The sequence below is a fragment of the Salmo salar genome, chromosome 09, assembly GCF_965601325.2.
Source record: "Salmo salar chromosome 09, fSalSal1, whole genome shotgun sequence".
Classification (NCBI taxonomy): Eukaryota; Metazoa; Chordata; class Actinopteri; order Salmoniformes; family Salmonidae; genus Salmo; species Salmo salar.
The window spans coordinates 67,791,430-68,368,145 of NC_138299.1; the positions used below are offsets into that span (position 1 = coordinate 67,791,430).

Below are 576,716 nucleotides of genomic sequence, written 5' to 3' on the forward strand. Positions count from 1 at the left end.
AGTTCAAAGATGATGGAACAAAAAAATTAAATTAAAAAGCATGTTTTTTCTTTGTATTGTCTTTTACCAGATCTAATGTGTTAAATTCTCCTACATTCATTTCACATTTCCACAAACTTCAAAGTGTTTCCTTTGAAATGGTATCAAGAATATGCATATCCTTATTCAGGTCGTGATTTGGGTATGTCATTTCAGGCGAAAATTGAAAAAAACGGTCCGATCCTTAAGAGACAAGGGTCATTTTGGAAGGACAGAGTAGTCTTCTGGGCTGTCTGGGCTATTCAACTGCATCACGTTGATATAATTTGTAGTACACAAATTGTACTATGTACAAAACCATTATCTACTCAGTTAAGACCTGAATACAAATATTTACAGTAAGAGCTCATACACTAATATTGTCCACGGGAAAACATTATTAATAACAGTTCAATGACTCTGTCAATAGCTTCCCACAACAGCCATACTTAGTCAATATTAACTCTGACTCAAGGGATTAAAATAACCTACTGTTTATAAAACGGTGTGAGGTAGTGTGGGTCGGGAAGGTTAAACACCACTGAAATTCAAATGGTCTCAACAGAGTTGGACAGTATCCCAACTTGAGGCTTTTAGCCGTTGTTGCAGTCACAACCGGGCACTTGTTAATTGACTGTAATGTGATGTCAGCCAAGATTACTTTAAAGTACCATTTGACATGTCATAATGGTCAGTATGCCATTATCACAATTTTATGTTTACATTTGATTAATTTAGCAGACACTCCTATCCAGAGCAAATTACAATTTGTGCAGTCATCTTAATATGTGGTATATACAACAAATATTGGTGATATTCAAAAAATATCTGAGTGTGTTATGTTCAAGCACATATGCAGCAGATCTGTGACTTATTTTTCTGTGAAGCTGCCTTGGTGGTACACCCTTGGAAGAATTTTCCTACCACCCAGTTTGCATTGTATAGACCTACATTCCACCAGTCTATCAATCCTAGGCCCCACATGCTTCTCAATTCTCATCATTAACATAGCTCAGGCAGTAGGAAGCCCTCTCATCCAATTATATGCAGATGATACAGTCTTATATTCAACTGGCCCCTCCCTGGATTTTGTGTTAAATGCTCTACAACAAAGCTTTATTAGTGTCCAACAAGCTTTATCTACCCTTAACCTTGTTCTGAACACCTCCAAAATAAAGGTCATATGGTTTGGTAAGAATAATGCCCCTCTCCCCACAGGTGTGATTACTACTACCTCTGAGGGTTTAGAGCTTGAGGTAGTCACCTCATACAAGTACTTGGGAGTATTGCTAGACGGTACACTGTCCTTCTCTCAGCACATATCAAAGCTGCAGGCTAAAGTTAAATCTAGACTTGTTTTCCTCTATCGTATTCGCTCCTCTTTCACCTCAGCTGCCAAACTAACCCTGATTCAGATGACCATCCTACCCATGTTAGATTACGGAGAAATACTTTATAGACCAGCAGGTAAGGGTGCTCTCGAGCAGCTAGATGATCTTTACCATTCGGCCATCAGATTTGGCACCAATGCTCCTTATGGGACACATCACTGCACTCTATACTCCTCTGTAAAATCTCTGTATACCCGTCGCAAGACCCACTGGTTGATGCTTATTTATAAAACTCTCTTAGTGTCACGACTTCCTCCGAAGTCAGCTCCTCTCCTTGTTCGGGCGGCGTTCGGCGGTCGACCTCACCGGCTTTCTAGCCATCGCTGCTCCATTTTTCTTGTATCCATTTGTTTTGTCTTGTTCCCTGCACAACTGGTTTTCATTCCCCAATCAATCTACATGCATTTATTCCTCTGTTCCCCATCATGTCTTTGTGTCAGATTGTTTGTGTTACGTGTATTTTTGTATATTGGAAATTTGGTCATGCGCCAGACATTTGTCTATGTTCCGTGTTTTGGGCACATTGTTTGTGCTTTTGCTATTTTACCGGAATAAAGTGTGCGTCTGTTCACTTCACTCTGCTGTCCTGCACCTGACTTTGCCTCCAGTACACATCCAGTGACACTTAGGCCTCACTCCCCCCAATCTCAGATATCTACTCCAGCCCTCATCCTCCACATACAACACCCGTTCTGCCAGTCATATTCTGTTAAAGGTCCCCAAAGCACACACATCCCTTTTCACTCGTTTTTTCAGTTCGCTGAAGCTAGCTACTGGAATGAGCTGCAACAATCACTCAAACTGGACAGTTTTATCTCAATCTCTTCATTCAAAGACTCAATCATGAACACTCTTATGACAGTTGTGTCTGCTTTGCGTGATGTATTGTTGTCACTACCGTCTTGGCCTTTGTGCTGTTGTCTGTGCCCAATCATTTTGTACCATGGTGTGCTGCTACCATGTTGTTGTCATGTTGTTGCTACCATGCTGTGTTGTCATGTGTTGCTGCCTTGTTATGTTGTTGTCTTAGGTCTCTCTTTATGTAGTGTTGTGTTGTCTCTCTTGTCGTAATGTGTGTTTTGTCAAATATTTATATATTTTAAATGTTTTAATTTTTAATCCCAGCCCCCGTCCTCGCAGGAGGCCTTTTGCCTTTTGGTAGACTGTCATTGTAAATAAGAATTTGATCTTAACTGACTTCTCTAGTTACATAAAGGTTAAATAAAATAAGTAAATAAAAATCAGCAAACCACTCGTCTTGTCATCGTACAAGAGCTGTCAAGAGAAGACACAAAAGAAAGAACATGGTTATCTCTGGGAAACAGTTCTTCTTCTATGAACCTGCATTTTGCAATGTGCTCAGCATTTCTCACCTCTCATTTTGTCACACCCTGATCTGTTTCACCTGTCTTGTGTTTGTCTCCACCCCCCTCCAGGTGTCACCCATTTTACCCATTATCCCCTGTGCATTTATACCTGTGTTTTCTGTTAGTTTGTTGCCAGTTCGTCTTGTCTCGTCAAGCGTATCAGTGTGTTTTTTCCCCATTCTCCAGTTCTCTCTAGTCCCTGTTTTCTAGTTCTTCCGGTTTTTACTTTTCTGCCATCCCTGAGCCTGCCTACCGTTCTGTTCCTTGTCACACCACCCTGGATTACTGACCTCTACCTGCCCTTGACCTGTCGTTTGCTTGCCCCCTGTTTTTTTAATAAACATCTGTGATTCGAACTGTCTGCATCTGGGTCTTATCCTGAGCCCTGATAAATTTAGACCATTAACAGTCTTGTTACTTCTCCCACACAATGGGAAACCATTTATCATATGACATTTCCTTATCATATCATTCAACAAAGAAAGCATATGACAGGGAAGGATGTTCTTCTTTGAAAGTCTATGGGGCGGTTTCCGGACACAGATTAAGCCTAGTCCTGGACTAAAAAGCATGATCAATGGAGAATCTGCTTTTCAGTTCAGAACTAAACTTATTCTGTGTTCGGGAAACCAGCCCTATGTTTATTAACATCCATCCAGATTGTCACGCCTGCTCCCGCTCCCCCTCTCTGGTGCTCGAGGGTGCCAAACTGCCCATCATGTTCACTCCCTGTACTTGCTTCTCGTCTCCAAGCGTCTGTCCTCACAGAATGCTGACACCACATTTCGAAGCATCAGGGATTTTTTTTTTGGTATTTGATGGTGACGTTGGGTCCAGGTGCCGCTGCCAGAGGAACCGGGGGTTCCTCAGCTGTCTTGTCGGGCTTCCACACCTTAGCTGCCTCGAGAGGTTTCCTTGCCTCGGTTGACTCGGCAGGCTCCCATCCTACGTCATGCCTCAGCCGGCTCCTCAGGCTCCCACGCCTCAGCGGGATCGTCAGGCTTTCACGCCTCAGCCGGCTCGTTGGGGTCCCACGCCTCAGCCGACTCATCGGGCTTCCACGCCTCAGCCGGTTTGTCCGACTCCCGTGTCTCGGCCGGTCCGTCAAGCTCGCCCAGGTGGGACGCCGGGTGGTGCCCCTAGAAGGGAGGGTACTGTCACGCCTGCTCCTGCTCCCCCTCTCTGTCGCTCAAGGGCACCAGGCTGCCCATCATGTTCACTCCCTGAACTTGCTTCTCGTCTCCAAGCGTCTGTCCTCACACAGATGGAGATTGGGGTAGCATGCTGTAAAGGGACTAGCACTATAGAATCTGAGGATTGTTGATACAATAAAGAGTCTATAGTGATCAAAACTTCCCTGAGATCATAAATTTAACTTCATGAAGCTCAGCATACATTTTGTAATTGAGAGGTCTGTCTCTGTCTGCCATAATAATCCCCTCTCTCTTTGTAGATTGTCTGAACCACAGGGCAGAGTCAAAGCTTACCTGCATATTAACTGAGTTAACAAACAGTGACTGCTTCGGGCAAGAATTGGTCTGTTTTGTAGGACTAATATGTACAGTGCATTCAGAAAGTATTCAGACCCCTTCATTTTGTACATTTTGTTTTTTTACATTACAGCCTTATTCTAAAATTGATTAAATATATTTTCCCACATCAATATACACACAATAGCCCATAATGACAAAGGGAAAACAGGTTTTTAGAAATATTTGCAAACGTATCAAATAAAAAACAGATACCTTATTTACATAAGTATTCAGACCCTTTGCTATGAGACTCGAAATTGTGCTCAGGTGCATCCTGTTTTCATTGATCATCCTTAAGATGTTTCTACAAATTGATTGGATCCCACCTGTGGTAAATTCAGTTGATTGGACATGATTTGGACAGGCACATACCTGTCTATATAAGGTCCCACAGTTGACAGTGAATGTCAGAGCAAAAAACGAAGCCATGAGGTCGAAGGAATTGTCCATAGAGCTTCGAGACAGGATTGTGTCCGAGGCACAGATCTGGGGAAGGGAAGGGCATGAAAGGTCCCCAGGAACACAGTGGCCTCCATCATTCTTAAATGGAAGAAGTTTGGAACAACCAAGACTCGTCCTAGAGCTGGCCGCCAGGCCAAACTGAGCAATCGGGGGAGAAAGGCCTTGGACGGGGAGGTGACTAAGAACCCGATTGTCAGTCTGACAGAGTTCCGCTGTGGAGATAGGACAACCTTCCAGAAGGACAAACATCTCTGCAGCACTCCACAAATCTGGCCTTTATGGTAGAGTGGCCAGACAGATGCCACTCCTCAGTATAAGGCACATGACAGCCCGTTTGAAGTTTTCCAAAAGGCACTTAAAACCTCTTGGGGCTATGTGGGACGCTAGCGTGCCACCCGTGGTGCACCCTATCAACAGCAGGTGCATTTCAAGAGCGGCAAATTTGAAACCAAATAAATGTCAAAATTCCAATTTTTCAAACATACAACTATCTTACACCCTTTGAAAGATAAACATCTCCTTAATCTAACCACGTTGTCCGATTTCAAAAAGGTTTTACGGCGAAAGCATAAAGTTAGATTATGTTAGGAGAGTACATTGACAATAGCTGTGTGTAATGTTTTGTCAATTCAAAGACAGGCGTCACCAAAACCATAAAACCAGCTAAAATGATGCACTAACCTTTGACAATCTCCATCAGATGACACTCCTAGGACATTATGTTAGACAATGCATGCATTTTTAGTTCTATCAAGTTCATATTTATATCCAAAAACAGCATTTTACTATGGCGTTGATGTTCAGGAAATCGTTTCCCTTCAATAACCGGCAGTCAAGTCAGCACCACAAATTAAATAATTAAAATGAGAAAACATTGGTAAAATATTATATTGTCATTTAAAGAATTATAGATTTACATCTCTTGAACGCAATCGACTTGCCAGATTTAAAAATAACCTTACTGGGAAATCACACTTTGCAATAATCTGAGCACTGCGCTCAGAAAAATACGCTTTGCGATACAGACAAACGGCCATGTTGGAGAGATCTAAAATCGAAAATACTATGTAAATAATCCATTACCTTTGATTCTCTTCATCAGATGTCACTTCCAGGAACCCCAGGTCCATAACGAATGTAGTTTTGTTCAAAAAAGCTCATCATTTATGTCCAAAAAGCTCCGTGTTGTTAGCACATGATCTAAGCCCGCCGGACTTCACTTCATGAACAAGGGGAAAAAATATATTTACGTTCGTTCAAACATGTCAAACGTTGTATAGCATAAATCATTAGTGCCTTTTTTAACCAGAACATGAATAATATTCAAGGTGGACGAATGCATTCTCTTTTAAAACGTATTGGAACGAGGGTACCCAACATGACCTCGCGCGCCAGAGTCTAATCGGCCATCACCGTTCCAAGGCTCTTGTTCGGTCAGATCTCATAGTAGAAGATTCAAAACACTTTGTAAAGGCTGGTGACATCTAGTGGAAGCAATAGGAAGTGCCAAAACATTAATCAGCCCCTGTGTGTTTCAATGGCATAGGCTTAAAGGTAATTCAACACATCAGGTATCCACTTCCTGTCAGAAAATGTCTCAGGGTTTTGCCTGCCAAATGAGTTCTGTTATACTCACAGACACCATTCAAACAGTTTTAGAAACTTTAGGGTGTTTTCTATCCATATATAATAAGTATATGCATATTCTAGTTACTGGGTAGGATTAGTAACCAGATTAACCTCTTGGGGCTAGGTGGGACGCTAGCGTGCCACCCGTGGTGCACTCCATCAACAGCAGGTGCATTTCAAGAGCGGCAAATTTGAATCCAAATAAATGTCAAAATTCAAATTTTTCAAATATACAACTATTTTACACCATTTGAAAGATAAACATCTCCTTAATCTAACCACGTTTTACGATTTCAAAAAGGTTTTACGGCGAAAGCATAAATTTAGAGTATGTTAGGACAGTACATTTACAAGAGTTGTGTGTAATGTTTTGTCAAGTCAAAGACAGGGTCACCAAAACCATAAAACCAGCTAAAATGATGCACTAACCTTTTACAATCTCCATCAGATGACACTCCTAGGACATTATGTTAGACAATGCATGCATTTTTAGTTCTATCAAGTTCATATTTATATCCAAAAACAGCGTTTTACTATGGCATTGATGTTGAGGAAATCGTTTCCCTCCAATAACCGGCAGTCAAGTCAGCGTAACAAATTAAATAATTAAAATTAGAAAACATTGGTAAAATATTATATTGTCATTTAAAGAATTATAGATTTACATCTCTTGAACGCAATCAACTTGCCAGATTTAAAAATAACCTTACTGGGAAATCACACTTTGCAATAATCTGAGCACTGCGCCCAGAAAAATACGCGTTGCGATACAGACTAGACGTCATGTTGGGGAGATCTAAAATCGAAAATACTATGTAAATAATCCATTACCTTTGATTCTCTTCATCAGATGTCACTTCCAGGTATCACAGGTCCATAACGAATGTAGTTTTGTTCAAAAAAGCTCATCATTTATGTCCAAAAATCTCCGTCTCGTTAGCACATGATGTAAGCCAGCCGGACTTCTCGTCATGAACGAGGGGAAAAAATATATTTCCGTTCGTTCAAACATGTCAAACGTTGTATAGCATAAATCATTAGGGCCTTTTTTAACCAGAACATGAATAATATTCAAGGTGGACGAATGCATACTCTTTTATAACGTATTGGAACGAGGGTACCCAACATGAACTCGCGCGCCAGGTGTCTAATGGGACATCATCTTTCCATGGCTCTTGTTCGGTCAGATCTCCCTCCAGAAGACTCAAAACACTTTGTAAAGGCTGGTGACATCTAGTGGAAGCAATAGGAAGTGCCAAAATATTCCTAAACCCCTGTGTTTTTCAATGGGATAGGTTTAAAGTCAATACAACACATCAGGTATCCACTTCCTGTCAGAAAATGTCTCAGGGTTTTGCCTGCCAAATGAGTTCTGTTATACTCACAGACACCATTCAAACAGTTTTGGAAACTTTAGAGTGTTTTCTATCCATATATAATAAGTATATGCATATTCTAGTTACTGGGTAGGATTAGTAACCAGATTAAATCGGGTACATTTTTTTTATCCAGACGTGCAAATGCTGCCCCCTAGACCCAACAGGTTAAATCGGGTACGTTTTTTTTATCCAGCCGTGAAAATACTGCCCCCTAGCCCCAACAGGCTAAAGGACTCTCAGACCATGAGAAACAAGATTCTCTGGTCTGATGAAACCAAGATTGAACTCTTTGGCCTGAATGCCAAGCGTCACATCTGAAGTAAACCAGGCACCAGTCATCACCTGGCCAATACCATCCTTATGGTGAAGCATGGTAGTGGCAGCATCATGCTGTGGCGATGTTTTTCAGCAGAAGGGCTTGGGAGACTAGTCAGGTTCGAGGGAAGTACAGAGAGATTTTTGATGACAACATGCTCCAGAGCACTCATGACCTCAGACTGAGGTGAATGTTCACCTTACAACAGGACAACGACCCTAAGCAATGCAGGAGTGGCTTCGGGACAAGTCTATGAATGTCCTTGAGTGGCCCAGCCAGAGCCTGGACTTGAACCCGATCTAACCTCTCTGGGGAGACCTGAAAACAGCTGTGCAGTGACTCTCCCCATCCAACCTTACAGAGCTTGAGAGAATCTGCAGAGAAGAATGGGAGAAACTCCCCAAATACAGGTGTGCCAAGCTTGTAGCGTCATACACAAAAATACTAAATAAAGTCTGAATATTTATGTAAATGTGATATTTCAGTTTTAAAGTTTGAATACATTTTCAAAAATGTCTAAAAACCTGTTTTTTATTTGTCATTATGAACTATTTTGTGTTTTATTGTTGAGGGGAAAAAAACGATATCATCCATTTTAGAATAAGCCTGTAACATAACAAAATGTGGAAAAAGTGAAAGGGTCTGAATACTGCACTGTAATGCTGACATTGAGTTAAGGTTAAGTATAAAGACAAACCAGATGACAATAGCTTTACTCAAAATAATTTAAATGGTGAACGTTTAATGTACTTAAGGAACAACTCAAATTGTGGTTGAGTTTTCCCTTTGCATGACAGGTACACTCTTTAATATTGAAGAGTACAGTAGGTGTCTTTCTCATCTTATTCTTAATGAGGCTTAGTTAATGAACCATGATATCCTAATTAGCTATGCCTTTACATGTCTCAATATCAATTCCACTGTTGATCAATGGGGTAGAGACGAGCTGTTTCATGTACCTTGAGGCAAAAGTGGCAGACAAGCACTTTGTGGAAATCCCTAGGTTTAATCAGTGGGACTCTTCGGGCTGACAATGCAGACAAGACAAACAAACCCATAGGGTGATTGGTTAACAAATTGCCTGGAGAGTCCAAGGAGGCAACACAGCGATTGTGAATAACGTTTGGCACAGATGCTTAAATGTGACTGACAAAACCCATTCCTTAGTTGCCAACTAACAAAACCAACACAATGCCCTTCTTTTGATGCTCAATATATATATATATATATATATTATTAATCACACCTATTTTATCATGCTGTTACCATTGGTACTGTATCTGTCTGGCATTTATCATTTACGTCGCTAAGATATGTCAAATACTGGAAGATGTGTATTTTATTCTACTTAGCCTTTTACTTTATGTTCGTGTTCTTATCTTTTATTATTTATTTTGTTGTTGCATTGTCAAGAAGGAACCTGAAAGTAAGCATTCTGTTGGACGGTGTATACCATGCGTATGCTTTACATACGACTAATACAACTTGAAACTTGTTCCCTTGAAGAAAGCCTTACAAGTTAAGCGTAGTCTGCTTAAAGTAAAGCCACCGATTACAATGCCAAGAATATTGTACGTAGATAAGTAACCATTCATACCTTTTTCTATGTACCTCTTATGTATAACGATAACATAAATAGGATGCCCTGGATATGAGCAGTTTGCAAAGCAACTTGAGTCCTAATGATGTTCGCGGAATTGCAAATGAGCTGTGTGCGTGCCACTGCTCTTTAGAGGAATGTAGGTTTGGACCATGGAGAGTTGTGTTGGAAATGGCACCACCTGGATAATGAGATGCGGAGAGGCCCGTGCCGGTGTCTGAGCCAGAAGGCTTACCCGGGCTTATCTGCAAGCTGTCCCACATTAGGCGGACACTGTAGAGCGAGCACTGTAGTCCACACAGAGCACTCTTGGGTCTGGCTTCTGTCCTTTAAGAACTTGGACTCCAATGTCAAAACATGTCCTACGTCTAGCCATTTCACTTCTGGGTTGTTATGTCTTCTTCAGGGAGCCCATCAATTAGATTTTAAGGAGTTTATGTTTGCATTTTGATTGCTTTGACATCCCATTCTAGCACATTGTAAAACATTGCTATTTATCATTGGTGCAATGTAACAGCACCGTTATAAAATAGAAATGACTGTCACAGTACATGATTGTAGTTCAACAGTAAAGAAAGGAGTGAGCATTAAAAACCTGCTAATGATTCAGTCTCTTGTATTATAATGGTTAGATAGCTGGTCTGTGATGTGAGTAGTTCCAGTTACATTTTCAACCACACTCTTTGATCGAAAGGAGTCGGTAGTTGGGTGGGCCATTGGATGTGTGCCATTGGCTGTGATTGAGTGTGCCAATGGATGTGTTTTCTAGGAAAGACAGGAGTGTAATGGTGATGATGCAGAGCTCAGTGGACCGGTTGAGGGTTCTTCATCCTTTAGCTTCATAGTTAGATGACTTATAGAGATCAAGGTCATGCTCCTTCCTGTTATCACGATCTACGTAAAACATGATCTAATGTCCTTATCTGTAACACTTTACATTAAGGTTCTCTTTTACCTGTGTAATTACTCTAGTAACAACATTATCTTAACTGTCACAACATGTTGTCACTAGAGTAATTACTGCATTACATGGTTATAAGAGCATCAGTCACGTGAGTCTTGTTGGATAAATGTTAGGAAAGCGTGAAGATTATGTGAGAAAATAAATGCAGTAAACAAAAAAAGACATTTCTCACATTGGCACGATTCCCAGCAATTTAATTTCTGAGGGGATAATCATCAGTCATTATTTATGCTTGGCTTGTAAAAATAACACACACATGCTGTCATGCTATGCCTAAGTACATGACAAACGGATTACGCCTGAACGTTACTTTAGCAATCAAGTGTAAAGACATAGCTTAGATACATGCCGATGCTCCACTTGAAATGTTCCAGGGACCTATTTCTTTTGTTTCTAATTGTTGTGCATATTGTTTTATTCAGCTTCCGTGTCCAGGGTAATATTCTGTGTGTATGTGCACGAAGTGATAAGGGAATTGTTGGAAATTTGTTTAGGCTGCTAATTGTAAAAATCCATGGTTTGCTACATCTCGTGGATTGTCCTTGCCTTGATTCAGAGCACTGGTCTGTTACTGCTGCTATTTTCGTCTCCCTCTTCAATCTCTCTTGACAGTTGGCCAACATCAACTACAAGGAGTTTGCAGAAGAGAGACGAAAAAGACCAAAGCTCCATGGAGTTAGTTAATAATGAAAAAAAAGAAAGGTTAGTCAGAGGCTTGCACTTTCTCGTTCCTCATTCCTTCATTAATGTTCATGTTGTTTCTTTACTCACTCTCTATTTAGCTTCCCATATTTATCAGACCATTATTTGTATCCCTAAGGGATCCTAAGAAGTGCAGGCGGCGAACCTTTTCTATCTGACATGACTGTGAATGCCAAAGAGGTAATTGTCAGACGACAGAGATGGGAGTAAGAGCAAGAGGGAGGAGAGAGAGAGCGATGAAGGGAGCAAAAACAAGGCGGTGGGAGTTGCAGGGAGGGGAGTGTGTGTGTGTGTGTGTGAGAGAGAGAGAGAGAGAGAGCAGCATTCATTCTTCCACTTCTCAGCGGACAGCATTCTACGGAGGAGAGCTACAAAACAAGGCAAATTGGAAGGGGAAAAATAGAGAATATTTTTCAAGAAGAGTTTGCTATCCACTTCTACCTCCTATTGGGTGATGAGAGGTGTCTGAAAGTTTGCACTCTGGGGGACCCCTCCCCCCAATGCTGGGCTGAACAGAGGACAGCTCCCATCTTCGAGGTGTGGAGAGCACAGACTACCTCTAGTCATTTGCAGGGAAGCCAGTGCGCACGAGGAGTGTTCTCCCTCTGTGGATCTCACAATTAATCGCTGCCCTCCTGTCTGCAACAAAAGAGGAGAAGATCCAATCAGCATTTGGGTTTAATAAGGTGGAATACCTCGGGACGCAACAGAAAAGATACAGCACAACCAGGGAAATAAAGGAAGTAGGAGCACACAGCAGTGAAAGACATCATTTAGAGAAAAAAAAAAACGCTTTACGGTATTTTGAATTCAAAGGCTCCTGTTCCAGGTGAACTTGAGCATAATTTTCTTTTTTGGAGCTCTCAGCTTCAGTCAGCTAATCTTGTGGACTATTGGATCCTGGATAGCATTTCAAGGTAAGGACCTATCTTCAACTCTCCCTGTGTATCAGCCAACCAGCTACTATACTCCTCCTGTGTTAGGTAACTGCAATACTCAGCAGCAGAAGAGAAAAGGGAGAAGAATCAGACGGAAAGGTATGTGTGTTTGAGTCATCACCGGGCTGTTAATGACACTAATAAGATGTGAAAAGTTTCTGTGATTTCTCTTCCTCATACCTTATCCCTATGCATGATTGATATGATGCCAGTGTAGAAAGCCATTTATCTTTGGGGACTCGGTCTCTGCATCGTGGCTTCCAGCAGGAAGCCTGGGCGGAAGGTCATAATTACCACTGGTGTTTGTCTTCGTCTTTGTAAGGGCCATATCTATGGGCCATGGGATTACTTTTGTATTTTAACCACCACCACCCACCACCGAGTCGCAGCTGCACAGCCACGGCCACTCTGCATATGAAGGGCTGTTTTCCCCTTTATCGCAGCAGACAGCAAACAGATTGTTTTCGTCGTTTCGAATGCTGCCCGAATGTCTTAAATGCCCCACATCGTACTTCTGCCATCAGTTCCTTGCGAGTTTTTCAAGAAAAATCTTGTAATGCAATGCATCGTTCCTGTCCCACGGTCATGCCCATCTTTGTTCCTGCTAAGCTGAAAATGTGATGAAACATGTAGATAAGCATGTGTTTTCTCTCCTCAAGGTCCTTGTTGAATGTAAATTTGAAGAAAATGATTGGTAGGATGATTGAGGGATATAAAAGAGGGGGTTATAAATATAATGCAGCATCGTTAGAGTGAATCTACAGCACCTCCCTAGCGATATATCTTTTGTAGGAACAGGCTGAAATATTTATGATTGCATGTACATCCTGTCTGCCCTGAAATATTGAAAATAATTGAATAATAAATAGCCTGTACCTGTCAAAGCCTGCCCCTGCTGGGGAGGATTATTATGATGCTACCTCGTGTAGCATGCAAACCAGTGACCACTAAATGCTTTTGCCTCTAGAGACACCAACAGGGGGCTAGAGGGGGTGTACCAGGCAGGAGAGGGGGGCTGGAAGTTGAAGACAGTTCCCGAGGTACAGTTGCTAAATGTCCACCAATAGGACTGGCTATTTCTTATGTGTAATATAATGCTGGTCAAGCGATATTGTAAATAACAATGTGTTCTTAACTGACTTGCCTAGTTAAATAAAACAAAAGAAAACAATATTTCAAATATAGGATTTTGCCCATCAATGTGAGAAAGCTCTGGAATTGGAATTAACGTGTGTTTTCACATGTTACCTCATGAAAGAGACTGTTGGCTTTTCATCTTTTTGTTTGCACAGTCCAGGGATATGTGTAATCTAATGAGCAGTATGGCAGACGTGTGTGTGTGCATGTGTTGAGTGTGTGGGTGTATGTGTGTCCAGAGCTGTGCGTTTCATCCGCTTTGATGTTTTATTGAGTGTTAACTATGTCAGCACTGACGCACAGACTATGATCCGGGGTTACATGGGTAAAGGAAGATCTGAATTGGATCTCATTAAACCTTGTACTGCTTTTCACTGTCAATAAGCAATGGCGATTTTGCTTTCACAGCTTTTTGAATCTGGTAAATGATTTAGTCCAGGTATGTTTGCATCTGAGTGTGTATGTGTGTGTGTGTGTGTGTGTGTGTGTGTGTGTGTGTGTGTGTGTGTGTGTGTGTGTGTGTGTGTGTGTGTGTGTGTGTGTGTGTGTGTGTGTGTGTGTGTGTGTGTGTGTGTGTGTGTGTGTGTGTGCGCTTGTGTGTGTTTATGTTTGTGTGCGTATGCTTGTTTGCGTGTGTGTCTCCAACTCCTGTAAAGGAAAAAGGTGTGGTCTGTTTTTTTCTGTCTGATGCTGGCAAATGAGTCAAAGACTTGGTCTTCCATTTCAGTAGAATAATACATCCACTGAATCATATAGTATGGATGGAGCATAGAGGGAGTTATCATTTTTTCCCAGTTATTATTCAGAATCGTAGACGACACATTAGCAAGGGGTAGAAATGAGAGAAGAAAACAACTTTGATGCCAAAAATGCTGTGCTTTTGATTTATTACATACAGGTACGGTTTGAATCAGTATAAATGCTCATCACTAAGCAGCTGAAATATGACATAAGTGCTTCCAGCTATAATAAATAATTTTCAATCATTTCTGCGTTTTGGAATCATATAGATGAAATATTGTGAATTATGCCTTATAGTTTAATCAGGAATTTGTTAAGACTTGTTTATAGCCAATATTACTTATTACAATTTAACCAGAATGTGTTTGCAGAAAGAATAGGGGGATTGTTTTCAATGAAAACACAATGTTTTGTTGTTTCTCTGTAATACTAGCCACTTTTAGCTAGCCAGCTAGATAGGTTCCCAATCTCCCAACCTCATAACTAGCTACCAAGCCATTTCAGGCTATCAATCCAGTTAGTGTAACTTGTCTAACTACCTTAGCTGGCATGCCTGCTGACAAGGTTGCTAGACTTTAGGAAAGCAAGCAATTACTAAATGTAATTGATTTTTAGCCGAGATGCAGACAAGCATACCGTTTTTAGGATTATGATACTATATTGTATACCAGTGTGGCAGTTGTACTAAACTCCAATTAAATTAGAATGTGCAGATGGGTCACGCAAAAACAGTGCACTTCAGAGTTCTACAGAACTAAATGTGACTAGTGAGAGGGATACATTTACAGGCACGACAGTGAAGGCTAATAGCAACCACTCTGCATCAGTGAGAAAAAAGCCAGGGATTACTTCAGGGAAGGAAGACTTCCGGTAATACAGCACATGTGTAAGATGTACTTGGAAGGATTGGACAATCATGGTTAGAGTAGCAACAGAGGAACTGGAACGATTGCACTTAAGTCATATTACCTGGGTTGCTATGTATTTATAAACTACTCATACATCAAGAGGACTTGTCAGACCTTCAATGATGAATAAGAAGGCCCACTTTCGCTCTAGAGATTCAGTCATATTCAATGTTTGCTAGCCATTAGAAGGTATCTCTATGCATTGATTTAGAATAGGAAATTCTACCAGAGCATCCTCTATGCATTCTTCTGAGATTCGCAGGCGTCTCAGCGTTTATGTGGACATTAAAAGATATTCTTTCTGTCCCGGGCAATTAACTGTAGTGTTCTTAAATGCCCGCATCCTAAAATGTCAATACTTTAGGCCTCCTGCCCAACTGTCTGAAAGCACTCTGTAGAACATTACTGTAATATAACAGAGTTGTTATTATCCAGCAAAAATTCTGCCATTATAGGAGGTTAACTTGTCTGTCAGAAGTAGCGTGGTTGAGCTGTGTGAAAGGGAATACGTGGCCCGAGCACAGTGGCATATTTTTAGACAGTCCATTAAGGAATAGGAAAATCAATGCTCTCTGTTCTGTCAACATTGGGTTTCAGGTTTTTCGACACAATGACCTTTGTCGGGTACAGTGAGGAGCCTGAATGGCATTGTCATACTGTGGGCTTGGCGACAGAAATATGCAGGTCATTATGAAAAGAGACACATGCAGTGTCTTGTTGGCATGTCTAGCGCCAACATGAATGACTGGCTTCCATCTGTTTTCAGAAATTAATTTCATTTGGGCTTGAATACGCTTTCTCCTCCACTGTTTCTTGCTAAACGGATCCCTTGGGTGTATATTCAATATCTGACAGGCTGATAGATGCACCGCTGATAAATCCATTTCAGGCTAATTATAAATACATTTCAGGCTTTACTTAGCCACATGCTTACACAAATCGGGCCACTAAGCGCATGCTGGCTTTTTACATAGTGTACATGTTTATTCCAGTGTTCAGATGTCCCACATCTGTACCGTATAGACAGCCAGCTTTCTTAAAGACATTTGTAAGAGGACCTTGTGTTGACTGGAGATCAAGTCTAATGGATACCAAGCTACAGTATGTAGATGTTATTTTCTCCAATGATCATTTATAAATAGTCATTGACTCCTATCAAAGTGCTTAGCCAAACATTGGTTTGTGAAATGGAGCACCACTAGTTCTCTAAAATGTGGTTCGCTTGTAGCAGCAGTGCTACCAAAAGGTAGTGATGGTTTCACAGTTCACCCACCGAAAATCATAAACAAAAGGAAACTTGTTTTCTATTAAGTGCATGAAACCAGGGCAGTGTCCTTGCCGCATGAGCACACCGTGGCCAGCAAGGGCATGGCGTGGCAGAATCCTCTGTCCCCCGCTCCAGTGGTGGATGGGAGAGAGTGACCATTGGTGGCAGTGCAAATCCCTCTGGGAAGAGCACACGAGGAGAGGCTGGGGCTTGAGGACAGATCGTGGACAACTCCTGTTGACAGTGACCCTGTCAACAGGAGGCATTAGTAAGGGTCAGATGGGTTACGTGTCGGGAGCGGGGGTGAGAGGACGTACACTGTCAGCGTTTTTGTCATTTTATCAGTAACTTACTGTATTAATCAACAGTATGACACTGTATAAACTGAATGCAGTAGTTTATCATAGAATACACAGTAAAAATACCATACATTTATTTTACAGCACACTAACACCTTTCTGTATTTTAAACAGTAAAACACTATAGAATGCAGTGGTAATCTACAGTAATCTCAGGTAATGATTGCGCTCTTCGTAGCCGATGTGAGTAAAACCATTAAAAAGGCTGACATTCACAAGGCATGCGTTGACAGGCTGCCCTCAGGTGGTGAGGGTAGGCAAAAACACATCCGCCACGCTGACCATCAATACAGGGGCCCCCCAGGGGTGTGCGCTCAGTCCCCTCCTGTACTCCCTGTTCACCCACGATTTCATGCACCATCATTAAGATTGCAGACAACACAACAGTGGTAGGCCTGATCACAGATGACGATGAGACAGCCTATAAGGAGAAGGTTAGAGACCTGGCAGTGTGGTGCCAGGACAACAACCTCTCCCTCATCGACAAAAAAGCTTATCATGGACTACAGGAAACGGAGGGCCGAACATGACCACATTCACAACGACGGGGCTGTAGTGGAGCGGGTCGAGAGCTTTAAGTTCCTTCTATTATGGGCCAAACAAACCAACACAATCGTGAAGAGAGCACAACAACCTCTTAACCTTCAGGAGACTGAAAAGATTTGGCATGCGACATCAGAAGTTAAACATCTGCACCATTGAGAGCATCTTGACTGGCTGCATCACAACTTGGTATCTAGCGCAAATTTGGTACCAAAAGGCACCTGAAAAGCTTCTACTCCAAATCCATAAGTCTGCTGAACAGTTAATCAAATGGCTACCCAGACAATTTAAATTGACCCCCTTTATTATTTATTCATCTTAATTGTTTTGCACTGCATGTTGTCACACACACACACACACACACACACACACACACACACACACACACACACACACACACACACACATTCACATACGCTGCTGCTACTCTGTTTATTAAAAATCGTGATTGCCTAGTCACTTTTACCCCCACCCACATGTACATACTGTATTACCACAACTACCTCGTACCCCTGCACATTGACTAGGTACTGGTACTCCTTGTACAGTTGAATTCGGACGTTTAGATACGCCCTAGCATAATGCATGTAAACTCATTTTTTCACAATTCCAGACATTTAATCCCAGTAAAAATTCCCTGTCTTAGGTCAGTTAGGATCACCACTTTATTTTAAGAATGTGAAATGTTGGAATAATAGTAGAGAGAATGATTTATTTCAGCTTATATTTCTTCCATCACATTCCCAGTGGGTCAGAAGTTTACATACACTCAATTAGTATTTGCCTTTAAATTGTGTAACTTGGGTCAAATGTTTCGGGTAGCCTTCCACAAGCTTCACCTAATAAGTTGGGTGAATTTTGGCCCATTCCTCCAGACAGAGCTGGTGTAAATGAGTCAGGTTTGTGGGCCTCCTTGCTCGCACACGCTTTTTCAGTTCTGCCCACACATTTTCAATGGGATTGAGGTCAGGGCTTTGTGATGGCCACTCCAACACCTTGACTTTGTTGTCCTTAAGCCATTTTGCCACAACTTTGGAAGTCTTGAGATGTTGCTTCAATATATCCACATAATTTTCCTTCTCATGATATTCGATATAGGACTCGTTTTACTGTGGATATAGATACTTTTGTACCTGTTTCCTCCAGCATCTTCACAAGGTTCTTTGCAGTTGTACTGGGATTGATTTGCACTTTTCACAGCAAAGTACATTCACCTCTAGAAGACAGAATGCGTCTCCTTCATGAGCGGTCTGACGGCTGCGTGGTCCCATGGTGCTTATACTTGTGTATTATTGTTTGTAGACATGTACGTGGTACCTTCAGGTGTTTGGAAATTGCTCCCAAGGATGAACCAGACTTGTGGAGGTTTACAATTTTTTACTGAGGTCTTGGCTAATTTCTTTTGATTTTCCCATGATGTCAAGCAAGGAGGCACTGAGTTTGAAGGTAGGCCTTGAAATACATCCACAGGTACACCTCCAATTGAATCAAATGATGTCAATTAGCCTATCAGAAGCTTCTAAAGCCATGACATAATTTTCTGTAATTTTCCAAGCTATTTAAAGGCACAGTCAACTTAGTGTATGTAAACGTCTGACCCACTGGCATTGTGATGCAGTGAATTATAAGTGAAATAATCTTACTAAACAATTGTTGGAAAAATTACTTGTGTCATGCACAAAGTAGATGTCCTAACCGACTTGCTAAAACTATAGTTTGTTAACAAGAAATTTGTGGAGTGGTTGAAAAACGAGTTTTAATCACTCCAACCTAAGTGTATGTAAACTTCCAATTTCAACTGTATATAGCCTTGTTATTGTTTTTATTGTGTTACTATTTCCTTTTTTATTAAGAAAATATTTGTCTTACTTTTTAAGTCTGCATGGGAATGGGCTTGTAAGTAAGCATTTCACTGTAAAGTCTACACCTGTTGTATTCGGCGCATGTGACCAATAAACATTTCCCACATTGCACCATAACTAACACTGTAAAACACATTTACAGTATTTTCAAATCAAATTTTATTGGTCACATGCGCCGAATACAACAGGTGTAGACTTTACAGTGAAATGCTTAAGCATTTAAGCATTTCACTGTAAAGTCTACACCTGTTGTATTCGGCGCATGTGACCAATAAAATTTGATTTGAAAATACTGTAAATGTGTTTTACAGTGTTAGTTATGGTGCAATGTGGGAAATGTTATGGGCAGAGAAAGAGGCTCTGGCTTATTAACATATTTTAAGGCTCACCTTGTAAGTAGCTATATTTGTTACGCCCGTGAGTGAGAATACTGTACCCCCAACAGAATACAGTAATATACCGTATTAAAGGAATTCTACAAATCTTATGGTGAAACTCTACAGTAACTTACTGACAAATTGCTGCCAGTAATTTATTGTAATTCAGAATACAGTTCCCATAACGCATTTTTTGGAGTGCTAAAAACATTTGAACACAAGTGGGTGCATGGTATTGTTGTTTCTCACTCGTTAACATATTTTAAGATATGATTTGTTAGAGGCTGTATTTGTTGCACCCATTAGTGAGTACTTTACCAATTTAAATGATATCTGATAGTGGTTCCCTAGCAATTTAATTAATATAGGGGACAGATGAGTGTCTCAAACCTTTAATGTTTAGTGACTAGCCATGTCCTTTTGATCTGTTTTGCCTTGTAGTCTTTAATATACTGTAATATGCAAATGAATATAGCCAACCTGCTTGCTCTAATCCCTTTAATTACATTAAAATAATGTAGAAATAATATTGTTAATGTTTAGCAGTCACTTTTACTGTATTGTTTTTAATTGCTCTAGCATCAAGTTACCCCGAATATGTCAATATTGTATTGGCACTATTACATTTTTTACATTTTACATAATTTAGCAGAAGCTAGAGCGACTTCCAGTAGTGAGTGCAAACATTTTCATACTCCTCCCCCTTGGGATTCAAACCCACAACTCTGTCATTGCAAGCACCATGCTCTACCAACTGAGGTACATGGGACTGAGCTACACTATCCAGAGATAGTCAGACATACAGTACCTGTCAAAAGTTTGGACACACCTACTCATTCCAGGGTTTTCTTTATTATTACTATTTTCTACATTGTAGAAAAGTAATGAAGACACCAGAACTATTAAATAAAACATATGGAATCATGTAGTAACCAAAAAAATGTTAGACAAATCAAAATATATTTTATATTTCAGATTCTTCAAAGTAGCCACCCTTTGCATTGATGACAGCTTTGCACACTCTTTGTAACGGTTGTCGTCGGGAATGGAGGACCAAAACGCAGCAGGAATGTGGATGCTCATCTTGTATTTATTTTAAATCAAGAGAACACCAAAATAACAAAGAACGCACAAACAACAAAACAGTCTTGTCATGCTCACACATGCAAAACAAGAAACAATCTCCCACAACACTACACCAAACAATTACCCATATATAGGACTCTCAGTCAGAGGCAACGAGAAACACCTGCCTCCAATTGAGAGTCCAGCACCCAAACCTAAACATAGAAAACCTAAACTAGACAGAATGCAGAAATACAACCTAGAACATACTAACCTAGAACATTCACCCAAATCCCAGGAACACATAAATCAAACACCCCTCTACAACACACACAAAACCCCCACCAAAAAAAAAAAAACATCCCTCTGCCACGTCCTGACCAAAATACTAAACAACTACTCCCTCTGCTGGTCAGGACGTGACACTCTTGGAATTCTCTCAACCAGCTTCATGAGGTAGTCACCTGGAAAGCATTTCAATTAACAGGTGTGACTTAACAGGTGTGAATTATTTTGTGGAATTTATTTCCTTCTTAATACGTTTGAGCCAATCAGTTGCGACAAGGTAGATCATGTCCATATTATGGCAAGAACAGCTCAAGTAAACAAAGAGAAACGACAGTCTATCATTACTTTAAATGAAGGTCAGTCAATCTGGAAAATTCAAAGGACTTTGAAAGTTTTTTCAACGCAGTCGAAAAACCATGAAGCGCTATAATGAAACTGTCATTACCTCTGCTGCAGAGGATACGTTTCTGAGTTACCATCTCAGAAATTGCAGCCCAAATAAATGTTTCACAGAGTTCAAGTAACAGACACATCTCAACATCAACTGTTCAGAGGAGACTGCATGAATCAGGCCTTCATGGTTGAATTTCTGCAAATAACCACTACTAAGGTCACCAATAAGAGGAAGAGACTTGCTTGGGCCAAGAAACATAAGCAATGGACATTAGACCGGTGGAAATCTGTCCTTTGGTCTGATGTCTCCAAATTTGAGATTTTTGGTTCTAATCACCGTGGCTTTGTGTGATGCAGAGTAGGTGAACGGATGATCCCATCATGTGTAGTTCCCACCGTGAAGCATGGCGGAGGAGGTGTGATGGTGTGGGGGTGCTTTGCTGGTGACACTGTCTGTGATCTATTTAGAATTCAAGGCACACTTAACCAGTATGGCTACCAAAGCATTCTGCAGCGATACGCCATCCCATCTGATTTGTGCTTAGTGGGACTATCATTTGTTTTTAAACAGGACAACAACCCAACACTCCTCCAGGCTGTGTATGGGCTATTTAACTACGAAGGAGAGTGATGGAGTGCTGCATCAGGTGACCTGGCCTCCATAATCACAATCACCGAACCTCAACCCAATTGAGATGGTTTGGGATGAGTTGGACCACAGAGTGAAGGAAAAGCAGCCAACAAGTGTTCAGCATATGTGGGAACTCCTTCAAGACTGTTGGGAAAGCATTCCAGGTGAAGCTGGTTGAGAGAATGCCAAGAGTGTGCAAAGCTGTCATTGTTGCAAAGGGTGTCTACTTCCACTAAATGTCCAAAATGTATATTAAAAAATGTAAGCTTTCAAAGAACACTGGGTTATATGTTGCTGCATTGGGTAGTTCTAGTAATATACTTAACAATAAGTCACAAGGGGGTGTGGTATATGGCCAATATACCATGGCTTATTGGCGTTACATTGGCTACAAACATAGCAAGCTAGCTGTTTTAGCGTCCGACATCTCCATGTGAAATAATTAAATGTATTACCCCAGTTTGATATGCTGCTTGTGTATTCATTCCCATATCAGCTTATTAAAATAGAACATCATGTTTTGGTCATGGAGAAAAAGTCACATAGCTAGCTAGTTGGCTACAGCAGGTTATACCATTTCGCAATAGCCTGTAATCACTAGTTATTACTTTGTTGTTGTCTTGTCATTTGTGGTGAAAGCAAAATTAAGAGTCTATTGTCTTGTCTTCTCTTGCTAGCAAGTTGTCTAAACACTGCTATCCAACTACACTTTTAGCTTCCCACATCTGACAGCACATTTACTTAAGCTCTATTATGTTTTCAGAAGCAGAACACATAGTGTATGTGTGAGTAACATCAAAGGTTATTATTACGGCTTTTGCAGCAGTTACTTAGGAGGTGACTGACTGGTGCAACAAATGTGTGATTTTATAATACATATGATATTCAATGTGCTTTTTTTGTTGTAGAATGCACTATCAAACATAGAGACATTGAAAGTCATGAGACCTTCAACTTATATAAAGGTTAATACATTTTAGCATCAAACATCCCAACATGGACACAACAACCCATTTCTACAGTCATAACATGGTTCTAATACTGGACTATCACTTCCTCATTTACTAATTACATGTAATGAAATATGTATAAACTGTAATAACCTGCCTATATCGTTATTCCTTATAAGATTGATACGGGCACAAGTCTAATGGCAGGACCATCCATTTTGTGTTTAGCCTTCATCAGCCACTTTGATGTGGCCTTAAGACAACTTTGCCACCTACCCCCTCTTTCTCTCTGCCATCGGTTTCCAGCAGCGAAGCCTGGTATTTAGAGTATTGAACGCTTTGCTCTTTAGACGGTTACAAAAGTGCTGTGTGTGTGGTATCAAGATGGGGAGCCAGTTGAATATTTAACTCCTTGCCGCATTTGTTGTCTTCGTAAGCAATGTTGTCCTGGTAAGCCATGTTGTTCTGGTAAAGGATGTTGTCTTAGTTGGCACAGTGGATTAGAGTTGAGTGGCTGAGTATTAGCAAATGTCTAATCTTGACTTGTAAATTTGATTCTGAAATCCAATGTTTCTTTTTGTGTTAGTCCAAGAAAGGGTTTTCAAATTTTCATTGACATAATGTTCATGATTTTGACTATTCAGACACTTATCCAATTATTGGACTTGGACAAATCAGAAAAAAACAACTCGAAAGAATAACAGAAAATTTGATAGAAAAATACTGAAATGAAATTTCAGATTTTTTATCGCCTTTGGATTGGGTTGGATGTCAGCAACACTATAGTATATCTTATATACCAGACAGATTCCCATAGCCATGACTGCCAGTGTATGAATAGTTTCTCAGCAGGGCATTGGATTTAGTCTTGTTAGTGTAGGTCACTGATCCTCAATTCCCTTCAGGGCTATACTGCCAGAGCAGTAGACCACGTCGTGGATGTTTGTATGTTTCAACAATGGGCATGCCTTGAAGACTCTTTATGTTGAGATTGTCACTTTCCCACCCAAGCGTCAGTGGCCAGTCTCCCTACGTTTTGGTTCATGAGATGCTGCTGGGTTAAGTCCCATTCAAGGGTTTCATCCGCCATGTGGCAATTGCACCTTGTAGAGGAACATGCTTTCTTTCTGCGAGAGAGGGAAGAGGAGAGAGAGCCCATGGGTCTTTAAAGGGTTTTGCGATAAGATCATGCCTAAAAGCTCTAGAGGGCATCAGGTTGTTGTATCGCTGGTTCACCATAGAGATTATGATTTGTATTCATGTAACACACACGTCCACCCCCTCAAATACACAGATCCCCCGCCAATTATGACAACTTACCACACCTTCCTTTTATGGTGCAGAGATGAAAGGAGAGCACTTCCTTCAGGTCAGACTTAGGCTGTCCTAATATGGACACCGTAAATATACTGCTCAAAAAAATTAAGGGAACACTAAAATAACACATCCTAGATCTGAATGAATGAAATAATCTTATTAAATACTTTTTTCTTTACATAGTTGAATGTGCTGACAACAAAATCACACAAAAATAATCAATGGAAATCCAATTTATCAACCCATGGAGGTCAGGATTTGGAGTCACACTCAAAATTAAAGTGGAAAAACCACACTACAGGCTGATCCAACTTTGATGTAATGTCCTTAAAACAAGTCAAAATGAGGCTCAGTAGTGTGTGTGGCCTCCACGTGCCTGTATGACCTCCCTACAATGCCTGGGCATGCTCCTGATGAGGTGGCGGATGGTCTCCTGATGGATCTCCTCCCAGACCTGGACTAAAGCATCCGCCAACTCCTGGACAGTCTGTGATGCAACGTGGCGTTGGTGGATGGAGCGAGACATGATGTCCCAGATGTGCTCAATTGGATTCAGGTCTGGGGAACGGGCGGGCCAGTCCATAGCATCAATGCCTTCCTCTTGCAGGAACGGCTGACACACTCCAGCCACATGAGGTCTAGCATTGTCTTGCATTAGGAGGAACCCAGGGCCAACCGCACCAGCATATGGTCTCACAAGGGGCCTGAGGATCTCATCTCGGTACCTAATGGCAGTCAGGCTACCTCTGGCGAGCACATGGAGGGCTGTGCGGCCCCCCAAAGAAATGCCACCCCACACCATGACTGACCCACCACCAAACTGGTCATGCTGGAGGATGTTGCAGGCAGCAGAACGTTCTCCACGGCGTCTCCAGACACTGTCACGTCTGTCACGTGCTCAGTGTGAACCTGCTTTCATCTGTGAAGAGCACAGGGCGCCAGTGGCGAATTTGCCAATCTTCGTAAATGCCAAACGTCCTGCACGGTGTTGGGCTGTAAGCACAACCCACACCTGTGGACGTCGGGCCCTCATACCACCCTCATTGAGTCTGTTTCTAACCGTTTGAGCAGACACATGCACATTTGTGGCCTGCTTGAGGTCATTTTGCAGGGCTCTGGCAGTGCTCCTCTTGCTCCTCCTTGCACAAAGGTGGAGGTAGCGGTCCTGCTGCTGGGTTGTTGCCCTCCTACGGCCTCCTCCACGTCTCCTGATGTACTGGCCTGTCTCCTGGTAGCGACTCCATGCTCTGGACACTACGCTGACAGACACAACAAACCTTCTTGCCACAGCTTGCATTGATGTGCCATCCTGGATGAGCTGCACTACCTGAGCCACTTGTGTGGGTTGTAGACTCTGTCTCATGCTACCACTAGAGTGAAAGCACCGCCAGCATTCAAAAGTGACCAAAACATCAGCCAGGAAGCATAAGAACTGAGAAGTGGTCTGTGGTCACCACCTGCAGAACCACTCCTTTATTGGGGGTGTCTTGCTAATTGCCTATAATTTCCACCTGTTGTCTATTCCATTTGCACAACAGCATGTGAAATGTATTGTCAATCAGTGTTGCTTCCTAAGTGTACAGTTTGATTTCACAGAAGTGTGATTGACTTGGAGTTACATTGTGTTGTTTAAGTGTTCCCTTTATTTTTTTGAGCAGTGTATATTACATTAATAAACATTTGCCCATAACTACAGTATGTTACGAAATCAGTATGTTTTGAAAGTAGTTTCCCATGCAGTTTTTTAATGAGTCAGCCACAGTAAATATTGAAGTGCTATAGTATTTGCATCTCACCTTACCACGACATTGACACTAAAGGCTTTATTTTGCCTTCAGTTACATTTCTTGATATGAAGCATTGCACTATCTTCTCCCCCCTCCACTTTCAGTCTGTTGTGTGAACTGAGGGTGAATATGGAGAGGGAGTGCTGAGTCACTTGTCGTTTTAATCTCTCCCATATTTTACATTTTTCCTGTCAATGGGATGAGGGAATCATTAGCCTCCGTGCTACTGTGATACTCCTGTACTGAGAAACACGCTTAACCGAGAAAAGCTCAACAACTCTCTGAGCCTATTCAGAATGATACTGGAGGTTTTGTTGTCAAATGGTAGCTCTCAAGAGGTTTTTGCATCGTTCAAAGAGATGGGTGTCTTGTCTGCAGGAAGTAATCCTGTGTCATAGTAGCAGCCTGGTGTTCACTGGTGGGTTATAGGGGGATGTTATGTGACAAGTCAGGTACAAGTCAAGAGTCTCACGATGAATGCTTGATCTGTGTGTGTGTGTGCGTGAGTGCATGCGGGTGTGTGTGTGTGTGGTTGGTTGGTCGGTGATTGGGGGGTGCAGGGTTCTTGATGGACATATCCAATCCCTATTCTTGAACAACCGAAACAACCAACAGGCTTATGAGAATAAGATAAAACATATATACAGTACTGTATATGGTTTTGTGTACAACAAATATGTTGTCAAAGTACATAAATACACACACTACTGTGCTAAACGGGGATGGAACAGTATGCTGAATCAAATTAATGAACAGGCACCTCTTGAATGTTGACAAAGTTTAAACAATCATGTTTACAACACTGTGGAGGACCCAGAATGCACCTTCCCTCTAGTGGAATTGCATACACACAAGACACTAATGCAGCCCCTTTGTCAGAGGAGCCATAAAAAAGCCACGGCATCTAGATAATGACCTTTACATCCTCATGTACAAGTGCCGTCGCTGTTGTCAACATGTGTAATTCCAACCCTTGGTTGCCAGCGTGGCTGTGAATTATAAATCAATGAGCTTGCATTACTGTAAAATTCCAGGGCCCCTGGGCTTTGCAGATGATCGAGTAATGGATGGCGGGGGAGCCTTTCTGTCCAGCTCTGGGTCCACTGGTCACATGCTGGCTCCCATACATACAGATGGAAGAATGGGGGGTACATCACAGGGGCTCAGACAGTGAGCTCCATGGGGGTCTGGGAGGTTGGTGGAGTAGGGAGTTGTGGGGGGGTACATTTGATGTTTGATATTCATAGTAAATGTATACGCTTCTGTGTTTGTGGGACACATCCTATCCTGTGAATGTCCAGATATCGGTTTGGTATGGAAACAAAGCTGTAGTGTGTTATAAATCGACTTTGCATCAGATCGGTGGTCTTGAGGGACACTATAGGGTGATGGTCTGTCAGTTCCATCAGGGTTAGTTAGCACACACCCCTTAATCTCTTCTGTCTGGAGAACTTGAGTGAAACAGTGAAGACAGAGGAAGTGAGTAGGATATACTGAATGAGAACAGTGGCGTGTCATGTAGCTCAATTACTCAACAGGAGCTTGTCTGTGATTGTAAGGCTTAGGGAGAACTCTCCCGGAATTTCAATAGGGGATGCCATTGCCTCTGCTGAAAAACCAGCACGTGTATGTGCTCTGCAGTGAGTATGTTTAAAGCCTACTTGATCTTAAACATTTATTTGAATTAGCACTTGGGGTTGAATTTATAAGCTCTATGATTCTGCATGCTACATGTTATTGAATAGACGTCCAGCGTAGATTTAGTGAAAAGGGACATGTAAGGTTTATGCACTGTTATAGGAATGCATGCATTTTGATTCTACTGCATAGTATGTGTAATGGTTGCCTCTGTCTGTATGTAAGCCACAACACACACAGAATGCGATTCACCCCTCAACCTCAACCCACTCACGGCACATGCTAAGAGACAGTGATCGAAAAAGTTAATCTGTGCACAACCCATTTTCTGTGCCAACCCTTACGTCATCTTCAACAGTAGATGAGGAAATATCGCAGCCACCAACCACCATCTGTTTTTTTTTAAGATTTGCCAAGTTTTGGATGAGGAGAATGTAGCATTTGGCTAAAATTAGGGACCATGCCGTTGTGTTCTATTACAAAGGGAGCAGACATCTTGAAACTTGTTTGTGGAGATATTATCTTGTGATATAATGAGCATCATACTGCATACAATTGACAAGTTCTTCCAACTATATGCCCAGGCCATTAATGTGCAAAGTGATGGCAGAGGCTTGGCTAGGTTGAGGTGCACATTATCTCACCAATTACTGCACCGTGCACGGTCAGAGATGAAAACCTCTACTACAGTGCTCCCTTGGTCATATAGTATGCTTTTAACTCTTGAGGCACCCACGTACTGTCTCCGGCTCTTCCGGTGGTGATGGCATGATGCCAATCCGGCCCCATTAATGCCTGTGACTTGCTCCTTTCAGAAGTTACAAAAAGTACATCAATAATGTATTCCTCGGGTGTAGCCACCCCGGGATCAATGGCAACACAAAGCCCATCTACAAAGGTGCTTGGCTCAAGGCCATATTTGATCACTTCCACTGTGCACGCTCGCTCCTTTTTTGTCAGCCTGCTGAGACTTCATTATTTGTGTTTGTAAGCTATTGTTGAAAGAACAATAAGCGAAATATTTCAAGTTGGTTGGGGGGAGAAAATCTTTGAAGAGACATGAAAACAGCAGCTGGATGGTTGTACCGATTAAACAGTGATAGAGGGAGAGAGGAGGAGAGCGAGGGAGGGAGAAGGAAAATATATATTCAACATCCCGTTCCTTGAAGGGATGGTGGGGAGAGTTGTTGCATGACAAAAGGGTCGTCTTTGTAATGTTCATGGACAGTATTATGACAGCAAAAAAATCTGCAAATTACATAGTACTTGATCATTACCTAGCAGTTGATAGAGCACAGCACTCCATGTTGTCTGTCACGACTCATTGATGAGATTTACAATTTCAGCTTTTTTCGAGTCAGATGCCATCTCCTCCCGCAGTTGTGAGCAACCTGAGCAACAGACAGCAGATGCTCTTCCGAAAAAAGTGCAGATTTATTCTTCCTCTCACCCCTCTGTAGATCTCTTTATTTACAAAGCCAGATGATAGGGCTTGTAGCCCGAGATTTCGATTTTCTTCGAGAAAATGGTTTTCGTGCCTTTTTTCTCATCCTGACTACAGAGTGAAATCTTCGCTCTATTGGCACAGAGTGACGGCAATGTACAGCAAGCCCAACTTTGCCTCAGATAATACGAGGTGTGTGTGTGAGGGAATGTGTGTTTAAAGGGCAAGAATCACACTAAATTTTTATCAAAATGTCCTATAGCACTATAGGCATTAAACAGGAACAGAAGTCATCGTCCATCTCGTGCAGTGTCCTCCACATTTGTAAAATGTGGCTCTCCATAAGGAACATTGACATTGGGAAACTAAATTGTTCTACATTTGGTTTGATACATCCATTATAATACAAAACACAGTCTCTTGGTCTCTGGCAAATACATTCTCTTTTAGATCCAAATATATTGTCAACAACACTTGAAGCAAAAATGCAAAGTTCATTAAAACAGATAATACTGTGGATACAATGTAACTTTTCATACATAATGACACATTAGTGTTATTACAGAGGAACAATGTTTGCTCATTATTTCACATGTAAATTGTGTTGTATTCTACCCATATTTACAGCAACAACAGTGATTTCTGTTAATAAGATATAGATACATACATAAGTGGAGATTTTGAGTTGAAGATTAAACACTTTTTTGTTTTACTCCTGAGGATTTGGCTGGATCATTACCATTTACATTGTAGCTATCAGACATATTCCAGCTGGACTACCACAGTTGAACTGATCACATAGATGCATAGATGCATCATAATTGTCTTTAGTCACAGTTATTGCTTTCTTGTTATTGCTCAACTATAAATACTGTACATACAGTACTAGAAAAAGGTTGGACACACCTACTCATTCAAGGGTTTTTCTTTATTTGTACTATTTTCTACATCGTAGAATAATAGTGAAAACATCAAAACTATCAAATAACAAGATGGAATCATGTAGTTACCAATAAAGTGTTAATGAAATCAAAATATATGTTATATTTGAGATTCTTCAAAGTAGCCACCCTTTCCCTTGACAACAGCTTTCCATACTTTTGGCATTCTCTCAACCAGCTTCATGAGGAATGCTTTTCCAACAGTCTTGAAGGAGTTCCCACATATGGTGAGCACCTGTTGGCTGCTTTTCCTTCACTCTGTGTTCCAACGCATCCCTAACCATCTCAATTGGGTTGAGGTTGGGTTATTGTGGAGGCCAGGTCATCTGATGCAACACTCCATCACCCTCTTTCTTGGACAAAGACGTGTGTTTTGGGTCATTGTCCTGTTGAAAAATAAATAATAGTCACACTAAGCGCAAACCAGATGGGATGGAGTAAATCTGCAGAATGCAGTGGTAGACATGCTGGTTAAGCGTGCCTTGAATTCTAAATAAATCACTGACAGTGTCACCAGAAAATCACCATCACACCTCCTCCTCCATGCTTGACGGTGGGAACCACACATGCTGAGATTATCCGTTCACCTACTCTGAGTTTCACTAAGACACGGCGGTTAGAACCAAAAATCTCACATTTGAAATCATCAGACCAAAGGACAGATTTCCACTGGAAAATGTCCATTGCTTGTGTTTCTTGCCAAAGCAAGTCTCTTCTTATTATTGGTGTCCTTAAGTAGTGGTTTCTTTGCAGCAATTTGACCATGAAGGCCTGATTCACACATTCTCCTCTGAACAGTTGATGTTGAGATGTGTCTGTTACTTGAACTCTGTGAAGCATTTATGTGGCATGCAATTTCTGAGGCTGGTATCTCTAATGAACTTGTCTTCTGCAGCAGAGGTAACTCTGGGTCTTCCTTTTCTGTGGAGTTCTTCATGAGAGCCAGTTTTATCACAGCGCTTGATGGTTTTTGCGACTGCACTTTAAGAAACGTTGTCTTAAAGTATTGATGCATTGTCGTGTCTCTTTCATTATTTAACCTGATATGGCTAGGGGGCAGTATTTTCACGGCTGGATAAAAAACGTACCCGATTTAATCTGATTATTACTCCTGCCCAGAATATGCATATAATTATTAGCTTTGGATAGAAAACACTCCAAAGTTTCTAAAACTGTTTGAATGGTGTCTGTGAGTATAACAGAACTCATTTGGCAGGCAAAAACCTGAGAAGATTCTGTACAGGAAGTACCCTGTCTGACCATTTCTTTGCCTTCTTTGTCATCTCTATCCATTACAAAGGATCTCTGCTATTACGTGACACTTCCTACGGCTTCCATGGGCGCTCAGAGCCCGGGAAAAAGCTGAATGACGTAATTCAAAGCCCTGGCTGAAACACACGAGCGCTTTTGCTAAGTGGTCTATCAGAGGACAAAGGGCTTAGGCGCGTGCACTGGCCGCCCCCGTCTTTCTGTTTTTCCCTCTATTTACCGAAAAGCAGATTCCCGGTCGGAATATTATCGTTTTTTTTACGAGATAAATTGCATAAAAATTGATTTTAAACAGCGGTTGACATGCTTCGAAGTACGGTAATGGAATATTTAGAATTTTTTTGTCACGAAATGCGCCATGCGCACGACCCTGATTTACCATTTCGGATAGTGTCTGGAACGCACGAACAAAACACCGCTATTTGGATATAACGATGGATTATTTTGGACCAAACCAACATTTGTTATTGAAGTAGAAGTCCTGGGAGTGCATTCTGACGAAGAACAGGAAAGGTAATAACATTTTTCTTATAGTAAATCTGATTTTGGTGAAGGCTAAACTTGCCGGGTGTCTAAATAGCTATCCCGTGATGGCTGGGCTATGTACTTAGAATATTGCAAAATGTGCTTTCACCAAAAAGCTATTTTAAAATTGGACATATCGAGTGCATAGAGGAGTTCTGTATCTATAATTCTTAAAATAATTGTTATGCTTTTTGTGAACGTTTATCGTGAGTAATTTAGTAAATTGTTAGTAAATTCCCCGGAAGTTTGCGGGGGGTATGCTAGTTCTGAACGTCACATGCTAATGTAAAAAGCAGTTTTTTGATATAAATATGAACTTGATTGAACAAAACATGCATGTATTGTATAACATAATGTCCTAGGTGTGTCATCTGATGAAGATCATCAAAGGTTAGTGCTGCATTTAGCTGTCTTCTGGGTTTTTGTGACATTATATGCTAGCTTGAAAAATGGGTGTCTGATTATTTCTGGCTGGGTACTCTGCTGACATAATCTAATGTTTTGCTTACGCTGTAAAGCCTTTTTGAAATCGGACAGTGTGGTTAGATAAAGGAGAGTCTTGTCTTTAAAATGCTGTGAAATAGTCATATGTTTGAAAAATTGAAGTTTTTGTATTTTTGAGGAATTTGTAATTCGCGCCACGCCTATCATTGGATATTGGAGCAGGTGTTCCGCTAGCGGAAGAGTTAAGCTGCTCTTGCCATAATATGGACTTGGTCTTTTACCAAATAGGGCTATCTTCTGTATACCCCTACCTCGTCACAACACAACTGATCGTTTCAAACGCATTAAGAAGGAAAGAAATTCCACAAAATAACTTTTAATAAGGCACACCTGTTAATTGAAATGCATTCCAGGTGACTACCTCATGACTCTGGTTGAGAGAATACCAAGAGTGTGCAAAGCTGTCACCAAGGCAAAGTGTGGCTTCTTTGAAGAATCTGAAATATAAAATATATTTTTTTTGTTTAATAATTTTTTGTTACTACATGATTCCATATGTGTTATTTAATTGTTCTGGTGTCTTCACTATTATTCTACAATGTAGAAAATAGGAAAAATTAAGAAAAACCATGCAATGAGTAGTTGTGTCCTAAGTCACCCAAGTCTTAGACTCAGTACTTTGTTGAAGCACCTCTGGCAGTGATTACAGCCTCGAGTCTATTTGGGTAACACGCTACAAGCTTGGCACACCTGTATTTGGGGAGTATCTCCCATTCTACTCTGCAGATCCTCTCAAGCTCTGTCAGGTTAGATGGGGAGTGTCACTGCACAGCTATTTTCAAGTATCTCCAGATATGTTTGATCGGGTTCAAGTCCGGGCTCTGGCTGGGCCACTCAAGGACATTCAGAGACTTGTCCCGAAACCACTCCTGCGTTGTCTTGGCTGTGTGCTTAGGGTTGTTGTCCTGTTGGAATGTGAACCTTCGCACCAGTCTGAGGTTTTCATCAAGGATCTCTCTGTACTTTTCTCCGTTCATCTTTCCCTTGATCCTGACTAGTGTCCCAGTCCCTGAAGAAATTCCACAAATTATCTTATAACACGGCACACATGTTAATTGAAATGCATTCCAGGTGACTACCTCATGAAGCTGGTTGAGATAATGCAAAGCGTTTGCCATGCTATCATCAAGGCAAATGGTAGCTACTTTAATCAATCTGAAATGTAAATATATTTTGATTTGGTTAACACTTTTTTGGTTACTGCATGATTCCATGTGTTATTTCATAGTTTGATGTCATCACTATTATGCTACAATGTAGAAAATAGTAAAAAATAAAGAAAAATCCTTGAATGAGTAGGTGTGTCCAAACATTTGACTAGTACTGTGTATATATATTTTGACGAGTAGTCACATGTTGGTCATGAGATTGGAACCTTTTAAAACCTCTTGAGGATACCCTAGGATAGGGGGCGCCACAGCGCATTTTGAAAAAAAATCGTTCCCATTTTCAACGGCCTACTAATCAAACTCAGAAGCTAGGGCATGCATATACTTATTATATATGGATAGAAAACACTCTAAAGTTTCTAAAACTGTTTGAATGGTGTCTGTGAGTATAACAGAACTCAAATGGCAGTCAAAACCCCGAGACCGATTGAAACAGGAAGTGGAATTCTGAATTGTGGACTCGACTTCTCATCTTTCCTTATTAATCACACCGTTAACAATGGTTCAGTGAGCACTTCCTATTGCTTCCACTAGATGTCGCCAGTCTCATTGAATGAGACGAGTTGGAAATTGGTCACAGGGGATGGGCCATCACCATTATGACGCCGGCGGCCAGGGCTACCCCTACCTTTGGAAACGGTTTTAAAGGCCATGAAATCATCCCCCTCGAATCTTATTGGCTCTCTTGGTGTTACAGGCCCTGAATATTAATGTTTTACAACGTTTGACATGTTTGAACGAACCTACAGGCGGGAGAATCTCATTTTATCCGGAACTTCAGCCCTGCGCTTGGAGAGAGCCATAGGACGCGCTACCAACAGCAGGCTAATGGAACGTGAAGTATGGACTTTTTGACCGAAAATACATCTGTTGTGGACCTGGGATGCTTTCTGATGAAGACAACTAAAGGTAGGCGATTATTGACAATATTATACAAGATGAGATGTGACATGCGATTGTTTCCAAGATGGCGCCGAGCTCTGTATATTAGCTCATTTTCTGAGTATCGCATCTCCTTTTATTGCAAAGTGTGATTACCCAGTAAAGTTAATTTAAAATCTGGTATGACAGGTGTTCTCAAGAGATATTCATCTATAAATGTTAGATTGACAATATACATTTAAAAAATCGTTATAGGATAGTAATTTAGGGAAATGTAGCATTGTTTACCGGGACGCATTTGAGGGGAAATTATTTATTCAACGTCAGACAGAGATGTAAAATGCTGTTTTTATATATAAATATGACCTTTATTGAACAAAAGAATGCATGCATTGTATAACATGATGTCCTAGGGGTGCCATCTGATGAAGTTTGTAAAAGGTTAGTGCTGCATTTAGCTGTTTTTTGATTATATGTGATGCAAGTGGTTGGTCGGAAAATGGCTATGAAGCTGCTTTTTACGATGGACTCATCTAACATAATCTAATGATTTGCTTTTCCTGTAAAACCTTTTTGAAATCGGACGACGTGGGTCGATTCAGGAGAGGTGTATCTAAAAAAAAAAAAAAAATATATATATTTTTTTTTAAATGATGATTTTTTTTTAATGCTAATTGGCGATATGATTTTTCGCTGGATTTTGATCCCGCTGACGGGATGAGACGCTGAAGAGGTGTACTGGACATTTTGCCATCCACATTGATATTGAATTAGGTCAATGCACCCATCAAGTAAATGGGAGAATAGGTCGTTGTACATGTGTTGGTTTCACTTCATTACTTAACTAACCAGTCTTCACAATGCATAAGCTTATCTCAGGCAATAATGGACAATCCAGCTGGTTACAAGGAGTGTTCATATGACTGGCTAGTTTGTAAATGATAACACTATTGCCTCCTGGCTATAAGACCATTTGGGTTAAGTACAGTAATTACAACTGGACCATGTAATTACACAGTAATAACTTGGTGACATAAATGCAAAACCTGTGCATATTAGGGATGGGGGGGATCGATACAGTAGAGTATCGCAATATTCTTTTTGATTATATTATTTTGATTCTATGACTACAAGTATCGGTTCTCTAAAAAAAGGTAGCTAGATAGTTAGCGTTAGCGAGCGCTAGTCGTCTGTACAAGCCCCAAAACCTCTGTATTTCTCCTCCTACAGCTTGGCCTCAATCTTCTTTTTCAATGGTGTGCCAGTATATTTTCAGCACTTTTATTTCCATGACTGATCAACAGTTATTTGCATTATGGCTCTCTCTTGTTCCTCTGCGTCAGACATATAGTGAACAATATGTTCGGAACATCGAATCCCAATAAAATCTCAATATTTAATCACAATACATACAGTATATAATCGTGATACATATATAATCACAGTACATATTGTATCGGCAAATAAGTATTGTGATATCATATCATGAGGTCCCTGAATTATTATAATAACATTATAGAAATGATGGTCAAATTAATAGGTGTGATTATGTTTGTTAAAGCTACTGTTTTGTAATTCAATGTTTTGTCATTTAATTAACACTAGTAATCTTAATTTTGGTTCACTTGTCAGGATCAATTCAGGGCCTCTTCAGATAGCAAGAGACAGATTGCAACAGCCAACCTCCAACTCAATTGTATTGTGTAAATTGACCCTTGCCATGATGGAGAGCACGGCAGGACGTCATGGAGGATGTTGGTTACGACCATCAGACAGGGTCTTGTCATTAGATTGTTGATTAGAAAGTGAGGAAGCCTTGCATGGCTAATTTGAGATGTTGCACGGTTGGCAACAATCCATCTTGCTGTCATTCAATGGGGATATTTTAAAACCCCTGAGTGATCGAGTAATCCTTTCACCGTGTTGATTGGCAGAATGTCGCCTGATTCACGTCCTGTCTGCATGTAGGAGTAATTGTCTCCTTAGCTATTACAATTTTAATTTTAGCTGTAATGGGAATGTTATCAAGATGTGGGGAATTTATCCTCACACAGTTGAAATAAATCAGACCCAATAATTGAAACATCAAAAGATTAAATAAAGGTCAAATAAGAAAAATAGTGTATTGCTTAGTTGACTTAATCATGTTAATCATGAGGCCATACCACAGATGTGATCAAAACCACCAGTTTGAATTCCCACAGAAGCACAATGCTTTAGCCAGGCAACCAGGTAATTGACAATCTGTCTCAGCGAACCTTGCAAATAAGTGTTTATTTCCAGTTCTGTGTATACTTCACTTGGGCACTGCCCAAATGTCTTCTCGGCAGTGTTGAGGTCAGATAATCTTGCATGTACTACTTTGTTGAAAGAGGGGAGCGCTGTTTCAAGATGGAGGAGATAATATGGCTGGTAGCGGGAGGTATACTCTCAGAGTGGGAATGCCACAGTCAGCGTTGGCACTGCCAGCATAGAGAACAAAACCAGCTCTAAGAGCCACCTGCATTTTTCTCCAAGAATATAAAACACATTATTTTTTTGATCGCTTGATGATGAGTTTTATGTTTAAGATTATAATTTGCGGTTCTTCATAAGCTGTAGGCCCATTGTTATTGATTGTTATAGAGGGCCAAGCACTAGCATCCCCACACTGCAGTTCAATTCTCATTTGTCTGTCTCATTAGCTGCACAAAGAATTCAACCTTGAGTGGCTCACACCATTTCATTTTAGTTGCAAGTTGTCTTGTCTGCGGGGAACATATTCCCGAAGAAGTGCAAGACTTAAAATCAAATGTGTCGGTGTGGATGATGGCCAAAAGTACAACATGTACTTGAAACAATTTGTACATACTGGAATAATGCCTAAGTGTTAATTATTACCATTCCAGTGTTTAATTGCTATATTGTAATTACTTCGCCACCATGGCCTATTTATTGCCTTAACTTACCTCATTTGCACTCACTGTATATAAACGTTTTTTTTTCTTTTTTCTACTGTATTATTGACTGTATGTTTTGTTTATTCCATGTGTAACTGTGTTGTTGTATGTGTCAAATTGCTGTGCTTTATCTTGGCCAGGTCGCAGTTGAAAATGAGAACTTGTTCTCAACTAGCCTACCTGGTTAAATAAAGGTGAAAAAAATTAGAAATTGAAATAAATTGTGCTGTTCAATGGTCATCAGCACAGAACAAACATATATCACAGTTTGCATTCAGAACGATGAAAGATGCTTATCATCTATATGTTTTTTTTCCAGTTAAGTATGTCTTGCCTAATTTTGGGTTGTTGTAACAATCCAATACCTCTCAGGATCTCTTCTTAACTGAGGGGTTCACAAGCGGTTCACATGCAGAACAGAGAGCTGATGTTTCTTCACTGATTTTGTCAATTTAAGCTTACACACAAATACTCTGTCGGCAGTCTGCATCACTTCACAGAAACCCTGTTTATTTTATTTTATTGTAAAGATAAGTGGCCCATTTACCTGTTCAAATCAAATCACATTTTATTGGTCACATAAACATATTTAGCAGATGTTATTGCGGGTGTAGCTAAATGCTTGTGTTCCTAGCTCCAACAGTGCAGTAATATCTAACAATTAACAACAATAAACTCAAATCTAAAAGTAAAATAATGGAATTAAGAAAAATATAAATATTAGGACAAGCAATGTTGGAGTAGCATTGACTAAAATACAGTAGAATAGAATACAGTATATACATATGAAATGAGTAAAGCAACATGTAAACATTATTAAAGTGACTAGTGTTCCATTATCAAAGTAACCAGTGATTCCATGTCTATGTATATAGGGCGGCAGCCTCTAAAGTGCAGGGTTGAGTAACCGGGTAGTAGCCGGCTAGTGATGGCTATTTAACAGTCTGATGGTCTTGAGATAGAAGCTATTTTTCAGTCTCTCGGTCCCAGCTTTGATGCACTTGTACTGACCTCGCCTTCTGGATGATAGCGGAGTGAACAGGCCATGGCTCGGGTGGTTGATGTCCTTGATGATCTTTTTGGCCTTCCTGTGTCATCGGGTGCTGTAGGTGTCCTGGAGGGAAGATGCATTGGCCAGACTGCACCACCTGCTAGAGAGCCCTGTGGTTGCGGGCGGTGCAGTTGCCGTACCAGGCTGTGATACAGCCCAACAGGATGCTCTCAATTGTGCATCTGTAAAAGTTTGTGAGGATCATGTTCCTTGGTGTCCAAACACACCAAGACAGTTGTGAAGAGGGCACAACAACACAGTTTCCCCGTCAGGAGACTGAAAAGATTTGGCATGGGTCCCCAGATCCTCAAAAAGTTCTTCAACTGCACCAGGGAGAGAACCACCTGATATGGCAACTGCTTGGCATCTGACCGTAAGGTGCTACAGAGGATAATGCGTAAGGCCCAGTACCAAGCTTCCTGACATCCAGGACCTACAGTACCAGTCAAAAGTTTGGACACACCTACTCATTCAAGGCTTTTTATTTATATTTACTATTATCTACATTGTAGAATAATAGTGAAGACATCAAAACTATGAAAAAACACATATGGAATCATGTAGTTAGCAAAAAGGTGTTTAACAAGGTGTTACACTTTATACTTGAGATTCTTGTATGTTGAGATTCTCTTATTATTATTGGTGACCTTAAGTAGTGGTAGTCCCGTGAGGCTCAGTTGGTAGAGCATGGTGTTTTCAACGCCAAGGTTGTGGGTTCGATTCCCACGGGGGACCAGTACGGATTTTTTTTTTTAATGAAATGTATGCACTCACTACTGTAAGTTGCTCTGGATAAGAGCGTCTTTGCAGCAATTCGACCATGAAGGCCTGATTCACACAGTCTCCTCTGAACAGTTGATGTTGAGATGTGTCTGTTACTTGTACTATGAGAAGCATTTATTTGGGTGGCAAAATCTGAGGCTGGTAACTCTAATGAACTTATCCTCTGCAACAGAGGTAACTCTGGGTCTTCCTTTCCTGTGGAGTTCTTCATGAGAGCCAGTTTCATCACAGCGCTTGATGGTGTTTGTGACTGCACTAGAAAAAACGTTCAAAGTTCTTGTCTGACCTTCATGTCTTAAAGTATTGATGTATTGTCGTGTCCCTGATTATTTGAGCTGCTCTTGCCATAATATGGACTTGGTCTTTTACCAAATAGGGCTATCTTCTGTATACCCCTACCATGTCACAAATCAACTGATTGGTTCAAACGCATTAACCTGTTAGGGTTAATTTGCACGTCTGGATAAAAAAAATGTACCCGATTTAATCTGGTTACTAATCCTACCCAGTAACTAGAATATGCATATACTTATTATATATGGATAGAAAACACTCTAAAGTTTCTAAAACTGTTTGAATGGTGTCTGTGAGTATAACAGAACTCATTTGGCAGGCAAAACCCTGAGACATTTCTGACAGGAAGTGGATACCTGATGTGTTGTATTGACTTTAAACCTATCCCATTGAAAAACACAGGGGCTGAGGAATATTTTGGCACTTCCTATTGCTTCCACTAGATGTCACCAGCCTTTACAAAGTGTTTTGAGTCTTCTGGAGGGAGATCTGACCGAACAAGAGCCATGGAACGATGATGTCCCATTAGACACCTGGCGCGCGAGTTCATGTTGGGTACCCTCGTTCCAATACGTTATAAAAGAGTATGCATTCGTCCACCTTGAATATTATTCATGTTCTGGTTAAAAAAGGCCCTAATGATTTATGCTATACAACGTTTGACATGTTTGAACGAACGGAAATATATTTTTTCCCCTCGTTCATGACGAGAAGTCCGGCTGGCTTAGATCATGTGCTAACAAGACGGAGATTTTTGGACATAAATGATGAGCTTTTTTGAACAAAACTACATTCGTTATGGACCTGTGATACCTGGAAGTGACATCTGATGAAGAGAATCAAAGGTAATGGATTATTTACATAGTATTTTCGATTTTAGATCTCCCCAACATGACGTCTAGTCTGTATCGCAACGCGTATTTTTCTGGGCGCAGTGCTCAGATTATTGCAAAGTGTGATTTCCCAGTAAGGTTATTTTTAAATCTGGCAAGTTGATTGCGTTCAAGAGATGTAAATCTATAATTCTTTAAATGACAATATAATATTTTACCAATGTTTTCTAATTTTAATTATTTAATTTGTGACGCTGACTTGACTGCCGGTTATTGGAGGGAAACGATTTCCTCAACATCAATGCCATAGTAAAACGCTGTTTTTGGATATAAATATGAACTTGATAGAACTAAAAATGCATGCATTGTCTAACATAATGTCCTAGGAGTGTCATCTGATGGAGATTGTAAAAGGTTAGTGCATCATTTTAGCTGGTTTTATGGTTTTGGTGACCCTGTCTTTGACTTGACAAAACATTACACACAACTCTTGTAAATGTACTGTCCTAACATACTCTAAATTTATGCTTTCGCCGTAAAACCTTTTTGAAATCGTAAAACGTGGTTAGATTAAGGAGATGTTTATCTTTCAAAGGGTGTAAAATAGTTGTATGTTTGAAAAATTGGAATTTTGACATTTATTTGGATTCAAATTTGCCGCTCTTGAAATGCACCTGCTGTTGATGGAGTGCACCACGGGTGGCACGCTAGCGTCCCACCTAGCCCATAGAGGTTAAGGAAAGAAATTCCACAAAATAACTTTTAACAAGGCACACCTGTTAACGGAAATGCATTCCAGGTGACTACCCCATGACGCTGGTTGAGAGAATGCAAAGCTGTCACCAAGGCAAAGTCTGGCTTCTTTGAAGAATCTCAAATATAAAATATATTTTTTTAGTTTAACCATTTTTTGGTTACTACATGATTCCATATGTGTTATTTAATTGTTTTGATGTATTCACTATTATTCTACAATGTAGAAAATAGGACAAATTCAGAAACACCATGTAATGGGTAGGTGTGTCCAAAGTCACTAAAGTCATAGACTCAGTACTTTGTTGAAGCACCTTTGGCAGTGATTACAGCCTTGAGTCTACTTGGGTAACATGCTACAAGCTTGGCACACCTATATTTGGAGAGTATCTCCCTTTCTGCTCTGCAGATCCTCTCAAGCTCTGTCAGGTTGGATAGGGAATGTCACTGCACAGTTATTTTCAAGTATCTCCAGAGATGTTCGATCGGGTTCAAGTTCGGGCTCTGGCTGGGCCACTCAAGGACATTCAGAGACTTGTCCCGAAGCCACTCCTGCGTTGTCTTGGCTGTGTGCTTAGGGTTGTTGTCCTGTTGGAATGTGAACCTTCGCACCAGTCTGAGGTTTTCATCAAGGATCTCTCTGTACTTTGCTTCTTTCATCTTTCCCTTTACACTGACTAGTCTGCCACCACCATGCTTCACCATAGGGGTGTTATTGGCCAGGTGATGAGCGGTGCCCAGTTTCCTCCCAACGTGACTCTTGGCATTCAGGTCACAGAGTTCAATCTTGGTTTCTTCAGACCAGAGGTGTCTTTTGGCAAACTCCAAGCGGGCTGTCATGTACCTTTTACTTAGGAGTGGCTTCCGTCTGGCCACTCTACCATAAAGGGATTGTTGGAATGCTACAGAGATGTTTGCCTTTCTGGAAGGTTCTCCCATCTCCACAGAGGAACCCCGTCAGAGTGACCATCGTGTTCTTGGTCACCTCTCTGACTAGGGCCCTTCTCGACCGATTGCTCAATCGGCCGGGCAGCCAGCTCTAGGAAGAATTTTGGTGGTTCCAAATGTATTCCATTTAAAAATGATGTTGGGCACTGTATTCTTCGGCACATTCAATGCTGCAGACATTTTTTTGTACCCTTCCCCAGATCTTTGCCTCTACACAATCCTGTCTCGGAGCCATACGGTCAATTCCTTCAACCTCATGGCTTGGTTTTTGCTCTGACACATTGTCAACTTTTGGACCTTATATCGACAGCCTTTCCAAATCATGTCCAATCAATTTAATTTACCACAGGTTGACTCGATTCAAGTTGCAGGTACATCTCACGGATAAACAATGGAAACAGGATGAGCTCAATTCTGAGTCTCATGTCAATGGGTCTGAATACTTATGTAAATGAAGTATCTGTTTTTTTTAAATACATTTTTAAAGTGTTCTAAATATCATTTTTTGCTTTGTCTTTTTATGGTATTGTGTGTAGACTGATGAGGATTTTTATTTATTTAATCGATTTTAGAATAAGACTGTGATGTAACAAAATGTTGAAAAAATCAAGGGGTTTGAATACTTTCCGAATGCACTGTATATCTCCATTCATTTTTTTGTTGCTATTTCCATTTTCCATTTTTCTTTTACATTCTATGCACTTTAGCTTGGTGGATATGTATTACTGTATCGCTTCAGTAATTCTTTCTGAATATTTAGGAGATTGAAAGAACAGGTGCAGAAAACAGTGGTGGGCACAGAACACTCCCCTGGGGGACTCCACCTGTGTAGGCAGAAGCAGTATCTTGAGTGGCCGTGCCACCGTTGCAGAGCCCAGCTGAGACCAAAGGGAGACCATCATCCTTTGTGGTCAGTATCGGTTCATCTGTGACCATCCAAAACAAAACCCTTGATTTATAGATCCCACTGTTGACATTTAGCTAGCTGACCTTTTTGACACTTCAGTTCCAGCAATGCATTCCTGTATTCAAATCTAAATTAGACATTTGGTTTTACAGGACTGCTACTTCCAGAGAATGTCAGTAGAAAAACAGAATCCGAGCACAGATCTTTGATTTTGATTTATTAGGATCCTCATTTGATGATTGCAATGGCGATAGCTAATCTTACACAAAAGACTTTACAATTTACATACATAAAAAAATATGAACATGTAATGTGTGTGCATCTAACAGAGACAAAAGTGAATCCCTAAGCCAGTTTTTTGACAGAGCTAGGTCACTTAGCAAACTCGGAATATGTTAAGCGAAGCAACAGCTGGATGTGGAATGCTCTGGCCAAATGCTTGGAACAGGTTTGGAGCCCAGACAGAGACTGATTCAGAAAATCTGGGAACCGCATGGTGTCATTACTGGGGGAAATCACCAGGTCTGCCATGATAAAGATTACTCCCATCTAATGCACAATGAAGGTTGAAATACATCCCTCATCTTACAGCACTTTCCCTGCTATGCTAACATTTAGAACAGTTGTCATGTTTGCAGCGATGTGAGCAGCAAGTCAAAATAGGTGTTCAATGTGCGCTTATCACAGTTATTACACTGCTTACAATGGGTGGGTGGAATGGGGGAAGATAACATTTTACATTACATATTAGTTATTTAGCAGACACTCTTATCCAGACCAATTTACGTTAGTGCATTGATCTTAAAATAGCTAGGTGAGACAACAACATATCACAATTGCAACAAGTACATTTTCCCTCAACAAAGTAGTTAACAGCAAAGTCAGAACTGGTAGGAAAAGTGCATGCTAGAAGAAACTTTATAACAGCAGAGACTCCATTGTCTGTCAATGTCTGTCAATGTGGCCACCATTAAATGTTTTCCTACATGACTAGCACATTTAATCTGTGTTGTACTGTATGAGATTATGGCCAGTTATAACATATAACGTTGTTGATAGTGCAGTGGAAGACATGAGGCTTGTGTTCAACGTCAGAAGGATTGTGATTGACAATATCATAGAATGTGAAAGTACCTGTTTAATTTATCCTTATCATTCATATTTATCCTCATTACCTCAAGAAGTGCAAGCATCATATGCTATCATAGTGATGGACACTGATTCCTTGTAATAGCACTTGTATTGTAAGTGACATGCACGTTTCTTAGCATGTACACCAACCTGGGATTTAATTTAAGGGATGCTGCTGATGCGTCACCAAGGACTGCAGTGGAGCTGTCCTAGATAGTCTTCTCATTTCCACATTGCTTAATCCTCTCTGTTCAGTTGGTTCAGTTGATTATAGACATCTAGCTTTTGAAACTGGAATATTCCTAAGGTAGGCATTGTACTGTACACTGTGAGATGTGAGCCATATGAGTACTTGCTTATTTATTCAAAATTTGGATACAGAGAATTTCACCTGTTCTACTTACAATCAAATATGGGGGATTAGTGTTTTTACCATGGGCCACTACAACTGAGTGGCGGTTGGTTAATCTCTGCACAATGTACTCTTAAATAAAATTAATGTACTATAAATGGGTACAATATCGGTAATCTAACTTTATGTTATGCTGAGAAGTACACTTGCATGTAATTGGGGTAGTTTGTACAACTGGTTCCAAAAAACTAACAGGGTCATGCATATTGGAGTGATTGAGAAAAAGTGGCAACCAATACTCAATCAGAATTTCCTCACAAAGATAAGCATGAATGAACGAATTTAGCAAATGAACCATTGTAATGGACAGAATGTATTGTAGAGAAGATAGCAGCCTCTGAGCCTCCCAATGATGGGAACGCTCAGTCGTTTACAAGAACTGTGTCTGTTAATCTGAAAGGAAATCGTATTTTTCTGTCTGGCGAGAGATAGGCCTCCGCATTTTAAAGCTGTTGAGCACCAATACAGGCCATAAAAAGACAAGTCACTTTATAGAGGTCTTGTTTTTATCAACGCAAAAGCAAGGATTATATAAATGTCAGAATAAAGTTATTATCAATATAGCTATATAGGTGTGTTGCAACGAATTCTAAATTCACTTTCACATAGTCATTGCCCAAAATATGACATTTGTAAAATAATTAAACAGTAGTGGAGAATTTAAATAATGCCTTTATGAGTTAGTTCATGAATATTGACAACGTTTTACCACTTGACTGGAAGGTGTTGGAGGGCCAAATCAAATCAAAGTTTATTTTTCATGTGCGCCCTTAACCAAAAGTGCAGTTTTTAAGTAAAAAATAAGTACTAGGTAACTAATAGATATGTTTAAAAAATGTAAATTAAAAAACCTGTAAAAAATAACAGTAGCGAGGCTATATACAAGTGGTACCGGTGCAGAGTCAATGTGTGGGTGCACCGGTTAGTCGGGCTATTTGAGGTAATAAGTACATGTAGGATTAGTTAAAGTGACTATGCATAGATGATAAACAGAAGGTAGCACCAGTCCTGAGTCTCTGTGGTCACTAAGGATCCCATGGCACTTATTGTAAGACTAGGGGTGTTAACCTTGGTGTCCTGGCTAAATTCCCAATCTGGCCCTTATACCATCACGGTCACCTAATCATTCTCAGCTTACAATTAGCTCATTCGTCACCCATCCTCTCCCGTCACTATTAACCAGGTCGTTGCTGTAAATGGGAATGTGTTCTCAGTCAACTTACCTGGTAAAATAAGGGTTATATAAAAATGAAATGAAAAACAAGATGAGAAACTAAAATGGCTGATGTTTTTAAGCGTTTAGCATGCTAGCTAATAATGGTTTCTGTGAAGTAGATAATACAAATGTTACTGGTGTCAAGAAAATGGGAATAACAAAGACAAACAATAAATACATTGAGGAAGCGATGTGATAAATTATTAAAGATATTTCCATAGAAGTGAAAGATAGCAATGGCATTTGCCTTGCTGTATTTTGGCCCTTACATGGGAGCTACTGTAGAGTTGCACTTTTAACATTGTGTGAGTGGGAGCCTCCTTCCACACAGATTCTGCAGGCACTTTAAGTGGCTTTTAAACACTGGACATGATAACAGAGGAACTATTTCTGACTCAAGGCTAAAGCCGTTTGAGCGCTGCCTGTGGCTCGTACATTGTGCTGATGGAGAATGGGATTATTTGCTAACTCATGGATTTCCACCATATTGTCTCCACCCTCAAATTCGCCTTCTCCCATTTCCCCCTCCACGTTGTCTCCCCCCTCCCGACAATCCCTTTCTTCTTAGTGTCTGTGATGTATCCTACATCCTCTGGAACCCCTAGAAAGTCAAACAGTGTAATAATGTTGTCTGTTGAATGGATTTCCAGAGACTTGGATTCTATGGCTGTTCATCAGAGACACTGTCCCAATTCAGCCCAATATGAATAATCTCATTGTAATTTCCTATTGGTAGTTTTGAAATGTGAAATGGAATTCACACCGATTTATACAAGGAGGTATTAGGAGGAATGATAATTCCTCCTAAATGACTCTCCACCCTACCTATAGTCAGCAGCTAAATGACTCTCCACCCTACCTATAGTCAGCAGCAGCCATTTACTAAAATATAGGGAAGTAATGTGCCAACTGTTTTTCACTGAGAGGCCAGGCTAGACCTTGAATTACCAGTCATTTGGGTGCAAAAATAATTAACCTATCATACTTATGGTTCTCACTTTCAGGGGAAGGTACATGTACAGGATGAATTTGAGTTGCTTTGTACTGCCACTGAAATTATTGCAGTGAAATTCTCATAATGACTCACAGAGATTAGATATTTATTCTCAGATTTTTGGAGAACCATTTACAACATGCTCTCTAGTTCTATCAGAATAGATTACCATTTTACAGGAATTAGTTCAAACAAATAACATTTCGAAGTGTGCCCCTCAAAGACACGTTTATATTAGAAGAGATGTGTCTTATGTAACATATGCTCCAGGTAAAATCAGCGCTTCTGTGATTGGTTTGATTTCCCACTTTGTCATTGTCATTTCAACAGTCTCTACACTCTGGTTAATATGGCATGTTGTCAAACACTAAAGGGTAAGACCAAAATCAATGGATATAAAACATATTTAGTGTAATCCAACATATCCTCAGAACACTTAAATGGAAGCAATGCATCAACTCACATCACACAGGTATAGTTTGATTAATTCAATGTATTATTCCAATCACCCCCCATGCATAGCACCACTATAAATAAATAACTATGACATATAAAATAATACTAATATTACTAATATCTTACTTCTAAATATAATAATCCATTGTCATTTAGGGTCAGGCAATGATATAGTTGATGCACGCAGCAGATGGTAGGTGTTTTTGTGTGTTCCTTTTTTCCTCGTGCACAATAGCAGGGAGAAAAGGACTGCTAAAGGCCAGGATAATGTACCATATGGTCGGGCCCTCACACACACACACCTGGGTCTGTTGTCATGAGGTGTGTGACGACGGCAATCAAAGAGCGAGCGTGGCTGCGAGCCGAGTGGCATTGTGCATGGTAAAGTCATAATTACATGCAAGAGTTTTTTTTCCCTGCCTCCCCTCTTATTTTTCATGATTTATCGCTTTACCACAGCTGTCATACGTTGGGCTCCTCCGATTGGTTGTAACTGGAAATTGTATTAAAAACGGTAGTGTGGCATGCGGCAGCGCAAGCCCGCTCAAATACTGTAATGGCGTCGAGTCAATCCGCTGCTCCCGCATCGTGAAATAAGAGCAGGGTAATGAGCAGAATGGATCGCAGATGAAGATCCTGACGTGCTCAGTTGTTTTACAGTGTCACTTTATCCCTAGATCATCCTTGTCTGGCATTGATTGCCTCGTTTCAAATGCATGCCTTGATACTGAGATCTACAGTACCAGTCAAAAGTTTGGACACACCTACTCATTCAATGTTTTTTCTTTATTTTTACTATTTTCTGCATTGAAGAATAATAGTGAAAACATCAAAACTATGAAATAACACATATACAAAGCTGTCATCAAGGCAAAGGGTGGCTAGTTTGAAGAATCTCAAATAATAAATATATTTTTATTTGTTTAACACTTTTTTGGTTGCTACATGATTCCATATGTGTTATTTCATAGTTTTGATGTCTTCACTATTATTCTACAATGTAGAAAATAGAAAAAATAAAGAAAAATCCTTGAATGAGTAGGTGTGTCCATACTTTTGGCTGGTACTGTACATGCATAATATAATGTGTTTTGCACCGACGCATGTTTTTCGTCAAGGAATCCATATTTAAATGCGTAAAAGTGTACAGCTGTGACATGCCTATCCACAACAGATTGTGTTCAACTGATTAGAGTGAATCGGACGGTAAGAGCTGTAACTTTATATGCACGTATCTTTGGCTTAGATCATGCACATTATTGCCATAGGCCCTTGTCTCTGCAAATAGTGATGGTCAAAAAGGACCCATGAGCACCAACATGTGAAGTCCACAGGAGCATATCAAATTGGGTGTCAAATGAAAGCTAAGTGTCTATGTTTTTGGGAAATGAAGGCATAGATACATTTTTCAACAATTTCTGGATAAACAGATGGAAAAGGGGTCTTAGAAAACATCTACCAGAAAATGTTTGGTCTGGGTTTAAGGTTTATCATGTCATGATAATCTCGGTCTCCCCTCCTCTTGTTGAGGACATGCATTTGTGACAGACCACCTATTTTTGGTCTTCTGTTGCAAAATCTTAAATTGTGTTTTTTAACATTGAATAAAAGTACAAACTCAGAGATACAAAATTGTATATCATACACTGCAGTTGAGGAACAATGGGAAAGTAATTCTGCTTTGAAAGTAATTCTGCTTTGAAAGTTGAAAAACTTGTAACCCCACTTTGAGAAAATAGCCCTTGAATATTTTGGTACACCTACTGGAGAGCTCTTCTTTGTCTACACTCATTCAGGATCATTCACATCCTCTTAAGCCTTAGCCTCACCCATCTCTTTAAGGATTCACATGTGAGGCCATGTGCTAAACAGAGTGAGTGTAGTTCACATGTTCACCAGGCTGACTTGATGAGTCATGTAATCATCTGGCAAAGTGGAGTCTTTTGTTTAGACATGTAGCTAGATAGCTAGGGGACTAGTCAGGATTGAGGTAAAGATGAACGGAGCAAAGTACAGAGAGATCCTTGATCAAAACCTGCTCCAGAGCACTCAGGACCTCAGACTGGGACTAAGGTTCACATTCCAACATGACAATGACCCTAACTCTTTGAATGTCCTTGAGTGGCCCAGACAGAGCCCAGACTTTAACCAGATTGCACATGGGGTGGCAGGTAGCCTAGTGGTTAGAGCATTGGGCCAGTAACCGAAAGGCTGTTGGATCAAATCCCCGAGCTGACAAGCTACAAATCTGTTGTTCTGCCCCTGAACAAGCCAATTAACCCACTATTCCCTGGTAGGCTGTCATTGTAAATAAACATGTGTTCTTAACTGACTTGCCTAGTTAAATAAAGGTAAAAAAATATTATCTGGACAGACCTGAAAATAGCTGTGCAGTGATGCTCCCCATCCAACCTTACAGAACTTGAGAGGATCAGTAAAGAAGAATGGGTAAACTCCCCAAATACAAGTGTGCTAGGCAAGAAAACTGCTGAAGGTGCTTCAATAAAGGGTCTGAATACTTATGCAAATGTGACATTTCAGTTTTACATTTTTTTATAAATTCGCAAAAAAAGTCTAAAAACCTGTTTTTGCTTTGTAATTATGGGGTATTGTGTGTAGATTGATGAGGGGAAAAAACTATTTAATCCATTATAGAATAAGGCTGTAACGTAACAAAATGTGGAAAAGTGAAGGGGTCTGAATACATTCTGAATAGCCTGTATCTAGCCTAAACTCACCCATTAGCAGCCACCTTCTCTGTTTGTTTTCCATCTCAGCCAGTGGAACAGGAACAATGACAGTGGGCGAGGACCAGACAATAAAATACCAGCGTCAATATAATAAACATAACAGTAACAGGTTATCACTCGCAGAATCTAGTCTACACTCGCCTAAACCTATAGCCCACACTTGAGCCTTCTTCCTTTTTGCCTCAGTCTGGCCTGCTTCTCCTCATCCACTACAGTCCTCCTGGTCTGCTGGCCACTGGATGTTCACTGGTAACCATACTCCTGCCTCCTCTTCTTCTTCACCAGGTTCTCCCATCTCTGATCTTTGTCCTTTGTTCCAACAGTATGAATGTTCTTACAGAGTCCCTTGTCAACCTTGCTCAACTTGACATTGTCTCTCTGGAGCATCTGTATGACAGTCAGAGTCCTGGACCTGAGGACATATTTGGTGGTCTGAATGGCATTGAAGGTAGCCATGTTCATGTTGGTGCTCTTCTGGTCTATGATGTCTCCCATCACACTAAATTAAGACTCCACCATAGGACCATGGAAGACGGAGAAAGCCCCTAGTACAACCTGGTTCAAGCCTGGGGACTTTCCAGTGTTCATGACTTCAGCCCACTACTTGACCATTTTGTCCTCACCATCCTTGTAAGGGGGAAGGGTGGAGCCCACATCATATTTAATGACTTCCAATGGCACATCACATTTGGGTTGCACTGGGTGGCCTTTTCTCCCCACAAGCCACTTCAGCAGAATGCCAGTCTGTGAATGGCCTTTCACCATTGGGTCCATAGCAGAAAGTGATTGCAGGGTCCTGCTGTCCTGGGGCAGTTTTTACTGCATGTAAGCTGCAGTTGTCATGTGTGCAGTCTTCACTGCATCAAAAAACTGCTACACAATCTGGAAAATATTATGAGAAAATGTTTTACCCAGAGAAAAAGTGTTTTGTGTTTAATTTCTCATTTATACATTTACTAACCGGGCGTCCTGGATTTTCTGCCTTAAGTTTCTCAGCCACTGGTCCAACATACAACTCTCTGGAAGGCAGCATCTTGTCAATAAAATCTCATCTCTATGAGCTTCTTGGGTGTTTTTAATCATTCTCTCTACTAGTATTCTGACATTTCGCATTCTTAAAATAAAGTGGTGATCATAATTGACTTAAGACAGGGAATTTTTACTATCATTAAATGTCAGGACTTGTGAAAAACTGAGTTTAAATGTATTTGGCTAAGATTTATGTAAACTTCCGACTTCAACTGTATATATATTTTTACATGTATTTATCCCCTTATTTTAGGCACTAAACTATCTCCATATATACTTCATTCATTTTTTAAAACTGGTCACAGGGACCTTCAGACGAGTCTTGTGAGGCTTGTGGGCGTCCTAGAGCAAAACGGAGAACACCACCATGCTTGTGAGAGTTTCATCTTTCAATAAAGTGGTAATAGTTTGTAGGCCAAACTGTTCGGACACGACAGACATTTTCGTGAGCAGACCGATTTTAAGACACAGCTCTGGCTCTGCCAACTTTCACTGCTGATGCGGAAAGGCGATATCAGCGGATGCAGTGGATTGAGATGAAGCCCATACAAAAAATAGATACAGTATCTTTACCTTAAAGAGTCAGAGTTTGATGGAATTGTTGTATTATGTTAATTAGAAATGGTAGGCTAAGGGTTAATATCACCACCACTACCAATTTTAATAGTGCTTATAAACAAATATTGTCACACCGACAAAGATGGTCTCAATGCACATATTCAAACTCTTTTCAGACGCATTTACATCATTAAGATGAACATACTTCCTCAGATAAGCCTTTACAGCTCTATGATTCCCCTTCCACTGCCGCTGGGATATTGGAAGAAACTGCACACTTTGACTTCCACATTTATATGGAGGGGAAAGTGCCCTCGAATCAAAATGTCCACTTTACAAAGAAGGAAGTCTTCTGGAGGCCAAAACCATCCCAATCTTAAATTATATTTCTGGGGATTTATTCTGCTCCTGGTGGTGTGGTTGAACCCAAATGTTCAAGTGGGCTGGCACCCCTGAGTAGAATTTAGCAAAGCCGTACAGGCTCCAAGATCTAGTATATTCCAAAATCTCTATCAAAAAAGTAAAAAACCTATCATCACTCAAATGCTTACAATACGGCGTTCAATGGGGAGCCATTGCAAATATATTATTAATCATGACCCCCATATGCCATTGTTTAATAATTCTAGTCTTCTCTTGGGTGGCCAGCCAGTATCCTTTCCAGCTTGGAGTTAGAGGGGAATTCATACTCTCTCTGACACTGTGGACAGTTGCAGCCTACGTGTGTTCCAAGACTTACGATCTGCCTGGTTTTCATAATTGATTTATTTCCAGCTTCGTTCTGCTTTCCGTGCTTATAGAGTACCCTGCGGTTCAGATCCAGTATCTCATCCTATCCACAAAATAATGACAGCAAGGGTAAGGACATAGTCTCCAAATTATATAGGGTGCATTCATAAATTGCCTCCAGTGTGTCAGATGGTGCTCTGGGTCATTCATAAATTCAGATCGTTGTCAGATTGTCTGTTCATAAATTCAGAGTGTTTCGGTCTCAGAGCGTTCAGAGCGCACACTGGACACTGGCAAAGGAGTAGGGTTCATCCAAGCATTCTGACTTCACAACTGCAGTCAAGCACCCAAGTTAACTGGTTAAAGTTAGCTAGCTTGTTAGCTAATTCCAGACAAATGAGAGAACACCTCACTCTGACCATTTCACTCGCCCTAGCAGAGCTGGATAGGCTGAGTTCATGTTATCTGGAGCTTTAGTGACTGTAACTGTGCTGCTGGCAATAATTTAATGACTTTTCTTGCCAACGTTTACTGACACCGGTCGGGTGTTGCGCGTTCGTAAATTCATCAGTTATTCTGCGCCCTTGCACAATCAGACGAGAGTGCTTTGAAATCGGAGTAGATAGACAGAGTGAATTTACGAACGCACCCATATGTATTCCTACTCAAACCAACATATTACTAATTACCAATTTATTCCAAGTGGAACAAAGATATATCAGCAGTAGATATTAACTGGAGTAGTGTCTGGTCCAACATCATATTCTCATCAAGAACCCAAATCACCAAATGACCCACTTCAATTTTGCCCATAGTTATGCGACTCTTAAAAAACTTTTCCAGATGAACATCAACTCAACCCCTGTCTGTGTGCTCTGCCCCCTGGGTAATCCTGGCACATGTTCATGTGGTCTGCAAGTGCCCAGAGGTTTTCTCCTTTTGACACTCTCTGGCTTCATCATTTTATCTAACCCATCCCATGTCTTCCCAATATGCTACTGCTTAATGATGACTCTTCACCGAGCTTAACATACAGGCAGAGATACCATATATGAATGGTTGCCACACACTCTGCCACATCAGCAATGGATTTATTTATTCATGGCCATAGCTCAACTTGAACTGTCAATCTCTCAACTGCATGGTGCAAAATCTGAGAATATTAATATATGGACTGCAACACTTGTCAGTATAAAATCATTACTTGAATATACTGTATGTACTTAAGTAAGAATGAACAATTGGTGTGATATGGAGGGAGGTGGGGGGATACAGTGCCTTGCAAAAGTATTCATCCCCCTTGGCGTTTTACCTATTTTGTTGCATTACAACCTGTAATTTAATCTCTCTAGGGTCCCTACCATGGGCAGTATTTTCACATCCGGATAAAAAACGTACCCCATTGAATCTGGTTATTACTACTGCCCAGAAACTAGAATATGCATATAATTGTTTGATTTAGATAGAAAACACCCTAAAGTTTCTAAAACTGTTTGAATGGTGTCTGTGAGTATAACAGAACTGATATGGCAGGCCAAAACCTGAGAAGATTCTGTACAGGAAGTGTCCTCTCTGACCATTTCTTGGCCTGCCACATGTTTTGCGTGCCAAACTTGGTGGGTGTCAAATTAGCTAGCCCGTGATGGCGAGCTATCTACTCAGAATATTGCAAAATGTGCTTTTGCCGAAAAGCTATTTTAAAATCTGACACCACGATTGCATAAAGGAGTTCTGTATCTATAATTCTTTAAATAATTGTTATGTTTTTTGTGAACGTTTTATCGTGAGCTAGTAGACTATTCTTTAGTAAAGGTTGAATAGTGTATTGTTCAGCGATTATCCCCCCTCCCCAATTTGCAACAAATTTTCGTTCCCATCTCATTCCTTTCTCTCTTCCACACGTCATCATTCTGCTCCTGAGTGGTTTGCTTGTGGGCGTGCTGGCAGGATATGGCAGCATCTTCAATTGTGCGTCAAGAATTCTTCATACAGTAGCACGTTTGTATGAAGATGGGGTTATTCACAGGCAAATTGCTATATGCTATTGAGGTACATTTGTGTCTTTTTGTCGAGAGCAAAACCTTTTTTTTATTTTCAATCAAAAATAATTGTTCTGAAAGCAACTTTTTTTCCGACACAAAGGAAGTCACCTCAGACACCTACGAAGATGGCATCTCAGGTAAGCAGCACTGGGCTTTATTGATGTATCCTAAAAATGACATCTGCTGCTTTAGATTGAATGGTCATGTCTCAGTTATTGTTTTCATATCTATAAAAAAATAAGCTGTTTTCTTTATTTTCAGAGAGCGAGCTGATCAAGGGGTAAATGTAGATATTGCCAGATGTTCACTGTCTGAGGAACAGGCCGTGGAAGCTTTATTGCAGGCAAAAGTATCCATAACCAGAGGTAATTAAACTGTTCTGTGTTCTTTTTCTCCATCTCTGCCTGTCTTGTTGTACATGGAACCTGTCTCACATGCATTAATTAAAAAACCCTTAAGATGTCAGCTGCTAATTTTCTGATTTACACAACATTAACACAGCCATTTTCACTGGACTACCTGTTGCTATCTGTTGCTGCCAAGTCATGATTTCCCTGGGGGCTAGCCTTGCAATAACCAAATGGTGAGACACATAGCCCTCTATATTTAAATGTTTCAGGTACACTCCGGTAGGTGTCTGCGTCACATACAGTATCTTCTATTGACATTATCTTCTTTTGTTTGTCCTGATGTTTGTTTTTCAGCATAAAGTACTCTGTAGACACTTAGTGTGGACACCAGGTGAGACCACACACACACAATAACAGTCTCTCTTCTTCACTTCATCGCTCTCCCTCTTCTCCCCAAATCCTCAAGGTTTTATCAGCTGTTTTGATAAACCCCTCCCGCATCTGAACTAGCTGACACAGAGGGCACAGCATGATCATAGGTGAGATGTCACTTGGTCGGGTCAACAGGAAGTATTATTAAAGAGATGCTTTACATTGAAATACAGACAGAGTTGTAGTAGTCCCAGAGTGACTGACGGTGTTACAATAAAAAAAAACAAGGCTAAATCATGCTCTCTCTCTATCTATCTGTCACTCGTCTGCAGGTATGTTTTGATGTGAGAGAGGAAGCCAGTCCCGTCATCGCATCCTCACCCACTCTTAAGATAACCTTCGGGCCAACTGGGGGCCCAAGGCTGGTTAGGAGACACCGCTAGAGACACCGCAATTGTGATGAACTGAGAGAATATTAGGGTAGCACTGTAATTCATTAATCATAAGCTGTCTGCCGCTGTTCTTACCTCTTTCCCTTTCTGTCTTCTACACCTCTCTCCCCACCTCGTCTTCTTCCTCGTTTTATAATGCACACCATATGTGCATTGCAGTACAGATTGAACTTGTATTTATAATATAATATTACAATTATCATAATGATAATGCATGTATTATGTATTTATAACACCTGGATAATGAACTTCTTTCAATAAAGCGTTTCACATTCTCCACTGGTTGAAATTAAATATCTTATTGAAATACTATCCTGTGTCCTCAGATTAATGCAGGTGAAGGGAGTTCGATATGCATAGTTTTGTTTTCTGTATACTGTATTTGAATTACAAATCAATCATGTTTCTTGTCTATTGCATAGTTACAATGTGATGTCCCAGTAGCTGGAGTGGTAAACACTGTTGAAGTGTATAATTGTAATACATACATGCAGACACAACATCATTCAAATAATGGAGTTTGATATGACTGAAAAAGAATGTCTCAGAGATTCATACCTGAACCGCACCTTTTTTTGCCAAGGTAGAGCACATGATCAGTGAATATATTCAATGTACAGGCTACAATGTGGGAATCTCATGTGTGGTAATAACTACAGTACATCTATATAGGACTTGCATCCTTGGCACAACAAAGTTTTTATATTGTACTCTATCCATATGTAACAGTATAGCTTCCGTCCATCTCCTCGCCCCTACCTGGGCCCGAACCAGGGACCCTCTGCACACATCAACAACAGCCACCCTCGAAGCATCGTTACCCATCGCTCCACAAAAGCTTTTGCAGAGCAAGGGGAACAACTACTTCAAGGTCTCAGAGCGAGTGACGTCACCGATTTAAACGTTATTAGTGCACACCCCGCTAACTAGCTAGTCATTAACACCGGTTACACATAGGCTTCATTAATGCCATTCAGACTTGAAGTTGATACAACAACTATGATAGCTGAGGTTCATAGATAGGTTCTGAACTAATATTCATACCAAACGTTTTAGGGTCTATTCACAGATAGGCATACAGTTATTTTATCCTCCACTATACAATAAGCAATTAAATAGTTAGCTATGTTACTTCAGCTGCATTGCAAGGCAAGTTTACACAATTGTACATTCAATTTGCGGTAAATGCTTTAGCTAGTTAGATTCTTTCATCCACTGTTTCACAAGACGACAGATTGGTTTGCTGGTTTTCTCAGGAGTCGCTAAAACATTAAACAACACGAATTACAAATTCATTCTCCCAACACTAGCTAGCTGGCTAATTTTAGCTAGTCAGATAACTTGCTAAATAGCGATTTTCATAAATTAACTTTATGACATAAAAATATGCACAAACGTTTGTCCCTACATTAACTAACATATTCCTCTCAATTGTATATTTTGTCAGCCATTTTCACCAGGGACGGGTGTCTTGCGTCAAAATTCGTCATTGGAACCACTCTATATGTTTAGTCATATAAAAATCTTGGGACCCAAATGCATAATGAGTGCTCTAACTCCCCCTTGTGGTGGTCTGGAGCAATGAAGCCATGACGCTGGGCACCTCTCAGTCCCACGGTGCATCGCAACTTTTAAAGGAGGAACCACTGTACAACAATTTTGCACAGCCATTGATGAGGAGGGATAACACTCCACAGGCCACAATCAACAGCCAGATCAATTCTATGTGAAGGAGATGTGTTGTGCTACATGAGGGAAATGGTGGTCACACCAGATACTTCTGGATTTCCACACCCCTTAATCTTTTTTTAAGGTATCTGTGACCAACATATGCATATCTGTATTCCCAGTCATGTGAAATCCATAGATTAGGGCCTAATTTATTTATTTCAATTGACTGTTGTCCTTATACGATCTGTAACTCAGTAACATGTTTGAAATTGTTGCTTGTTGCGTTTTTTTTTCTTCAGTATAATTACAAGTATATCCTATGCAACTACGTTGTTCTTACATAGCCTTTGAGCCAAGTCATGACAGGGTGTGCCTTCTTACAATTGTTGTTGCCAGGTCCTAGCCTATTTATCAACCCTGGTATCGGCACCTTGTAGTTGAGGGTGTAGCGAAATGTTTGTGGGAGCTAGAAGCAGAGCTGCCATATCTGTCGGCGCCATCTTTTTCTGTAAGATCAGATTTTGGTTCAAGTTATTAACATGGTAATTCACAGGTCACTTCCAACCATGTGATTACAAACAGTAGTAACATACTGGAACAAGAAAATGTGTAATAACATATGTAGTTAGACGTGGAATAACCTTCAGCAAGTAAATATGTAATTGCACATTCCTTGTTCCAATTGTGTAATAACTGATTCTGCAACAACCATATTACCATGTAATTAAATTGTAGAACCTATTTAGCTACTTATAATGTTGTTAGCACAGTTATTACTGTGTTAGTTACAAAGTAATATAGGCAACTAAATGTAAAGTGTTAGACAATTGTCTTTATAAATGATTAAGTGATTAAAACCCGTAATTCCGCTAACAAATTGGTAACGGAAATACCCCAAAAATTAGTAACGGAATTATTTCAACGGAATTGGTTACAATGGAAAGTCATAATAGTCACAAACCACAGTTGGGTCACCTGCTACTGTCCTCACTTCCACTCTCATACTGTTATCTTCAGGTCATTACTGTTTTATATGACTTTCAGTCGTCTTGTGGTCAAACCAAGAGAGTTAAAACAGTCTGAGTCTGGACAAGCCCTCCCCCTCTCTCCATCTCTGTGTTGATCTCTCACTCTCCAGTTAATATCAGCTCCCCAGCTCTTACTGACACCTACCCATGAGCCCGCTCTCTTTCCATTTACTGTAACCAGCATACGCACCCACTGAGCACCGACCGACACCGGACACCAATGACCATTGAAAAGTAGTTGAAATTTGGTTAGTCCACCCTGGCCTTGACTTTAAAGGGAAACTTCACTGTGAGACACTACTTGGGGGTGTTTTTCCAGTCCCCCTACATAATTATGAGTGATGAGAGGTGTTGCAGACATAATTATACACCATAGCAAGCTAGCTAACAAGCTAGAAACAAACCAAAACATTGTTTAGAAAGTTGCTTTTAGTTGCCTGGTTTGATAGATTGACATATGCTCAATTCATTTATAAACGGGTGGATTTATTGGTGTTAAAATGCACTAGTTATGCTATTTTGTACGACCAGGCTGCTGATGTCATGCAGCCTGTAGTTTTTATGTTTATGCTTTTTCATAACGACAACAACAAGTTTGATGTCGGATGGCAATAGAATGTTCATGATGATGTGACAACTGTCGATAGACATAGTATAAACCAGCCTTTAGTCTTCAAATCTTTGGTTGTTTAGTACATGGCCTCACATGTGAATCCTTAAAGAGATGGGTGGGGCTGAGGCTTAAGTGGGTGTGAACCATGCTGAATGAGTATAGACAAAGAAGAGCTCTCCAGTACGTTTACCAAAACATTCAAGGGCCATTTTCTCAAAAGTGAGGTTTCAAGTTTATAAACTTTCAAAGCAGAGTTACTTTCCCATTATTCCCATTGTTATCCAATAAAATAAAATAAAAACATTTAAAATGTTGATAAATAGGATCAAATTGAGCCAGTCGGTCACATTTAAAAACATTAATCGAAATATTTCCAAACATAATGAGAAGGATCATGAAAAGGTAGGATATAGAATGAAAGACAGGAACTGAAGACCTGGAGATCCTGAAAATGTTGTGATGTTATATTCAGTCTGTTATTAAAATGTGTTGTGGCTTCTTGATTGTTCAGGCCGCATGAACGAGAACAAATGAAGAAGATGGCTGTGTCTCTGATTGAGTTGGGTGGTTCCTCGTTCCGGTTGCTTCTTTGGTCCTGAGAATAGCTTGTTGCTATTCTCTGTTGGCTCCTTGCTGGAGTTGCAGAGGCTGTGCTCTTATTGTCTTCTCCTTCGTTCCTTGAAAAAGGTTAGCTTAAACATACCGTTCAGGCTCCTTAAAGACTAAGTCTCCTTCCAATTCCTGTACTGGATTACAGATAGCATTCCCTAAAGGTACTTTCCTTAATTTTAACTTATCAGCTCACCAGTTCTTGCCATTAGGCAAAGGTCCAGGCCCTGTTGTCACCCTACTGAAGATGGAGGTTCTTCTCCCTCCTCGAGAGAGGTCTAGCTCGAGAGGTCTAACTTGAGAGGTCCAGCAGGATCAAAGGCTAAAGGTGTTAGCATGCTTCAGCTTGGCTGTTGGCTAGTGTGCTCGCATGCTCCCAAAAAATACATTCGTTTGGGAAAAAAAAGAGGGAAAGCGGCAATATTACCCCGGGACAGTAGAGGGCAATGAGCGGGTAATATCCATCTACGACCAAACAAGGAAGTGACGACACACCCAAACAAGGAAGTGTAGGAGAATAAAATATTGTACACAGAGAAACACTTGACTGGTGCCAAAATTTCATTTGTGTGAATTACCCAGGATCTACTAGATTTGATGTACCTAGCAACACATATAATAGGCGAGATACTGAGACAGAAGATGCCCGCTACAGGTGCACAATGGTGGATGTAGGGGCATACAGCAGAGAGGGCTATGGTGGAGTGTTTCAAGAGACCCTGGATTTACCACTGCCAGCTGTCCTGCCTGGTACCACAACGTCAAGGTCACATGTTTTGATGGGAGATGCAGCTTTCCCCCTACATAGAAGCTCATGTGCCCTTATCCAGGTATGTTGATTATATCATGTTTTTTTTTTGTTTTTATTTCCCTTGTTACAGCATACATGTATGCACCTCTATATGAGAAGTTCCATTTTATCAATGCTTTTGGATTATGGTTCATGGAAAATGGTATGGTGTTTTTGTTTACCAAATATTTCTGACATTCTCTTGTTATCTCTCATTCACAGGCGCCCATCTCAATAAACCTGGGCGTACCTGGGCGTACCTGGAACTACCACCACTCTCATTGTAAGAGAGTCAGAGAATGCATTCGGCATCATGGCTGCAAGGATGAGGATTCTTGATTGACGCAAAGACTCAGTTCTTTGTGTGCACTGTGAACCAGTAGAGTTTGAAACTTTTAGACCTTATTCTGAGACATCTCAGTATGAAGTAATTTATATTACATTGAACTATACCACGAGTAGAAGAAAGCCTGTAAAGTCTGTGAAACACAGCTGTTCTGTATGTTGTCAGCACTTGATGTTCAAATATAATGCATTGAAATACTTTGTATTGAGAAATGTCAACAGAGCTTTTTCAGCACACAAATAAACATGTATTCTTGCTTCTGAAAGTAAACCACAATACAAAAGTGTCTGCTGAGAACAGACATGTAAACAAGTGTCTATGGAATAAAATGCAAGTATCAAATATTTCTGAACAATAGTACAACTGTGTCTGCTATGAACAGACATGTCAACAACAGAAGGATCAAATATAAAGAGTGTAGATTCAAATATGTATGAGAAATATACATTTTTAGGAACTATATTAAAATAGTGTCTTATAAACAGACATGTACATAACAACTGTTTATGCAATAAAATTAAAGTGTCTAGTGTCTGACTCCTGAGATGTCTGAACAACAGAACAAACTAATAATTTCACTGTGGTCCATGTCCTCTTCTTGAAGTCATGCATGAACTCATGCAGCTGGTCATCGAATTCCTCCTGGAGTTTTGGCAAGAGTTCATCCATGAAATCAGCAATAGGTGCCAGGACCCTGTGGAGAAGAGGGGGGAAACTATGAGTGTCTGGAGAGCAGTGTGCATGGTGAGGAGAGGAGGAAAAAGGACACCAAAAGAGAGGAATGGTGGATCAGAGTAAATTAAATAATGTATATAGTTGTATTTATTTACCTCTGGGACAAGCTGCTGGCTCAGTACATGACATTCTCCATATCTTAAGATATGTCTTCAATCATTTGCAATGCCTTTGCGAGTGATGTGTCAAGGACTGAGTCTGCAGCTTTTTTCTATCTTCTCACCCTCCTGCTACTGCTGCTGCTGCTCTGTGGCATAGGTGAGGAGCAAGAGAGTGGAGTAGGTCTTGGAGTTGGGCACAGGATAGAGCTTCCCAGGTCCTGCATGGAGATTTTTTCTAATTCTGCACTGAAACTCAGTGTGGGAGATGGGCTGGGGGCAGAGGTAATGCTTGGGGCCGGTGAAGAGATGATTTTTTATCAAAAGTTGTAAAGATCTTTACTTTAGTTGGTTGGCTTGCATTCCCTGCACCAGTATGCTGCTTGGCTAGCTATCCATTAGCACTAACTGGTTAGCTATTGTTTTCAAAACATGGCTACACTTTTTGTCAACTACAATAGAAAATACAACAACATAACCCATCCTTTGGGGAAGACGGAATGTTGCTTTCTGTCTTCCCATGCTTCACTTGCCAACAAGTCAGCAGCAACATTTCTGGAGTAGCCTTTCTACCGGTATCTCCACTCCGCTGCTCGGTTTTTCATGCTCAACAGCTTCCCATGTGTAAAATGAACGGTCCACCAACCAAAGGACATCCAGCCAACTTGACACAACTGTGGGGAGCATTGAAGTCAACATGGGCCAACATCCCTGTGGAATGCTTTTGACACCTTGTAGAGTCCATGCCCTGAAGAATGTAGGTTGTTCTGAGGGCAAAAGGCGGGAGGGGGGGAACTCAATATTAGGAAGGTGTTCCTAATGTTTAGTATACTCAGAGTAGACAGTAAAAGGATGTTACATTGTTCAACATATGCCATTAAAACAACACGTCTTTACACATATCTACATGAGCTAGCAATATCTATACCGCAATGCAGTTGTGAGCATACTAGGTATTCTGATATTATACTACAGCATAAGTCTAACTGAATGTGGATGTTGTGTTGGCTGAATGTTCCAGGCAGGGTCCTGATGAAGCTTGTCTTGTGTTGGGCAATTGCAGCTGGTCTGGCAGAACTTAATGAGCTCTATGACCTTGGAGTGATAGACTATACACCTTTGCCAAAGTCAGCCCCATGCAGTCTTTTCCTTTTGTGAGTCAGAGGATGTTGAGCTTGATCTTGTTCCAGGCTGAAAGCTTTCATCCAATGGGTCTACAGGATCTGTACTACTAAAGCTGGTGTCAAGATCATCATCAGAAGCAGGATTAGTCTGTAGGACACGCACTAGTCAGTGATTAGCTATCACATTTCAGGTATGACCCAGATGCAGACAGCGTCGAAGAAACAACATTTTATTTCTAATACAGGGGGCAGGCAAACGACAGGTCAAATGCAGGCAGGGGTCAGAAATCTAGATAAATTGCAATGAGTCCAGAATGGCAGGCAGTCTCAGGGTCAGGGCAGGCAGGGGTCAATAATCCAGTGAGGTGGGAAAAGGTATAGAACGTCAGGCAGGCTCAGGGTCAGGGCAGACAGAAGGGTCAAAACCGAGAAGGACTAGGAAACAGGAGCAAGAAACAGACAGGAGCAGGGGAACAAACGCTGGTAGCTTTCAGAAACAAAACGAACTGGTAACAGACAAACAGAGAACACAGGTATAAATACACAGGGAATAATGGGGAAAATAGGCAACACCTGGAAGGGGGTGGAGACAAGCACAAAGACAGGTGAAACAGATCAGGGTGTAACATTAGCCAACATTTTACTACTTTGTCCCCATCAGTACACACAAACAAGATACTATATCCACCATCCCCCTCATGTCAATAGCTGCATACTGCCAATCATGCATACTAACCTTCACACACAATACCCACCCCCAACAGACACCAATTAGTCACCAACACTATCCCCTTCTTACTAATAACGCTGTTTTTCTCCAATTTAGACTTCAAGCTTTGCTTAACCTCTTACATCTAGATGTTCCGCTAGCGGAACACCTGCTCCAATATCCAATGATAGGCGTGGCGTGAATTACGAATTCCTCAAAAATACAAAAACTTCAATTTTTCAAACATATGACTATTTCACAGCATTTTAAAGACAAGACTCTCCTTTATCCTCTTACATCTAGACGTTCCGCTAGCGGAACACCTGCTCCAATATCCAATGATAGGCGTGGCACGAATTACAAATTCATCAAAAATACAAAAACTTCAATTTTTCAAACATATGACTATTTCACAGCATTTTAAAGACAAGACTCTCCTTTATCTAACCACACTGTCCGATTTCAAAAAGGCTTTACAGCGAAAGCAAAACATTAGATTATGTCAGCAGAGTACCAAGCCAGAAATAATCAGACACCCATTTTTCAAGCTAGCATATAATGTCACAAAAACCCAGAAGACAGCTAAATGCAGCACTAACCTTTGATGATCTTCATCAGATGACACACCTAGGACATTATGTTATACAATACATGCATGTTTTGTTCAATCAAGTTCATATTTATATCAAAAAACAGCTTTTTACATTAGCATGTGACGTTCAGAACTAGCATACCCCCCGCAAACTTCCGGGGAATTTGCTAACAATTTACTAAATTACTCACGATAAACGTTCTCAAAAAGCATAACAATTATTTTAAGAATTATAGATACAGAACTCCTCTATGCACTCGATATGTCCGATTTTAAAATAGCTTTTTGGTGAAAGCACATTTTGCAATATTCTAAGTACATAGCCCAGGCATCACGGGCTAGCTATTTAGACACCCGGCAAGTTTAGCATTCACCAATATCAGATTTACTATTATAAAAGTTTGATTACCTTTTGTTGTCTTCGTCAGAATGCACTCCCAGGACTGCTACTTCAATAACAAATGTTGGTTTGGTCCAAAATAATCCATCGTTATATCCGAATAGCGGCATTTTGTTCGTGCGTCCCAGACACTATCCGAATGGTAAAGAAGGGTCGTGCGCATGGCGCAATTCGTGACAAAAAAAATCTAAATATTCCATTACCGTACTTCGAAGCATGTCAACCGCTGTTTAAAATCCATTTTTATGCAATTTTTCTCGTAAAAAAGCGATAATATTCCGACCGGGAATCTCCTTTTCGGCAAACAGAGGAAAAATCACAAAGACGGGGGCGGCCAGGGCACGCGCCTAAGCCCACAGTCCCTTGATCGGCCACTTGAGAAAGGCGATAATGTGTTTCAGCCTGGGGCTGGCATGACGACATTCAGGTTTTTCCCGGGCTCTGAGCGCATATGGACGACGTAGGAAGTGTCACGTTAGAGCAGAGATCCTTTGTAAAAGATAGAGAGGGCAAAGAAGTTCAAGAAATGGTCAGACAGGCCACTTCCTGTAAAGGAATCTCTCAGGTTTTGACCTGCCATTTGAGTTCTGTTATAGTCACAGACACCATTCAAACAGTTTTAGAAACTTTGGAGTGTTTTCTATCCAAAGCCAATAATTATATGCATATTCTAGTTACTGGGCAGGAGTAGTAACCAGATTAAATCGGGTATGTTTTTTATCCAGACGTGAAAATACTGCCCCCTAGCCATAACAGGTTATCTAACCACACTGTCCGATTTCAAAAAGGCTTTACAGCGAAAGCAAAACATTAGATTATGTCAGCAGAGTACCCAGCCAGAAATAATCAGACTACCCATTTTTCAAGCTAGCATATAATATCACAAAAACCCAGAAGACAGCTAAATGCTGCACTAACCTTTGATGATCTTCATCAGATGACACACCTAGGACATTATGTTATACAATACATGCATGTTTTGTTCAATCAAGTTCATATTTATATCAAAAAACAGCTTTTTACATTAGCATGTGACGTTCAGAACTAGCATACCCCCCGCAAACTTCCGGGGAATTTGCTAACAATTTACTAAATTACTCACGATAAACGTTCACAAAAAGCATAACAATTATTTTAAGAATTATAGATACAGAACTCCTCTATGCACTCGATATGTCCGATTTTAAAATAGCTTTTTGGTGAAAGCACATTTTGCAATATTCTAAGTACATAGCCCAGGCATCACGGGCTAGCTATTTAGACACCCGGCAAGTTTAGCATTCACCAATATCAGATTTACTATTATAAAAGTTTGATTACCATTTGTTGTCTTCGTCAGAATGCACTCCCAGGACTGCTACTTCAATAACAAATGTTGGTTTGGTCCAAAATAATCCATCGTTATATCCGAATAGCGGCAGTTTGTTCGTGCGTCCCAGACACTATCCGAATGGTAAAGAAGGGTCGTGCGCATGGCGCAATTCGTGACAAAAAAAATCTAAATATTCCATTACCGTACTTCGAAGCATGTCAACCGCTGTTTAAAATCCATTTTTATGCAATTTTTCTCGTAAAAAAGCGATAATATTCCGACCGGGAATCTCCTTTTCGGCAAACAGAGGAAAAATCACAAAGACGGGGGCGGCCAGGGCACGCGCCTAAGCCCACAGTCCCTTGATCGGCCACTTGAGAAAGGCGATAATGTGTTTCAGCCTGGGGCTGGCATGACGACATTCAGGTTTTTCCCGGGCTCTGAGCGCATATGGACGACGTAGGAAGTGTCACGTTAGAGCAGAGATCCTTTGTAAAAGATAGAGAGGGCAAAGAAGTTCAAGAAATGGTCAGACAGGCCACTTCCTGTAAAGGAATCTCTCAGGTTTTGACCTGCCATTTGAGTTCTGTTATAGTCACAGACACCATTCAAACAGTTTTAGAAACTTTGGAGTGTTTTCTATCCAAAGCCAATAATTATATGCATATTCTAGTTACTGGGCAGGAGTAGTAACCAGATTAAATCGGGTATGTTTTTTATCCAGACGTGAAAATACTGCCCCCTAGCCATAACAGGTTATCTAACCACACTGTCCGATTTCAAAAAGGCTTTACAGCGAAAGCAAAACATTAGATTATGTCAGCAGAGTACCCAGCCAGAAATAATCAGACTACCCATTTTTCAAGCTAGCATATAATATCACAAAAACCCAGAAGACAGCTAAATGCTGCACTAACCTTTGATGATCTTCATCAGATGACACACCTAGGACATTATGTTATACAATACATGCATGTTTTGTTCAATCAAGTTCATATTTATATCAAAAAACAGCTTTTTACATTAGCATGTGACGTTCAGAACTAGCATACCCCCCGCAAACTTCCGGGGAATTTGCTAACAATTTACTAAATTACTCACGATAAACGTTCACAAAAAGCATAACAATTATTTTAAGAATTATAGATACAGAACTCCTCTATGCACTCGATATGTCCGATTTTAAAATAGCTTTTTGGTGAAAGCACATTTTGCAATATTCTAAGTACATAGCCCAGGCATCACGGGCTAGCTATTTAGACACCCGGCAAGTTTAGCATTCACCAATATCAGATTTACTATTATAAAAGTTTGATTACCATTTGTTGTCTTCGTCAGAATGCACTCCCAGGACTGCTACTTCAATAACAAATGTTGGTTTGGTCCAAAATAATCCATCGTTATATCCGAATAGCGGCATTTTGTTCGTGCGTCCCAGACACTATCCGAATGGTAAAGAAGGGTCGTGCGCATGGCGCAATTCGTGACAAAAAAAATCTAAATATTCCATTACCGTACTTCGAAGCATGTCAACCGCTGTTTAAAATCCATTTTTATGCAATTTTTCTCGTAAAAAAGCGATAATATTCCGACCGGGAATCTCCTTTTCGGCAAACAGAGGAAAAATCACAAAGACGGGGGCGGCCAGGGCACGCGCCTAAGCCCACAGTCCCTTGATCGGCCACTTGAGAAAGGCGATAATGTGTTTCAGCCTGGGGCTGGCATGACGACATTCAGGTTTTTCCCGGGCTCTGAGCGCATATGGACGACGTAGGAAGTGTCACGTTAGAGCAGAGATCCTTTGTAAAAGATAGAGAGGGCAAAGAAGTTCAAGAAATGGTCAGACAGGCCACTTCCTGTAAAGGAATCTCTCAGGTTTTGACCTGCCATTTGAGTTCTGTTATACTCACAGACACCATTCAAACAGTTTTAGAAACTTTGGAGTGTTTTCTATCCAAAGCCAATAATTATATGCATATTCTAGTTACTGGGCAGGAGTAGTAACCAGATTAAATCGGGTATGTTTTTTATCCAGACGTGAAAATACTGCCCCCTAGCCATAACAGGTTATCTAACCACACTGTCCGATTTCAAAAAGGCTTTACAGCGAAAGCAAAACATTAGATTATGTCAGCAGAGTACCCAGCCAGAAATAATCAGACTACCCATTTTTCAAGCTAGCATATAATATCACAAAAACCCAGAAGACAGCTAAATGCTGCACTAACCTTTGATGATCTTCATCAGATGACACACCTAGGACATTATGTTATACAATACATGCATGTTTTGTTCAATCAAGTTCATATTTATATCAAAAAACAGCTTTTTACATTAGCATGTGACGTTCAGAACTAGCATACCCCCCGCAAACTTCCGGGGAATTTGCTAACAATTTACTAAATTACTCACGATAAACGTTCACAAAAAGCATAACAATTATTTTAAGAATTATAGATACAGAACTCCTCTATGCACTCGATATGTCCGATTTTAAAATAGCTTTTTGGTGAAAGCACATTTTGCAATATTCTAAGTACATAGCCCAGGCATCACGGGCTAGCTATTTAGACACCCGGCAAGTTTAGCATTCACCAATATCAGATTTACTATTATAAAAGTTTGATTACCTTTTGTTGTCTTCGTCAGAATGCACTCCCAGGACTGCTACTTCAATAACAAATGTTGGTTTGGTCCAAAATAATCCATCGTTATATCCGAATAGCGGCATTTTGTTCGTGCGTCCCAGACACTATCCGAATGGTAAAGAAGGGTCGTGCGCATGGCGCAATTCGTGACAAAAAAAATCTAAATATTCCATTACCGTACTTCGAAGCATGTCAACCGCTGTTTAAAATCCATTTTTATGCAATTTTTCTCGTAAAAAAGCGATAATATTCCGACCGGGAATCTCCTTTTCGGCAAACAGAGGAAAAATCACAAAGACGGGGGCGGCCAGGGCACGCGCCTAAGCCCACAGTCCCTTGATCGGCCACTTGAGAAAGGCGATAATGTGTTTCAGCCTGGGGCTGGCATGACGACATTCAGGTTTTTCCCGGGCTCTGAGCGCATATGGACGACGTAGGAAGTGTCACGTTAGAGCAGAGATCCTTTGTAAAAGATAGAGAGGGCAAAGAAGTTCAAGAAATGGTCAGACAGGCCAATTCCTGTAAAGGAATCTCTCAGGTTTTGACCTGCCATTTGAGTTCTGTTATACTCACAGACACCATTCAAACAGTTTTAGAAACTTTGGAGTGTTTTCTATCCAAAGCCAATAATTATATGCATATTCTAGTTACTGGGCAGGAGTAGTAACCAGATTAAATCGGGTATGTTTTTTATCCAGACGTGAAAATACTGCCCCCTAGCCATAACAGGTTATCTAACCACACTGTCCGATTTCAAAAAGGCTTTACAGCGAAAGCAAAACATTAGATTATGTCAGCAGAGTACCCAGCCAGAAATAATCAGACTACCCATTTTTCAAGCTAGCATATAATATCACAAAAACCCAGAAGACAGCTAAATGCTGCACTAACCTTTGATGATCTTCATCAGATGACACACCTAGGACATTATGTTATACAATACATGCATGTTTTGTTCAATCAAGTTCATATTTATATCAAAAAACAGCTTTTTACATTAGCATGTGACGTTCAGAACTAGCATACCCCCCGCAAACTTCCGGGGAATTTGCTAACAATTTACTAAATTACTCACGATAAACGTTCACAAAAAGCATAACAATTATTTTAAGAATTATAGATACAGAACTCCTCTATGCACTCGATATGTCCGATTTTAAAATAGCTTTTTGGTGAAAGCACATTTTGCAATATTCTAAGTACATAGCCCAGGCATCACGGGCTAGCTATTTAGACACCCGGCAAGTTTAGCATTCACCAATATCAGATTTACTATTATAAAAGTTTGATTACCTTTTGTTGTCTTCGTCAGAATGCACTCCCAGGACTGCTACTTCAATAACAAATGTTGGTTTGGTCCAAAATAATCCATCGTTATATCCGAATAGCGGCATTTTGTTCGTGCGTCCCAGACACTATCCGAATGGTAAAGAAGGGTCGTGCGCATGGCGCAATTCGTGACAAAAAAAATCTAAATATTCCATTACCGTACTTCGAAGCATGTCAACCGCTGTTTAAAATCCATTTTTATGCAATTTTTCTCGTAAAAAAGCGATAATATTCCGACCGGGAATCTCCTTTTCGGCAAACAGAGGAAAAATCACAAAGACGGGGGCGGCCAGGGCACGCGCCTAAGCCCACAGTCCCTTGATCGGCCACTTGAGAAAGGCGATAATGTGTTTCAGCCTGGGGCTGGCATGACGACATTCAGGTTTTTCCCGGGCTCTGAGCGCATATGGACGACGTAGGAAGTGTCACGTTAGAGCAGAGATCCTTTGTAAAAGATAGAGAGGGCAAAGAAGTTCAAGAAATGGTCAGACAGGCCACTTCCTGTAAAGGAATCTCTCAGGTTTTGACCTGCCATTTGAGTTCTGTTATACTCACAGACACCATTCAAACAGTTTTAGAAACTTTGGAGTGTTTTCTATCCAAAGCCAATAATTATATGCATATTCTAGTTACTGGGCAGGAGTAGTAACCAGATTAAATCGGGTATGTTTTTTATCCAGACGTGAAAATACTGCCCCCTAGCCATAACAGGTTATCTAACCACACTGTCCGATTTCAAAAAGGCTTTACAGCGAAAGCAAAACATTAGATTATGTCAGCAGAGTACCCAGCCAGAAATAATCAGACTACCCATTTTTCAAGCTAGCATATAATATCACAAAAACCCAGAAGACAGCTAAATGCTGCACTAACCTTTGATGATCTTCATCAGATGACACACCTAGGACATTATGTTATACAATACATGCATGTTTTGTTCAATCAAGTTCATATTTATATCAAAAAACAGCTTATTACATTAGCATGTGACGTTCAGAACTAGCATACCCCCCGCAAACTTCCGGGGAATTTACTAACAATTTACTAAATTACTCACGATAAACATTCACAAAAAGCATAACAATTATTTTAAGAATTATAGATACAGAACTCCTCTATGCACTCGATATGTCCGATTTTAAAATAGCTTTTTGGTGAAAGCACATTTTGCAATATTCTAAGTACATAGCCCAGCCATCACGGGCTAGCTATTTAGACACCCGGCAAGTTTAGCATTCACCAATATCAGATTTACTATTATAAAAGTTTGATTACCTTTTGTTGTCTTCTTCAGAATGCACTCCCAGGACTGCTACTTCAATAACAAATGTTGGTTTGGTCCAAAATAATCCATTGTTATATCCGAATAGCGGCATTTTGTTCGTGCGTTCCAGAAACTATCCGAAATGGTAAATCAGGGTCGAGCGCATGGCGCAATTCGTGACAAAAAAATTCTAAATATTCTATTAACGTACTTCGAAGCATGTCAACCGCTGTTTAAAATCAATTTTTATGCAATTTATCTCGTAAAAAAGCGATAATATTCCAACCGGGAATCTCCTTTTCGGGAAACAGAGGAAAAAACACAAAGACGGGGGCAGCCAGTGCACGCGCCGAAGCCCACAGTCCCTTGATCGGCCACTTGAGAAAGGCGATAATGTGTTTCAGCCTTGGGCTGGAATGACGACATTCAGGTTTTTCCCGGGCTCTGAGAGCCTATTGGAGCGTCACGTAAGAGCAGAGATCCTTTGTAATGGAATGAGATGTCAAAGAAAGACAATAAATGGTCAGACAGGCCACTTCCTGTAAAGGAATCTCTCAGGTTTTGACCTGCCATTTGAGTTCTGTTATACTCACAGACACCATTCAAACAGTTTTAGAAACTTTGGAGTGTTTTCTATCCAAAGCTAATAATTTTATGCATATTCTAGTTTCTGGGCAGGAGTAATAATCACATTAAATCGGGTATGTTTTTTATCCAGCCGTGAAAATACTGCCCCCTAGCCATAACAGGTTAAACAATCAACCAAACCTTCTTAATCTTACATCTAGACGTTCCGCTAGTGGAACACCTGCTCCAATATCCAATGATGGGCGTGGCGCGAAATACAAAGTCCTCGAAAATCCCAAAACTTCCATTTTTAAACATATGACTATTTTACACCATTTTAAAGACAAGACTCTCCTTTATCTAACCACACTGTCCGATTTCAAAAAGGCTTTACAGCGAAAGCCAAACATTAGATTATGTCAGCAGAGTACCCAGCCAGAAATAATCAGACACCCATTTTTCAAGCTAGCATATAATGTCACAAAAAACAAAACCACAGCTAAATGCAGCACTAACCTTTGATGATCTTCATCAGATGACACTCCTAGGACATTATGTTATACAATACATGCATGTTTTGTTCAATCAAATTCATATTTATATCAAAAACCAGCTTTTTACATTAGCATGTGACGTTCAGAACTAGCATACCCCCCGAAAACTTCCGGTGAATTTACTAAATTACTCACGATAAACGTTCACAAAAAACATAACAATTATTTTAAGAATTATAGATACAGAAATCCTTTATGCAATCGAGGTGTCCGATTTTAAAATAGCTTTTCGGTGAAAGCACATTTTGCAATATTCTGAGTTGATAGCTCGCAATCACGGGCTAGCTATTTTGACACCCACCAAGTTTGTCCCTCACCAAACTCAGATTTACTATAAGAAAAATTGGATAACCTTTGCTGTTCTTCGTCAGAATGCACTCCCAGGACTTCTACTTCAATAACAAATGTTGGTTTGGTTCCAAATAATCCATAGTTATATCCAAATAGCGGCGTTTTGTTCGTGCGTTCAAGACACTATCCGAAGGGTAAAGAAGGGTGGGGCCCGGCGCGTTTCGTCACAAAAAAATTCAAAATATTCCATTACCGTACTTCGAAGCATGTCAAACGCTGTTTAAAATCAATTTTTATGCGATTTTTCTCGTAAAAAAGCGATAATATTCCGACCGGGAAACCCTGATTTCGTTCAAAGACGAAAAAATAAAAACATGGTGTCGGCTCGTGCACGCGCCCCCAGTCTCATTGTTCTCAGATCGACCACTATCCAAATGCGCTACTGTTTTTCAGCCATGGCCTGCAGAGTCATCATTCCCCGTTCTGGCGCCTTCTGAGAGCCTATGGGAGCGTTAGAAAATGTCACGTTACAGCAGAGATCCCCTGTTTTGGATAGAGATGATCAAGAAGGCCAAGAAATGGTCAGGTTAGCCTGCGCCTGCTCTACGCACGGTAACCCCCTTTCACCAGCACAGCCCAGTTCGTCCTGTGCCGGCGAGCCGCCGTTGCTTGGCTCAAATAACCATCCAGCCAGGACAGGGTGTGCCAGCTCTAAGCTCCAGACCTCCGGTGCGCCTCCGGAGCCCAGTACGTCCTGTGCCTCCTCCTCACACTCGCCCTGAGATGCGTGTTACTAGTCTGGCGCCTCCTATGCCAGCTCCACACATCAAGCCTCCAGTGCGCCTGCCCAGTCTGGGGTGTCCTGTTCCTGCTCCCTGCACTCGGCCTGAGGTGTGTGTTACTAGTCTGGCGCCTCCTATGCCAGTCCCACACATCAGGCCTCCAGTGCGCCTGCCCAGTCCGGGGTGTCCTGTTCCTGTTCCCTGCACTCGGCCTGAGGTGTATGTTACTAGTCTGGCGCCTCCTATGCCAGTCCCACGCATCAGGCCTCCAGCGACGCTCCCCAGCCTGGAGCCTCCAGCGACGCTCCTCAGCCCGGAGCCTCCAGCGACGCTCCTCAGCCCGGAGCCTCCAACGACGCTCCTCAGCCCGGAGCCTCCAGCGACGCTCCCCAGTCCGGAGCCTCCAGCTTCGCTCCCCAGTCCAGAGCCTCCAGCGACGCTCCCCAGTCCGGAGCCTCCAGAGACGCCCCCCAGTAGGGAGCCTCCAGCGGCGGTCTGCAGCCCGGAGCCTTCAGCGGCGGTCTGCAGCCCGGAGCCTTCAGCGGCGGTCTGCAGCCCGGAGCCTTTAATGGCGGTCTGCAGCCCAGAGCCTTCAGCGGCGGCCTTTAGCCCAGAGTCTTCAGCGGCGGTTGGCGGTCCGAAGCCTCCGGCGAGGATCCATAGTCTGGTTCCTCCGGACATACAGAAGCGGGGGGATCAGTGGGTGGTGGGGGTACTACGCCTGGAACCAGAGCCGCCGCCATAGACATTGGTCACCCACCCTACCCTCCCTTTGTGTTTTTTTTTTTTTTGGGGGGGGGGGGGGGGGGGGGGTTTGTTGTTTAGGGGGGTTTTTGTTGTTGGTTTTGTAGGTGCGGTCGGAGTCCGCACCTTTGGGGGGGGGGGGGGGGTACTGTCACGTCCTGACCATAGTAAGTTGTTGTTTTCTATGGTAGAGTAGGTCAAGGCGTGACAGGGGGTGTTTGTCCTTTTTTGTATTTCTATGTTTAGTTTCTAGTTTTGTATTTCTAGGTTGGTTTTTGTTTGGCATGACCTCCAATTAGAGGCAGCCGGTTGTTGTTGTCTCTAATTAGAGGTCATATTTAAGTTGATGTTTGTCCCACTTGTGTTTTGTGGGTGATTATATTTTGTGAGTGTGTTTGTTCCTCCTGCGTCACTGTTGTTGTTTTGTTCCTTCAGTTTATTTTTGTATCGCATTAAGTTTACAGTCCAATAAATATGTGGAAAGAAACCGACGCTGCATTTTGGTCCGATCATTCGAACAGCCGTGACAGTACAGCATAATAAAGTACATTGTACTGTACTCTACTGTGCTGAACTATACTGTACGGGACTCTACAGTACTCTACTGCACTGTAATGAACTCTACTCTACTCTACTCTGCTCTGCTGTAATGTCCAAACATGAGGAGAATTACATTCATATCCATAATTCTGCATTGGCTGTATTACAGATCAGCGACCCATAATGTAATTCTGTTAATTGCGTTACCGGTTCTAAATACACATCACTCACTGTAGTTCAATAACCCGCAAAAAATTCAAACTCAAGGTGCCATGTCAAAGCTGACACCTCATTCTTTCTACAGTCATCTTTGAATCTTAATTCAGAGCAGATATGTAACAGAGTTTTGTGAAAACATGGGTTCATAAAAACCCGAGGGAGATTTTACAGTCCTTCCGTTACCAAAGTTTGCATCTGTAGAGTTCTTCCAGTAATTATTATTTATTTTTATTTTAATCGGTGGAAATTGTTAAAGCTACAATATGTAATGTTTTGGGTGACCCGACCAAATTCACATGGAGTTATAGATCTGTCATTTGCATTGAAAGCAAGTCTACGAAGTGGTAGATCTTTTCTATATGTTTCACATTAAGTTTTGTTTTTGCGTCTTTTATTTTCGGTTTTGTACACCAGCTTCAAACAGCTCAAAATACAATATTTTTGATTATTGAAAATATATTTCAATGCAGTTTAGATGGTACGCTGAGTGCTTGTTTTGTCGCATAAACTGAAATGGTAACACTTTACTTGACAACTAGCATCATAACATGTTATGACACGGTCAAAACTATGTCATAATATATCATAACAGCTGACAGAACTTGTCAAAACCTGTCATGATATAGTCATAACACTGTCATGACCCATATATGTGACCCACCACCTTGATTCGGTCCTATGTAGCAAAATTAGAAATTGTGTTTTTTTACATTGGTTAAAAACTTATTCGGGATCGGTGTCCCTTCCACGGGACGGTTGAGCAAACGTAGGCTAATGCGATTATATTGTTTGTGTAGAGTGCACAATTTTGAACATGAAAAGTTATTAATAAACAAATTAGGCACATTTGGGCAGTCTTCATACAAATGTTTTTCAAAAACTTTGCACATACACTGCTGCTATCTAGTGGCCAAAATCTAAATAGCACCTGGGCTGGAATAATAAACTATGGCCTTTTTCTTGAATTTCGGAGATGATGGTACAAAACAATACAAAAGATCGTTTTTTTTTCTTCTTTGTATTATCTTTTACCAGATCTGTTGTGTTATATTCTCCTACATTCCTCTCATATTTCCACAAACTTCAAAGCTTCAGGGCCTGAGCTACAGGCAGTTAGATTTGGGTATGTCATTTTAGGCAAAAATGTCTTTAAGGATTCACATGTGAGGCCATGTTCTAAACAGAGGTAGTAGTGTAGTTCACATGTTCATGAAATAGTAAACAGCCAAAGATTTCAAGACTAAAAGTGGTAAAAGTAGTAGCCTACAATAAGGAAAACTGCAGGTAAAAATACACTATATTTAGTCCTTGGCCTATATCCTAATCTGACTTTGGTGCAGGTCATGTTGTTCTTCACATTACTGTCTCTTGCTCTGGTAAACACACACTATATTAAATAAAATCGATATTTTATTTGTCACATGCACAAGATACAGACGGTATAAACGGTAGCTAGCTGATAATCCCAACTCATACTACTACCAGTACAAACATTGTCATATCTCTAAAATGAATCTGTAGTATGAATCATCTGTAGTATGAATCTGCATGTAGCTAAAGCTAACCAAATTCAACTTCTGGTGGTGTCTTTAATGTACAGTTGAAGTCGGAAGTTTACATACACTTAGGTTGGAGTCATTAAAACTTGTTTTTCAACCACTCCACAAATGTATTGTTAACAAACTATAGTTTTGGCAAGTCGGTTAGGACATCTACTTTGTGCATGACAAAAGTACTTTTTCCAACAATTGTTTACATACAGATTATTTCACTTATAATTCACTGTATCACAATTCCAGTGGGTCAGAAGTTTACATACACTAAGTTGACTGTGCCTTTAAAAAGCTTGGGAAATTCCAGAAAATGATGTCATGGCTTTAGAAGCTTCTGATAGGCTAATTGACATCATTTGAGTCAATTGGAGGTGTACGTGGATGTATTTCAAGGCCTACCTTGAAACTCAGTGCCTCTTTGCTTGACATCATGGGAAAATCAAAAGAAATCAGCCAAGACCTCAGTAAAAAATTGTAGACCTCCACAAGTCTGGTTCATCCTTGGGAGCAATTTCCAAACGCCTGAAGGTACCACGTTCATCTGTACAAACAATAGTACGCAAGTATAAACACCATGGGACCACGCAGCGGTCATACCACTCAGGAAGGAGACGCGTTCTGTCACCTAGAGATTAACGTACTTTGGTGCGAAAAGTTCAAATAAATCCCAGAACAACAGCAAAGGACCTTGTGAAGATGCTAGAGGAAACAGGTACAAAAGTATCTATTTCCATAGTAAAATGAGTCCTATATCGACATAACCTGAAAGGCCACTCAGCAAGGAAGAACCCACTGCTCCAACACTGCCATAAACAAGCCAGACTACGGTTTGCAATTGCACATGGGGACAAAGATCGTACTTTTTGGAGAAATGTCCTCTGGTTTGATGAAACAAAAATATAACTGTTTGGCCATAACGTCCATCATTATGTTTGGAGGAAAAAGGGGGAGACTTGCAAGCTGAAGAACACCATCCCAACCGTGAAGCACAGGGGTGGCAGCATGATGTTGTGGGGGTGCTTTGCTGCAGGATGGACTGGTCCACTTCACACAATAGATGGCATCATGAGGAAGGGAAATTGTATGGATATATTGAAGCAATATCTCAAGACATCAGTCAGGAAGTTAAAGCTTGATCGCAAATGAGTCTTCCAAATGGACAATGACCCCAAGCATACTTCCAAAGTTGTGGCAAAATGGCTTAAGGACAACAAAGTCAAGGTATTGGAGTGGCCATCACAAAGCCCTGACCTCAATCCTATAGAACATTTGTGGGCAGAACTGAATAAGCGTGTGTGAGCAAGGAGGCCTACAAACCTGACTCGGTTACACCAGCTCTGTCAGGAGGAATGGGCCAAAATTCACCCAACTTATTGTGGGAAGCTTGTGCAAGGCTACCCGAAACGTTTGACCCAAGTTAAACAATTTAAAGGCAATGCTACCAAATACTAATGTCAGGAATAATGAAAAACTGAGTATAAATGTATTTGGCTAAGGTGTATGTAAACTTCCGACTTCAACTGTATCTCAATGAATAAGTTCAAATTAGGCCCAAATGCAGGCTCTGTCAACATTTGTTGAACTTATTTGGTCTTTCACAATAGCTTATGTAACAATTCTCATTCCTTACAATGGGATAAAATATAGGGTAATCAATGTGCTTGTGTCAGCAAGAACATTATTGTTATTATTCATACTTCTATTATTTCACGTCTTCCCAGGTTTGCCGGTGCAACTACTTGTTTTAAGGCAGATGTATTCAGAATGCTTTAAACGTTCAATGTACATTCAAAACTTGACAACTTGGTTTGAAGTACTAAAAGTACAAAACAAGATATGCGTGGCATTTCAATAGGCTTTTCTAATTGTTTTAATGACTACAACATTGTCCAGGACATAGCTTAAACCTCTTCGATGTAAAGTCCCTTATTTAGGGGAATTGTATCAGTTCTGGACCGGTTCCCGACCATTTTTGTGGACAGAGTGCTCTGTGAACGGCGCAACATCAATTGCTTTGTACTCAGCTGAAGAGCGGAGCCTCTGTCTTCAGCTGCTGATGTCCTGGAAGAGCTGAGATGGACAGTGTGAAATCTGACACCTCATTTGAATAGGGAGTGACACATCACATTTTCTGGCCTGTCCAGACAGGGGTTTGATTTTCTCTGGCTCAGAGCAACAGAGCTCCACGTGGGAGACAACATATTAAAACCTGTTAGGGCTAGGGGGCAGTATTTGCACAGATGGATAAAAAAACGTACCCGATTTAATCTGGTTACTACTCCTGCCCAGTAACTAGAATATGCATATAATTGTTTGATTTGGATAGAAAACACCCTAAAGTTTCTAAAACTGTTTGAATGGTGTCTGTGAGTATAACAGAACTCATATGGCAGTCAAAACCCTGAGACAAATCCTGACAGGAAACTGAAATCTGATGTGTGGATATCACTTCAAACATTTGCCATTGAAACACACAGGGGCTTGCGATTCATTTAGCACTTCCTATGGCTTCCACTAGATGTCCCCAGTCTTTACAAAGTGGTTTTAGCCTCCTACCATCAAAATTGACTGAAAGAGAGGATGTTTACCTTGGTCACAGGGGATGGGCCATTACCATTGTGACGTCGGCGCCCATGGGTACTCTCCCTTTTCGAAACGTTTTGAAAGACAATGCAACCGTCCCAATGAAATATTATTGAAGCCCTGGTTGAAAAAGCCCCTAAAGATTTATGTTATACAACGTTTGACATGTTTGAACGAACTTAAATATATATTTTTTGCTCATTCCTAACGACAAGTCAGACGCACACGGTACATTTTTACTAGCCTTCGGAGCGCGCTAACACTATTGGGACATAAATTATTAACTTTTTTGAACAAAACTACATTTGTTAAGGACCTGGGATTCCTAGAAGTGCCTTCTGATAAAGATAATCAAAGGTAAGGGATTATTTACAATAGTATTTTTGATGGTTGATCGTTCCAAGATGGCTCCAACATAGACGTCTTTTCTGGGCATACCACGTCATTTATTGCAAAGTGTGATTTCCCAGTAAAGTTATTTTTAAATCTGGCAAAGACATGGCATTCAAGACATGTTAATCTATAAGTCTTTGAATGACAATATTACATTTTAACAATGTTTTCGAATAGTAATTTTGTAAATTGTAGCGCTGATCATCGGAAGCATTTGAGGGAAAAGATTTTCTGAACGTCATGCGCCGATGTAAAATGCTGTTTTTATACATAAATATGAACTTTATCGAACAAAAAATGCATGTGTTGTGTAACATGATGTCCTAGGAGTGTCATCTGATGAAGGTTGTCAAAGGTTAGTGCTGCATTTAGCTGTGTTTTGGGTATTTGTGATGCATGCTAGTTGCTTTGAAAATGGCTGTGTGATTATTTCTGGCTGGGTACTCTGCTGACATAATCTAATGTTTTGCTTTTGCTGTAAAGCCTTCTTGAAATCGGACAACGTGCTTCGATTCAGGAGAGGTGTATCTATAAAACGGTGTAAAATAGTCATATGTTTGAGAAATTGAAGTTATAGCATTTATGAGGTTTTGCATTTAGCGCGACGCGATTCCACTGGCTGTTGATTAGGGTGGGACGCAAGCATCCCACTGGCCCAGACAGGTTAAAGAGGGCAGCCTGTGAATGCAGTGATATCGGTCTTGATGTGGTATTCTTAGACAGATTTACATATTTATTCTTATACAGACTCAACATGAAAAAATACAAAAATAATTTCATAGAAACAAGACCACTTTCTCTTGGTCACAGAGGGACAAAATCACTTTGTAATGAGTCGGCAGGCATTTGAATGGCATCTATGTGTTGCTTAGAGGATGCAGTGCTCTGTCGTCAGTGATATGAAAATGTACCAATTTTGTACTTTCACTAAATATAATAATATTTATTTTACAGTTATAAGAAAGGTACAGTCTTACAGTTAGTAATTTTATAATTGTTGCTGTATTAAGATAGCATTTCAATAACTTCAAGCCGTATTCCACCACTTTTGTTGAATAGAAACTACATCATATATAATATTTCATATTTTCCTCAATTTTATTATATACTTGACCTTATGTCCTCAAAAGTGATTATTCATAACTATTTTTTACCAGAAAGGTGCAATTGAAATATTTCTTGGAGTATGCTGCATTACTAGTTATTGTTTATGGCCCTCTCATAATAAATAATTACTATTTAGGCAGAAATTTACATTTTCGGTTATATCTAACCAGTTAAACTAGTAGTTGCACTGGCAAAACTATTGGAATTCCCTTTTCCTCAAGTACTGTATCTTGTTTTGTACTTTTGGTACTTTAAACTAAGTTGTCAAGTTTTGAATGTTCATTCAAAGCATACTAAATACACCTGACTTGTGACTTTACTTTATTTCCCAGGAAGATTAGCATAGCAGGAAGATTGGAATGCTGTGAACCAAGAGGTTGTGAGTTCAGATCCTAGTTGAGGACATGTTAAATAATAATTACTGTATAAATGCATAATGGTATCAAATATGTGAGTTGAAAAAAATGGTATGTTAAGAGCACTGTTTGTGTGTGGGTGTCCCTAACCTTCCCAACATACAGGGAGGGAGAGCTCTCTCCCTCACCTTCTGTCTCGACCTCTGAATGCTCTGCAATGAAAAGCGAACTGACATTTACTCCTGCCATGCTGTCATGTTGCTCCCTCTACAACCACTGTGATTATTATTTGACGGTGCTGGTCATCCATTAACATTGTAACAGCTTAAAGAATGACCTGGCCTTAATGGCCATGTGCTCAAATAATCTTCACCCAGCACAGCCAGAAAAGGACTGGCCACCCCTCAGAGCCTGGTTCCTCCCTAGGTTCCTGCCTTTCTAGGGACTTTTTCCTAGCCACCATGATTCTACATCTGCATTGCTTGCGCTTTGGGGTTTTAGGATGGGTTTCTGTGTAAGCACTTTATGACACCTGCTTATTTAAAAAGGACCCTATAATGTTTATTTTTTACACAGCAAGGGGTGCTGTGTAAAGAAACAAGCAGTTTAAATATGTATGGAACATTAATATGTCATATTGTGAGAGCATGGCAACCATGTTCAGTGTATAATTGGTATGTTGTTGATGAGCTTTTTCTCCTAACCCTCAGAAAACTAGTCAAATTAATGTTCTTGGAACCTCCAATGAAATGTGTCTAGAATATAAAATTGAATATTCTGAGAGCAGGCAACCATGTTCTGTGTATGTTTGGTGTGACGTTGATTAAATATTCTCCAAACCCTCAGAAAACTGGACACATAAATGTTCTTGCAACGTCCCATAAAACATGTCTAGAGAATATGGTAACCAAATTCTGGGTATGTTCTCCATGATATTAGAAACTGTTCTCCTAACTCAAACATCAAAACATGTTAAATAGGTTCTCAGAAGGTTTTTTGCTAACATAGATTGTTCCCATATCTAACAAAAAACTGGACACTCAAACGTCTGGGGAACATTACGGGTAACAAAAATATTCTCTGTCCCTAGAATTGTTAGCTGGGAATAGAAAAGAAGGCAATCCTTTTTACTAAACATTGAGGCCTCCAGGCAGCTGATTAGCCACCTTGGGGGTCCTAGACTCCACGTTCCAGTCTTGGACTGGGAGAGCGGAGTGTGAAAAGCCAGCAACCTTGTAAAAGGAGAGTGGGTATACGCACTCAATCATATAAACAGCCAGTACATGTCTGGGGTACAGGAACAACAGACCCTATCCAATTAGACAAGCTTCAGGGCTGTGGCTCAATAAACGCCTACTGTTGGATTGGAAGGCAGTTACACAGAGTAGCCTAATGGGTTGTTGAGAATGAGTGATCATGGGGATGGTTGTCTTTGGCAGGTGGGATCCAGTGAACCTACCGTGGATTGGAAACAGACCTCCTTCTTCCTGATCCATGGAAACAACATTGAGCCTGAGTCCTTGAGGTTACAAGACAACACCATCATGGTCCAGGAGAGCCCCCTTTATATGCAGCTTGAACTGCAATGCTTTATTGCCTTGTCACAGACAGGTTTGGTTGGCCAATATCTCTCTTGACTGCATGCGTAAACCCTATTAAAGCTGTATATTACATTGAAGGATGCATGGATAGAGTGCTGTTGCTAGTTGCTACTGTCCCCCAATGCAGGGGAGAGGATGAAGCCGGGCAGACATGAGCTGGAGGGGAAATATGTTTGTAGATTCCCTCTGAACACAACATCTGTCGCCCCCCTTTCCACGTGATTCAGGATTTGGGCGCCGCGTCGAAAGCACGATGCCAGAATGTTGGCGGTTGGCAGGCCAGTTAGCAAACAAACTCCAGTTTCCTCTCTCTACCCCATCTGGTCATTTATGGACCAGTATTAGAGAATTTGCTGTGCGGTTAAGCAGCATTGGACAATGGAATGGGATGCTACAGATGTTGGGGATGGTAATGTATTATGTTAGCTACAGTTCCTTGGGCACCAAAACTCCATGAAAACATTGTGTGCCTCCCCTCCCTTTCCCTACTCTCTCTTACATCACCGCTGCTTCTCAGTAGACAGACTGGCTACAGTATAAGTATACTGGAAAACAGACAGACCATTAACAGCCCTAATTCAATACTGGTCATCATCAAGCCTCTGCTCTCACTGATGGTGTGCTGTAACACGTGTTGCCTGTTTTTTATCAGGGAAGTCACAAGGGGATATTTATGGTAAATTGGGTTTATGAGTAACCAAGCCTTGCTGTAAAGGTTGGGGCTCTCTGTGTCCCTGGTCTCAACCCAGCTAGGGAGTGTTATATCCGGGTTTCAGCTCTCCTGACTTTGGAAGACGGGCAACTCTCTCCTCGGTTTCACGACACAGTCATCCTACACCTGCAGCAAATCAATAGTAGGATGCCAGCACAGGCTTCCATAGAGGATAAGCTCACCCCCGTTGTAATGGATTGCAACTGGGAACGTGGGAGTAGCATTGCAAGCAGGTTGACAGTTTGACAGCTACCTCAGGATAGCGAAGGGATAGGAAATGGAGTCAACTCTGTTTGTATTTCTTACACAAGACTGCAATATGCAGATACATTCTTTTCTGGGGGGGTGGGGGTTGTGAAGCATTCAGCGAAATTCTTTGTGGGCGCTTAAAAAATGATATAATGAAAGATGCCAATTTTAACCTAGCAGTATAAATTATGAATCAAAATGCAGTGAAGGGGTCTCTAAAAGGAGATAGGCAGAATGTTCTTTCAGTATTGGATCTGGTGGAAGGGATTTGAAAAATAATTTGAAATCTGGTCCATGCAGAAGACACTAATCCTTTTATTAAACAAAAATTATTTTTGATTTAATTATTGAGGCATTAGACAACAAATTTCCCCAATCTTATAATGATCACACCGCCCCACTGCAAAATTTCTTGACAAATGACTCCAGTTACGTTTACTTTTTTATTTGTTCGTTTTTTTGTTGCTGAAACGTGTCTCTACATGAACGAGCACAGAGAGATTACTGACGTGTTCTAAGGTGACGGCAAATCAGTCAACATGCCAATATGGGATCCATCGTTTTCTTATTCACTTATTCCCCCTAACCTCTTGTCCCTGCATATAAATATTGTTAGTTATGCTGGAGGGTTGAAGGGGAGTTGGCATGGATGTTAAGAGGTGGCAGAAGGCTCCGGTTGGTGACAAGGGCTGTACATAATCTTCCCTTGGCAGTGCCCGCCTGGGAGGTCTGGCCACGTGCTTAGCACCAGGTTCATTCTCCCTGCCACTGTAGGTTTGCATTCCATAAATAACAAGGGGCAGACGGTGGGTAGAGAATGGAGACAATGTGACGAAGGGGTTGAGAGCCTGAATAAGAAACTGACTGTTGTCACAAAGACAAAAAGAGACGCTTGGTGATTTGTTGCGGAGAACAGAAGCAGATTGGAGATGAATTGTAGCATGACATAGGGAGAACAAAAATGGCAAACACTGCAGAACAGAGATAAGACACACTGTGGAAAGGTATGGAGGGAAAATGGCAAAATAGAGTTTTTCCCCCGAATAACATCTTTGTTATATATGTTTCCATGCGAGACATTGCTAAACGTTGAGATTATTGCTGTTCTGTTCTGTTGTTGATTATTGTGCAAACACTAACCAGTGATGGCAACACCAGAACTTTCTGGTTTCAACATAGATACTGAATCTGAAACAGCACCGTAAGGTGTAATACTAATTTTTCACAACATCACACTGTTGGAGACTATTTGACTTGAGCCCTCTTTAGATGCATAATGCGTGTGTTTATATGTGCATAATCAATTATTATTAGTAATATCTTATTATTTATTTATTTTTATTTTTATTTCACCTTTATTTAACCAGGTAGGCCAGTTGAGAACAAGTTCTCGTTTACAACTGCGACCTGGCCAAGATAAAGCAAAGCAGTGAGACAAAAACAACAACAAAGAGTTACACATAAACAAACGTACAGTCAATAACACAATAGAAAAATCTATGTACAGTGTGTGCAAATGTAGAAGAGTAGGGAGGCAATAAATAGGCCATAGAGGCAAAATAATTACAATTTAGCATTAACACTGGAGTGATAGATGTGCAGATGAGGATGTGCAAGTAGAGATACCGAGGTGCAAAAGAGCAAGAGGATAAGTAACATTATGTGGATGAGGTAGTTGGGTGTGCTATTTACAGATTGGCTGTGTACAGTGATCGGTAAGCTGCTCTGACAGCTGATGCTTAAAGGTAGAAAGACTCCAGCTTCAGTGATTTTTGCAATTCGTTCCAGTCATTGGCAGCAGAGAACTGGAAGGAAAGGCGGCCAAAGGAAGTGTTGGCTTTGGGGATGACTAGTGAAATATACCTGCTGGAGCGCGTGCTATGGGTGGGTGTTGCTATGGTGACCAGTGAGCTGCGATAAGGTGGGGCTTTACCTAGCATAGACTTATAGATGACCTGGATCCAGTGGGTTTGGCGACGAATATGTAGTGAGGGCCAACCAACGAGAGCATACAGGTCGCAGTGGTGGGTAGTAGCTAGTAGTCAGTTAGCCACTGCTAGTGGTCATCATCGTTAACTCGGACATCAGCCAGCCTCAGCCCGGTCAATTCCTGCCAGTCTGCACAGCACGATATCAACCTAGAGCATCTCCGGATTCCTACCTCGGATTCCTACCTCATATGGGGCTTTGGTGACAAAACGGATGATAGACTACATCCAATTTGCTGAGTAGAGTGTTGGAGGCTATTTTGTAAATGACAACGCCGAAGTCAAGGATCGGTATGATAGTCAGTTTTACGAGGGTATGTTTGGTAGCATGAGTGAAGGAGGCTTTGTTGCAAAATAGGAGGCCTATTCTAGATTTATTTTTTGTATTGGAGATGCTTAATTTGAGTCTGGAAGGAGAGTTTACAGTCTAACCAGACTCCTAGGTATTTGTAGTTGTCCACATATTCTAAGTCAGAGCTGTCCAGAGTAGTGATGTTAGTCGGGCGTAAGGTTGCGGGCAGCTATCGGTTGAAGAGCATGCACTTAGTTTTACTAGCATTTAAAAGCAGTTGGAGGCCACGGAAGGAGTGTTGTAAGTCATTGAAGCTTGTTTGGAGGTTTGTTAAAACAGTATCCAAAGAAGGGCCAGGTGTATTTAGAATGGTGTCGTCTGCATAGAGGTGGATCAGAGAATCACCAGCAGCAAGAGCGACATCATTGTTATATACAGAGAAAAGAGTCGGCCCGATAATTGAACCCTGTGGCACCCCCATAGAGACTGCCAGAGGTCTGGACAACAGGCCCTCCGATTTGACACACTGAACTCTATCTGAGAAGTAGTTGGTGAACCAGGTGAGGCAGTCATTTGAGAAGCCAAGGCTATTGAGTCTGCCGATAAGAATGAGGTAATTGACAGAGCCGAAAGCCTTGGCCAGGTCGATGAAGTAGGCTGCACAGTACTGTCTTTTATCGATGGCGGTTATGATATCGTTTCGGACCTTGAGCGTGGCTGAGGTGCACCCATGACCAGCTCGGAAACCAGATTGCATAGTGGAGAAGGTACGGTGAGATTCGAAATGGTCGGTGATCTGTTTGTTAACTTGGCTTTCGAAGATTTTAGAAAGGCAGGGCAGGATGAATAAAGGTATATAACAGTTTGGGTCTAGAGTGTCTCCCCCTTTGAAGAGGGGGATGACTGCGGCAGCTTTCAAATATTTGGGTATCTCAGATGATACGAAAGAGAGTTTGAAGAGGCTAATAATAAGGGTTTCAACAATTTCGGTGGATAATTTTAGAAAGAGATGGTCCAGATTGTCTAGCCTAGCTGATTTGTAGGGATTCAGATTTTGCAGCTCTTTCAGGACATCAGCTGTCTGGATTTGGGTGAAGGAGAAGGGGTTGGGGGGACTTGGGCAAGTTGCTGCAGGGGGTGCTGAGATGTTGGCCGGGGTAGGGGTAGGCAGGTGGAAAGCATGGCCAGCCATAGAATAATGGTTATTGAAATTATAGATTATCGGAGATTTATCGGTGGTGACAGTGTTTCCTAGCCTCAGTGCAGTGGGCAGCTGGGAGGAGGTGCTCTTATTCTCCATGGACTTTACAGTGTCCCAAAACCGTTTGGAATTAGTGCTACAGGATGCAAATTTCTGTTTGAAAAAGCTAGCCTTAGCTTTCCTAACTGACTAAGTATATTGGTTCCTGACTTCTCTGAAAAGTTGCATATCGCGGGGGCTATTCGATGCTGATGCAAAACGCCACAGGATGTTTTTGTGCTGGTCAAGGGCAGTTAAGTCTGGGGTGAACAAAGGGCTAGATCTGTTCTTAGTTCACATTTTTTGAATGGGGCGTGCTTATTTAAGATGGTGAGGAAAGCACTTTGAAAGAGCAACCTGGCATCCTCTGCAGACGGGATTAGGTCAATATCCTTCCAGGATAGCCGGGCCAGGTCGATTAGAAAGGCTTGCTTGCTGAAGTGTTTTATGGAGTGCTTGACAGTGATGAAGGGTGGTCATTTGACCGCGGACCCATTACGCATGCAGGCAATGAGGCAGTGATAGCTGAGATCCTGGTTGAAGACAGCAGAGGTGTATTTAGAGAGCAAGTTGGTCAGGATGATATCTAAGAGGGTGCCCATGGCTACGTATTTAGGGTTGTATCTGGTAGGTTCCTTGATCATTTGTGTGTGATTTAGGGCATCTAGCTTAGATTGTAGAACGGCCGGGGTGTGTTAAGCATGTCCCAATTTAGGTCACCTAACAGTACGAACTCTGAAGATAGATTGGGGGCAATCAATTCACATATGGTGTCCAGGGCACAGCTGGGGGCTGAACGGGGTCTATAACAAGTGGCAACGGTGAGAGATTTGTTTCTGGAAAGGTGGATTTTTTTAAGTAGAAGCTTGAATTGTTTTGGCACAGACCTGGATAGTATGACAGAATTCTTCTATCTTGTCGGAAAATGTTATAGTTAGGGATGGAAATTTCAGGATTTTTGGCGGCCTTCCTAAGCCAGGATTCAGACACGGCTAGGACATCCAGGTTGGCGGAGCGTGCTAAAGCAGTGAATAAAACGAACTAAGGGAGGAGGCTTCTAATGTTAACATGCATGAAAACAAGGCTTTTACGGTTACACAAGTCATCAAATGAAAGCACCTAGGGAATGGGAGTGGTGCTGGGGGCTGCAGGGCCTGGGTTAACCTCTACATCACCAGAGGAACAGAGCAGGAGTAGGATAAGAGTACGGCTAAAGGCTATAAGAACTGGTCGTCTAGTACGTTCGGAACAGAGAGTAAAAGGAGCAGATTTCTGGGCCCGGAAGAATAGATTCAAGGCATAATGTAAAGACAAGGGTATGGTAGGAAGTGAGTACCGTGGAGGTAAACCTAGGCATTGAGTGACAAGGAGAGAGGTTTTGTCTCTAGAGGCACCATTTAAGCCAGGTGAGGTGAACGCATGTGTGGGGGGTGGAACAAAATGGCTAGCTAATTCATATTGAGCAGGGCTGGAGGCTCTAAACTGAAATAAGGCAATAATCACTAACCAAAACAGCAATAGACAAGGAATTTTGACATTAGGGAGAGGCATGTGTAGCTGAGTGATCATAGGGTCCAGTGAGTAGCTAGGCGAGGGAGGACACGGCGATTCAGACAGCTAGCGGGCCTGGGCTAGCAGGCTAGCAGATGGGCCTCCGGGGGACGTCGCAACTGAAGAGCTTGTTGAAACCCCCTCGGACGGTTATGTCGGCAGACCAGTCGTGATGGATCGGCGGGGCTCCGTGTCGGCAGTAAAAGGGTCCAGGTCAATTGGCAAAATAGGTATTGTAGCCCAAGAATTGGCTGAAGGACCTCTTCAGCTAGCCGGGAGATGGGCCTAGCTCGAGGCTAGCTCCAGGCTAACTGGTGCTTGCTTTGGGACAGAGACGTTAGCCAGGAGTAGCCACTCGGATAACAGCTAGCTAGCTGCGATGATCCGCAGTAAAGGTTCAGAGCTTGAGGTAGGAATCCGGAGATGCTCTAGGTTGATATCGTGCTGTGCAGACTGGCAGGAATTGACCGGGCTGAGGCTGGCTGATGTCCGAGTTAACGATGATGACCACTAGCAGTGGCTAACTGACTACTAGCTAGTAGCTAGTTAGCTGGCTAGCTTCTGATGGGGGTTCCGGTTCTAAAATGTAACAAATAGCAGATCCGTACTACATTGAGTGAGGCGGGTTGTTCAATCCGTAGATGGAAATTGAGATTATAAATATAATTTTTTTAAACGAAAATATATACGAAGAAAAGTATTTGATACACTGCCGATTTTGGCACACATGTTAATTGAAATGCATTCCAGGTGATTACCTCATGAAGCTGGTTGAGAGATAGCCACTGAGTAATGGTGCTGACGGATAGAGCTGTTGTGCTTATTTCTTACATTATTTGCCCGGGAAATGTTTGTGTTATTATGTTGAGTCGGGAATAACTTTTGGATATCAGGGTGGAGATAACACACCAGCATCACCAGCATTATGAATAGGAATACGACTTTCCCAAACCGGATCCTTTGTTATATCCCCTAGGGCAATTGAACTGATCCCAGAGGCTGTTCCAAAACTCCGCTGTCCGGAAAAGAGGCCCTCGAAAGGGGTCTTTGAATTCGAGTCAGTAGGTGCGCACACCACCCACCGCTTCTGAGTATATTACTCGCTAATGTTCAGTCTCTGGATAATAAAGTTGATGAGCTCAGGGCAAGGATTTCCTTCCAGAGAGACATCAGGGATTATAACATACTCTGTTTGACGGAAACATGGCTCTCTCGGGATATACTGTCTGAGTCCGTTCAGCCAGTTGGCTTCTCAGTTCATCGCGCAGACAGGAATAAATATCTCTCCGGGAAGAAGGGCGGGGGTGTATGTTCCACGATTAACTACTCCTGATGTGATTGTGATAACGTACAGGAACTCAAGTCCTTTTGTTCACCTGACCTAGAATACCTCACAATCAAATACCGACCGTATTACCTCCCAAGAGAATTCTCTTCGGTGATAGTCACAGCCGTGTATATTCCCCCTCAAGACGATACCACGACAGCCCTCAAATCACTTAACTGGACTTTATGCAAATTGGAAACCAAATATCTTCGGGCCGCATTTATTGTAGCTAGGGATTTTTACAAAGCAAATTTGAGGAAAACGTTACCGAAGTTTTATCAACACATTGACTGTAGTACTCGCGCTGCTAAAACACTTGACCAGTGCTACTCCAACTTCCTGGATGCCTACAATGCTCTCCCTCTCCCACCCGTCGGCAAATCGGATCACGGCTTGATTTTGCTCCTCCCTTCCTATAGGCAGAAACAAACATGAAGTACCCGTGCTAAGGACTATTCAATGCTGGTGTGACCATTCGGAATCCACGCTTCAAGATTCTTTAGATCACGTGGACTGGGTTTATCAGGAAGTGTATAGGAGATGTTGTACCCACCGTAACTATTAAAACCTACCCTAACAAAACTGAAAGCGCGAACCATGGCATTTAACCATGGCAAGGTGACTGGGAATATGGCCGAATACAAAGAGTGCAGTTATTCCCTCCGTAAGGCAATCAAACAGGCAAAATGTCAGTATAGATACAAAGCGGAGTCGTAATTCAACGTCTCAGACACGAGACGTGTGTGGCAGGGTCTACAGACAATCACGGACTACACAGGGAAAACCAGCCTTGCTTCTGGACAAGCTAAACATCTTATTCACCCGCTTTGAGGATAACACAGTGCCTCCGACGCGGCCCGCTACAAAGGAATGTGGGCTCTCCTTCTCCGTGGCCAACGTAAGACATTTCAGCGTGTTAACCCTCGCAGGTAGGAAACAACACCTCCACTTTGCTGATCCTCAACACTGGGGCACCACAAGGATGTGTGCTCAGCCCCCTCCTGTACTCCCTGTTCACCCATGACTGTGTGGCCACGCATGCCTCCAACTCAATCATCAAGTTTGCAGACGACACAACGGTAGTAGGCCTGATTACCAACAATGACGAGACAGCCTACAGGGAGGAGGTGAGGGCCCTGGGAGTGTGGTGTCAGGAAAATAACCTCTCACCCAACATCAACAAAACAAAGGAGCTGATTGTGGACTTCAGGAAACAACAGAGGGAGCAAGTTGGCATACACATCACTGACAAACTGATGTTCCATCCACCAGACAGTGTGGTGAAAAAGGCACAACGGCGCCTCTTCAACCTCAGGAGGCTGAAGAAATTTGGCGTGGCACCTTAAACCCTCACAAACTTTTACGGATGCACAATTGAGAGCATCCTGTTGGGCTGTATCACCACCGCAGGGCTCTCCAGAGGGTGGTGCGGTCTGCCCGACGCATCATCAGGGGCAAACTACTTGCCCTCCAGGCCACCTACGGCACCCGATGACACAGGAAGGCCAAAAAGATCATCAAGGACAACAACCACCCAAGCCACTGTCTGTTTATATGGTAAGAGTTAGACGGTAGACGGCAAACAGGATGTCATTGTTTACAATGAGAGCATGGCAGTAAATGGTGTTGAGGCTGGCAGTGAATGCCTTCAGCCGCTACGGTAGACGGGACTTGCTGCCAAAGTTCAAAAATGTATATTTTTTGCCGTCTGCTGTAGTGTTTATTTCTACCTGATGTTGATTTGTATTGTTTGTTTACTAAAATCACCATAGCAGCAAATACCGTCGTGCTGGCTTGCTTTTGCCGTCACCGTCTTTCTTGCTTTCTTATCCCGCTATGCCGACTGGTATGGCGGCTTTTGCATCCCTAGTCTAAACGCAGTATAAGGAGGCCATATAAACATTGCCCAATTTTTTTAACAGGCAAAATACTGTAAATCCTATGTGAAAGCAGTATTATTGTTGTCTTATCAGACATACTGTACCATGTCCAATGCATTGCTTAGCACATTTGACAACGCTTCCCTTACAATTGTGACTGACAATGTACTCTCAACTTAATCATATCCTGTCGTTCCATTATGGATTTGCCCTTGGGATGGGAACCTTAATTGACGGAAAAGAAAATATCAGGATATCTATAAGATGTCAATGAGGTTTTGTAGCGTTAATTTCATTATAGCTGCAGTGTTGACATTGTCCTGGAGAGACTTTGTTTGGCATTAGAGTCTCATTGACTTCCGGGTCACTGGCTATAGACCTATCCTAAGGAAAAAGCAGAGAATCCAAATGAATCAATGTATTTTATGCATGACAATGGTATTAAAGACAGAGATTCTCCTGATACGTGAAATTCATTAATGATAATTGTAATAAATTATACCCAAATTATTGTAAAACCCTTAGGTGGATACTACACATTAGAATCCTAGCCTTACACTGTATGTCTTATAATTACATATATTACTTTCAATTGAAATTGATTCCCCTTCAAATGAATGACTTGACAAGATTAAAGATTAAAGATCTAAAAGGTTGAGAGTGTGTGATTAACAGCGATGAAAGAACTTTACTTTGTTCTGATCAACGAAAACAAAAGCTGTCTATATCAAAGGAAAAGGAGGCCTACAGCCATGCCACTATTAAATGTGCTTATGATGGCAGATAGCTCAGTATGCAGTATACTCAGTGCAATCTGTTCCAGGATATGGCCCCACTGACTTCCCCTTGCTGTACCCCTGACAATACCCATGCTAACTTCCTCCTTCACATGCAGGGAAATGGCCTGGTTCTTCAATTATTCACAAATACACTTCTCCTGTACAATAGGATCTCATTAAACTTATACAACAAAAACACAACATTAAGACAGATGTTTAGGTTCTACTTATAGGTGCATAAGAGGTACTGTACTTGGTGCAAGTGTAACCGATGTGAAATGGCTAGTTAGTTAGCGCTGGTGCGCGCTAATAGCATTTCAATCAGTGACGTCACTCGCTCTGAGACTTGAAGTAGGGTTTCCCCTTGCATTGCAAGTGCCGTGGCTTTTGTGGCGAGATGGGTAACGATGCTTCATGGGGTGTCAGTTGTTGATGTGTGCAAGGGTCCCTGGTTCGAGCCCGGGTTGGGGCGAAGAGAGGGACGGAACCTACACTGTTACATTGATGCTGTTGACCCGGATCATTGGTTGCTGCAGAAAAAGGAGGAGGTCAAAGGGGGGGTGAGTGTAATCGATGTGAAATGGCTAGTTAGTTAGCGGTGGTGCGCGCTAATAGCATTTCAATCAGTGACGTCACTCGCTCTGAGACTTGAAGTAGGGTTTCCCCTTGCAAGGGACATGGCTTTTGTGGCGCGATGGGTAACGATGCTTCGTGGGTGTCAGTTGTTGATGTGTGCAAGGGTCCCTGGTTCGAGCCCAGGTTGGGGCGAAGAGAGGGACGGAACCTATACTGTTACACTAGGGAAGTAGCTATGTGGAACTGAAAACGGACTATATTAAATTAAAGTTTCTATGTAAATGTGCAAGTTGAACGGAGGAGACAGTAGTCTTAAAATGTATTGATGCTCAGTCACTAAAATGATTTACGAGTTTGTTTCCTTTGTTTTCTCCCCTTAGAGCATTGATTTATGGCCAGTATAAAACACCATATCCAGTGGTGTCACATCAAAATGCCACTATGTCCTCTAGTTGACAAATTACAGTTGTGGCAATGTTTGGACACACACACACACGAGGATTGTGTGCTGTTTTTGAACTACGATTGGTTACTGTATATACAAAAACATCTTAAAATTGCATTCGTTTTTTACTTTGTTTTACACTACATGCTCCAAGCTCACCTTGTTCATTCAAGTGCATTCGGAATGTCTCAATGTGTCATTTGAAAAAAAAAAAAAAAACTGGCATCATTGTATTAAAACCCCACTAGAAACAGACTGGTTGAATCAATGTTGTTTCCAAATCATTTCAATGAAATTATGTTGGAACAACCTGGAATGGATATTGAATTGATGTCTGTGCCCAGTGGGATGTGATTGTTATAGCATATATCAACTTAAATAAGCTAACAAAATGATGGGAGTCTACTTTATAAACAGTGCCAGTTGTCTTTGTAAACAACCAGATGTTGCCAGTGCCTTATCTATTTGTCACCTTGTCTACATGGAACACCATCCAGAAACACTGTTTTACATTGTAACCCTCACATGACCTCATCAATGTGTCAAATACAAAGTTCACTATAAAATGAATTGACTCTGCATTATATTTGAGACATATTCTACAGTACTTATCACAGATAATAGGCACCACTAGTGAGAGTGATGGATTGTCTGGGCATCATACTACTTCTTCATCAGGGAAAACAAAGCCTGCAACTCCAACAAAACTAATTAAAATGACGGAACTTCACAGCAGTGAATGAGAAATGGAGTCATTTACAGTACAGGCTCTGAGTAGACTTAGCTCTTGAACAGCTCCGTGTGTATTAATATTTTCACGCCAATATTGCCTCCCGTCTTCAGTTCTTCTCAAACCATAGCTCAGTGAATCTATGGAGGCCTCAGGCACATCAATACATGCCGCCTCTTACAGAGTGTACAGAAAATGAAAGTACAATTTTAATTGCAAACATTGCAAATGGCTCCACTTCCCGGTCCAGTGGTAGCACATTAGCATGTAAAGAGGATCATAGATGATCCCATCGAAGCAGACGGAAAAAGACAACCTCTCATTCATGCTCACTAAATTGCGTCAATGCTATCATTATCATAGTTATTTTTGCCGTTGATCTGTTTCTACACTTGAGAGAGATTGCAAGGGTGAAATCCATAATTTAGCATGAATCACTTTATTTTTTATACAATATTTGATGGTTGCCTCATTGAAATTGAGAGGGAAGTATTCACATTGCATTTTTACACAAAGCTCTTCTAGAATTGGAACAGCATGGTTTCTGCTATACATCAATTTACATCCTGTGACATAATTATCAAAAAAATAACATCCAAATGGAATTGTATAGACGTACATACAGTACCCTATGTATTTATTTGGACAGTGGAGCCAAAATGTCTCTATACTTCAGCATTTTGGATTTGTGATCAAATGTTTCATACGAGGCGACAGTACAGAATGTCACCTTTTATTTCAGGGTATTTTCATACTTACCGTTTAGAAATGAAAGCACCTTATGTATCTAGTCCCCCATTTGAAGATTATTTTCCACTGACAAATTCACTTATAGTGTATTATAGTAGTCAAACGTTTTGTGTTTGGTTCCATATTCCTGGCATGCAATGACTACATCAAGATTGTGACTCTACAAACTTGGTGGAAGCATTTGCAGTTTGTTTTGGTTTTGTTTCAGATTGTTTTTCACAATAGGAATGGAATGGTGAGTAAGTTATTGTGTCAATTTGGAGTCACTTTTATTGTAAATAAGATGTTTTCTGAACAGTGTGGATGCTACCATTATTATGGATAATCATGAACGAATCATGAATATTGATGAGTGAGAAAGTTACAGACTAACAAACATCATACCCCCCCCAAAAATGCAAACCTCTTTCCACCAATGTCTTTAGATTCAGCCATGTTCCTGTGTCAACGTATGAAAGCTCTGCACTGTACCTTTCCTTGCCGCCACATTCATAGCATTAACAGAATCTGATGTTCTTTTGGGCTCTTATTATATGGCCTACATTCCATCTCGGAAGATCTGGAGCATGATAAAATGTGCCATGGATTCCCAGATGGGATATGTGACACTGTTTACAAAACCACTCCTGATAATTTATTGAAAAACAGCAGAGATCTCAATTAAAGTTGTCTTCGCCCTGATAAATCAATTGAAGCTGCCTCCTGTATTGAACCGAATAGCCAAGATACTGTATCATAAGTTTGAAGAAAAGTGTGTAAGGCAGCTTGTAGCTAGCAGAAAAGTACACTGTAGCTCCATTTCCTTGCATGCTTAACTTTCTGTGTTACACACCTGAAAATGCAACTGAACCTCACTCGTGCCATATCTTCATTAACAGAAAGGGCCTGCAAGAAGGAGGCAAACTATAGCATTGATGTCTGTATCTGCAAGGCTTCCAGAAACTGCATTGTAATGTCTGTCAGGATGCACAGACTGTTCCAGATGTTTAACTATGTGACGGTAATGCTAACTGAGGCCCTCATACTGTCTCTTGTTTACATTCTTGTGGTGACTGGGTCTCCCAAAGGTGAAACTAGCTCTTCTCAGACACACTGGCTTTCAACTCCATAAATCATTTACTGGCCTTTGGGAAATCCTGAAAAAGTATTAAGAGCAAGACTATCAGACAGCTTCAAAAGACTCTCGAAGCTCATGTGAGATGGACTTCAATGATTGAGTATTGACTTACTTTTGATTGGGGAGAATAAGAAAAAAAACATGGCGGCTGGATGCAACGAAGATGACAAAAACAAACTTGAGCGTTAAGTTAGCTCTTAGCCCGTAGCTACATCAAGGCTACATCAAATACCTCACAGGAAGCCAGTCTGACGAATGAGAGGAGACTTTTGAAGTCCAAAGGCACACCGTCTGAAGCATGTATATACCCTTATGATGTGAAAATGTTAAGCCTATTCTCCCCTCCACCACAGAAAACTCCTTCATTATGAATAAGCATTATGAATGTCAAATTACCAATAACTCGTTGAACATGCAGCCTAACAACCACATTGTCTTTAGTGGAATATGGAGCGTTGTGTTTTCTTCTGTAGCAACAAAGTTTTCTTCACAACATCTAATCTCCAAAATAGAGTAAATCAAATCAAATCAAATGTATTTATGTAGCCCTTCTTACATCAGCTGATATCACAAAGTGCTGTACAGAAACCCAGCCTAAAACCCCAAACAGCAAGTAATGCAGGTGTAGAAGCACGGTGGCTAGGAAAAACTCCCTAGAAAGGCCAAAACCTAGGAAGAAACCTAGAGAGGAACCAGGCTATGAGGGGTGGCCAGTCCTCTTCTGGCTGTGCCGGGTGGAGATTATAACAGCACATGGCCTAGATGTTCAAATGTTCATAAATGACCAGCATTGTCAAATAATAATAATCATAGTAGTTGTCGAGGGTGCAACAAGTCAGTAACAGAGGATTAAGTGTCAGTTGGCTTTTTCATAGCCGATCTTTGAGAGTATCTCTACCGCTCCTGCTGTCTCTAGAGAGTTGAAAACAGCAGGTCTGGGACAGGTAGCACGTCCGGTGAATAGGTCAGGGTTCCAGCAGGTCTGAGACAACAGGTCTGGGACAGGTAGCACGTCCGGCGAGTACTATTATGCTTTCATCTGGACCTTTAACCATAACCTATCCAGTATAATTTACCTTGCAAGGCAAGGCGCTCTGGCATAGCTCATATTCTCCGAGGCACGCAAGCCTCTTCAACTATGAGAAGGTCATATCATAGAGAAAAGAGCTGAAATACATTCAAAACTACAAAAACAGAAAACTGCAAAAAACAATGCAATTCTTCTATATCGAGCAGTCTGGCTGAATATGTGGAACAAGAATGCACAATCACATTCACACAGTAAAACGATGAAGGGGAGAGGATGAGCAAAACACAATGAGATTTGATGAGCGAGAAAGCAACACAAAGAGAGAACAAGGGAGTGAAATACAGATAAGGGGAGGAGGGAAAGAAGGGAAGTGGATGGAGGTAAGGCATGCAGTGCCAGAAACGGCAAAGCAGTGCAAAGCTCCAGGACCAAGGCGAATATGTAGGTGCCCATAGCAGAGAGAAAGAGTGGCTGAATGTAAAATCTGCATGGCGTGAGTTAGAAGATGGTGCCTTTGGGGGTGTGAAAACACACTGGGAGACTCGCAAGCTGATTAGCACGCTTGAGGAAAGCCTTTTTGGGGCTGAAATGCTAGGAAAAAAACAGTATTTTCCTCTCAACCATCAAGCATACTTTACCCCAGAGTTAAGCCTGTGTATTTTCAATGAGCAATCCTTTTCAATTGACCACCACTTCAAGTGTTGTATTGGATGGCCTAGGATGGTCTTTGTGAGACACAGAGTAGGTGAACGGATGGTTTCTGCATGTGTGTATGAGGTGTGATGGTGTGGGGGTGCTTTGCTGGTGACACTGTCAGTGATTTATTTAGAATTCAAGGCAAACTTAACATGGCTACCACAGCATTCTGCAGCGATACGCCATCCCATCTGGTTTGCACTATCATTTGTTTTTCGAACAGGACAATGACCCAATACACATCTTCAGGCTCTGTAAGGGCAATTTGACCAAGAAGGAGAGTGATGGAGTGCTGCATCAGATGACTTGGCCTCCACAATCACCCGACCTCAACCAAATTGAGATGGTTTGGGATGAGTTGGACCGCAGAGTGAAGGAAAAGCACCCAACAAGTGCTCAGCATATGTGGGAAGTCATTCAATACTGTTGGAAAAGCATTCCTCATGAAGCTGGTTGAGAGAATGCCAAAAGTGTGCCAAGATGTCATCGAAGAATCAAAAATAATTGTTTAATGCTTTTTTGGTTACTATGTTATTCCATATCTGTTATTTCATATTTTTGATGTCTTCACTATTATTCTACAATGTAGAAAATAGTAAAAATAAAGAAAAACCCTTGAATGAGTAGGTGTGTTCAAACTTTTGAATGGTACTGTCAGCCACAATAAGAGCATAGCCCAATACATAAAAAAAATATATATATATATTATTTTTTAAGTCTGTGTATGTTTATTGGCTAGAGAGAGATACAGATGAGTGTGCTGAAATAATACATATGCACCAGAGGCAGCGGCCTAGACCGCTAGACCAGTGGTTCCTAAACTATATATATATATAAAAGCACAACTCCCACCTGTGGACGTCAGGCCCTCATACAACCCTCATGGAGGCTGTTTCTGAGCGTTTGAGTAGACACATACACATTTGTGGCCTGCTGGAGGTCATTTTGCAGGGCTCTGGCAGTGCTTCTCCTGCTCCTCCTTGCACAAAGGCGGAGGTAGCGGTCCTGCTGCTGGGTTGTTGCCCTCCTACGGCCTCCTCCACGTCTCCTGATGTACTGGCCTGTCTCCTGGTAGCGCCTCCATGCTCTGGACACTACGCTGACAGACACAGCAAACCTTCTTGCCACAGCTCGCATTGATGTACCATCCTGGATGAGCTGCACTACCTGAGCCACTTGTGTGGGTTGTAGACTCCGTCTCATGCTACCACTAGAGTGAAAGCACCGCCAGCATTCAAAAGTGACCAAAACATCAGCCAGGAAGCATAGGAACTGATAAGTGGTCTGTGGTCACCCCCTGCAGAACCACTCCTTTATTGGGGGTGTCTTGCTAATTGCCTATAATTTCCACCTGTTGTCTATTCCATTTGCACAACAGCATGTGAAATTTATTGTCAATCAGTGTTGCTTCCTAAGTGGACAGTTTGATTTCACAGAAGTGTGATTGACTTGGAGTTACATTGTGTTGTTTAAGTGTTCCCTTTATTTTTTTGAGCAGTGTATATATATTTTTTTTATGTATTGGGCTATGCTCTTATTGTGGCTGAAATTATATGTAGTGGTATCCAAATCAATAGAGTACAGCAAGTATTGAATCAGTTAACAGTATGGTCAATTGAAAATTCAGTATTTGATGGGAAAATCCAACAACCTTGGTATTGCAAGCATCACAGTCCAGCCATCTGAGCCCCCTGAACCACCAACCTCCTCCTCATCTAAATGAAAGCCTCACAATCTGGGCCACCACCAGGGGAAGACAGGGGCGAACTCTCTCCACTGAGCTATCTCCACAGAGGGACAGAGTCAGTGAAGAGTGAAGATCTCAATCTTTGGGCACTGCCATTACAGTGTCAGTCTGGCTGCCTGGTGTGTGTGTGTGTTTGTGGTGTGTTCGTTTATTTGTGTGTGTGTGTGTGTGTGTGTGTGTGTGTGTGTGTTGGGTTTCATGTTAGACTAGAGAGTAATGCTGACCTTGGTTTACCTCTCAGGATTCCATTCTGGATGGCCACGTACCCCCAACCATTACAGACTCCCAACTTCCCCTCATCCATCCATCCCTTCCTCCCCTTATCTATCCCTCGCTCTTGGGGATGAGAGTGGGGCCAGACTAAGCAAACGGCTATGGTAAAGAAGTCAGGCATCTTTGTGTCCCTCCACCTGTGCCAAGCCACAGTAGTCTGCAGGCTCTAACCTCTGCACGCTACCATTTTAAAGGCTTAGGGATACACTACCAACAACTAGATCCAGTCATTAAAAGGCTTGTGCCAGAAAGCCTCTGCTCTATTTGACTTTCCCTGTCATACGAATTTCTGCTGGCTCGTAACTTTCCGGGCAACAGTGAAAGCAAGCTAATTTTAATGCATGCGACTGTCAAAAAGATTCCCCGTTTTATATTTTCAGTGAGAGGTTATTGTGCTTTTCCCTTCATTTCAGATGCAACATGATAAAACATAAGAGACGTGCTTATGTCGGGGTGGGAAAAAGCTGCCAAGTACGATACAAAAAGCGGAGATCAATGGCGATATCACTGTCAGATATTCAAAACAGTTTACCATTAATGAGAGCACGGCGTTCCACCACAATAACATTTGCTGTAGAGGAAATGACAAGGTACCATCTACAGTTGCTAGATGCAGGAGAATTGCCAGTAGAGAATATATTCTAGCTAGTTTCCAAAACACAGATTAAGCCCATATGCCTGGACTAAAACGCATTTTCAATTTTCAGTCCACGATTAGGCTTAATATGGGTCAGGGAAACCGAAACCTAAGAGTTGAAAGTGAACAGAATTTCACACCAAAAATGTATATTATGTCTATGGGGGTAACGTTACTAAACCAGTTCAGATGAAGAGTCAACTTCAAATCACATTGTAAAAATCTCCAGCACAATGATAGTGGGTCATAAATTGAATTTAATTACCACAACAATTCATTGAAAACGCTAGAATGACAAACCAAATAAATTTGTAGGCTACAGCAGTCTAGAGGTAGGCAAATTGTGTTTTTTCCCCCCTGTCATCTCTCTGGCGGTGACGAGAATGATGAAGAATTGTAGGCTACATGTGTGCACTGCGGAGGCCCATTGGAGGGTTGACAAAAAAATGTAATTCCCTGTTTGCCTTGATGTTCATAAAACTCCACCAACCCCATCTTGCGCAGTGGAACCCAATATGATATGTGACCACCTGGTTACTGCAACACCATTCTGCCGAGGACACCCAAACCAGAGTGGCCACCGCAAAGCCCAAGAGCCTGACCCTCTCTAGAAGTTGCTATAGCCCTGCTTGGGATATTTAGAATATATTGGCCATTGGCTGAGACACAGGGCCTGTTCTAGTGTGACATGTCAGGCAACCTTTGTGGATGTCCATCATCATTTCTATGATATGTTAAGATTACAATTTGTATTATATGTTATGAATTTGCAAAAAATACAATATGTTTTGAAGTTGCAAAATGTACAATATGTTATGAATTTGCAAAACGTACAATATGTTACTAATTTGCAGAGACGTATGATACTGTATGTTATGAATTCTAGCTAGGTTAATAGCTTGCTAATGTTAGCTAGACTTGGGGACGGGTTAGCTAAAAGGGTTAAAGATAGGGGAAAAGTTAGCTAAAAGTGTTAACGTTACAGGAAGGGTTTGCTAAAATGCAAAGTAGTTTCAAATTAGCTAAACAGTAGTAAGTAGTTTCAAAGTAGCTAATTAGCTAAAATACTAAAGCTGTCTGTGATGAGATTCGATCTCTTAACATTTGGGTTGCTAGACGTTCACGTTTCGCCTTAAGTAACCATCTGTCTGATGTAGCCATACCAAACATAACATATCTTACTTTTTGAGTGTACTGGATTTACATTTACTATGTTACGTCTAGTCTATGAGACCAGGTTGATCATGGTGGGAAATTGAAAATGTGAATTGGGCAAAGTTAGATTTAATAATGCATTTAGGTTATTATTTATTGAGATGCATTAATAAACCAAATAAAATCGTATTTGTTACATGTGCCGAACACGTGTGTAGACCTTACCGTGAAATGCTTACTTTACCAACCCTTAATAACCAACAATGCAGTTCAAGAAATAGAGTTAAGAAAATATTTTCTAAAGTTAATCAAAAAGTAACACAAGAAAATTACATAACAAAAACGAGGTTATATACAGGGGTTGGTACCGAGTCAATGTGCAGGGGTACAGGTTAGACTAGCTCACTTTTAAAGTGACAATGCATAGATAATAAACAGTGAGTAGCAGCAGTGTTAAAACAAAGCGGGGGTGTCAATGTAAATAATCCGGGTGGCCATTTGATTAATTTTTCAGCAGTTTTATGGCTTGGGGGTAGAAGCTGTTAACCCCTGTGCGGCCTCCGTCCCGTATTACTCCTTTATGTTCCAAGAGCTTGTTCTTGTTAGCGCGTCTGAAGGCTGATCCAAATGCTCCGTCGGCCGCGGGACAGCCATTTCGAGAAAATGCATTTTTTTCCCATTTAGGTTCGTTCAAACATGTCAAACGTTGTATAACATAAATCTTCAGGGCATTTTTCAACAAGAGAGCCAATAAGATTCGAGGGGGACGATTGCATTGTGTTTCAAAACGTTTCGAAAGGGGAGGGTAACCAGGGGCGCCGGCGTCATAATGGTGATGGCCCTCTCCGTGTGACCACGTTCCACAGCGTCTCATTCATTCAGTTTTAACAGTAGGAGACTCAAACCAGTTTGTAAAGACTGGGGACATCTAGTGGAAGCAATAGGAAGTGCTCAATGAACCATAGCTCACGGTGTGATTAATAGGCAACGTGATGAAGTTGAGTTCGCAATTCAGAATTCCACTTCCTGTTTCCATCTGTCTCGGGGTTTTGACTGCCATATGAGTTCTGTTATACTCACAGACACCATTCAAACAGTTTTAGAAACTTTAGGGTGTTTTCTATCCACAAGTATTAATCATATGCATATCCTAGCTTCTGAGTTTGAGTAGTAGGCCGTTTAAAATGGGCACACATTTTTTTCAAAATGCGCTGTGGCGCCCCCTATCCTAGGCGACCGTCAAGAGCTTAAAACCTCTTAGCGCACGGATCCCGTTAACGGGATCAAAATCAACATCCGGTGAACCTGGAGCACGCCAAATTCAAATGACAGAATTGTAATATTAAACATTCATGAACATACAAGTGTCCTACATCATTTAAAAGCTTAACTTCTTGTTAATCAAACCACGTTGTCTGATTTAAAAAAGGCTTCACGGCGAAAGCATACCATGCGTTTATCCGAGGACAGCGCACAGCCTACAAAAGCATTAAAAACATTTTCCAAACCAGCAGAGGCATCACAAAAGTCAGAAATAGCGATAAAATAAATCACTTACCTTTGAAGATCTTCCTGTTTGCAATCCCAAGGGTCCCAGCTACACAACAAATTGTCGTTTTGTTCGATAAAGTCCTTCTTTATATCCCAAAAAAGTCAGTTTAGTTGGCGCATTTGATTCAGTAATCCACCCGTTCCACTAGTTCAACATGCATACAAAGGAATCCCAAAAGTTACCAATAAACATTGTCCAAACAAGTCAAACAACGTTTCTAATCAATCCTCAGGTACCCTAATATGTAAATAAACAATATAATTTAGGTTGGAATGTAGTATATTCAATAACGGAGATAAATAATGAGGTGTGCGCCCTCATCCACGCGCGCCACAAGACTACAGTCAAAATGAGAGCCACCTTGAAAAACTACAAATTCTAGCAAATTTTTCAAAAAACAAGCCTGAACCCCTTTCTAAAGACTGTTGACATCTAGTGGAAGCCATAGGAACTACAATCTGGGAGCTATTTATTTGTATATTCCATAGACCAACATTGAAATGGACAGTGACCTAAAAAATAAAAGTCTGGATGGATTGTCCTTGGGTTCTTTCCTGCAATATTAGTTCAGTTATACTCACATACATTATTTTAACAGTTTTAGACACTTCAGAGTGTTTTATATCCAATGCTACCAATTATATGCATATACTAGCTTCTGGGCCTGAGTAACAGGCAGTTTACTTTGGGAACATCATTTATCCGAACTTCCGAACACTGCCCCCTAGCCCTAAGAGGTTTTAATGAGGCTTTTAGTCCTAGACTTGGCGCTCTATGACAGTCTTGGCAGTCTATGATCTGTGTGACTGGAGTCTTTGACCATTTTTTGGGCCTTCCTCTGACACAGCCTAGTATATAGGTCCTGGATGTCAGGAAGCTTGGCCCCAGTGATGGAAGCTTGATTTTATGGTTATTTTAAAACAAATTTCCTGCAATTTTACTTAGTAATGATTTATGATCAATACTTGGTCATTTGATTTCATGATTAAATCTAAGCAAGTAAATTATATGAATTGATAGTTCACCTATCTGTTTTCTTTTATTCTGTAATGGGCTCGCAAGTGGCGCAGCGGTCTAAGGCACTTGCAGCAGTCTAAAACACCTGCTCATTTCCAGTCTTTCCTGTGGCTCAGTTGGTAGAGCATGGTGTTTGCAATGCCAGGTTTGTGGGTTTGATTCCCATGGGGGGCCAGTACAAAAAAAAAAAAAATGCATGAAATGAAATGTATGCATTCATTACTGTAAGTCGCTCTGGATAATAGCATCTGCTAAATGACTTAAATGTAAATCTCAGTGCTAGAGGTGTCACTACAGACACCCTGGTTTGATTCCAGGCTGTATCACAACTGTAATTGGGAGTCCCATAGAGCGGCGCACAATTGGCCCGGTGTCGTCTGGGTTTGGCCGGTGTAGGCCATCACTGTAAATAAGAATTTGTTGTTAACTGACTTGCCTAGTTAAATTAAAAAAAGGGTATAGGGTGTATTGTAACCATGTGTGTAAGCAAATCAAAGTTTATTTAGCGCTATCCTTTTAGAACCATAAATGGGCGTTCCAATCGTTTAAAATAACATTCCTTAAGATCTGTTTCTTACTTCTAATAGTCCTACTCATCACTATTATATTTACAAATAGAAAATGATCAATTCTCACTATGGTGATTGTTTAGTAAAGTTAGATCAAAGCTGAATCAATATCTCGTAAGATCACAAAGCAATTCATTTGTATTTTACATAACAGAACCAAATATAATATCATAGCATAGCAGGCCAATGTTAATGTTACACCAAAAACACCTGCTCATTTCCAATGAGATTTTAGGATAGTTAGCTGAAACTGAATAGCCAATAAAAAAAATCACATGCGCCAAAGCTCAAAAGAGCCTCTAGGCAAGATATACAGTACATTTGTAAAATATTCAGACCCCTTTCCTTTTTCCACATGTTGTTACATGTGCCTTATTCTAAAATTGATGAAATCCAATTTTTTCCCCCATAATGACAAAGCGCAAACAGGTTTTTAGACATTTTTTTAAATGTATTAATATTTAAAAAGAATAATACCTTATTTACATATGTATTGAGCCCCTTTGCTGTGAGACTTGAAATTGAGCTCAGGTTCATCCTGTTTCCATTGATCATCCTAGAGATGTTTCTACAGCTTGATTGAAGTCCACCTACGTTAAATTCAATTGATTGGACATGATAAGGAAATGCACACACCTGTCCATTTAAGGTCCCACAGTTGACAGTGCATGTCAGAGCAAAAACCAAGCCATGAGGTCAAAGAAATTGACCGTAGAGCTCTGAGACAGGATGGTGTAGAGGCACAGATCTTGAGAAGTTTACAAAAAAATGTCTACAGCATTGAAGGTCCCCAGGAACATAGTGGCCTCCATCAGTCTTAAATGGAAGAAGTTTGCAACCACCAAAACACTTCCTAGTGCTGGCCGCCTGGCCAAAGTGAGCAATCGGGGGAGAAGGGCCTTGGTCATTGAGGTGACCAAGAACCCGATGGTCACTCTGACAGAGGTCCAGAGTTCCTCTGTGGAGATTGTGGAACCTTCCAGAAGGACAACCATTTCTGCAGCACTCCACCAATCAGGCGTTTATGGTAGAGTGACCGGCCGGAAGCCACACCTCAATAAAAGGAACATGACAGCCCGCTTGGAGATTGCCAAAAGGCATCTAAATGTCTCTCAGACCATTAAAAACAAGATTCTATGGTCTGATGAAACCAAGATTGAACTCTTTGGCCTGAATGTCAAGAGTCATGTCTGGAGGAAACCTGGCACCATCCCTACGGTGAAGCATGGTGGAGGCAGCATCATGCTGTGGGAATGTTTTTCAGTGGCAGGGACTGGGAGACAAGTCAGGATGGAGGGAAAGATGAACGGAACAAAGTACAGACAGATCCTTGATGAAAACCTGCTCCAGAGCGCTCAGGACCTCAGACTGGTGTGATGGTTCACCTTCCAACAGGACAACGACCCTAAGCACACAGCCAAGACAATACAGGAGTGGCTTCAAGACAAGTCTCTGAATGTCCTTATGTGGCCCAACCAGAGCCGGGATTTGAACACGATCAAACATCTCTGGAGAGACCTGAAAATAGCTGTACAGGGACACTCCCCATCCAACCTGACAGAGCTTTAGATGATCTGCAGAGAAGAATGGGAGAAACGCCTGCAAATACAGGTGTGGCAAGCTTGTAGCGTCATTCCCAAGAAGACTCAAGGCTGTAATCGCAGCCAAAGGTGCTTAAACAAAGTTCTGAGTAAAGGGTCTGAATACTTAAGTAAATATGATGTTTCAGTTTTTATATACATTTGCCGAAATTAAAACAAAAAACTGTTTTTGCTTTGTCATTATGGGGTATTGCGCGTAGATTGATGAGGGGGAAAAAAACTATTTAATGAATTTTAGAATAATGTAACGGTCTCCGTCGTCCTTTGATGAAGGGGAAGAGAAATCAGACCAAAATGCAGCGTGGTAAGTGTTCGTCATTTTAATGTACAACTGAACACTAAAGCAACAAGCAAAACAAAAGAACAACCGAACAGTTCCGTCAGGTGCAAAACACTAAACAGAAAATATCTACCCACAAAACCCAAAGGAAAAACAGGCTGCCTAAGTATGACTCCCAATCAGCAAGAACGATATATAGCTGTTCCTGATTGAGAGCCATACCTGGCCAAAATAAAGAAATCCCAAACATAGAAACACGGACATAGAATGCCCACCCAAATCACACCCTGACCAAACCTAAATAGAGACATAAAAAGGCTCTCTCAGGTCAGGGCGTGACAGTACCCCGCCCAAAGGTGCGGACTCCAGCCGCAAAACCTGAACCTATAGGGGAGGATCTGGGTGGGCATTTCTCCACGGTGGAAGCTCTGGAGCGGGACGCAGACCCCGCTCCACCACTGGCTCACCCCACTTCAATGGCTCCCATAGAGCGTGATCTCCTGCCGCCGACCACGGACTGGGGACCCTCGCAGCGGGCCCCGGACTGGAGGGCGACTCTGGCTGTGCCTGGCTGGCGGGCGACTCCGGCTGCGCCCGGCTGGTGAGCGACTCCGGCGGCTCCGGACAGGCGGGCGGCTCCAGACAGGCGGGCGGCTCCGGCGGCTCCGGACTGGCGGGCGGCTCCGGCGGCTCCGGACTGGCGGGCGGCTCCGGCGGCTCCGGACTGGCGGGCGACTCTGGCGGCTCCGGACTGGCGGGCGACTCTGGCGGCTCCGGACTGGCGGGTGACTCTGGCGGCTCCGGACTGGCTCTGGGTGCAGGCACAGGATTCACCAGGCTGGGGAGACATGCAGGAGGCCTGGCTCTGGGCGCAGGCACTGGACTCACCAGGCTGGGGAGACATGCAGGAGGCCTGGCTCTGGGCGCAGGCCCAGGAAGCCTGATGCGTGGGGCTGGTAATGGAGGTACCAGACTGGATACACGCACCTCAGGGCTAGTGCGAGGAGCAGGAACAGGGCATACTGGACTGTGAGGTCGCACTGGAGATCTGGTGCATAGTCTTGTTACCCATCTTCCAGGCTGAATAACCAACCTAGCCCGGCACGGGTGGAGCGCAGGCACAGGACGAACTGATTCCTCCCAGCGCTCCGGAGACATAGTACGCAGCGCCGGCGCAGGATAACCTGGACCGAGACAGCGCACCGGAGATCAGATGCGCTGAGCTGGAACACTCCGCCCCGGCTCAATGCCCACTCTCGCCCGGCAGATGTTAGCAGCTAGGATGTAGCGCACCGGGCGCTCAACGCATACTGGGGACACCGTGCACTCTGCCGCATAACACGGTGCCTGACCAGTACTACGCTGCCTCCTGTAAGCACAGGAAGTTGGTTCAGAATTCCTTCCTGACTCAGGCCAACTTCTCGTGTGCCCCCCCCCCCAAAAAAAGATTTTGTTGGGGCTGCCTCTCGTGCCTGCTGCGCTCCCTTGCCTCATACCACCGCCTCTCAGCTTTTGCTGCCTCCAGTTCCTCTTTCGGGCGGCGATATTCCCCAGCTTGTCTCCATGGTCCCTTTCCGTACAGAATTTCCTCCCAAGTCCACGAATCCTGAACCCTCTGCTCCTTGTTCCCACGCTGCTTGGCCCTCTTATGGTGGGTAGATCTGTAACGGTCTTCGTCGTCCTCGGATGAAGGGGAAGAGAAATCAGACCAAAATGCAGCGTGGTAAGTGGTTGTCATTTTAATGTACAACTGAACACTAAAGCAACAAGCAAAACAAAAGAACAACCAAACAGTTCCGTCAGGTGCAAAACACTAAACAGAAAATATCTACCCACAAAACCCAAAGGAAAAACAGGCTGCCTAAGTATGACTCCCAATCAGCAACAACGATATACAGCTGTTCCTGATTGAGAGCCATACCCGGCCGAAACAAAGAAATCCCAAACATAGAAACACGGACATAGAATGCCCACCCAAATCACACCCTGACCAAACCTAAATAGAGACATAAAAAGGCTCTCTCAGGTCAGAGCCTGACAAATAAGGCTGTAACGTAACAAAATGTGGAAAAAGTCAAGGGGTCTGATCACTTTCCAAATGTAGTGTATGCTTTGATTGAAACAAAATACAAGAAAGGCTAATGGTGTTAAACTATGTGCACTAATTTGCTCACGAAACAGTAATTCATGAAGATCGATCAAAATTCATAGGCTATTTCCATGAAACTGATTGAGATCAATCAAATGATTGACATGCAGATGCAGTTTCACCGGTAAAACATGAATCATTATAATTCCCTATTGACAGTGATGGCCTATTTTGAAATTATGTATGCCTAATTTGGTGTTTGAGGGTATTAAAAATATCAAACTTTCTTGAGACAATATGTGTGGGCATAGGCAGATGTTGCAATTGGAGGATGCATTTGATGCCTATTCTATACAGGGCTCTCCAATCCTGTTCCTGGAGAGCTACCATCCTGTAGGTTTTCATTCCAACCTTAATCTAGTGAACCTTATTTCTAATAATTAACTGGTTTAAAAGATGAATCAGATTAGATACAACTGGGGTTGGAGTGAAACCCTACAGGGTGGTAGCGCTCTAGGAAAGGGTTGGAGAGCTCTGTAATGATAGGCTGTTCAATAGGCTACATCTGTCGGTACAAACTTTGATTGAGGAAACTATGATGTCAATAAAAAAAAATAGCTGTACTACACCACTGGTGGAACCAACAGTATCTAATTTTTGGTTTGAAATCAATCTCTTTTAAACCTCCTAAATGAACTGGTTTGTTTCATACTAATGCTGCTATTTAGTTCACTTCATTGCAAACTCTGCAGGAGGCTTCTCTTTACATTGTTCACATCACATTCTCTATCTTTTAAGAAATAATGGTTTTCGAGAGAAGTTGCTAGCTAGTGGCTAGACACTATTGGAAAGCTGTTGGATGACTTAGTGACCATTGGGCTAACAGGCTAAATCTCTGTGAAGCTCTGCGTCCAAAATCTTAACCATTAACGATATCCTGATGCTAACTCTGCCCTTCTCTCTCTCTCTCTCTCTCTCTCTGCCTTTCAGACTGACTGTTCCATGGCCCCTCATCTTCTCTCTTCTTAGCCGGAAAAGAACCATGTAGTCTGAACATGTTCTGATATGGTAAGTTGCTACAGATTGTCAGTGTAATGTAGGCCGAAATTGAAGGGCTAAAGCGGCAAGAATTCATGCTAGGATGACGTATTACATATTTTGATAGCCACATGTTTTCCCTGACTATTCATCCTTAGCTTCATGACCCCACAAAAAAAAGAAAAGTTAAATCATAGACGCTGTACATTATTGGCCACAGCCACTAAATATTATTTTAAACAGAGAAAAAATATATATTTTTCACTTGGTAGCACCGATTAAGGGGGAGGACGCGTGATATAGTCAAAGTTGATTAAAAGCAACTTCAATCAGTTTTGGAACTGTGACATGGAGAAAAGTATCACTGCCTTCCCTGTTTGAGCTCAGTCTGGATCAGTCTGTCTGATCTGGGCTTGGTACTTAAACACAGACACATCACACAGGAAGAAAAGGGAAAAAGCAGTGGGTGGCTTTACAAAATCTGCATGTGTGTTCTTCACAGATTCAAATACTATTACATGTATATGCATTCTAACAGCGGAAGCACTTAAAAAAAATAACACAGCCTTGACATCCACATGTCAAATTCGCATTATCAAGAGATCAGATGAACACAAATTAAACTTGGGCTTTAAAAGACTGAAATGCAATGTACAGTAGAGCCCGCAATCCAATGAATTTGAGAGACTGAACTACAATGCAGAGACTGAAATGCAATGCATTTGAGGTACTGAAATGCAATGCATCTCTTTAAAGCCATCGAGCTCTATCAATCTGGTGATGCAGATGCATAGACCCGAGGGACCGAAGGTTATCAATTTGTATACAACACACAAAATAAAGCACAAATGCAATGGCATGCATCATGTTATGTTTGTTACCATATACAGCCATTGATGATTTTCATGATTTGAAAGAAGAGGTCATCAACATAAAGGTTTCAAATGTTTTCATATGATTATCACTGACAGTTCTAGCATTACTATGTTTTCAATGTCAATTGTCAGTATAAATGATTTGATTGTAGCAATACGGGTTACATCAATGACACATATAACAAATAATATCAGATATGATCAGTGTTTCCCGGGAAAATAGCACACAGTGGATTTGTCATTCTACTGCAGTAGTCTTAAAACCGAGGCAGAATAATTCATTGCTGGAGGGCTTAAGCATCAGGACACAGCGGTGGCTCTAGGTGAATAGGGCCCCAGGGTCCTTTTTCTTTTTTTTTTACTCAAACCCAATACAAATCCTCCCGTTATGTGCAACAAGATAACAGCTGACCGGAGGCCTGTGCCAATCAGCCTGCCCAATCCCACCCATTCTATGTTCCCAAATTGTAATGGGAATGGTAGGACATTGCACATTGGAACAGAGACACTGGCACAGCACACAGCCAATTATTTCTGTAGCCAGAGCTAAACTCTTTCTTGTTCTCTGTTTATATTGGTGTCGAAGAGTAAGAAAGCCACTGATTATACAATAATAATACTGTTTTCTTTACACGGATGACTGCATTATGCAGGGGTGTTTTTACATTAGGCACAGGCAACTAAACCTAGAATAATAAACCAGTTGGTGCTCTGAAGCACTGTTTTAATTGGATTGCTCTACCTCCCTATAAAATAGGAAAAATAACTCTGCAAAGAGAGTTTGTCACAAAACTGAATGCCCTGAATCACTGTTACATTCTCAATGCTATAAATCCATCGATGACAGTAAAAATGACTTACATGCACCAACAGTAATTCTTGTTTACTTATTTTCTGTGTTTTTTTTAAAGATATTTGTAGTCATATGAAGTTTGCTTTCTGAAATAAAAATGGATGTGCCCTGTAAAAGATTAATTAATGAAGCCATCTTTGACAAAAATAGGAGCTTGGGTCTCCTTTGATGAACTCAATGGCAAATACATATTTTTGGAGGAAAACCCAATGTTTCCTCTGATAAAATTCTACAACAATAATCCACTCTGTTGTTTGGAATATAACAGTGTCTGGTTTGCTTTGGGGGAACAACTATATATTAAGACAACCGCAATACTTGAAAGTATACTATACCTATGGAGTATGCATATCCTAAAACCTAACAGATATTTATCTACCACAGTAAACTGCTAATCACATATTTGTACATCTTCCTTCATCATCCGTTGTTATTTTAGAGCTCTCGCTCATCTTTTTTCTTTTGTGATGGAATGTGGTAAGGCGACGGCAACACTATTGGTAATCAGCAGCCGTACTCCTGTTTGAAAACAAGATAAAGCCTTTGAGAAGACCATTGAATACGGCAATAATCTCAAAAGGACGGACGGCTCTACCTCAGCTTAACCTCAACATTATAGCAAATGCTGCTGGGAAACCTCCCCCGTAATGCCCCTCTCTAGCATCCTCATCTTGTGGAGATGGAAGCTTGGAAGCTCTGGTAAAAAAGAAGCTTCTTATTACCTTAGAAGATCCTGAAAACCTCTACAGTTTTGTCTGAGCCTCTCTGAATCGAATAAGCAAATCTTTTTCATTTTACGTCAGATAAACGCAGCAAATAGCAGCTCACGCTATATACCAATGAGATGTTTTTTTTTTTACATTTTGCATAGCAATATTTAATGGGGTATTATTATATCACAGTCAGACAGCCTTGCCTATTATGAGTAATATGGTTATTAGAATATCATATTTGCTGCACTCTACAGTAGATAGTAATTTCTATTACTTTATACCTGTGTCTATTTACATGCAATATTACAGTAAATGCACATCTCCTGCCATCACAAGAAAGAAAACCATTGTTAATAATGTATTACATTTCTGTAGCACTTTTCATAGAATCTCAAAGTGCTTCAAGAGCAAAAGAACAAACAAGCAATATATCATGACAGGCCAACCAATAGAGGCCAAGTCTTTCAAATATGTTAATCTCACTTTTACAGTATGTCAGTAAACAATGCTACTAAATCCACTGCCTTTGGATTGTTTGCTTTCGGCTTATCGGGCTACCTAGTGTTGCCAGTTTTCTTGGTAGCATCGGTTATTCAATGTTTATTTGTTTCTCTGAGCAAATTAATGTCCACTGTCCACTATCAATGAATTAATCCTGACAATAGATTGCGGTGAGCCACTAAAGACACAAAATATAGAAACTGTCAAAAAGCTATTGAAATTCAAGTCGTGTACTGTTTGATTTAAACATCTATTATAATTCAGAAAATTAATATTGACTCAAGAGCAGGGCCATCTGGCTTGCCTTTTTTGTACCATCATCTTTGAAATGCAAGAGAAAGGCCATAATGTATTATCCAGCCCAGGCGGAATTTATATTTTGGCCACTAGATGGCAGCAGTTTTAGACTGATCCAATGAATCATTGCATTTATGTTCAAAATGTTGTATCAAGACTGCCCAAATGTGCCTAATTGGTTTATTAATACATTTCCAAGTTCATAACTGTGCACTCTCCTCAAACAATAGCATGGTATTATTTCACTGTAATAGCTACAGTAAATTCGACAGTGCAGTTAGATTAACAAGAATTAAAGCTTTCTGCCAATATCAGATATGTCTATATCTTGGGAAATGTTCTTGTTACTTACAACCTCATGCTAATTACATTAGCCTACATGAGCTCAACCAATAGTCAGGTATCTCAGTATAGCGCCTATCTCCAAACAGGAATCATATACAGTATAACAACTGTTGTCTGAATAGACATTGTTCAACTATTTACTGTTGGAAAAGTGACCCATTTGATTTAAATGAGTAGTCAGTACCATACATCTTTCCACATGCACGTATGGCCCAACCAGCTAGTTCAATGGGGCGGCAGGTAGCCTAGGTTGCTAGATTGAATCCCCCAGCTGACAAGGTAAAAATCTGTCGTTCTGCCCCTGAACAAGGCAGGCTGTCATTGTAAATAAGAATTTGTTATTAACTGACTTGCCTAGTTAAATAAAATAAATGGAGACAGATTTCATTGCGATTGAAGATAATGTGAAAGGTGATTGTTGAATACAAAGGGCAGCGTGTTCCCTTATGGTTCTGTTCACTAGAAAGTGGACTGGAGAAAAACCTTGTATTTGCTTTTGGTATAGACTCCAAAGCAATGAACAAATGGTAAGGCTACAGGAGAAGTCTAGAGCCAATTTTTCTTCTTATACCAAACACTATGGGCTAAATGTTAAACGCAGGGTGCAGCAGGAGGAATAGGTTGCAAATGGAGCACTCTGAGGACAACAAGTAGGTGACAAATTCTTTGTGACAGTCGGAACATTTGAACCACACACAAACACACACACTAGCACACATGACTTTTTATGTATTTTACATTTGTGTGACTGTCCTTGTCTATAAGTGTATCAGTGTTTTGCAACTTGGCATGTTTTTTATTTTTTTGTGGACTCCAGGAAGAGTAGCTGAGGCTTCTTCAAAAGCTAATGGGGATCAAATAAACACATTGTAGAAGAAAAACTATAAAAGAATCATGCACTACATCAATGGAGGAAGAAAAATGCCCTTTTAGCGAAAACCCTTCATTATGAATTCAGTATACATCAGGTCGTAATTTACATTGAACGTTGAGAAAAAAGGGGGAAAAAGTCCACCCGATTGTATGTTTCACCATGGATTTTTCAGGCCACTGTTTTCTCCACCCAATTAGGGAACATTACCTGGAGCGGTTCCCACATGAATGTTTGAAGAGCGGGGGCCTTCCACTACTACATTAGAGGCCCCCCCCCCCCCCCCCCCCCCCATCTCCCTACAACACATGTGCACTAACACTACACCACCTGCATTTAGGAGACGGAGAAGGAAAAAACATGCGGTGTTAATCTCTGGCGTTTTTCTAATTGCCCACTAATTACCCAGTCAAAACCTAGCGTCTCCAATACGTTCACCAGAGGGCATATTTTAGGTCAGTCATCATTCATGGAGTAACAGTATGTGGTTATCAATCATTAAAACATTGTTTTGCTAATCTTACACTAATGCTCATCAATCATGTTTTCCCCCAAGAAAAGAATGTGCAGAAAACGAAGGTGAAGGGCATTGATTGGTCTCAAGGCCCAGAGCCAAGGGTCTATCCATCTGTGTTTTCCTTCTGTTTTCTCCTCAACCCTAACGTCATCAGGCAACATATTAATAATGAAATCATTTTTGCCACTAACATGTTTTCCTCTCTCTCTATCCTCTCCAATTTTCAAGAGCATGCTCATCAAACAAAGGTTTTCCTCTCCATTTCTGAATTCTTTAGACTCACATTCAAAACTACAGTATACACCTTGTAGCTGTAGTGCTTCCTTATAACTATGATGAGTCATTAAAAGAAGGAAGTTCAGACTGGTGTTTTTCCTCAACAACCTGAACTGTGACTGTTCCACATGTGCTGATCACAGCAAAAATGTTAACAGTCCTTATTGAAATTCAGGAGTAAACCCCACATATAGCCCAGCTAGCCAGGCTCTGAGATAAAAACATATTGCGCTTAAAGTATCTTTGTCCTCATGAGAGTAAACAATTTATTTTCCTTTTGTGAATGATTGGCAATTTTAATAGCATGACTGTCCTTCTCTTTTACTGGATGTATAATTTTGGCACTTCCTGTGCTCGACTCCGACAGTCAGACAATGACTCTTCTCAGCTCTTGTAATTGAACAGGAGTTATTTTTCCTCTCTCTCTTTTCCTTCTCTGTTAGGTGATACAAGGGACAAAGTGACACTTTCCGCAATTTAACCCCGTAGAGTCGATGTCCACACCCCCACGGAAATGTGAATTAGCATAAAAATAAATCAAAATACGCCATTTTAAGCTAGATATATATATTTTTTGCACTGGATGCATCTCAATCCACAGCATCCGCAGATGTCATCTGCGGGGAAAGTTGACAGCTAGTGTGACGTTTGTCAGACCATGAGGCATCCCGAAAATCTCTTCTCACAAAATTGTCAGTAGTGTCCAAACGGTTTGGCCTACAAACTATTATGACCCCCTCTATGGACTACGTATATGTTGATTGTTTTGGTCTAGGATGCCCACAGGCCTCACACGACTTGTCTGACGGTCCCCTGGTACCAGTTGAGTGCCAAAAATAAGGGGTTAAATACACAACAACAAAAAATCCTGATGTTTTGTATATATCTCTCATATATAGGACAGACACATCCTTAATTTTTTGTGTGGAACTATCTGTTGTTCCATTTAGTCAATATGTTATTCATTGCATTTGCATGTGCTAAAAGCAGTAAGGCCAAATAAACATTTTCATCCAATTTTTTCCCATATTTTTTTTATACTTCAAGGGGTCTTAAAATTCCAAATCAAATAACAAAGTGATCCTTCGTATGACCTTCTTAATTGCCTTCGCATATTGGCCAGTAAATAAAACAAAATGTCACCCCCACCATTTTCACACACTCTACATGCCAAAAAACAATTGTTGAATTACTGTAAATGTAGTCTTAGGTAGGATCATTAACATAATATCCGTTTGATCCAATGATCCAGGTCTTTGCCATCTTTAAGCCTTGGGGTATTCTTCCATATCCCTGATAGTTTAATGAAATTCATTATTTGCCTAAGCAGTCGCATCACCTAGTCTCCCGTTAGTGACTAACTTGCTGATTGAACTGTAATGCTTTATTAACTAGGTGTGTGCCTTAATTAATTCCTTAATTACATGGCTCCCACAGACTCAAGGGCAAGATCCCCACCCTACACACCTCGCCAGATGGGGAAGTGGTGTCATTTCGCTGTGTCCCTATTCTTCAGCTTCCCTAGGCTGCAGACTGTCTTTGAAGGGGGTTCATTGTTCTATCCCGGTATGTTATTGGTCCTGACTGAGCCAAATAAACAGATGGGATCCTCCGTCGTCTGCTGAAAATCATACGGCAGAATGCCGAAACACATTAAATAGGTGCCGATTACACTCCCTGATTTGAAAACATAAATAGGGTCAATGAGGTTGGTTGTCATAGCAGTGTGGCATCTCCAGTAGAGCATTCTAAAAATGAAGAAGTGAAAGAGAGGAGAGAGTGAGGTGCCACAGAGTGAGTGAGTTGTGTAACTTGGCCCCATCCATTATGTAACAAAAGGACTCCTAGCTCCGTTCTTCAGCAAAGGCTGATTAAGCCCAGGTCTATGGCATGAGGAGGGACTTAAAAAGGCTGTTTTCTAGAGGGCTGGGCTAATCAATATTGACAAGTGTTCCTCAAAGAGAGTAGGAGTGATTCATGTTTCAAAGTGATTAAATTGCCCATGCTACACAGCTCCGCTCTTCTCTGTTTGAAGAGAACCCTTTGACTAGAATGTCTCACTGAAGTCTCTCCCTCAAAAGATGAACTTGTGTTGTTGTCCCCGGCTGAATTTGTTATCTTCTCTCTGCCGCTGTAGTGCATCAAGATGAATTGTCCAGTGTAGAAGGTAGATGTTGTGATAATAAAGCGTTTCTTTTATATATTTTGTGCGAACATTGCGATTTGTACTTAGGCTTTCAATAAAGAGAGAGGCCTTAAATTTTACTTAGAGACAGGTTAATACTGCCTAGGGCACAGGCAAAGTGCTAACAATAAGATTAAGACAGCCGGCCCTGAGTTCTAATCTTCAGGAAGAATCAAGCTTTTTATCAAAGTGGATTTACTGTTTTGCTAGTGTGAAGCTTCTGTGTATTCTGGTAAAAGCTCCTCTACTATAGGAGGCAAATGAAATGAAAAACTCAAAGCCCCACTGTGCTACCAAAGTGGATAATAACTACTGAGGGTTCAGACACAGGTGGGAGAACACTGACAGAAAATGACACAATTGCAGCCCTAAATGAGGTACCAACATAATTACCATTGGAGTTCTGGTAGCCCTCTTTTTTTTCCCGGGAAAAGTCAGTTCTTTAATGACAATATTTCAATGCCCTATGATCTCTTCCAAAGCATACACCAACCAGACTGATCACAGCTAAGCATCATGTGTTAAAGTCCCCACTTTACCTAGATAAAATAACAAAAATGTTTTAGGGACAATTGTTATTCATGTAGTCAGACAGCACATAGACCACTTATGAGCCTTCACTCCACCAGGATAAAATGTAATGGTCTAAAGGGGTACATTTATGGAGCATTGTATGTAACAATCAGATTGTAAAGGATCTCAAAATAACCCATGTTGAAGCCATCAGTATAGTGTTGCTACAGGAAATAGAACGTTGGGAGCTTCAAGTAGTTCATAAAATGGACAACATACACTTGTTTCATACCTGTTCCATTTTCCCATCTGAACTCAATGACTTTGATTGGTGTGCTCTGTCATCTCACCTTAAACCTTCCATCCTATCGAGTAGCCCAGATGTCCTAAAATGGACATTGTACACCTGTTCCATTTCATACTGTACCTGTTCAATTTACTCATGTGAACTCAATGTCTTTTCTTGGTTTGCTCCATCTCAACATACACGACCATCACTCCCCTGGCTGCATCCCATATCATTTGCTTTTTAAAGGAGCATAACTGCAGGGCTGAGGTGCTGCATGGGTGGATCTCCCGGAAAACTGACAGTCAGCAGCATGGTGCCATGGGTGGCACACAGCTGCAAAGTGAACGTGAATACATTAAATGGGAAAAGATATGTATCCACAGGTTTGACTTTATTCTTGTTCATCTCATGTCTGTCTATCTCACTCTATACCTTCTCTTTATCCCCCACTCTCTTCTCTCGCTTCCCTCCCCCTTCTTTCTAACCTCTCCCCTCTCCCCCTCTCTCTCTCCCGCTCTTTCTCTCTCTCCCTCACCCTCCTCCTTCTCCCTCTCCCTCTACATTTTATCTCCGTACTTCTCCCTCCCGCCACCTCCTCTTATCTCTCTCTCTCCCTTTCCCTCATCTCTCCCTCCTATATCTCCCCCATCCCTCCTTCACCCTCTCCCTGTTTCTCTACCCATCCCTCACTCTCCCCTTTCTCTCTCTCTCTCTCTCTCTCTCTCTCACTCCTATCCACTCCATTCTCTCCCTCCTTCTATCATGCATCCCCCTCCTCACATCTCTATCTCTCCCTCCTCTCTCTCTCCTTCCTTTCTCCCACCTCTGTCTGTCTGTTGACTCCCTGCCCTCTCTCTCCCCTCTCCCCTTCCCGCACTATCATCTTGTCCATTGACTGCAATGTATTGAGATTAACGTCAACCCTGTGATGCTCATCTTTTCCCATTAAAAGCAATGCATTGACAGAAATGTAAACCCTGTGACACTCATCTTTTCCCATTGACTACGAGGTACTGAGAAAAACTTCAACCCTGTGAGACAATTTCTTTCCCATTGACTGCAATGTACTGAGAAAAACATAAACCTTGTGACACTCATCTTTTGTCATTGAATGCAATGTACTGAGAAAAACGTCAGCTACTCTGACAGCTTATCTTTTTTTGCGAAAACGGGCCAGGATGACATTTCATGTTCATAATTTGCTGAAGATATAACAAAATGGAGACGTAAACACCTGATGGCACCTTCTGACAAATCAATCACCTGAGATATTGCATCAGACGCAGAGAGAGTTGAGGATTGCAGGAAGGCTAATGTCACACACTGCGGCATGCTAAGTTCTCTGTGACAGTGCATTGTTCAATTGACCAAATATCACCACTCGCATCAATTTATTTATCTGATTTAGTCCAGACTGAGTAGTTTAACCTTTGGCTCCTAGCATTTTTATACTGCATAAATTCCAGTTACCGAGGCACAAACACTAAATGGGAAATTGATAATTGTGGCCCATCTGTCATGAGTAATCAATGAAACTTTTATCTTAGACTCATTCAGCTATCCCTCTCTCTCTCTCTCTCTCTCTCTCTTGCCAGTCGATTTGTATTCCTTGTACACTTATCTTTTTGTTGCTGCCAAGCCAATAAAGGGGATTTGACTGCGAGTGTCACGTCCTGACCAGTAAAAGGGGTTATTTGTCATTATAGTTGGTCAGGGCGTGGCAGGGGGGTGTTTGTTTTGTGTGTTTGGGTATTTTGGGATTAGGTTCTAGTTTTTCTATTTCTATGTTTAAATCTAGCTTTTCTATATCTATGTGAGTTTTGGCAATGACCTCCAATTAGAGGCAGCTGGTGGAGGTTGCCTCTAATTGGAGGCCATATTTAGTTGTGTTTGTTTTCACTTGTGTTTGTGGGTGGTTGTTTCTAGTATAGTCTGTGCACCTTACTGGACTGTTTTCGTCGTTTGTTTTGTTTAAGTGTTTTTCCTTTAATAAAAATAAGAAGATGAGCACTTTACCCGCTGCGTTTTGGTCCAATCCTTATGACGCCCATGACAGAACCACCCACCAAAGAAGGACCAAGCAGCGGAGGAAGGAGCAGCAGGAGAGCTATTTGGAGTCATGGACATGGGAGGAGATCATCGATGGCAAGGGCCCATGGAGCCAGGCTGGGGAATACCAGCACCCGAAGGAGGAGCTGGAGGAAGCAAAGAGGGAACGACGGAGGTATGAGGCATTATATCCTCCATTTCAGGAGGTGAGGAGGCAGCCCCCAAATTTATTTTTTTGGGGGGGGGGCATAAGGGGAGATTAGCTAAGTCAGGGTGAGCCCTGACCTAAGTTCCCGGGCGTACAGGAGAGAGCCGTGGAGCAAAAAAGGAGCCAGTCAAGGAATCAAGTGAGGAGCTTAACGCGAGATTCCGGAGAAAGGGCACGAAGGAGCACCTGTGCTTACTACGGGGAGCGACGGATCAAGCAAGCACCATGTTATGCGGAGATACGCACAGTGTCGCTAGTGCGCAGCTACAGCCCGGTGCGCTTGGTGAAAGCTCCTCACAGGTGTCATGCTAGAGCCAGCGTCGAGCCAGGATCGGGGATGCAAGTTGCAAGCATCAGACCACCGGTGAGGGTCCAGGGCCCAGTGTATCCTGTTCCTGCTCCTCACAATAGCCCTGTGGTGTGTGTTACTAGTCTGGCGCCTCCAAAGCCAGCCCCACGCATCAGGCCTCCAGTGCGCCAGCCCAGTCCAGTACGTCCTGTTCCTGCTCCCCGCACTAGCCTTGAGGTGCGTGTTACTAGTCTGGCGCCTCCTAAGCCAGCCCCATGCATCAGGCCTTCAGTGCGCTTTCCCAGTCCAGAGCTTCTGGCGACAGTTCCCCGTCCAGAGCTTCCGGAGACAGTTCCCCATCCAGAGCTTCCGGCGATAGTTCCCCGTGCAGAGCTTCCTGTGACAGTTCCCCGTCCAGAGCTTCCGGCGACAGTCCGGAGCCTGCAGAGACGGTCTACAGTCCGGAGCCTGCAGAGACGGTCTACAGTCCGGAGCCTGCAGAGACGGCCTACAGTCCGGAGCCTGCAGAGACGGCCTACAGTCCAGAGCCTGCAGAGTCGCTCCTCAGCCCTGAGCCTCCAGCAACGCTCCTCAGCCCTGAGCCTCCAGCGAGGCTCCTCAGCCCTGAGCCTCCAGTGACGCTCCTCAGCCCTGAGCCTCCAGTGACGCTCCTCAGCCCTGAGCCTCCAGCGACGCTCCTCAGCCCTGAGCCTCCAGCGACGCTCCTCAGCCCTGAGCCTCCAGCGACGCTCCTCAGCCCTGAGCCTCCAGCGACGCTCCTCAGCCCTGAGCCTCCAGCGATGCACCTCAGCCCGAGGCCTCCAGCGACACCTCTCAGCCCAGAGCCTTCAGCGGTGGTCTGCAACCCAGAGCCTTCAGCGGTGGTCTGCAACCCAGAGCCTTCAGCGGTGGTCTGCAACCCAGAGCCTTCAGCGGTGGTCTACAGCCCTGAGCCTTCAGCGGGGGTGGGCAGGTTAAAGTGGGGACTAAGCCCGGAGCCAGAGCCACCTCCGTAGTTGGAGGATTGGGGGGGGTGTAGCATGGGAGCCGTCGTTGATGGTAGCCACCCTCCCTTCCCTCCCTTCCCTCCCTTTAAGTTTGGGGTTGTTTTGTGGGGTTTTTGTTTAAGGTGCATTCGAGGTCTGCACCTTTGGGGGGGTACTGTCATGTCTTGACCAGTAAAAGGGGTTATTTGTCATTATAGTTGGTCAGGGCATGGCAGGGGGGTGTTTGTTTTGTGTGTTTGGGTATTTTGGGTTTAGGTTCTAGTTTTCTTATTTCTATGTTTAAATTTAGCTTTTCTATTTCTATGTGTGTTTTGGCAATGACCTCCAATTAGAGGCAGCTGGTGGATGTTGTCTCTAATTGGAGGCCATATTTAGTTGTGTTTGTTTTCACTTGTGTTTGTGGGTGGTTGTTTCTAGTATAGTCTGTGCACCTTACTGGACTGTTTTCGTCATTTGTTTTGTTTAAGTGTTTTTCCTTTAATAAAATAAGAAGATGAGCACTTTACCCGCTGCGTTTTGGTCCCCCTTCAATGACGCTTATGACAGCGAGGGCTGCGCACCCTGATGTTTGATTGACAGGTCAATGTTCCAGGAGAGATGCTGGGAAATGATCTGAATATTTAACATTATAAAAACGAATTCTACTCCTTGTGTACTCTCCAGAATATATCCAGCTGAGGACAGAGGGAATGGAAAAAAATTGTGTTGAAAAGTATTGTTAAATATTTTTTGGTAAAGCTCATCAGAAGTTTGACGCGTAAACCTTAGTAATTGTAACGAGGAGATTAGACTTTGTTCTTGACTTTTTGTCGGTGGCCTTTGATGACATTATTGAAAGGATGCTAATCGACAGTCAAGGTAATCCTTCAAACATTCACTTCAGCGACGATGAGCCTTCATGCTAATGTCATGTTTCTTTTAGAATAGCTGAATCCCATGTATTGACTGAGCCCCATACAATGGGTGTTCAGCAATGGAGAGAGAGATCATTCTATGAACTGTGGTGCATCGAGTTCAGCAGCTTAAATAAGACATATGGCCATCTCAGTCAGCTGTCTAACTCCTCAGTCCTTAGAAGCCATTTCTCTGTGTCTCATTTCCCACAGTATTGATGTATTTAAGTGAGCTGCCCAACAGCCTGAGGGGACTGGATGTTTTATAGATCGCTTGCAGGGTGTCGGAAGTCAAGACACACCTCACAAGTGGAACTCAAGCATTGGCCTTGCTCCTAGCTACTCAATGAATAGTGATGTCTCAATAGACGTTGTCGTTTTTTTGTGCGAAGAAGGACACTTTTGACACCTTCTTTCCAATGAGAAAGAAAGTTAGAAGTTTTCTCATCTTCAGCTGTAAACCACTTAGACAGGTTGTTTTCAAACGATCGATCTCTTGGTTGTCACATTGAATGTGAGTAATTGTCTCAGACGGAAAATCAACCGAAGTATATTAAGACATATTGTCTCGACTTTGAATTAAGAAGGTGTAGGAAATATAATTCACTAAGCAATAATATTATAAAGTACAGTGCCCTATGAGTCACGTCCTGACCAGTAAAGGGGTTATTTGTTATTGTAGTTTGGTCAGGACGTGGCAGAGGGTGTTTGTTTAGAGTGTTTTCGGGGTTTGTTGGGCTATGTTCTTATGTAAGAGAGGTGTTTGTTTTATGTGTTTTGGGGTTTGTGGTTAATGTTCTATGTTAGTATATTTCTATGTTCGTTCTAGTCTTTCTATTTCTATGTTTAGTTAATGGGGTTGACCTTCAGTTGGAAGCAGCTGCTCCTCGTTGCTTCTAATTGAAGGTCCTAGTTAAGAGGGGTGTGTTTTCTATGGGATTTTGTGGGTAGTTGTTCCTTGTTTAGTGTTTGTTGCACATGACAGGACTGTTTCGTTTTGTTCTTTTTTGGTATACGTATTTGGTTGTTTCTCCTTCTTCAAAATAAAAAGAAGATAAGTATACATATTCCCGCTGCGTTTTGGTCCAATCCTTATGACAACCGTGACACTATGGAAAGTATTCAGACCCCTTGACTTTTCCACATTTTGTTATGTTACAGCCTTATTCTAAAATGGATTACATAAATACAAATCCTCAGCAATCTACACACAATACCCCATAATGACAAAGTGAAAACAGATTTTTAGACATTATTGCCAATGTATTAAATACAAAAAAAACTGAAATACCATATTTACATAGGTATTCAGACACTTTGTTATGAGACTCAAAATTGAGCTTAGGTGCATCCTGTTTCCATTGATCATCCTTGAGATGTTTCTACAACTTGATTGGAGTCCACCTGTGGTAAATTCAATTGATTGGACATGATTTGGAAAGGCACACACCTGTCTATATAAGGTTGACAGTGTATGTCAGAGCAAAAACCAAACCATGAGGTCAAAGCAATTGTCCGTTGAGTTCCGAGACAGGATTGTGTCGAGGCACAGATTCCAGCACATCTTCAGTCAAGTAAAAAAATGTATGCAGCATTGAAGGTCCCCAAGAACACAGTGGCCTCAATCATTCTTAACCTGTTAGGGCTAGGGGGCAGTATTGACACGGCTGGATAAAAAACGTACCCGATTTAATCTGCTTACTACTCCTGCCCAGTAACTAGAATATGCATATAATTATTGGCTTTGAATAGACAACACCCTAAAGTTTCTAAAACTGTTTGAATGGTGTCTGTGAGTATAACAGAACTCCTATGGCAGGCCAAAACCTGAGAAGATTTCAAGCAGGAAGTGGCCTGTCTGAGAAGTAGTGTTTCATCTTGGCTCTTTTTATTGAAGACTCAGGATCTGTGCAATAACGTGACACTTCCTACGTCTTCCATAGGGTCTCAGAGCCCGGGAAAACGTTGAACGATATCGAGGCAGGCTCTGGCTGAAACACTTTATCGCTTTTGGCAAGTGGCCACTCAGAGTACTATGGGCTTAGGCGCGTGCCCGCTTCGACCGAATGCTTTCTTTTCCTTTGTCTGTTTGTCTAAATGCAGATTCTCGGTCAGAATATTATCGCTTTTTTATGAGAAAAATGGCATAAAAATTGATTTTAAACAGCGGTTGACATGCTTCGAAGTACGGTAATGGAATATTTAGAATTATTTTGTCACGAATTGCGCCATGCTCGTCACCCTTATTTAGCCTTTAGGATAGTGTCTAGAACGCACGAACAAAACACCGCTGTTTGGATATAACGATGGATTATTTTGGACCAAACCAACATTTGTTATTGAAGGAGAAGTCCTGGGAGTGCATTCTGACGAAGACAACAAAGGTAATAACATTTTTCTTATAGTAAATCTGACTTTGATGAGTGCTAAACCTGCTGGGTGTCTAAATAGCTAGCCCTGTGATGCCGGGCTATCTACTGAGAATATTGCAAAATGTGCTTTCACCGAAAAGCTATTTTAAAATCGGACATATTGAGTGCATAGAGGAGTTCTGTATCTATAATTCTTAAAATAATGGTTATGCTTTTTGTGAACGTTTATCATGAGTAATTTAGTAAATTCACCGGCAGTGTTCGGTGGGAATGCTAGTCACATGCTAGTCACATGCTAATGTAAAAAGCTGGTTTTTGATATAAATATGAACTTGATTGAACAAAACATGCATGTATTGTATAACATAATGTCCTAGGGTTGTCATTTGATGAAGATCATCAAAGGTTAGTGCTACATTTAGCTGTGGTTTGGGTTTATGTGACAATATATGCTAGCTTGAAAAATGGGTGTCTGATTATTTCTGGCTCGGTACTCTGCTGACATAATCTAATGTTTTGCTTTCGTTGTAAAGCCTTTTTGAAATCGGACAGTGTGGTTAGATTAACGAGAGTCTTATCTTTAAAATGGTGTAAAATAGTCATATTTTTTAAAAATTGAAGTAATATCTAAGGTATTTGAATAACGCGCCACAGGATTCAACTGGCTGTTGAGTAGGTGGGACGCAAGCGTCCCACCTAGCCCATAGAGGTTTAATGGAAGATGTTTGGAACCACCAACACTCTTCCTAGAGCTGGCCCCCCGTCCAATTTACATTAAGTTGCAAGCTCCTGGGTAAGTACATTGTAATCAAACTAACTGAAAATGACCGGTATTTAATGACAGTGTGTGCCTTGTTTCAATTGTTGTTGCAAGGTTCAAGCCTATTTATCATCCCGGCTATTAGATGTGGATTCGATGGTAGTGGCAACTTGTAGTACAAAAGCTTAGTCACCTCCTGTACTCAATGTTCACCCATGACTGCGTGGCTGCGCACGACTCCAACATCATCAATTGTTCCAATTGTGTAGGACTGATCACAGACAATGATGAAGCAGCCTATAAGGAGAAAATCAAAGACCTGGAAGTGTTGTGCCAGGACAATATCCTCTCCCTCAAAGTCAGCAATACAAAGGAGCTGATCATGGACCATAGTGGACTGATTGTGCTTCTACATCTGCATTGCTTGCTGTTTGGGTTTTTAGGCTGGGTTTCTGTATAGTACTTTGTGACGTCAGCTGATGTAAAACGGGCTTTATAAATACAGTGCATTCGGTAAGTATTCAGACTCCTAGTTTTTTTCACTCATCAATCTACACACAATATCCCATAATGACAAAGCAAAAAGGGTTTTTTTTAACATTTTTGCAAATTCATAAAAAGAAAATATATATACACTGCTCAAAAAAATAAAGGGAACACTTAACCTCTCTAGGGGAGGTGGCACCAAATCGTCCCACCTACGTAACCGCCAGTGTACTCCAGTGGCGCGTTATTCAAAAACCTCAAAAATGCTAAAACTTCAATTTTTCAAACATATGACTATTTTACACCATTTTAAAGACAAGACTCTCGTTAATCTAACCACACTAACCGATTTCAAAAAGGCTTTACAACGAAAGCAAAACATTAGATTATGTCAGCAGAGTACCGAGCCAGAAATAATCAGACACCCATTTTTCAAGCTAGCATATAATGTCACATAAACCCAAACCACAGCTAAATGCAGCACTAACCTTTGATGATCTTCATCAGATGACAACCCTAGGACATTATGTTATACAATACATGCATGTTTTGTTCAATCAAGTTCATATTTATATCAAAAACCAGCTTTTTACATTAGCATGTGACTAGCATTCCCACCGAACACTGCCAGGGGAATTTACAAAATTACTCACGATAAACGTTCACAAAAAGCATAACAATTATTTTAAGAATTATAGATACAGAACTCCTCTATGCACTCGATATGTCCGATTTTTAAAATAGCTTTTCGGTGAAAGCACATTTTACAATATTCTCAGTAGATAGCCCGGCATCACAGGGCTAGCTATTTAGACACCCAGCAAGTTTAGCACTCACCAAAGTCAGATTTACTGTAACAAATTGTTATTACCTTTGCTGTCTTCGTCAGAATGCACTCCCAGGACTTCTACTTCAATAACAAATGTTGGTTTGGTTCAAAATAATCCATAGTTATATCCAAACAGCAGCGTTTTGTTCGTGCATTCAAGACACTATCCGAAAGGGTAAAAAAGGGTGACGAGCATGGCGCAATTCGTGACAAAAAAAAATCTAAATATTCCATTAGCGTACTTCGAAGCATGTCAACCGCTGTTTAAAATCAATTTTTATGCCATTTCTCTCATAAAAAAGCGATAATATTCCGACCGGGAATCTGCGTTTAGGTAAACAGACGAAAGAAAATAAAGCACGGGGTCGACTCGAGCACGCGCTTAAGCCCATAGTACTCTGATCGGCCACTTGCCAAAAGCGATAATGTGTTTCAGCCAGAGGCTGCCTCGATATCGTTCCGCTTTTTCCCGGGCTCTGAGAGCCTATGGGAGCCGTAGGAAGTGTCACGTTAGAGCAAAGATCCTCAGTCTTCAATAAAAAGAGCCAAGATGAAACACAACTTGTCAGACAGGTCACTTCCTGCATGGAATCTTCTCAGGTTTTGGCCTGCCATTTGAGTTCTGTTATACTCACAGACACCATTCAAACAGTTTTAGAAACTTTAGGGTGTTTTCTATCCAAAGCCAATAATTATATGCATATTCTAGTTACTGGGCAGGAGTAGTAACCAGATTAAATCGGGTACGTTTTTTATCCGGCAGTGTCAATACTGCCCCCTAGCCCTAACAGTTTAAACAACACAATGTAACTCCAAGTCAATCACACTTCTGTGAAATCAAACTGTCCACTTAGGAAGCAACACTGATTGACAATAAATGTCACATGCTGTTATGCAAATGGAATAGACAACAGGTGGAAATTATAGGCAATTAGCAAGACACCCCCAATAAAGGAGTTGTTATGCAGGTGGGGACCACAGACCACTTCTCAGTTCCTATGCTTCCTGGCTGATGTTTTGGTCACTGGTGAATGCTGGCGGTGCTTTCACTCTAGTGGTAGCATGAGAGGGAGTCTACAACCCACACAAGTGGCTCAGGTAGTGCAGCTCATCCAGGATGGCACATCAATGCGAGCTGTGGCAAGAAGGTTTGCTGTGTCTGTCAGCGTAGTGTCCAGAGCATGGAGGCGCTACCAGGAGACAGGCCAGTACATCAGGAGATGCGGAGGAGGCCGTAGGAGGGCAACAACCCAGCAGCAGGACCGCTACCTACGCCTTTGTGCAAGGAGGAGCAGGAGGAGCACTGCCAGAGCCCTGCAAAATGACCTCCAGCAGGCCACAAATGTGCATGTGTCTGCTCAAACTGTCAGAAACAGACTCCATGAGGGTGGTATGAGGGCCCGACGTCCACAGGTAGGGGTTGTGCTTACAGCCCAACACCGTGCAGGACGTTTGGCATTTGCCAGAGAACACCAAGATTGGCAAATTCGCCACTGGCACCCTGTGCTCTTCACAGATGAAAGCAGGTTCACACTGAGCACATGTGACAGACGTGACAGAGTCTGGAGACGCCGTGGGGAATGTTCTGCTGCCTGCAACATCCTCCAGCATGACCGGTTTGGCGGTGGGTCAGTCATGGTGTGGGGTGGCATTTCTTTGGGGGGCCGCACAGCCCTCCATGTGCTCGCCAGATGTAGCCTGACTGAGTAAAGGGTCTGAATACTTATGTAAATGTGATATATATATATATATATATATATATACTGCTCAAAAAAATAAAGGTAACACTAAAATAACACATCCTAGATCTGAATGAATTAAATAATCTTATTAAATACTTTTTTCTTTACATATGTGCTGACAACAAAATCACACAAAAAGAATCAATGGAAATCCAATTTATCAACCCATGGAGGTCTGGATTTGGAGTCACACTCAAAATTAAAGTGGAAAACCACACTACAGGCTGATCCAACTTTGATGTAATGTCCTTAAAATAAGTCAAAATGAGGCTCAGTAGTGTGTGTGGCCTCCACGTGCCTGTATGACCTCCCTACAACGCCTGGGCATGCTCCTGATGAGGTGGCGGATGGTCTCCTGAGGGATCTCCTCCCAGACCTGGACTAAAGCATCCGCCAACTCCTGGACAGTCTGTGGTGCAATGTGGCGTTGGTGAATGGAGCGAGACATGATGTCCCAGATGTGCTCAATTGGATTCAGGTCTGGGGAACAGGCGGGCCAGTCCATAGCATCAATGCCTTCCTCTTGCAGGAACTGCTGACACACTCCAGCCACATGAGGTCTAGCATTATCTTGCATTAGGAGGAACCCAGGGCCAACCACACCAGCATATGGTCTCACAAGGGGTCTGAGGATCTCATCTCGGTACCTAATGGCAGTACTTTGTTGAAGCACCTTTGGCAGCGATTACAGCCTTGAGTATTCTTGGTTATGACTCTTTAAGTTTCTCCCATTCTTCACTGCAGATCCTCTCAAGCTCTGTCAAGTTGGATGGGGAGCGTTGCTGCACAGCGATTTTTCAGGTCTCTCCAGAGATGTTCAATCGGGTTCAAGTCGAGGCTCTGGCTGGGCCACTCAAGGACATTCAGAGACTTGTCCCCGAAGCCACTCCTGTGTTGTCTTGGCTGTGTACTTAGGGTCATTGTCTTGTTGGAAGGTGAACCTTCCTCTAGGAAGAGTCTGGGTGGTTCCAAACTTCCATTTAGCAATGATGGAGGCCACTCTGTTCTTGGGACCTTCAATGCTGCAGAAATGTTTTGGTACCCTTCCCCATATCTGTGCCTCAACTCGTCTCGGAGCTCTACGGACAATTCCTTTGACATCATGGCTTGGTTTTTGGCCTGACATGCACTGTCAACTGTGGGACCTTTATATAGACAGGTGTGTGCCTTTCTAAATTATGTCCAATCAATTGAATTTACCACAGATGACCTCCAATCAAGTTGTAGAAACATCTCAAGGATGATCAATGGAAACAGGATGCACCTGAGCTCAATTTTCGAGTCTCATAGCAAAGTGTCTGAATACTTATGTAATTAAGGAGTCATTTCTAAAATTAGCAAAAAATGTAAAAAAATAAAATAAAAAAAAGAACTATTTTCCCTTTGTCATTACGGGGTATTGTGTGTAAATTGTTGAGATTTTTTTTTTTATTTAATTCATTTTAGAATAAGGCTGTAACGTAGCAAAATGTGTGGAAAATGACAAGTTGTAACGGTCGTTGTAGTGAATGGACCAAGGCTCAGCGGGTTGAGTGCTCATATTTAACTTTTAATGTGAACACTTAATAAACAAACAACAAAAACAAACGGACGACAAACAGTCTTGCAGGCAACACACAGCTATGCAAAGAACAACCTCCCACAAATCCCATGACAAACACATTCCTATTTATAGGACCTTCAATCAGAGGCAACGATAGACAGCTGCCTCCAATTGAAGGCCCCAACCCCAATTACCAAAACATAGAAAACACTAGACAGAACATAGAAATACACTAACATAGAACAATAACAAAAACCCCGGAATACATAAACCAAACACCCCTCTACATACACACACACCCCGAACCATATAAAAGAAATACCCCCTGCCATGTCCTGACCAAACTATAATAACAAATAACCCCTTTACTGGTCAGGACGTGACACAAGTACTGTAAGTAAGCATTTATTTCTCTATTAGTCCAGATCTGTTGTTTCCGAAGCATGTGACATATACAATTTGATTTAATTAGTTAAATGTAAGAAGGTCATATTATGGTTTGAGTTATTAACATGGTATTTCACAGGTGACTTTCAAATGTGTAATTTATTTATTTATTTTATTTCACCTTTATTTAACCAGGTAGGCAAGTTGAGAACAAGTTCTCATTTACAATTGCAACCTGGCCAAGATAAAGCAAAGCAGTTCGACACAGAAAAACAACACAGAGTTGCACATGGAGTAAAACAAACATACAGTCAATAATACAGTAGAAAAATAAGTATATACAATGTGAACAAATGAGATGAAATAAAGGAGGGCAAAGGCAAACAAAAAAAAAAAGCACAAAAATTTACATTACATTAATTACAAAACATTAGTTACATAGTTGAACAACAAAATGTGCAATAACATCAGCAGTTACACAGGTAGAATAACCTTCAAGTGAATGGGTATTTACACATTCCTTGTTCCAATTGTGTAATTACTGATACCGCAACAACCCTATTACCATGTAATGACATAGTAAAACCTATGTAATTACATAGTAAAACATATGTAACTATTGTTGTTACTACAGTTATTACTATGTAGTTACATACTATGTAGTTACATAGTAATAGGGACAACTTAATTTTAAGTGTTACCAATCTTGGTTGTAATTCCAAAACCATGATGATGATGTTGTGATGTATGCTACTGTGAAATGCAATATTTCTCCAGAGAATACAAACACACCATCATTGACATGGTCATGCTGGGGTCCTCCAACCAAATAGCTTCACTTTATCCAATGTACTTTGTCAAAAAGGCAACAGAAACAGTCTGTGACAAAAACCTTTATTTAACCTTCAGACTTCAATTGCAAGTCACCGTTACAAACAACCTGAAAAAGAGAACAAAGAAAGGCTAAGGAGAAAATAGTTTAAGTGGCAAAGGCATGAAATCGCAAAAAGATACAAACGAAGTTAACTTCCCTCGCAGACATAACTATTCTTACGAATACAGACAGAAAACCATTGGTGCCAACTGAAAGATGTTCCACAACAAAGGGAATGTGAAAAAGGAAATAAAATAAAGCAAAGGAAAATCAATACAGTTACTCAGCAACATAGTGAAGGAAGAAGGTGGGGATGCAAGCCCGGTAGATGAATAGCTACAGTAGTTTGCTTAAGAGAAAAGAAGGCATAAAGTCAGCCATTCCTTTAGGATAGCATGAAAGAGGTCTAGAAGTGTATAATTTGTCCAGCAATCATAGACAAAGTGTGCTCTGGAGAGAGAGGATAATTGTAAGTTTTGGGATGTAAGCAAGAAAACCTCAGAAAAACAGTTTGCCAATCCAATGTCATACTTAGAGTTCATACTGGAGTGGATACATTCTTGACTTTCTGCAGTAGCACACAGAAAATGCAAACTAACACACCAAAATACACATACTGTTCATGCGGGTACTGTGTAGACCAGATACAGTATATAAAACAGCTATGTCTAGAAATGCATATGGACTATGGGTTCACACCTGGTATTAAAATGCATCTTCTGCCTAGTATATTCCGTTTTAGAGATGTGGGCCATTATGCATCAAACATGTCCATGCTCTAATCGGATTTCCCATTGCATTTAAGCGTCTCAATTATACCACAACGCACAGGTGTTCAATCAGAGGAGACCATGCAGCATCAGATCACAATGCGTTCTCTGATCATGTTCATCTGTCCAGAAACCGACAGACTCACTGAATATGGTCTAATTTCAATACCAGGTTTACATGGGAGTCTCTAGGAAAATAGGATTGTTGTATTTTGCACAAAAAAAATGGTTGTGCTTTTATAGGTTGTATTTTGTTGTTGTAGGCTGGCCCAGCCCCTGAAGTGCAATGATTTCCTCTGTGTTGTCTTAGGAATGTTGCATTATCTCTCCCTGACCCAAATTCTGTCACACCTCTGGATTGCAGAGGTTCTGTTGTGATAACATCCAGTAGGTCTGATATCTGATTGATTGGGAGTTGACTCAACAGTATCCTATTGGTCAGCAACTCAGATTTTGAATACAAACAACTAAGATATTATAAAGGGGTTGGAGATTCCTTGTCTCTTTCTCTTCTTTGTTCCTGACCTGTGCTGGTCAGAAACACACTCTCTCTCTCTCTCTCTCCTATCCACCTCAAGGAAGCTTGGGGCATTGCCTTTCATGCTATGACTTCTCTATCTCTCTCCCTCTCTGATCATGCCTAGAATAATGCCTTGTAATACTTGTTAATGCTTTGTAACTTAAGCTTTATGCCTTGTATGTGATTTCATTTCTTATACAAATAATACTTGCATTTTGTATTCACTTCTCAGGATCATTCCTGGATCTTAGTCAGCTAAACACAATACTTGATTGCACATGGTTTCACTATAATGTTAAATGGAGTCAGTCAGGTTTATCAAATTTAGATTGTTAAATATTATTTACCACTAAACTGTCTGATAAGAATAGACTGTGGGAGAAGAGTGTGAGCTGCATGCAGCCAGACTACGGTAATTAGTCAGTTTAGCTCTGCGTGGTTAACAGGGTCGCTGACCGTTGGCTTCCTCTGCTGCCACAAAAATACCAGAGGTTGTTCCCTCAATCAAATATGCCTATGATTACCATCAGCAATTACCTGCAGAAATTTTATACCTAGTTCCTCGTCTCTCCTTATCTTCTGTGTAGAGAAGAGAAGGCTGGCTACGGGCCACAGAGAGAGGTCAGAGCTTGTGTGTTTTCCAGTTTTTTACCGTCTGTTACTCAGTACCTCGTCACACAGTCCATTCATCATTGTGGAGTAATTGCAGTAAAGCAGTCACCTTCCAATGTGGAGCTTACGTGTTCTACACACCTGACACATGGTGAAAAAGCTAACATGCTAATTGCTAGTAGAGCACAGGCTGTAAATACGCCACAGTCCACTATATGCTAGAGCATTTTCACCTTTCCATCATTTGCTAGGCTACAAACAGGTCATAACTCAATCCTACAGAGAAGCTCATGGTTTGGGAGATACAGTATACTGTATATTGTATATACACCTAGCTCACACTGTGGCCCTGTTTGGCTTTAGAGATATCCCAGGCTTGTGTTGTGAGCCATGTCCACCTCTGTTCTTCTGAAATCTCTTAGACTTATGTGAAGTGAGTACATGAAACATTAAAATGAAACTGAACTTAAAAAACAACAACTTATCTGGTTGAAAACAGCCTATGTGGCATCAATATTAGTCAAACATTCATTCCAGTGCCAAAATGTACTCAGAAGTGTAAGTAGGGTAATTTTGGTAATAAAGTCAGCACATTTCAAAACAGAGTTTTGTGAGATTTTTGTAACTAAGTATGTCACAACTTATATGAGGGTTGGGTTTTGATTTCAATCCTGCCCACATGGGACCAATGCCTGACAGAGTCTAATCGTGCCTGTCTAGCAGTAATCAAATAATCTTGATCATAGCTGCCCGGTGTGCGGCAGTGCACGCTATCCAATCGCTCACCAGAATCAAACTACAGTGGGGGAAAAAAGTATTTGATCCCCTGCTGATTTTGTACGTTTGCCCACTTACAAAGAAATGATCAGTCTATAATTTTAATAGTAGGTATATTTGAACAGTGAGAGACAGAATAACAACAAACAAATCCAGAAAAACGCATGTCAAAAATGTTATAAAATGATTTGCATTTTAATGGGAGAAATAAGTATTTGACCCCTCTGCAAAACATGACTTAGTACTTGGTGGCAAAACCCTTGTTGGCAATCACAGAGGTCAGACGTTTCTTGTAGTTGGCCACCAGGTTTGCACACATCTCAAGAGGGATTTTGTCCCACTCCTCTTTGCAGATCTTCTCCAAGTCATTAAGGTTTCGAGGCTGACGTTTGGCAACTTGAACCTTCAGCTCCCTCCACATATTTTCTATGGGATTAAGGTCTGGACTGGCTAGGCTACTCCAGGACCTTAATGTGCTTCTTCTTGAGCCAGTCCTTTGTTGCCTTGGCCGTGTGTTTTGGGTCATTGTCATGCTGGAATACCCATCCACGAACCATTTTCAATGCCCTGGCTGAGGGAGGGAGGTTCTCACCCAAGATTTGACGGTACATGGCCCCGTCCATCATCCCTTTGATGCGGTGAAGTTGTCCTGTCCCCTTAGCAAAAAAACACCCCCAAAGCATAATGTTTCCACCTCCATGTTTGACGGTGGAGATGGTTTTCTTGGGGTCATAGGCAGCATTCCTCCTCCTCCAAACACGGCGAGTTAAGTTGATGTCAAAGAGCTCCATTTTGGTCTCATCTGACCACAACACTTTCACCAGTTGTCCTCTGAGTCATTCAGATTTTCATTGGCAAACTTCAAACGGGCATGTATATGTATTCTTTAGCAGGGGGACCTTGCGGGTGCTGCAGGATTTCAGTCCATCATGACGTAGTGTGTTACCAATTGTTTTCTCGGTGACTCTGGTCCCAGCTGCCTTGAGATCATTGACAAGATCCTCCCATGTAGTTCTGGGCTGATTCCTCACCGTTCTCATGATCATTGCAACTCCACGAGGTGAGATCTTGCATGGAGCCCCAGGCCGAGGGAGATTGACAGTTCTTTTGTGTTTCTTCCATTTGCGAATAATCGCACCAAATGTTGTCACCTCCTCACCAAGCTGCTTGGCGATGGTCTTGCAGCCCATTCCAGCCTTGTGTAAGTCTACCATCTTGTCCCTGACATCCTTGGAGAGCTCTTTGGTCTTGGCCATGGTGGAGAGTTTGGAATCTGATTTATTGATTGCTTCTGTGGACAGGTGTCTTTTTTTACAGGTAACAAGCTGCGGTTAGGAGCACTCCCTTCAAGAGTGTGCTCCTAATCTCAGCTCGTTACCTGTATAAAAGACACCTGGGAGACAGAAATCTTTCTGATTGAGAGGGGTGAAATATTTATTTCCCTCATTAAAATGCAAATCAATTTATAACATTTTTGATATGCGTTTTTCTGTATATTTTTGATGTTATTCTGTCTCTCACTGTTCAAATAAACCTACCATTAAAATTATAGACTGATCCTTTCTTTGTTAGTGGGCAAATGTACAAAATCAGCAGGGGATCAAATACTTTTTTCCCCCACTGTACAACAGAATCAACTTATAACCTGCCCATTTATTTACAAACAACAGAAGTAACAATTAGCATGCAGTGCCTCTGAGATGTTCAGACAACAATATATAAGACATTGTCGCAAAAGTTGTGTTGAAAGAATGAGAGTTGTTCTTTATAAACAGCCTGTTTTTTTACATAACTCAAACATCCTCACATTTGTGAGCATCACAAACACAACTTTCATCAAAGATACGTAGCTAGATCTAGAAAACAGGATGCAAACAACATTATTGCCAGGATATGACATAGCAAACATAACACATCCACATCTCGATCAACAACCTCAAGACTGAAATATTGTTTTTCTTATAAAACAACTTCTCATTTATAAAACAGTCTACAGTACCAGTCAAAACTTTCGACACACCTACTCATTCAAGGGTTTTTCTTTATTTTTACTATTTTCTACATTGTAGAATAATAGTGAAGACATCAAAACTATGAAATAACACATATGGATTCATGTAATTACCCCAAAAACTGTTACTTGAAGTCTGTGAATTATTTATTTGGGCTGCAATATCTGAGGCTGGTAACGCTAATGAACTTATCCTCTGCAGCAGCGGTAACTCTTGGTCTTCCTTTCCTGTGGTGGTCCTCATGAGAGCCAGTTTCATCATAGTTCTTCAGGGTTTTTGCGACTGCACTTGAAGAAACTTTCAGAGTTCTTGAAATCTTCCGGATTGGCTGATCTTCATGTCTAGAAGTAATGGTGGACTGTTGTTTCTCTTTGCTTATTTGAGCTGTTGTTGCCATGATATGGGCTTGGTCTTTTACCAAATAGGACTATCTTCTGTATACCAGCCCTACCTTGTCACAACACAGCTGATTGGCTCAAATGCGTTAAGAAGGAAAGAAATTCCACAAATTAACTTTTAAAAAGTACACCTGTTAATTTAAATGCATTCCAGGTGACTAAGTCATGAAGCTGGTTGAGAGAATGCCAAGAGTGTTGTGTGACAAAACTGTGGCATTGATAGCCAGAAAAAATGTATTCTACTGTCAAAATGGACTACAAAGTGTAAATAGGATAATTTTGGTCATAAAACCAGTCTTGTCCGACTTGTGGTCGTGGCTGCATCACAACATAAATTAAGGTTTGGTTTGTTTAAATTCTGCACACATGCCCACAGCTGGCACACAAGTAAACATCAACTGAGAGTGCAGCTGCACGAGAACTGATTGTAAGGCCTGTGGTAAATTGGAGTTGAATTTGGATATCCATATGGGGCTAGTTATGGACCATCGGCAAATTCTACAATGTACATGGGACAATATGTTACAATTCCAATAGCTCTAAATGTCAATGTCTTAAAAAAACAACTATAAATTGTAGAAATTCATGTACAAATATTGAAAGCATTTTTTTTAGAAAACTAAAAGGTGTGCAACATGAAAATATTGTCTCATTTACATTGTGTAATTTATTGATGGTCCTTTACTAGCCCCGGAGGCTATCCAAGGTAAGAACAATTTTGCCACTTAGGTATCAAAAAAATATATTTATTAAAAATGTGAAAAATATTGAATTCGACCTTTACTACTATAGCCCATAGGAACGCATTGAGAAACAAATTCATAAATGGCAAAAAAAGACAGTCAAAGAATAAATCATAAGGAATAAGACTCTGAAGTGTCTGTCCTATATCTAGCTCAATAAATATTTTTGTATTTTTTGGACGCATATTTAACTCCTTATTTTTGCTGGCACAAAACGTCCTCCATACTACCCTTATAAATGGAACTGTGCTAAGATGGTCACACCATGGATCATTTAGCTATTTGATTTAAAATTTTAGGACCTTTTTAGGTATCAGAAAAATACATTTATAAAAAAATGTGATAAAATATTGAATTCGGCCTTTACTACTATAGCCCATATGATCACATTGAAAAACACTTTCATAAATGGCAAAAAAGGAAGTAAAAAAATAAATCATAAGGACTAAGATTTTGAAGTGTCTGTCCTATATCTAGCTCAATAAATATTTACGTTTTTTGGGGCACATATTTAACCTCTTATTTTGTTGGCACAAAACTACCACCATACTGCCATTCATTTGTATTATCTATCTACGTAGCACACCATCCCGTTCTTGAGTCTCCCCTTTCCGTAGTGAACTAATATACACTGCTCCAAAAAATAAAGGGAACACTAAAATAACACATCCTAGATCTGAATGAATGAAATAATCTTATTAAACACTTTTATCTTTACATAGTTGAATGTGCTGACAACAAAGTCACACAAAAAGAATCAATGGAAATCCAATTTATCAACCCATGGAGCTCTGGATTTGGAGTCACACTCAAAATTAAAGTGGAAAACCACACTACAGGCTGATCCAACTTTGATGTAATGTCCTTAAAACAAGTCAAAATGAGGCTCAGTAGTGTGTGTGCGGCCTCCACGTGCCTGTATGACCTCCCTATAACGCCTGGGCATGCTCCTGATGAGGTGGCGGATGGTCTTCTGAGGGATCTCCTCCCAGACCTGGACAAAAGCATCCACCAACTCCTGGACAGTCTGTGGTGCAATGTGGCGTTGGTGGATGGAGCAAGACGATGTCCCAGATGTGCTCAATTGGATTCAGGTCTGGGGAACGGGCGGGCCAGTCCATAGCATCAATGCCTTCCTCTTGCAGGAACTGCTGACACACTCCAGCCACATGAGGTCTAGCATTGTCTTGTATTAGGAGGAACCCAGGGCCAACCGCACCAGCATATGGTCTCACAAGGGGTCTGAGGATCTCATCTCGGTACCTAATGGCAGTCAGGCTACCTCTGGCGAGCACATGGAGGGCTGTGCGGCCCCCCAAAGAAATGCCACCCCACACCATGACTGACCCACCGCCAAACCGGTCATGCTGGAGGATGTTGCAGGCAGCAGAACGTTCTCCACGGTGTCTCCAGACTGTCACGTCTGTCACATGTGCTCAGTGTGAACCTGCTTTCATCTGTGAAGAGCACAGGGCGCCAGTGGCGAATTCGCCAACCTTGGTGTTCTCTGGCAAATGCCAAACGTCCTGCACGGTGTTGGGCTGTAAGCACAACCCCCACCTGTGGACGTCGGGCTCTCATACCACCCTCATGGAGTCTGTTTCTGAACGTTTGAGCAGACACATGCACATTTGTGGCCTGCTGGAGGTCATTTTGCAGGGCTCTGGCAATGCTCCTCCTTGCACAAAGGCGGCGGTAGCGGTCCTGCTGCTGGGTTGTTGCCCTCCTACGGCCTCCTCCACGTCTCCTGATGTACTGGCCTGTCTCCAGGTAGTGCCTCCGTGCTCTGGACACTACGCTGACAGACACAGCAAACCTTCTTGCCACAGCTCGCATTGATGTGCCATCCTGGATGAGCTGCACTACCTGAGCCACTTGTGTGGGTTGTAGACTCCGTCTCATGCTACCACTAGAGTGAAAGCACCGCCAGCATTCAAAAGTGACCAAAACATCAGCCAGGAAGCATAGGAACTGAGAAGTGGTCTGTGGTTATCACCTGCAGAACCTCTCCTTTATTAGGGGTGTCTTGCTAATTGCCTATAATTCCCATCTGTTATCTATTCCATTTGCACAACAGCATGTGAAATTTATAGTCAATCAGTGTTGCTTCCTAAGTGGACAGTTTGATTTCACAGAAATGGGATTGACTTGGAGTTACATTGCGTTGTTTAAGTGTTCCCTTTATTTTTTTGAGCAGTATATAAACACAACATGCAACAATTTCAATGATTTTACTGAGTTACAGTTGATATAAGGTTCATTAGGCCCTAATCTAATCTCCGCAGATGAAGATGCCGGATGTGGAGGTCCTGGACAAGCGTGGTTACACGTGGTCTGCGTTTGTGAGGCCGGTTGGAAATACTGCCAAATTCTCTAAAACGACGTTGGAGGCGGCTTATGGTAGAGAATATTAACATAAAATTCTCTGGCAATTGCTCTGGTGGACATTCCTGCAGTCAGCATGCCAATTGCACGCTCCCTCAAAACATGAGACATCTGTCGCATTGTGTTGTGTGACAAAACAGCACATTTTAGTGGTAATTTATTTTCCCCAGCACAAGGTGCACCTTTGTAATGATCATGCTGTTTAATCAGCTTCTTGATATGCCACACCTGTCAGGTGGATGCATTATCTTGGCAAAGGAGAAATGCTCACTAACAGGGATGTAAACAAACATTTGAGAGAAATAAGCTTGTTTGTGCGAATGGAACATTTTGGGGATCTTTTATTTCAGCTCATGAAACCAACACTTTACATGTTGCCTTTATATTTTTCTTTAGTATATCAGTGGAGGCTGCTGAGGTGAGGACGGCTCATAATAATAGCTAGAACGGCGCAAATGGAATGGCCTCAAACACAAGGAAAACATATGTTTGATGTATTTGATACCATTCCACATATTCTGCTCCAGCCATTACCACGAGCCCATCCTCCCCAATTAAGTTCCACCAACTTCCTGTGGTATAGTTTGTAGCTAAAACGGTTTGGATGCTATAGACAAAAGTTGGCACATTAATGTTACCGACTTCAGATGAGTCACATGACACTTGTGAGAGTCGAAGATCAAGATTCCATAGAGCGATCATAACAGTTTGTAGGCCGTTTGGACGCTGCAGATGTTTTCGCAAGAAGACCGATTTTCGAGATGTCTCATGGTCTGACAAACACAGCTGTAGCTCGGCCAGCTTCCACCGCAGATGCGGAAGGCTGGCATAGGCGGATGCCGACATGGACTGAGACGCAGCCCATGCAAGAACTGATGTCTATAGCTTAACATGACGGATTTTGATGGGGATTTTTTTATTATGTTACTTAGACTGACGCACGGGTGCATCAATAGACTCTTAAGGATTATTGAGCAACAGAAAAACACATGGGGAATCAATGACTTCAGTTGCTCTTTAAGGAAGCCTGCCAGGGAGCTCTCTACAGCCGTCATATCTTGGTCACCATTTATTTTCGATCAATGTTGGACCTGTATACTAGGGCCCATTAACTTCAATGAAACTGCTGTGAAGTTCAAAGCAACAACACATCACAGATGGCTGGAGAAAGGTCATGGCGTACAACATCCATAACCATGGAAACCAAGCTATGTCTTCTGAACCTGAGAATTCTAAGGCAGAGCAATAGAAAAGCACAATGTTCTTCCTTTGTTGAAGTCTTGAAAAATCTACAATTTGGCAGCTTTGTGCCAATAATGTGCTACCTACTAATAAGAAATTCAGTAAACAACATAAGCTGCTGTCGTTGAACTTTATACACTTTTACAGTATGCATAACACAAGAGGCGCTAGCAGAATTAGCTCTCTGATCTCGTCATGCATCTACTGACATTTGGTCTGGCTAATGAGCTAATCGTTCCACACCTTCTGCATTTGATGATGTTTATCTCTTCCGAAATAAGGGAAAATAATACAGGCATTAATTAGCTTGTCACCCAGACAGCCTCTAATTAATAGGAATCGTTTGGGGCTCATTTAGAGACGGTGTCAGCATTGGGCCAAGACACCATGTGGTCCTGGGAGTGCTGGTGTGGGCTAAATCATCGAAAGAGCCCTTTAAAAAAAGCTCCCCTTGTTTGTCTCTGTCTGTGAGGGGAGGAGGATTGTCTCCAAACATCCAAACCTTTTGTACATTGACATTGGAAATGGATGGCACCTTTCCATCTGTGGTGAGCCTGTGTGGGTGGCTTTTAACCACCCACACAGGCTCACAGGGCTCACTGGGGCTCAGAGATTCAGCTGGGATTGGGCCGTTGGAGCACCGGACCCTGGGCAGTAATGGCATCATTACCCAGTGTTACCCAGGGTTCGGTTGCATCTACTCCGGCCATTAGGGTTTTATTGGCTGGCGAGATAGAACCCCATGGCTTTATGGGATGTGGGGAGCAACATTTAATTACAGTTGTTTAGGAGGGGTACCATCTGCCTGACCAGAAAACCTTGGGCCTGGCTGTCTAAAGTTTGTTATTTGTTACATGTCCTTTCATGGGGATGCTATCTACAGGCATTGACAGATTTAGCATAGTGAAGGTTCTTTTAAAACAATGTATTGCTTTGCAGCAGCCAAGTATTCTAGTTCCACCACCTCAATAAAACATTTTGCAGAAACGCAGCCCCTGATCGAGCAGAAATCGGTATTTTCCCCAAACAAATGAATTTGCATTGTAATAGCAATGCATAATTGCAATGTAAAATACATCAGTGAAAAAGCTGTAAAAATTGTCTGGGGACTAGACATACATTTCTCCTGAAACATTATGCATGAAAACAATGTGTAAAGGCTGGCAGTAATGCACTCTGAAAGTACAGCATGAGCCATTTCTTTTGCAAATAATGGGAAATTGCATTTAACTTGTGCTAACAGCTCAAGCTGTCATCCTTGTTCTCACTTCAACAGTCTTTTAAAAAAATGTTATGGTATTGTTGGCCTCTGCAAAAATGGTATTAGTCTCCTTCGTTACATACTGCTTTGGGCTTTTACATCCTTAGGGATTGTGTCTTTACGCAGGATTTTCTGGACCTAGTACTTAGTGTTATCATTGGTGATACATGGGGATCTGTAACTGAAGTCCAAATCATCATTCAAAAATATGCAGAGGTTGTATGCAGCATCTGGAGTAGTATATCTCATATGGGATGTGTCTATTGTAGATGTTTTATTTAAGAGGCAATAACATCAGCACATACAGTTATATAGTATGGCTTCCAGGCTTTGTTTCATGTTATGTGTTATGTTACGAATGTTATGTGCAATGTCTTTGCATTGTTTGCTTCTTACTCAAGGTTCGCAGTAATACATTCTAGTGTCTAAGCTGACACCATGTCACGGTTTTCGTCGGTTATGGAGGACCAAAACGCAGCAGGTATGTGTAAGCTCATCTTGACGTTTATTAACTTCCAAAATGAACGTACAAAATAACAAAACAAGAGAACAAACGATTAATACAGTCTGGCAAGGCACACGGCTAAACACAGAACAATCTCCCACAATTAAACAAACAAACACACCCAACTAATATAGGACTTCCAATCAAAGGCAACACCACACAGCTGCCTTCAATTGGAAGTCCACCCCAATTAACCAAACATAGACATACAACTAACTAGATAAACATAGAAATACGTAAACAAAGATCATAACCCAAAAACCCGGAAATACTAAATCAAACACCCTTTTACCAAAACACCACCCCGAACCACATAAAACAAATACCCTCTGCCACGTCCTGACCAAACTACAATAACAATTAACCCTTATACTGGCCAGGACGTGACACACCAACTACTTGTTGAAGATAAGGCTGTCCAAATATGGACACCATGACAGTAGTTAAAAACACACAAAGCACGTGAGCCTTGATCAGACAATGTGTTAAATTGGGGAGACAATTTCCTTCTCTTTGGTGGGTAGTATTTGATCACCTATGTTTCTGATCCAGTGTGGTTGTGTTTTTAATTCTCCTACCAGGGCATGACGATGCCTCTGTTTTCTCTGTTGGAATCAGGTGCCATTAAAATTAACATGACACAGCTTGCCCCTTTCAACTTTCAGTAAATAAGAAGTTAATTGAAATCAATAGGTAGAGTAAAACACTCCTAAAAAGAGGGAAAAGCAATGTGTTGCTTCCCCCCTTTTTATGAGAACTGAAGCATAGCCCATTGGGGTCTTTCACCCTCCCTATTGATTGTGAAAGGCCATAATTAATTTTTGTCCAAAAGTAAGCTTTCACCCCATTAAGCTCTGCTCTTGGTTTCTCTGGCTGAAGAGAACCTCCGGCTTCGCCATCATTAACACCTGCCTTGATCATTACACTCGCTAGTCGCTACCTGGACAAAAAGGAGAGAGAATATAGATTCCACCAATCCTTCTTTGCATAGCTTGGCTAGTGATCTGCATAATTGTCTGATGTTTGGAGTAAACTAATGAACAACAACACTTAAGCTTCTACTTCCAGGTTACGCATACTATATACATTCTATGAACACAATCTATTTTACAATAGTTATCTTTTGTTCATTTTTACTCCTATCTTTCTGCTACCTAATTCTGAAGACCATCCAATTTGATTGCTATTTGCCATATATTTTTAACTGTGCCGTTTCCCAAAAGTTCGGAACCAATATACATTTTATGGACACAGTATATTTTACATTAGTTATCTTGTTGCTATTAGTCCCACCATTTAGCTCCCCTCAACCCCTTCCATCTATCTCTTAACACCATCCATATTGAATTTCTAATTGCCATATCTTTTTCAACTGTGCTGTGACGTTTCACAAACGTTATTTCTATTCTCAGTTTCTACAGATTGTAAATTAAAGATAAACATTTTTGCTACAAGTATTATTATATGATTGATTGATTGACTATGACTTTTCAAATCACCCATTAGTGCTATGTGCAGAGTTAGCTCCAGGTAAATGTTGCAATTCTTCAGCCATTCCTGGACATTCGGCCAATAACAAGCTACATATGGACAGTACCAAAACAAATGATCTAATGATTCTGTTTCTTTAAAGCAAAATCTGCAGAGCTGGGATGGTTGTATCTCCCATATATATAACATTCTATTGGTTGCAATAATTTTGTATAATCATTTAAATTGAAAAATTCTATGTCTTGAATCCTGCGTCGTTTTGCATATCAGTTCATAAACCTTGTGCCATGGAATCTGCACATCCAAAATCCCTTCCCAACTATTTTGTGATCTATATGGCACAGCTGTCAATTTTTTGGTGCTTAAATTAATTGTCTGATGGTTAGCATAGCAGTATGCCCCATGGTTGAAAGTCACTGGGAGATGAGAGAAGTTGCCAGACATCTACTGATGCTCCACATTACTGAGATGGCTGGTGGCCATTTTGAGACAGGACTCCTTGTAAGTAGATGCGGCCTGACTACAAAGCAAAAACTGCTTTTTTACACATTTAATGAATAGAATTATGATGTGCCTCACTAAAGAGACTATATTAGAACACATCTAAATGTGATCCTTGCTGAATCTCAGACTGCCTATCAACATAATGTTTGGTCTGACCTGCTCCAGTGATATTTAAACAGAAAGGGCATCACTACAGACTAATATGTAGACCCAGTCACATACTGTATGAAGTAAATTAAGGTAGTCATCCAGATGCAGTAGGCTCCGAGTACCATTCTGCAGTTGGATAAAGCTCAAAGTAGCATAAGAAGATCTCTGAGAAAAGTTCAAGTTTAAGAGCAAGGGTTCATGAAGCCCCAGCAGTTCCTACATTTGAATATAAAAATGTATTTTATCAAACAAAACTATGCTACGTTTTATCTCTGGAACCCTCAGGATGACAAACAGAGCAAGATGACTGAATGTAAGTACATTATTTACCTTCAGAGGTGAATGTATCAAACCAGTTGCAGTGATAAAAGTTGTTTGTTGTTGTGCACTCTCCTCAAACAATAGCATGGTATTTTTTCACTGTAATGGCTACTGTAAATAGACTGTGCAGTTAGATGAACAGGAATTTAAGTTTTCTGCCCATATAAGACGCGTCTATATCCTGGGAAACGTTCTTGTTACTTACAACATCATGCTAATCACATTAGCGCACATTAGCTCAACCGTCCCGGTGGAGGGACACCGATCCCGTAGAGGTTTAACGCACACTGAGAAGCAATTCTAAAGGAACAGCATTTGAGAGAGGAGTATAATTAACCTGAAGAAGGAGTATGTCTAAATATTTACTTTTTCACTTTGCTGTTACATTATTTACGATGCAACAACTAAATTATGCTTGGTGACTTTGATATTTCAATAAAACAAACACACATACACCCACACACACAAATGAACAAGAACAAGATTGAATACAGGCTCAGAGAGCACCTGTTTCCGACAGCTCAGACAGTCTTTGGGTTGGTTAGAAAAAGAAAAGAGTAACAGGATCGGTCTGCAGTTAGCAGTCGCCAGACATCTAAGAAGCTTGGCATACGATGCAAAGTAAAGATTAATCTCCCTATTGATCCACAACTAACGTGTCTGCTGAATGTCAGTGAACCAAGACCCCAGCTAGATGCAAATGCTTCAGTAGGGCAAGTGAACCTTTCCTCCTTTGGTATCCACAAGAGCGAGAGGGAGAGAGAGCAGGGGTGGGAGAGAGAATGAGAGGAGAGAGAGAAAATAACAGAGACCGAGAGAGTGTTGAAAGTAAAACAGAGTCACTGACTCCCATTGATCTAAACCATGTTCACAAATGACATTGTTTACCCAAATATTTCCCACCTGATCTCATAGCATATTGTGGCTGTTAGTATTTCTAGTCCTTATTGTTAGCTAGGAATTTAGTGTAATTTCATTGCATATACTGTGGTTCATTAGGCATGAGTTGCTGTTACGTATTCCCTTTGACACATTTGATAAAGATGGATATGAACTGCTCAGATGACAGAGGATAAAGGCCCTTGTTGTGACTTCAGGTCATGATCACACAGTATTTATGGAAAATGTCTCACAGTCATCACTATCACAAATTACTAGAAGAAGGTAATATTTCTAAGATGGAAGTCATTTCTGCAAGTCTCTCTGTTTTTGGTGTCTGCTGAAAGACGATATGGTTGGAGTTTGTCCAATGTGTTAATGGTACAAATATACTCATCTGTTATGTTGCACCTCACTGCATCCTTAATCAAAACTGGACTGGACTGCGGTATGAAAACGGCTGACCAAATGCACTGAAAATCTCAGCATACTCATACTTGTGTTTTGTGAAAAGAGATGTTGGAAGAGATGTCTTATAGAGCCAATAAATATCAACCCCTGATTGAGATGTAGCCTAATTCTAAAATGAGTGTCCACATGAGTGTCCAATAGACATAGACCTCCAAGATAGACCTTCCAGATACTAGGGCATGGTGTTTTGGTCACAGTGTTCAAAGGTGGAGTGTACAAAACAAACAGTCAAAAACATTGAATAAAAACAACATTACCTTTTTAGAAATTATACACCAGTTACACATTTTGGAAAGGCTCGGGCAGGTTACATTTAATATTGAAAGCAACAAATTGTATTTCAATCCAATTACAGCAGTTATATTTTCAGTTGTGCTCAATGTTGACTAGGCCTGCATGCCATCTGAATAGAAAGTAGCATGCTAGGGATTTGGCCACAGGGCAACTCAGATTGTTAGAATTAATTTATGGAGCTACTGCTCATGGGCAAACCACATATATCTGTGACCAGTCAGACAGCACAAAGTACTGTCTGACCTCCAGAATATCTTCCTAACTTTTTAATTCACTCGAATTTAGGCATGTTTTAGTTACCACTGGCCAAATGTGTTTTGAGTGCAAAGCTAGTATATTGCAGTAGCAGGAAGTGTTTCAGATGTATGTGGAAGAATATATTGCATTTGGTTCTTGAGCTCCTCGATTAAGCTTTTTCTCTTATCCTATCAGCCACATGTTATCCAATTTGCTTTCAGGTTGATAAGTAGATTGAAAAATAATAGAATAGAAATGTGTAACTTGGTATCTTATTGTTTGTTGTTGACATTCAGATGAAGCAATGACCCTGTTAAGGCAAATACAACTTCCTGTCAGCTTCTGTCAACAGCAACAAGATGAGCAGAATGAGTGGATGGCAAAATATATGCCTGTCAAGATTCCAACAGAGACAGAGTGAGAATTCAAATGAAAATAAAAAAGATAACAGCTGACATTTTGCGCTAACATGTAGGAGATTGCTATCGGGAAGATGAATGGGCTAGGCGGGACGAATTCGTCCCACCTACGTAACAGCCAGTGTAATCCAGTGGCGCGATTTTCAAAACGTTAAAAATCCTATTACTTCAATTTCTCAAACATATGACTATTTTACAGCCATTTAAAGACAAGACTCTCGTTAATCTAACCACACTGTCCGATTTCAAAAAGGCTTTACAACGAAAGCAAAACATTAGATTATGTCAGCAGAGTACCAAGCCAGAAATAATCAGACACCCATTTTTCAAGCCAGCATATAATGTCACCAAAACCCAGAAGACAGCTAAATGCAGCACTCACCTTTGATGATCTTCATCAGATGACAACCCTAGGACATTATGTTATACCATACATGCATGTTTTGTTCAATCAAGTTCATATTTATATCAAAAACCAGCTTTTTACATTAGCATGTGACGTTCAGAACTAGCATACCCCCCGCAAACTTCCGGGGAATTCGCTAACATTTTACTAAATTACTCACGATAAACGTTCACAAAAAGCATAACAATTATTTTAAGAATTATAGATACAGACCTCCTCTATGCACTCGATATGTCCGATTTTAAAATAGCTTTTTGGTGAAAGCACATTTTGCAATATTCTAAGTACATAGCCCAGGCTTCACGGGCTCGCTATTTAGACACCCGGCAAGTTTAGCACTCACCATAATCATATTTACTATTATAAAAGTTTGATTACCTTTTGTTGTCTTCGTCAGAATGCACACCCAGGACTGCTATTTCAATAACAAATGTTGGTTTGGTCCAAAATAATCCATCGTTATATCCGAATAGCGCGTTTTGTTCGTGCGTTCCAGACACTATCCGAAATAGTAAAGAAGTGTCACGCGCATGGCGCAATTCGTGACAATAAAATTCTAAATATTCCATTACCGTACTTCGAAGCATGTCAACCGCTGTTTAAAATCAATTTTTACGACACTTTTCTCGTAGAAAAGCGATAATATTCCGACAGGGAATCTCCTTTTCGGCAAACAGAGGAAAAAATCCCAAAGGCGGGGGCGGTCGGGGTCATGCGCATAAGCCCAGAGTCCCTTGATCGGCCACTTGAGAAAGGCGATAATGTGTTTCAGCCTGGGGCTGGAATGACGACGTTCTGTTTTTTCCCGGGCTCTGAGCGCCTATGGACGACGTGGGAAGTGTCACGTTAGAGCAGAGATCCTTAGTAAATGATAGAGATGGAAAAGAAGTTCCAGAAATGGTCAGACAGGCCACTTCCTGTAAAGGAATCTCTCAGGTTTTGACCTGCCATTTGAGTTCTGTTATACTCACAGACACCATTCAAACAGTTTTAGAATCTTTAGGGTGTTTTCTATCCATATGTAATAAGTATATGCATATTCTAGTTACTGGGTAGGAGTGGTAACCAGATTAAATCGGGTATGTTTTTTATCCAGCCGTGTCAATACTGCCCCCTAGCCCTAACAGGTTAAAGCTGAGATGTTTTGATGGGGCCATCGTCATCGACAGCTGAGGCCACTAACGCGGGAATACAAACACATCATTAGAAAACAATATATATCTTGAGGTTTTTGCATTTTAGGGGTGTGGGTGTTTGTGAGTTCTTTGGTAATTTCAAGTTAAGGTGTTTATTCTTTCTATCCAGCCTGTTCTTATTATGCAGCAACAGAAGATGTCTGTGTTTTGGTTAATTTTTCCTCTGTAATACAGAAAGTAGAAACACAGAAATGAATGAATAATTTGGGTTTAATGAGCTTGTAATGAGTTCCGGTAGCCAGCCATCATCACAAACCTTGGATTACAGAGTAGCGGTAAAACAAAAGTACACTTACCATTTTCGGAATAAAATAAGAATAAAGTAAAGAAAGAAGATTATTAAACAAGACTGGAACGTGACTGCGTGACCAAGTTTTGCCTCTTACTGTTGTTTGGACAGAAATACAACTTAATTCAATGGGCATGAATAATTTTCTGTCAGACTCGGTAAAATTAACGATTCAACATCTTGTATAAAAGAAAGAACAAGGGACTCCTTAGGGCAGAACACTGTGCAAATGACAAGAGGTTTGCAAGGAGAGACACACAGATTGGCAGAGCAAAGATGGGCAGAGCAAACACAGACACTGGGATGTTCCTCGGAAAAGTGCGGCTATTATCACAAAGACAGTACCATAAAGTACACACAAGTCAGTCCCTTACTGCAAGTTGGGCCTTGTATGCTGACTCCAGCTTTCTGTGGTTGAGAAGCATACAATCTGCCAATCAGAATCAACCATTAACAAGTCAATCAACGGAGTTCGCCAGCTTGTAGTCCTAAAAAACAGAAATGAGTTTTCTACCTCTGTTTGTTGGCTATTCCTATGGGAGCAATGACTGGGGATAGAATGGTGTTATGGGATATACACCAAAAACAAGGTCTGTTAACACAGGCTTAGGAGATCATACACGTTTTGTTCTATCAGATAATATCAGTCAGTTAAAATGACCTTCATGAATTATGAAGCCTTTATGTGCTTTATGTGGTTGTTTTGATTACGGAAATGCTTCAAAATTCACCATAAGTGATGTTAGCTGATGAAAATTATCTCATAGAACAAAATGTATAAGATCTCCTAAGCCTATGTTCAACACAGACTTTATTTTTGGAGTTTGTCAAAAAAAAAAAAAAAACATTAATTTCCCCATAGGCTTTGGCCAAGGAGCCAAGGGATGAGATATCCTCCATTAGCGCCTACAAAAATACACCATTACTATTGTTCTCTATAGAGGTGGCAAAACGGCACCAATCCCTATGCTCTGACATGTCATGGCTATGCATTGGTCTTTCGGTTGCATGTTGCACTTGACCTGTTCAATGGAGGGCCTCAGTTTGAATTGCTTTTTAGTCCAGGAGTAGGCTCAGTGTTGTTAGCTCAACTTTCTCAAAGGGTGTTGTGACCATAGGACACAGCGATGGCCTAGTACTCTGGACAGTATACAGCGTAAGAACCGTCATAGTTCAGTCTTCAATTATTTTATTAGACAGAAATGTACAGTGTGAGAGCAATATTATGTGACAACCATAACATTTACATTTCAGGTTAACTAGGCACAGTCCCATTGAAGTCACTTTAAAGGGCGCACACCATCATAGGACAAGGTACAGGCATAGTGCTTACAGTATATTGGGGAGACACATCAATACTTTTTTTTCGTGGGGGGGGGGGGGGATTACATCAATCAAATGCATGGACCAGTGTCCAATTTGCTTTTTTGTCAACCATGAAATTACATTTTCACAAGACTTCGGAGTTGATGGAAAATGCTGCAGGTCTACCAACAAGCGGATTGATGTCATTTTTCTCCCTAGATAGGTCAGTTATAAGAGTACAAGTGATCATGAATAAGTAAATATATTAATATCACCGAAGCAGAATTGATTATTGTTTCGTCTTTGAGAGGTCAGGGGAAATGCATTTGACACGCTCTTCTTTAGGGTATTAAAGTAGTCAAAGTTGCATTATTTGGTCCCAAATTCTAGACTACATCAAGCTAGTGACTCTACAAATGTATTGGATGCATTTGCAGTTTGTTTTGGTTGGGTTTCGGATTATGCTGTGCCTAAAATAAAATTATGGTAAATAATGTATTGTGTCATTTTGGAGTCACTTTTATTCTAAATAAGAATAGAATATGTTTCTGAACACTTCTAGATTAATGTGGATGATACCATGATTACAGATAATCATGAATTAATCATGAATAATGATGAGTGAGAAAGTTACAGAGACACAAATATCATATCCCTGTCACATGTGTCGTAGTGGAGAGAAGACCAAGGCGCAGCGGGAATGTGGATACTCATCTTTTTAATCAAACACGAGAAAAGCATCCACAGGGAAAAAAAACAATAAACATTACTCACGACGGCAACAGTGTAGCAGGCGACAAACGCAGTGCTCACAAACAATTACCCACAAACAAACAGACAAACATGCCCTACTAATATAGGACTCCCAATCAAAGGCAACTCAACACACCTGCCTTCAATTGGGAGTCCCACCCCAATTAACTATACATAGAAAACCAAAGCTAGACAGAACGTAGACACACATACCAAAACACAAAAACCTCTGCCACGCCCTGACCAAAACTAATACAATTACTCCCTCTGCTGGTCAGGACGTGACAATCCCCAAAACATGATAACCTCTCACCATTACCAATAACAGGGGGAGTTAGCACTTTTCGGGGGGTATGATATTTATGGCTCTTTAACATTCTCACTCATGCAACCAAAACACTCCTCCAACCAAAACAAACTGCAAATGCAGCCAACAGGTTTGTACAGTCACAAGCTTGATGTAGTCAAGCTTGTGAACCAAATAATACAAAGTTTGACTACTTTAATACCCTACAGTTAAAGTCGCAAGTTTACATACACTTAGGTTGGAGTCATTAAAACTCGTTTTTCAACGATTCCACAAATTTCTTGTTAACAAACTAGAGTTTTGGCAAGTCGGTTTGGAAATCTACTTTGTGCATGACACAAGTCATTTTACCAACAATTGTTTACAGACAGATTATTTCACTTATAATTCACTGAATCACAATTTCAGTGGGTCAGAAGTTTACATACACTAAGTTGACTGTGCCTTTAAACAGCTTGAAAATTATGTCATGGCTTTAGAAGCTTCTGATAGGTTAATTGACATCATTTGAGTCAATTGGAGGTCTACATGTGGATGCATTTCAAGGCCTACCTTCAAACTCAGTGCCTCTTTGCTTGACATCATGGGAAAATCTAAATAAATCAACCAAGACCTCAGAAAAAAAAGTGTAGACCTACACAAGTAGGTACCACATTCAACTGTACAAACAAAAGTACGCAAGTATAAAGACCATGGGACCACGCAGCAGTCATACCGCTCAGGAAGGAGACACGTTTCATGTATCCTAGAGATGAACGTACTTTGGTGAGAAAAGTGCAAATCAATCCCAGAACAACAGCAAAGGACCTTGTGAAGATGCTGGAGGAAACGGGTACAAAAGTATCTATATCCACAGTAAAACGAGTCCTATATCGACATAACCTGAAAGGCCGCTCAGCAAGGAAGAAGCCACTGCTCCAAAACCGCCATAAAAAAGCCAGACTATGGTTTGCAACTGCACATGGGGACAAAGATCGTACTTTTTGGAGAAGTATCCTCTGGTCTGATGAATCAAAAATAGAACTGTTTAGCCATAATGACCATTGTTATGTTTGGAGGAAAAAGGGGGAGGCTTGCAAGCCGAAGAACACAATCCCAATCGTGAAGCACGGGGGTGGCAGCATCATGTTGTGGGGGTGCTTTGCTGCAGGAGGGACTGATGCACTTCACAAAATAGATGGCATCATTAGGGAGGAAAATGATGTGCATATATTGAAGCAACATCTCAAGACATCAGTCAGGAAGTTAAAGCTTGGTCGCAAATGGGTCTTCCAAATGTAAGCAAACTTCCAAAACTGTGGAAAAATGGCTTAACCCCTGGTCCAGCGGACATCCAGCGAAAAATCCTATCGCCATTAGCATAACGAAATGTAATATTTTTTTTCAAATATAGGACTATGTTATATCGTTTTTATAGATACACCTCTCCTGAATCGAACCACGTTGTCCGATTTCAAAAAGGCTTTACAGCAAAAGCAAAACATTAGATTATGTTAGAGGAGTATATCGGTAAAGTAGCCACATAGCCATTTTCTGACCAACCACATGCATCACAAATAACCAAAAAACAGCTAAATGCAGCACTAACCTTTGGCAATCTTCATCAGATGACACTCCTAGGACATCATGTTACACAATACATGCATTCTTTTGTTCGATAAAGTTCATATTTATATATAAAAACAGCATTTTACATCGGCGCGTGACGTTGACTAACTATTTTCCCTCAAATGCATCCGGTGAAACAGCGCTACAATTTACTAAATTACTATTCGAAAACATTTTTAAAATGTAATATTGTCATTCTAAGATTTATAGATGAATATCTCTTGAAAGCACCTGTAATGCCAGATTTAAAAATAACTTTAATAACTGTAATCACACTTTGCGATAAAAGGGGATGCGATACTCAGAAAAATAGGCCACCGTTACAGGTCAGCGCCATCTTGGAACAATCGCATATCACATCTAGTCTTGTATACTATTGTCAATAATCCCTTACCTTTGATTATCTTCATCAGAAAGCACTTCCAGGAATCCCAGGTCCACAACAAATGTATTTTCGTTCGAAAAAGTTAATCCTTTACGTCCCAATAGCTTGTTCTTGTTAGCGCGTTCTGAAGGCTGCTCCAAAACTTCCGTCGGCCGCGGGACTCCTCTTTCAATAAAATGCATTTTTTTTTATTTAGGTTCGTTCAAACATGTCAAACGTTGTATAACATAAATCTTTAGGGCCTTTTTCAACCAGAGCTCCAAAAAGATTCAAGGGGGACGATTGCATTGTCTTTCAAAACGTTTCGAAAGGGGAGGGTAGCCAGGGGCGCCGGCGTCATAATGGTGATGGCCCTCCTCATGTGACCACTTTCCACAGCATCTCATTCAGTCAGTTTTCACAGTAGGAGACTCAAACCACTTTGTAAAGGCTGGGGACATCCAGTGGAAGCAATAGGAAGTGCTCAATGAACCATTGCTCACGGTGTGATTAATAGGCAAAGTGATGAAGTTGAGTCCGCAATTCAGAATTCCACATCCTGTTACGATCGGTCTCGGGGTTTTGACTGCCATATGAGTTCTGTTATACTCACAGACACCATTCAAACAGTTTTAGAAACTTTAGGGTGTTTTCTATCCACAAGTATTAATTATATGCATATCCTAGCTTCTGAGTCTGAGTAGGAGGCCGTTTAAAATGGGCACAAATTCAAAAATCGCTGTAGCGCCCCCTATCCTAGGCGACCGTCAAGAGGTTAAGGACAACAAAGTCAAGGTATTGGAGTGGCCATCACAAAGCCCTGACCTCAATCCTATAAAACATTTGTGGGTGTCACGCCCTGACCTGAGATAGAGGGTTTGTTTCTCTATGTGGTTAGGTCAGGGTGTGGGGTGGGCATTCTATGATGTCTATTTCTTTGTTTTGAGCCGAGTATGGTTCCTAATCAGAGGCAGCTGTCTATCGTTGTCTCTGATTAGGAATCATACTTAGGCAGCCTTTCCCCACCTGTAGTTGTGGGATCTTATTTTTGTACTGCTTGTTAAGCCTGCAAGACGTTACGGTCGTTGTCATTGTTTATTCCTTTGTTTGTAGTGTTCTGATTAATAATTAAACACAACGATGAGCACTCACCACGCTGCACCTTGTTCTACTCCTTTTGACGGTCGTGACAGTGGGCAGAACTGAAAAAGTGTCTGCGAGCAAGGAGGCCTACAAACCTGACTGAGTTGCACCAGCTCTGTCAGGAGGAATGGGTCAAAATTCACCCAACTTATTGTGGGAAGCTTGTGGAAGGCTACCCAAAATGTTTGACATAAGTTAAACAATTGAAAGGCAATGCTACCAAATACTAATTGAGTGTATTTACATTTCTGACCCACTGGGAATGTGATGAAAGAAATAAAAGCTGAAATATATAATTCTCTCTACTATTATTCTGACATTTCACATTCTTAAAATAAAGTGGTGATCCTAAGACAGTGAATTTTTTCTCTGATTAAATGTCAGGAATTGTGAAAAACTCAGTTTAAATACATTTGGCTAAGGTGTATGTAAACTTCCGACTTCAACTGTGTAAGTGAATTTGTCCAAATACTTATGACACCTTCAAATGGGGGGACGAAATACATAAAGTGATTCAATTTCTAAAATGCAAAAAAGATACGTATGAAAAGTTTTAGCTTCACTGTCCAATTAAATATGTTGGGGAGTACATCAGTCAAAAACAGCCAGTATACAATACAAGGTAAACATAGCCTTGCCTAAGGTAAGCTATGCTAATAGCATGAGCGAAGCGTCTCTTATATCAAATCAAAGTTTATTGGTCTAGCACAAAGATTTGAATATGTTATCGCGGGTGCAGCGAAATGCTTATGTTTCTAGCTCCAACAAAGCAGTAATATCTAACAATAAAAATACATATATAATCCTCCAAAAATTATAACAATAATTAAGAAATATCAGAGCGAGCAATAACAAAGCGATGAATGTCAAAGTCCGGACTATAAATTTATGTCTATAAAATGTGTGTACTGACAGTATGGACAGTATATGTATAGAAAATGTGTGTAAAGCAGTAGTTATAATGGATGAGCCGTAACTAGAATGCAGTATATACATACATATGTGGGTCAAACAGTATGTAAACATAATTATAGTGACCAGTGTTCAATGACTTCATGTACTCTATATAGGGCAGCAGTCTCTAAGTTGCAGGTGAAGGGTAGAGTACCGTGTGGTAGCCATCTAGTGACAGTATCTTAGGTTCAGAGCAGGTTACCAGGCGGAGGCTGGCTAGTGATGACTGTTTAATTTGCAGTCTGATGGTCTGGAGATAGAAGCTGTTTATTAGTCTCTCGGTTCCAGCTTTGATGGACCTGTACTATCTCTGCCTTCTAGATGGTAGCGGGGTGAACAGGCTGTGGCTTGGGGGGCTGTAACGGCTGTCTGAAGAGAGAGTAGACCAAGGTGCAGCGGAGTTAGTGTTCATCATTGAATATTTAATAGCAGAAAGAACACTATACAAAACAAAACGAGAAAACTGACAGCCAAACAGTCCTATAAGGTGCAAACACTAACAGAAACAATTACCCACAAAACCCAAAGGAAAAACATGCTCCTTATGTGTGACTCCCAATCAGCAACAACACTCTACAGCTGTGCCTGATTGGAAGCCACACGGCCAAAATCAATGAAACAAACCAACATAGAAAAATGCACATAGAACGCCCACCCAATGTAACACCCTGGCCTAACCAAAATAAAGAACAAAAATCCCTCTCTATGGCCAGGGCGTTACAGGGGCCAAACTGGATTTCTTCAGCCTCTTGAGGTTGAAGAGGCATTGTTGCGCCTTCTTCACCACGTTGTCGGTGTGGAGGGACCATTTCAGGTCCTCAGTGATTTGCACAGCAAGGAACTTCTCTCCACTGTGGCCTCTTTGATGTGGATGGGGGCGTGCTCTCTCTGCTGTCTTCAGTAGTCCACGATCATCTCCTTCGTTTTGTTGACATTGAGGGAGAGGTTTTTTTCCTGGCACCACTTTGTCAGGGTTCTCACCTCCTCCATGTTGGCTGTCTTGTCATTGTTGGTAATCAGGTTTACCACTGTTGTGTCATCAGCAAACTTGATGATCGAGTTGGAGACGTGCGTAGCCACTTAGTCATGGGTGAACAGAGAGTACAGGAGGGGGCTGAGCACGCACCCATGTGGGGCCCCAATGTTGAGGATCAGCGTGGCAGAGGTATTGTTACCTACCTTCACCACCTGAGGTTGGCCCGTCAGGAAGTCCAGGACCCAGTTGCACACGAAGGGGATCAGATCCAGGGCCCTGAGCTTAGTGATGAGCTTGGAGGGCACTATGGTGTTGAAGGCTGTGTTGTAGTCGATGAACAGCATTCTCACATTGGTATTCCTCTTGTCCAGGTGGGATAGGGCAGTGTGCAATATACCTTGCAAGATCTTAATTTGATCAACCTGTTGCAGGAGAACTTTCATGCAAAGCAGGAAATGTACAACTTGTCGTGTATTTGACATTTAAAAAGGCTTCTGAAGTTTGTAATTTTCAGTTTGAAACTTCAGACTTGATTTTCCCTCTACAAAAATGTCCATGAATTATAATCCACATAATAATTTAAATGTCATGTTGCTGCAGGATTATTTTCCTGGTGTAGCAAACTGGCAAACTGTCAGATAAACATGATTTTCCCTCTGACTGGGCTTTGTTTGCTTTCCACTTTCAAATGCCTCTACTGAAGCATGTTTCAACTCTGTGTCACTTCAACCATGACATATACTGATTGAAGCTACTATACTTTCCCAGCCTGCACTTACTCCGTCTCTCTCTCTTCCAAATGGAGAAGCATTCTCAACAAAGGAATGTAAAACAATTTAAAATGGATAACTTTCACTACCCCAAACTGATATGCATTTATTTAATTATTAAAAGCTTCACTCACTAAACAGTAATAATACAATAACCTAAGGGGGCGGTGGAATCTGTCAAATGTGTATCCAAAATAGATTAGCTGTATAAAGAGCTCAGGCAAAGATGGACATCCATGCAATGTACATCTCCACAACAAATTAGCTTGAAGGTAAAAGAGACCAGAAAATGACGATGCATTTCCTTAAATCTTTTCCAGTAAGCCTTTTCCATTAAATCCTTTTTAATCGTGAAGCAATCCCTCACAATACCTGGTGGCCGACCATTTTTACTGTCCAGTTGGCTTGAAGTTTGTGTCGGACATGATTCTGCTTAATATTTGGAGCCAGACAAATTGGGCAAAAGTGCCAGCTGCTGAGCATGGGAAAGCTAATCAGTTGAACAGAATGTGGAGGATTACATGTTCAAAGACTTGTTGTTTCTTTAACTCAGATATACAGTACATCTGTCGGGCTTGTTGGTTTAGTGTATTTCCCCTAATTCCTCTCAGATCATGTCTTAGCTTTATTATTTGCTCGCTGTTGTTTTTCAATCGGGTGAGGAGATGGTGGGGGGAAAGCGTCCCAATTAAATACGGATTTGGTAGCGTGTTATCACATCAGAGACGGCACACACGCTCCTGTTTAGGCCACTGGGTATAAATCACCTCCCTAAGTTAATAGTGCTTGCAACACCACATGGTGTGTGTGTATGCGTGTCTGTGTGCGTGCTTACATGTGTGTGCCTTCCTGTGTGTGTTAATGAGAGCGTTTCTGTGGGTAAAATATAGAGAGAGAGTGTGCACGTGCTTGCACACACTGGGGAACAAGTTTATTTTATGTCTCTGTTTGTGTGCAAAGCCTTCTGGTAACGCATTAAATAAAATCGGCAATTCCAATGCATTATGATGCAGCTGTAATGCATAATAACAGTTGTCACTCTAGCTGTTGATTGTCGCTGGTAAAGGTATATGCAGCCCTTGTGTGACCAGGTTAGAGATCCTTCAGGACTCCATGACGTTTGGGATTCAAGCAGAACATGACTTAGAAATCTCCTCCAGAATGCTATACTATGACTATTTTCATGTTCTGAAATACCTTACTATCCTGTACGGAGGCAGTTCTTTTTGGCCAGAGCCATCTTTAAGCAGGTACCATTTGTGCTGGCATTGTATGGATATTGGTGTGTGGTAGAAATGATGCAATTGACTATATATTCTGCATGTCTCTGAGGTATTTGGAGTTTCTCCCCACCTACTGATGTTGAGGGACCTATCCATTTGAATACTTCTGTGAAAACAATTGACATCAAGCAGTGGTTCCCAGGATCCATCATCTTGAAAACAGTAACTGATAACTGTTTGGATCAGATCTGACTTAACACTCCTTCTCAATAGCCGCAGTAGCTTAAGTTTAAGTTTGACAACGCTGCGGATGGAAAAAAAGCACTTTGTCTCCTGGGGGTGTCTGCCTTTGCCTTCTTCCTGCCCATTGTGTAAGATTCATCTAATGAAGCCAGTCCAGCGGTCGAGAACTGTCGGAGTCTGACTCATACACAGCACCGATCTGAGTACTAATGTAATAACCTCGGTGTAAGGAAGAGTGTTCACATTGCATTACTGTGTCTTATTCACCAAGCTCTCATCAACAACTCTCAACGTAGGCCAAAGGCACATGCTGTTTTTCCCCCCCCTTTCCCTACTGGCTTTTATCCTCCAAAAAGGTTATCTTTAATAGTTTTACCTTGTCCCCCACAACCATCTTTTTTTCAGCCATTCTTTTTATCTGAATTTCTTTTCTTTTTTTTGAGGGACCCAGCAGGTAAATTTGCATTCAACTTCTTTCCCTCTGTCTGCATATGTTTGTGACTCGCTGCACTTTACTGACTGTGCCTCCAGGCTGAAGTTCCATTTGTTTGTTTCATCCTCATTGTTGACATATCGATTTGAATTCTTGAATATCGCTTTTATATTGAAGTTTTCACAATATGAATACTGACCTCTGTTTGACTTTTTGGAAGAAATAAAATCATTCCTAGGCTACGTAGCCCATTGACAATGTTTTCTCTGCATTTAGTGTGTCACTCACTCCCAAAGACAACAAATTACATCTTTGTATCCAGCAAATAGTGTCTAGGCAACCACCCTCTTTATCTCAAAAACTGAAAACTGATTGATTTGATTGTATGACGGTAAAAATACTGCTCGGAGGAACTCACTGAATTCACTCTTATAGATAAAACAGAAATATTTTGTCCTTGACATTAGTGACCCCAATCACCCCATTGAAATCAACGATGAGAGAGATATTCAGATTGATTAAATGTGACGTGGAGTATCTGCTGACGTCACAAAAGCCATTAATGTAGTTCTAGTTTGGAGGCAGCAATTAATTGCATGTGGTACAATGGCTGTTTCTCCAGCTGGTTGTCTTAACGGAGAGTGATAAAAAGGTCAATCTCTTCGTATTGTACAAAAAGTAATTGCATGTCCTGGTTTACTCTAGTCTAAGTATCCTAACTGTAAAATGTTTATGGTCAGTGCTAATCTAGATGGCTAACTTTGGCTATGCCAGAGTGTCCCGGAGGACCTAATACAATGCAATTCAACATCACAATGTAACAGAAGTAGAAATTATTGCTGTTAATGGTCCTCAGTATGAGTGTAATCGAATTAAGCTGTGGATCAATGCAGCTGTGCCAAAAACCTCCTTTGGCATATTTGTGTCATCGAATTGAATTGAATGCACAAGCTTAGACTTGCTTCAGTCTGCCGCCACATAATGGAATCACAATGGTGACCAAGCCAGAGGGGCTTGAATGGGGAATTGCAGTGGACTGGAAGGATTGAAAGCCACAAGTTCATCTCAGCGTTGTCTGGGACAAACTGAGATACGATTCAATTCTAGAGGGGGAATGTAAAGCAAAACTGTAAATTCTACCAGGAAAAGTGGCAAGGTACAGCATGGGCTATGGGACAGACAGGAGGGAGTTTTATGGTTCTGTTACAAAGACGTGAGCTGAGACTCCAATTTGAAACTGCACTGCTGACAAAAATTCTATAAACTCAATCTCGCTTTAAACTGGAACTGGGCTACCTTTAGACTAGTCGTGTTATGCTTGTGGGCATCGTAGAGCCAAACTGCATGAGAAACTTACCTTTCCACAGAGATGTGATTTTAGTGTGTGGCCTAAACTGTTTGGACACTACAGACAGAAGTTGGCAGATCGGCTGTACCGACTTCACACGAGTCCCGTGAGGGTTGTGGAGGAAAACCATTGTGTTTGTGAGAGTCTCATCTTTCCATGGAGGGTCCATAATAGTTTGTATGCCAAACCATTCGGATGCTACAGACGTTTTCGTGAGAAGAATGATTTTCTGGATGTCACAAGGTCTGACAAACACCGCTCTAGCTCTGCCAACTTTCACCACAGATGCGGAAGGGCAACATCGGCGGATGTGATTGATTGAGATGGAAACCATTCAAAAAAAAATAATATATATATATATATATATATATATATATATATATATATATATATATATATATATATATATTAACGCATAATAACAGTTGTCACTCTAGCTGTTGATCGTCGCTGGTAAAGGTGTATGCAGCCCTTGTGTGACCAGGTTAGAGACCCTTCAGGACTCCATGACGTTTGGGATTCAAGCTGAACAAAAGTTTTAGAACACCTACCCATTCAAGAGTTTCTTTATTTTTACTATTTTCTACATTATAGAGTAATAGTGAAGAAATCAAAACCATGAAACAACACATATGGAATCATTCAGTAACCACATTTTTTTTAAATCGAAATATATTTTATATTTGAGATTCTTCAAATAGCCACCAATGGCGAGAGTGTGCAAAGCTGTCATCAAGGAGAAGGGTGGCTACTTTGAAAAATCTCAAATATAAAATAGATTTTGTTTTGTTTAACACTTTCTGGGCTAGGCGGGACGTATTCGTCCCACCTACGTAACAGCCACTTTAAGCCTGTGGCGCGATTTTCAAAACCTTAAAAATCCTATTACTTCAATTTCTCAAACATATGACTATTTTACAGCTATTTAAAGACAAGACTCTCGTTAATCTAACCACACTGTCCGATTTCAAAAAGGCTTTACAACGAAAGCAAAACATTAGATTATGTCAGCAGAGTACCAAGCCAGAAATAATCATTTTTCAAGCCAGCATATAATGTCACCAAAACCCAGAAGACAGCTAAATGCAGCACTCACCTTTGATGATCTTCATCAGATGACAACCCTAGGACATTATGTTATACAATACATGCATGTTTTGTTCAATCAAGTTCATATTTATATAAAAAAACAGCTTTTTACATTAGCATGTGACGTTCAGAACTAGCAAACTTCCGGGGAATTCGCTAACATTTTACTAAATTACTCACGATAAACATTCACAAAAAGCATAACAATTATTTTAAGAATTATAGATACAGACCTCCTCTATGCACTCGATATGTCCGATTTTAAAATAGCTTTTTGGTGAAAGCACATTTTGCAATATTCTAAGTACATAGCCCAGGCATCACGGGCTAGCTATTTAGACACCCGGCAAGTTTAGCACTCACCATAATCATATTTACTATTATAAAAGTTTGATTACCTTTTGTTGTCTTCGTCAGAATGCACTCCCAGGACTGCTACTTCAATAACAAATGTTGGTTTGGTCCAAAATAATCCATCGTTATATCCGAATAGCGGCGTTTTGTTCGTGCGTTCCAGACACTATCCGAAATGGTAAAGAAGGGTCGTGCGCATGGCGCAATTCGTGACAAAAAAATTCTAAATATTCCATTACCGTACTTCGAAGCATGTCAACCGCTGTTTAAAATCAATTTTTACGCCATTTTTCTCGTAGAAAAGCGATAATATTCCGACAGGGAATCTCCTTTTCGGCAAACAGAGGAAAAAATCACAAAGGCGGGGGCAGTCGGGTCACGCGCCTAAGCCCAGTGTCCCTTGATCGGCCACTTGAGAAAGGCGATAATGTGTTTCAGCCTGGGGCTGGGATGACGACATTCTGTTTTTTCCCGGGCTCTGAGCGCCTATGGACGACGTAGGAAGTGTCACGTTAGAGCAGAGATCCTTAGTAAAAGATAGAGATGGAAAAGAAGTTCAAGAAATGGTCAGACAAGCCACTTCCTGTAAAGGAATCTCTCAGGTTTTGACCTGCCATTTGAGTTCTGTTATACTCACAGACACCATTCAAACAGTTTTAGAAACTTTAGGGTGTTTTCTATCCATATGTAATAAGTATATGCATATTCTAGTTACTGGGTAGGAGTGGTAACCAGATTAAATCGGCTATGTTTTTTATCCAGCCGTGTCAATACTGCCCCCTAGCCCTAACAGGTTAACACCTTTTTGGTTACTACGTGATTCCATGTGTTATTTCACTATTATTTTACAATGTAGAAAACAATAAAATCAAGAAAAACCCTAAAATGAGTAGGTGTTCTAAAACTTTTGACTGGTAGAGTAACTCTAGAAATTATCTTATCAAGAAATGTCTTCTGTCATGGACGCCTGAATGCTGCAACAAATTTTCACCTACTGTACCCATTGAATGCAATGTAAAGGTTTTGAGTCACATTTGTAGGCCTCCTTGCTTGCACACACTTTTTCAGATCTGCAAACACATTTTCTATGGGATTGAGGTCAGGGCTTTGCCACAACTTTGGACAGTATGCTTGGGGTCATTGTCCATTTGGAAGACCCATTTGTGACTAAGCTTTAACTTCCTGATTGATGTCTTGAGATATTGCTTCAATATATCCACATAACTTTCCTCCCTCGTGATGCCATCTATTTTGTAAAGTGCACCAGTCTCTCCTGCAGCAAAGCACCCCCACAACATGATGCTGCCACCCCCGTGCTTAACGGTTGGGATGTGTTCTTCGGCTTGCAAGCCTCCCCACTTTTCCTCCTAACATAACGATGGTCATTATGGCCAAACAGTTATATTTTTGTTTCATCAGACCACAGGATATTTCTACAAAAGTACAATCTTTGTCCCAATGTGCAGTTGCAAACCATAGTCTGGCTTTTTGATGGCAGTTTTGGAGCAGTGGCTTCTTCCTTGCTGAGCGGCCTATCAGGTTATGTTGATATAGGACTCGTTTTACTGTGGATATAGATACTTTTGTACCTGTTTCCACCAGCATCTTCACAAGGTCCTTTGCTGTTGTTCTGGGATTGATTTGCACTTTTCTCACCAAAGTACGTTCATCTCTAGGAGACAGAATGCGTCTCCTTCCTGAGAGGTATGATGGCTGCGTGGTCCCATGGTGTTTATACTTGCGTACTATTGTTTGTACAGATGAACATCGTACCTTCAGGCATTTGGAAATTGCTCTCAAGGATGAACCAGACTTGAGGAGGTCTACAATTTTTTTTCTGAGGTCTTGGCTGATTACTTTTGATTTTCCCATGATGTCAAGCAAAGAGGCACTGAGTTTGAAGGTAGGCCTTGAAATGCATCCACATGTAGACCTCCAATTGACTCAAATGATGTCAATTAACCTATCAGAAGCTTCTAAAGCCATGACATAATTTTCTGTCATTTTCCAAGCTGTTTAAAGGCACAGTCAACTTAGTGTATGTAAACTTCTGACCCACTGGAATTGTGATACAGTGAATTATAAGTGAAATAATCTGTCTGTAAACAATTGTTGGAAAAATGACTTGTGTCATGCACAAAGTAGATGTCCTAACCGACTTGCCAAAACTCTAGTTTGTTAAAACCTCTTAGGGATCCCTTCACTCCCATTCCCGCTCGAATTCCGTTAACGGGATTGCTTTGACAACATCCAGTGAAATTGCAGCGCCCCAAATTCAAAAACAGAAATACTCATAATAAGAATTCATAAAACATACAACTGTTTTACATCAAAATACAGCTTCACTTCTTGTTAATCCATCCGCAGTGTCAGATTTCAAAAAGGCTTTACGCCGAAAGCAGACCATGCGATTATCTGAGGACAGCACCCCGCATACAAACACATGATAATCATATTTCAACCAGCCAGGTGCGACACAAAAGTCAGAAATAATGATATAATTCATGCCTTACCTTTGAAGATCTTCTTCTGTTGGCACTCCAAAATGTCCCAGGAACATCACAAATGGTCCTTTTGTTCAATAAATTCTTTCTTTATATCCCCAAAATGTCAATTAATTTGGCACGTTTGATTCAGAAATACACCTGTTTCAACTCGCCCAACATGCCTACAAAGTATCTAATAAGTTACCTGTAAACTTGGTCCAAACATTCCAAACAACTTTCCTAATCCAAATTTAGGTACCCTAAAACGTAAATTATCGATACAATTTAAGATGGGATTTTCTGTGTTCAATACCGGAAGAAAACAAAGTGAAGCACGTTCCAGGTTGCGCGCACCAGAAGACTTGAGCCCCTCTGAGTGACACATGGAAACAACAGGACTACGTCGTCATTTCTCAAAAGAAAAACATCAACCAATTTCTAAAGACTGACATCTAGTGGAAGCCATGGAACTGCAACCATATTCCTATTAAAAAGGGCTTCCCATAGAAAACTAATGGAAAACAGATTGACCTCAAAACAAATTTTCCCTGGTTGGATTGTGCTCGGCGTTTCACCTGCCAAATCAGTTCTGTTATTCTCACAGACATTATTGAAACATTTTTAGAAATGTCAGAGTGTTTTCTATCCAAATCTAATCATACTATGCATATCCTAGCCTCTGGGCCTGAGTAGCAGGTAGTTTACTTTGGGCACACTTTTCATCCGGACGTCAAAATACTGCCCCCAAGCCTTAAGAAGTTTTAACAAGAAATTTGTGGAGTGGTTGAACAAAGAGTTTTAATCACTCCAACCTAAGTGTATGTAAACTTCTAACTTCAACTGTATGTCCTAATGACCAGTACAGAGGACAATTTTGCACTTACAATAAAATATAATTTTTTTCCAAAAATAATTATGGTAATCTGTTTTTTTTCTCACCCCAAACATATAAAAATATAAAAATATATTATATAAAAATATATATACACTATATATACAAAAGTATGTGGACACACCTTCAAATGAGTGGATTTGGCTATTTTGCCACACGCGTCTCTGACAGGTGTATATAATCGAGCACACAGCAATGCAACCTCCATTGACAAACAGTTGCAGTAGAACGACCTTACTGAAAAGCTCAGTGACTTCCAACGTAGCACCATCTTAGGATCCAGCTTTCCAACAAGTCAGTTTGTAAAATGTCTGCCCTGCAAGAGCTGCCCCAGTCAACTGTAAATGCTGTTATTGTGAAGTGGAAATGTCTAGGAGCGGCTCTAGGAGTGGCTCAGCCACGAAGAGGTAGGCCAGAGAACAGAACGGGAACCCTGAGTGATGAAGATTGCATTGCGTAAAAATCGTCTGTCCTTGGTTGCAACACTCACTATCGATTTCCAAACTGCCTCTGGAAGCAACGTCAACACAAGAAGTGTTCGTCTGGAGTGTCATGAAATGGGTTTCCATGGCCGAGCAGCCGCACACAAGCCTAAGATCACCATGCACAATGGTGTAAAGCTCACCGCCATTGGACTCTTGGGCAGTGGAAATGCGTTTTCTGGAGTGATGAATCACGCTTTACCATCTGGCAGTACGAAGGACGAATATGGGTTTGGCGGATGCCAGGATATCACTACCTGACTGAATGCATAGTGCCAAATGTACATTTTATTGGAAGAAGGAATAATGGTCTGGTGTTGTTTTTCATGGTTTGGTCTAGGCCCCTTAGTTCCAGTGAAGGGAAATCTTAACGCTACAGCATACAATGACATTCTAGACGATTCTGTGCTTCCAACTTTGTGGCAACAGTTTGGTGAAGGCCCTTTCCTGTATCAGCATAACAATGCCCCTGTTCACAAAGCGAGGTCCATACAGAAATGCTTTGTCGAGATCGGTGTGGAAGAACTTGACTGGCCTGCACAGAGCCCTGACCTCAACCCTATTGAACACCTTTGGGATGAATTGGAACAGCACCTGCGAGCCAGGCCGAATCACCCAATATCACTAATGCTCTTTAGGCTAAATGGAAGCTATTCCCCGCAGCAATGTTCCAACATCTAGTGGCAAGCATTCCCAGAAGAGTGGAGGCTGTTATAGCAGCAAAGGGGAGACCAACTCCATATTAATGACCATGGTTTTGGAATGAGATGTTCGACGAGCAGGTGTCTACATACTTTTGGTCATGTAGTGTATATCCCCCCCTAAAAAAATCTGGGTCTCAGGATGCTATGAGAAAGAAGAAACATTGATTAATGACTTGTGTCTGTGTAGACTAAGACAAAAAGCTCAACAATGCTGCTGTACTCACAGTATTCCCTGTGGAAATAACCTCATTACTTTCTCTTGGGATTTCCATGAGAAGATAGCGACCATTAATTAGATGGGATTGAACATAAACACTGACAGACACCTGTAGATCAATGGAAACTGCATTACAAAACTTAACAAACAAGGATGCTCATAGTCATCTAATACATGGGTATTTATCAAACAAGAGATGCAGGGTGCAGTGTAAGAAGGTATACAATAAGGCTGGTTCTGTAAGGCTTCTTGTCTGTGGCGAGAAGAGGAGGAATCTAGATTGCACTCTGAGGCCAGCTATTTGTCTTAGTCAATCATATCTGATCTATCATTGACAAATGGAGATGGGCTCCCCAGTTGAATAAACTCTGGTCTGAGACATTAGGGAGGAGGAGGTCAGGACTGTGCCAAGAGCAATTTCTCTCTTGGATGGAGAGAGAAAGAGAAGCAAGGGATATGTTGCGAGAGAGCGATGGACAGGAAATGTGTGTGCGCGCGCGTGTTGATACTTTCATTGAAAGGTACACTCATTTATCCACCTGGTGTTTAATTGTATAGTTAGAAACCTGTTCACACTAAAGTATTGTCAGGAAGAGAAACAACTGAAGCAAAATGACAAACCAAAAGTTACTTAATGCCAGACAAGATGTAAACGCTTGAAAAAAATTCAATAGCGTACATATTGTAATGACCTGACTAGATCATGAAGGAACAATTGTCCAGACGGAGGATGGAGTTAACGAATGGACGGTTTATTAACACAACTTAACACAGGCTACTGTTTGGCCGTAGCCCACGCCAAATGAATGAAAGGTACACTACAAACGAACCGTGACCTTCTCTTGTGAAGCCGAGACATAAGAGAGAGAACAATGGCTAAACCCGGTCTTAACTTCCAATGCTCCATCCCCCTGCCCAACCCCCCTTCACGCCACTCCACCAACCACCAGGCTGCCCGGTATCCTAACATTCCAGGCATTCCCGTGATTGGCAGATAGCAGGTTGATTGGCATGACCCCACGAACACTGGTAAGTACGACACAACCCACTAATAGCCTAACACATAACCCACAACTGTCTGTGCAGTTCGCTACAATATTCAAAGAAATCATAGGTAGTAAAAAAATATATATATATTTATTTTTCGATTTTACAAACAGACAGATAATGACGGAAAACAATACTTCGAGAATAGCCCCCACCCTTCAATAGGAGACAGAAAAACAAAAACAAAACAGAAAAACAGAACACAACATTGCTCTTAAGGAATTGGCAACTTGCTTCATTGATATTTGACTTACTGTACAGTTTAAGGATTATGCTAGGCATTAAAATAATTACTGTGGATCAGGGTGGGTTGCACGTTGTATGTTGTGTTGCCCATCATCACGTGAAATATACGCTATAAAGGGCTGCCATATCTTCACGAATGTATTATGTCTGCCAGAGATAAAATGGCGAATCCTTTCTATATGTTGCAAACTGGTGACTTCAACTAACCCGGTTTTAAAAACAGATACAGTCTCCTCATTCCAATGGCTTCAAATATTTATTTTTGGAATAACCATGCCATATTGCACAGTCTTCTGTTACCAGTGGGTTAAAGCCGTTAGGTGTTGTGACCTTCCTAAAACAGCACTGTCCGGGGCTGGTATGAGGTTACAGCTGTATACTTCTGAGTAAGACTTAAAAATCTATCTATACTGAACGTAACATGTAGAGTGTTGTCCCATGTTTCATGAGCTGAAATAAAAGATCCCAGAAATGTTCCATACGCACAAAAAGCTTATTTTGCTCATATTCTATGCACAAATTTATTTACATCCCTGTTAATAAGCATTTCTCTTTCGCCAAGATAATTCATCCACCTGACAGGCATGGCATATCAAGAATCTGATTAAACAACATGATCATTACACAGGTGCACCTTATGCTGGGGACAATAAAAGGCCACTCTAAAACGTGCAGTTTTGTCACACAACACAATGCCACAGATGTCTCAAGTTTTGAGGGAGTGTGCCAGTTGGCATGCTGACTGTAGGAATGTCCAACAGAGTGTTGCCAGATAATTGAATGTTCATTTCTCTACCATAAGCCGCCTCCAAAGTCCTTTTAGAGAATTTGAGAGTAAGTGCAACCGGCCTCACAACCGCAGACCACGTGTAACCATGTGTAACCACATGTAACCACGCCAGCTCCGGACCTCCACATCCGGTTTCTTCACCTGTGGGATTGTCTGAAGATGGGGTTGCGGGGTAATGAGGAATATTTCTGTCTGTAATAAAGCCATTTTGTCGAGAAAAACACATTCTGATTGGCCTGGGCCTTCTCCCCAGTGGGTGGACCTAGCTCCCAAGTGGGTGGGCCTATGGCTGCTCCCCTGCCCAGTCATGTGAAATCCATAAATTAGGGCCTATTGAATATATTTAAATTGACTGATTTCCTTCAATGAACTGTATTTCAGTAAATAATTTGAAATTGTTGTATTTTTCTGTCTGCCTATCTGTCTATCTATCTATCTATCTATCTAACCTTTATTCATCCAGGTGAGTCCCCATTGAGACATAAATCTATTTTACATAAATGCGGGGTGATGCTGTTGCCATTTTCATTCTGTTCAACTAAGGCACCTCTCCTAAAATGACACCTTTATTTAGCCTCAAAATAAAGTGAGTGATGAGGGACACCAGAGACATCCTTCTTAATGCACTCGCCATCAGGCTTCAGCCCTGAATCCACCCAAAAAACATCTATTCTCATTTGGAAAGCTTTAATGCTGATCCCTTTGACCGTGTTATCTCCCTACCTGGGCCATTTCTGTGCCGCTGATTACAGTCCTTAAGGGACTCTTATTAAGTATTTTCTCCAATTAAGCTGAACTCATTTGCCGCTTCGCAATTCCTCCACGACTCCAGTCTTCCAAATCGTCCAATGGCGGATTATTCCAATCTGTGGTGGGGCTGCAGTCTTTCGTGAGTCATTTACAAGGCAATGAACGGATGGGAAGCCTCGGTTTGATTTTGAGAGCAATTAAGACTTGTTTGTTTGTTTTCCTAGAACATTGTCAGTGCACACTCAGGTGAACTAAGCTATAATTGGCATACCATCGAAAAATCTGATGTTTTGACATGCTGGAACTACAGGGGGAAACACAAGACCAATGCTCTGAAATTCCAGGAATGTAATAATTGTGTTGTTCAGCAGACCAGACCTTTGCCTCTTTTGTGTAATGGTTTCCTACAGTATATTGCAGGCCTATGTCCCAGTCAATTTCCTTTCTGCTTTGTCAAGCTGAGTTTAAAAAGTTGTACCGGAACTTTAACTTGTCCATTTTGGAGATTGGCATTCTGCTGACCAATTTGGAGATTACAAGGAAATGCTGTCTGCTCTAAAGCCACCACAGATTTGAGTGCCCACACTGCTATCTTAGATTGCCACATTGGAAACTTACTGTGGATTTCCTGGATGACCAACAGCCATCGATTTCCAGCCTGCACAATGAAGGAGCGGCTTAATTTCTTAGTTCAATGTGTGCACCTCAGTAGCAGAACTGAAAATGACAAAGAGAGTGTTAAAATGGAGGACCCGACAGCCTTTTTAGCTGGTGTGGAGCAGAAAATCAGGAGATAAAATAGGTGGTATGTCTTTAGGCCTAGAGTACACGTGATGGAGAAGACTGGATCCACATTTATATTTTAAAAATTAAACAGATGCAGACATTTAAAAAAAAAAATTTTGGGGACAAATTACTTAACTTGGTTAAAATATTAAACTTATTTGGCCAATACTATATGTTCACTAGACTAACTAACCGCTCCCCATGAAGGAGGTGGAAGGGGATCCTAAAAAGACCTGCGGAATGGCAAAAATCATTCACACATTTAAAGCTAGAATCCTTAGTTGCTGCATCCATTTATGTACATACACATTTATTTGTTTTTATTTCACCTTTATTTAACCAGGTAGGTTAGTTGAGAACAAGTTCTCATTTACAACTGCGACCTGGCCAAGATAAAGCAAAGAAGTGCGACACAAACAACACAGAGGTACAACATGGAATAAACAAATTAAACACTGAGCCACAGTCTTCCCTGTGGCTCAGTTGGTAGAGCATGGTGTGTGGGTTAGATTCCCACGGGGGGCCAGTACAAAAAAATAAATGCATGAAATTAAATGTATGAAATGTATGCATTCACTACTGTAAGTCGCTCTGGATAAGAGCATCTGCTAAATGACTAAAATGTAAATGTAAAATGTGCAGAAGATGAATGTGCAAGTAGAGATACTGGGTGTCCCGTGTGGCTCAGTTGGTAGAGCATGGTGTTTGCAATGCCAGGGTTGTGGGTTTGATTCCCACGGGGGACCAGTATGGAAGAGAAAAAAAAGGTATGAAATGTATGCATTCACTACTGTAAGTCGCTCTGGATAAGAGTGTCTGCTAAATGACTAAAATGTAAAATGTGCAAAGGAGCAAAAAAAGAAATAACAATATGGGGATGAGGTAGTTGGATGGGCTATGTACAGGTGCAGTTATCTGTGAGCAGCTCTGACAGGTGGTGCTTCAAATTAGTGAGGGAGGTATGAGTACGTTCCAGTCATTGGCAGCATTGGCATACAGTAATGATACATACCCATAGATTCGAGAAGAATTTATTTATGAATGCCTCATGAGCTTAGTTCAACTGTCGTACCCCGTCCAAAATAAAAATACAAGCTTGTTATATTCTCCAATGTTTGTAAACAAAGTAAATGTAAACAAACACTGTATAGACTCAAAATATGACTTGTTTGTTTGATGATGGCGCTGCCGGAGATGGCAGCATCGCGACTAGCTCTTAAGAAACTCTGCAGTATTTTGTTTGTTTATGTACTATTTTTAACGATATTAGCTCAGGAATTGTTTTGTGTCATTACATACAGCTGGAAAAAACTATTGGATATTAGAGCGGCGGTAAATCACCAGAACGTCAAGCATTACGACCAGGATTATGACTTCCCTGGAGTGGATCCTTTGTTTGCTCTCCCCAAAGCAATTGAACTCAATCCAGAGGCTGACCCAAAACAACGCCTGTGGAGGAATGGTACTCGAGGCGGTCTTCTGGTCCGACTTAGGAAGCGTGCACACCACCCACCGCTCCCGAGTATTTTACTCGCTAATGTCCAATCTCTGGATAATAAAATTGATGAGCTCAAGGCTAGAGTCGCTTTTCAGAGAGACCCCAGAGATTGTAATCATACTCTGCTTCACGGAAACATGGCTCTCTCGAGATATACTGTCTGACTCTGTAAAGTTGGGTTCTCAGTACAATTCGCCGACAGGAACAAACATCTCTCCGGGAAGCAGAAGGGTGGAGGTATATGTTTTATGATTAACGACTTATGGTGTAACTGTGATAACATACAGGAACTCAAGTCCTTCTGTTCACCCGACCTAGAATATCTCACAATCAAATGCCGACCGTACTATCTCCCAAGACAATTTTCATCAATAATAGCCACAGTGGTCTATATCTCCCCCCCCCAAGCGGATACCACAACGGCCCTCAAAGAACTTCACGGGACTTGCAAACTGGAAACCACATATTTTGAGGCTGCATTTATTGTAGCAGGGTTTTTAACCTCTCTAGGGTCGGTGGGAGGAAATCGTCCCACCTACGTAACAGCCAGTGGAATCCTGTGGCGCGTTATTCAAATACCTTAGAAATGCTATTACTTCAATTTCTCAAACATATGACTATTTTACACCATTTTAAAGACAAGCCTCTCATTAATCTAACCACACTGTCCGATTTCAAAAAGGCTTTACAACGAAAGCAAAACATTAGATTATGTCAGCAGAGTACCCAGCCAGAAATAATCAGACACCCATTTTTCAAGCTAGCATATAATGTCACAAAAACCCAGAAGACAGCTAAATGCAGCACTAACCTTTGATGATCTTCATCAGATGACACACCTAGGACATTATGTTAAACAATACATGCATGTTTTGTTCAATCAAGTTCATATTTATATCAAAAACCAGCTTTTTACATTAGCATGTGACGTTCAGAACTAGCATACCCCCCGCAAACTTCCGGTGAATTTACTAATTTACTCATGATAAACGTGCACAAAAAACATAACAATTATTTAAAGAATTATAGATACAGAACTCCTCTATGCACTCGCTATGTCCGATTTTAAAATAGCTTTTCGGTGAAAGCACATTTTGCAATATTCTAGGTAGATAGCCCGGCATCACAGGGCTAGCTATTTAGACACCCACCAAGTTTAGCCCTCACCAAAGTCAGATTTACTATAAGAAAAATGTTATTACCTTTGCTGTTCTTCGTCAGAATGCACTCCCAGGACTTCTACTTCAATAACAAATGTTGGTTTGGTTCAAAATAATCCATAGTTATGTTCAAATATCCTCTGTTTTGTTCGTGCGTTCAAGACACTATCCGAAGTGTAAAGAAGGGTGACGAGCACGACGCGTTTCGTGACAAAAAAATTCAAAATATTCCATTACTGTACTTCGAAGCATGTCAACCGCTGTTTAAAATCAATTTTTATGCCATTTTTCTCGTAAAAAAGCGATAATATTCTGACCGGGAAAGCGTGTTTACGTTCAAAGAGAGAGAAAATAAAAACATGGGATCCCCTCGTGCATGCGCCTCAGTCAGATTGTCCTCTGATAGACCACTTACCAAAGGCGCTAATCTTTTTCAGCCAGGGGCTGGAGTTACATCATTCAGCTTTTCCCCGGGTTCTGAGAGCCTATGGGAGCCGTAGGAAGTGTCACGTTACAGCAAAGATCCTCAGTTTTCAATAAAGATAGTCAAGAAGAACAAGAACTTGTCAGACAGGCCACTTCCTGTAAGGAATCTTCTCAGGTTTTTGCCTGCCATATGAGTTATGTTATACTCACAGACACCATTCAAACAGTTTTAGAAACTTTAGGGTGTTTTCTATCCAAAGCCAATAATTATATGCATATTCTAGTTACTGGGCAGGAGTAGTAACCAGATTAAATCGGGTACGTTTTTTATCCGGCCGTGCAAATACTGCCCCCTATCCCCAACAGGTTAACAAAGCAAATTTGAAGAAAAGGCTCCCGACATTCTGTCAACATATTGATTGTCATACTCGCGTTGCTAAAACTCTCGACCATTGTTATTTATACAACCTTCCAGAATGCATCTAAGGCCCTCCCCCGCCCACCATTCGGCAAATCGGACCACGATTCCATCTTGCTCCTCCCTTCCTATAGGCAGACACTCAAATAGGAAGCACCCGTGATGAGGACTATTCAACGCTGGTCTGACCAATCGGAATCCATGCTTCAAGATTGTTTTGATCATGCGAACTGGGATATGTTCAGAGTAGTTTCAGAAAATAATATCGACACATATACCGATACGGTGAATGAGTTTACCAGGAAGTGCATTTGAGATTTGTACCCACTGTGACTATTAAAACAAGCATACCCATAACATCATGCAAAAACCACCATGCTTGAAAATATGAAGAGTGGTACTCAGTAGTGTGTTGTGTTGGATTTGTCCCAAACTTAATGGTTTGTATTCAGGACAAAAATCTATTTTTGCCACATTATTTGCAGTATTACTTTATTGACTAATTGCAAACCGGATGCATGTTTTGGAATATTTTTATTCTGTACAGGCTTCCTTCTTTTCATTGTGGAGTAACTACAATGTTGTTGATTCATAATCCGTTATTTCCTATCACAGCCATTAAACTCCGTAACTGTTTTAAAATCACCATTGGCCTCATGGTGAAATCCCTCAGTGGTTTCCTTCCTCTCTGGCAACTGAGTTAGGAAGGGTGCCTGTATCTTTGTAGTGGCTGGGTGTATTGATAGACCATCCAAAGAGTAATTGTTAATAACTGCACCATGCTCAAAGAGATATTAAATGTCTGCTTTTTGTTGAACCCATCTACCAATAGGTGCCCTTCTTTGCTAACAATTGGAAAACCTCCCTGGTCTTTGTGGTAGAATCCGTGTTTGAAATTCACTGCTCGACTGAGGTACCGTACAGATAATTGTATGTGTGGGGTACAGAGATGCGGTGGTAATTTAAAAATCATGTTAAACACTATTATTGCACATAGAGTGAGTCCATGAAACTTATTACGTGACTTGGTTAGCACATTTTTGTCACGTCCTGACCAGTAAAAGGGGTTATTTGTTATTGTATTTTGGTCAGGGCGTGGCAGGGGGTGTTTGGTTTGTGTGTTTTGTGTTTTTGGTTTATGTTCTAGATTATCTATTTCTATGTGTTTATCTAGCTTGTCTATTTATATGTTAGTTTTGTCAATAACCTCCAATTAGAGGCAGCTGGTTGTTGTTACCTCTGATTGGAGGCCAAATTTATTTGTGTGTGTTTTCACTTGTGTTTGTGGGTGGTTGTTTCCAGTATAGTCTGTGCACCTTATTGGACTGTTTTCGTATTTTGTTTTGTTTAAGTGTTTTTCTCTTTAATAAAAAGAAGATGATCAATATACCCGCTGCATTTTGGTCCACTCCTTACGACGAACATGACAATTTTTACTCCTGAACTTATTTAGGCTTACCATATTGACTCAAGATATTTCAGCTTTTTATTTTTTATTAATTTGTCACTGATCTAAAAAAATAATAATCCACAATGACATTATAGGGTAATGTTTGTAGATCAGTGACGCAAAATACAACACAAATGTGGAAAAAGTCAAGGGGTGTGAATATTTTCTGAATGAACTGTATATGATTACCAGACCAGTTCTTCACATTCCAAACAGAATGTTTGATGGGACCAGCGATAGCATAGTTAAGTTAGCAAACATGCTAGCATCAAACTTTGTATCAAAAATATATTCATATGGGGAGAAATGGAGCAAAATGTCCAAAGTCAGAGACACAGTTGGAGTTTAATTTATATTCAAAAGACAATTATCCCCATACAGCCTTGTTTAATTGTAGGCTATGAGGAAAGTGTGGTTTTTCTTAAATACAAGTACTATTTGGGTTTATACTGGTTGATGTAGCCTATATTGGCGACCACACCAGTTGAACAACCAACGCTGTATGGAACACAAGTTAGACTCTAGATCTTAATCCAATTGTCGAGTGTTATTAAGTGAATTCCTCGATGACTTGATACTAGGAATTGTATTATTCTTCAGTCATATTAACATATCAGTGGCTTATCCTCTGGGAGCAAACCCATCTCACTCACTGACATGGCGTGCAATTCATTTTATTACCTATTGTCACATTTTTTATCTTTTATCAGGTTTATCTACACCTGGGACTGATAAAAGCAACATAACAAGAAGGTCATCGTAATTGTCTTTCATCACTTCTCTAAATTTAATTTAATATGAATGAGATAAATAGTAGTCATGCTCACAATGGGAGTGTGAATGCACCTCAACATTTACTGTATTCTGTCCAACATTGCATCATCCTATTAACATCTCATTAAGTATTCCTCACTAAATGCTTCAAGCAAACTGAGTCTCCTCCCCCTCATTAGGCAGATCTATTCTGTAGCATCCCGGGACTATTAATTTAAAAAACTGGTTGACTAATCATGTACAGTTGCGGCCCAATATATTGACAAATTTACACTTTTCTTAAATGGTTCCCTATTTCTTCTAAAATAAGTTGAAATTAAAAACAACTTTTGGTTACCACACCTTGTAATTGGATTTTCTATACTGCAGAACCAATTTTATTTTAAATAAATGTATGTATACAATTTTAGTTTACAAAAAATGAAGACAAATGTCTCTGGCACTGGGGACTTGAATGTATGCAAGACATCATGAAATCGGCAGATTATGAAAGTGTTTTGAAGTACAATGTTCAACCCTGTGTCCAAAAACTGTATCTCTATTGAAGGTTGAGGGTCTTCCAGCAGGACAACAACCCAAACACATATCAAAAGAAACCTGGAATGATTCAAGAAAAAACGTGAGACTGTTCTGGAGTGATCAGCAAAGAGACCAGATCTGAATCACATCCATAACCTACGGTGGGATCTGATAACAGCAGTTGGCGGAGGGAACCCCTCAAACAAGAATTAGAGGCAATTTGCTGCTGAAGAGTGGGCCAAATTGCTACTAGAAGGTGCAGCAAGCTCATTGATGGCTACAAGAAGCATTTGTTGGCAGGCTGTGCAACCCGGGTGCCAATAATTTTGTAATGCCATAAATTGTGGTCAACAGATTAATTCCATCCCTTCCCCTGCTTTGATACTCATGTTAGTGTCCTAAACATGACAGTTAGGAGTTAAATCAGGATATTCTCTCATAAAATTCCTTGGCCAGTCGGTCGGGTTACAGTGCCGAGAGAAATTAGGATTTAATGAAGCGTCCCTTGGCAGCCGTTTGGGCAGAAAAACGATCAATCCGCCCAAGCGTTGAAGGAAGATACTGTGCATGTCAGAGGTCTTTTCCTTCTTCAACTTAGTGGCCTTCCTCTGTCTTCCTTGGGCTGACAGTCTTCAAGGATGTTTATCTTGGTTCGATTGGCTTGTTACTGCTTAGACTTGTGCTAGTTCCGAAAAGCTCCTACTGTATGTCTGCTTAAATTTCTTCTCTTTTTTATTATTACAGACATTGGAATCTTGAAATAAGTGACCTGTGTATTCCACTGGGGATTTTTAACTACTCTTCAGTTACACTCTATGGACATCTACTATCAGAGGCCCTGCCAGGTAAGGAAACAATATTTATCTTCACATTTTTTATTGTACTCATATTTACTGTAAATATTCCCACACATGTCATTTTTTGATGGGTCAAGGAATCTTGTTATCAGCTAAAATTATTTTACAGTAGGTATTCTAGAGGAAATACAGTGAGGGAACAAATACAGTGAGGGAAAAAATTTGATCCCCTGCTGATTTTGTACGTTTTCCCACTGACAAAGAAATTATCAGTCTATAATTTTAATGGTAGGTTTATTTGAACAGTGAGAGACAGAAAAAAAAAAAAAAATCAAGAAAAACGCATGTCAAAAATGTTATAAAATGAATTGCATTTTAATGAGGGAAATAAGTATTTGATCCCTCTGCAAAACATGACTTACTACTTGGTGGCAAAACCCTTGTTGGCAATCACAGAGGTCAGATGTTTATTGTAGTTGGCCACCAGGTTTGCACACATCTCAGGAGGGATTTTGTCCCACTCCTCTTTGCAGATCTTCTCCAAGTCATTAAGGTTTTGAGGCTGACATTTGGCAACTCGAACCTTCAGCTCCCTCCACAGATTTTCTATGGGATTAAGGTCTGGAGACTGGCTAGGCCACTCCAGGACCTTAATGTGCTTCTTCTTGAGCCACTCCTTTGTTGCCTTGGCCGTGTGTTTTGGGTCATTGTCATGCTGGAATACCCATCCACGACCCATTTTCAATGCCCTGGCTGAGGGAAGGAGGTTCTCACCCAAGATTTGACGGTACATGGCCCCGTCCATCGTCGCTTTGATGCGGTGAAGTTGTCCTGTCCCCTTAGCAGAAAAACACCCCCAAAGCATAATGTTTCCACCTCCATGTTTGATGGTGGGGATGGTGTTCTTGGGGTCATAGGCAGCATTCCTCCTCCTCCAAACACGGCGAGTTGAGTTGATGCCAAAGAGCTCCATTTTGGTCTCATCTGACCACAACACTTTCACCCAGTTGTCCTCTAAATCATTCAGATGTTCATTGGCAAACTTCAGATGGGCATGTATATGTGCTTTCTTGAGCAGGGGACCTTGCGGGTGCTGCAGGATTTCAGTCCTTCACGGCGTAGTGTGTTACCAATTGTTTTCTTGGGGACTATGGTCCCAGTTGCCTTGAGATCATTGACAAGATCCTCCCGTGTAGTTCTGGGCTGATTCCTCACCGTTTTCATGATCATTGCAACTCCACGAGGTGAGATCTTGCATGGAGCCCCAGGCCGAGGGAAAGTGACAGTTCTTTTGTGTTTCTTCCATTTGCGAATAATCGCACCAACTGTTGTCACCTTCTCACCAAGCTGCTTGGCGATGGTCTTGTAGCCCATTCCAGCCTTGTGTAGGTCTACAATCTTGTCCCTGACATGCTTGGAGAGCTCTTTGGTCTTGGCCATGGTGGAGAGTTTGGAATCTGCTTGATTGATTGCTTCTGTGGACAGGTGTCTTTTTTACAGGTAACAAGCTGAGATTAGGAGCACTCCTTTCAAGAATGTGCTCCTAATCTCAGCTCGTTACCTGTATAAAAGACACCTGGGAGCCAGAAATCTTTCTGATTGAGAGGGTCAAATACTTATTTCCCTCATTAAAATGTAAATCAATTTATAACGTTTTTGACATGCGTTTTTCTGGATTTCTTTGTTGTTATTCTGTCTCTCATTGTTCAAATAAACCTACCATTAAAATTATAGACTGATCATTTCTTTGTCAGTGGGCAAACATACAAAATCAGCAGGGGATCAAATACTTTTTTCCCTCACTGTAGTTATAGTTATGGTATTAGTTTCACCAACTAGTCAGAAATGGAGTAAATACAATACAGTGCCTTCAGAAAATATTCAAACCCCTTGACTTATTCCACATTTTGTTTTGTTACAGCTTGAATTTAAAATTCATTACATTTAGATTTTGTGTCATTGATCTACACACAATACTCCATATTGTCAAAGTGCTTCTGCATCTGCATTGCTTGCTGTTTGAGGTTTCTGTACAGCACTTTGTGACATCAGCTGATGTTTTTATTTATTTTATTGTACCTTTATTTAACTAGGCAAGTCAGTTAAGAACAAATTCTTATTTTCAATGACGGCCTAGGAACAGTGGGTTAACTGCCTTGCTCAGGGGCAGGACGACAGATTTGTACCTTGTCAGCTCGGGGATTCGATCTTGCAACCTTTCGGTTACTAGTCCAACGCTCTAACCAGTAGGCTACGCTGTAAAAAGTGCTTTAAAAATACATTTGATTGAAGTGGAAATATGTTTTTAGACATTTTTACAAATTAATGAAAAAGGAAAAGTTTAAATGACTTTTGAATGACTTCCACATCTCTGTACCCCAGACATAATTATCTGTAAGATCCTTCAGTTGAGCAGTGAATTTCAAGCACAGATTAATGACAAAGACCAGGTATTACAATTCCTTGAAACAATGCCACCTACTGGTAGATGTGGGGGGGAAAGCAGACATTTAATATCCCTTTGAGCATGATGAAGTTATTAATTACACTTTGGATGGTGTATCAATACACCCAGTCACTACAAAGATACAGGCATCCTTCCTAAGTCAGCTGACGGTGAGGAAGGAAACTGCTCAGGGATTTCACCATGAGGACAATGGTGATTTTATAGAGTTAAATGGCTGTGATAGGAGAAAACTGAACATTGCAGTCACTCCACAATACTAACCTAAATGACAGAGTGAAAAGAAGGAAGCCGGTACAGAATAAAAATATTCCAAAACATGCATCCTGTTTGCAATAAGGCACTAAAATAACACTGCAAAAAATGTGGCAAAGAAATTAACTTTTTGTCCTAAATACAAAGCTTTATTTTTGGGGCAAATCCAACACATCACTGAGTAGCACTCTTCATGTTTTCAAGCAAGGTGGTGGTTGCATCATGTTATTGGTATGCGTGTCATAGACAATGACTAGGACATTTTAGGATAAAAAGAAAAGGAAAAGAGCTAAGCACAGGCAAAGTCCTAGAGGAAAACCTGGTTCAGTCTGCTTTCCAACAGACACTGAGAGAGAAATTAACCTTTCAGCAAGACAATAATCTAAAACGCAATGCAAAATATGCACTGGACTTGTTTACCAAGACGACATTGAATGTTCCTGAGTGGCCTAGTTACAGTTTTGACTTAAATCTGGCTTGAAAATCTATGGCAAGACTTGAAAATGGCTGTTTAGCAATGATCAACAACCAACATTGTTTTATATTAGTGTTATTTTCCATTAATTAAAAACATTGACATTACAGAGTATTTTGTGTAGATCACTGACCAAAAAAATTACAATTAAATCCATTTTAATCCCACTTTGTAACACAACAAAATATGGAAAAAGTCAAGGAGTGTGAATACTTTGAAGGCACTGTATACCACCTGCTTCTTTAGAAAATAGAGTTTGATTTATTTGATCTTTGACCTGTTTACTGATCCTTTGGCACCTCTGAGGGACATTATCCTCCAAAAGGTATACATGACAGAAAATTACTCTGAGATGTCAAACGCGTCAAGTCAACATGCTTAAATGCTAAATGCTCAGTTTCAAATGCCAACCCTGTGTTGTATGTGTATGGCCCAACCAAATTCCAAACAGGGTTCTGAGTTCTCTTGAGCTTTGTCCCCCATTCTCCTTTCCCGTCACGTTTTCAATAAGCACCCTGTGAGGATGTGGCAGGGAGAGATTGGGACTGTTTGGAAATAAATTTGATCATGTCGGAAAAGGAACCGCTGCCGGACGAGATGTGGGGAAAAATAAAATGTCATATTCCCAAACACTTCATCGACATGAGGTGTAACAGACTTCTCTTCTCTTTCTCCCATCTGATTTCCACTTTCATCCATTTTAACATCTAGTATTGTCATAATGTAGCAATAGAACCAAGAGTACTCTCACAGATCACTGTTACAGTTTAATTTAGTTGCAATACATTCCTACGAAGGGTTACACTTGAGTTGGATGGAAGACAGCGGTGGCGGTGAAGTAAAACAGGAAGCACAGACACTGTGTGTGTCATTATGTGCATGCATTAAAGGTGTTGTCTGTGTTAAAATACAGGGCTAAAGTTTTGCTATGGCAGGATAAATCTAGCAAAAATGTGCTCCCAGCTGCATAGATGGCATCAGCATGGCCCGGGAGGCTGATTAATTCATTTGCTGTCTCACTTCAATGTGAGTGTCATGGCAGACCGGGGATGGTTGGTTGGAAGAGGTGGAAATATGGCTCTGGAACTCTGGATTCAGTCAAACCTGTAGAACATTTTTTGACGCAGTATCTTTGTTTAAACAGTCACTGCACTGAAATCAACCTATATGTCTTATTGTGATTGGAGAGGAGCCTCTAGAACACAAGACCATTGTGCAATTCTATTTGACAACAGGGAAATGAAATATATTGCACGCACCAGCAATGTGGGTTTGATTGAACTCTGCCTCCAGGAGCTGTTGACAGCTTATAGGGTCACATGATTAGACTGCTGCACAACCTTTGCTTCAAGACCAGCATGTTCATGTGTATATTAACAACAACCATTTGCCGTTGAGTTCAAACTTAATTGTTTTATTGCTATTTTCAATCTACCTACAGTATCCGCCTACGTTTGTTTTTGTTATTCACATATCTGGTTTCAACAGACGCCAATGCTCAGGAGGGCTAGCATCAACAAGTCCAAAACAGCTGGCCATGCATTTGTATATCAAACAATTGTTTGATATTACTCATGGATCAAGAAATATTTGAACAATATTCGACTGTGGTTATGGTTTATTGGAACCAATATAAAGGCTTGATTAAGCCATTAAAGACACATCTGCCATCCTAATTTCTTTTTAATTTGGTGAGAACTCGGCCGCATATTGCTACGGTGGATCTGACATTTTAATTAAGTAAGGGCTGTAAAAATGATTACTACTACTACCGGGGTGCAGAAGGGCCATTGCTCACAACGCTATGGAGAATGGGGAACTAGTGGTCCAAAATGACACCCCCATGCCAAGACCATTCCCTACCATAGAGCATTTAGATGACGTATTTTTGTACATTCAATGGCAATAATTACCTGTGTGGTCTCATGAAATGCACTAGCCATGTCCAAAGTCTTTTTCAATGGTTGAATATGGCATGTTTAATAACCTATTGAGTTTATTACATCAATGCATTTAAATCTATATAGGAATGTTTTGTTTTCTTTTTTTTACGCTAAATCCCTCTTGAGAATATACTTTTTTATATAATGTTGCATAATGTTGCCTTTGGCATAAACAGTGGAACTGAAAATAGAACTCAGTGGCCTTCAGATTAATTTGCCACACAGAATCCAAACTTGAAACACAGGAGGTAAAACACTGTAAATAGGAATGGTAGATGTGCATATTGAAGCAGGGAAGATTAATGTAGCATGTTACATGGGTTATGATAAGTCGATTAGATCCAGAGGTGGAGAACAGACAAGACTGAACATTTACTGTAAAGAATGTATTTTTCTTCATACTGGGTGAGATTAAATACGGTACGTATATGGGAAGTAAAACGATGAAAGAGTATGGAACTGCATGCCTTTTGAGTGCATTCACAGGATATCTAAATCCAATCACAAAGGAAAGCATCTTCCCTAAAGAGATACAATATGTTAGTTACTGCTGGGACTTGAGACCGTGCAAATGTATCATTACAATGACACCACTTCATTCGCATGCAAGCAATGCATTGCACAGTTTGACGACCTATTCTCACCTTGATAGGCTCACTCAATGGTCTTTGATTATTTGACAATGACAGTCACAAGATACTGTCAATCTCTTTTTGACAAACTGTTCAGTTTGCATGTAAAGAAAAAAAACACATTATTTAAGCAGGTGAATCACTTGAGTTTATTAGCAGGCTACATTACAAATCTTGTGTAAGATATTCAGCTCTGCAAGGTGTGCATTGCACTGCTTGTCAATGTGTGGTTTCTGTTCGAGCAGGCAGGACATGCCCTTTGGCAGACGAATGTACAGCGGTGGGTGAAGGCTGTCTGAATGGCACCTATCTCACGGTTGAGCTGCCAGGTCTGTCTGATGTTTCAAACCCAGCAGAGAGCAGCTTTCTAGCCTTTCAGAGCCTGGATAGCTGCCTTCAGGGCCCTGGACAACCCCTGTGTATGCCTTGCTGAGGAAACTGTCCACATGCTCAGAGCATTAATGAATGCCCCTCTCCCCACAGGTGTGATTACCACCTCTGAGGTTTTAGAGCTTGAGTTAGTCACCTCATACAAGTACTTGGGAGTATGGCTAGACGGTACACTGTCCTTCTCTCAGCACATATCAAAGCTGCAGGCTAAAGTTAAATCTAGACTTGTTTTCCTCTATCGTAATCGCTCCTCTTTCACCCCAGCTGCCAAACTAACCCTGATTCAGATGACCATCCTACCCATGCTAGATTACGGAGACATAATTTAAAGATCGGCAGGTAAGGGTGCTCTCGAGCAGCTATATGTTCTTTACCATTCGGCCATCAGATTTGCCACCAATGCTCCTTAAAGGACACATCACTGCACTCTATACTCCTCTGCAAACTGGTCATCTCTGTATACCCGTTGCAAGTCCCATTGGTTGATGCTTATTTATAATACCCTCTTAGGCCTCACTCCCCCTATCTGAGATATCTACTGCAGCCCTCATCCTCCACATACAACACCCGTTCTGCCAGTCACATTCTGTTAAGGGTCCCCAAAGCACACATATCCTTGGTTCGCTTGGCTTTTCAGTTCGCTGCAGCTTGCGACTGGAATGAGCAGTAACAACCACTCAAACTGGACAGTTTTATCTCAATCTCTTCATTCAAAGAATGGACACTCTTACTGACAGTTGTGGCTACTTTGCATGATGTATTGTTGTCTCTACCTTCTTGCACTTAGTGCTGTTGTCTGTGCCCAATAATATTTGTACCCTGTTTTGTGCTGTTACCATGTTGTGCTGCTGCCATGTTGTGTTGCTACCATGCTGTGTTGTCATGTGTTGCTGCCATGCTATGTTGTTGTCTTAGGTCTCTCTTTATGTAGTGGTGTTGTCTCTCTTGTCCTGATGTGTGTTTTATCCTATATTTTTATAACATTTATTTTTATTTTTAACCCCATCCCCCATCCTTGCAGTAGGCCTTTTGCTTTTTGGTAGGCCGTCAAGGTAAATAAGAATTTGTTCTTAATTGACTTGCCTAGTTAAATAAAGGTTAAAAAAAGAAATATAAATCAACACATTCTGCAAGCTGATTTTGTTCTAATCACCACAGCCTTCATTCTTAAGGCATTATAACCCTACTCTCAACAACATATTTCTCTGGTGTTATTGTCTTCTTATTGTATTCTGGTTTAGCACTGTCTTTAGAACTTTACAATGCATATAAGTAAGTTAAAGTCAACATTTACAGTATACTGATGTTCTATGTCCAGTACACAATGTTGGCAAAACAGATCCAATTGTAGAACTTTTCGTTTGAAGGAACAGCTGAATTGCTGAAGAGACTTATTATTTGACCAACCAAGGTGCTTTTTGTAGATATTAGTATGGTACTTTCCCTCGTGGATTGTCAAGTTGTGCTGTGCATTATGTGCAGCGGTTTGTGTCAAGCCCTTGCAGCAATGTGAAACAAGGTAACGGTTCCACTTGTTGTTGGAGGTTCAGGAACTGCAAAGGTGGAGGTTTGTAAGACCAGCAGCCAATTCCCATTTGAGAGCTTTGTCAGAAGAAGCTCAAGCAGGGATTTCTGGAGGGAGAATGGAATTGGGGTTGAATTATAAAAATAAGACTTTTTGAGTACATTTTTTTATACTGAAAAACAGATAAGTGAATCTATTGAGACATGCACATCTTTGTCTTGACCTTTGAATTTTGAGCAGTTACCCACTTAGATATCCTATAGGGATCCTAATGAATACTAAATAAGATTTTGTGCATTGTTGGATAAGCACATGTTCGTAGACAGAGGTATGAGGTAAGTACATTTCCACATTTTCCTTTACAACCATATTCTATTCACAGTTACAAGACTGAATTCAACTCAGTGGCATAAGCCATTATTCACAAATAAACTACCGACCTAGACATTGTGACACTTGAGCGGAGGACTCTGGAGCGGGATCTCAAAAAGCTAACATTCATTTGGCATGTTGTTGCATAAACAGTCACTAATATTATATATAGGATCTTAATTTGATCTGTATTGTCACAGAAAGATAATTCTGCAGCAAAAGGATTTGAACATTTAGTCCATAGTGTTGCATGGTGTGTATTCATGGATGCCAAGGGAAACAAGGCTTCCCCCAAACATTTGACCAAGTAAAAAAGAAAAACCATACAAAATAATGAATCTTTCATCTCTCTGTGTTTAAAAAATGTCCTTCAATTCACAAGAGGCTGAATATATCTCACCGGAGAAAGCTTCCAAGAGAACAAAACTGTATTAGTACTGTATGTGTAGCCCAAATATCTGATGCTGTCTTTATCCCTTGATAAAAAAAATAATAAACTGAGCAAAAAAATAAATGTCCCTTTTTCAGGACCCTGTCTTTCAAAGATAATTTGTAAAAATCCAAATAACTTCACAGATCTTCATTGTAAAGGGTTTAAACACTGTTTCCCATGCTTGTTCAATGAACCATAAACAATTAATAAACATGCACCTGTGGAACGGTCGTTAAGACACTAACAGCTTACAGACGGTAGGCAATTAAGGTCACAGTTATGAAAACATAGGACACTAAAGAGGCCTTTCAACTGACTCTGAAAAACACCAAAAGAAAGATGCCCAGGGTCCCTGCTCATCTGTGTGAACGTGCCTTAGGCATGCTACAAGGAGGCATGAGGACTGCAGAGGTGGCCAGGGCAATAAATTGCAATGTCCGTACTGTGAGACGCCGAAGACAGCACTATAGGGAGACAGGACGGACAGCTGATCGTCCTCGCAGTGGCAGACCACGTGTAACAACACCTGCACAGGATCGGTACATCCGAACATTACACCTGCAGGACAGGTACAGGATGGCAACAACAACTGCCCGAGTTACACCAGGAATGCACAATCCCTCCATCAGTGCTCAGACTGTCCGCAATAGGCTGAATGAGGCTGGACTGAGGGCTTGTAGGCCTGTTGTAAGGTAGGTCCTCACCAGACATCACCAGCAACAACGTCTCCTATGGGCACAAACCCACCGTCGCTGGACCAGACAGGACTGGCATAAAGTGCTCTTCACTGACGAGTCATGGTTTTGTCTTACCAGGGGTGATGGTCGGATTTGCGTTTATCGTCGAAAGAATGAGCATTACACTGAGGCCTGTACTCTGGAGCGGGACCAATTTGGAGGTGGAGGGTCCGTCATGGTCTGGGGCGGTGTGTCACAGGCAATCTCAACGCTATGCGTTACAGGGAAGACATTCTCCTCCCTCATGTGGTACCCTTCCTGTAGGCTCATTCTGACATGACCCTCCAGGATGACAATGCCACCAGCCATACTGTTCGTTCTGTGTGTGATTTCCTGCAAGACATGAATGTCAGTGTTCTGCCATGGCCAGCGAAGAGCCCGGATCTCAATCCCATTGAGCACGTCTGGGACCTGTTGGATCGGAGGGTGAGGGCTAGGACCATTCCCCCCAGAAATTTCCGGGAACTGGCAGGTGCCTTGGTGGAAGAGTGGGGTAACATCTCACAGCAAGAACTGGCAAATCTGGTGCAGTCCATGAGGAGATGCACTGCAGTACTTAATGCAGCTGGTGGCCACACCAAATACTGACTGTTACTTTTGATTTTGACCCCCCCCCCCCCCTCTGTCTATGGAACTTGTTCAGTTTATGTCTCAGTTGTTTAATCTTGTTATGTTCATACAAATATTTATACGTTAAGTTTGCTCAAAATAAACGCAGTTGACAGTAAGAGGACGTTTATTTTTTTGCTGAGTTTATATTAACAGCTAATTGGTGTTGAGCTAAACTGAGTGAGCTCAGATGTGAATGGTCCTGCCACACCAAATGTCATTGACAGATTATTTATATTTTTTTGCATCTCATTGTGCTAGATAGCTAATATCGGCACATTCTTAAAATACCCATGGATGGAAATAAGAATTTGGACTTGTGGTTTTACTTAATTCTCCAGACTGGCCAATGATTATTTCAGCGTTTCTGATCCAACCATAAATGTATACATTGTGCCCCTGGCCTGAGAGAATGGAAGTTCAACATGTACAGTTGAAGTCGAAAGTTTACATACACCTTTGCCAAATACATTTAAACTCAGTTTTTCACAACTCCTGACATTTAATCCAAGTAAAAATTCCCTGTCTTAAGCCAGTTAGGATCACCACTTTATTTTAAGTATGTGAAATGTCAGAATAATAGAGAGAATGATTTATTTCAGCTTTTATATCTTTCATCATATTCCCAGTGGCCTTTCAGGTTATGTCGATATAGGACTTGTTTTACTGTGGATATAGATACTTTTGTACCTGTTTCCTCCAGCATCTTCACAAGGTCCTTTGATGTTGTTCTGGGATTGATTTGCGCTTTTCGCACCAAAGTACATTCATCTCTAGGAGACAGAATGAGTCTCCTTCCTGAGCGGTATGACGGGTGCGTGGTCCCATGGTGTTTATACTTGCATACTATTGTTTGTACAGACGAATGTGGTAAGGATGAACCAGACTTGTGGAGGTGTACAATTGTTTTTCTGAGGTCTTGGCTGATTTCTTTTGATTTTCCCATGATGTCAAGCAAAGAGGCACTGAGTTTGAAGGTAGGCCTTGAAATAATTCCACAGGTACACCTCCAATTGACTTAAATTATGTCAGAAGCTTCTAAAGCCATGACATAATTTTCTGGAATTTTCCAAGCTGTTTAAAGGCACAGTCAACTTAGTGTATGTAAACTTCTGACCCACTGGAATTGTGATACAATTAATTATAAGTGAAATAATCTGTCTGTTAACAATTGTTGGAAAAATGACTTGTGTCATGCACAAAGTAGATGTCCTAACCGACTTGCCAAAACTCTAGTTTGTTAACAAGAAATTTGTGGAGTGGTTGAAAAATGAGTTTTAATGACTCCAACCTAAGTGTATGTAAACCTCCGACTTAAACTGTAGCTGTAGGCCTGGCGCATCGTTGCCCATGAAAGGAAGTTAGGTTAACGAGCAAGCAATTTTGCCAGGTAGCCTAGGACAACAAAAACTAAAAGTGTGTACTGTATGAAAGTCATAGACTGTTTAGGCACCATGAAAGAGACCAGGATGGCATTGCCATTTCTCTGCAAGTAGGTTCAGTCAACATGTTTTTTCTACTTGCAAGCACGCACGCACACACACACAAACACACACATAAATCAGTGCCATAGACAGCCACACCATATTTAGCTAACTGTGCGCTGATTGGACTACATAGTTTTTGGTATCTATTAATTGTTACTGTATTAGACTAAGCATAGGTGATTAGATGATTCTGAAGTTGAAATGATGCTGGATTAGTGGAGGCAGCGCCTGTTTTCTTTGCGATTTACGGTAATTCTCCATGGTTCTAAATCAATAGTTTAGTAGTCCGGAAATGTCAGAAATATTAACTTGCTTGACCATGCTGTAGGTTGCACTACTAGTTGCATGATTGGTTAGGCAATTAGCTTGTCAAAATGAGGCTACATGAAATGTGGAATACCATTAATATAACTGTGTGTTAGAGCTGGTTTTCAGTGAATTATGAACATTACATTACGAAGCGCTCAGCAACACATCTGTACCTAATTTACAAACACACACACACACACATTGTGACATCATTAGAAGGATGACTCAGTACAACATCAACATCTCCCGTTAACACAGGGGACATTCATATGATTACACTTCCCAACACTACCTTACACTTCCCAACACTATGTTAACAGAGGCGCAAAATGGCGGATCCCATTACCCACCATGCTGTGCTGTTTCTCGCCTATGGGCTCTCCCTGCTCTCCCCATCTCATCCTTATTTTCACCACAGAATTAAATTCTCACACGAGCCGGGGCTTTTTTATGACAAGTGTGAATCAAGCACATCATTATTTTTTCTTTCCCTTCTGCCTTTGGTGCTTCTGTCTCTCTTTGTCTGTACTCTTAAACTCCTCTTGTTTCCATTAGCGGCAGCACATTATGGTCGCTATTATCTCACGCTCGGTGTGATTGGGGATGGAGCTGTACAAAGCAAAGCCCTTCTCTCTTGTCCATGCCCATTGCAATGAGGAGAACCAGGCCCATTCCCTCTCAAAACAAATAAAACCTGCTCTCTGCTCCTTGCACTGAGAATACCCCTTTCATTTTTGTCATTACTTTGTGCCTAGTGGAGGTGCAGCTGTTGTAGGTGGATAATACACAGAGTGAGTGCTCATGATCGTCCGTGCCTGTTCTGTCAGGAAAATGATGGTAGCATTCTGCTTTTGAGGGAAGACACCTCATGTATTCCACATAGGTTCCCAACCAAAGCTAAGAATAAGAGATGGATCCCTATTGTGTACAAAACACAAAATATCTTCTGAAACTCAATGTGCATATTTTGGATACTCTTCATGTAGTCATCAATCATGGTATTTCATTAGCACAGTAAAATAATAGAGTCCAAAAACAAACTGTAGGCTATTTACCTTCATCATTATTTATGTTGTTCGGTGCTATGAATCGTATGATGAAGCACTTTGTAACAGACATGTTGCACCGTATAAAAACCTGTTGAACTCTCCACTATGGAGACCTCCTGACCTGTGAGGTTAATGGGAGCACTGCTGTAGACACACGAAGAGAGAATACGGGACCCACAAGTAATGAAACACCATTCAATGTCTTGTCATTGTGTGTCTTTTGAGTGTCCCTTTAGCGAAAGCGTATATCTTAAACCACCCGCTCAATAACTAAGTTCTGCTCTTATCTCAGGTGCGGGGAAAAGATTTAGAGTGGGGAGGGGAGTAGTTCTCTCTTTCTCTCTCTCTCTCTCTCTGGGTGAGATACCTCCGTGGCGGGATTGTAAAGAATTATGGCAGACAGCTATCAATGATTTCATTGAGAGATTACAATAGAGGCAGACGTTAATAACATGGCCCAGCATGTGACATTGGATGGTTTATTGATAAGGCCACTAAAGGCATTGAAAACACAAGGAGGGGGTGACAGATTGTTGCACGGATAGCGTATAACCTCACAGGGAGCTTATAAATGGCAACGATGTGTCTATTGGTCCTATCTTTGACACACAAATGTTCTTTCACCTTTTATTTCAATTATATGAAAATGTGAAAATATGCAAGGCCTACACATCTTTGTTCTGCCCATGTTCGACCAGTCAATATTATCATAGAAATATGTATAATATGTTATGTTCAGTTATTATCATTGTTATTTATTTTTCAAGATGTGTTGTCACACCCTTTTATGCATGACATTTTGTGGACGGTATCGTCTGACTGTCGTCTAATTAACTAAGAAGATGAATGGGCGATGTCAATGTTGTTCACTCCATCATTGCAACAAATGACCGAAATCAAATTCATCTTCCGAGAAGATTGCGTCTAATGTGCATTACACTTCCAACACTTTCTTATCGCTTTGAATAAAGGGAGAACGTGCAAGTAGCGAGTGGATGGGTGTGTGTTGTTGAGCTACACAATATGCAAAATGGCCTTATTGTGGTAGTAAAATTTTAACTACACAATATGCAAAATGACCCTATTTTTGGTAGAAATATTTTAGCTACACAATATGCAAAATGGTCTTATTGTGGTAGAAATATTTTAGCTAAACAATATGAAAAACGGCCCTATTGTGGTAGTAATATTTTAACTACACAATATGAAAAACGGCCCTATTGTAATAGTAATATTTTAGCTACACAATATGGAAAATGGCCCAATTGTTATAGTAGTATTCGTAGTAGATATAGTACCGCTTAACCACAGTAACAGAAATAGCAATGGACACCTAATATCATAGTCCTCAATTCAACAGAGAGGAAATATCTCAACTGCTTTCATAATTTCCATGTCATGGAAATAATCCTAGCACAGGGGAAGAGGAACACCCTAGTGATATAACTCTGAGTGATTAAGTTTTCCCCAAAAAATGTTTTTTACACTTATCCATGCAGACACTTGATATTTGCTCTGTTGTTTTTTTCCATTTGAAGTTCTCTCTGCCTCGGTTCTTCTTCTCCCCCCATTCATATCTTTATTTATTCCCCTCATATGCTGTGTATCCAAGATTGAAAGACATTTGTATGAGAGACTGTTAATTTGTACTACAGACAGCTGAGAAATGCAAATTAAACTACATTTCTAAAGCTGTGCTAACTTCCGTCTGTTTGAAGTGCCGTGCCCTTCATTACTATGGTGCTTGGCCTTTTTTTGGGGGGGGGGATTGGCCCGCTTGTTTGTTGTCATAAAATATTTAAGCCTCTGTTTTGGCTATTTGCACAGTCACATTCATGTTTGCAGAAATGCTAATATGGTGTTTGCTTTCTTATTTGCTTTTGTACTCTATAGTGTGAGAAAGCATATATTGTAATACTTGAAGAGACAGAGACTAAACTAAGAACACGAACTGAAAACTCCTCAAATGAATCTACCAATATACAGTAGGCCTACAGTATACCTAAATGAAATTGTATGGCATGATAGGTTTACTGCGCTACCTTATAGGCCGGGATTCAATACGTGGAGTGCGATATTTAAAAGTAATTTCCGATTGAGCCAACATCTGCAGTTGCTAAAGGTCATCACACAGGAGGAGAAGATTCAGTGTGACACCATATCGGACAAGGATATAAACAGAACAATGAAAACACAGTTTTACAATGGCTATAGGGTCATGTTTATTTATTCGTCCTCTTCGTGGGGTGGACAAACGTCGCGGTCTCACAAAAGTAAGGGGAACTGGCTCGAGTGAAAAGTGCAACCCTCAGGTGGGGAGCACTGCACTAGACCACAATAGACTTCAAGGTTTCCCACCTTTTTCCAAGCAAAGATTATTTGATTGGGCAGACATACAAATGTCAAGTATTTCTGCGTAAGCGGAGTTGTGGACACCCTGGGGGAAAGTCTCTCCCTCTCTCCCTCCCTCCCTCCCTGCCTCCCTGTCTCCCTATCTCTATTTGTGCTGTGGCACGCAGGACCTGTCCTCCACGTTCCGAGGCTGCCGTGGTAACACGCCGTGGCAGTTGCCGAGGACGATGGCTGGGGGGGCGTTATATGATGTAATAATTCCAGCCATTGCCCCTTGTCCCCCAGAGGGGTGTGGGTGTGGACGATGAGGGTGGGTGGAGGGAGGTACAGTCTCTATCAGAAGGAGCAATGGTCAGGGTCACATGAAGCTGTTAACCATTAACTTCCGGTGGTCTGCCTACCCCCTGGAGAGGAGATTAAATCTAAGACATGTCACTCTGAGATGGACAGGTTGACTCTTTGACCCTTAGATGGTGGGGAGTTGGCTACCGCCGTGACACGCACTTAAAATCCACAAGACGTGATTTTGTGGGATCTTGGAGAGTGTTCGGCGTAGATTCAATCAGATCAAGTGTTAACCGGTGATAGCATACCTGATGTTTTGGCAGTGTCGGAGGTGGAAATGTGTTGGAGCTGTAAAATCGGTGAGTAGCTACTCTTGTGATGATTGTCATGAAGCCACACCTGTCCCACTTGTGTTAGAAGTTCAAAACGAGAAAGTGAAGGCAATATAGAAATAATGACACTAAAATTTAAAATCATTAAACTAAATAATGACGATTTATACCAGCCTAATCAAGGTGTAGGCTATATTAAATCTCACATTCCAGGTTTCAAACTTGTAAAAACAGCTCCTTTGCATTCATACAAACGTACTGTAGCTCCATGCAGCCAATGGCAATGTCCGCAATAGCTACAATACTGGGAGATGCTTGTGGGTTTGACAGTTCTAACGTGGTTCCACCTCTGACACCGTCAAAACTCCAGCTATGCCGGTGTTGGCTAGCTCAAATCTTATTTAATTGAGGCATCAGTTTATCAATTTACAATTTAAAAAAAAGGTTGGGTGAGAAAAATCACATGTCGAAAATAGTTAACTGTACTTTAAATACGTATGGCATGCAATATTCATTTTTTTTTAAATTGTTTTGAGAGAACATTGGAGTCTTGAATGTTTAATCCCTTTTGGACCACATTCAGTTAGCTCTATACGTCATTAATGTGTACAAATATCTGACACCAGGAATTTAAGTACTACAATCTTAGCCTAAAATTTCAATGGTAGGCCATTGATCCACATCCTACTGTGGTGTGTTGGGACTTCTCGTTCTAGCTGGCAGACATCTGTTCAAATTATAGCTGGTAGACAATGAGCAAGCAAGAATATAAATATTTGTCATTCAGGCTACACATCGTAACATTGCCCTAAGCTTACCATACAGGACGTGTCAACATGAAAGACCTGACAGAATACACAAGTATGTGTACAGTAGATAGGACACATGTATGAATAGCACACAATACGCAATACACGCAGGCACACACACACACTCGCACGCACGCACACATGCACGCGCACACACACACATACACACACAGTCAAGCTGGCAAGCCAATAAAACATGATGATAATCAAATATCATCACCAATCATTTAGAAAACTAGCGAGCAAGTTTCTCTTTCGAGTGTGTTTATTTTCCATTTCCAAACCATTAAAAATATGTCAGTCAGGATTGCACATTTGGATGGAAAATGTGACTATAAAATTAATGGGCTGAACACCAATAATGACTGGAGAGCAAAATATGAGAACAGTCTCTGTAAAGCAACATGAACACAATTGTAGCAATAAGTAACTAGCCTGCAGCAAACTATTCAAAGGAATGTCATTCCACCTATTCAAGAAGGATACACATACGAGTGAGTGAATTCAACCCAATCCAATATTAGATTGAGTTAGATTGGAAGATTTATTTTAATATGGAATCCTTGAAATAGAGGGTGGGGAGGCAATTATCAAGGCAATTATGAACATTACTTTGAAGGAGAATACTTATCGATATACACTGAGTATACTAAACATTAGGAACACTTTACTAATTGAGTTGCACCCGCCACTTTTTCCCTCAGAACAGCCTAAATTAGTTGGGGCATGGACTCTACAAGTTGACAAAAGCATTCCACAGGGATGCTGGCCCATGTTGACTCCAATGCTTCCCACAGTTGTGTCAAGTTGGCTGGATGTCCTTTGGGTGGTGGACCATTCTTGACAAACCCAGCAGCGTTGCAGTTCTTGACACAAACCTGTGTGCAAGGCACCTACTATCATACCCTGTTCAAAGGCACTTAAATATTTTGTCTTGCCCATTCACCCTCTGAACGGCACACATCCACAATCCATGTCAATTGTCTCAAGGCTTAAAAATCCTTCTTAAACCTGTCTCCTCCCCTTCATCTACAGTGATTGAAGTGGATTTAGCAAGTGACATCAATAAGGGATCATAGCTTTCAACTGGATTTACCTTGTGTGTCTATGTCATGGAAAGAGCTTCTTAGTGTTTTGTATATTCATTGTATACAAAACAGTGAATAGCTCATGAGAATACCACAGCAGACCTAGGCCTACATATTTCCATCAAAAGTCTGTCAAAACTCAATCATCTTGAATGGTCAGAAATTGCATGTAATTAAAAGGTACATCAGAATATCCCCTGGTAAAGACACCACAGGCTGCTTTCCCCATCTGTTAATCACACTAGGAGAATCTTGTTAAACATGTGCTTTAGCAATATGTTGCCTTCAAAAACATTACCCGTTGATGAGGATGACTTAGTTGATGCAATTTTGATATGTGTTCATTAAGGCAGATTTGATCCAATTTAGGTGAGTATCCTACTTTCCGTGTCTTGTCATTGTAGGAAATCAAGAGAGTAAAGTCCTTTATGAAAATGAAATAAGGCCTAATGAAAACCGACACAAACATTGGAATGGATGTATATGATAAACAGTTGTAATTGATTAAATGTCATTGGGTACGTCTGTTTGCAAAGGTAGAGACATTATTAACTTAGAAGTGCATTGTAATGCATGGGAAGTAACATTACCAAATGTTGCGCCACCATTTTATTATTAGAGCCATTTGTTATTCTCCCCAGTGAATTATAACATCCTCTCTGATGAACACTGAGGTTTTTTTTTCTTTAATATTCTACGTGATAACAGGAACATTCGTTCCCTCAGAGGACATTAACAGATGACCCATATTTTATTCCATAATTTTGAGAGGCACAAAGCAGGCTGGAAAAGCCCCTTTATTCCATTTGAATGCTGTTACTGTTATAATGCAGTTATTTTTCACACATAGCATTAGTTTGTTCAAATACATGTTCAATTTTACAAAGTCATGAGATAGTCTTAATTATGGAAAAACATTGTATTCAAAATGCCATACTCCAGAGCACAACTGTTATTGGTACAATTCTAATTTAGGCTGAACATATTAGGCTGAAAATGCACTACCGTTCAAAAGTTAGGGGTCACTTAAAAATGTCCTTGTCTTTGAAAGAAAAGCACATTTCTTGTCAATTTAAATATCAAATTGATCAGAAATACAGTGTAGACATTGTTAATGTTGTAAATGACTATTGTAGGTGGAAACGGCAGATTTTTTATGGAATATCTACATAGGCGTACAGAGGCCCACTATCAGCAACCATCACTCCTGTGTTCTAATGGCACGTTGTGTTAGCTAATCCAAGCTTATCATTTTGAAAGGCTAATTGATCAATAGAAAACCCTTTGCAATTATGTTAGCACAGCTGAAAACAGTTGTTGTGATTAAAAAATCAATAAAACTGGCCTTCTTTAGACTAGTTGAGTATCTGGAGCATCAGCATTTGTGGGTACGATTACAGGCTCAAAATGGCCAGAAACAAAGCTCTTTCTTCTGAAACTCATCAGTCTATTTTTGTTCTGAGAAATGAAGGCTATTCCATGCGAGAAATTGCCAAGAAACTGAAGATCTTGTACAACGATATGTACTACTCCCTTCACAGAACAGCACAAACTGGCTCTAACCAGAATAGAAAGAGGAGTGGGAGGCCCCGGTGCTCAACTGAGCAAGAGGACAAGCACATTAGAGTGTCTAGTTTGAGAAACAGACGCCTCACAAGTCCTCAACTGGCAGCTTCATTAAATATTGGAACACAGGAGTGATGGTTGCTGATAATGGGCCTCTGTACGCCTATATAGATATTCCATAAAAATCTGCCATTTCCAGCTACAATAGTCATTTACAACATTAAGAATGTCTACACTGTATTTCTGATCAATTTGATGTTATTTTAATTGATTTAAAAAATATATATATTTCAAAATCAAGGACATTCCTAAGTGACCCCAAACTTTTGAACGGTAGTGTATGGTCAGCCTAACATGTTCAGCCGAAATTTTCTTTGAAGACTTCTCATTTTTGATTCAATCAAAGCTTTTCTCAGACAGTAGTTGGTTGATTGAGCTACTGTAGGCTGCTATGACTGTCTAACTAACAATGGTAAATTTACCCTAAATCTTAAAATATAAAAATTATTTGATGTATTCTATTAACATCGAACAGTACATAACAATAATGCATGTCAGAACATGAACCAGAACAATGCAACCCCATTAGTCTTTATGAAAACGTGTCATGCTGCACCAAAACAAAAGTTTAAGCAATCTGATATCCAACAGAAACAACACCACACTCTGGATGAATGATATGATGTTCATATTAATTACCCACTCTTGATAAATTACGTTGCTGGACATCCAGGTGGATGTTTATGTGCTCATTCATCAACATGTTAGTCTGCTGCTGAGTCAATACTTTGTGGATATTTCATGTCGAGTCCGGCAAAATATACTCAGGGAAAGTTATGTTTTTCACATTTTGCCTCAAGATATATTAATGCACTCCCTCTGAGATAGCATGGTTTATGCATGTGTTGTTGTTGCTAAAAAGTAATAAGGTACTAAATAAGCTATTGATTGGAATCAGCAGTCAAGTCATAAAGCTCTCAAAGTAGTACAATTTCCATTTAAGGTCAGTAAGAAAAAAATGGTGACAGAGCTGACAAAGTCAGCCACTCTGTCAGAGGAGATGTCAATTAGGATGATATTGAAAGTAATCTTCCTAGTAAGGGGAAAGGGTCAATTTCCTTAGACTATATCAAGAATAACACATCAGTCACTCTTTTACAAAGACTTCTCCATCCATACAACCCAGCATAGCCCCGTTCTAGCCACAAACCTTAAGGGAATTATTTTGAATTGCAACGTGTTTCGTCTGTGGTAATTAGGGTCAGAACACATTGGAGTGCTATGCGTGTAATCCAACTCAATTGTATGTGCTGTTGCGGTTAAACAAGCGTTCATTATCATGTTCGAGTTGATGCCAATTGTCCTTTTCTCCGTGAAGAACCTGATGGCAATGCAATATGATTGCCGTGAGTCACTCTTGAAAATGTGTTGCATTTCTCTTAGCATGAGACTTGCTTCCAGCAACAAAAGCATATTCCGAACTTTTTCGTCTGGCCAGCCCTTCATTTTAAGTGGTTTCGCCCACACAGACATCTTAAAGCAACGGGATTGGACAGTTGTTGCCGAGCAAACTCAATGCGAAGAACGTATGGAGGGGGAGCTTCATGCGAGCGGATAAATCTGCTTGTGATGTGTTAATCAGCTGTATGCATGCAGAGGGACTGTCACATTTGAGCAAGAGATACTGACAGCCGGTTTCATGATGCAGTGCAGGGAAACTTGAGGACTTCAGCGAATTTCTTGACACATCTCATTATCTCTGTGACATAAATGCCATGCTTGGGAGAGACTTGTTGGGGCCAAACACCTCGCTCTGCAATTATCTCCTTATATGTTGTCTAGCGGTCTTGTGGTAGGTAAGAGGCAACTACTGTACAACAAACCGGTTTAGACCAATAAACATGCAATTGACACCGCCTGTCTCCCCCACTATTTATCATTCCATGTTGTTAACATCTTTTGCTTTGTTGACAAAAAACTGGTTGGAATATTGGCACCGTATAATATACAGATACCAGAGTTAATTGTTTCTTACCACTGTTTACCTTCTTGTATGCCGCTTCTTCCCCCGGTTATCTTTATTTCATCCACTTCGTACTCCCACAGAATATGATGCGCAGTCGTGCACTCTCAACTTACTGTATCAGTCCCTACTGATACCCTCTGTGCCTTTGCCGGAGCTGTGTTGGGCCTTTGAGGTTTACCCAGGAGGTAGAATTTTGGAGGAGCTGGCTCATTCACTCCCAGTCCCAATGGTCCCAACACTAGACGAGCCACTGAGACCATAGTGAGAAAGCTGCCAGGAGTGTGTGTGACATTCAGACCATAGTGAGAAAGCTGCCAGGGTTTTGTGACATTCAGACCATAGTGAGAAAGCTGCCAGGGGTGTGTGTGACATTCAGACCATAGTGAGAAAGCTGCCAGGGGTTTTTGTGGCATTCTCACTATGGTCTCACAGGCTTGTCTAGAGTTGTTAAGTGGATGGCCGTATAAAAACACTCATACTGTTGCTTTGTTTTGGTAGTCATTATTTATTAGTGATTTGTATGCACTTTTTAAACTAGTATGCTCTGCTATAGTAAATTGTATAAAAATATAGTACATCATAGATTTCAACCTATTCATGGGGTTGATAATCTACATATACTCACAATTAACTTTATAAGATTTCAGTTACCTTGTTACAGTAAAACAAAATCATATAACTAGTGGTCAGGGAAAAATTGACTCATTTCCTGGTGCACTGCTCAAATTCATTGTTGTCTCTCTTCCCCTGTGAACGTACCACAAAGTCGGCTAGCGACTCTACGGATTCCTCACAATCTCAGCTTGCATGTAATATAGAGGTTGTCCCTCTGTGATGAACACGAATTTGTTTTGTTTCACATCTTCAAATTGTGTTTGAAATGTTTTCATTAAATTCAATATAAATCGATGTGTTGTAAAACTGCAGTAGACTCTTAGCTTTGCAACACTATGCGGCTTGTGTGCCTGTGATATACCGTTCCGCCACAAAATGACGGACAGTCCGATCAGAAAATGAGCATCAAGGCAGGACTCCCGAGCCTCCAATGGCTGTGGATATGTAACCTGATACTCCAGAGTCATCCGAGGCCAATTTATTTGAAGCAGGGAAGCGTGGCTGTCAGCCAGAACAATCACGAAGTGAATTGGCCTAACAGAGGTTAATTTATAAGCAAATTACCTTGATATATCTTGACAAAACAAGTACATTATGATGAACGTCCCCTAAACAGGGGACTTAACATATAAGAGGTTTTAAAAGCCACATTGTCGGGACTGAAAGGCACCGTAGAACTCCTTTGGGGCGATTCCACGCCAGCATGGCCCGAGAATATTTTTGCTATCTCAGATTGTTCTGGCAGTTCTCACATGAAAGCATAATTGTGAGGAAGGATGTTTAACATGCTTTAACATACATTTGTAACACTTCTTTTTTTATCATGATGAGAGTGGCCCTTTTAGGCCCTTTTTAGACGTATACATACCTCGTGTAAGCCCCTGTGATCCGTGAACCGTACATGGTGCAGACAATATCTTGGTGTCCTTACTGTCCTTATTGTGTGCTCTAAAATATGAAGTATGGCTATATTCTGAAATAAAAATGTACCCTTTTTGATTTAGCGTATTTTTAGACATATAGTTTGGAACAATATACTCTTCAAATACATCACATTTTCAGAGTGCCCTCCCTGCTAATTTTGAGGTAATTAAACATTTTATAAATAGAAATTGACATTATTGGTAATTAACAAATCACAGCACTTCTGTAGGATTGCACGTTCAAGAAATCAGCAGCAGAGGGAATTCCCTTTGAATCCTTTATCCTGTTCACTGTGTTGGTGGTGCTTCATAACTTTAAAAGTAGCAGAGAGACTACTTTGGTGAATGCGATGTACTTGTAGAGTATATTGTTTTAAATAATACGTCCCAAAAAAACTACATCAAAAAGGGAACTTTTGAGATTATAAATCACATCAAATCAAATTTTATTGGTCATGTACACATGGTTAGCAGATGTTAATGCGAGTGTAGCGAAATGCTTGTGCTTCTAGTTCCGACCATGCAGTAATATCTAACAAGTAGTCTAACAATTTGACAGCAACTACCTTATACACATAAGTGTAAAGGAATGAATAAGAATATGTACATGTGATAATAATAGTTTTAATGTTGAATAAATTAATGTGTAAAATTGTATTTCAGAATATAGCGATACTCCATATTTTAGTGCACACTATTACATTTACATTTTAGTCATTTAGCAGACGCTCTTATCCAGAGCAACTTACTGTAGTGAATGCATACATTTCATACATTTTTTTCCGTACATTTTTTCCCCACAGCCCTGGCGTTGCAAACACCATGCTCTACCAACTGAGCCACCAACTGAGTCATTATACTATTAGGAGTATAATGACACCAAGATGTTGTCTGTATCTGTAACAGCTCTCGTCGGAATGAGTGGACCAAAGCGCAGCGTGGAAAGTGTTCAAGATGTTTATTTTCACCAAAAAACACTAAAACAAAACTACCAAAAATTAAACGAAAGCGCACAGTTCTGTCAGGTACAGAATACGAAACAGAAAACAACTAACCACAAAACACAGGAGGAAAAAGGCTGCCTAAGTATGATTCCCAATCAGAGACAACGATAGACAGCTGCCTCTGATTAGTAATCACACTCGGCCAAAACAAAGAAATAGACAACATAGAATGCCCACCCCACATCACACCCTGACCTAACCAAATAGAGAAATAAAACGGCTCTCTAAGGTCAGGGCGTGACAGTATCAAGTACAGTTCATGGATCATAGGGTTTTAACAGTGGGCATGTTTAGGTCTTAAAAGGGCCTATAATGGCCACTTTCATCATGATTTTCTAAAAAGTGGTTAGTGTTACAAAATGTCAAGTTGCCAGAACAATCTGAGAAACAAAAAATATTTCCGGCCTATGCTGGCATGGAAGCGCTCTTCGCGAAGGCAGGCGAAGGATCATATGTTTCAGGTGGACTGAAATGGCAGGCGACAGTAGAATGCCCTGCTAAACTGTATCTTCTTCAGGACATTCATTGTTGGATGAAGTTCACAACATGTTTTTGTTAGTTTTTGACAGTTTTAGGAAGTTATGTTCTCTAACGTTAAATGGATGTCCTAAAATGGACACAATACATACTAGCATATCCAGATGACCAGTGTGTGGGTGATTGCCTCCCTAGCATTCAGATAGCTAAATCTGCTGCTAGACAGACGAGCTAAGGTATTCATAGTGCTGCTGCAGAATCTAGCATGGGCTGTCCACTTGCTAAGGCTCAGGATCCTTTTTCCCCTGGCACCTGCTGGGTTCCAGTCAGCTAGTGTAATCAGAGGCCTATGGGAAGTCTGCTGGAGGTGAAATGTCTCAGAGGGCTGTCATTGCTCAGTCCACAGATGGTGCAATGCCTAGACAAAATGGATGCCAACCGTTCTGAGCATACAATCATGAACTAGAGAAACAGGGATGTACAGTAGAATATTCATATTTTCTCTGTTAAAATGAATTTTGATTGTTGTGAATATCCAGAGTATATAATGAAAGATGCTAATGATTATGCCAAATTATTCAGGTTGAATATTTGAAAACAGAGATATTTATGTTATCAAGCAGACAAATTGTCTCAAATTGTCTCATGAATCTGAATAATTTCATAACAGGTTTCTCCATAACATTGTAAAATATTGTATTAGAGGTTGCTTTATGTTTATAAACCATCAATTACTTTGCTAAACACGATACCCTGCCCTTTTACAATCTCTCCATCTTTCTTTCACTCATTCTCACACACACAGACACAGCAAATTAAAATTTGCCTGACTCAATCATGTCAATATAATACATGTAGCATGGATACAGTATTTAATCTGCTTGGACTAGAGATTAAACCAGTTAAATGTAACTGAATATAATTTTAAATGTAATCTATGTAATCCCCAAAATGTATTATTTATCACGAGAGGGCTGTGAACAATAACTAGTAATGCTGCATATTCAAAGGTTAAAATAAAAAAAAAGAGTTATAAATTGCTGTGGTGTAGTTACTTTTCAGGACACAAGCTCAAGTACAGTACACAGCGCAAATATGATAACATGATTCCTATTCAACAAAACTGTATGAATAAGGCTTCAAATTACTTATATGCTTTTTAAATATGGTATAATCAAATTAGAAAACTACTAACTATATGATTTCACTTTCCTTATAACTGTAAAATATATATTTGCATGTTTAGTGTTAGAGAAAATGTGCATACTTTCTGATTTTACTTTCCTTATAACTGTAAAATACATATTTGTATGTTTAGTGTTAAAGAAAATCTACATATTTTCTAAGGTCTCTCTTGATCAAAATGTCTGCCCCCATCGCTGTGAACGTCTAACAGAGCTCTAACACAGCTTTCTGAACTCGTTAGAAACCCGCCTTTCATCTCATATTAATCTTGTCCATCTATGACAAACCAAAAGTGTTTTTTGTTTAAAATAGATGAATTATTTTAGATTAATGGCGATAAATCCATCTCTGAATGTGCTACCGTAATGAAATCACTCTCTTTGCGCCACAATGTGCAGGCATGTGCTTTGTCAGTGGCTGTGACGTAGGGTTCAGCCAGGAGTTGATGGACAGTCAGAAGAGTGAATGAAATGGTAGGGGGGACTTCTCAGCTTCAAGTGGTTTCAGATTTCACATGCTATGTCTCACAGGCTCAGAATATGCTATGTGCCCATGGGAACCAGGGCTGTTGCTCAATGCATGCCATTTCGATCAATTTATATGCGAACATGTTGGTCGGAACCGGTACCAGAACCACGCAGGTCTCCTAAACAGGGGGCTTTACATCTGAGATGATTTATTAATGCTAACCAGTGCAATTAAGCAACTCTAACTCTCTTGTTTGGGTAATTACAAACAGCATCAGCAACAATGGCTTGCAACATCTTGGTGCTAAATGCAGAGTTGGAGGGAGAGACGGTGCATTTAAACTCTACGTCCAAAATGGTACCCTATTCCCTAGATAGTGCACTAATGTCGATAACGTCCATAAGCTGCCACCGCCTAGATGTAATACTCATTCCAATACAATGATCTCCAATTATTACTATGTGAGTATCCTTTTCTCACTTGTACACATAGAAACATAGCTTCTGTTGTAACTGTACTGTAAATATCAATTCAATCGATAGGAGCAGCCCAGGGGATGCATCATCATTAAGACTTTTAAGACATACTTGTAGCAATCACAAATGTTGGTCGACAACAACAAGTCAGCATCATCCTATCGACAGATACCCATGACAATGATGATAGATAACAGCAACGTCAGCCGAGGAGCAAATACCATCTCGCCTCTGACATGTCAACTATATTTAGATGACTGGGATCTGAGGGAGAGCAATTTCCTTATCTAGCTGGGGCTCAGAGGTGAAGGTTAGAGCAGAGTCAGAGGGTTTTATTTAACAAAGGCCTTTGAATCAGCGGGGACCACAGCCCAAGACAGCCATATAGGTTCACATGTCACCACTTTAAAGTCATCAAGAGAAATTGGTCAAACTCCCTGACATGTAATTTTACGTATTTGCTAATAATCCAGATGACATGATAAAGGTGCAATGTTGTTGAATGACTGCTTTTATGTTCACAGATGAGTGCTAGTTTACATTATAGCATGATTAAGATATTTCTGAACTTACAGTAAGAATCTCTAAATAAATCAACACGTCTTGCTGTATTAATAATTTCCTTGAGAAAAGATTGCACAGTAGCCTATACAGTGCCTTCAAAAAGTATTCACACCTCTTGACTTTTTCAATATTTTGTTGTGTTACAGCTTGAATTTAAAATCGATAACATTTAGATTTTTTGACAATGAAAAGCTGAAACGTCTTGAGTCAGTAAGTATTCGACCCCTTTGTTATGGCAAGCTTAAATAAGTCCAGGAGTAAAGATTTGCTTAACAAGTCACCACTACCACTCTGTGTGCAATAATAGTGTTTAATATGGTTTTTGATCGACCACCTTATCTCTGTACCCCACACATACAATTATCTATAAGATCCCTCAGTCGATCACTGAATTTCAAACGCAAATTCAACCACAAAGACCAGGAAGGTTTTCCAATTCCTTGCAAAGAAGGGCATCTACTGGTACATGGGTAAAAATACAAAAAGCAGACATTGAATATTCCTTTGAGCATGGTGAAAGTATGAATTACATATTGGGTGGTATATCAATACACCCAGTTATTACAAAGATACAGGTGTCCTTCATAACTCAGTTGCTGGGGGGAAAGAAACCGCTCAGGTTTTTCACCATGAGGCCAAAAGTGACTTAAAAACAGTTTCAGAGTTTAATGGCTGTGATAGGAGAAAACAGGATCGATCAACAACATTGTAGTTACTCCACAATACTAACCTAGTTGACAGAGTGAAAATAAGGAAGACTGTACAGAATAAAAACTATTCCAAAACATGCATCCTGTTTGCAACGAGGCACTAATGTAATATTAAAAAATATGTGCCAAATAAATAAACGTTTTGTCCTGAATACAAAGTGTGGCAAATCCATTATGATGCATTAGTGAGTACCACTCTCCATATTTTCAAGCATAGTGGTGGCTGTATAACATTATGGGTATGTTGTAATCGTTAAGCACTGGGGAGTTTTTCAGGATAAAAAAGAAATGGAATGAAGCTAAGCACAGGGAAAGTCCTAGAGGAAAACCTGTTTCAGTCTGCTTTTCACCAGACACTGGGAGATGAATTCACCTTTCAGCAGGACAATAACTTAAAACACTAGGCCATATCAACACAGGAGTTTCTTACCAAGACAGTGAATGTTCCTGAGTGGCCGGGTTACAGTTTTGACTTAAATCTACTTGAAAAATCTATAGCAAGACCTAAAATTGGTTGTCTAGCAATGATTAACAACTCATTTGACAGAGTTTGAATAATTAATAAAATATCTAAATGTCAATTGTTGCACAATTCAGGGGTGGAACGCTCTTAAGAGACTTACCCAGAAAGATTCACAGCTGTAATGACTGCCAAAGGTGCTTCTTTAAAGTTTTGATTCAGGGGTGTGAAAACTTATGTAAATTATTTGTATTTATATATTTCATTTTCAATACATTTGCAAACATTTCGAGAAACATGTTTTTATTTTGTCATTGTGGGGTATTGGGTGTAGATGGGTGAAACATATTAATCTATTTAGGGTGTAACAACAACATTTGGAAGTAGTCAAGTGGTATGAATACATTCTCGAAGGCACTCAATGAAAATTTACCAGATTCCTATTTTATAAGTATACTGTTTAGAGATATTGATATCTAAATTGAGAGGAAGAACACATGTATAGGGCCATGCATTACCAGTTAGCAAATGGAAGCCTAAGCTACACTATATTGAAAGGTAAATAGTAAATGCCCCTTTGAATGTGTCAAATTGTTCTTTCATTTCGCTATGCTGAGCGTTTCCTACTTCCATCCAAATGACTTCCAAATTAGTGATAAAGCTCAACTCAGCCAAGCGTCATTGGGCAAATAAATGTGTGTGTTCACTCAATGTACTTGAAGACTGTGTCTTTGGGCTTTGAAAACTATTAGAACACGTTTCATGGTCACATTTTCCTGCTCTTGTAATGGCGATGTCACCAGTGCTCTCTCTGATGGATAGCGCACTGATCACTGTTGTATACCTTCAGCATCTCTCTTACATTTACATTGTAGTCATTTAGCAGACACTTTTATCCAGAGCAATTAGGGTTAAGTGCCTTGCTCAAGGGCACAGACTGATTTTTCACCTAGTCGGCTCTGGGATTTTAACCAGTTACCTTTTAGTTACTGGCCCAACTCTCTTAACTGCTAGGCTATCTGCCACCTTTCTGACAAAATGCTTTGAGAAACAGAGACAAACAGCGCACTCCAATTTGGGCCTCAGTTGGTGTCAGAAATTGAAGGACATATGGTTACTTCAGACAAAACAAGAATATAGATACATTCAGTATCATAATAAGAATATTCATGGGAAATGTGGGCTAGGTGCAACATAAGACAAACAATGACATGGGTTTGAATGAGAGGTCAGTTCCTAAGTAATTTCAATGCACTTTTATGACTCAAGGAAAGAGTCTTCAATTATTAGGTTCTTGTTTGAGCTCTCCTAGCTGTGATGTTGAGGAACTGAAGCAAGCACACTTGTTTTTTGGGGGTTTGGAACAAAGCCCTGCATCCCCACCATCACATAACTGCTTTGTTGTTTACTCAATCCAAAAAGGTTTCATTACAAATCCCAATCTGGTTCAGGTAGGGATAATTTGAAAGCATATTCTATTGCAAACATGACTAGCTAGCGGTAAATTATAAAATATGATCTTACATTGTTAGACTTTCACAAGGCACTTCAGAGAAGCAGATTGTAATTTTGGGTCGCATAGAATGGTGTTATGAGTGCATTCAGGTGAGTGTTGCAAATCTCCTTCACAATACAACAAACATCAGCTAATTCTGTTCAGAACAATCCAGAGTATGATGCCATGTCATCATTGTAACTGTACATGAAACACAGAGATCATAAACTTTAAAACTGTAAATGAAATGAGTTATACAATATCGAAATGTGAGTACATACTGTATTTGGACAGAGGTGTGTAGTTTGCGTGTATGACATCAAATATTTATTTATTATAATCCTCCTTTCAGAACATATCAACTCCTCCTGATACGCTGGCCAAAAAGCTGGCCAAATAGCTGTAGTGATGGGGAATCTTCTAGTTGTGCTTGGTGCTCGCATTTAGAATGGCTATCAGCTGAATCTCATACAACGCTGTAGAGCTGAGACCCTGAGCTCTCACGTCGTGTATAGCATGTTACTGTATAGCCACTGCATTCCAATTTAGGCACTTATCAGTGTCCAAATGTGCCATTTTCAACTCCCATACGGATACAAGTGTAAATGGCTACATCATATCAACTCACATCAACTCTGGTCATTTGAAAATATGTACTTGAATAAAAAGCATAATGTCTTCTTCACTCCATTATTTATTCAATGACAAAATTATGCATAATTCGCACTGACCCAAAAAAACTCTGGAAGACTTTGAGTGGGAGACATCTCGATAGAAGCAAATGTAAATTTATAGCAAATCAGACAGATTTGGCAAGGAAGGAAAGGAAATGCCTTCATATCAAACTGAATAATGGAGTAGCCCTTGAAAATTGGGGTCAGCTATAGATGGCTTTGATTTTTTCCCTTTTCCTTTAAAACAGCTGTGTCCATATAACAGGAGATTGATTTGAAATTCAAATGTGGAAGAAGAACAAACATTTTACATTATACCCAGCCTGTGAACATCCCTGGTGCAGGTGGACTTGTAATCACGCTGTCATGCTGATGCAGCGCAAGAAACCTATGAGGCTGCTGCTTTGTTAAACATTTGTATGCATTATGCCAACCAAAAAAAACACAATGTAAACATTAAGAAGAACCTTTGAAATATTATCTTTCAGTGTTTTGCCATTACCATTGCCAACAGATTGTTTAAAATAGGAAGCGCAAAGTTATCCTACAAACGATCGTTTCAAGTCTTTTCTTATGGTACGGATGGCTTGCTAAGACCCTCTCATAGTCGCTCAGTAAACTAGACCTCATGCCGAGCTTGGTAGATGGCCTCGAAATATCAAGGTGTGTGACCTAGCCTCAAAAGAAAACAAGAAGCTTGTATATCTAAAATAGGGCTCTCGCTCTCCTGCATCCGAGTGTGTTGAAACAACAACGTTTTAAAAGTCCAATGCAGCCATTTTATCTCAATATTAAATCATTTCTGGGTAATCACCTTACCTTATTGTGATGGTCAATTGGTCAAAAATAAACAAAATAGTCATTAGCAAAGAGCAATTTCTCAAGCTAGAAATTTGTTAGGACTGTCTTTGAGTGGTCTGAGTGGGGAGCGGTAAACTGAAAACAAGCTGTTATTGGCAGAGATTTGGAATCTTCTTTGCTATTAGTCTATGAACTAATTTACCACCTGGTGATGTTTCAAACAGGAAAATAAATTGTTTGACTGCACTGGGCCTTTAAGCCACTATTCACCCGTCTATTTTGAGTAATCATCTAATTGCGCCCTCATAGTGGAGAAACTCCTTTTATCAAAATGAAAAAATTGAGCCCTTAATGGTTTCCACTTCTATGTCCAATTAGCGAACAAGGGCTTTGTGGCACTATTAATTTGTAGTCATTACACACATTTGCATGAGTTATGAGAGGAAAATACAACAGGTGAGGTGCTCCGTCAGTGTTGTGGATTATAAAGGTGCGGCTCGACATCTCTGATTACAAACCATTATACAAGGCAATCCACAGTCAGTTGCATTCATCATGGAAGTGAGCATGAATCCAGCCAAATCAAAATGGCCTCTGTTCTGGCTTTGGGTTCTACAGTATATCTCCATTAAAAACAATTTTGTATCTTTAGGTGCACAGTAACATCTCCAGAATGAGTGTACAAAAGAGCCCTTTCAACTAACTCATAAAGCAGAGATCTAACTGTAAAATGTATCTTCTGTCTAAATATCCACAACTATGTGCCTAATTAAGTATATGTGAGGCCTTCATTGGTTGGCCTGACAAAAGTTAAAGATTGTGTGAAATGTTCCATTGTCCATACAACGACAACACAAGGTTTGCAAACAAGGTCAGTGAACTCCAGGTACCCAGGCACTCTTCCAACCTACAAGTTGAAAATCGCTGCCAGTTTACGCTATCCTGACTCTTAAGAATCGCTTGTGCTAATTTAGATGAAAACATTTAATAACAGTTATCCAATTTGAACAGAATCACGCCCAGATGTTGTGCCCCAGATGCAGTAGCACAGCCACTTAGTCACAGATGTTTTAACAGCACTTGGGGTATGTCCGTAATGTTTACACATGTCTGTTTACCATTGTCTACAACCATTGTGATTGTGACTACACTGACAGAGCATTGTTGCAGAAGTAATGCCTTGCTCTTTGTTTTACAAACACAATCCAGTCATCACATTTGGGTTTAGAACAGGCAGTTGTTATGTTGGCCTACTTTGCTTGCGTTCTAGTTGCCTTGATTCTTGATGCCAGAAATCTACTGCCTCAGGGAGGTTGGAAAGTTCTTAGCAATGTGTAACGGCAACAGAGAAAATAGAATGTAATGCAGGGTCATATGTGTGTGATGTGATGACTTATGCTCTGTACTGTCGAGGGCACAATGCCAAAAATACTGTCACTTCAATGCTGATTTTATTAATGTATTCTCAGGGTAATCAATTAAAATTTGAGCCCCCATTAAACAAGAGCACATCATTGCAAAATTAATGACATGTCCCACTGGGCACACCACATCATTTCAACGTGGAAATGTGAGTAATATTTGGTTCAGATGTTGATCAATGAGATTTCAACATTTATTCACCCACTCAAAAAGGACTGCCAGAAGTTTGTTGAATTCCCAACATGTTATCACTATGCTTTCAACCATCTAAAAGCACAAACAAATTCCAATGGAAAAACAATGTCAGATTGTTTTGATTAGTTGTCATCTAAATGTGTTATCACTGAACTTTTAACCATTTGAAAGTACAACAAAGTTAAAGTGGGAAAACAAAGTCAGATATTTTGTATTTATACAACAATTTAATGTGTTAACACTGTGCTTCGTCTAATACCCGAATGACCTGGGTTGCAGTTGAGATTACATTAAAAGTACATAGTGCAAGTGATGCTTTGTGATCCTTTGCTAAGCCCCGCCCCAGAATTTTGGCCAACAAATCGCAGCGCTGCAATGGATAGCAATTGGCGTGGAGGCTGACACCTCAGACAAGCTCACTTTTAAATCGCATGAAAGCCCTGAGGGCTATGGCAAAAACTGAGTTTTCTTTCCCCCCAAAATTATTGTTTAAATGGCTAAAGGAGCACTTGCTACTGTGATTCCTGAAATTATATTTTCATTACATTGTTTGTTAGCTCAGCCGGTTATCTAACGATCAGTCTCATAGACCACCAAAAGTTGCTTACGCTAACTAGCTAGCCACTTAATATAACTTGTTTTCTTAAAATGTATGTTAGCTAGCAAAATTAGCAACGTTATGAATACAATTCCCATCTGCTGTTGACATCGATTTGAGAGCACTATCTAGTTGGCTCCAAAAGTGGTTATAGCTTTGGATGCATGCTGGCAGTGAATTCATATCCATTGAATGGATAGCTAGCTACACTACAAACATTATTTTACCAAGTTTTCATGAAGTAATTGTAATGACAGTCCACCACAACATACCCAAGAGATTTCTGATTAGCAAGAAGTAGTCTGTGTATAATTTAATTGTGTAGTAGAAACACAGTTTTAGATCATTGTGCGGGGATTTCACTAATGGGGAATTGGGCTTTCTGGGAAAATATTGTCCAAAGTTGCAACAGTAACCAAAGGGGGTAGGGTCAATTGTGAAGATTTCCAAAGACCTGTGACCTATGCATGCCATGATGAACATGAATGGTTTCTATGATTACATAAGAAGACATTTAGGGTTACAGTACCATAAGAAGACATTTAGAGTTACAGTGGCCATGGATGTGTTACTCATTTTCAGGTTGAATATATACTGTTACATTAGTTAGTAAGATAGCCTAAATGTATGCTATTTACTGAATTACAAAAGTAATATTGAATTGGGTTTGGTTGACAACACAACCAAATTTTAACATTTAAAAGATATGTATCTACTACTTGCATAGTTTTATCTGAGCCACTGGCTAAATCATATATTTTTACTTGTATTATTGGTTTAGTTGGAGATGTGAATACAACATATCGATTATTGATTTGTAAACAAACTGGATATTGAATTGTGTTTGGTTGGAGATGTACTATATTATTTTTGGATAGTTCCATCTGTGCCACTGCCTTAGTCTGGCTTTAATTCCAGAATGTCTACAAATTAATAATCAATATGTTGGATTCACATCTCCATCTCAATAAAAAAATCAAAGTTAAAGAATATGACTGAATCAAATCAATAATAATTATACATCCTGGACAGGAGACCAACTGGATAGCTGTAGGAGGTGCTGCCCAGGCTATAGTTTTTTTTTCTGATAGTGGATATAACATTGAAAATCTGGCAGTTTCAAAAGGTACAAATTCAACATACTGTATGTTATACAAAGTTTGTCTTTTTTGAAAGTGGTTACCATAATCATGTGGTTGAAATTTCACCCTCAAAACAACAGTTGATGACTGATCATTGACAATTGATGACTTTTTTCAAATACAATGTATTTTCCACATAAATTCCACACCACAATACGGTGATAAATTACATTGAAACAATGTTGTTGATTCAACCAGTTTGTAACAAGAGATTGATGAATTGATTGGGGATGGATAGATAAACTGAGAGCTGGATAATTGAATGGCAAAGCAGTTGTTTCAAGGGCATGATTATATTCCACATATCTGTGTGCTTGATATGAATACGTATTCTAAACAAATCACTCTTCTCTTTGCAGTAAAATAGATGATGTCATCTGTCATGTACCTGTACTGTGAATGTGGTGGAAGGGTGTATAATACATTGCCCATTCTCCCTTTGATTAGCTTTTTAATGATGTGAGAGATTGACAAAGCCATCTCCTTGTCAAATGCCTCATTCCATTTCCATCACAAGACAATATGCCTGGCACGAAACACTGTATTGTATCCTCCGATAGGATTTTTACTACCTTGTCATGTACTATGCTTTTGAAAAAGGCACACTCAGGTATCCGCGTCCTATAGTTTCCCCCGAGATTACATTGTTTTTCCATGATTCATTCCACAACCCCTTTATGATGGTTTCCCTATGCATCCAACTCCTCCAATTCATCTGTTGAGATTGTTCTTTCTGCATACAGAGAGAGACAGTGAGATCGAACATTTACTGTGAGATCGAACACTCATAAAGGGCTTGCTTTATAATGACTTTATAATGAGGGAGACTTTATAAATGAGGGATACCTTGAGAAAATCGGATCTCTCTGAAATGAAAATGGATGGCAGTTTTAGAAACTGTTATTCATTTTGTAAGAATTTACATGGCAAATTAGCCAGAAGGTTGTGGATTCACAGAACACCACCAACGAGAGTAGGGGTGAAAAGATGTCCATTATAATAAAAGCACTGCGTGAAACTATTATCTTATTCCGAGAAAGAATAGCTTTTTATAAATGCATTTTATGCAATTCTACGTCATTTTACATGACTAGAGACAACCAGAATCTTTTTTAATACCAAATCAAAGCATGACAACGAATAAGCACATGCTGCAGTACCAGAGGCGTTTGATTTCTATACAGGCTATTGTTAAAAAAGAGGACAGTCTATGTTTGGAACAGAGCTAAAGTTGTCTTTTAACCGTAAAAATGTTGTGCAATGAAAATATATGATTGTCAATGAATTAGATAAAAAGCCATTCTTTGTTTAACACAGCAGCCGCATATCACATGCAAAACATTTTGTCTCCTTGGCTATAGAAGGCTGTGGTGCAGCCTCTGGATGTCATAGAGAAAAACCATAGATATCCCATATGCATCGGAATCTAGTTTTGTTTTGTAGCATAAAGAATTGCAGACTAAAGATTTGTTATAGGTTGCTTTTTATAATCAGGTCCATCAAAAAATTACATTGAATCTTAAACAAACAAGGGGTAGGCCTATGCTTTCAACCATTTTCCTTAACAAAAGCCACAACACCCTCACATACCCCCTTTATTCAAACCCTGGATTTAACTTAAAGCACCAAGCTCTTCACTGAAGAGGCCTTCTCATATTAGCCTATGTTCAGTGTCCATGTGCTGTCCAACTCCTTGGCTGCCGCTTCATAGTAATGTATGTTATATAAATTACTCAAATATTGCTTAATGTTAGGTCAATAACCCTGATGAATAGCTTCATTATGGGAAACCCCTCTTTCGTATCGTCCGAGATTCCTAAAGATTGGAAAGGTGCCGCGGTCATCCCCCTCTTCAAAGGGGGTGACACTCTAGACCCAAACTGTTACAGACCTATATCCATCCTGCCCTGCCTTTCTAAAGTCTTCAAAAGCCAAGTTAACAAACAGATCACTGATCATTTCGAATCCCACCGTACCTTCTCTGTTGTGTAATCTGGTTTCCGAGCTGGTCACAGGTGCACCTCAGCCACGCTCCAGGTACTAAACGATATTATAACTGCCATCGATAAAAGACAGTACTGTGCAGTTGTCTTCATCGACCTGGCCAAGGCTTTCGACTCTGTCAATCACCGTATTCTTATCGGCAGACTAGACAGCCTTGGTTTCTGAAATGACTGTCTTGCCTGGTTCACAAAATACTTCACAGGCAGAGTTCAGTGTGTCAAATCGGAGGGCCTGTTGCCCGGACCTCTGGCAGTCTCTATGGAGATACCACAGGGTTCAAGTCTCGGGCCGACTCTTTTCTGAGGATATATCAATGATGTCGCTCTTGCTGCGGGTGATTCCTTGATCCACCTCTACACAGATGACACCATTCTGTAAACATCTGGCCCTTCTTTGGACACTGTGTTAACAAACCTCCAAACGAGCTTCAATGCCATGCAACACTCCTTCCGTGGCATCCAATTGCTCTTAAAAACGAGTAAAACTAAATGCATGCTCTTCAACTGATCGCTGCCCGCACCTGCCCACCAAACAACTAGCATCACTACTCTGGACAGTTCTGACTTAGAATGTCTGGACAACTACAAATACCTAGGTGTCTCTCTAGACTGTAAACTCTCCATCCAGACTCCAGAATCGGCTTCCTATTTCGCATCAAAGCCTCCTACACTCACGCTGCCAAACATACCCTCGTAAAACTGACTATCCTACCAATCCTCGACTTCGGCAATGTCATTTACAAAATAGCCTCCAACACTCTACTCAGCAAACTGGATGCAGTCTATCACAGTGCCATCCGCTTTGTCACCAAAGCCCCATATACCACCCACCACTGCGACCTGTTTGCTCTCATTGGCTGGCCCTCACTACATATTCGTCGCCAGACCCCAGTTCTCTGCTGCCAATGGTTGGAACGAACTCCCTCACTAACTTTAAACATCAGCTATCTGAGCAGCTTACCGATCGCTGCAGCTGTACATAGCCCATCTGTAAATAGCCCATCCAACTACCTTCCTCATCCCCATATTGTTTTTATTAACTTTTTTTCTCTTTTGCACACCATTATTTCTACTTGCACATCATCATCTGCACATCTATCACTCCAGTGTTAATTTGCTAAATTGTAATTACTTCGCTATTATGGCTTATTTATTGACTTGCCTCCTTACTCCATTTGCACACACTGTATATAGATTTTTCTATTGTGTTATTGACTGTACTTTGTTTATCCCATGTGTAACTCTTGTTGTTTTTTTGTTGCACCGCTTTGCTCTATCTTGGCCAGGTCACAATTGTAAATAAGAACTTGTTTTCAAGTAGCCTACCTGGTTAAATAAAGGTGAAATAATAATTTAAAAAAATTAAAAAACATATCAAATCAATTATAGCAGTAGAAAGCTTACCTCCAGTCCTCCTTCTCATCTTCGCGCTATCTCTCTGAAACTGAACAGGACATCAGTAGGCCTAGTCGGCGCACATGTTTCCATTTTTATTTTTCGGAAGAAGCCTTTTACTGCCTTCTGAAGTGCCACTGTACACAGCAAAGTCACTGGTTCGGCAGCACAAAAGGGTTTACATTATCAAGAGCAGGGCAGGCCGGATCTCATGCTTGGGATAGCCTATCCATTGCAGTGTGTAATGCAGTGAAGCCTAGTTTTATATCCATCCCAGCAGCGGTAAAACTCAGGAAGGAAGTACATTTTCTTAGAAATATAACTTTGCCCTGTACTTCTCCGAGCATACTCTTTGTATAGCCTAAGCCTATAACCTATAGTAGGTATTCCCAAACTGGGGTACAATGCCGTCGGGGATACGCCAAATAAAAATATGATTCTCATAAAAAAAAAAAAAAAAAAAGATTAACATTTTCAAACGGTCCATTTATATTTTCCAACGGGGCTATACATTTGGGTTAGGTTTTTTTCACGCCTGAGTAAACTCGTTTCACTGCCAAAAAGTAATTAAACCAAACTAGTGATCAGCAAAATAACAACACAATGTCAAATAAATATATCCTAGTCAAATAATTAATTAACATCCAGCCACATTAACCGTTACTCTCGAGGGAATTTCACTAACGGTCCATATGTATTCAAACGTACCTGCTACTCTTGTTGATATCTGTACTGATGGCGCAACAGCCATTACAGGGAGACATAGTGGAGTGGTAACGCGTGTGCAAGCTGTTGCTCCCGACACCACTTGGGTACACTGCATCATCCACCAAGAGGCTTGTTGCCAAGGGAATGCCTGACAGCTTGAAAGAAGTTTGGGACACTATAGTGAAAATGGTTAACTTTGTTAAAGCAAGGCCCCTGAACTCTCGTGTATTTTCTGCACTATGCAATGATATGGGCAGCGATCATGTAACAATTTTACAACATACAGAAGTGCTCTGGTTATCAAGGGGCAAAGTATTGACACAATTTATTTTATTGAGGAATGAGCTTAAAGTTTTCTTTACTGACCATAATTTTCACTTGTCTGACCGCTTGCATGATGATGAGTTTCTCACACAACTGGCCTATCTGGGTGATGTTTTTCCTCGCCTGAATGATCGAATCTAGGATTACAGGGACTCTCCGCAACTATATTCAATGTGCGGGACAAAATTGAGGCTATGATTAAGAAGAGGTCTTCTCTGTCTGCATTAACAAGGACAACACACAGGTCTTTCTTTCCATAATTGTATGCTTTTTTGTGTGAAAATTAACTCAAGCTTACGGACAATGTAAAATGTGATATCGCAAAGCGCCTGAGTGAGTTGGGTGTGCAATTACCCAGGTACTTTCCCGAAACGGATGACACAAACAACTGGATTCGTTATCCCTTTCATGCCCTGCCTCCAGTCCACTTACCGATATCTGAACAAGAGAGCCTCATCAAAAATGCAACAAGCGGTTCTGTGAAAATTGAATTTAATCAGAAGCCACTGCCAGATTTCCTGATTGGGCTGCGCTCAGAGTATCCTGCCTTGGCAAATTGCACTGTTAAGACACTGATGCCCTTTGCAACCATGTACCTATGTGAGAGAGGATTCTCGGCCCTCACTAGCATGAAAACTAAATACAGGCACAGACTGTGTGTGGAAAATGATTTAAGACTGAGACTCTCCCCAATACAACCCAACATTGCAGAGTTATGTGCATCCTTTCAAGCACACCCTTCTCATTAACCTGTGGTGAGTTATTCACCATTTTGAATGAATAAATAAGGTTTTATATGTAAGATGGTTAAATAAAGAGCAAAATTATTGTTTTTTATTATATTATTATTTGTGCCCTGGTCCTATGAGAGCTCTTTCTCACTTCCCACAAGCTGGGTTGTGTTCGGATTTAGAGCCATTTCATATGTCTGAAATTACAAATCCGCCTTACCGGCGGGCCCGGATAGCAAATCAAGCGCACTATAGGCCTACCGCTGGCCAATCGGATTGCTCAGATTTGTCTGCAGTAACGTAGAAGACGTTAAACAAAAGCTACAGCAAAGTTGAGACTGATCTAAAAACTTTTGGAACCATGACTAATGAACGACTGTCAATAGCCAGGTGCTGCTAATTTTATGATTGAATTCATGTTTACGTTCCTACTCAGCACTGTCAACACTTTTTATTCAACACTTAGGCTATATATGCCATAAAATGCTTCCTACTTCCACTCACACTACAACCAGTACTGCAGCTGTAATGAATGAGTAGGAAAGTGTATCGATAGGCTTGCGTTGTTATTATTAGTGGCTTGGGTCTTTTTTAATATCGAGGAATATTTCACTTAATCTGTTCATAAGAGTAACAACATGAATTTGTGCATGAGGCAGAAATAATGTGGTTTGACTCGAGTTTTGCCATCAGCTGGGAGACGTGGTCCCTATTTGGTCAGTGTCAGTGGAGGAAAGGGAGAGTGGAGGGAATTTGAGAGGTGGACCCACAATCTGCTGCTCTCTCCACCTGCTGAGACTGACCATCAAATGCAGGCACCATCTGCCCAGTAAAATACAAATAAAAATCAAATTACTTAAACTTATGCTGACTAAGCTGTGCCTCACAAGTAATACAACAACTTATCTATTACCGGTGTGATCATATAGCCTACCTCAAATTTTGCGGAAATAATGTATTGGGCCTATGGCCTAATGCTCAAACCTCTTTGAGTCAGACAAACACACACACACACGCAACAACATCACTCACACTTACTTCCGGTATTGGAGTTGTTGGTTCTGTGGGTCGGGCAGATGGGGCACCAGCATCCTCTTCCTGAATCCTCCTCACGATGGCTGCAGAAGCTGGGTCCATGTGTTATGTTGCCTCCACCGGATTTGAGGTCTTACCAATGCCTTGGCCAGCTTCTCGATAAAGAGCCTTCTACTCTGTGTCACGGTTGTCGTAGTGATGAGACCAAAACGCAGCAGGTATGTGTATGCTCATCTTGACGTTTAATAAATTCAAAATGAACACCAAAACAACAAAAGGAACGAACGATCAACAAAACATTCTGGCAAGGCACAAGGCTAAACACAGAACAACCTCCCACAAATGACAAACACAAACACACCCTAATATATGGGACTCTCAATCAAAGGCAAATAGACAACACCTGCCTTCAACTGAGAGTCCCAACCCCAATTAACCAAACATAGAAATAGACACACTAGACTAAACATAGAATACATGAAAATCAAACAGTGCCCAAAACCCCCCGGAATACTTAAATCAAATGCCCCTTCAACAAACACACCACCCCGAACCACATAAAATGAATACCCTCTGCCACGTCCTGACCAAACTACAATGACAATTAACCCTTATACTGGCCAGGACGTGACAGTACCCCCCCTAAATGTGCTAACCCCGGAAGCACCTCAAGAATAACAAAAACCCCAAATAACAACAACAAAAAATCCCCCTAAACTAAAGGGAGGGAAGGGAGGGTGGCTGCCGTCACCGATGGCACTTGTGCTACACCCCCCCTCCCCAACCCACCTATGCAGGTGGTGGTTCAGGCTCCGGCCTATTGTCCTCCATAGTGCCGACCGACCCGATCAGCCTCGGACCGTAGGCAGACACCCCCTGCTCCGGATCATGGGCAGACCTCCACCTCTCCACCCTGTATGCAAACTCAGCAATTAAACAGTTAATCTCTTTAAGTTCTGAATTGTCTGGCTTACTCAGTTCAAGGTTGTTGCTAGACTCTGGGCCAATGGGCCACTCTGGCAGCTCCGGGCAGTCTGGCCACTCTGGCAGCTCCGGGCAGTCTGGCCGCTCTGGCAGCTCCGGGCAGTCTGGCCGCTCTGGCATCTCCGGGCAGTCTGGCCGCTCTGGCATCTCCGGGCAGTCTGGCCGCTCTGGCATCTCCGGGCAGTCTGGCGGCTCTGGCGGCTCCTGACTGACGGGCGGCTCTGGCGACTCTTGACTGACGGGCGGCTCTGGCGACTCTTGACTGACGGGCGGCTCTGGCGACTCTTGACTGACGGGCGGCTCTGGCGACTCTTGACTGACGGGCGGCTCTGGCGACTCTTGACTGACGGGCGGCTCTGGCGACTCTTGACTGACGGGCGGCTCTGGCGACTCTTGACTGACGGGCGGCTCTGGCGACTCTTGACTGACGGGCGGCTCTGGCGACTCTTGACTGACGGGCGGCTCTGGCGGCTCTTGACTGACGGGCGGCTCTGGCGGCTCCTGACTGACGGGCGGCTCTGGCGACTCTTGACTGACGGGCGGCTCTGGCGACTCCTGACTGACGGGCGGCTCTGGCGACTCTTGACTGACGGGCGGCTCTGGCGACTCTTGACTGACGGGCGGCTCTGGCGACTCTTGACTGACGGGCGGCTCTGGCGACTCTTGACTGACGGGCGGCTCTGGCGACTCTTGACTGACGGGCGGCTCTGGCGACTCTTGACTGACGGGCGGGTCTGGCGACTCTTGACTGACGGCAGCCCTGGCGACGTCGGACTGGGATGACGCACTTGAAGCCTGGTGCGTGGTGCTGGTACTGGACGTACCAGACTGGGAACACGTACCTCCAGGCTAGTGCGGGGAGCAGGAACAGGACGAGTCGGACTGGGCTGACGCACTTCCGGGTCCGCACAAGAGACAGGAACTGGAAACACCGGGCTATGGAGGCGCACAGGCGGTCTTGATCTTACCTCCTGCACAACCCGTCCTGGCTGGATGGAACTAGTAGACCTGTACGAGTGGGGTGCTTGTACAGGGCGGACTGGGCTGTGCAGGGGCCTGATGGTAGCCGTGCGTAGAGCGGGAGTTGGGTAGCCTGGTCCTCGGAGGCGTACCGGCGACCAGATGCGCTGCGCAGGCATCCTCCTACCAGGCTGGATGCCCACTCTAGCACGGCACCTGCGAGGGGCTGGAATAACGCGCACCGGACTGTGCGTGCGTATGGGTGAGATAGTGCGCTCTTCAGCGAAACATGGCGCCCTCCACCTCATACGCTCCTCCATATAACCACGGGTAGCTGGCTTCCGGCTCTTCCTTGGCCTAGCCAAACTACCCGTGTGCCCCCCCTAAAAAAAATATTGGGGGTGCCTCTCGTGCTTCTCCCTCAGCGCGTCCAAGGCCTTGTACCTCCGCCTCTCTGCCTTGGCTGCCTCAATTTCCTCCCGTGGGCGACGGTACTCCCCAGCCTGGTGCCAAGGTCCAGCCCCGTCCAGAACTTCCTCCCAGGTCCATTTCTCCCGCCAGTCCAACTCGAAATCCCTTTGCTCCTTCCTCTGCTGCTTGGTCCTTTGGTGGTGGGAGATTCTGTCACGGTTGTCGTAGTGATGAGACCAAAACGCAGCAGGTATGTGTATGCTCATCTTGATGTTTAATAAATTCAAAATGAACACCAAAACAACAAAAGGAACGAACGATCAACAAAACAGTCTGGCAAGGCACAAGGCTAAACACAGAACAATCTCCCACCAATGACAAACACACCCTAATATATGGGACTCTCAATCAAAGGCAAATAGACAACATCTGCCTTCAACTGAGAGTCCCAACCCCAATTAACCAAACATAGAAATAGACACACTAGACTAAACATAGAATACATGAAAATCAAACAGTGCCCAAAAACCCCCGGAATACTTAAATCAAATGCCCCTTCAACAAACACACCACCCCGAACCACATAAAACGAATACCCTCTGCCACGTCCTGACCAAACTACAATGACAATTCACCCTTATACTGGCCAGGACGTGACACTCTGGAGCTTTCCTCTGTTCCAATCTGGGTTCAATGCCATCCAGATGACAAACGCGTTGTGTTCCGAGATATACAAGGTGTTGAAGAATATAAAGTGGCCAGCATAGGGTTCTTCTTTTGCAGCTGTAGCCAGTCACCAGCTTGTCTAAATTGTCCACCCCTCCTTTCGTGGCATTGTAATCCATTATGATTTCTGTTTTTTATGTTCCTGGCCACAGATTCTCCCATCCTTATGCAGCGTACTCATGAGCAGCACATTGTAGCCTTTCTTTGGCACTGAGGATACTAGGGACGTGTCGGCCGTGAACACAAACTTAGAGGAATTGATAGGCCTGTTCCTTGTATTCAACAGCTGAGGTGGGGTCTATGGCTTGTTTTTTCAAGCCCTAGAAGACTTTATGTCCTGCACATGAGTAACCGCCATCCGTGTCGGCCCTGGTTGCATCCTTATCACATTAGCAGCCATGCGGGGTGGCTCATTCCTTGGGCAAGAAGACCATCAAATTTAACCATATTTCTCCTCCTGCAGGCTGCTGATTAGCTGCTTGCTGACGGGCTGGTCCTGGGGCTGGCTGCTGACGGGCTGGTCCTGGGGCTGGCTGAGGGTTAATCTCATCCTCTTCTTCCAACTCACTGTCAGACTCCGATTTGACAGAGACATGATCCTCATATTCGAAAAATTCTGCATTTTCCAAAGTGGAAGACGTTCCTTCCACACTAGCTTCTCTCACTGCAAAAATTATTTCTAAGGCCCTCTGAGCAGAGATTATTTTTGCCATGCTGATTGATTGTGGTAAGGAGCCACACGTGTAAAGCTATTTATTTGTTGTTTCCCTCTCCCAATTTGCACCTGGCTAGGGTAGAGTGTGGGAAAATACATATTTTTTTACCAATGTATCGAAATAATGTATTATAATAACATTGTGCAGGTTCCCGCAAGACATTGTGTAGTTTCACACACTACAAAGGGTAAAGAGTGCAAGAAAAGCGGGAGACAGGCAGGGAGACAGGCAGGTTCTTGGTGCTATGTTGAAACAGCAGGCCCAGGGAGGAGGAAGACAGAGTGAAGGCACACAGCAAACCTTTTTGTTTCATTTTTACTTGTTTTCACTTACACACACACTTTTATTACCCTCGAGTCCAGTGGACCCGAACACCACATATGTTATATAAATGTGTAGGGCAGTGCACAAAGTGCACTCAATTAAAATGTGTTCTTTTACATGTTCTTCACAGAAAATTAGCCAAAGCCAATGAGTCTCAGGTTGAAAAAAATAATTAATTGTATCATTTTTATTTTAGTAAACATTGAACAGACCCGCACACCACATAAGGGTTAATATTGCATAGGCTTAAGATTTTTTAAACATCTGAGCGGTAGATCTCAGCTTGCATTTTGACTCAGAAAGTGATCTTGACTCAGAAAAGGTCGGTGACCACTGGTATAGGCTATGGATCATTTTATTGAGACCACACAAGACGCACTTGATATTGCGCGCCCAGCAGAGAATCAGGGATGAGGGGCAACATCGAGCACACATCGAGATACTATAATAAGCAACTCATTCTCAAACACTGAGCAATATGACATTTAATCTATAACAAATTACATGACCCTCCCTTTTATGAATAAAAAAACACTAAACCCTCCCCCTGACTGGGTAACAATTGTGTACATTTCAACAGCTCCCTAACATAATTTGGTTCTGACAGAGTCAATGTGGTATATCATGGCCGCAGTGCCTGTAACCGAACAGGAAGTGAGACACAGTGCAACCCTCCCAGGGCTGAGGAGGTTAAACGGTGCACTTGTAGCAAGACTCATTACAACGCCTCGTTTCAAGGATGCTCTCATTAGAGGGAAAATACGCGACGCGTAGCCTATTAACATTGAAGCAATCCACAAGGATGGATGAGCGAGACTGCATGTATGTAAAAGTGTCTGTCACCAACCTGCCAACCGAGGCAGAGAAGTACAAACAAACGACAACATCAACAAGAAACTCAACAAGAAACAATTACATTTTTGAGACACTGGGTGATTCAAAATACATTTTAGGAGAGTAAAACATTGGTTGAGAAGCAAGGTCCCAATGCAGCCCTGGAAGAAAACACTCAAGAAAGAAAGACAGAGATGGGCAGTGTGGTGGCAGTGTCTCTCGAAAGTCTTCTCAGCGCCTGTTTGAGGGGTTGGAGGCTAGCCAGGGCCCGGTAGAGCTGCATCAAAGGGATAGGATAAAAGTAGACTCAAAGCTATAAAATGGTATATCACTACATTTGAGGAACAATGGGAAAGTAATTCTGCTTTGAATGTTGATAAACTTGTAACCTCACTTTTGAGAAAATGGCCCTTGAATGTTTTGTTACACTTACTGGAGAGCTCTTCTTAGCCCCACCCCTCTTTAAGTATTCACATGTAAGGCCATGTACTAAACAAGCAAAGATTTCAAGACTAAAGGCTGGTTTATACTACGAGTGTGTTGTAAATTCAACCTTGAGTGCCAGAGTGCGCTCTGGACATTCGTAAACTCGTTATCAGATTGTCCGTTCATAAATTCGGAGAATTCAGAGCACACACTGGATGCTCTGGAAGAGGAGTAGGGTTGATCCGAGCGTTCTGTTCTTACAAGAGTCAAGCACCAAAGGTAACTGGCTAATGTTGGCTAGCTTGCTAGCTACTTCCAGACACAAATGAGAGAACAGCTCACTCTGACCATTTTACTTGCCCTAACAGAGCTTGTTAGGCTGTTTTTATGTTATCTAGAGCATTGGTGACTGTAACTGTGCTGCTGGCAATAATTTAATTGGGTGATTCTGAAACTTCTGGCACTTCTACTTCTAGGTATATTTTTTTAATTTTATTTAATTTGTTATATTTTTAAATGTAAAGTTCACACTACAATCACCACAGACTTTTTTAACACCTATCTATCAAGTATTTTAGCTACTTTTTAGATGCATTTTATACCTGAATTTCACTGCTTGCCCTTGTCCCTGACCCAGACTTTTGAGGTTTTACTATGCTGTTCTATGAGACCACTAATAATTACACATTATATAATGTTATCGGGTCCCGTGTGGCTCAGTTGGTAGAGCATGGTGTTTGGACAAAAGGAACACCTATGTGAGAATTCTGTTCATTGACTACAGCTCAGCGTTCAACATCACAGTGCCCTCGAAGCTCATCACTAAGCTAAGGACACTGGGACTAAACACCTTCCTCTGCAACTGGATCCTGGACTTCCTGATGGGCTGCCCACAGGTGGTAAGAGTAGGCAACAACACATCTGCCACGCTGATCCTTAACACTGGGGCCCCTCAGGGGTGTGTACTTTGTCCCCTCCTGTACTCCCTGTTCACCCACAACTGCGTGGCCAAACACGACTCCAACACCATCATTAAGTTTGCTGACGACACATCAGTGGTAGGCCTGCTCATCGACATCGATGAGACGGCCTATAGGGAGGAGGTCAGAGACCTTACTGTGTGGTGCAAGGACAACAACCTCTCCCTCAATGTGAGCAAGACAAAGTAGCTGATCGTGGACTACAAGAAAAGGCGGGTGGAACAGGCCCCCATTAACATCGACAGGGCTGTAGTGGAGCGGGTCATGAGTTTCAAGTTCCTTGGTGTCCACATCACCAATTAACTACCATGGTCAAAACATACCATAACAGTTGTGAAGAGGGCACGACAAAACCTTTTCCCACTCAGGAGACTGAAAAGATTTGGCATGGGTCCCCAGATCCTCAAAAGATTATACAGCTGCACCGGCGAGAGAATCTTGACCGGTTGCATCATCGCCTGGTAAGGCGTTACAGAGGGTAGTGCGTACGGCCCAGTACATCACTCGGGCCAAGCTTCCTGCCATCCAGGACCTATATAATAGGCAGTGTCAGAGGAAAGCCCATAAAATTGTCAGAGACTCCAGTTATAGACCGTTTTCTCTGCTACCGCATTGCAAGTGGTACCTTAATGTCAAGTCTAGGACCAAAAGGCTCCTCAACAGCTTCTACCCCTAAGCCATAAGACTGCTGAACAATTAATAAGATCTCCACCGGACTATTTACATTGACCCCCCCCCCCCCCCTTTTTGTACACTGCTGCTACTCACTGTTTATTATCTATGCATAGTCACTTCACCCCTACCTCCATGTACAAATGATAAATTAACCTGTATCCCCGCACTGTGACTCAGTACCGGTACCCTGTGTATATAGCCTCATTATTGTTATTCTTATTGTGTTACTTTTTATTATTATTTTTAACCTTAGTCTTTTTGGTAAATATTTTCTTTACTCTTCTTGAACTGCACTGTTGGTTAAGTAAGCATTTCACGGTAAGATCTACACTTGTTGTATTCGGCGCATGTGACAAATACAGTTTGATTTGATTTGAGACCTAACCTATCAGGCAAAACAACACCTTAGTCACCAGAACATGAGGCCAACATACCTGCCCCTAACTTATCTGCCCCTGATGCAATCCCTGACACCCCTTTCTCATCGTCTGCACCAGGAATGAGAAGTCAAATACTTTCTGGAAGGAAAAAGGTTGGATGAGGTCGCTCAAAAACATACGGAGATCTTTGCATATCAAATGTCAAACTGATAATGCTTTATGGAAAGCTGAAAAATACAAAAAAGGTATCATCGACTGATGAAGAAAATGGAGGGACAAGATTCCCCTTAGACAATACAGCAAATGAAGGGAACTCTGAAGAATTTGAGAATAATTGTATTGTTTCAAAATGCCATCACTACAGAGTTTAACCTGTTGGGGCTAGGGGGCAGCATTTGCACGTCTGGATAAAAAAAATGTACCCGATTTAATCTGGTTACTAATCCTACCCAGTAACTAGAATATGCATATACTTATTATATATGGATAGAAAACACTCTAAAGTTTCTAAAACTGTTTGAATGGTGTCTGTGAGTATAACAGAACTCATTTGGCAGGCAAAACCCTGAGACATTTTCTGACAGGAAGTGGATACCTGATGTGTTGTATTGACTTTAAACCTATCCCATTGAAAAACACAGGGGCTTAGGAATATTTTGGCACTTCCTATTGCTTCCACTAGATGTCACCAGCCTTTACAAAGTGTTTTGAGTCTTCTGGAGGGAGATCTGACCGAACAAGAGCCATGGAACGATGATGTCCCATTAGACACCTGGCGCGCGAGTTCATGTTGGGTACCCTCGTTCCAATACGTTATAAAAGAGTATGCATTCGTCCACCTTGAATATTATTCATGTTCTGGTTAAAAAAGGCCCTAATGATTTATGCTATACAACGTTTGACATGTTTGAACGAACGGAAATATATTTTTTCCCCTCGTTCATGACGAGAAGTCCGGCTGGCTTACATCATGTGCTAACGAGACGGAGATTTTTGGACATAAATGATGAGCTTTTTTGAACAAAACTACATTCGTTATGGACCTGTGATACCTGGAAGTGACATCTGATGAAGAGAATCAAAGGTAATGGATTATTTACATAGTATTTTCGATTTTAGATCTCCCCAACATGACGTCTAGTCTGTATCGCAACGCGTATTTTTCTGGGCGCAGTGCTCAGATTATTGCAAAGTGTGATTTCCCAGTAAGGTTATTTTTAAATCTGGCAAGTTGATTGCGTTCAAGAGATGTAAATCTATAATTCTTTAAATGACAATATAATATTTTACCAATGTTTTCTAATTTTAATTATTTAATTTGTGACGCTGACTTGACTGCCGGTTATTGGAGGGAAACGATTTCCTCAACATCAATGCCATAGTAAAACGCTGTTTTTGGATATAAATATGAACTTGATAGAACTAAAAATGCATGCATTGTCTAACATAATGTCCTAGGAGTGTCATCTGATGGAGATTGTAAAAGGTTAGTGCATCATTTTAGCTGGTTTTATGGTTTTGGTGACCCTGTCTTTGACTTGACAAAACATTACACACAACTCTTGTAAATGTACTGTCCTAACATACTCTAAATTTATGCTTTCGCCGTAAAACCTTTTTGAAATCGTAAAACGTGGTTAGATTAAGGAGATGTTTATCTTTCAAATGGTGTAAAATAGTTGTATTTTTGAAAAATTTGAATTTTGACATTTATTTGGATTCAAATTTGCCGCTCTTGAAATGCACCTGCTGTTGATGGAGTGCACCACGGGTGGCACGCTAGCGTCCCACCTAGCCCCAAGAGGTTAAGCAAAAGTATCAACAAATGTGCAGTGCCAAGGACAAACAAACGGCTTCAGAAATGCTCAGAGGCAACATCCTGAGAAAATATGTTCAAAGCCGCAAACAGACAATTTGGATGTTCAGGAAAAAGCAATGAGGGAAAATGAAAAGTTTTCAATACTCCAGGAAAAATCAGTGTAACAGAATTAGCACAGCCACAGAAGAGACAATTACTAGATTATATGAACGTGATGACAACAGTAAAGGAACACCAGGGAAAAAGGACACACTAACGGGGAACAAGAAGAAAAAGCAGAAGCGCTTCTTGAAGGGCACAATTCAGAACCTTTTTCAGAAGTTTAAGAGGGAATATTCAGAGATTAAAATTTCCTACAATGAATTCTGCAAAAGACGATCATTTTGGGTTGTCAAGCCAACAGTCCAGGATAGGAACACATGCCTCTGCAAAACCCATGCCAACCTCCAGTTGATGGCCGACAAACTACAGTATCACCAAGTGATACTGCAGCAACATTGAGAACCTTATTGAGTCTTTGCACTGTGAGAACCTGAAGAAAGAGTGGATGTACAGAGAGTGCTCCAATACCAAGCAAATGTGCCTAAACATCTGATTTTGATGCTGGTGAGCAGACATGGTAGTTTGAGTTGAAAAACAAAGCTGAAGAGAGAGAGAAGAAAAACAAAGAGAGAAACATGAAGAAGTTCAACGTACATTTGACAGTAAAAGGAAAGGTGTGGCACACTGCAGATTCTACTGGAGGACTTCTCCAAAGGATTGAAAGAGAAGTTGGTGAAAAACGGTTGCAACTTTCAAAACCAATACTCCAAACTGAGAGAATTAAAAGAGAATCTGTGGAAATAGGAGATCATAGTGATTATTGACTTTGCAGAGAACTACCTGGGTACTGTAAATATATCAGTGAAATCCAGGCAGTTCACTTTGGTGATTCTCACAAAGCAGGTGACCCTCCACAACTGAGTTGGATATGCTACAAATAATAGTTTCACTTTGCTCACTGAGCTCTTCTATGCGGATGACCCCTCTGCTATCTGGGCCAATCTCAAAAAAACGCTGGCTTACTTCCTTGAGCTCTGCACATCAGCTACTTTTGGGATCTTACTTTGTCTTATATGAATTAAATGTTTAACAATGGTTGTTCAAAATGTTTGCAAGAAGAAAAAAAATGCTTTTTGTACATACTGTAGATGTCATTTCCACCACACCTTGTCATTTCCACCACACCCATATTTTTTAGGTAAATTTCTATATTATATATAATTTACATTGATTGATTTGTTTTAGATAGGGAAATCATATGGTTGTTATCATAATCCCACAAAAAGGTTGGGTGGAAATATCTTATTTTTCATGATAAATAAATGTTTCAGCTGTCACAAAAGCAAGTTTATACATTCAGGCATTGTGTTGAATTATTAATATTAGGATAAACTTAAAAATAATTTTCAATAATATTCAATAAAGATTAATGTAGAAATATATAAGAAATGTGTTATGAATAAGTTGTATGATATTTCATTTTCAACTAAAATATATGTATAATGACGTGATGGAAGTGACATCTGTCTATGGCTGTCTGGGAAAAATGACAAAAATATATACATTTCTGAATAGTACAATCACAGCCATTATCAGATATTGTTTCTAGACAAATCAAAGAGAATTATAATACTAGTAAAATGGCATTTCAATAGGTTTTACCTTCTGAAAGCTTGCAGGGCCAAAGTGCCCGAAGTTGCAGAATCACCCAATTATGCTTTTTTTGCCGACGTTTACTGACACCGGCCATATTCAATGGGTGTTGAGAGTTTGTAAATTTGTCAGTTATTCTTAACAGCTACGTCTATCGACAGTTGTCGCAGTGACATCATGAACATTATATTTAAATCGTTACTTGCAAAGTGGAGTCTTTTGTTTAGACATGTAGCTAGCTAGCTAAACAATGAACCATAATCCCAACTCATAACGTTACTACTCTGCATGAATCTGCAGTTAGCTAACCAACCAGGTTCAATGTTAGCTAGCTAACATTAGGCTATAACTAGCAATGCAAATGGATCTGAGATACAAAAAATATTACTACACATTACGTTAGCTAGCTAACAGTAGGCTTCAACTTGAAATGAAAACGACTTTCTGACTAAATTAGACTTTCTGACTAAATGTGTAATATCTGAAAATGTAGCTAGCTAGACTATCTTACCTATATATAATATACATGAATGGACGCTTCTCCCTCTCTGTCATGGATGCCATGGTTGCCCTTAGTTTGAAGATGTAATCCGCAGACAAGTGTTTTATACAACAGCCTTCTGTGTGTTCTCTTTTCGACTCCCTCTGCATATTTGCAATCAAACGCAATACTTTTCTCCATCTCCTTAGCTATCATACTCCAAGCTGATGAAACTGTGGGTTTGCACAACAGAAGAATTTCTGCACAGACTGTCAGAAACCGTCTCAGGGCAGCTCCTCTGCGTACTTGTCATCTTCACCAGGATCTTGACCAGACTGCAGTTTGGCATCATAACCGACTTCAGTGAGCAAATACTCACCTTCGATGGCCACTGGCAGGCTGGAGAAGTGTGCTCTGCACGGATGAATCCGGGTTTCAACTGTACCGGGCAGATGGCGTCGTGTGGGCGAGCGATTTTCTGATGTCAATGTTGTGAACAAAGTACCCCATGCTAGCGGTGTGGTTATGGTATGGGCAGGCATAAGCTACGGACAACTAATACAATTACAGTTTATCAATGGCAATTTGAATGCACAGCGATACCGTGACAAGACCCCGAGGCCCATTGTCGTGCCATTCATCCGCCGCCATCACCTCATGTCTCAGCATGATAATGTCGCAAGGATCTGTACACAATTCCTGGAAGCTGAAAATGTCCCAGTTCTTCCATGGCCTGCTTACTCCCCAAGCATGTCACCCATTGAGCATGTTTTAGATGCTCTGGATCGACCTGTACAACAGTGTGTTCCAGTTCCCGCCAATATCAGCAACTTCTCACAGCCATTGAAGAGGAGTGGGACAACATTCCACAGGCCACAATCAACAGCCTGATCAACTCTAAGCAAAGGAGATGTGTTGCGCTGCATGAGAAAAATGGTGGCTACACCAGATACTGACTGGTTTTCTGATCCACGTGCCTACCATTTTTTCAAAAAGGTATTTGTGAACAACAGATGCATATCTGTATTCCCAGTCATGTGAAACCCATAGATTAGGGACTAATTACATTATTTAAATTGACTGATTTCCTTACATGAGCTTTAACTCAAAATCATTTAAATTGTTTCATGTTGCGTTTATATTTTTGTTTAGTGTATATTCTAGGTGAGATTAGTACAACTGTCTTATCGTAATAAAAACAAAAAACTAAGGACCTGTTACTCCATTGTCTGTTTGTTGCCATACAGTGCCTAGTGAAAGTCTACACACCCCTTGCACAGTTTGCCTTTTGCGGCCTTAAAATGTAATTTAATAAGGGATTCAATTGCATATTTTTCCTACCGATCTAAACAAACAACTTCAACATTTTTGAAGAGAAAGATACATTTAAATCACCCCCCCCAAAAAAATGTTTTAATAGATTTTGTTGCATTTGTCTTGGTGGAAGCACTTTTGACAGTCAATAAAGCTGTGAATAATTTTGAATTATATTATACCAATTTTCCACAACTCTAAGGGCAACATACAGTATAAGGCCTTTTCATATTGCATTGTTCTTAGCCCCAGGCTATCTTAGCCCCAGGCTAGACTGGCCCTGGGTTAGCTTAGCCTGTGTTCACACAAGCATTTGTTAACCCTGGGCTAAACTTTATCCCTGGGCTAAGGTTTCACACTTGTAATCTGAAGCCCTGGGCTAACTGACAAATGTCCAATGTTATAAACAACTAGACATTTATTAACACATTTATTTCCTCTTGCCTCTGGCCTAGCGTTTGATTTCCAACATCGGGAAAAAAAATCACTTTTCATCTCGCCCCTGTACAGACAATGCTGTGAACAAACGAGACATCAACTTTTCTGAACTGGGAAAAATCATGCAACAATATTATTACCCTTACAAAAGAAGATTGCAGTTTTGAAACTGCAGTTGAATGTGATATTTTGAAAGCAGTAATTGCAGAATAACTGCAGTGTACTGCAGTTGAACTGGAGCTATACTGCATTCTGACTGCAATCTTTCTTGCAATGCTATCATGATATGCAATTACATGTCAATAGAAAAGCTATGAAAACTGAGGAAAATTCCAGCTGTACAGTTTGTAGCCTCTGTGGGATAGGTGTCCCGCTAGCGTGCCACTACGACAACATCCGGGGAAATTGCAGAGCGCGAAATTCAAAATACAAAAATTGGAATATTAAACATTCATGAAAATACAAGTGTCATACATCATTCTTTAGCTTAGAATTTTGGTAATCAAACCCCTTTGTCCAATTTACAATAGGCTTTACGGTGAAAGCATAGCATTTGATTGTCTGAGGACAGCGCCCCGCATACACCTTGCATAAAACTATTTTCCAAACCAGCAGAGGCGTCTCAAAAATCAGAAGCTAAATGACTTACCTTTGAAGATCTTCCTCTGTTTGCAATCCCAATGATCCCAGCTACACAACAAATGGTCGTTTTGTCCTTCTTTATATCCCAAAAAAGTATGTTTATTTGGTGCGTTTGATTCAGTAATACACCCGTTTAACTCGTTCAACATGCAGACAAAGGAATTCCAACAGTTACCGGTAAACTTCGCCCAAACAAGTCAAACAACGTTTCTAATCAATCCTCAGGTACCCTAATATGTAAATAAACAATAAAATGTAAGACGAAATGTAGTATGTTCAATACCAGAGATAAATAGCGAAGTGGGCGCCCTCATTCACACGCGCCACAAGACTAGAGTCCAATTGAGGGACACCTTGGAAAAACTACTTGTTCATTTTTCAAAAAACAAGCCTGAAACCTTTTCTAAAGACTGTTGACATCCAGTGGAAGCCATAGGTACTGCATTCTGGGTGCTTTTTGTTTGGAAATTCAATAGGCCAACATGGGAATTGCCTGGGAGCTCAAAAATAAAACATGTTCCGAATGGATTTTCCTTGGCTTTTCGCCTGCCATATCAGTTCTGTTATACTCACAGACATTATTTGAACAGTTTTAGAAACTTCAGAGTGTTTTCTATATGCATATCCTAGCTTCTGGGCCTGAGTAACAGGCAGTTTACTTTGGGCACGTCAGACAGCCGAAAATCAGGACACTGCCCCCTAGCCCAGATAGGGTAGCTTTAGTTGGCTAAGTGAGAAGATGTTAGCCAGCCTGCACAGCAAACATTTTTCTTAGGCATAGCTTCCAATGTTTTTGCACAAATTAAAGTATTTTGTTTTCTTGTCCTCAAATGGAAGGATGAAATAGTATCAATTTGTTTATCAAAATAACATGCAGACTGCATTACAGGCATCACGAGCATATGTAAATTAAGTGAAAGTGCTGCTTTTGTGATTGGACAGTGAGCATTCTTGACTTTGTTCTTGATCCCGTTTCACACTGGCTATTTTGGCACTGGGCTAACTCTGAAGAGTCAGTGCTAAACCTGCTCTGGAGCAGGTCCAGCTAGCCCTGGGCTAAGGTTGGTGCTAGCCTACTGTAGAATGTGCAAGTGAGAACACTCGCTTAGCCCTGGGCTAAATTCTCCCTTAACCCAGGGCTAAGGAGGCTCTTAGCGCAGGGTGGTTGTAGTTCCACATCTTTATTAAACTGTGAAACTAAATGCAATAAACAAAATACTTGAAAGAACAAAAACAACAAACCGTGACGCAGAGAGAAAACACACTACTCAAAATTAACAACCCACAAAACCAAATGGCAAAACCCCCTACATAAATATGATCTCCAATTAGAGACAACGAGAACTGGCTGCCTCTAATTGGAGATCATCCCAACAACCCCAACATAGAAATAGAAACATAGAAAAACAACATAGAAACAGAAAACAAGAAAACCACCCAAAACCACCCCCTGTCACACCCTGAACACTCTACTATAGAAAATTACATCTTACAAGGGTCAGGACGTGACACAAACCTGATTTCTCTCTGATTCTAAGCATATTTAACCCTTGTGTAGTCTTAACATTCTGTATACTCCACTTGTCCTAAGGGTAAAACATTACCCACCTTCACTAAACCCCTAAAATAAAGCAGCTTAATAGAATTTTAAACCCAAAATGTATTTTGTATGAAGACACAACCTGTCATTCATCCCAAACTTTGTGAATATCTGGGTTTTCCCTCTTCAGAAAGACTGCCTCTTCAGAAAGACTGCATTTAATCAGTGGAAACCACACATTTTTATTATTAGAACACACCTGTCATAATTGTTTTCTTTAGTAGAGGTTTATTATTATTATTATTATTATTGCTAAAGGTACTGCATAGGTGTAAACATAATTTTTTTAGCAAGAGATAGCACTTGCATATCCTAAGAAAGTAGCAGAAATGTGCAAAAATTAGTTTTGAATGCATTTTATTGAAGGGAAACAATAACAGTCTTGAACTTTTTTGGCAACATAGTAAAATATCCTTATTACTGTTCAATGAAGAATTCAACTACAAAAATGTTAACCTTTGCCCCCGCCCACAAGGTATATAAAAGACAACAATAAGTAAGAATAAAATAAGATAAAAGATACAAAACAAAAATGTGAAGAACTCTAATTAGCACATGTAGGACAGTATGCAAGTGTGTGTGCATGGACTTTGCAGATGTATTTCTCACATGTGCAGCACATAGCATTTGTTTTACAGTCCTTCTTTGGGGGACAGAATTTGCATCTCCTCCTCTTGCCTGCCCCAGCTGCAGCCTCAGGTGGATCAGGACAAGAGTTAGCCCCCTGAACAGCTTTCACAAGTGCTGCAGAGGCTGCTGTGTCTTTGAATGTGTGGGGTTACAAGTGCCTTTCCCAGCTGCTCCAGGAACACCCTCCTCTTGTTCCACTTATCAGGTATCTAGGTAGGGTTGCTCTTGTTTCATATCACGAAGGCATTGTATGTTATGATGTTATGGAAGATGACCAGGGGCCAGCGGGCAGTCATCCTCCTGCAGCTGTAAGTTCCAATCACCTTGTCCAGGTTGTCCACACCTCCTTTGTTGTGGTTGTAGTCCAGGATGATGACTGGCTTCCTGTCCTCACGATCACTGATCTCAGCCGTTTTGTGCAGTGTGCTCAGTAGGACCATATTCTTGTTCCTCTTTAGGAGGTAAGAAACTAGAGTGGTGGTGGGGGTGAAGGCAAACTTTGATGAGAAGGCTTCTCTCCCCATTGTTGTGAGGAGTGCAGTGGGGAGCTCAGGCTTGTTCTTTCTAACTGTGCCAACCATGGTGATCTTCCTCTTCAGGAGCTGCTGGCTGAGTTCAATCAGTAGCACACATCATCTCAATTTCTCATTGTGTGTGTGTGTGTGTGTGTGTGTGTGTGTGTGTGTGTGTGTGTGTGTGTGTGTGTGTGTGTGTGTGTGTGTGTGTGTGTGTGTGTGTGTGTGTGTGTGTGTGTGTGTGTGTGTGTGTGTGCGCGTTCTTGTGTGCGTGCGTTCTTGTGGTGTGTAAATTATTTTATAACTTCCGGTAATCTTTGTACCCTGGTGGTCTACAGCTTTCATGGAAATATGAACAAAGACAATGTTTCACTTTTTCTGATGTTGGGGCCATTAGGAAAAGTCATCAAATTTCAAGTTGAAAAAATATAATTTAGGGGGTTTTCTCTGCTGTTAAACATAGTGGAGGGTCATTTGTGGCCCTTAAGACAACACAAGGGTTAAAGACGCATTCCAGAGGATTGAAAACAACCTCGCTATTTTTTTTACCTCCCGTTTTGGATTCGAAGTGTCAATGTATGGCTAATACATGCATAATAAACCATCTACAGACCTCTCCCAGTGGACAGAGACACATAATCCTTGCATTTCACCTAGCATCATTTGGTGCATGAGATACGTTCTCGTGCATGTCATGTAGTAAGTACATGCTCTGAAGATTGCCTGGCTACATGCGCTTACCATTAACAGCAAATATACGTTGAATACATTGATCAAATCCATGCATCATCAATTTAAAAACATTTTAAATTCGAAATTACAGCTATTAGACCTCGCTAATAGTTTCATTTCTCTTTTTTTATCTTGTTTCATCGCTCGGGTGAGGCGAAGGTGGAGTCATGCATCCTCCGAAGCATGACCCACCAGCTTAACCCAGAATCCAGCCACACCAATGTGTCGGAGGAAACACCATTCTAATGGCGTTTGGGGTCAGCCCGCCCCGTCACAAGGAGTTGTTAGAGCGCAATGAGCCAAATAAAGCCCCACCGGCCAAACCCTCCCGTTCACCGGATGATGCTGGGCCAATTGTGCACCGTCCTATGGGAAATGAAGCCGGGTCTGTAGTAACGCTTATAGCATTGCAAGCAATGCAGTGCCTGAGACCGCTGCATAACTCGGGAGGCCCTCATTTCTCTATTTCAACAGGCAAAATTTTGCTGGAAACCAAACAGAAAATGACAATTGTCATCCCGATCAGAATCACCATGCTCACAATCTGTATCTTCTAAATAGTGTCACTCGAGAAATGTATACTGCAAACCTTCACCCACATTTTAGATAAAAAAATATCACCCTACCTTTCTGTTGTGCAAACCATCCATCCAAATCAAATAATTCCACACTTTTTGTTCTTAAACATGCACACAGGTATTCCATAATATCGGGTAGTAATCCAACAATGCAGTTGCTTCAGTGATCAACATTCATCACATACGCAAATGCTACAGTATAATCACAGCACAACTTTAAAAGAGTAGGACATTTGACGCAAACATAGAAGTAGCCTATAACTTTTCCATTGTATAAATTACATTATCACAATCGCTAGTCTGTACAACAACAGAATTAGCCACAACCGAACCTTGAATGACAATGTTGATTGGCAGTTGAAATGATGTCCAAAGAGGTTGCAATGTTAAAGTGAGATCAGATTGGCACAGCATTGTTCAATGAGTTTGTGGGGTGAGCCCAAGCACATGCCTATCTTTCTGCACAGCTGCAGGGGCTCGAGAGCAATTACGTGATGACGTTGTACACAATTTTCGTGAACCGTTTTGTCTCTTGATCACTACTTTCAGAACTACTGGCTAAAACATATGAAAATCTTACGAAAAGTTTCTTGGTCAGGACTGAGACGAGACCATTAAGGAACACTAAACACCTATTGGAAAATCATTCTGGTTTGTCTTTGGCATTACAATTTATGCAGTTGTAGGGGTAGTTTTCCTCGAACTTTTTACCTGAGCTTTGCTACTTTTTTATTTATTTTGATCCTAACAAACACAATTTTTCTTAAAAAAATCACAATTAATCCATTTTTAAGGCGGCAAAATGTGAAGACTGTGCAAAGGATGTGTAGACTTTCACTAGGCACTGTATGAGGCATTGCAAAGTAATGTTGCTCTCATGGAATGTCATTACTTGTGAACTTCAGATATACCATGCCTTCAGAAAGTATTATTCCACATTTTGTTATGTTACAGCCTGAATTCAAAATGTATTAAATGTATTTTTTCTCACCCATCTACACATAATACCCCATAACGACAAAGGGAAAACATGATTAAAAATTTTTTTCAAAATTTTGAAATTTCTTTGTAGAAGCACCTTTGGCAGCGATTACAGCTTTGAGTCTTTCTGGTTAAGTCTCTAATTGCTTTCCACACCTGGATTGTGGAACATTTGCCCATTATTCTTTTCAAAATTCTTCAAGCTCTGTCAAATTGATTGTTGATCATTGCTAGACAACCATTTTCAGGTCTTGCCATAGATTTTCAAGTAGATTTAAGTCAAAACTGTAGCTCATCCACTCAGGAACATTCACTGTCTTCTTGGTAAGCAACACCAGTGTAGATTTGGCCTGGTGTTTTAGGTTATTGTCCTGCAGAAAGGTGAATTTATCTCCCAATGTCTGGTGAAAAGCAGATTGAACCATGTTTTCCCCTAGGATTTTGCTTGTGCTTAGCTCCATTCCGTAATATTTTGTCCTGAAAAACTTCCCAGTCCCTTAACTATTACAAGCATTCCCATAACATGATGCAGCCACCACTATGCTTGAAAATATGGAGAGTGGTACACAGTAATGTGTTGTATTGGATTTGTCCCAAATATAACACTTTGTATTCATGACAAAAATTAAATGCCTTTGCTGCATTTTGTGCCTTGTTGCAAACAGGATGCATGTTTTGGAATATTTGTATTATATACAGGCTTTCTTTTTTTCACTCTGTCAATTTGGTTAGTATTGTTGAGTAACTACAATGTTGTTGATCCATCCTCAGTTTTCTCCTATCACGGCCATTAAGCAGGTGGAAAGCTTCACGTTCCTCGGCGTACACATCACTGGAGATCTGAAATGGTCCATCCACACAGACAGTGTGGTGAAGAAGGCGAAACAGCCTTATTCAACCTCAGGAGGCTGAATAAATTTGGCTTGGCACCTAAAACCCTCACAAAATGTTGAGAGCATCCTGTCGGGCTGTATCTCCATCTGGTATGGCAACTGCACCGCCCACAACCGCAGGGCTCTCCAGAGGGTGGTACGGTCTGCCCAAGGACACCCACAACACCGATGTCACAGGAAGACCAAAAAGATCATCAAGGACAATAACCACCCCACTACCTGTTCACCCCGCTATCATCCAGAAGGTGAGGTCAGTACAGATGCATCAAAGCTGGGACCAGGAGACTGAAAAACAGCTTCTATCTCAAGGCCACCAGACTGTTAAACAGCCATCACTAGTCGGCTTCCACACGGTTCCGTAACCCTGCGCCTTAGAGGCTGCTGCCCTATATACATAGACTTGAAATCACTGGCCACTTTAATAACGTTTACATATTTTTGCTTTACTCATCTCATATGTACAGTTGAAGTCGGAAGTTTACATACACTTAGGTTGGAGTCATTAAAACTAGTTTTTCAACCACTCCACAAATTTCTTGTTAACAAACTATAGTTTTGGCAAGTCGGTGAGGACATCTACTTTGTGCATGACACAAGTAATTTTTCCAACAATTGTTTACATACATATTACTTCACTGTATCACAATTCCAGTGGGTCAGAAGTTTACATAAACTAAGTTGACTGTGCCTTTAAACAGCTTGGAAAATTCCAGAAAATTATGTCATGGCTAGAGAAGCTTCTGATATGAAGCTTCTGAATTGACCTCATTTGATTCAATTGGAGGTGTAGCTGTTGAGTATTTCAAGGCCTACCTTACAACTCAGTGCCTCTTTGCTTGACATCATGGTTAAATCAAAAGAAACCAGCCAAGACCTCGGAAAAAAAATTGTAGACCACCACAAGTCTGGTTCATCATTGGGAGCAATTTCCAAATGCCTGAAGGTAACACATTCATCTGTACAAACAATAGTACGCAAGTATACCGCTCAGGAAGGTGATGCATTCTGTTTCCTAGAGATGAACGTACTTTGGTGCGAAAAGTGCAAATCAATCCCAGAACAACAGCAAAGGACCATGCTGGAAGAAACCGGTACAAAAGTATCTATATCCACAGTAAAACAAGTCCTATATCGACATACCCTGAAAGGCCGCTCAGCAAGGAAGAAGCCACTGCTCCAAAACCACCATAAAAGGGCCAGATTACGGTTTGCAACTTCACATGGGGACAAAGATCGTACTTTTTGGAGAAATGTCCTCTGGTCTGATGATCCAAATTTTAATAGCTTGGCTATAATGACTATCGTTATGTTCGGAGGAAAAAAGGGGGAGGCTTGCAAGCAGAAGAACACCATCCTAACCGTAAAACATGCGTATGTGACCAATAACATTTGATTTTATTTGAAACTCTGTAACTGTTTTAAAGTCAACATAGGCCTCATGGTGTAATCCCTAAGCAGTTTCCTTCCACTCTGGCAACTGAGTTAGGAATGACTTATTTAGGCTTGCCATAACACAGGGTTGGAATACTTACTGACTCAAGACATTTGACTCTATGTGGTATTGTTTGTAGGCCAGTGACAACAACATGTGGAAAAAGTCAAGGGGAGTGAATAATTTCTGAAGGCACTGTATATATATTAGAAATTAAGTGCTATTCACATGTCAAAATTACATGGGTCATATTGCTCATATGTTTATTTTTCTGTCAGTTGCCCACTCTTTGATGGCATGCACATCTTACTGAGTGTGACTTTAAAGGGAGCTGTATTTAGAATATGTAACAGTCTGGTTTGGGGAAAAATAATCATTTTAAGGGGCAGTGATCTTTTCTAAAATACAGAATGGCAATGTGCAGCTCAGGATGTTAATGTCGTTACTCAACCCCACCATCAAATATTTGTAAGGGCATTGTCCATCATACACTGCTTCCTTGATAGGGCCAGTTTGTATACAAGTGTAATCAGCCTAAATGGGAAATTTACATGGTATGCTAGAATGTGGAATGTAAAGATGACTTTCCCAAGATGCATGTGTTTGCATTGCTAAATGAGCAATAGTATCATGAAGAGTTTTGATTATAGAACAAAGTTTTGGAAAATAAAAAAACAACCTAAATGAATTCATAACGTTTTGAAATGCCACAAACAACTGCATGTCCACAATAACGCTAAAACTGTTAAACACCAATTACTTCAGTGTTAGCGCATGATAATTCCTGATCCCTCCCAATCAGCATTTGTTTATTGTGGTGTAAATGTGAGTGGCAAGTCTGCGTGAGGGATGGCTAATGGCTGCATGGTAATGAGGTAGAGAGGCGATAGATGGAGGCATGGCGGACCGCTCTTGTGAACAGTGACTCAGTCATTTGGAGATGCATCTCTGCCCATGCAGAAGTGCACTGCCTAATTAGTTCAGTTCATCATGGCCTAAAAGCTTAATTGGGGGACAGGTCCAAAGATGGATGGCCTAGAAAAAAAGGGGTTGGGAATGACGGAGGTGGTTGTATTGCTGTTGTATGTGGGTGGTGAACGTCCGGAGAGGGAGTTGATGTGAGACTTCACTGTGCTGCCACTGTGCTGCATCCTACAGATGCAGAAGCAATGGGAGGATGAAACACAAGCACAAGATGGGTCTCCAGTGTAGCCTCATGCATAAACAAGTTGTGAAGTCACTAGGCTATATCTGCCAATCAAAAATGTATTGCTGTTTAAATTGACCTCAGAGAAATAATGCTTGGATAGCTTGGCACATAATACTAGGTCCGGGAAAAACCACTATATTTTATGTTAGGTTGTTTGCATGTTGTTGGATAACATTCTATGGGAACATGACCAACTCTTGATTGATCAAAGAAAATGTCATATCAATGTTTTAATGTGGTACACGTCATTTAGTACAATAATTTAAGTTGACTGTAAACAAGACATTATGTTTGACACTTCTTGTGGGGAACGGAGGGAAATTAAGCTGTTTTGTATTTTCAGCTCATCTTGATTCCAAATTAAAACAGCAAAAGACTGTGATGATATGTGTTCAAAATGGTCTGTAGCTTAATTTTATTCTGGGAAGGAGAGGGAATTACGTTGTTTTGCTTCTTCTTCACAAACCATGCCATTAACAGGGCAGATGTTAGGAACAAGTGTTCACACTTCCACCCACACACCACCTGACATATTAAACACTAAACAGCGTCTTCAAAACACTCTTTAGCCTGTGTTTTTTGGTCTGAAGAACTTCTGTGTGAAAATATATGTTTTAGGTAATCTGCAACGACCGCAAGCTTCACTAACTGGTATAAATAGTATACCTCTACAATTTCATGTGTGACAAAGCTGAACGAATCCTGTCAAATATCTGCTGGATTGTAAAAAAGCAAACAATTTTATTTGGCTCCTGGCGCATGTCTAGTTCATTCTTTGATGCAACTTTATACTGTCTGCACAGCCAAAATAGTGTTTAATTTTAGTTTAAAGCCGCTGCAAAAACGACAAACAACAATCACAGTACGATTACGACACGAACATGGATATAACGCAAAACTCCCACAGTAGATTACGGTTATGGTGCCAGAGAGAATGGCTGCCGTTTTATTGACTCTTAACCAACCGTGCTATTTTGTTTGTTTTTTCGCATTGTTTGTAACTTATTTTGTACATAATGTTGCTGCTACCGTCTCTTATGACCGAAAAGAGCTTCTGTATATCAGGACAGTGATTAATCACCTTGAATTGGATGATTAATTTTTCTTTAATGAGTCGGACTGGAGGGATTTACTCCAGACACACGAACAGGCCCTCATCCCCGTCATCCGCAGGGGAAAGAGACAGATTTTGCGGAAGGAGATCGGGGTGTCTTGTGAGGATCAGGCGACGAGTGGCTAATCAGCCTTTGCCATCCGTACTGTTACCCAACATACAATCACTGGAACATAAATGGGACAAACTAAAAGCACGTATATTCTACCAATGGCACATTCAAAACTGTAATATCTTATGTTTCACTGAGTCTTGGCTGAACGACGACATTAAGAACATACAGCTGGTGGGTTATACACTCTATCGGCAGGATAGAACAGCAGCCTCTGGTAAGACAAGGGGTGGAGGTCTATGTCTATTTGTAAACAACAGCTGGTGCACGATTTCTAAGGAAGTCTCAAGGTTTTGCTCGCCTGAGGTAGAGTATCTCATGATAAACTGTGGACCACAATATGTACCTAGAGAGTTGTCATATATATTTTTCGTAGCTGTCTATATACCACCACAGACCAATGTTGGCACTAAGACCGCACTCAATGAGCTGTATACTGCCATAAGTAAACAGGAAAACGCTCATCAAACGGCGGCGCTCCTAGTGGCCGGGGACTTTAATGCAATGCAGGAAAACTTAAATCACCACCTTTACTCCACACACAGAGATGCGTACAAAGCTCTCCCTCACCCTACATTTGAAAAATCTGACCATAATTCTATCCTACTGATTCCTGCTTGTCATTGAGGAGTACACCACATCAGTCACTGGCTTCATCAATAAGTGCATCGATGACGTTGTGCCCACAGTGACTATACGTACACACCCCAACCAGAAGCCATGTATTACAGACAACATCCGCACTGAGCTAAAGGAAAGTGCGGAGTGTGTGATCACGCTCTCCACAGCCGATGTGAGTAAGACCTTTAAACAGGTCAACATTCACAAGGCCGCAGGGCCAGACGGATTACCAGGACGTGTACTCTGAGCATGCGGTGACCAACTGGCAAGTGTCTTTGCTGACATGTTTAACCTCTCCCTGTCTGAGTCTGTAATACCAACATGTTTCAAGCAGACCACCATTGTCCCTGTGCCCAAGAACACTAAGGTAACCTGCCTAAATGACTACCGACCCGTAGCACTCACATCTGTAGCCATGAAGTGCCTTGAAAGGATGGTCATGGCTCACATCAACACCATTATCCCAGAAACCCTAGACCCAATCCAATTTGCATAATGCCCCAACAGATCCACAGATTATGCAATCTTTATTGAACTCCACACTGTCCTTTCACACCTGGACAAAAGGAACATCTATGTCAGAATGCTATTCATTGACTACAGCTCAGCATTCAAAACCATAGTGCCCACAAAGCTCATCACTAAGCTATCGACGGGGCTGTAGTGAAGAAGGTTGAGAGCTTCAAGTTTCTTGGCGTCCACATCACCAAAAAACTAACATGGTCCAAGCACACAAGACAGTCTTGAAGAGGGCACGACAAAACCTATTCCCGCTCAGGAGACTGAAAAGATTTGGCATGAGTCCTTAGATCCTCAAAAGGTTCTACAGCTGCACCATCGAGAGCATCCTGATGGGTTGCATCACTGCCTGGTATGGTAACTGCTCGGCCTCTGACTGCAAGGCACTACAGAGGGTAGTGCGTACGGCCCAGTACATCACTGGGGCCAAGCTTTCTGCCATCCAGGATTCTATACCAGGCGGTGTCAGAGGAAGGCCCTAAAAATTGTCAAAGATTCCAGCCACCCTAGTCATAGACTGTTCTCTCTGCTACCGCTCGGCAAGCGGTACTGGAGCGCCAAGTCTCAGTCCAAGAGGCTTCTAAACAGCTTCTAACCCCAAGCTATAAGACTCATGAACATCTAATCAAATGGCTACCCAGACTATTTGCATTGCCCCCCCCCCCCCCCCCCCCCACGCTGCTGCTACTCTCTGTTATTATCTATGCATAGTCACTTTAATAACTCTACCTGCATGTACATATTACCTCAATTACCTCGACCAACCGGTGCCCCCACACATTGACTCTGTGCTGGTAGCCCCTGTATATAGCCTTGCTATTGTTATTTTACTGCTGCTCTTTAATTATTTGTTACTTTTATTTTGTATATTTTTTAGGTATTTTCTTAAAACTGCATTGTTGGTTAAGGGCTTGTAAGTAAGCACTTCACTTTAAGGGCTACACCTGTTGTATTCGGCGCATGTGACAAATACAATTTCATTTGATACATGTAATCTCCCTTCACTGTGGTCGAGTTCCAGTCCCACTACATTATGTATGTTGCATTGCATCAACCAATGGTCAGGTCTCGACTGAGCAGTCGGGCATCAGATTGCTATATTATCTGATGTGATTCGCTACAGTATATGTTAAACACCTATCCAGGCGTTGTGAGATCTGGCATGCGTCTGCAATGTAGTCAACCTGGAACGTGGCCTGAGTAATCTTACACAACTTGACTGCAGTGCAAAGAAACGGTCAGGAGAGCAACAAAGCCTATGACTTAAGGTCACAGTTTGACAGTAAGAGGGGTTTGTTTGGCAACATCTGGGACCCTGTGCTTGAGAACTGTCCTTTGCACTGATCAACACCACTAGGCCCTGGGCTTGTGAGCTGCAGCAGTGGCATGAGAGATGAAAGGACTGGGAAGGGGTTATTCAGAGCCAGTCAATCCTTCAAGCCACAGCTGATCCCCTAGCCCGAACTCCAGCAGCTCTTCTATTAAATACAGCTTTTATGTAGACCCAACACTTATTTGAGATTCACCCACATAAAGCCAGAAGGTCAAAGTTAGCTAAAACCTTTCAAAGTGCATATTTTATCTCAATGTCCTTGAGGGATGTTCTTTTACACATGAGGATGAGCGTGTGGGTGCATAGAACATTTGCAGTCCGAGTGGTGGTGGTACAGTATAATATGATTCTAATAGGAATGTGAAACAATAGCTGTGATGTAAGAGTTATCATGTGGGATCTAATTACAGGATACTAGCACACTGACAATTGGTCTTACACAAAAAGAACAGGCACCTGCTCAGAAAACAAGCTCAGGTATTTTTCTGTCGGTGCTCCTTGTCCCAACGGTGCTAGCTATCTAGCTGAACACAGGTTTTGCCCCACAGGCAGGTGACCTATTTTCTCTATGTTGAATGGAGAATGGAAGCAGCTAGTGTTTATAAAAGGGGGAGATGAGCGAGAGGAGGGATATGATCCTCTCCTTGATTCGGTTCAGGCTGTGGATTAATTATCCTGTACCAGAACCCGATCCCGTGCTGTGAGCGAGACACTTCAGCCTCCGTGGATCAATAATGCATTTTTCTGTCTTTCCATTTAATTTGCACACGAACTGGCGTCATCGTCTCCCGCGAAAGTGCAGGAGACACCTGATACCAAGGGTGCAACACTCCAGCCCCGTCCTCCCCTCTCTTCCCTTCTGTTGCTGACAAATTGATTATTTTCTTAATGTACTGGGTGGAAAGAGAAAAAAACTACAGTATCTTCTCAATTGAGAGAGACATATAGGGTGCCACATGTTGAATTAAGCTCGGGCGGTTTTCATGTTTGGGAGAGGTAAAGGAACTACTTGGGCCTTTGGATGGTTATTCCACAGTTTAGGGAAAGGTTGAAACTTAAGGAGATAAATGTGCTAGCATGCAACTTAGGACAGTGTTAGCATAGTTCGCATGGAGTCAAGTGCTGGGTCATGAACAACACTGGATGGTGCGAGAAAGGTCAGGCTAACGTGTAACAAAGGTAGGTTATTCACGCCTGTGTGATTTATCTAGTCTGTGTAGAGTTTTGCATGGAAAGGAGAGACGTTTGTTGGGACAGTATGCTGGTGGCATGTGGAGCATTTGTTTTTTTTGTAGATCCCCTTGTAAACCTAACCACTCTTACCAAAATACCTAAACTCGCTGGACAAATTATCTGGAATGGCTAATTGGCTTGTCCTTGCAAAATAATGTTTTTTTTCCCATGACTATTTACAATATACATATTCTTGATTGGTAATATATTGTAGTAAAGTGTTCTACTATTATTTACATAGTAGTAAAGTTCAGTTTACATTTATATAAAACTCAGTTTACATGTGCATGTTTTTCATTGCGATGTAATGTCCTTTACTATATCTATAAAGCAGTTGTGTGTTTGTACTGCAGAATGCATGCAGATTTACTCACCCAAACATCGGAATATCAATATTTAGGTCATTCAATAATTCTTTACACACTTAGAAAAAAAGATGCTATCTAAAACCTAAAAGGCTTTTTCGGCTGTCCCAATAGGAGAACCCTTTGAAGAACCCTTTTGAGTTCCATGTAGAACCCAAAATAGTTCAACCTGGAACCAAAAAATGGTTATCCTATGGGGACAACAGAAGAACCCCTTTGGAACCCGCTTTTCTAAGAGTGTAGTAATTAAATGACCAATGTAATGCATGTGGCAAAATGTTGCTCACAAGTATGGTCATACTATAGTTGCTGTAAAGGATTTAGGAAAGGGTGATACCTAGTCAGTTGCACAACTGAATGCATTCACCCGAAATGTGTCTTCCGTATTTAACACAAACCCTTTGAATCAGAGAGGTATGGGGGGCTGCCTTAATCGACATCCGTGTCATCGGCACCTGGGGAGCAGTTGTTGTTTGGGGTTAACTGTCCCAGGGCAGAATGCCACATTTTTCCACCTTGTCGGCTCTGGGAATCGAAACAGCGAACTTTCGGTTACTGGCCCAACGCTGTTAACCATTACACACAGTCAGTTAGGAAAGCAACGACAAGCTTTTTCAAACAGAAATTTGCATCCTGCAGCACTAATTCCCAAAAGTTTTGGGACACTGTAAAGTCCATGGAGAAAAAGAGTACCTCCTCCCAGCTGCCCACAGCACTGGGACTAGGAAACACTGTCACCACTGATAAATCTACGATAATCGCGCATTTCAATAAGCATTTCTCTACGGCTGGCCATGCTTTCCACCTGGCTACCCCGGCCAACAGCTCTGTACCCCCTGCAGCAACTGGCCCAAGCCTCCCCCCAGCTTCTCTTTCACCCAAATCCAGACAGCTGATTTCTGAAAGAGCTGCAAAATCTGGATCCCTACAAATCAGCTAGGCTAGACAAGCTGGACCCTCTCTTCCTAAAATTATCTGCCACCATTGTTGCAACCCCTATTACTAGTGAGTTTAAACTCTCTTTCGTATCGTCCGAGATTCCTAAAGATTGGAAAGTGGCCAACTGTTACAGACCTATATCCATCCTGCCCTGCCTTTCTAAAGTCTTCAAAAGCCAAGTGAACAAACAGATCACTGACCATTTCGAATGCCAACGTATCTACTTCCGCTATGCAATCTGGCTTCCGAGCTGGTCATGGTGGCACCTCAGCCTAAACGATATCATAACTGCCATGGATAAAAGACAGTACTGTGCAGCCGTCTTCATCTACCTGGCCAAGGCTTTCGACTCTGTCAATCACCGTATTCTTATCGGCAGACTCAGCAGCTTTGGTTTCTCTAATGACTGCCTCGCCTGGTTCACTAACTACTTCTCAGATAGAGTTCAGTGTGTCAAATTGGAGGGCCTGTTGTCCGGACCTCTGGCAGTCTCTATGGGGGTGCCACAGGGTTCAATTCTCGGGCCGACTCTTTTCTCTGTATACATCAATGATGTTTCTCTTGCTGCAGGTGATTCTTTGATCCACCTCTACGCAGACGACACCATTCTGTCTTTGTCTGGCCCTTCTTTGGACACTGTGTTAACAAACCTCCAAACGAGCTTCAATGCCATACAACACTCCTTCCGTGGCCTCCAACTGCTCTTAAATGCTAGTAAAATGAAATGCATGCTCTTCAACCGATCGCTGCCCGCACCCGCCCGCCCGACTAGCATCACCACTCTGGACGGTTCTGACTTAGAATATGTGGACAACTGCAAATACCTAGGTGTCTTGCTAGACTGTAAACTCTCCTTCCAGACTCACATTAAGCATCTCCAATCCAAAGTTAAATCTAGAATCGGCTTCCTATTTCGCAACAAAGCCTCCTTCACTCATGCTGCCAAACATACACTCATAAAACTGACTATCCTACCGATCCTTGACTTCGGCGATGTCATTTACAAAATAGCCTCCAACACTCTACTCAGCAAATTAGATGCAGTCTATCACAGTGCCATCCATTTTGTCACCAAAGCCCCATATACTATCCACCATTGTGACCTGTATGCTCTCGTTGGCTGGTCCTCGCTACATATTCGTCGCCCAAACCCACTGTCTCCAGGTCATCTATAAGTCTTTGCTAGGTAAAGCTCGTAAAGCCTTGCTAGGTAAAGCTTTGCTAGGTAAAGCTTATCTCGGTTCACTGGTCACCATAGCAACACCCACCCATAGCACACGCTCCAGCAGGTATATTTCACTGGTCATCCCCAAAGCCAACACCCCCTTTGGCCGCATTTCCTTCCAGTTCTCTGGTGCCAATGACTGGAACGAATTGTAAAAATCACTGAAGTTGGAGACTTATATCTCCCTCACTAACTTTAAGCGTCAGCTGTCAGGGCAGCTTACTGATCACTGCAGCTGTACACAGCCCATCTGTAAATAGCCCATCCAACCAACTACCTACCTCATCCCCATATTTGTTTTTCTGCTCTTTTGCACACCAGTATTTCTACTTGCACATCCTCATCTGCACATATAGCTAAATTGTGATTACTTCGCCAGTTTTGGCCTATTTTTTTGCCTTACACCCTTACTTCATTTGCACACACTGTATACAGATTTTTCTATTGTGTTATTGACTGTACGTTTGTTTATCCCATGTGTAACTCTGTGTTGTTTTTGTCGCACTGCTTTGCTTTTTCTTGGCCAGGTCGCAGTTGTAAATGAGTACTTGTTCTCAACTGGCCTACATGGTTAAATAAAGGTGAAATATTTTTTATTTTTTTTAAACACTAGGCTTCCTGCCGCCCCAGATTAAATTATGAGTCTCCTGAAGACAGCTAATGGAAGTATCCCACAAAGTCACACATCAACACAGATGGCCATCATTAATGGGCCAGTGTGACAAGGTGGCAAAGCAACACTCATCCCAAGAGACATTCTGTATGCAGTCTGATAATGGATTCAATGTGAGCTCCTATCTTCAGCCAGGCAGCAGTGGTTTTGTGAAGGAGGAAGGTCAAATATTTGATGCCATGTAGTTGTTCTCTTGGGAAGCAGTCAAAGCAGAGTTCTCATATATGACAGTTGCATGCTAACCCTTCAGAGGCTACTTTTAGATACAGGGCTGGATTTTTTTTTAACCCTTACTTTACCAGGTAGGTTTACTGAGAACACGTTCTCATTTACAGCAACAACCTGGGGAATGGTTACAGGGGAGAGGAGGGGGAGGAATGAGCCAATTGTTAGCTGGGGATGATTAGGTGACCATGATGGTACAGTATGAAGACCAGATTGGGAATTTAGCCAGGAAACCAGGGTTAACACCCTTACTCTTACAATAAGTGCCATGGGATCTTTCATGTCCACAGAAAGTCAGGACAGCCCTTTAACATCACAAAGATGGCACCCTACACAGGGCAATGTCACCAATCACTGCCCTGAGGTATTGGTATATAATTTTTTTTTAGATCAGAGGAAATTGGTGCCTCCTACTGGCCCTCCAAAACCACTTTCAGCAGCATCTGGTCTCCCATTCAAGGACTGACCAGGACCAACCCTGCTTAGCTTCAGAAGCAAGCCAGCAGTGGGATGCAGGGTGATATGCTGCTGGCTAATGAGGGAAGCTATTAACAGTAACTTTTTACAGTGGTGTCATTTTACAAAAGGGTTATAAAGATGCATACAACATGTAATACCTCAGGACTAATTAATTAATTAATTGGAAGATCAACTTTTCAGATCAACTTTTCAGATCATGTACTTATCACCAACAATTGGTGATGCTTCATAAAGCACTTCACAGAATACTAAGAATACCAAGTCATTATCGGAGGCCTGAGCTTTATAAAAGCTCCTCAAAGTCTCTTCAAACTATTTGGGAATGACATCATCGTGCACCCAGCAGAATGCTGAGCCAATTAGCCAGCCGCATGACTGTGTAGTGAACAAGCAAAACCCTTTCTGGAGAGAAAAGACAATTCATTTAGTCCTGATGTACAAAGCAACCCAACCTGAATATTTTAATATTTTTGTCATATGCACTCTGTTATTCTAAGTTTGCAGCTTAAAATAAATTGCATATTAAATCAACATTAACCTCCTGACACCATTTGCAGCCAAATAATACTGCTCTGCCGGGGTTGAGAAATTTATATTTTTCCCCCCTAACATCCTGATGAAGATGGTTCACGGACTATAAACTTTGTGCATTTGCCTTCATAGATTTATGAAACACAAAGTATATTTTGCTCCCAAATAAACTTGATCTCAGAAATAATACTTAATGGATTATGAGCAGAAGGATGGAAATCCATTCTAACCATCTAAGTATCAATGAACCATTTAAATTCACAACCTGCAACTCAGCACCTAATCAATAGCCATATTATCCTTTGCTATTGGCATTATTCAGTGACAATCAACATTTCTTCCAGATGATCAGAATTGGATTCATTATTAAAATGCCCATGTATGGATATTCAATGAATTATCAAGAATTATTCAGCCAAAGTGTGTTCTCGGACTGGATCTGTACCCACTGAAGCAGTTGTTAAATTGGCTGAGATGCATAAGTTAAAATGTGATAATAACCCAGATTTGTATTACTTTGTTGTAATTGACCATCACTGCATGGCAATAATGGGGATCCAATCAGGCGAAACGCCTATCAGTGATCCATTAATCTGTGGCTATTCCAGTTGGCAACAACACAAGCGGAAATCTGCTTATCAGCCTCGATATACTTGGTCACTGGTGATTTGGACCTGAAAATGCCAGAAACCTGTCACAATATGTGTCATAGGTCTAAAGAAGAACATTTCCCCCTATGATTGGTTCCTAAAAACATTTTTGGCGATGCCAAAAATCGTCCGAAATCTGATGTTTAGCCAGTTTTGCATGTTTTCCTCTCATTCTAAGGTCATAGTTGACTGATAACTAGATGCATGTTGGCATCAATAATCAGGGTTAATAAGGTGGCAAATGTCCATTAGTTATATTGATATTTAGTTACATGCAGACTAATTTGTCCTGCCTAAGTGGTAGAAATTGCCTTCGTGAGCAGTGCTTGCTTGCACTCCTAAGCTTTTCCCCTTAAAAGGCTCCCTGTGGCTAATTTAAACGTAATCCACTCACTTTTAATTTGATAAAACATGGTTTGGAGAGCAATTCAATTACTCTTTTTGGTGTACGTCCCGAGATGTGAGTGCGCTCAGAAAAACGTACAAAGTATCACTTGCATACATCGGTTCAAATGGTCTATTACTACTGCTTTTACCAACTATTAACTAGTACTCTGAAAACCTAATTGACATGTTGGACTAAATGTTACACAATAATTTAAGATGAAGGGTTTTTGAGTGTCTTGACAAATCTGAGGACATACGCCTGGGGAAACTCAGGAAGTCAATATGCCCTTGTAACTCAAGACCTCCATTGAAAATGTTGAATGTAGTGTGGATTCTTTAGCCAGGTTCTCTCATATCCTCGTGTAGTGACCGTTTCAATTACCCTTTGCATTGGGCCTAGCTACTCCCACAGCAGTCATTGCAGGGAGCAGGGCTACAGTAAAGAGACATCTGTATAATGGTATGTCTCCATTTACAGGCAACACATACCAGTAAAGAGAGCGCTATACAGTATATTAAACTAGTAGCTTGATAGTTTACTCCCCGGCAAGCTCTATGTTAACTCTGTTAAATTTGTCATTTTCTGTTTCTCGATAGTTTGATCCCGACAGTGAGAAATGCCTCGGAATAAGGAATGTTTCGATCAACAACACATTTTGTTCTATTTATGAACAAACTACCAATCCCCGAGTGGCTTATTTTACAGAAAGACAGAACAAATCAGGATTAGTTTCTAACGTCATTGCTTGAAGTCCCAGACTGCTGAATTCTGTCTCTGCGACTCAACGAATCTTTAGGCAAAAAAATATATTTTTGTCTGACTAGAAAACCTATTGGCGAGGTTTAGCCTGCCCACAGTGCCCAACATAATCCAGACATGCCCTGACAACCAAAATGGAGACTAACTCCAAGGACTCGTTTTTGTAGGCCTAGAGGTGTTACAACGTAGCAGAATTAAATGATGTGTTACAATGGGTTTTGGGGGGTCATGGTACTGCAGTAATCCTAACAGTGAGACAAAGAGATGACCAGACTTTGCAAACAATATCCTTGCTGTCATTAATTTAGGTAGCACTCATGCCTATCAAAATACCCTTCAACATCGGGTTATTGCTTGAAATCTATTCTCTGATCTATTTTGTGCATAGCAGTCAAGAGATTGATCTCTGCCATGTCTTGATTACCTCTCACACGTTGATGCTGAATAAAATGTCCATATTCAAGACGTCCACCGTATGCACGCGCTGATTGCACAAGTGGCCTCTAGCGGAACCAATCACCATCAACTTCTCCACTTATCAATAACCGGGGGGCGAGCACCGCGGCTGAAAGTCCCTCAATAATATCAGAAACTTGACAAAGCAGTGTTCGGGTTCTCCTTTTCCTCGCTCTCTCTCACAGTTCCCATCTGTGATTGGAGACTGAAAAGAAAAAGACCTTGCCCTTTAAAGTGAGGATACAGATGTTTTGTATAATTTCACCCAATATTTTGAAAGTAGCGCGCATGAGCCAAAATGGGTCCCCAAAAATTGTGCACAATTGTGTACAACATCATCAATTTCATATAATATGTTACGTCCTGCAATTTTTTACAAATTATATATATATATATATATATACACTACACGATCAAAAGTATGTGGACACCTGCTTGTCGAACATCTCATTCCAAAACCATGGGCATTAATATGCAGTTGGTCTCACTTTGCTGCTATAACAACCTCCACTCTTCTGGGAATGCTTTCCACTAGATGTTGAAACATTGCGACGGGGACTTGCTTCCATTCAGCCACAAGAGCATTAGTGAGGTCGGACACTGATGTTAGGCAATTAGGCCTGGCTCGCAGTCGCGTTCCAATTCATCCCAAAGGTGTTCAATGGAGTTGAGGTCAGGGCTCTGTGCAGGCCAGTCAAGTTCTTCCACAACGATCTCGACAAATCATTTCTGTATGGACCTTGCTTTTTGTACGGGGCATTGTCATGCTGAAACAGGAAAGGGCCTTCCCCAAACAGTTGCCTCAAAGTTGGAAGCCGAGAATATTCTAGAATGTAATTGTATGCTTTAGCGTTAAGATTTCCATTCACTGGAACTAAGGGGCCCAGCCCAAACCATGAAAAACAGCTCCAGACCATTATACCTCCTCCACCAAACTTTACCGTTGGCACTATGCATTGGGGCAAGTAGCATTCTCCTGGCATCCGCCAAACCCAGATTTGTCCGTCGGACTGCCAGATGGTAAAGTGTGATTCATAATTTCAGAGAACGAGTTTCCACTGCTCCAGAGTCCAATGGCGGCGAGCTTACACCACTCCAGCCGACGGTTGGCATTGCGCATGGTGATCTTAGACTTGTGTGCAGCTGCTCGGAAATGGAAACCCATTTCATGATGCACCCGACAACAGTTCTATGCCTAGTGTGTGCAAAGCTGTCATCAAGGCAAAGGGTGGCTACTTTGAAGAATCTCAAAGATAAAATATTTTGATTTGTTTAACAATTTTTTGGGTTACTACATGATTCCATATGTGTTATTTCATAGATTTGATGTCTTCACTATTATTCTACAATGTAGAAAATAGTAAAAAAATGAAGAAAAGCCTTTCATTTTAATTTTTTTAATTTCACCTTTATTTAATGAGTAGGTGTGTCCAAACTTTGGACTGGTACTGTATACACTGAGTATACAAAATTCAGCTCTTTCCATAGCATAGACTGACCAGGTGAATCCAGGTGAAAGATATGATCCCTTATTGGTGTCACTTGTTAAATCCACTTCAATCAGTGTAGATGAAGGGTAGGAGACAGGTTAAAGAAGGATTTTTAAGTCTTGAGACAATTGAGACATGGATTGTGTACTGTATGTGTGCCAGTCAGAGGTTGAATGGGCAAGATTTACGTGCCTTTGAACGAGGTATGGTAGTAGTCGGTGCCAGGCAGACCCGTTTGAGTGTGTCAAGAACTGCAATGGTGTTGGGTTTTACACACTCAACAGTTTCCCGTGTCTATCAAAAATGGTCCACCACCCAAAGGACATCCAGCCAACTTGACACAACTGTGGGAAGCATTGGAGTCAACATTGGCCAGCATCCCTGTGGAAAGCTTTTGACACCTTGTAGAGTCCATGCCCAACGAATTAAGGGCAAAAGGGGGTGCAACTCAATATTTGGAAGGTTTTCCTAATGTTTTGTACAGTCAGTGTATATATTTCTGCAAATAGTATACGTTAACAATTCCAATTCGTACAATATGTTACGAATTTGTAAGTGCTTAAGATCCTGTTCAATCTCTTTAAAGGCATTTGTGTGATGGATGGAAGTAGCATTGGTGAGCTGACCTGGGTTCAAATACTATTTAAAATCTTTCAAATAATTTGAGTGTTTGTTTTAGCCAGCCTGGAGTGTCAGATTTCAAGAGTATGTGGTTCTATTCTATTGGTCCATTAAGCCAGGCAAGCTTAATCAAGCACAGAAGTATTTTATATTATTTTGAGTAGTACTCAAACCCAGGTCTGTCATTGAGCTTTGTTTCTTCCCGTTCCACCAGCAGTCAAGTGGTGATAGGGAGATGAGTGACAGAGCCATTGCAAGGTGTTGTGTGAGCCTGACTATAAAATGAGATTGCCTCTCACTTCATGGTAATTCCGACTCAAAAAGTAAGCTCTCTCAGAGTAAACAATTGTCACTGTACTAGCTATCATTTTTAAATCTCTTTTGGAAGTGACCCCAATATGTTACATGTACAATTCATGGGCTGTGCCCCTGACTTCATAGCCGCTGGAAGATGTTTTGAGTTGGGTCTGGGTTGAAAAACAAAATGCACCTTTATAATAAAGCATTGCATGCATCTATGCAAACTAACAATACAATACAATTCCTAATGTGATGAGCAGCCTAAGCATAGGACAAGATTCAGTAACAGTAACACCACAGTCTAACTTAATTTAACTAGTGGCTGTTTGCAAAAAAGCCTGTTGTAAACAGTGCACACAAGTCTTTGTACTGCATAATTATAACGGGTTATAACGAATTATAACATGATACAAAGTGAAAGGGGAGTTGTAACTAAATTAGGAAACACAAGATTGTGCGTAATAAAATTGAGCACAAAAAGAAACGGTTTCAGGACCATTGCGGAGAAAAGCGATCAAAGTCCCATGTTCCTTATTTGAAATTTTTCTCATGCTCTTTTCACTAAGTTTAGAATGGTAAACTAATAGAAAATACAATTGGGATACTATTGTGAGCACTGCTCCCAATCACTTGATATCCACTACAATGGGGAGAGAAGAGAAGAGGGAGAGAAAGAGGGGGCGAGTGACAGGGAGGAGGGAGAGAGAGAGACCCGACTCAACTCAAACTAAATTGTCTATCGTACAGCAGAGCGTTTGTGTGTGACTCCACACCCCCACAAATGATTAGATAAGAGCATACATCATGAGTGCACCGCTTACAAAACAGAGCTGAGACACTCCATGCAGAATTGGGCCTGTGCCACCCAACTAAATCCAGCGAAGTGGACTCACTTATCACCGCAGCCTCCCACCAAAGCACACAATAATTAGAAATAATTGCTCAACAAACCACAACACAACAACTGCGTTAAGAGAAAAAGTACAGTTAACTAATTGCAGAAGCCAACACCATACTATCCTCAAGCTATTACGCAAAGCACACAAGTGTAGCAAATACAATAACATTGCAATAATATTATCATTTTGTAACACATCAAAAAACGCATTGAATAAAGAATATTAACTGCAAGGCGACAGTTTATTAAAACATTGGTCTTACCTTTTGCTGCAGTTCTAAAACACCAAAAGTGGCCTCGTGCTCTGGGGTGACACTGATAAACGCCCTCATCAGGGCATGTAAGGCCAAGGTGTTTTCTCTCGTCTTGCTGACATCCCTAGCCCTTCCTAGTCGAATCTTATCTCCATTGCACCAGATCCACCGCTTCAAAGAGTTATCCTGCTTCGGGTGCCACCACTTCAGTCTCCATTGTGTGGCGATAGCGCGGGCTGGGGTTCTGCTCCCTCTGGGGGACACGTTGTCTGTGGGCATCTTGAGGCCGATTTGGTGGAACAAGCCGTCACCTTGGTCATAAATAAAATAATTCTTAATTAATATTTTAATCAAGCAGTTGTAATTTTTCTTTCGATTTTTTCATTGTTACTTGTTTTATCGATGTTACATTTCATATTAGTAGATTATTATGTATGTCTTGCATGTGTTTTAATCTTGTGTTGTATATGTATCATTCATTTAATGACCTTTTATTCTAATAAAAACCTTCGCATCGTGGAGGAGATACGACTGCAGTTATCTCTCAGTATCCTGACCCGTTCAATCAGCACATTGACACATTCCCCCTTGACACTCTTGTCATCCTTCAGGTACTAGATACACCAGGCCCAGGGTTTCTATCCATTTTGGTTGGCTAGAACCAGGTTTGAATAAATTCTCAATTATTTTCTGAGACATTTAAATGCTAACTGCTAGCCTCGCAGGAATGTTGTAGCCTCACAGGAATAGTTGTAGCCAAAAGTTTGAAGGTTGTAAGATATGTTTTTAAATATCCCATGTTTTTTTCTCTCCCCTACCCCAATCCCATTTGTATTTATACCAATAATGCAAAAAAAAATATTAAATATTTTTTTATTGTAACATTCAAAAATTATGTAAGCTATACAATGAAATAGAGTCGCAAACTCTACATATATAAACTCCCAGTTATAAAAAAAAAAAAAAATGTAAATGTAACTTTTCAGCATCACTGTGCCTTTTTCAGGGTAATGTCATGAATGCGTGAACCAAGTTGTAGACAAACAGTGCAATTAGTACAACCAATGACATAGTGTGTCATAATTATCAGGTTGATTAGATTGAATTGAGTGAAACTGTTAAAAAACACAATAGTTTACAGCATATAAAACATACTAGGCTATCATATGGCAACATAATGATATATTGTACATACTATTAGCGTCAACATACATTGTTAAATTTAATTTCACATATACAGGTATATTAAACTTTTTCCAATTTCATTTAATTTGTGTTACATGTAATCTTTTGGTTCAACCATAACACATAATTAGCATCATCAAATCAAATCAAATTGTATTTGTCACATACACATGGTTAGCAGATGTTAATGTGAGTGTAGCGAAATGCTTGTGCTTCTAGTTCCGACCATGCAGTAATATCTAACAAGTAACAATTTCACAACAACTACCTTATACACACAGAAGTGTAAAGGAATGAAAAGAATATGTACATAAAAATATATGGATGAGCGATGGCCGAACGGCATAGGCAAGGTGCAGTAGATGGTATAGAGTACAGTATATACATATGAGATGAGTAATATAGGGTATGTAAACATTATATAAAGTGGCATTGTTTAAAGTGGGTAGTGATACATTTATTTCATCCAATTTTTAATTATTAAAGTGGCTAGAGATTTGAGTCAGTATGTTGGCAGCAGCCACTCAATGTCAGTGATGGCTGTTTAACAGTCTGATGGCCTTGAGGCAGAAGCTGTTTTTCAGTCCCTCGGTCCCAGCTTTGATGCACCTGTACTGACCTCGCCTTCTGGATGATAGCGGGGTGAACAGGCAGTGGCTCGGGTGGTTGTTGTCCTTGATGATCTTTTTGGCCTCCCTGTGACATCGGGTGGTGTACAGTGAGGGAAAAAGGTATTTGATCCCCTGCTGATTTTGTACGTTTGCCCACTGACAAAGAAATGATCAGTCTATAATTTTAATTGTAGGTTTATTTGAACAGTGAGAGACAGAATAACAACAAAAAAATCCAGAAAAACGCATGTCAAAAATGTTATAAAATGATTTGCATTTTAATGAGGGAACCCCTCTGCAAAACATGACTTAGTACTTGGTGGCAAAACCCTTGTTGGCAATCACAGTGTCACAGGGGTCGTGAAATGGAGACCAAGACGCAGCGTGGATAGTGCTCATTTTCAATGCTTTTAATGATGACACTTGACAAAACAAGAAAATAACCAACAACAGTCCCGTCAGGTACTAGGACTAAAACGGAAAACAACTACACACAACCCCAAAGGAAAAACATGGAAAACAAAACATAGAAATAGAATACTAGAAAACCCCACATATAAACAGAAAACCCAAACCACCCAACACAACCACCTGTCACGCCCTGACCACTCTACTATGGCAAATTACCTCTTATAAGGGTCAGGACGTGACACACAGAGGTCAGACGTTTCTTGTAGTTGGCCACCAGGTTTGCACACCTCTTTGGCAACTCGAACCTTCAGCTCCCTCCACAGATTTTCTATGAGATTAAAGTCTGGAGACCAGGACCTTAAGCTTCTTCTTGAGCCACTCCTTTGTTGCCTTGGCCGTGTGTTTTGGGTCATTGTCATGCTGGAATACCCATCCACGACCCATTTTCAATGGGAAGGAGGTTCTCACCCAAGATTTGACGGTACATGGCCCCGTCCATTGTCCCTTTGATGTGGTGAAGTTGTCCTGTCCCCTTAGCAGAAAAACACCCCAAAGCACAATGTTTCCACCTCCATGTTTGAAGGTGGAGATAGTGTTCTTGGGGTCATAGGCAGCATTCCTCCTCCTCCAAACACAGCGAGTTGAGTTGATGCCAAAGAGCTCCATTTTGGTCTCATCTGACCACAACACTTTCACCCAGTTGTCCTCTGAATAATTCAGATGTTCATTGGCAAACTTCAGATGGGCATGTATATGTGCTTTCTTGAGCAGGGGACCTTGCGGGTGCTGCAGGATTTCAGTCCTTCACGGCGTAGTTTGTTACCAACTGTTTTCTTGGTGACAATGGTCCCAGCTGCCTTGAGATCACTGACAAGATCCTCCCGTGTAGTTCTGGGCTGGTTCCTCACCGTTCTCATGATCATTGCAACTCCACGAGGTGAGATCTTGCATGGAGCCCCAGGCCGAGGGAGATTGACAGTTATTTTGTGTTTCTTCCATTTGCGAATAATCGCACCAACTGTTGTCACCTTCTCACCAAGCTGATTGGTGATGGTCTTGTAGCCCATTCCAGCCTTGTGTAGGTCTACAATCTTGTCCCTGATATCCTTGGAGAGCTCTTTGGTCTTGGCCATGGTGGAGAGTTTGGAATATGATTGATTGATTGCTTCTGTGGACAGGTGTCTTTTATACAGGTAAGAAGCTGAGATTAGGAGCACTCCCTTTATTGTTGAGGACAGACGTTCCGCTAGCGGAACGCCTCGCCAAATATCCAATGGTAGAGCGTGGCGCGAAATACAAAAACCTTAAAAATGCTATAACTTCAATTTCTCAAACATATGACTATTTTACACCATTTGAAAGATAAGACTCTCGTTAATCCAACCACATTGTACGATTTCAAAAAGGCTTTACAGCAAAAGCAAAACATTAGATTATGTTAGGAGAGTACATAGCCAAAAACAATCACACAGCCATTTTCCATGCAAGCATATATGTCACAAAAACCCAAACCACAGCTAAATGCAGCACTAACCTTTGATGATCTTCATCAGATGACACTCCTAGGACATAATGTTATACAATACATGCATGTTTTGTTCAATCAAGTTCATATTTATATTAAAAAACAGCTTTTTACATTAGCATGTGATGTTCAGAACTAGCATACCCACCGAAAACTTCTGGTGAATTTACTAAATTACTCATCATAAACGTTGACAAAACACATAACAATTATTTTAAGAATTATAGATACAGAACTCATTTATGCAATCGCTATGTCAGATTTTAAAATAGTTTTTCGGCGAAAGCACATTTTGCAATATTCTGAGTACATAGCTCAGTCATCACGGCTAGCTATTCAGACACCCGTCAACTTTGGGGCTCACTAAACTCAGAATTACTATTAGAAAAATTGTATTACCTTTGCTGTTCTTCGTCAGAATGCACTCCCAGGACTTCTACTTCAACAACAAATGTTGTTTTGGTTCCAAATAATCCATAGTTATATCCAAATACCTCCATTTTGTTCGTGCGCTCAGGTCACTATCCAAAGGGTAATGCATTTCAAAATGTTCCATTACCGTACTTAGAAGCATGTCAAACGCTGTTTAAAATCAATTTTTATGCTATTTTTCTCGTAAAATAGCGTTAATATTCCAACCGGACAATGTTGTATTCATTCAAAGAGGGAAAGAAAAAAATGGCGAGGTCTCGTGAATGCGCATCTCCAGTCTCTCTGTCACCAGGCAGACCATTGACAAACTGTGCTGCTGTTATCTGCCCAGAGACAGGAGACGCCACATTCCGGTTTCTGAAGGCTTTAGAGAGCCAATGGAAGCCTTAGAAAGTGTCACGTAACAGCTCAGATGCTGTAATTTTGATAGAGATGCAACAGAAAGACTACAAATTGTCAGACAGGCCACTTCCTGCTTGGAATCCTCTCAGGTTTTTGCCTGCCATATGAGTTCTGTTATACTCACAGACACCATTCAAACAGTTTTAGAAACTTTAGAGTGTTTTCTATCCAAATCTACTAATTATATGCATATTCTAGTTTCTGGGCAAGAGTAGTAACCAGATTAAATTGGGTACAGTTTTTATCCGGCCGTGAAAATACTGCCTCCTATCCACAACAGGTTTTAAGAGTGTTCTCCTAATCTCAGCTCGTTACATGTATAATAGACACCTGGGAGCCAGAAATCTTGCTGATTGAGAGGGGGTCAAATACTTATTTTTTTCATTAAAATGCAAATCAATTTATAAAATGTTTGACATGCGTTTTTCTGTATATTTTTGTTGTTATTCTGTCTCTCACTGTTGAAATAAACCTACCATTAAAATTATAGACTGATAATTTCTTTGTCAGTGGGCAAACGTACAAAATCAGCAGGGGAACAAATACTTTTTTCCCTCACTGTAGGTGTCCTGTAGGGCAGGTAGTTTACCCCCGGTGATGCGTTGTGCAGACCTCACTGCCGTCTGGAGAGCCTTACGGTTGTGGGCGGAGCAGTTGCCGAACTAGGCGGTGATACAGCCCGACAGGATGCTCTCGATTGTGCATCTGTAAAAGTTTGTGAGTGTTTTTGGTGAGCCTCCTGAGGTTGAAGAGGTGCTACTGCGCCTTCTTCACCACGCTGTCTGTGTGGGTGGACCATTTCAGTTTGTCCGCAATGTGTACGCCGAGGAACTTAAAACTTTCCACCTTCTCCACTACTGTCCCGTCGATGTGGATAGGGGGCTGCTCCCTCTGCTGTTTCCTGAAGTCCACGATCATCTCCTTTGTTTCGTTGACATTGAGTGTGAGGTTATTTTCCTGACACCACACTCCGAGGCCCCTCACCTCCTCCCTGTAGGCCGTCTCGTCGGTGTTGGTAATCAAGCCTACCACTGTAGTGTCATCTGAAAACTTGATGGTTGTGTTGGAGGCATGCATGGCCATGCAGTCATGGGTGAACAGGGAGTACAGGAGAGGGCTGAGAACGCACCCTTGTGGGGCCCCAGTGTTGAGGATCAGTGGGGTGGAGATATTGTTTCTTACCCTTACCACCTGGGGCAGCCCGTCAGGAAGTCCAGGACCCAGTTGCACAGGGCGGGGTCGGAACCCAGGGTCTCAAGCTAAATGACGAGTTTGGAGGGTACCATGGTGTTAAATGCTGAGCTGTAGTCAATGAACAGCATTCTTACATAGGTATTTCTCTTGTCCAGATGGGTTAGGGCAGTGTGATTGCGATTGCGTCGTCTGTGGACCTATTGGGGCGGTAAGCAAATTGGAGTGGGTCTAGGGTGTCAGGTAGGGTGGAGGTGATATGGTCCTTGACTAGTCTCTCAAAGCACTTCATGATGACGGAAGTGAGTGCTGCGGGGCGATAGTCATTTAGCTCAGTTACCTTCGCTTTCTTGGGAACAGGAACAATGGTGGCCCTCTTGAAGCATGTGGGAATAACAGACTGGGATAAGGGTTGATTGAATATGTCTGTAAGCACACCAGCCAGCTGGTCTGCGCATGCTCTGAGGACGCTGCTAGGGATGCCGTCTGGGCCGGCAGCCTTGCGAGGGTTAACACGTTTAAATGTTTTACTCACATTGGCTGCAGTGAAGGAGAGCCCGCAACAGTGGTAACATATTGGGTGTACGCTGATAAGCTGTAGAAAGAATATATTCATTTATAACACCTCTTCTGCAAAGGGTGCTGCCATTTTGCCCTTTAAACAAAGGCGGTGCTGACACACTCCAAGCATCGCTCCTTCCCGTGGCTATGCCAGACTTGAATTTTTATATGAAATAGTAGTAAGATAACATCTGTGTGTTTATTCTTCAATATACTGTAGATGTACAATGGTGCACATAAAGCTGTAAGTCATTGTCGTATATGGTTGGGTTACTGTTTGGCAAACTGACTCGGGAGTCAATGGTACCATTGTGAGTAGAGATCTGGCAAAAAAATGAGAATATCTATTTTCAGACAGGAGTGTTTGGAGATGGACATAAAACAAATGAAGCATGCTTATTGATTCTCATTTTGCTAGCTTCAGCTTCCCGGGGAACGATGAAGGCTCTTCATCCTCTATCAACTGACACGGCTCATTGTTCACTACGAGCTAATAAAGAGCTTTACTGGCATGATCATGTATTCTCTTAGGCTAGTGACATACTCTCATTAAAAATGGAGCCTATTTTGCATGCAAACAGGAATGATTAAAGGTACTACCACCTATTGTACGCATTCAGGGAATATTTTATATTTGGGTATGCATTATTATGATATGCTGGGGTGTTTTAAGGGAATACACTAGGGACTCCATATTTAATCAAACTTGATGACAAAGTTGAGAATAAGATAACAATGCATTTCCAAGAATGGACGTTTAGATTGGTTAATTGATACTGTCACCATTTGAAACAAAGGGAAACTCTGGTGTATATTTTATCAAGCATACAATATCTTGCTATGCAGGAGATCTGTTCTTATTTATTCTGGATAACTGCTAAACAAGATTGACTTTCTTAGTTATTTTGGTGCATTCTTTATCGGCTTATGATGTTCTCAATAAATGTATCTTTACAGGAAAACACAGCTTCCTCTTTCACTGGTGGTAGGATAAGTTCAATGCAACATTTTGAAGAACTAATAAAAATGTCCTTCCTCTCATTTGCTATTGTTGACCTCCCTTGGATTGTGCTGCTGTCTACTGCAACCACATACAGAATCTGCATCTGAACCCAGGGTCACAGCAGAACTACAACGGAATCTCAGAGGACGCAAAGGCCAAGATTAATGTTCTGAACTGAGCAGAGAAGGTCGGCAACACAATCTGCATTTTGGCTCCCGCGTCATTAAAACAAGCCTTAACCTCCTGTAAGGCTGTGTTGTTTACAATGCCCTCTCGCTGCCCTCGTGTTGTTCAGAGAGTGTAACCGCCCTGACCTTTCAAGTCAAATTTCTGCCAAATAGTGATAATCATCTCATCACTTCCTCTCCTCTACAAGTCCTCATTAGCATGGTCAAATGATGAGGCTGACTTGAGCGCTTGCTTCCACATACTCCAGGTTTTTAGAATTTGTATTATTGCGTCTTTGCAGGTGTGTTGTACTTTGTACTTTATCAAATATTGTGTTTATCTTGGTGTCAAAGACAGGGAGTTGAGCCCTGCCTTGTATTCTAGCTCTGCTAGATTTTCAAGCCCTACTGCATTTATTCTTTGAAAGTGTAATTACCTTCTTGATCATCTTATCCAACTTGGTTTTAGTCAGTTTAGGAAAGAGTTGGGTTTAGAAGACCTGAACACGGTTACCTACATGAGGCATTTTTGAAACCAATCCAGTTGAGAATAGACAATGCCAGTGGCTATGCTTTGCAGCTGCCTGTGCTTTCTTCACTAGTATTCTGCTTGGGTCAGCAGTGTAAGCAGCACTGCGGTACTAGACTTGTTGGAAGCTGTCTGAAAGGCTCTCTAGGTGTAACATACCTCTTTAAATCTGATGAGGTCCCATGAGACCAGACTGTTGTGGCTCATTCAACTAAATTAGGGCCCCAGGAAAACCTTCACTGCTAATAGGGAGATCTTAGCCCCACATGCAAACAATACTTTGACAGAGAGATACTCAATTATTCTGAAGAAAATGATTACCATTTGACACTGCTTGATTTTAGATCACTGTCGTTCATTCATGCCAATGGCGAAAAAGAAGAACCTTGGTAATGATATCACTGACAGTGAAATAGACTCAAAATGGCAGCTCCTTGCTTGTGAGTATCTGTATTTGTTTATTACGAGTGTGTTGTTGTTTCCCAAGAAACAGATTTTAAAAGACTCAACATCTCTGATAGTGGGGAGAGATAGCCTTTCTCTGCACACATTTCAGAACACTTAAGCGATTCTCGATCACAGTGTGTCTCGGCCCGCCACTGCCGTAACAGATGCTCCAAAATTGAATATAGATTTCAGTGAGGAAGACAGCATGCCTGATGAATCTCAATTTGCCACTGTCCATATTTCATAGCCACCTCTGTCGTAAAGGGGGATGGTGAAGAAACTTCAGCTAGACCTGCCAAACTGTCACTCAATAGTAGTCTGAGGTTGATCTGCATTCCATGAAGCCAGTACGCTCCATTCAAGACAGATCCATGTTACCATTTCCTATGCAGAGCTGCAAAGCAAAGTGCCAACATTATGTGTAAGCGGTAAAGGCTATTCTTAGTCGAATATGAAATCTTCCGAAGGTCTTTGAGAAACCAGACCATTCATGTATCCCTTTTTGATTTTGATCTCATCTTATGATAATAAGCAACGGTACACTTTTAGAAAAAAGGGTTCCAAAAGTGTTTTTCGGTTGTCCCGAAACTATATATGCTTCTGCTACTGATGAGTCTATTTATAGATTGAAAGTGCTGTAAACTAGCAATTAGTCTCCATTGTTTTGCTCCAGGAGCATATATAGTTTACACAAAGCCCTATATGCCTTGTTTGAGAACAATTGATTTCTGTCGACTTGATGTACTATATTTTGACATGTTTATTGACTTGCAGTTGTCAATGATGTTGTTATTATTTTCAGTGGCGTGTATTCATGGATGCCAAAGGTGTTGTTATTATTATCAGTGGCGTGTATTCATGGATGCCAAGGGAAGCCAGGCTTCCCCAAAAGATTTAGCAAGACAAAATCAAAAATCTTTAGTCTCTCTGTGTTTCATAATTTTCCTTCAATTCGCAATAGAATGAATGAATGTTTCTCACCAGAGAAAGCATCCGAGCGAGCGAAACAGCGCCCCTCTATCTGATGCTGTCTGGTCAAAAATAGTATGACATTGTTGCCGCCTGTAACATTGAATGGAAGGGAAGCCAGCGAGCATTTGGCCTCCCTTGATAAAAAAAAAAATACATTAATAGCCAATCAGCATTGAGCAAACTAAGGGAGCTCAACTGGGAATGGTCCTGGCGCACCAAAAATAAGTTTCAAAGGAAGTCAGTTTGAATTTGGCTTAAAAATATATTTTAACTCTTGCATCTCGTTGTGTTGTTGTCCTCCGGTGGCTAGCTAGCTAGCCAGTTAGCTAAAATTGTCCCTTTCCTAAATTAACCATGGACAGAGATAGGGATTTGGAAATGTGGTTTTACCTAATTCTCCGTACTGGCCAATGATTATAACGGTGATTCTGATCCAACCATAATTTCATACATTGTGCTTCTGGCCTGAGAGGATGGTCGCTCAATATGTAGCTAGGTCAGTGGCGTTCAGTGCTGTTTAAGATGAGGGAGGACACTTTTTTTTCATGAGCATGGCTTTATTTCTATCACAGCATGTTGGGTGACTGTCATTCATATTCCATTCACCCAGTTCAATGTGACATCAATGCTACTACATAATACTAACATTGTCCCTATAACCATCATGAGGTTGCTACAACCTAGCCCATGAATGAAAGATTATAATGTAAATGCACACAAGTCGAGAGAAAATGTTACAAATTAGAGTTTCTATTGGGCAAATTCAGGTATGTTTATCCCCGTTTCGTTTGCTTCCATTTGAGAAACTCTTAAACGCTTAAACAATTCAAACAGTTCACATTCATAGCAGCCACGTTGTATTCCTTCTTCCATCTATGCGCTGTCCTCCTCTCACATTTCCCTTCCTTTGTGGACTTCAAAGCACAACACATCAACTTATTGTAACCAGGCAAAAAAATTACTTTCCAAGCCAAACCATATCATAATTGCTACACACAGCCGACATCTTTGTAGAATATTAGCTAAAGTAACGTCATAGTCAACATAGCTAACGTGTTAGAAAACCCGCTACAATCATGCAGTAACTTTACAGTGTATAGTCAGTTAACAGTTTAGCACTTACACCGATGGGTAATAAATCTGTAAAACCAAAAGTTTACCTTGACTTGGAAGAGTACCAGTGTTGTGTTGGATAGTCATAGCCAGATAGCTAGTATAGCATCCCTCTGTTTGAGCAGGGTATTTGAGTAGGCTAAACTAGCTATAGCTGTGTTTGCTAGCTAAGTAAGTGAAACTGAAAGTGAAATAAATCTCTCTCTTGCTTCTCCTTCATTCTTTAAGAAATGTATTTGTGCAAAACTGTTAAACTATTGTCTTTCTCTCCATTTAAGTCAACTACTCACCACATTTTATGCACTGCAGTACTAGCTAGCTGTAGCTTATGCTTTCAGTACTAGATTCACTCTCTGATGTTTTGATTGGGTGGACAACATGTCAGTTCATGCAGCAAGAGCGCTGATAGGTTGGAGGACGTCCTCTGGAAGTTGTCATAATTACTGTGTAAATCAATGGAAGGGGGTGAGAACCATGAGTCTCCTAGGTTTTGTCAGTCAATGTATCGAGAGGAGTACGGAAGCTAGCTGTCCTCCGGCTGCACCATGGTGCTACCATACAGAGTGCTGCTGAGGCTACTGTTGACCTTGATTGCAAAACGGTGTGTTTTAATAAATGATTTGGTGGCGTGAATATACTTTGTTTTGTTATATCTGAAAATGATAACTTTTTAAATGTTTTACCATTTAGATTTTTAACAACTAGCTGGCTAATCATTGCCCATGAAAGAAAGTTAGGCTAGCAAGCAACCATTTTAGCCAGGTAGCCTAGGACAACAACAAATAAAAGTGTGAACTGTACTGTATGACAGACTCATAGACCATTTCGACAACATGAAACAGAGGAGGATGGCATTGGCGTAACTCTACAAGTAGGGTGAGTCATGTTTTTCTACTTAGGCACACCACACACACACAGGAATCAGTTCCATGGACAGCCACAGGATACTTAGCTTACGTTATTTGGACTGAATCATTTTGGAATTTTTTAGGTGTCACTGTATTAGACTAAGTATAGGTGATTTTATGATATTGAAATAAATGGCAGCTCCTCTTTTCTTTGTGAGTTGCGGTAACTCTCCAGTGTTCTAAATCAATAGTTGTTAAGTAGTTGAAAATGTCGGAAACATTAACCTGTTGAGGACAGACGTTCCGCTAGCGGAACCCCTAGCCAACAGCCAATGGCATCGCACGGCAAGAAATACAAAACCAACTAAAATACCACAATTACATTTTCTCAAACAATCAACTATTTTACACCATTTTAAAGATAAGACTCTCGTAAATCTAACCACATTGTCCGATTTCAAAAAGGCTTTACAGCGAAAGCAAAACATAAGATTATGTTAGGAGAGTACATAGACACAAATAATCACACAGCCATTTCCAAGCAAGCATATATGTCACATAAACCCAAACCACAGCTAAATGCAGCAATAACCTTTGATGATCTTCATCAGATGACACTCCTAGGACATTATGTTATCCTGTTATGTCTAGGGGGCAGTATTTTCACAGCCGGATAAAAAACTTACCCGATTTAATCTGATTATTACTCCTGCCCAGAAACTAGAATATGCATATAATTATTAGCTTTGGATAGAAAACACTCCAAAGTTTCTAAAACTGTTTGAATGGTGTCTGTGAGTATAACAGAACTCATTTGGCAGGCCAAAACCTGAGAAGATTCCATGCAGGAAGTGCCCTGTTTGACAATTTCTTGCCCTTCTTGATTATCTCTATCCATTACAGGGGATCTCTGCTGTTACGTGACACTTCCTACGGCTCCCATGGGCTCTCAGAAGGCGGCAAAAAGCTGAATCGTGGCTTTGCAGGCTCTGGCTGGAAAAAAGTAGCGCGTTTGGATAGTGGCTGGTCACAATACTGTGAGACTCAGGCGCGTGCCCGAGTCGACCCTATGCTTTGTTTTCTTTCGTCTGTTTACCTAAACGCAGATTCCCGGTCGGAATATTATCGCTTTTTTATGAGAAAAATGGCATAAAAATTGATTTTAAATAGCGGTTGACATGCTTCGAAGTACGGTAATGGAATATTTACAAATCTTTTGTCACGAAATGCGCCATGCTCGTGACCCTTATTTACACTTCGGATAGTGTCTTGAACGCACGAACAAAACGCCGCTATTTGGATATAACGATGCATTATTTTGAACCAAACCAACATTTGTTATTGAAGTAGCAGTCCTGGGAGTGCATTCTGACGAAGCACACCAAAGGTAATCAAACTTTTGTAATAGTAAATCGGAGTTTGGTCAGGGCTAAACTTGGTGGGTGTCTAAAAAGCTAGCCGTGATGGCTGGGCTATCTACTCAGAATATTGCAAAATGTGCTTTCACCGAAAAGCTATTTTAAAATCGGACACCTCGATTGCACAAAGGAGTTCTGTATCTATAATTCTTAAAATAATTGTTATGTTTTATGTGAACGTTTATCGTGAGTAATTTAGTAAATTCACCGGAGGTTTGCGGGGGGTTTGCTAGTTCTGAACGTCACATGCTAATGTAAAAAGCTGGTTTTTGATATAAATATGAACTTGATTGAACAAAACATGCATGTATTGTATAACATAATGTCCTAGGTGTGTCATCTGATGAAGATCATCAAAGGTTAGTTCTGCATTTAGCTGTGGTTTTGTTTTTTGTGACATTATATGCTAGCTTGAAAAATGGGTGTCTGATTATTTCTGGCTGGGTACTCTGCTGACATAATCTAATGTTTTGCTTTCGCTGTAAAGCCTTTTTGAAATTGGACAGTGTGGTTAGATAAAGGAGAGTCTTGTCTTTAAAATGATGTGAAATAGTCATATGTTTGAAAAATGGAAGTTTTTGTATTTTTGAGGAATTTGTAATTCGCGCCACGCCTATCATTGGATATTGGAGCAGGTGTTCCGCTAGCGGAACGTCTAGATGTAAGAGGTTAAACAATACATGCATGTTTTGTTCAATCAAGTTCATATTTATATCAAAAAACAGCTTTTTATATTAGCATGTGATGTTCAGAACTACCATACCCACCGAAAACTTCTGGTGAATTTACTAAATTAATCATGATAAACGTTGACAAAATACATAACAATTATTTTAAGAATTATAGATACAGAACTCCTTTATGCAATCGCTATGTACGATTTTATAATAGTTTTTCGGCGAAAGCACATTTTGCAATATTCTGAGTATATAGCTCGGCCATCACGGCTAGCTATTTTGACATCCGCTAACTTCGGGGTCACCTAAACTCAGAATTACTATTAGAAAAATTGTATTACCTTTGCTGTTCTTCGTCAGAATGCACTCCCAGGACTTCTACTTCAACAACAAATGTTGTTTTGGTTCCAAATAATCCATAGTTATATCCAAATACCTCCATTTTGTTTGTGCGTTCAGGTCACTATCCGAAGGGTAACGCGCGAGGGCATTGCGTGACAAAAAAATAAAAAATATTAAATTACCGTACTTCGAAGCATGTCAAACGCTGTTTAAAATCAATTTTTATGCTATTTTTCTCATAAAATAGTGAACATTTTCCAACTGGGCAATGTTGTATTCATTCAAAGACTGAAAGAAAAACATGGCGAGTTCTTGTGAACCTTTATCTCCAGTCTCACTGTCCCCAGGCTGACCACTTACAAACTCTGCTCCTATACTTTGCCCAGAGACAGCAGACACTCCATTCCACTTTCTGGTGGCTTTAGAGAGCCAATGGAAGCATTAGAAAGTGTTACGTTACAGCACAGATGCTGTAATGTCGATAGAAATGCAACAGAAGGACAACAAATTGTCAGACAGGGCACTTCCTGTATGGAATCTTCTCAGGTTTTGGCCTGCCATATGAGTTCTGTTATACTCACAGACACCATTAGAACAGTTTTAGAAACTTTAGAGTGTTTTCTATCCAAATCTACTAATTATATGCATATTATAGTTTCTGGGCAGGAGTAGTAACCAGATTAAATCGGGTACGTTTTTTATCCGGCCGTGAAAATACTGCCCCCTATCCCAAAGAAGTTAACTTGCTTTACCGTGCTGTATGTCATGTAACTGTTTGTTACATACAATATGCTTTGTAAACTTCACAGGACAGAGGTTGCTCTCCGGTTATTGAGCGAACATTGCAATTACCATAACACGTAGGTTGTAATATGGCTTTTTTTCCCTGGCTTCCCCAGTGCTTTTACCCAAGCACCACTACTGTTTATTATTGTAATTCCTATTTTACTCTTGTCTGTGTGACTAATGGTATCTAATGCATATTATAACTGGCAGTACGCACATATTGAAGATCATGCAGCACCAACATATTCAGGTGAATGCACTGCCCTTTTCTCTTTTCATTCTAACACTCTTCCATAATAACATTCATCCAGGTGAGAGAGGATGTAATTTTTGTCCCAAAACTTATTTCCCTTTGAGAATACTTCCTTGTTCTTCAAGGCTCAGCAGTATTGCAATATAATTTCAGTTTATATGTAGCTATCAATGTTTTCTTTAGATACTCGTCTGAAGTGCCTTCAAGTGGAATTTGAACCAATTGTTCTCTAGGCCATTTCCCGCCGTCAGACTCGACCACACCTGAAATGACCCTGTTGCAAAAGGTATAATAAGGTTATTACAACACCATATAATAGCTAAAGTGGTAGATTATGGTCAAATTCAATTTTTCCAACAAAACCCATTCAAGTGCAATTCGTGGTTAAAAGAGTAAATCATAGCTCCTGCGCTCGTCCTATGGCATCCCATAGCAGGGGACTAACTGTCTGCCCAGGAGGTGACATCACCCTAACAAGCTCATTATGTTTGTATAATGATCTCTGTAACACATTCTTAGCTCTAAAGTGGAAAAAAATACAGCATTCTACATGTAGAAGTAGTGCCATGTCCTTACAGTGGCAAGTACCACACAAGCAGCGAGATAGCAAGAATAACATACAAAATGCAGAACAATGATCCTTGCTGGCATCTACTGTTTTGTTGTTAGCATTTTTTTATGTGCTTCAACTGGATGCACTCAGAATGCACATTAAGATGTTTTGCCTTTTAGAAACCCTTTGGAGTACATTACACAATGCCACTGGGGGCCTCGGTGGAGGGGCAGTGCTTTGTAATATAATTAGAGTCGACACGGTACATGTGTCTGTGTGTGTTGCCGGTTCTCATTAACGAAACGTGGGCCACTGAGTCGGCAGAGGGGAACAGAGAGGGAGCATGTGGAGCTGCAGTTTCTTCTGCCGCCCTGCTTCCCTCAGAGGAGCCACTCGGAGGCCATGTGAGCCATAGCCAGTCAAGTCTGCTTTATTTGATATCGAGCCCTTCAGGACCTGAGTGCCACAGAGCGCTGCAAACACTGCCTGTTGGAGTTAATATGTTTGGAGGTGGTGGAGTGGTGGTTAAGAAAAGAAAGAACACAGAAGGTATAAAATGTCTAATGTGCTTTGTTAATAGGGTCTGGATAACAAGGGTACATACTTAAGTTGCTATGGATGGAACCTGTATTTATACAGTAAATACTCCACGTTAGGGTGGCTATAGTACACCCAGTCCAGTTCTCATGTTTCATATTCCTAATGCAAACATAGATATACACTGCTCAAAAAAATAAAGGGAACACTTAAACAACACATCCTAGATCTGAATGAAATAAATAATCTTAATAAATACTTTTTTCTTTACATAGTTGAATGTGCTGACAACAAAATCACACAAAAATAATCAATGGAAATCCAATTTATCAACCCATGGAGGTCTGGATTTGGAGTCACACTAAAAAATTAAAGTGGAAAAACACACTACAGGCTGATCCAACTTTGATGTAATGTCCTTAAAAACAAGTCAAAATGAGGCTCAGTAGTGTGTGTGGCCTCCACGTGCCTGTATGACCTCCCTACAACGCCTGGGCATGCTCCTGATGAGGTGGCGGATGGTCTCCTGAGGGATCTCCTCCCAGACCTGGACTAAAGCATCCGCCAACTCCTGGACAGTCTGTGGTGCAACGTGGCGTTGGTGGATGGAGCGAGACATGATGTCCCAGATGTGCTCAATTGGATTCAGGTCTGGGGAACGGGCGGGCCAGTCCATAGCATCAATGCCTTCCTCTTGCAGGAACTGCTGACACACTCCAGCCACATGAGGTCTAGCATTGTCTTGCATTAGGAGGAACCCAGGGCCAACCACACCAGCATATAGTCTCACAAGGGGTATGAGGATCTCATCTCGGTACCTAATGGCAGTCAGGCTACCTCTGGCGAGCACATAGAGGGCTGTGCGGCCCCCCCAAAGAAATGCCACCCCACACCATGACTGACCCACCCCCAAACCGGTCATGCTGGAGGATGTTGCAGGCAGCAGAACGTTCTCCACGGCATCTCCAGACTCTGTCACGTCTGTCACGGGCTCAGTGTGAACCTGCTTTCATCTGTGAAGAGCACAGAGCACCAGTGGCGAATTTGCCAATCTTGGTGTTCTCTGGCAAATGCCAAACGTCCTGCGTGGTGTTGGGCTGTAAGCACAACCCCCACCTGTGGACGTCGGGCCCTCATACCACCCTCATTGAGTCTGTTTCTGACTGTTTGAGCAGACACATGCACATTTGTGGCCTGCTGGAGGTCATTTTGCAGGGCTCTGGCAGTGCTCCTCCTGCTCCTCCTTGCACAAAGGTGGAGGTAGCGGTTCTGCTGCTGGGTTGTTGCCCTCCTACGGCCTCCTCCACGTCTCCTGATGTACTGGCCTGTCTCCTGGTAGCGCCTCCATGCTCTGGACACTACGCTGACAGACACAGCAAACCTTCTTGCCACAGCTCGCATTGATGTGCCATCCTGGATGAGCTGCACTACCTGAGCCACTTGTGTGGGTTGTAGATTCCGTTTCATGCTACCACTAGAGTGAAAGCACCGCCAGCATTCAAAAGTGACCAAAACATCAGCCAGGAAGCATAGGAACTGAGAAGTGGTCTGTGGTCTCTACCTGCAGAACCTCTCCTTTATTGGGGGTGTCTTGCTTATTGCCTATAATTTCCACCTGTTGTCTATTCCATTTGCACAACAGCATGTGAAATGTATTGTCAATCAGTGTTGCTTCCTAAGTGGACAGTTTGATTTCACAGAAGTGTGATTGACTTGGAGTTACATTGTGTTGTTTAAGTGTTCCCTTTATTTTTTTGAGCAGTATATTATAAATAAGTGTCAATAGAAAGACCTCCCTAACCTCTGCATAAATAATATATTGTTTATGGCACCGTTTTATTGTATCTATTTATTTATTTGAGAGGGAGCGTTGGTGAATCAGATCAACTTCCTATCACTTCTCTGTTTTTTACCTCCATCGGAGCAAACATGGTTTTTAATTGCTATAATGATGTGATTAATTGGTTTCTTGTCATCCATCACAACTAGCCGACAGATTTGCGCACAGTAAGGAGTAAATCAAGCATGTGTTTACAAATAATCAAATGCTTAAGATTGAAAGGAATGTGTAAAGGATGTCCAGCTGTGCAAAGTAATTAGATTATCTGTATTAAACGGAGCTTCTTTAGATGAAAAGACACCCGTTCAGCTTTGGTGAGAAAGCATTTCTCATTGGTCTTTTATACTTCAGTTCCTTCAAAAAGTATTCACACCCCTTAACGTTTTCCACATTTTGTTGTGTTACAAAGTGGGACTAAAATGTATTAAATTCTCATTTTTGTCAATGACATACACAAAATACACTGTAACGTCAAAGTGCAAGGTTATTATTCTTTTTTTAAATTAATTGAACACGTATTTTTCTTGATTAGATAATTATTATACCACCTGAGTCATACATGTTAGAATCACCTTTGGCTGTGATTACAGCTGAGAGTATTTCTGGGTAAGTCTCTAAGAGCTTGTACACCTGGATTGTACAATATTTGGCCATTATTCTTAAAAAAAAATGTCAAGTTGGTTGTTGATCATTGCTAGACATCCATTTTCAAGTCTCGCCATAGATTTTTCAAGCCGATTTAAATCAAAACTGTAAGTAGGCCACTCAGGAACATACAATGTCGTCTTGACCTTGTGTTTTAGGTTAATGTCTTGCTGAAAGGTGAATTTGTTTTCCAGTGTCTGTTGGAAAGCAGACTGAGCCAGATTTTCCTCCAGGATTTTGCTTGTGCTTGGATCTATTCCGTTTATTTTCATCCTATAAAAAAACTACTTAGTCCTTGCCGATGACAAGCATACCCATAAAACTATGCAGTCACCACCATTCTTTAAAATATGAACAGTGGTACTGTTGGATTTTCCCCAAACATTACACTTTTTTTTCAGGACAAAAAGTAAATTTCTTTTGCCACATTTTTTGCAGTATTACTTTAGTGCTTAGTGCCTTATTGCAAACAGGATGCATGTTTTTGAATATGTTTATTCTGTACAGGCTTCCTTCTTTTCACTAATTTACATTAGTATTGTGCAGTAACTATAATGTTGTTGATCCATCCACAGTTATCTCCTATCATAGCCATTAAACTCTTAACCGTTTTAAAATCCCCATTGGCCTCATGGTGAAATCCCTGAGCGGTTTCCTTCATCTTCGGCAAGTCATTTAGGAAGGGCGTCTGTATCTTTGTAGTGACTGTGTATGTTGATACACAATCCAAAGTGTAAAATTAAGTATTTGCTCAAACATTTGCAGCTTCCAGCTTCCAGTATTTGCTTAAACATTTTCAGCTTCCAGAATTTGTGTACAGATCCTTGTGACATGGGGCCTTGCATTATCATGCTGAAACATGACATTATGGCAGTAGATGAAGATCACGACAGTGGGCCTCAGGATCTCGTCACAGTATCTCTGTGCATTCAAATTGCCACCGATGAAATGCAATAATATTGTGTTCGTTGTCCATAGCCTCTGCCTGCCCACACCATAACCCATTGTTCTGTGTGACAATACTGCACATTCTAGAGTAGCCTTTTATTGTCCCCAGCACAAGGTGCACCTCTGTAATGATCATGGTATTTAATCAGCTTCTTGATATGCCACACCTGTCAGGTGGATGGATTATATTGGCAAAGGAGAAATGCTCACTAACAAATTTGAGCACTACATTTGAGTGAAATAAGTTTTTTTTTTTTTGCGTAAGAAAAATGTCTGTGATATATTCTTTCAGCTCATGAAACATGGGACCAAGACTTTACATGTTGCATTTATTTTTTGTTCTTTATAGGTTCCTAGAGGAAGGAGAGCTACGATTGACTCTCACACAGGTTCATTGCCAGAAGTCACAAGTGCTGACAGGGGAAATATTACAACCAATTCACTGACAGAAATTTGCAAAGCAGGTAATTAGGCTGGCAGGTTAGGATAGTGTCAGTCTCAGTTGAGCTGATGCAAAAGTTGGGGTTTGAACAAATGCATTTTGGCTACAATGTTCTCAGCACCCAGGCGCTCTTGACAATTAACATGCAAGATGGTCTTGTAATTAAGAAGGGTTAGTGGTGACTTCCATGTTATTCATCTACATTGCAGGTAGAAAATGCTGCAGCAGTGCCTTTACCACAAGGCATGGAACCTTATATTCTGCATTAAATATTTAGTTTTGGAACTGCATAATGTTAATATACGGTGGCCCTAAAAGGAAAGGTATTAATTTATAATACATTAATATGCCCCTTTCTGTGTTATCAAACATTGCCGCACATGGGTGATGTGCACAATTTGGATGCAGAACACGGCAGTTCTCATGTACTGTCAGTAAAAAAAGACTCCTTTTACATGGTGCTTATGAGTGCATTTCACACTACTTTTGGATTATAATTGGATTTTAAGGCTTTTATTAATGTCCTGCTTAATATCATGTTTGTGTTATTGTCACAACACTGTGTTATACTTAAAAAACACTTCAACTTCAACCAGTGAAATGGCTCTTTGACCTGCTTCGCTACCAGCCATGTCAATGAGTGTTAGCATTCTAGCTAACAACTGCTGCATCCAAAATAGGCATTGTTCAAAGATCACAACCAAATAAATGTATAATCTTAGGGCTAATTGCAACCATTGACGGCCACCAGATTAATCCCCAGCTTGTCTCTCGTTAAACCATCAATACGTGCTAAAGTCACCTGCACAACTGATTTCTATTGCAACCATTATTGGCCACCAATTTACCTTTCTCTGAAGCGGATGTTCGGGTTAACCCTAAGTCCTTATTTCTGCAACAACAAAAAATCTATGTTATTTCGCTCTCGTGGATATTATCCTCGGAACAATTTAATCCTGAAATAAAGTTTTTAATTTCCTCGTTTACCAAGGCAAATCTACTATGGCAATGTTGCCTACCCTACACATTTTATGAATGGTGTGTGATTACATTTTAATTTCCAATTTATGTAATGGATGAATGTCTTAATAAAATATGGCAATTTCTTATCAAGAGGGGTATAGGAAATACTCCTGAATTGTAAGTTACACATTTGACATTTGAATCTAAATTGTGATTGGTTGTATTTTTAAATGACATTTTATTGTATTATAATAAATGTATTTAAAGTTGCACAAATTATATTATAATTTGTTTTGTTTCCTCTGTTTCTGGTTAGGCTGCTAAAGAAGAGTAACATTTCCAATGTTGTGTGGATAGCGCCGATTATTGATTTATTTTTAGAACAACATAATAACACTCAAAATGTAACCTTTATATATTTTTTACAGGGCTACAATAATAAGGCCAATAGCCTAGGCCTACTGTGGTATATTCAGGGACGGATTACCGAACGAGATCTCCAGGCAGCCCCCAACATATTTAGCATTTTGGGGGTTGTGGGTCGAGACCCTCCAGATAGCATACGATAGCATAATGTGTAGAGTTGCAAGAAATGTGCTTCAAAATGGAAAAATTCTCTCTGACTCATGGCTAAATATGTAGAATAGGAGGAAATTACCTTGAAATCTGCAAGTATTTTGCCATGGGGCGGATAGAAAATGTTGCAATTGTATTATACATTTTATGCAATTCTACCCATTTTGCCATGGGATGGAGAGAAATCTTAGCCGTTTTAAAGCTCATTTCCTGCAATCCTACACATTTTTCCATGACTTATGCCATGTTAATATGATAGCTAAGAGTGACTAACAAAATCAGTGTGGGCCCCCTGAAGATCGGTGCCCCAAATGCAGTAGTCAGTAGGGAGAGTAATTTATTATTTGGAAGTCGTAATCTTAAATCGAAGAAACAGATGCAAAGTGCTTTGTTATAATGATATTTAAATTGTCTATCACACATGTTGCTGCAATCCACATTACTTTTATTTACAATGTGGCAATTAATTAGCAGTTGGTCTTCAATAACTTTATTTTCATTGTAGGCATTAAACATGTTAACCTGACTAGGGTACGTGGGACACTAGCGATTATCTGAGAACAGCGCCCAGCAGACAAATCATTACAAACAGTAACCAGCCAAGTAGAAGAGTTACACAAGTCAGAAATAGAGATAAAATGAATCACTTACCTTTGATGATATTTTTATGGTTGCACTCTGAAGACGTTAATTTACTCAATAAATGTTCATTTTGTTTGATAAAGTCTCTCTTTATATCCAAAAACCTCTGTTTTGTTTGTCTGTTTTGTTCAGTAATCCACAGGCTCAAACGTAGTCAAAACAGGCAGACGAAAAGTCCAAATAGTATCCGTAAAGTTCAGAGAAACATGTCAAATGATGTTTATAATCAATCCTAAGATTGTTTTTAGCCTAAATAATCGATAATATTTCAACCGGACAATAACGTCGTCAATATAAAAGGTAAACAAGAAAGGCGCGCTCTCAGTCTCGCACATGAAAAATCTCTAGGCCACTGTAGTGTCCACTCATTCAGACTGGTCTTACTCTCTAATTTTTCAGAATAGAAGCCTGAAGCTATTTCTAAAGACTGTTGACATCTAGTGGAAGACATAGGAAGTGCAATTTGAGTCCTAAGTCAATGGATACTGTAAAGGTATTCAATAGAAAACTACAAACATAAAAAAATCCTACTTCCTGGATGGATTTCTCTCAGGTTTTTGCCTACCAAATCAGTTCTGTTATACTCACAGACATTATTTTAACAGTTCTGGAAACTTTGGATGTATATCCTACGTTCTGGGCCTGGGTAACAGGCAGTATACTTTGGGCACGCTTTTCATCTGGATGTCAAAATACTGCCCCCTACCCCAAAGAAGTTAAATAAATCTTCATAATTGACATTTCCAGTCAAATAATTTAATTTCAGTTGTAATATGTGATATTTTTCGATTTATCTTTTTCCTATTTAGATAGTCTTGTTCCTGATGTTACTTCATTGGGGTGGGAGTAGTGAACACAGACAATAACTATCTAGTATCAAGCTGGCTTGACACTAACAATGTCAGTTCAGCTGGTCTGTATAGTTTATTCTGCTTTTCATTTTATTGCAACCATGATTTAGCTCGGAGCTCTGTCTAATCTCCCGTTAAGAAATCACAATTTCGCAGCCAATCAAAATTCCCAAGGCAGTGTGGAAAAAGTCAGATTTGGCTTAACGATGGGATCCAATGGATAAATGATCAAATAGCAGGACAGCTTTTGTCCTTGAACTCTTAATGGGGTACGAGTAGTACTGGGTGTCAAGGCTGATTTTACAAGTTGTCCTGAATGTTTTTTTTTGTCTCCCTGCCTTTAAACTCATTATATAGTGCACTACTTTTGACCAGAACCCTATACCTACACGGAGAATAGAGTGCAATTTGGGACACAGCATAAAGAATTCATATCAGCCTCACTCCTCTCTCTCATCATGTCTCATTAACAACTCAGGCACTCCTTCCGCATAATCATCTTCCTCTGTGCTGCCCCCCTCTAGCCTGTGTGGAGGGACTCATTATTGGCTCCAAGAGCAACAGACAGACAGACACCAACGTATATCACTAAGGTCATGCTGTTTTACAGGCGACAGGAAAGGATTGTGTTAGGGAGAAAAAAATACTAACGAAATTCATTACATTTGGGGTTTTGGATTATGCCAATATGCTTGGTTTTTGAGATGGTCAAAAAGTGCACTATTTCATTGGTATGGGATAAATTATTGTGGCCCTGGCGGCACAGAATAATAAAATGGTTTGACTGCACAGAGGTGCCTGGGAAGAACAGGGGACCAGTGTGTGTGAATGATGGGGAAGGAGGATTTCCTATCTCCATCAGAAAGGACAAGACATTGGTTGGTTCCCATTCCTGCTCAATTTGGCATGCCTTCTCAATATGCATTCACACATGAAGTATACTCTTGAGTTGGGCTAGGCCCTAGCCGCTAGGGGATGGAACAACTGAGCTTGTGGTCATGTGTGAGTTTGTATGTATGCATGTGTGTTTGTGTGTGGGTGTGGGGGCGGTCTATGGGTGGAAGGGGAGAGAGGGGTAGAGGTGTTTGTGTGAAGGGGTGTGGTGTGTTCGTGTATGCATCCCACATTGTGTATGCATCACACATTATTGATTTACCATTAGGTTTTATGGGTATTATGACTCATACTGTGGGTCTCTATATCTCTCAGATATAGGATAGACACTTCAGATCAAACTTCCTCTAAGATTTTTGGGAGGGACTATCTGTTTTTCCATGTAGCGAATCTGTTATGCAATGTGTTTGTATGGTCTAATAGCAGTAAGGCCCCAAAATATTTTTCAAAAAAATATAGATATAAAAAAATCAAGTGGTCTTAAAATTCTAAATAAAAAAGCTAAATTATCCTTGGTGTGACCTTCTTAAAAAATGTAATATAGCTAAGTAGAAAATAAGGAATATAATATATAGTTTACTATTACTGAAACCGGACCCAGGTCGTAAATATAAAGATTCTGTCACGTCCTGGCCAGTATAAGGGTTAATTGTTATTGTAGTTTGGTCAGGACGTGGCAGAGGGTATTTGGTTTATGTGGTTTGGGGTGGTGTTTTTTCTAAAAGGGCATTTGATTGAAGTATTCCAGGGGTTTTTGGGCACTGTTCCTTTTTTACATATTTCTATGTTGATCTAGCTGGTTGTATGTCTATGTTTGGTTAATTGGGGTGGACTTCCAATTGAAGGCAGCTGTGTGGTGTTGCCTTTGATTGGAAGTCCTATATTAGTTGGGTGTGTTTGTCTGTGTATTTGTGGGAGATTGTTCCGTGTATAGCATCAAGCCTTACAGGACTGTTTATTGTCAGTGTGTTTCTTTTGTATACGTGTTTATTTGGGGGTTTCCTTCTTTCCTTATAATAAAGAAGATGAGTTTACACATACCTGCGGCATTTTGGTCCTCCTTAACCAACGACAATCGTGACAGATTCAGTCCACCTAAAATAAACTGCAGACCCTTTACACTTCAGTGTTGTGATGCCAAAATTCAAGCAAAATGCATAGCCCATAGAAAAAAATGTATTGTTGGCTATTGTTCATCCTAATCAGACATTTTTTTTTACATAGACGGTACATATGAGATAATATAAGACAAGTCCTGGAAACAATATAAAACTATGAAAAATCTGGGAAACGAGGCTTGATATTCATAGCTGATTTTGAAAAGGCATTTTGATAAAGAACGATTAGAATGGTTATATACACGCCTGGATTATTTCAATTTCACCATTCCTCAAGGCAAAACTGCTCCAGCTCCTTCAAGTTGGATGGGTTCCGCTGGTGTACAGCAATCTTTAAGTCATACACAGATTCTCATTTGTATTGAGGTTTGGGCTTTGACTAGGCCATTCCAAGACATTTAAATGTTTCCCCTTAAACAATTAGAGTGTTGCTTTAGCAGTATGCTTAGGGTCATTGTCCTGCTGGAAGGTAAACCTCCGTCCCAGTCTCAAATCTCTGGAAGACTGTAACAGGTTTCCCTCAAGAATTTCCCTGTATTTAGCGCCATCCATCATTCCTTCAATTCTGACCAGTTTCCCAGTCCCTGCCGATGAAAAACATACCCACAGCATGATGCTGCACCACCATGCTTCACGTCGGGGATGGCGTTCTCAAGGTGATGAGAGGTGTTGGGTTTGCGTCAGACATAGCGTTTTCCTTGATGGCCAAAAAGCTACATTTTAGTCTCATCTGATCAGAGTACCTTCTTCCATATGTTTGGGGGGTCTCCCACCTGCCTTTTGGCAAACACCAAATGTGTTTCCTTATTTTTTTTCTTTAAGCAATGGCTTTTTTCTGGCCACTCTTCCTTAAAGCCCAGCTCTGTGGAGTGTACGGCTTAAAGTGGTCCTATGGACAGATTCTCCAATCTCTGCTGTGGAGCTTTGCAGCTCCTTCAGGGTTATCTTTGGTCTCTTTGTTGCCTCTCTGATAAATGCTCTCCTTGCCTGGTCCGTGAGTTTTGGTGGGTGGCCGTCTCTTGGCAGGTTTGTTGTGGTGCCATATTCTTTCCATTTTTTAATAATGGATTTAATTTTGCTCCGTGAGATGTTCAAAGTTTCTGATATTTTTTTAAAACCCAACCCTGATCTGTACTTCTCCACCACTCTGTCCCTGACCTGTTTGGAGAGCTCCTTGGTCTTCATGGTGCCCCTTGCTTAGTGGTGTTGCAGACTCTGGGGCATTTCAGAACAAGTGTATATATACTGAGATCATGTGACAGATCATGTGACACTTAGATTGCACACAGGTGGACTTCATTTAACTAATTATGTGACTTCTGAAGGACATTGGTTGCACCAGATCTTATTTAGGGGCTTCATAGCAAAGGGGGTGAATACCTATGCACCACTTTTCCAGTTTTTATTTTTATACTTTTTGAAACAAGTAATTTTTTTCATTTCCCTTCACCAATTTGGACTATTTTGTGTATGTCCATTACATGAAATCCCCCAGCCAAAAAAAAATCAATTTTAATTACAGGTTGTAACGCAATTTTTTTTGGAAAAACAGCAAGGGGGATGAATACTTTTGCAAGGCACTGTAGATGGTTGGGGTTGAGGGTAAAACATTTTTAAAAACGAATGTAAAATGTACAGTCCGTAAAATGTATGTAGAATGTATAAACTGGAAGTAGAAGCATACATGTTGTCCATTAGTTTACTCCTGTTAGGGGAAGGTTGATAGGGTTAGTGGGAAAATAATAAAGAAGGAAAATATATTATTTAAAAGAATATATACATATATATATCATACATGTATATATACATACACATATATATATATATATATGGGATTGGAAATGACAATTACATTGATAGTACCCACAATCTGCAATATTGAAGCTGATCTGATCTTTCCCCCCAAAGAAAAAAATTATTGGTGCAAGGTAGCTCAGGTTTGAAGTAACACAGTAAATAATGGTTACTAACAATGACTCGTTCCCTTTGATCCCTTTCTCTTTGATTGTGAACTTCTGACCGTGTCTGTAACAATTTTGTTTTGAACACTGATTGAAATTGTGTTCTTTACGTTTGGATCCACACTCTACTTACCAGATCATAAGCTTACTTGTGATCGATCTCTCTTGCTCTCGCTCTCTCTCTCTCTCCAACCAGATATTGAAGCCTGAAAAACAGTGATAACTGGGGCGAAAAGAACAGGCCATGGCTGAGAGGATGATTGCTTCTCAAAGTGGTAAGTACCAAGCATTCAGAATGTCTGATCATCTGTTTTCGTCTCAACTGTTTGGCTTCGATTGTGGTTGATTTCGTTCCCATGTCAGTTCAGACTCCAGTGAATTTCTCTCTATATTTGGTAACAGATAGTTCCGATTAACTTATCAAGGAGGTCTCTGATGCATAGCGTGAGCTATTTTGAGTTTGGAGAGGAGAAAGGTGTTAGGTGGTTGTATTGAAACATACCAAGCGATCAGCAGGTAATTCCTTACCCTATGGGTGTTTTCCTAAACCGTGGTCCTGTTGTGAGGGGAAAAAAAGGAAATGAAGTCAATGCGATTGAATTGAAAAGAGTAGGGCGTCATGAATCAAATTGATGGTTAGCTGTATAGAAGCCAGGAGGAATGTAAGGGCTGAATTAGATCTACATTATAGCAGCATAACATCTTATAAGATGAGGCAATGACATTACATAATCTAATATTCTTTATTGGCTATATACTGCGTGTTCCACATATTCCCATGATACAACCCACAGAGGGATGATTAGAGATTGCTGTTTCTCTCATAAATCCTATTTGACTGCTGAAACATGAAATTATAGTTTGGGAAATGCGATAAACACCAATTCTTCACATTTGTGTTTTTTCATCAGAAAGGAATGCTTATGGGTACCTTTATGTGTTTGTAAAATATTACTGTTCTCAGATTTTAAATGAATCAATTTCAGATGTGTATTAAAATTGATTTTGTTGCATAACACTATATTTTCATTGCTTAAATGTGATTGAATGTTTGTATCCTGTATATTTAACATATACACAAATCTAAACTCGGCAAAAAAATAAACTTTCCTTTTTCATGACCCTGTCTTTCAAAGATAATTCGTAAAATCCAAATAACTTCACAGATCTTCATTGTAAAGGGTTTAAACACTGTTTCCCATGCTTGTTCAATGAACCATAAACAATTAATGAACATGCACCTGTGGAACAGTCGTTAAGGCACTAACAGCTTACAGACGGCAGGCAATTAAGGTCACAGTTATGGAAACTTAGAAACTAAAGAGGCCTTTCTACTGACTCTGAAAAACACCAACAGAAAATGCCCAGGGTCCCTGCTCATCTGCGTGAACGTGCCTTAGGCATGCTGCAAGGAGGCATGAGGACTGCAGATGTGGCCAGGGCAATAAATTGCAATGTCCGTACTGTGAGACACCTAAGACAGCTCTACAGGGAGACAGTGGTAGACCACGTGTAACAACACCTGCACAGGATCGGTACATTCGAACATCACACCTGATGACAATGATAATGCCACCAGCCATACTGCTCGTTCTGTGCGTAATTTCCTGCAAGAAAGGAATGTCAGTGTTCTGCCATGGCCAGCAAATTGCCCGGATCTCAATCCGATTGAGGAATTCTGGGACCTGTTGAATCGGAAGGTGAGGGCTAGGGCTATTCCCCCCAGAAATGTCTGTGAACTTGCAGGTGCCTTGGTGGAAGAGTGGGGTAACATCTCACAGCAAGAACTGGCAAATCTGGTGCAGTCCATGAGGAGGAGATGCACTGCAGTACTTAATGGAGCTGCTGGCCACACCAGAAACTGACTGTTACTTTTAATTTTGACCGCCCTATGTTCAGGCACACATTATTCCATTTCTGTTAGTCACATGTCTGTGGAACTTGTTCAGTTTATGTCTCAGTTGTTGAATCTTATGTTCACACAAATATTTACACGTTAAGTTTGCTGAAAATAAACACAGTTGACAGTGAGAGGATGTTTCAGTTTTTGGCGAGTTTAACCTTATGCTATAGTGTTTTGCATTCATTAGGCCCCAATCTATAGATTTCACATGACTGGGGATAGGCCCACCCACTTGGGAGCCAGGCCCACCCACCGGGGAGATGGCCCATCCGATCAGAATAATTTTCCCCCTCCTAAAGGGCTTTTTAACAGACAGAAATGCTCCTCAGTTTTATCAGCTGTCCGGGTGGCTGGTCTCAGACGATACCACAGGTGAAGAAGCCGGATGTGGAGGTCCTGGGCTGGCATGGTTACATATAGACTGCCCTTGTGAGGCCGGTTGGACGCACTCTTAAATTCTCTAGAACAATGTTGGAAGCAGTTTATGGTAGAGAAATGAACATTAAATTCTCTTTAGAATTGCCTTATATTGTACCCAGCACAAGGCACACTGTGTAATGGAGAAATAAGCTTTTTGTGCGTATGGAAAATGTATTTTATTTCAGCTCATGAAACACGGGACCAATACTTTACATGTTGCGTTTATATTTTTGTTCAGTATATATACTTTTTTTATATTGCGGTCACAAATGTATCATTTGTACGGTTGTAATTATGACATGTAATTATTTGTCACATTTGACTGTGTAAAACCTTGCAGAGGCGGATATATCTTGTTTTGCAACAAAATGTGATTGTTTGTCTCTCTGAAATAAACCAACTAAGTTTCAAACAAATGCAGTATCTTCAGAAGTAATCAAACCCTTTGACTCATTCCACATTCTGTGGTGTAAGAGCCTGAATTCAGTAGATAATTTCTCACCCATCTACGCACAATACCCCATAATGTGAAAACATGTTTTTAGAAATATTTGCACATTCATTGAAAATTAAATACAGAAATATCTCAATTACATAAGCATTCACACTCCTGAGTCAATACATGTTAGAATCACCTTTGGCAGCGATTACAGCTTTGAGTCTTTCTGAGTAAGTCTGTAAGAGCTTTGCACACCTGGATTGTACAGTATTTGCCCATAATTATTTACAAAATTCTTCAAGCTCTGTCAATTTGGTAGATTTTTTTAAAGTCAAAACTGTAACTCAACCACTCAGGAACATTCAGGAACATTCACAGTCTTCTTGGTAAGAAATTCCAGTTTAGATTTGGCCATGGGTTTTAGGTTATTGTCTTGCTGAAAGGTGAATTTGTCTCCCAGTATCTGGTGGAAAGCAGACTGAACCAGGTTTTCCTCTAGGATTTTGTCTCTGCTTGGCTCCATTCCGTTTAATTTTTTATCCTGTAAAACTCCCAAGGCCTTAACGATTGCAAGCATACCCATAACATGATGCAGCCAACAATATGCTTGAAAATATGGAGAGTGTTGTACTGGATGATGTGTTGTACTGGATTTGCCACAAACATAACACTATGTATTCATGATAAAAAGTGAATTGCTTTGCCACATTTTTTGCAGTATTATTTAAGTGCCTTGTTGCAAGCAGGATGCATGTTTTGGAATATTTGTATTCTGTACAGGCTTCCTTCTTTTCACTCTCAATTGTTAGTATAGGATCCTCAGTTTTCTCTGATCATAGTCATTAAACTCTGTAACTGTTTTAAAGTCACCATTAGCCTCATGGTGAAATTCCTGAGTGGTTTTCTTCCTTTCTGGCAACTAAGTTAGGAAGAACAAAGTATCTTTGTGGTCAATGGGTGTATTGATACACCAGCTAAAGTGTAATTAATAACTTCACCATGCTCAAAGGTTAATGTCAAAGGGTCAATATCTGCTTTTAAGGCATTGGAAAACCTCCCTGGTCTTTGTGGTTGAATCTGTGTTTGACATTCAGTCCTCGACTGATGGATCTTAAAGATAATTGTGTGTGTGGGGTACAGAGATGAGGTAGTCACTCCAAAGTCTACATGAAATGGCTAAAACGCAACACATTTTAAGATTTTGAATGGCCTAGTCAAAGTCCATACCTAATCCCAATTAAGATGTTGTGGTACCGTAGGACTTGAAAAGAGCAGTTCATGCTTGAAAACCCAGAGTGTAAGGGGCCAATTACTTTTTCACCCAGGGGAATTGGATGTTGCAGAACTTTGTTAATTAAATAAATAAAATTGGTCTACATTTTTTTGTTATTTGTTCACTCAGTTTTCTTTTATCTAATATTAGGTTTTGGTTGAAGATCTGATAACATTCAGCATAAAACGTGCAAAAATAGAGAAAATCAGAAACGGGGAAAATACTTCTTCAAGGCATTGTATAGTGTTTTGGAATTAAACTATATTTGCTTTTATTAAAGGATATGTACACTAACTGGATTAAAAGAACAAACTGAGTTGGATCTGACACTTATCTGAGGCATAACAGTAGCCCACTAACTGCTTCTTGTGATATAAAATGAAATTATAATGCCATTCAAAACAGATTGAAGGAATTGAGGTTATATTTCAAACAGTATGGAGTCGTCATTAGAGGTCATCTGTCGATTACAGTTGAGGGTGAATGTTCTATAAATATCATGAGCTTCAAATGTCACCTTGAATATGGAAGATATTTGTGTTTGTTCCCAAAGATTACTGAATTTTGCCTTCCCTAAGGTTTTTTATCCTTGGTTAGTTTTGCATTATAATTTCCAATATTTATCAAGCTCTCTGCCCACAACTCCACAGCACTGTACCTTAGGGGACTGGCCCTCCAGATCTAGTTGGCAAAAGGATTGGTTTATGTACACTGTGATTCACATTCCCCAGCATGCATTGGGCCCTCATCAAACCATTTCTGAGCTATTAATAGTAAAATGAGGAATCACATTTTTTTGTGTGAATTATGAATATTCAAATAAAAAATGCTGTTGAAGGTTATTGATGAACTATATACTTTCAGCACAAAGTTACTTTTGGGATGTCTCACTGGATATTTTATCACCTTTGGCTGAGATGATTTCTGGTGGGAATTGTGTTATGTGTTTATGCTATTATCTAATTTTTAACAATGCATGCAAGCCCCTATTGCTTATCTTGCATTAATCAATGCCACTCAAGTCCTTTCTGCACACATCACTCTCATCCAAGCCATGTTCCACCGCTACATGTGTGTTCAGCCCAACATCTTTGGGAAGGAGGATACCCAACTCTGTTAATCCATAACACTCATACTGACACAAGTTTTTATATAACAAATCAAAACTCAGACAGACTTTCTCCCAGCCGCTCAACATGAAGGAATATAGAGATGCTGGGTCTTGATTGAAAAGCAAGCAGAGGTGACAGATAGTGTCATTCCACAGTATCACTGTAAAATGTTAATCTCTCCGTTCTCACAGGATGACTCAGCAGGGCGTGGCGTACTCTTTTGAAACTCAATTAAGACGCTGTGTCTCTCCACAGATTTTATTGACGCAAACTTTGATGTGCCTATTTAAGCTACATGTAAAACATCCAGTTGAAGATGAATTGTAAACAATGTATTAGACTAAATTGCCTCAAACTCTCCAGATTTCTCTGATCAGTATAACATGGTCTGTGTTCCAAATGGCCTCCTATTCCCTACACAGTGCACTACTTTTCATCAAGGCCTATAGGGCTCTGGTCATAAGTAGTGCACTTTATAGGGAATAGGGTGCCATTTGGGATGCTACCATGCTGTCTGGTGGGCACTGTTCAGCCATCGGACGATGTGCTATAGTTTCAGATGATTGCATCAATGAGAATTGTCCTCAGCAAAACTAGGAACCCATAAGTATGCCCCATTGGCTCAAAATAAAGAAACTTCATTACATATGGCGGCAGGTAGCAGGTAGCCTAATGGTTAGAGCGTTGGGCCAGTCAACGAAAGGTTGCTAGATCGAATCCCCAAGCTGACACGGTAAAAATCGGTTATTCTCCCTCCGAACAAGGCAGTTAAACCAATGTTCCTAGATCATCATTATAAATAAGAATTTGTTCTTAACTGACTTGCCTGGTTAAAAAAAATTGAATCAATACATGTATTCATTTGCTTAATCATTGATGGAATTTTTACCACCTGCTTGTTGGCAACTGGCAAGTGGGTACACAGTATTGATAGTGTGCATATTGATGGTTTTTAATAAAATTAAAATGAGATAATCCTTTCTGGCTCAGTTCTTCACTCCTCTGAATGTGTTTAAACAGTGCTGTTGGGTTGTGCAGTATCACAACAACAAAATATACACTGACTGTACAATACTTCAAGAACACCTGATCTTTCCATGACAGACTGACCATGGGAATCCAGGTGAAAGCTATGATCCCTTATTGATGTCACTTGTTAAATCCACTTCTTAAAGTGTAGACGAAGGGGAGGAGACAGGTTAAAGAAGGATTTTTAAGCCTTGGGGCAATTGAGACATGGATTGTGTATGTGTGCCATTTAGAGGGTGAATGGGCAAGACAAAATACTTAAAGGACTTCCAGCCAACTTGACCCAACTGTGGGAAGAATTGGAGTCAACATGGGCCAGCATCCCTGTGGAATGTTTTCGACCCCTTTAGAGTCCATGTCCCAACGAATTGAGGCTTTTCTGAGGGCAAAGGGAGGATGTAACTCAATATTAGGAAGGTGTTCTGTTGTACACTCAAAGTATATCTTTGCAATTAGATTTGCATTACCTAGTTCTTTTAATACCACAAAGAAAAGTAAAGTTATCTTTGATGCGGATCAATATAATTAGGTGTATTGGAAGTAGAAATGCAAAATAAGTATTTGTAGGAGGAAGAGGAGGAGCAGTAGAACATTTCAAATGACAAAAGTGCTTTCTCACTATCTGCTATACCATTATCAATGAATTCTTAAAATACCACACGTGTTCAAGGTGATTTTCAGTGTTCTGGTTGATAAGCTCTGTTTGAACCTAAATCAATTAATTATTAGTTTACCTACTGTATATATGTATTGTTCCCTCTAGCAATGGGCAGGCCTAAGTATTAAATCAATATTTTCCTCAGCACATATCAAGGTTACTACTTTTCTCGTCTGGCCATTGAAGATAAAAACGGTTTCCACATATCACATGATTGAATAAAAGCTTGAAGTAATAATGCCCTCGTTGCCTCCTCTCCGTGAATATTCAATCTGTCACATATCTCATGCACTTGCCCCATTGTTTACGTTATTGTTGGTGGCCCACTATTACAGAATGTGGTTTAAAGACACTAGCCAACTCACACATCCCCTAGGGCAGATAACAGGTTTTGACTGACATTCTTGTGACTCGACTTGGCTAGGGCTCATACCATGTATTGATCTGGAGGAGTGGTGGGCGTTGAGGGGGTGGCCCACAGGAACCAGCATGACTGCAGCACAAGTTAGGTTGATATGACCTTACCCCTACTTCCCCACTTGCCTGCTCCCCTTTCTTCCTCCCAACCATCCAGCCCATCTTCTCAGCTAGATGGCTGTGTAATAGGCTGCATTTCAAAACATCCCTGGGTACCAGGGCGACATCCTCACCTGTCACACTCCATCCCGGCGATGCAGGTAGAATGTGACAGAGCTGTTAATTAGAACGAAGGAGGAGATACATCAATATATCAGGAGGGATTTCACAGCCTGCCTCTAACAATACAATGCTGTATAACAAGGCGTGCAATACTTCCCCATCACAACATTTCGAAATATTTGGGTATGTTTGAGTTTCCCCTTAGTGTTGGAATTCAATGGTGATGGTGGCAACCCACTATCGCAAATTGTAAAATAGACTCAAATTACTTATGATTTCAGTCATAGAAAAGGGCAGTAGCTTACTTATGACAGAAATTATAAAAGTGAGGTTGATCGGAGGATGGGTGGGCGTATAATGTGAAGGCCTAGCAAGCGTATTCGAATCAACTTTGGCATTTTAGCTAATTAGCAACTGTGAAACTACTAAGTACTTTTTAACTACTTAGCTAGCATGTTAACTAATCCTAACCTTAACCATTTAACTACTTAGAAAGCATGTTACCGTACCCTAACCCTAATCCATACCCCAACCTTAACCCTAACTTTAACCCCTAACCCTAAACTTAACCCCTAACTTTAACCCCTAGCCATGTACCTAACGTTAGCCGTCTAGCTAACCTAGAGTACTTAATTGTCTTAAAATACAGTTCAATTTCTTTTTGGCACCATCAAATTGGATTTTGTTATGAAGGAAATTGTTTAATTTCACATACGTTATGAAGAAGAAAATCATGGGGTGGACACGAAAATATTGACTTCGATAATCGTGTGGTGGACATTATAAAAACGATTAATTTGTGTCCATTTCACAATAATATGTGATAGTGTGTTGGCTATTGTGGCTGATTCCCAGCTGTGAAGTGGATTTGACTACACACAGTAGATTTACTATGATCTATTATGTGCCTGATAATGTGCAACTTAAATGAGTGATGCATTAAATGAGTGTGTAAGTAATAATTTCCCACTAAGCTAGTTTTCATTACACAAGACAGAGAAACACATCAAGCTGTTTCTTTCACCTTCAAATTAAAAAAGTAGTTTTTCAGAAACTGTTGGACATCCTTTCTAATTCAGCACCACACTTCCAGGTGTTGAAGAGAGAGTCAGACTCCTCTGAAGAGGCAGGGTCTCAAACAGCAGAGGGAGCCTTAGCTACTGCATTCTGTCTTTCAAGGAGTGTCCATAGAGTCAAGGCGGTGGAGGCAGTGGAGGCAGGCCTGCTGGCAGCTGATAGTGGACAGAAATGAAGAAGCAAGGAATTCATCTTCGCTTGGGTTATGATGATGTATTATGGGCATGGAAATAGATGTTTCAGTTTTCTTTTCTTTTTCTAGCCCAAGCTATTTGGCAGTGCCTGCTTCCTCTGGGCACTAAGGCACATTTAATTCAATGAAGGTTTCTAGGAAGATGGAGCATAGGGATACAGTATGAATAGAGCGAAATACAGGCTGTTTGTCCCTAAAAATGCGCCATATTTCTATTTTCAAGTCTAAGAGTATGTTAATGATAGTTTCTGAACTATTCAGAAATTATAGTTGAATAGGCTCTCAAAGGATCTGTATGTTTCTCCTTTGTGTGCCCACTACAAGACGTATCCTCATTACAATGACATGGAGTACACTGAAATCTCAAGGCAAACCCAGCGGGCAAAACTGGTTGTGATGACGCTATAAGGACGTCTTTAATCACTGGGTATGACACACATTGAAAATCAAGTTATTAATAGGTAGATTTCCATTGAATTTCATACCCAGTGGTTGTAATGACGTCCTTATGGCATCATTGCAACCAGTTTTGCCTGCTGGGTTTGCTTTGAGATTTTGCCTCCTGGGTTTGCTTTGAGATACTCCAAGTCATTATATATCCAAGGCAAAATAAGTCACATCCGATGATTGGCATTCTTATTGACTATTATTGTAGATGATACATTTATATGCCTCATCATTCTTTGCAATAGACTCATGTCTCCCCAAGTATATTGATTCAATGTGATTGTTCTCAACAGTCAGTCTCCTGAACATCAGAATTCTAGCCCTCCCTTTACGAATTATGCTAAGAAATGTTTTATTTGATTTATATTATTGTCACTGTAAGTAAGCATCCATTGTTAGTCTTTTAATGGCTATGAGATGTAAATGTAAGTTGAAGTGAATTTATGTTATTTAGGTCATTGGATGATGAAGAGAGGTAGGATCTGTGGAAAACAGCAATGAATAACTCAGTGTGTGAAATTCAATTTGTGTTGATTGCTTTGACTTGACCGACTTGTGTGTTTTACTCATAGAAGTTCCCTTCAAAGAGGGGCATGGCCTCTGTTTTTAACAAATCCCACTTCTGCATCTCGCCAATTAACACAGCTGTGGAATGTGTATATTGTAATTATTTAAGTGTAAGCAAGGCAATTTGAATACTGTACAGGGAGTCTTGCTAAAATAAGGATAGAGTTAAGGTTCTTGTCTCACCATCACCTTTAGAAAGCCTCTCAAAATTCAACGAAACATGCTTTAATGTGGGAACTTATCCACAAATTGAATAACAACATCCAGTACCAAGTCAGCTAGATGCCTCCAATTCTCTACCCTGGATTTTTTTGGACCTTCTCATTCCACAGTGGCTCTATAAGGAATACACTTTTGTCCACAACGATTAGAGAAATTGCCAGTCGTGATCTGAATTACAGACTATAGCCTTCCTTCCTGCTGTTGACAGGTCCATTGCAAGAAGAGACAGTGAGAAACAGGAGGTAGTGACTGAATAGATGTACTGTATATGGAAGTGATGGGAAACAGCAATGACAACCTTCCCCTAGATTACATTAACATGCAGTGGGCCCGTCATCTCTGTTTTGCCTTAATTAAACCAGATGCGTCTCATTCAGACTCTGTCCCAAAGAGGCACTCTGGAGGGAAACTTAAATGTCAGGCTTGATACAGCGAGTCTGCAATTAATGGTCGACTGGAATTAATGTAGTTGAAGGGCGTTTACTTATGGATGTGGTGTTCAGGTTGTCAAATCTGCCCCCCCCCCCCCCCCCCCCCCGGAGCTTTGGAACAAAAGGGTCTGAAGGGGATTGTTGGATGGTGACGAGAGTTGTCTCGTTTTCAGCTGCGAGGAGAGGTGAAAGGTGTTTTATCACATTAAATGTTTCTTAGGTGTCTCTTCTCATGAACTATGAGTTATTTTAACCCAGCTGGTTACAACAGAGCTCAGAAAAACCATGTGTCCATTCCCTGTGGTTTAGATGTCCATTCCCTTTGCTTGTTTTTTTGAGGTGTTGGTACAAGAAATGGCAGGATTCTAATTAGGTATTAAAGGAGGGGGATGACATGTCTTGGCTGGCAAACTTTGAGCAGCTATCAGAACCTTTGTGTTAAAAAGTTAATTTGTGGAATTTCTTTCCTTCTTTGCAGCAATTCCACCATGAAGGCCTGATTCACGCAGTCTCCTCTGAACAGTTGATGTTGAGGTGTGTCTGTTAGTTGAACTCTGAACAATTTATTTGGGCTGCAATCTGAGGTGCAGTTAACTCTAATGAATTTATCCTCTGCAGCAGAGGTAACTCTGGGTCTTCATGAGAGCCAATTTCATCATAGCGCTTGATGGTTTTTGCGACTGCACTTGAAGAAACTTTCAAAGTAATGATGGACTGTTGTTTCTCTTTGCTTATTTGAGCTGCTCTTGCCATAATATGGACTTGGTAGATCTTCCCCTCATCCATCCGGTACTCTACCCTGCCTGCTCAGTAGAGACTGCTGCCCTATGTACATAGATAGTGTTGTAAAGTAATGAGAGAATGCCAAGAGTGTGCAAAGCTGTCATCAAGGCAAAGGGTGGCTATTTTGAAGAATCTCCAATATAAAATATATTTTCATTTGTTAAACACTTTTTGGGTTACCACATGATTCCATATGTGTTATTTCATAGTTTTGATGTCTTCACTACTTTTCTGCAATGGAATGAGTAGGTGTGTCAAACGGCACTGTATATATTGTTATTCTCCATATATCAGCTAGAGGTAGAGGATGAGGAGAGGATCAAAATCAAATAAAAGTGCATTGGTCGCGTACACAGATTTGCAGATCAAATCAAATCAAATGTATTATATAGCCCTTCTTACATTAGCTGATATCTCAAAGTGCTGTACAGAAACCCAGCCTAAAACCCCAAACAGCAAGCAATGCAGGTGTAGAAGCACGGTGGCTAGGAAAAACTCCCTAGAAATGCCAAAACCTAGGAAGAAACCTAGAGAGGAACCAGGCTATGAGGGGTGGCCAGTCCTCTTTTGGCTGTGCCGGGTGGAGATTATAACAGAACATGGCCAAGATGTTCAAATGTTCATAAATGACCAGCATGGTCAAATAATAATAATCACAGTAGTTGTCGAGGGTGCAACAAGTCAGCACCTCAAGAGTAAATGTCAGTTGGCTTTTCATAGCCGATCATTGAGAGTATCTCTACCGCTCCTGCTGTCTCTAGAGAGTTGAAAACAGCAGGTCTGGGACAGGTAGCACGTCCGGTGAACAGGTCAGGGTTCCATAGCCGCAGGCACTGGAACTGGAGCAGCAGCACGGCCAGGTGGACTGGAGACAGCAAGGAGTCATCATGTCAGGTAGTCCTGAGGCATGGTCCTAGGGCTCAGGTCCATCCTGTTATTGCAGATGTTAGTGTTTCTAGCTCCAACAGTAATACCAAAGGAAAAAAACAATACACACATAATCCAGAATAAAAATATAAATATATAATTTATATAGGATGAGCAATGACTAGAATACAGTGTGTACCTATAAAGTGGGTGAAACAGTATGTAAACATTATTAAAGTGACTAGTGTTCAATGACTCTATCTATGTACATAGGGCAGCAGTCCCTACTGTGCAGGCAGGGCAGAGTACCAGGTGGATGAGGGAAGGAGCTATTGTAATAATACACGTGGCACCACTTTTGGACATGGCAGTAGAGCACGTTTATGTTCACTCCACTTCAGCCTTTAATGTGCAGTGATGCGCCTCTAACCCGTTGGATATTATGCACGGAGGCGCAGCCAACTGAGGCCCAAACCCTCGCACGAAAAAAAGGGCTTGGATCAGCAGGTGTGACTGTAAAGGATAGCCTGGATTTGTCTGAGGGAAATGCAGGGTAAATAAATATTTCATGGAATATCTTAGCGGAGATGCAGCTGGAAAAGGACTGCAGGACTGCAGGCGGACAGGGGAGTTAGGGGATAGAGATCAGTTGGCTAGGCTATGTGCAACAGCGACCTTAGGGAATTACACGACTTGCTACTTCAATTTAGGCCGTCTTATTTATTATGATTTAAAAGGCACAACTGATCTTACATCAGGTCCTATGTCAGCAATCCTACTCTGGGCTTCGTGAATTTTGGCTCTGGGAATTCAAGTGAGCGGTATTTAACAGTCACTGATTGGAAGCATACCATATCATTGACATTACTAACCAGTCGGGGAAGAGCTCTTTCACACCTGCTCTCTTTCTAATACTTTCATTAACTTTTATTTCCTTTTTTTATTCAGCATTTAGTTTTTTTTGCCATTTACAGGTAATATATAATGCCGGTAGCTCATAAGCCTACATGATATGTGTTCAATTGGGAGTGGAAATGTCTTGAGAGTGATGGCGGCACATTGAGGAGTGGACACACACACACACACACACACACACACAGAGAGAGAGAGGTTATCAGGGTCATTACCTTTAAGAGATGGTGTAGGAACAGACCGAAACAAGGCCATCATTAGTCGTACAGATAATACATTTTCTTCCGTTGTGCTGATTAGAATGTAGGTGCTTGCATTGAATAATGTTCTGATATATTTCTGTCTTTTTCAAATATCTTTAGAAATAAGTTATGACGTAGCCTATAATTGGAATGTGTCCAGGGCGCAGTTTAACTTTCCCACCCACCACAGTCACTTGTTTAACCATGATCGCAATAGTATGACTGTTAGGCCTGTATGTTCATTCATGGAGTGAAGCCACTGAACTGGCCTAACAATCCATAACATGGCTCTATGGGTTGGGTGGGATATGTTGTGGAGATTGTGAACTGAGCAAAGAAAATGTATCTTGAGTCTTACTAGATGTGATACATTATTTGCTTTTCCTCATGACCTACAGTATTTCTTGTCCTGTGCGAACATATACTGAACATGTTTGCTAATACTTTTTAAAAAGTATTATTATTATTATTGTCACATACACCGGATAAGTGTTTGTTCACTTTATGACTGACATTTTACTTATTTAGGAGCTATGTATCATTGTTGTGGCCCAGAATATTGCACTGGCCCATTGCTGTGTCCCAGAAATTCTCAAGTCGTGTATCATGTCATCAACAGGTATTGGCAGCATTGACGTGGTTTCCCTTTGAGGAGAAGAGACATCTATCATTGTCAAATGCGGTGGAAAAGATTGAACCACAAGATGGCATTCCTTTCTGTTCTCTCTTGTTTCATTCAATGGATTTGATAACGACTGAAAGGGTACTGTCGGAATACAAAACATTGTCATCAACCTGTTCATGCTCGCCTTACATTTACGTTAGACCGCTGGTTATATTGCTTATTGTCAAAGGAAGATGAGAGTTTTAAGTCATCTAATGAAATGCAACACTTAGGAGTGGGTATGTGAGCAAATATTGCGGTTTGTCTCTCATAACTGGAGGTACAACTCAGAGGGGAGGAGAAGTCCAGAGGGTTTGTTTTTATAAGTAAAGTCAGTGAAAGATATTCAGGAGAAAGGTGCAGAAAAATCAAGAAAAACTATCTCTAATGGCCTTGAGACAAATTGTATGTTTTCAGATTCAGCACAGATCAGAGGAAATGGCTGGTGATACTGCCACATTTTGGTTGATATAATGGAATTTGTAACTGACACTGTGCGTTTTTGTTTGAATGGATTATTAGATACTGTTTAAAGGCACAATCTGGGATGTTTCTTGCTAAACTTATTGATTGTTTAAGAGTATAACATATTGTGGCAAACCTCTTCAAAGTTAGGAGCGTTTGTCACAAATTAAGTGGGAAACTGACTTAAATGTAAATGTAAACTGTCACCAAAGTCAGCCCAGAATGAAAGTTATTTCGAACATGACAGTACCTGTGTGTTTGTTTTCGCTGTCCTGGTCCACCCAGGCCGCAGGTAAGGTCAAGGATAGCAGGGTTCGGTACACAAATCTGGTTCTCGGTAGGTCCAGGTCTAAACGCCAACAGGTAAATCCAAAACAGTCCAGCTCGTACACGGTAAATCCAGCCAATGTAGATTGTCTCTTTCTCTAAGGTTCATAGATCCTTCCCTCCCTCTCTTCCTGGTTTTTCTTGACCTTTTATCTGTGGGTCGGCTCCACCTTCTGAGGGTTCCCCTTGCTTCTGGGAATTGTAGTTTTGGCAGTCGGCCATTTTGTGATCTGTAGTTCTGATCGGGGTGGCCATTTTAGTGATCGGGCAGAGCCCGTTTATTAGTTCTGCCCTCACATATCTGCCATTTATCACTCGACCCCCTTCTTTGCCACAATATACATGTTTCATTTAGTACATGTAATACAGTGGTTACATTCCCCATCCGTCAACTTCAGACAAAACCAAATGGTTGGGTTGCCATTGGGCTGAAACATCCACAGCTTTTGTCAACCTCTCAATAGGGACCAGCAGCACTACACATTGCTAACAGCGGTGACGTCCAGTCAATGTAGGCAGTGATAACTGTGATAATTTAATTTAAAAAAAATGCTGTTATGAAAAGCCTAATAAAATATAATTACATAAACAATTGACATAATTTTTTGTTATTGAATGTTTTATCTCAGTGATTCTGGTGGTTTTTATCCTTAAAATCTAAAAAGTGGCAGTGTTGAGAGTGAGCTTTGTGTTTGCGTTCACAAAGTGGAGAGAGTTTCTAAGGGATTCCATACTGACCTGCTGAAAAGGTAAGATATAGATAATATGTCTTGCTAGATATAAAGTGATATGTCACGTTTGCTATGTAGTTGTAATTGCAGTATGCATTTGAGTGTTGTAGTTACTATGTATTACTTCATTTTGATTGTTTTCAAGCCACATTAACAGCTAGCTAGCTAGTGTGCTATGCATTGGTTTGCTTCATATGAATATGAAATGTCGCTTTGCTGTATAGTACTAAAAATCTATAACTATAGCTATATATCCTTTACGTTGTGTTATATTTCTGATGTCTGTGATCTGAAAGTCACACATCTGATTAGCTAGCTAGCTAGCTAGCCGGTTACTTCACTTCACACTAGTGGCACGGAGTAGCCATGAGCATTGGATGAATTGTAAATCCATTGTTAAAGGCCATGGAGTTTGCGTTGCGAATTATTTGGATGGAATGTGTCAATGCTGTAAACTGGTCTTTTAGTGACACCTATCAATTGTAGCTGTGGATACTACATCGGTCTACTATACTTGAGCTGAGTTGCACAGTGTGTCATTTTGAAGGCTGATTGCTATAAAATATGCTGCCATCAGAGGTTATTGCTTGTGTATGTTGGCTACATTGGTATTTACATGTGGTGAACATTGTTTGTCAATTTCAGTTAATAGCCTATGCTACCCTGGTTGTTTGAGCTATCTGTTGTATGGTGAACTTGGGCTTCATCAAGGTTTATTTGTGAGTAAATATGGCTTTGATAATAGCCAGTGCGTACCCAGCCACCGACCTCACCGCACAAAGTAAAAACATGTTTTTCTTGGTACAGTACATCGAGAGACATCAAGCTATTGCTTTGTAACACTCACAATGTAGCACAATGTATCATGTTCTTGAATAATAGACAAATATCGACATGCCATCCATGTTAGGATCACAATTTCGCAGCCAGCCTACACTTGGTAATTGTTATGATATTTTAAAATTTGACCTTTATTTAACCAGGTAGGCTAGTTGAGAACAAGTTCTCATTTACAACTGCGACCTGGCCAAGATAAAGCAAAGCAGTGCAACACAAACAACAACCCAGAGTTACACACGGAATAAACAAACATACAGTCAATAATACAATAGAAAAAGTCTATATACAGTGTGTGCAAATGAGGTAGGATAACGGAGGTAAGGCAATAAATAGGCCATAGTGGTGAAATAATTACAATATAGCAATTAAACACTGGAGTGATAAATGTACAGAAGATGAGTGTACAAGTAGAGATACTGGGGTGCAAAGGAGCAAAATAAATAAAATAGATAACAATATGGGGATGAGGTAGTTGGATGGGATAATTACAGGTGGGCTATGTACAGGTGCAGTGATCTATGAACTGCTCTGACAGCCCGTGCTTAAAGCTAGTGAGGGAGATATGAGTCTCCAGCTTCAGAGATTTTTGCAGTTCATTCCAGTCATTGGCAGCAGAGAACTGGAAGGAAAGGCGGCCGAAGGAGCAATTGGCTTTGGGGGTGACCAGTGAAATATACCTGCTGGAGTGCGTGCTATGGGTGGGTGCTGCTATGGTGACCAGTGAGCTGAGACAAGGCAGGGCTTTACCTAGCAAAGACTTATAGATGACCTGGAGACAGTGGGTTTGGTGACAAATATGTAGCAAGGGCCAGCCAACGAGAGCATACAGGTCACAATGGTGGGTAGTATATGGGGCTTTGGTGACAAAACGGATGGCACTGTGATAGACTGCATCCAATTTGCTGAGTAGAGTGTTGGAGACTATTTTGTAAATGACATCGCCGAAGTCAAGGATCAGTAGGATATTCAATTTTACGAGGGTATGTATGGCAGCATGAGTGAAGGATGCTTTGATGTGAAAAAGGAAGCTGATTCTGGATTCAATTTTGGATTGGAGATGCTTAATGTGAGTCTGGAAGGAGAGTTTACAGTCTAGCCAGACACCTAGGTATTTGTAGTTGTCCACATATTCTAAGTCAGAACCGTCCAGAGTAGTGATGCTGGGCGGGCGGAAAGGTGTGGGCAGCGATCAGTTGACGAGCATGCATTTAGATTTACTTGCATTTAAGAGCAGTTGGAGGCCACGGAAGGAGAGTTGTATGGCATTGAAGCTCGTCTGGAGGTTAGTTAACACAGTGTCCAAAGAAGGGCCAGACATATACAGAATGGTGTTGTCTGCGTAGAGGTGGATCAGAGAGTTACGAGCAGCAAGAGCGACATCATTGATGTATACAGAGAAAAGTGTCGGCCCGAGGATGGAACCCTGTAGCAGCCCCATAGAGGACAACAGGCCCTCCGATTTGACACACTGAAGTCTGTCTGAGAAGTAGTTTGTGAACCAGGTGAGGCAGTCATTTGAGAAACCAAGGTTGTTGAGTCTGCCGATAAGAATGTGGTGATTGACAGAGTCGAAAGCCTTGGCCAGGTCGATGAATACAGCTGCACAGTATTGTCTCTTATCGATTGCGGTGTTGATATCGTTTAGGACCTTGAGCGTGGCTGAGGTGCACCCATGACCAGCTCGGTAACCAGGTTACATAACGGAGAAGGTACGGTGGGATTCGAAATGGTCGGTGATCTGTTTGTTAACTTGGCTTTCGAAGACCATAGAAAGGCAGGGTAGGATAGATATAGGTCTGTAGCAGTTTGCGTCTAGAGTGTCTCCCCCTTTGAAGAGGGGGATGACCATGGCAGCTTTCCAATCTTTGGGGATCTCAGACAATACGAAAGAGAGGTTTAACAGGCTAGTTATATGGGTTGCAACAATTTCGGCTGATAATTTTAGAAAGAGATGGTCCAGATTGTCTAGCCCTGTCACGGTAGTCGTAATGTAGAGACCAAGGCACAGTGGGTTGGGTGCTCATCATTATTTTATTAAAACGTGAACACGAATAAAAACAAGAAAACAAAGAAGCGACAGAATGACAGTTTCACAGGCTATACTAACAGCAATGCAAAAATAACTACCCACAAAGGGACATAAACCAAAAACCCCGGAACACATAAATACAACACCCCTCTAAGTACACACACACCCCAAACCATATAAAACAAATACCCCTCTACCTAAATACCTAGCCCAAACCACATGAAACAAACACCCCCTGCCACGTCCTGACCAAACTACAATAACCAATAACCCCTTATACTGGTCAGGACGTGACAGTACCCCCCCCCCCCCCCCCCCCCCAAAGGTGCAGACCCCGTATGCACCTGACAACAACCCCAAAATAAATCCCTAAACTAAAGGGAGGGAAGGGAGGGTGGCTGCCGTCACCGACGGCACTCGTGCATACACCCCCCCCCTCCCCAAACCTCCTACAGTGGAGGTGGCTCAGGGTCAGGTCTTAGTCCTCTCCCTGACCAGTCCACCCCCACTGAATACCTTTGCCGAAGGCCAGTCACTACAGACCCTGGGAGCTCCAGACTGTAGGCTGACTCTGGGACCTCCAGACTGTAGGCCGTCTCACTCGGTTCCGGACTGTAGGCCGTCTCACTCGGTTCCGGACTGCACACTGTTGCCAGTTACTCTGGACGGGGCACTGTCGCCGGATACTCTGGACGGGGCACTGTCGTCGGACACTCTGGACGGGGCACTGTCGTCGGACACTCTGGACGGGGCACTGTCGTCGGACACTCTGGACGGGGCACTGTCGTCGGACACTCTGGACGGGGCACTGTCGTCGGACACTCTGGACGGGGCACTGTCGTCGGACACTCTGGACGGGGCACTGTCGTCGGACACTCTGGACGGGGCACTGTCGTCGGACACTCTGGACGGGGCACTGTCGTCGGACACTCTGGACGGGGCACTGTCGTCGGACACTCTGGACGGGGCACTGTCGTCGGACACTCTGGACGGGGCACTGTCGTCGGACACTCTGAACGGGGCACTGTCGTCGGACACTCTGGACGGGGCACTGTCGTCGGACACTCTGGACGAGGCACTGTCTTCAGAAGCTCGAGACTGGGCTGACGCATGGGGCTGGTAGTGGAGGTACCAGCCTGGAGACACGCACCTCAGGGCTAGTGCGGGGAGCCGGAACAGGCCGAGTTGGACTGGGCTGATGCACTGGAAGCCTGATGTGTGGGGCTGGTAGTGGAGGTACCAGACTGGAGATACGCACTTCAAGGCTAGTGCGAGGAGCGGGAACAGGACATACCGGACTGGGCTGATGCACTGGAAGCCTAGTGCGTGGTGCTGGTACTGGAGGTATCAGACTCGAGACACACACTTCAAGGCTAGTGCGAGGAGCGGGAAACACTGGACCGTAGAGGCGCACTGGCGGTCTCGAGCGCAGAACTGGCACGGCTCATACTGGCTGGGTGCCCACTTCCCCCTGGCAAATGCCGGGCGCTGGCACTGCACACACCGGCCTGAAAATACCTGGCCTCGCCACAGTACGCACCACCCCTAAGCACGGGACCTGTCCAGTCATATGTCGCCTAAAAAAGGCACGGGGATTTGGCTTGGGGCTCAATCCTTGCCCAGCCAAACTACCCATGTGCCCCCTCCAAAATAATTATTGGGGCTGCCTCTCGGGCTCCCTTAACTCCTCCATAGCCCTGGAAATGCTCATCCTCATCTCCTCCCATGTCCATCCTTCTTCCTCCTGCTCCTTACCCCGCTGCTTGGTCCGTGGTTGGTGGGTAGTTGTGTCACGGTAGTCGTAATGTAGAGACCAAGGCGCAGCGGGTTGCGTGCTCATCATTATTTTATTAAAACGTGAACACGAAAAAAAACAAGAAAACAAAGAAGCGACAGAATGACAGTTTCGCAGGCTATACTAACAGCAATGCAAAATAACTACCCACAAAGGGACAGGTGAAAAACAAGCTCCTTAAGTATGACTCTCAATCAGAAACAACAATGTACAGCTGTTCCTGATTGAGAGCCACACCAAGAAAACAAAGAAATACACAACATAGACAACCTAGAATACAAAACAAGAACATAAACCAAAAACCCCGGTACACATAAATACAACACCCCTCTAAGTACACACACACCCCGAACCATATAAAACAAATACCCCTCTACCTAAATACCTAGCCCAAACCACATGAAACAAACACCCCCTGCCATGTGCTACCCAAACTACAATAACCAATAACCCCTTATACTGGTCAGGACGTGACAAGCCCGGCTGATTTGTAGGGGTCCAGATTTTGCAGCTCTTTCAGAACAACAGCTATCTGAATTTGGGTGAAGGAGAAATGGAGGAGGCTTGGGCAAGTTGCTGTGGGGGGTGCAGGGCTGTTGACCGGGGTAGCGGTAGCCAGGTGGAAAGCATGGCCGGCCGTAGAAAAATGCTTATTGAAATTTTCAATTATCGTGGATTTATCGGTGGTGACAGTGTTTCCTAGCCTCGGTGCAGTGTGCAGCTGGGAGGAAGTGCTCTTATTCTCCATGGACTTTACAGTGTCCCAGAACTTTTTGGAGTTTGTGCTACAGCATGCAAATTCTGTTTGAAAAAGCTAGCCTTTGCTTTACCAACTGCCTGTGTATATTGCTTCCTAACTTCCCTGAAAAGTTGCATATCGCGGGGGCTATTCAATGCTAATGCAGTACGCCACAGGATGTTTTTGTGCTGGTCAAGGGCAGTCAGGTCTGGAGTGAACCAGGGGCTATATCTGTTCCTGGTTCTAAATTTTTTGAATGGGGCATGCTTATTTAAGATGGTGAGTAAAGCACTTTTGAAGAATAACCAGGCATCCTCTACTGACGGAATGAGGTCAATGTCCTGCCAGGATAACCGGGCCAGGTCGATTAGAAAGGCTTGCTCATTGCAGTGTTTTAGGGAGCGTTTGACAGTGATGAGGGGTGATTGTTTGACCCCAGACCCGTTGCAGACGCAGGCAATGAGGCAGTGATCGCTGAGATCCTTGTTGAAGACAGCAGAGGTGTATTTGGAGGGCAGGTTGCTTAGGATAATATCTATGAGGGTTCCCGTGTTTACGGATTTGGGGTTGTACCTGGTAGGTTCATTGATAATTTGTGTGAAATTGAGGGCATCAAGCTTAGATTGTAGGATGGCCGGGGTGTTAAGCATGTCCCAGTTTAGGTCACCTAACAGCATGAGCTCTGAGGAAAGATGGGAGGCAATCAATTTACATATGGTGTCCAGTGCACAGCTGGGGGCAGAAGGTGGTCTATAGCAAGTGGCAATGATGAGAGACTTGTTTCTGGAAAGGTGGATTTTTAAAAGTAGGAGCTCAAATTGTTTGGGCACAGACCTGGATAGTAAGAAAGAACTCTGCAGGCTATCTCTGCAGTAGATTGCAAATCCGCCCCCTTTGGCAATTCTATCTTGTCAGAAAATGTTATAGTTAGGGATGGAAATTTCAGGGGTTTTGGTGGTCTTCCTAAGCCTGGATTCAGACACAGCTAGGACATCCGGGTTGGCAAACTGTGCTAAGGCTGTGAATAAAACAAACGTACGGAGGAGGCTTCTAATGAAACCAAGGCTTTTATGAATACAGAAGTTAACAAATGAGAGCGCCTGGGGAATGGGAGTGGAGCTAGCCACTACAGGGCCTGGATTAACCTCTACATCACCAGAGGAACAGAGGAGGAGTAGGACAAGGGTATGGCTAAAGGCTATATGAACTGGTAGTCCAGTACATTCGGAAACAGAGAGTAAAGGGAGCAGGTTTCTGGGCACGGTAGAATAGATTCAAGGCATAATGTACAGACAAAGGTATGGTAGGATGTGAATGCAGTGGAGGTAAACCTATGCACTGAGTGACGATGAGTGAGATATTGTCTCTCGAAACATAATTTAAACCAGGTGAGGTCACCGCATGTGTGGGAGGTGGAATTAAAGGGTTATCTAAGGTGTATTTAGCAGGGCTAGAGGCTCTACAGTGAAATAAGGCAATAATTACTAACCAAAACAGCAATGGACAAGGCATATTGACATTAGGGAGAGGCATGCGTAGCTGAGTAATCATAGGGGTCCAGTGAGTGGCTCGGGCCGGAGACACGGTGATTCAGGCAGCTAGCGGGCCGGGACTAGCAAGCTAGCAGAAGGGCCTTAGAGGGACATCACAGCGGAAGAAAGTCTGTTGTAGCCCCCTCATGCTGTTACGTCTGCAGACCAGTTGTCGTGGATCAGCAGGGCTTCGTGTGGTAAAAGGGGTCTAGGCCAATTGGCAGAATAGGTATAGTGGCCAAAGAATTTGTCTGATGGGCCTCTTAATCTAGCAGTCCGATATGCTTTAGACAGCTAGCGGGCCGGGGCTAGCAGGCTAGCAGATGGGCATTCAGGGGACGTCGCAACGGAGGAGCCAGTTGATAAACCCCACCGAGCGAATTACGTCGGTAGTCCAGTCTTGAAGGGTCGGCGGGGGTCTAGGCCAATTGGCAAAATAGGTATTGTAGCCCAATGAGTGGCTGATGGACCTTTTCGGTTAGCCGGGAGATGGGCCTAGCAAGGCTAGCTCCATGCTAATTGGTTCTTGCTTCGGGACAGAGACGTTAGCCAGGAGTGGCCACTCGCATAGCAGCTAGCTAGCTGCGATGATCCAGGTGAAAAGGTTCAGAGCTTGCGGTAGGAATCCGGAGATATGGAGAAGAAAAATAAGTCCGATTTGCTCTGGTTTGAGTCGCGCTGTGCAGACTGGCGAGAGTTGTCCGGGCTAATGGTAGCTGATGACCGCTAGCAGTTGCTAGCTGGCTAGTAGCTAGTTTGCTGGCTAACTTCTGTTGAGGGTTCCGGTTCAGAGTTAAAGAAATAGCAGATCCATACCACATTGGGTGAGGCGGATTGCAGGAGAGTATGTTGTAGTTGAGGTTAAGAAAAATACCCCAAAAATATATGCGAAGAAAAAAAATATAAAAAATATATGGGGGGGAAGGTTAATGTTAAGACATAGACAAACACGCTACCATGGTACACTTCCACATTCAATCTGCCAATTAAGGTGCTCGTAAGTGAGTGTCCCAGCTGGCAGAGCCATGAGGCCTTTCGTTGATTTTTGAGTCTTGTTTGGGCATGCCTTTTTGGATTTTCCTTTCAGTAAATATTTATGTTTGTCACCATATGAACAAAGAAAATCCACTTGGACTGGCCAACCAAGAAGTCATGATTGAGCTGGCCTGGAACTAAGGTAAGGTGGCTGTCTCCTTCAGCATAATGTAAATACTGTACATTCAACACCTAGTCACACACCCACATTTATAAACACATTAAATCAGGTTACAGACCATCTAGCTAGGTCTAAGACACCTAGCCTTAACGAGTGCAACAACATTAGTAGGCTAGTTAGTCAGATTCCTAACACAATGTATAGGAGCATGAACATGACTGGGTCAATGTCAGCACCAATTGGACTCCATTGTACGAAAGGAAGTAGAAAAAGGGAGGAGAGGACTTCATGAGTACAAACACAGTCCCCTGGAGTAAAAACTCTGAGTATAAGCTCTATATAACCCCAGCCACCTAATGACAAGTCCCTCACCACTTGTTAACCTAAATGAATATAGATTTGCACAGCAGGACTTTCTTTGTTAGTGCGAAAGGCATAATGATGAAAGAGTCGTAGCTATCACAGTCCAACCAGGACCTCTGGGGGCTGGATGTATAGTCACGTTCACTACAGTGTGGCATAATCAGGGGTAAAGTCCAAATGAACAATGCTTTCTGGAGTAAACAGACAACAAAAGTGGCATTTGGAAAATGGGCAGTAAATAAGGAAGCTCGAGCATGCTGTGTGCAGAAGGGTGTGAGGAAAATGCCCATTTGTCAGTTTGGATAAGGTCACTGTGTATTTTGCAAATCCCATTAATTAAATGCATTGGGGAGGACGTTCACCAACAGTGCCTCCAAATAGAGAGGCATGGAATGTAAATACCCCCTGCTTATTATCTTGTTTACCTCATAACGAATGGAACACACCAGGCGTATTGTAACTGAAACACTTTCGAGCCGCATAGGCTTCCCTACTACAGGTGTTGAGGGCAAAGTGTTGGAGGTTAGAGTATGCCCTCCAGTCATGCTTCCCGGGAGTTTAAGGATTAGTCTGTAATTTTAATGTTGTAAAGAACATTACAATTCTTTATAACATTAAGGAACAAAAAAAAATGCAACATGCAATTTCAAAGACTTTACTGACTTACAGTTCATATAAAGAAATCAGTCAATTTAATTAAATGTAGGCCCTAATCTATCGATTTCGCATGGCTGGAAATACAGATATACATCTGTTGGTCAAGGAAGGGGGCGTGGATCAGAAAACCAGTCAGTATCTGGTGTGACCACCACGACATATCTCCTTCCCATAGAGTTGATCAGGCTATTGATTGTGGCCTGTGAAATGTTGCCCCACTCATCTTCAATGGCTGTGCGAAGTTGCTGGATATTGGCGAGAACTGGAACACGCTGTTGGAAACGTCGATTCAGAGGATCCCAAACATGTTTAATGGGTGACATGTCTGGTGAGTATGCAGGCCATGGATGAACTGGGACATTTTCATCTTCCAGGAATTGTGTACAGATCTTTGCGACATGAAAATGGGCTAGCACGACAATAGCACGACAATGGGCCTGAGGATCTTGTCACGGTATCTCTGTGCATTCAAATTGCCATTGATAAAATGCAATTGTGTTAGTTGTCTCCGTAGCTTATCCATAACCCCACCGCCACCATGGGGCACTCTGTTCACAAAGTCAGCAAATTGCTCACCCACACAACACCATATATGCTGTCTTCCATCTGACTGGTACAGTTGAAAACGAGATTCATCAGTTGAAACCGCAAAGAAACACATTCTCCAGCATGCAGGTGGCTGTTGAAGGTGAGCATTTGCCCATTGAAGTCGGTTATGACACTGAACTGCAGTCAGGTAAAGACCCTGGTGAGGACGAAGAACACGCAGATGAGCTTCCCTGGGACGATTTCTGACAGTTTGTGCAGAAATTCTTCAGTTGTGCAGACCCAAAGTTTCATCAGTTGTCCTGGTGGCTGGTCTCAGATGATCCTGCAGGTGAACAAGCCAGATTTGGAGGTCCTGGGCTGGTGTGGTTACACGTGGTCTGTGGTTGTTAGGCTGGTTGGACGCACTACCAAATTTTCTAAAACAACATTGGAGGCGGTTTATGGTAGAGAAATTAACGATAAATGATCTGACAACAGCTCTGGTGGACATTCCTGCTGTCAACATGCCAATTGCATGCTCTTTCAAAACTTGAGACATGTGGCATTGTTGTGTGACAATGTGACAAAACTGCACATTTAGTGGCCTTTTATTGTCCCTAACACAAGGTGCACCTGTGTAATAATAATGCTGTTTAATCAGCTTCTTGATATGCCACACCTGTCAGGTGGATGGATTATCTTGGCAAAGGACAAATGCTCACTAACAGGAATGTAAAGACATTTGTGCACAACATTTTAGAGAAATACGTTTTTTTCTGTATATGGAATATTTCTGTGATCTTTTATTTCAGCTCATGAAACATGGGACCAAAACTTTACTTTTATAATTTTGTTCAGTGTAGTTTAATTAATCATGGAATTTGGGCTTAACCCTCGCCCTGAGGGAGTTGTACTAACGAAGTATGTATAGCCTAGTGGATTTGGTTATGTTGGTCTGCCTTATGACAGTCATAGCTTAAGTGGCAAAGCTCTGCTATTATGCATGGTGAGTGTTAGTTGTAAGCAGAACATGACATGGTTGACAGCCTCTTTACTTAATTAAATCAGGCCCAAGGTCTGGAATTGCCCTTAAAGTGATAGTGATAATTGACATTTAGTCAATTAAGCCCTTTTATACTTACCCAAAGTCAAATGAACACAATGATATCATGTGTAGGTCTCGGCATGATGACCTATTGGCCTCATCGGTCAAATGTTATTAAAACGCCCCAAATCTGGTGTTTCTATATTAAATGGTTTTGTCATATAGCAGTCTTCTGTGATGTACGTATATAAAGTGTAATATTGGGATGCAAACTAAAAATGTTCTACATTTCAACTATTTATATATATCTTCCGTTTTTTTTTAAACCCATAACCATGTATGTGAGGTTTCGACTTTTGTTTCAAAGTAGATTTGTTTAAGACTTTCAAGAAACACTGTGTGACCCTGATTTAGCCCACTGCACTTAGGGCATTGACTGGACATCTACAGGAACAACCAGCATGCTAGTTGGATTCAATTAATAGGCTTTGCATTCAATTAATGGAGTTTCCTTATTGGTCCAAGAAAAGGCTTCTGACAAACACTAATGATGTTTCATTAAATAATGGTTTGTCTGAAACCGTCAACCCTTTCATAAATCACAACGTGACATTTTAAAAACCAACAGTGGGATGCAGGGTGCTATGTTGCTGGAATTAATGTGTCAAAACGTGCAATTGGAAAAAAAAGGTGTCGAAAGCTAAGGCAAGGGTAACATACCTAAAGATAGGAAAAATTGCAGGAAAGAGGGAGGCGTTTTATTTAACTCCGTTATCATAAAAAGTTTTTCAGTGAAATTTTTTTTTGCATCCGTTTACATCGTTTTGGCATTTCAAAATGATTTCTTTGGAAGGTTTTGTTTTGCCATCAATACTTTTGGGTTTACGTTTTGCATCGTTATTTTAGTTTGCAATGCTTAGAATTCTTCAGAAGTTTTACTTGATATTAATGGCACAAAAGTAACTCACTCACAAGAGGATTGCACCATATAACAACACTATTACTCCAGGTGTTTCAAGTGGCAAAACTTAATTGAAACATTAACAAAGTGTCTTCCCCACACCAGTTTCAGTAAAAAGCTGAGGGATGGGACTGGATAATTTATAGTTTTAACCATGTTTTTAGGCTATACAGTGGTTGTTTACATCTACTTTGTTTACAAAGATTGGAGTAAAACAAGCTTGGTACTGGTACACCGCGTACATGTACATTATATAGCCAGGTTATCGTTACTCATTGTGTATTTATTCCTTGTGTTATTATTTTTCTATTATTTATATTGTTTTCTCTCTGCATTGTTGGGAAGGGCTTGTAAGTAAGCATTTATCTGTTAGTTTACACCTGTGGTTTATGAAGCACTCGACAAATACGATTTGATCTTATATTTTGGGTTCTGATGGGGTATGACAGTTGAACTAAGCTCATGAGGCATTTCTACTCTATATTCTTCAAGAATCATTGGGTACATATTATTAATTTATAAGTAGCAGCTAAGGATTGCCCATTTAACAGGCAGTGACCTTCATAGAGCAGAAGTATGTCACCATTTGAATGTGATCCATTAACCCACCCCCCCAAAAATTATTATGTTCGCTGTTTCGCAAATGTCCCTAAAAATGTTTTGCTTCCTTGTCCCGCATTTGAGCTTTTTAGATGTGGTCACCCTTATTCCACCGGTGGAAACATTGTTACTGCAACATGTTTACACCATCTTTTGACATGTGAGAATAACATTATTTCAATCCCACATGTGAATTTGCAATTTTTCACAGTTTGAGTTTTCTTACATGTGAACCTGCAATTCCACATGTCAAAATTAGATTTGCACGTGTTTTCTTACATGTGAACCTGCAATTTTGATTTTGATGTGCTTGATTTTCACATTGGTTATGTAACTGCAAATGTGGCTATTTTTTTATGCACATTTTTTTAAAAACTTTTTTTCCCCCTTTGTAATTGCATTTCAATGGTATAGTAATGGAGTAGAGTATTTGTATTACTGCACAAGAGGAATATCTCCTGTTTCTATGGACTGCTCCTTATTAGAAAGCTTGAACAGCTGACCTAACTTCAAGGTTATTTCCTTCTATTTCACAATGCTCTTTCCACTTGCTCTCCTTGGCAATCTTTGGTGTCAGCAATGTCTGAGCTCAGGTGGCCCTCTAGTAAAAGGCGACCCCCAATGAAGTGGTTATGCCTGCTTTTTATGTGTGCCATCCATTTTGATAGGGACAGGACATGCCATTATAACACCTAGCACAACATCCTTGTCTCTGTAATTCAACCTAGTGCCAGAGGTTTTCTGGGTAAAATGCATTGGCACATTACCAAGGAACATGCATCACACACAGAATGATTGTGTTATTTTTCATATTACTGATAAGCCAAAAGCTGTCTATTGCAGCACTCTGTGTGTCAATGCCATTAATATTTCCCACTATCTGTCCAGTAATCTTTCATCGCACACACAGTTCACACATACATACACACACACACACACACTACAGGCTATACAAACATGGTGAACTCACCGTGTTACTTAAGCGCACTTGAACATGAAGATATCACACTCCTCAGTCATGTACTGTATGTAATGCAACCTGACTTGTGAGTAAGCATAATAGTACATAACAAGGGAACAAAGGAAACAACTCATTTGTGGGCAAATCTGATATTTTACAGCTGGCTATACAAATATAATGAATAATAAATATATAGCACTTGGCACAATGCGTTCACGTTCAGCTGTCAAAAATGTGATGTAAGTACAGTGCCATGTGTTGTCAGGCATGATGGGGCCAGAACAGGGCTTAAGAAGACTAAATTATAACGGGCAGACAATTTACGGGGTCACCTTAGCGCTGTTTGAGACATAAATAAAAAAGTTACATTTCAGGGTAGCATAGTCCATCTGTAGATGCTCTACAGACTATCTGTAATATTTCAACTAACTATCTACTACCCCTAGCTCTAACCCTAACCTTAACCCTTATCCTAACCCTAAACTTCACTCTTACCCTAACCCTAACCTGTACCCTAAACCTTATTTTAAACCTAACCCTAACCATAACCTTAGCAAGCAGTTGCTTATCAAATCAAATTGTATTTGTCACATGTGCCGAATACAACAGGTGTAGACCTTACCGTGAAATACTTACTTACAATCCCTTAACCAACAATACAGTTAAGAAAATAGAGTTAAGAAAATATTTACTAAATAAAGTAAAGTAAAACATTTTTACAAAAAGTAAGACAATAGAATAACAGTAACTAGGCTATATACAGGGGGTACAGGTACCGAGTCAATGTGCAGGGGTACAGGTTAGTCGAGGTAATTTGTACATGTATCTAGGGGTAAAGTGACTATGCATAGATAATAAACAGCAAGAAGCAGCAGTGTAAAAACAAAGGGGCGGGGGGTGTCAGTGCAAATAGTCCGGGTGGTCATTTGATTAACTGTTCAGCAGTCTTATGGCTTTGGGGTAGAAGCTGTTAATGAGCCTTTTGGACCTAGACTTGGTACTCTGGTACCGCTTGCCGTGCGGTAGTCGACAGAACAGTCTGACTTGGGTGACTGGAATCTTCAACAATTTTTTGGGCCAACCTCTGACACCGCCTAGTATATAGGTCCTGGATGGCAGGAAGCTTGGCCCCAGTGATGTACTGGGCCATCTGCACTACCCTCTGTAGCGCCTTGCGGTCGGATGCCGAGCAGTTGCCATACCAGGCGGTAATGCAACCTATCAGGAAGCTCTCGATGGTGCAGCTGTAGATTTTTTTGAGGATCTGGGGACCCATGCCAAATCTTTTCAGTGTCCTGAGGGGGAAAAGGCGTTGTAATCAACAGATAGTATGACCATCTGTAGAGCCTCTACAGATGGAAAATCCAGACTATGGGCCTCCCGAGTGGCGCAGCGATCTAAGGCATTACTACAGACCCGGGCTCGATCCCAGGCAGTGTCATAACCGTCCGCGATCGGGAGTCCAATAGGGCGGCGCACAATTGGTCCAGCATTGTCCGGGTTAGGAGAGGGTTTGGCAGGGGGGGCTTTGCTCATCGCGCTCTAACGACTCCTTGAACATTGTTTCCTCTGACACATTGGTGCGGCTGGCTTCCTGGTTAAACAGGTGGGATTTTTGCCTCCCAAGCCCATTGAGGAGTTGCAGTGATGAGACAAGATGGAAATTGGGGAGAAAAATGGTGGTAAAATGCAACAACCAAAAAATCCTAACTATACAAATAAATGGTGACTAATTTCAGTGACCCTAGCAAAAAATTTATACTACAGCATATTGGTGAGATGGGTTCACTAGGTGAAAGAGAAGTATACCTTACCCTCTATCCCTCCAAATGCATTGTGGGTTCACCCAACCAGGGAACACTGAAATCTCTTATGAACTAAAGAATACATCTGAAATATATTGTATTGAGCTAGTCAAGCAGTAGACAGAGCACATTATCTGTTATTTTACTGATGTCTAAAGTTAATTGATTATTATAACAAAGTTGAATGTTTTGTTCAGTTCATTCCATTTGTAATATGCCTCTACAGCAGTTCTCTCTTCAGAGTGCCAATGCCTTCGGGGTAGTCTAGATAAACATCCTGTTGTGTTGATTTCCTCTGTCCTGAAGGCAACAATATTTTATCATTAGTTAGCTATTGCTTGCATCAGAGAGTAGAGAAATAGTGTGCTCTATATAAAAGCATGCAGCGCATATCTCAACTCAGGTTTTTTTTGTTCAGGTTCCATGTAATGAAACCCTACACGAAGCAATTTTTGTTATTCAAAAAGTATTGTTTTATCAAAAAAAGGCCATTATTTTAAAGTACCAAGACACAGTTCAGTCCTATTAATCTGACTTCACGAAACACCTCGGTAGGAAGCAACTTTTGGTTTGTGCTTCCACTTTTTCCTCTTTGTTGTCTATTTCCTCAGTCTATCCTATAAGCGAAGAATCTCTTGCACCACAAATATAGAGATGGAGAGTACCCTACTACCACACCATTCTCATTATTATATTAAGTCTCAGCCTTTGTGATTAATTGCATTGTCAATCTCCAACAGTCAACGGTGTCAGGCCGGCCCTCCTGCTTTATTAATGTCACTTACTGTGGCACTCTGACCACTCCCCGCTACACTCCCAGGGTTCAATAACTTGTGAGTGTCATTGCTGAGGAGAATGCTCTGCACTGCCAGTGCACTGGCAGGCCACTTCCTCCCCGTGGCACCCTTATCTTTCAACTTGTCTTTCCCAGTCTGTTTTAATTAGATTAAAAGTTCTTGATGCCTCTAGGAGACTGAGCCGGGGCCTTGGCCAGTGGTCTATTAGCCTCTACGTGCTCCAGCACCAAGTTAATATTGTGATCATCAAAGACTGCCAACATTTCCTTAGCCACTGTTGAGATTCTGAGCATCTTCAAACTGTACACCTATCAATAGTGTGTAACTTTGTTGGCATTGACTGTGAATAGTGATGACTCAGATGCTGAAATAGTTTGTGAAATGTTCACCTTTGGTTGAGACTGGGATGTTATTATGATTCAGATTGTGATCAATGTCAGTTTGTCTTTCTGGCTTTGAAAAGTTTTTGTAGACAATATTGAGTGTAGTCCTTGAAATAAGAAAGGATTCAATAAACCACTTTTCAAACCAGTGGTCCTTTTTCCCCAGTCCATTTCTTGTTATACAAACAAGAACACCTTTTTAAAGTGGAATGTTAATGTTAAGTGGATGGCAGTAGAAATGATATCTTAATGAGAAGGCCATGAACAGTACCCACTAATGCCTTATACTGTTAGAAAGCTCTGATTTTGTGAATTGTCTGGGGGTATTCGTTATTTATCTATGATTTGTATGCACTTTTTGCACTAGTATGCACTGCTATAGTAAATATTACAGTATGAATAATAGTACATCGTATGCTATGAATGACCTATATAAAAAAAAGATCAACAATCAACTTTACAATTGGCATGCTTTAAGATTTCAGCTGGCTTATTACTGTAATAATGTTTTAAATAACTAGTGTTAAGGAAAAATCAGACTCATTTCCTGGTGCACTGCTCTCATTAATTGTTGTCTGTCTAACCATGTGAACGTACGACAGAATTGGCTAGCGACTCTACGGGATTCTTCACAATCTTAGCTTTCATGTAATATAAAATGTGTGCCTCTATGATAAACACAAAGTGGTTTTGTGTCACATCTACAATACATTTTCATTTTATTACATTTGATAAATCGATGTGTGTTTGTCTAAGAACGATGGGACTAGTTCCTATCATTCCAGTAGACTTTCAGCTTTGCAGCTCTATGAGGCTTGTGTCACTGTGATGTACCGATCCGCTACAAATTGACGGACAGTCCAATCAGCGAATGAGTGTTAAGGCGGTACTCCCGAGCCGCCAATGGCTGTGGATATGTAACCCGATACCCCAGAGTCATCTGGAGTTGATTCTTTTTGAATTACCTTGATATAACTTGATAAAACAATGAAATTATATAATGAAAGTCCCCTAAATAGGGAAATTATCATTTGAGGTTTTAACCCGAAAATGTCAGTAATTAATAGTTGTAGTGAAAAGCTAATGCATGGATATCAACTCATTAGATAGACATCTCTACCTAATATGAGGCACTATTAGCATTAGCACGCCTGAATAAGCCTAGAGTAAGAGGAGCCACCAAGTGGGTGAGCATGACACATCATCTTGGTGAAAACTGTCTGTCAGTAAGAATTGAGTCCAGATCACTGCATTTTGTGGGATGCTTGACAGATGGCGGTGCACTTGCGGCTCCTTGAGGGCACATAAGTCGTGTAAGAAGAAAAGGCACAGCTGATGAACTTCAAGTGATCCCAAACTGGTGAATAACGCCTTGATATGTTGCAAGCCTAAAGGCCTTATTCAATCAAAATCAAACTTTCAGGGTCAGACAAAAACAGACCATTTTATGCAAACAAGATGCAGGTTTGAATTTGGAATGCAAGTCATCTATAATGCAATGAAAAGTAATTCAATGACATATTGTATTTCTTCAAGCTTGCAGTTCACAGAAAATGAAGTTTAACCTAACCCAGAGCAGTATGGTGACATATTTTGATTGCTGGCAGTAAAGGCACGTTTTTGTTTTTGTACTGCAAATACTTGGACAGATTGTGATATGCATAAAGGTTACCATGGTTTATTAACATGCATGGCCATTCTACTTTTATGATTGGAACAACACACGCCAATGCACCAACTTGGCAGCTTCATTAAATAGTACCCGCAAAACACCAGTCTCAACGTTAACAGTGAAGAGGCAACTTCGGCAACACCATTCCACTGTCCAGTGTCTGTGTTCTTTTGTCCATCTTAATCTTTTCTTTTTATTGGTCAGTCTGAGATATGGCTTTTTCTTTGCAACTCTGCCTAGAAGGCCAAGATCAACATTTCTTGGCAATTTCTTGCATGGAATAGCCTTCAATTCTCACAACAAGAATAGACTGACGAGTTTCAGAAGAAAGGTCTTTGTTTCTGGTCATTTTGAGCCTGTAATCGAACCCACAAATGCTGATGCTCCAGATACTCAACTAGTCTAAAGAAGGCCCGTTTTATTGCTTCTTTAATCAGACCAACAGTTTTCAGCTGTGCTAACATAATTGCAGAAGGGTTTTCTAATGATCAATTAGCCTTTTAAAATGATAAACTTGGATTAGCTAACACAATGTGCCATTGGAACACAGGAGTGAGGATTGCTGATAATGGGCCACTGTACACCTATGTAGATAATCCATAAAAGAAATATCAGCCGTTTCCAGCTACAATAGTCATTTACAACATTAACCTACACTGTATTTCTGATCAATTTTATGTTATTTTAATGGACAAAAAATTTGCTTTTCTTTCAAAAACAATGACATTTGTTATTATTAGTTTTAATATTTTAGGAATATCATTTCAAGATTGATCTTGAAAGGTAATATTATGCATTTTGAACACTTTTTTTCAGTGGATATAAGCATGGACCCAGGTGTTATTCATCAACTTCCACCAAAAAAAACATACAAAAAGTGTAAATATTTTAAATAATCTTTCTTCATTACTTTATAATCCTAGTTAATAACTTCTCTCATCAATAACGTTTTTTTTCTAATGATTATTGTATTCATTATTTTTATTTCTTCAGATTTTCTGTGTGTCCCCTCACTTTCCTTCCTATTACATTATTGTAATTCTACTTTAAGAAAACAACCCTTTCCTACAATGACGCCACATTCAGGAAATGTCATCATTTCTTTGGTGGGAAAATTTTTGGTGCAAAGCAAAATAAAAATAAATACTCTGTTTTATCCTTAGTATGTTGTTAGTCTGTATGTACCACTCATAAATGTTCACACTGTTAGGATAAATTATAGAGAACATTTCACCATTATGCTATCTCAATCTTGCTTACTCACAGAGCTCTGGTTAATTTAGGCTCCAAATTTCCACCCTGTTTGGTTCCATCCTGTTAGGATTATGCACCTAACAGGTTGGAAAATGCATGCAGTGCCTGAAGTCGGAGGGAAAAAAACACCTTCTGATTTGCAAAGAATTTAGTTTAATATATGAATGGGCCGTTTTATCTTCAAATGCAATTACTTAAGGTGCGAGCAATAAAAACCAAGGACGGTTTTAAGATTAAGTAGGGAAGTGCTGGAGGAATTTCAATAGGATAGTGGTGTTTAATAGAGATTGAGGGGCACTGACATACTTTAATGTCCAACTTCATGATTCATATCTTGATAATATACCTGCAGCACTCACTCAGACAGTGTGCTGACAGGTTGAAGACGTCGGTTCCAGTTATAGCACTTTGAACGAAGCCGTGACAAAGCAATATTTTATGAATCCAACTTCTCTCGCTATTCATTGTGGCTATTTATTACTTTGCTGACAGGTAAACCATGCAGTACAGAGATACGTAGGAGAATGAGTTGTGAAGTGCAGAGAAATGCTCTCAGGCAAGCATTTCCATTTGTCGTAAAGAGGAATCTTATCACAGAGGAGCTGAGAAACAAGAGAGGGGAACAGGATTTTTTTTTTTCATGTGTCTTGGTGCATTGATTTGTGGATGGACCACTGTATACTCTAATTAAGATTCTGAATGATACCACTATAATTATTATTTGTGCAGCAGCAATGGTCTTCTCTAGTCATGGAGAGCCACTGGATTGATTAATTAAAGATACAATCTGTGCCATTTTAACCCTCTCATTGGCATGTTCAACTAATGAGATTATATATATATATATATATATATATATATATATATATATATATATATATACCGTTATCATTTAAGAAGAATATGACATAAATACCTTAATGAGATTAGCATAACTGCCTTAACTTTGGAAACAAGGTTGGAAACAGCTGCTAGGAGAAACTTATTGTCTATCGGTAATGAAGTTGAGTTGCTCCAATGGGTAATGTGTTGAAAAACATTGTATAATTAAAGACAGATGGAATAAAAAATGAATTCACAGTGGAGTAATAAGAATCTTCCTACATAGCGTAAATATAAACTTTAGGTAATGTAATTACTTATACAGATGCGAACAGCTTAAAACCAAACAGCTTGCAACCAAACAAAACTAATTTCACTTGAATGAAAATATGTTTTCTTCTGTACTTGTACTAAGGCAATGTTATTGTGGGTTCCTCGCTATGAAGTGGATTGAATTCTGCTCTTTGACATTTGACTCATTTGTTTTATAAACATAGTTTTTAGTGGACGACCTTCTGACCTTTGGTCACACTTTATTTGGATAGTCTGGAAAGTCCATCTGTAGATGCTCTACAGATGGTCATAATATCAACAAACTATCTGTTGATAACCAACTGCTTGCTATGGTTACGGTTAGGTTTAGAATAAGTGTTAGGGTAAGGGTTAAGGTTAGGGCTAGGGTTAGGGTAAAGGTTACGTTTAGGGTTAGGATAAGGGTTAAAGTTAGAGTTAGGGCTTGGGTTAGTAATGAAATGTTATAGATAATCTGTAGATACTCCATCTGTAGACGCTCTACAGACTATCAAAATAAAGTGTTGCCTAGCCTTTTAGTCTCTATTTGTCTGTCTACAGTCTACACAGTCTGCAATAAATAATATCAGACACTGGATGACCCTTAATGACCTCAATCACATTAGCAAACATTTGGGAAAAACCCTCAACTCTCATGTGTTCGACTGGCCTGTTAGTAACATCTGCCTTCTAGTCAGCGAGAGAGAACAATTCATGCAGATTTGGCTTTAGCTCCCCATGACAATGAGGACAAGATAATGAGTTCTGGGGAAAGCCTTTTTGGCAGCACTGACTGAAATCCCTTCCTCAAAATGAAGGCTTTGCCAGGCGTCGTCTGACTGTGCCATACTGTATCTACAATAAACCTTGCAGAAATGAGGGGTTGAAAACCAGCTTGACCTCTCACTGTGTCATTGCGACCGCTTGTTGTTAATCTTTTTGTAGTCTTTTGGATTGAAAGCATTGTGGATGCAATTATCAGCTGTCCGCATGGACTGCCGCTGAATGGAAACTGTGGTATTTTTTCTGTCCTGTGAATCCCTCCCAGATTAGCATTGATTGCTTATTAAGACTGGGGTGCTGGCGATACCAAAAAGCCTCGGGTGATGAGAGAATACACTGCATGGCACGGAAGAGTAAAGAACTCTCATAAACAGTCCACTGCAACAGTGCAGACTCATCTACTGTAACTACGAGCATGAGAAATGAAAGACAGAACTCGTATTCTATGACAGATCTATTAGGGTCTTATTTTTGTGCACCACATAATCAAACAAGGATTACTGTTGACCCACTAACTGAGTCTTTTCTCCAAATATTAAAGCACAGCAGCCGTGAGAGACAGCTAATAAAATGTTGGTGAGCCTGTAACAGAAAGAGAGAGTGCAAAGTGCAGTGCAACACTGCTTTATTTCTGCAAAAGCAGCTAGCTACACCCCACAAAAGGCTTGTTAAAGCTGTATGTGGAGTGAGGATGAGTCAGAGACAGGCCCCAAACGGGAGCTGTTGTTGTGAGTCCAGTCCAGTTTGATCTTGTCAGCTCTGCTCAGGGCTCTGTAAACCCACCGCAGCACTCGTCAGGATGTCCTCTCACTGTCTTCCCCTTGACATTTTCTCTGTAAGTGAGTCATCTGGGCTCTCGAGAGAGCATAGATTTCCATTGTATTTTACATCCTGAAATGGGATCACAAAATATAGAATGTCTATTTCCAACAAATGATCACTTCAGTAAATGATTAATGAAATGGGCGCTAGTCATTTGATGTAAATTAATTAAACAAATGGTATCTCCATATTAATCAGAATTTATTCAAGATCAATAAAATGTTAACCGTTTTCAAAAGATATTTGCTCCTCTCTCTGGGACAATAATTATATCAAGCGTCTTCTTTATTAGTTCAAATACCTGAGTACAACTACAATAATGTAGCATTTACTTTTATGCAGTGTCAAACGTGATAACTTTAGAGAAAAATGTTCACTTGGAATCTGGCACGTGACAATGTTCCTTAAGGAGAACATACAGAAGGAATTATAACTGAGGCAGTAGAGAAATGGAGTGTAGCCAACACTGGCCAAGGATTAAAGCAAAAGAAAATAAGGGTGCCACAAAGAAAATAACAATTAAAATCATAGTAACTAAATCTGAAACACACACTTGCTCCAGTGCTGACTGGCTCCACTACACCAGTAATTCTACCACCAGCTACAAGTAGGCTATTACACAAATTATTGGCCTCTTCTTCAATTACGTTTGCCTACACACTTCAACAAACATTCAAGGTTTGGAAAAGCTCACCAGATGCTCTGTCCAACTCCCAGTGGTGTTGTGCCTTGTGGAGTATACATGGACGCTGTCCGCTTCTTTACGCCTGTTTCTATTCATCTACTTCTCCTCCGTGCTTGTTTCGTCACTGGTTCTGTTAGATGGGTAGTTAGCTGGCTGTGGCTGGTAACGTGTGGTTTTGGCATAGAGCTGGAGCTCTGGCTGGTAGTGAGTGCGGGAGGAGAGAACGAGAAATGTGTGTCCATCTTTCATTATAAGGGGAGCCAAGCAGGTGTGCCCATTCAAGTAATCAGAGGCAACCTAACATGATTTGGGCTCTCACAGGTTAATATCACAATATTGGCATATTGTATAGATATTAAAGTAACCCCTCTTAGCCATATATGACAACTTACTGTAAATATTTTATGAAAAGACAAATGTGAAAATATGTTTTTGAGCCACGGTGTATGTATGTAACTTGGTGAAAGGTATACAATCTGCAGCCACAAGTGATAGTCTACACCGCCCTTGCACACTATTCACATTTTGAGACCTTAAATTAAATCTAAAAGGGGATTCTTTTTTTTATCCTACCGATCCACCCTACTTCACATTTTCAAAGTGAAAGAAAAATTATAGAAATGTTTCCCCCTCCAAAAAAACATGTAATAAAGTATGGATTGTGTACAGTATGTCTTCACACCCCAGAGTTAATACTTGGTGGAAGCACCTTTTGCAGCCATTACAGCTGTGAATCATTTTGAATAAGATTAGACTAACCTTGCACAACTCGTAGGGCTCTTTCCATGACATAGACTGACCAGGTGAATCCAGGTGAAAGCTATGATCCCTTATTGATGTCACTTGTTAAATCCACTTCAATCAGTCTAGATGAAGGGGAGTCAATTGACACATGGATTGCCATTCACAGGGTGATATATATACTGTAAATGCCTTTGAATGGGGAATGGTAGTAGGCAAGGGCGCAACTTTGGTTTTAGAAGTGGGGGCGACATAACTATTTTTTGTTTTTTTGATCCAGTTGGATAAACCATCCAGTTGGATAAACACTCCAAACAGCCTACCCAACCGCTCGTAGCTGTCCGCATGGTCCTAAAGCACACCATCTCTGGTTTTGTATCACATTCCAATGACAAAACTGGGGGGGACAAAAATGCAATTTCAGAATGTCCCCAGTTTCACCCCTGGTAGTAGGTGCCTGGCGCTCCGGTTTGTGTCAAGAACCGCACACTGCTGGATTTTTCACACTTAACAGTTTCCTGTGTGTATCAAGAATGGTCCACCACCCAAAGGATATCCAGCCAACTTGACACAACTGTGGGAAGCATTGGAGTCAACATGGGCCAGAATCCCTTTTGACACCTGGTAGAGTCCCATGCTCTGACAAATTGAGGCTGTTCTGAGGGCAAAATTGGGTGCAACTCAATATTAGGAAGGTGTTCCTAATGTTTTGTACACTCAGTGTATATCCATATTTTTTTAATGTAACCTTTATTTAACTAGGCTAGTCAGTTAAGATCAAATTCTTATTCACAATGACGGCCTACCCCGGCCAAAACCAGATGACCCTGGGACAATTGTGCGCCACCCTATGTGACTCCCAAACACGGCCGGATGTGACACAGCCTGGATCAAACCAGGGACTGTAGTGACGCCTCTTGCACTGAGATGCACTGCCTTAGACCGCTGCACCACTCAGGAGCCCATTGTGGTGGCAGCATCATGTTATCGGTAGACTTGTCACTGGCAGGGACTGGAGAGTTAACAGGATCGAAGAAATGCGAAAGGAGCAAAGCCCAGTTAAAAGGTTGGAGGATAACCCAGCTCAGTTTTCTGAAAATCTAACCCTGGAATTGTAATGACAAAGACATACCAGAATGGAGTTCTCCTGAGTGGTACAGTCTCAGTCTCGGTTCAGTCTCAGTCCTGACTTAAATTTGCTTGAAAATCGGAGAAAATTGTTGAATGTTCCCAACCTTACTTGAGCAATTTGGACAAAAACAATGCATATTGCCCTAAGAATTGTGCAAAGATGGTTGAATCTTATTCAAAAAATTTCACAGCTGTAATGGCTGCCAAAGTTGCTTCCACCAAGTATGTAGTCGGTTGTGTAGATCTGTAGGAAACAAATCAAATGTAATGCCTTTTTAGATTCGATTTTAAGGTAACAAAATGTTGAAGTCTGTGCAAAGTGTTAGGACTTTTTCTAGGAATTGTGTGTGTGTGTGTGTGTGTGTGTGTGTGTGTGTGTGTGTGTGTGTGTGTGTGTGTGTGTGTGTGTGTGTGTGTGTGTGTGTGTGTGTGTGTGTGTGTGTGTTAATCATCGCCACAAATGTACACTTATCATAACGTTGGTATACTGAGACTCCAAGGACAACACCATCCATCACTGTCAGTTACCATGAAGCTCACACATGTTTGGTAGAAGCATTGTTGTGGCCGGAGGCAAAGCTTTCACATGTGACAAACAGTTATTTAAATAAGTCAAAAATGTAGATTACACAAGTTTAGAAAGTTGTATACATGGGCTATTTTCATGGGCTATTCATTAACTGGATGCCAATAGCTAAACTGTATTCAAAGTTGTTTATATTTTCATCTGACATTTGCGTTTGATTGTGACACAGTCTCTAATGGTAACTCAAAACTATGTATTAAACTATCACTGGAAAATATGCATTATGTAACTCTATTACGTGACCAGTATGTCTGCTTTTAAAAAGAACGGTGCAATTCTCACGGGAAGTTGAGGTAAAAAGATATATTGTCATCATAACAGTCCATTTGTTAGCTACATACATTGAGGTGAGAGGTTATCAAAGAGCGGTACAATAGTGTAGTCCTTTACCAATTCCCTCTTCTGTGAATGTGAGTGTGGGTGGGTGTGTACGTGCGTACATGTTATGAAGGTGGGTGTAGAGTGTTAATAATTTTTTTTCTCAGTGTCACCAAGGCCATTAAGGCTTCAACTATGTCAGGTGTCCAATGATGTTGGTTTACCCTTGAGTGACGTCCTATTACAGATTCCATTGCCTCTGTGACTTTGAAAACAGTTTGACACCTTGAGTGAAGTGTGCATTGTAAGGAAGCGTGGAGTTAAAAGGAAGCGCTTTAAAAATATTTCCACTACACAGAGTATGACCAGGCTACACAAACAAGGGGTACAATTGCATGAACAAAACCAACAAACAGCTATCTGAAAAAAAAGATCTGAAAGCCACGCCTCCAAGACAATCTGATAGGCTGCCACCTCCACAATATATTATTAAAAAGGTTAATAATTGAACCCCTCCCATCAGAAAAAGTTTCCGGTTTCACCCTTTTCAACTGGGAACCCAAAAGGTTCCTCCTAAAGAGTGTATAGTAGTAAGATTACATGGTCAACATGTACAAGAGTTATGTGGAAAAGTTAAGTATATATACACAACTTTCAACCTCCAGTCCAAATGTATCAAGGGGACAACTTCACTTACTGTCTTTGTTCGCTCAACTGAAAAGACTCATGGTTAAGACTTAAGTACCACATCTGCCATTCATATTTCATACAACAGTTGTTCAACCATTTCCTCTTGAAATTATTCAGCTGCTCTTAAATATTGAACGAGGTATTTGAAGGTGTGATTTTTTTTATCTCCCTTTTTCTTTGTGTTTTAGTACCCTTTTCCCTGAAGAGGTGGATAGGTGGTAAGGTTAAGTGATTTCTGTGCTGACCATGAGATCCTCAATATATTGGAAGTGTGCATCATGTGATTTTAGCCAATTATGATTAAGCGTTGCTAACTAATTGCTAACTAATTGTCTACTAAGGCCTGAATTGAAAATAAGTGTTTCCAATTACTTCAACCAATTAGTAGACAATTAGTAGGCAATGTCTACTCATAATTGGTTAAAATCACATGATGCACATCGATGTCACTGGAAACACTTATCTCCCGCTTATCTTTTTTATCCAACAAAATATAGGAATACACCATTTTCACATATGTTGATGTTGGGGTGGTGCTGGAGATGATGAATATGAAATGTAACATTTTTAAATGTCCCTTTAAATAGTACAGATGGGCTACAAGGGCTACGGTATAGGTTGAATGTGGTAGTCTGCTATAACCAGCCTGAGTAGGCCTATACCTCCATTACTATTCTATTCAGATTTTAGAGAAATTAATCAGATTAGAAATTAGTTATTATTTCTAGGTAATGCAATGCATGTCTGTTGAATTTGGAAAAATCCACCCACACTCGGAGCCGCCCCACCTACTCAGCCAGTCAGGAGCCACTACTGTGTTGCGGCATACTTTTTAATAAATGGTATGTGCTAAATAGTACACGACGATGAGTACATAGTGTTCAGTTTAAGTATGTAGTACGCTAGCTTGGGTATTTGGACACGACCACTGTCACAGATTGGAGACGGTTAATATTTCAGAGACAACCAGCTGCATTTGGAGCCCAACCAGGAACGGGTAAGTTAGCAGGGCCATTGCATGCCAGTGCCACAGAGAGTCTTTAATATTTCAACTGTTTTTCTCTTCTTCTTCCTTCTTTTTTTATGGACCTGAAGCTTAACCTGCAGGTTTGTAGTGTAACGGAAAGCTAATGGGGGATGTGGATGCTCTATGTTAAAGGCAGTCATTTTATATCAATATCAAATAATTTCTGGGTAACAATTAAGTACCTTACTCTAATAGTTACCATTTAAATGGACAAAAAAGCTTTTTTAGCAACAAAAAAAAACTATCAAGGAACAATTTTGCTAGGACTGTCTGGGAGTGGTCTGAGTGAGGAGGGGAAATTTAAAACTAGCTGTTATTGGCAGAGAGGTTTGGAACTCTCTTTGTTATTGGTGATATCACCAGGCAAACCAAAACTCCCGCCCAAGAAAACAGGCTGAGTAGAAGGTGTGCAATCCTGTGTACAATCATGTGAAGGTGTAGAATCCTGTGTAGATTGAATTTTCAACCAGCAACTATCAGGAAATAACACTGAGAAATGTTTTTTCACACTTTTAGTGTCAGTTTCATCAGCTGTAGCACAATATGATACAAAACAAAGAAAACACTGAATTTTGACTGCACTGGGCCTTTAAATAAATCATGTTATTACATATAAGTGTATACTTTGTATAGCATTGTGTAGTAAACAGGGAGAAAAGCTCTATGTATGATAATCACTCTGTAAGGAAATAGTAAAGCAGTAGGCTTGTCTTTATAAATAATTCCCCTGTGAAGGGACAATCAGCAGTTGCTACATACATTTTTGAACTTAGAAAGATGTAACACTGATGTAACATTGATTCTTGAATAATATAACTTATATATGCCAAGTGTGTCATGTTCATCGTAAGGATGGGACCAAGGCACAGCGGGAATGTGAATACTCATCTTCTTTATTGTGAAGAAAACCAAAATAAACACTGAATACAAAACAATGACGAGAAACAGTCCTGTAAGGAACACAGCTTACATACGGAACAACTACCTACCAAAACCCATGGAAAAACACCCCTACTAAATAGGACCTTCAATTAGAGGCAATGAGGAACAGCTGCCTCCAATTGAAGGTCAACCCAATAAACTACACATAGAAATAGAAAAACTAGAACGAACATAGAAATATACTAACATAGAACATTAACCAAAAAAAACGAAACACATAAAACAAACACCCCCTGCCACGTCCTGACCAAACTACAATAACAAATAACCCCTTTACTGTTCAGGACGTGACAAAGTGAGCTTAGTTTAACTGTCATAACCCACCAGAACCCCAAATAAAGTATAAACACTTTCTATGAAGTCCATATTCATAACGCATTATACAGCATTATATGTGTACTCACAATGCATGATATAGGAATAATGCTGTATGAGCATAGTTATAGACACAGATAAAGACTCATATAGACTCATAATCCCATATGCTAATACTTCTAATGCATTGTAAGTATTATTGTGGGGGCTAATAGTATGGAATTGGTTGAAGCTCGATGTTAAATCTCTCTACCATCAAATCAGAGCCAATATGACACCAAGCTCGATGAAAATGGGCAAATCAACTTGACTGGAGGTACACAACCCATCCCCGCCTCTCATCATGAGCTGTCCGGCTGTTACCGAAAACCACATACCAGATTTATTTTAACAGGGTCATTAGCGATTGATTTTTCAGAGTATTTTCTGAGCATACCTAACTCAAATTCTAGACATCCGATTAAAACGAGATTATAGCATCCATAAAGTGACAATTGGACATAAAAAATGTTGGATTGACTAGCTAGCTAGATATATTTCCTATGGTAAATTTTTCATATGTCTGAAGTCATCTGTGTAAACTAAATCAGAGTACAAACAAATAGGGAATGTCTTTGGCTGCTATTATAGCCAGTTAGCTAGCCAACAAGCCAGTAGCTACAAGCCAACAAAACTGTACCATACCTGTGCACCACAACTCAATGTTGACAATATATCTTAGCTAGCTAAGTTACATTCTTCCATAAAGCATAGCTAGCTAGGTAGTAAAGTTCATAGTGAACACCGAACTTTCAGAAATTGCCATGCTGCTCACTTATAATACATGCAATCTAGATACTCCGGCATGATACAGTCAAACTGGCTATATAGCTATGCGAGCAGCCAGATGACAGTTTAGCCTTCAATGTTTCTTCAACCAAGACCACCCTCTCACAACACAAACTGTAGTTGATTAAACTAATTGTCTTAGTAAGAAACAGTTGTCTATATTCAATCTAAACCCGGCCAATGCACATGCAAGTAACGCATCTGCTGTGCATTGCAGTGAGTGTACACATGCTAGCTAGCTAGCTAGCTAATTAGCTAGATCAACACACAAGACAGACGTGTCATTGTTCGAGCATCCAGAACAAATTCCAGCCCTTACCTTACACAGGTAAGCTAATGGTTACAGAAATCAGGAATGCAGACAGGCTCTATAGACCTCTATATATGAGTGAGTGTGTCCAACAGACCATCACCTGATGTTATGTTGGGCACCATACTCACAAAAAAATATATGTTATGAAATGTATTATTATTATTTTTATGTATTGCTTAAATAAAGGTTTAAGGAAATGCAGGCAGTCACCACATTATTACAAGACAAAACAGCTCACTCAATGAAGCATGGTTGTTTTGTGTAAGAATAAAAGCAAAGCCTGCTTTCATATAATTAAAAAAAGCTTGATAAGGTAGTGGAATGGGATTAGTGGGGTGTGTGAAGAATCCAATGCTTTAACTTGTATGCAAAACAAATCACATTATTGTGGGAGCACCTCCTCTAAGAGTATGAATTAGGCTGTTCAAGAAGGTTTGCCTACTTCTCACTTTAAAATGTAGTTTATTGTTTTAAAATATGTTTAAGAATAATAATCACTTAGAGTCAGCGTTGATTATGGTTGTGCAAACTCCAATTCTTTTTTTTAGATGTATGAGAGCGAAGCCACTACACAGCACGACACAAAACAATACATTAATTGCACTCTAACGTTGACGATTGGTGCTCACAAACTGTTAGGGCCTACATAAAGCTGTCCCAACAATGGAGCCTTTCCTTTCCTTTCAGTACCATGGACATGAATACGAGCGAAACAGTTAATTCATCCTCATTTACTGCCTTATTAAAAACCATATCAGACATGGTTGACTTGTTTAAATAAATATGGCTTCTACTGACTCCTTGTGTATTTGTGTAACTTAACCACATTCTCCTTTCATATCAAAATTAGTTTTCACTTTTGAACTATACACAAACTTTATTACATTTATGTTCAGTGCATTCAACATGTTTGTTCTTCATATCATTAACACTTAGCTACAGGTATCAGCATGTGCATGCAAACGAGCTGCGATGAGCTACAGTAGGCCTATTTGTTCAGCACTTTCGAAATGGACAGCAACAGAAATTCAGATGTTAGTTCAGATAAATTCAGCAAGATGTTGAGGCCTTAACTTTACTCTTCTTTAAGTTGCCACACAGACAGAGAGCGAGAGAGAGAGACAGAGCGGGGGACATGGTATCTCTAATTTCTCTTCATCAGACAAGGATTTTCGAGTAGATTGTCGAAGTGATTCATGATGACGGCTGCTTATCCAGCTTGCTACCTAAGATTTTGAAAGTATGATGTTGACATGATCATTCCAATCAAAGTTACGGGAGATATAACGTGATTTGACGTTGTTTTATCCGTGGCAATGACCTTGAGCCTTCTTGGACGGGCACTTCTACTGTAAATCTATGGTAGCACTGCAGGGGGAATTGGACGGCCTAGCTCTCCCGTAGATTCTGCGGTGACGTAGTGTCCCTAAGAGTGACAGAACCCTGAGCCAATCACTACTCGACCAGAGAAGATTAACAACTGTGCTTTCATTGGCTGCCCCTCCAGCACAGAAAGCACTGAGCTAGGCTGAAATAGCTGCATGTTGGAGCTGCCTTGTTCAAAGAAAGATACAAAGGTTGCGTGCTGCTTTATTAACTCAAATATTGTTTTACATTGTTTGCTAAGCTGGTATGTGACACTAATTAATGCCATTATTTCATGCTAAACAGGCAAACTTTTTTTTTCTTTCTTATAACTGGTGCGGCTCAAAATAGGTGGGGCTCTGCCCTGAATGACGGGTCTCCATAGCGTATAATGTTCAGTAAAATAGTGCTTCATAATTGCCAGTCACTTTTTCCTCAAGCATCATACAGCGTTATAATCATGTTTTACGTTTTTGTCAATGAGCAACCCATTATTACTACATCATAATCATGTTATGGTTTGTTATAGCATACTTACAAGCCACTATAAAGTCATATTTGATTGCTTTAGATAAATTGATGAAATGCCTAAGGCAGACAGATATAATACACCATAAGCCAGCATTTCCCAAACTCGGTCCTCGGGACCACAAGGGGGGTCCCGCTGGGACCCCAAAAATATTACAGCAGCGTGATGGTCAATGGTCCTAAGCAGACGACAAGATAATTGGACGAACCCTGAAATTATAGTGCTTGTTCATTTATGTTTATGTTATGCCTCAAAGGAAATCACAATAAACTCCTTATTTCCCAAAATGTCCATGATTTTGCAACAATAAACTAAAGGTCAATGTAAACAGAATGTTTTCTCAACCCGACTCGCCAAGTACCTTCTCTCTAAAAGTATATTGAATAGGCAATGTATTGCAAAAAGAAAATCCATACCTATGCTATACATCTCTCTCTCGCTGTCTCCCCCACTGAGCACTAGTCGATGTGCTTGTTTCATTGCTTAATGTCATTGGTCCTTTGTGTAGGCATCTCATAAAAGAGAGCACTGTTTTGGGAACTGCATACTGTAGGTCTTAAATGGAATAAACCACAAGCAAACACGATGGATTGTGTACTATACAGACTACAGTTATCTCTCTCTCTGTTATATCTCTCTCGCTCTCTGTTATCTCTCTCTCTCTCTCTGTTATCTCTCTCTCTGTTATATAGCTCTCTCTCTCTCTCTCTCTCTCAATTCAATTCAATTCAATTCAATTCGCTTTATTGGCATGACGTAACAATATACATATTGCCAAAGCTAATTTTGGATATTTACAATATAAAAATAAAAAATGAGAATCAAAAATTGTCAACGGGACAACAGTAACAACAATAACCAAGGGTCAAAATAACCATACATTCAACAATAACAATAGCCATATAGTAGAGTACATGTGCAGGTTGATTGGTCTGTCAGACACTGTCCCTCAACTTATGGCAGGCAGCAATGTAGTGCGCTGCCAACCCACAGCTCTCTGCGTCCTCCTCCAACAGGACGGGTAGCCTATCCTCATCAGAGAGGTCTTTGAAACCTTGAATAAGGGTTTCAAATTTGGGGAAATGACACTCTCTCTAATTGTTTTATATTTTTGACATTTTGTCAGGAAATGCATCTCCGTCTCAGGTTCTGCTGTTGTGCAGTGGCTGCACAGCCTTTCCTCTACAGGGAGCCAGGTTTTCCTGTGTCTACCCTTCTCAATGGCAAGGCTGTGCTCACTGAGCCTGTACTTTGTCAAGGTTTTTCTAAGGTTTTGATCAGAAACCATGGTCAAATATTTAGCCATAGTGTACTGTCGATTTAGGGCCAGATAGCACTGCATTTTGCTTTGTGTTTGTGCTTGTGTTTCCCAATAAGCAATGTAGTTTTGTTTTGACTGTGTTGTAATTTGGTTTATTCTGATTGATTGGATGTTCTGGTCCTGAGGCTTCAGTGTGTTAGTAGAACAGGTTTGTGAACTCAGCCCCAGGACCAGCTGGATGAGGGGACTCTTTTCTTTGCTCAGCTCTTGGCATTGCAGGGCTTGGTAATGATATGAGAGGGGGTCACTGTATTTTAGATGTTTGCAAAACTTAATTGCTCTTTTTTGAGTTTTTATTATTAGTGGATATTGGCCTAATTCTACCCTGCATGCATTGTTTGTAGTTTTCCTCTGGACACGTAGGAGAATCTTACAGAACTCTGCATGCAGGGTTTCAATGGGGTGTTTGTCCCATTTGATGAAATCTTGTTTTGCAAGTGGACCCCACACCTCGCTGCCATAAAGTGCAATTGGTTCAATGACATATTCAATTAGTTTTAGCCAAATTTTAATAGGTATTTCAATTTGAATTTGCTTTTTAATGGCGTAGAATGCCCTGCGTGCTTTCTCTCTCAGTTCATTCACTGCCTCATTAAGGTGTCCAGTTGAGCTTATTTTTAAACCTAAGTAATTGTAGTGTGTACAGTACTCTATATATTTTGTACCAATTGAGAACTTTGGTCTAATTCCCTGAGATCTGGATCTTCTCTGGAAAATCATTATTTTAGTATTTTTGGGGTTTACTGCCAGGGCCCAGGTCTGGCAGTACTGCTCTAGCAGGTCCAGGCTCTGCTGTAGGCCAGGTGCTGTGGGTGACAGCAGGCATAGGTCATCTGCGAAGAGTAGGCATTTAACTTCTGAATTGTGGAGACTAACACCAGGGGCTGAGGATTTTTCTAGAATAGTGGCCAATTCGTTAATGTAAATATTGAAGAGTGCAGGGCTCAGATTGCAACCCTGACGAAGGCCCCGCCCCTGGTTAAAGAATTCTGTTCTTTTCTTACCAATTTTAATGCTGCACGTATTGCCAGTATACATTGATTTAATTATGTCATATGTTTTACCCCCTACACCACTTTCAATAACTTTGTAGAACAGTCCTGTATGCCAAATAGAATCAAATGCTTTTTGGAAGTCGATAAAGCAAGCTTATATTTTGGTATTATTTTGGTGGACATGTTTATCTATCAGGGTGTGTAAGGTGTAAATATGATCAGTTGTGCGATGTTTTGGTATAAATCCAATTTGGCTTTTATTCAAGACATTGTGCTTATTAAGGAAGTTTAGAACTCTTACATTGATGATACTACAGAAAACCTTCCCCAGGTTACTGTTCACACAAATGCCTCTGTAATTGTTAGGGTCAAATTTGTCTCCGTTCTTAAATATTGGGGTTATGAGTCCTTGATTCCAGATGTCAGGGAAATAACCTACACTCAGGATCAAATTAAACAGTTTTAATATAGCCAATTGAAATTTTGCACTAGTGAGTTTGAGCATCTCATTTAGGATGCCATCAGGTCCGCATGCTTTTTTAAATTTGAGAGCCTGAAGTTTCTTATAGAGCTCCTGGTCAGTAATTGGGGAGTCCAATGGGTTTTGATTGTCCTTTATAGCTTTTTCTAATCCATTCAACTTCTGATGAATTTGGCGTTGTTCTGCGTTTGTGTCAATTTGAACGGTGTTGTAGAGTGTTTTGAAATGGGTTGTCCATATGTCACCATTTTGTATCGCTAATTCCTATTGTTTAGATTTTTTTTGTTTTTTCAAATTTTTCCAAAAGTTGTTTGTGTTTATGGACTCCTCAATTAGTGTCAGCTGCTTGCTGTTGTACTGTGCTTTTTTGGTTCTGAGTGTACGTTTATAGAGTTTTAAAGTCTCACAGTAATGAAGGCGTAATTCACCATTATTTGGGTCTCTGTGCTTTTGGTTGGATAGTGTTCTAAGTTTTTTCCTTATAATTTTACAATCTGCATCAAACCAGTTGTCATCTGTGATTTCTTTTGTTTAGTTTTTTATCAATTTCAATTGTGCTTCTTTTGCCGTTTGCCTGAATATATAGTTGATGTTTCATACTGCTAGATTGATGCCTTCTTTACTGTGAGTGAATGTGGTATCCAGAAAGTTATCTAAGAGTGTTTGGATATTTTGGTTCCAGGTTGCTTTCTGGTGTTCTTCTGTGCTGTTTTGGGCCCATCTGTATGAATTTCTGATGTTGTACAGCTTACTGGGCTGTGAATGTGTGGTTGTTTCCATGTCTGTTCTTTTGAGGAACAACGTAATTTGGCTGTGATCAGACAGAGGTGTTAGTGGCTTGACAGTGAATGAGCTGAGAGAGAAAGGGTCCATGTCTGTGATCATATAGTCTACTGTACTGTGGCCAAGAGGTGAGCAGTAGGTGAATCTCCCCAAAGAGTCCCCCCGTAACCTACCGTTGACAAAGTACAGACCCAGGCTTCTACAGAGCTGCAAAAGATCCCTTCCGTTTTTGTTGACGGTGCTGTCACTGTTGTTTCTATGGGGGAGATTAAGACAGTTAGAAACAGTATGGCCTGTAATAAAGCTGTCCCCTTGTGTGCTCGTTAGATCAGGTAGTGTTCCTGTGCGCGCATTTGTGTCCCCACAGATGAGCACATTTCCCTGGGCCTGGAAATGGCACGTCTCTTCCTCAAGGGTGGGGAAGATCTCCTCTGAGTAATATGGGGATTCTGAGGGGGGGGATATATATTGCGCAAAGGAACACATCTTTTTCTGTCAGTACAAGTTCTTTTTTTAGTTTTAACCAAATGTGGTATTTGCCAATTTTGAGGGGATCAATTAGATTTTGTAGTTTGGATTTGTACCAAATGATCAATCCTCCAGAGTCTCTGCCTCTATTGACAGAGCTGTGTTTCTGTGATGGCACAATGACCTTTCTGTAGCCTGTGGGACAGTGAGTGACAACGTCAGCCTTACACCATGTCTCCTGCAGAATGATGACGTCAACATCTTTAAGATTTTTGTTGAACTCCAGTGCTAAACTCTTCAGACCAAAGGTTGATGAGTTTAGACCCTGAATGTTCCACATGCTAACTGATAGTGATTTCATGTTGCAAAAAGAAAGAATAGCAGTCAGAAACACAGTAACTACTAACTAATAAGTTGTTAAGAGTGAGATAAACAGGATATCAGCTAACATTTATTCTGTTATTCTGTTAAATATTCCTATTCATTGAACAAGTAAATTCTAGTACAATAGGTGTGTGTGTGTGTGTGTGTGTGTGTGTGTGTGTGTGTGTGTGTGTGTGTGTGTGTGTGTGTGTGTGTGTGTGTGTGTGTGTGTGTGTGTGTGTGTGTGTGTGTGTGTGTGTGTGTGTGTGTGTGTATGCGTCCGTGTGTGTTTAGTGCAGATGTATTGGAGGAGCTGTTTAATCTCACTTAATCCTACAGGGTTCTCCTGTCCTCTGACGACCTCTGCGTAGCTGCGCTGGTCCTGCTGTTGGGCCCTGTGGAGTGGAGGAGGCCCAGGTCTGGGCCGTGGGACTTCCTCTCTGGTCTGGTAGGGGTGGTGGTCTGGTGCTGGATAATAGGCTGGGCCCGGTCTGGTCTGGCTAAGCCGATGGAAGTGGTGATGCTCTGGGGGTGTGTGGGGTGCACTGGGTCTGGTGTGGCGTTGAAGGGGCCTGGGGCTCCTTGGTGGTGCAGTGGTCTGGTAGGGGTCTCTGGGTGCTCCTCTGTCCAGTGCAGCATGGGGTGTTTGTCTACCAAGTGCTACGTCCTTTAGAGACTTGGCAAACATCCCTACTGTCTGCTTCCTCAGGTGGGAGTGGTCGTGTAGATGCTCTGGGGTGATTGTTGGGTGGTGAGCAACGTGTACGTTCGGGAGTAGGCCACACCCTCTGGTGATGTCAGCGTTGACTTTCTGAATGGTACAGGGATGAAAGTCTTTGCGGGGCAGCAGAGTGGAGATGGTGATGTGGGAGTTAGGGAACCACTCAGAGGCCCTCTCTGCTACTCTGTTGACCAGGCTGCCTACTCTCTCCTGCTCCTCTCGCAGGTTGTTGGTGCCGGTGTGAATAATAATGTGGCCTGGTGTGCCAAAGTCAGGCTGGGACAGGATGTGGAGTGCATCTTGTGTTTTTGGGCACCATATTTTGCACACCTTGTGTTGGGGGAAGAGTTTATCTTCTTGGATGAATTTCCCATTTGAGTCAATGAGGATGGCCACCTCAGTGGGTTTTACCAGATTAGTGCGTTTACGGTCTGGGGCTGGAGTACACAGGGCCTGTGTACATGGAGGGGTGTGTGGGGGTGTGTCGGGGGGGGCAGAGGGCTTCTCTCTGTAGTAGGTGTCTCCATATGTGCCTCTTTGTTGACTGGGGGTGTGGGTAAAATGTTGTCGGTATGGGGGGGGATTGTGGGTAAAGGTGGGTCAGTGGGGTTGTTAGGGGTGGTGAGGGGCTGCAGCTTCTCTCTGGGAGTCTCTACAGTCTATTCTCTGTGCTGCAGCACCCTCTTGATGACAGATAACTCCTTTGCCATCTCCTCCTTTACCTGTCCTAGCTCTCTCCTCATGGTGGCCTTTACCTCCTCAAGCGCTGTGGTAAGGCTCTCTCTCAGCTCCTGGACAGAGTTCTTCAGCTGGGTCCTGCACTGGTTGATCTGGTCCTGTAGAAGCTCTGTGTCTGGGCTGGTGGTGGTGTAGCTGGGGGGCTGCTCCTTCAGCTCAGTAACCCATACTTCTAACAGAGCCAGCCTGTCTCTCAACAGGCTGATGGTAGTGTGGCCTTGGCTCTGGTGGTTGTAGGCAAGCAGGGGGGAGGATAGTCCTGCTGTTGGGGTGCCTGAGGTGAGGGGAGAGGTCGGGGTGCTGTCCTTTTCTTTTTTCTTTTTTTCATTCTGCTATCTTCCTTAGGGTGGGGAAGTCCTGCACAACAGAGCTGAGTGCAGCCTCACTGCCCTGGACCATGATAGTGCCGTTCTGATACATGTTTACCGTCAGAAACCTGTTTTCCTGGTCCTTGTCGCTGTCCTCAAAAATGTGGTTACAGCTGTATGCCAGGCAGTGGTGTGGTCTGTGTAAAATAACAGGTTTGTAACAGTCCCGTTTTGTGAGCAGTCGGCAAACAAAGTTTCTGGGTTCTCCCTCAGAATTCTGTGTTTATAGTTGATTCTTCCCTTCTCTGATTTGATTTCTGCTGGGTATTCTCTCTCTCTCTGTTATATCTCTTTCTCTCTGTTAAATCTCTCTCTCTCTCTCTGTTATATATATCTCTCTCTTATATATCTCTCTTTGTTATATATCTCTCTCTCTCATCTCTCTCTCTCTCTCTCTGTGTTGTATATCTCTCTTTTACATATCTCTCTCTCTCTCTCTCTCTCTCTGTTATCTCTCTCTCTCTCTGTTATATCTCTATCTCTCTGTTATATATATATATATATATCTGTTATCTCTCTCTCTCGCTCTCGCTCTCTGTTATATATCTTTCTCTCTCTCTGTTTTCTCTCTCTCTCTCTGTTATATCTCTCTCTCTCTGTTATCTCTCTCTCTCTCTTTTATATATCTCTCTGTTATATATCTATCTCTCTGTTATATATTTTTCTCTCTCTCTGTTATCTCTCTCTCTCTGTTATCTCTCTCTCTCTGTTATATCTCTCTCTCTCTGTTATCTCTCTCTCTCTGTTATCTCTCTCTCTCTCTCTCTCTCTCTCTCTTTTATATATCTCTCTGTTATATATCTATCTCTCTGTTATATATCTTTCTCTCTCTCTGTTATCTCTCTCTCTGTTATATCTCTCTCTCTCTCTGTTATCTCTCTCTCTGTTATATATCTCTCTCTCTGTTATCTCTCTCTCTCTCTCTCTCTGTTATATCTCTCTCTCTCTGTTATCCTCTATGGGCTAGGTGGGACGCTAGCGTGCCACCCGTGGTGCACTCCATCAACAGCAGGTGCATTTCAAGAGCGGCAAATTTGAATCCAAATAAATGTCAAAATTCTAATTTTTCAAACATACAACTATTTTACACCCTTTGAAAGATAAACATCTCCTTAATCTAACCACGTTTTACGATTTCAAAAAGGTTTTACGGCGAAAGCATAAATTTAAAGTATGTTAGGACAGTACATTTACAAGAGTTGTGTGTAATGTTTTGTCAATTCAAAGACAGGGTCACCAAAACCATAAAACCAGCTAAAATGATGCACTAACCTTTTACAATCTCCATCAGATGACACTCCTAGGACATTATGTTAGACAATGCATGCATTTTTAGTTCTATCAAGTTCATATTTATATCCAAAAACAGCGTTTTACTATGGCATTGATGTTGAGGAAATCGTTTCCCTCCAATAACCGGCAGTCAAGTCAGCGTCACAAATTAAATAATTAAAATTAGAAAACATTGGTAAAATATTATATTGTCATTTAAAGAATTATAGATTTACATCTCTTGAACGCAATCAACTTGCCAGATTTAAAAATAACCTTACTGGGAAATCACACTTTGCAATAATCTGAGCACTGCGCCCAGAAAAATACGCGTTGCGATACAGACTAGACGTCATGTTGGGGAGATCTAAAATCGAAAATACTATGTAAATAATCCATTACCTTTGATTCTCTTCATCAGATGTCACTTCCAGGTATCACAGGTCCATAACGAATGTAGTTTTGTTCAAAAAAGCTCATCATTTATGTCCAAAAATCTCCGTCTTGTTAGCACATGATCTAAGCCAGCCGGACTTCTCGTCATGAACGAGGGGAAAAAATATATTTACGTTCGTTCAAACATGTCAAACGTTGTATAGCATAAATCATTAGGGCCTTTTTTAACCAGAACATGAATAATATTCAAGGTGGACGAATGCATACTCTTTTATAACGTATTGGAACGAGGGTACCCAACATGAACTCGCGCGCCAGGTGTCTAATGGGCCATCATCGTTCCATGGCTCTTGTTCGGTCAGATCTCCCTCCAGAAGACTCAAAACACTTTGTAAAGGCTGGTGACATCTAGTGGAAGCAATAGGAAGTGCCAAAATATTCCTCAGCCCCTGTGTTTTTCAATGGGATAGGTTTAAAGGTAATACAACACATCAGGTATCCACTTCCTGTCAGAAAATGTCTCAGGGTTTTGCTTGCCAAATGAGTTCTGTTATACTCACAGACACCATTCAAACAGTTTTAGAACATTTAGGGTGTTTTCTATCCATATGTAATAAGTATATGCATATTGTAGTTACTGGGTAGGAGTGGTAACCAGATTAAATCGGGTATGTTTTTTTATCCAGCCGTGTCAATACTGCCCCCTAGCCCTAACAGGTTATATATCTATCTATCTCTCTCTCTGTTATCTCTCTCTTTCTCTCTCTCTCTCTGTTATATATATCTCTCTCTCTCGCTCTCTCTGCTATATATCTATCTCTCTCTCTCTCTGTTATCTCTCTCTCTCTGTTATCTCTCTCTCTCTCTCTCTCTGTTATCTCTCTCTCTCTGTTATATATATATATATATATCTCTCTCGCTCTCTCTGTTATATATCTATCTCTCTCTCTCTGTTATCCCTCTCTCTCTGTTATATATCTCTCTCTCTCTGTTATATCTCTCTCTCTCTGTTATATCTCTCTCTCTCTGTTATATATATCTCTCTCTGTTATATATCTCTCTGTTATATATCTATCTCTCTCTGTTATCTCTCTCTCTCTGTTATATCTCTCTCTCTGTTATCTCTCTCTCTCTCTGTTATATATCTCTTTCTGTTATCTCTCTCTCTCTCTGTTATCTCTCTCTCTCTCTGTTATATATATATATCTCTCTCTGTTGTCTCTCTCTCTCTCTGTTATATAGCTATCTCTCTCTGGTATCTCTCTCCCTGTAATATATCTCTCTCTCTCTCTATTATATCTCTCTCTCTCTGTTATATATATAAATCTCTCTCTCTCTCTGTTTTATATATATTTATATATATATCGCTCTCTCTCTGTTATATATTTCTCTCTCTGTCTGTTATATCTCTCTCTCTTTCTCTCTGTGTTATATATATATCTCTCTGTTATATATCTCTTTCTCTGTTATATATATCTCTCTCTGTTATCTCTCTCTCTCTCTGTTATATCTCTCTCTTTCTCTCTCTCTGTTATATATCTCTCTATCTGTTATATCTCTCTCTTTCTCTCTCTCTGTAATATCTCTCTCTCTCTGTTATATATATATCTCTCTCTTATCTCTCTCCGGGGTTTTCTCTCTCTCTCTCTCTCTGTTATCTCTCTCTCCTGATGCATGGTGCTGGTACTGGAGGTATCAGCCTGGGGACACGCACCTCAGGGCTAGTGCGGGGAACGGGAACAGGCCGAGTCGGACTGGGTTGACGCACTGGAAGCCTGGTGCATGGTGCTGGTACTGGACGTGCCAGACTGGGGACACACACCTCAGGGCTAGTGCGGGGAGCGGGAACAGGATGAGTCGGACTGGGCTGATGCACTGGAAGCCTGGTGCGTGGTGCTGGTACTGGACGTGCCAGACTGGGGTTTCGCACTTCCGGGTCCGCACGAAAGACAGGAACTGTAAAACACCGGGCCATGGAGGCGCACAGGCGGTCTTGATCTCACCTCCTGCACAACCCGTCCTGGCTGGATGGAACTAGTAGCCCTGTACGAGCGGGGTGCTAGTACAGGGCGAACTGGGCTGTGCAGGGGCCTGATAGTTGCCGTGCGTAGAGCGGGCGTAGGGTAGCCTGGTCCTAGGAGGCGCACCGGTGACCAGACGCGCTGCGCAGGCATCCTCCTACCAGGCTGGATGCCCACTCTAGCACGGCATCTGCGAGGGGCTGGAATAATTCGCACTGGACTGTGCGTGCGTATGGGTGAGATTGTGCGCACTTCAGCAAAACACGGCGCCCTCCACTCCATACGGTCCTCCATATAAACACGGGGAGCTGGCTTAGGGCTCACCCTTGGCCCAGCCAAACTACCCGTGTGCCCCCCCAAAAACAATTATTGGGGGTGCCTCTCGTGCTTCAACGCCAGTCGTGTTCCTCGGTAGCGTTCCCGGTCTTCGAACGACGAAGAACTCACGAACAACCAAACAGTCTTGTAAGGCTCACACACGCAAAACAAGAGACAATCTCCCACAAACACTAAATCAAACACATACCCATATATAGGAATCTCAATCAGAGGCAACGAGAAAGCACCTGCCTCCAATTGAGAGTCCAACCCCCCATTAACCTAAACATAGAAATACAACTAACTAGACTAAACATAGAAATACATTAACAAGGAACAGTGCCCAAAAACCCCGGGATACCTAAATCAAATACCCTTCTACAAAAAACACCATCCCGAACCACATAAAACAAATACCCTCTGCCACGTCCTGACCAAACTACAATAACAAATAACCCTTATACTGGCCAGGACGTGACACTCTCTCTCTGTTATCTCTCTCTCTCTCTCTCTCTCTCTCTCTCTCTCTCTCTCTCTCTCTCTCTCTCTCTCTCTCTCTCTCTCTGTTATATATACCTCTCTCTCTCTGTTATATCTCTCTCTCTGTTATATCTCTCTCTCTGTTATCTCTCTCTCTCTCTCTCCTATCTCTCTCTCCCTCTCTCTGTTATATATATATTTCTCTGTGTTATAGCTCTCTCTCTCTCTCTGTTATATCTCTCTCTCTCTCTCTCTCTCTCTGCAATCTTGCAATCTCTTTCTCTCTCTCTCTCTCTGTTATATATCTCTCTCTCTGTTATATCTCTCTCTATCTCTCTCTCTCTGTTATCTCTCTCTCTCTCTCTCTCTCTCTCTCTCTCTCTCTCTGTTATATTTCTCTCTCTCTCTGTTATATATATATATATATATATCTGTTATATCTCTCTCTATCTCTCTCTGTTATATATCGCTCTCACTCGCTCTCTGTTATCTCTCTCTCTCTCTCTGTTTTATATATATATATATCTGTTATCTCTCTCTCTCTCTGTTATATATATATCTCTCTGTTATCTCTCCGTCTGTTCTCTCTCTATCTCTCTCTCCCTGTCTGTTCTCTCTCTCTCTCTCTCTCTCTCTCTCTCTGTTATATCTCTCTCTCTCTGTTATCTCTCTCTCTCTGTTATATATATCTCTCCCTTTCTCTGTTACATCTCTCTCTCTGTCACGTTTTCTTAAGGGCAGGTAGAAGGGGCAGAGTCAAGATGCAGGAGACTGAGGTCCGGTAGTGCCGAAGTTTATTTCCACCGTAAACAAGGCAGTCGAAAAAGGCACAGGGTGCGCACAACACCCAAAAAGAGAGAATAGTTCCCAAAACGATAACGCACGGGGCGCAGCCCGGCAATACAATAAGAATAAGTTCCACGCTGAAATCTAAGGCAGCGCTAACTACCATCTGCCCGTAGACATACAAACAATCCCGCACGAATACAGAACACAAAGGACAAACTAAATACCCCCCCACTAATGACAGACAAGGACCAGGTGCGGACCTAGACAGACAAAAACCAAACACAGAAACATAGATCGGTGGCAGCTAGTAGGCCGGCGACGACGACCGCCAAGCTCCGCCCGACCGAGGAGGGGTGCCACCTTCTGTGGATACTGTGACACTCTCTCTCTCTCTCTCTCTCTCTGTTATATATATATATATATCTCTCTTATATATCTATCTCTGTTATATATCTCTCTCTCTGTTATATATCTCTCTCTCTCATTTATTTCTCTCTGTTATATATCTCTCTCACTATTATATATATCTCTCTCTCTATCTCTGTTATATATCGATCTCTCTCGTATATATATAAATATATATATATATCTCTCTGTTATATATCTCTCTTTCTCGCTGTATGTTATCTTTCTCTCTCTCTGTAATATATATATATATATATATCTCACTGTTATATATCTCTCTCTGTTATCTCTCTCTCTCTGTTATATCTCTTTCTCTCTCTCTCCCTCTCTCTCTCTGTTATATATATCTCTCTCTCTCTTTTATTTATCTCTCTCTCTGTTATATATCTCTCTCTCTCTGTCATCTCTCTCTCTGTTATCTCTCTCTGTTATATCTCTGTTATATATATATATCTCTCTCTCTCTGTTATCTCCCTCTCTCTGTTATATCTCTCTCTCTCTCTCTGTTATATCACTCTCTCTCTCTCTCTGTTATATATCTCTATTCTATCTCTCTCTGTTATATAGCTCTCTCTATTTATATTATCTCTCTCTCTCTCTCTGTTATATCTCTCTCTCTTATATATCTATCTCTGTTATATATACTTCTAAAAAAAAACACTAAAATAACACAGCCTAGATCTGAATGAATGAAATAATCTTATTAAATACTTTTTTCTTTACATAGTTGAATGTGCTGACAACAAAATCACACAAAAATAATCAATGGAAATCCAATTTATCAACCCATGGAGGTCTGGATTTGGAGTCACACTCAAAATTAAAGTGTAAAACCACACTACAGGCTGATCCAACTTTGATGTAATGTCCTTAAAACAAGTCAAAATGAGGCTCAGTAGTGTGTGTGGCCTCCACGTGCGTGTATGACATCCCTACAACGCCTGGGCATGCTCCTGATGAGGTGGCGGATGGTCTCCTGAGGGATCTCCTCCCAGACCTGGACTAAAGCATCCGCCAACTCCTGGACAGTCTGTGGTGCAACGTGGCGTTGGTGGATGGAGCGAGACATGATGTCCCAGATGTGCTCAATTGGATTCAGGTCTGGGGAACGGGCGGGCCAGTCCATAGCATCAATGCCTTCCTCTTGCAGGAACTGCTGACACACTCCAGCCACATGAGGTCGAGCATTGTCTTGCATTAGGAGGAACCCAGGGCCAACCGCACAAGCATATGGTCTCACAAGGGGTCTGAGGATCTCATCTCGGTACCTAATGGCATTCAGGCTACCTCTGGCGAGCACATGGAGGGCTGTGCGGCCCCCCAAAGAAATGCCACCCCACACCATGACTGACCCACCGCCAAACCGGTCATGCTGGAGGATGTTGCAGGCAGCAGAACGTTCTCCATGGCGTCTCCAGACTCTGTCACGTCTGTCAAATGTGCTCAGTCTGAACCTGCTTCATCTGTGAAGAGCACAGGGGGCCAGTGGCGAATTTGCCAATCTTGGTGTTCTCTGGCAAATGCCAAACATCCTGCACGGTGTTGGGCTATAAGCACAACCCCCACCTGTGGACGTCGGGCCCTCATACCACCCTCATGGAGTCTTTTTCTGACCATTTGAGCAGACACATGCATATTTGTGGCCTGCTGGAGGTCATTTTCCAGGGCTCTGGCAGTGCTCCTCCTGCTCCTCCTTGCACAAAGGCGGAGGTAGCGGTCCTGCTGCTGGGTTGTTGCCCTCCTACGGCCTCCTCCAGGTCTCCTGATGTACTGGCCTGTCTCCTGGTAGCGCCTCCATGCTCTGGACTCTACACTGACAGACACAGCAAACCTTCTTGCCACAGCTCGCATTGATGTGCCATCCTGGATGAGCTGCACTACCTGAGCCACTTGTGTGGGTTGTAGACTCCGTCTCATGCTACCACTAGAGTGAAAGCACCGCCAGCATTCAAAAGTGACCAAAACATCAGCCAGGAAGCATAGGAACTGAGAAGTGGTCTGTGGTTTCCACCTGCAGAACCACTGCTTTATTGGGGGTGTCTTGCTTATTGCCTATAATATCCACCTGTTGTCTGTTCCATTTGCACAACAGCATGTGACATTTATTGTCAATCAGTGTTGCTTCCTTAGTGGACATTTTGATTTCACAGAAGTGTGATTGACTTGGAGTTACATTGTGTTGTTTAAGTGTTCCCTTTATTTCTTTGAGCAGTGTATATATCTCTCTCTCTGTTATATCGCTCTCTCTCTCTGTCATATCTCTCTCTCTCTGTTATTTCTCCCTCTTTCTCTCTCTCTGTTATATATCTCTCTCTCTCTGTTATCTCTCTCTTTGTTATCGCTCTCTGTGTTATATAACTCTCTCTCTCTGTTATCTCTCTGTCTCTGTTATATCTCTCTCTCTGTTATCTCTCTCTCTGTGTATTATATATATATATATATATATATATATCTGTTATCTCTCTCTCTCTGTTATCTCGCTCTCTCTCTCTCTCTCTCTCTCTCTCTCTGTTATATATATATATATATATATATATATATATATCTCTGTTATCTCTCTCTCTCTGTTATATCTCTCTATCTCTGTTGTCTCTCTCTCTCTCTCTGTTATATAACTCTCTCTCTGTTATCTCTCTCTCTCTGTTAAATATCTCTCTCTCTCTGTTATATCTCTCTCTCTCTGTTATTTCTCTCTCTCTGTGTTTTATATATATATATATCTGTTATCTCTCTCTCTCTCTCTGTTCTCTCTCTCTCTCTCTGTTATCTCTCTCTCTCTGTTATATATATCTCTCTCTCTGTTATCTCTCTCTCTCTGTTATATCTCTCTCTCTGTTATTGCTCTCTCTCTCTTTATATATCTCTCTCTCTGTGTTATCTCTCTCTCTCTGTTATATCTTTCTCTCTCTCTGTTATATCTCTCTCTCTCTCTCTGTTATATATATATATATATATATCTGCTATATCTCTCTCTCTCTCTCTCTGTTATCTCTCTCTCTCTCTCCATCTGTTTTCTCTCTCTCTCTCTCTCTCTCTCTCTGTTATATCTCTCTCTCTGTTATATCTCTCTCTCCCTCTGTTATATCTCTCTCTCTCTCTCTGTTATATATATATATCTCTGCTATATCTCTCTCTCTCTCTGTTATATATATCTCTCTCTCGCTCTCTGTTATATATATATATATCTCTGTCATATCTCTCTCTCTCTCTCTCTGTTATCTCTCTCTCCATCTGTTTTCTCTCTCTCTCTCTCTGTTATATCTCTCTCTCTCTTTCTCTCTGTTATCTTTCTCTCTCTCTGTTATCTCTCTCTCTCTGTTATCTCTCTCTCTCTCTGATATATATCTCTCTCTCTCTGAAATATATCTCTCTCTCTGTTATCTCTCTCTCTCTCTCTCTCTCTCTGTTATCTCTCTCTCTCTTATATACTCTTATCTCTCTCTCTCTCTCTCTGTTATATCTCTCTCTCTGTTATCTCTCTCTCTGTTATCTCTCTCTCTTTCTCTCTGTTATCTCTCTCTCTCTGTTATCTCTCTCTCTCTCTCTGTTATATATCTCTCTCTCTCTGATATCTCTCTCTCTCTCGCTCTCTCTCTGATATATCTCTCTCTCTCTGTTATCTATCTCTCTCTCTCTCTCTGTTATCTCTCTCTCTCTTATATACTCTTATCTCTCTCTCTCTCTGTTATATCTCTCTCTCTGTTATCTCTCTCTCTCTCTCTCTCTCTCTGTTATATATATATCTCTGTCTGTTATCTCTCTCTCTGTTATAACTCTCTCTCTACCTCTGTTATGTCTCTCTCTCTCTCTCTCTGTTATCGCTCTCTCTCTCTCTCTGTTATACAACTCTCTGTCTGCTCTCTCTCTCTCTGTTATATATATATCTCTCTGTTATCTCTCTCTCTCTGTTATCTCTCTCTATCTTTCTCTCTGTTTTCTCTCTCTCTCTGTGTTACCTCTCTCTCTCTCTCTCTCTGTTATCTCTCTCTCTCTCTCTGTCTGCTCTCTCTCTCTCTCTCTGTTATATCTCTCTCTCTCTCTCTCTGTTATATGTCTCTCTCTCTCTCTGTTATATATCTCTAGCTTTCTGTTATCTCTCTCTCTCTCTCTCTGTTATATCTCTCTCTCTCTCTCGCTCTCTCTCTGTGTTATCCTCTATGGGCTAGGTGGGACGCTTGCGTAACAGCCACTTGCAGCCTGTGGCGCGATTTTCAAAACCTTAAAAGTCCTATTACTTCAATTTCTCAAACATATGACTATTTTACAGCCATTTAAAGACAAGACTCTCGTTAATCTAACCACACTGTCCGATTTCAAAAAGGCTTTACAACGAAAGCAAAACATTAGATTATGTCAGTACCAAGCCAGAAATAATCAGACACCCATTTTTCAAGCCAGCATATAATGTCACCAAAACCCAGAAGACAGCTAAATGCAGCACTCACCTTTGATGATCTTCATCAGATGACAACCCTAGGACATTATGTTATACAATACATGCATGTTTTGTTCAATCAAGTTCATATTTATATCAAAAACAGCTTTTTACATTAGCATGTGACGTTCAGAACTAGCATACCCCCCGCAAACTTCCGGGGAATTCGCTAACATTTTACTAAATTACTCACGATAAACGTTCACAAAAAGCATAACAATTATTTTAAGAATTATAGATACAGACCTCCTCTATGCACTCGATATGTCCGATTTTAAAATAGCTTTTTGGTGAAAGCACATTTTGCAATATTCTAAGTACATAGCCCAGGCATCACGGGCTCGCTATTTAGACACCCGGCAAGTTTAGCACTCACCATAATCATATTTACTATTATAAAAGTTTGATTACCTTTTGTTGTCTTCGTCAGAATGCACACCCAGGACTGCTACTTCAATAACAAATGTTGGTTTGGTCCAAAATAATCCATCGTTATATCCGAATAGCGGCGTTTTGTTCGTGCATTCCAGACACTATCCGAAATGGTAAAGAAGTGTCGCGCGCATGGCGCAATTCGTGACAATAAAATTCTAAATATTCCATTACCGTACTTCGAAGCATGTCAACCGCTGTTTAAAATAAATTTTTACGCCATTTTTCTCGTAGAAAAGCGATAATATTCCGACAGGGAATCTCCTTTTCGGCAAACAGAGGAAAAAATCACAAAAGCGGGGGCGGTCGGGTCACGCGCATAAGCCCAGAGTCCCTTGATCGGCCACTTGAGAAAGGCGATAATGTGTTTCAGCCTGGGGCTGGAATGACGACATTCTGTTTTTTCCCGGGCTCTGAGCGCCTATGGAAGACGTGGGAAGTGTCACGTTAGAGCAGAGATCCTTAGTAAAAGATAGAGATGGAAAAGAAGTTCAAGAAATGGTCAGACAGGCCACTTCCTGTAAAGGAATCTCTCAGGTTTTGACCTGCCATTTGAGTTCTGTTATACTCACAGACACCATTCAAACAGTTTTAGAAAATTTAGGGTGTTTTCTATCCATATGTAATAAGTATATGCATATTCTAGTTACTGGGTAGGAGTGGTAACCAGATTAAATCGGGTATGTTTTTTATCCAGCCGTGTCAATACTGCCCCCTAGCCCTAACAGGTTAACTCTCTCTCTGTGTTATATATCTTTCTCTCTCTCTCTGTTATATATATCTCTCTCTCCCTCTCTCTGTTATCTCTCTCTCTTTCTCTCTGTTATATATATCTCTCTCTCTGTTATATCGCTCTCTCACTCTGTTATATCTCACTCTCTCTCTCTGTTATATAACTCTCTCTGTTATCTCTCTCTCTATTATATCTCTCTCTCTGTTATCTCTCTCTCTCTGTTATCTATCTCTCTCTCTCTCTGTTATATACTTCTCTCTGTTATATATATCTCTCTCTCTGTTATCTCTCTCTCTATCTCTGTCTCTGTTATATCTCTCTCTCTCTCTCTCTGTTATATATATATCTCTCTCTGTTATCGCTCTCTCTCTCTCTTTATATATCTCTCTCTCTCTGTTATATCTCTCTCTCTCTGTTATATATATCTCTCTCTCTGTTATATATATCTCTCTCTCTCTCTCTGTTATATATATATATATATATCTCTGCTATATATATCTCTTTCTCTCTGTTATATATCTCTCTCTCTCGCTCTCTGTTATATATATATATATATATCTGTCATATCTCTCTCTCTGTTATCTCTCTCTCTCTCTCTCTCCATCTGTTATCTCTCTCTCTGTCTGCTCTCTCTCTCTCTCTGTTATATATCTCTCTCTCTGTTATCTCTCTCTCTGTTCTCTCTCTATCTTTCTCTCTGTTTTCTCTCTCTCTCTCTGTTACCTCTCTCTCTCTCTCTCTCTCTGTTATCTCTCTCTCTCTCTTATCTCTCTCTCTCTCTCTCTCTCTCTCTCTCTCTCTCTGTCTGCTCTCTCTCTCTCTGTTATATATCTCTCTCTCTGTTATATGTCTATCTCTCTCTGTTATATATCTCTATCTCTCTGTTATCTCTCTCTCTCTCCCTCTCTCTCTCTCTGTTATCTCTCTCTCTCTCTCTGTGATATCTCTGTCTCTCTCTGTTATATATCTTTCTCTCTCTCTCTGTTATATATCTCTTTCTCTCCCTCTCTCTGTTATCTCTCTCTCTCTCTGTTATATATATCTCTCTCTGTTATATCTCACTCTCTCTCTGTTATATAACTCTCTCTGTTATCTCTCTCTCTCTCTATTATATCTCTCTCTCTGTTATCTCTCTCTCTCTGTTATCTATCTCTCTCTCTCTCTGTTATATACCTCTCTCTGTTATATATATCTCTCTCTCTGTTATATCTCTCTCTCTCTCTGTTATATATATCTCTCTCTCTGTTATCGCTCTCTCTCTCTCTCTTTATAGATCTCTCTCTCTGTTATATATATATATATATCTCTCTGCTATATATATCTCTCTCTCTGTTATATATCTCTCTCTCTCGCTCTCTGTTATATATACATATATATATATATATATATATATATATATATATATATATCTGTCATATCTCTCTCTTTGTTATCTCTCTCTCTCTCTCTCCATCTGTTCTCTCTCTCTCTGTCTGCTCTCTCTCTCTGTTATATATCTCTCTCTCTGTTATCTCTCTCTCTGTTATCTCTCTCTATCTTTCTCTCTGTTTTTTCTCTCTCTCTCTGTTACCTCTCTCTCTCTCTCTGTTATCTCTCTCTCTCTCTTATATCTCTCTCTCTCTCTCTCTCTCTGTTATATATCTCTCTCTCTCTGTTATATGTCTCTCTCTCTGTTATATATCTCTATCTCTCTGTTATCTCTCTCTCTCTGTGTTATATCTCTCTCTCTCTCTGTGTTATCTCTCTCTCTCTCTGTTATATATCTTTCTCTCTCTCTGTTATATATATCTCTCTCTCCCTCTCTCTGTTATCTCTCTGTTATATATCTCTCTCTCTGTTATATCTCACTCTCTCTCTGTTATATAACTCTCTCTGTTATCTCTCTCTCTCTATTATATCTCTCTCTCTGTTATCTCTCTCTCTCTGTTATCTATCTCTCTCTCTCTGTGTTATATACCTCTCTCTGTTATATATATCTCTCTCTCTGTTATATCTCTCTCTCTCTCTGTTATATATATCTCTCTCTCTGTTATCGCTTTCTCTCTCTCTCTCTTTATATATCTCTCTCTCTGTTATATCTCTCTCTCTCTCTGTTATATATCTCTCTCTCTGTTATATATATATATATATCTCTCTCTGTTATATATATATATATCTCTGCTATATATATATATATATATATATATATATATATCTCTCTCTCTGTTATATATCTCTCTCGCTCTCTGTTATATATATATATATCTCTCTCTGTCATATCTCTCTCTCTGTTATCTCTCTATCTCTTTCTCTATCTGTTCTCTCTCTCTCTGTCTGCTCTCTCTCTCTGTTATATCTCTCTCTCTCTCTGTTATCTCTCTCTCTCTCTCTCTCTCTATTATCAATCTCTCTCTCTTTCTCTCTGTTATCTCTCTCTGTTATCTCTCTCTCTTTCTCTGTTATCTCTCTCTCTATCTCTGTTATAGCTCTCTCTCTCTGTTATATATCTCTCTCTCTGTTATCTCTCTCTCTCTCGCTCTCTCTGTTATCTCTCTCTCTTATATATCTGTCTCTCTCTCTCTCTGTCTGATCTCTCTCTCTGTTTTATATCTCTCTCTCTGTTATCTCTCTCTCTCTCTGTTATCTCTCTCTCTCTCTCTGTGTGTTATCTCTCTCTCTGTTATATCTCTCTCTCTCTCTGCTGAATGTATCTCTCTCTCTGTTATATTGCTCTCTCTCTCTCTGTTATATCTCACTCTCTCTCTCTGTTATATAACTCTCTCTCTGTTATCTCTCTCTCTCTGTTATATCTCTCTCTCTGTTATCTCTCTCTCTCTCACTGTTTTCTATCTCTCTCTCTCTGTTATATACCTCTCTCTCTGTTATATATATCTCTCTCTCTGTTATCTCTCTCTCTATCTCTCTCTATCTCTCTCTCTCTGTTATATCTCTCTCTCTCTGTTATATCTCTCTCTCTCTGTTATCGCTCTCTCTCTCTATGTTATCTCTCTCTCTCTCTCTCTCTCTCTCTGTTATATATCTCTCTCTCTCTGTTATATCTCTCTCTCTCTCGCTCTCTGTTATATATAGATCTCTCTCTCTGTCATATCTCGCTCTCTCTGTTATCTCTCTCTCTCTCTCCATCTGTTCTCTCTCTCTCTCTCTGTCTGCTCTCTCTCTCTCTGTTATCTCTCTCTCTCTCTGTTATCACTCTCTCTCTCTCTGTTATCAAACTCTCTCTCTTTCTCTCTGTTATCTCTCTCTCTGCTATCTCTCTCTCTCTGTTATATCTCTCTATCTCTCTCTCTCTCTCTCTGTTATCTCTCTCTCTCTCTCTGATATATATCTCCCTCTCTGTTATCTCTCTCTCTCTCTCTCTCTCTGTTATCTCTCTCTCTCTTATATCTCTCTCTCTCTCTCTGTCTGCTCTCTCTCTGTTATTTACCTCTCTCTCTCTGTTATATGTCTCTCTCTCTCTGTTATATATCTCTATCTCTCTGTTATCTCTCTCTCTCTCTCTCTCTGTTATCTCTCTCTTTCTCTCTCTCTGTTATCTCTTTCTCTCTCTCTCTCTCTGTTATATCTCTCTCTCTGCTATATATCTCTCTCTCTGTTATATATCTCTCTCTCTCCCTCTCTCTGTTATCTCTCTCTCTCTCTCTCTGTTATATATCTCTCTCTCTGTTATATCACTCTCTCTCTCTCTTATATCTCTCTCTCTGTTACATATCTCTCTCGCTCTCTCTGTTATATATCTCTATCTTTGTTATATCTCTCTCTCTCTCTCTCTGTTATCTATCTATCTCTGTTATATCTCTCTCTCTCTGTTATATATCTCTCTCTCTCTCTGTTATATATCTCTCTCTGTTATATATCTCTCTCTCTCTCTCTCTCTGTTATCTCTCTCTCTCTCTCTGTTATCTCTCCCTCTGTTATATATCTCTCTCTCTCTGTTATATCTCTCTCTCTGTTATATATATATCTCTCTCTGTTATCTCTCTCTCTCTCTCTCTGTTATCTCTCTCTCTCTCTGTTATCTCTCTCTGTTATATATATATATATATATATATCTGTTATCTCTCTCTCTGTTATATATCTCTCTGTTATCTCTCTCTCTCTCTGTTATATATATATATATATATATATATATATCTGTTATCTCTCTCTCTCTCTGTTATATATACTGCTCAAAAAAATAAAGGGAACACTTAAACAACACAATGTAACTCCAAGTCAATCACACTTCTGTGAAATCAAACTGTCCACTTAGGAAGCAACACTGATTAACAATACATTTCACATGCTGTTGTGCAAATGGAATAGACAACAGGTGGAAATGATAGGCAATTAGCAAGACACCCCCAATAAAGGAGTGGTTCTGCAGGTGGTAACCACAGACCACTTCTCAGTTCCTATGCTTCCTGGCTGATGTTTTGGTCACTTTTGAATGCTGGCGGTGCTTTCACTCTAGTGGTAGCATGAGACGGAGTCTACAACCCACACAAGTGGCTCAGGTAGTGCAGCTCATCCAGGATGGCACATCAATGCGAGCTGTGGCAAGAAGGTTTGCTGTGTCTGTCAGCGTAGTGTCCAGAGCATGGAGGCGCTACCAGGAGACAGGCCAGTACATCAGGAGACGTGGAGGAGGCCGTAGGAGGGCAACAACCCAGCAGCAGGACCGCTACCTCCACCTTTGTGCAAGGAGTAGCAGGAGGAGCACTGCCAGAGCCCTGCAAAATGACCTCCAGCAGGCCACAAATGTGCATGTGTCTGCTCAAACGGTCAGAAACAGACTCCATGATGGTGGTATGCGGGCCCGACGTCCACAGGTGGGGGTTGTGCTTACAGCCCAACACCGTGCAGGACGTTTGGCATTTGCCAGAGAACACCAAGAATGGCAAATTCGCCACTGGTGCCCTGTGCTCTTCACAGATGAAAGCAGGTTCACACTGAGCACATGTGACAGACATGACAGTCTGGAGACGCAGTGGAGAACGTTCTGCTGCCTGCAACATCCTCCAGCATGACCGGTTTGGCGGTGGGTCAGTCATTGTGTGGGGTGGCATTTCTTTGAGGGGCCGCACATCCCTCCATGTGCTCGCCAGAGGTAGCCTGACTGCCATTAGGTACCGAGATGAGATCCCCAGACCCCTTGTGAGACCATATGCTGGTGCGGTTGGCCCTGGGTTCCTCCTAATGCAAGACAATGCTAGACCTCATGTGGCTGGAGTGTGTCAGCAGTTCCTGCAAGAGGAAGGCATTGATGCTATGGACTGGCCCACCTGTTCCCCAGACCTGAATCCAATTGAGCACATCCTGGACATCATGTCTCACTCCATCCACCAACGCCACGTTGCACCACAGACTGTCCAGGAGTTGGCGGATGCTTTAGTCCAGGTCTGGGAGGAGATCCCTCAGGAGACCATCCGCCACCTCATCAGGAGCATGCCCAGGCATTGTAGGGAGGTCATACAGGCACGTGGAGGCCACACACACTACTGAGCCTCATTTTGACTTGTTTTAAGAACATTACATCAAAGTTGGATCAGCCTGTAGTGTGGTTTTCCACTTTAATTTTGAGTGTGACTCCAAATCCAGACCTCCATGGGTTGATAAATTGGATTTCCATTGATTATTATTGTGTGATTTTGTTGTCAGCACATTCAACTATGTAAAGAAAAAAGTATTTAATAAGATTATTTCATTCATTCAGATCTAGGATGTGTTATCTCTCTCTCTGTTATATATATATATATATCTCTGTTATCTCGCTCTCTCTCTCTCTCTCTCTCTGTTATATATATATATATATCTCTGTTATCTCTCTCTCTCTCTCTGTTATATATATCTCTCTCCGTCTGCTCTCTCTCTCTCTCTCTTTCTCGCTCTCTCTCTCTCCTTACAAGATGTTGATTCTCCAAAGTGGTTCATTAGTATGCCCAGGAGAAGTGCTAGTAAACCATCGCTGACAGATGTAGGAGTCAGCTAGCTCTTAAGTCCACCCACAGAGGGGTCGAAGGGGGATCGAAACACCTCCGAGACATAGCACTCCCTTCGTTTTGGCAGGGCAGTAAATCGTCATTTCAGAAACTAGACTTAACATACAATTCCCAGGTGGCTTTTAACATGACATCTGTGGAATTCATGTAATTTGTTTGTCTTTGAAGCATTAAAAGTTAACAAATGATGAATCGTATACTGTAGCTCTCAATTGTTATCGCTCTTTGTGATTTGCATTCAATGATTTGACATTCAATAATGTCAAATCATTGTGTGAAAGGGTTTGTGTAGTTAAACAATCAGAATATATGTTGTCAAAAAGCTGCTAAAACACATGAACACTTTACTTTTCTCATCTCTTAGATAAATAGTATTGCTGTGTTGTTGTGCATACTGTATGGCTGTATTTAATGCAAGTCAGCCAGCGGTGGGGTTGTTTTTCTTCATTTCATGTGACAGGGCTATGTGGCACCCCTGACCCAGATAACATGTATCTGTCCAAGGTTTATGTGTCAATAAAAACAGCTCATCTCAACATGTCCACCGTGAACTTATTAAACACTAGGGAGATCTTAACCAATGCAGTTATAGCTATAATAAGACCCCATTAGAAAAGGGCACCACTGTCATTTGACACATGAAGCTCACTGGTGGCAAGGTTGTCACTTTCACAATCATAAAATAGACAATTGCCTTAAACATGTTAATATTAACTCCTAAGCCAACGTATGGAATTGTTTTACAATGGTCATACCAAGGGTAATTTTTCTATTTGATTTAGAATTTTAGGACCAAAATAAACTTTTCAACAATTATTTGATAAAATATTGAATTTGGCCTTTACTACCAGAGCGCATAGAAATGTGTTGAATGACACATTCATAAATGGCAAAAAAAGACTGTCATATCTGTCATATATCTAAGAGAGATAAGAAAGCTCAGGAAATATTGTAATTTTTTTACACATATTTAACCCCTTATTTCTGTTGGCACAAAACTACCTCAATACCTCCATTAATTGTATGGGTTACCTTCAGATGAGTCCTGTAATAATTGTGGAAAGCAAAACTGGGAACACCATCGTGTTCGTGAGAGTCTCCCCTTCCCACAGTATGTAAGCCAAACCGTTCGGACGCTACAGACGTTTTCGTGAGAAGACCTACATTAGACTGGAGCTTTTGGCCAAAACTAAATGCATTACTAATGCTTCACCGACAATACTAATGGAATGTGGACAGTCAATCTTGTATATCTGCCATTTATGTTAGTCAACTGAACAAAAGCCTGGCCCTCTTTAGCAACTCCAACATTTTGATTGGCACCTGTATGAACATGGCCACAGCACCAATGTAACCATCATTGTTTTGATCTACACATTAGACCATTGAACTAAAGCCTTGGTGTTAGGTCTGGGAACTGACATGTGTCTTCAGATCAAAGGCATTCATCAGGTTCACTGACCTATCTCCACCACACCTACAATGACCTTGCAAATTATGATTGCCTTGCTAGCCACTTTGATGAAATCAATGTGAGAAAGATAGCAAATTATATTTTAATTGCATGTAAAAGTTGAGATTTACATTTATTATTGTGCTTCTGTTCACACATACAGTTGAAGTTTACATACACCTTAGCCAAATACATTTAAACTCAGTTTTTCACAATTCCTGACATTTAGGATCACCACTTTATTTTAAGAATGTGAAATGTCAGAATAATAGTAGAGAGAATGATTTATTTGAGCTTATTTTTTTATTTTTGTCCCATTTGCGACCAAGATTGAACTTCCTGACTGATGTCTAGAGATGTTGCTTCAACATATCCACATAATTTTCATTCCTCATGATGCCATCTATTTTGTGAAGTGCACCAGACCCTCCTGCAGCAAAGCACCCCCACAAAATGATGCTGCCACCCCCGTGCTTCACGGTTGGGATGGTGTTCTTCGGCTTACAAGCCTCCCCCTTTTTCCTCCAAACATAACGGTGGTCATTATGGCCAAACAATTCTATTTTTGTTTCATCAGACCAGAGGACATTTCTCCAAAAAGTACAATATTTGTCCCCATGTGCAATTGCAAACTATAGTCTGGCTTTTTTTATGGCAGTTTTAGAGCAGTGGCTTCTTCCTTGCTGAGTGGCCTTTCAGATTATGTCGATATAGGACTAGTTTTACTGTGGATATACATACTTTTGTACCTGTTTCCTCCAGCATCGTCACAAGGTCCTTTGCTGTTGTTCTGGGATTGATTTGCACTTTTCGCACCAAAGTACGTTCATCTCTAGGAGACAGAATGCGTCTCCTTCCTGAGCGGTATGATGGCTGCGTGGTCCCATGGTGTCACGTCCTGACCAGTATAGAGGATATTTGGTTATTGTAGTTGGGTCAGGACGTGGCAGAGGGGAGTTGATGTATGTGTATGGGGTTTGTCACTGGTCTATGTCTGTGGTTCTATGTATAGTTAATTGGGGTTGGACTCCCAATTGAAGGCAGGTGTGTTGAGTTGCCTTTGATTGGGAGTCCTATATAGTAGGGTGTGTTTGTCTTTGTGTTTTGTGGGTAGTTGTTTTTGCACTGCGTTTAGTATAGCCTGCAAGACTGTTGAACTGTCGTGTTTCTTGTTTTTGTATAGTGTTCACATTCTTGATTTATTAAATTCAAAGATGAACACGAACTCCTCTGCATATTGGTCTACTTTCTCAGACGAGGACTTCTCTGTTTCGTTTGAGGACGAAGACAGCTGTGACAGAACTACCCACCATACCAGGACCAAGCAGCGGAGGAATTCTGGCGAGGACTGGGGAACACGGCGGGTAAGGGAGCCCGAGAGGCAGCCCCAATAATTTTTTTGGGGGGGCACAAGGGCTGTTTGGCGGGGCGAGGTTGGAGACCCAGGCCAGCTACCCGTACCCTTGCTGGACAGGTCCCGTGCTTTGGGGTAGGGGCTGTGGTGAGGCCTGGTATTTTCAGGCCGGTACGCACAGTACCAACGCCCCGCATGTGCCAAGGAAGAGTGAGCATCGAGCCTGAAAGGGTGATGCCAACCCTGCGCTTGAGACCGCCAGTGCGCCTCTACAGTCCAGCGTTTCCCGCTACATGCACTAACCTTGAGGTGCGTCTCTCCAGGCTGGCACGTCCTGTACCAGCCCCACGCATCAGGCATCTAGTGCATCAGCCCAGCCTCGCCAGTCTGGGGCCGCCAGAGCTGCCCGCCAGTCTGGGGTCGCCAGAGCTGCCCGCCAGTCAGGGGTCGCCAGAGCTGCCCGCCAGTCAGGAGTCGCCAGAGCTGCCGCCAGTCAGGAGTCGCCAGAGCTGCCCACCAGTCAGGAGCCGCCAGAGCTGCCCGCCAGTCAGGAGCCGCCAGAGCTGCCCGCCAGTCAGGAGCCGCCAGAGCTGCCCGCCAGTCAGGAGCCGCCAGAGCTGCCCGCCAGTCAGGAGCCGCCAGAGCTGCCCGCCAGTCAGGAGCCGCCAGAGCTGCCCGCCAGTCAGGAGCTGCCAGAGCTGCCCGCCAGAGCGGCCCGTCTACCCGGATCAGCCAGAGCGGCCCGTCTGCCCGGATCAGCCAGAGTGGCCCGTCTGCCCGGATCAGCCAGAGTGGCCCGTCTGCCCGGATCAGCCAGAGTGGCCCGTCTGCCCGGAGCTGCCAGAGTGGCCCGTCTGCCCGGAGCTGCCAGAGTGGCCCGTCTGCCCGGAGCTGCCCGAGTGGCTCGCCTGTCCTCCGGCCCAGCCCGAGTGGCCCGCCTGTCCTCCGGCTCAGCCCGAGTGGCCCGCCTGTCCTCCGGCCCAGCCCGAGTGGTCCGTCTGCCCGGCGTAGCCATCGACGCCACCTAAGTGGGCGACGCCAAAATTGAAGTGAGGTCCACGTCCCACACCTGAGCCGCCTCCTATATAGGTGGGTTGGGGAGGGGGGGTGTAGCACAGTGCCGTCATTGACAGCAGCCACCCTCCCTTCCCTCCCTTGTTGTTTAGGGGATTTTTTTTTGTTGTTTTTTTGTTTTTTCTGTGTTTTGTGTAGGTGCATTCCGGGGTCTACACCTTTGAGGGGGGGGTACTGTCACGTCCTGACCAGTATAGAGGATATTTGGTTATTGTAGTTTGGTCAGGACGTGGCAGCGGGGAGTTTATGTATGTGTATGGGGTTTGTCACTGGTCTATGTCTGTGGTTCTATGTATAGTTAATTGGGGTTAGAGTCCCAATTGAAGGCAGGTGTGTTGAGTTGCCTTTGATTGGGAGTCCTATATAGTAGGGTGTGTTTGTCTTTGTGTTTTGTGGGTAGTTGTTTTTGCACTTCGTTTAGTGTAGCCTGCAAGACTGTTGTACTGTCGTGTTTCTTGTTTAGTGTGTTTGCACCTGACAGGACTGTTGGCTGTCGGTTTTCTCAGTTTGTTTTGTATAGTGTTCTCTGTTGCTTTATTAAATATGACGAACACTAACTACGCTGCATTTTGGTCCATTCCTGAAGACAGCCCTTACACATGGTGTTTATACTTGCGTACTATTGTTTGTTCAGATGAACGTGGTACCTTCAGGCATTTAGAAATTGCTCTCAAGAATGAGCCAGACTTTTTTCTGGGGTCTTGGCTGATTTCTTTTGATTTTCCCATGATGTCAAGCAAAGAGGCACTGAGTATGAAGGTAGGCCTTGAAATACATCCACAGGTACACCTCCAATTGACTTAAATTATGCCAATTACCCTATCAGAAGCTTCTAAAGCCATGACATAATTTTATGGAATTTTCCAAGCTGTTTAAAGGCACAGTCAACTTAGTGTATGTAGACTTCTGTCCCACTGGATATTGTGATTCAGTGAATCGTAACCTGTTAGGGCTAGGGGGCAGCATTTGCACGTCTGGATAAAAAAAATTTACCCGATTTAATCTGGTTACTAATCCTACCCAGTAACTAGAATATGCATATACTTATTATATATGGATAGAAAACACTCTAAAGTTTCTAAAACTGTTTGAATGGTGTCTGTGAGTATAACAGAACTCATTTGGCAGGCAAAACCCTGAGACATTTTCTGACAGGAAGTGGATACCTGATGTGTTGTATTGACTTTAAACCTATCCCATTGAAAAACACAGGGGTTTAGGAATATTTTGGCACTTCCTATTGCTTCCACTAGATGTCACCAGCCTTTACAAAGTGTTTTGAGTCTTCTGGAGGGAGATCTGACCGAACAAGAGCCATGGAACGATGATGTCCCATTAGACACCTGGCGCGCGAGTTCATGTTGGGTACCCTCGTTCCAATACGTTATAAAAGAGTATGCATTCGTCCACCTTGAATATTATTCATGTTCTGGTTAAAAAAGGCCCTAATGATTTATGCTATACAACGTTTGACATGTTTGAACGAACGTAAATATATTTTTTCCCCTCGTTCATGACGAGAAGTCCGGCTGGCTTAGATCATGTGCTAACAAGACGGAGATTTTTGGACATAAATGATGAGCTTTTTTGAACAAAACTACATTCGTTATGGACCTGTGATACCTGGAAGTGACATCTGATGAAGAGAATCAAAGGTAATGGATTATTTACATAGTATTTTCGATTTTAGATCTCCCCAACATGACGTCTAGTCTGTATCGCAACGCGTATTTTTCTGGGCGCAGTGCTCAGATTATTGCAAAGTGTGATTTCCCAGTAAGGTTATTTTTAAATCTGGCAAGTTGATTGCGTTCAAGAGATGTAAATCTATAATTCTTTAAATGACAATATAATATTTTACCAATGTTTTCTAATTTTAATTATTTAATTTGTGACGCTGACTTGACTGCCGGTTATTGGAGGGAAACGATTTCCTCAACATCAATGCCATAGTAAAACGCTGTTTTTGGATATAAATATGAACTTGATAGAACTAAAAATGCATGCATTGTCTAACATAATGTCCTAGGAGTGTCATCTGATGGAGATTGTAAAAGGTTAGTGCATCATTTTAGCTGGTTTTATGGTTTTGGTGACCCTGTCTTTGACTTGACAAAACATTACACACAACTCTTGTAAATGTACTGTCCTAACATACTCTAAATTTATGCTTTCGCCGTAAAACCTTTTTGAAATCGTAAAACGTGGTTAGATTAAGGAGATGTTTATCTTTCAAATGGTGTAAAATAGTTGTATTTTTGAAAAATTTGAATTTTGACATTTATTTGGATTCAAATTTGCCGCTCTTGAAATGCACCTGCTGTTGATGGAGTGCACCACGGGTGGCACGCTAGCGTCCCACCTAGCCCATAGAGGTTAAGTGAAATAATCTGTCTGTAAACAATTGTTGGAAAAATGACTTGTGTCATGCACAAAGTAGATGTCCTAACCAATTTGTCAAAACTATAGTTTGTTAACAAGAAATTGGTGGAGTGGTTGAAAAATGAGTTTTAATGACTCCAACCTAAGTGTATGTAAACTTCCGACTTCAACTGTATAATGGCGCCGGAGTGGATGGCTGCTGTTTTACGGGCTCCTTAGCAACTGTGCAATTTTGTTCATTTTTTTCGCATTGTTTGTAGCTCATTTTGTACATAATGTTGTTCCCAATGTCTCTTATTACCGAAAAGAGCTTCTGGACATCAGAACAGCGATTACCCACAAATATTTTTTCTTTAATGAGTCCAACGTAAAGCATATAGTGCTTTGTCAAGACAAGGCAAATCCCCATCATCAGTGTGAAGAAAAGATGGAGGAAAAGGGGGAGGAGGGCGGGGTGCCTTGTAAGAATTATCAGACGAATAGGTAAACCACCACTTCCCTCCGTATTACTGGCCAACGTGTAATCATTGGAAAACAAACTGGATGATCTACAATTGAGACTATCCTACCAATGGGACATTAAGGTTCAAAGACGAAAGAAAATAAAACATGGGGTCGACTCGTGCACGCGCCTCAGCCAATTGTCCACTGATAGAGCACTTGCCAAAAGTGCTAATGTTTTTCAGCCAGAGGCTGCCTCGATATCGTTCAGCTTTTTCCCGCCTTCTGAGAGCCTATGGGAGCTGTAGGAAGTGTCACATTACAGCAAAGATCCTCAGTCTTCAATAAACAGAGTCAAGAAGCTCAAGGAATGGTCAGAGAGGGCACTTCCTGTACAGAATCTTCTCAGGTTTTTGCCTGCCATATGAGTTCTGTTATACTCACAAACACCATTCAAACATTTTTAGAAACTTTAGGGTGTTTTCTATCCAAAGCCAATAATTATATGCATATTCTAGTTTCTGGGCAGTAGTAATAACCAGATTAAATCGGGTACGTTTTTTATCCGGCCGGTAAATACTGCCCCCTACCCCCAACAGGTTAAAAACTGGAATATCTTATGTTTCACCAAGACGTGGCTGAACGATGACATGGATAATATAGAGCTGGCTGGCTTCTCTGTGCATTGACAGGACAGAGCAGCTACTTCTGGTAAGATGAGGGGAGGGGGTGTTTGTCTATTTGTCAATAACTGATGGTGCGCAATGTCTAATTTAAAGAAAGTATTGAGGTATTGCTCGCCTGAGGTAGAATACCTCATGATAAGCTGTAGACCACACTATCTACCAAGAGAGTTCTCATCTATATTATTTGTAGCGGTCTATTTACCATCACAAACCGATGCTGGCACTAAGACCGCACTCAACGAGCTGTATAAGGCCATAAGCAAACAAGAAAATGCTCATCCAGAAGTGGCACTCCTAGTGACCGGGGACTTTAATGCAGGCAAACTTAAATCCATTTTACCACATTTTTACCAGCTTATCACAAAGAAAGACTCTGGACCACCTTAACTCCACACACAGAGACGCATACAAAGCTCTCTCGCCCTCCATTTGGCAAATCTAACCCTAATTCTATCCTCCTGATTCCTGCTTACAAGCAAAAGCTAAAGCAGGAAGTACCAGTGACTGATGCTATGCTACAGGACTGTTTTGCTAGCACAGACTGGAATATGTTCTGGGATTCATCCAATGGCATTGAGTAGTATACCCCCTCAGTCACTGGCTTCATCAATAAGTGCATCGACAACATCATCCCCACAGTGACCGTACGTACCTTTCCCAACCAGAACAAGGATTATAGGCAAAATCCAAACCGAGTTAAAATTCTAGAGCTGCCACTTTCAAAGAGAGGGACACTAATCCGGACTCTTATAAGAAATCCCCCTATGCCCTCAGACGAACTACCAAACAGGCAAACCGTCAATACAGGACTAAGATTGAATCCTACTACAAAAGCTCTGACGCTCATCAGATGTGGCAGGGCTTGAAAAATATTACGGACTACAAAGGGAAACCCAGCTGCGAGCTGGCCAGTGACGCAAGCCTACCAGATGAGCTAAATGTTGTATGTTCGCTTCAAGGCAAGCAGCACTGAAGCATGCATGAGAGCACCAGTTGTTCCGGACGACGGTGTGATCATGCTCTCCGTAGCCGATGTGAGCAAGACCTTTAAACAGGTCAACATTCTCAAAGCCGCGGGGCAAGACCGATTACCAGGACATGTACTCAAAGCATGTGCGGACCAACTGGCAAGTGTCTTCACTGTCATTTTCAACCTCTCCTTGACCGAGTATGTAATACCTACATGTTTCAAACAGACCACCATAGTGCCCAAGAAAGTGAAGGTAACCTGCGTAAATGATTACCGCCCCGTAGCACTCACGGTGGCCGTGAAGTGCTTTGAAAGGCTGTTCATGGCTCACATCAACACCATTATGCCGGAAAACCTAGACCCACTCCAATATGCATACCGCCACAACAGATCCACAGATGACGCAATCTCAATCTGAATCACACTCCACACTGCCCTTTCCCACCTGGACCTATGTGAGAATACTGTTCATTGACTACAGCTCAGCGTTCAACACAAGGTCATCTGAAACTGGATCCTGGACTTCCTGACGGGCCGCCCCCAGGTGATAAGGGTAAGCAACAACACATCTGCCACGCTGATCCTCAACATTGGGGACCCTTATGGGTGTGTGCTTAGATCCCTCCTGTACTCCTTGTTCAATCACGACTGCGTGGCCAAGCACGACTCCAACACCATCATTAAGTTTGCTGACAACACAACAGTGGTAGGCCTGATCACCGACAGCGATGAGACAGTCTATAAGGAGGAAGTCAGAGACCTGGTAGTGTGGTGCCAGGACAGCAACCTCTCCCTCAATGTGACCAAGACAAAGGAGCTGATCATGGACTATAGGAAAAGGAGGTCCGAACAAGATCCCCTTAACATCGAAAGGGCAGAAGTGGAGCGGGTCAAGAGTTTGTGTCCACATCACCAACAAACTATCATGGTCCAAACACACCAAGACAGTTGTGAAGAGGGTACAACAACACATTTTCCACCTCAGGAGACTGAAAATATTTGGCATGGATCCCCAGATCCTCAAAAAGTTCTACAGTTCTACAGAGAGTATCCTGGCCAGTTGCATCACCACCTGGTATGGTAACTGCTTGGCATCTGACCGTTAGGCGCTACAGAGGGTAGTGCGTGTGGCCCAGCACATCACCGGAGCCAAACTTCCTGACATCCAGGACCTATATACTATCAGAGGAAGGCCCAACAAATTGCCAAAGACTCCAGTCACCCAAGTCATAGACTGTTCTCTCTGCTACCACAAGTGGTACCGTAGCACCACGTCCAGGACCAAAAGGCTCTTTAACAGCTTCTACCCCCAAGTCATAAGACTACTGAACAATTAATCAAATGGCCACCCGGACTATTTCCATTGACACCCCCACTTTTGTTTTTACACTGCTGCTACTCACTGCTTATTATCTATGCATAGTCACTTTACAAATTACCTTGACTAACCTGTATCCCTGCACATTGACTTGGTACTGGTACCCCTGTATATAGCCTCGTTCTTGTTATGTCATTTTCTTGTGTTACTTTTTTTATATATTTTTTATTTTGTAAATATTTTCTAAACTCTATTTCTTGAACTGCGTTGTTGGTTAAGGACTTGTAAGTAAGCATTTCACAGTAAGGTCTACACCTGTTGTATTCTGCGCATGTGACAAATAAAATGTGAATTGATTTGAGATAGCAAATTATACTTTAATCGCTTGCAAAAGTTGAGATTTCCATGTGTTTTTGTGCTTCTGTTCTTGTTTGCAATTTTTTATGGCTCAACATGGTATCTTGTTAGATCTGAGCAACAGCCCATATCCTCTTACAGTCTTTGTGATTCGCTCTTATTGTTTTTACCAAGAGGGATAAAAACATTCTGTAATAACACCCTATTATGTGTTCCAATTCACTCTTGTGGAAGAACACACATTGTACACATGCTGTACCGTACATATATTTTAGTAAAGTGATTACTGTCAATGCTGTTAAATTGCAAATGGGCTTTAGTAGAGAGAAGATTCAGTGTACCATGTCTCTAAGAAGATAATTTGTAGTCCTGCCTTGAAATTACTGTAATTTCAGTCAAGCTGGCAATCTAGGCTCTCCTTTTCACAGTGCCATTTGGGACCCGGCACTAGATGAGGTCCTTCCTCTCCCTGCTCGTGTCCGACAGCGAATCACTAGCTGGGATGCAGAGTGTGCTATTATCTTTGATCAGATGATGAATGGTGTGGGAGCTGACACCCTCCAAAATCCCCCTTCCCACATCAGATCAAATCATATATTTTGGCTGGCGAGTGCCCACCAGGACACAAAGCTAATGAACAATTGCTTTCAACGATTCACAGCAGGGTTGTCAAGCTCAAGTTCCACTTGCAATCGACTCGAAAGTGAGTATTGATTGTGCTTTCTCATCTATTACTTCATTATTCAGTTATTAATCAAACCAGTCAGACAGAAATATTCATTGTTTGCCCTATTCCAGAATACCTTTGATTTTCCAATGAACAAAAAATATATATAATAGAAAAACACTGCTCTTTTAAAAAGAACTGCTTGACAGTGCAGACCGCCTTTCATCCCCTGTTTAATAATGGCAGTAGAATAAGCCAGCAGGTGTCATATTCTAAAAAGGAAAAGCTTCTCACTCTCTCTCTCTCTCTTTCTCTCTCCCCTTCTCACACACACACACACACACACACACACACACACACACACACACACACACACACACACACACACACACACACACACACACACACACACACACATACAGAGAGAGACACTCACTCTCACACATTGCCAAACTGTGCATAAATAAGGTTTGAAGATTCACAAATATTTTATCACGGGGCATGTGAACGGATTCCATCAACTTGCTTTGATTTGCATTACTTAAACTCAGCAAGGCAAGAGTGATGCATTATGCACCACTGGAAATGTACTCCGCATTAATCCAGTATTTGAGTATTTATATAAGAATGTATATTTTTAAGGTTTCCCTTTTAAGTGTATGTGCTTTCGTAGATGAATGAATTACCTGCAAACAATATAATCAGAATAGTCAATGATCTGCTCCAAACAAGTAAACCGTATATATGGTGGTTTCCGAATTTATTGACACCCTTGATAAAGATGAGCAAAAATGACTGTATAAAATAAATAATTCAAATACTGAACTACAGTATATTGTATGCACATTTGTTTTGCAGGGGTGAGGGAATTATATTATTTTATACTAATACAATTGCTCAGAAATTTTGTTTAACAAGTAATATTTTTTGCTCAAAAGGTAGGGCTCAAAATTATTAACACTCCTGTTTTCAAAACCTTCCAACACATCACCTTGCAAGGATAACTGCACTGAGCCTTTTTCAAAAAAATGTTAAGGATCGTAGAACATTCATCCATACAGAGTCCATCCAGATCCGGCCGTGATTGGGAGTCTCATTGGGCGGCGCACAATTGGCCCAGCGTCGTCCGGGTTTGGCCGGGGTAGGCCGTCATTGTAAGTAAGAATTTGCTCTTAAATTACTTGCCTAGTTAAATAAAGGTTACCACAGGTTTTTAATGGGTTTCAAGTCCGGAGACTGGTATGGCCATTGCAAAATACAGATTTTTATGGCAATTAACCTTTTCTTTGGGGATTTTGATGTGTGCTTGGGGATATTGTCTGGCTGGAAGATTCCCCTGGCAGAGGCAACCAGGTTTTTGGCTAAAATGTGGGTAAAGTACATTATGCCAATGATCTGAACAAGGGCCCCAGGACCAGTGGAACCGAAAAAAGCCCCTGTCATGTCTTTGGGGTACCATTAAACTGAAGACATGTTTATCAATTAACTCCCTGTAATTATTATCACGTGATCAAACTGATTCATCGTTTAATTGTAATTAACTAGGAGATCGGGGCACCAAGGAAAATATTCAGATTACAAAGTTATAATTTTCCTAATATAACTTTCCTATATTATAACATTATATATTATATTCTATTATAGTATAGTATAGGCCGATTATCTTCTGGTTTAAATGGTGTATTTTACCTCGCGTCCAGTCTCATTCCAAACGTCGTAAATTGTTGTATCTGCATGAACCGAGTCTTTACTAAGAGTCATACATACATCAATTGTCTTAAAATCATTTATTTACTAAATGAAGTAATTCACAGAAAGTATACAAACAGTAATTATCGTCACAAAGAATTGGTAGAGTAATGTGCCCTAGTGGGTTAACAGGCCTGGCTGGTGTCTTGTTAAACAATGGGTCATAAAATGTTCAACTGAGGAGGCACACAGAGTTCATTAATATTAACAATTGACATGCTAATCCTTTGCACATGAACGCTCACTCATTTGGGAACAATTGCAATCAATATATATTTACGCTCAGTGTGTCGTCGGGATCCTTGTTGGAGCGTCGTTCTGTTGGAGAGTTTTGTCCGCGTTCTCTCTCTCTCTCTCTCTCTCTCTCGGTTAGAATGGATCTTTCAAAGCGACATTCATTAATGTCGTCATAGAATAGATGTTTCGTCGGTCTTCACGTTCAATGATATAATTTCTAGCTGCAGACTATTAATTAATATCAAAGACTTGTTCTTATTCTGTCGATATCAATAGTCTAAAAGTTAACCACGTGGTATAGTTCACTTTCAGTAGCGGATTGGATGGTCAAACCTATTGGCCAACTCGCAATGGAGTGGAGGCCTGGTCTGTTAGAAAGTAAATCAGGGTGGGGTTTTATAGTGAACATGTCACATGACGCCTGGTCCTGTCTGTGTCCCTGGGGGCGTGCCGATGACTGAGTTAAGCTTGGTACAGAAATACAATTCTATCACATTAACATCAGTACATAGCATCTCAATGTATTACAAATAGCTTTATCCTTATTAATACATTCTATACAACCATGTGGATGCACGTCCCATCGCTGAGGCTATTATATAAACAGTTTTATGGTAATATGGCTATATTGTCTCTTCTGAGTATCACAAAATTGTACCAAGCGGACCAGTTCGTAGCTGGATTCTTCACCAGTCTTCCATACCTTCTCCAGAACACAAATGTCGCTTGGCTCCCCAATTCTGTGAGTTGGAAGAATTTCCTGTGTCTCTCTATGGGCCATGTGGCAAGAGATTCTCCTCTTAGAGTTTTACAACCCTTTCACACAGGGCCTGGGTGAGGGGAGGTAGGTTGGGGGATGGTGCAAGGGGGGAGGGTGTCAACTGTCCTCCCTGTACTCAAAGAGGCCAACGTCATGACACCCCATAACATCAAAGATACACTACCATACTGCTCATGCATTTTAATTTCAACACCAAACCCACCCTCTGGTGTGTGTGGACAAAGAGCTCTGTTTTCGAAATGGGGATGCATGAGCAGGAAATAACCCCATACCTATTGTAAAATATAGTGGTGGATCTTTGATGTAATGGGAACCACTTTCAGTGTTTGTAAGTCTGATTAATATAAACAACTAGCTCATTAGAGAAATGTCAATATATTCAGTGATTATGAAGTAGAGAAAAAAATCTTACCTGTGAAACTTGACCATTAGATGTACTGTACTGTAACTAGAGCATACAGTACATTACATTTTACTGTGTGCTCTAGTTACACAGTGATAATGGATAATGAGAAAAAATACATTTGCGTTGCTCTTCTCTTCACACAATTCAAAGTTATGGCTATGTGTCACTGACTGGCCGTGCTACCGCGATCCACTGTGTGACACACTTTAAACAGGGTTAACACTCACATTGTAAATCACCCGCTTGTACGAACGCTGCAGAGAGACAAAACAGAAATGCCAGCTGGAGCCGGAAAATAAATCATTGGGCCGGAGTGACTCTGTCATCGCACCGTGAAATGTATTTAATTGCGGTCCGGTGTTAATGACGAAATCTAGTGAGTGTTAGCTTCCCTCTGCATTAATCTTCATAAATGTTCCTCCACTCAGATCAAAAAGATTTGGTCATTATGAAGTCCCTGAGTATTAGGGCTGGTTTAATCCCCAGTCGTGGAGCTCATTACTGGCCAGAATGATGACTCTCAAAACCGCTCAGGCATCACTACCACCGTGACCTTTGCACTGTCTCAACTGACCACCTTGTGAAAAATTCAATCACTGTCTCCCAATTACTGGCCGAGCCACTCTCCCTCCCTTTCATTCACTCTCACACACTATCTCTTGGTCTTTGTCTTTGTCTCTCTCTCCCCCCTCTCTCTCTCCTCCCCTCTCTCTCCTCCCCTCTTCTATTTTAAGGGAATGGTGTAAAATGGTGGCTTTTACTGTTTGTAGCACAGCACTTTGAGCCTATTACAATTTTCACTGCATCAAGGACACTTTGCTCACACAGAGTTCGGAGCACTGTGTTACATGAACAGAATGTCCTCTATCACCCAACCCAAGCGCTGCAGCATGGGGGAAAAAACAGTGACAGAAAGACTTCAAAACCATCTGATAATAGCATACAATAAACCCCATAACAATTGGAGCCCACTGAAGAAAATTCTCAACAGGCAAAACTGGTTGCAATGACATCATTCACTGGCTGCAATAATGTCATTGCAGGCAGTTTTGCCCACTTGGTTAGATGAATATTATTATTTTATATGTCCACTCACTGTATATTAGCCACAAAATAAATGGCAAATCAAAGTTGCGACCATGCGTATATTTGTCAAGGTATGACATCCAAACTGCCTTATTTCCCTTTAAAGGGAATATAAACACAATTACAAAATATGTAAAATCAAATCAAATTGTGTTAATTACATGCGCCGAATACAACAGGTACAACAGACCTTCAGTGAAATGCTTACTTACGAGCCCCTAACCAACAGTGCAGTTTCATGAAATACGGATAAGAATAAGAGATAAAAGTAACAACTAATTAAAGTGCAGCAGTAAAAAATTAAATAACAATATATACAGGGGGGTGTCGGTAGAGAGTCAATGTGTGGGGGCACCGGTTAGTTGAGGTACTATGTACATGTAGGTAGAGTTAATTAAAGTGACTATGCATAGATGACAACAGATAGTGGCAGTGGTGTGGAGAGGGGAGGGGGGCAATGCAAATAGTCTGGGTACCCATTTGACTAGATGTTCAGGAGTCTTATGGCTTGGTGGTAGAAGCTGTTTAGAAGCCTCTTGGACCTAGACTTGGTCCTCCGGTACCACTTACCATGTGGTAGCAGAGAGAACAGTCTATGACTAGGGTGGCTGGAGTCTTTGATAATTTTTAGGGCCTCCCACTGACACCGCCTGGTATAGAGGTCCTGAATGGCAGGAAGCTTTGCCCCAGTGATGTACTGGGCCGTACGCACTACCCTCTGTAGTGCCTTGTGGTCGGAGGCCGAGCAGTTGCCATACCAGGCAGTGATGCAACCAGTCAGGATGCTCTCGATGGTGCAGGTTCTACAACCTTTTTGAGGATCTGAGGACCCATGCCAAATCTTTTCAGTCTCCTGAGGGGGAATAGGTTTTGTTGTGCCCACTTCACGACTGTCATGGTGTGCTTGGACCATGTTAGTTTGTTGGTGATGTGGACACCAAGGACATGAAGCTCTCGACCTGCTCCACTGCAACCCTGTCGATGAGAATGGGGGCATGCTCGGTCCTCTTTTTCCTGTAGTCCACAATCATCTCCTTTGTCTTGATCACGTTGAGGCACATTGATGCACGCTGATCATGTATCATAATCTCTAAAGACTCTCAGGATCTCTTTGGATACAAGGTGTTTTTCTAATGTATTGTAAGCAGACGTGATGAAAGGCACACAAATCTGCAAGAAAATGTTGTAACAGCACCAGGTAAATCTCCCCTCAAAACTTTAATACTCTGAGGGAGGAAAACATAATCCAATGAGATTCACTTAAACATGGGGGCCCTGGGTAAGATACCAAAAACCTAGCAACACTCTCTAGACTCACTCATCTATTTTGGGTTCTTCTTCATTGTGCCTTGTAGTCATTAATTGGAAACAAAATGAGGCTGTGGTTTGGGAAGAAAGTGACTTGGTTTCCCAAGTGTAGATCAATTATTCAACAAGAGGTGACAGAGAGGTGAGCTTTAAATTTTCCCTTCACAGTTTAACTTTCCTGTGACTACTTCCTCCCCATTTATTTTTTACTTTGTGCACATAGTACCAGCCACAAAACGGTGCTAACCCTCTACAATGAATACAACAATATATACTGCAAAAAAAATAAAGGGAACACTTAAACAACACATCCTAGATCTGAATGAAAGAAATAATCTTATTAAATACTTTTTTTCTTTACATAGTTGAATGTGCTGACAACAAAATCACACAATAATAATCAATGGAAATCCAATTTATCAACCCATGGAGGTCTGGATTTGGAGTCACACTCAAAATTAAAGTGGAAAACCACACTACAGGCTGATCCAACTTTGAGGTAATGTCCTTAAAACAAGTCAAAATGAGGCTCAGTAGTGTGTGTGGCCTCCACGTTCCTGTATGACCTCCCTACAATGCCTGGGCATGCTCCTGATGAGGTGGCGGATGGTCTCCTGAGGGATCTCCTCCCAGACTTGGACTAAAGCATCCGCCAACTCCTGGACAGTCTGTGGTGCAACGTGGCGTTGGTGGATGGAGCGAGACATGATGTCCCAGATGTGCTCAATTGGATTCAGGTCTGGGGAACGGGCGGGCCAGTCCATAGCATCAATGCCTTCCTCTTGCAGGAACTGCTGACGCACTCTAGCCACATGAGGTCTAGCATTGTCTTGCATTAGGAGGAACCCAGGGCCAACCGCACCAGCATATGGTCTCACAAGGGGTCTGAGGATCTCATCTCGGTACCTAATGGCAGTCAGGCTACCTCTGGCGAGCACATGGAGGGCTGTGCGGCCCCCCAAAGAAATGCCACCCCACACCATGACTGACCCACCGCCAAACCGGTCATGCTGGAGGATGTTGCAGGCAGCAGAACGTTCTCCACGGCGTCTCCAGACTCTGTCACGTCTGTCACATGTGCTCAGTGTGAACCTGCTTTCATCTGTGAAGAGCACAGGGCGCCAGTGGCGAATTTGCCAATCTTGGTGTTCTCTGGCAAATGCCAAACGTCCTGCGCGGTGTTGGGCTGTAAGCACAACCCCCACCTGTGGACGTCGGGCCCTCATGGACCACCCTCATGGAGTCTGTTTCTGACCGTTTGAGCAGACACATGCACATTTGGGGCCTGCTGGAGGTCATTTTGCAGGGCTCTGGCAGTGCTTCTCCTGCTCCTCCTTGCACAAAGGCGGAGGTAGCGGTCCTGCTGCTGGGTTGTTGCCCTCCTACGGCCTCCTCCACGTCTCCTGATGTACTGGCCTGTCTCCTGGTAGCGCCTCCATGCTCTGGACCCTACGCTGACAGACACAGCAAACCTTCTTGCCACAGCTCGCATTGATGTGCCATCCTGGATGAGCTGCACTACCTGAGCCACTTGTGTGGGTTGTAGACTCCGTCTCATGCTACCACTAGAGTGAAAGCACCGCCAGCATTCAAAAGTGACCAAAACATCAGCCAGGAAGCATAGGAACTGAGAAGTGGTCTGTGGTCCTCACCTGCAGAACCACTCCTTTATTGGGGGTGTCTTGCTTATTGCCTATAATTTCCACCTGTTGTCTATTCCATTTGCACAACAGCATGTGAAATTGATTGTCAATCAGTGTTACTTCCTAAGTGGACAGTTTGATTTCACAGAAGTGTGATTGACTTGGAGTTACATTGTGTTGTTTAAGTGTTCCCATTATTTTTTTGAGCAGTGTAGATAAATGGGACAATTAAGTATATTTATTGCTATTGCTGTATTTCGGGTCTCTAATGGATTCAGCATTATGCTTTTTGAATAGTCTGTGACAAGTTCTCTGATGTACTATTTATCGTTTTTTTGTTAGATTGGGTGGTGAAAGAAAAACTTTGAGAGACTTTATTTTAAATTATTCCTGCGGATGAAATTATTCCATTCATAATATTTTCAAACTCTGGAGAGTTGATATCCAAATGTAATACAGAGGCAGAGAAAACATTTTGTTTGATTTGCTGTCTATAAGCATTATGAATGCAAGAAATAAGGATAGCTGATGCATTTCTGAGTGTTTTGCATAACTTTACCTGAGTACTATTGATGGGCAGGGTATCTGACACAGCAATTAGCCCACTTCTGGACACTCAGTTGTGTGCAGATACATGGGGAATTTTCATAGGCATGTTTCAAAGTATTTAAGCAGGAAAGTATGGGAGAATTGAGTATTAATAATGATGACCTAAAGGTGGGAGTTTTAATATAGTGTGTTTATTTTCTTCATATCCATCACCTGGAAATTCCATGTATGTGTGCTGTGCAATCCATGTGAAATTCCATAGACATGTCAGGGAATTCCAGCTTCCAACTTCGGACCAGTACAGTAGGCAGGCCTTATGAAATACTTGTAAACCCACTCATCCTGTCCACAGGAACCTCCATCTTAAGACTTATAAGAGCATGAGAGAAGTAGAAAAGTAAAGAAATGTCCTTCAACTTTACTTTGTCCTCCTTTTTAGTTCTAGGAGAACACATCATAGCATTACGATGGGTTTGCAGATTCTTGCCCCCTCATTGCATTTTGTATTACAAAAAACAGGCATATTGATACAGGACAGTCCATATCTACATAATAGATTATAATGAGTCTGTCCACTCAAATAGTTTATTTCAACTGATCTGACATGCCCTCACAACAACGTGGTAAGTCTTCTGTATAATTTGCTAAAAGTTGGACCAAGGAGTTCTGTGTGCTTTGATTAACTTCCCTCACCACATAGATATATGTGCACCTGGCATTTTTTACACAACACTGTCCACTAAACTATTTTCTAACTTCTTCCATATCTTGATCACTGGATCTGTGGTTCCAACCAACTCCCGTCACTGGTCTTTACTACAGTCCTTTGGGAACGCGTCAACTAGACACCTTCTCTCTACCCCCTCCATCGTTTTTTAAGGTCGAAAGAGATGTTTTCCCTCCCTGGAGCGTTCCAGCTCCCCTGCCAATCAAGAGACCGTGATTGAATTAGTGCCAGCTCTGGCAGCTCGACTTCCGCTGAACGATAGACAGATTCCGAGTAGAGATTAGACGAGTGTGAAGTTCACCCTCCTTCAGAACTCGGCTGTTGCCTCGCTCTCCCCACAGCTCTCAAGGAGAGGATAGGCTTCTTGTTTGACAGGCCTAGAACCAATAACCCTGAGCGGAATGTAAACTAGAGGAAAACCCATCTCGTCCACCAAGCAATCAGGCAAGGAGAAATGGATGGTGTATCAGCTTGGAGTGTAGTATCAATGTTTCCGCAATTTCTTGAAAAGTCCCTCCTGCTAAAGTGGGGTTGGTGGTGATAATGCAGAAATCTCGCTGTGCCATCATGGACAGCCATTTAGGAATAGCCTGGAATATGACAGGAATGGCAGTGTAAACACAGTTTTTTGGTACATCGTGATTCAAATGGTCGGCCTACCTTAACACAACAGTAACTAGCTTCAATGCCCATTGGTTCAGCAATAATTTGACAAGAGAAGATGTTGAAACGAAAGGCCCACTCTTTTGAATTGTTCAAGGAAGTTAATCTGAGGACTGTTATCTAACTTGCAGGGAATGTGGTGCTAAGAGGTACTCCATAGACAGTTATTTTCAGTTAATGAAGCTACTGTAGCATGCACGCTCCTTTTTGAGAATGAGCTTTATGAAAGGAGTCTATCAGTAACACGCAAGGTGTACTGAAGTATATGTAACAGTGACTAATGTTGTTGTACACCTTATTCTTCACCCACTGATATGGGAAAGTGGTGCAATCTTCAACAATGTGGAAGAAAGGCAGTCTTGTTTTCTCCTCCAAACCCTGCAGGTGTCACACCCTGGCTGAGAGTGGCTGTGACTAAAATGTCTCAATTACCAGACTACATCAGTTCCTATTAAATAAGGGAAATACCTTAACAAGTATAAGACAGGTTCGTGACAGGCCACCTATTGGACTGGGTCAGGATGCTCTTGATGGTGCAGCTGTGGAACCTTTTGAGGATCTGAAGACCCATGCCAAATCTTTTCAGTCTCCTGAGGGGGAATAGGATATTTTGTGCCCTCTTCACGACTGTCTTGGTGTGCTTGAACCATGTTAGTTTGTTGGTGATGTGGACACCAAGGAACTTGAAGGTCTCAACCTGCTCCACTGCAGCCCTTTCGATGAGAATGGGGGCGTGCTTGGTCCTCTTTTTCCTGTAGTCCACAATCATCTCCTTTATCTTGATCACATTGAGGAAGAGGTTGTTGTCCTGGCACCACACGGCCAGGTCTCCGGAGTCGCCTCTTCACTGTTGATGTTGAGACTGGTGTTTTGCGGGCACTATTTAATAAAGCTGCCAGTTGATGACTTGTGAGGCATCTGTTTCTCAAACTAGACACTCTAATGTACTTGTCCTCTTGCACAGGTGTGCACCGGGGCCTCCGACTCCTTTTTCGATTCTGATTAAAGCCAGTTTGCGCTGTTCTGTGAAGGGAGTAGTACACAGCGCTGTACGAGATATTCCGTTTCTTGGAAATATCTCTCATGGAATAGCCTTCATTTCTCAGAACAAGAATAGACTGATGAGTTTCAGAAGAAAGAGCTTTGTTTCTGGCCATTTTGAGCCTGTAATCAAACCCACAAATGCTGATGCTCCAGATTCTCAACTAGTCTAAAAAAGGCCAGTTTTATTGCTTTTTTAACCTCTATGGGCTAGGTGGGATGCTTGCGTCCCACCTACGTAACAGCCACTGCCAGCCTGTGGCGCGATTTTCAAAACCTTAAAAATCCTATTACTTCAATTTCTCAAACATATGACTATTTTACAGCCATTTAAAGACACGACTCTCGTTAATCTAACCACACTGTCCGATTTCAAAAAGGCTTTACAACGAAAGCACAACATTAGATTATGTCAGCAGAGTACCAAGCCAGAAATAATCAGACACCCATTTTTCAAGCCAGCATATAATGTCACCAAAACCCAGAAGACAGCTAAATGCAGCACTCACCTTTGATGATCTTCATCAGATGACAACCCTAGGACATTATGTTATACAATACATGCATGTTTTGTTCAATCAAGTTCATATTTATATCAAAAACCAGCTTTTTACATTAGCAGGTGACGTTCAGAACTAGCATACCCCCCGCAAACTTCCGGGGAATTCGCTAACATTTTACTAAATTACTCACGATAAACGTTCACAAAAAGCACAACAATTATTTTAAGAATTATAGATACAGACCTCCTCTATGCACTCGATATGTCCGATTTTAAAATAGCTTTTTGGTGAAAGCACATTTTGCAATATTCTAAGTACATAGCCCAGGCATCACGGGCTCGCTATTTAGACACCCGGCAAGTTTAGCACTCACCATAATCATATTTACTATTATAAAAGTTTCATTACCTTTTGTTGTCTTCGTCAGAATGCACACCCAGGACTGCTACTTCAATAACAAATGTTGGTTTGGTCCAAAATAATCCATCGTTATATCCGAATAGCGGCGTTTTGTTCGTGCGTTCCAGACACTATCCGAAATAGTAAAGAAGTGTCGCGCGCATGGCGCAATTCGTGACAATAAAATTCTAAATATTCCATTACCGTACTTCGAAGCATGTCAACCGCTGTTTAAAATCAATTTTTACGACATTTTTCTTGTAGAAATTCCGACAGGGAATCTCCTTTTCGGCAAACAGAGGAAAAAATCCCAAAGGCGGGGGCGGTCGGGGTCACGAGCATAAGCCGAAAAAGGAGTCGGAGGCCCCGGTGCACACCTGTGCAAGAGGACAAGTACATTAGAGTGTCTAGTTTGAGAAACAGTGTCCCTTGATCGGCCACTTGAGAAAGGCGATAATGTGTTTCAGCCTGGGGCTGGAATGACGACATTCTGTTTTTTCCCGGGCTCTGAGCGCCTATGGACGACGTGGGAAGTGTCACGTTAGAGCAGAGATCCTTAGTAAATGATAGAGATGGAAAAGAAGTTCAAGAAATGGTCAGACAGGCCACTTCCTGTAAAGGAATCTCTCAGGTTTTGACCTGCCATTTGAGTTCTGTTATACTCACAGACACCATTCAAACAGTTTTAGAAAATTTAGGGTGTTTTCTATCCATATGTAATAAGTATATGCATATTCTAGTTACTGGGTAGGAGTGGTAACCAGATTAAATCGGGTATGTTTTTTATCCAGCCGTGTCAATACTGCCCCCTAGCCCTAACAGGTTAATCAGGACAACTGTTTTCAGCTGTGCTACCATAATTGCAAAAGGGTTTTCTAATGATCAATTAGCCTTTTAAAATTATAAACTTGGATTAGCTAACACAACGTGCCACTGGAACACAGGAGTGATGGTTGCTGATAGTGGGCCTCTGTACGTCTATGTAGATATTCCATTAAAAATCAGCCGTTTCCAGCTTCAATAGTCATTTACAACATTAACAATGTCTACACTGTATTTCTGATCAATTTGGTGTTATTTTAATGGACCAAAAATTTGCTTTTCTTTCAAAAACAATGACATTTCTAAGTGACCCAAAACTTTTGAACGGTAGTGTAGGTGTTCCTTTTGTCCAAGAGGGAAAGGGCAGTGTGGAATGCAATATATATTGCATTATCTGTGGATCTGTTAGAGCGGTATGCAAATTGAGTGGGTCTAGGGTTTCTGGGATAATGGTGTTGATGTGAGCCATGACCAGCCTTTCAATGCGCTCATGGCTACAGGCTTGAGTGCTACGGGTAGGTAGTCATTTAGGCAGGTTTTCTTAGTGTTCTTGGGCACAGAGACTATGGTGGTCAGCTTAAAACTTGTTGGCATCGCAGACTTGGACAGGGAGAAGTTGAAAATATCAGTGAAGACACTTGCCAGTTGGTCAGCGCATGCTCGCAGTACATGTCCTGGTAATCCGTCTAGGCCCTGCGGCCTTGTAAATGTTGACCTGTTTAACCCTGCTGTTGTGTTCATTTCATGTTAATTAACCTCTCTGGGAATTGTGGGACGCGGGACACACTATTCAACAGCCAGGGAAATAGCAGGGCGCCAAATTCAAAACAACAGAAATCTCATAATTCACATTTCTCAAACATACAACTATTCTACACCATTTTAAAGATGAACTTCTCGTTAATCCAATCACATTGTCCAATTTCAAAAAGGCATTATGGCGAAAGCATAGCATTAGATTCTGTTAGGACAGCGCCGAGACAAGATAAACCACACAGCCATTTTCCAAGCAAGGAGAGGTGTCACAAAAAAACAGAAATACAGCTAAAATTAATCACTAACATTTGATGATCTTCATCAGATGGCACTCATAGGACTTCATGTTACACAATACATGTATATTTTCCTCGATAAAGTTCATATTGATATCCAAAAAAAACATTTTATATTGGCGTGTAATGTTCAGAAATGTTTTGCCTCCCAAAACTTCCGGTGAATGAGCACATCAATTTACAGAAATACACATCATAAACATTGATAAAATATTAAACTGTTATTCAAAGAATTATAGACACACTTCTCCTTAATGCAACCGCTGTGTCAGATTTTAAAAAAACTTTACAGCGAAAGCACACTTTGCAATAATCTGAGTACAGCGCTCAGAGACGAAACCAAACCCGCCATTTTGTGGAGTCAACAAAACTCAGAAATAACATTATAAATATTCACTTACCTTTGATGATCTTCGTCGGAATGCACTCCCAGGAATCCCAGTTCCCCAATAAATGTTCATTTGTTTCGATAAAGTCCATAAAATTGTCCAAATACCTCCTTTTTGTTTGCACGCTCGGTAGAGTACTCTAAATGCACTGTGCTCGCGCAGTTAAGTTCAGACAAAAAGTCAAAAAAGTTATATTACAGACGATGCATAGAATGTCAAACGATGTATAGAATCAATCTTTAGGATGTTTTTTTCATAAATCTTCCATAATATTCCAACCGGACGATTCATTTGTCTTCAAAAAAGAAAAGGAACACAGCTAACTCTCACCGGAGTGCGCGCCACTGAGCTCATGTCATTTTCTCACTCATCTACTTCCAGGAGCTCTTATTCTCTCCCTATTCACAGTAGAAGCATGAAACAACGTCCTAAAGACTGTTGACATCTAGTGGAAGCCTTAGGAAGTGCAAAACGAACCCTAAGTCACTGTATACTGGATAGGGAATCACTTGAAAATCTACAAACCTCAGATTTCCATACTTCCTGGTTGGATTTTTCTCAGGTGTTTGCCTGCCATATGAGTTCTGTTATACTCACAGACATCATTCAAACAGTTTTAGAAACTTCAGAGTGTTTTCTATCCAAATCTACTAATACTATGCATATACTAACTTCTGGGCCCGAGTAGCAGGCAGTTTAATTTGGGCACGTCATTCATCTGAATTTCCGAATAATGCCCCCGTCACTAAAAAGTTAACTGTGTTCCCAGTCCAAAATGACCACCCCATTATAGCTGATTATAAATCCATAATAATACATATATTATTACCTAATGTTGTGTTAGATCTTTTTTATCAACTGAAGTTATTGTGAACATTACACGTTTTTAACTTCTATTTACTATTTATGGCTTGTAGGCCTCATTGACCTGAGCTCATACAACTCGTTTTTGAGTGAAAAAAGCATAATGTATTGATTATTTTGACTATAACAACTACTCAGATGAAACATATTGTGCTACTTATCACAGACTACTTTGTGTCAAAGTTTAACAAGGACTCTCTCCTCCTCACCAGTGTCATGATCAAAGATATGATCAAGAGCCTCACATACAGTTTGGTCATTGTGCTGCCACAGAATGAATTGTGAGCAAAGCCTCAAAAAAGCATTATATACCAGAGCTGTGAGAAAAGTTCTATATATTATTGAAACAATGTTGCGATTGTTTGTGAGAATGCTAACAGGTGTGGTTCCAGTGGGGGAAATAGTCTGTTGGGGAAAGGTTCCCGTGGGGGTTGCCATGGAAGCCAAGAAGGGGAGTGAGGTGTGTGTGTGTGTGTGTGTGTGTGTGTGTGTGTGTGTGTGTGTGTGTGTGTGTGTGTGTGTGTGTGTGTGTGTGTGTGCATGCTCAAACACACATGTATGAGGAAGTGTGTCCATCTGATGAATGGGCATGTGCCTGAACTCAATTTTATACACTAATTGTAGTCTCACCCATTCATTTCTAATGACCGGTCATTTTTGACCGGGAAAACCACAGGGGTTAGGGGGCAGTATTGAGAATTTTGAAAAAAATATGTGCCCATTTTTAACTGCCTCCTACACCAACTCAGAAGCTAGAATATGCATATTATTGTTCAGGTTTGGATAGAAAACACTCTGAATTTTCTAAAACTGTTTGAATGGTGTCTGTAAGTATAACAGAAGTCATATGGCAGTCAAAACCCTGAGACAAATTCTGACAGGAAGTGGATACCTGATGTGTTGAATTACCTTTAAGCCTATGCCATTGAAACACACAGGGGCTTATTAATTGTTGAGCACTTCCTATGGCTTCCACTAGATGTCACCAGTCTTTAGAAAGTGTTTTGAGTCTTATACTGTGAGAACTGAACGAACAAGAGCCTTGGAACGGTGGTGGCCGATTAGACTCTGGCGCGCGAGTTCATGTTTGGGTAGTCTCGTTCCAAAACGTTTTAAAAGAGAATGCAAACGTCCGCCTTGAATATTATTCATGTTCTGGTTAAAAAAGGCACTAATGATTTATGCTATACAACGTTTGACATGTTTGAACGAAAGTAAATATTTTTTTCCCCCTCGTTCATGACGAGAAGTCCGGCTGGCATAGATCATGTGCTAACAACACGGAGCTTTTTGGACATAAATTATGAGCTTTTTCAAACAAAACTACATTTGTTATGGACCTGGGATTCCTGGAAGTGACATCTGATGAAGAGAATCAAAGGTAATGGATTACATAGTATTTTCGATTTTAGATCTCCCCAACATGACGTCTAGTCTGTATCGCAACGCGTATTTTTCTGGGCACAGTGCTCAGATTATTGCAAAGTGTGATTTCCCAGTAAGGTTATTTTTAAATCTGGCAATCCGGTTGCGTTCAAGAGATGTAAATCTATAATTCTTTGAATGACAATATAATATTTTACCAATGTTTTCGAATAGTAATTATTTAATTTGTTGTGCTGCTTGACTGGCGGTTATTGGAGGGAAACGATTTCCTCAACATCAACGCCATAGTAAAACGCTGTTTTTGGATATAAATATGAACTTGATAGAACTAAAAATGCATGCATTGTCTAACATAATGTCCTAGGAGTGTCATCTGATGGAGATTGTCAAAGGTTAGTGCATCATTTTAGCTGGTTTTCTGCTTTTGGTGACGCCTGTCTTTGAATTGACAAAACATTACACACAGCTAATGTCAATGTACTCTCCTAACATAATCTAACTTTATGCTTTTGCCGTAAAGCCTTTTTGAAATCGGACAACGTGGTTAGATTAAGGAGATGTTTATCTTTCAAAGGGTGTAAGATAGTTGTATGTTTGAGAAATTTGAATTATGACATTTAATTGTTTTCAAATTTGCCGCTCTTGATATTTCACCTGTTGTTGATTGGGTGTACCAGGGGTGGAAAGTCAGAATTGACTTTTTTTGCGCAACATAGGTACTGCAAATCCCCTTATTGTATGGGACACTTTCAAATGTACTTTTAGAGGCTATTCAATACAATACTCATCATTAAAACAAAAGCAGTTTAGGTCAAAAGAGATTAGACTAATAAAGGAAATAGAGGAAGCAACAGCGCATTGTAGATGGTAATGGAAACTGTACTATTGAAGCACAAAATAGGTTAGAGGAAAAGCAAGAAGAAATTGAGGTACTTATTCAAGAACGATCAAGTGTAATGTATTACAAAAATAAAGCAAATTGGATGGAAAATTGTGAAAAATGCACACATTTTTCTTAATTCTTCAACATGACAATTTTCTTTTACAGAAACTTGTTACGAATGATGGACTTATTCATGATTCACCAAATTATATTTTGAAAGAGGAAGTAAAATATTTTAAGCATGTCTTCTTTTCAGTCTCCTCCATTTCCACTGAATGATGTTAACTGTAAGGATTTCTTTCCTAATAAAAGTAATGTAAAATTAACAAATTTACAGAAAGACCTGTGTGAAGGCCAACTTACAGAAGAGGAACATTTTGAGGCAATACAATCTTTTCAGTCTTGAAAACACCAGGGCTTGACGGTATACCAGTAGAGGTATATCAGACCTTTTTTGATATACTCAAATATCCATTATTTGCATGTTTTAATTACTCTTATGCAAATGGTAGACGTCCGGATACTCAACAGGAAGGTCTGATTTCATTACTACTAAAACAGGACCCAGATGGTAAGTACAAAGATCCAGTCCATTTGAAAGACTGCAGGCCTCTAACAATTCAATGGTGTGATGCGCAAATCCTGGCGAAAAGCATAGCACATAGAATAAAAAAGGTTTTACCAGATATTGTTCATCTTGATCAGACAGGTTTTTTTTTACATGATGATATATTGGAGATAATATACGACAATTACTTCTTTAGGCTAGGGTCTATTTTCCTCCACTTCCTGTCTGACTGACGTGTCTAAAGTAAACTGCCTGTTACTCAGGCCCAGAAGCCAGGATATGCATATAATTGGTACCATTGGATAGAAAACACTTTGATGTTTGTAGAAATGTTAAAATAATGTATGAGATTATAACACAATTGATATGGTAGGAGAAAATCCAACGATAAACCAACCAGACATTTTCTTTTTGATAGCCCATGCTCTTACAATGGAAAGCTATGGCTCATATGCAATTCCAGCTCCCAGATTGCAATTCCTATGGCTTCCACTAGATGTCACCAGTCTTTGTTCAAGGTTTCAGGCTTGTTTCTTACCAAACGAGGAAGAAGTTTGAGTTTTGGTACTGGGAGGAAGAGTTGGAAATCAGTCTGTGCGCGAGCAACGAAGAGGACACGGACCTGCTAATTTTACTTTCCTATTTAACATACTTCTTTCTGCAAGAAATATTATAGTTTAATTACATTTTAGGGTACCTGAGAATTAAATATATTTTGTCTTGTTTTAACAAAGTTTAGAGGAAGCTTTTTGGATTCCTTTCACTGCACGTTGAACAAGTGGATTACTCAAATGGCGCCAACTAAACTGACCTTTTGGGATATAAAGAAGGATTTTATCTAATAAAACGTCCTTCCTTTTTCCAAAAATTGCCTTTTTGCCTTTATACAGATTACAACTTCTCATTTCCGACTAATTGAAAATGAAATTTTGTTTAAAGTATCGTCCTTTCTTAAACAAGCCATACAAAGCTGGTTACAATTTACATTTTAGTCATTTAGCAGACGCTCTTATCCAGAGTGACTTACAGTAGTGAATGCATACATTTCATTTCATATATTTTTTTTTCCGGTACTGGCCCCCCGTGGGAATCGAACCCACAACCCTGGCGTTGCAAACACCATGCTCTACCAACTGAGCTACAGTTTTGAGTTTTAACCTCCAGAAAAGATATAGAAAATATTACACCAAATGTTATTATTAACCTGAAATATACTGATTAATAAAAAAAAATATTTGGGCATTTAAAAAAAAAAAAAAATGTATTATGAAATTATGAATAGAAACGGAGGAGTTATGTCACATATTCAGTTATCAAAAATATATGTAAATATCTGCTCAATCCAAATTTACAACCAACTGATTACAGCACTACCACAAAAATGGAGGAGGCATGTTGTAAAGGAAGAAGGTAGGGAACTTGTTTGCCTGCCATATATTAAAGATACAAATTGGCTGAAAGGAACTGGCATAAATAGAAAAATATGCCAGTTTCATTTGAGGACAAAAATGTTGACAACTGTGCCATACAGGTTGCAAAATAAATGGGAAGAGATTTTCGATGTACCAATTCAAGGGCATATGGTTTATGAACTGATAGAAAAACCTGCACTTCATTCAACACAGTATTTCAATTTAAATTATTAAATAAAATTATTGCCACCAACAGAACGCTATATATATGGGGCATACAACAATTTCAGCTCCGTAGATTTTGCTGCAAAGAGACAGAATCAATAGCTCATGTATTCTGGTATTGCCGCTATGTAGCTTGTTTCTGGTCACAGGTTCAGGGATGGTAAAAAAAATTACAACATGGACTTAAAACTAACCTTACAAATAGCAATGTTGGGCGACTTGGAAAGCCATAGTCAGGCAATAAATAATATAATAATACTCGTAGGAAAGTCTTTAGCTCACAATCTGTGGATACTATATGATTAGAAAGGTAAAATAAATATGTAAAACATCACAGCACAACTGATAAATATATGGCACATGGAAACCAAACAAGGATGGTCTATGGTGACAGGTGGGATGTGCTGAGAGTGGCTGAGGGTTGGGATTAAAGAGTTTATGTTTGGTAATGTATTATTGTCATGTGACGGCTATATATAAAAGTACCATGTATGTGTATGCAAAGTGTATATGTAAAATGTATGTAGAAAAAAAGCTGTCAAAAAAGTAAATGAAATAACAAATAAATGATCTTTTATATATATATATATATATATATATATATATTTTTTTTTTTTTTTTTTTAAGATACCAAAAACAATTTTGTCCAACCAACGTAAGCTAAATACTGTACGATGTGGCTGTGCATGGTACTGATTTTTGTGTGCGTGTGTGTGTGTGCATTCGTGCAAGTCGAGATGTTGACTCCCCTTACTTGTAGAGAAATGCCATCCTCCTCTCTTCCATGTTGATGAAACGGTCTATCACTCTGTCATACAGTACACACTTTTATTTTTTGTTATCCTAGGCTACCTGGCTAAAATGCTTGCTCGCTAGCCTAACTTTCCATTTATGGCCAATGTTAGCTAGTTAACATTGGCCTTCTACATCTAGTTACATATTGAACTTCCATCTTCTCAGGTCAGGGGCACAACAATGTATGAATTATTGGGTAGATCAGATTTGCTGTGATAAACATTGGCCAGTATGGAGAATTAAACAAAACCACAAGTCCAAATCCCTATCTCCATCCATAGCTAATTTAGGAAAGGGTCAATTTTAGCTAACTAGCTAAGTAGCCACTGGAGGACAACAACACAACGAGATGCAACAATTCAAGTTTTTCTGTCAATGACATATGTTCTCAATGGGATTTGATAGGAGTGACTCCATATCCTCTTGGGGCCACCCCTTCCCGTTCTGATCCTTGTGACGGGATTGCTTGACAAGATAAATGGTGCGAAATTCAAAACAGCAAAAATCTAACAATATACATTTCTCAAACAATCAACTATTTTACACCATTTGAAAGATAAACATCTCCATCTCCAACCACGTTGTCCGATTTCAAAGAGACTTTACGGCGAAAGCATAAAGTTAGATTATGTTAGGACAGTACATAGGCAAAACATTACACACAGCCATTTTCAAAGCAAGCATATATGTCACAAAAACCAAAACCACAGCTAAATGCAGCACTAACCTTTGGTGATCTTCATCAGATGACAATCCTTGGACATTATGTTAGACAATACATGCATTTTTTGTTCTATGGAGTTCATATTTATATCCAAAAACAGCATTTTACATCGGCGCGTGACGTTGAGAAAATGTATCTCCCCAAAACTGCCGGTGAATTTACAAAAATACTCATTATAAAACGTGGATAAAATATTAAACTGTTATTCAAAGAATTATCGATTAACATCTCCTGAATGCAACCGCATTGACAGATTTCTCAATAACTTTACTGGGAAAGCACACTTTGCAATAATCTGAGTACTGTGCTCAGAAAAATAAACTACGCAATACAGATAGCCGCCATGTTGGAATCATCTAAAGTCATAAATAACATTAGAAATATTCACTTACCTTTAATAATCATCATGAGAACGCACTTCCAGGAATCCCAGGTCCACAACAAATGTTGTTTTTTTCGATAAAGTTCATAATTTATGTCCAAATAACTCCATGTTGTTCCATGTTGTTAGCGCGTTCAGTAGGCTACTCAAAATGTAAGGCGCACGAGGGAAAAGTCTACGACGAAAAGCCAAAAAAATATATATATTTACGTTCGTTCAAACATGTCAAACATTGTATAGCATCAATCTTTAGGGCCATTTTAACGTGAAACGTCAGTAATATTTCAACCAGACCTTTCCTGTGTCTTGAAAATGTTTGGAACACAAGGTCTCATCTCACATGAATGCGCAATAATGAAGTGATGTCATCCCAGGTCTCTGTTCATCATAGACGCTTCAAACAACTTTCTAAAAACTGTTGACATCTAGTGGAAGCCTTAGGAAGTGCAAAATGAATCCTTTGTCACTGTGTGTTCCATTGGCAATGACTTGAAAATAGTACAGCCACAAGATTTTCATTTCCTGCTTATATTCTTCTCAGGTTTTTGCCTGCCATATGAGTTCTGTTATACTTACAGACACCATTCAAACAGTTTTAGAGACTTCAGAGTGTTTTCTATCCAAATCTATGCATAATATGCATATTCTAGTTTCTGGGCCAGAGTAGTAACCTTTTCAAATTGGGTACATTTTTCATCCGGCCGTGAAAATACTGCCCCCATCCCCAACAGGATATCCAAGCTGGCTTCCTTTGACACTTTTTTTTGGTGCGTCAGGAACATTCACAGTTGAGCTCGCTCAGTTTAGCTCAATGCTGATTGGCACATGTTTTATCCTTTTTTTATCAGGGGATGCCAAATGCTCGTTAGCAAAATGCTCGCTGGCCTCCCTTGCCTTCAATGCTCCCCGCGCTGCCCTAACAAAGATGCACCACAGGTTATAAAGGGGGTAGAGGTGTGAATTGCAACAAGAGAGCGTAGTTAGGAGATGCTCCAATCACAGGTGGAGGGTGGTTAAAAAAAAGTTAATTCAGTTAAGCGCAGCAAATCTCCAAATCACAGCACACACATGCAATCAATTAAGGGAAATCAATTATCAGTTAAGGTCAATCACTGGTGAACGCATGCAAAGCTCAGTGAGAATTCAATTCATACAAGTCCACCCTATGACACAGGCAGGGCACAAAGCATGGACTGTGTGTAGAGGAATTGCAGTAATTTGATTCCGTTGAGCTGAGAGGGCCACCTAGGTCTACCGATGAGAGCAATCTAGCGCGTTGGCTGTGGGTTTTTAATTACATGTAATCTTTTTTTCTTCTTCTAATAGACCAATATATTGTTATGAGTTATGATTCAACCTTTTTTTTTACAATAATGACTATTCGAGTGCTTACCGTCTTAGAGCTACCTGCATTTGGGGCGGCAGGTAGCCTAGTGGTTAGAGTGTTGGGCCAGTAACTAAAGGGTTGCTAAATCAAATCCCTGAGCTGACAAGGTCGTTCTGGCCCTGAACAAGGCAGTTAACCCACTGTTCCTAGGCTGTCATTGTAAATAGGAATTTGTTATTAACTGACTTGCCTGGTTAAATAAAAATAAATGTGGCAGAAGAGGAATGTTTTCGCTTTGTATGAAGGACTGGGGTGTCAGTTATTTATTGCATCCATTAGCAGGTTGATTATCCAGTCCAGTCCACTTGAGGTAGAAAAAACCTTGCATGCTTCATTAATTGCAGGAGCATCTTTGATTGAGCCGCAGTCAAAAATAAATAAACTGCTGAGCCAAGCAGTAAAGCAGGACCGTACCGAGAAACCCATATTCTTGCTAGGGTTGCGTGGGTAAAATCACTGGGGAAGCCCAACAAAAAGCCATATTCCAACCTATGTGTTGTGATAATTGCGTCGTTTGCTCTATAACCTATTAATTCATATGCATTGCGAACGTGATATATAGGCTTAAAGGCTGAGACAATAAGAAGACATAGTGGCAGATAAATTCAACAACACCTTTGTTTTATTACAAAACCGCATAGCCACCTTTGTCCAGTGAAGTCCACAAAGCATACTACATGTACAGTAACAGACAGTTACATGACCTACAGCATGGTCAAGCAAGTTAATTTTTCTGACATTTTTGGGCCACTAAACAACTATTGATTTAGAACCACAGAGAGTTACCACAAGTCAAAAAGAAAACAGGAGCTGCCTCCACTGTTCCATCACCATTTCAATTTCAACATCATTAAACCACCTCGGCTTACATGCTGACCACACTGCTCACGTCACGTGCGCGAGTGTCTGCATAGCCCGTCGCTAAAATAGAACTTGGTTCTCTTTGTGACACTCGACGCGCTGCAAGTCCTGCCTCTCCCATCTCCTCATTGGTTTTTAGGAGCATATACCCATGTGGGTAATTGAAAGATGAACTGAGGTCCACACTCCAGTTCAGTTGGTGGTGGAAATGCACCTTAATGTTGGTTGCCAACCACAATATAAAGTCCAAAGAACAAGAAGAAGCCTGAAGGAGGAGAGATTACTAGAAACAAACTCTGTTTACCCTTTTATCTGTGGATTAATTGTTGGAGTAGATTACCTTATTCATTTCAGGTAAAATAACAACCCAGTGTTTATATCCCAAGACAAATGCTTTTCGACATGTCCACAAATTAACAAAGTTCGTTCAGAGTTAGTTTTGATATTTTAACCTGGGTGTCCTGATCGCGTCTGGTGTGGGTGGACAAAATCAACATGTGTGCGATGGCACACACGGGCGCAGGTGCGCGAACGGTCTGGTTAGCATGTTAGTCTAATACAGTGACAACTAAAAGATACCAAGAACAATTAAGTCCAATAAACATAAGCCAAATATGATGTGGCTGTCCATGCTTCTGATTTCTGTGTGTATGTGTGCTTGCGTGCACGTTAGTAAAGTAAAAAAAACATTTTGACTCACCCTACTTGTAGAGAAATGCCTTCCTCTCTTTCATGTTGAGGAAATGGCCTATTATACAGTACACACTTTTATTTTTGTTGTGCTAGGCTACCTGGCTAAAATGCTGGCTCGCTAGCCTAACTTCCATTCATGGACAACGTTAGCCTTCTACATCTAGCGACATATTGAACTTCCATCTTCTCAGGCCAGGGGCACAACAATGTATGAATTAATGGGTAGTCCAAATCCCTATCTCCATCCATAGCTAATTTAGGAAAGGGCCCATTTTAGCTAACTAGCTAAGTAGCCACTGGAGGACAACAACACAACGAGATGCAACAATTCAAGTTTTTCAGTTGAACTTGCTCAGTTTAGTTCAACGCTAATTGGCAATTTTTGTATATATTTTATGCTAGCTGGCTTCCCTTGCCTTCAATGCTACGGGCGGCAATAATGTCATACTTGTTTGGACCAGACATCATCAGATAGATGGACTACATGTAGAGAGACAGAGGGGCGCTGTTTCGCTTGCTTGTGTGCTTTCTCCTGTGAGATACATTCAGCCTCTTGCGAATTGAAGGGAAATTATGAAACACATGCTGGACAATTTTTTAGGGAAGCCTGGCTTCCTTTGGCATCCATGAATACACGCCACTGTATTTTAATAGTATCATTTTGTGATATATTGTGTGAATGTTTTATGGACGAAAAAATTATAAATAAAAAATGTATGAGAGCTTGGCAGAGTTGGATTCAAGAACGGGACCTCCAGACGCATACCAAGATGTCTGAATTGGATTTTGAATCAGAATAATTGACATTTATGTACGTTCTTGGAATTAAATATTGCAAAAAGGAGCCAATTATTATTTCATTAGGAAATATAGAATTGTCTAAATGAAAAAGTTGATAAATTTGTCAAACATTGAACTTGCTCTACTGTGTGGATAGGATCAATATCAGACACTATCTATACTGAACAAAAATATAAACGCAACAGGTAAAGTGTTTGTCCCATGTTTCATGAGCTGAAATAAAATATTCCAGAAATGTTCTGTATGCACACAAAAAACGTATTTCTCCCACATTGTATGCACAAATTTGCTAACTTCCCAGTTAGTGAGCATTTGTCTTTTGCCAAGGTAATCCATCCAACTGACAGGTGTGACATAACAAGAAGCTGATTAAATAGCATGATCATTACACAGGTGCACCTTGTTCTAGGGACAATAAAAGGCTACTCTAAAATATGCCGTTTTGTCACACTACACAATGCTACATATGTCTCAAGTCTCGAGGGAGCATGACCATGTGTAACCACGCCAGCCCAGGACCACCACATCCGGCTTCTTCAGCTGTGGGATTGTCTGAGAACAGCCACCCAGACAGCTGATGAAACTCTGGGTTTGCACAACCAAAGAATTTCTGCACTGTGTATGCTGTTTGCTGATGTCAACGTTGTGACCAGAGTACCCTATGATGGCTGTGGGGTTATAGTCTGGCTTGGCATAAGCTAGGACAACGAGTACAATTGCACTTCATTGATGGCAATTTGAATGCACAGAGATACTGTGACGAGATCCTGAGGTCCATTGTCGTGCCATTCATACACCTCCATCTCCTCATGTTCCAGCATGATTATGCATGACCCCATTTAGCAAGGATCTGTAAACAGCTGAAAATGTCCCAGTTCTTCCATGGCCTACATACTCATGTTTAGGATGCTCTGGATTGACGTGTATGACAGCGTGTTCCAGTTCCCGCCAATATCCAGCAATTTAGCACAGCTATTGAAAAGGTGTGGGACAACATTCCGAAGGCCACAATCAACAGCCTAGTCAACTCTATGCGCTGCATATGGCAAATGATGGTCATACCAGATACTGACTGGTTTTCTGATCCACACCCATACCTTTTTTTAAGGTATCTGTGACCAACAGATGCATATCTGTATTCCCAGTTGTGAAATCCTTAAATTAGGGCCTAAGGAATTTATTTCAATTGACTGATTTCCTTATATGAACTGTAACTCAGTCAAATCTTTGAAATTGTTGCATATTGTGTTTATATTTTTGTTCAGTTTATATATCCATAGACGCACAGGGGTGATCAAATGATTCAAAATCGTGTAGAATGCACTTTATTACCAACACTAGAACAGCGGACTACACAGACAGAAGCGGTCAACATCCACCAGCCAAAACGGTAATGACATTTTATGCATTCAACTCTGGGCAGGATGATATCAGCCAGACTGTCATTATCATCATAGTCATCATCAACCTCTGCTGTGTAAGCACTAAAACTCAGCCTTAATCATTGCCTGTGAGTTACACACTGAGCAAGAGAAGAAGAGGGAGAAAACAATTAGTGGGCCTTTAAGTCTGTGAGTCTAATTATGAATACACTGTCAGACATCTAAAGACACAACATGTATCCAGGACTAAGAGAAGAAGAGGGATTTTGTGTGAGAGAAAGTATGTGTTTGCGCGGGTGTGTTTGTGTGTGTGCGTGTATAGATACCTCAGGAGAGTTTTCATTACACTTCTAAAATCAGGACAAGCTGAAAAAATTGCCTCAGTTGGAGCCCTCATCCCCACCTCTGGGGAAGTAATCTTAGAGAGAAAGATGGCTTGCAGGTATATTTGTGAGGAAAAAGTAAACCTAAAAAAATAAGCTAAACAAAGCCGGGGCTCTAAGGGACTCCTTGGCAAACAAATGCAATGTTGCAACAAAAGGGTTGATAACTCGCAAGAGATTCTTTCCATTTCCAGCTACATACTAAATCTTTCTATTCTGGCCATTTTTATTTGAAAACTAAAGACAAGACTGGAATCTCCTTTCTTCACTCTCAAATTATCAAATCAAATGTATTTATATAGCCCTTCTTACATCAGCTGATATATCAAAGTGCTGTACAGAAACCCAGCCTAAAACCCCAAACAACAAGCAATGCAGGTGTAGAAGCACGGTGGCTAGAAAAAACTCACTAGAAAGGCCAAAACCTAGGAAGAAACCTAGAGAGGAACCAGGCTATGAGGGGTGGCCAGTCCTCTTCTGGCTGTGCCGGGTGGAGATTATAACAGAACATGGCCAAGATGTTCAAATGTTCATAAATGACCAGCATGGTCAAATAATAATAGTCACAGTAGTTGTCGAGGGTGCAACAAGTCAGCACCTCAGGAGTAAATGTCAGTTGGCTTTTCATAGCCGATCATTGAGAGTATCTCTACCGCTCCTGCTGTCTCTAGAGAGTTGAAAACAGCAGGTCTGGGACAGGTAGTATGTCCGGTGAACAGGTCAGGGTTCCATAGCCGCAGGCAGAACAGTTGAAACTGGAGCAGCAGCACGGCTAGGTGGACTGGGGACAGCAAGGAGTCATCATGCCAGGTCGTCCTGAGGTATGGTCCTAGGAATCAAGTCCTCTGAGAGAGAGAGAGAGAGAGAGAGAGAGAAAGAAAGAAAGAAAGAAAGAAAGAAAGAAAGAAAGAAAGAAAGAAAGAAAGAAAGAAAGAAAGAAAGAAAGAAAGAAAGAAAGAAAGAAAGAAAGAAAGAGAGAGAGAATTAGAGAAAGCGCACTTAAATTCACACAGGACACCGGATAAGACAGGAGAAATACTCCAGTTAAAACAGACTGACCCTAGACCACCGACACATAAACTATTGCAGCATAAATTCTGGAGGCTGAGACAGAAGGGGTCAGGAAACACTGTGGCCCCATCCGATGATACCCCCGGACAGGGCCAAACAGACAGGATATAACCACACCCACTTTGCCAAAGCACAGCCCCCACACCACTGGAGGGATATCTTCAACCACCAACTTACCATCCTGAGACAAGGCCGAGTATAGCCCACAAAGATCTCCACCACGGCACCACCCAAGGGGGGGCGCCAACCCAGACAGGAAGACCACGTCAGCAACTCAACCCACTCAAGTGACGCACCCCTCCTAGGGACGGCATGGAAGAGCACCAGTAAGCCAGTGACTCAGCCCCTGTAATAGGGTTAGAGGCAGAGAATCCCAGTGGAGAGAGGGGAACAGGCCAGGCAGAGACAGCAAGGGTGGTTCGTTTCTCCAGAGCCTTTCCGTTCACCTTCACACTCCTGGGCCAGTCTACCCTCAATCATATCCTACTGAAGAGATGAGTCTTCAGTAAAGACTTAAAGGTTGAGACCGAGTCTGCGTCTCTCACATGGGTAGGCAGACCATTCCATAAAAATTGAGCTATATAGGAGAAAGCCCTGCCTCCAGCTGTTTGCTTAGAAATTATAGTGACAATTAGGAGTCCTGCATCTTGTGAGCATAGTGTACGTATAGGTATGTACGGCAGGACCAAATCGGAAAGATAGGTAGGAGCAATCCCATGTAATGCTTTGTAGGTTAGCAGTAAAACCCTGAAATCAGCCCTTGCCTTAACAGGAAGCCAGTGTAGGGAGGCTAGCACTGGAGTAATATGATAACTTTTTGGGGTTCTAGTCAGGATTCTAGCAGCCGTATTTAGCACTAACTGAAGTTTATTTAGTGCTTTATCCGGGTAGCCGGAAAGTAGAGCATTGCAGTAGTCTAACCTAAATTATCAAGGACATCTACAGCATGTCTCATTACATTGCTCCCTGTTCAACATTTTAGATTTTCTGGTATAATCTGGATCTTAATACCCCTTTCATATAACACTTTGGTGGAATTAGTCTATTAAAAGGTTCATGATCAAGGCATACCAGAGCCATATTACAACAATAACTTTTAATCATTGAGCTCCATGAACCTTGACCTCTAAAAAATCTAATTGGCTATGTTGTGATTCTGATATGTGAAAGATCTGTTTAAGCCCTATGAAAGAGACTTGCTCAGGAGAAAGTATAATCTGCAGAACTAATTCTATTCTACCTGATACAAACAAGACTTCTGTAGCTGTTATTCACACAGTGGTTCATGAAGTTAACGACTTCAAAACAAACCGTTGCTTGAAAACCTGGTGTTGCTGATGTCTTGCTTTACTTGCTTTGTAGGTTAATCTATGCCATTTATGTTTCATGTACAGTATCAGTTCTCTGCATAGGCATTTGCAAGTGTTGGTATTCATTCCAAAGATCTTCAAAGGATATCGGAAGATTTCACTAGAATTTAAACGAAAACAATGTTCACAATGAGACCAATCAATACAATGATATAGATCAAATCAATAATATTATGACACAGTATATGAAGTAGTAGCACTGTAATGTTCTTCATTTGTCACTTTTGATGGAGGGAGTTCTGACATTGTGCCAAGAATTATTTCTATCCACCTTTCATCAGGCCACTCAGACTTCAGAGAGAAACAGTTTTGTTCCAGACGATCTGTACTGTTCGATACTGTACCTCAACCATTCCAGCCTCATCTGCCAACAATCCATTTCTGGGACCAGTGGATGCACTTGAGTGATGGGAGTGCAAAAGTAGTGATATTTGGTCATCACCGAATGAGAAAGAGTCAAAAGATTGCCTCAGATCAGGGGAAATTGCTTTATCTTGGGCTGTTTTGAGAATATCTTCCCTTGTACTTTTTCACTCTCTCTTTGCCAGAACTTCAAGAGTAGCCTTTGACTTATGATATCAGTTTGTGGTTCAGTGCAGTGCACAGTCTTGTGAGACTGCTATTTGGTGTTGGAGGATGCCGACAGTGTAAATTCCATTACCCTCCACCTAGATTCTCAACCAAGATTTAGAGGTTTTCTAAGTCTCAGAGAACTGTCTCGACAGAGGCGGATTTACGGCTGAGAAAAAACTGAATGTGGTTATTTGAGTTCATTCCCTACTAATTAGTGCTTTAAAGCAGCCATGCTGGAAAGAAACCCACAATCAACTCTCTGGCTCCCCTTTCCCCTCTTGAGAACTCCAATTGGACTGTTCTCCAATGTCTAATTGACAAGACGCAGCAATGAGTTCACTGGCATACTGAGTACATCTCTCTCTCCTCTCAAAGAACCACTGCTTAAAGAAGCGTCTTGCTCATTTCTCCACACACAGTTCACTAAATGCCTGGGTGTCCTCCATCAAAGGATGAGGCATCAGAAGGCTTCATCCCCAGAAATAATGGTTTCTAAACTGCCTTCCGTCATGTGAGGGATGATAATTAACAGTAATGGGGCTTACCAACAGAAGGGCTGAAGTCCTTGAGATCGCTTTAGTGGATGGCGAAGCAGGAAGATTCAAATCAGAGGCATATTAGTATTTCATTAACACGCCTTTCCGAGGAAATTAAGCTCTGTCCGATTCACTTTTACCATGGGAGACCTTTTCTGGAGGCCCATTCTCAGCTACATTGAGGCTCAAGCTGAATATCTCTCACCTCCTATTCCACGATAAGACGTTGTGTTATGACTCACATAACTACCTGTCAGTCTGTGGTTTTGAGAAGGCCATTAACTTTGAAGCTATGGGAATATAGTAAATCAGCCGAACTGACAATCGGTACATTTCAGTATCATCATTATGCATAGTGCTATGATGAATCATACATATTGCTTTACTAAACAATATGGTATCAGCAACCATACTGCATTATTCCCTTTAATGGGCTAGACTAGTGCATACCGCATCACGAGTCGAATAATAGCCATGACCATGTAAAATAACCACATTAAACACAAGCCCAGCCATTTGTTTATTTGCCTGAAAGAGTAACATGTCTTTAGAGCATTGTCAAAATCCTAATATCAAGAGAATGGTGGAAATAAAAAACTGCGTTGAGGTGGATTGGTTAGTAGTTGCAGCGGATGATAAGTGGAGGTACCCAGGGACTGTTGGTTCGTCACTATTCCATTGCTATTATTTGCTTTTTTTGTGCAGATGCCTACTCAATTTGCCTCAGCAGTTTGTGTTCTTATTAATATGCGCAGTGTGTGTACCATTTATGATAGTAACACCACAGGAGTGCAGGCTAAAGTTTTAGTTCATCTTAATTTCGTGATTTAAAATGAATGTTTATCTGCAGTACTGAATTACCTACATTTCTTTGAGAAATTCACCAGGAAAGTCACTACAGCAAATAATGGAACACTTCCAAGTACAGTGAGAAAAAAGTATTTCATCCCCTGCTGATTTTGTATGTTTGCCCACTGACAAAGAAATGATCAGTCTATAATTGTAATGGTAGGTTTATTTGAACAGTGAGAGACAGAATAACAACAAAGAAATCCAGAAAAAAGCATGTCAAAAATGTTATAAATTGATTTGCATTTTAATGAGGGAAATAAGTATTTGACCCCCTCTCAATCAGAAAGATTTTTGGCTCACAGGTTTCTTTTATACAGGTAATGAGCTGAGATTAGGAGCACACTCTTAAAGGGAGTGCTCCTACTCACAGCTTGTTACCTGTATAAAAGACACCTGTCCACAGAAGCAATCAATCAATCAGATTCCAAACTCTCCACCATGGCCAAGACCAAAGAGCTCTCCAAGGATGTCAGGGACAAGATTGTAGACCTACACAAGGCTGGAATGGGCTACAAGACCATCGCCAAGCAGCTTGGTGAGAAGGTGACAACAGTTGGTGCGATTATTCGCAAATGGAAGAAACACAAAAGAACTGTCAATCTCCCTCGGCCTGGGGCTCCATGCAAGATCTCACTTCGTGGAGTTGCAATGATCATGAGAACGGTGAGGAATCAGCTCAGAACTACACGGGAGGATCTTGTCAATGATCTCAAGGCAGCTGGGACCATAGCCACCAAGAAAACAATTGGTAACACACTACGCTGAAATCCTGCAGCGCCCGCAAGGTCCCCCTGCTCAAGAAAGCACATATACATGCCCGTCTGAAGTTTGCCAATGAACATCTGAATGATTCAGAGGACAACTGGGTGAAAGTGTTGTGGTCAGATGAGACTAAAATGGAGCTCTTTGGCATCAACTGAACTCGCCGTGTTTGGAGGAGGAGGAATGCTGCCTATGACCCCAAGAACATCATCCCCACCGTCAAACATGGAAACATTATGCTTTGGGGGTGTTTTTCTGCTAAGGGGACAGAACAACTTCACCGCATCAAAGGGATAATGGACAGGGCCATGTACCATCAAATCTTGGGTGAGAACCTCCTTCCCTCAGCCAGGGCATTGAAAATGGGTCGTGGATGGGTATTCCAGCATGACAATGACCCAAAACACACGGCCAAGGCAACAAAGGAGTGGCTCAAGAAGAAGCACATTAAGGTCCTGGAGTGGCCTAGCCAGTCTCCAGACCTTAATCCCATAGAAAATCTGTGGAGGGAGCTGAAGGTTCGAGTTACCAAACGTCAGCCTCGAAACCTTAATGACTTGGAGAAGATCTGCAAAGAGGAGTGGGACAAAATCCCTCCTGAGATGTGTGCAAACCTGGTGGCCAACTACAAGAAACGTCTGACCTCTGTAATTGCCAACAAGGGTTTTGCCACCAAGTACTAAGTCATGTTTTGCAGAGGGGTTAAATACTTATTTCCCTCATTAAAATGCAAATCATTTAATAACATTTTTGACATGCGTTTTCTGGATTTTTTTGTTGTTATTCTGTCTCTCACTGTTCAAATAAACCTACCATTACAATTATAGACTGATCATTTCTTTGTCAGTGGGCAAACGTACAAAATCAGCAGGGGATCAAATACTTTTTTCCCTCACTGTAGTATTTTTTAAGGGACAGTATAAACAAATCTCTCTACAAGACTATGCCAGGTCCTATCAATCTTTACTAGTTTCTCACCACCTTGCAAGAGCCACAGTACCTCAAAAAATGCATCTCTTCATCCCTCGTCTCCTTAAGTCTCCATCCCTGCTTTCACACTCCATTGAAAGAATTGGCCTCTGAATGATATATGGGCCGGATCCAGGGTGATGCTGTCATTTTTCACCGTTGCCTCTCCACGCTCTTTCACTTGGATGCCGGCTGGGCTGCGAAACCTATCTCACTGTAAAATGTGGTCTCAAGTCCTATATTGTTAATGGTAGCAAATAAATCCACCTATGATTTATGAGCGCCCACTGGCCACAGCTTTTGGGGAGAGAGCCGCTGATCTGCTAGGGTCACTAGCACCAGGGACACTCAATCATGCTATTAGTTAGATGCAGGCCTCTATTATGTGAGCAGTTTGGAGTTGGAATAGCAAGTACACTAAGTGGTGTAAAGTACTTAAGTAAAAATACTTTAAAGTACAACTTGAGTCGTTTTTGGGGGTATCTGTACTTTGCTTTACAATTTATATATTTTTGTACACATTTATACTTTACCTTCACTACATTCCTAAAGAAAATAATGTACTTTTTACTCCATACATTTTCCCTGACACCCAAAGTACTTGTTACATTTTGAACACTTAGCAGGAGAGGAAAATGGTCCAACTCACACACTTATTAAGAGAACATCCCTGGTCATCATTACTGCCTCTGATCTGGTGGACTCGAAAACACAAATGCTTAATTTGTAACTGATGCCTTTCGGGAGAATCAGATTTAAAAAACGTATAAAAAAACATATTATTTAACAGCGGGGACTGTGAAGTGACACACACACACACACACACACACACACACACACACACACACACACACGTACAGACACACGCATACACACACACGCTAGCACACACACTCTACACACACGTACATTGTAAGATTTTTCTATGGTAGCATTATACATTTTGTATTTTAGATATGTAGTGGTGTAATAATGTTATATGATGTACTGTTTTATATTTTATTTTATGTGTAATGAAAGTGCCTTAATGTGTTTGGACCCCAGGAAAAATAGTGGGGATCCCTAATGAATTCAAATATAAAAATGTCTGAGTGTTGGAGTGTGCCCCTGGCTATCCGTAAATTACAAAAGCAACAATGGTGCCATCTGGTTTGCTTAATATAAGCCATTTGAAATTATTTATACTTTTACTTTTGATACATAAGTATATTTCAGCAACTACATAAACTTTTTATACTTACGTATAACTAAAACCAAATACGTTGACTTTTACATTTTCTATGAAGGCATCTTTACTTTTTCTCAAGTATGACAATTGAGTACTTTTTCTACTACTGAGTACACTTGCCTGTTTTCCAGTCCCTGAAACCTTGGAGTGTTTGTTCTGGGAATTGGGAAGCAATTTAGTTATAAGAGTATCATTCAAGAGGTACCGACGTTTAGTGGTTGATTATAAAGGAGGAATAATATTTAGGATTGACTTGCCAACTCCTGATGTCCTCTAGAATTAAATTCAAATGTATGTGACCATGTTGGCCTAGAGAAGAAAACATGCATTGAAACAACCACCACTCTGTAATTACAATAGTTAACCTGCCCAGAGCAATACAATTGCATACTGATGTTCTGTTGCTTTACGTTGTACCTGTGATCGCATGTGTTCTCTGCCTGTTTACATCCCTTATGCTGTGTTTTCATTGAGTTTTCAATCAAGTTAACAACTAATAGGGCAATTGGTGCTTGTTGACTTCTGGACAAATTAAACTAAAATACATGAATTCACTTTTGGTTATGTTTTGTGTGTCCAAGGATTGAACTACAGCATTTCACAACTGAAAGTTGTGTATATGTGTCATGCCATGTGTGTAGGTGACAGGGAAGTCAGGCGCAGGAGAATCAAACTTGGTATAAATGGAGTAGTTTAATAACATAAAAACAAAACCACCAAAACCAAAGTAAATAATAAAATAAACGTGGGTACAAGAACCCGTCTTGTACCCAATCGAATATCACGAGCATAACAACAAACAATCTCTGACAAGGACATGAGGGGAAACAGAGGGTTAAATACACAACATGTAATGAATGGGATTGGAACCAGGTGTGTAGGAAGACAAGACAAAACCAATGGAAAATGAAAAATGAATCAATGTTGGCTAGAAGACCGGTGTCGTCGACCATCGAGCACCACCCGAACAAGGAGAGGCATCGACTTCGGAAGAAGTCGTGACAATATGTGCATCTTTTCATTACTAATGTTATTTTCACTTCTCTCTTTCTTTCCCGCTGCTTCTATGATGATCAACTGTCTTGTTCGCAATGTAGGTGAGTATTTTTTGTATTACATGCCATGCCTTGCCTTAATAACTTGGATTCAGCCTCCACTCATACAACTTTATGAGGAAAGTACTTTGAGAGAGCAAATCGTTGGTGTATGAAGTATCCAAACTCATGATCCTCTCTCTCATCATGTCAGTCTTTTATTTTTGTGTCATTAATAACACCATTAGCTTCAGTCGATATATGTTCCTCTTTAATAAACGTATGCATTAAATTGTAGTATTGTTAGTCACCATGGAAGTTGTTATTTGGCATTTCACTCTCTACATGTTGTCCTTCATGTTTCTTTCTTGGGTCTGATTGGCAGGCCAGATAGAACAACTTGGTCTGGGGTTTTGGTTGTCATGGAAACCATCTTTTTCAACAGACTGCTGACATATTTAATGTTTAGGTCCCTAGTAACTCTAAAATGATCTGTCTAGGAGATTAATAAATAATTGATGATGATGATGATTTGGGGGCCAGTAGAAGGGTCAAAATAAGAGCTAGAATAGAACAAACAATTGAGTTTCATGTAAAGAGAGAGGAGAAATAAATAGCCATGGAAAAGAAAGAAAAATAAACGAAGAGACAGAGAAATGCAGAGATGAACGATTATTAGTGTCCAGATTAAAAGTGTGTACAGTCCACGCCCAAAGCATTGGCGTTTCTTAGAACACTACCAGATGAATTTGGTATCTTGTCCTGTAGTGCTTAGGCCAGAAATGTGCCTGAAGGATTTACTTGCCATACCTAGAGTTTCGGCTGGTTTACCTGCAATGGTGTCTCCCGGTACAGTCCTAATCTTTGAAGTTGACCCATACTGCTGGAGGCTAGATCAAACCAAGCTGATGCTCAGACTCTCAGAGTCCCTGTAAGCCCTGTAGGCCCTACCCGTTGACTGTGGTTGACTGTCAAAGGTGCCCAAATCCTTTAAATGTTGGTGCAGAGACTCTAGACTTGGAGAGACTCTGGAGCTAGCGGAGGAGGCAGCAGCAGGTCTCTCGCTGGGAGCTATCTCACCTCCTCAGGGGAACAGCAATGTCCCAGTTTCTGTACCTAGCGTCGCTCTGGCAATAGATACTTCCCCCTTCTATGGCAGACCTGCTCCTTGAAAGACTTTCTGAGATTCAGAGAAGAGGCCTCGGCTATCACTCCTTCAGTGTCTTGTGTGTTACAGTTGTGACGGGATAGTTTTTACCCTTAGGGGTTTAGGACGCTGTGCAAGGCAGAAGGATGGCTATCATGATAACCCAGATATCATGACACAATGCCTATATGAAGTCCCAAATCAACCCATAGCCCCTAACCACCTAGGCTTTTGTATAGTGCCATAATATGGACGCAGGCCTATTCAATCTGTCACGACTTCCGCCGAAGTCGGTTCCTCTCCTTGTTCGGGCGGCGTTCGGCGGTCGACGTCACCAGTCTTCTAGCCATCTCCGATCCACCTTTCATTTTCCATTTGTTTTGTCTTTGTTTTCTACACACCTGGTTTCATTCCCCAATTACATGTTCATGTACTTAACCCTCTGTTTCTCCCATGTTTTTGTGTGTGATTGTTTCTATGTTCATTGGGTACGTTATGGCTTGTTTTCGACGGGTGCTGTTGTCACCCGTGTGTAATTGATTACCGTTTATTGTTGGTCAAGTGTATTGTTTCCTTGTGCCTTTATTTTGAGTAAAGTACGTTGCTCACTCATTCTGCTCTCCTGCGCCTGACTTCATTCACCAGCTACACCCACCTTCTGACACAATCATCTCAGACCTACCCTAAGGGTTAGGGGCCAGGTATTGATTTGGGACTACGTATAGCCATTGTGTCATGATTGTTAAATGGATATCTGGTTTATAATGATAGTCATCCTTCTGCCTTGCACCCCTGAGGGTAAAAACCTCCACGTCCCATCCCATCACAACTGGACACTGAAGGCCTCCTCTCTGAATCTCAGAAAGTATTTTGGGAGCAGGTCTGCCAGGGTTACTTTCTCCAATACTCAGTTGCCAAAACCCAAGACCGCAACACCACCCATAAAGAGTTGCACAGTAAAGTGATCGACGGCAGTATTATTTTCCTAATCGAACCTGACAGCTCTTAAAGCTTGTCCTCTTTACCCTTCCACTGCACCAGGCATCTACCCTAACACCAATCTACCCTAACATCCATCTACCCTAACATCCATCTACCCTAACAACAATCTACCCTAACATCAATCTACCCTAACATCCACGGTCTGTGTTGGTACACTGCTCAAAACTACAGAGGGACAGGTCTGTGTCTGTGTACATCAGAGCAATGTCAGGAGACCCTTGTGAAGATTTTAAATGCTATATGCGAATGGCAGTCAATTCATCCACGACATGGAGAGAGCCACAGATTATGCTCAGCGGTAAAACAGTGAGAACTCAAAGTTGTCCAGTTCTTAATTATGTTTGAGAGATTCAGATCAATGGAGTATTTATTTCTATGTTTTGTGAAGCCTGGAAAAATATTTTTTTTTTTTGGGGGGGGGGGGGGCAGAGGGAAGACCCATATGTGTCGGCTTTTGATGGGCCAGATCAAAATGGGGGCCTGTGGGGGAGGATCTCTCTCGACGCCGCATTAATGTTTCATCAGCACAGGCTTCATGGGGGAAAGACGCTTCCTGGGGGCTGGGATGGAAGGATGGAAGGAGGAAGTGAGAGGAGGATGACCCGGTGAGACAGGAGAAGGACCCCTAACAGAGATATACAAAGAAGCATACACAGAGAGAGTGAGAGGCGTAGACAGAAGAGAGGGAGAGGAAAGACACTGAGATGAGGATGAGCAGTGCAGTAAAGAGAAAGGTAGGTGGAGAGAGAAAGATGGACGGTGAAAGAGAGACCATTGAAAGAGAGTGAATGAAGGAAAGAGAGAGAGTGAGAAAGAGAGGGGTAGAACATACATACATACATTCGCTGAGGAGAGAGAGCAACAACAGTAAAGGTAGAGACAGACTGAAAAAAAAGATCTTCATGTTCCGAGAGCCTTTAATATTGATCATGTAGTATCTGCGTCAGCCAACCCAGGAATAATAATCCTACAGTGGAACGGTTAAATGCCAAAGTGATTCAATGTGGGTTGGGAGATGCAGTATTTCCTTTCCACACACAAAGCAAATGAACACAGGAAGCAGAATCTTGAGGCTTGAGACAGAAGCCTGTGGTTTTTCTCTGCTGAGAGAGGAAGTCTGAGGTACTCTAGTAGCAACTCACCACTTCCAGGGGGAGGAAATTGAAACGGTGAAATAAGGAGTAGCCTGGGAGAAGATGGACCAGCTCTAACCGAGACAAAATTGTCCAGGTGATGAGATGGAGAGAAGTATAGGCTCGGACACCGCACATGAAGGAATTTCGCCATGGGCCAATTGCTGAGGCACGGTGTATCTTTTATTATTCATTCCAATCTCACTTTAGTGTCACAAGGCTTATGAATATATGTTTTTTTTCCCTCCCTCTCTCTCACCCTCCTCCTCACAATTACGTTTGTAGTGCTGATGCGCATTTTGTTTGTGAGTGGTGGACTTTAATACACTTAAGAATGAAATGTATATGCTCTTGCCTGGCTCCTGTTTTTATGAGAGATTACTCCAGTGATTGTGACAACGAACCAACAAGAATGCACACTGCATTACAACGGCTGTGTCCAGTAAAAACACACAGATACATAGCCACATTGCGGCATGCTACAGTATGCTACAGCATCATATTACCCCCTTCTCTTTCAGTGGTTCCTTCATTATACTGCTCCCTTGTGGCATATCCTCCACATTTGTCTTGTCATACTGGATAACAATCATAGAACTCATGGTTCTGCTCCTCCAAAGCTCTGCATGGTGCAGGGCTACTTTTGCGATATCGATATCACCAATTTCATGCCGAGTTGTATTATACAGGAGTTAAACGTACAAACTGGATAACGAACAACAATGTACAGACACCAGCCAGGGATACGTCATATTAGACTTTTGATCTTTTTTTGGAGAGATGCACACTGGGACATGAGTTGACACAATGTGACCGTTATTGACTGTGGTGCAAAGAATCCATTACTGAATGCAGACACACTGCTAATATAATATTTCACCCAGAGAAAAACATAAATAGTCATTTCAGCCTCAATGGGCAGGCAATGTTGTTTTCAGGCTTGTCGTATGAAAGGGTTTTCCTCTTGTGCATGTCTAGGTACACTGTAAAGTGAAGCATTCTGACCAGATATGCAATATGCAGTATTTTTGTCTTCGTTAAGTAAATAAAGATGTGTTCCTCTTGAAAAACCAAACTGGTTATGATCCCCAGTCTGATTCTCCTACAAATACTATCCATTGGCCACCTTTACTAACCAGCATCACTTGTGACTCTGCCAAACAGGGGTGAAAGGGAACAAAATACAGCTCAGAAAGCTCAGCTAATGGATGGGCAGTGTTGAAGATAAGACTTGACAGTTTGCAGCAGGTGTTAGACACCAGCTCTGTCATCATTACACCATCTAACTCTGGGCCCCGAGTTCCTAGCTCTGTTTCGCTGTATCTCTCTCTTTTGTTTGTATTTTTATAAGTTGTGTTAACCAGTAGGGGGTGTTTTGCTCTCTATATCTGGACCAGTACTTCAAAAGACCATGGACTTAGGCGGGTACACCCATTTGATTTTGAGTAACTTGTGTTCAGTGTTTTGATGTGGTCTGGATGGAAGCTTGCTTGACCTGAGAGGGTTGTGTAACAGAGAGCAGACATTAGAGAGCATACACGGTAAAAGAGGTCCAGCGTCATGATTTCCTCGACAAACTCTTTACAATAGGACCATTTCACTGGCTTTTTCCTTCTCTTCCACAGTACTACAGTGAATTTGTAAAGTATTCAGACCCCTTTACTTTTTCCACATTTTCTTACGTTACAGATTTATTCCAAAATTAATTAAATCGTTTTTTTCCCCTCATAAATATACACACACAATACCCCATAATGACAAAGCAAAACAACAGTAAAAACATATAATTTTTTTTACAAATGTATTAAAAATCAAAAACAGAAATACCTTACTTACATAAGTATCCAAACCCTTTACTCAGTACTTTGTTGAAGCACCTTTGGCAGCGATTATATCTCGAGTCTTCTTGGGTATGACGCTACAAGCTTGGCACACCTGTATTTGGGGAGTTTCTCCCATTCTTCTCTGCAGATCCTCTCAAGCTCTGTCAGGTTGGATGAAGGCCCTTCTCCCCCGATTGCTCAGTTTGGCCGGGCAGCCAGCTCTAGGAAGAGTCTTGATGGTTCCAAACTTTTTTCATTTAGGAATGATGGAGGCCACTGTGTTCTTGGGGACCTTCAATGCTGCATAACTTTTTTGGTACCCTTCTCCAGTTCTGTGCCTCGACACAATCCTGTCTCGGAGCTCTACGGACAATTCCTTTGACCTCATGGCTTGGTTTTTGCTCTGACATGCACTGTCAACTGTGGGACCTTATATAGACAGGTATGTGCCTTTCCAAATCATGTCCAATCAATTTAATTTAACACAGGTGGACTCCAAAAATTGTTATGAGCTCAATTTCGAGTCTCATAACAAAGGGTCTGAATAATAATATAAGTAAGGTATTTTTTTTATTTTTTTGTAACCTGTTTTCACTTCGTCATTATGAGGTATTGTGTGTAGATGAATGAGGATTTTCTTTGTATTTAATACATTTTAGAATAAGTCTATAACGTAACACAATGTGGAAAAAGTCAAGGGGTCTGAACATTTTTAGAATGCATTGTATATACAGTTTACTAACAGTATATACAGTTAACTAACATTTTATACAAAGATTGTCTCTCAGAAGCTATGATCCCAGGTGGACCTCTGCTGCCTCCACTGCTGCTACCGTTTGTAGGTGTTCTCTCTCTTTTTTATCTTCCTTATGAAATTAAAAAGTGATGGTGCCACTTTAATGCCAAGGAAACGTGAGGAGAGGGGGATGATATCACGCTGGCGTAGGATTGGGAGGCAATCATGTGATCATGATGGATGCCCCTGCTCCTGTGAATTGCCACTTGCGTTATGAGTCACTTGAAATAGCCTACAGTGCCCCTTGACTGATTTCAGGGGCTTATCCTCCCTCTCCCTACTCTGTTCCAACTCAACACACATTATCTCTCTCACACACATGCCAGATGTACACACACACACTCACACACAGGTGCACACACATTCCCACACTGTAGGTTGAACACGTTATTACACTATTCCTTATTTTTCACGCTAAGACACAGATTGATTGGTATCAGGCTGGGGAGAAGCATTGCTCCCATCTAATCGCCTCTCACTAGCAATCTCAACTCTTACTTGGGTGGGCTTGAGGACTGCCTTAATTTTCCACCGTGTAGTGAGCAATTAATCAACGGACTGATAACTGACAGGCCTAATGGACACGTTAAGCTCCTCTGTGATTGTCTGCTGGTGGCTGCTTCTTCACCGGAGCTGGAGCTAGACAAGCATATACTGGCCGCACATACCAGGACACTTCCATTGAACTGAATCGGAATGGAGTGGAGTGTTGATTGAATACATCCATTTACTCTGAAGTAATAGTGGCTACAGCATCAATCGTTGGTTGTATGATACTGAGGTGTTTATTATACTGGTATGTTTGTTTAAATGAATACTTGCCCCAGGGCTTTTGATTGAGAGGTGATATAAAAATGTTATGTCAACATTAAAGTTCTGCAAGTTTTAAAGACAAAGTCATAGGGGCTTTTAAGATTTCCGAACCTGGCACTCTCAAGATGAGATTGAGGGAAAATGAGTATGTCGCATTGAGCGTTAGGCTACACAATGACAGAAATATTTAGTTTCAAGATTTAATGTCACATGCACAAGTACAGTGAAATGAGTTTCTTGCAAGCTCTAAACCCAACAATGCAGTAATCAAAATCAATGTGTAACTAAGAACAACAAGGTTGAAGAAACACACATGAGATATAAAAATAAGAAGAACACGAAAAGTAAGTAAGCTATATACAGGGTCAATTCTAATACCATATTTACAATGTGCAGGGATAGTAGAGTGATAGAGGTAAATATGTATTGGTTAAGGTGACTAGGCATCAGGATATATGATAAACAGAGTAGCAGCAGCATATATGATGAGTGTGTGTGTGTGTGTGTGTGTGTGTGTGTGTGTGTGTGTGTGTGTGTGTGTGTGTGTGTGTGTGTGTGTGTGTGTGTGTGTGTGTGTGTGTGTGTGTGTGTAGAGTCAGTATAAATGTGGGTTAATGTTATATGTGTGAGCAAATGAAGTGCGTGTGTGTATGTTGTTGTGTCATTGTGCATGAGTGTGTAGAGTCCTGTGAGTGTGTATAGAGACATACAAAAAAAAAAAAACATACAAGGGTCAATTCAGACTGTGTTGGCATTTTGTTAGCTATTTAGCAGGCTTATGGCTTGGGGATAGAAGCTGTTTAGGAGCCTGTTGGTGTCAGACATGCTCTGGTACCGCTTGCTGTGCGGAAGCAGAGAGAACAGTCTATGGCTTGGGTGGCTGGAGTCTTTAATGATTTTCTAGGCCTTCCTTCCCCCGCCTGATATAGAGGTCCTGGATAGCAGAGGGTTTGGCCTCAGTGATGTACTGGGCTGTCTGCACCACCCTCTGTAGCGCCATGCGATCGAGGGCGGTGCTGTTGCCATACCAAGCAGTGATGCAGCTTGTCAAGATGCTCTCAATGGTGCAGCTGTAGACGTTTTTGAGGATTTAAGGGCCCATGACAAACCTTTTCAAAATTCTGAGGGGGAAGAGGTGCTGTCGCACCTCTTTCACGACTGTGTGTGTGTGGACCATTTTAAGTTCAGGGTTTGGGCACCGAGGAACTTGAAGCTCTCGACGCACTCCACTGCAGCCACAGCCCTGTGTTGAGGGTCAGCATTGGGGAGGTGATGTTGCCTATCTTCACTACCTGGGATCGACCATCAGGAAGTCCAGGATCCAGTTGCAGAGGGAGGTGTTCAGTCCCAGGGTCCTAAGCTTGGAGGGGACAATGGTGTTGAATGCATAGCTGTAGTCAATGAACAGCAGTCTCACATAGGTATTCCTCTTACCTAGGTGGGTGAGGGCAGTGTGGAGTGCAATTGCGATTGTGTCGTCTATGTATCTGTTGGGGCGGTATGCAAATTGTAGTGGGTCTTGGGTGTCTGGGATGATGGAGTTGATGTGTGCCATAACCAGCCTTTCAAATCACTTCATGATTATAGATGTTAGTGCTACAGGGCGGTTGTCATTGTGGCATGAAGCCTTAGAGTTCTTGGGAACAGGAATGATGGTGGCTAGTTTAAGACGTGGGGATTACATACTGGCCGTGATATGTCTAACAGTTGTTCTCCGAATGCTCTGAGAACGCGCCCTGGAATACCTTCCGGCCCCGTGGCTTTGTGATTGTTGACCTGATTACTAAAGACCTTACTCACGTCAGTCTCGGGGGGAGCGAGATCAATCAGTCCTCTGGGTCAGTGGGTCCCTCACGCACAGCACAGTGTTGTTGGCATCGAAGCGTGCATAAAATGCTTTGAGTTCGTTTGGTAGAGATGCATTGTTGGGGAGATCACGTCTGGGTCTTCCTTTTTGGGGAAGCAGCGAACCTTCACTGTTGGAACAACATTTACACCAGAAAACGTAACTTAAAAGGAAGTTCTAACTTCACCGGAGGCCTGACCTCAACAAATGTTGACGTGTGACACTTCTTTAGGATTGCATACACACTCAGGTTGTACAACTATATTGCATTTGACAGTGCATTTGTGACTCAGCAGATATTTAGAGTTTGTCGGCACAAAGATATGTGTGGTGCCTAGTAAAGTAAGGGAGGAAGGTCACATTTGATAAGTAGTAGTTAGTAGTTACATTTGTCTGAATAGCTACTTGTGCACCTCTTCACTAGTTGTTTGAGCATGGACTTTCTTTTGTTAGCCAAATATTTAAGCTGGTATATCTTCTATTGGCAAACAGGCCTTGTAGTGTGGAAAATCAGTCTAGTTCTTAGATCAGATATTTCCTTTTGGTATCACTGTTTGATGAATTAGAAACTAATTTGTTTCTGTTTGGTTCGCTATCCATTGACAATGACATGTAGCACGTGTGGGCATGATGCGTGAGCCTGACAAAAGCACACAGGGAAGGGAACAGTGATGGACACAGACAGGGCTGTCAAAATGACAGGGTACCACGGGTACCACAGGGCAGGGAGAGAAGGGAGGGCAAATGCCCCGAAAGTGCCTCGGATCCAGCTGCTTCCTGACAAGAGAGCCCCGGAATGCACTCAGCTTGCTATGGAAATGCAGCACATGAGACTTATTACTGCACCACAGAGTGACAGGAAGGAAGTAGCAAACTTCCCTCCATTCTCCAGCTCCCCATATATCACTCTATCCCGAGTCGCCTGGTCTGGGCAATATGGAAGTGTGGGTGAACTCTGACCACTTTGTGCTTTACCCCTGACTGTGAATAAATGGCTCCTAAACGAGGTTAGCCCTCTGGGCTAATGCGCTAGGCGAGGATACCAGCTTCTTGGTTGCACATCCCTCTATATTCTGTAGAACCTTGGTGGTGACATTAAGGCAGCCTAGTCAATTCATTTTGTAATTTGTATGAATTATATATTCTGTGTTTGCAAGCGTTTCTTTGGACTAAAGCAGTTTAACTTTCTTGAATTAAAAGGAAACATCATGTTACAGGGGACAATGTGAACTTATTAAATATGTCTTGCAGACTACACCAACAGCAGAGCACTAGTAGACATACTTTAGCTACGAAGGATACTTGAAAAGGCCTAGCTTGATTCAAAGGGTCCTTTTAGTTAGATTACACATCAGTCTGTGCCTGGTAATGTGATAGATAGCTTGAGATGAAACTCAGAGGGAATGATGCCATGTCAAGCTCCATTCTGGATTGCAAACTGTGTCAGCATTGGAGGAAATCCAAATCATGCCTGTATCCACCCACACAACATTTGTTGTCCATTCAAAGCCGAAGGCAAAGGGAACTTGGGAAATGTAATGCTTCTTCAATGTGTTTAAACCTAGCATTGCTACAAGGATGCACACAGCATATTGAACATGAAATGATTCTGCTTGAAACTTCCATCCTTTTCCATTTCTCCATTTATTTTCTGCCCTTGTGTATTATTGTCACTTTGGATACCGGACAAAATTGATGTGGTCAAGATGCATTCATATTTCTATACATTTTCCGGGGGAAAGATACATCGTGCAAATATGTTTGTGCTTGTACAAGCATTTTGCAGGTCCAGGGCATTTGTCAAGCTTGGGTGACAACGTTGCCGAGTAGTCCTTATGAATCACCGGAGTAAAGGCAGAATGTGGACTGTGCTGTAGCCGTCTACCTGAGCTGCTCTTTTAAATGGAGATGCCACTCACACCTTATGAAATACTGCATCAGACCACCACGCTATCTGCAGCTACATAATGTATTATGTATATTATATATCTCCCAACCTGCTTTAACCCACGAGGGGAGCCTTGTAATGGAAAGGTGAATAATGGTGTGTCAGTACAGTGCCTTAGTCTTACTTTATGTGAGGCAAATATGGATCTGATCTCTCTCTCTTTCTCTCTCCCTTTCTGTCTCTCACTCTCGTTGTCTTTCTTTCTTTCGCTCTCACGATTCAAGTTCCACTGCAAGGCGAATGAAAGTGCAGCTAGCTAGCAAACGTTGGTTTTAACTGTAGGGCATAATTAAACATTGGGAATGAAACAGGATGCGAGGCTAGGGATGACAAGAGGTGGGAGGTGGATGCATCTTTACACCCCTACCCCTCTTATCCTGCAGGTCTCCAAGTGTCTCGCACTCCAGTGGTTCCCCCACCACCCAATGTGTTTGTTATCCTCCAGCCTGATGCTCCAACGGTCAGGCCGCCCGTCCAGCAGTTGATTGGGGGCCCTTGATGGGGCACCGTGCTGTGGCTGTCAGGCCGAGAAGCTAGGCTGGGGAGAGTTAATTAAATCTGGGCTAATTTAACCAGCGGAGTTCACAAGGCGGGCGATGGCCATCCATCCTCCATCCCGGTCAGGGACCACATAGCATCCTGTCAAACAGAAAAGCAGAAGTGATGTGGCACCCGAGAGCAGAGCAGGGCAGGCGGGAAGGCAGGCAGGCGAGGAACAGCATTCAATTGTACAGGGGAGATCTGTAGGACAAGGGAAATGTTCTAAAGCTGAGGACAAAGCTGCAAATTCCAAAGACTACTAATCGTATAAATGCCACACTATGTTTGTGTTGTACCTGCACATAGCATGTTTTTGTTTATGTCTTTTAGTAATTTCAGTTAGTCTTTTATACTCAACCGATGTTTGTTCCAATTGGCTTGATCCATATTGCTTCTCCTTTGTATTTCCACCAAAGACTGGTACAATGTAGGCAATTTGTAACTTCGTGGTATGTCACGCATGACTACATAGATTAATATCACCATGTTAACATACAATCATTTTACCATAACTCAAACAATGAATACTGATCATCAACTGACTTACTGTCTTATAACAGTAGCAAGTGCAGTTTTCTCCCCCCCAAAATTGAATGGTTATCCATTGATAATTGGAAAGTGGTGGTCAGTTTATTAATATTGTCATTCATATACTGGATATATAGTACATCATTTTTTTTCTCTGTTTATAACAATTTTAGAAGCAATTATGAAACTAACATGTTTTTAACTCTAGCTATGGCAGGGAGGCTGTTTGATTTTGAAGGGATATTCTTGTTTTTTTCACCATGAAATATTCAGATCGGTCGTGGGTGGATGGGTACATATACTGAAGAAAAAACATGCATACAATTTCAAAGATTTTACTGAGTTACAGCTCATTAAAGGAAATCAGTTCATTTAAATAAATCAATTAGGCCCTAATCTATGGATTTCACATAGACATATGTTTGTCACGGATACCTTAAAAAAAAGGTAGGGGATTGGATCAGAAAACGAGTCGGTACCGGGTGTGAACACAGTTTGCCTCATGCAGAGCGACACATCTCTTTCACGAGTTGATTAGGCTGTTGATTGTGGCCTGTGAAATATTGTCCCACTCCTCTTCAATGGCTTTCTAACAAATAATTAAAGAGCAGCAGTAAAATAACAATAACAAGGCTATAAAGGGGGTACTGGTAAAGGGTTAATGTGCAACCTCACCAGTTAGTCGAGGTAATTGAGGTAATATGTACATGTAGGTGGAGTTATTGAAGTGACTATACAGAATAACAACCGAGAGTAGCAGTAGCGTAAAATGGGGGGGGAGGGGGGGGGGGGGGGTTAATGCAAATAGTCTGGGTAGCCATTTGATTAGATGTTCAGGAGTCTTATGGCTTGGGGGTAGAAGCTGTTTAGAAGCCTCTTTGACCTAGACTTGATGCTCCGGTACAGCTTGTCGTGCGGTAGCAGAGAGAACAGTCTATGACTAGGGTGGCTGGAGTCTTTGACAATTTTTAGGGCCTTCCTCTGACACCGCCTGGTATAGAGGTCCTGGATGCTTTTTGCCAGTGATGTACTGGGCCGTACGCATTACCATCTGTAGTGCCTTGCGGTCGGAGGCCGAGCAGTTACCATACCAGGCAGTGATGCAACACGTCAAGACGCTCTCGGTATCTCTGTGCATTCAAACTGCCATCGATAAATGCAATTGTGTTCATTGTCCTTAGCTTATGCCTGCCCATACCATAATGCCACCACCACCATGGGGCACTCTGTTCACAACTTTGACATCAGAAAACCACTCACTCACACGACGCCATACACGTGGTCCGCGGTTGTGAGGCTGGTTGGATGAACTGCCAAATTCTCTAAAACGACATTGGAGGCAGCTTATAGTAGAGAAATTAACATTAAATTCTCTGGCAACAGGGATGGTGGACATTCCTGCAGTCAGCATGCCAAGTGCACGCTCCATCAAAACTTGAGACGTCTATGGCATTCAGTTGTGTGACAAAACTGCACATTTTAGAGTGGACTTTTACTCTCCCCAGCACAAGGTGCACCTGTGTAATGATCATGCTGTTTAATCAGCTTCTTGATATGCCACACCTGTCAGGTGGATTGATTATCTTGGCAAAGGAGAAATGCTCACTATCAGGGATGTATACAAATTTGTGCACAAAATTTGAGCGAAATAAGCTTTTTGTGCGTATGGAACATTTCTGGGATCTTGTATTTCAGCTCATGAAACATGGGACCAAAACTTTACATGTTGCCTTTATATTTTTGTTCAGTGTATGTCAATGTTTCCTTAATTTCATTTGTGGATCAAAGAGCACTACACATTCTTCCCTGGTATACAGCTGATGGCATTTCACAGCGCTAGGACACAATGACATCATATTTGGTTGCCCATTTGTACTTTTATATGATCCGAAAGTAACCTTCTTAATAATAGAGGTAATGGAGCCTGTGCGTGTGTGTGTGTCTGTGTGTGTGTGTGTGTGTGCGTGCGTGCTTCTATCTGGGTATGTAGGCCTTTGCTTTACATTATTCATGACACAAAGGAGATGGTATGTTCCTATAAGCATTGCCAAAGAGAGAGGTTTTGTGTCTCCTGTGGTTGGTGAAACTAGTGCCCTGTTGGTGAACCTTGAACCTTCTGTAAAATCAATGGCTTCCAGATTGGTTCATCCCAGAGTCACCGTCCAGTCTGCTGCCCCCCCCCCCCCCCCCCCAAAAAAAACAAAAAGTTCACAAGGACTGAATAATTCAGCTGTTCTGGCTCCATCTAAAAGCCTCCCATTCATAATCTCAGAGCCTTGCATCATTTCCATTCAGTTTTAATTATTTATTTACCTGCTCTGCATTACTTAATTTGGAGGACTAAAGCTTATGGTGATTCCAAAGATGGCCTTGACCAAGGATAGATGTTGCTCTCCGATGATAGGACAGTAACCTTCACCATCTTGCACCAGTGAGATCATTCTAATAATCTCGACAGATTTTGTGCTTTATTTTTTATTTTTTCAATTTTGCCAAAATTATGAAAGAAAAGTAAGAGTCAGAGTTAGAATCGAGGTGCCTGTTCACATTCTGCTAAATGTATTATACAACATATGCAGAGAGTGCTCAAAAAAGGATCCGCCCCTTTTTTTGAAGCAATGATATGCATATTCTTGATACATTTGAAAGGAAACACTTTGAAGTTTGTGGAAATGTTACATTAATGTTGGAGAATATAACACATTAGATCTAGGTAAAAGATAATACAAAGAAAAAAACGTGTTTTTTGTCCTTTTTTTGTACCATCATCTTTGAAATGCAAGAAAAAGGCCATAATGTATTATGCCAGCCCAGACGCAGTTTAGTTTTTTCCACTAGATGGCAGCAGTGTAAGTACAACGTTTTAGACTGATCCAATGAACTATTTAATTTCTATAAAAAAAATTGTGTCAAGACTGCCCAAATGTACCTAATTGGTTTATTAAAACATTTTTCATACATTAATACATTTTTCAACTGTGCACTCTCCTCAAACAATAGCATGGTATTCTTTCACTGTAATAACTATTGTAAATTGGACAGTGCAGTTAGATTAACAAGAATTTAAGCTTTCTGCCAATATCAGATATGTCTATGTCCTGAGAAATGTTCTTGTTACTTACAACATCATGCTAATCACATTAGCCTACGTTAGCTTAACCGTCCCTCGGGGGACCCACCGATCTTGTAGAGGTCATTAAGAAGAGTACAACTTTATGTACTACTGTACATAGTGAACTGTACATATGCGTACATTGCTTCGTAAAGTGTGTCATATGGTTTTGTGCTACCGTACATGTAAACAGTGGACACACATCTTTTTCATGATGCTAATTATCTGATGCTACCCAAGCTATGCCTTTCTATATCCAGTATTACAAAGCTGTAGCCTCTATTATGTTCATACATGCACATATCAAACTGATGAGTCATTATTCGCTTGCTCATCCCTACCGTCCTCATGTTAGGATTAGTATGTAGATACCCAACACTGAATAATCTCTTCCCTTGAATTGACTACTCTGCGCTCTGTGGGAGACTACACAGGGCTGTAAACATCATGGAGGAGTTAGACCCAGAGACAAATGGTTTAAATGTGTGCCTGTGATTCGCTCCCCCACCTTTTCTATTTCTTATCCATTTCTTCCCCTCCTTTTACGTTTCTGTCGAGACACCATCATTAGTGCACTGTGGTTTGAGTAAAAGGTCCCTTGGGTGGGTGGAGCGAAGAGATTGTGTTTACTACAACACTTTTATGCCATATACAGTGTTCAGTTTGGGCCCTTGATTGTGCCCAGTAGGCCTATTGCAATCAGAGCCTCTTCTCCCTACCTATCCTACAGGGGTTAATTAACTAGCGAATGTAACTAACCAGCATCCTCGCTTGCATTTACCTATTAACAGACAAACAGACCGCTTGGATTCACTCAACTGGTTTCGCTCATTCAGTCAGCCATTGTTTACCAAACAACCCCAAGTCCTGCTCCTGTTTTGCGAGATAGCTGACGACTGAAGTCTGGAGTTTTCGCTGTTTTCCCTGCGGTGTTATGCTTGAGTCTGGAGAGTGCTAGCCTGGACACTGCCTGGACTGGACAGAGTGGTGCTATAATACTGCTGCTGCTGTTACAATGGCTCCTGAGAGATTTCCTGGTCAAGGGTAGAGACACATACGCAGGATGAAAGCAAGGATCCACACCACCACAGGGAATGCTTTTAGTGCCTGGGATTGCATCTTGTGTCATCTCTGATAGCAGTCTTTTCTGATTATCCATGGTAAGACAGTATTCCATTCGGTCTAGAAATGTAGCTGCATTTTATGTGGTCATGCTGGGATAATTGAAGCTTGTAGTCCAATCACAGTCTTTCTTCTATTTCACATAATAGTCCCTTATTGACATTAGCAGTATTCAGAAACAATCTAAGATCTAGATCTATTGAGTTTGGATGAACTGATTAATATATTCATGAATGTTCATTGTAACCTGATGCTACGGTTTACAAAGGGACACATCTCGCATGATGTTTACAAAAGGGACACACCAAGCCCCACTTCTACCAAAGGGAAATCAAGTGAACAAGTTTTACGATATGTCATTTGTTCAATGCTTTTTGTCAAAATTCATCAAAGTGGGAGAATGAAGCCTTTGTTTGAGCAAATCCAAGCCAGCTAATTGAAACAGCACTACGTGGGCTAAATCCTACTGTGACATCACTATGTCAGGTTCCTCTTGAGTCACACAACAACAGATATGTAGCACCAAAAGTAAATAGGGGACCATTTGCGACATGAATTATTGAGAATAGCTCTAAATTTAACCCACACATGGCATGGTCAAAATTGAGAATGAGATTTGAGAGCTATTCACATTTTATGAATAGTGAAGAATGTGAAAATTGATATAGTGGTCTCTTCATGCCCATTCTCTTTATTTAACTAGGCAAGTCAGTTAAGAACAAATTCTTATTTACAATGACGGCTTACACTGGCCAAATCGCCATCCTATGGGACACCCAATGACGGCCGGTTGTGATACAGCCTGGATTCAAACCAGGGTGTCTGTAGTGACGCCTCAAGCACTGAGATGCAGTGTCTTAGACTGCCTGGTCACTCGTCACTCTGCCCTGGGATGGGATAGTTCACAAGGACAACTGTACTGTATAGATTCAAGCAAACCTTAGTGTGTTCCCCCAAACATTACAGAGAGGATTTCAAAACCACAATATACAAGCAAAATAAACAAAAACTATGCTCAACTCTCCCTTGCTGGTCCAGCCAGCCTTCCAGAAGCTTTGCCTTCATACAGCCTGTCAGCCCGCTTTGTGGTGTCCGCGTGGTCCTAAATCCAGTCGGTAAACATTCCAAACAGCCCACCCAACCGCTCGGAGGCATCCGCATGGTCCTAAAGCACACTGTTGCCTATTTTGGATCACATTCCAATTATAAAACTAGGGGGGACAAAAATTATATTTCAGAATGTGGGGGGGGGGGGGGGGGTCATGTGAAAGTTACACCCCTGAAATAAAGTAAAGTATGACGGGGAGAATTGGTGAGTTGATGAGCAAGAGGAAGCGGATAATGCATAATTATGTAATCACCAATTGTGAATGAAGAACAGGGTGGCCATTCTATTGTATTGGTATATTCTAATTATAATCTAAAAATGGTATGTACCCTTTATCTGTCCACCAAATCCAAGCAGTCTTATCAGTCTACTCTGGCCTACTTGTAGTACACAGTCAGGGCCTGTGTAATTTACAATGGCATGAAGACCAAGATTAATGGATGCACATGCTGCGTTAGCGCTGCAACAAAATCTGAATGAAAAGGACTCAGATTGTGGGGAAGAAATGAATCATGACATCGCTGATGATGATTCTTCTGATTCTGAGCTTCACCCTGAACCTACACCTCCAAGGCCTAAGCGCAAAGAAGCCAGCACTAAGCAGGTGCCCATGCCACCACCAAATGAAACGACAAGACAGGAGAAGGGAATAATTTCGGGAAAGATCCACATCGGGCTGTTGGAGAATGTGTTGATGAGGCTTGTGGAACCTTATGTTGGCAATGGGAGAAATGTCACTGTGGACAATTTCTTCACTTCACTGTCATTGGCGAACAAATTGCACCATGAACAAAGCAATACGGGAGCTCCCTCTACGCAAAATAAGGCACCTGCACAGCCATTGTACTCCACAACGGTGCTGAAGAATGACAAGACAACACTCACACTCAGGGTTGGGGAGTAACGGATTACATGTAATCCATTACAAGTAAGGGATTACGTTACCAGCAAAAGATTTATCAGATTACAGATACTTTTGAAAAACTAGATGATTACTTCAAGGATTACTTGTAAATTCACAAAGGATGTTTGCGGAAAAAAAATCTTTGACACTTCTGTTTTCTCAATGACATTCAAATCAGCATTTCAAAAAGATGCAAGTTTAAGTTTATTCCACCTGAGCAAGTCTAAAGTTTGTTCCACCTGAGCAAGTCTGACCACAAATCAGAGACCACTATGATGACACACCAAAATGTATGCGTCTGATGGATCACAGGAAAACAGAAGAAATAGGCTTTTGTAGGCTATAGTTCAAGCTATGTCTTCCAATGGTGCGACTGCTGTCTGCATCCAAAGATTATCACACTTGAATAAACGCTTGGAGGTAAGGATGGCAGCAGTGGTGTAGTCTACGGCGATACGGATATCACTTATTATTGATATCTACATAGAGCATTGATGTGAATCACACTGCTGCTCTCTCATTTAGCTATTGTGGTTGTTGTGAATGACTGTTCAAAAATCTAAATGTGTATTTGAATCCAATAATGGGTGAATTCAAGAAGTTTAAGCTGCCTATCAATCATTGTTTTTAAACCAGTGAACAGCCAGTGAAATATACATTCTTGCCACAGCTGCATAAGGCGGATCCCAGACTATGGAATACAAGTGGGGCTTTTATTGCTCAATCTAATTCATGCTGATTAAAAAAAATATATCCATAGGCCTAATGGAGACAGGCTCAAACTCACACACTTTTGATAGACTTAAAGGTGCAATCTGTAGTTGCTACATCAATTTCTGGACTTTTCATTATTTTATTTATTTTTCCTATTTCCTGCATTGTAGAGTAATTGTGAAGAGATCAAACTATGAAATAGCACATGTAGTAACTGAAAAAGTGTTAAATAAAAGCCACCCTTTGCCTTGATGACAGCTTTGCACACTCTTGGCATTCTCTCAACCAACTTCACCTGGAATGCTTTTCCAACAGCATTAAAGGAGTTCCCACATATGCTGAGCACTTGTTGGCTGCTTTTCCATCACTCTGCTGTCCAATTCAACCGAAACCATCTCAATTGGGATGAGGTCAGGTGATTGTGAATGCCAGGTCATCTGATGCAGCACTCCATCACATCCCACCAGATGGGATGGCATAACACTGCAGAATACTGTAGTAGCCATGTTCGTTAAGTGTGCCTTGAATTCTAAATAGATCACTGGCAGTGTCATCAGCAAAGCATCATCACACCTCCTCCATGCTTCACAGTGGGAACCACACATGCAGAGATCATTGTTTCCCCTACTTTGCATCTCACAAAGACACAGCAGTTGGAACCAATAATCTCAAATTGGGACTAATCAGACCAAGGACAGATTTCTACCAGTGAAAAGTCCATTGCTCGTGTTTCTTTGCCCAAGCAAGTCTCTTCTTCTTATTGGTGTCTTTTAGTAGGGGTTTCTTTGCAGCAATTTGACCATGAAGGCCTGATTCACATACATTTACATCATTTAGCAGACGCTCTTATCCAGAGCGACTTACAGTAGTGAATGCATACATTTCATACATTTTTTTCCCGTACTGGTCCCCCGTGGGAATCAAACCCACAACCCTGGCGTTGCAAACACCATGCTCTACCAACTGAGCCACACGGGACCATAGTCATCACGGGACGTAGTCATCTCTGAACAGCTGATGTTAAGATGTCTGTTACTTGAACTTTGTGAAGCATTTATTTAAGCTGCAATTTCTGAGGCTGGTAAATGAATTTATTCTCTACAGCATGAAAGTTATCCTCTACAGCAGAGGTAACTCTGTGCCTTCCATTCCTGTGGCAGTCCTCATGAGAGCCAGTTTCATCATAGTGCTTGATGGTTTTTGCGACTGCACTTGAAGAAACTTTGAAAGTTCTTGAAATGTTCCAGATTGACTGACCTTCATGTCTTAAAGTAATGATGGATTGTGATTTCTCTTTGGTTATTTGAGCTGTTCTTGCCATAATATGGACTTGGTCTTTTACCAAATAGGGCTATCTTCTGTATACCACCCATACCTTGTCACAACAGAACTGATTGGCTCAAACGCATTAAGAAGGAAAGAAATTCCACAAATTAACATTTAACAAGGCACGCCTGTTAATTGGAATGCATTCCAAGTGACTACCTCATGAAGCTGGTTGAGAGAATGCCAAGAGTGTGCAATGCTGTCATCAAGAATCTCAAATATATGAATCTTTTCCATATGTGTAATTTCATAGTTTTATGAAAAACTATGTAGAACATTTAAAAAATAAAGAACAACCCTGGAATGAGTAGGTGTGTCCAAACTTTTGACTGGCACTTATATATATATATATATCTCCATCCATTGATTCTTGAAGAATATAACATGAATGTTAGTTCAACTGTCACACTCCATGAGAACGCAAAATATAAGCTTGTTTTTCTCCAAAGTTTGTAAACATTGTAAATGTAAACAAACACTGTACTGCTTCATAACATGGTTCAAACAATAATTTGGGATGGTCAGTCCTTGCATCCATAGCTCTGTCTATTACTCTTAAAGTGGTTACATTTCTCCAGGCCCATCCCTCAGCTTTTTGCCAAAACAGTGGCAGGGCGACCCTTTTGTTATTGTTTCATCTGTAGATTTTCCCTTTAAACAGCTGCATATTATCAAGATATCAAAGTGTCACCAACAAAAAGGTAAACAATGGGCCTATAGCAAATGCAGCATATGGAATTCATTTTTCACATGTAAATAGCACTTTTCAGTACTGCTCAAAGCTTGCCATTCCATGAGCGCAGCATTTATTTTTCAACTCAAATCAATGAGCCCAATCAGTCCTCCATGACAACAAAATCATAAACAACAGAGTAGGGCTGGCTTATAAGTCCTTAGTTTTGGGGTTATGCTCATGTAAAACAATTTGGCTAATCTATACTTCCATATTTCCAAGTCCTATTCTTGAAGATCAAGGAGTACAACATTAATTCAAATGACTGTAATTCTGATAGACCTTGGTTTTTAATTTAAAGATATAATTTAATTGTATTATTAAATGTAGTAAAAAGCTATGGTTTAGAAGAAGCCTACATAACCAATCCATAAAGTACAATTTAACATCCATATATATAGCCAGCTATGTAAACTTTAACATTGATTTATCCTGCAAAATATGTTGTTCAATTGGTAACATACAGTACATGTTTGTCTTCTTCTAATGCGTCTTAAGGGGAAAGTAATCTATTGAAAAAGTAATTGAATTTAATCAGATTACTTTACTGATTTTGGATAATCCAAAAGTTACATTACCAACTACAAGTATTGGACAGGTAACTAATAACTGAGAGTAACCTAATTTAGAGAGTAACCTACCCAACCCTGCTCACACTATACCAATGCAAGGCAAGAAAGAACGTTTCTATCATGAGCGCCATGCATCTGACAATTGCCATCGACAGGGACACAAAGACAAAACCAGATACTATTACGCAATACAACCAAAGGTATGTCAATATTACATAATACTCCTTGCCATATATAGATAAACGTATGCAATGCATTATGCTCATCTGTATAACACTTGTTGTTTTTCCAAAGGAAAAATAATCCTCATGTTTTCTACTCTATTCTGTTCTATAGGTTGGTGTGGATGTTTTGGATCAGATGGCAAGGCATTACTCTGTGAAAGGAGGCACCCGCCGCTGGCCTATTGCTGTGTCCTACAAAATGGCTTGACTTGGCTGCTATCAACTCACACGTGTCGTTCAAGCAGTGCAATGCCCAGCAAATACTTCATAATGAGTCTAGCATACAGGCCACGTGAGCGACATAGGGCCAAGGCAGCAGCAAAGATTCAACGAGAGCCTTTGTGCGAGGCAAATTGCGCACTGCTTTTGGGGAGGAAACAGTGCGAGGTAGCCAGATGCCCAAATCACTGAACTCAGGACACATGTCACCTGCTAGCAACCTGTTTGTGGGAAGTGTATCAAGCAAGTGAAAGTGGCGAAGATTGGTGTCAACGGTTAGGACAAGAGATAACCACTAAATTAAATCCAATGGATGCCATTGCATGGAAACGCAGACCGCGTGCGCAAGCATTGCAAAATAAATGTAGAAATATATATTATTCAATTATTGCACACACACTGCTCGCGCGTACCAACAAGGGCTAAAATAGAAGTCAGTTCTATTTGTGACGCAGATTGCGCAGCAAGTCCTGCCTCTCCCATCTCCTCATTGGTTTATAGAAACAGGGACCCATGTGCCATCTCCTCATTGGTTATACCCACGTGGGTGACTGAAAGGCGAACGAGGTCGGTGGCGGTAATGCGCCTAATTTATGAACAATATAAAGTCCAGAGAAGAAAAGGCCTGGAAGGAGGAGAGGTGACTAGAAATAATTCAGTTGACCGTTTTATGTGTGGATTAATTGTCGGAGTAGAGGACCTTGTGCATTTCAGGTAAAATAACAACTCAATGTGTATATCCCAGGACAAATTAGCTAGCAACAGCAAGCTAGCTAAATAGAACAAATTAGCTAGTAAGTGCAAGCTAGCTAGCTAAATTGCCATAAATGTTTAATGCTTTTCGACCTGTCCCCAAATGAATGTAAATGGTTTAGAGTTTGCTTTGATACTTTAACCTGCGTGTCATGATCGTGTTTGGTGTGGGGAGACAAAATAACTTTATGCACGATGGCGCACGTGGGCAGCCGGTTTGGGTTCCGTGTAACCGTCAGCTGACATTGCTTTTGTGCTGATTTTCAATATTTTTCAAGCACACTTGGCACTTTTAATGATGTTTAGGCTACTGTTTGTATTATATGATCACTGGTTTTGCTGACCATGCATGCATCTTTGTGGTTGGGGTATTTAAAAAAAAACATATGTAAAAAGAGCTGTAACTGTCTTCCAACACATGGTTTCTGTTTCATAGTTGTAACAAAGGCACTTCACGAATAAAATGTATTGAACAGTTGAATTAGTGTTTTTCTGTTTTGACATACAGTCTACAGTAACTTAAACTAATGAAAATGCTATTTAGTTATTTGAAGAAAAAAAAGAAAATTAAATTCTAATGTTACCTAACACCTTCATTATTTTAGTGATTGCACGTATGAAATGTATTATTTACCCTCTTAGAATGTTGCTAGTTAGCTTGAAGCGAGGTATTTCGAGGCCCAGTAGTTCTAGTGTTAAGGGGTACAATGCATTCGGGAAAGTATTCAGACCCCTCCATCATTCTTAAATGAAAGAGTTCGGAACCGGACTCTTTCTAGAGCTGGACGCCCGTCAAACTGAACTGAGGGCCTTCGTCAAGGATGTGACCAAGAACCTGACAGAGCTCCAGAGTTCCTCTGTAGAGATGGGGGAAGCTTCCAGAAGGACAACAATCTCTGCAGCACTCCACCAATCAGGCCATTATGGTAGAGTGGCCAGACGGAAGCCACTCTTCAGTAAAAGGCACATGGCAGCCTGCTTGGAGTTTGCCAAAAGGCACCTAAAGGACTCTCAGACCATGAGTGACAAGATTTTCTGGTCGGATGAAACAAAGATTGAACTTTCTGGCTGAATGCCAAGCATCACGTCTGGAGGAAACCTGGCACCATCCTTGTGGTGAATCATGGTGGTGGCAGCATCATGCTGTGGGGATGTTTTTCAGCGGCAGGGACTGGAAGACCAGTCAGGGTCGAGGGGAAGATGAACATAGAAAAGTATAGAGAGATCCTTTATGAAAACCTGCTCCAGAGTGCTCAGACTGGGGTGAAGGTTCACCTTCCAACAGGACAACAACCCTAAGCACAAAGCCAAGACAACGCAACATCGGCTTTGCGACAGGTCTCTGAGTGTCCTTGAGGGGCCCAGCCAGAGCCCGGACTTGAAACCGATCAAACATCCAAACTGACAGAGCTTGAAAAGATCTGCAGAGAAGATTGTGAGAAACTCCCCAAATACAGGTGTGCCAAGCTTGTAGCGTCACACTCAAAAAGACTCAAGGCTGTAATCGCTGCCAAAGGTGCTTCAACAAAGTACTGAGTAAAGTGTATGAATACTTATGTAAATGTGATATTTCAGTTTTTTTTATATATACTTTTGTATATACATCCTCGGGGGCCTGATTGGTGCCACACTTTTTCTCCATCCCTAGCAAACACAGCTGATTAATCAAATTGCATTCTAAACTGAAGATCATGATTAGTTGATTATTGGAGTCAGGTGTGTTAGCTGGGGCTGGAGCAGAACTGTGACACCAATCAGGCCCCCGAGGACTGGAATTGCCCAACTCTGCGGGATTATGGGGTATTGTGTGAAAATTGATGAAAGAAAAAAACGATTTAATTCATTTAAAATAAGGCTGTAATGTTAAAAAAAATTGAAAAAGTAATGGGGTCTGAATACTTTCTGAATAACGTTACACTGTATATCAGTGAAGACCACCTCTTCAAGGACAATAGGATACACCAAATTTCTCCCTATATTCAAACAGGAGGCGGAAGAGTCATGTCTAAACCAATTTAGGATGGGGTGAAATGCTAGTGCCTGGAAATACAATGTAAAGTTATAGTTGGTCCTCCTAAGTCTTTCCCTATTTAAAGGTACAGTTGGTCCTCCTACGGATTTCCCTCTTTGTATGTTTGTTAATTTTATCTGGGATCACTTACCTTGCCATATACATTTTGAAACTGTACTATGAATTGTATCCTATTAGCCAGAAGGGGTAGACATGGGAAGTACTGTGGAAATATATTCATTTTGACAATACATATTCTGCCGGTTAAAGGAACTGGGATGTTAGTCCATCTACTGAAGTCAGATTGAATTCATTTGAATGTTCTGTTAAATAAATATATCTATTCCAAAAAATATTTCAAATGGGAAACCATTGGAATTCCATAAGTTGAGATGGAGTCCTCCATCAGGGTCTTGAGAGGCAGTAGGGCTGATTAGGTTAGATACATTTTATAACATGATATGAAGCTGAATCTTTGATCTTCAATGCATTCGGGAGCGATTGTCATACATTGTCTAGATATAGTAAATTATTGTCCGTGTATAATGAGAAATTAGATATTAGGGACATTTGTTATTTCCTTCGATTGACAAATTGCCTGGGCCAGTGGTTTCATGGATAATAAAAATAGCAAAGGAGAAATTGGATCAATCTGTCTGGTTCTTCTAGTGATTCTGAATGGAGCAGAGCAGATACTGCCTACTGTAACTATGGCTGAGAAATTGGTATATAGTATTTTTATCATATTAATGAAATTGGAGCCAATTCCAATATGATCCAAGACAGACTAGAGATATGACCATTCTAGTCTATAAAAAGCTTTTTCTGCATTGAGAGATAAAACAAACCACGGAGCTGTTGTTTCTGATGAAGCATTTAAGAAACACTACATGGCCAAAAGTATGTGGACACCCCTTCAAATTAGTGGATTCTGATATTTCAGCCACAACCGTTGCTGACAGTTACATAAAATCAAGCACACAGCCATGCAATCTCCATAGACAAAAATTGGCAGTGGAATGGACTTACTGAATAGCTCAGTGGCTTTCAACATGGCAGCATCATAGAATGCCACCATTCCAACAAGTCAGTTTGTCAAATTTCTGCCATGCTAGAGCTCCCTCGATCAACTGTAAGTGCTGTTATTGTGAAGTGGATATGTCTAGGAGCAACAACGGCTCAGCCGTGAAGTGGTAGGCCACACAAGCTCACAGAACAGGACTGCCGAGTGCTGACGTGCGTAGCGCGTAACTGTTCGTTGGGAGTTTCTTGAAATGGGTTTCCATGGCCGAGCTACAGCACACAAGCCTAAAATCACAATGCACAATGTCAAGCATTGGCTGGAGTGGTGTAAAGCTCGCAGCCATTGGACTCTGGAGCAGTGGAAATGTGTTCTCTGGAGTGATGAATCATGCTTCACCATCTGGCAGTCCGAAGGACGAATCTTGGTTTGGTGGATGCCAGGAGAATGCTACCTGTCTGAATGCACTGTAAAGTTTGGTGCAGGAGGAATAATGGTCTGGGCCTGTTTTTCATGGTTCGGGCTAGGCCTCTTAGTTTAATTTAAGGGAAATCTTAACGCTACAGCATACAATGACATTCTAGATGATCCTGTGCTTCCAACATTGTGGCAACAGTTTGGGGAAGGTCCTTTCCTGTTTCAGCATGACAATGCCCCCGTGCACAAAGTGAGGTCCATACAGAAATTGTTTGTCAAGATCAGGGTGGAACAACTTGACAGGCCTGCACAGGGCCCTAACCTCAACCCCATCAAACACCTTTGGGATGAATTGGAAAGTTGACTGTGAGTCAGGCCTAATCGTCCAACATCAATGCCCGACCTCACAAATGCTCTTGTGGCTGAATGCACACAATTCCCCACAGCAATGTTCCAACATCTAGTGGAAAGCCTTCCCAGAACAGTGGAGGCTGTTATAGCAGCAAAGGGAGGACCAACTCCATATTAATGCCAATGACTTTGGAAAGATTTTCCACCTTCTTTTGGCCATGTAGTGTATGTAATAGTTTTTTTTACAAACTCGCTTTCGTCCTTGCTGACCTATTTTTGTAAGAAAGTCTCAAGATGGGACGTTTTATAAAACAGATGAATATCTGAGTTTATCAAAGAATGGGGTGATAGTGAGAACACTGGGTGGCATCCTTACCTATTTTTTATAAAAGCTAAATTAGTGCTGTATTCACATCTCTCCCAAATTAACATTTGTGAATGGCTGTGTTAATCATTTCGAGTAGTGGACCTAATTGTTCCCAAAATGTTAAATAGACCTCAGGGAGAATACCCTCCCATCCAGGTGATTTGCCTTTATTCATGCTATCCAATTCCATTTTGATTTAATTGAGAGAGATTTGTGCTCCCAGCAATGCAGCTCCCTCTGTTTTGAGAATGGGAGTTCTTCATTCTTTTTGAAAGTACTTAGTCTGGCTTGGTGTGGATTTACAATCAGAGGTGTACAGTTCTTTATCGAAGCGGGATAATCTTTGATTGATTAATTTGGGTTCTGAAAGCAATTTACCTGTTTCAACTTCAGTAGTTTCTATATCAGCTAACTGATCATTACTGTATAGCTTGTTGGCCAGTAAATGACTGGGACAATTAGTATATTAGCCTACTGTAGCCTGAGGTGCATGCAGGTCACTTGAACGTTTGTTACATTGCGGAACGGTTTGTACTGAACGACACGTTTCCCCAAAACATTCTTGTGTGCTCTTGAACAGACTTTGACGTACGTTTTCTCCCGTTTGGTGGGAGTGGCGAGGTGTGGCTTAAAGCATTGAGTGGGGTATTTAAAGGGCAGTGGCCATGCTGACAGCGTTCCCCAACCCACAATCCAACCCCTCCACATTTTTGTGGCTTGAAGCATTGAGTGGGGTATTTAAAGGGCAGTGGCCATGCTGACAGCGTTCACCATCCCACAATCCAACCCCTCCCCATTTTTCAACTGGTCGTTCAATAAACCAACGTTTCAGTTTAATTGAAAGTTCCAGAACGTAAAGGTGTACTGAACGCAACCCAGGTCAATAGCTCTTTTGGAAGGCAATTGTCTTAAAGGTGCAGCGTCCTATTTTGAGATATAAACAAATATCTAGCCTACTGGTAGCTTTATATATATAGAGAGAAAGCATGACAACCAATAGGCACTGCATGACCCCAATACATTTTAAAACTACACCTATAGAAGTTCTGTTCAGACCAGTAGATTTTTGGCCAACTGGCCCGGTCAGACCAGTAGATTTTTGGAAAACATACGTAGACAGAATACAATAGACAGATGTTCACAAATTCCATCAAACATCAATAACATCACACCAGCTCAAACCCATATGTTTCCACCACATCCATGCCTGTTCTGTTTGTCTCACTCCAATATTCCTTTTCGTTCCTCATACCATTGGTGTTTCCAGTGCTAGGTTAATTAACTGTAAATCTATTAGTTATGTTCCAACACTCCCTCCATCTTGTGCCAATGTCAGATCTTTTTAAGCCTTTGTGTATATTTTTTTCTAATAGATTGTCAGTTAGATAGGCTCTCTACAAGGTTTTCTATATCTTACCTATGATATAAGTATCATTTTCGGACTCAAATAGAATTCCCTCAACATTGCTCTGATCTCCAAAATGTTGTGATATGAAACTTTGAAGTTGCATGTATTTGAAAATGTCTACATTGTTCAGTCCAAAATTGCTTTTTAATTCTGTCATGGACATAATTTTATTTCCTATTACCAAGTCATTAACAGTGTCTATGCCTTTAGTTTTCCATGTGGACCGATTTATTGGTGAATTCTGGAAAGCTATCCAAGAATTGGGGTGTGTTTTTTGGGGGTGATGTTGGTTCTTGTAGAATCTGTTTAGTTTTATTCCATGTTGTTATAGGTCTGTGTGAATGTTTTAAGTTTGTAATATTTATTTTTGACCGATTTCTATTTTTAGTGAATATTTTTGGCCTGCTGATAGTTGCTTCAGGGTTGTTGAGTCTATGAAGGCTCTAGGATCAGTCCAACTGTTGTTAAATTCTAATTTATATAGATTTTCATAGAAACTTTATTTTAGTTTAACCTGTAGTTCTTGGCTCTCTTCAAAAGTAAAAGATCATATTTGAGCTTAAGTTCAGAAATGTTATGTTCTTCTTTACCTTAGTGATAGTGATTATATATTACATAATAGTTAATTAGATCATTTATCTAGCACAATGACTGTGTTTTTTTGCATATTTAATGAACCTATACTAATAATGAGGTTTTAAATATGATAGTACATCTGAAGTAGGTTTGTATGTAATGTCTAACTAATTATGATTCATTCAACAATTCCATTCAACAGATTAGATTAACAGCAACCAGCACAGTATTTAACAGCTTTTCTTGTTCTTTGCAATAGACACAAATGATATGCTCATTGTGCTGTAGTGGCATGAATAGTCATTTTGGGTGGTTGATGCAGACTGTGCTGAAGCAATCTATCTTAACCCTATCTGATACAGCCCTAACCCCTGACCAAGCTGATATCAGAGTGACTGATATTGCACTGTGCATTGCTTCAAAAGCCCCAGGTTACAATATAAATATTTGTAGCTATATATTTTATGTACGGCTGCATACAATTTTAATATGTTTTCTCACCGATATGGTCAACCTCATATTTTCAGGTGCATATAACATTCTCAAAAATATACGGTAGCTCAATTAACCATACACAAGGATGAAAGCAGCTTTGCCGCCTTCTCACGTTCCAGTCAAATATTTGAAAGTTGACACAATGTTTAAGCTACCCATAAGCTACTGCAGACTAAGTCTAGTATTTCATTTTAATCTGTCAGGTTTAGTGCTACTGTTTGTTTGGGTGCTACTTTATCTTTATGCTCAAGATAAACACTTTTTTTCCAAAGAAAAATGTCTCTTCTCTGAAACAATGTTACATGCAGTGCCTTCGGAAAGTATTCAGACCCCTTGACTTTTTCCACATTTTGTTATGTTACAGCATTATTCTAAAATTGATTAATATATATATATATATACTGCTCAAAAAAATAAAGGGAACACTTAAACAACACATCCTAGATCTGAATGAAAGAAATAATCTTATTAAATACTTTTTTCTTTACATAGTTGAATGTACTGACAACAAAATCACACAAAAATAATCAATGGAAATCCAATTTATCAACCCATGGAGGACTGGATTTGGAGTCACACTCAAAATTAAAGTGGAAAACCACACTACAGGCTGATCCAACTTTGATGTACTGTCCTTAAGACAAGTCAAATTGAGGCTCAGTAGTGTGTGTGGCCTCCACGTGCCTGTATGACCTCCCTACAACGCCTGGGCATGCTCCTGATGAGGTGGCGGATGGTCTCCTGAGTGATCTCCTCCCAGACCTGGACTAAAGCATCCGCCAACTCCTGGACAGTCTGTGGTGCAATGTGGCGTTGGTGGATGGAGCAAGACATGATGTCCCAGATGTGCTCAATTGGATTCAGGTCTGGGGAACGGGCGGGCCAGTCCATAGCATCAATGCCTTCCTCTTGCAGGAACTGCTGACACACTCCAGCCACATGAGGTCTAGCATTGTCTTGCATTAGGAGGAACCCAGGGCCAACCGCACCAGCATATGGTCTCACAAGGGGTCTGAGGATCTCATCTCGGTACCTAATGGCAGTCAGGCTACCTCTGGCGAGCACATGGAGGGCTGTGCGGCCCCCCAAAGAAATGCCCCCCCCCCCACACCATGACTGACCCACCGCCAAACCGGTCATGCTGGAGGATGTTGCAGGCAGCAGAACGTTCTCCACGGCGTCTCCAGACGTTGTCATGTCTGTCACGTGCTCAGTGTGAACCTGCTTTCATCTGTGAAGAGCACAGGGCGCCAGTGGCGAATTTGCCAATCTTGGTGTTCTCTGGCAAATGCCAAACGTCCTGCACGGTGTTGGGTTGTAAGCACAACCCCCACCTGTGGACGTCGGGCCCTCATACCACCCTCATGGAGTCTGTTTCTGACCGTTTGAGCAGACACATGCACATTTGTGGCCTGCTGGAGGTCATTTTGCAGGGCTCTGGCAGTGCTTCACCAGCTCCTCCTTGCACAAAGGCGGAGGTAGCGGTCCTGCTGCTGGGTTGTTGCCCTCCTATGGCCTCCTCCATGTCTCCTGATGTACTGGCCTGTCTCCTGGTAGCGCCTCCATGCTCTGGACACTACGCTGACAGACACAGCAAACCTTCTTGCCACAGCTCGCATTGATGTGCCATCCTGGATGAGCTGCACTACCTGAGCCACTTGTGTGGGTTGTAGACTCCGTCTCATGCTACCACTAGAGTAAAAGCACTGCCAGCATTCAAAAGTGACCAAAACATCAGCCAGGAAGCATAGGAACTGAGAAGTGGTCTGTGGTCCCCACCTGCAGAACCACTCCTTTATTGGGGGTGTCTTGCTAATTGCCTATAATTTCCACCTGTTGCCTATTCCATTTGCACAACAGCATGTGAAATGTATTGTCAATCAGTGTTGCTTCCTAAGTGGACAGTTTGATTTCACAGAAGTGGGATTGACTTGGAGTTACATTGTGTTGTTTAAGTGTTCCCTTTATTTTTTTGAGCAGTGTATATACATATATATCCTCTGCAATCTACACACAATACCCCATAATGGCAAAGTTAGAAATGTTGGCAAATTTATTAATAATAAAAACAGAAATACCCTATTTATTTATTTAGTATTCAGACCCTTTGCTATGAGACTCAAAATTGAGCTCAGGTGCATCCTGTTTCCATTGATCATCCTTGAGATGTTTCTTCAACTTGATTGGAGTCCACCTGTGGTAAATTCAATTGATTGGTGTGGTAGCAATTCTATAGGAAGAGAAACTGCAGATTCTTTCAAACAACACTTTATTATAATTTTTGAAAAAATTTCCAATCAACTATCCACTCAACATTGCAAAGTTGAAAAGCTCAACGAACAGTGTCGGTTCTCAGCTTTTATAGAGAAGCACATCCTATTTTTATACGTGGCAATCAGCAGATAGTGTGTAAGGTGCAATTAGTTGTCTGTGCAGATTTAAGATAGCACGAGGTTGATAGCCTGAGGGCTCAACCATCTAACTGCATTCACAACAACACATACTATAATGTGCTCCTTTCTGCAAGTTTCCATACATGTGAATTTCTGTAGATAGTAAACCCACGGAATGTCACATGCTGCAGTCGCACCCAAACGGACCTTAGCTATACGCCCAGTCTTATGACTAAGTCCCACAAAGACACGTATGTATCAGGTTAGAAAAAACACTAGCATATAACAAGAGACAATTCTTTAAACAGTAAAACATGGGATAGCATGACAAATTTTCCACGATATTGGACATGATTTGGAAAGGCACACACCTGACTAGATAAGGTCCCACAGTTGACAACGCATGTCAGAGCAAAAACCAAGCAATGAGGACGAAGGAATTGTCCGTAGAGCTCCGAGACAGGATTGTGTCAAGGCCCAGATCTGGGGAAGGGTACCAAAATATTTTTGTGGCATTGAAGGTCCTAAGAACACAGTGGCCTCCATCATTCTTAAATGGAAGATGTTTGGAACTACCAAGACTCTTCCTAGAGCTGGCCGACTGGCCAAACTGAGCAATCGGGGAGAAGGGCCTTGATCAGGGACGTGATGGTCACCCTGACAGAGCTCTAGAGTTCCTCTGTGAAGATGGGAGAACCTTCCAGAAGAAAAACCATCTCTGCAACACTCCACCAATCAGGCCTTTATGGTAGAGTTGCCAAACGGAAGTCACTCCTCAGTAAAAGGTACATGACAGCCCGCTTGGAGTTTGCCAAAAGGTATCTAAAGACTCTCAGACCATGAGAGACAAGATTCTATGGTCTGATGAAACTACGGTTAAACTCTTTAGCCTGAATGCCAAGCGTGGTTAAGCATGGTGGTGGCAGCATCATGCTGTGGGGGTATTTTTCAGCAGCAGGGATTGGGAGACTAGTCAGGATCGATGCAAAGATGAATGGAGTAAATTGCAGAGAGATCCTTGATAAAAACCTGCTCCAGAGCGCTCAGGACCTCAGACTGGGGTGAAGGTTCACCTTCCAACAGGACATTGAACCTAAGCACACAGCCAAGACAATGCAGGAGTGGCTTCGGGACAAGTCTCTGAGTGTCCTTGAATGGCGCAGCCAGAGCCTGGACTTGAACTCGATCAAACATCACTGGAGAGACCTGAAAATAGCTGTGCAGCAACGATCCCCATCCAACCTGACAGAGCTTGAGAGAATCTTCAGAAAAGAATGGGAGAAACTCCCCAAATACAGGTGTGCCAAGCTTGTAGCGTCACACCCAAGAAGACTCAAGGCTGTAAACGCTGCCAAAGGTGCTTCATCAAAATACTGAGCAAAGGGTCTAAATATTTGTTTTATTTGTAATAAATTAGCTAAAAAAATCCTGTGTTGTGTGCAGTTTGATGAGGGGGAAAAACGATTTAATACATTTTAGAATAATGCTTTAAGCTAACAAAATACCATAAAACATTGTAATTGAAGAATTTGTTCTTGTTATCGAGAATAAGTTGAGTCAGCAGAAAACATGCCAAAAAGTATACTTCCTTGGCAGCTGTGCTGGACCAGAGACACATCCCTGGAGCAATGATGTTGCTTGATAGTACTCCTCTCACGTCTCTCTTTGTGAGTTTCTCATAGAGGCCAGCAAGAGCCCAGATATGAAAGAAACACATGTATTTCCTAGGGAGTGAATGCTATTTTTAATAAGGGTTTCATTGAGAATATCAGACCTCTCTGAAATTGAAATGGGTGGCCCTCCCGTCAGCAAAATATATTTTACTTAAACCCTTCCTGAACGCTTGAATAAAAACAACTGACCCTTCCTTATACCCAAAATAATAAGTAAAACATAAAGTGGGTAGTAGAGAACCTGCCTTCCATTTACCCTCACTTCTTGGACAGACCAGAGCCTTAGATAAGCAGTTTTACAAACAGTTTTTTGTCCTGCAAGCATTACATGGCAAAGCAGTAATTTTGACAGTGCAGTGGACTGTGAACCATAAGGTTGTGGGTTCACAGACCGCTGTGGAAAAGAGTAGGGGTGGAAAGATTTCCGTTAGATTCATGCAATGCTTTTACTATGTCATCGTATTTGCAGGTCTGAGTTGTAATTTCATGCAATTCTACATGTATTTTTAATACTACACAAATTATCGAAATTACAGGCTATGAATGGACAGAGAGATAGGCCTATGTGTTCATCTTATCATATTTCTCCAATGCCAAATCAGTGTGTCTTGTTTGCAACTAAACTATCCTTGTTTGCAAATAATACAATCTGAGACATCATAGGAATCTGAGCATGGTACTTTCAAAAGTTAGGCCTACTGTACCTTTCCAAGTGTCTTACATCATTTAAAAGATACACCTCTTGTTAATCCAGCCGCTTTGTCAGATTTCAAAAAGGCTTTACGGCGAAAGCATACCATACGATTATCTGAGGACAGCGCCCCGCATAAGTAAGCATGAAAAACATTTTCCAACCAAAAAGATGCATAACGAAAGTCAGAAATAGCGATAATATAAATCGCTTACCTTTGGATATTATCTTTTTGCAATCCCAAAGGTCTCAGTTACACAATGAATGGTTGTTTTGTTCGATAAAGTCCTTCTTTATATCCCAAAAATGTCTGTTTTATTTGGCGCGTTTGATTCAGAAATACACCGGTTCCAACTCACCCAACATGCCTACAAAGGATCTAATAAGTTACCTCTAAACTTGGTCCAAACATTTAAAACAACGTTTCTAATCCAACCTCAGGTACCCTAAAATGTAAATAATCGATAAAATTTAAGACGGAATAAACTGTTTCCAATACCGGAGAAAAACAACACGGAGCGCGCTCTCATTCACGCGTACCAAAAGACTAGAGTCCACCTGAGTGACACTTAGAAAGAGTACGACTACTTCTTCATTTAAAAAAAAAGAACAATTTCTAAAGACAGTTGACATCTAGTGGAAGCCATAGGAACTGCAATCTGGGTCCAAATAATTTGGGTTTCCCATTTCCCATACATTGGAAAATCCAATGACCTCAAAAACATGTTTCCCTGGATGGATTGTCCTCGGGGTTTCACCTGCCAAATCAGTTCTGTGATACTCACAGACATTATTTTAACAGTTTTAGAAACTTTAGAGTTTTCTATCCAATACTACCATGCATATGCATATCCTAGCTTCTGGGCCTGAGTAACAGGCAGTTTACTTTGGGCACCTCAGTCATCCAAACTTCCGAATACTGCCCCCTAGCCTTAAGAAGAAGCTTTAACTGCTGGCAACTCTTCTTCCGTGGTTTAATCCAATGAGAGAAGGTCACAAATGTTTCCCTAAAAGCTGTCTGGGTTTAAACATCTTCTATTATACAGAAAGTGAATAGCTTAATCAATTGATGGTGAAAGAATTATATTACTTCCCAAGCAAAGTCCATTTTTTGTATCCTCGGCTACAGAGAAGTCACGTCTTTCCCGGGTATTTATTACAGCTTGTTTCTAGCATAAAGCATCGCGGACCAAAGGGCTGTTATAGATCACTTTATATAAATCCAATCCCTTTTATTTTCTTCTTAATCTTAAGCTAGCAAGGGGTAGGCGGGTGCTTTTTGCCATTTTCTTTAATAAAAGGTAGGCCTATGGCGGACCCTCTCATACCCCTTCAATTCGAATCCTGGTTATAACTTAACAGCCCTTCACTGACACGGAGGTAGGCTATTTAAAGATTACATGGTGGGTGGAGGAATTGGCCGACAAATCTATGTATATAGCAGCCTATAGCCTAATTTTGTCTGTCAAACATGTAGGTCTACCTCTTATTTCATAATTAAATAGTAAGAAATAAGCTGAAACACAAAGCCCTCTTGTAGTTAGTAAAGTCTAATTAAAGTAAAGATGGTTGAAATGAATTATGCCTACTCGAATTTGCCTACTTTCAGCAGCATGAGCTGTCCATTTCTGATTGATTGTGCCGCGGCTGCTGTTCCATGTTTCAGCACCACAATGTAAGTTACTCAAATCTGGCTTATTGAGGTCAATTACTCTGATAAATACATCATGGGCAAGAAACATATTGTTTTTATTAAAATCAATTAGAGTAGTAGTAGCAAGCTATCAAAGTTGACCTTCTCATCTTGCTCTCTCTTTCTCAAACTGAACAGAACATAGGCTATAGGTTAGTCTGTCCGCAAGATATTGCATTTTCTGGACTAGGCCTAATAAAAAAGATATTTTAAGAAGCCTTTGACTCTCCGCCTGAACTGCCACTGTAGGCCTACACAGCACAGCATTGGTTAGGCAGCACACAAAGTGTTTGATCAGCAAGAGCAGAGCAGTCCAGGGCTCAGGGATGAAATATCCATTGCAGTGTGTATTGCAGCCTAGTTTTATTTACACCATCCCAGCAGCTATCTTAACTTTGCTCTGTGCTTCTCCGAAGCTATGGATAATTTGATTGAGGCCACACTAAATAGCCTATAGGCGCACTTGATATTGTGCGCCCAGCGGAGAATCAGAGATGAAGGGCGGCATTGGGCACACATCAAAATACTGTACAGCCTAATAAGAAACAAATTGTTATTCGGCCATAGAAATGTCAGCAATTACACATTACGTGACCCTCCTCTGGACTAGATTAAAAAAATACTAAACCCTCACCTTGACTGAAATTGAAAGGCATGTCCCTCCTCCATTTCTATATATTCTTGATCCATCCCCTTGAGAAAATTACTCTCTCATAGAAATTACTATTTTAAAAACAACAGGGTGTTTTAATGCATAGGCATTGCAGAGATTTTCTCTCTTTAGCATTCATATCCATATGGTATATGAAATTATGTACCATTGGACATCATCATTGCAAAGGGTCACTGATTTAATACATAAGACAGCTACAGCATCCAAAGAAGAAGGCTTTAAGTCGATTGTAAAGACAACTTGCCCTAATATTTTTTCATGGTTAATAAGAAAGTATCAAGTTGTGGAATTCTGATGCAATGCCCCTGTAACTTAAAAAGAAAACAACAGTTATTACATGGTCATGTATATTAAAGCGGAAATATGTAACTTTTTGGGCGACCCAACCAAATTCACATTTAAATGTGAGTTTTCGATCTGTCACTCATTCAAAGCAAGTCAAAGAAGCGGTAGATCTGTTTTATGTGCACAATTTCTATGCTTCCCATTCTTAAGTTTTGTTTTTGCGTCTTTTACTTTCGGTTTTGTACACCAGCTTCAAACAGCTGAAAAGACTAAACATTTTGTTATACACTATATTGATATTTCATAAGGGTTCAGATGGTACAATGATTCTCTACTCTTGCTTGTTTTGTTTGTTTTGTTACATAAACTGAAATTAGGCAAACTATTAGAATTTTGGCAATATGAAGCGATTTCTGCATATTGCACCTTTAAAGCACATTTAAGGCATTGAAAGCAATGCACAAATCCCACTGTCTCGAAGTGAATGTAATAATTTCCACAACCCACAATTGTCCGATAATGCCCTTCTTCCCAATTCCTTGTGCCTATAAATTGTGAGGCATAGTCAGAGCTACTTTTGAGGGCATGGAAAACTCCTTTGGAATTTTATTAACGCCCATTGTGTACGTTGCCCATGGGCCGTGCATTGAATTCTAGGTGATTCTGGGACAAGGAGAGCCCTCCTTCAAGGAGTGAATGGGAGTCAATTGGGCGCTAACCAAAAAATCCAACATTAGCATGAATTTTGTCGACAAGAAGTACAACACAACAAATAGTTTCCGAGATGTGAGATTATTAACTTGTTCTCTGTAATATCATATAGATTTGGAATCGTGACATTATGTACTTTCAAGGAAAATAGGAAGTTTTGTTTACTCATGTGTGACGATTAGCAACCACGACACAGCATTTCCAATTTGTCAACAGTCTGGTGTGTGAGGCGTTATACTGTACGTTCCTCCGTTCATTGATCAATGGGATTCCTATCTCCTACTTTCTCTAATATCTCTTGCATAGCTTGAGCTGTACTCCCCCCACCCCCTGCACAAAATGGATCACATCAAAGCATGTTATTCTAACCACATTACAGTGAAATCCCTTCATGTAGGAGATTTGTCTGCAGATGGTGTAGCGTATCTCCGCACTCCTGACTTGCTGATCATACAAGCCGCATGATTATGCCTCGTCCTCCTGCTGGGTCTTCTCAATTACATACTATTTCCATAATTCAACCCAATCTCACCCTCCCCCTATCCCAAAAAGAGCTCCCTCGATTCTCAAATTTAAGCATGAGGTTGATTGGTAAAAATAGACAGCTGTGTGAAAGGACATCGGAAGCCTTTTCTTCCCATTATTCCCAGAATATAGTGTATGGTACAGTATCTGTCGACTTTAAGGGGACATTCTAAGTTTCTCAACTAGACACTGCGATGTCCCGGATCTCTTAATGGAGCCCCTGGGGCCTTGTCATACATTATATATGTCCAATGTATTGGCACACGGAAAAGAAAGGTACCGTATCACCTTCCTTTTGTGGTCAAGGATCCTTCTTATACTTTCTTCAGAAGTAATGTGTGAAAGTTCCCCCTCTCATGCTGTCAAGTCCTGTGTTGGGCAATTGGTGGCATCCACCTGAACCCTCCATGTCTCCACCTGTCCTCTTATGCAGGGTGGGAGGAATGTGTTTGGTGATCTCTTTCAGGACCCTTGACAATTCATTAAATTTCCATTGTGGTGAAAACTTCATTTTTGGAGCCAGAATGATTCAGTCCCCTTCACCTGTTCAAAGGTGACACGAAGAAGTTTTTAAACTGATTGCAGACTTTTGGCATCTGGCAAAATTTTGTCAAGTCAAATGTGAGGAGCTATCATCTGGGATAATACATGCAGCATAAAAGAGGTGTGTGCACATTGGATAAGACTTAAGTGTGAGACTGTGGTTGTGGCAGTTGTGAAGAATGAAAATGGCAGGGCAATGTCTTTACACCATGATAGAAATCTGCCCAATTACGAGTCTTGGGAGGTTGCTGTGTATACATAGAATAATACATTTAGGTGTCAGTATCCAGTAAATTGGGCTTCTATTTTGAGGAGTGAAACAACCTACATGGGCACCAACTCCAGTATAGTCTGTTAAAACCTTGTCTAAGCTGTTCTGTCATTCCACCTCTCTCATGGCCATAGGCGTGGCAGTGACGATGCTTGTCAGCAGTATCTGACTGACCAACAATACCCACTTGAATACTATTCAGTAATTAATTGTAGGAGGCCCTACTGGCCCTACTTATCTGGACCATCTGGGCCTTAATTAGTCGACAGTGCCCTCTGGCTCTTTATCTTCCTGTTTTATTCTTCCAAATTGGAGGAGCCCCGCCATTGCACACAAATGTAGCCATTACACTGACACATACAGCATCCTCGGACGCCAAACCTCACGGGCCTTGAGGACCTTTCAGAGTGTAACAGTGGCTTCGTTTGGCAGATTTAGCTGTAGTAACACTAGTCCTGATGACAATTGTAGGACAGGGACACACCAGAGTCAAAATGGAATTCTGCTCAATTAACGGATCCCTTGAAGCTCGATACCTTAAGGGCAGAGATAGGCCCCGTCCCACACAACTGTGTTTTCGAAAGCCACAGAGAATAAAATAAAAGTCCCCACGTGCAGAGATATTGCAAGCTTTAGCCAACCAACTTCATCATATGCAGGCATTTGATAGTTCAGCTGGGAGAGACGTTTTTCCTGGGGCTTTCCGTCCACCCATTGAAACCGTGGTTGAGAAATAATTCCCACCAACACGTGTTAGCGGTGACAGGCTTTTAGGTTGTTTTGTAGGCATTTTGGATCCTACTGCACTCCTGGCTGTTTTCGAAGTCCCCATGCAGCTTGGTATAGGTTTTTGGCTGCAGAGACAATAGAATTAGCTGTGTTGGTGCCAGAACTTTCAAAATGATATTGTCTGGCAGAAAATTCTAGCTGACACATGGGACGGTAAGATGGAATAAGCTTTGGGCGATGGGGAGAGAGGCTAAGGTGTGTCTTCCCTTTTAATTCAGCTTCTGGGGTTGATAAACCATGTGCACTGATTTTCCTATTGGAACTGCAGAATACCTTGAACAAATATAAATAATGGACCTGCAGGAAGTAGTGTATTTCAACTTGATCAATTCAATAATCTCTTGCATAAAAAGTCCATCAAACATTGATATTCTGTACTTTTGCTCTTTTGACATCAATACCGAGTGGTGCAGCGGTCTAAGGCACTACATCTCAGTGCTAGAAGCATCACTACAGACACCCTGGAGTCCCATAGGGCGGCGCACAATTGGCCCAGTGTCGTCCACTGTCGGCTGTCATTGTAAATAATAATTTGTTCTGTACTGACTTGCCTAGTTAAATAAAGGTTACATTTAAAATTGTAAAATTAAATGTAATGTTCTTGCCAAGACTGCTGTTATTTGATACCGCTGCTCACTGTACCAGCAAAACATTTGATCTGTTTTAATTTTAAAAAGCCAATTTATCCTCCCTCCTTTTCAATGTTACTATTTAACTTCTCTGAAAGGATTACACACCATCAAGTTAGTCTTCTGGAAGCAGTCGATAACTAAAGCAGGCATGGTCAATAAGGAGAGGCTCAAAATGATAGCGAAATCAGTAATGTGTCATGAGAAATGGCTATGTTAATGATTGTTTGTGAAGAGGTGTGTTTGCAGGGGAGCTCATTCTGAGCTTATCTTCCAGGAACAGGCTCTCTGTGTACCTCACCTCAGGTCTCACCGAGGCAACAAACTCTTTATGTGAGGTAAATACCCATGCTGTGAAGTCACAATCCGCAAAGCTCCCTACCGACTGATTGACAAGGCGGGAGTGGGAGTATAGACCACTGATAAACTATCTTTGAAATGTGACTTGAGGTTTAGTACTTTCAGTTAGGTTGTCCACAGAGTGCATGACTGTGCACTAATGCAAACTAAGGGAAAATCTATTCAATTATATCTGCTCATATGGCACCTGAAACATATGTAATTGCATTGTTCATGCACATTTGTTGACTGTATTAGGGGTTTCAGAGTCAAAGTTTTACAATGTGATAATTGTACCAAACTGTTTCAAGATTTGGGGTATTTCAAGATATAGATAGTGATTTGTACTGATACTGCAAAGATTCTCTCAGTATTTTGAAGACCTGCAAATTCAGTTTGAAGCAAGGGGGAGGACAATTCATCGTTATAGTGACAGTAATATGTCACTGTAAGTGGCATATAACGACCTATATGTCAGCTATTGTGACATATAAATACAATGGTTCAATGTCTATTTTGACATATTCTAATGAGACCACGTTGGAGGATTGTTTTCTTATATTGTCTCTTCACTGTTTTGTATATTATGTCATGCATTCTTTCAGTAATAGAAGACATCTTTGGGTTGACAAAGGGTATATTTTGAGTCGATACTGAGTCACATTCGTGACCAATGTGACTAGATTATTGTGTCATTCGGTCATTTAGTTCATTGTGCTTTTTAACAAAAGGTCACTCAAATTAGAAGCCAGAGAAAGCCACCTAATTAGCCTTAGCTGCCTGTCAAAAGCATTGGCTTTGACAGATTTTCATTCAGATTTACATGTTACTCATCCTGTTTCATCTCTTCATCTTTCCATTCCTCTACCGAAACTTATTTTCAGCATGTTCAAAATGAAAGGTGTGCTTGCGGGAGGGGGGAGGAACACCCATGAGCTTCCTCATGAATAATTAAATAGCGAGAGGCAAAAAAAAAACACATTAGGATAATTAATAATGCAACTAAATATAGATGAAGGGTATGTTTTGTTGAACAAGTTCGGAGTCTTCTACTGTAGGTGGAACATGAAAGCAACTTCAGAGACGGGGAGGAATATAACCACCTGACTGATTAAGCTGAACCTCGGCAAGACGGAGCTGCTCTTCCTCCCGGGGAAGGACTGCCCGTTCCATGATCTCGCCATCACGGTTGACAACTCCCTTGTGTCCTCCTCCCAGAGTGCTAAGAACCTTGGCGTGATCCTGGACAACACCCTGTCGTTCTCCACTAACATCAAGGCGGTGACCCGATCCTGTAGGTTCATGCTCTACAACATTCGCAGAGTACGACCCTGCCTCACACAGGAAGCGGCGCAGGTCCTAATCCAGGCACTTGTGATCTCCCGTCTAGATTACTGCAACTCGCTGTTGGCTGGGCTCCCTGCCTGTGCCATTAAACCCCTACAACTCATCCAGAACGCCGCAGCCCGTCTGGTGTTCAACCTTCCCAAGTTCTCTCACGTCACCCCGCTCCTCCGCTCTCTCCACTGGCTTCCAGTTGAAGCTCGCATCCGCTACAAGACCATGGTGATTGCCTACGGAGCTGTGAAGGGAACGGCACCTCCATACCTTCAGGCTCTGATCAGGCCCTACACCCAAACAAGGGCACTGCGTTCATCCACCTCTGGCCTGCTGGCCCCCCCTACCTCTGAGGAAGCACAGTTCCCGCTCAGCCCAGTCAAAACTGTTCGCTGCTCTGGGACCCCAATGGTGGAACAAGCTCCCTCACGACGCCAGGACAGCGGAGTCAATCACCACCTTCCGGAGACACCTGAAACCCCACCTCTTTAAGGAATACCTAGGATAGGATAAAGTAATCCTTCTAACCCCCCCCCCCCCCCCCCCCCCCCCCTTAAAAGATTTAGATGCACTATTGTAAAGTGGTTGTTCCACTGGATATCATAAGGTGAATGCACCAATTTGTAAGTCGCTCTGGATAAGAGCGTCTGCTAAATGACTTAAATGTAATGTAAATGTAATGATTAGTGGAGAAACCGTTCAAATTACTAAACAATATAAGTTGAGCATGTCACTCCGTGAATACGCATCTACATATCTGCATCTTGGCCATCTGCATTTGTTTCAAATGGAAACATAAAATGCAACCGGTTTATGTGTTGCAAAATTGACGAGTTTGTGTGTTCTTATCAGCAGATAAAATATTTATGGATTTGGTGCAATGCTGCAGCGTTTAGTTTTTTATCTATATATATATACAGTGCCTTCAAAAAAGTATTTAAACCCATTGACTTTTTCCACATTTTGTTACGTTACAGCCTTATTCTAAAATGTATTCGTTTTTTTCCCTCATCAATCTACACACAATACCCCATTATGACAAAGCAAAAACTGGTTTGTAGAAATGTTTGCTAATGTATAAAAATAAATAAATGGAAATATTACATTTAAATAAGTATTCAGACCCTTTACTCAGTACTTTATTGAATCACCTTTGGCAGTGATTACAGCCCCAAGTCTTCTTGGGTATGACGCTACAAGCTTGGCACACCTGTATTTGGGGAGTTTCTCCCATTCTTCTGTGCAGATTCTCTCAAGCTCTGTCAGGTTGGATGGGGAGCGTTGCTGCACAGCTATTTTCTGGTCTCTACAGAGATGTTCGATAGGGTTCAAGTCCGGGCTCTGGCTGGGCCACTCAAGGACATTCAGAGACTTGTCCCAAAGCCACTCCTGCATTGCCTTGGCTGTGTGATTAGGGTAATTGTCCTGTTGGAAGGTGAATCTTTGCCCCAGTCTGAGGTCCTGAGCACTCTGGAGCAGGTTTTCATTAAGGATCTTTCTGTACTTTACTCCATCTGTGTCTGTATCCTGACTAGTCTCCCAATCCCTGCCACTGAAAAACATCCCCACAGCATGATGCTGCCACCACCATGCTTCACCGTAAGAATCGTGCCAGGTTTGCTCCAGTCATGACGCTTGGCATTCAGGCCAAATAGTTCAATCTTGGTTTCATCAGACCAGAGAAACTTGGTTCTCATGGTCTGAGAGTCTTTAGGTGCCTCCAAGGGGGCTGTCATGTGCCTTTTACTGAAGAGTGGCTTCTCCCATCTCCACAGAGGAACTCTAGATCTCTGTCAGAGTCACCTCCCTGAACAAGGCCCTTCTCCCCCGATTGCTCAATTTGGCCGGGCGGAGAGCTCTAGGAAAGTCTTGGTGATTCCAGCCTTATTCAATTTAAGAATGATTGAAGCCACTGTGTTCTTGGGGACCGTCAATGCTGCAGAAATGTTTTGGTACCCTTCCCCTGATCTGTGCCTCGACACAATCCTGTCTCGGAGCTCTACGGACAATTCCTTCGACCTCATGGCTTGGTTTTTCCTCTGACATGCACTGTCAACTGTGGGACATTATATAGACAGGTGTGTGCCTTTCCAAATCATGTCCAATCAATTGAATTTACCACAGGTGGACTCCAATCAAGTTGTAGAAACATCTCAAGGATGATCAATGGAAACAGGATGTAGTCACATAGTCAATGGTCTGAATACTTATATAAAAAAGGTATTTCTGTCTTTTGTTTTTAATACATTTGCTACAAATTCTTAACCTGTTTTTGCTTAGTCATTATGGGGTATTGTGTGTAGATTGATGAGAAAATTGTTTTATTTAATCCATTTTAGAATAAGGCTGTAAGGTAACAAAATGTTAAAGTCAAGGGGTCTAAATACTTTCCTAAGCACTATATATTGAATATGGGCATCCCTGCAGTATTTTTGACAATGTAATTTCAGATAATTCAATGTTAAAATTCTAATCCCAGTATTTTACACCTGGATAGACATTATATAAGACAAACAGAAATCTAATATTGATTAAACTGTTAAATACACAAGAATCAGCAGCTGGCGTCATGACAACTATAATCTTTTACCCCCTGCGTGTTTTCCTTTATGGGCCAAACATGGGACCTAACGTGACCTCATCAATAGCCAATCAATCTTGAGGACATCTGAATACTCTTTAATCCAATAAACAGGGTTGTATTACATTAAGCTTCCTCACAATGACTCTTTGAGGGGTTCATTAACTACTTTAATTACAAAACTTCTGTGCTTTAGGGCATAACTCGAGCAAAATGGAATTAGCTGTGCTAGAGAATAGGGTGCCATTTGGGACACAACCTTAGATGTGTGTCCCAGTATTGGTGTATGTTTGCATCAGTAACAAAGATAACAAACATAATCTGGACCCTGAGATATGGTTACATGGATGACCAGGCTCAATTTCCCTCTATTTCAGTCCATCGATGTGAAGATCATGTAGTAACTCTACCAAACTGTACTGTTCTTGAGCCCTCTTATTCTTGGCTACATCATCAACCATCAAAAGCAAATGCTACCTCAGCAACCACAATTAGAAATTAAACTGTATGGTCACTATTACCACCATCACTGTTTTTTTGTTTTGGATGGACTACATGTATACTGTTTTAACGCAGCTACCTGCAGTGTCAAACTCAGTTAAAAGTGCATTCATATTACCATTTTATGAACATTTACAACACAAAGGACAGAATTGCAGGTAATTTGAGTGCTTTTCAATTAATTTGGTTGTTTGATTTCATATGCATGGGATGCCTACTGTATGTAATCCAGTTAGACACAATGCTTTCAATCATGAACATTCCTTTGTTATTTGTTATCCTCTTGGAGAAACAATTATGCAGTTTCTCTATATGTATTTTGGTATGTTGTGACAGGGAGTGGAAATGCACTTTAGATGGATAAAACTTTGCAGATCAATAATTTATTATGTCTCCCTTCTCTCTGCTGACTGTCATTAATGACGAGATGAAAGGAGGTATATCTCCATAGATCTGCTCGTACGGTCAGTCATTAAAACTGGGAGGGTTTCATTGTAGTTAATGACTTCCTCACCACCCTCCTACAACAAAGGAATGATTCAGATGATTGTAAGCAAGTGGCCAGACTTATACAAGCTGACATTTAGGACTCCGGGAGGCTTTTAGTGTGAGTCTCAAGTCCCTCCCTGGGAGGAGCCACATCTGAATGGATTTTAATGGCACTGAGTAGAGTGCCAAAGGTCAAGCCTCATGATTGCACGGATGTGTCTGTCAGAGAGCGAGAGAGCGAGAGAGCGAGAGAGAGAGAGAGAGAGAGAGAGATATGGAAGCGGTAGCTTGTAGCTTGAGGGAGATGTCTAGCAATTGTTGAGCTGAGCAAGAGATGGCTATGGGAGAATGATCCTATGAGATTCCGGTATCACTGGATCAAGTATCCAGAGACCTCATTGGAATAACAGGAAGAGAGGGAAAATGGGTATGCTATCGTGTTGTTTGCTATGGCTCAATCTGGCACTGAAGTGGATAACCTATTGTAACAGCATTTTGAAGCTGTTCTTATTTTGGTTTGCCAAGATCAGACTTTTTTTGTAGTCATGTGATTCATAAAATATTTGTGCTATTGATTTTTAAAGTGGGGCCATAAAAAGAAGAGTTTTGTGGAGAAAATACTTGTTTCTAGAAATTCTGCTTGCATGTCAGATGTGTTGTTAGTTAACCTGTTGGGGCAATGGAGTGGGTGGAACACAACCACGAGGTTAGTGCATGCAGTACTGCTGGAGCTTGCTGTAGTAGTTATTGGTATTCTGATTGTTTTGGGTTGTTATTGTTGTTCCACATTTAGAGGATATAGAGGGTCAGTGGAGGGTATCAATGAATTGCTGGATATGTATCCCTCCCTATATGACACAGTGCCATAAACTTGAAGCCTGCAAATGTTTGTGCCTGTGTAGTTAAGGAGTGAGCAAACAGACGCTAATGGCTATATTGTTTGTCGCTCTGAATCGCTGAACCATTTTGAGGGAAATGCAGGGGTCGTCGAAGACATTCTTCTCACCTAACTAGCCCTTTGGCTGAATCACAATACAGCTAAGACACCCCTGACTCATATCAGATGTGGGATGCCTGGACTTGGGAGATGGAGTGTAGCAGAAGATATTTAGCAGCAAACACATTGAACTCTTAGCTCTTTTTAATGCATTTTAATCATCAGCCACTTCCCCTGTGAGCAGAGGCTAGGCTACACTTGCTTCAGGGCCAGACGGAAGGGATTGTTTTAGGGTGTATTGGTATATTGTTTTGTGGCTGTGACAGCTTTTCTGTTCTGTGGCTGTGACAGCTCGCAATTATCAGAGACACTTAGTTCAGGCATGATGAACATGGTTGTTTTAGTGAGGCTGTGAATTTTTTAATTGGTATAGATTGTGTGGCAGTGACTGTTCTCTGACGTCACTACTCACAAATACCAAAGAGTAGGAGGTCAGTGGGAAAATTCTGAAGAAACTTGCTAGTGACTCGTATGCAAATAGATTTTTGTAATTAACAAAATAATGAAAATGGCAAATTGATTAGTGATTTTGATTCCACGCAGGCCTTTTTCAATAGACCCCATAGCACATCAGGTGGGTTCGGTACAATGGATTAAACTTGGATGGTTTTCAATTTTAACTCCTGTTTGCTGTGAAGTAGGCCTTTATATAATGTTGGTCATTTCCAAAACCATTCCCAGCACTTATAACCTGCCACCATACGCACTAACAACCTGTGTCCACTTCCTATGAAATAAGATAACTAAGTGTGCTTCCTTCCCAGACATCCATTTAGTCGGTTTATCATATTAAACACTGCTTTATGTGGTACATTAAGCATTCTTACTTGACAAATTGCATTAGCTTGTGTGGATATGTGGAAAGAGGCTTGCATCTATATCATTTGGGGGACGTGTGTTGGAAATACAGATGGGAGCCATCAGTTTTCATTGTCTTAAAACGTTAGCACCGGACGTCATGATTAATGTACCATAGGGTTAATATAAAGCCTGATCTTACCTTTAACTGAGGTGGAACATAATTTATGTCTAGCTACACTTGTGTATTGTTTCTTGCAGGTGTGCCATTTAGAATAGATAGAACAAGTTATAGTTGACTATTCGTGATCTACCCCAGTGTTTCCCATCCCAGTCCTCTGGGACCCTACACTAGCATCGCTTTATCAACTAATCAAGGGCTTGAAGACTGGATGACTACAGTGGAATTAAATGCTCTGGAATAGAACAAATATGTACAATGTCTAGTGGTCCCCAGGGAATAGTTTGGGATACATTGTTCTTAACAACTATCAGTGTTGATAGCTGGGTTATGCTAATCTTAACATAATCAGCAACATTATAGTATATGTTATAGTATACCAAGCTTACACTCCCTATATAGAGCTTGTTGCAATTAGCCTGTGCTTAGAGTACACATTTTCCTGCTCTGGTATTTTCGCTGAAGGCAACTTAACATGGCAGGGTTCCACAGCTATTATAGACAAATGTGTTCTATAGCCCCTGGGTAATATCCCAGCAAACAGGGGACGTGCTGAGGACATTCGCATTAGGCCCACTGAGGGTTTGACGTGACGTTATCCCACTGACGTTCTTAGAACGTGTTATGGTCCAAAGGGAAGTTTCTCTGGGGGAGCTTTGTTTAGTTCCATGTACATTCCCAGGATGTTACTGAGGACCATGTCATGAAGTTCTCAGGAATTTAATTTCACTAGTCCTTAGACGCTTTTCTCTCGGGTTCGTTCCAGGGACATTTTTAGGACCTTCTTGGGACATTGTGTCATGGTCCCATGAAGGTCCCATGAACGTTCTTGGGATGTTGTGTCATGGTCCCCTGGAGGTTTTGTCCAGTTCCCAGTTTGTTGCAGGGACATCCTCGAGGACATTCTTGGGAAGCTGTGTCATGGTCCCATGGAGGTTTTGTCTAGTTCCTGGTTTGTTTCTATTACATTCTTGGGACAGCTCCCTGAAGGTCCCCTTAACAATCTTGGGACATTATGTCATGGTCCCCTAGAGGTTTTTGTTACGTGATGGTCCCAGGATTTCCAAACCATTCTAAGTTAAGTAATGACATGAGGGTTAGTTAAGGTAAGTATCTTTAATAGATGACAATATGATTACATTTGACATGATCACTTTGTACTGACTTTTCAATATGACCCCACCTGGCATTTGAACTCACAACCTTTGGATATGATGTATGCTGATCTTTCTGCTGTGCCACAGATTCTGTAGAATTTCAGAAGCCGCTTACACATTTATTACCTATATGGGGGTGGGGGGGGGGGGGGGTTCTTTGTGACCATCGGGTGACGTCCCCGGGACAAACCAGGAACTAGACAAAAACTTCCAGGGGACCATGCCACAATGTCCCAAGAACACCCTAAAAACGTGCTAAACTAGACAAAACCTCCAGGGGACCATGACAACGTCCTGACAACCTAACAACTCATTATTGTTTGCAGGGATGCACCTTTTATACCACTTGGCCCTGTTAATGGTAGATTAAGTACCTGTCCTGAACATCCTACTCATTGTAGAGAGCACACACATGCTTCCCTATAGCGCATTTTGACCTGTTTCAAGTGGTGCAATAAAGCATAATAATTTCACCTCAATATCAATATGAAAATACATTAATGTTGATATGGTAAGGGTGCTATAGGGGGCTATAGTGAAAAAAAATATGCTTTGAAATTCTTCTATTCAATACCTTAGTCTACCCCAATGGAAATTAGTGACTAAAATCTTGAGGACTTCCCAATTTCATCCATCAAAGTACTCATCTCTCATCTTGACTTGTGTATTGATAATAATCACCTACCCAGGGCTCGCCAATGATGTCCTTATTCGGTGCCATTATAATTGAATCCTGGCACATTTAATTACAAAATATTCAGCCACGCTTACAAGCTCCTGTTCCTCTCCACAGTTTAGTTGTATTAATTAATAACTATTAAACATGGGATTAAGACTGTAAATCATGGTGTTAAATACATTCTGCAGTGTTTGATTGTGGGTAAATTGAGGCCCAACCACTTGACGGTGCTCTTTGGCTGCTCCTAAACTCAATGCTTATCAGAAATAATAATAAAAAGCAGCTGCTTCCATCTTGCAAAGTTTATGGCTGATTAACACTGATTAATTCTGTTTGACTTTGCCATGTGAATAAAGCACTAGGCCAATTGGAGAATAGCGGATTGTTATTAGCCTACCCAAGGTCTTTGATTCTCACAGTTAGGGATGTGGTCCAAAATCTCTTTCTCTGCCTCACATGATTCCGGTTGGTGATTATGTTGCAGCTATGGTAATTGTGTTAATCTCAAGCTACTTTCCCTTTCATTTGCTTCTGATTGATGGCAATATTTGGAGAACATTTCACTAATGTCTTTTGACCATAAGGTCATAATTTGTCCATATAATCTCTACAATACGATTCCAATAATTTGGTTATCCATTTCTTTCTCTAAAATATGCATGTTCATTCGGAATCAGATGGTGTTTGATCACACTGATAAATTGGTATTGTGACATTGGCCAGGGGATGATGATGTACAGGAAAGGATGTCTGACACAACAGCATACATTGGTACTAACGATAAATTGCACTAATCAAAGATACAAAAAAATCTGTGGTGTTGTTATTGTTCTAGTGTAGCTAAACTACAGTACAGTTTTGAGCTAGATACACTGGTACTCTAACAGAACCATGTGAGGATGTACTTCATGTTATTGATGTTTTTTTTTAACTAGGTCACGTCCCTTACACGCATGCCATTGCATGTACTGAGAGAGCTTGAGTTACACAACCCACTCATCAAAGCTCATCAAAGAATAGGCCAGTGTCATTTTGCGCCTTGGCAGACCATATGGCTCTAACCCATGCCATCCACCATCCTTTACAAAAATAATTTGAATAATGTATAAACCAAGAAGAGAACGTTCCAGGATTGCCTTCTCATTTCCATCGTCACCATCCGCTTGGATTACTTGCAGACACTCCCTTTATAAAAGGTGGATTGATTGCACCCTGGCAATGCATTAACCTGCAAGTTAATTACATGTTTCCTTCAGGGTAGAGTCATTAGATGCTATAAGGCTCATTAACGTTTCAATTATAATTTAATAACTTTTCCATACAGTTACCCTTGTGAGGATTGTTTGTTATTTAATTTTTGATATCTGGGAAATTAAGATATCAAAAGCAGCGCTGACATATCTTATATGCGTATGTTAACCCCTTCACATTAGAGCGCGATCTTACAGTTAATGATGGGGCGTAGTGCACAGCATGTTGTCTCTGTAGTGTGGAGTATACTGGAATTCATGAGATGCGGCTTGTGTGTATGAGGTTGGTGCAACTTCAATTCAAGTCAAGGCCAAGCCAGCATAGTTCAAAAGGAAAGTGTCAGGGACCATTGGCCTTCAGCTTCCATTTTAATTTATAACTGTTCCCGTTAAAGGGGTAAATATTTTGCATTTTGCAGTGCACTGTGTTCACATGAGTCTGAAAATGCCGAATGCAAGTCTTTATCCTATTATGTAAAGTCCCTGTACAGTATATTTGTTCTATTACACACACATGTACAAGAGTGTAATTAATACACATGTAAATTGGAAATGTGTTTTTTGTATATCCCACTCTCCCTGACACTAGTCTTGCTAACACCAGCCTCTCTATGCCCTTGACTTGAGAGTCTGGAACGGCTGCTTTGATGTGTCGGCACGAAGCGACGACAATGAAGGGGATGTGCCCTCAGACTTCCAGGCAACAACCTTTGCTGGTTGGATATCCCATTTTGAATTTAATGAAACATGATTTATTGGTTTACATAGGGCCGGCTCAGCCCTTCTACTTCCAGCCAGCTCCTGATTAGCGCAGCAGTCTAAGGCAATGCGTCTCAGTGTTAGAGGTGTCACTACAGATCCTGGTTCGATTCCAGGCTGTATCACAACCGGCCGTGATTGGGAGTCCCATAGGGCGGCACACAATTGGCTCAGCACCGTGCGGGGTAGGCCATCATTGTAAATATGAATTTATTCTTAACTGACTTGCCTTGTTAAATTAAACAAATCTGGGGCAAACACACACAGTAGCTAGCAAGCAAAGACCTTCACATTTTGGCAATTGTTTGATGCTAACATCATGAATAGTGCAGATAAATCATCACACACATTTTAAAAATGTTAGAACAACCCTTCTACACTAAAACAAGTGACATATTAGACAATAGCAACCTGTTAAATGTTACGATCTTGTGGCTAGGAAGTAGCAACTAACGTTAGCTAGCAATGTTCAGCCCAGAGAAAGTCAGACAGCTAATAGCTTTAGCTTGCTTTCTAGCATCTCAAAATCAGTTAGCTAATAAAATGTATGTTTTAGTTATAAATTAACTAGTTAGCTAATTACAGGCTGAACATTTCTTTACCCCACTGAAGTTATTACTTTTCCTTCTTGAATGTCCTCTGTTTACAGTGCCGATTTTTGCATCTTGGTGGGGCAAACCAACCCCAAAAATGTGGGGATGCATGCCAGCAAAGCCACTACACAACACAACACAACAGTAGTTTATATTTGAGATTCTTCAAAGTAGCCATCCTTTGCCTTGATGACAGCTTTGCACACTCTTGGCATTCTCTCAACCAGCTTCACCTGGAATGCTTTTCCAACAGTCTTGAAGGAGTTCCCACATATGCTGAGCACTTGTTGGCTGCTTTTCCTTCACACTGCGGTCCTACTCATCCCAAACCATCTTAATTGGGTTGAGGTCAGGTGATTGTGGAGGGCAGGTCATCTGACGCAGAACTCCATCACTCTCCTTGTTCAAATAGCCTTTACACAACCTGGAGGTGTACTGGGTCATTGTCCTGTTGAAAACAAATGATAGTTGCACTAAGTGCAAACCAGATGGGATGGTGTATCGCTGCATAATGCTGGTTAAGTGAACCTTGCATTCTAAATAAATCACTGGCAGTGTCACCAGCAAAGCACCCCCACACCATCACACCTCCTCCTCCATGATTCACAATGGGAACAACACATGGTTCCCATCATCCGTTCACCTACTGCGTCTCACAAAGACATGGTGGTTGGAACCAATAATCTCAATAACGGACTCATCAGACCAGACTGGTCTAATGTCCATTGCTCGTGTTTCTTGGCCCAAGCAAGTTTATTCTTCTTATTGGTGTCCTTTAGTAGTGGTTTATTTAGGCTGCAATCTGAGTTGCAGTTAACTCTAATGAACTTATCCTCTGCAGCAGCAGTAACTCTGGGTCTTCCTTTCCTGTGGCGGTCCTCATGAGAGCCAGTTTCATCATAGCGTTTGATGGTTTTTGCAACTGCACTTGAAGAAACTTGAAAAGTTCTTGAAATGTTCCAGATTGATTGACCTTCATGTCTTAAAATCTGAAATATAAAATAGATTTTGTTTGTTTAACATGTTTTTGGTTACTACATGATTCCATATGTGTTATTTCATAGTTTTGATATCTTCACTATTATTCTACAATGTAGAAAATAGTAAAAATAAAGAAAAACCCTGGAATGAGTAGGTGTGTCCAAACGTTTTACTGGTACTGTGTATATATATTTATATACTGTGTATATATATATATATATTATTTTTTATTTTATTTATTTTTTGCTAAAAATGTGGGGCTCAAAACAGGTGGGGCTCAGCCCTGCCCTGAATGACGGGTCGCCACTGTTTATTTATATAGTAGGGAAATCTCCTCCCTAACCCCTAACGTTGGCAATGCTTCCACATGAATTACCCTAATTAAGTGATAATGCCAAAGATGCCGGTGTTTGGAGGATATATTGGCATGGGTGTTGCCGGCAAACTGTGCCAATATATCCTCCAAACACTGGCTTCAAGGGCATTATCACGTTAATACAACAGGTTACCAACGTATTCAAATAATGATTGACATATTTTCATAAACTTTATTTTGATGAATTTATTCATACTATTTCATCCTTCCACAAGATATAGTACCGAAAAAAATCTAGGGTTGCTTCCCAAGCCGGCTGGTCGTTCGTTCTATTGGTTCAGTCATTCAGTCTTTTTGTTCTGTGTCTATCGACGCGACCATGACGTTTGTTCTAAATGTTCCATTGCCATTCTGGCTGGACACATTCTATCCCTTGCTTGCTAGCTAGCTAGCCAACTATGGCTAACTTACAGTCAGAATAACAACAGTAGCTGCATGTGGTTTAAGCTGTTTTCTATTTAAATTCATTTGGATACATCAATAACAATGAGTTAATGAGGCACGATTTCACCTTGCACAGAAACTGTGCTCTCTGGTTAGGACACTGTTGTTCAAAGAAGCTAGACATCAACACAGCTAAAACAATCACTTCCACCTGAAGCTGGAAAGACTGCACACTAGCTGCACTTTGTTTCATTTGACCTTTTTTCAACTGACATTTCTTTGTATACAGTGCCTTGCGAAAGTATTCGGCCCCCTTGAACTTTTCGACCTTTTGCCACATTTCAGGCTTCAAACATAAAGATATAAAACTGTAATTTTTTGTGAAGAATCAACAACAAGTGGGACACAATCATGAAGTGGAACAAATTTTATTGGATATTTCAAACTTTTTTAACAAATAAAAAACTGAAAAATTGGGCGTGCAAAATTATTCAACCCCCTTAAGTTAATACTTTGTAGCGCCACCTTTTGCTGCGATTACAGCTGTAAATCGCTTGGGGTATGTCTCTATCAGTTTTGCACATCGAGAGACTGAAATTTTTGCCCATTCCTCCTTGCAAATCAGCTCGAGCTCAGTGAGGTTGGATGGAGAGCGTTTGTGAACAGCAGTTTTCAGTTCTTTCCACAGATTCTCGATTGGATTCAGGTCTGGACTTTGACTTGGCCATTCTAACACCTGCATATGTTTATTTGTGAACCATTCCATTGTAGATTTTGCTTTATGTTTTGGATCATTGTCTTGTTGGAAGACAAATCTCCGTCCCAGTCTCAGGTCTTTTGCAGACTCCATCAGGTTTTCTTCCAGAATGGTCCTGTATTTGGCTCCATCCATCTTCCCATCAATTTTAACCATCTTCCCTGCCCCTGCTGAAGAAAACGCAGGCCCAAACCATGATGCTGCCACCACCATGTTTGACAGTGGGGGTGGTGTGTTCAGGGTGATGAGCTGTGTTGCTTTTACGCCAAACATAACGTTTTGCATTGTTGCCAAAAAGTTCGATTTTGGTTTCATCTGACCAGAGCACCTTCTTCCACATGTTTGGTGTGTCTCCCAGGTGGCTAGTGGCAAACTTTAAACGACACTTTTTATGGATATCTTTAAGAAATGGCTTTCTTCATGCCACTCTTCCATAAAGGCCAGATTTGTGCAGTATACGACTGATTGTTGTCCTATGGACAGAGTCTCCCACCTCAGCTGTAGATCTCTGCAGTTCATCCAGAGTGATCATGGGCCTCTTGGCTGCATCTCTGATCAGTCTTCTCCTTGTATGAGCTGAAAGTTTAGAGGGACGGCCGGGTCTTCGTAGATTTGCAGTGGTCTGATACTCCTTCCATTTCAATATTATCGCTTGCACAGTGCTCCTTGGGATGTTTAAAGCTTGGGAAATCTTTTTGTATCCAAATCCGGCTTTAAACTTCTCCACAACAGTATCTCGGACCTGCCTGGTGTGTTCCTTGTTCTTCATGATGCTCTCTGCGCTTTAAACGGACCTCTGAGACTATCGCAGAGCAGGTGCATTTATACGGAGACTTGATTACACACAGGTGGATTCTATTTATCATCATTAGTCATTTAGGTCAACATTGGATCATTCAGAGATCCTCACTGAACTTCTGGAGAGAGTTTGCTGCACTGAAAGTAAAGGGGCTGAATAATTTTGCACGGCCAATTTTTCAGTTTTTTATTTGTTAAAAAAGTTTGAAATATCCAATAAATTTCGTTCCACTTCATAATTGTGTCCCACTTGTTGTTGATTCTTCACAAAAAATTACAGTTTTATATCTTTATGTTTGAAGCCTGAAATGTGGCAAAAGGTCGAAAAGTTCAAGGGGGCCGAATACTTTCGCAAGGCACTGTATATCCATAAAAATTATGACAGCTGATTCATGATTTCGACTGGCTGAGAAATGCTGCCTGCCTTTCTCTCTTGTCCCGACACCCGACCCCTACAAGTTCATTACTATAGGACAATTTGAATATTGAAACAATGTCGAAAATGTTGGAGAGACAGACAGCAAGGTTTATACAAATCTCTGCTGTTGAAAACTGAAGGTTAGTCTAAAATAAATGTGAGATAATGTCTAGATGCTTTTCATAGTGAATATCAAGTTTATAACTTCCCTGCCTGGGCAGTGGATTGCGCAGTCAGATGGAACAGAGTAAATAGGCATTTTAAAGTAATATATCCAGCCGGTGATAACTTGTGGAATAGCCCCCGGCTGGAATGCGCTTTTAACCAATCAGCATTCAGGATTAGACCCACCCGTTGTATAAAAATTAATAGAACACAGTCTGGCCCAAAAAGACCAGACTACAGCAAGTATGACCAACAACACCAAAAGAGATATGAATTATCTTTCATCAATTAAATCTAAAATATCTATCTAATGCAACATTTACTACTGTAAAGATAAAGAAAACATGTACTTTATTTTACAGGATGATATAATGCATGAAGCAAACATGGAATGACTGTGAAATGTGAAAGTGTAGACTCAGTGAAGTCTAGTGGAGGTGTCTTTCATCCCTCTCGGTACCCTGGTGGAGTGGAACAATTATTGTTCAGCCCTATAATAGCATGATTCTGGTTCTGATTCTGGATAGCTGAACTCCTGTGAATAGTGAAAGAACATTTAGACGGTGTGTGACAGTTTTCCAAGCATAACATTCAAAGATTTTTTCCAACTAGAGACCATAGGGAGGATGAATGAAATGTTGAGCTACATCAATCTTGTACTTATTCATATTAATTTGAGACTAGAAGGGGGGAGGTTCCCTTACACAGACACAGAGAAAACAACTGCAATTTGACAATAGAACAAATAGTCCACCTGGAACGTCATCATTATGTTGATAAATTAATTTCATTCAATAATTTGGAATGAAAAGGTCTAGGTAGCCTAATCAGCCAGAGCACACTTTGGAACACTTTGTATGTCCGTGTCAGATGGCTGGCTTGGGGTCATGGTGCCTGTGCTAAAGGTCAAGTAAGCAGGCATCGCCACAGACACCTACAAGGGGCTTATGTCGTTAAGTTAAACCACCTCTGCCACTACTGCTTGTAGTACTTGAGGAACACCTTGTTTTGATAAATCATTCCATAGACATTCCCTTCCTAAACCAGACTATATGGTCTTCAGACTCTCTCTCTCTCTCTCTCTCTTTCTCTCTCTCTCTCTCTCTCTCTCTCTCTCTCTCTCTCTCTCTCTCTCTCTCTCTCTCTCTCTCTCCTAGCACTATTAGTATTATTCTGAGCTGCAGGCTTGAGGGCAACCAACACAGATAAATGTACAAGACAACCAAACATGAAAAACCAGCTCCCAGGATAGAACACCCTTTCTTTGTGGATAGTTACATTTCGCAGTTACATTAGGTACCGTCTCTTTATTCCTATACCCTCTTATAACTAAAACTTTGACTATGGTCTTTAAGAGCGTTGATAATAGTTGGCTAAACAAAGCAGACATCTTGGAACATCCAGCTGGAGCGCAGAGACACCTTTGGGTGTGAAAAGCCATTGCATTACATGGAATGATAGTAGCCAAAGGGCCACATCAAAAACACTCCAAAAACCATCCAGTGGAGATATGGACCTGGCCAATTTCACAAATGGCTTTTACTTGTTCATTGCACAGGGGCCAAGTTTGTTATCTAATCCTCAACTACTTTGGCAAACACCAGCAAATAGGATGTGCCTGCTTTTTGAGGTTTTTGGGGTGTTGTTCAAGCCTCCATTGATACAGATGTGTCTGCTGGGGATAGGCTTACTGCATTTAGCTCTGCTTTAGTTACAGTTGAAGTCAGTATACATACACTTAGGTTGGAATCATTAAAACTTGTTTTTTCAGCTCCCACAAATGTCTTGTTTAACAAACTATAATTTTGGCAAGTCTGTTAGGACATCTACTTTGTGCAAGACACAAGTGATTTTTCCAACAATTGTTTACAGACAGATTATTTCACTTATAATTCACTGTATCACAATTCCAGTGGGTCAGAAGTTTACATACACTAAGTTGACTGTGCCTTTAAACAGCTTGGAAAATTCCAGAAAATTATGTCATGGCTTTAGAAGCTTCTGATAGGCTAACTGACATAATTTGAGTCAATTGGAGGTGTACCTGTGGATGTATTTCAACCTACCTTCAAACGCAGTGCCTCTTTGCTTGACATCATGGGAAAATCAAAAGAAATCAGCCAAGAACTCAGAAACAAAATTGTAGACGTCTGGTTGATCCTTGGGAACAATTTCCAATTGCCTGAAGTTCCCACGTTCATCTGTACAAACAATAGTACGCAAGAATAAAGACCATGGGACCACGCAACCGTCATACCACTCAGGAAGGAAATGCGTTCTGTCTCCTAGAGATGGACGTACTTTGGTGCGAAAAGTGCAAATCAATCCCAGAACAACAGGAACGGACCTTGTAAAGATGCTGGAGGAAACAGGTACAAAAGTATCTATATCCACAGTAAAACAAGTTCTATATCGACATAACCTGAAAGGCCGCTTAGCAAGGAAGAAGCCACTGCTCCAAATCCACCATAAAAAAGCCAGACTACAGTTTGCAACTGCACATGGGGACAAAGATTGTACTTTTTGGAGAAATGTCCTCTGGTCTGATGAAACAAAAATAGAACAGTTTGGCCATAATGACTAACGTTATGTTTGTAGGAAAAAGGGGAAGGCTTGCAAGCCGAAGAACACCATCCCAACCGTGAAGCGCGGGGGTGGCAGCATCATGTTGTGGGGGTGCTTTGCTGCAGGAGGGACTGGTGCACTTCACAAAATAGATGGCATCATGAGGAGAAAATTGGGTGGATATATTGAAGCAACATCACAAGACATCGATCAGGAAGTTAAAGCTTATTTGCAAATGGGTCTTCTAAACGGACAATGACCCCATGCATACTTCCGAAGTTGTGGCAAAATGGCTTAAGGACAACAAAGTCAAGGTATTGGAGTGGCCATCACAAAGCCCTCACCTAAATCCTATAGAACATTTGTGGGCAGAACTGAAAAATTGTGTGCGAGCAAGGATGCCTACACACCTGACTCAGTTACACCAGCTCTGTCAGGAGGAATGGGCCAAAATTCACCCAACATACTATGGGAAGCTTGTGGAAGGCTACCCGAAACGTTTGACCCAAGTTAAACAATTTAAAGGCAATGCTACCAAATACTACTTGAGTGTATGTAAACTTGTGATGAAAGAAATATAAGCTGAAATAAATCATTCTCTCTACTATTATTCTGACATTTCACATTCTTAAAATAAAGTGGTGATCCTAAGTGACCTAAGACAGGGAATTTTTACTAGGATTAAATGTCAGGAATTGTGAAACTGAGTTTAAATGTATTTGGCTAAGGTGTATGTAAACTTCCGTCTTCAACTGTAGGTGACCATTGATGGTCTTTGCTTCAGGTGAATACCTTCGAGAAATTTCTCAAAGGTATTCATCTGAAGCAAAGAGCATCCCAGGTCATGAATTATTTAATAGTGAGTGACAGTGGGTTCCATTGCAATTCACTGGGGTGTACTTATCATCATAAGGTTTAGATGAGCCAAACATTTCATACTCTGTCTGCTGTGCTCTCCAAGTCTCTATCAGCTTTCACAAGAATAGTCATTTTCAGTGATCAAGTTGGCATACAAAATCTGCTGAAGTTGGATATCTCATTTTAAACAGATGCCTTGATGATTGCGAAAGACGCATCATGAGGAGTTTCACAGATTCCACAGAGCATAAACAAGTCTATGTGTTATGAAAGATGTCTTCTTTTTTTGTCTTGAAAAGCATCAACTTTTAATGTCAAAGTGCATAAATGTTTCTTAATCTATTGGTTTTCCACGTTGTATTTTACTAAGGCTTTATGAAAGGGGATTAACAGTGGAATGGTTGATTAAACATTAATAGATTCTTCATTAAATTAATCACCCACTGAATCTCCATTAATAGACATTGTATTTTTCTTTAGGATGCAACTGAATATTGAACAGCTGTGTTGTTGTTTTTGTGAGAGGGAGCACTGTGCACACTCAAGAGAGAAAGGAGAAAGAGCCGGAAGGAGAGAGTGAGAATGGAGAAATTGAGAGAAAGAGAGAGAGAGAGAGAGAGAGAGAGAGAGACCTGTGGTGGCCCATGGAATATACCGGTCAACTGCCTGAGGAGTGATCGCAATCTCCTGTAGCTGCTCTCTCACCTCTAGATTTCAATCTGATAAAAGCTACTTTGGCATTCACAAGCTCAGACAGTGAATAGGGCGGTCGGCCTGCATTATCAGATGGGCGCTATAGCAATATGAGCGTACATTTCGATGTAGTATCAGTCTGCGAGACAACGCTCAGCTGACCACCCTGAGGTCATCCCATAATCCAAGATGGCGTAGCAGTCAAACGACTTTGTCCTATCGTGTCCCTTGTATATATCTTTTTACATCTTTTTCTTCGCATATCTTTTTAAAATATTTTCCTAAACCTAAACTTCTAAATACTCTCCTGTAATCCGCCTCACCCAATGTGGCGTGGATCAGTTTTTTTTCTAAAGTATTTCTATTTACTTCGGATCTGGAATCCCTCAACTGAAGCTAGTCAGCTAACTTCCTACCAGCTATCAGTCAGCAATCCATTGCTAGCGGTCATCAGCTAACCTTTAGCTTGGAAAGCTCTCGCCAGTTCGAACAACGTGACTCAAACCAGAGCATAACGGACCTATTATTATTTTTATATTTTTTACCCCATATCCCCGGATTCCTACCGCAAACTCTGAACATTTTCATCTGGATCTTCGCAACTAGCTAACCGCAATCCCGGGTGACTACTCCTGGCTAGCGTTTCCATCCCGGAGCAAGCACCAATTAGCCTGAAGCTAGCCCGGCCCGGGCTCCTGTGCTACCACCGAAACCCACTCCTGGGCTACAATATCCGGACCCCTTCTACTGCCGGTACGGGACACGGAACCGCGCCGATCCTCTACGACTGGAATACCGACATAATCTGCTAGAGGATTCCAACAGGCCCATTCTGCTAACCGCAGACTACTAGCTACCTAGAGCTACTTGGAACCCTACTAATTCCACGACTGGTCTATTGACGTCACCACATGAAGAGGCGAAAACAGACTTACCCCCATCGCGACGTCCCCCAAAGGCTAACTTGCTAGCACCGGTCTGTTAACTGCTAGCTTGCTTACCCCGGTCTGCTAACTGCTAGCTTGCCTGCCCCGGTCCGCTAACTGCTAGCCCCAGTCTGCCAACTGCTTGCTTGCTAACCCGGTCTGCTAACTGCTAGCTTGCCAGCCCCGCTCTGTTAACTGCTAGCTTGCTTGCCCCGGTCTGCTAACTGCTAGCTTGCCTGCCCCGGTCTGCTAACTGCTAGCCCCAGTCTGCCAACTGCTTGCTTGCTAACCCGGTCTGCTAACTTCTAACTTGCCAGCCCCGGTCTGCTAACTGCTAGCTTGTTTAGCCCCGGCCTACTAACTGTTAGTATCAGCCTGCTAACTGTCTGAATCGCCGTGTCCCCAGTCAGCCCAACCACTCACTGGACCCATACGTTCACTTGGCTACATATGCCTCATCCATTACTGTCCTGGTTAGTGATTACTCTCTTATTTCACTGTAGAGCCTCTAGCCCTGCTCAATATGCCTTAACCAACCATGTTGATCCACCTCCTACATACGCGATGACATCACCTGGTTTAAACGTCTCAAGAGACTATATCTCTCTTATCATTACTCAATGCCAATGTACTCACATCCTACCTTACCTTTGTCTGTACACTATGTCTTGAATTTATGCTATCGTACCCAGAAACCTGCTCCTTTTACTCTTTGTTCCGAATGTGCTAGACGGCCAGTTCATATAGCCTTTAGCCGTATCCTTATCCTAATTCTCCTCTGTTCCTCTGGTGATGTGGAGGTTAATCCAGGTCCTGCAGTGCCTAGCTCCACTCCCACTCCCCAGGTGCTCTCATTTGTTGACTTCTGTAACAGTAAAAGCCTTGGTTTCATGCATGTTAACATTAGAAACCTACTCCCAAAGTTTGTTTTACTCACTGCTTTAGCACACTCTGCCAACCCGGATGTCTTAGCCGTGTCTGAATCCTGGCTTAGGAAGACCATCAAAAACCCTGAAATCTCCATCGCTAACTATAACATTTTCCGCCAAGATAGAACTGCCAAAGGGGGCGGTGTTGCAATCTACTGCAAAGATAGCCTGCAGAGTTCTGTATTACTATCCAAGTCTGTACCCAAACAATTCGAGCTTCTACTTCTAAAAATTCACCTTTCCAGAAACAAGTCTCTCACTGTTGCCGCTTGCTATAGACCTCCCTCTGCCCCCAGCTGTGCCCTCGATATCATATGTGAATTGATTTCCCCCATCTATCTTCTGAGCTCTTGCTACTAGGTGACCTAAACTGGGACATGCTTAACACCCCAGCCATCCTACAATCTAAGATTGATGCCTTCAATCTCACACAAATGATCAATGAACCTACCAGGTACAATCCCAAATCCATAAACACGGGCACCCTCATAGATGTCATCCTAACTAACTCGCCCTTCAAATACACCTCTGATGTTTTCAATCAAGATCTCAGCGATCACTGCCTCATTGCCTGCGACCCAAAAAATGTAGAACCAGACCTGTCTGCCCTTGACCAGCACAAAAACATCCTGTGGCGTTCTGCATTAGCATCGAATAGCCCCCGTGATATGCAACTTTTCAGGGAAGTTAGGAACAAATATACACAGGCAGTTAGAAAAGCTAAGGCTAGCTTTTTCAAACAGAAATTTGCATCCTGTAGTACTAACTCAAAAAAAGTTCTGGGACTGTAACGGTTGTCATCTGGAAAGGAGGACCAAAACGCAGCGGGTTGTATACTCATCTTCTTTTAATAGGCAAAATAAGGAAAACCAAACAAACACGTATACAAAAATAACAAAAATGATGAATGACGAAAATACAGTCTTGTCAGGCATAGACACGCAAAACAAGAGACAATCTCCCACAACACTACACCAAACAATTACCCATATATAGGACTCTCAATCAGAGGCAACGAGAAAGCACCTGCCTCCAATTGAGAGTCCAACCCCCCATTAACCTACACATAGAAATACACCAACCCAGAAAAAACATAGAAGTACAAAACATAGAACATAAACCAAAACCCGGAAATAATAAATCAAACGCCCTACTAAATAAACCACCACCCCGAACCACATAAAACAAATACCCTCTGCCACATCCTGACCAAACTACAATAACAAATAACCCTTATACTGGTCAGGACGTGACAGTACCCCCCCCCTAAAGGTGCATTCCCCGGATGCACCTCATAAATAAAATAAAAAATAAAAAAATAAAAAAAATCCCCCTAAACTAAAGGGAGGGAAGGGAGGGTGGCTGCCGTCACCGATGGCACTTGTGCTACACCCCCCCCCCTCCCCAACCCACCTATACAGGAGGTGGTTCTGGCTCCGGCCTACTGTCCTCCAGAATGCAGACAGACTTGATTAGTTTCGGGCCGTAGGCAGACTCCCCTTGTTCCGGATCGTAGGCAGACCTCTTCCTTTCCACACTGTAGGCAGACTCATTAAATACATAGTTAATAATTTTTTGTTCCGGATCGTCAACTGACTTACTTAGTTCCGGGTTGCTGATAGACTCCTTTGGTTCCGGGTCATAGGCAGACTCACCCGGTTCCGGGTCATAGGCAGACTCACCCGGCTCCGGGTCATAGGCAGACTCACCCGGTTCCGGGTCATAGGCAGACTCACCCGGTTCCGGGTTGCAGGCAGACCCCTTCGGTTCCGGGTCACAGGCAGACCACTTCGGTTCTGGGTCATAGGTAGATTCCCTCGGTCCCGGGTCGCAGGCCAATTCCCTCGGTCCCGGGTCACAGGCAGACTCCCTCGGTTCCGGGTCGCAGGCAGACTCCCTCGGTTCCGGGTCGTAGGCAGACTCCCTCGGTTCCGGGTCGCAGGCAGACTCCCTCGGTTCCGGATCACAGGCAGTCTCCCTCGATTCCGGACTAGACACTGCTGCCGGATACTCTGGACTGCACACTGGTGCCGGATACTCTGGACTGCACACTGGTGCCGGATACTCTGGACTGCACACTGTTGCCGGATACTCTGGACTGCACACTGTTGCCGGATACTCTGGACTGCACACTGTTGCCGGATACTCTGGACCGCACACTGTTGCCGGATACTCTGGACCGCACACTGTTGCCAGATACTCTGGACTGCATACTGTTGCCGGATACTCTGGACTGCACACTATTGCCGAACTCTCGAGGCTGGGCTGACGCACTGGAACCCTGATGCGTGGTGCTGGTACTGGAGGTATCAGCCTGGGAACATGCACCTCAGGGCTAGTGCGGGGAGCGGGAACAGGATGAGTCGGACTGGGCTGACGCACTGGAAGCCTGATGCGTGGTGCTGGTACTGGAGGTATCAGCCTGGGAACACGCACCTCAGGGCTAGTGCAGGGAGCGGGAACAGGCCGAGTCGGACTGGGTTGACGGACTGGAAGCCTGATGCGTGGTGCTGGTACTAGAGGTATCAGCCTGGGAACACGCACCTCAGGGCTAGTGCGGGGAGCGGCAACAGGACGAGTCGGACTGGGCTGACGCACTGGAAGCCTGATGCGTGGTGCTGGTACTGGAGGTATCAGCCTGGGAACACGCACGTCAGGGCTAGTGCGGGGAGCAGGAACAGGACATACCGGACTGGGCTGACGCGCTGGAAGCCAGGTGCGTGGTGCTGGTACTGGACGTGCCAGACTAGGGGTTCGCACTTCAGGGCTAGTGCAGGGAGCGGGAACAGGACGAGTTGGACTGGGCTGACAAACTGGAGGCCTGGTGCGTGGTGCTGGTACTATCTTCACCAGACAGCTAGCATGCACCTTAGGACTAGTATAAAACTCTAACTCAGGTGATATCATTAGGACACGCTCTGTAGGGCGAATGTCATGCCTAATACACCAACACAGTAGCTCTCTCATCCTTTTCTCTTCCAATTTTCCCATCAATTCCTTTATAGTCTCTGTTTCTCTCACGTCCAATTTTACCCCGACTAGCTCTGGTTCCATCCTCGGCTCCACTGATCTGTCCGTGTGCCCCCCCCAAAAAAATTATTGGGGCTGCCTCTCCGGTTTCCTTGCCAGGCGTGTTCCCCGGTAGCGTTCCCGGTCCTCACTAGACTTCCTCCATGGGCCCTCTCCGGCCAGAATCTGCTCCCACGTCCATTTCTCCCGCCAGTCCATGTCGAAATGCCTTTGCTCCTTACTCCGCTGCTTGGTCCATTTGTGGTGGGTGATTCTGTAACGGTTGTCGTCTGGAAAGGAGGACCAAAACGCAGCTGGTTGTATACTCATCTTCTTTTAATAGGCAAAAGAAGGAAAACCAAACAAACACGTATACAAAAATAACAAAAATGATGAACGACGAAAATACAGTCTTGTCAGGCATAGACACGCAAAACAAGAGACAATCTCCCACAAACGCTAAACCAAACACATACCCATATATAGGACTCTTAATCAGAGGCAACGAGAAAGCACCTGCCTCCAATTGAGAGTCCAACCCCCCATTAACCTAAACATAGAACTACACCAACCCAGAAAGAACATAGAAGTACAAAACATAGAACATAAACCAAAACCCGGAAATAATAACTAACTAGACTAAACATAGAAATACGTTAACAATGAACAGTGCCCAAAAATCCCGGAATACATAAATCAAATACCCTTCTACAAAAACACCACCCCGAACCACATAAAACAAATACCCTCTGCCACGTCCTGACCAAACTACAATAACAAATAACCCTTATACTGGTCAGGACGTGACAGTAAGTTACTAGCTAGCATTAAACTTATCTTATAAAAACAATCAATCAATCATAATCACTAGTTAACTACACATGGTTGATGATATTACTAGTTTATCTAGCCTGTCCTGCGTTGCATATAATCGCTTAGGTACACATTGCTCCAGCCATAAACATCAAAGCCTTTCTTAAAATCAATACACAAGTATATATTTTTAAACCTGCATAATTTAGTTAATATTGCCTGCTAACATGAATTTCTTTTAACTAGGGAAAATGTGTCACTTCTCTTGCAAACAGAGTCAGGGTATATGCAGCAGTTTGAGCCGCCTGGCTTGTTGCGAACTGTGAAGACTATTTCTTCCTATCAAAGACAGCCGACTTCGCCAAACGGGGATGATTTAACAAAAGCGCATTTGCAAAAAAAGCACAATCGTTGCACGACTGTACCTAACCATAAAAATCAATGCCTTTTTTAAAATCAATACACAGAAGTATATATTTTTAAACCTGCATATTTAGCTAAATGAAATCCAGGTTAGTAGGCAATATTAACCAGGTGAAATTGTGTCATGTTGCGTTCATTGCACGCAGTCAGGGTATATGCAACACTTTGGGTAATTTGTCAGAATCTTACGTAATTATGACATAACACTGAATGTTGTGCAATGTAACAGGAATAACGTTTTGTTTTCGAGATGATAGTTTCCGGATTCGACCATATTAATGACCTAAGGCTCGTGTTTCTGTGTGTTATTATGTTATAATTAAGTCTATGATTTGATAGAGCAGTCTGACTGAGCGGTGGTAGGCAGCAGCAGGCTCGTAAGCATTCATTCAAAATAGCACTTTCGTGCGTTTTGCCAGCAGCCCTTCGCAATGCATTGCGCTGTTTATAACTTCAAGCCTATCCACTCCTGAGATTAGGCTGGTGTAACCAATGTGAAATGGCTAGCTAGTTAGCCGGGTGCGCACTAATATCGTTTCAAACGTCACTCGATCTGAGACTTGGAGTAGTTTTTTCAATTCCTCTACATAGGTAACGCTGCTTCGAGGGTGGCTGTTGTCGATGTGTTCCTGGTTCAAGCCCAGTTAGGAGCGAGCAGAGGGACGGAAGCTATACTGTTACACTGGCAATACTAAAGTGCCTATAAGAACATCCAATAGTCAAAGGTATATGAAATACAAATCGTATAGAGAGAAATAGTCCTATAATTCCTATAATAACTACAACCTAAAACATCTTACCTGGGAATATTGAAGACTCATGTTAAAAGGAACCACCAGCTTTCATATGTTCTCATGTTCTGAGCAAGGAACTTAAACGTTAGCTTTTTTACATGGCACATATTGCACTTTTACTTTCTTCTCCAACACTTTGTTTTTGCATTATTTAAATCAAATTGAACATGTTTCATTATTTATTTGAGGCTAAATTGATTTTATTGACGTATTATATTAAGTTAAAATAAGTGTTCATTCAGTATTGTTGTAATTGTCATTATTACAAATAAATAAATAAATAAATCGGGCGATTAATCGGTATCGGCCCCTTTTTTAGTCCTCCAATCGGTATCGGTATCGGCGTTAAAAAAACCCATAATCGGCCGACCTCTACTCTGGACGGCTCTGACTTAGAATACGTGGACAACTACATATACCTGGGTGTCTGGTTAGACTGTAAACTCTCCTTCCAGACTCACATTAAGCATCTCCAATCCAAAATTAAATCTAGAATCGGCTTCCTATATCGCAACAAAGCATCCTTCACTCATGCTGCCAAACATACCCTCGTAAAACTGACCATCCTACTGATCCTCGACTTTGGTAATGTCATCTATAAAATAGCCTCCAACACTCTACTCAACAAACTGGATGCAGTCTATCACAGTGCCATCCATTTTGTCACCAAAGCCCCATACACTACCCACCATTGCGACCTGTACGCTCTCGTTGGTTGGCCCTCGCTTCATACTCGTCTCCAAACCCACTGGCTACAGGTTATCTACAAGTCTCTGCTAGGTAAAGCCCCGCCTTATCTCAGCTCACTGGTCATCATAGCAGCACCCACCCATAGCAGACGCTCCAGCAGGTATATCTCACTGGTCACCCCCAAAGCCAATTCCTCCTTTGGTCGTCTTTCCTTCCAGATCTCTGCTGCCAATGACTGGAATGAACTGCAAAAATCTCTGAAGCTGGACACTCATATCTCCCTCACTAACTTTAAGCACCAGCTGTCAGAGCAGCACACAGATCACTGCACCTATGCATAGCCCATCTGTAAACAGCCCATCTATCTACCTCATCCCCATACTGTATTTATTTATTTAACTTTCTCCTTTGCACCCCAGTATCTCTACTTGCACATTCATCTTCTGCACATCTACCATTGCAGTGTTTAATTGCTATATTGTAATTACTTCGCCACCATGGCCTATTTATTGCCTTAACTTACCTCATTTGCACTCACTGTATATAGACTTTTTGTTTTCTTTTGTTCTACTGTATTATTGACTGTATGTTTTGTTTATTCCATGTGTAACTCTGTATTGTTGAATGTGTCGAATTGCTATGCTTTATCTTGTCCAGGTCGCAGTTGCAAATGAGAACTTGTTCTCAACTAGCCTACCTGGTTAAAACAAAGATGAAATAAAATGTAAAAAAGACACGAGAGCCAAAAGCGTTCAGGAAGAATGTGAAAACACTATGGTGAAGTCATGCCACATACTGTAGGCTATTGCACATGTTGGGCAGGATGGCAATGTGTGTTGGTTGTGACTGCGCAAGTAAAAGGATGAACACTCTGGCACGTCATGGTTGCTCATCCATTACGGAAAAAAAACAAGTTTTCTTTCATGTCATCACGTGATCTTATGTGCAGTTAATGTGATAACATGTGACGTCATCAGTGGCTGTTGGTGCTGTTTAATGAGGGAGGACAATATTTTTTAATGCGCATATCGGATGACTGTCATTCATATTCCATTCACCAGCTCAATGAACAGTAATGTTGATAAGTTTAGGCTACTCCATGATGCTAAAATGTTCCCTATGCCCTTCATGAGGTGGCTACAAAATAGACTATGAATGAAAGTTTACAACGTAGGTGCAGAGGTCAAGAGAAATTTGAGTAATCAAGGTGACATACATTGGCACATGCAATATCACCTTACAGGGTGTAATCATTTGTCCAACAGTTGCAAACAAAAGTTTCTATTGGACAAATTCAGGTATGTTTATTCCGGTTTCGTTCAGTTTGCTTCCATTTAAGAAATATTTTAACAGAATCGTCCAAATGAATACACCCCTGATCACACTCAAACACAGTTCACGTTCATCCCTTTGATCGTTGTATAATTCCTTCTCACGTCTATTCGCTCTCCTTTACTCACTTTTTCCCTTTGCTTGTTGACTTCAGTGCACAACACATCAGCTGTCTGCGACCAGGCAAAAAAACACTTCCAAGCAAAACCTTCATATTATAACCGCTAACCGCTACACACAGCCTACATTCGTTGTCACCATATTACTTTCCCCTTACGAGGCAGGAGAAGAAGACAAAAATGTATGTTACCAATTGAATGACATCTATTGCAGGATAAATCAACATTAAAGTTTACATCGCTGGCCATATATGGATGTAAAATTTTACTTTATGGGTTTGTTATGTAGGCTTCTTCTTCTAAGCCAGGTATCCCAAACTGGGGTACGCCATCAGGGGTATGCCAAATAAAAATGTGATTCATATAAACATTTTTAAAAAACAGTACATCAAACAGTACATTTATATTTTCCTCTTTTTTCGCCTGAGTAGCCTCGTTTCACTGCCAAAAATTAAATTTAACCATCTAGTGTTCAGCGAAATAACAACACAAAGTCAAATACAGGTAGCCTAGTCAAATAATTAACATCCAATCACATTAACCGTTACTCTCTCGCGGGAAACCTTCACTCTTGCGCTGACATTTAGAAACGAAACATGAAAATTTTTAAAATAAGCCATGGGAGTTTTTTGAGCTTGAATAAAGCCGACTTTTGAGTAGCAACAGATACCATTAATAAGAAGGGGCAAGAAGCCTCTAATATGGTGAGCTACTGAGTGGCTAGGACAGACAAGCCCCATACTATTGTGGAGGACTTAATTCTTCCTGCTGCCGTGGATATGGCTGGGACAATGCTGGGGTGAAAAGTCCAAAATAAACTATACAGAAAAGCAGGAGATGTTTTGAAACAATTACTGCTTTGCAAACAAGCCAGTGAATTATATGCGTTACAGCTGGATGAGTCAACAGACGTGGCGGGCCTGGCACAGCTCCTGGTATATGTCAGTTATGTTTATGGGGGGTCAATTAAGGAAGACATCCTATTCTGCAAACCACTGGAAACTAGGACAACATGAGAGGATATTTTTAAAGTACTTGACAGCTTTGTGACATCAAATGGACTTTGGTGGTCAAGATGTGTTGGTATCTGTACTGATGGTGCAAAAGCCATGACAGGGAGACATAGTGGAGTGGTAATGCAAGTGCAAGCAGTTGCTCCTGATGCCACTTAAGTACACTGCAGCATCCACGAGAGGCTCTTGCTGCCAAGGGAATGCCTGACAGCTTGAAATACGTTTTGGAAACTACAGTGAAAATGGTTAACTTTGTTAAAGCAAGGCCCTTGAATTCTCTGGTATTTTCTGCATTATACAATGATATTGGCAGCGATCATAAAATGCTTTTACAATATACAGAAGTGCGCTGGTTATCAAGGGGCAAAGTATTGACACGTTTTTTTTTAAATTGAGAGACGAGCTTAAAGATATCTTTACTGACCATAATTTTCACTTGTCTGACCGCTTGTGTGATGATGTGTTTCTCACATGACTGGCCTATCTGGGTGATGTTTTTTCTCACCTGAATGATCTGAATCTAGGATTACAGTGACTCTCCGCAACTATATTCAATGTGCGGGACAAAATTGAGGCTATGATTAAGAAGTTGGAGCTCTTTTCTGTCTGCATTAACAAGGACAACACACAGGTCTTTCCATCATTGTATGATTTTTTTGTGTGCAAATTAACTCAAGCTTACGGACATTTTCAAATGTGATATAGCGGACGACACAAACAACTGGATTCGTTATCCCTTTCATGCCCTACCTTCAGTCCACTTACCGATATCTGAACAAGAGAGCCTCATCGAAATTGCAACAAGCGGATCTGTGAAAATTGAATTTAATCAGAAGCCACTGCCAGATGTCTAGATTGGGATGCGCTCAGAGTATTCTGCCTTGGAAAATCGTGCTGTTAAGACACTGATGCCCTTTGCAACCATGTACCTATTTGAGAGTGGATTCTCGGCCCTCACTAGCATGAAAACTAAATACAGGCACAGACTGTGTGTGAGAAATTAGTTGACTCTCTCCAATACAACCCAACATTGCAGAGTTATGTGCATCCTGTCAAGCACACAATTCTCATTAGCCTGTGTTGAGTTATTCAAAATTTTCGATGAACAAATAAGGTTTTATATGTAAGTTGGCTAAATAACAGCAAAATTATTTATTATTATTATATTATTATTTGTGCCCTGGTCCTATAAGAGCTCTTTGTCACTACTCACGATTGTGACAAAACTCCCACTAATTTTTATGTTTAATAAATGTATCGAAGTGTGTGTGTGTGGCATGCTTACAATGATGGCAAAAACAACATTTGAGAGTGTGCTGACCCTGGTGCTAGAGGGGGTACACAGCTGGAAGTTGAATGTTTGAATAGGTACGGGACTATAAACAGTTTGGGAACCACTGTTCTAATTCCATCGCTTTCTACTACATATAATAATACGATGAAATTATATCTTTACATTAAAAACCAAAGTCTATGAGAATTCAAGTCATTTCAATAAATGTTATAACCCTTGATCTTCAAGAATAGGACTTGGAAATATGAAAGAATAGATTAGCCAAACTGTTTTACATGAGCATAACCCCAAAACTAAGGACCTATTAGCCAGCCCTACGCTGTTGTTTATGATTTTGTTGTCATGGAGGACTGATTGGGCTCATTGATTTGAGTTGAAAAATAAATGCAGTGCTCACAGAATGGCATGCTTTGAGCACTACTGAAAATGCTAGTTACATGTGAAAAATGAATGCCATAAGCTGCATTTGATATAGGCCTATTGTTTACCTTTTTGTTGGTGACACTTTGATATCTTGAAACAATAAAATAACGGTCGCCCCGCCTCTGTTTTGGTAAAAAGCTCAGGGATGGGCCTAGAGAAATGTAACTACTCTCAGATTAATAGACAGAGTTATGGATGCATGGACTGACCAGCCATGAAATCAAAATTATTGTTTCAACAGGCTATACAGTGTTTCTTTTACAATTACAAAGTTTACCAACATTGGAGAAAAACAAGCTCATATTTTAGGTTCTCATGGAGTGTGACAGTTGAACAAAGCTCATGAGGATATTATAAATTATATTCAAGAATGAATATACACAGTACCAGTCAAAAGTTTGGACACACCTACTCATTCAAGGATTTTTCTTTATTTTCACTATTTCCTACACTGTAGAATAATAGTGAAGACATCAAAACTAAGAAATAATACATATAGAATCATGTAGTAACCAAAAAAGTGTTAAACAAATCTAAATATAATTTACATTCGAGATTCTTCAAAGTAGCCACACTCTTCACACTCTTGGCATTCTCTTCACCAGCTTCATGAGTTAGTCACTTGGAATGCATTTCAATTAACAGGTGTGCCTTGTTAAAAGTTAATTTGTGGAATTTCATTCCTTCTTAATGCATTTGAGCCAATCAGTTGTGCTGTGACAAGGTAGGGTTGGTATACAGAAGATAGCTCTATTTGCTTAAAGACCAAGTCCCATATTATGGCAAGAACAGCTCAAATACGCAAAGAGAAACGACAGTCTATCTCTCCTTTAAGACAAGAAGTTCAGTCAGTCCAGAATATTTCAAGAAAGTCTCTTTAAGTGAAGTTGCAAAAACCGTCAAGCATTATGATGAAACTGTCTCTCATGAGGACCGCCACAGGAAAGGAAGACCCAGAGATACCTCTGCTGCAGTGGGTAAGTCATTAGAGTTAACTGCACCTCAGACTGCAGCCCAAATAAATGCTTCAGAGAGTTCAAGTAACAGACACATCTCAACATCAATTGCTCAGAGGAGATTGCGTGAATTAGTCATTCATGGTCGAATTGCTGAAAAGAAACCACTGCTAAAGGACACCAATAATAAGAAGAGACTTGCCTGGGCCACGAAACACGAGCAATAGACAATAGACCTAAGTCCAAATTTGAGATCTTTGTTTCCAACAGCCGTGTCTTTGTGAGATGCAGAGTAGGTGAACATATGATCACCGCATGTGTGTTTCCCACTGTGAAGCATGGAAAAGGTGTGATGGTGTGGGGGTACTTTGCTGGTGACTCTGTCAATGATTTATTTAGAATTCAATGTACACCGACTCAACAGCCAGTGTAATCCCGTGGCGCGTTATTCAAATACCTTAGAAATGCTATTACTTCAATTTCTCAAACATATGACTATTTTACACCATTTTAAAGACAAGACTCTCGGTAATCTAACCACACTGTCCGATTTCAAAAAGGCTTTACAACGAAAGCAAAACATGAGATTATGTCAGCAGAGTACACAGCCAGAAATAATCAGACACCCATTTTTCAAGCTAGCATATAATGTCACATAAACCCAAACCACAGCTAAATGCAGCACTAACCTTTGATGATCTTCATCAGATGACAATCCTAGGACATTATTTTATACAATACATGCATGTTTTGTTCAATCAAGTTCATATTTATATCAAAAACCAGCTTTTTACATTAGCATGTGACTAGCATGTGACTAGCATTCCCACCGAACACTGCCGGTGAATTTACTAAATTACTCACGATAAACGTTCACAAAAAACATAACAATTATTTTAAGAATTATAGATACAGAACTCCTCTATGCACTCGATATGTCCGATTTTAAAATAGCTTTTCGGTGAAAGCACATTTTGCAATATTCTCAGTAGATAGCTCGGCATCACAGGGCTAGCTATTTAGACACCCAGCAAGTTTAGCACTCACCAAAGTCAGATTTACTATAAGAAAAATGTTATTACCTTTGCTGTTCTTCGTCAGAATGCACTCCCAGGACTTCTACTTCAATAACAAATGTTGGTTTGGTCCCAAATAATCCATTGTTATATCCAAATAGCGGTGTTTTGTTCGTGCGTTCAAGACACTATCCGAAAGGGTAAATAAGGGTGATGAGCATGGCGCATTTCGTGACAAAAAAAATCTAAATATTCCATTACCGTACTTCGAAGCATGTCAACCGCTGTTTAAAATCCATTTTTATGCCATTTTTCTCGTAAAAAAAAGCGATAATATTCCGACCGGGAAAGCCTGTATACGTACAAAGAGAGAGAAAATAAATACATCTCGTGCCCTCGTGCACGAGCGTGAGTCTCAGAGTACTCTGACCAGCCACTATCCAAACGCGATAATGTGTTTCAGCCAGAGGCTGCCTCGATATCATTCAGCTTTTTCCCGGGTTCTGAGAGCCTATGGGAGCCGTAGGAAGTGTCACGTTATGGCAAAGATCCTCAGTCTTCAATAAAAAGAGCCAAGATGAACAACAACTTGTCAGAGAGGGCGCTTCCTGTTTGGAATCTTCTCAGGTTTTTGCCTGCCATATGAGTTCTGTTATACTCACAGACACCATTCAAAGAGTTTTAGAAACTTTAGGGTGTTTTCTATCCAAAGACAATAATTATATGCATATTCTAGTTACTGGGCAGGAGTAGTAACCAGATTAAATTGGGTACGTTTTTTATCCGGCCGTGTCAATACTGCCCCCTAGCCCTAACAGGTTAACCAGCATGGCTACCACAGCATTCTGCAGCAATATACCATCCCATCTGGTTTGCGCTTAGTGGGACTATCATTTGTTTTTCAACAGGACAATGACCCAAAGCACACCTCCAGGCTGTGTAAGGACTATTTGAACAAGAAGGAGAGTGACGGAGTGCTGCATCAGATGACCTGGCCTCCACAATCACCTGACCTCAACCCAATTGAGATGGTTTGGGGTGAGTTGGACCGCAGAGTGAAGGAAACAAAAGTGTGCATTCAATTGGCTCTCCTGTGAAGTAGTGACACGGGACATACACCTAGTTTCCTGAAACTAGTCACATATGTGACTGACTGGCTCAAATCGTTTTTATGTAGCAAAATTTGAAATTTTATTTTTTACGTTGGATAAAAGTAGAGACTCAGAGCTACAAAATGATATATCATACACTGCATTTTTGAGGAACAATGGGAAAGTAATTCTGCTTTGAAAGTTTTGAGAAAATTACCTTTCAATGTTTTGGTACCTACTGGAGAGATCTCCTTTGTCTACACCCATTCAGCACCCTCTTAAGCCTGCCCCATCCATCTCTTTAAGGATTCACATGTGAGGTCATGTGCTAAAAAGTGAGTAGTGTAGTAAAGATTAAGACTAAAAGTGGTAAAAGTAGTAGTCTACAATAAGGGAAAAAACAGGTAAACAGAAAAAACATATTTTATAAATATTAGATGATGCTTACCCAGACACACTTGTCTAAATGTATGGGTCATGTGAAAGAAACTCTATAACCTCCAGCCACATCTTGCCAAGTGGATGGTCTCTACAGAAGGTGTAAAAGGTACAGCCAAATGGTTCCTTGCATAGTAGCAATATCAGAAATAGATATTGTTAATATATATAAAATAATATACTGTATGTACAAGAAAAATCTCAGTAACAATATCAGTGATCAATAAGGTAGTTGTATACATACAATCAGGGGTAAAGTGGCTGAGCAGCAGGATAAAAAATAATAATAGTAGCAGCAATATATGGCGTGTGTGTTAGGAGAGAGTCATCTGAATAGAGGCACTGCAGATAGTGCTGATGACTGGTCTGTCCGAACCACACATGAACAAAGGAATCTAAATCCGGAGAGTCTTCTTCTGTTCTGCCCTTGACTTTGGTGCAGGGAATGTGATGTCCATAGCCTCTTCGTCGCAAAACTGCCTGATCTTCTCAAAAACATACGTTTGTCTAGCTGTGTCCAGTCCAGGTGTTGCTTGTACAGACAGACCATCTATGGGAGGAAGGATGTCAGCGTTATGCTCCTTGGCGACAACAACACCAGGCTTCAGAGCATCAAAGCTGTAAAACAGGAAATAACCAAAAACATGTAGAAGACATTACAACCTTGCACAACATAAATGTACCTCTCAAGTTTAGATAAGAAGAATAACCTCATACAATGCAATGAAAATTATATTCAAAATTATATTCATCGATTCCTTGTAGAGACACCACCCTGCTGCTTTTGTCACATGGGATGGCAGCATCTTTCCACCAAAGTGTTTGTGTCCTGGTAATACTTTTGCATAATCCTCTGCGTAGTTGTTGATGAAGTTCACCACACGCTGCAGATCCTCATGCTTCAGGTGACTACAGCTCAGCATTCAACACCATAGTATCCTCCAAACTCATCATTAAGCTTGAGACCCTGGGTCTCGACCCCGCCATGTGCAACTGGGACCTGGACTTCCTGACGGGCCACCCCCAGGTGGTGAAGGTAGGAAACAACCTCTCCACTACGCTGATCCTCAACACTGGGGCCACACAAGGGTGCGTTCTCAGCCCTTATTGTGGAAATATTGAATCAAATACTTCTCAGATACCGGAGCTTGTGAATTCAAATAGACTTTATTATAGAGAGTAACAAAGCCGAGCAATTCCATGGAAGAACTAACTCTTCATTTTTAGTACATGGCTTTTATACAGTCTTATCCTTACATAACATCATCACTCCACTTTACGAATCTTGTTGTCTTACTAAGTTTCCATTCTCTTATTGGCTCAGACATTGGGGCATAGATTCTATTGGTGGCATGACATGCCCCCTCCTACTGTTGCCCCTCATTGATTAGCTAATGTTTCTGTCCAGAGGTCTTTAGAAGTTCAGGCCGATGTTGTTTATGTATGATTAACCCATGTGCGTGTCCAGTAGCCTTCACAAGATCAGATATGGCCCAGACCAGTCACGTCTTGTTAGTCTACCTTGCCTTATCCACACAGATTCTGCTTACATTCTGTTTTTTACATGTCCAATGGTTAATTCGAAGTTGATCCAGTTTTGTACACTCACATGGGTTCAGCCTTCATTCTGTTTACACATGTCTAATATTTAAACTTATATCGATTATTCTTTCTACTTCAAAGAGAACAGTATAGGTTACTGAAAATCAACCATAGTCATGAATTTTCACCTACATCCTCTCCTGTACTCCCTGTTCACCCACGACTGCGTGGCCATGCACGCCTCCAACTCAATCATCAAGTTTGCAGACGACACTACAGTGGTAGGCTTGATTACCAACAACAACGAGACAGCCTACAGGGAGGAGTTGAGGGCCCTCGGAGTGTGTTGTCAGGAAAATAATCTCTCACTCAATGTCAGCAAAACAAAAGAGATGATCATGGACATCAGGAAACAGCAAAGGGAGCACCCCCCTATCCACATCAACGGGACAGCAGTGGTGAAGGTGGAAAGTTTATAGTTCCTCGGTGTACATATCACCGACAAACTGAAATGGTCCACGCACACAGACAGTGTGGTGAAGAAGGCGCAACCTCGCCTCTTCAACCTCAAGAGGCTGAAAAAATGTGGCTTGTCACAGAAAACCCTCACTAACTTTTACAGGTGCACAATTGAGAGCATCCTGCCGCCTGTATCACCACCTGGTACAGCAACTGCACCACCCACAACTGCAGGTCACTCCAGAGGGTGGTGAGGTCTGCACAACGCATCACCAGGAGCAAACTACCTGCCCTACCAGACACCTACAACACCCGATGTCACAGGAAAGCAAAAAAGATCATCATGGACAATAACCACTCGAGCCACTACCTGTTCACCCCTCTTCCATCCAGAAGGTGAGGTCAGTACAGGTGCATCAAAGCTGGGACAGAGAGACTGAAAAACAGCTTCTATCTCAAGGCCATCAGATTGTTAAACAGCCACCACTAGCACAGAGAGGCGGCTCCCTACCTAAAGACTTGATGTCATTGGCAACTTTAATAAATCTAACACTAGTCACTTTAATAATGCCACTTCAAGAATGTTTACATATCTCGCATTACTCATCTCATATGTATATACTGTATACTGTATCCTTCACTATCTATTCTTTACTATCTATTGAATCTTAGCCGCTTTGTCACTGCTCATCCATATATTTTATACTTATCTATTCTCATCCCATTCCTTTACTAGATTGTGTGTATTTGGTTTTGTTGTGGAATTTGTTACATATTAGGTTTAGTTGTGGAATTGTTAGATATTACCTGTTAGATACTGCTGCACTCTAGAAGAAAAAGAAACGCACACCTATTAAGGCGAGGTGCTGGCTAGCGGAGTAGAAAACTTTAAAATAAGGGAGAGCCGCACACTCTAGGAGCTCAGATGCAAAAATGTAATATCCAACGTTTCGACAGCCAAGCTGTCTTCATCAGGGTATCGTACATAGGTTCCCAATCTCCCAACCTTATAACTAGCTATCTGGGCTAGCTGAAGCCAACTTCATAAAATGACTAGGTGGCTAGTAGAAGTAGGAGTAGTTGTAGTAGTAGTAGTGAGAGAGACAGCGAGAGAGAGAAAGAGTATACAACACATTAGGAACACCTTCCTAATATTGAGTTGCACAACAACCTCAATTTGATGGGGCATGGACTCTACAAGGTGTTGAAAGCGTTACACAGGGATGCTGGCCCATGTTGACTCCAATGCTTCCCACAGTTGTGTCAAGTTGGCTGGATGTACTTTGTGTGGTGGACCATTCTGTATACACACAGGAAATTGTTGAGCGTGAAAAACCCAGCCTTGTTGCACCTACTACCATACCCCGTTCAAAGGCACTTACATTTTTTGTTTTGCCCATTCGCCCTCTGAATGCCACACATACATAATCCATGTCTCAATTGTCTCAAGGCTTAAAAATCTTTTTTTAACCTTTTTCCTCCCATTCATCTACACTGGTGGAAGTGGATTTAACAAGTGACATCAATAAGGGATCATAGCTTTCACCTGGATTTACCTGGTCAGTCTATGTCATGGAAAGAGCAGATGTTTTAAATGTGCCTTCAGAAAGTATCTACAGCCTTACACCTTTTCCACATTTTATTGTCTATCAGCCTGAATATAAAATTGATTAAATTGAGATTTTTTTGTCACTGGTCTGCATGCAATACCCCATCATGTGAAAGTGGAATTCTGTTTTTTGACATTTTTACAAATTAATAAAAATTACTTGAGTCATTAAGTCTTCAAACCCTTTGTTATGGCAAGCCTAAATAAATGCAGGTGTATCAATACGCCTAGTCACTACAAAGATACAGGTGCCCATCATAAATCAGTTGCCGGAGAGGAAGGAAACCACTCAGGGATTTTACCATGAAGCCAATGCTGACTTTAAAGCAGTTACAGAGTTTAATGGTTGTGATAGGTGAAAACTGAGGATGGATAAAAAATATTGTACATAGTTACTCCATAAAACTAACCTAATTGACAGAGTGAAAAGAAGGAAGCCTGTACAGATTATTATTTTTTTCACCTTTATTGAACCAGGTAGGCTAGTTGAGAACAAGTTCTTATTTGCAACTGTGACCTGGCCAAGATAAAGCAAAGCAGTTTGACACATACAACAACACAGAGTTACACATGGAATAAACAAACATACAATCAATAACACAGTAGAAAAATCTATATACAGCATGTGCAAATGAGGTAGGATAAGGGAGATAAGGCAATTTGCACATGCTGTATATAGATTCTGCACATTCTACCATTCCAGTGTTTAATTGCTATAATGTAATTACTTCGCCACCATGGAAAATGGTTGTCTAGCACTGATCAATAGCCAATTTGAAAGAGCTTGAAGAATTTAGAAAATAATAATGGACAAATATTGTAAAATCCAGGTGTGCAAAGCTCTAAGAGACTTACTCAGAAAGACTCACAGCTGTAATCGCTGCCAAAAGTGACTAACATATAATGACTCAGGGGTTTGAATACTTAATAAACTAGATATTTCTGAATTATTTCATTGCAATAAATTTGCAAACATTTCTAAAAACAAGGTTTCTCTATATCATTATGGGGTATTGTGTGTAGATGGGTGAGAAAAAAAATACATGTAATCGATTTTTTAATTCAGGCTGTAACAGAACAAAATGTGCAATAATATGAATAATATACACTACATGACCAAAAGTATGTGAACACCTGCTCGTTGAACATCTCATTCCAAAACCATGGGCATTAATATGGAGTTGGTCCCCCAATAACAGCCTCCACTCTTCTGGGAAGGCTTTTCACTAGATGTTGGAACATTGCTTCCATTCAGCCACAAGAGCATTAGTGAGGTCGGGCACTGATGTTGGGCGTTTAGGCCTGGCTCACAGTCTGTGTTCCAATTCATCCCAAGGGTGTTCGAAGGGTTTGAGGTCAGGGCTCTGTGCAGGCCAGTCAAGTTCTTCCACACTGATCTCGACAAACCATTTGTGCACGGGGGCATTGTCATGCTGAATCAACAAAGGGCCTTCCCCAAACTGTTGCCACAAAGTTGGAAGCACAGAATTGTCTAGAATGTCATTGTATGCTGTAGCACTAAGATTTCCCTTCACTAGAACTAAGGGGCCTAGCCCTAACCATGTAAAACAGCCCTTGACCATTATTTCTCCTCCACCAAACTTTACAGTTGACACTATGCATTGGGGCAAGTAGCGTTTCCCTGGCATCTGCCAAACCCAGATTCATTTGTCGGACTGCCAGATGGTGATGCATGATTCATCACTCCAGAGAACGTGTTTCAACTGCTCCAGAGTCCAATGGCAGCGAGCTTTACACCACTCCAGCCGACGCTTAGCATTGCCCATGCTGAGGCGTGTGTGCGGCTGCTCGGCCATGGAAACCAATTTCATGAAGCTCGCAACGAACAGTTTTTGTGCTGATGTTTCTTCCAGAGGCAGTTTGGAAGTCGGTAGTGAGTATTGCAAGCAAGGACAGGTGATTTTTAGGCTCTATGCACTTCAGAACTCGGCGGATCCGTAATGTGAGCTTGTGTGGCCTACCACTTCGTGGCTGAGCGGTTGTTGCTCCTAGACGTTTGCACTTCACAATAACAGCACTTACATTTGACCGGGGCAGCTATAGCAAGGCAGAAATTTGATGAACTGACTTGTTGGAAAGGTGGCATCCTATGACGGTACCACGTTGAAAGTCACTGAGCTCTTCAGTAAGGCCATTCTACTGCCAATGTTCGTCTATGGAGATCGCATGGCTGTCTGATCGATTGTATACATCTGTTGGCAAGAGTTGTGGCTGAAATAGCCAAATCCACTAATTTGAAGGGTCCACATACTTTTGAAAATGTATGTATGTATGTATGTATGTATGTATGTATGTATGTATGTATGTATGTATGTATGTATGTATGTATGTATGTATGTATGTATGTATGTATGTATGTTAAACAGGACAAATCTGATGGGGCATGTGCCCCTGTGCCCCTTATGAGTAAGTGTTAGGGTTACACTGAGGCATTACATTACTGTTGAAGGAATTTATTTGAGAATCTTGTTCCATGTAAGGCTTTGGCCCATCCTATTACTACAGGTGAGAGGCAATATCTCAACCCCACTCTCTGCTGCTGAAAACCAAAGCAGACACATCTTGACTACAGATGCTACTCTTTCAGAGTGTAATGGTGTTTGTTTTGACACCTTTTGGATGAATTTTTTTATTGGATTTTTAAAAACGGATTAACCTCCCGGATCTTCATTTATTAGCTTTTGCGGCCTTTGTGATAATCCGTATAATTACAAACCTCATTTTCTTCCCATTAGGTTCTGCCCTCCAACAATTTCTACGTGTTGATTGTGTTCACTCTCAATGTGTTTGGATGGCAGAAATAATCATGTTTTTCAAATCATGTTTTTTTCTTTTGTTCCATGGTCATTTTGCAGCTGGTGTACAGTTTCTATTACTTATGAGGGGTGGAAGTTTATCTAAGAAAATCAATAAAATCATGCTCATTATTTCAGTGTAAGGGTCAGAGAAGCAAAATATATGGTCCTGTATAAACAATATAACTGTTTCTATGTGAAGAAAACACACAGAGATGGAAATAGATGGAACGTCTTTCTTTGATTAAAAAAGGTTGAATTGGACAAAAACATCACTTGTGGACTTCATTCAAGCATTGTTGCTAGCAATTCCTCACTTTACAATATGAACATGAAAAGATTAAGTGTCATTGTTTAGCTGCTTATGGTCTTACATATTTTGCACAGGTAATACATATAAATCCGACTACATCCACTGAATCCTCCTTGGTTAGAATAATGATCAGATAGCCTCCACAGACGTATTATAGAGACAGTTTTCTTATAACTCCTCCACTCATAACCCTTGATCAGTTTGCTCTGGATAAAACACAACAATAGACTGCAGACTGTTTGAAGTGATTTGTGTTATAAGGAGACCCAACCGATATAACAAATGACTATAGACAAATTGTTCTTAAATTCAAAGCCTGAGCGTAAACCATTGAAAGAAAAGAGTACAATGACCTAAATTGTGACAGTATGTTGAATAAGTATGCGAGTCGGGGGATATAGGTGGGGCATGACTGCTGATTTCAGCTGCAGTACTGTGTGAAACGCTTATGATGGCTCAGGATGTTGAAAATGATGCATTTGCGTCAGAGAAACAAGGCCATTCTAATCTGTCCTTAATGTTCATTGAGATAAGATGACAGTCAATTTCACTACAGCAGCAGATTTTTTACATGTCACTTATTCTTACCAATTTATGCTCTCTAACTATATTCTCTTGTTGTGTGTGTTCCCTCTCTCTCGTAGAGCCGTGACAGAATGGTCGACTGTATGAGTAAAGTCATGCTGCACACGGCCCTCTCATGCTGGCAACCATTCCTGGGACTGGCTCTTGTGGCTGTCTTCGTGGGTTCCGCCTTAGGATGTCCCGCCCGCTGCGACTGCTCGGCCCAGAGCAAGTCGGTCCTGTGCCACCGCAAACGCCTACCGAGCATCCCAGATGGCATCCCCATCGAGACCAGGATCCTGGACCTGAGCAAGAACAAGCTGCAGGCCGTCAACCCGGATGACTTTGCCCCCTATCCTGGTCTAGAGGATTTGGACCTCAGTGGGAACATTATCAGCTATGTGGAGCCGGGGGCCTTCAACCCTCTGTACAGCATGCACTCACTCAGTCTCAAAAGCAATCGTATTAAGCTCATTCCTATGGGCGTCTTCACAGGCCTGTCCAACCTCACCCGGTTGGACGTCAGTGACAACAATATTGTCATCCTGCTGGACTACATGTTCCAGGACTTGAACAATCTGAAGTTCCTGGAGGTGGGTGACAATGACCTAGTGTACATCTCCCACAGGGCGTTCAGTGGACTGCTGAGCCTAGAGACGCTAACCTTGGAGAGATGCAATCTGACGGTGGTGCCTACTGAGGCCCTGTCCCACCTGCACAACCTGGTAAGACTTCACCTGCGATACCTCAGCATCAGCACCTTGCATGCCTACTCCTTCAAGAAGCTGTTCCGATTGCGCCACCTGGAGATTGACAGCTGGACCTCGCTCGACAGTGTGCCGGCCAACACGCTGCATGGCCTCAATTTAACCACGCTTTTCATCACCAACACCAACCTGTCCACCTTCCCATACCAGGCAATTAAGCACCTGCACTACCTGACGCTCCTCAACCTGTCCTTCAACCGCATCAGACACATCGAAGGGAGGATGCTGTCGGAGTTGGTGCACCTAAGGGAACTGCATCTGGTCGGGGCTCAGTTGTCGACCGTTGAACCGTACGCATTTCAGGGCCTCCGGTGGCTCAAGGTCCTCAACGTCTCCCACAACCGTTTGGACACCCTGGAGAAGGGTGTCTTCCAAGCTCCTGAGGCTCTGGAGGTCCTCTTGATCGATGACAACCCCCTGGTTTGCGACTGCCGCCTCATGTGGATCCTGCAGAGGAGACAGTCCATCTACTTTGGTGACTCACAGCCGGAGTGCAGTACCCCCGAGGGCATCCGCGGCAAGCCTTTCAGGGAGTTCAAGGAGACCCTGCTCTCCTACTATGTGACGTGCACCAAGCCCAAAATACGAGAGAACAAGACGCAGACAATTGCCGTGGACGAAGGTCAGCCAGTGAGACTGCACTGCAGTGTTGAGGGGACCCCCAGGCCGGTGGTTTCGTGGCTGTCCCCACGCCGGCACCTCCTCACCAACAAGAGCCACGGTAGAGTCATGGTCCACAACAATGGGACGCTAGAGATCAAGGCAGCCGAGGTGCAGGACGGCGGGGTGTACCTTTGCATGGCAACCAACACTGCGGGTAACGACTCATTAATGACCTCCCTAGCAGTGAAAAGCCTGGGGTCGCTCTACGCAAACAGGACCCAGTACTACACAGATCCCAGCAATGCCACTACCAATGGGACTATCAACGTGACCTATGGCTTGGACCTAAAGACTATCTTAGTGTCGACAGCAATGGGTTGTTTCACATTCCTGGGGGTGGTTTTGTTCTGCTTCCTGCTCCTGTTCGTTTGGAGTCGGGGCAAAGGGAAGCATAAAAACAACATAGATATTGAATACGTACCTCGGTCCAAGTCTAATGGCACCTCTATAGATGGAGGAGCAGAGGGGCAAGCTGGACCCCGTCGCTTTAACATGAAAATGATCTAACATGGTTTGTGAATCTGGGAATGCAAATGTTGGGAATAATCTAAGGATTATTAATTAACTTCTGAATTTCCCACTACTGCATGAGAATGCTACTGGGAATGGAAATAGCACTGCAGAGCGCCATAACAGGACACAGGAGTGCAGTCCCAAATCATTCCATCTTATTGGATGCAATGCCACGACATTGTGACTTATGTTTTTGCACAGTTGTCAGTGAGCCTGTCTGACACGGATCCTCCGAAATGAACTTAATTGCTACCCAGGTGACCTGTAAGGAATAGGTGTCAGTAATCGAGCTTTTCAAATTCAATTTATATACCCAAAAGGAATCCATAAGTGCTGGGTTGGAATTAAAGACACTACAGAACTGTGTACAGTACAAATTTGTATCTAAAAGTATTACTAATATTTGTTTGGTCTTGCACCATGCTTACTCACAGAACAGACTGATCAAACTGAGCATCATTCCCTCCGACCATAATCTTTGCATATGTGTACGTAAATGCTTCATTATGTACGTGTATGTACATATTCATTAAAACATACTGTTCATAGCAATACCCATGGGATGCAAAGTCAGCCAAAATCTCAATTCCCCAACCTAATAAGCAAAATTGTAACTCCCCACTTATGAGATTGTCCATGAATATGGGAAAGGGCTTCTACAGGATTGCAACGACACACTGGAGAAAAGATACCCCTGTTCCCCTAAATATTTTTTGTTTGTTTATTGTCAACCATAAAAGAAAATGTATTTTATTTATCAAAGTGGTTTGAGGTTTTTACAAAAGTGAGTATTATAACACTATTCTGGGGAGTAATAAATGCTTTTGAGGATCTTGAAGTTGACAGAGAACCTACAAAGACCAGTTTTTCATCGTATTTTTGTATTTTTATTCCTTTGACTGTAACCTTTGCCTAATGGCAAAATACATGTGTCCATCTTACTACAGTGAAGTTGACATCTTTTCTCCCCAGTAAGAAATTTTGACTTTGTTGTGGTAGTTCCTCATTTTGTTGTAGAATCATTTAGATTGTGACAAGTTCAAAGTAAAAAACTAAATAAAATCATGTATGTGAAATAAAATAATATTTATTTGTAACATTTAGTGTGTCTACATATTGACTACAATGATAAAGCAAAATTGGGTATTTATCAGTATATAGTATTATCTGCCTGTTGAACATCTGGAAACAGCAAAGTAACACTTACAGGGAAAAGCCTTATGGTTGAATAAAATTGTTAAAATAGAACATATCAACTATCAATCACTGGCATTAAAGAAACTGAATTGTACTCTACTGTTTTACAGTGTATGTGAATTGTAAGGGTTGTGCATTTCTATAACATCAGATGAGGTTGACAAGGCCATCAGAAGATCTGCAGAAACACAATTACGACAGACACAGGTTGAGAAAATTAAATGGTTTGAGGCATTGCCTTTCCAGAATGTACAATTACTGTACACAAAAATGATCCCTTTCACTCACTAAAAACGATAACCTTCGAACCTTTGTGTGATATCCCCCTCAAACCTTTAAAATCAATGCACATCAGATAGGCATGGTGCAAAATGTCTAGCCTTGACAGCATGATATTGCAGGTAGTGTGTATCAAGAGGAAGGCACTATCAGAGGAAGAATGTGGAGGAATTCATTTAACCTTCTGACACAGTCCAAATGAGCACCTGGAGGCATACCATGTATAATTGGATGAGCACAGCAAATCGGAGAGGTATCCTGGGTTAAGCAGATAGCAGATTACAATGCTACAGAAGATACAATGCTGCCCAATTCACTACATTTACAAGACTGATTTATTAGATTGTTCCTTCATTACTGTGTCCCAGCTGTGCTTTTCTCTGTCTTTAAAATTGTTCATATCATCCCCTTGCTTTACAGTGAATGAGAATGAAACTTAATGTCATGCAAATTTGTACTTAATCTAATACGATAAACATTTTAATACAAAAAAACTGAGAGAATATGTATCAATTAGGTTTAGCACTTATCACTGCTTGTTACTTCTGTAATTTTGTTGCACCATAGTTAAATGTAATGTCTCCATATTTGAGGACCCTATTAGATTTTTTTTTTATTCAAGTCAGTCTGGTTTGAGAATGGTAGCCTTATCAAATGGATTGACAGGAGTTGGCTGACATTATTTCCGGTCACAACTTGCAGACTTGTTTACGTGCTGCTGTGCGTTTTGTTGCTAAACTTACTTTGCTACCTGACAACTTTACGGTTTTTACTTTTTAATTACCGTTTATATTTTTTGTTTTTCCCTCACTCAACTTTTTTTTCATTCAACTTTTTCACTCCGGACGCTTTATCTGGACATGGTTCGTCAAGACATCCAACAGCCGAAGCTAAGTAGTAACATTAACATGATGCCTTCTAATTGCAGTCGCTGTACTCATAATATACAGGAGAACGATCGCCTGACGGCGAGGATAGCTGGACCGCAAGCCCAGCTTCAGACACAATCATTAGGCAAGGGTAATTTCACTGTAGGAAAGGATGAAACAGCGTCTGTGCCACCAGTAAGTACAGATAGTAGTATAAATCCCCTCGCACGGTCCCCGCAGCCGGACAACTTTCTCATGGCTTCTGGGGGGAAATGCTGTAGGAATGCTCAACCGGTGTCGCTCATTCAGCCGACAGAAACTTTCAAACAGTTCTCTCCATTAAGCAGCGAGTCGGAGTCTGAGGCCGAGCCTTCTCTGGTCTCTACTCCTCCCATTACGGGGTCTGAGACGCCGAAGGCTCCCACCATTATCTCTGACAAATTGAAAACCCTAGTCATTGGCGACTCCATTACCCGTAGTATTAGACTTAAAACGAATCATCCAGCGATCATACACTGTTTACCAGGGGGTAGGGCTACCGACGTTAAGGCTAATCTGAAGATGGTGCTGGCTAAAGCTAAAACTGGCGAGTGTAGAGAGTATAGGGATGTTGTTATCCACGTCGGCACCAACGATGTTAGGATGAAACAGTCAGAGGTCACCAAGCGCAACATAGCTTCAGCATGTAAATCAGCTAGAAAGATGTGTCGGCATCGAATAATTGTCTCTGGCCCCCTCCCAGTTAGGGGGAATGATGAGCTCTACAGCAGAGTCTCACAACTCAATAGCTGGTTGAAAACTGTTTTCTGCCCCTCCCAAAAGGTAGAATTTGTAGATAATTGGCCCTCTATCTGGGACTCACTCACAAACAGGACCAAGCCTGGCCTGTTGAGGAGTGACGGACTCCATCCTAGCTGGAGGGGTGCTATCATCTTATCTACGAACATAGACAGGGCTCTAACTCCCTTAGCTCCACAATGAAATAGGGTGCAGGCCAGGCAGCAGGCTGTTAGCCAGCCTGCCAGCTTAGTGGAGTCTGCCACTAGCACAGTCAGTGTAGTCAGCTCAGCTATCCCCATTGAGACCGTGTCTGTGCCTCGACCTTGGTTGGGCAAAACTAAACATGGCGGTGTTTGTCTTAGCAATCTCACTAGAAGAAAGACCTCCTCCATTCCTGCCATTATTGAAAGAGATCGTGATACCTCACCTCTCAAAATTGGGCTACTTAATGTTAGATCCCTCACTTCCAAGGCAGTTATAGTCAATTAACTAATCACTGGTCATAATCTTGATGTGATTGGCCTGACTGAAACATGGCTTAAGCCTGATGAATTTACTGTGTTAAATGAGGCCTCACCTCCTGGTTACACTAGTGACCATATCCCCCGCGCATCCCGCAAAGGCGGAGGTGTTGCTAACATTTACGATAGCAAATTTCAATTTACAAAACAAAACGATGTTTTCATCTTTTGAGCTTCTAGTCATGAAATCTGTGCAGCCTACTCAATCATTTTATATAGCTACTTTTTACAGGCCTCCTGGGCCATATACAGCGTTCCTCACTGAGTTCTCTGAATTCCTATCGGACCTTGTAGTCATAGCAGATAATATTCACATTTTTGGTGACTTTAATATTCACATGGAAAAGTCCACAGACCCACTCCAAATCGACTCAGTGGGTTTTGTCCAACATGTCTCCGGACCTACTCACTGCCACAGTCATACTCTGGACCTAGTTTTGTCCCATGGCATAAATGTTGTGGATCTTAATATTTTTCCTCATAATCCTGGACTATTGGACCACCATTTTATTACATTTGCAATCGCAACAAATAATCTGCTCAGACCCCAACCAAGGAGCAACAAAAGTCGTGCTATAAATTCTCAGACAACCCAAAGATGCCCTTCCAGACTGTGTTTGGCACTCCTATGTTGAACATAATAAACGGCTCTTTATCCACCGGATGTGTACCAAACTCACTAAAAGTGGCAATAAAAAAGCCTCTCTTGAAAAAGCCAAACCTTGACCCAGAAAATATAAAAAATGATCGGCCTATATCGAATCTCCCATTCCTCTCAAAAAAATGTGAAAAGGCTGTTGCGCAGCAACTCACTGCCTTCCTGAAGACAAACAATGTATACGAAATGCTTCAGTCTGGTTTTAGACCCCATCATAGCACTGAGACTGCACATGTGAAGGTGGTAAATTACCTTTTAATGGCATCAGACCGAGGCTCTGCGTCTGTCCTCGTGCTCCTAGACCTTAGTGCTGCTTTTGATACCATCAATCACCACATTCTTTTGGAGAGATTGGAAACCCAAATTGGTCTACACGGACAAGTTCTGGCCTGGTTTAGATCTTATCTGTCGGAAAGATTTCAATTTGTCTCTGTGAAGGGTTTGTCCTCTGACAAATCAACTGTAAATTTCGGTGTTCCTCAAGGTTCCGTTTTAGGACCACTATTGTTTTCACTATATAATTTATCTCTTGGGGATGTCAATCGAAAACATAATGTTAACTTTCACTGCTATGCGGATGACACACAGCTGTACATTTCAATGAAACATGGTGAAGCCCCAAAATTGCCCTCGCTGGAAGCCTGTGTTTCAGACATAAGTTAGTGGATGGCTGCAAACGTTCTAATTTTAAACTCGGACAAAACAGAGCTGCTTGTTCTAGGTCCCAAGAAGCAAAGAGATCTTCTGTTGGATCTGACAATTAATCTTGATGGTTGTACAGTCGTCTCAAATAAAACTGGTTAGGACCTCGGTGTTACTCTGGACCCTGATCTCTCTTTTGACGAACATATCAAGATTGTTTCAAGGACAGCTTTTTTCCCATCTGCGTAACATTGCAAAGATCAGAAATCTTCTGTCCAAAATTGATGCAGAAAAATGTATCCATGCTTTTGTTACTTCTAGGTTAGACTACTGCAATGCTCTACTTTCCGGCTACCCGGATAAAGCACTAAATAAACTTCAGTTAGTGCTAAATACAGCTGCTAGAATCCTGACTAGAACCAAGAAATGTGATCATATTACTCCCGTGCTAGCCTCCCTACACTGGCTTCCTGTTAAGGCAAGGGCTGATTTCAAGGTTTTACTGCTAACCTACAAAGCATTACATAGGCTTGTTCCTACCTATCTTTCCGCTTTGGTCCTGCTGTACATACCTACATGTACGCTACGGTCACAAGACGCAGGCCTCCTAATTGTCCCTAGAATTTCTAAGCAAACAGCTGGAGGCAGGGCTTTCTCCTATAGAACTCCATTTTTATGGAATGGTCTACCCATGTGAGAGAATAACTCGGTCTCAACATTTAAGTCTTAAATGAAGACTCATCTCTTCAGTAGGTTCTATGACTGAGTGTAGTCTGGCCCAGGAGTGTGAAGGTGAACGGAAAGGCACTGGAGCAACGAACCACCCTGGCTGTCTCTGCCTAGCCGGTTCCCCTCTCTCCACTGGGATTCTCTGCCTCTAACCCTATTACAGGGGCTGAGTCACTTGAGTGTGTTGAGTCACTGACGTGGTCTTCCTGTCTGGGTTGGCGCCCCCCCTTGGGTTGTGCCGTGGCGGAGATCTTTGTGGGCTATACTCAGCCTAAGGATGGTAAGTTGGTGGTTGAAGATATCCCTCCAGTGGTGGGGGGCTGTACTTTGGCAAAGTGGGTGGGGTTATATCCTGCCTGTTTGGCCCTGTCCGGGGGTGTCATCGGATGAGGCCACAGTGTCTCCTGACCCCTACTGTCTCAGCCTCCAGTATTTATGATGCAGTAGTTTATGTGTCGGGGGGCTAGTGTCAGTCTGTTATATCTGGAGTATTTCTCCACTGTCCTGTGTGAATTTAAGAATGCTCTCTCTCTCTCTCTCTCTCTCTCTCTCTCTCTCTCTCGGGAGACCTGAGCCCTAGGACCATGCCTCAGAACTACCTGGCATGATGACTCCTTGCTGTCCCCAGTCCACCTGGCTGTGCTGCTACTCCAGTTTCAACTGTTCTGCCTGCCGCTATGGAACCCTGACCTGTTCACCGGACATGCTACCTGTCCCAGACCTGCTGTTTTCAACTCTCTAGAGACAGCAGGAGCGGTAGAGATACTCGCAATGATCGGCTATGAAAAGCCAACTGACATTTACTCCTGAGGTGCTGACCTGTTGCACCCTCGACAACTACTGTGATTATTATTATTTGACCATGCTGGTCATTTATGAACATTTGAACATCTTGGCCATGTTCTGTTATAATCTCCACCCGGCACAGCCAGAAGAGAACTGGCCTCCCCTCATAGCCTGGTTCCTCTCTAGGTTTCTTCCTAGGTTTTGACCTTTCTAGGGAGTTTTTCCTAGCCACCGTGCTTCTACACCTGCATTGCTTGCTGTTTGGGGTTTTAGGCTGGGTTTCTGTATAGCACTTTGAGATATCAGCTGATGTAAGAAGGGCTATATAAGTAAATGTGATTTTAAATTTGATTTGATCTACAAAAGCAGGGTGTCTGTGGACAGCTGAGTATCTTGGATATTGATCTGTGTCTTAAAATCTTTGTTATGACTTACTACCATGTATGGGCATACGAATGTTGGGGCTAGGGGGCAGTATTCGCACGGTCGGATAAAAAACGTACCCGATTTAAACTGGTTACTACTCTTGCCCAGAAACGAGAATATTATATGCATATATCAAAATATTCCATTACCGTACTTCAAAGCATGTCAAATGCTGTTTAAAATCAATTTTTATGCTATTTTTCTCGTAAAAAAGCGATAATATTTTGACCGGGAGTCGTTGTTTTCGTTCAAAGAGAGAGAAAGTAAACATGGTGTCGGCTCGTGCACGCGCCTCCAGTCTCATTGTCCTCAGATCGACCACTATCCAAATGCGCTACTGTTTTTCAGCCAGGGCCTGCAAAGCCACCATTCATCGTTCTGTCGCCTTCTGAGAGCCTATGGGAGCGTTAGAAAATGTCACGTTATGCCAGAGATCCCCTGTTTTGGTTAGAGATAATCAAGAAGGCCAAGAAAAAGTCAGAGAGAGCACTTCCTGTCTGGAATCTTCTCAGGTTTTGGCCCGCCAAATGAGTTCTGTTATACTCACAGACACCATTCAAACAGTTTTAGAAACTTTAGGGTGTTTTCTATCCAAATCAAACAATTATATGCATATTCTAGTTACTGGGCAGGAGTAGTAACCAGATTAAATCGGGTACGTTTTTTATCCGGCCGTGCAAATACTGCCCCCTATCCCCAACAGGTTAAACTAATCATATAAATGTAATTAACTAGGAAGTAAGGCACCACAGAAAATCTTAAGATTACAAAGTTATAATTTTCCAAATATAACTCTTCAGATATTTTAATATCTGATCAATTAGTCTTCTATTAATGAATTATTCTTTACCTCTCATTCCAAACGTCGTAAATTGTTGGTTATCTGCACGAACCCAGCCTTTACTATAAATCATCCATACACCAATTGGCTTAATAATTTATTTACTAACTAACTAAATAATCACAGAAATGCATAAACAAACAGAAGATATTGGTTACTAATAATGATAGGGAAGATTCCCTAGTGGGCTAAACCGATATGACGGCTTGGTGGATGAAGGGAAGGGGGTGTGGACTGAGAAACAGCAGGAAAGACAAAATGGATCACTACACACAGTGGATAATTATATTTATTGAAATGCTAACCCTTTGCACACGAACGCTTACTCATTCGGGAATAATTGCAATCAATATATTTACGCCAATATGTCATTGTTGTATTCCCTATTGGAATTGTCAGTCCGTCTGCAGGAGAATCAGTTCATCAGAGAGTCTCTGGCTACTCATAGTGGCGGCTCCGGATAGTGTCTGTTGTAATGCATACGTCATGCGTCCATTGTTCTTAGAATAGATGTTTCGGCGGTTGTCTGTATTTGCATCCCAGGTTTACATAATTTCTAGCTGCAGACTAGTAATTAGTATCTAAGATTTGCTCTTATTCTGTAGTGATCGATTGTCTCAGAGTTGAATCATTTCCAGCTGTGTAGCCAATGCTCCACGTGGTATGGTTTTCTAATCTTGGTACTCACACCTGTGCCACACTGGCTTACACTGAGGTATGCATGGTCTAAACTATTCACAACCACAGCTCACTCTGTGGGTTTCCTTAGTCTGAAGAGAATTTTCTTAGGACGGGCTTTTATTTGTAACAATAGAAAAGGCGGTTCCATGACGACAAATCATGTCTGTGCTCATGGGGGTGGGCCAATGACTTAGTTAAACTTTAAAGGGAATACAATTCTCTCACATTAAAGGTTTAACATCACATTACATCATTTCACAAATAGTTACATCTTTACTCAATAATTTTATACAAGAAGTAGATGCAAACTCCATAATTGAGAAAAGTACACATTCAGAGATATAGTTACAGTTGAAGTCGGAATTTTAAATACACTTAGGTTGGAGTCATTAAAACTCCTTTTTAACCACTCCACAAATATCTTGTTAACAAACTATAGTTTTGGCAAGTCGGTTAGGACATCTACCTTGTGCATGAAACAAGTAATTTTTCCAACAATTGTTTACAGACAGATTATTTCACTTTATCACTATTCCAGTGGGTCAGAAGTGTACATACACTAAGTTCACTGTGCCTTTAAATAGCTTGGAAAATTCCCGAAAATGATGTCATGGCTTTAGAAGCTTCTGATGGGCTAATTGACATCATTTGAGTCAATTGGAGGTGTACCTGTGGATGTATTTCAAGGCCTACCTTACAACTCAGTGCCTCTTTGCTTGACATCATGGGAAAATCAAAAGAAATCAGCCAAGACCCCCCCAAAAATTGTAGATCTCCAAAAGTCTGGTTCGTCCTTGGGAGCAATTTCCAAACGCCTGAAGGAACCACGTTCATCTGTACAAACAATAGTACGCAAGTATAAACACCATGAGACCATGCAGCCGTCATACCGCTCAGGAAGGAGACACGTTCTGTCTCCTAGAGATGAACGTACTTTGGTGCGAAAAGTGCAAATCAATCCCAGAACAACAGCAAAGGACCTTGTGAAGATGCTGGAGGTAACAGGTAGAAAAGTATCTATATATCACAGTAAAACTAGTCCTAAATCGAGGCCTACAAACCTGATTCAGTTACACCAGCTCTGTCAGGAGGAATGGGCCAAAATTCACCCAACTTATTGTGGGAAGCTTGTGAAAGGCTACCTGAAACGTTTGACCTAATTTAAACAATTTAAAGGCAATGCTACCAAATACTAAATAAGTGTATGTCAAATTCTGACCTACTGTGAATGTGATGAAAGAAATAAAAGCTGAAATAAATCACTCTCTGCTATTATTCTGACATTTCACATTCTTAAAATAAAGTGGTGATCCTAACTGACATAAGACAGGGAATATTTACTCTGATTAAATGTCAGGAATTGCAAAAAAACTGAGTTTAAATGTATTTGTCTAAGGTGTATGTAAACTTCCGACTTCAACTGTATGTGTGTTTCCTGTCCTTTGTGAGGTCACCAAATGAAACACACTCAAAATAACTGTCCCTTAAGTGTCCACGGACCCTTCCCACATTCTCACAAGTAGACATGTAGTTTTATTTTACCATTTTGGGGATGTTTGTTCACTCTATAGTCTCTCTTTCTGGATGGCCAGGGGGAGGGAGTCTCCGCCAGGAATTTACAACCTGAGATAAAATAACCTTGGTGTAGCAGAGAGTGAGAGAGGGGGAAGCCACGATCTACACCCAGAAAGGGCCACGTCCTGATAACGTACATATCCCAACCAGAATACATGGATTACAGGCAACATCCGCATTGAGCTAAAGGCTAGAGCTGCCGGCTTTCAAGTTGCGGCAGACTAATCCGGACGCTTATAAGAAATCCCGCTATGCCCTCAGACGAACCATCAAACAAGCAAAGCATCAATACAGGATTAAGACTGAATCCTACTTTTATTTTTTACATTTTATTTCACCTTTATTTATTAACCAGGTAGGCTAGTTGAGAACAAGTTCTCATTTGCAACTGCGACCTGGCCAAGATAAAGCAAAGCAGTTCGACACATACAACAACACAGAGTTACACATGGAATAAACAAACATACAATCAATAATACAGTAGAAATATCTATATATAGCATGTGTAAATTAGGTAGGATGAGAGAGGTATGGCAATAAATAGGCTATGGTGGCAAATTAATTACAATATAGCAATTGAACACTGGAATGGTAGGATGTGCAGAAGATGAATGTGCACTGGCTCTGACGCTCGTCGGAGGTGGCAAGACTTAAAAACTATTACAGACTACAAAGGGAAACCTAGACGCGAGCTGCCCAGTGACGTGAGCCTACCAGACGAGCTAAATGCCTTTTATGCTCGCTTCGAGGCAAGCAACACTGAAGAATGCACGAGAGCACAAGCTGTTCTGGATGACTGTGTGATAACGCTCTTGGGAGCCGATGTGAACAAAACATTTAAACAAGTCAACATTCACAAAGCAGCTGGGCCAGACGGATTACCAGGACGTGTACTCGAAGCATGCACGGACCAACTGTCAAGTGTCTTCACTGACATTTTCAACCTCTCCCTGACCGAGTCTGTAATAACTACATTTCAAGCAGACCACCATAGTCCGTGTTCCAAAGAAGCGAAGTTAACCTGCCTAAATGATTAACGCCCCGTGGCACTCATGTTGGTAGCCGTGAAGTGCTTTGAAAGGCTGTTCATGGCTCACATCAACAGCATCCTCCCGGACACCCTAGACCCACTAAAATAGATCCACAGATGACGCAATCTCAATCGCACTCCTCATTGCCCTTTCTCACCTGGACAAAAGGAACACCTATGTGAGCATGCTGTTAATTGACTATAGCTCAGTGTTCAACACCATAGTGCCCACAAAGCTCATCACTAAGCTAAGGACTATGGGAATAAACCCCTCCCTCTGCAACTGGATCCTGGACTTCCTAACGGGCCACCCCCCAGGTGGTAAGAGTAGGAAACAACATGTCTGCCATGCTGATCCTTATCACTGGGACCCCACAGGGTTGTGTACTTAGTCCCCTCCTGTATTCCCTGTTCACCCATGACTGCGTGGCCAAACACGACTCCAACACCAATATTAAGTTTGCTGACGACACAACAGTGGTAGGCCTGATCACCGACAACGATGAGGCAGCCTATAGAGAGGAGGTCAGAGAACTGGCAGTGTGGTGCCAGGACAACAACCTCTCCCTCAATGTGATCAAGACAAAGGAGCTGATCGTGGACTACAGGAAAAGGCAGGCAGAACAGGCCCCCATTACCATCGACAGGGCTGTAGTGGAGCATGTTGAGAGCTTCACGTTCCTTGGTGTCCACATCACCAACGAACTATCATGGTCCAAACATACCAAGACAGTCGTGAAGAGGGCACAACAAAACCTTTTCCCCCTCAGGAGACTGAAAAGATTTGGCGTGGGTACCCAGATCCTCAAAAGGTTCTAAAGCTGCACCATCGAGAACATCCTGACCAGTTGCCTCACCACCTGGTATGGCAACTGCTCGGCATCTGACCGTAAGGCGCTACAGAGGACAGTGCGAACGACCCAGTACTTCACTGGGCCAAGCTTCCTGCCATCCAGGACCTATATAATAGCCGGTGTCAGAGCAAAGCCCATAAAATTGTCAGAGACTCCAGTCACCCAAGTTATAGACTGTTTTCTCTGCTACCAAACGGCAAGCGGTATCGAAGCGCCAAGTCTAAGAACAAAAGTGTTCCTCAACAGCTTCAAACCCCCAAGCCATTAGACTGATTAACAATTCATAAAAATCGCCACCGGACAATTTACATTGACACCCCCCCTCTTGTACACTGAGGCTACTCGCTGTTTGTTTGTTACCTATGCATAGTCACTTTGCCCCCACCTACATGTACAGATTACCTCAACTAGCTTGTACCCCTGAACACTGACTCGGTACCTGTGCTCCCTGTACTTAGCCTCGTTAATGTAATTCTTATTGTGCTACTTTTATTATTACTTTTTATTTTAGCCTACTTGGTAAATATTTCCTTCTTGAACTATGCTGTTGGTTAAGGGCTTGTAAGTAAGCATTTCACGGTAAAGTCTACATTTGTTGTATTCGGCGCATGTGGCAAATAAATTTTGATTTGAGTGGTGTAATAGAAGGGTCATTGTCTGTTATTTAGAGTTTTGATGATGATCTTTGCCCGACAAAGTGATGCTAGGATATATAAGTTATCCTGCACAAGCATTTGTGCCGAATACATTATGTTGTTACAGGTGACAAGCTCACGAGCATGTGGCAGCAGTGTGTATAAGGGAGTTTCCTAGGTGTGAGAGGTGTGCAGAAGGGCATGAGACAAAGGAATACGTAGCATTGAGGAAAGTAGTGGTATGTGTTATTTGTAGGGGTGCCCAGTATTTGTCAGATGCAGACTTATTTCTCTCATTAAAATGCAAATCATTTTATAACATTTTTGACATGCGTTTTTCTGGATTTTTTTGTTGTTATTCTGTCTCTCACTGTTCAAATAGACCTACTATTAAAATTATAGACTGATCATTTCTTTGTAAGTGGGCAAACGTACAAAATCAGCAGGGGATCAAATACTTTTTTCCCCCACTGTATTTAAATAGTGGAGTACGGTGGTGTTAGTTTTTATTATATATATTGTGAGTGTTGTGTTTGATGGTAGGGTATTTGTTTTATTTATTTTTTCAAGGTAAGTATATGGGAGTTGTACTCCAGTTTAGTAGGTGGCGGAAATGCAACATTTATTGGATGCCAACCACTGTTAAACCTCATCGAAGAAGAAGACCTAATTTCAAGATTGCTGCAATTTACATTCCGGTTAGCGTTGTGAAGCATTAACAAAATAAACACGGAATACATCGATACACACCGAAAGGCGGGACTACACAGATCATTAGGATGTCTTATTTGTCTGCCTGTGACCTACCGTTATTGATCAACAGCCCTGTGAGACAAAATGTTTATTTTACAGAACATTTTCACCAATCTTACAAGGTAAGGTTACATTTGTTCTGTGTTTGAGTTAGAGCTACATGGGGGGTATGAAATTAATCCTTAGGTTGGGAGGAATGAATCTAGCCTATTGCCAATGTTATCTGATGTATGACTTCATGGCAACATTGAAAGTCCACCGAGTGCATGAATATGACTCTGCCTGCTTACGCGCCGTAGGCATCCGTTACACAGGGTATTGGCTCTATGGCACTTTGACAGACTTGTAGCCAATGAGATAAGCTTGAAGGGATATGTAGTTGACCTTGGTGGGACAAAGCAAGGCCTAGAACCTTTTATGCGTAATGCTAACTATTGCAACCTAGCTCAGAGGTGAGATGCACTGAGCAAACTACATTACATTGTGAACAGATTTTATCTCTTTAGCATAAAAGATGGCTTCTCAAGGAGGAAAAAAAGGTAAAAACTAAGAATATTGAACAGGAAGCTTAAAAGAAGGCAGCAATGAATAAGTATATCTACAAAGAAGATTTGAATAAGAATACTGGTCGGACTGTGATCAGGGGAGCGATTTGGACAACAAAGATTTCGACTCGACAGATGAAAATTGCTTTCTAGAAGGATTAGATCCCATTTTATTTTCATGACTTTATAAAGCTAATTTACTATATGTATTTTGTTTTTTATAAGTTGTCTGCTTTTTGTGCTTTGGATTTTGTTAACATAGGCCTATGTAACAAGTAATTTCAATGTTATATAATTCCAAAGTAGTTATTGTTTATGTGTCATATTAGTTCACTGTTTGCTGTTCTAAGTTTCATCCTTGTAACTTTAGAAAGGCGACTAAACTCTCATGGCCATTGTTTTTTTTGTGGTTCTCGCCTTTGTCTCGAAGTGTTACAGTTTGCATTGTGTGTGTCCTTCACTCCATCCATGTGAGTCACTGTACAGATAAAGTTTAGGCTTGGTGTTTTTACTTCACAGTAATGTTGTTTTGTAAATGTAGTCAACTGTAATTCTGTGTGTCTCACAAAAATATATATCTTTATTTTATTCACTACAGAGTGGAAGATGTAGAGGATTTGGATGATGACGTTTGGGAGCCACCCCTCCCCAGCATGCGCCCCCGCCGATCAAGGTCTTCACCCCCCACTGCTATGTCAATCACCCCGTCTGATAGTTCTACATCCACTTTTCATAGACCTCTTGAAAAAGAAAATAGGGGCTTGTAGCACCATTCGTCCTAACAGAATCGGTTTCCCCAAGACCAAGGTAAACGACATGACAAAGACAGTGGAAAGGGGAACCATACATTGGTTCAAGACTAACAAGCTGCTTTTTGTGAAATGGAAGGACACTAGGGAAGTAACCATGCTTACCACACAGCACAAGGCATTCAATAATGACCATGTCTCAAGGAGGGTGAAAAAGGAAGAATGTCCCCATTCCTGTTTCTGTGAAGGACAACAATGCTAGCATGGGGGGTCCGACCTATCTGATGTTCTGATAGGCTACTACCAGGTCCTCCACAAGACCAGGAAGTGTTGTAACACTTTTTTTTACCACTTTTTGGAAATTGCTACAGTAAATTGCTACAGAAATTGCTACAGTTGAGAGAATTATTTATTTCAGCTTTCATTTCTTTCATCACATTCTCAGTGGGTCAGAAGTTTACATACACTCAAATAGTATTTGGTAGCATTGCACCTAAATTATTTAACTTGGGTCAAAAGCTTCGGGTAGCCTTCCACAAGCTTCCCACAATAAGTTGGGTGAATTTTGGCCCATTCCTCCTGACAGAGCTGGTGTGACTGTGACAGGTACTTAGGCCTCCTTGCTCGCAACAAACTTTTTCAGTTATTCCCACAGATTGTATATAGGATTGAGGTCAGGGCTTTGTGATGGCCACAGGTTAAGCCATTTTGCCACAACTTTGGAAGTATGCTTGGGGTCATTGACCATTTGGAAGACGCATTTGCAACCAAGTTCCTGACTGATGTCTTGAGATGTTGCTTCAATATATCCACATCATTTTCCCCTCATGATGCCATCTATTTTGTGAAGTGCACCTCCCCCCTGCAGCAAAGCACCCCCACAACATGATGCTGCCACCCCGTGCTTCACGGTTGCGATGGTGTTCTTCAGCGTGCAAGCGTTCCCTTTTTTCTTCCTAGTATAATGCTGGTCATTATAGCCAAACAGTTACATTTTTGTTGCATCAGACCAGAGGACATTTCTCCAAAAAGTACGATCTTTGTCCCAATGTACAGTTGCAAGCCATAGTCTGGCTTTTTTATGGCGGTTTTGGAGCAGTGGCTTCTTCCTTGCTGAGCGGCCTTTCAGGTTATGTCAATATAGGACTCATTTTACTGTGGATATAGATACTTTTGTACCTGTTTCCTCCAGCATCTTCACAAGGTCCTTTGCTGTTGTTCTGGGATTAATTTGCACTTTTCACACCAAAGTACGTTCATCTCTAGGAGACAGGACGCGTCTCCTTCCTGAGCGGTATGACGGTTACGTGGTCCCATGGTGTTTATACTTGCGTACTATTGTTTGTAAAGATGAACGTGGTACCTTCAGGCGTTTGGAAATTGCTCCCAAAAATGAACCAGACTTGTGGAGGTCTACCATTTTTTTGAGGTCTTGGCTGATTTATTTTGATTTTACCATGATGTCAAGCAAAGAGGCTGAGTTGGAAGGTAGGCCTTGAAATACATCCACAGGTACACCTCCAATTGACTCAAATGATGTCAATTAGCCTATCAGAAGCTTCTAAAGCCATGACGTGATTTTCTGGAATTTTCCAAGCTGTTTAAAGGCACAGTCAACTTAGTGTATGTACACTTCTGACCCACTGGAATTCTGATACAGTGAATTATAAGTGAAATAATCTGTCTGTAAACAATTGTTGGAAAAATGACTTGTGTCATGCACAAAGTAGATGTCCTAACCAACTTGACAAAGCTACAGTTTATTAACATGAAGTTTTAATGACTCCAATCTAAGTGTATGTATTCTTCTGAATTCAACTGTATATTGTTTTTGTAAACAGTTCATTTGTATGTGGGATCAATACATTAGAAATGCCTAGGCTAAACCTTCATGCAATTTGGAGTGGTTGAAAGGACACTTGAAAATACCCTGGATACCCTGGATACCCCATAACACCACCACAATGTTTGAGTGAGGTTAATATGGCAGAAATTGTGTTTTTATACTGAACAAATAGCATTTAGGTATTGCAAATATGTAATAGCACTAGAATTATCTCATTTATAGACATATGCCACTTTGGAGAGGTTTAGGGACACTTGGAAATGGCCCATGACCACACCTGACTCCACTTACCAAAACATCTGCCGATTTATAATTGTTAGGTCTATCAATCCCATTTTCTTTTCTGATATTGTTCACTTGTTGTGGAAGCCATCTGATGTGTTTCCAGCTCTTGTCATCAATAATTCACTTATAGCTTGTCAATGACAGAAGACTTTAAAAAATATATATATATATTTTGTGTGTGCTTGATCTTGTGTATTCTGAACTGTAACACGTATCTATCTCCTGATCATTTCCTCATAATCTCCCAAGATGTCTTCTTTCCAAATATACCACATTTTGGCAAGTCCGATTCATGTAATTACACATGAATAGGAGTTACTTTTGTGTTTGTCTATTTATGCGGAAATCTACATTTAAGAGGTTAACCATATACTATAGTTATTTTTTTATTGTTTCTCTCATTTTCTCTCTCTTCACCTCATATACTGTGTGCAGTCTCATTCACATTAACAACTTGCATGGTCTTTTTTTAACCCTAACTCTAAGTCAGCTATTCCATGGTCCTAGTGAAATCAGAAAACCAAAGACTTTGGTAATTTGGTAAGGAAATGAGGAGGGGTTTGTTCAGTGATGCTCACATTCTGTGTTTGGCACTTGGAGCTGTGCTAGATGAAACATGTACTACTGACAGATCCCCCAATCTGACCACCATTTCACTTCTTTCCCCAGCCACTAAAGGAAATTAAAATTAAAAGCTGGGCAGGATGATTATTGTATGAGGATGATTTTGCTCATATGGCACTCCACAAAAATAGGTCAGTGAGCGACATGGGTGTTCCTTTACCCCCATGACAGCTCTTAACCCCTACTGGGGTTAAGAGCTGCCACTCCAGGTGATCTGTTGTGACACCCCGTGGAGCAGTATCACCAGATGGACGACCACTGTGCCTTAGTTTATATACCATGCTTTAGCAGTTGTCTCTTTTTAAACGGTGATAAGAAATCCTTTTTTCTTTCTTTATTTTAACCTTTATTTATAATCCTATTGATGTCAGAAGATCTCTTTCCCTGGGGAAAGGTGTCATGCCCTGATCTGTTTCACCTATCCTTGTGCTCGTCTCCACCCTCCTCCAGGTGTCGTCCATCTTCCCCATTATCCCCTGTGTATTTATACCTGTGTTCTCTGTTTGTCTGTTGCCAGTTCGTCTTGTTTGTCAAGTCAACCAGCATTTTGGTTCTCAGCTCCTGCTTTTCCCAGTGTCTCATTTTCTCGCCCTCCTGGTTTTGACCCTTGCCTGTCCTGACTCTGAGCCCGCCTGCCTGACCACTCTGCCTACCCTGAGCCTGCCTGCCGTCCGGTACCGTTCCCCCACCTCTGGTTTACTGACCCCTGCCTGCCTTGACCTGTCTATTGCCTGCCCGTGTTGGATTATTAAACCATTGTTAATTCGAAGCTGTCTGCATCTGGGTCTTACGTGAAACGTGATAGTATGAACTGGCCATGACTGACCCAGCAGACTTGGACCAGCTCCGCAATGCCATCTCCTCCCAAGGTGCCATCATTGGTAGACACAAGGATTTTCTTCAGGGTCTGATGGAAGGGTTCCAGGATGTCACATCCTGGCATTGGATGCAATGCGGGAGCAATTCTGTGGGTTTCCTACTAGGCAGCCTACAATGACGGTAATCTCCAAGCCCCTCAGTAACCCGGCTGGTAGCAGCGCCGTCACCCCGGTTTCCGGGATCCCCACTTTCCTCCCCAGGAGCGCTACGATAGAGATTCCAGAACCTGCCGGGCCTTTCTTTCCCAGTGCTCCCTGGTTTTCAAACTGCAAATTTCTTTGTTCCCTGCGGACTCCACGAAGATAGCATCCATTATTACGCTGATGTCCGGGAGGGCACTCGCCTGGGCCATGGCAGTGTGGGAGCAACAATCTACCGTCTGCCTCAGTCTGGAGGTATTCGTGGTGGAGGTGAGAAGTATTCGAGGCTCCGATGTCCGGGAGAGATGCTACCCGGAAGTTACTCCAGCTTCGGCAGGACTCCCTCAGTGTGGCAGACTATGCGGTGGATTTCCACACGAGCAGCGGAGGGTGCCTGCACTGTTCGACACGTTCCTGCACGGATTATCGGAGGAAGTAAAGGACGAGCTTGCAGCCTGGGAACTACCGACGGATCTTGACTCACTCATCGCTTTAACCATCTGGATCCATGGTCGGCTATGGGAACGAAGGATAAAGAAGAGGTCTGATTGCGGTCCCAATTGCTCACTCAAGGATCCTACCCTTGCATCTGATGAACTATGGAAGTCCACGAGAGGATACGAGCTTACCCGAGTTCCTCCATTAGCCTCCGAAGACTGCCGATTTGCCTCTTCCAGGGCCAATGCAGCTTGGCAGGGCGAGGCTGTCTCCAGCCGAATGCATACGCAGACTTAACCTGTTGGGTCTAGGGGGCAGCATTTGCACGTCTGGATAAAAAAAATGTACCCGATTTAATCTGGTTACTAATCCTACCCAGTAACTAGAATATGCATATACTTATTATATATGGATAGAAAACACTCTAAAGTTTCCAAAACTGTTTGAATGGTGTCTGTGAGTATAACAGAACTCATTTGGCAGGCAAAACCCTGAGACATTTTCTGACAGAAAGTGGATACCTGATGTGTTGTATTGACTTTAAACCTATCCCATTGAAAAACACAGGGGCTTAGGAATATTTTGGCACTTCCTATTGCTTCCACTAGATGTCACCAGCCTTTACAAAGTGTTTTGAGTCTTCTGGAGGGAGATCTGACCGAACAAGAGCCATGGAACGATGATGTCCCATTAGACACCTGGCGCGCGAGTTCATGTTGGGTACCCTCGTTCCAATACGTTATAAAAGAGTATGCATTCGTCCACCTTGAATATTATTGATGTTCTGGTTAAAAAAGGCCCTAATGATTTATGCTATACAACGTTTGACATGTTTGAACGAACGGAAATATATTTTTTCCCCTCGTTCATGACGAGAAGTCCGGCTGGCTTACATCATGTGCTAACGAGACGGAGATTTTTGGACATAAATGATGAGCTTTTTTGAACAAAACTACATTCGTTATGGACCTGTGATACCTGGAAGTGACATCTGATGAAGAGAATCAAAGGTAATGGATTATTTACATAGTATTTTCGATTTTAGATCTCCCCAACATGACGTCTAGTCTGTATCGCAACGCGTATTTTTCTGGGCGCAGTGCTCAGATTATTGCAAAGTGTGATTTCCCAGTAAGGTTATTTTTAAATCTGGCAAGTTGATTGCGTTCAAGAGATGTAAATCTATAATTCTTTAAATGACAATATAATATTTTACCAATGTTTTCTAATTTTAATTATTTAATTTGTTACGCTGACTTGACTGCCGGTTATTGGAGGGAAACGATTTCCTCAACATCAATGCCATAGTAAAACGCTGTTTTTGGATATAAATATGAACTTGATAGAACTAAAAATGCATGCATTGTCTAACATAATGTCCTAGGAGTGTCATCTGATGGAGATTGTAAAAGGTTAGTGCATCATTTTAGCTGGTTTTATGGTTTTGGTGACCCTGTCTTTGACTTGACAAAACATTACACACAACTCTTGTAAATGTACTGTCCTAACATACTCTAAATTTATGCTTTCGCCGTAAAACCTTTTTGAAATCGTAAAACGTGGTTAGATTAAGGAGATGTTTATCTTTCAAATGGTGTAAAATAGTTGTATTTTTGAAAAATTTGAATTTTGACATTTATTTGGATTCAAATTTGCCGCTCTTGAAATGCACCTGCTGTTGATGGAGTGCACCATGGGTGGCACGCTAGCGTCCCACCTAGTCCCAAGAGGTTAACACCCAGAGTTGTCTGTATTGCGGTACTGCCGGAAATTGTGTCTACCTGTCCTTTCAAGAGACCTAGCTCATTGGTAGGAATGAGTACTCTGGTGGGTCTTAAGGATAATTTTGCTTCTCCCCCTGCTCGCTCCCCTCTCCATGCCAGCCTGCAGTGGGGAATCCAGTCCAATTCTCTCCAGATACTAATCGACTCGGGGGCCGATATGAGTCTTATGGATGTTACTCTGGCGTCTGAGCATACTACCCTCATCAACCTACGTGTGTCAGGGAACCACAGCGAGACGATCCAATTCTTGCTAATTGAGGCTCCGCAGGTACATGTGGTATTGGGATTCTCTTGGCTCCAGCAACACAATCCCTCGATTTTGGTATTTTATTAGGATCCCCATTAGCTGTTGCAAAAGCAGCAGCTAGTCTTCCTGGGGTCCACAGGAAGACTGGTCTACTGGTTCCATCTTGGGCTGGAGCGCGTTCTGCCACACTCATTGCCTGAAATTAGCTCTACCTGCCCCAGGACGTCTTTCTGGGGGCTTGGAAATTGCCCCGAACCTCTCAGCCATTCCCGCGGAGTACCAGGACCTCCGGGAGGGGTTCAGTAAGGCCCAGGCCACTTCGCTTCCGCAACACCAACCGGTACCCAAGGATGTTAAGCCGGGTGCGCTGGCACACCGCTATAGCCCCGCGGCTACACCCCTGGAAGCTGAGACCTTTTCCCCCTGCTCCAGAGTCATTAACTACTCTGCTGTTTGTCCTCTGTTGCCCCGTACCCTCCGTATACTTCCTACTTGTCATGTGCCTAGATGTAAGCTCATGTCTCACAGCCCTTTGTCTCCTGTTTCTATTTGCCCCACCTCTGGATTATTGACCTCTGCCTACAGTGACCTTGAGCCTGCCTGCCGTCCGGTACCATTGCCCCACCTCTGGTTTACTGACCCCTGTCTGCCTTGACCTGTCTATTGCATGCCTGTGTTGGATTATGAACTTTTTGGGCATTCGGAATTTTGGATGAAAAGCGTGCCCAAATTAAACTGCCTGCTACTCAGGCCCAGAAGCTAGGATATGCATATAATTGGTAGATTTGGATAGAAAACACTCTAAAGTTTCTAAAACTGTGAGTTTAACCAAACTTATTTGGCAGGCAAAACCCGGAGGACAAACCATCCAGGATTTTTTTTTTGAGGTGACAGTGTTTTCAATGGGGTTTCTATGTGGATCTAGATTTCTAAGGCACTGCTTGCAGTTCCTATCGCTTCCACTGGATGTCAACAGTCTTTAGAAATTGGTTGTTTTTCTTTTGAGTAATGAAGGAGTATGGCTGTTCAGAACGAGGGTCGAGTCTACACTGCGTGCACAATTATTAGGCAAGTGAGTATTCTGATCTTATCATTGTTACTATTCACATTTTCAAACTCCAAACCACATAAACTTGAATGCTTATTGGATTCACTCATTTTCAGGTGATATGTATTTGTGTAATGAGGGAGGGTGTGGCAAAAGTGAATAACACCTTATATCAAGGTGTGCATAATTATTAGGCAGCCTCATTACCTCAGGTAAAATGGGCCAAAAAATAAATTTACCTGACACTGAAAAGCCAAAAATGTAAACTCCCTTTCAGACGGATGCGACACTCTTTAAATAGCTAAACTATTGAGGTGTGACCACCGGACATTCAAACGTTTTGTTGCGAATAGTCAACTGGGGCGCAAAAAACGCATGGGGAAGAAAAGGCGCAAATTAACTGCAAAAGACTTGAGAAGAATTAAACGTCAAACTACCAGGAACCCATTATCCTCCAGTGCCACCGTATTCCAGAACTGCAACCTACCTGGAGTGTTCAGAAGTACAAGGTGTCAAGTGCTCAGAGACATGGCCAAGGTCAAGAAGACTGAAACAAGACCACCACTGAATAAGATTCACAAGTTGAAGCATCAAGATTGGGCAAAGAAATACCTGAAGACAGATTTTATGGACAGATGAAATGAAAGTGACTCTTGATGGACCAAATGGATGGGCCCGTGGCTGGATCAGTAATGGACACAGGGCACCACTTTGAGTCAGGTGCCAGCAAGGTGAAGGAGGGGTACTGGTATGGGCTGCTATCATTGAGGATGAGGTAGTTAGAACTTTTTCGGGTTGAAGATGGACTGAAACTCAACTCCCAAACCTACTGCCAGTTTCTGGAAGATTCTTTTGTCAAACAGTGGTACAGGAATAAGTCCTCAGCATTCTAGAAGGCCATGATCTTTATGCAGGACAATGCTCCATCACATGCATCCAAGTACTCCACTGCTTGGCTAGCCAGCAAGGGCCTCAAAGATGCCTTAATAATGACCTGGCCCCCTTCCTCACCTGACTTAAATCCTATTGAGAACTTGTGGGCCCTTCTCAAACTTGAGATTTACAGTGATGGAAGACAATACACCTTTTTGAACAGCATTTGGGAGGCTGTGGTTGCTGCTTCAGTGAAAATTGATTGTGAACAGATCAAGAAACTTACAGACTCTATAGATGGAAGGCTCATGGCAGTTATTGAAAATAAGGGTGGCTATATTGGTCACTGAATATTTTTGAAAGGCCAAAAATGTTATATAATTGTCATTTTGTGTTACTTATCTGTTACACTTACTCTAAAAATTGAGAATAAACAAGTGAGTTGAGAGAAATAATTTTTGTAATTTTAGTTGCCTAGTAATTCTGCACACTAATAGTTGCCTAATAATTGTGCACACTTATATATTTCCCTTGTTAAACTTTTCCTTTGTTAAACATTCAGGTTTGAGGTTCAATAACATTTTGGATTGACTGAGAGCATTGTGTTTGTTCAACAATAAAATGAATCCCGAGGAATACAATTTGCCTAATAATTGTGCACGCAGTGTAGTGTACTGTTGTGGTTGGGGCGCACGACCTGAAAGCTCACTCCACTTTGTTTTCGTCCGGTATTGAACAGTTTATCCCGTCTTAAATTTGATCGATTATTTACGTAAAAAAATACATAAAGTTGTATTTGGAAAGTTGTTTGAAATGTTTGGATCAAGATTACAGGTAACTTATTAGATATTTTGTAGTCATGTTGCGCAAGTTGGAACAGTGTTTTTCTGATTCATATGCGCCAAATAAATTGACATTTTGGAGATATAACGACAGAATTTATCGAACAAAAGGACCATTTATGATGTTTATGGGACATATTGGAGTGCCAACAGAAGAAGATCTTCAAAGGTAAGGCAGGAATTATATCGTTATTTCTGAGTTTTGTGTCGCGGACTGGCGGGTTGAATTATGATTGTCATGTGTTTGCTTTCGCCGTAAAGCCTTTTTGAAATCTGACATGGTGGCTAGATTAACAAGAAGTTAAGCTTTAATTTGGTGTATTTCAATTGTGAATGTATGAAAGTTAAATATTTCAACAACAAAAAAGTTGATTTTTGCGCTCTGCTATTTCACCGGATGTTGTCGAAACGCCCTAGCCGTAAAAGGTTAAACTGTTGTTAATTCGACGTTGTCTGCATCTGGGTCTTCAACCTCAAGGTTTTCCTTTACATCAACCAGTCTAAACCGATGTAGTCAGTACGTTTATGGGGAAGCTCTCAAACGCTTACTATTCACAAATGCAAAGAGGCATGTCTATTTTCTGCAACGTGTCCCTGTTTTTTGTTGATGTAGTCAAACGTACATAGTCAAAATGAAATGGTAGCAGCATCATCTCACAGCAGCTGCCGTTGACTCAACTCAACATTCCTCATGTACAGCTCGCAAACAGAATAATCATTGCCTATGCAGGACTCGAAACATGCTGCTACAAATTTACCCTGTGGACACAATGGATTGTCAACAGATTGGATTGTATTCAATGGATTGTCTTCACTATGTAAGGGCAAGGAATGTAAAGGTGTGGATGGGGAAGGAGAGGGATGGGATGCCCAACATTGACATCAAATGGTACTAGAGTGGAGCTGGCATTAGCCGCAGTCTGGGCAGATGTGAGCGGGGCAGGTTGGATGCTGTGTGCTTTCATTAGGTGAGCTTTCATACACTCCCTCGTGGTGTGCTTCCTGCCAAATGAGCTCCCTGGTGATCCCACTGCTGTTCTACCTTTTGGCCCACCACCGTCTGGCTGCACTGGAGGGAAATGTGTAGAGTATAATATAGTGTGTGTGTGCTCCTCTATTACACATACATATGTGCACTCTACACCCAAACACACACACGCACCCTGCAGATCATAGTATTTGATCTTGCCCATCCTGTCAAATACAGAGAGATCCCACGGAAACAGAATACAGAATGGCTTGTACCATTGGTCTGTTTGTGTTTTTGTACTGTTTGGCCCCCCTATCAAATACATACAGTACCAGTGAAAAGTTATGACACACCTACTCATTCCAGGGTTTTTTCTTTATTTGTACTATTTTCTACATTCTAGAATAATAGTGAAGACATTACAACTATGGAATAACACATAAGGAATCATGTAGTAATCAAAAAAGTGTTAAAAAAATAAAAATGTATTTTATATTTGAGATTCTTCAAAGTAGCCACCCTTTGCCTTGATGACAGCTTTGCACAATCTTGGCATTCTCTCAACCAGCTTCATGAGGTAGTCATCTGGAATGCATTTCAATTAACAGGTGTGCCTTGTTCATTTGTGGAATTTCTTTCCTTAATGCGTTTTGAGCCAATCAATTGTGTTGTGACAAGTTCCCTCTGCTGTAGAGGATAAGTGCATTAGAGTTACCCTACTCAGAAATTGCAGCCCAAATAAATGCTTCACAAAGTTCAAGTATCAGACACATCTCAACATCAACTGTTCAGAGGAGACTGCGCGAATCTGGCCTTCATGGTCGAATTTCTACAAATAAACCACTACAAAAGTTCACCAATAAAAAGAAGAGACTCGCTTAGGCCAAGCAACACAAGCAATAGACATTAGACCAGTGGAAATCTGTCCCTTGGTCTGATGAGTCCAAATGTGAGACTTTTGGTTCCATCCGCTGTGTCTTTGTGAGACGCAGAGTAGGTGAATGGATGATCTCTGCATGTGTGGTTCCCACTGTGAAGCATGGAGGAGGGGGTGTGGGGGTGCTTTGCTGGTGACACTGTCAGTGATTTATTTAGAATTCAAGGTACACTTAACCAGCATGGCTACCACAGCATTCTGCAGCGATACGCCATCCCATTTGGTTTACACATTCACCAGACCTCAACCCAATTGAGATGGTTTGGGATGAGTTGGACCACAGAATGAAGGAAAAGCTTTTGGACTTTTGGAAAAGCAATCCTCGCGAAGCTGGTTGAGAGAATGCCAAGAGTGTGGAAAGCTGTCAGCAAGGCAAAGGGTGGCTACTTTGAAGAATCTCAAATATAAAATATATTTGGATTTGTTTTAACACTTAATTGGTTACCACATGATTCCAAATGTGTTATTTCATAGTTTTGATGTCTTCACTATCATTCTACAGTGTAGAAAATAGCAAAAATAAAGAAAAACCCTTGAATAAGTAAGTGTGTCCAAACTTTTGACTGGTACTGTACATTTCCAGTACCTGTGTTTAGAGTAATCTTGATGCCAATTTAAAGTAAAGGAAAGCCTTTACGCAACTTTGTATGTGCACACAAAAGCAAGGTACATTGCCAGCAAGGGAATATAGTGCTATTTCCCTGACTCAATAAATGCCTAGCACAATCACTCAGGCAATGGTAAAGAATATCTCAATGATAGAAGAGAATAAAATTATTAGCGTAAACCTTCGCCAATCACATGTAATGCTCTTGCTGAGCCAACATCCAATATTTATTTGTTAGTGTGCTGCTCAATTCTGTAATTACATGTTTGACAATCCCGAAAAGACTGTAATGTACACAGAAATGAGACAAGGGAAATTGAATTTTTCGCCTACATATTTGTTTAATGTTGTGTTTAACTACAGTTAATAGACACCACACACAAAGTTTCAAATAGTTTTCCTAGGAAAATAAATCAATATTCCTACAGTAAACAATGGTTGTTCCATTATGTGCACAGTACTGGTTAACAACTCTGTGCATTCCAACTAACAAAGACACTATCACAAAAACTCTCTGGGTAAAGATGGGTGAAACAATGAAATGTTGCCTTATATCTGCCTTAGATAAAGGCAATTGTGTGTATATGTGTTGGTTGGTGTGTGTGTTTTTGTGTAAGTAGAGATTGGGCTGGCTATATTCCAAGCACCAATTGGCTGTAAATGGAAATGGATAGTGTCTCTTTAGCTTTATGCAGCAACATATTTTTTTCAGAATGCCCCATTTGAAGCAACCACATTCAAATACCAAACACTTGAGAACACCCTGTTCTACACTTAAACGTTTACATCTTTCTTTCTGGGGGGAAACACATTCCCTTTACGGTTCTCCAAATTGTCTTGTATAATCCATTGTTGATATTAACCTAGGTACTTCAGTGAGAGCCCTTTTAGGCTTTGGTAACAACATACAGTACAATCACACTTTATTCAACACTGCATAGTTTCTTTGCTCATATATTATATATGCAACTAGGGGTGGGATATATTATAATTCCATCTGGTGCTTTCATCTTTCCCTTTTAGTACAAGCCTCTAATGTCGGGATGCTCCAGAGCATCTTATTATGGTGTAAGGGATGAAGTCAGCTCTCTTCTGTACACTGAGTTGTCTAGAGGCACCTGTGTCCCAGGTACCTGCTGCAAGAGGGACAAATACCGTCAGATGATCAAAGCCACACCACTGGGCTTTTTCTTTCAACTTGTCAACTTCTCCCCTAACTTTGATATGTCTCTTTTAAAAGCTTCTTTCCATCATACAAAAAGAGAGAGAAAAAAGAAAAGGGACAATAATAATGATTCACTCCAATACGAAACTACAGATAAGTGGGAAGTCTACATACACTTAGGTTGGAGTCATTAAAACTCCTTATTCAACCACTCCACAAATTTATTTTTAACATACTATAGTTTTGGCAAGTCGGTTAGGACATCTACTTTGTGCATGACACAAGTAATTTTTCCAACAATTGTTTACAGACAGATTATTTCACTTATAATTCACTGTATCACAATTCTAGTGGGTCAGAAGTTTAAATACACTAAGTGCCTTTAAACAGCTTGGAAAATTCCAGAAAATGAAGCTTCTGATAGGCTAATTGACATCATTTGAGTCAATTGGAGATGTACCTGTGGATGTATTTCAAGGCCTACCTTCAAACTCAGCCTCTTTGCTTGACATCATGTGAAAAATCAAAAGAAATCAGCCAAGACCTCAGAAAAAAATTGTAGACCTCCACAAGTCTGGTTCATCCTTGGGAGCAATTTCCAAATGCCTGAAGGTACCACGTTCATTTGTACAAATAATAGTACGCAAGTATAAACACAATGGAACCACGCAGTCATCATACCGCTCAGGAAGGAGACCCGTTTTTTCTCCTAGAGATGAACGTACTTTGGTGTGAAAAGTGCAAATCAATCCCAGAACAACAGCAAAAGACCTTGTGAAGATGCTGGAGGAAACCGGTACAAAGTATCTATATTCACTGTAAAACTAGTCCTATATCGACATAACCTGAAAGGCCGCTCAGCGAGGAAGAAGCCACTGCTCCAAAACCGCCATAAAAAAGCCAGACTATGGTTTGCAACTGCACATGGGGACAAAGATTCTAATTTTTGGAGAAATGTTCTCTGGTCTGATGAAGCAAAAATATAACTGTTTGGCCATAATGACCATCGTTATGTTTGGAGGAAAAAGGTGGCAGCATCATGTTGCGGGGGTGCTATGCTGCAGGAGGGTCTGGTGCACTTCACAAAATAGATGGCATCATGAGGAGAAAATTACGTGGATATATTGAAGCAACATCACAAGACATCAGTCAAGAAGTTAGACTTTGGTCGCAAATGGGTCTTCCAAATGGACAATGAGCCCAAGCATACTTCTAAAGTTGTGGCAAAATGGCTTAAGGACAACTAAGTCAAGGAATTGGAGTGGCCATCACAAAGCCCTGACCTCAATTCTACAGAAAATGTGTGGGCAGAACGGAAAAAGTGTGTGCGAGCAAGGAGGCCTACAAACCTGACTCAGTTACACCAGCTCTGTCAGGAGGAATGGGCCAAAATTCACGCAACTTATTGTTGGAAGCTTGTGGAAGGCTACCCGAAACATTTGACCCACGTTAAACAATTTAAAGGCAATGCTACCAAATACTAATTGAGTGTATGTAAACTTCTGACTCACTGGGAATGTGATGAAAGAAATTAAAGCTGATATAAATCATTCTCTCTACTATTATTCTGACATTTCACATTCATAAAATAAAGTGGTGATCCTAACTGACCTAAGACAGGGAATTTATATGAGGATTAAATGTCAGGAATGACTGAAAAACTGAAATTTGGCTAAGGTGTATGTAAACTTCCGACTTCAACTGTACATTACGAAACTAACTGACATCAATGAAGCATCATAGTTTTCACCTGGATTCACCTCGTCCATAAATGAAACTGGTATATTTATTTAATTATCACAATTTTCTTTAACCAATTTTGGTCTTTAATGCAGGCCGACAGACAAGTTCCTTACATTTTCCCCCTTACACTTGCCTCTTCCATGCTGAAATTAGTTGGTTGTACTTTCGGTAGAGCAGACATTTCCAGCTGCATGTGTGACAACTCCACCAGTCCTATTTATGATATAATTTATGAAGATGATACCTTTTTTAAACATTTTATCGAAAATATTAGTTTATTTTATCAACTTTGAGTTTAACCACAATATTTGTTCTGTCTTTTCTGGTGGATTAAACTGAAGTTGCAACCAACTTTCTGTGGATTGTTTTAAAATAACGATATTTTGTTTTCCAATCTCCAAAAGTGAGGGGTTGTAATCTGAATAAAGGGGAAAAGGCCATTCTTGAACATAGGGTGGGACATTCTTACTAATTTGCTAGAGAACCTGATTTAACCCTTGTGTTGTCTTATGGGTAAAAAATGACCCGCCACTATGTTTAAAAGCAGAGAAAACCCTCTAAATTATATTTTTTCAACTTGAAATTTAATGAGTGACCCCAACATCAGAAAAATTGAAACATCGCCTTTGTTCATATTTCCATGACAGCTGTACACCACCTGGGTACAAAGATTGTCTTAGGGTCATTTTTGACCCGGCAGTTAAAAAAATATTTACACACCACAAAAACCACAAAGAAAATTGAGATTATGTGGGCTACTGATTGAATTTAGACAAAACTAAAATGTTCTTGTGCATGTTTAGCATCTCCCCTCCACAACCCCACACATGACTCAAGTTCACAGACAAAATAAAAACAATTTCAGACAAAATAAAAACAATTTCAGACAAAATAAACATTTCATGAACGTTTACTGATGGGGAATGCAGTCAGAGGCTATAAAGGTGCTGCAGATGACAGTGCTCCCAGTTCTCTCTTTGCTGAAGCCATGAGTGCACATTTCAGTACTCAACAGGTCATAGATCAATCCCCCAAACTGAAAGAGAGACATTTTTTGTCAAAGAACAGCAAAATAACATGTTCCTTGTCTCTATATGACAACCAGGGCAGGATTTCAGCAGAAAATGTCATAAGTATGACCCCAGGGCCCACTGACATGCAGTTGCCCATGCCCAGGACATCGCCTCAACATTCTACATGTTCATCACACCAGCCATCAAAAAATCATCCTGAGATGACAAATTTGTAGGGTTTCCATAAATATGGAGACAACAGGAAAAGGATGGATGAGATTGACCTGCGTGCCTACATAGGGCTGCTAATATTAGCCGGTGTGTATAGGTCCCACCGCGAGGCTATAGGTAGTGTCTGGGATGCAGAGAGTGGAAGGGCGATTTTCCGTGCCCTGATGCCACTGAAACTCTTTCACACATTCTCAAGAATGCTACGATTTCATAACCGTGAGTCAAGACCTGCAAGACATGTGGGTGGAGCATCTGCCATACATCTACAACCCTGGGCCGGAAGTAGCAGTGGATGAGCAACTGATTCCATTCAGTGGTGCATTTTTATTTAACTATCTGTAATGTAAGTGATTTTCACTGTTGATTTTATTATGTATTGGTGTAATATCATTGATTTATGTGATTATTTTCTGACACTGATACTAATTACTGATAGTAATCTCTTTCGTCAAAAGGTCGCTGTCCTTTCCGGCAGTATATGCCCAACAAGCCAGCAAAGTATGGCATCAAGATATGGGTGGCCTGTGACACACAATCCAGCTATGCTTGGAAGATGCAAGTCTACACAGGGAAGCCAACCAGTTTAGGCCCGAAGTAGAACCAGCGGATGCAGGTTGTGCTTGAGGTGGCAGATGGACTGAGGGGGCACAATGTCAAGTGTGACAATTTCTTCACCTCTTATGAACTCAGCAAATAGCTCCTGAAGAGGAAGATCACCATGGTTGGCACAGTTAGAAAGAACAAGCCTGAGCTCCCCCCTGCACTCCTCGCAACAAGGGGGAGAGAGGCCTTCTCATCAAAGTTTGCCTTCATTTCCCACCACCACTCTAGTTTCTTACCTCCCAAAGAGGAACAAGAATATGGTCCTCCTGAGCACACTGCACAAAATGGCTGAGATCAGTGATCGTGAGGGCAGGAAGCCAGCCATCATCCTGGACTACAACAACAACAAAGGAGGCGTGGACAACCTGGACAAGGTGATTGGAACTTACAGCTGCAGCTGGGGCAGGCAAGAGGAGGAGATGCCAATTAAAATAAAATAAAATGTTATTGGTCACATACACATGGTTAGCAGATGTTAATGCCAGTGTAGCGAAATGCTTGTGCTTCTAGTTCTGACAGTGCAGTAATATCTAACAAGTAATCGAACAATTCACAACAACTCTCTTATACACACAGATGTAAAGGGATGAATAAGAATATGTACATATAAATATATGGATGAGCGATGGCCGTGCGGCATAGGCAAGATGCAGTAGATGGTATAGAATACAGTATATACATATGAGATGAGTAATGTAGGATATTATTAAAGTGGAGTTATTTAAAGTGACTAGTGATACATTTATTAAGTCCATTTATTAAAGTGGCCAGAAATTTGAGTCTGTATGTTGGCAGCAGCCTCTCTATGTTGGTGATGGCTGTTTAACAGTCTGATGGCCTTGAGATAGAAGCTGTTTTTCGGTCTTGGTGTCCCAGCTTTGATGCACCTGTACTGACCTCACCTTCTGAACGATAGAGGAGTGAACAGGCAGTGGCTCGGGTGTTTGTTGTCATTGATGATCTTTTTGACCTTCCTGTTACATCGGGTGCTGTAGGTGTCCTGGAGGGAAGGTAGTTTGCCCCCGGTGATGCATTGTGCAGACCGCACTACCCTCTACGCAAGCGTCCCACCTAGCCCATAGAGGATAACTTTCAGATATTTTAATATCTGATCACTTAGTCTTCTGATTAATGACGTAATCTTCACCTCACGTCAGTCTCATTCCAAACGTTGTAAATTGTTCTGTCCGAACCCAGTCTTCACTATGAGTCATCCATACATCAATTGTCTTAAAACCATTTATTTACTAACTAGGTAATTCACATAAATGCATAACAAACAGTAGATGTTTACAAAGAAATGATAGAGGAATGTGCCCTAGTGGGCTAAAACGGCATGGCAGCTTGTTAGACAAAAGGGGGTTGGTGTCAGCTGAGAAGACACTACAGAGTTGAAAATTATAACAATTGAAATGCTAACCCTACAATTGCAATCAATATATATACTGCTCAAAAAAATAAAGGGAACACTTAAACAACACATCCTAGATCTGAAGGAAATAATCTTATTAAATACTTTTTTCTTTACATAGTTGAATGTGCTGACAACAAAATCACACAAAAATAATCAATGGAAATCCAATTTATCAACCCATGAAGGTCTGGATTTGGAGTCACACTCAAAATTAAACTGGAAACCCACACTACAGGCTGATCCAACTTTGATGTAATGTTCTTAAAACAAGTCAAAATGAGGCTCAGTAGTGTGTGTGGCCTCCACGTGCCTGTATGACCTCCCTACAATGCCTGGGCATACTCCTGATGAGGTGGCGGATGGTCTCCTGATGGGATCTCCTCCCAGACCTGGACTAAAGCATCCGCCAACTCCTGGACAGTCTGTGGTGCAACGTGGCGTTGGTGGATGGAGCAAGACATGATGTCCCAGATGTGCTCAATTGGATTCAGGTCTGGGGAACGGGCGGGCCAGTCCATAGCATCAATGCCTTCCTCTTGCAGGAACTGCTGACACACTCCAGCCACATGAGGTCTAGCATTGTCTTGCATTAGGAGGAACCCAGGGCCAACCGCACCAGCATATGGTCTCACAAGGGGTCTGAGGATCTCATCTCGGTACCTAATGACAGTCAGGCTACCTCTGGCAAGCACATGGAGGGCTGTGCGGCCCCCCAAAGAAATGCCACCCCACACCATGACTGACCCACCGCCAAACCGGTCATGCTGGAGGATGTTGCAGGCAGCAGAACATTCTCCACGGCGTCTCCAGACTCTGTCACATGTGCTCAGTGTGAACCTGCTTTCATCTGTGAAGAGCACAGGGCGCCAGTGGCGAATTTGCCAATCTTGGTGTTCTCTGGCAAATGCCAAACGTCCTGCACGGTGTTGGGCTGTAAGCACAACCCCCACCTGTGGATGTCAGGCCCTCATACCACCCTCATGGAGTCTGTTTCTGACCGTTTGAGCAGACACATGCACATTTGTGGCCTGCTGGAGGTCATTTTGCAGGGCTCTGGCAGTGCTCCTCCTGCTCCTCCTTGCACAAAGGTGGAGGTAGCGGTCCTGCTGCTGGGTTGTTGCCCTCCTACGACCTCCTCCACGTCTCCTGATGTACTGGCCTGTCTCTTGGTAGCGCCTCCATGCTCTGGACACTACGCTGACAGACACAGCAAACCTTCTTGCCACAGCTCGCATTGATGTGCCATCCTGGATGAGCTGCACTACCTGAGCCACTTGTGTGGGTTGTAGACTCCGTCTCATGCTACCACTAGAGTGAAAGCACCGCCAGCATTCAAAAGTGACCAAAACATCAGCCAGGAAGCATAGGAACTGAGAAGTGGTCTGTGGTCCCCACCTGCAGAACCACTCCTTTATTGGGGGTGTCTTGCTAATTGCCTATAATTTCCACCTGTTGTCTATTCCATGTGCACAACAGCATGTGAAATGTATTGTCAATCAGTGTTGCTTCCTAAGTGGACAGTTTGATTTCACAGAAGTGTGATTGACTTGGAGTTACATTGTGTTGTTTAAGTGTTCCCTTTATTTTTTTGAGCAGTGTATATATTTACACTCAGTGAGTCATCGGGATCTCTGTTGAAAAGTTTGTTTCTGTTGGAGAGTCTGTCCGCCCTCTCTCTCTCTCTCTCTCTGTCGTGGTTAGAATGGGTAGTTCAGAGTGATATTCATTAATGTCGTTATAGAATAGATGTTTTCGGCGGTTGTCGGTCTTCGTGTTCAATGATACCGAATTCCTTGCTGCAGACTAGTAATTAATATCAAAGACTTGTTCTTATTCTGTCGGTATTGATAGTCTAAGAGTTTAACGACGTGGTATGGTTAAAGGTTCAGCAAGAGGTAAGCTGGTCTCCAACCTTTAGCCATCTCGTAATTGAGGTAAGCTCGGTCTGGTGACAGAAAACCAAGGTGGGGGTTTTATTCGGGACATAGAAAAAGGCTGTCTCATGACGCCAGGTCCTGTCTGTGTCCCTGGGGGCGTGCCAAGGACTTAGTGAAACTTTAAACAGAAATAAAACTCTCTCACATTAACATCATTACATAGCATCCCATCATCTCACAAACAGCTTCATCCATATTCATTCATTTTATACAACCATTTAGATATAAGTCTCATAGCTGAGGCTATTGTATAAACATGATTATGGTAATGTGGCCATATTGTCTCTCATGAGCTTCACAAAATTGTACCAAACGGACCAGTTCATAGCTGGATTCTTCACCGATCTTTTATACCTTCTCCAAAACCTGAATATTGTTTGGTTGTCAAGTTCTGTGAGGTAGAAGAATTCCTTTGTGTGGTCTATGAAAACTCTCTCTCTTTATACTGTGGCCATGAGGAGAGGAGACCTCTTCTGACCACAGCAGCCTGGTGTAGGAGACAGAGGGAGATGGTGCAGAGGTAGAGGGATGGTGCTCGCAGTGTCCAAAGAGGGCAACGTCATGACACCAGTGTTGAGGATCAGCGGGGTGGAGATGTTGTTTCCTACCTTCACCCCCTGGGGGCGGCCCGTCAGAAAGTCCAGGACCCAGTTGCACAGGGCAGGGTCGAGACCCAGGGTCTCAAGCTTAATGACGAGTTTGGAGGGTACCATGGTGTTAAATGCTGAGCTGTAGTTGATGAACCGCTTTCTTACATAGGTATTCCTCTTGTCCAGATGAGTTAGGGCAGTGTGCAGTTTGATGGTGATTGCATCGTCAGTGGACCTACTGGGGTGGTAAGCAAATTGGTGTGGGTCTAGGGTATCAGGTAGGGTGGAGGTGATATGATCCTTGACTAGTCTTTCAAAGCACTTCATGATGACAGAAGTGAGTGCAACGGGGCGATAGTCATTTAGTTCAGTTACCTTAGCTTTCTTGGGAACAGGAACAATATGTGGCAATCTTGAAGCATGTGGGGACAGCAGACTGGGATAGGGATTGATTGAATATGTCCGTAAACACACCAGCCAGTAGACCCTGCCACATACGTCTCGTGTTTGAACTGTTGATTTGCGAGTCTACTTTGTCTCGATACTGACACTTTACCTGTTTGATTGCCTTGCCGAGGGAATGGCTGCACTGTTTGTATTCGGTCATGTTTCCAGTCGCCTTGCCATGATTACTTTCAGTTTTGCGCGAATGCTGCCACCAATCCACGGATTCTGGTTAGTAAAGGTTTTAATGGTCACAGTGGGGACGACATCTCCGATGCATCTCCGATACATCAATGAGGCTATCTGGAACATATCCCAGTCCACATGATCGAAGCAATCTTGAAGCGTGGAATCCGATTGGTAAGACGAGCGTTGGATAGACCTGAGCACGGGCGTTTCCTGTTTTAGTTTCTGTCTATAGGCTGTGAGCAACAAAATGGAGTCATGGTCAAATTTGCTGAAGCGAGGGTGGTGGAGGGCTTTGTATGCATCGCGGATGTTAGAGTAGCAATGATCCAGAATGCTACCAACTCGTGTCACGCATTCAATATGCTGATAGAATTTAGGATGTCTTGTTCTCCGTTTAGCTTTGTTAAAATCCCCAGCTAACATAAATGCAGCCTCGGGATGTATGGTTTCCAGTTTTCATAGAGTCCAGTGATGTTCTTTCAGGGCCGACGAGGTATCAGCTTGGGGGGGATATACACGGCTGTGAGTATAATCGTAAAGAATTCTCTTGGAAGATAATGTGGTTGGCATTTGATTGTAAGGAATTCTAGGTCAGGTGAACAAAATGACTCGAGTTCCTGTATGTTGTTGTGATTACACCATGAGTCGTCAATCATAAGGCATAAAACCCCAGCCCTTCTTCCTACCAGAGAGATGTTTGTTTCTGTCGGCCCGATGCATGAAGGAACTGGGTGGTTGTACCAACTCTGACAACATATCCCGAGTGCGCCATGTTTCCATGAAACAGAGAACGTTACAATCTCTGTCTCTCTGGAAGGCAACTCGTGCCCTAATTTCGTCCACCTTGTTATCTAGAGATTGGACATTGGCGAGTTATATGCTCGGAAGCGGTGGATGGTGTGCTCGCCTTCTGAGTCAGACCAGTAGGCCGCTCCGTCTGCCTCTCCTGTGGCAACCGCATGGTTTTGGGTCGGCGTCTGGGATAAGATCCCATGTCCAGGGTGGAGGTCCGAACAAAGAATCCGCTTCGAGAAAGATGTTTTCCTGGTCGTAATGTTGGTAAGTTGACATCGCTTTTATATCCAATAGTTCTTCCCGGCTGTATGTAATAACTCTAGATTTTCTGGGCTAACAATGTAAGAAATAATACGTAAAAAAATAAACAATAACTGCATAGTTTCCTCAGGACCTGAAGCAAGGCGACCATCTCTGTCCCCCAAAGAAGGACTGTAAAACAAATACTATGTGCTGCACATGTGAGAAATACATCCGCAAAGTCCATGCACACATGTGCTTATTAGTGTTTATTGATTTATGTTCTTCACATTTTTGTTTTGTATCATTTTATCTTATTTTATTCTTATTTATTGTTGTTTATACACCTTGTGGGTGGGGGCAAAATGGGAGAAGACTAGTATTTTGTAGTTGAAGTCCTCATTGTACGATATATAACACTATATCTGTCACGTCCTGGCCAGTATAAGGGTTAATTATTATTGTAGTTTGGTCAGGACGTGGCAGAAGTTATTTGTTTTATGTGGCTCGGGGTGGTGTTTTTTCTAAAAAGGGCATTTGATTTAGTATTCCGGGGGTTTTGGGCACTGTTCCTTGTCTACATATTTCTATGTTGATCTAGTTGGTTGTATGTCTATGTTTGGTTAATTGGGGTGGACTTCCAATTGAAGGCAGCTGTGTGGTGTTGCCTTTGATTGGAAGTCCTATATTAGTTGGGTGTGTTTGTCTGTGTATTTGTGGGAGATTGTTTCTTGTTTTGCTGAGTGTGCTTTTCAAGACTGTCTCGTTGTTCGTAAGTTCGTTTCGTTTTGTTGTTTTGGTGTGTTCATTCTGAGTTAATAAATGTCAAGATGAGCGTACACATACCTGCTGCGTTTTGGTCCTCCATAACCGACGACGACCGTGACAATATCACTATGTTGGCAAAAAAGTTCAAGACTGTTATTCAATAAAATGCATTCAAAACTACTTTTTGCACATTTCTTCTACTTTCTTAGGCCATAGAAGTGCTATCTCTTGCTTAACCTGTTGGGGCTAGGGGGCAGTATTTGCACGGCTGGATAAAAAAATGTACCCGATTTAATCTGGTTACTAATCCTACCCAGTAACTAGAATATGCATATACTTATTATATATGGATAGAAAACACCCTAAAGTTTCTAAAACTGTTTGAATGGTGTCTGTGAGTATAACAGAACTCATTTGGCAGGCAAAACCCTGAGACATTTTCTGACAGGAAGTGGATACCTGATGTGTTGTATTACCTTTAAACCTATGCCATTGAAAAACACAGGGGCTGAGGAATATTTTGGCACTTCCTATTGCTTCCACTAGATGTCACCAGCCTTTACAAAGTGTTTTGAGTCTTCTGGAGGGAGATCTGACCGAACAAGAGCCATGGAACAATGATGGCCCATTAGACACCTGGCGCGCGAGTTCATGTTGGGTACCCTCGTTCCAATACGTTATAAAAGAGAATGCATTCGTCCACCTTGAATATTATTCATGTTCTGGTTAAAAAAGGCCCTAATGATTTATGCTATACAACGTTTGACATGTTTGAACGAACGTAAATATATTTTTTCCCCTCGTTCATGAAGTGAAGTCCGGCGGGCTTAGATCATGTGCTAACAAGACGGAGATTTTTGGACATAAATGATGAGCTTTTTTGAACAAAACTACATTCGTTATGGACCTATGATACCTGGAAGTGACATCTGATGAAGAGAATCAAAGGTAATGGATTATTTACATAGTATTTTCGATTTTAGATCTCCCCAACATGACGGCGAGTCTGTATCGCAACGCGTATTTTTCTGGGCGCAGTGCTCAGATTATTGCAAAGTGTGATTTCCCAGTAAGGTTATTTTTAAATCTGGCAAGTTGATTGCGTTCAAGAGATGTAAATCTATAATTCTTTAAATGACAATATAATATTTTACCAATGTTTTCTAATTTTAATTATTTAATTTGTGGTGCTGACTTGACTGCCGGTTATTGGAGGGAAACGATTTCCTCAACATCAATGCCATAGTAAAACGCTGTTTTTGGATATAAATATGAACTTGATAGAACTAAAAATGCATGCATTGTCTAACATAATGTCCTAGGAGTGTCATCTGATGGAGATTGTAAAAGGTTAGTGCATCATTTTAGCTGGTTTTATGGTTTTGGTGACCCTGTCTTTGAATTGACAAAACATTACACACAACTCTTGTAAATGTACTGTCCTAACATACTCTAAATGTATGCTTTCGCCGTAAAACCTTTTTGAAATCGTAAAACGTGGTTAGATTAAGGAGATGTTTATCTTTCAAAGGGTGTAAAATAGTTGTATGTTTGAAAAATTTGAATTTTGACATTTATTTGGATTCAAATTTGCCGCTCTTGAAATGCACCTGCTGTTGATGGAGTGCACCACGGGTGGGACGCTTGCGTCCCACCTAGCCCATAGAGGTTAAAGAGCTGTTAACCTGTTCTAGGGTGGAGGTTACAGACTGCATGATGTTCCTCATTTAGAGAGCTGTTAATCTGTTCTAGGGTGGAGGGGACAGACTGCATGTTGTTCCTCATTTAGAGAGCTGTTAACCTGTTCTAGGGTGGAGGGGACAGACTGCATGTTGTTCCTCATTTAGAGAGCTGTTAACCTGTTCTAGGGTGCAGGGGACAGACTGCATGTTGTTCCTCATTTAGAGCTGTTAACCTGTTCTAGAGAGGAGGGGAGAGACTGCATGTTGTTCCTCATTTAGAGAGCTGTTAACCTGTTAGGGCTAGGGGGCAGTATTGACACGGCTGGATAAAAAACATACCCGATTTAATCTGGTTTGAATTTGAATTTTGACATTTATTTGGATTCAAATTTGCCGCTCTTGAAATGCACCTGCTGTTGATGGAGTGCACCACGGGTGGGACGCTTGCGTCCCACCTAGCCCATAGAGGTTAACAAAGCAAATTTGAGAAAAATTGCCTCCTTCTGGCAAATCTGACCACAACTCCATTTTGCTCTTCCCTTCCTATAGGCAGAAACTCAAACAGGAAGTACCCATGCTAAGGATTATTCAACTTAGGTCTGACCAATCGGAATCCACGCTTCAAAATTGTTTTGATCACGTGGACTGGGTAGGTTAATATTGACGAATATACAGATACGGTGACTGAGTTTATCAGGAAGTATATAGGAGATGTTGTACCCACTGTGACTATTAAAACCTACCCTAACCAGAAACCGTGGATAGATGGCAGCATTCGCGGAAAACTGAAAGTGCGAACCACCGCATTTAACCATGGAAATGTGGCTGGGAATATGGCAGAATACAAACAGTGTTGTTACTCGCTCCGCAAGGTAATCAAACAGGCAAAACGTCAGTATAGAGACAAAGTGGAGTCGCAATTCAACAGTTCAGACCTAGACATATGTGGCAGGGTCTACAGACAATCAGGGACTTCAAATGGAAAACCAGCCATGTTGCGGAGACCGACGTCTTGCTTCCGGACAAGCTAAACACCTTCTTCGCCCTCTTTGATGATAACACAGTGCCACCGACGTGGGCTGTCCTTCTCCGTGGCCGACGTGAGTAAGACATTTAAGCTTGTTAACCCTCGCAAGGCTGCCGGACCAGATGGCATCCCTAGCCGAGTCCTCAGAGCATGCGCAGACCAGCTGGCTGTGGTGTTTTTACGGACATATTCAATCTCTCTATATCCCTGTCTGCTGTCACCACATGCTTCAAGATGGCCACCATTGTTCCTGTACCCAAGAAAGCAAAGGTAACTGAACTAAATTACTATTGCCCCATAGCACTCACTTCTGTCATCATGAAGTGCTTTCAGAGACTAGTCAAGGATCATATCACCTCTATCATAACTCATGATGAGACCCAGATGCAGACACAGGAAGCAGATGGCTGGAGTCTTAGATGTTTAATAATCCAAAAAGGAATAGGCAAGAGAATGGTTGTGGACAGGCAAAAGGTCAAAACCAGATCAGAGTCGAGGAGGTACAGAGTGGCAGGCTGGCTCGAGGTCAAGGCAGGCAGAATGGTCAGGCAGGTGGGTACAGAGTCCAGAAACAGGCAAGGGTCAAAACCAGGTGGACTAGAAGAAGGAGAAATAGCAAAAGCAGGAGAATGGGAAAAACCGCTGGTTGACTTGGACATACAAGACGACTGGCACAGAGAGACAGGAAACACAGGGATGAATACACTGGGGAAAACAAGCAACACATGGAGGGGGGGGAGACAATAACAAGGACAGGTGAAACAGATCAGGGTGTGACACTAACTTACCTGTCACAATAGACCCACACCAATTTGCTTACTGCCCCAATAGATCCACAGACGATGCAAATGCCATCGCACTGCACACTGCCCTGTCCCATCTGGACAAGAGGAATACCGATGTAAGAATGCTGTTTATTGACTATAACTCAGCATTCAATACCATAGTACTCTCCAAGCTCATCATTAAGCTTGAGTCCCTGGGTCTGAACACCGCCTTGTGCAACTGGCTGGGTCCTGGACTTCCTGACGGGCCGCCCCCAGGTGGTGAAGGTAGGAAACAACACCTCCACTTCACTGATCCTTAACACTGAGGCCCCACATGGGTGCATGCTGAGGCCCCTCCTGTACTCCCTGTTCACCCATGACAGTGTGGCCACGCACGCCTCCAACTCAATCATCAAGTTTGTTGACGACACAGTAGGCTTGATTCCCACAATTACGATACAGCCTACAGGGAGGAGATGAGGGCTCTGGGAGTGTGGTGCCAGGAAAATAACCACTCACTCAACGTCAACAAAACAAAGGAGATGATCGTGGACTTCAGGAAAGAGCAGAGGGAGCACTCAACTATCCACAACGACTGGACCGCAGTGGAGAAGGTGGAAAGCTTCAAGTTCCTCGACGTACACGTCACTGACAAACTGAAATGATCCACCCACACAGACAGTGTGGTGAAGAAGGCGCAACAGCGCCTCTTTTACCTCCGGAGGGTGAAGAAATTTGGCTTGGCATCTAAAACTCTAACAAACTTTTACAGATGCACAATTGAGAGCATCCTGTTGACTGTATCACCGCCTGGTACGGCAACTACAACGCCCGCAACCGCAGGGCTCTCCAGAGGGTGGTGAGGTCTGCCCAACGCATCACCGGGGGCAAACTACCTGCCCTCCAGGACACCTATAGCACCTAATGTCACAGGGATGCCAAAAAGATCATCAAGGACAACAACCACCGAAGCCACTGCCTGTTCACCCCGCTATCATCGAGAAGGCAAGGTCAGTACAGGTGCATAAAAGCTGGGACCGAGATATGGAAAAACAGCTTCTATCTCAAGGCCATCAGACTGTTAAATAGCCATCACTAGCACATTAGAGGCTGCTGCCTATATACATAGACTTGAAATCACTGGCCACTTTAATAAATGGAACAGTAGTCACTTTGATAATGTTTACATATTTTGCATTACTCATCTGTATTCTATTCTACTGTATCTTAGTCTATGCTGCTCTGACATTGCTAGTCCATATATTTATATATTCTTAATTCCATTCCTTTACTTAGGTTTTGTGCCGAGGTCGGCCCCTCTCCTTGTTCGGGTGGCGTTCGGCGGTCGATGTCACCGGCTTACTAGTTACCAACGATCGATGTTTCACTGTTCGTTTGGTTTTGTCTTTATTGTGTACACCTGTTTTTGATTTCCCTAATTATGTTCATTATTTAACCCTCTGCCTTTCCTGTTTGTCTTGTCCGTGATTGTTTCCTGTCTTGTGGTTGTTGGTGGTTTTTTAACCTGTTATGGCTAGGGGGCAGTATTTTCACGGCTGGATAAAAAACGTACCCTATTTAATCTGGTTCCCACTCCTACCCAGTAACTAGAATATGCATATACTTATTACATATGGATAGAAAACACCCTAAAGTTTCTAAAACTGTTTGAATGGTGTCTGTGAGTATAACAGAACTCATTTGGCAGGCAAAAACCTGACAAGGTTTCATGCAGGAAGTGGCCTGTCTGACAAGGTGTCGTTCTTCTTGTCTCTGTTTATTGAAGAGTGAGGATCTTAGCTGTCCCGTGACACTTCCTACGGCTGCCATAGGGTCTCAGAAGGCGGCAAAAAGCTGAATCGTGGCTTTGCAGGCTCTGGCTGAAAAAAAAGTAGCGCGTTTGGGTAGTGGCTGGTTACAGTACTGTGAGACTCAGGCTCGTGCCCGCGTCGACCGAAAGCTTTGTTTACTTTCCTCTGTTTAGCTAAAAGGAGATTCCCGGTCGGAATATTATCGCTTTTTTACGAGAAAAATGGCATAAAAATGGATTTTAAACAGCGGTTGACATGCTTCGAAGTACGGTAATGGAATATTTAGAATTTTTTTGTCACGAATTGCGCCATGCGCGCGACCCTGATTTACCATTTCAGATAGTGTCTGGGACGCACGAACAAAACGCCGCTATTCGGATATAACGATGGATTATTTTGGACCAAACCAACATTTGTTATTGAAGTAGCAGTCCTGGGAGTGCATTCTGACGAAGACAACAAAAGGTAATCAATCTTTTATAATAGTAAATCTGATATTGGTGAGTGCTAAACTTGCCGGGTGTCTAAATAGCTAGCCCGTGATGCCTGGGCTATGTACTTAGAATATTGCAAAATGTGCTTTCACCAAAAAGCTATTTTATAATCGGACATATCGAGTGCATAGAGGAGTTCTGTATCTATAATTCTTAAAATAATTGTTATGCTTTTTGTGAACGTTTATCGTGAGTAATTTAGTAAATTCACCGGTAGTGTTCGGTGGGAATGCTAGTCACATGCTAGTCACATGCTAATGTAAAAAGCTGGTTTTTGATATAAATATGAACTTGATTGAACAAAACATGCATGTATTGTATAACATAATGTCCTAGGGTTGTCATCTGATGAAGATCATCAAAGGTTAGTGCTGCATTTAGCTGTCTTCTGGGTTTTTGTGACATTATATGCTAACTTGAAAAATGGGTGTCTGATTATTTCTGGCTTGGTACTCTGCTGACATAATCTAATGTTTTGCTTTCGTTGTAAAGCCTTTTTGAAATCGGACAGTGTGGTTAGATAAAGGAGAGTCTTATCTTTAAAATGCTGTGAAATAGTCATATGTTTGAAAAATTGAAGTTTTGTATTTTTGAGGAATTTGTAATTCACGCCACGCCTATCATTGGATATTGGAGCAGGTGTTCCGCTAGCAGAACGTCTAGATGTAAGAGGTTAAAAATGGGCACATATTTTTTCCAAAATTCGCAATACTGCCCCCTAGCCCAAACAGGTTAAACCATGTTATTTTCTGTGAGAAGTTTATTGATAAATTTGAGTAAACACGTTTTGTTTACACTTATTCCTGTGTCCTGCGCCTGACTCCTCTACTTCTCAATAGAAACCATTACAGAATCACAGACCACGACTATGGAGTCAGCAGGAGCAGCCAGCTTTCCTATTACTGTAGAGGAGCGCGGCCAGCAGCATGCGAGTAATATACAGTCTCATGACAGCTATGGATTGCGTGCTGCAGACCATGGAGAGAGTGGAGAGAACAAGATTTCCCTTCAACCCAGCCACACCACCGCCAGTCGCACCTCCCGATACACCCATTTCTACCCATCCGTCGTCAGCATCCGGTGGGATTCGGCTCTCGCTCCCAGGAGCGTATGACGGAACAGCTGCCGGGTGCCAGCGGTTCCTACTCCAGCTGGAGCTCTACCTGGCGGCTGTCCAGCCGGCACCCTCGGGACGCGAGAGAGTGAGCGCCCTCATCTCCTGTCTGACTGGTAAAGCCCTGGAGTGGGCCAACGCCATCTGGGAAGAGGAAGGCCCGACTCTGGAAGACTACGAGGACTTCTCCCAACGCTTTCGGGCAGTTTTTGATCATCCACCAGAAGGGAGAGTGGCGGGAGAGCGCTTGTTACATTTAAGACAGGAGATGAGGAGCGCACAGGAGTTTGCACTGGACTTCAGAACTCTGGCGGCTGGTGCAGGATGGAATGAGCGGGCCGTGATCGATCACTACAGGTGTGGTTTGCGAGGGGACGTTCGTAGGGAGCTAGCCTGCAGGGACACCACCATCCACCTGGACCAGCTGGTGGACTTATCGATCCAGCTGGATAACCTGCTGGCCTCCCGCGGACAACCGGATCGGGGTCCGTTGGTTCCATCCCCGAGTCCCTTAGATCCAACTCCTATGGAGTTGGGAGGGGCTGGTACTTGGGAGACCGGAGGGGAGACCATTCCAGGCACTAGAGGTGACCGCAGAGGGCACACTGCTGGTCGGTGCTGGGGAGGTTTTCCAGGGAGTCGAGGTGGTAGGCGAAACACTGGTGGTTCATCTCAGGTGAGTAGGCACACGACTCACCCACATGTGGGTATCTATAGGATTTCCGGGGTTTTCCCCACATTCCCAGCATAAGGCACTAGTAGATTCAGGCGCAGCTGGGAACTTTATTGATTGGTCCTTAGCCCATAGATTAGGGATTCCTATTGTTCCCGTTGATGTTCCCTTCCCTGTACATGCCCTAGATAGTCGTCCGTTGGGGTCGGGGCTGATTAGGGAGGTCACAGCTCCCATTGCTATGGTAACGCAGGGGAGTCATGAAGAGAGTATTAGTCTCTTTCTGATTGACGCTCCTGCGTTTCCCGTTGTGTTGGGTCTTCCCTGGTTGGCTTCTCATGATCCTATTATTTCGTGGCAACAGAGGGTTCTCAAGGGATGGTCCTGTCAGTGTTCAGGGAGGTGTTTAGGTGTTTCCTTAGGTGCCACTACGGTGGAAAGTCCAAACCAGGTTTCCACCATGCACATTCCTCCCGAATATGCCGATTTGGTAATCGCCTTCTGTAAAAGGAAGGCGACTCAATTACCACCCCATCGACCGGGGGATTGTGCGATAAATCTCCTGGAGGGCGCTGCACTTCCCAGGAGTCACGTGTATCCTCTGTCACAGGAGGAGACGGTGGCTATGGAAACATATGTCGCTGAATCTCTGGGACAGGGATACATTCGGCCCCCTCGAGTTTCTTTTTTGAGAAGAAGAAGGATGGAGGTTTACGCCCGTGCATTGACTATCGAGGTTTGAACCAGATTACTGTTAAATACAGTTACCCGCTACCTCTGATCGCCAGTATGACAGAGTCATTGCTCGGGGCGCGCTTCTTCACAAAATTGGACCTCAGGAGCGCGTACAACCTCCAAGGGAGGGGATGAGTGGAAGACGGCATTTAGCACTACTTCTGGGCACTATGAGTACCTCGTCATTCCGTATGGGTTAATGAATGCTCCATCCGTCTTCCAATAATTTGTGGATGAGATCTTCAGGGACCTGCATGGGCGGGGTGTAGTGCTGTATATAGATGATATTCTAATATACTTCACTACCCGCACGGAGCATGTGTCCCTTGTACGAATGGTGCTTGGTCGACTGTTGGAGCATGACCTTTACGTCAAGGCGGAGAAATGTCTGTTCTTTCAACAGTCCGTCTCCTTCCTTGGGTACCGTTTGTCCGCGTCAGGGGTGGAGATGGAGACTGACCGCATTTCAGCCGTGCGTAATTGGCCAACTCCAACCACGGTAAAGGAGGTGCAGCGGTTTTTAGGGTTTGCCAACTACTACCGGAGGTTTATCCGGGGTTTTGGCCAGGTGGCGGCTCCCATTACTTCCTTACTGAAGGGGGGACCGGTGCGATTGCGGTGGTCGGCTGAGGCGGACAGAGCTTTTGGTAACCTGAAGGCTCTGTTTACCACGGCTCCAGTGCTGGCGCATCCTGATCCCTCCTTAGCATTCATAGTTGAGGTGGATGCATCCGAGGCTGGAATAGGGGCTGTGCTATCTCAGCGCTCGGGTAAGCCACCAAAACTCCGCCCCTGTGCTTTCTTTTCGAAGAAGCTCAGCCCGGTGGAGCGAAACTATGATGTGGGGGATAGGGAGTTGTTAGCTGTTGTCGGGGCTATGAAAGCGTGGAGACATTGGCTTGAGGGGGCTAGACACCCTTTCCTCATTTGGACTGACCACCGAAATCTGAAGTATATTCGGGCAGCGAGGAGACTGAACCCTCGCCAGGCTAGGTGGGCTATGTTTTTCACACGCTTTTCTTTCACTCTTTCCTACAAACCAGGTTCCCAGAACGTCAAGGCAGACGCACTGTCCCGGCTGTATGATACAGAGGAGTGGTCCACAGAGCCCACTCCCATAATTCCAGCTTCATGCCTGGTGGCACCGGTGGTATGGGAGGTGGACGCGGACATCGAACGGGCGTCACATGCAGAACCCACTCCCTCCCAGTGTCCCGTTGGGCGTGTGTACGTGCCTGTTTGATGTTCGCGATCGTTTGATCTGTTGGGCCCACACATCACCCTCCTCTGGTCATCCTGGTATCGGTCGGACGGTGCGCTGCCTTACGGGGAAGTACTGGTGGCCCACGTTAACCTGTTGGGGCTAGGGGGCAGCATTTGCACGTCTGGATAAAAAAAATGTACCCGATTTAATCTGGTTACTAATCCTACCCAGTAACTAGAATATGCATATACTTATTATATATGGATAGAAAACACTCTAAAGTTTCTAAAACTGTTTGAATGGTGTCTGTGAGTATAACAGAACTCATTTGGCAGGCAAAACCCTGAGACATTTTCTGACAGGAAGTGGATACCTGATGTGTTGTATTGACTTTAAACCTATCCCATTGAAAAACACAGGGGCTTAGGAATATTTTGGCACTTCCTATTGCTTCCACTAGATGTCACCAGCCTTTACAAAGTGTTTTGAGTCTTCTGGAGGGAGATCTGACCGAACAAGAGCCATGGAACGATGATGTCCCATTAGACACCTGGCGCGCAAGTTCATGTTGGGTACCCTCGTTCCAATACGTTATAAAAGAGTATGCATTCGTCCACCTTGAATATTATTCATGTTCTGGTTAAAAAAGGCCCTAATGATTTATGCTATACAACGTTTGACATGTTTGAACGAACGGAAATATATTTTTTCCCCTCGTTCATGACGAGAAGTCCGGCTGGCTTACATCATGTGCTAACGAGACGGAGATTTTTGGACATAAATGATGAGCTTTTTTGAACAAAACTACATTCGTTATGGACCTGTGATACCTGGAAGTGACATCTGATGAAGAGAATCAAAGGTAATGGATTATTTACATAGTATTTTCGATTTTAGATCTCCCCAACATGACGTCTAGTCTGTATCGCAACGCGTATTTTTCTGGGCGCAGTGCTCAGATTATTGCAAAGTGTGATTTCCCAGTAAGGTTATTTTTAAATCTGGCAAGTTGATTGCGTTCAAGAGATGTAAATCTATAATTCTTTAAATGACAATATAATATTTTACCAATGTTTTCTAATTTTAATTATTTAATTTGTGACGCTGACTTGACTGCCGGTTATTGGAGGGAAACGATTTCCTCAACATCAATGCCATAGTAAAACGCTGTTTTTGGATATAAATATGAACTTGATAGAACTAAAAATGCATGCATTGTCTAACATAATGTCCTAGGAGTGTCATCTGATGGAGATTGTAAAAGGTTAGTGCATCATTTTAGCTGGTTTTATGGTTTTGGTGACCCTGTCTTTGACTTGACAAAACATTACACACAACTCTTGTAAATGTACTGTCCTAACATACTCTAAATTTATGCTTTCGCCGTAAAACCTTTTTGAAATCGTAAAACGTGGTTAGATTAAGGAGATGTTTATCTTTCAAATGGTGTAAAATAGTTGTATTTTTGAAAAATTTGAATTTTGACATTTATTTGGATTCAAATTTGCCGCTCTTGAAATGCACCTGCTGTTGATGGAGTGCACCACGGGTGGCACGCTAGCGTCCCACCTAGCCCCAAGAGGTTAACCAAAGACGTGAGGGTTTATGTCTCCTCCTGTTCGGTATGCGCACAGTGCAAGGCACCTAGACATCTGCCCAGAGGGAAATTACAACCCCTTCCCGTTCCGCAACGACCGTGGTCACACCTATCGGTGGATTTTGTGACGGATCTTCCCCCGTCACGGGGTAACACTACGATCCTGGTCGTTGTGGATCGGTTTTCTAAGTCCTGCCGTCTCCCTATGGCTCTACAGACTGCGGAGGCCCTGTTCACCCATGTATTCCGGCACTACGGGGTGCCTGAGGATATAGTGTCTGATCGGGGTCCCCAATTTACATCTAGAGTCTGGAGGGTGTTTATGGAACGCCTGGGGGTCTCGGTCAGCCTTACCTCAGGGTTCCACCCCGAAAGTAACGGGCAGGTGGAAAGAGTCAACCAAGAGGTGGGTAGGTTTCTGCGGTCCTATTGCCAGGACCGGCCGGGAGAGTGGGCATCGTTTATCCCCTGGGCAGAGATGGCCCAAAATTCCCTACGCCACTCTTCTACTAACCTGACCCCTTTTCAGTGTGTGCTAGGGTATCAGCCGGTCCTGGCACCATGGCATCAGAGCCAGATCGAGGCTCCTGCGGTGGATGAATGGTTTCGGCACTCGGAGGAGACATTGAACGCTGCCCATGTACGTCTTCAACAAGTCATCAGGCGGCAAAAGGCGAGTGCCGACAGCCACCGCAGTGAGGCCCCGGTTTATGCACCGGGGGATCGGGTCTGGCTCTCGACCCGAAACCTGCCCATTTACCTGCCCTGCCGGAAGCTGGGTCTGCGGTTTGTGGGGCCATTTAAAGTCCTGAGGAGATTGAACGAGGTTTGTTATAGGTTACAACTTTCCCCTGATTATCATATTAACCAATTGCAATTAGCATGCTGACTGCAGGAATATCCCACCAGAGCTGTTACCAGAGAATGTAATGTTCATTTCTTTGCCACAAGCCTCCTCCAACATAGTTTTATAGAATTTGGCAGTACGTCCAACCGGCCTCATAACCACAGACTCTGTGTAACCACGCCAACCAATGACCTCCATATCCGGCTTCTTCACCTGTGGGATCTTCTGAGACCAGCCACCCCGACAGCTGATGAAACCGAGGGGTATTTTTGTCCATAATAAAGCCCTTTTGTTTGGAAAAACTCATTCTGATTGGCTGGGCCTGGCTCACCAGTGGGTGGGCTATGCCCTTCCAGGCCCAAATCCATACATGAGGGCCTAATGTATTTATGTCAATTGACTGATTTCCGTATATGAACTGTAAGTCAGTAAAATCATTGAAATTGTTGCATTGAAATTTTTGTTCAGTATATTTACAATCCCCTCTTATCAATAGCTCTTATCAATTTTCTAAATCCAGTGCATGGAGAATGATGTTATTTCTATTGGAAAAAAGAAAGTAGATGTTGTTCCACTTGGAACCGACAGGTTGCTTGACTTTATTAATCATTTCATCACATGTAAAGTTAATGTCAGAATACGCCGTATCTATAGACACACCTCCTCCACACCTTAATGTATTTGATCTCCACCCCTAATGAATAGCGGGTCAATAGCAAGCTATTCTCATGCTTAAATTCAAAGTCAGAATTCAACACTCCCAAAATTCAACACTCCCAAAAATTATTAATTTAACACCAAGTACTCTGTGAAATTGGTCAATTTAACATTCTTATAGTTAAATATACACTAGCTGCGTCATTACCACCACATATGGTATACTGTATATTTAAGTAACCGGTTGAAAGTAACTGGACTGTTACTTAACCTGTTGGGTCTAGGGGGCAGCATTTGCACGTCTGGATAAAAAAAATGTACCCGATTTAATCTGGTTACTAATCCTACCCAGTAACTAGAATATGCATATACTTATTATATATGGATAGAAAACACTCTAAAGTTTCCAAAACTGTTTGAATGGTGTCTGTGAGTATAACAGAACTCATTTGGCAGGCAAAACCCTGAGACATTTTCTGACAGGAAGTGGATACCTGATGTGTTGTATTGAGTTTAAACCTATCCCATTGAAAAACACAGGGGTTTAGGAATATTTTGGCACTTCCTATTGCTTCCACTAGATGTCACCAGCCTTTACAAAGTGTTTTGAGTCTTCTGGAGGGAGATCTGACCGAACAAGAGCCATGGAACGGTGATGTCCCATTAGACACCTGGCGCGCTACTTCATGTTGGGTACCCTCGTTCCAATACGTTATAAAAGGCTATGCATTCGTCCACCTTGAATATTATTCATGTTCTGGTTAAAAAAGGCCCTAATGATTTATGCTATACAACGTTTGACATGTTTGAACGAACGGAAATATATTTTTTCCCCTCGTTCATGACGAGAAGTCCGGCTGGCTTACATCATGTGCTAACGAGACGGAGATTTTTGGACATAAATGATGAGCTTTTTTGAACAAAACTACATTCGTTATGGACCTGTGATACCTGGAAGTGACATCTGATGAAGAGAATCAAAGGTAATGGATTATTTACATAGTATTTTCGATTTTAGATCTCCCCAACATGACGTCTAGTCTGTATCGCAACGCGTATTTTTCTGGGCACAGTGCTCAGATTATTGCAAAGTGTGATTTCCCAGTAAGGTTATTTTTAAATCTGGCAAGTTGATTGCGTTCAAAAGATGTAAATCTATAATTCTTTAAATGACAATATAATATTTTACCAATGTTTTCTAATTTTAATTATTTAATTTGTGACGCTGACTTGACTGCCGGTTATTGGAGGGAAACGATTTCCTCAACATCAATGCCATAGTAAAACGCTGTTTTTGTATATAAATATGAACTTGATAGAACTAAAAATGCATGCATTGTCTAACATAATGTCCTAGGAGTGTCATCTGATGGAGATTGTAAAAGGTTAGTGTATCATTTTAGCTGGTTTTATGGTTTTGGTGACCCTGTCTTTGACTTGACAAAACATTACACACAACTCTTGTAAATGTACTGTCCTAACATACTCTAAATTTATGCTTTCGCCGTAAAACCTTTTTGAAATCGTAAAACGTGGTTAGATTAAGGAGATGTTTATCTTTCAAATGGTGTAACATAGTTGTATTTTTGAAAAATTTGAATTTTGACATTTATTTGGATTCAAATTTGCCGCTCTTGAAATGCACCTGCTGTTGATGGAGTGCACCACGGGTGGCACGCTAGCGTCCCACCTAGCCCCAAGAGGTTAAAGTGCTACTAGATTATATTGTCTTTATTGTATTAGTAACCTTTTTATTGGGGGTATTTCGTGAGTACCTTTGTGACCAAGTTCCACAGTGAATATCACATGCAATCTGTCTTTATTTCTGAAAATGTCAAGTACAATCGCTGCAGCATTGAGAACTGCAACAAAGCAATACAAATTGCTCTATGACTTGTTACACAGCCTTGCCCATCACTTAGATTATTCAAGGTCTCAGACAACTCCATTCAGCAAGGAATGTGTAATCGGTGGAGGGAGCGAAGAGGAAAAGCAAAGTTCTATTGTGCATGTGAAATCCACATGTCTGCAGTCATCATGCATATCTCTGTTAGTCTTCAGCATGTTCTTATCTCTCTTTTCATGGTTTGAGAAAGTTGGGCACAGGGGAATATCTATTTGGCTCAGTTGGTAGAGCATGGTGTTTGCAACGCCAGCATGGTGTGTGCAACGCCAGGGTTGTGGGTTTGATTCCCACGGGGGGCCAGTCCAAAAATATAAAAAATGCATGAAATGAAATGTATGCATTCACTACTGTAAGTCGCTCTGGATAAGAGTGTCTGCTAAATGACTAAAATGTAAATGTATGACGTATTCACTTTTGGGCGTCTCACTGCTCGCTGAACTTATTATGAGTTTAGGTGAAAGCAACAATATTGTGAAAAATCAATCCATAATAAGTATTTGGTTTCTCATGAATCATAATCTTCTCAACTTTCCAATGGGGAGAAATGCAGCCATACAGTGCATTGGGAAAGTACTCAGACCACTTGACTTTTCCACATTGTTACGTTACAGCCTTATTCTAAAATGGATTACATGTTTTATTTTTCGCTCATCAATCTACACACAATACCCCATGATGACAAAGCAAAAACAGTTTTTTATATGTTTGCTAATTCACACAAAAAATGAAATATCACATTTACATAGGTATTCAGACGCATTACTTTGTTAAATCACCTTTTGCAGAGATTACAGCCTCAAGTGTTCTTGGGTGTGACGCTACAACTTTGGCACACGTGTATATGGGGAGTTTCTCCCATTCTTCTCTGCAGATCCTCTCAAGCTCTGTCAGGTTGGATGGGGAGCATTGCTGCACAGCTATTTTCAGTTCTTTCCAGAGAGGTTCGATCGGGTTCAAGTCCGGGCTCTGCCTGGGCCACTCAAGGACATTCTCCCGAGACTTGTCCCGAAGCCACTCTTGCTTTGTCTTGGCTGTGTGCTTAGGGTCATTGTCCTATTGGAAGGTGAACCTTCTCCCAAGTCTGAGGTCATGAGTGCTCGGGAGCAGGTTTTCAACAAGGATCTCTCTGTACTTTGCTGTGTTAATCTTTCCCTCAACCCTGACTAGTCTCCCAGTCGCTGCCGCTGAAAAACATCCCGACATCATGATGCTGCTACCACCATGCTTCAGCAAAGGGATGGTGCCAGGTTTCCTCCAGACGTGACGCTTGGCATTCAGGCCAAAGAGTTCCATCTTGGTTTCATCAGACCAGAGAATCTTTTTTTCTGGCCAGCTCTACGAAGAGTCTTCGTGGTTCCAAACTTCTTTCATTTAAGAATGATGGAGGCTACTGTGTCCTTGGGGACCTTCAATGCTGTAGAACTTTTTTGGTACCCTTCCCCAGATCTGTGCTCTGACTGTCAAACCCTGATCTGTTTATTCTGTCTTGTGTTGCCTCCACCGCCACCAGATGTCTCCCATTTGTTCCATTATCCCCTGTGTATTTTACCGGTGGTTTCTGTTTGTCTGTTGCCAGTTCGTCTTGTCTCGTCAAGCCTACCAGTGTGTTTTTCCGTAATCATGTTTTTCTAGTCCCTGTTTTCTAGTCCTCCCGGTTCCGACCTTTTCCCTTCCCTGACCCTGAGCCCGCCTGCCCTGACCTCGAGGCTGCCTGCCGTCCTGTACCCATCTGACTCTGACCTGGTTTAAGAACTTCTGTATGTCCTCGACCTGCCTCTTCCCTGCCCCTTGTCTATTAATAAATATCAGAGACTCAAACCATCTGCCTCCTGTGTCTGCATTTGGGTCTTGTTCTGTGTTGTTATAGTACAAACTGGCCATGACTGACCCAGCAGACTCGGACCAGCTCCGCAACACTGTCTCCCTGCATGGAGCCACCATTGGAAGACACGTGGCGCTACTCCAGAACCTTATGGAAGGACTCCATACTTTGGCAGAACACCATGACCTGGGTTTCAAATCATCACTGGAGCAATTCCATGGTTATCTATCAGGCAGCATGCCACAACAGAGACCTCTCAGATGCTCAGTAATCCCCCTACCAGTGGTGATTTTGTCTAGCCTACCCCGGCTTTCCGAGAACCCTGTTTACCTCCCCCAGAGCGCTATGCTGGGCATTTCTTCCCCTGTGCTCCCTCATCTTTGAGCTGCAGCCCTCTTCCTTTCCTTCAGATCGTTTGAAGACAGCGTATTTCATAACGCTGATGTCTGGAAAGGCGCTCACTTGGGCTGTGGCGGTTTGGGAGCAACAATCCACCATTTGCCTTCGTCTGGGGGATTTCATGGCGGAGGTGAGGAAGGTGTTCAATTCTCTGGTGTCTGGGAGAGAGGCGGACTGAAAGCTACTTCTAGTACGTCAAGACTCCCGTAGTGTGGCAGACTACGTGATAAACTTTCACAAGTGGGCAGCCAAGAGTACCTGGAACCTGGAGTCCCGGTTCGACGACCTTCCTTCATGGATTATAGGAGGAGATTAAAGACGAGCTCACATCTCGGGGAGTTACCCTTGGACCTTGACTCCATCATAGCCTTAACCATAAGGATCAATGGGCTCCTACGGGAACGCAGGGGGGAGAGGAGTTCTGTTCTCGGCCACACTGGCTCGTCCATGGCTGCTTTCTCACCTTTGAAGAACTCCAGATGTCCCTATGCCTGCATTCCCGAGAGGATCCAAAGTCACCAGAGCCCCCTCGGGAATCTTCGGGGACACGCGACTCGTTTACTCCAGAGCCTATGCAACTGGGCAGGGCTAGATTGTCGCCTAAGGAACGATTCTGCAGGCTGAGCTCCAACAGTTGTCTGTATTGTGGTGCTACAGGGCATTACATATTCACCTGTTCAGTAAAAAACCAGGTTCATCAGTAGGTACGAGTACGCTGGTGGGCCATACTGGGAGTCTTCTAACTCCTTTTACTCGTACTCCTTTCCATGGTATCCTGCTGTGGGGTGATCTGTCTAAATCTCTCCGGGTGCTCATTGACTCTGGGGCTGATGAGAGCTTTGTGGACGCTACTCTAGTATCTGAGCTGGGTATCTCCACACAACTCCTCTCCATTCCCATGGACGGCAGACGACTGGACGGACGTTCCATTGGCAGGGTCACTCACGGTACGGTTCCCAATAAGCTAAAGGACACTACGAGTACCTGTTCATACTGTTTGGACTCACCAACACTCCCGCAGTGTTCCAGGCCTTGGTCAACGATGTGCTCCGTGACATGTTGAATCGGTTTGTGTTTGTCTACCTTGACGACATCCTTGTTTTCTCTTGATTCTCCTTCTCCGTTCGGTCCCAAAATTTGCACCCTTGCGCTTTCCCTTCTCATCGCCTGAATTCCACTGAGAGGAACTATGACATTGGTAATCTGGAGCTTATTGCGGTAAAGATGTGGCTGGAGGAGTGAAGGCACTGGCTTGAAGGGGCAGAACACCCATTCTTACTTTGGACCGACCATAACAATCTTGAATATCTCCTCACCGCCAAACGTCTCAACTCTAGACAGGCACGTTGGGCTCTTTATTCACTCATTTTAACTTTCACCTACTACCCTGGGTCCAAAAAGGTTAAGCCTGATGCTCTCTCTTGCCTGTATAGTTCTGTGGCTTCACCATCAGACCCAGAGACCATCCTCCCTACCTCCTGTCTCGCTGCTACACTTGTCTTGGGAAACAAGAGCCTGGTCCATATTTGTCCTTGATTCAGCCTGCTCTCCGGTCCTGGAATGGGCCCATTCCTCAAAGCTTAACTGTCATCCTGGCTCTCGACGGACCCTGGCATACATCTGACAACATTTTTTGTGGCCAACTATGGTTTCTGACTTCTCTACATTTGTCGCCACCTGCAAAGTGTGCGCCCAGAACAAGACTCAATGACAAGCTCTGGCTGGCCTCCTTCAACCACTCCCTGTGCCTCATCACCCCTGGTACCATATATCCTTGGACTTTGTCACTAGTCTCCCTCCGTCTGATGGCAACACCACCATCCTTACAGTGGTGGATAGGTTTTCTAAAGCTGCCCATTTCATTCACCTCCCCAAGTTACCTTCAGCCAAGGAGACGGCCCAGCTCATGATGCAGCACGTCTTCCGAATCCATGGACTTCCTATCGACATGGTCTCCAATCGTGGTCCTCAGTTCTCATCCCGATTCTGAAAGGGTTCTGCACCCTGGCCATGACAGGCCAGTCAGAGCATGCCAATCAGGACCTGCAGATGATTCTTCAGTGCCTCGTCTTGGCCAATCCCACCACCTGGAGCTAGCAACTCGTGTTGGTGTAGTACGCCCAGAAAACCCTTCCCTGCTCGGCCACTGGGCTCTAGCGTTTCGAGTGTTCCCTGAGTCACCAACCTTCGCTCTTCCCAGAGCAAGAGGAAGAGTTCAGAATACCCTCAGCACAGATGTTCGTCCGTCGCTGTCGGCATATCTGGAAGAGAGCCCGGTGCGCACTTCTTAAGACCACCTCCAGGTATTGGTGACAGGCAGATAGTCACCTGACCCCGGCTCTCCGCTATCGTCTCGGGCACAGGGTATGGCTCTCCACTCGGGATCTGCCCCTCAGAGTGCAATCCTGTAAACTTTCCCTCACTTTATCGGCCCCTTTCCCAGCTCTAAAATCCTTAGTCCCACTGCTGTTCATCTTCTGTTGCCCCGCACCCTCCGTATACATCCAATGTTTCATGTGTCTAAGATTTAACCTTTGTCTCACAGCCCTTTGTCTCCTGTGTCCAGGCCCACCCCCCTCCCTGTCTCATCGATGGCCATCTGGCATTCAATAGTGTTCGACCTCGGGGCAAGGGTTTCCAGTACCTGGTTGATTGGGAGGGTTATGGCCCGGAGGAGAGGTGCTGGGTCCCTGCTAAGGACATCCTGGACCCGGCCCTCATCGCTGAATGACCAGATATGCATGCGGGTAGGATGCCAGGTGGCGCCCCTAGAGGGGGGTACTGTCACACCCTGATATGTTTCACCTGTCTTGTGCTTTTCTGCCTTCCCTGACCCTGAGCCTGCCTGCCACGCCTTTCTGCCTGCCCTGACCTCGAGCCTGCCTTCCTTCCTGTACCCATTTGACTCTGACCTGGTTTACAAACTTCTGTCTGTCCTCGACCTGCCTCTCGCCTGCCCCTTATTATTAAATATCAGAGACTCGAACCATCTGCATTTGGCTCTTGTCCTGTGTCGTTATACTGACATGCACTGTCAACTATGGGACCTTATATAGACAGGTGTGCGCCTTTCCAAATCCTGCTCAATCAATTGAATTGACCACAGGGGAACTCCAATCAAGTTGTAGAAACATCTCAAGGATGATCAGTGGAAACAGGATGGACCTGAGCTCAATTTCGAGTCTCATTGCAAAGGGTCTGAATACTTATGTAAATAAGGTATTTATGTATTTTTTATACATACACACACATTTCTAAAAACCTGTTTTCACTTTGTCATTATGGGTTATTGTGTGTAGATTGATGAGGAAATTTTTTAAAAATGTAATACATTTTAGAATAAGGATGTAACGTAACAAAATGTGGAAAATGTCAAGGGGTCTGAATACTTTCCGAAGGCCCTGTATGTGTGAAAATAAGTTCCTATAACACAAAAACATATAACAATCATATGTAAATCACTATGGTAACACTTTTGAGAGGGTGTAAGCATTTACAGGCTTTATCATGTAATCTGTATAGGTGGTGTAGCAGGCAGAAATACACAGACAGAAATAAAGTACCAATCAAAGGCCTGGGCACACCTGCTCATTCAAGGGTTTTTGTTAATTTGTACTTTTTTACATTTTAGAATAATAGTGAAGACACCACAACTATGAAATAACACATCTGGAAACCATGTAGTAACCCAAAACATATTTTATATTTGAGATTCTTCAAAGTAGTCACCCGTTGCCTTGATTACAGCTTTGCACACTCTTGGCATTCTCTCAACCAGCTTCATTGTCACCTGGAATGCCTTTCAAAAAACAGGTGTGCCTTGTTGAAAGTAAATTTGTGGAATTTCTTTCCTTCAATTACCTCTGCTGCCGAGGATAAGTTCATTAGAGTTACCAGCCTCAGAAATCGGCAATTAACGGCACCTTAGTTTGCACCTCACAGAGTTCAAGTAACAGACACATCTCAACATCAACTATTCAGAGGAGACTGCGTGAATCAGGGCTTCATGGTCAAATTGGTACAAAGAAACCACTACTAAAGGACACCAAAAAGAAGTGACTGGCTTGGGGCAAGAAACACGAGCAATGGACATTAGACCGGTGGAAATCTGTCCTTTGGCTGATGAGTCCAAATTTTAGATTTTTGGTTCCAACTACCGTGTGAGAGGCAGAGTAGGTGAACGGATGATCTCCGCATGTGTGGTTCACACCGTGAAGCATGGAGGAGGGGGTGTGGGGATGCTTTGCTGGTGACACTGTCTGTGATTTATATAGAATTCAAGGCACACTTAACCTGTATGGCTACCACAGCATTCTGCAGCGATACGCCATCCCATCTGGTTTGAGCTAGGTGGGACTGTCATTTTTATTTCAACATGATAATGACCCAAAACACACCTCCAGGCTGTGTAAGAGTTATTTGACCAAGAAGGAGAGTAATGGGAGTGCTGCATCAGATGAGCTGGCCTCCACATTCACATTTTATGGTAGTCAACTTCTCAGACAAGGCATCCATGTTGAGATTAATGAAGTCTTCGGGAAAGCCCACATTGAACTATCTTGATGCCTGCATCACTCTTTTAGATCCTACTTGTTAGTTAACTTTCTAAGGTTCTCTCATAGCTCTCATTCTATCAATAAAGCACTCGAGAAGTCATATTAAGAGGGACTTATGACAGTCTGTAAGCAATTTTACACACCTTAGGTTTACTCAAAAGAGTAATTTAATCATCAGACAGTGCATTAATGTATTTCTTTGAATTAGATGCAATGCGAAAATGTTGAGTTTATTGCCATGCGTCTTGAGTGGTGAGAATGAGTACACACGCTCATGTTTTATAATTGGTCATTATTTGGTTTGTATCCTGCATAATTGTGTCCAATAAATGTTTTAAGAAGATAACGTAAAAAAAAGCTTTACGAGTAGACTTATTTATTTTCTACAAGCGATGTGTATGTTTATGTGGCACTAGTTATAAATATTCATACATGGATTGATAATTTGCCAGGTGCTAATATACTGTGCTGATATAAGGTATACACTATATTGTACAATTTGCATTCTATAGGCAATATAATAAAATATATGATGCGATATGTAACAGATTATTAGATGGTGTTACATGACAATGTGGCGTTAAATGGGATTATATCAGTACAGATCGGCTCAATATTATCTTTATACAAAAGGATATCTGAACATACTGTACCTTGCTCAGACATACTGTATGCACAGACAGGTACTTTTGACATCCTTCAGAATAAGTTCTGCCTGTGTAGAAGGCTCAGAACAAACATTGCTGAAATTTCTGCTTTCTTTCTTTTTTCCTTTGCTATGGTTGGAAATATTTTTAACTTGTATAACCCTATACTGAAACTTCCTGCTCATACACAGGGAGACATAGAATAGATGAAACTATGAAATTACAGTCTCTTTATTTAGACACACTATAGCCGTAACTCTAACCAAAAATTTGAACAATAGGAAAAGTTGTACGGTGTTCGCTCATGGCAAAAGTCAATGCAGAAGCGCTATTCAATTATTTATTCTATTATTATATAATTATTTATTCTATCTATTATTTATTTTATTTCCATTGCAGTCTGTTTTCTCAATCAGTTAAGATTAGAGAAAACCCCAGAGGCCGCATATGAGTTATTCGTAAACATAGGAACTACAATTGACACCCAGAATTGTAATAAAAAGAGACAGAGTTACACAGTTAAATAAGTTACTGCACAGAGAGGGATCGGACAGCAGAGTCCCAGCTTGGGCATACTGCTTCAGGTCTTGAATCAAAGGCTCTGGGCACACAATGTATGCTGCCACTAAAGAAAAATTATCCACTTTCATGACATGTAATGGAGGGTGAGTATATTTGGGAGGAGGAGAGAGGAGGCATACATATTATGCTAATGCAATATTTTTATTTTTGTTGCCTTGTCATTTCAAAATTGTTGTTTGCTGATGTGTGTCTTATCCCTGTGATACAAAATATGGAAATGCAATAATCCTGTATCCTACATTAAACTAATGTGGTACAAAACAAAATAAACCCCTAAAAGGTTTATAAAAAAGAGCCTTTACAATCAAAATATACCCAAAAGCACAATTGCTTTTGGGCTTTACAGCCTTGGACCCCATTAGGAAGACAAGTAATGACAAAACAGTACATTGACAAAGAAAATTCAAGTGAAAATGTATTAATGAATTAACTAATTAATGAGAGTAAATTCCTATTAACTAGCTTACAAACCCTCTGAGGAAAAAAACAACATATAATAGCATCAGAGATTATGATTAATGAATGGTTCTAACCTCTCTCTCCTTTCCAGAATACCTAGCTTGAATATTTAATTTCCCGGTAATAAACTCAGTCTCATACTGTTGAATTGAGTTCAAGTTTCTTATCCACAACCACTGCCTTCATCATGATTTCATACAGTGTATGCATTTCAGTCTAGGGTCAATTTGATCTGACATCATCCAGACAGTCAGTTGCCTGGCGTGTGAACCAGGAGACACAAGGAAATCTTATTTTTTTATGTCTTCTTGCCCCCTCAATGTGTGGTCCTGTTAATTATTTGACATTAATACATCTATTACATTTACACTTATTCTGGGAGCCCAAGGAGCACTGAAGACATTCTTAGACTTACTTAGGCAGCTTGCATTGATAACCAAAATGACAAAGTGGAACTGCTCTTCCTCCCAGGGAAGGCCTGCCCGCTCCAAGACCTCTCCATCACGGCTGACAACTCCATGGTGTCACCCTCCCAGAGTACAAAGAACCTTGGCATGACCCTGGACAACACCCTGTCATTCTCTGCAAATATCAAAGCAGTGACTCACTCCTGCAGGTTCATGCTCTTCAACATCTGTAGAATACGACCTTTCCTCACACAGGAATTGGTGCAGGTTCTAATCAAGGCATTTGTCATCTCCCGTCTAAACTACTGCAACTCTCTGTTGGCTGGGCTACCCGCTTGTGCCTTCAAACGCCTGCAACTTATCCAGAATGCCGCAGGCCGCCTGGTGTGCAACCTTCTTAAGTTCTCCCATGTCAGCACACTCCTCTGCACTCTCCACTGGCTTCCATTCGAAGCTCGCATCATCTTCCAAACCCTGATGCTTGCCTATGGAGCAGCAACGGGAACTACCTCTCCTTACTTTCAAGATATGCTCAAACCTTACATTCCATGCCGAGCACACCGTTCCGCCACATCTGGTCTCTTGGCCCTCCCACCCCTTCGGGAGGGCAGCTCCTTGTCAGCCCAGTCAAAGCTCTTCTCTGTCCAGGCATCCCAATGGTGAAACAAGCTTCCTCCTAAAGTAAGCACAGCGGAATCCCTGCCCATCTTTCGAAAAAGTCTGAAACCATACCTCTTTGAATAGTATATTCAGTGAAGGAAGTCTAATAATGACTTCAGTGATGTTGGAGCTCGGATCAAGCAGCTCTCAACCTCTTTTAATGAGTAAGAGTAAATCCTCCCCTGCTGTAGTTTGTGAGCCCGTCTCTGTCAAATCCAACTCAGAGTGATCAGAGTGAGAAATGGAATGTTCGACGTCCGTAGAGCCAACAATTCTTAGGCAAAGTGTTTGATTATAATCCATGGTTTGGTTTGGAGAGTAATGCTGTCTGTTTGTTGTAGCGGAGAAGTGGGAAGAGTTGCTGTCCATGGAGCTGTTGCACAGCCAACATGCTGGGGTTGGGAAACTGACGATTCGGCTGAGGCGTGAAAGCCTGACGAACCGGCTGAGGCATGGGAGCCTGATGGGCCGGCTGAAGCATGACATGGGGTGGGCGCCTGCCGAGCCCACCGAGGCAATAAGACCTCTCAAGCCTGCTAAGGCGTGGAAGGCCGACGAGCTAGCTGAGGCACCCCTGGTTCCATCGGCGATGGTACCCAGACCCGACGTCACCAACCAAAAAAAAAAAAAACCTCCCTGATGCTTCGTATAGTGGAGTCAGCATTCTGTAAGGATCAACGCTGGTAGACGAGAAGCAAGTACGGGAGTGAACATTTAATTAGCAACGGACATGGAACCGGAAAGGACAGCGTCTGGACATTAACACGTAACGACATTAAGGCTGACAACGGAACCAATGGAGGAACAGACAGAAATAGGGAAGGCAATACAAACAAAGTGAAGGAGTCCAGGTGAGTCCAGTGAGCGCTGATGCGCGTAATGATGGTGACAGGTGTGCGTAATGAATGGCAGCCTGGCGCCCTCCAGCGCCAGAGAGGGAGAGCGGGAGCAGGCGTGACAATGAGATTGCATACAAGCCAAGACCAAGACAGAACTTGTATTCATGGTTCCATCTCCAAATGGAAGGCACTGGTGCTATTGCTCCATAACTACAGCTGTCCCTTTGAACAAGTCAATAACAATGAAATTTGTTCAAATACTTGCAGGTGACAATAAGCCAAATTGACCTCCCCACCACATCCCCCCTTCCCAGTCTACACCATGTCATCCTACAATCACTGTCTTGAATTGTTGATATATTCACAGAAAAAAAATATAAACCCAACGTGTAAAGTGTTGGTCCCATGTTTCATGAGCTGAAATAAAAAAATCCACCAATATTTTCCATATCCACAAAAAGTTTATTGCGCTCTAATTTTATGAACAAAATGTCATCCCTGTTAAACCTCTTAGGGCTAACATCCGGTGAAATTGCAGAGCATGAAATTCAAAATACAAAATCGTAATACTAAATATTCATGAAAATACAAGTGTCTTACATCATTTAACCTCTTGGGGCTAGGTGGGACGCTAGCGTGCCCCCCGTGGTGCACTCCATCAACAGCAGGTGCATTTCAAGAGCGGCAAATTTGAATCCAAATAAATGTCAAAATTCAAATTTTTCAAAAATACAACTATTTTACACCATTTGAAAGATAAACATCTCCTTAATCTAACCACGTTTTACGATTTCAAAAAGGTTTTACGGCGAAAGCATAAATTTAGAGTATGTTAGGACAGTACATTTACAAGAGTTGTGTGTAATGTTTTGTCAAGTCAAAGACAGGGTCACCAAAACCATAAAACCAGCTAAAATGATGCACTAACCTTTTACAATCTCCATCAGATGACACTCCTAGGACATTATGTTAGACAATGCATGCATTTTTTGTTCTATCAAGTTCATATTTATATCCAAAAACAGCGTTTTACTATGGCATTGATGTTGAGGAAATCGTTTCCCTCCAATAACCGGCAGTCAAGTCAGCGTCACAAATTAAATAATTAAAATTAGAAAACATTGGTAAAATATTATACTGTCATTTAAAGAATTATAGATTTACATCTCTTGAACGCAATCAACTTGCCAGATTTAAAAATAACCTTACTGGGAAATCACACTTTGCAATAATCTGAGCACTGCGCCCAGAAAAATACGCGTTGCGATACAGACTAGACGTCATGTTGGGGAGATCTAAAATCGAAAATACTATGTAAATAATCCATTACCTTTGATTCTCTTCATCAGATGTCACTTCCAGGTATCACAGGTCCATAACGAATGTAGTTTTGTTCAAAAAAGCTCATCATTTATGTCCAAAAATCTCCGTCTCGTTAGCACATGATGTAAGCCAGCCGGACTTCTCGTCATGAACGAGGGGAAAAAATATATTTCCGTTCGTTCAAACATGTCAAACGTTGTATAGCATAAATCATTAGGGCCTTTTTTAACCAGAACATGAATAATATTCAAGGTGGACGAATGCATACTCTTTTATAACGTATTGGAACGAGGGTACCCAACATGAACTAGCGCGCCAGGTGTCTAATGGGACATCATCGTTCCATGGCTCTTGTTCGGTCAGATCTCCCTCCAGAAGACTCAAAACACTTTGTAAAGGCTGGTGACATCTAGTGGAAGCAATAGGAAGTGCCAAAATATTCCTAAACCCCTGTGTTTTTCAATGGGATAGGTTTAAAGTCAATACAACACATCAGTTATCCACTTCCTGTCAGAAAATGTCTCAGGGTTTTGCCTGCCAAATGAGTTCTGTTATACTCACAGACACCATTCAAACAGTTTTGGAAACTTTAGAGTGTTTTCTATCCATATATAATAAGTATATGCATATTCTAGTTACTGGGTAGGATTAGTAACCAGATTAAATCGGGTACATTTTTTTTATCCAGACGTGCAAATGCTGCCCCCTAGACCCAACAGGTTAAAAGCTTAATCCAGCCGCTTTTTCAGATTTCAAAAAGGCTTTACGGCGAAAGCATACCATGCGATTATCTGAGGACAGCGCCCCGCGTACAAAAGCATTAAATGTTTTCCAAACAAGCAGAGGCGTAACGAAAGTCAGAAATAGCGATAAAATAAATCACTTACCTTTGAAAATCTTCCTCTGTTTGCAATCACAAGGGTCCCAGCTACATAACAAATGGTCCTTTTGTTCGATAGTCCTTCTTTATATCCCAAAAAAGTCAGTTTAGTTGGCGTGCTTGACTCAGTAATCCACCGGTTTCCCTCGTTCAAAATGCATACAAATGAATCCCGAAAGTTACCAATAAACTTCGTCCAAACAAGTCAAACAACGTTTCTAATCAATCCTCAGGTACCCTAATATGTAAATAAATGATAAAATGTCAGACGGAGAATAGTATGTTCGTTACCGAAGATAAATAACGAAGTGCGCGCCCTCACCGACGTGCGCCACAATACTACAGCTAAAATGGGAGCCACCAAGAAAAACTACAAATTCTAGCTAATTCTTCAAAAAACAAGCCTGAAACTCTTTCTAAAGACTGTTGACATCTACTGGAAGCCCTAGGAACTACAATCTGGGAGGTATTCCATTGATTTTCCCATAGACAGGCATTTTAAATGGTGTCACCTCAAAAAAAAACATTTTCCGGATGGATTCTCCTCGGGTTTTTGCCTGCTATATCAGTTCTGTTATACTCACAGGCATTATTTTAACCATTTTTGAAACGTTAGAGTGTTTTCTATCCAATACTACCAATCATATGCATATCCTAGCCTCTGGGCCTGAGTATCAGGCAGTTTACTTTGGGCACCTCATTCATCCAAACTTCCGAATACTACCCCCGAGCCTTAAGATTAATTAACATTTCTCCTTTGCCAAGATAATCCATCCAACTGACAGGTGTGGCATATCAAGAAACTTATTGTGCTGGGGACAATAAAAGGCCACTCTAAAATGTGCAGTTTTGTCACACAACACAATGCCACAGATGTCTCAAGTTTTGAGGGATCGTGCAATAAGCATGCAGACTGCAGGAATGTCCAACAGAGCTGTTGCCAGAGAATTGAATGTTCATTTCTCTACCATAAGCCGCCTCCAACATTGTTTTAGAGAATTTGGCAGTACGTCCAGCAAGCCTCACATCCGGAGACCAAGTGTATGGCGTCGTGTGGGAGAGCGGTTTGCTGATGTCAACAATGTGAACAGAGTGTCCCATGGTGGCATGGGGTTATGGTATGGGCAGGAATAAGCTAAGGATAATGAATACAATTGCATTTTAGCGATGGCAATTTCAATGCACAGAGATACCGTGACGAGATCCAGAGGCCCATTGTTGTACTATTCATCTGCAGCCATCACCTCGTTTCAACATGTTAATGCACAGCCCCATGTCGCAAGGATCTGCACCCAATTCTTGAATGCTGAAAATGTCCCAGTTCTTCCATAGCCTGCATCCTCACCAGCATGTTTGGTATGCTCTGGATCAATGTATACGACAGCATGTTCCAGTTCCCTCCAATATCCAGCAACTTCGCACAGCCATTGAAGAGGATTGGGACAACATTCCATAGGCCATAATCAACAGCCTGATCAACTCTATGCGAAGGACCTGTGTTTGCATGAGGCAAATGGTGGTCACACCAGATACTGACTGGTTTTCTGATCCAGGCCCATATCTTTTTTTAAGGTATCTGTGACAAACAGATGCATTTCTGCATTCCCAGTTATGTGAAATCCATTGATTAGGGTTTTGGGAATTTATTTAAATTGGCTGATTTCCTTATATGAACTGTAACTCAGTAAAATCTTTGAAAGTGTTCATGTTGCATTTATATTTTTGTTCAGCGTAGATAATACATAAAATAGCTGTGGTTTATGAAATGTTTCTGTCAAAGGAATGACAGAGGTAGGTAATCCATTGTCAGCCTCCATTGTCAGAATTAGAACAGGGTTTTATATTAAGAGGCTAGGTTGACTGGCTTGGATTGGAAACAGATAAAAAAATGAGCGGTTTATTGATTTTTAAGAGCATGCAAGATGAAATGTGTTCTTAACAGATCAAACATACTCATTTAAACTTCATGATCAAATACTTAAACACAGATAATACTCATGTGTACCACCATATGTAACATGTATGACCCATAGTATGACCCCTTTTCCTTATCTTAGAGTTGGTGTTCATCAAAAATGAATGGAGTTTCTTTAGGAGAGTACATCAAAGGAAGGACTCTAATATTTTGTTCTGGAATTATTTAACATCCATAAAGCGTGGATATTTGTTGGTGGCTTGACCTTGAAGGTCCTATGACACCACCCATCTGAAATAACTGTAAATGATTTAACCACAGCTCAGATTGAAGCCAACACTCACAGTCACTGGTCATGGGAGGTTTCCATGGAAACCATAGCATTACAAAATAGAGCAGCACCTGATAGGAATAATTCTGCGCCGAGTTTGGCCTGGATAGATGTTTCATTAGATGTTGATTTTTTTGATTGAGATACAATTTCCTATTAAAAATGCATTTGATCAAATTCAATGAATGAGCCAAGATATAGATGAACAGATCCAATGGCCTCACAGTAGAGCAGTATCCCACCCAAATGCATCAAATTGCAGGGAGTAGGAAGCTGTGAACCCTGCAACCCTCTGCTGGAAAGGCTAGCACGCCATGAACTATGAGCCAAAGCAGGAATGCAACCCTCCTTGACCTGAGATGAGCTAGACCTGAGGTCATAATGTACTTATATTTACATTTGTATATTTCCAACTGAGTAACTAGGTAAATTACCCTCTGGCCAACCACTGAACAACTAAACAGACTATGTGCTCAGAAGAAACGAAAACAGCTCAAATATTACCACCTGTATTTCATGCAATTCATTAATTGGTCAGATTGACCTACTTAATAAAGAAAAGTGATGCAATGTAAAGAGAAACTGATCTTTTGCTGAATATAGTAATGATATTGTATGCAAACTCAACTCAACGGTCAATGTGGTTGTTTTTTAAACAAGGCTTGTTGATTGTTTAATTTCTATTAGTATTGCAATCACAGTCAAAGGTTGGACTAGGTTTCAATGCATACGCCCTACTCTTTATCCCTCCTTTCCCTCTGCCCGCTCTCTCCCTCTTCCTCACTCCACCTCTCTTTAGTTTCCTTTACAACAGTATTTCACAGCATGTCCTCACTGACACTGTAAGAAGCTCATTGTTCCAACGAGAATGCTCCCAGGGGAGGAATAATCAGCCACAATGCATTACTTCAGGGCCATGAATTTTCACTTCTCTCCATCAGTTGTGACTGTGGAGAGAGTGGCTGTATGGTACTCTCAGACATATAGTCAAACGTGGCCTCCACAAAAAAACAAATATTAAAAAAAATTGATATAAAGTATGTAGAAAAGATAATGGAGCACTATATATTTTAAATAAGATCATCTTTGAGAACTAACAATCACCAAAATAAAAACTAAACAGTCAGGGAGAATGTAATGGCATTTGACTCCCATTGATTTTGTTATAATGTTCGAGTCACTCAGATAGCACAAGAACAAGGCATAAGCCATGTCGGGGTGTAGAATTTAACCTGTTAGGGCTAGGGGGCAGTATTTTCACGGCTGGATAAAAAACGTACCCGATTTAATCTGGTTACCACTCCTACCCAGTAACTAGAATATGCATATACTTATTACATATGGATAGAAAACACCCTAAAGTTTCTAAAACTGTTTGAATGGTGTCTGTGAGTATAACAGAACTCATTTGGCAGGCAAAAACCTGACAAGGTTTCAGGCAGGAAGTGGCCTGTCTGACAAGGTGTCGTTCTTCTTGTCTCTGTTTATTGAAGAGTGAGGATCTTAGCTGTCCCGTGACACTTCCTACGGCTGCCATAGGGTCTCAGAAGGCGGCAAAAAGCTGAATCGTGGCTTTGCAGGCTCTGGCTGAAAAAAAGTAGCGCGTTTGGGTAGTGGCTGGTTACAGTACTGTGAGACTCAGGCTCGTGCCCGCGTCGCCCGAAAGCTTTGTTTACTTTCCTCTGTTTAGCTAAAAGGAGATTCCCGGTCGGAATATTATCGCTTTTTTTACGAGAAAAATGGCATAAAAATGGATTTTAAACAGCGGTTGACATGCTTCGAAGTACGGTAATGGAATATTTAGATTTTTTTTGTCACGAATTGCGCCATGCGCGCGACCCTGATTTACCATTTCAGATAGTGTCTGGGACGCACGAACAAAACGCCGCTATTCCGATATAACGATGGATTATTTTGGACCAAACCAAGATTTGTTATTGAAGTAGCATTCCTGGGAGTGCATTCTGACGAAGACAACAAAAGGTAATCAAACTTTTATAATAGTAAACCTGATATTGGTGAGTGCTAAACTTGCCGGGTGTCTAAATAGCTAGCCCGTGATGCCTGGGCTATGTACTTAGAATATTGCAAAATGTGCTTTCACCAAAAAGCTATTTTAAAATCGGACATCGAGTGCATAGAGGAGTTCTGTATCTATAATTCTTAAAATAATTGTTATGCTTTTTGTGAACGTTTATCGTGAGTAATTTAGTAAATTCTTAGTGAATTCGCCGGAAGTTTGCGGGGGGTATGCTAGTTCTGAACATCACATGCTAATGTAAAAAGCTGGTTTTTGATATAAATATGAACTTGATTGAACAAAACATGCATGTATTGTATAACATAATGTCCTAGGGTTGTCATCTGATGAAGATCAAAGGTTAGTGCTGCATTTAGCTGTCTTCTGGGTTTTTGTGACATTATATGCTAGCTTGAAAAATGGGTGTCTGATTATTTCTGGCTTGGTACTCTGCTGACATAATCTAATGTTTTGCTTTCGTTGTAAAGCCTTTTTGAAATCGGACAGTGTGGTTAGATAAAGGAGAGTCTTATCTTTAAAATGCTGTGAAATAGTCATATGTTTGAAAAATTGAAGTTTTTGTATTTTTGAGGAATTTGTAATTCGCGCCACGCCTATCATTGGATATTGGAGCAGGTGTTCCGCTAGCGGAACGTCTAGATGTAAGAGGTTAAGAAATTAGCTTTAAAACAGCAAAATACTGTAAATTACCAAGAGGAGGGCCTCCAAAACCACACCATTGGCCACGTCCACTACCACAGCGCCCAATAGCTTATGGCACTCCAAACTCATGCTACACATTAACTACATTTTTCATCAGCATGCTAGGCTAGCTAATGCTAAAGTAACCCAATCGATTCCACAACACTTCTGGCAGCTACTCACCCAAACGCTAGGGGTCGCATTTTAATGGAATCAAATGAACTGCTTGAGCATTAGGTCTAGCATACTAAAGAAAAAGGCAGTTTAGGCTTTAGTTTACCAGCTAGCTAGCTAGACTTGGCTTAAATATAATCTATGACTATATGATTGTAAATATCATTGTAAATAAGAATTTGTTCTTAACTGACTTGCCTAGTTGAATAAAGGTTAAATAAAAAATAAAAGTAATATATATATATATACAGCTGAAGTCGGAAGTTTACCTACACAATAGTCAAATACATTTCAACTAATTTTCTCTGTCACACCCTGATCAGTTTCACCTGTCCTTGTTATTCTCTCCACCCCCCCCAGGTGTCGCCTGTTTCCCCCAGTGTATTTATCCCTGTGTTTCTAGTCTCTCTGTGCCAGTTCGTCTTGTATGTTCCAAGTCAACCAGCGTTTTTCCCATACTCCTGCCTTTGCTATTCTCTTTTTTCTAGTCCTCCAGAGCCTTTCTGCCACTCTATACCTCTTGAACTCTGATCTGATTTTGACCTTTTGCCTGTCCACGACTATTCTCTTGCCTACTCCTTCTGGATTATTAAACATTGTAACACTCCAATCATCTGCCTCCTGTGTCTGCATCTGGGTCTCACCTTGTGTCATGATATTTTCACAATTCCTGACATTTAATCCTGGTAAAAAAAAATCCCTGTTTTTGGGTCAATTAAGATCACCACTTTATCAGAATAATAGTAGAGAGAATGATTTATTTCAGCTTTTATTTTTTTCATCACATTCCCAGTGGGTCAGACATGTACATACACTCAATTAGTATTTGGTAGCATTGCCTTTAAATTGTTTAACTTGGGTCAAACGTTTCGGGTAGCCTTCCACAAGCTTCTCACAAAAAATTGGGTGAATTTTGGCCCATTCCTCCTGACAGAGCTGGTGTAACAGAGTCAGGTTTGTAGGCCTCCTTGCTCGCACACGCTTTTTCAGTTCTGCCAACAAATTTTCTATGGGATTGAGGTCATTGCTTTGAAATGGCCACTCCAATACCTTGACTTTGTTGTCCTTAAGCCATTTTGCCACAACTTTGGAAGTATGCTTGGGGTCATTGTTCATTTGGAAGACCCATTTGCGACCAAGCTTTAATAGGCGTCCCGCTAAATAAATAATCATAAACATTATGGATATTAAACATTTAGGTACATATAAGTGTCTTATATAGGTTGAAACCTTAAATTCTTGTTAATCTAACTGCACTGTCTGATTTAAAGTAGCTATTACAGCAAAAACATGCCATGCGATTGTTTGAGGACGGCGCCCCAAATCAAAATATTCTTCCTCCGGCACAGGTTTCATGAATTTACAAATAGCGATTAAATATTCACTTAATTTTTGAAAATCTTCCTCTGATTTGTCATCCAAAGGGTTGTTTGTTAGGTAAAATCCTTCATTATATCCCAAAAAGTCTGTTTAGTTGGCGCCATCGATTTGAGTAATCCACTCTTTCAACATACAGAGAAAGGAATCCAAAAATCTACCCCTAAACTTTGTTTCAACAAGTCAAAATACATTTCTATTTACTCCTCAGATACTTTCAAATGTAATCAAACTATAATATTTCTTATGGAAAAAAAGTATGTTCAATAGGAAACCAATTTTAGCAGTTGCGTCCTGTCTTCATGGCGCACGCAAACACGAATTTCCAAGACAGTGTCCCTGTGCTAAAACTGATATTTCTTCTTCGTTTTTTAAGTTACAAGCCTGAAACATTGACATAGACTACTGACATCCTTTGGAAGCCATAAGAATTGCATCCAAGGAGCTAATTCTCAGTCTGACCTTATACTTGCCATTCTAAGAGGATGGTCTCTCAAAACAAAAAGAATTCCGGTTGGCTTTTCCTTGGATTTTCTCCTACCATATCTATTGTGTTATATTCTCCTAAATTATTTAATATTTGACATTTATACAAATTTCAACGTGTTTTCTTTCCAATGGTACCAATTATATGCATATCCTGGCTCAGGGCCTGAGCAACAGGCAGTTTACTTTGGGCACGTCATTCAGGCAGAAATTGAGAAAAAAGGGGCCTAGCCCTAAGAACTTCCTGACTGATGTCTTGAGATGTTGCTTCAATATATCCACATAATTGTCCTTCCTCATGATACCATCTATTTTGTGAAATGCACCAGTCCCTCCTGCAGCAAAGCACCCCCACAACATGATGCTGCCACCCCCATGCTTCACGGTTGGGATGGTGTTCTTCGGCTTCAAAACATCCCCCTTTTTCCTCCAAACAAGCAAAGAGGCACTGAGTTTGAAGGTAGGCCTTGAAATACATCCAAAGAAACACCTCCAATTAACTCAAATGATGTCAATTAGCCTATCAGAAGCATCTAAAGACATTACATAATTTTCTGGAATTTTCCAATCTTTTTAAAGGCACAGTCAACTTAGTGTATGTAAACTTCTGACCCGCTGGAATTGTGATACAGTGAATTATAAGTGAAATAATCTGTCTTTAAACAATTGTTGGAAAAATTACTTGTCATGCACAAAGTAGATGTCCTAACCGACTTGCCAAAACTATAGTTTGTTAACAAGACATTTGTGGAGTGGTTGAAAAATGTGTTTTAATGACTCCAACCTAAGTGTATGTAAACTTCCAACTTCAACTGTATATATACAGTATTTTAATATTTACTACAATTTCGAACAGACAAATAGATTAGTGTCAATATTGTAAATTAATACTGTCAGGTTTTGGTGTTTTTTTCATTACTGGGATGATTTTCACCAAGCCTAATATTGTAATGCTTATCTGGTATGGCTAAAAAGACAGATTGTGAGGTGAATTTGAGATCAAAATAAAGTACAGCCTTGCAAATCTTTCCTTCGATCTTGAGTTATTCACCTCTGTAGAAGCATAGACATAATTGTACTTTTTATAAAACATCAGTAATTTGCAGGTATGCTCTAGAATTATTATGTAGACTAGTAGACAACAAATGTGCATTTGTTTTCATAGCTGTATCATTTGATTGTATCCTTTGATTGTATAGTGTGAGTCATTACATGCATGGTTGTCTATGGGACATTTTGTCATCCACATTTTCAAATGATATTGAATTCGAGCATAACATAGCTATCGGACACACAAAGATATCGGCAGCAGACCCTAAAGAATCAATTTGGATCAATCTCTAAGTTGCATATTGTACACACAAAATGAGTATTCTTGATGTGCCTTTATTTGGTGTCACTCTGGAAGACCAGTCTTAGCCCTTACCACAAGCTGAAAAGGTGAGATCAGTGAGTGGCTAAGTCTACCAACCAAGGCCTGTGCCCTTTAGCAATCCCTCTGCAGCTCCTGTATTTCAACTGAACCCTGAGGGCTGGTCAACTGATGAACTCAGAATGAAGGGAGTTATTCTGACAAAAAGGGATTTAGAAAGGGTACTGTAGGACAGAAGAGTTGGGCTCCATGTGTAGCACGGGAGTAATGACTGCACAAGAGGCACCACAAGACTACAGTAGAGGTTGAATATACAGTGTGTACACATACAATACTGGTCAAAAGTTTTAGAACACCTACTCATTCAATGGTTTTCTTTATTTTTACTATTTTATACATTCTAGAATAATCTTGAAGACATCAAAACTATGAAATAACACATATGGAATCATGTAGTGATCAAAAAGTGTTAAGAAAAATCTAAAAATATTTTATATTTGAGATTCTTCAAAGTAGCCACCCTTTGCCTTAATGACAGCTTTGCACACTCATGGCATTCTCTCAACCAGCTTCATGAATTAGTCACCTGGAATGCATTTCAATTAACAGGTGTGCCTTTTTAAAAGTTAATTTGTGGAATTTCTCTCCTTAATGCATTTGAGCCAACCAGTTGTGTTGTGAGAAGGTAGGGTTGGGAATATAACCTATGCACACAGCCAAGACAATGCAGGAGTGGCTACGGGACAAGTCTCTGAATGTCCTTGAGTGGCCCAGCCAGAGTCTGGACTTGAACATGATCGAACATCTCTGGAGAGACCTGAAAATAGCTGTGCAGCAACACTCCCCATCCAGCCTGACAGAGCTTGAGAGGATCTGCAGAGAAGAATGGGAGAAACTCTCCAAATAAAGGTGTGCCAAGCTTGTAGCAACATATCCAAGAAGATTCGAGGCTGTAATCGCAGCTAAGGGTGCTTCAACAAAGTACTGAGTAAAGAGTGTGAATACTTATGTATATAGATTATTACATTCTTTTATGAATTAGCAAAAACAGTTGTTTGCTTTGTCATTTTTGGGTATTGTGTGTAGATTGATGAGGGAAAAAAACGATGTAATACATTTTAGAATAATGCTGTAATCTACCAAAATATGGAAAAAGTCAAGGGGTCTGCGTACTTTCCGAAGGCACTGTATGTAGCGGAGTTGAAGAAACTGTCTGAGCATTGTCAGTTTGGAGAGAACCTAAATGACACATTAAGGGATAGGTTAGTTTGTGGACTGAAACATGAACACATTCAGAAAAGTTTGCTCACAGAATCAGATCTCACAATTGCAATGGCTGTTGAAATTGCTGTACCTATGGAAATCACAACCAAAGATGCAATTGAGTTGCAAAGTAAAATACATACTGACCTATCACAAGGAACTTCCCTGCGCAAGTTTTCACGCAGTCTTGCCGAAAAATGCAACAGATGTGACAGAGATAGTCACAGAGCAGAGGACTGCCGTTTGAAAGACGAAATTTGTCACAAATGCAATAGAAGGGGGCCCATTCAAAGAGCATGCAGAGCAAAATACAGTCACAACAGGAAAACTGATAAAATGAAAGGGGCTGTGAATGCACTAGTAGAGAACAGTGGCAGTGATTCAAATGAACAATTAATTGGTACAAATGGAGTTAAACACCATGACTTCTTCCAGCAATAGCATAATATGGATGACACCAAAAATTGAAGGCAAAAACCCTCAAAATGGAGCTAGAGACAGGATCTGCCATGTCTATAATTTCCACGATTGTTTACAATGAGCACTTCAAGGCTATCAAGCTGAAGAAAACAAATGTGTTGCTTTAGACATTCTCAGGACAGAGATTTTTTATTTTACCTTTATTTAACCAGGTAGGCAAGTTGAGAACAAGTTCTCATTTACAACTGCGACCTGGCCAAGATAAAGCAAAGCAGTGTGACACAGACAACAACACAGAGTTACACATGGAGTAAACAAACAAGCCAATAACACAATAAACAAGTCAATGATACAGTAGAAAAAATAAAGTCTATATACAGTGTGTGCAAAAGGCATGAGGAGGTAGGCAATAAATAGGCCATAGGAGCAAATAATTACAATTTAGCAGATTAACCTGTTGGGGGTAGGGGGCAGTATTGACACGGCCGGATAAAAAACGTACCCGATTTAATCTGGTTACTACTCCTGCCCAGTAGCTAGAATATGCATATAATTATTGGCTTTGGATAGAAAACACCCTAAAGTTTCTAAAACTGTTTGAATGGTGTCTGTGAGTATAACAGAACTCATATGGCAGGCAAAAACCTGAGAAGATTCCTTACAGGAAGTGCCCTCTCTGACAAGATCTTGTTCTTCTTTTCTCTGTTTATTGAAGACTGAGGATCTTTGCTGTAACGTGACACTTCCTACGGCTCCCATAGGCTCTCAGAGCCCGGGAAAAAGCTGAATGATATCGAGGCAGCCCCAGGCTGAAACACATTTACGCTTTTGGCAAGTGGCCGATCAGAGGACAATGGGCTTAGGCGGTGCACGAATCGACCCGGTGCTTTATTTTCTTTCCTCTTTTTACCTAAACGCAGATTCCCGGTCTGAATATTATTTTAAACAGCGGTTGACATGCTTCGAAGTACGGTAATGGAATATTTAGAAATGTTTTGTCACGAAATGCGCCGTGCTCGTGACCCTTCTTTACCCTTTCGGATAGTGTCTTGAACGCACTAACAAAACGCCGCTGTTTGGATATATCTATGGATTATTTGGGACCAAACCAACATTTGTTAAGAATACTTTCACCACATTTTTAGGATCTTCACACTCTTTTTCTTTCATACCATTAACCTGTTAGGGCTAGGGGGCAGCATTTGCACGTCTGGATAAAAAAAATGTACCCGATTTAATCTGGTTACTAATCCTACCCAGTAACTAGAATATGCATATACTTATTATATATGGATAGAAAACACTCTAAAGTTTCCAAAACTGTTTGAATGGTGTCTGAGTATAACAGAACTCATTTGGCAGGCAAAACCCTGAGACATTTTCTGACAGGAAGTGGATACCTGATGTGTTGTATTGACTTTAAACCTATCCCATTGAAAAACACAGGGGCTGAGGAATATTTTGGCACTTCCTATTGCTTCCACTAGATGTCACCAGCCTTTACAAAGTGTTTTGAGTCTTCTGGAGGGAGATCTGACCGAACAAGAGCCATGGAACGATGATGTCCCATTAGACACCTGGCGCGCGAGTTCATGTTGGGTACCCTCGTTCCAATACGTTATAAAAGAGTATGCATTCGTCCACCTTGAATATTATTCATGTTCTGGTTAAAAAAGGCCCTAATGATTTATGCTATACAACGTTTGACATGTTTGAACGAACGGAAATATATTTTTTCCCCTCGTTCATGACGAGAAGTCCGGCTGGCTTAGATCATGTGCTAACAAGACGGAGATTTTTGGACATAAATGATGAGCTTTTTTGAACAAAACTACATTCGTTATGGACCTGTGATACCTGGAAGTGACATCTGATGAAGAGAATCAAAGGTAATGGATTATTTACATAGTATTTTCGATTTTAGATCTCCCCAACATGACGTCTAGTCTGTATCGCAACGCGTATTTTTCTGGGCGCAGTGCTCAGATTATTGCAAAGTGTGATTTCCCAGTAAGGTTATTTTTAAATCTGGCAAGTTGATTGCGTTCAAGAGATGTAAATCTATAATTCTTTAAATGACAATATAATATTTTACCAATGTTTTCTAATTTTAATTATTTAATTTGTGACGCTGACTTGACTGCCGGTTATTGGAGGGAAACGATTTCCTCAACATCAATGCCATAGTAAAACGCTGTTTTTGGATATAAATATGAACTTGATAGAACTAAAAATGCATGCATTGTCTAACATAATGTCCTAGGAGTGTCATCTGATGGAGATTGTAAAAGGTTAGTGCATCATTTTAGCTGGTTTTATGGTTTTGGTGACCCTGTCTTTGACTTGACAAAACATTACACACAACTCTTGTAAATGTACTGTCCTAACATACTCTAAATTTATGCTTTCGCCGTAAAACCTTTTTGAAATCGTAAAACGTGGTTAGATTAAGGAGATGTTTATCTTTCAAAGGGTGTAAAATAGTTGTATGTTTGAAAAATTTGAATTTTGACATTTATTTGGATTCAAATTTGCCGCTCTTGAAATGCACCTGCTGTTGATGGAGTGCACCACGGGTGGCACGCTAGCGTCCCACCTAGCCCATAGAGGTTAAAGGATGCCCCTGAAGCCAACACCTCGTGCTTATTATGGGGAGCACATGGAGTGGAGATCGCCGAAGTACGAAGAGGTACGTAAGATCTCGCCCATGCGCACGCACAGTCCGGTGCGTGTGATCTCAGCCCCAAGCAAAGGCCGTGCTAGAGTGGGCATCCAGCCTGGAAGGAGGATGCCAGCCCAATACGTCTGGCCACCGGTACGCCTCCGAAGTCCAGGCTACAGGACACCTCCTCTACGCACGGTGACCATCAGGCCCCTGCATAGCCCAGTCCGCCCTGTACCAGCACCCCGGACATACAGGGCTACTACCGCCATCCAGCCAGGACAGGTTGTGCAGGAGGTGAGCTCGAGACTTCCAGTACTCACCCAAGGCCCGGTGTATCCTACTCCTGCTCCTCGTAGAAGCCCACAGGTACATGTCTCCAGTCTGGCTCCTCCAAAGCCAGCACCGCGCACCAGGCTTCCCGAGCGGCAGCTCAGTCCAGCTCGACCTATTCCTGCGCCACGCACAAGCCTACAGGTGCGTGTATCCAGTCTGGGTCCTCCGAAGCCAGCACCGCGCACCAGGCTTCGCGAGCGGCAGCCTAGTCCAGCTCGACCTATCCCTGCTCCCGCACAAGCCTACAGGTGCGTGTCTCTAGTCTGACTCCCCCGAAGCCAGCACCACACACCAGGCTCCCAGTGCGGCAGCCCAGCCCAACTCGTCCTACTCTTGCCCCTAGCACTAGCCCTGAGGTACGTGGGCCTAGTCCGGCGTCCCCCACGCCAGCCCCACATACCAGGCCTTCAGTGCCCCCGCCTCGCCCAGATGACACAGCGACAGCGTCTCAGCCAGAGTCGCCCTCCAGTCCGACCTAGCCAGAGTCGCCCTCCAGTCCGACGCAGCCAGAGTCGCCCTCCAGTCCGACGCAGCCAGAGTCGCCCTCCAGTCCGACGCAGCCAGAGTCGCCCTCCAGTCCGACGCAGCCAGAGTCGCCCTCCAGTCCGACGCAGCCAGAGTCGCCCTCCAGTCCGACGCAGCCAGAGTCGCCCTCCGGTCCGACGCAGCCAGAGTCGCCCTCCGGTCCGACGCAGCCAGAGTCGCCCTCCGGTCCGACGCAGCCAGAGTCGCCCTCTGGTCCGGGCCGCCCTCCTGTCCGGGCCTCTGGTAGTCTCTATGGGGGTGCCACAGGGTTCAATTCTTGGGCCAACTCTTTTCTCTGTATACATCAATGATGTCGCCCTTGCTGCTGGTGAGTCTCTGATCCACCTCTACGCAGACGACACCATTCTGTATACTTCTGGCCCTTCTTTGGACACTGTGTTAACAACCCTCCAGACGAGCTTCAATGACATACAACTCTCCTTCCGTAGCCTCCAACTGCTCTTAAATACAAGTAAAACTAAATGCATGCTCTTCAACCGATCGCTGCCCGCACCTGCCCGCCCGTCCAGCATCACTACTCTGGACGGTTCTTACTTAGAATATGTGGACAACTACACAAATACCTAGGTGTCTGGTTAGACTGTAAGCTCTCCTTCCAGACTCACATCAAACATCTCCATCTAAAGTTAAATCTAGAATTGGCTTCCTATTTCGCAACAAAGCATCCTTCACTCATGCTGCCAAACATACCCTCGTAAAACTGACCATCCTACCGATCCTCGACTTCGGCGATGTCATTTACAAAATAGCCTCCAATACCCTACTCAATAAACTGGATGCAGTCTATCACAGTGCCTTCCGTTTTGTCACCAAAGCCCCATATACTACCCATCACTGCGAACTGTACGCTCTCGTTGGCTGGCCCTCGCTTCATACTCGTCGCCAAACCCACTGGCTCCAGGTCATCTACAAGACCCTTCTAGGTAAAGTCCCCCCTTATCTCAGCTCACTGGTCACCATAGCAGCACCCACCTGTAGCACGCGCTCCAGCAGGTATGTCTCTCTGGTCACCCCCAAAGCCAATTCCTTCTTTGGCCGTCTCTTCTTCCAGTTCTCCGCTGCCAATGACTGGAACGAACTACAAAAATCTCTGAAACTGGAAACACTTATCTCCCTCACTAGCTGTAAGCACCAGCTGTCAGATCAGATCACTGCACCTGTTCATAGCCCATCTATAATTTAGCCCAAACAACTACCTCTTCCCCTACTGTATTTATTTATTTTGCTCCTTTTCACCCCATTATTTCTATTTCTACTTTGCACTTTCTTCCACTACAAATCTACCATTCCAGTGTTTTACTTGCTATATTGTATTTACTTTGCCACCATGGCCTTTTTTGCCTTTACCTCCCTTACCTCACCTCATTTGCTCACATTGTATATAGACTATTGTTCTACTGTATTATTGACTGTTAGTTTGTTTTACTCCATGTGTAACTCTGTGTTGTATGTTGTCTTACTGCTTTGCTTTATCTTGGCCAGGTCGCAATTGTAAATGAGAACTTGTTCTCAACTTGCCTACCTGGTTAAATAAAAATAAATAAAATAAATTAACCAATAATAATGCACCAAATCACAGATTGGGCACATCATTGCACACATGTCGTCACACATCATGAAACACATTGAGGCAAAAATTACACTGTAGCCTAGTCGCAAAATAGAACTCACTTGATTAAACATTAAGAGATTTCAATATGATTGAAATAGGAAATATGGGCCTTTTAAATGGAGTCATCTCAGTTTTCAATAGAAGCATCATTTTATCCTTCAGTTGTTTGTAACAATTGCAAATACTTTGGCAACTTCGTTCTGAAGTTAGTGGCAGTCACAGTCAGACAAATAGCTTAAACATCTTAATTCTATGTTTAGCGGAAATCTTCTGTGAGAAAGTGACGCGGTATTTAAAAAAAGCATCTACAAATGCACTTTGGCTATTCTACAAGTGGACTGGATCCTGTCATTTTTATTGAATAAATAATTTGACAGTAATCCTCTAAAAAGTCATTCATTAACCTTTTCATTTCCATATGTACTATAAAGTGCCTCAGGCACACAATAAATCATTGATTGAAAGTAAGGGGATATCAGTGAGGAAATGCTGTGGTCACGACTACGGCGGTGTCAGTGCAAGGAGTGGAGCTTACTCTAGTGTTCAAAAGCGCATATCAGACCGAGAGCCTAATGCTTTGTTCTTAGGTAGTTCTTTATAAATGTTTGTTTACAAAACGATGTCTCCGCTGAAGCGACAGTTACAGGAATGGTTAAAAAGGGAGTGGTGACTCAAACAGCAACATCTTTAATTGAACCTCTCCCATTCTCCTTAATTGCCGGCCTTAACACGTTACGGAAAGAGATTAACTGTATAGGAAGCTCTTGGACTAGTCATCTGGATACTGGACAGCCAATAAATTGGGAGATGCAAGCAGATTATCATATTCAGCAGACAACAGCTCTTGAGGGCTCAAACAAAAAAAGCTGTTTGCGATTTCTTTCATACTTTTTCATGCTCAACAGTTTCTCATGTGTATCATGAATGGTCCACCTCCCAAAAGACATCCAGCCAACTTTACACAACTGTGGGAAGCATTAGAGTCAACATGGGCCAGTATCCCTGTGGAACGCTTTCAACACCTTGTAGTCCATGCCCAACGAATTGAGGTTGTTCTGAGGGCGAATGGGCTGCAACTCAATATTAGGAAAGGTGTTCCTAATGTGTTGTCCACTCTGTGTATAATGTACAATGTCTCAGGAGGACTTCAGAAGACAAGTGGAGTCTCTCAAATTGGATTTAATTTACCTTGATTGCAGCTCATTTTGTGTACATTATTAGCCAGACAAAACCTGCTGAGCTCAACAATAAATATTAGCTACATTTATTTTCAAGCCGACAAATTTTATCCGCATTGTTAGGCTATTTGATGTGTAATTTTTATTAAACATTTATAAATAGCAGATAAATAGCTAGACTGCATAATGAAACAATCCATAGTAAGCCATTGTTTTGAGGGTGGACTGGCTATATTATTTGGCATTAATAAACAATTTTTTTACGCACACAACTTTCTATCCAAGCTGGGAGAGAGCGTGAGGACGGCTCATGTCATGCAGGTTCAGGTAGGCTATACAGAAGTTATGTTTTTTGGCAAAAGTTACTTAGTATACTATTGTATCGAAAATGTATTTTACAATCTGCAATGCTGGAATTTCCAACTTGATTTATACAACAAGTAATTACATTATTGCCGCCATCCAGCAGTCAAAAAAACTGGCAACCTTGCGACCCTGTGTATAGAGAAGAAGAAAGAAAGAAAGAAAGAAAGAAAGAAAGAAAGAAAGAAAGAAGAAAGAAAGAAAGAAAGAAAGAAAGAAAGAAAGAAAGAAAGAAAGAAAGAAAGAAAGAAAGAAAGAAAGAAAGAAAGAAAGAAAGAAAGAAAGAAAGAAAGAAAGAAAGAAAGAAAGAAAGAAAGAAAGAAAGAAAGAAAGAAAGAAAGAAAGAAAGAAAGAAAGAAAGAAAGAAAGAAAGAAAGAAAGAAAGAAGAAGAAAGAAAGAAAGAAAGAAAGAAAGAAAGAAAGAAAGAAAGAAAGAAAGAAAGAAAGAAAGAAAGAAAGAAAGAAAGAAAGAAAGAAAGAAAGAAAGAAAGAAAGAAAGAAAGAAAGAAAGAAAGAAAGAAAGAAAGAAAGAAAGAAAGAAAGAAAGAAAGAAAGAAAGAAAGAAAGAAAGAAAGAAAGAAAGAAAGAAAGAAAGAGAAGAGAAAGAGAGAGAGAAAGAGAGAGAGAAAGAGAGAGAGAAAGAGAGAGAGAAAAAGACAGAATTAGAGAGAGCATACTTAAATTCACACAGGACACCGGATAAGACAGGAGAAATATTCCAGATATAACAGACTGACCCCTCGCACCTGACACAAACTTTTGCATCATAAATACTGGAGGCTGAGACAGGAGGGGTCGGGAGACACTGTGGCCCCATACGATGATACCCCGGACAGGGCCAAACAGGCAGGATATAACCCCACCCACTTTGCCAAAGTACAGCCCCCACACCACTAGAGGGATATCTTCAATCACCAACTTACTATCCTGAGACAAGGCCGAGTATAGCCCACAAAGATCTCCCCCATGGCACGAACCCAAGGGGGGGGGCGCCAACCCAGACAGGAAGATCACGTCAGTGACTCAACCCACTCAAGTGATGCACCCTCCTAGGGACGGCATGGAAGAGCACCAGTAAGCCAGTGACTCGGCCCCCGTAATAGGGTTTGAGGCAGAGAATCCCAGTGGAGAGAAGGGAACAAGCCAGGCAGAGACAGCAAGGGCGGTTCATTGCTCCAGTGCCTTTCCGTTCACCTTCACACTCCTCGGCCAGACTACACTCAATCATAGGTCCTACTGAAGAGATGAGTCTTCAATAAAGACTTAAAGGTCGAGACTGAGTCTGCATCTCTCACATGGATAGGCAGACCATTCCATAAAAATGGAGCTCTATAGGAGAAAGCCCTGCCTCCAGCTGTTTGCTTAGAAATTCTAGGGACAGTAAGGAGGCCTGCGTCTTGTGACCGTAGCGTGCGTGTAGGAATGTACGGTAGGACCAAATCGGAAAGATAGGTAGGAGCAAGCCCATGTAATGCTTTGTAGGTTAGCAGTAAAACCGTGAAATCAGCCTTAGCCTTAACAGGAAGCCAGTGTAGAGAGGCTAGCACTGGGGTAATATGATAAAAAAAATTCCAGAAGGACAACCTTCCAGAAGGACAACCATCTCTGCAGCACTCCACCAATCAGGCCTTTATGGCCTGACGGCCAGACAGAATCCACTCCTCAGTAAAAGGCACATGACAGCCTGCTTGGAGTTTGCCAAAAGGAACCTAAAGACTCAGACCATGAGAAACAAGATTCTCTGGTCAGATGAAACTAAGATGAAACTCTTTGGCCTGAATGCCAAGCATCACGTCTGGAGGAAAACTGGCACCATCCCTACGGTGAATCATGGTGGTGGCAGCATCATGCTGTGGGGATGTTTTTCAGCAGCAGGGACTGGCATGCTAGTCAGGATCGAGGCAAAGATGAACAGAGCAAAGTACAGGGAGATCCTTGATGAAAACTTGCTCCAGAGAGCTCAGGACCTCAGACTGGGGCGAAGGTTCACCTTCCAACAGGACAATGACCCTAAGCACACAGCCAAGAGAACGCAGCATTGGCTTCGGGACAAGTCTGGCCCAGCCAGAGCCCTTCTTGAACCCAATCAAACATCTCTGGAGAGACCTGAAAATAGCTGTGCAGCAACGCTCCCCATCCAACCTGACAGAGCTTGAGAGGATCTGCAGAACATGGGAGAAACTCCCTAAATGCAGGTGTGCCAAGCTTGTAGCGTCACAGCCAATAAGACTCGAGGGTGTAATCGCTGCCAAAGGTGCTTCAACAAAGTTCTGAGTAAAGTGTCTGAATACTTGTGTAAATGTGATATTTCAGTTGTTTTTTTTATAAATTGTAGAAAAATGTATAAAAACCTGTTTTTTCTTTGTCATTATGGGGTATTGTGTGGATATTGATGAGGGGGAAAATTATTCAATCAAGGCTGTAACCTAGTAAGGCTGTAACCTAACAAAATGTGGAAAAAGTCAAGCGGTCTGAATACTTTCCGAAGGCACTGTATTTCAATCATATTGAGTTTGTTTCATGATGTTTAACAAGATGTGCGCAATATGCCCAATCTGTGATTTAGTGCATTATTATTGGGTAAGTATAATCAGCCTCCCACCTCAATATTTGCAGCCATATGTGTCAATTTCTTTCTAGGAGCTGATCCGTAGTCAATATTGTGGCATAATTCTAATGTTAAGGTAAGATTTGAGTGGAGATGGCTGATCCGAGAGCAGCATTGCTTTTCTTTTGACCCTTTCAGTGTTGACACATAACGAACGTTCTCTCTACGTGCTTGTCCGGGAAACACTTAAAAAGTTGGCTCATAAAAAACAATGCAACTGGTACTATCATCATCATAATGTTTCAGTTACATGGGAAACTAGGCCCTTACCCTTGTAATCTGTATTAGATGTAGATTATTGAATTGCAATATTAAACAGTTTCTCTCCAAAAAGTTAAACTTTCATGTTATCGTCTGGGGAGTTTCTATGCTTTTTGTATCTCCGTATAACATTTGTCACAGACAACAAAGCATAACCCACGTCCAATCCACAAGGTTTCTGTAATAATTTGCAAGAAATACAACTGTATAGTATAATAGACCCCATCCATTTGTGAGGGATGAGTCATGTTTCACTTTGCAGTGACCTTATCCTTGGTCAGAAATAACATCTGCTTCTTTTCTGCCGAGCGATTTTCTAGGCATAGAAACTGAATACAAAAGTATGCCTCGCCATGGTCAATATTCAAGATGACAACCACACAAGTAATAAAAAAAACATCTCCCAAATTCTTTTAGGGAATAGTTCAACTCAAATTCCAACAACATGGGATGTCATCAGCATTCATCACCCCTCAAATTAGATGATATTACTGACAAACAAAAAGATAGAAGCACCTCCAGCTGACTACTGCCTCCCGTGCTCGTCTCCTGTCTTCGCCACAATTTTCTACGGGGAAGGGGTGATGTGGCGACACTTACCCTGCAGTTCTCTCCTCTCTCTCTCTCGCTCCCTTTCCTTACTCTTATTGCACTTGCTCCCTACAATAACGCAATATTATCTCCCGCTACAGGCCTCAATGCACAACTTCTAAATAATAAACAACGCTGGACAGAAGCCTGTGAGGCCACGGCTAATCCTGCTATTATTTCTGTTTTATTGTGCAAAGTGTTCATTACTCCCGTCTCCTCCAGCCCAAGGCGGCCAGTATATATTTTTGTTGCTGCATTATTTTGCTGCCATAAAGACCAGATTAGCAATCCCGTAGGTAAACTGGTACTGTGTGTATTCATGTGCTAGGCATGATTCCGATACATTTCTTTCTTTTAATTTCCTTCTCAAACATCTTGTTATTCAGATACAATAAACGGTGCATATCGTGAAAAGCCCACGTTTCATTTACAGACGTTGTCATGGCACAGATACGCATGTCAACGTTTTCAAAAGTTCTACTTCAGTTACTTAACATTCAACTCAACTAAGTTGTCACTGTTTGCCGTCTGTTTGTCAGCAATCAGAGCTACAGTATATTGGATCATACTGAGGGAAAGGGAACCCTTCAGAGAACAGTTTGCAGCACCACATTTATTTCAGAAATGGCTCAGATTATACTTCTTTCCCTAGTGTGACTGTGCTTTAGCATCTTTTTCATGGCTCTTTAGTAGGCCTTTGTTGTACAGGGTGATACCTGAATCATGGAGGGGAGAGTTGACAGCTGAGTGTGAGTCAGCAGGTAAAAGAAAAGAGAGAGAGCAGGGGGAGTTCAAGCACAATACACTGAGTCAACAAAACATTATGTACACCTGCTCTTTCCATGACATAGACTGACCAGGGGAATCCAGGTGAAATCTATGATCCCTTATTGATGTCAATTGTTAAATCCACTTCAATCAGTGTACATGAAGGGGAGGAGACAGGTTAAAGAAGTATTTTTAAACCTTGAGACAACTGAGACATGGATTGTGTATGTGTGCCATTCAGAGGGTGATTGGGCAAGACAAAAGATTAAAGTGCCTTTGAACAAGGTATGGTAGTAGGTGCAGGCGTACCGGTTTGTGTCAAGAACTGCAGCGCTGTTGGGTTTTTCATGCTCAACAGTTTCCTGTGTATATCAAAAATAGTCCACTACCCAGAGGACATCCAGCCAACTTGACACAGCTATCTGAAGCATTGGAGTCAACATGGTCCAGCATCCCTTTGGAATGCTTTCGAAACCTTGTAGAGTCGATTCCCCGATGAATGTTCTGAGGGCAAAAGGAGAGGGGGTGCACTGGATATTAGGAATGTGTTCTTAATGTTTTGTACACTCAGTGTATTATCTCTGAAGAATGAAGATCATTTTATCATCTCAATCAACATGACCAGAGTTTGCTCAACAACATTTGTTGAGAAACTCACAATCATATTGCAGCTGGTTGCCTTACAATTGTATGTTGAATCAAAATAACTTAACTCTGAGTCACTTCAGTGAGTGAAGGTGATTACGCTAATCCCTATTTCAAAACCACCAATTTACCCTTAAAAGTAGGTATTTAGAAGAGTTTGTCATGGTTCTTCTGAGAGAACTTGATAAGCCCTCTTAAGAAAAAGGAACAGGACAATGTGGTGGCTTAAAGCAGAAAAGTCCCTGACATGATGTTAAAGTGGTGTAAGTAGGATGTTGAATTGAGTACTTCGATGTCACGTTCTGTCTGTCCCCCTGTCCCCTTCTCTTAAGAGTTTACAGGCTTAAGTCGAATAGCTGTGATGAATACCACATTGGCTGTGTACACAGGCAGCCCAATTCAGATATTTCATTAATTGCTCTTTTGACGAATCAGATCAGATTAAAAAAAAAAGATCTGATGTGATTGTTCAAAGATCATAATTTGGCTGCATGTGTAAACTCGGCCATAGCGGCTTGCTGGGTATTTGTGAGAACATGCTATCTCTTTTGATGTATTGGACTAGTATGTTCGGACAAGAAGGTCCTCTACTGTATAACTCATCACATGGCAACTTTGGAGCATTGAACACTTTGTCATACAACACTTTAAATAATCAAAGCAAAACTGATGAACTGTGTGTGGCATGCTGTTTTCTACTCGCATCGGCTTCTATGAGCCACTATACAGTAGTGAAATCATACAAAACGGCAGAAGGAAATGGTTGGAGTTACTGTAGAAGTGCTTTCAAACAAAATCCACACTACCATCACTGGATTCACTGCTACATACTGACTGTCTTTTCTTAGCTCTTAATTGGCCAATTATCGCAGCTCTGAAGCGGATCAATGGAGACCTGCCAGACCAGGCTCCTGACACAATGGGAGGTGGGAATGGTGTGACAAGATGCTTGGAGACTCTTTGAGGAGAGGTGGCAGGTCTTGGCAAGTTTTGCTGAAGTCTGTATTTCTCCAGAGCAACAGAATATAACAAAAAGCTGTCCACTAGAAAGGCAGAATAGCCACAAGTCCTCTTTTGTACGAAACTGATAAAATGGTTTGATTGGATGTGGAACATCAAGATTAGGCTATGTTAGTTCAGCAGCAAAGGACATGCAGTGAGGAAATTGAGAGACTTAGGTTGACACATCCATACAGTACTTGAATGGGATTGGAGTGGAGATGTGTGTGTCTGTGACATTTAGTGTGTTTATCCCACTTTCATTTATAATTAGACTATTCATTATATGTGGGAGAACATATGTGGCTGTAAACTTACTTTTAGCTCATTTGTCCTTCATTGTGTTTCCAATACTGTATTTGCATGGTTAATGCATAAACCAAAGTGTAGGAATATATAAAAGCTCATAAAGCCTATGGAGTTACTAAGTACATGAATAGTATGGTCACAAGAGGTGTGAGATTGACATTTTCTTTGTAATGATGCTTCACGGAAACACTGATGTCATGTTTTCCTCACGTTGGCAGTTTACATATGACAAATGCTCTGAAACACCTCCCATTCTCTGCGCTAGTGATGCAGTTATTTTTTGTCTCATGGAAGGTGATAAGAGGATTGTTAATCTGTAGAGTGGTGAACATGGCTTCCCAGCGCTCAAATAAGTGTGGCTCCTAGATCTAGCGACAAGAAGTGCAGCTCGGTTTGGTGTGCCTAGAGTGAGGACATCCAGAAACCCTGAGCCAAATCATGTGAATGGCAGATGCATTGTTTGCATACATAATGGCACCTTATTAGCAATATAGTGCACTACTTTTAACCAGAGCGTTATGGGCCCTGGTCAAAAGTAGCGCACTGAAAAGTAAATAGGGTGTCATTTGCAACACAGGCAAGACTGCAGGTTCTACAGATCTATTCACATGGCGTCCAGATTAGCTGGTGATGTTCCCAGAGTGAGTTGGATTACTGTGCGGGAACACTGGTCCTCAGTAAAAGACTGTGGAGACTAATCCAAATTGGTCAACATCTGTATAGATGCTATCGCTCAATAGCCTATATTGGAGGTCTGGTCTAATGCCCATTTCTCAATAGTGGAAAAGCTTTTGCACAGGGAACAGGTTCACAGGGAAAGCAGAAGTAGGTTAGAATCCAAATCACCTTCTTGAATCTACAAACATAAGTATTGTTACAGTATATCTGCCATATAATTCTTGGCAGAAATCGGTTCTTACGCAAATGTAACAGGTCTGTTTCTTACCGTTCTTACCTTGATAATCCTATGTACAGTACCAAAGACAGTTTTTCCTCAATCTCTGGGTTTCTACAGACACAAACAACCCACTGGGCACAGACATCCATTCAATGTCCAGTTTTGATTTATATTTGGTTGAGTTGTCAATGTGAATTCAACTTGAAATTAACACATTTCACCATGTCATTGGATTAAGGTTAAAAGTTTGTTGAAAAAAATATGAAATTCCCTTACGTTGATGACTTTTTCAAATGCAATCAGTTTTTCACATTGATTCAACATCATCACATAGAATTTTGGGGTTGAAATGATGTGGAAACAATGTTGATTCAACCAGTTTTCGCCCAGTGGGAAGTTTATATAATACCTGCATATGTAATCATATTCAGAACTGCAAAATATGCAAACCACCTCTAGTGAAAACCTCAATTGATAATTTACTGAAATTTGTCCCAAATACATTATGGTGTGCAGGTTTGTCACACATTTGGATAGAAAATGGCATACTCTATCTTTAAAAGAATAGGAAAAGTAAAGCCAGGATGTATCTTCCCTAAAGAAGGGACTCTCGACAATGCGCTCTGTCTTTTGAGCTCTGTATTTCTCAGCTACTGGAAACGTGTTTTTACAATCCCTTGCTCCCTCCTTCCCTGTCATTCTTCTCTTTTTTAGAAATGATGGAGCTATATTTATGTAGCCTGAGTTCAGGAGGAAAGACCACACCCAAACATTTTCAACCCCTCCCCTCTAACTAATCATTACCTGCATTTTTATTTATACTCACCTGTTCCACCACTAACCTGTGTGTTTGCTTCCTGCGTTACACCAATGTCGCAAGCTCTCATAGTTTGCTACTTGCATGCCCAACAGCTTTGTTAGCTATAGTATCGTCATTGCAATAATTTCTACAACCTATTAGCTAGCGACATTAATCACTAACATTAAATTCTTTGTTTTCTCAGTCTGATTATTCTACATTATTGATTTATTTGCCTACTCACCACTGTCGCCATGGAACAGCTCATGTTCTCTCCTTCTGACGAAAATTGTTCCCTGATTTCCCATTGCAGCATTCGGCCAGACCAAACCAGAGGTCCCAACAATCGACTGGCTCCCCGAAAACGGCATGCATCCCCGGCCTCTCCCAAGCACTACCACCGGCACACCAGGTCCAGATCACCTGCCATATACTCTCGCCCCATCCGCCGGCACCGTGAATCCCCGTTGTCTCCCGAGTGACGCCCAGCCAGCTCCACCAGATCTTCTCACCAACGCCCTGCATCCCTGGTCTTGCCAGAGGAGCCGTGTCCAGCCACAAGACCCACTTCGCCTGCTAGACCTTCTCACTCTATCTGCCAGCCCCACGAACCCCTTTCGCCATACACCCCCAGTCTCCCTTGACGAGCGTCGCCCGGCCAGAAGACCCACCACACCAGCTAGCTCTGCTGGCACATCTCGCCATTCCAGAGAGAGTGCCACGACCTCCAGCGGCAACAGGTCCATGCCATGTGCCATCACAGACTGGACGGTGGTCTGCCTCCAAGGGTTCCTCCACGAGTGGGCAATCCCATTTCGGGACTCTAAAGCTATGTTGTTTTCATTGTACACATACTCCCTTGGAGATGACACTCCCACCGTGTATGCCACTGCATCGACAGCCTACTCGCTCGCCACCGCCAAGTCTTCGTCCATCACCGCAACCAACTCCCTATCAAGACCATCTCCTGTTTCACCTGCCCTCCACCAGCAGATTTTAAATGGTAATAACATCGAGCTAGCCAACTCGCTTCTACCCTCCCACAGCTCTTCCCGTTCTAATTCCAGCTTTGCCACAAGTCATCTCTCCTCTCCAAGCTCCCTGGAACCAACTTGCTTTCTCCATGTTCAGGGACGGAATCTGTACAACCTTTCCCTCCAGACGGTCATAGCTGGACGACTACTGCACAATCTTCCTTGACCTGGCCTCCCGGTTCCATCCAAGTTTCAAAGTCTTCCCCTCCATGCTGCACCAGAACCCCTGTCTGGGCCCGCCTCGGCCCCCCGATCCATCAGGCCCCCAAGCCCCTCCTAGAGACTGACAAGGGCATCCAATCACATTCTCTGAGGTCAGCATGGTTTGTAATAGTTGCAATGCACTCGGCTGCAATGCTTCCTCCTACAAGATGCTCCACTTCTGCTCCATCTGCTCCTTTCTCCACATCTGTGGACCCTGCTCCCGCAACCCGAACACCCACAACCCCTTCAAATCCAAACAAGCATGACTGACAGACCACCTCGCTACCCCCATCAACATCCCAACCATGGCAGCCGAACTCTCATCTCACCAAACACCCAGTTCGTCCAGTTCCTCCTCAAAGGCCTCACCCATAGTTTCTCCCCCGTTATCATCACTCTGCAATCTTACCCCTTTATAAGCCGCAACCTCCAGACCGCTATGACAGATCACGCATCAGTGGAAACCCTTCTTTGGTCTCCTTGGCTAGAAGGTTTAAAAATTGGTCCCTTCTCATCTCCACCCTTCCGCATCTACAGGATCAGCCCCATAGGAATAGCAACACGTAAGTACTAAGAAAAGAAAAACTCATTGTCAACATCTCTGCCCCCCTGCAACAGCCACATCCCCGGTGTCAACAGCTTCATTTCCCAGCCAAGACTTCTCTAAAGAGTATCACACCGTCAACCATGCCATTACTATGATTAAACTTGCAGGATGTGGGGCTTGGCTCACCAAAGCCGACGTCATCGTTGCCTTCAAAGTCCTTACTCTGGCCCCGGAAGTACTCTGCTGGATCCTGACCAACAATTACAAACTGCCATACGTCCTCCACCTCCTGGATGACTTCCTAGCTGTCTACTACCCATCATCCCCTCCCACTCAAGGTTTAAACATCATCACATTCGTCTTCAACTCCCTCTGCGTCCCCGTCTCTGTAGAAAATGGAAGGTTTTGATTTGAATTATGTGACTTTTCATTCAAAAGGGAAACCCAAGGTGAGCAGCGCTCACATCATCCCCATCAGAGTCAGGGATGACATGCTTGGCATACTGACGTGCCTCTTGACTAAGTGAGTGGAACTAAGTGAGTCGGCCCAGAGGAGATACACCTCTCCGGTTGACCCCGTGGATGTGTCATCAGCCATCATCTCAGAGGCGTTTGAAAGGAAGTCCTCTTTTCATTGAACAAATGTGGCAAGCTTTACCCACTGCCACACTCCTCCCCTCATCACATACGCTTCAAGTGGAACGTTGATTGACTTTTGATGAGGGCCGGAGTCTAGAGTGAAGTCTGTTGCTTGGTGTCATTTCAGGGAAAAATAGTGTATATTCGTATAAATGTTGGAAATAGTAAACACACTACCCACTGGGCACATATAGTTTTGATTTACATTTGGTTGAGTTGTCAACTAACATCAATTCAATGTGAAATCAAAAAAATGTCACAATGTATTTGGATTTAGGTTAAGTATAGGGTGAAAAAAGACGAAATTCCCTTACATTGCCTTTTTTCAAATCCAATCAGTTTTCCACTTTGATTTAACATCATCACATTGCATTTTTGAGTTGAAATTACATAGAAACAATGTGGATTCAACCAGTTTTTTCCCAGTGGGTAGGGGCTAGATTCAATCCGTATTGCCAAAGTATTGCAGAAGATTTGTTATATTGTATGTAGCTCGATTTTAAATTTAACTGCTGTGCTTCTTATAAATGTGTAATAGCACAAAATATTTGATTGGTAGCCTAACGGGGAGTTAGATAAGGGCGCTGGATTTTTCCGCTTATCATAATTGCTAGTGTGATTTTGAACTCCAGCCACTTTAATAATGGAAAAATTGATGTAATAAATGTATCACTAGCCAATTTAAACAGTGCCACTTCATATAATGTTTACATACCCTACATTACAGTATATACATATGAGATGAGTACTCTATACCATCTACTGCATTTTGCCATCTTTGATGTAATGTATCACTAGCCACTTTAAACAATGCCACTTTTATATGTTTACATATCCTACATTACTCTTCTCATATGTATATACTGTACTCTATACCATCCACTGCATCTTGCCTATGCCATTTTATACCATCACCTTTTTTTAATGTACATATTCTTATTCATTCCTTTACACTTGTGTGTGTATAAGGTAATTGTTGTGAAATTGGTAGGTTAGATTACTCGTTGGATATTACTGCATTGTCGGAACTAGAAGCACAAGCATTTCACTACACTCGCATTAACATCAGCTAACCATGTGTATGTGACAAATACAATTTCATTGATTTGATCTGTGATAGTAATTTATTGATAACTAGGATTTGTATGTCTGTTTCTGGATTTTTTTATAAACTTGCTTTATTGTTCTGAAACCCTGTGTCATCAAAGAGTCATACAAGTGCATGTCGTTTTAAGGTTTCTGAACGTGATTTGATTTAGGATTTTTTTGCACCTTATGACTCTCGAGTTACTGGAATAAAGAAGCCTGAAGCTGAGCTATAGTTACTGAGTGCATTGGTAAGGAGTCACAAGAAGGGTGATTCTGAGCACAGCCAACCCGGGAAATAGGTGCCCCTTGTAGTGGTCTACGGTTGAAGCTCTGGCCTAGGCGACCGGGATGGCACCAGGTGGAAATAGAGTGAGGGAGCATAGGCGCTAGGCTCTAAGGATGGCTCACTTACTGTAAAGGCCCTTATCGCTGATGATGAGAAATAGTCCCTAGCTATTGACCAACTCGGTGGTAAGGTTGAGCGACATCTATCAGGACCAGAGAGTTAGGAACGAGGGTCAACTGGTTTGTCTCAAGGCGGGCAGATTAGAGGTTGCGTTTCTGGGGATTCTCTGGTGTAGTGTAAAAATTTGAGAAGGTGATGCTCGCAACTAGCGACTGGATGGCGAGGGAGCACAGCGTGATGACTCAGTCATGATTTATGACATTATTTTGATGGCAGACCATCTGTGGGCTATAACAGGGGTCAAAAACACCTTATCTGTGTCAATCTTGATGAGGACATTCCCACAGAAGTCCTAGGGTCACTGAAGCCAGGAGAGGTGAAGAGTGATGAAACTTGAATTGACTAAATAAATGTTACTGTCAGAATTGAATTGTCATGTTTGGATTATTTGAACAGTTCATAAAGAGCTATGCATTTTGATATGTTTCATTGTACTGTTAGTGCGATGGATTTATTGTTACAGAGAAACTGTTATTCTGTTTGTTGGACTGCCGATAGTTCAGAGGATCGACACAGGGGTGCGTACGTATCATTTAGATAAGATTTGTGATGATTAGATCCAAGAATGTGTGCGTCGGTTTCAGGCCTTTGTTTTAAGGTTTAGGCCAAGTTATGTTAATTAGACGAAGGGCGATATTTGGTGCTCTTGGAGGAATAAAAGCTGGATTTATACATTGATCATGTAGTCATTAGTAAACCGATCTCCTGTTGTACATTTGTATGTCATAGTGGTGAATTTTCTATGTTCTTCTTTTTATCGCAAAGATTTCTGGTATCTGCCATTTATTTGTTAATTGCATTCTTATTGCGTAACTGTAATACATCGGGTTATTTTTAAATGGATTCGAACCGTAGTCCTCACATTTCTGAGTAATATTCCTTGAATTATTATTTGGAAATGTCTAATGGTAAATGTTATTCACAATTTACATAGCATATATTCTCAGTCTCTAACTGTGCATCTCTGAGCTAAGGTTAACTCAATAATTGAATGCTAAGACATCAGCCTCTTAATAATTGCATAACGGTAAACCTGTACACGTGCATCTATTAGTATTTTGAGTGGTGACAAGGCTCACAACCTTTGCTATACACTGGATACGATTATGGGCCTATAGCATTCACATAACAAATGAGTCAGATTGATAACAATAGTTTTGACACATCTATATTATGGAGACCCCTCATTATCAGTTGGTTGGGGATTTCTACCAACCTACATAATGGTTGGATTATTTCCACCTTCCAACTATAATGGTGACTCATCTAGTTGATGAGTATTTCTATATTACACTACACTGGTAGTGGTATTTTAGTCTGACACTTCAAGCCCAAATACATCACACTTTGACTAAAACGATGACTTACTGACATAAATAGTTGTGCAACATCATGGGTACGCTCTGGCCATCGTCTTTGAGCTCAGAAAAGTGAATATTTACTGGTGTGGGCGTTTAACATAGTCTCTTGGCCAAGTACATAAATTAACACATTCTTTGGTAACACTTTTTGACACATAGCGTCATAACACGTTATGACACAATCATAACTATGTCATATGTCATAACACTGGCATAATACTTTCATGACACATACATTTAGACGTGTTGTGACATATATTGCAATATTTTATTGCTGGTTGTTACACCTGTATATAGAGTGAATCATATGTATTGCCTCAGCAATGCATGGGTGTATTTAGTTGTTTTGCACACCACCATCTTAAGTGATAGGGTAGCTAACATTAGCTAAACAAACACTACCAGTTGGATGCATTCACGTGCTTTGAACTTGTGGGAAAAGCAGATTGGCTAATGGTCAACAAACTGCATCAACCATAAACTAAAAGTACAGCTATCATGCCTGTAAATAAATTTGTTGCATTTAACTGCCGAAAATGCTGTTAGAGGTAATTTCCTTAGTATGTGACGTCAGAGGTCAGCATGTCAGAGAAGTCGAAGCTCAGGGATGATAAACGAGTTTCCCACTAGTAGTTACCAGTTGAAGGGGCGTTCAAGTGGATTTTACCCAGTCGTATGTGGTAAATACCACCTTCCCACTTGGTTATGAACGCAGGGTAAGAGGGTTATGATGACACACCCCAAACATTGTGAAGAGTGTCTCTCTTTTTCAGACAACCTTCCCACTAGTTGCCCTGCTGACTGAGGTCAATGCTCTGTGAGTCAACTGGACTCCCTGCATGTGCCACTGACTGACACAGAGCTGAGGATATAAATGGAAAAGCTGTTTGGATAACTGTCTGCTCTCCTTCTTTTGAGACACAATGAAACATAAAGGGTCGTTTTTCTCAGTCGCACTGTGCCTACCCGCTAAGACATCTGCGGGAAACACACAGACTGTAGCTCCTC

At 41.5% G+C, this 576,716-nt stretch overlaps 1 protein-coding gene, 1 long non-coding RNA gene and 1 other non-coding gene across 5 annotated transcripts; 2 read left to right on the forward strand and 1 right to left on the reverse strand.

The window, feature by feature from the left end:
* Positions 1–11,653: 11,653 nt before the first annotated feature.
* On the forward strand, positions 11,654–482,540 carry LOC106611587 (leucine-rich repeat and immunoglobulin-like domain-containing nogo receptor-interacting protein 2). Of its 3 annotated transcripts, XM_014211957.3 has the most exons (5): positions 11,654–12,277; positions 109,125–109,202; positions 176,988–177,088; positions 282,185–282,263; positions 479,581–482,540. In XM_014211957.3, exon 5 carries the CDS (start codon positions 479,593–479,595, stop codon positions 481,435–481,437), a length of 1,845 nt encoding a protein of 614 aa, XP_014067432.1. In that variant the 5' UTR covers positions 11,654–12,277; positions 109,125–109,202; positions 176,988–177,088; positions 282,185–282,263; positions 479,581–479,592; the 3' UTR covers positions 481,438–482,540. The 3 variants fall into 3 exon arrangements, with proteins under 3 accessions (XP_014067432.1, XP_014067435.1, XP_014067436.1); XM_014211960.3 differs by lacking the exons at positions 11,654–12,277; positions 109,125–109,202; positions 176,988–177,088; positions 282,185–282,263 and adding an exon at positions 442,734–442,949; XM_014211961.3 differs by lacking the exons at positions 11,654–12,277; positions 109,125–109,202; positions 176,988–177,088; positions 282,185–282,263 and adding an exon at positions 471,383–471,706.
* trnae-uuc (transfer RNA glutamic acid (anticodon UUC)) lies at positions 38,946–39,021 on the forward strand. Its single transcript has one exon. It is a non-coding gene; the product is annotated as a tRNA-Glu (tRNA).
* On the reverse strand, positions 293,557–296,723 carry LOC145858027 (uncharacterized). The gene is made up of 2 exons (XR_014378784.1): positions 296,582–296,723; positions 293,557–294,112 (listed from the first exon to the last, which is right to left on the reverse strand). It is a non-coding gene; the product is annotated as an uncharacterized LOC145858027 (long non-coding RNA).
* Positions 482,541–576,716: the final 94,176 nt, after the last annotated feature.

What these genes read in the sequence shown, in the direction of transcription:
- LOC106611587 (XM_014211957.3), top strand. Translation starts at nt 479,593, where the DNA reads ATGGTCGACTGTATGAGTAAAGTCATGCTGCACACGGCCCTCTCATGC.